Source organism: Rhinolophus sinicus, linkage group LG03, assembly GCF_036562045.2.
Source record: "Rhinolophus sinicus isolate RSC01 linkage group LG03, ASM3656204v1, whole genome shotgun sequence".
Taxonomy (NCBI): Eukaryota; Metazoa; Chordata; class Mammalia; order Chiroptera; family Rhinolophidae; genus Rhinolophus; species Rhinolophus sinicus.
The window spans coordinates 173,493,982-174,070,697 of record NC_133753.1 but is presented as its reverse complement, the minus strand read 5'-3'; the positions used below and the strand labels follow the sequence as shown (position 1 = coordinate 174,070,697).

At 37.3% G+C, this 576,716-nt stretch overlaps 5 protein-coding genes across 17 annotated transcripts; 1 reads left to right on the top strand and 4 right to left on the bottom strand.

Moving 5' to 3' along the window:
- Positions 1-28,642: 28,642 nt before the first annotated feature.
- OSMR (oncostatin M receptor) lies at positions 28,643-79,373 on the top strand. Of its 4 annotated transcripts, none has more exons than XM_019737314.2 (18): positions 28,643-28,931; positions 42,212-42,297; positions 47,523-47,695; positions 52,699-52,870; positions 55,050-55,319; positions 56,651-56,780; positions 57,352-57,503; positions 62,283-62,425; positions 62,710-62,860; positions 65,626-65,702; positions 66,981-67,203; positions 69,866-70,039; positions 71,077-71,181; positions 72,286-72,459; positions 73,046-73,213; positions 76,174-76,255; positions 76,772-76,844; positions 77,169-79,373. In XM_019737314.2, the coding sequence occupies exons 2-18, from the start codon at positions 42,225-42,227 to the stop codon at positions 77,739-77,741; spliced, it is 2,913 nt and encodes a 970-aa protein (XP_019592873.2). In that variant the 5' UTR covers positions 28,643-28,931; positions 42,212-42,224; the 3' UTR covers positions 77,742-79,373. The 4 variants fall into 4 exon arrangements, with proteins under 4 accessions (XP_019592873.2, XP_019592870.2, XP_074185081.1 ...); XM_019737311.2 differs by having other exon boundaries at positions 28,794-28,931; positions 62,707-62,860; XM_074328980.1 differs by having other exon boundaries at positions 28,851-28,931; positions 42,212-42,407.
- Positions 79,374-91,568: 12,195 nt separating this feature from the next.
- On the bottom strand, positions 91,569-197,275 carry RICTOR (RPTOR independent companion of MTOR complex 2). 5 transcript variants are annotated; one of them, XM_074328978.1, is made up of 39 exons: positions 197,158-197,275; positions 196,941-196,988; positions 161,208-161,305; positions 146,827-146,891; positions 145,866-145,997; positions 143,945-144,008; positions 139,170-139,296; positions 136,020-136,189; positions 131,185-131,252; positions 127,603-127,670; positions 124,315-124,397; positions 123,125-123,212; positions 122,323-122,413; positions 122,147-122,213; positions 121,932-122,012; positions 119,742-119,842; positions 117,745-117,910; positions 117,382-117,483; positions 117,233-117,279; positions 115,236-115,371; positions 114,638-114,837; positions 114,348-114,474; positions 113,808-113,972; positions 113,564-113,640; positions 113,020-113,098; positions 111,836-111,945; positions 111,297-111,378; positions 110,014-110,106; positions 109,544-109,650; positions 108,771-109,000; positions 105,800-106,808; positions 105,443-105,514; positions 102,422-102,599; positions 101,552-101,636; positions 100,541-100,774; positions 95,129-95,284; positions 94,683-94,806; positions 93,092-93,230; positions 92,815-92,985 (listed from the first exon to the last, which is right to left on the bottom strand). In XM_074328978.1, exons 1-39 carry the CDS (start codon positions 197,204-197,206, stop codon positions 92,911-92,913), a joined length of 5,193 nt encoding a protein of 1,730 aa, XP_074185079.1. In that variant the 5' UTR covers positions 197,207-197,275; the 3' UTR covers positions 92,815-92,910. The 5 variants fall into 5 exon arrangements, with proteins under 5 accessions (XP_019592779.1, XP_074185079.1, XP_019592778.1 ...); XM_019737219.2 differs by having other exon boundaries at positions 111,291-111,378; positions 197,158-197,274; XM_019737220.2 differs by lacking the exon at positions 105,443-105,514 and having other exon boundaries at positions 91,569-92,985; positions 111,291-111,378; positions 197,158-197,274.
- A 14,459-nt stretch (positions 197,276-211,734) lies between these two features.
- On the bottom strand, positions 211,735-369,184 carry FYB1 (FYN binding protein 1). Of its 5 annotated transcripts, XM_074328975.1 has the most exons (20): positions 318,262-318,422; positions 310,212-310,306; positions 301,938-303,081; positions 255,387-255,543; positions 244,466-244,512; positions 242,538-242,557; positions 242,068-242,099; positions 240,944-241,064; positions 238,309-238,468; positions 237,643-237,787; positions 233,943-233,965; positions 232,794-232,857; positions 231,844-231,981; positions 230,253-230,278; positions 228,652-228,718; positions 225,873-225,963; positions 224,731-224,893; positions 216,416-216,449; positions 214,189-214,220; positions 211,735-213,456 (listed from the first exon to the last, which is right to left on the bottom strand). In XM_074328975.1, the coding sequence occupies exons 2-20, from the start codon at positions 310,212-310,214 to the stop codon at positions 213,434-213,436; spliced, it is 2,490 nt and encodes an 829-aa protein (XP_074185076.1). In that variant the 5' UTR covers positions 310,215-310,306; positions 318,262-318,422; the 3' UTR covers positions 211,735-213,433. The 5 variants fall into 5 exon arrangements, with proteins under 5 accessions (XP_074185076.1, XP_019592864.2, XP_019592860.2 ...); XM_019737305.2 differs by lacking the exons at positions 310,212-310,306; positions 318,262-318,422 and adding an exon at positions 369,030-369,184; XM_019737301.2 differs by lacking the exons at positions 310,212-310,306; positions 318,262-318,422 and adding an exon at positions 366,067-366,156.
- Positions 369,185-374,324: 5,140 nt separating this feature from the next.
- Positions 374,325-413,600, bottom strand: C9 (complement C9). Its single transcript, XM_019737288.2, has 11 exons — positions 413,442-413,600; positions 409,602-409,707; positions 409,060-409,204; positions 408,680-408,827; positions 400,363-400,501; positions 396,174-396,437; positions 392,232-392,472; positions 388,957-389,082; positions 386,975-387,153; positions 376,167-376,395; positions 374,325-374,653 (listed from the first exon to the last, which is right to left on the bottom strand). The coding sequence occupies exons 1-11, from the start codon at positions 413,570-413,572 to the stop codon at positions 374,631-374,633; spliced, it is 1,731 nt and encodes a 576-aa protein (XP_019592847.2). The 5' UTR covers positions 413,573-413,600; the 3' UTR covers positions 374,325-374,630.
- A 12,486-nt stretch (positions 413,601-426,086) lies between these two features.
- Positions 426,087-474,851, bottom strand: DAB2 (DAB adaptor protein 2). 2 transcript variants are annotated; one of them, XM_019737282.2, is made up of 15 exons: positions 474,536-474,851; positions 447,380-447,572; positions 446,278-446,417; positions 445,146-445,244; positions 443,410-443,541; positions 442,831-442,911; positions 442,370-442,396; positions 442,078-442,131; positions 441,622-441,684; positions 436,309-436,962; positions 435,128-435,290; positions 430,700-431,332; positions 430,033-430,142; positions 429,377-429,447; positions 426,087-427,845 (listed from the first exon to the last, which is right to left on the bottom strand). In XM_019737282.2, exons 2-14 carry the CDS (start codon positions 447,468-447,470, stop codon positions 429,382-429,384), a joined length of 2,313 nt encoding a protein of 770 aa, XP_019592841.2. In that variant the 5' UTR covers positions 447,471-447,572; positions 474,536-474,851; the 3' UTR covers positions 426,087-427,845; positions 429,377-429,381. The 2 variants fall into 2 exon arrangements, with proteins under 2 accessions (XP_019592841.2, XP_019592843.2); XM_019737284.2 differs by lacking the exon at positions 441,622-441,684 and having other exon boundaries at positions 474,536-474,816.
- Between the last annotated feature and the right edge of the window lie 101,865 nt (positions 474,852-576,716).

Sequence of the window (576,716 nt, the reverse complement as noted above, 5' to 3'; positions counted from 1 at the left end):
TCCTCCCACACCTTGGCCCCAGTCCCCAGGTCACCAAAGGCACGAGGGCAAAGGTCTATACTCCACTCCAGCATGCACGCGGCCACGGGGAGTGTCCTGCTTGCTTCCCACTGGGCCAAGTTCACTTTGCTTTTTGCAGAGGATGAATCTGACTCATTTTTCCTTCTGAGGGTTACATGATGTCCTACTCTAGGCCACAAATTCAACTGAGTCACAAGTGCTGAATTGCCAGATGTGCCCACATTGAGCACTCAGAAGTTCTATGAAACTCTAAATCCACAAAAGCAACTTGACAGCAGGGCCCAGACCGGATCAGGAGTGAAGGGGATCCCACCACTCCCCTCAACCCCGCCAGCCCCTCTAGCCAGCTGCTCCTCTCATTCTTCCCACCTTTCCATCCTTCCCTCTCTCTCCGCCCCTGCATTTCCAGTCTGGTCAAATCTGAGTTTAAATATGTGAGCACCATTTGCTCTCCTCCTTGAGGCTGTTATCACTTTCTGGCTGCAGGTATAAGGATCTCACCAACAATCCTTAGCCAGAGGTGCTGCATTCCTCATCCTGCCTTCCTGTCTGTCACCTTCCGATTCATTTCCTGTAAGCTGTGACCCTTTCTGGAGAACATTAATTAGCCATGATGCTTTTTTTTAATTAGAATTCTAGGAAACTGACATCCATATATGACTCACACTTCTGCAGTTCAAAACAGTATTTACTATATTTGATTGAGGCAGATGAGTTTTTTGCTAGATGCTTACTGTGTGGGTTTACGACCATCTGAAACCATTCTGGGAAAGAAAAAAAAAATCAGCACCACTAGCTCTTAATGGGGTTTTGCCATATCACTAAAACCCTGAGTGAAAACATATGGGATGAAATATCTTTACATGATCTCATAAATGTCTTTATTTAGGAATACAACAGTTTTTCTTTGTAATGTTAGTTTTAAGAATAAAGCAAATGCCACCAGTAGAAATTATATTCTACCACTCTGCTTAATAAGCTAAGAGAATGATTTTACAATCTATATTGTTATCTATCTAAGGGATTTTAAACTTATACAATCACGAGCTTGTTAAATAAACTATGTAAATTTATGTGGGCCAGAGTCTAAATTAATTCAGGCCTAAATAAATCAAACTCTAGCTAGACCATGAGTTAATTAAAAATTGAAAATATGACTCATGGCACTTAGGTTTACTGATGTTTACTGCCAAAAGAAGCATCATTGCTATGACAGAGATAAATGTAAGAAGGGCTGATAGATTCTTCAAGGCTGAAATAGACAGAGGTATCAAGATGGACATGGAATTGTAAGAGTTCCTATAATTGCTCAAATAAATGTTGTTAGGGCAGTTTCAGAACAAGTAAACTCACAATGCAGGCATAAAAATCCGTAGGTGTATGTTTTTATTCTTGGCTTTCCTCCCTCTAATTTTAGGTCTTTCTTCTTACCTTCCTGTGAAATATGAAAAATGGAATTCTTGCTCAGCTTTTCTCCCTCTCCCATGAGGCTTCCTTCCTGGAATATATGCAGATGACCTTTCACCCGGCTGAGGCCTCTCTTCAGCCTTGGGTCCTCAACCAGAACCTGTGACCACTAGGGTACCCCTAAGCATAAATCAGGTTTCAGGGGAGGGCAAGTAGGGCAAGAATGTGGGGGAACCAAAACCAGGACACATACGCAGGCTAGTATGTGTGTGCTTATGGAGATGTTGGGACAGTATTTGAAACCCAGGTTCTCTTGGAAACCTTAGAGGACACAGGCCTATACACGACTCCCAGGTAACAAACGGTGCAGGTGGAGAGGAAGCTATGGCCCCACAAAGATGCTAAGTATGTGAAGTTTGTCTTCATGCTACCGTGTTTCCCCCAAATAAGACCTAACTAGAAAACAAGCCCTAGCATGATTTTTCAGGATGATATCCCCTGAACATAAGCCCTAATGTGTCTTTTGGAGCAAAAATTAATATAAGACCCTAGTCTTATTTTCGGGGAAACACGGTAGCTCTTTCCTCTGGCCTCTGCACAGACCACCTGCCCCCGCCCCCTCCCCCCCACCACCCATTACGGGCTTCTCAGGAGGTTCTCTGTGAGCAGTGCCATTGTGCAATGGATTATTCCTCCAACTTTTCCAATTAAAACCTTTCCATCACATTTGTGTTTTAAGGAGAGTCTTTAATGCTTTCAGGCAAAGGAGTCAGTAATTTGGGAGTTTCAGGCCCCTGGTGGGAGTGGTGAGGGAAGAGATTCTCTCTTAAGGCCAAAGGTCCTTTGGTGTCCTCCAGACCATCCAGGTCTTCTTGCACCTGTGCTCCATCTCACCCCAACCCAACAGGGCCTTCTATTCCTCCGCAACAAACTGGCTCTGAGAGCTGCAGGGATGGAGAGAGGTCGGCCCAGGCCCCACGGAGGCTGGAAACACTGGGGCTCTCGGGGGAGGACAAGGGTGGGGATTTCCCCACATGCCGACTGCGCTCAGGAGATTGGGAGGGAGCTGGAGCAAACCTTTGAGTTATTGTCCTCTCCTTTCATTCTTCAGCATGCTCTTGGTCCTTCCTCCCCAAGTTCTGGAACAACTTTTGGGACACTCAGACAGAAAGGAGCACAATATTTAGGATCAGGTTTAAGATGTCCCGGAATTTTCCTCAAGAATAGCCAAAACCCAGGGCCTAGAACCCCCCTCACTGCCAATTATGAACAACCAGGAAGGTGAAACAGGGGGGGTGAGGGGATGGGAAGGGGAACAGTTCCTAAAATGACAGAGGCCAGAGCCTTGGCAAACGGATCTCACCTCGTATCAGTGAACTCCCTATCTCTGGAGGAGAACCGCAGCTGAATGCTCCTAACTGCTCTTCACTCCCTTCCTCTCACAGAAGGCAGGCTCGTGCATTAGTCTGCAGCGCCACCTAGCAAAACCAGAGGGTACTCTAGGAACACTGAGATGGGAGGTTTTGTTGGAGTATTTTGTTGTTTTTTTCCACAACCAGAAAAGGGGGTTTCCATTTCATTCACAGAGTTCTGGGAAATGGAATTTGTACAAAATCTTTCTTGCACATAATGAAAAACATTTATTAAATCTAATGAGAAAATCTGGCCCAAAGGCAATTGTAATCAAAACTTACAAGGGTAAGAGTTTAGTTCTTTAAACTTGCTTTTTTTTTTCCCTAACAGTTGAGACTATGCAGTTTTTTTCTTCAAGAAGAACTTGATTCTGCCTAAAGTTACGGATTTTTAAACTGACAAAGCTATCATTTCTCCTGCTTTCTTTTCTTTTCCTTTTTTTCATTTCTCTCCCAGGTCAGATTTACCTGTGGATGATGCCAAGAAGTCCTGAAGGGAACAAAGGCTCACCTGGGACAGGCTCTATAGGCAAACTTAGGTAGAGTTCAGTCAAGGGAAATCTAACAGTTTTACGATGTCGGTGTGCGACTTTGGGTTGAAGAAAGTGAGGTGAAGCTTCCCATTCCCACAAACCCAGCCCACGAGGAAACTCTTGCCACCATGATGGAACTGCAGCTTATCAAGCAATCCAGGTATACCCTAACTATACATGGACATGGCCCTGCCCAGAATGCCGGAGAAGCCCTTCCCCTCTGAGATGGACAAAGCTCTGAGGAAAACAGAGACTCAGGGATGCATCTAAGCTTCCAGACAAAAAGCTGTTTGGATAAACACATTGGGAAGAGACAGGCTTTGCCTTTTAAAGGGTCAGGAGAGCCTGGAGGTTGTGGACATGGATTCTGGTGCCGAATGCCTGGGTTCCATGTCTGCTTCTGTTACTTAAGCCCTGCCTCAGGTCTCTACATAACGTGAATAATTCTAGTACCTATTTCACAGGGTTTTGGTGAATGTTAAGTGAGAAAAACCATATAAAGTGTTTAGGATAAGGCCTGGCACATGGCAGGTTCTTAATAAATATTAACTAGTGTTTTATTATCCTAGAATTTTAAAGGAACAAACCCGAGTTTCCTTGCACTCTAATAAACCAAGCTTGGTTTTCCTTCCCACCTGAAGCAGTCTTCATTAACTAGCCTAGCAAATTATGCCTGTGGGGCTACCCTCAGTGACAGTTTCTTTGGCTATCCCCACATTGGCAGCAGTAACAGAAGGAAGCATACAGCTTTTAAAACTTCTTTTAGGAGGGACCATATAAAAAAGTTTAAAGGCCACTGATCTAAATGGATGCTCAACTAATGCCATTAGCTGATTGACACTTGGGGTTGTGGTTTCCTTTCATCTGCCATTATGATCACTCTCCAAATCCCAGCGTCATCTCAGGTTGATCCACTAAACTTTCCCAACTGGTCCTATGGCAATAAGGCTTTCATTCATGTTTTATTTATTAGATTGCAAGTTCCTTGAGTGCAACGATCCTGCTGGGCTACTCTATGCCCCCAAACAACTATACACTGTTATGTAATTTTGGATTAAACACCTAGACAATTTGGAAAGGAATGCCTTTTCTGAATTATATTAATATGATTCAAAGTCAGATAGTATTAGTCAACTGGATTGACACTATAGTCAAATGAAAACAAGTCTTAACTTTTGGAGCATCTCTTAAGGGTCAGCCTCTGTGCATTGTCATTGACTCTGGGCCATTATCATCTTCAGTCAATGTCCCATGAGAATCAAATTACAACACAACATTAGGAACAGCCTATTTCTTAGGAAGTGGCAAACTGATGTCTTTTCCCGCAAGGTGAGTGCCTGAAGAATTTACCAGAAAGCCTTTGACACAATGAGTAATGCCAGCGAAACAGCACTTTATCTTCGAAGACTTGGGATGCGCCTCAACATACAAGACTTTTAAAGGTGAAGCCAAAGTGCAACGCTTCCTTGCGTTTCACTGACCAAGATAAATGAGGTTGTGCTCAGGCTTTGGGGGTAGGAAAAACAACTTGACAAGTTCCATATGTCTAGTATCTCTAGGCTTCACGTGGCTTTTTTAAATTTAAAGTCCTAATTGAACGGCAAAAGAGAAGATTATGAATATTAATTTAACCTAAGAGCAGAGTAGTCTACATTCTTTCTATTTTTTATGCTCATGCTGCAGCCATATTGCATAGTCTCATCTGAAATGGATCAATAGTCCTTGATGGAAAATTCTTACTAACTCTTTATAGATGGGAAGACATGAACAGATGTAAAAGGCTTTTTTAACTGCTATATGATATAGCATTTGCTTCCAGGTCTAGTTGCAATGTTTTGTACTACGCAGACGCAGAAATACAATCTTCATTGGTTTATAGTGATGTATTTATCTAATAGCAATTTCATTCCCTGATATCTTATGACTTAGGGAACAGCTCTTTGTAAGAGAAAACTCTGTTTGTAGCAATTTGAGCACAGCATCTCCTTGCATATTGTTATCAGATAGTGATATATGAGAGCTGGGAAAAACCCAGTGGCTTGCTGTGCCTGCATACTGAACCAACTCCCAGCCTCTGGTATGTACCAATGATCTAATGAAGTATAATGCTGCACAAATGATCTATTTGACAGCAAAATGTGGTCAAGTATATATGCCCATACATGTGAAGATACATGACTTTGTGGATTCAATATAATTCCAATCAAAATTCCCCTGGGCGTTGGAGAAACTTGGCAAGCTGATTCAAAATGCATATGAAAGAGCAAAAGACCAAGAATAGACAAGACACTCAAAAAGAAGAACCATATGGGAGAAGTTATCTCTCAGATACTATATTATTCTAGGGCTAAGGCAACTAAGAAGTGCAGTATTGGTGAGAAAACATATAGACAAACCAGTGCATCACAATATAGAGTTCAGAAACAGGTCTACATACGCATAGAAATCTGGGTTTTTTTCTAGAGCTGACATTGCAGATGACTGGGGGAAATATGAATTTATTTTCAATAAATGGGTATGGAGAAAATGAATTACCCATATAGTTTAAAAACAAAATTGAACCCTTCACATCACACATAAAAGCCAATTTCTGCTGTATTAAACACTTAAATGTAAAAGCAGAATTATAAAATTATTAAAGATTAATAAGTGGAATAATTTTATGATTTTTCTGGTTTATAAATATTTCTTTGAAAAAATGTTTTATAAATAAAATGATTCTTAAAATGAGATCAACTATATTCAAATTAGAGTTTATGTTCCTTAAAAGACACCATAATGAAAGAAAACGTAAAGTTAGAAACTGGGAGACGGTATTTGCCACACAAATAATTGATTTTCAGAATATGTAAAGAACTCCCATAAATCAATAACAAAAAGACAAGCCAACTGATAAATGACCAAGTGTTAAATGTGTATTACACAGAAGAGAAAGAAATGGACAAACATATATGGTAAATGCTCAATCTTATTAGAACTTATGAAAAAAAAACTACAATTTAAAACCACAATAATCATATACAATTTTATACTTATATACACATAAAAAATAAGAATCCTGACAATAGCCAATGGTACTGAGAATACACAGCAATAGTTACACACTTTGAAAAATAATTTGGCATCAGCTAGTAAATGAGAAAAGTAGCTAAACTTTCTGACCCAGTAATGCCAGCCCAAGGGATAGTTCCTAGAAAAACTCTTGCCCTGTGTGCTAGGAGACATGTAGAAAATGTTTATAACAGCACGATTTGTTTGTAATTATAAAAAAAAACACTGAAACCAGAACAAATGTTAATAAACAATAGATAAATTGTGGTGTTTTCACAATGAATACATCAATGAACAAATCAAAAAGCTACACATAACAGATGGAATTCAGAAAGAAAATGTTGAGGAAAACAGCTAATGGAAGAATAGATGCAGAATGATTTCATTTATGTAATATTCAGGAACATGAAAAACTAAACAATATAATCTTTGGGGATATAAATATATGAAATAAAACTATAAAGGAAACCAAAGGGATGATGTAAACAAAAATTCAAGTAGTAGTCATCTCTGATGGGAGAGAGAGAGGGAAGGAGTTGGGAAGGAGTGCTTTGAAGACTTCTAAAATAATGGTAATGCTCTTTCTTAAAGTGGGTGGTTGGTAATGGAGCTCTGTTGTGTTCTTTTTATTTAAACTCCTTCAACTTTTTAAACTTTTTTATTTTGAAATAATTTTATACTCATAGAAATTTCAAAAAGAGCACAGTGAGTTCCTATGTATCCTTCCCCTAGCTTGCCCAATAATCCAAACCAGAAAACTGACCTTGGTGCGATACTATAAAGTACAGAACTTACTCAGATTTTGCTAGTTTTTACATGTACTATTTGTGTGTGTGTGTGTGTGTGTGCGCACGCACACGCATGCATGTAGTTCTATCAAGTTTTATCCCACATATAGATTTGTGTAATAACCACCACATTCAAGATACAGAAATATTCCATCACCACAACAAAACTGGATCGTCATACCCTCCCCCAAACCTATTCCCTGGCAACAACTTGCCTGTTTTTATCACTATAATTTTGTTGACCTATACATATTTTAATGTTCTTTTGTATCTATTTCATATTTTTAAAAAACTCAGTTTCGGAAGGGAAGAAGGCTTAGTACACGTAAAGGTGATCCCCACCTTAGCCTGTGAGATGAATTGCTGAATTGCAGGCTTGCTGAACTGCAAGACACTTCATGTTCACCCCAACTTACCTCCCTCACCCCCTCCTAAGGGACTGAGGGAAAGATAAGTACACTTTTTCTCCTCTGTAGAGGGTCATCTTAGAATCAGAAGACCAGCCTGTCTTCCCAACCTTCTGCTCCCCTGGACCTCAGGCCACTTGCAACGGGGTAACAACTTAGGACAGTTTCTGTTTCACAGGGTGAAGTTAGCCCAGATGGAGAAAACTTAACCAAACAAATGAGATGCAGATGGAGACATTACAGATACACTGAGAGTCGTTTGACCTTTACTAACAGCCTAACACCTAAGTCATTCTGTACAGTTTTTATCCCTTGCCCCCAGGCTAGCTGGCTCCTCTGGAAGCAGAGTCCCTGGCAGGTCTCAAACTACTGCTTTCTCTGACCCACGCACAGCCAGTTGAGTTCAAACGCTCAAATGCCCCTGAACCTGTCCCTTTGCCTGACTCTCCTGGCTTCTATCTGACCGGTTCTTCAAAGTACCTCCTTTCCTCCGTCCAGTGTCCTAGGGATTAAAGTCTTCCTACTCTATTTTTCATTTTAAAAAACAAACTGCTCCCCATTTGGGCTCTTGTAATTCCCCTGGATGCTTACTGTATTTTTCAAACCTGGTTCAAAACAGCCTCCACCCTCTCTCCCTTCTTTTTCCCCCCTGGTTCTCCTCTTTCTAGTTAGGTGTGTTTTGTTTTGTTTGCATTTGATAGTGCTCATTCAGACATGTAAAGGCAGACCCTATTTTTGCCACAATCAGTCAGTTCTTGGAATCTTTCATCATAAAGGGGATCATATTTCCTTCTAAGAATGATGCCATATGTGGAGGCTGCATTCCTGAAGAAAGCCCAACCACAATTAATTAAGTTTATTAAAGTGTATTCCTTGGGATAGCTATCATGTGATTTGAAACTGCGGTTGTGAAAAAATAAATCTGGGAAACACTGGATTTAATAAAGTTAATCCCCAACCCCTGCCACTGCAAGAATATTCAGATCCCTTCTATGTGACCCATACATCTTTTCAGGGCAGGGAGGAAGGGGAGATTTCTACGAGCAGGATACTTGAGTGCAGAACCACCACCAAATTAAAGCATATGTATGATAATACTATATCTTTATTATTATAATTAAATGTACTGGGATGACAGTTAAAACAGCTGAAGATACTATTCTCCAACTCCTGTAAAATGAGCGTGAACATGCTCTGTGTGCTGATTAGCGCCTGCTTGTTCTCAGGAAGGACCCTGCCCCTCTCCATAAGGGCTGGTCTATTAAAGTGTATAGAGAATGGGCTCCTTTGCTCTTCATTCAGGTCTCGTCCAAAAGCACTGATCTCAAGAGCACTCCACCAATAGATGAGTTCCAGACAACTCAACCGGTGACAAGAATCAAATAGTTCTACACGTCCTCTTATGAGAAGGAATAGTCCCTCCCTTCCATATATGTGAGGTCGGACAATTAAGTTTGTAAACTTGTTACAACAATGTTGCTAACATTTTTTGATATCAGAAGGATTATTCATTATGAATTTGTACCAACTGGACAAACAGTTAACCAAGTTGACTGTTTGCAAGTGCTGAAAAGGCTGCATGAAAATGTTAGACGACCTGAACTTTTCGCCAACAATTCATGGCTCTTGCATCACGACAATGCACCAGCTCACACGGCACTGTCTGTGAGGGAGTTTTTAGCCAGTAAACAAATAACTGTATTGGAACACCCTCCCTACACACCTGATCTGGCCCCCAATGACTTCTTTCTTTACCTGAAGATAAAGGAAATATTGACAGGAAAACATTTTGATGACATTCAGGAGGTTTTTAAGTATACATACAGTTTCTCTCTAGGATTCTGCCCTCCCCAAAATACCCCACTTTAGTGGGTCCTGAGGAAGAAACAAGGTTTAGCATCACCCTCCTATGGCTTTCTCAGAGGGCCTTCTGGAGACCACGGCAAACAATTGAAACTTTATAATCCTACTGGGGCAAGAGAGCAGGAGAGGATAAGCTTGAAGGGGCTGCTCAAGAAGGCAAGGTGACATTCAGGACATCAAAGGTAACATGATGACAGCTCTGGTGTCATGACCGCAAGCCATACTGGGGTCCCTCATTAAACTGAGTTCCAAAAATAGCTTCTTTGAAAAACAGAAAAAACCATCTAACAAAAAGCAAATCTCCAACAATTTGAAAACTATCAATTTTATAGAGGAAAAAGCTGAGGGCTGGAAATGCTGAGACAGGCTTAGTGACAATGCTGGTTTAAGCAGCAGAGTTTCCATTACAGAGGCATGAAAATTGAAGACACGTTTGGAATAAAGTCCTTCCTCCGGTGGCAGGATGGTGTGAAGTAGCCTGAGGAATGCAGAGTGGAGGCTGCCAAGCATGAGGGTCCCAGGGGAGTTCTCCCACCAGCCTGCTGTGGGGGAGCCACTACTGAAGTGGGTGCTGCCTGGATTTGTGGTGCAGCTGAGACTACAGGTATGAACCCCCATCACTTTCTAGGAAAATGTGGAAATCCATCTATGTGGGAAAGTGCCAAACTGGACCCAAATACGGCCAGATGTGACTGCACCTGCTCCACTGCACCATCACCTGCTCTGTGCCACCAACACACATTTCTCTCTACTTGTCTCTGCCACTCTCTGGCCTAAGGAGAGGACCTGCTCTACGCTTCAGGCACGAGGCAGTGAGGCTGGTCCTGCCCCGGAATCTCACCTTGCCTTCTGGAGCAGCCCCTTCAAGCTTACGCTCTCCTGCTGTCTTGCCCCAATAGGATTAGAAAGCTTCAACTGCGTGCCGTGGTCTCCAGAAGGCCCTCTGACAAAGCCCTAGGAGGGTGATGCTAAACCTTGTTTCTTCCTCAGAAAGACCCACTCCTAGAAACACCAGTGGTTTACTAAAGTGGGGTGTTTGGGGGGGCTGGAATGCTAGAGAGAAAAATGGGGAAATTGAAGACTTAATGGCTGGGAAGGACCTCAGAGCCCATCCAGGCCAGAGTTCACCAAAGCACTAGCCACAAACCACTGATCACACACAATACAGTTTCAGGTGAGACCAGGATCAGTGTTCTTACTTTACAATTTTCTGAAACAATCACAGATTTACAGAAATTTGCAGGTACAGAAGGAAGAATGTTTTTTTTTTTCTGGACCATTTGAGAGTCAGTGGTTCAGGAAACCTGAAGCAGGCTCTCAATAGACAATGAATCTACCAGCACCTTGATCTTGGACTTCCCAGCCTCCAGAACTGTGCAAATAAATGTTTGCTGTTTATGAGCCACCTGGTCTATTCTGTTATAAAAGACCGAACAGACTAAAATAAGGAATTAAGTATAGCAAGAGGCTTGGCGTTAAAGTGGACAAGCAAGGCAGAGAATTAAAAAAACTTCTAAAAGATATATTTCTTCCTTATAAAGGAACATGTCAACTTCATAATTTCTGAGTGGCTATCGCAATAAAGGTTAAATAATTTTAAAGAAAACCAAGAAAGAAGTGTCCTATAGCAGTGAAAATTTGCTGTGGTGATGATTTTTTTTTTTTTTTTTTTTTTTTTTTAAATTAGTGGACAAGCCACCAACGCTTAGGGCTAAAATGGAAATCCTGTTTATCAGCCTGAACCTCTCCAACAACATGCTCACACCACACACACACCACCACCACCACCTCATTTTCAATAAGCCACTTGGGAAATGCTGATGATAAAAGTATTAAATGTCTTGGAATTTAAACATTTGAAACTTGTCGGCGAGGCAACAACAGAATGCCACAGTGGGAGACTTACAGTTTGATGGCTGGCTAGTGAAAACACTGAAAAATCCACCTTAATGTACAAGTAGAAAAGAGTTATTTTGCAGGAAAGGACATTGTAACTAAGATAATGTGGGGGGGAAACATAATTTTCTAAAATAGATATTTCCCTAGAAAATTATTCAAGAGCAGAAATAGGATGAATTTAACAAACTGGCAGCTGAGCAGAATGTGGAAACCTCTTGTTTTGAATTTCTTTAAAATAAATAGAATCAAACTGTTGCAATTAAAGTGAGTAGCTGAAATGATATATTCAGTGCCAAATTTTATAGATTATTGCTTCTATGGTTTACAGGTTCTGATTCTCATAGAAGATGGTTTGTTGTGGTTAAACTGTGTCTTACCAAAACAAAACAAAACAATTGAATGTTCTCTTTAATAACAATGTAAAGATTACATTTATTTAATATATAATATTGATCCTGACAATGACATTGGATTTTTTAAAGGAATCATATCTTTTAGAGATGCCTACTGAAATATTTACAGTTGAAATGATAGGGTGTTTCAGACTTGCCTCGATACCATCCAGTGGAAAAACATATAAATTGTATAAGACTGGCCAGGGGTAGATCATTGTTTAAGCTGGGTGATGACTACGTGGGGTTCCTTAAAACATTTTTCTTTACTTTTGTATGTATTTGAAAATTTTCCATAATACAAAGTTTTAAAAAAGATTAGATCTCTTAGATAAGAAGCTGGGAAGCTGGGGTAATTTTGATGGTTGTAGTGTCTAGAGGACTGAATTAAATTCATCCATTTGATCGGTGGCACATTAGATGCCTTGAAAAGGTAAAAAAACAAACTTGGGCGCAGACTAAGGGGCCTTCAACATGCATCTTTCCCTCAGTTCCCAGGAAGTCCTGGGACATGGCCCCTTGTTGGCGTTCAGCAGGCTGCTCTCACCTGAGTCGGCTGCTTTCCTGACTCAGCTTAAGAGAAACAATTGGGAGAAACCAATTGTGCAAAAAAGAATACATCTATTTTTAAATAGATTTTCCAAAAAGAGCTTATTCCAAAGGTTTCATATTTTCATCTGAAGCAATTATATACATTAGCAGAAACCATGGTTAAAGGTTAGTGGGAGGCTGCTGAACTTCCTTTTTTATTTCCTATTCAGAAAAAAAAATGCTCAAAATCAGATGCATTTCCAGATGAAAAATTCATCAAAATATTGATACTTTTATATTTAATATGGGTGATTAATTTGAAAAAAATTTTTTTTAATTTATTGGGGTGAGAATTGTTAGTAAAGTTACATAGGTTTCAGGTGTACAATTCTGTATTACATCATCTATAAATCCCATTGTGTGTTCACCACCCAGAGTCAGTTCTCCTTCCATCACCATAGTAAGAGTTACATCAGGCTGTTTGCTAACTTTATATCTTTTAAGTAGCAAAGGATATTGAATTTGTCTTTCCAGCAATACATCAGTATTCACGTAAGACTTTTCTTTCCTTTTCTAAATGGGGTTTTGTTTTCATCCGTTGTAGTTTGAGTAAAGTAGAAAGTTCAAGAGGGGAATCTATGAGAGAGAAAACTGAAAAATTAGATATAGGCTGCATTCCCTATGGCTTTAAATGTTAAATTTCTATCTACACTGAAAGGAATCTCTCTAGTCATTCACACATGGGTGCCCAGACTCTCTCTAGAACATCCTTTCTCTGCAGAAGCCAGCTCAGTCTCTTTAACCTTTCCATTTTATTTTGTGACCTGGCAGTGGTTAAACAATAGGCCATGGTTATCTCTGCAGGCCGCCTGGGAAGCAGCATCAGCACAGAGATGTCCTGCAGGCAGCACCTGGAGACCAAGCTAAATATTTATATTGGAAGTTGGAATCAATTTGATTCATCTTTAGAAAATATGAATCCCCCTTTTTCTACCCCTGGAGAACAAGTATACTTCCCTACCCGACTGACTCTGGGCTTGGCCAGGTGTCTTGCTTTGGCCAACAAAATGTGTGCAGATGTGATGAGAGCAGAAGCTTTGAATGTGCTTGTGTGATCTGGCTTCTCTCCCAGGCTTCTGTGATCTGCCATGAGAAGAACACACCCTGGGTAACTGCCAATCAAGGAGAATGTGAAGACACACAGAACAAATCTGGACCCATTTAAAAGCAGGTGACCAGAAACCTGAAGCAGAGCTGTGAGCAAAAAAATATAAAAGCTGTTGTTACAAGTCACTGAACTTTGTGGTGTTTTGTTATGCACCAGTGTTGCATCCATAACTGACTAACACATCTACATACACAAGGAAATTGAAATATGAGAGTAGGTGCATTTTCTAAGGAAACTGTGTAAAGCAGTAACTCTTAACCTACTTTAAAATTATGGACTTTCTTAAGAATCCAATAAATGTCTCGATTAGATTCTTCTCCAAACTTTCTTGCACTACCACCCCCATCTCTCCCCAGGTCTCCATGTGAGTCCATCTAATTGGCAGAATCTAAAACATGTCTAGAATGCTGTGTGGAAGCACGGAATATGTAGCTTCTTAGTTTTCCAGACTTTGAAACCTAGTAGGACATTGCACTGGGACTTAGCTGAGCTGTTCTACTCTTTCTAACATACCCTCATGAGCAGGAGGAGTCTGGGGAGCAAATGAGAAGATAGAGCCAGAGAGAATTAGGAGAACCAGGTGTCATGGAAGCTATGATGAGAGTATGAAGAAGTGAATGGTTAATCACTTAAAATTAAATGATACAGAGGAACACCATGTGAAAATGTAAAGAATCGATTGAATTGGGCAATAACGATGTCCCTGGAGACCAGAACACGGGCTGCTTCATTGCAACAGTGAAACAATGAGGAGATACAGATGATGAGTCCTAAAACAAACCACTTTCCAGAACCTTGATTGAGAAGGGAAGAGGACGGATATGATTTCTAGCCCTGTATTCTTGTGTAATAGTGAATAATTCCTCACTAAGAGATTGGTAAACTCAGTCTGCCATGGACTGACTAGAAATAGTCTCAGTCTCTCTTCTTCGTCATTTTTTTTTTTTTTTTTCACTGTCTTCTCCTTGTGCCCTGAACCAAATAGTCTTCTTCTTGGGTCTCCCAAGTCTTCTTGTGGGTCAACAGAAATGACTCTCAGATTCCCTTTGCATTTTCTTGTTGTCCGATTATCATAGCCCACAGATGTAGGAAACTTTCTGGAAACTGCTGTCATTGCTATGTCAGTGCTCCATTTTCTCCTTATCCCATGCAGCCTGTATCTCATTACCTCCCAGCAAGGTCTGTCTCTCTTGCTCACCTTCTTTACTTACAATTCATAGTCATTGTCATATAGTACTCCCAGATCTCGGCACTCACAGTGGGCCAAGTCTAACCAATCTTGGCATTGGTAAATGTTGGTAATACTCTCCCAATATCCATCTTCCCTTCTTTCTTTTAATAGAAGAAACTCCAAGTTCTAGCTGAGCCTAACTGGAGACTAATTTCTCAGCTTCTCAGGCAGCTAGATTTGACCATGTGATTACGTCTCACTGCCCTTTCCTTCTGGGTAAAGAAAGGTGATGGTTAGAGCACTCTTAGAAGTCATGTACTTAGCATGCTACAGCTGCCCTCTACACCCAGACTGTTCATCTCTAGGCTGTTAAATTCATGTAAATTTAGGTTTTAAGTAAAACACTATGTTTTCTTTTAGACTGGACCTTAAATAATACAATGGCCACAAGCTCTGTTTTGGACTGGCTTCACAATAACCACTGCATCTTTGTGGTCTGACCTCCGCAATTTGCTCTCTGCCTCTTATCTGTCTCCTCTGACTAGAACACCTAAAGATGCTTGTCATTTTTGGCGTCACACAAATTCTGGAGAATCTGGGGCAAGAATGAACAGCACCTGGTAGAATTCTCCTGGAAGCGTTGTCCTGTTGGAAGCATACATATTCTCCATGATCTTTTGGCATTGGTGTCAATTAGCTTGCAGCAAATCCAGGGATGTCCACTGAATAGTAATGCTGCCTAACCTTTCTGTGTCTCAGTTATAAAATGGAGATAATAATTATACTTGCCTCGAAAAGTTGTTATGACAATAGTTTTAAGTGATTACATTTAAATTATTTTACTTTTGCCAATTTTAGGACAAAATATGACCATGCAAATGCATGCTTGGGCCACTCCCTGGATCTTGGAAAAGTCAGTGTCATTAGCTTCACAGTAAATCTACCTCTACCTACCTTACCAGGTCATTAGAGGATGACACAAGATAGACCGAGGGCCAATAACACAGTAACACATACCTATTACACAAGGGTGACCCCTCTCCATTGACATGAGGCTTGGGGCTTGGCCAGCAGAGCAAGGTTAGATTTCAGCCCTCACTCTTTCCCTTGGCTGGGCGCCTTTGACATTACAAAAACTCAAGACTGCAGTTAGTGTATTCCACCAAGGTGCTCAGCCAACAAGGTGGGGGTGAGTGGGAATTAAACTCAAGTCGCCTTCTCTTGCCAAGTTGTGTTTCTCAGCAAGCAGGTACATATACCTGAGAATGGGGCATTTTTGGCTTCACATAAAGGCTCTCTCTCTCTGCCAAGCCCTGCACCCCTATTTTGTTAATGTGCACAGAGGTGCGTAAGAGTTGTGGGTGGCCCAGCACATTACACTAGCACATGTGGCAGCTGTGATACATGACACACAAAAAGCACTCTGCAACTATTAATGTTGCTCTTTCTCACCTCCTTCCCCCCATTCTTTCCTATCACTGTAACCTTTTCCTTATTTGCTCAATCTTGTCTAATTCAAGGCCGTTTAAAAAATTAATTTGCCTATTTTCAAGAAAGCAATAATTGAAAACCTAAGTTGCTCCATGGAATTGCTTCACGAGTGTGTCCCTGTGCTTTATGGGGAGGGGATCCACACAAGACAACATCTTTGGTGATTTTGTCATGTTCTTTGGCTCTCTGCATTGGCACACTGGTAGGAAGGAATTTGGGGTTGCACCACCCAGGGAACACTCAGATTTCATTTTAGGCAAACCTGAGCCTGAGGGCTGTTTCTGGCCAGTATCAAAACCTGGGGGGTGGGGTGATTGTGTAGCCAAGAATCAATGCCCTGTGATGTCAGACTTGCCTTTTGGCACCTTGGTGGGAAGATTTGAAAATTCTAGGAGACTGTTCTTTAAAAACTGGCCACTAGAGGGCTCTTTAGGGTCTCTCTAGACAGGGGTCTTGCTGTGAGCTGACAGCTTGAGCGAGCCGCTTTGGACCTTTCCAGGCCAGCTGAGGGATTGAGGATAGTTCTGTCTTACAGATTAGAATATGAAGGTGGACAGCAAGGCAGCAGACGCCTTGTTCACCCACTCACTTTATTTCTGCCGAAGGAGTTACCCAGAGGCAAAGGGACTTCTTAGAAGCCCAATTTCTCCATCAACGTAAACACATTTTAAAATCGGGGTAATATAAAGGCTGACTAATTTAAACTCCTCCCAACAACATCTGAGAACCAACTGTGGAGCCACACCCTCATTAACATTGGACTTGATCAAGCTTGTCAACTTGACTAACACAATGGATTGAAAAAACATATACATGGTTTTAATGAGCACCTGTATTTTGTCTGCTCCTATCCTGTCAATAATCTTTGCCCTATATGAATATTAATAACTGATGTATTTAATTTTTAATCCATAAAGTCTCCCTGTTTAAGGAAAATATGGTTTCCATCTAGCCCTTTCCTACCAGAATAGCCAACCACCTCGGCTCAGCCCTAATTCTCTTCCAAACACTGTGGCTGCCTTCTTACCAGGACAGTGTTCACTATTCAATTGTGTGAATGCTCTCTTCTCCTAGTTTTGGGCCTGAATCTGCCGATATGTTAGTACTGTTTGCTTTAGAGTAAAACTTCCTGAAGAGACAGATGTGGTTTTCTTACAGACACTGTTCAGTAAAATGTATACTATTCAACAAGTGTTATAACTGACAAACAGAGGTTTCAGACTTGGCTTCTCCTTCCCAAAGGAATAACTCTAATGCATGATTCTGACCACAATGTGTAAAATAGGGTATTTGGCTAGCATCTGTGCTATTAGGAAAAACAAGCACTAGAGCTGATTAAAAAAAAAAAAAAGCTTATTAGCATAACTTCATATTCATAGTCTGTAACAACATATAAAGGAATTTAAAGTGTTAGCTCTGGTTTCATAGGATCTGATGATTTCATTTCCACTTTAAAAAACTTGTTTTCAGATAATACACATTTCTTTTAAAAGAAATATGGGATCATTGAAGAAAATTAGCAATTTCTTCAAAAGTATCAAAAATGACTTACAACCCTACAATTTAGAGATAACCACAAATACATAGTTTCTATTTCCTTCTAGTCTACATTCATAAGCACACATATACATGTATGAGTATTATGTTTTTCCAAAATTAGAACATAAGAGTCTGTATCTTGCTCTTTCACTTATCTTCGGCATTTTCCCATCATTAAATACTCTTTGAAACCTGGTTTTCAACGACTGAATGATATTCCATTATAAATATATATCATGATTTATTAACAAACTTCCTTCTGTGCCCCTACATATCTTTATGCCTTCATGCTACTTATTTCCTCTTGCTGAGCCCATAGGATGCTTCCATTTCCCAGCCTCCCTTGCAGTTTGGCTAGGACCACGTGACTGAGTTCCAGCCAGTGGAATATGAGTGCAAGTGACTGGCCCTGGCCTTAAAGCCAACCCACATCATGCCTCTACCCTCTCTTCTGCTGCTGCAGCAGCTCTGGAAGCCAGGTGTTCCAGATGGCATGGCTACAATACAGAAGCAGCCTCCATCTTTGAGTCACCACTCGGAAGAGGAAAGAGCATCCACTTGGCACCAGACTTCACCCTGAGTGAAAAACAAACCTCTGCGTGTTCCTGAGCATAGCCCAGTGATGCCTTAAGGAAAAGAAGCACATATAAGACCTGCAAGTTGTTCCCAACTTTCCATTATTGTAATAGCAACATTTTGGTTATTGCCCATTATGTTGCTAAAATAAGTAAGAGGTGTGAGGTTGTTTTTTCTCGCTATTTTAACTAAGCAGATAGTTATTTTCTTCTTTATATTTTGGTATAATTTTATAGTTTTCCGCAGAGAGCTATTTTTAAAAAACGAGAAAGTGTGTTAAGAGACAAGCAAAATCGTCTGAAGGTTGATCGATGAGGCTGAGCTTGTCTGGCAATGGACTGCCTGGAACAGGTCTCCCGCTTCCCCATGGGGGGGGGTATGTGGCCCTACCCAGCCCCTTGTGGGTTAGGGGCTCCGGTTCCCTCAACTCTAAGAGGCCGACTTCTAAACTGTTGATAGGTGCCAGGAGCCGGAATTCTCAGTCTGCTGCTGCACGGCCAGCATCTCAATGCAGACACCTTGGAACCGGAAGTCTGCCTGTTCAGGCCAGAGGAAGCCTACTAGGTCACAAGTTTTGCCCATACAGACAACACTTCAGATCAGTGTCTCATTTTGTTGCTGTTAATTATCAGGGCAGATGAGGGTAAGTATTTATTTATTTTTAACAAAATAGTATATTTATATGAATAAAAATTCAAAAGATTAGAAAGGGTAGAGTTAAAACTCTTCCCTCTGCCCCTCAGTCACCTAGTTCTCGTCCCAATTTTAGTATATGAGCTGCCGAAGCGAGCACCAGTTCTCTTCCCCAGAGACAATTAATTTTGTTTCTTCTATAGCCTTAGAGAAATGACAATTTATCAAAAATTGAGTATAACCAAAATAAATAAATAGCAGATGAGGTCCCTTCTGAATCAAGTAAGGCATTCTTTGATTTTTTTTAAACAATATTACTTTTAAAAAATAAAAACCCATTACAAAAAACTAACCTGCACAGATAGGTCTAAAATAAAAACAAGTCTCCCTTACAGCACCTTTCATTCTTAGACCTTCTCCCGAAGAACAACCACAGTTACCAACTTCTTATAATCCTACTCAAAACAGGCCTATGTGTATAGCCCATAAACATTAACAAATTACAAAGATGCACAGACGTACCAAATACACATTTCTGACTCTTACATTTTTTACTTAATGATACATGTTGGACATACTTCCATACCAGCACACACAGAGAACCGTCCTTCTTTTCAAAAGATGAATCATAAAGAGTTTTCAGTCTTCTATTAAATCTCTGGTTTGTTGCTATTACAAATAATGTTCTTTTTTCCCCTACCATCTCCCCCTTTCCTCCACAATGTTTTTTTAATAAATTTCTAAATGTATTAGGGTGATATCGGTTAGCAAAATTATATAGGTTTCAAGTGTACATTTCTATAATACATCATCTATATATTGCACCCACAGTGTTTTTTCATAAGGATTTGTGTATGTGTATTATAACTTAACACTTCTGAATGTTTGTGAGCCTAAATTTTGAGCCAAGTGAATATTCTTTTTCTTTTTTAAGAACAGGGGGGATTTTCAAAAGAAATTGTCTATTGTCATCCCCTTTTAAAACATTTACACAACTTTAGGCATGTTCCAATCAATTCTAGAAAGACAGTTCTTACATTATTTTTGCTACAACATCTAATAACATTGGGAAGAGACCCAAGATGGAGAAATTGATAAACACTGTTCCTGTTTCCTGAACACATTAAAATTACAACTAAATTATAGAACAATCAACCTGGAGAACCATCTGAAGCCTGGCTGAACAGAAGTTTTATAACTACAGATATAAAGATGAGCCACAACAAGACTTACATGAGGCGCGGAGACGCGAAACATTGTGGTCCCATTGTGTCTCTGCGTGGCAGATGAAAATTGGGAGGGATACCTTGGCCACAGAGGTTTCCCCCGGAGAAGCGAAGAACCCTAGCCCCACTGCAGGCTCCCCAGCCCCGAGTACTGGTGACGGGAAGAGGAGACCCCACAAAATCTGCCTGTGAAAAACAGTGGGGATTCCAACCATCTGGGTGGGACAGAAAGCTGTGGGAAACCCAAATATCCTCTTAAAAGGCCTGTGCACGGACTCAGTCGCTTGCAGGCACTCACCTTGGGCTCCAGAGGTGGGATGGTGACTCAGGGGTGTCAGAGGCATATGGGGAACAGACTGAGGTGTGTGGCTCCGAGACCAGGGCTGGATGACAGTCCCATTTTTCCTGTGAGGGTTCCTCCTCCTGCAGCTGGCAGGCGGTGGCCATCTTTAATATGTCGAGCCCTCCGACTATGCTTACGGACAAATTTGAATCTGATTGGTCTGGTGAGCTCCACTGCTCCACTCTGCTGACTGACTGAGACCCCGCTGGACCCAACTTCCTCAACTTTCTCCATGAGCAGCCAGTCCTGCCCGCATTGCACTCTTTCTTGAAAAACTATCAGAGTTCATGGGCTCCAGGTGGGTGATGACTGGCCTCAACTTGTTCTGAGACTTCTACTGAGTAGCTCCAGGCTCAACACCTGCACCAAACCAGAGTCTATATTAACCTTTCCACTGTAGTAACTCCCTGAGACCCTGCCTCAAGAAACTCACCTACCACATGAGGCTTTATCAGTGGATGAACTTTAAGGAAGCAGGCAGGTGGAAGTAGGACTCAGGGTGTCCTGGCATTTTGCAGAGCTGGTACTGGTGGCAGACATCCTCAATTCACAGCATGGCCTCTCCCTCGTGCCTTCGGGTTTAGCACAGGCAACAAAAAACAAAAACAAACCACAGATCACTTTGTAGCTCCTACTAGATAGTCCACGGCCGGTCAGAGGCAGTGGGTGACCTGGGCCTGCACTACTGATCCCCCTAAGAAGCCCCAGAACCAACATACTTGGAGGTTGGCTTCAGACCACAGCAGAGCCCTGCCCAATTAGCCCCAAGTGGCACACACAAAGGGCAGTCTCAACAGGTACCAGTCTGCTGGGTCAAATCCCACTCAGTGGGGTAACCCTCCTAGACAGCAGCCCTTAAGCTGTGGACATGGCCAAATACCATAGAGAATCAGCCTAAGGGTCAATCCCACCCACTGATGTGCCAAGAATAATCAAGGCTCAACTATAACAGGAGGCACACACAACCCATACAAGGGACACTGCTGGAGCACCTGGAGCAGGTGACCAGGGAGACTGTGCCAGGGCCCCACAGGTCACCTAGTACAGAAGACCAACCAGCCAAGACTGTGAGACATATTAGATTTGTCTAATACATAGAAACAAACACAGAGAAGCAGCCAAAATGAGGAAACAAAGAAATACATCCCAAATGAAAGAACAAGAGAAAACTCCAGAAAAAGAACTAAACAAAATGGAGGCAAGCAACCAAGTAGAGACAGAGTTCAAACAATGTTTGTAAGGATGCTTAAGGAATTTAGTGAGAACTTCAATAAAGGGATAGCAAGCATAAAAAAAGGACATAGAAACATAAAAGAACCGGTCAGATGTGAAAAATGCAATCACTGAAATGAAGAATGCACTAGAAGGAATCACCAGCAGACTAGATGAAGCAGAGGATCTAATCAGTGATTGGGAAGATAAGGTAGCAGAAAACACCCAATCAGAACAGCAAAAAGAAAAATGAATCCAAAACAATGAGAAGAGTTTAAGAGACCTCTGGGACAATATCAAGCGTAACAACATTCTCATCATAGGGGTACCAGAAAGAGAAGAGAGAAAGCAAGAGATTGAGAACCTATTTGAAAAAATAGCAACTGAAAACTTTCTTAACCTGGTGAAGGAAATAGACATACAAGCCCTAAAAGTGCAGAGATCCCAAACAAGACAAACCCAAACAGGCTCACACCAAGACACATTATAATTGAAGACAAAGAGAGAACTCTAAAAGCAGCAAGAGAAAGGCAACTAGTATCTTATAAGGGAGCTCCCATAAGATTGTCAGCTGATTTCTCAACAGAAACTTTGCAGGCCAGAAGGATTGGCACAAAATAGTCAACGTGATGAAAATCAAGAAACTACAACCAAGTGTACTCTACTCAGCAAGGCTATAATTTAAAATCAAAAGACAGATAAAGTGCTTCCCAGACAAGAAAAAGGTAAAGGAGTTCATCACCACCAAACCAGTATATCAAGGAATCTGAGAGGGACTTCTTTAAGATGGGGGGGGGGGGAGGATAAAAAATATGAATAATAAAATGGCTAACAATTACTTTCAACGTGAATGGATTAAATGCTCATGCCAAAGACAGAAGAGAGCTGAATGGATAAGAAAACAAAACGCTTACATATGCTGTCTACAAGAGAATCACTTCAGATTGAAAGACACATGCAGAGATGGAAAGTAAAGAGATGGAAAAAGATATTTCATGAAAATGGAAATGAAAAAAAAAAAGAAAGAAAGAAAACCTGGGTATCCATACTTATACCAGACTTTAAAACAAAGGCTATAACAAGAGACAAAGAAGGAGCCAGTAATCCGTCGTCTGGGTATTTATCCAAAGAAACCCCAAACGCTACTTTAAGGGGACATGTGCATCCATATAGTCATTGAAGCATAGTTTACAATGGCCATGATGTGGAGGCAGCTTGGGTGCCCATCAATGTAAGAATGGATAAAGAGGAGGTGGTACCTATATACAATGGAATTTTGCTCCCTGGAAGGAAATGGGTTCTTGCCATCTGCAGTGGCATGGACGGACCTGGAGGGTATTGTGCTGAGTGGAGTATGTCAGACAGAGAAAGACAGATGCAATGTGATTTTGCTTGTATGTGGAATCTAAAGAACAAAATAAACAAACAAACAAATCAGAAACAAACTCAGAGATACAGAGAATATTTTGACGGTACCAGGTGGGGGGTTGGGAGTGTGGGTGAAAAAAGGGGAAGGGATTAAGAAGTACTAACTGGTTGTTACAAAGTAGTCATAGGGATATAAGACATAGCATAAGGAATATAGTCAATAATACTGTAATAACTATGTATCATATCAGACAGGTACTAGATTTATTGGGGTGATAGATGGGAGGGGGTTTGGGGCCAGGGTAAAAAAGATGAAGAGATTAAAAAATACAAATCTGTAGTTAAAAAATAGTCATGGAAATTTAAGTAAAGCATAGAGAATACAGTCAATGTCAATGATATGGCAATAACTATGTATAATGCCAGGTGGGTACTAGACTAGTCAGGGATATCACTTCTTAAATTATATAAATGTCTAACCACTATGCTGTACCCCAAAATTTAATATAAAATAATATTTAATGTCTACTGTAACTGGAAAATTAAAAAGCAAGGGGCAAACATGAAGGGCAATAAGTGGTCCAAATTTCCAAGTATAAAACAAATAAGTCATGGGGATGTAACATACAGCATGGGGCATATAGTCAATAATATTGTGATAGCGTGGTACAATGTCAGATGGTTGCTGGACTTATCATGGTGGTTTTCTTTAGGTATATAAATGTTGAACAACTATAGTATACCCTTCAAACTCATATAATATTTTACGTGAGCTATATTTTTCATAACTATATTTTTAAAAAATATCTAATAACATTGATTTAATAACATTTCTCTCCTTCTTGGATGTTTCATCTTATTCTAGTTTAGCTTGGTTATTCTGTGTTGAATTTGATTGAACATTTTCTCCCTGGCCTGTTCCCCACAAAAAGCCTTGGGAGTATGGCAATTACCTGAGCATTATTCCAAAGTGACTAAGCATCATTTGATAATATTTGATAATGGACAAAATAATTGCTGTTGTGTTAGAACTGGATGAAAGAGGCTACATTTAGGAAGCTAAGACTGAAGATAAAAGTGAGTGCCTTTAGGAAGCTTTCATTTCAATCTAGATAAAATTAATTTAAGGACAAATGGAATGAGAAAGATAACTGTAACTCTCTCAAATAAATTTTGTTTTTGGCATTTGAAGAAAGTTCAGAGGAAATTGAAGGACAAATAAACAGTAAAAATTAAGGATATATATTGTAATCATAGAGCAGATAAAAAATCCTGCAAAGAGTAATATCAAAACACCAAACGGCAAATTAAAATGAAATTTCAAAAAAAAAATATTTATATAATGTAAAAGAAGGAAGAAAAGGAGAAATAGAAGAAGAACAACAAAAAAGCGAGACCAAAACAGAAAACATATAGTAAAATGCTATACCAATAATTGCCTTGAATGTAAGTGTGCTAAACACTCTCTATCACATTAAAATGCAGAGATTGTCAGAATGAAGTTTTAAAAGAGTCCCAACTACGTGCTTTTGTAAGAGATGTTTAAATATAAATACAGCTATAAACAATTTAGGTCAAGCTTAGCAAATAGTTTTCAAAAGTCCCCAAAATTCCCATCTAATTCTTCCCCAAAGTACTTTCCCCCTCATTGTATTAATGTTCTATTCTTTAGCATTAACCATTGCATTCATATTTATTAATTCTCATAACTATAGGCCAAGAGAATAAAAGAAACACATATTCAGCATTCTTCCTAAAGCCCATGGGGAGGAAAAAAGTAAAAGATCCAAAAAAGTTCTTCCCATTGTCTGATTTCTGGAACAGGTTGTGAATACAATTACAACATCCAGGAGAGGGAAGAATGTGTAGAATCAATCAATCTTCAAGTAACATCTAGTTCAAGCAAAAGACTTCTTTGGAACTATTAAGGATGATGTTATTCCTCACTTAAATTCCCTTAACAGATATTGGAGAGAAAAAAAAAAAGCAATTCATAGAAGAAATCCCCTGAAATCACAAAATGTAAAAGTTTCATGTGGCCTTCTAATATTCAGCAATTGCTGACTCCCTTTTTTATTTTTATTTTTTGGATAATTTGGAAGTGATAGATGTCTCTGAATGAATCCAGTTTTATGATATATTTTAGATTAAAAATTTTCAGAAGGCCTCTTTAGTTTTTCACAATACAAGAATACATTTACAAAATAACGTTTTAATTTCATGAAGTTTTCTTAGAAATAATGCCAGTACCACCACCAAGCATAACCACAGCAGCATGCTTTAAGACCTAAAAGTGAATCTTTAAAATATCAAATGTAATAATACGCCAAAAAACAGAGAAGTCTTATCCATGAAGTTGATTGTACGTCATCATCTATTGCTTACTTGATGAAGCCACTTTCTTCAGAAAACTCCCAATTCCTTCAAACTCCATCAGTTTGGTTACCAAATACTGCCAAATATGTAACTAATTTATAGTAGCTGAATAGAATCATAACCAGATTTCACAATTTACATAGCTGATTTCATATAGCTATATTATACCTATAATGACAGTTATAGAAGAACTATGTTTCCTCTGAGAAGTTGGATAGAATAAGCGTACTTTCCACTCATGCTTCCCCATAATACATATAGGAGACTTTCTGTTAAAAGATGGAGGATGAGGGAAGATAGATCAATAATCATTCCCAAGTTTTTTGATTTGGTATCTAAATTAAAGGTTGTCCCACTCACTTAAGAAAATCAAATGGAGAAAAGTAAAGAGTTTCAACTTGGACATACTGATTTTGATGCACAAATAAGTTGGTCTAGAGTTTAGATGCTATAATTGCAATGGAAAGGAAGACTCCAGGGTTATCAGTGCACAAGTGATAATTGAAATCAGGAGCATGGATGTGTTCATTTGGGAGACCATGGATTTAGAGAATGTCAAGGTTGGAGCCCTGGGTCACACCAACATCTGAGGGACAAGTGGAAACAAGAAGCCCAAGATGGTGACAAGGAGGGAAGTCAGGCAAGTGGGGGAAAGTGGAGAGAGTTGTGCTACCAAAATCAAAAGGAAGAGAGAACATTAGGGAGGAGTGTCAAGTGAAGCAGAATAAATATATGCTTTCTCAATATAATCTTGTCACTGATAAGCAAGGAAGGGTATCTCAGCCTTTAGCTTAATAAGATGTTGATATTTTTCATCTTTTTCATTTCAGCTATTTTCAGGCTAATTTTAAAAACTACCCTTTAGAATATGTATCACATACATATTTATGTACTAGTTTGCTAGAGCTGCTGTAACAAATTGCCACAATTTTAGTGGCTTAAAATGACAGAAATTGTTTCACTCACAGTTCTAGAGCCCAAAAGTCTAAAATCAAAGTGTAGGCAGGGTGAATTCTTTCTTAGGGGCTCAGAGGGAGAATGTGTTCCGTATCTTCTCCTAGCTTCTGCTGGTTGCCACCAGTCTTGGCATTCCTTGGCTTGAGGCAGAATAACTCCAATCTCTGCCTCAGTAGTCACATGGTATTCCTCCTGGGTGTCTGTGTCCAAATTTTCCTCTTCCTGTAAGGATAGCAGTCATTGGACTAATCCAATATGACCTCATCTTAACTTGATTTAAAGTCTGCAAAAACAGTATTTCCAAACAGGGTCATAGTCTGAGATTCTGAATGAACATGAACTTTTGGAGGATGCTACTCAACCCACCATCCTGAGTACGTTCAGAAATTTACAAGTGCCATAGCAACTAGATTCTAGGAAGGAAAAGGTTAAGAAATTAGAATGGTGCACATAAGAAATGAATTTTATGTAGGCACCTGTTGGAGGAGGTCAGTGAGATGATGTGATCCCTGGCTGACCTGACAACTGGACCCAGGCAATCAGGGGCTCCTCGCTTCCCCTGGTCTTGGGATGTATGTTCCATTGTTCCCGTATCAGGAGCCACTTCAAAGGATGCTGTCTTGAGAGAGTAACGTGTAACTGAGACCATGAAGACTGTAGACTTGACTGAATCCCATTAAGGCCTCTATATAATCTCTTAAGAGTCTGGCGGGAGGGTGAAGAAATCTATATGTACCCTTTGTGGCCACCCAAGACTACTCTCATATATAAGTTCCCTTGTTTTTTAAAACTGCCACCTACCAATATGGAGGGGTCTATCTCCTTGTATGGAGGCTAGTTTCTAATTTCACTGGGAGACCGCCTGAGGTTTTGAACCAACAGCACTGAATTTTTTTCGCACCTTAGTTTTCTTCAACCGTATTAGGTTGGTGCAAAAGTAATTGCGGTTTAAAAGGTTAAAAATAATTGCAAAAACCGCAATTACTTTTGCACCAACCTAATAACATGAGCCGAAAGTAGGACTCATCCTGTAGAAATTCTTCACACTCAATGTTTTTTAATTTGGCATCTCAGCTACCCTAAGAGACACCCCTCTGAACTATTTCTATAAAGAAGAAATTCACATTTTTTCACTTAGTGAAATACAGAAGCAGAAAGCCTTCCCAACCTGTGGGGACCCCGTTTAACGGAGTTTTCCATAGTCGTGCAGATGGGCAAACTAATGGACTCTTTAAAATTCTTGAACTAATGAGAGGTGTGGCAAAGGACCGCACATTTATTTAGCAAAAAGTATCTTTTCTTCATTATCATCAAATATTTACTATGCACCAATAGTCTTTGTGGCACCGTTCAGCATTGAGTGTATTTAGACCTAAACAACATTATTTCCCTGGGATGACATTGGGGAGGAGAAAAAAAAAAGTAAAAGTCATGTTTGGACTAATTCTGACATTAATTTGAGCCATCCCATTAATTCAGGAAGTCACTCTGTTTATGATGGATTCTTGGGCGATCTTTCTCGATCCCTCTTGCTCCTCCCCCCAGTCTCTGCCACTTGGGATACTTTCCAGGGTCCCCAAACCAGAACCAGAACAGGCTTCGCTGACCAGGAGCAGTGCCATGAACAAGCCTCCGAGCTGCCGCGCATCCGGGCGAGTCCACCCCCCCGCCCCCCCCTACCCCCCACCCCCCCACCCCCACCCCGCGCGCTGTCATCTCGGGTCTGAGGCTGCTGAGGAAGCGTCAGTATTCGGGATTCCATACCAGCTCCAAAGTCGATATGGCTCCCCATAGTCCATCATGTAACTATAAAGGGAGGGCGAATTTGTATTTCAAAGGCTCTGAATTTGAAATATGTATCTCAAACATAGAATGCCATTTTTTCAGAAGAAAAGTAAGCCATGCTGTAGCATCCACGACTCTTGTGAAACAAAGTCTTCAGGACGATTGCTGCAGAAGAAACTTTGACAGACAGGGCTTTCTAGATGGGAACGAGGACCGGGACCCCAGAAATCCGTTCATTTTTTATTGCTCTGAACACCAAATGAAGGCCAAGGGTTCTGTCTAGGTGGGGATAACAGTGGCCCGCGGGCCAACACAGGCCCTCGTGGGTCTGTCGCCATTCCTCTGCGTCCTCCGTGGGGCCGGCTGACTCCAGCAGGAGCTGGACGCGCGGGCCCGCCAAGTTTTCGGTTTCCACTTTTCCTTCCCAGGCCTCTCCCACTTCCTTTCGCACCGGTCCCCGCCCTGCCGCCAAGTCTGGGGGTCGAATATCTTCGGGGCATCGTCCTCCTCCCGCAGGGACCCGTGCTTTCTCCCGGGACCAAACGGAGGCGAATTCCTGTGGGTCCCAGAAGTGCCAAGAGTGCGCAGCAAGACGGGAAATTGCAAAAGTCCTCGGCCCTCCCCGTGGCTTTCCCGTAACTCCCGCCCCTCGGTGCTCACCCCGCAGCTGATTCATAGCCGGGGCGCGGGGCCGCCTCCCCACAGGCGGCGGCACAGTCGTCCGCGCCGCCACCTCGCGCCGCTGAGGACTTGGCGGGCTCGCGGAGCCCTCCGCCCTCGGGGTGAGTACCCGGCCTCCCGGCCGCTCGGGCGCTCCCTCCGCGCCCCCCGCGGTCCCGCCACAGCCTCGGCAATAGCACGACCCCTCGCCCCGCCGCCCTCGGTTGTCCTTCCGATGCCGGACCCGACGCGGCGCGGCGCGGGGAAGAATCGGACAACCTGGCCGCCCCGGGCGAGCGCCTGCCGGCCCTGCTGGGCGCCATCCCTGCCCTGCGTTCGCTGTGGCGCCGGGTAGGATCTGCGCGGAGACGGTGCTTTGAGGGGTCCTCGCCTCTGGCCCGCCCACCTGGTGCGTCGCACTGCGAGTAATGCTTTCCAGAGCGCACCCCGCGGGGTCCACCGCGACGTTTCCTACTCTGCTTTGACGTTCCTTCACCATCCCATTGCGGCTTCCTCAAGTGGTCGGGAATGTTTGTGGCGTTAAACTTCCCATTTGATCCACTTTGCCTCTCTCTAGACACACCTACGTGGCGGGGGGTGTCACTGCTGTTCTTAGTCTCCCCCTACCCCCCCCTTAACTGCCACATGACAGAGTCACTCCTCTCGAAGTCATGATCTTCCTCCCCCCCCCCGTCTCTGTTTACACCTAGAAGTGGGAGGTACTCATCCACAGGTGGCGCAAGGATGTCCCGGTGATGTTTGTATTTGTATTTGGCTCAGACGCCAACCCTCTCCGTCGCGTGAATGGAGGCTGCAGAGTTGTCAGGTTGGGCAGCTGAAGCCGTGCGTGTGTAAGCGCCCCCCCCCACCCCGTTTTATAGACCGTCCTGGGCATGGAGGGGTTCAGTAACTTGTCCAAGACCATAGAGCTGGCTGTGGTGGCGCTGAAATCGCCGAGCCCCGGGCTTTTCTCTTGACACCCTGAGTTCTTTCTTGACGGTTCTTGGCCTGTCCTTCGTCCGCCCATCAATACATCCCTCCATCTCTCCATCCATCCTGCCTGCCCGCCTTCCTGCCTGCCATGTGGAGGCACAATGCCACACAGAAAGGCCGCTGGATAACCAAAAAGCCGGAAGACCTTTTGTGAACAAATTCTCCCACTCAAGAGGAGTAAATGTGGGGGTCAGTACAGGCAGAGGATAGAAAAGCATTGGATATGGTATATTTAGTTGGAACTAGAAAGAAGCTTTAGGTCTTATTCCCAAGTTTAAAACTAACTTTGGGCCTTGGGTCATGTTGCTGATCACCTTAGCCTCAGTTTCCTTGTCTGCAAAATGGCAATGGTTCATACTTACTTTGCACCAGGCACTATTCTAAGTACTTCATATATTGCTCATTTAAGCTTCACCAATAAAGTAGATACTAGTTTTATCATTCTCACTTCATCAATGAGGAAACTGAGTCCCAGAGAGGTTAAGTACCTTGTCTATGGTCACACAGCTAGCAGGTGATGGAGTCAAGATTTGGCTTTGGAGTTTGCTTATAACCACTATGTTGTGCCTCAGACTTAGGACCCTTTTTGGACCTCCATTGTTACCTGCCCTGGGGATAGTGTTTCATTGTTCTGCTTTGTCTTTCTCCTGAGCTGCTTTAAAATGCCCTCAGAGACCCTTGAGGCTAAAGGGCCCCAAACAGTCATAGTGGCCAGGGATTCCCAAAGTTAGTTGTGCTTCAAAATCATTCCTGGAGCTTTCAAAGCACCAACTTCAGCTACCTATTAATATTCAGAATCTTGAGGACGTGTTCAGTTTGGTATCTCCCCTGGTAGCGTTCAGTACTGCTCAAAATGCCTGCAGTGGCAGAGAGCTTACCACCTAACATTTCATTGCTGGACAGAGCTAATTCTCAGCTGTAACTTTCCTCCTTGTGACTTACGTCTTGGTCCTTGTTCTGCCTCCTGTTGTCCCAGCAAATGTGTCTAAGAACACTTACTTATACACCAGGTCTCTTTTCTTGAACCCAAAAGACCAGGAACACCTACCTGAATACATGCAAGGGTTCCAGAGTCTCTGGTGTTCTCATAATCCTTTTGTCCCAAAAAAGGAACCAACACAGGAAAACTATATACAGTTTTGAAAGAGGAATGGGTGGAAATGTGATTTGCCAAGGAGTGTTTTTTTTCCTTGTGGGAACTGGGCTGGGGCATTGTTGGCTCGGGTAGAAAGAAATCTTAGTGAGTGTCATCTGGCCCACTTACCGGAATGGTGAGCCCTGGCTGTCCTTTCCATGAAGAGGAAGCCCTCTTTGATTTTAAAAAGAACTATGTTAAATAGGGACAAAATAAAACAAACAGAATCTTGTGAGAAATATCCCTCCCTTGAAATAAGCTTCCTAGTAGCTACATAAAGTGAGAGTTTCTTTTCCAGCAGCTGTATGCTTGGTGTCACAGTCTTCCTTCCCTTCTCATTTTAGTTCTGCTGGTTTTTCAGCCCTTATTTACTCCAAGTCGTCTGTTTTTGTTTTATTGTAATGTACTAAAAATAATACTAATAATAACTGAATACATTCTCATTCAAATAGAGAAGTATATGGAATGACTTGTACAAGTACCATCACCATTCCTACTCTCACATAGAAGAGGTAAATACCATTCCAAGATTGGTGAATACCATTCCAGGATTTTTTTTCTTTTTATACATATGCATAACATGTATATATACATATGTTTTAATATATAGAAATGAGATCTTACTATACATTATGCAGCTTACTTTTCACTCCCAAGTCTTAGAGATCTTCCCATGTCTATAAGTACGTCTTTTGGTAATGGCTATGTGTTATTCTAAAGGAGAAACACAATTTATCCATCCCTTCCCTTATTGATGGACATTTGGGTCATTTAAAGTTATTCCACATTAGCAACAATACTCCAGGGAAGATTGTCCATTCATCTTTGTGCTTAAGCCTGAATAGTTCTGTGGAATAGAATCCTAGAAAAGATATTCTTGGGCCAGAGGTAGGGTTTCCAGGCAGGAATTCCCGCCCGTTCTCGGGATTTTTTCTTGCTTTTCCGTTCCCAAATACCGAGAAAAATTGGTCAGGAAATTGGGAAAATCGGTTCCTTGAACCCAGGTGGTTGGTAGTATCGGCTGTCACTTTGCGGAAACGATTCATCGTGAGAACAGAAAACAGTTTATATCTTGGATTTGGGAACGGGAAAGTGAAAAAATTCCTGAGAACAGGTGGGAATTCCCACCTGGAAACCCTAGCCAAAGGGTTTGTCCATTTTTCAACTTGATAGATACAACCCTTCAAATTGCACCATGACCCCCAGACCAGGTACTAATTCAAACTCAGTGCATTAAAATCTGTTTTCCTTAATATTCCTAATAGCAACTGTTACCTTTTCTTAATTTAAATTTTCAAATCTGGTAAATGAGTGAAACCCAGTAAGGAAGGCATTTTAATTTTAATTTTAATGATTAATACTATGATTTAATATCTCTAAAAATTTATGGGTCATGTATGTCTTCTGTGAAATACCTGTTCATGTCCTTTGCTCATTTCTCTATTGAGTTGCTTTTCCTTATTCCTATATATTATTGCAGAAGCTCTACACCTATTCAGGATTTTAATCCTTTGTCTGTTATAGATGATGTAAATATTTCCTCTAGTGTAAGCTCTTTTTCCCCAGTTTTCCTGAAAAAGTACATAACCTATGGTAAAATACATGACATAAAATATGCCATTTTAACCATCTTTAAGTATACAGGAAAGTATTATTAAGTACATTCATATTATTGTACAACCATCACCACCATCCTTCCTCAGAATTCTTTTCATCTTGCAAAACTCAAACTCTGTATCCGTTAAACAGTAACTCCCCATTCCCCCATCCCAGCCACTGGCAACCACCGGTCTATTTTCTGTCTCTATGAATTTGACTACTTCTAAGTACCTCATATAAGTGGAATCATACAGTATTTGTCTTTTCGTGACTGGTTTATTTCACTTAGCAAAATGTCCTCAAGGCTCATGTATGTTGTAAGAGGTATCAGAATTTTCTTCCTTTTTAAGACTGAATAATGTTCCATTATCTGCATATGCCACATTTTGCTTATTCATGCATAATGTTTTTATTTTTAACTATTTTTTTGCTGCACAGAAGTTTTAAATGTTTGTGTAATCAACTCTGCAATCTCATGATTTCTGTGCTTTGTCTAGTTTAGGAAGGTCTTTTTCACCTCAAAATTATTTTTTAAATTATCTTATTTTCTTCTAATATTTACATTATTTTGGTTTTTACAATTAGCTTTTTAAAATATCAGACTTTTGTATAAAGTGAAAGGTAAGGATATAACAATTTTTCTTCTAGAATTTTAGGCAGTTAACTCAACAACCTTTATGTAATCATCCATCTTTTTTCCGGTTCACTTGAAATTGTTTTTATAGTAGAATAAATTACTATTTATATAAGGGTCTGTTTCAGTGATATTTTTGTCTTTTTTTATGCCAGTGCCACCCTGTATTAAATGCTATATAGTTTGGTTTTTAAAAGCTGTATAGTGTGGTTTATATATATCTAGTAGATATATTTGTAGTTTTTTTCAAAAAAAATATTTAGAAATATTTTTATATATTTTCTCTTTTGCATAAACTTTATAAATAGCTTGCCAAGTTTAATAAAATCTTGTTGAAATTTTTCTTAGAATTTTCTTGGTTTTATAATTATTAATCATTTTTTTATGACTTAATGTCCTAAGTATGGAGGAATCAGCGTGATGTGGGAAGTACTGTGCTTTGGGGAGTGAGTCACTGGTTTCAAGTTCTGGATTAACTATGCCAACCTGTGTCAAAGTTACTTTGACCCTTTCTTCGCCTTAATTTCCTTATCTCTGTATGGAGATAATAATAGAATCTCTTTCATAAGCCTGTTGTGAGAATAAATGCATGTGCATCACTTAGCAAAGCACCTGGCAGAGAGTTAGCATCCAGTGCTAGCTGGGGTCATTATCATTGAAGGAACCAGTAAATATTTTCCTTTATGTTTGATGGTATCCTAGGAGACAAAAATATGTAGTAAATATTTCATATAGTAGTGTTTCTCAAACTTCAGTGTGCATGTGAATCACCTGGGCATCTTGTTTAAATACAGATTATTATTCAATAGGACTAAGATTCGACCAAAGATTTTGCATTTCTAGCAAGCTCCTGAAATCAGTGCTACTGCTCTTTCATCCACACTTTTTGAGTATAAATTATGCTGGTAGTGATTGTATTTCCTATGAAGCTAAATGTGATTGACAGAACTTGTAAATTACTTTCTTTTAATATTATATGCTAAAGAAGTAAATTATAGTTGTTTCCCTCCTTCCTTCCTTCCATCTTTTTTTTTTTTTTTGGAAGAGAAAGAGGGTTAGTGAGAAGAATAAATATAACACCATGTTCTATTCTTAGATCTAAAATCTTTGATCAAAGGTTGCCCATGTGAGGAGTCCCATTTGGGTGGAAATGGCTTGGCTTGATCACTGACTGGGAGCAGCTTGGGGGAACTGTGGACTTGGACGTGAATGTGCAGCCCATCAAAGGTGCAGCCGTGGCAGCTGTCAGTCAGCTGTGCTCCTGCGGGCTCCTCTGAAGGGCGCTCTGAGTGGCACCACGATATGGTTGCCACACTTCTCTTCCAGAGATGGTTTTTTGTGCAACACTGTTCTGAAACTTGCTTTTTCATTCAATAATTTTTGTACTTTCTTCCGTGTCAGTTCATGTATCTATTTCCTTCTTTTTAATAGTTTCCTAGTATTCTTTAGTAAAAATGCACCATAATTAAATTGTCTGGTTTCTTTTGATAGATATTTAGATTGTTTTTATGTTTTCCTCGATATCAACACTATAATGAACATTCTTTAAAAATATATATTTTTGTATATATACATACACCACACACACACACACACACATTATCTATAGGACAAAAGTTCAGAAATACTACTTCTGAATCAAGGTAATACATACTAAAACTTTAATGGATGGTGCCAAATTAACTGTAATAAAGTACTTTTTGACCATCAGTGAGTAACAACTCCTATTTCTTCAAACTCTTACCAATGCTCGGTTTTAAGACCTTTTTAAGCTTTGCCAATAGGACACCACAGAGATACACACAGAAACATACACAGTTACTGTTTTAATTTTCATTTATTTAATTATTAGTGACAGTGTCCAGTTCTTTGGATTTTTTTTTTCTCTTTTGGTTATTGATATTTCCTTTTCATGAATTACGTATCATGCTATTTGCCAGTTTTTCTACAGGGTTGCTTGTTTCTTTCTTATTGATTTCTAAGGGCTCCTGGTATATTAGGGATAGTAACCCTTTGCCCTAAGTATTGAAACTATTATACTTTTTGAGGCGGTCCAATTATAGCACTAAAATTTTAAAAATATTTAATCAGTGTAGCAATCTTTATTGCTTCTGGGTTTCATACCACACTCAGACAGAATATAGAAATATTCACTGTGGTTTCTTCCACAAGATTCACATCCCAGCACATGTCCTGAATGAACAGCTGCTTTCTCTCCAAGAGTGTTTGCCTATGACATCATTGGGTACCCAGCCAGTTTGAAGAGTTTAGCAACACACCCACGTTCTCGGGAAGCAAAGGACTGCTCATGCTGCTTCTCACGGGGATTATTTGCCGTAATCAGATGTGCTGGTGAAGAGGGGCGTACTGATACCCTTTGCAAAAATTGTGTTTTATTACGCAGGTGTAGTATTTATACTCAAGAGTAGTCCAACGCATCTCCATTTTGCAAAGAGACAAGATTTGAATGAGAAGTTCTACAAAATGAATGGGTAGTTTTTCTTTTCTTTCCTCCCTCTTTCCCCTCCGATAAGGAATGTCAGCGAAAGACTGACTTCGGCAACAGTTGGCCACAGGAAAAGTTGAAGGGCCAAAAAGAAATCTATTTTAGTGAAAAATGAAAGCAATGAGAGAATGTAAGAAAATTGCTACATGTTATTATTCATGTACCAAATTTTCTGGGAGCAGTTATGTTCTGAGACTGTGATCGACAATGGGGAATGAGACCCAGGCTTGTCCCAGCCACTCATGGTCTAGTTGGGAAAGATGGGGATCTGAAAAATAAAGAGAAATGAACAGATTTGGAGAAAGGACCAAGGCGTGCGGATGAGGCAGGAAAGTATTTTTCCTGTCTGAATTCTGCTACTTCATGCTTCCCTGACTTCCTTTTCTTACTGGAAATGGAACTGGCAACAGCCCTCACTGATAACTGTGGGGAGAGAAAGGCTGTTGAATGAGTGAAAGGGCTGGGTGGCCCTTCCCATGTCAGAAGCAGAGCTGTGGAGGAAAAACCACCCCTCTGTGGGGAGAACACAGCAGGCTGATGCTGAAGGAGCTCCCCTGCCCCATCCCCACCACACAGCCCTGGGCCTTGAGGTGATGCAGAAAGACTTGGCCTAACCCTGGATTTTTGTTTCGATCTGCACGAGGGAGTGCAGAACAGGGTGTGGGACACCCCAGAGCTCCATATGCCTTCTCTCTTTTCTGTCTGTACTCCCTGTTTTGGCGACCATCTAGTCCTATGGCTTTAATTACTATAGGAATGCACTGAGGGCACCTGAATTTATACCCCCAGCCAAGACCCCTCGCACAAACTCCATATTGTGTATCTAGCTAGTTCCTTGTTACTTCTACTTGGATATCAAATAAACAACATGTTGCTCATTGAGCCCTTGGTACAGCCCACTAAATTTGTTCTTCTGCTTCTCCATTAATGCTAATTCTATTCTTCCAGGGGCTCCGCCACAATTCTTGGAGCCATCCATGATGTCTCAGTCTGTCACCACCCCTGCCAGCTCTGTCTTTAAAATCCCTGTGGAATTCCACCCCTATAGCCATCACCCTGGTCTTAGCCAGTGTCATTCTCCCCTGGACTACTGCGGTGACCTCCTAACTGCTCTCCTTGCCACCACTCTTACCCCTTCAGTCTCTTTACATTCTAGGTCCTTTCTGTTCCATGTAAGTTAGACCCTGTTACTCCTCTGCTTAAAGTTCCCCAGTGGCTCCCACCTGATGCAGAGTAGAAGCCCAAGTTTCCAAAATGTTTTTCCATCTGCTCTTCCTCCCTATGAGCCCTCTGATTTCACCTCCTAGCCCTCCCCTCCTTGCTCACTCCAGCACTGGGTCCTTGTTCCTTGACTATGCCAAGCACTCTCTCCTCTCAGGTTCTTTGCACAGTTCTCTCCCTCACCTCCAGGTTTTTCACTGTGTTAGGCAGGGTCCAATCAGGAAACAGCAGGCACACTTGGAATGGGATAACTCAAGGAGGATTTACAAGTGAGGTGTGTGTGTGGGGGAGGGTAGGCAGGAGGGGGGGAACCACACAAGTTGTGCAGTGAGTCACATGGATCTGGCAAGCAGCCAGCTCTGAGCCCGTGGAGCCTCTGTTTTTCCCAAAGTGTCAGCCTCTGTGCTGTCAGAAAAACTTCATGTAGCATTTCCCAAAGGGAACTTCATGCATAACTCTCATTCTGCAAGTTTTCATGAACTTCGTCAGTTTCACCAGCAGGTTTTCAGACAACAGCTAGGACTCATAGTCCTTCTGCAAAAGTGGTCCTGAGGTGGCAGCTGGCCAGTCACACCAGGGGAAATAACAATCACTTCCTTATGTGCAGGCAGTGACCACCACGTCATGGTTGCCACCTGTCCGGCGTGTGTAAAACTGCATGTCAGACTGACGACAATATAAATAGTAAATCTGAATGGCTGCTAAAGCTAACCTCAGAGTCACAATCTGATGTGTGTGAGAAGGTGGGAAAGGGCAGGACTTCCAGACAGGACTGTCCTGGTGAATCGTAAAGACTTTCCTGTGTTACCCAGACCACAGATACATGTCCTCTGTAAGTAGTTATATATTTCAAATTTGTTATATGACAACTTGTCTTCTTTAATTTCTGGTTACCCTTAACTGGTAGGTGGCTTATAACTTTCCGTTTTAAGTTTCTCTGCTCCGATGACTTGTTTAATTTTCATTACATGTAAAATATTTGATTTGCTAGAACTCCAAATTTTCAGAAATATTTTAAATAGTCCTTTGAGAAAGAGAACACAAGGTCCCCTGAATCATCTGCTTTTAATTTTATGAGATTTCCTTACGATGGTGGCACTTTGTATCCCTCAGGTGATGATAAATATCTAAAGAGGATGAGAGACTGTAGATAGAAAAGATTGAAAGGATATTTAAATTGTAGAGTGAGTGTCAGATGCTCCACTTTGACATTTTTCTTTGCCTTCCCTTTGGTTCTGAGCAGAAACTATTTTCTCTTAAATTAGTCTCCCACCATCCCCCTTTGATATTCAATTGAATATCCTATTTGAAATTGTAAGTAAAGATTTTAGAGAGGTATGAATGACTGTAAGATTTTAGAGAAGTATGAATGACTTGTTTGCCAAAAATACAAGTAGCAGAAAGCAGTGCTTAAGAAAAGGTGAGCAAGAGGAGAGTCAAGATGATGGAGCAGACAAATGCTGTGCTTGCCTCATCCCATGAACACATCAAAATTACAACTAAATTATGGAACAATAAACCTGGAGAACCATCTGAAGTTTAGCTGAACAGAAGTTTTATAACTAAGAGTATTAAAGAAGAAGCCATGTCAAGACTGGTAGGAGGGGCAGAGACGTGAAATGGGCTGGTCCCACACCCACATGAGGTGGTTGAAAATCGGGAGAGATACCTTGGCCATAGAGGTTCCCCACAAAGGAGCGAGCGCCCCCCGCCCCATACCAGTCTCCCTAGCCCAGAGTACTGTGCCAGGAAGAGGAACCCCCACAACTTCTGGCTGTGAAAAACAGTGGGGATTCTGGCCATCCAAGTGGGAGGGAAGGGGGTGGGAAACCCAGACAACCTCTTAAAGGGCCTGCACAGGCACTCATGCTAGGCTCCAGCAGAGGGACGATGACTCTGGGGATGTCAGAGACATATGGGGAGTGACTGAGTTGTGTAACTTTGGGGCGAGGACTTGAAGGACAGTCCCCATTTTCTTGTGTGGGGTCTTTCTCGCATGCAGCCCACAGGTGGGTGCCATCTTCCCTGTGTTGAGCCCACCCCCACAGGCCAAATCTGAATCTGATTGGTTTAGTGAGCTCTGTTGTTTCATCCAGCTGACTCACTGAGACCTTGGTTCACCCAACTCAAGTTACCACTGGAGGCTTTATCATTGGCTGAACTTTACAGGAGCTGGCAGGTGGCAGCAGGCCTTGGAGTGTCTTGGGTGTTTGCAGAGCTACCCCACACCCGATACTGGTGGCAGCTGACCTCTATTCTCTGCCTGGCCGCTCCCACACACCTTCAGGTATAGCACTGGCAGAGACCAACCGTGGATTGCTTTGTACCTCCTACCAGATACTCCCAGGCAGTGCTGACCAGGGCCTGCACTGGAGCCCCTCCCAAGAGACCCCAGAACCAACACACTTGGAGGTTGGCTTCAGACCACAGCAGGGCACCACCCAATTAGCCCCACAAGCAGAGATTTGCTGGGGCAAATCCCACTCCATAGGGTAAGCTCACCACACAGCAGTCCATAAATTGTGGACATGGCCAATCCCCACAGCCAGTCATCCTGAGGGTTAGTACTACCCACTGACGTGACAATAGCATTCTAACCTTAACTAACAGGAAGGCACACACAACCCACACAAGGGACATTCCTGGAGGACCTTGCTTGACCAGGGAGACTGTGCCACTGGGCAAGCCAGAAGGGATTGGCAGGAAATACTAAAGTGATGAAAAGCAAGGATCTACAACCAAGACTACTCTAACCAGCAAGGCTTGGTTGTAGATCCTTCATTTAAAATTGAAGGACCTAAAGAGCTTCCCAGGCAAGAAAAAACTAAAGGAGTTCCTGACCACCAAACCAGTATTACAAGGAATGTTAGAGGGACTTCTTTAAAATGGAAAAGAATATAAAAAATATAAATAATAAGATGGCAATAACTACCTATCTATCAACAGTTGCTGTCAAGGAATGTGGATTAAATGCTCCAATCAAAAACATGGGGTGGCTGAATGGATAAGAAAACAAAACCCTTACATATGCTTCCTGTAAGAGACTCATTTCAGATTGAAGGACACACACAGACTGAAAGTAAAGGGATAGAAAAAGATATTTCATGAAAATGGAAACGAAAATAAAAGCTCGGGCAACAATATTTATACCAGACAAAGTAGACTTTAAGACAAAGGCTGTAACAAGAGACAAAAAAGGACCCAGTAATCCCACTTCTGGGTATTTAGCTGAAGAAACCCAAAACGCTACTTCAAAGGGGACATGTGCAGCATTGTTGACACGGCCTAGATGTGGAGGCAGACTGGGTGTCTGTCAATAAAAGAATGGATAAAGAGGAGGTGGTACATACAATGGGATATTGCTCACCCAAGGAAGGGAATGGGTTCTTGCCATCTGCAGCGGCATGGATGACCTGGAGGGTATTGTGCTGAGTGGCGTGTCAGACAGTGAAAGACAGAAGCAATGTCATTTTGCTTGTATATAGAATCTAAAGAACAAAATAAACAAAACAGAAAAAGACTCATAGATACAGAGAACATTTTGATGGTTGCCACATTGGAAGGGGGTGAGGCAGTGGGTGAAAAGGGGGAAGGGATTAAGAAGTAAATTGATAGTTACAAAATAATCATGGAGATATAAAGGCAAGCATATGGAACATAGTTAATAATATGGTAATAACTATGTATAGTGCCATTTGGGTACTAGACTATTCAGGGGGATCACTTCTTAAGTTATATACATGTCTAACCACTGTACTGTACCCCTGAAATTAGTTTAAAATAATATTGAATGTCAACTGTAACTGGAAAATTAAAAGCAGGGAAAAGGTGAAGCATAATAAATGCTCCAAATTTCCAGGTATAAAACAAATAAGTCGTGGGGATGTAACATACAGCATAGGGAATACAGTCAATAATATTGTGATAGCATGGTAGGGTGTCAGGTGGTTGCTGGACTTATCAGGGTCATCGCTTCTTTAGGTATATTAATGTTGAATAACTATTGTGTACACCTGAAATTAATATAGTATTGTATACTAACAATATTTTTAATTAAAAATATTTTTAAAAAGATAATATAAGCAAAAGTTATCATTTGCAGACTTTCGCTTCCATTTGGGCTCATCTGTAGGCAGGCTTAACCACCTAGACTGATGTAAGGTTTGGTTTACCCTCTTCCTGCCCTCACTCTTGTTTCCATTTACCTATCAATACCATCAAAAAATACTTATAGAGTGTGGGTAATGAGAACTGATGATCTGGTTCACTGAATTTCTAACGTTTGATGATCCAGGTAACTAGACAGAGGCACATTTTGACTTCAGATTGTTTCATTGCTTCCTGCCGTGATGAGTCAGAATGTGAAGTAGAAAAGTGCCATTCATTGCTTCCCCTGACTAATATGTGTATTAGTAAATTAGGAACTTATTCGCCTTCTTGAGGTTGTCCATGATCATTGTTTTCGCCCTCAGGTTGTCCTGTGGTCAAAAGACCTGATGAATCACTGAAGCTCTTTGGCTTGCAGTTTACAGTCCTCCTATAAGGCAGGGAACACCGGAAACTATTTTGAACAATGATACACTGTCTCTGTAGGTAGAATACGCTCATCTTTCCTAGATGTAATTTTAATGAGGGAGACAGGGGAGCCTGAAGATGACTGCCTGATAAGTACTTAATTCAAATTTAGCCCTGTTGAGACTGGCATTTGTTCTCTTTCTAATCAAAGTCTGTTTTTTATATTTAACTTTTGTTTCTCTGCTTTGCTTTTTTTTTTTTTTTTTTGCCAACCTTTGCTTGATTTGAAGAAATTGGTGGATCACTTATCTCCTGCCACAGAGTGTCAGGGGCACACAGCAGTGAGCGTTTTTGCTCTCTCGGATCAGCTGCTCTTGGTTGAGGTGTGGCAGGTGTGTAACTGACTGAGCTGAACTGGCCCCAGCTGGAACAGCTGAGGTGACTCAGCTCTGCCTGCCTTGTTTCTGTTCCCTTCCTGGTGCCAGTAGGGTCGCCCAGAAATGCTCTTTCCTTGCCAAAGGTGAAAACACAAAAGAGCAAGCAGAAATACACAAGGTCTCTTGAGGCTGAGGCTCCTAGCTGACACACCATCACTTCTGCATCGTTTATGGCCAAAGCAAGTCACGCGCAGCAGGAAAATATACTCTTCTTATTTGGGGTGGAGGTAGGGTGCGTGGGAAACTCCAAAGTCACATGACAAAGGGTGTGGATACAGGGAGGTGAGAAGAATGGGTCAAGGAAAACTGCTCAGAGTTAAAATTAAATAAAATGTGCCTTCTTTGTGATTTATCTTTTTCAGGAAGCCAGAACGTATGGCTCTCTTGGCAGTCGTTCACGCAGCATTCCTCTTGGCGTTGCTGTCCTTCAGAACTTACCAGAGTGAAGGTAAGAAGTAGAACAGTAAAAAAAAAATCACATAGAGAAAGAATGCGGTCATGGTTGCTTTGGAGAAAAGTTGCACAATTCTTTTTTTCTTTGGAAATTACATGGAGTTGGTGAGTAGCTATGGTTACATCACCTAAGTCTTAACCTTCCTGATTTTGATGGCTCATCTTAATAAACCACCTTTTCTTTTTAAACTTTTTTTATAAGAGTTTATTTGAGCCAAACTGATGACCTATGCCAGGGAGTAAGATCTTAAATGCTAGTAAACCACCTTTTAAGCCTGACTTCTTGATCATTAGGGCACTTGTGAATGGACCTAATCCTGCAGAACTTCGTGGTCAGGTATTGAATGCAGCCACCACCATAAAAGTTCCTTCTGCACCTTGCTATGGAGAGATGGGGTGAACCAGAACAATGCTGACCACTAGGTTAAAACAAGCTCAGATGTCCCTCAATTATGTTCGTTCCTTGAGAAGCTGTTAGGTGCAACAGAATATTGCTAAGTGCTGAAATGCTATTTATGGATTTTTAAAAAATAGTCACTTAGCTACCCCCATTAAGGGTATTTTGAAATAAATCGACTTTATAAATAAAGTCAATAAAAATTCAACACTTCTAGAAAAGTGTTTTTGGATACTTTGTTTATTACTTTGAACCAGTTGGAAGGTAGATTCTTAGACCTGAGAGAGTTTTTATTGGTTTATAAAGTCAGTGTTGCTTTCACTTGTATTTTACAAAGCTTTACATTTTCCTATTTTTGTGTTTATTGTTTGCTGTACTCCTTTTGTAACAGAGTACATGCACATGCTCTTAGTAATTACCCACACAATTCTGTCCGTGGATTCATGAAAATTACATTTGCAAGAAATACCCTTAGAATTTTTCAATTTCCCCTTAAACCTCTGTGACAAGATACTTAAAAATACAAAGGAGATTTTGTTTTGATAATAGTGTTACCAAGAGAAAAGGGGGTTCATTTGCCTGTATTCATCAAAGCCAGACAAGATACAAACAGGGGTTTGCAGCAAAGAAAGTAAAGGTTTATTAAGGAAGTGGTGCCAAGCCCAGAGACACAGGTGAGCTAGCGCTCAAAGACCTGGCTCCCTGATGGCCTCTAGGAGATAGGCTATGTAAGGGAAAGATCATTAGTCCTGGTAGCTAAGGGAGTTGGGGTTGTGGGCCCTACTGATCCGTCAGGGCCAGGGTAGGAGGCAGTTGATCGTGGCATGAAGTCCTAACATCAGTCATGGCGTCTTTCTGTCTAGTTCTAAGGAGATGTGAGAGACAGGGTCCTTCCACCTTCATGGGTCTGGAGCTGAAACATAACTGAGGTCAAGATGTTATCTTTAGTTTGATTGAAACTCAGTTTCTATAGTCAACAGACCTGAGGCTTTGATTCTAAGACTGTTTGATGCTGACCAGAATCTAATGTCCTAAGGGCTTCATGATTAAGGGAGTGGTTGTACAGTACGTGCAAAGGTGGAAGGATACGGACAGAAAAGCAAGTGAGTCCTGGTGCTATCAGACTGGACAAGGCCAGTTTGAATCAAGGAGAAAGGAAAGAGAAAAAGTCATTTTAAAGAAGTGAAGATTTTTGCATGGTTACAGTCGCTCAATTTTCTCTCTGATATTCTTGAGGTCTAGGTTAATTTCTTTCAGGTTCAGGGCACATGGAAAAATGTTATTTGTATGGCTTCTTAAAAATCATTGTTTGATTGTTGGTTTCTTCCTTAATCTGGAGTTGAAAGATGGGAATTGGGAGTTTTCATTTATAGTGTGTTTACCCCTCCCTCTATTTTACTAAATCTAAGCATGACACAGCTGGGCTAACTGGGTAGTCTGTGCCCTACAAGTGTTTAGGCCCAGCCAGAGCTCCCAATGCTCAGACAGACCCATGGCCCCAACTCTAGATTCTCCAGAAAATCCCAGGCATTTAACCAAGCTTTTGGCACAGCTCACTTCCCTAGTGAAGTCTCATTATCTGATCCAACTATGGACTGTGTGCCTGCTACTTACAAGATTCTCTACTCTCAGAGCAATCTCTGCTGCTCCCCTTTTCAGCTCTTTTTGTTTAGATCAGACATACACTTACCTATTTTTCTTTTTACCAATCTTTGTTTCTGCTTCCAGGTTTTTCAGCCAAGCATTCCTGCTTTGCTAAGTAAACCTGGCTTTGTCCTCACCTGCACTGCTTGGATTTCTTGTCTTAATTTCTGCTGGAGTTGACCAAGTAGCTACCAAACCTCCATCCGAACTAGCGAGCCTCCCACTGGATCCCCAGCCAGGCTCAGGTGTGAGACATCGTTTCAGATAACCTAGCTTCACCTGACCAATGAGACAGAGCCAGGCTCACTTCCAGCGAGCCCTAGGCTGGAATTTTCATCAGCCAGAGATCGTGACCATGGCATTTGGATGTATTTCTTGTGTGTATGTACATACAGAGATAAAGATATAAATATGTAGACTTTTTTATAGAAGTGAAATTATACTATATATACTGCGAGTATTTAAACTTAAGTGTGTTTGTGTGTACACACACACATATATATTTCTTAAAGTATACATATTTATTGTAAGTATATATGCTTGCTAAAGTACATATAATATAAAATATATATTTTATATAGCATAAGTCTATATACTTGGAAAATATACTATATATACTTTAATAACTAAATATAGTATATATAGTATATATACTTTATGTATGTATGCTTTATACATATATACTTTATAAAAGTATAACTATATAAATACATATGGTATATATACTTTAATATATACTTAGTAAAACAATTAATACAACATACAATGAGAATTTTTCCCTTTGATGTTAAGTGTTCTTCTAGAAACATTATATTTAATGGCTGCATGGTGTCTCATCTTATGAATGGACTATGGTTTATTTCCTTAAGTAGGTTTGGGGTCAGATAGAGAAACTGGGTGGGGAAAGTGCAAGAAGAGGCTCTGATAAAATCCACGTCAGTCTGATTCCCAAGCCTGCTTTTCTTTGGCAATACTCCAATGCAGCATTATAAAAAGAGAGCTGGGCCAAGGGCTAAGGGTCCTGCGTCTGGCCTAGTTGTGTGGCCTTGGGAAAGTCCTTTTTTCCCTTTTCTTAACTTCAATTTCCTCTGAAAAATAATGGGATTGGCCTTAATGACCTCTGAGGTCTGTTTACTCTCTCACTTTACCGTGGCATTTCCCAACTATTTCCCAAGGAAGTCCTAGATTGCTTTTGACCAAATTATTATTTTTTTTTTATTAATTAGTTTCAGGTGCACAAGACAAAGCAAAACTTAGACATTTATCATTTATATCCCTCACACTGTGTGAACCCCCCTCCCCCCATCCACTATCCCTCTGTACGTTCCCAAAACCTCTCACCTTCCCCTTATCCCCACCCCCCCGCCCCTCTAGCAACCCTCTGTTTTTCCCTCCATGTTTCCAAAACTGTTTCTGATTAGTTCATTCACTTATTCTTTTCTTTAGATTCGACCAAATTATTTTTGACTGACTGATATCTCTTGAGTACCTAAGTCATGCAACATTTGCTGATAGCATATGTCAATATACAGAACTCACCTATTGTCTAAAGCAAGTTCCCCTTTTGTCTGTGATAGCTTTCTAGAGTTTCCAGAAATAAAGTTGATACTGGTAGTTGACTCACTCATTCAGCAACTAGTAACTGAGTGTCTGTGCTGTGACAGGTATGTTACTGGTCTTGGTTTCACTGAGCTGAGTAAGACTTAGTCTCACCCTTGTTTAGCTCACAGTCTATGGGGCGACACACACAGAACAGACTATGACAGTACCCTGTGACCAGTGCTCAAACAAGGGCTTAGGAAAGCCGCCACGGGAAGAAGAGAACGTCAGAAGGATACATCAGGGTGTTAGTGAGGGGTTGCTTGTCTCCACATGAGACCTCATGGAGATTCTAGATCTCTGTAATTTGAGATCAACATCTGCTCTGGGTAAGATGTTGTGCCAAGTGCAGGGGAAGTGTCCGTTCAAAGATGCACAAGCCTCAACTCCTGTCCTCCAGGAAATTTGAATCCAGAGTGAGACTGACAGCAACAAACTACCATCCAGGCCAAAATGAAATGAGGACTAGGAAAGCTGGGATGATTTTGCATGTACCCTGCTTTCTCTCGTGCTATTGGTTCCACAATTATTAAAAGTATTTCCCCCCTATTCCGTAAGGGACCTGCTCTTTCGTCTTTCCAAATCTCTTTTTGGTTAGAAAAATGAATGCTTAGAAGGTGATATCTGTTATACCATGGACCATCAGATACCAGTTAATTTTATCAATACAGCCTTAATCTTCTCAATATCTTGCAATAGCATTCCCAGTTTACTCCAGACTTCCTCAAACCAACAAGTGAAACCAGCTGAGTCAGCAATACACAATCCCTGTTGAATGTGTATGGCCTTTCCTCCACTTGAGTGGAAAGTGGTGCTTTGTTCTTCTTTAAACATTAGCAATGACTCAACTCACTCCATCAGTATCCATCCTCTTTCTTGGCCATTTCTGTTTGAATCTCTCTTCTTTTACAGACTCAATCACACCACTAAACACTCTAAACTTGCAATCTCTCATTTCATATGAGTCAGTTGTGTCTCTCCAATAGGTTCCTTCCTTGAGCTAGGAACCTTGACATAATTAGATTATTTTACACTAAATGCCTAGTATGTTACTGGTGCTAGTCTTATCCAAAGAGTTCAGTGAATTCTTGCCAGACGTGTTTTAAATTCTGTGTGTTGAGATAAAAGCAGTCATGTTTAGAGATGGAAGTACTCCTACTTTGTAGCTAGCGAATAAATGGACTATTACCTTTCAAAAAGAAAACTTTTATTTTTTTATAGAAATATGAAGTTTATAGCAAAAAGCCGTTTCTTTATTCAGCCTTGCTATGAATTTCTAAGCCAGTTATATTGTCCAATAAAGTGTCCTTTATTCTTGATTATTTAATTTGCTATTTGTATTGCTTGTTTAACCTGCTGTGTATTGTTGAGCAAGTCATTTCATTCATCTAGGTCTTAATTTCTTCATCAAGTGTCTTCTAAACTCCCTTCCAGCTTTTCAGGGTGTCTGATTCTAGGAGGCACACGTGAGCAATTTTTTTCAAAGCTAAACAAGGATGATATCGAAGAGTAATTATCTGTGACTCTTCAATCATGGTCCTCATTAATTGTTATGTCATATCTTTTTTTTGGTCTTTCAGTCTTGTCGGAACCTTTACCATTGACTCCAGAATCACTAGAAGTTTCCATCAATTCTACACAGCAGTGTTTGTATTTACAATGGCGTGTCCACAACCTTACTAATCATCAGGAATTAAAAATGGTTTTTCAGATAGAGATCAGCAGAATTGAAACATCCAATGTCATCTGGGTGGTACGTTTTTTGTTTGTTTTTTTTGCTTTATGTTTTAAAAATCCTTTTCCGGTACCATGATTTGTCTTCTATAATGTCCAAAAAAAATCCCAGTATGGAAACATTTTAGCAACTCAGAACAGTTTTCCTAAACAAATTGCATTTCTGTGTTTTTAATTGAGAGGATCTGGGACAAAGTAACATGACAACTTTGGTTTGGTAAGTTGGATGGGGTGTGTTGATAGATCATTTCCTTAGTTCTGCTCTGCCCTAAGGCTATCAGGTCTGAACTTGAGTCCTGACTCCAGAAATCCGGGAAGATCAGCCATCTTACTCCCCTTCCTTCTTTCTTCCTTGTCCACCAGAGACTTTCCCAAATTAGATGTAATAGTTTGGCAACATTTTTCTTGCTGGCGTGGCTTCCAGTCAGCACTTGGCTTATCCTGTGCTGCAATGCAAGAATGAATCCTCGCACTTTATGTTCTAGCCAGCAAAGAGCTTCTTCATGCACCATGTTGTAGAGTAACTTACGGTGTCCTTTGTGCCTCACATGTGGCTTTTTCCAGAACAAATTGAGAAAATTCTAATGTCACACTCTTTTGCCTTTGATTTATTTGGGACAGATTTTTTTTACTTTTCTTGGTTCCAGTCAGGGTTGTGTCTATTTTGCCTGATGCTTCCCAATCTAGTGAACTGGGTCACTTCGGTGGTTCCTTTCAATGACCATTCCTGGTCTGCGGAACCTTAATCATCTTTGCACGCATCCTGTTCATTCGTTATCATGGGATGTTGAAGGACAGTGAGATGTTTTCTCATTGAAGGGGAATGGAGGATTTGCCTGGAGGGAAGGCAGACACCGGGAGGTGTCATTGCTGGGGACCGCCATTCGCTCAGTGGAGTGCCACGTTTCTCTCAGGCAGTGGAGGCATGGCTACAGGGATGCAGATGGTTAGTTCTTCAGTAAAGCACAAAGGCCTCTAATTTTAAAGCCTCCAGTTACTTTCCATGTCCACTGTTGTTGAGCTCTGACTGAGAGGCCTAAGTTACACAGAATTCTAACTCTGTCACTTCAGGATTGATGGCAGGTCTATAATTCTACCTCTCAAAGGGCAGTTCCCAACAATGAGTATTGTTCAGTGTTCCGATTTTAAATGATAGCAATCCCTGTGGACAGCTGTTCGCCTCCTGCCATCAGCGTATCTTCCCACTGTCCCAACTCATACTAATTTTTGTATTTTCATATTTTTGATGGATACACTGGTTGTTTATAGGGACCTAGTAAAATGTCAAGCAAAGGTCATATTGAGGCTAAGAATTGCCTAAGAAAAAGAAATTTAAGAGAAGTGCTGGAGGCATTCAGTGGAAACTAGCACTTAACACCATTGCGAAAGTGACATTGACCACAGAAAAACAGGACCCCAGTCTTTATTTTTCTAAAAGGCGGTTCTTTCTGTTATCATGTTAGAGAAAATAATGAAAGCCATGGAGCAAGTGGAGCCCATTCTTTCTTTTTTTAACAGGCAGTTGTTCATATCTATTTTCACCTGTGACTCATGTAACAGTTCACTTTTCAAGGTAAAGAAACTATTACCTGCTAAGGCTCAAGATCTTTGAGAGGAGAGTTTTACAGTGTCTATTGTATTGTCCCCAAAACACCCAGCCCTGCCTGAGCCCAACAGAGGAGAAAAACCAAGGCATAGAGAGGTTTGTTGTGCTGCATAAGGCAACAGAGCCAGGGTGGAATCACCCTCCAGCCGCATGCTCAGACAAGTGATGGCCACATGCAGCTTCCTGGGTCATCAGCGGCCATGTGTTCCAGAACAGATGATGCCGTGAGAAGCCCTTGTCTGAACCACTCACGCCTGAAGTTGAGGAGAGAGATAAAGTCCCCTTCAGTTAAGGGGGAGAAAGCCAGCCGAGCGAGGCTGCTTCTGTCTAAATCATAGTCTCCCTTTCATGGGGCAGGTCCCTGGAATGTAAGCCTTCTAGGGCACCCTCACTCATGCCAAGAAGAGGCCGCTTTCTAGACTCAGATGATTGTGTTCCCAAACCAGCCGAAGGAAAAGCATCTAATCCAGGTGTTTGCAGCTGGACCAAGGACTCTGAGCCGCCTCTCAGATGGCACCTGCCACTCAGAGCCTTGCTGGCAACCACGGTACCTGGTCTCACCCTGGGCTGGGTTCTGTCTGCAGCCTTTCCAGACACTTGCTTTATGGTTCTGTCTGTGGCAGCACAAGGCAGAGCAACAGCTCAAGTTTGGAAAGAGGCCCACATGGGAGTCAGTCAGGGATAAGCTCACATCTCAATACTGAACCAGTGACCTTGTTAGACCTCTGTGTAAGTGTATATGCTGGTTTCTTGTGACTTACCGCATTTCCCCAAAAATAAGACCTAGCCAGACAATCAGCTCTAATGTGTCTTTTGGAGCAAAAATTAATACAAATGTAATTTATATTAATATTAATGGATTAATATAAATTAATATATATAGAATACAATATAACATTATGTTACATAATATTATATTATATAAGACCGGGTCTTATATTATAGTAAAATAAGACCGGGTCTTATATTAATTTTTGCTCCAAAAGACGCATTAGAGCTGATTGTCCGGCTGGGTCTTATTTTCGGGGAAACATGGTACTACATCTGTCTGAGCCAAATTAAACTTGCCACTTCAATTAATGAAAACAGCTTCAACACAATTCAGCACATTAGAAAAAAAAAATCACTGAATTGATGCGTTCAAGGAAAGTTTTATCTCCTCCATTACAAGGCCATAAACACCACAAAGCCCAAGTTGTGGTTAGACAGAATCCACACAAATAGTGTCTGGGAAAAGCACAGCCCACTGCATGGTAACAAACTGACGAAGTCACTCAGCACCTAGTTTTAGGCTGTGGGCCCAGGTGCAGTCATGTTCAAGGTGTGGGTCTGTGAGCAGATAAACACACGGATACGGGGCTCCTGGATGTGAGAAGTGCAGGTCCCAGACACGGGGCTGCATGGTTGGGGGTAGGCCTGACCTTCTCCAGCGACTTGGAAGAAGGGCTATTTGAGCCCAAATCTGTTTTTTATCCTGAGCTCAATAAGAAGAAGTGGAGTGACAGGATCTGATTGGAAGTTTTTAAAAAGCCCACTCTGGCTGCACAGTGGAGAGGAGTTGGGGGACCTGGAGAAGGTGATGGGTGACCAGTGTGAAGTGGGATGTGGGGTGGGTCCAGAGGAGAGGTCCCTGGAGTGGGTGGTGACAATGAGGACAAAAGAAGTGGCCAAACTGGAGAGAGGTGTAGAAAGGTAAATCCAGTTTGTGACCTGTTGATATTACAGAAAGGTCACCATTTTTTATTTAAAGTTCCTTTTTTTGGTAGTGGCGCTTAAAGTGCAAAATATTTAAGCGAAATGTATTTGAGATTGCCCAGATTAAATGGTGAAAGTTGCATGGATCAGGACCTCAAAACTTATCGTTAACAAAATATGTTTTGTAATCTAGAAATAAAGTAAAGCAATAAAACTGAAATGAAATATGCATGATTTATAAATCAGAGTTCTGCATAGCGTGAGAAAGGTGCTGCCCAGGTGGATTAAGGTATTTTCACTGCAGGGCTGTTTTGGTTCTGCCATGAGCACTGTTTTAAGGTTACCAACCTGGGAAGAGGAAAGACACCCGTGGGGGAAGGCCTCAGAGTTTGCTAACTCTAGGCTGTGTGTGGCTTGTGTGTTGCCCCGCCCCTCTTCACTGTAGGACGTGCCCTTGGCTCTGAGACATGTGAATGCAGGTGTAGCTTTCCCCCGGGAGTGCAAGGTGTTTGTTGTCTCCATCTCCCAGCTGGGGGGCCAGAAAGCAGGCATCCTGCAGGGGCACACTGAGGAGCATGAATGCCGGAAGCCATGGGGATGCAAAGAAGAAGGAAGCATGGCCTCTGCTCTCCTGGGGCCATGCTTGAGTCAAGACCACAACCACAGATAAAATGGCAACAACTACACACAGTGTACAGAGGGCTTCAGGAAGTACGGGGATAAGAGCAAGAAAGGCTTCGTGAAGAAATTGGGGTGTGACCTGGGCTTGAAGAATGGGACTAATTCCCAATGCAGAGGGGGACACTAAACCAGGGAGACTGTGAGAGCAAACACTGAGGTGGAAAAGCATCAAGTTTCCAGAAGTGTGGGGTAGGCCACTGTGTCCAGAGAGAAGATTTCTGCAGGGACAGGTGGGTTGCAGTTAGATTGCAGATGACCTTGAATGACAGGGTAAGGTGTACAGGAACCATTGAAACCTATTGAATTAGAGAATAAAAATACCAATGTGTTAGAAAAATTAAGACTAAAGGCTGTGCAAGAAGACCAAATGTCAGTTCCACTTGGACAAGCTTCCCAAAAAACAGTGTGAGACATTCCCATGTGATGGACATCACTAAGGTTCCCACAGATGGACCTCGAGTTAGGGCATATCGTCTACGTGGTCACCAAATCTGAAAAGACGAGAGACAACAAACTAAGGGGGACATGGACAGTCATCTGTTGACTTGGAATTCCCCGGTACCATGAAGGATTGGCTGCTGTCCTGAGATTTGGCCAACCTAATCTGACCCTGCCTAAAAATGAATATAAAACCATACCTGTCCATCATGCTTATTTTTAAATAGATGACTCAAGTAATTCTCAAGTTTCCAAGAATTTTCTTTGCAGGTCCTATGTGACCGGCTGTGTGAGCACCTTCTATCTCTGATCTCTTCCCCCAAGACTTGAGTAGTTTCAGTTTTTTCTCACGTGCTCCATGTGACCCGCCCTGGAATTGGAGGGCCAGAGGGAGTGGAAGCCAAGTTTTTGAAAATCATGAGGCTATGGCTGGTTCCTTGCTGAGACATCAAAGCATGTCCTCATTCCTGGCTGGTTAGGAATGTACAGCACTCGCACATATTGTGGAGTTATAATGGCTGCATGCTTTGTGATAAGTCTAGTCAAGCCATTTTCCAAGACAAAGCATGGCTATGTTTTCAAGTTTTTCTCTTTATTTCTAGGAGAATTATAGCACCCCTGTGACGTGGAACCAAGTTCTGCATTGGAGCTGGGAATCCAAGCTCCCTTTGGAATGTGTGACACACTTTGTAAGAATAAGGAGTCGGGTGGATGATGCCAGCATCCCTGAGCTGAGGTCCTGGAGCAACTGGAGTTCTTGGGAGGAGGTAGATGGTAAGACGTGAGGTGATAAGAGAGGGCAAGGGTTTAGTATTGAGTATTATTCGGGGATCAAATAGTCAAATAGTGGAGGTCCCCTTTGAGGAACTCAGGTAGACACCAACATTATGTTCCTCTGGCTCCTACTGGGACTAAAAAGCATGGGTGTGAAAGTTGTCACTGGGAGATAGACATCTGAGGTTTGGCCTCTGAATTCATTCATTGAAATAGATAATTATGCAAACCCAGACAATTGTTATTTAATAATTCCGAACATGTGAAGCATGTTTATTCTAGAATGCTAAGTGAACAAAGTAGGACATAAATTGTACATATGTTTTTATTAGAACAACACACAAAATGTGTACGTATCTAGAGATGGGGAAGCTTTTTCTGTAAAGGGCAAGACAGGAAATATTTTAGACTTCAAGGTCTCTGTCATGACTATTCAACTCTGCCATTGTAGTGTTGAAACTATCATAGGCAATATGTAAATAAATGAGTGGTTGTGTTCCAATAAAACTTTATTTACAAAATCAGGTGGTGGGCTGGAAGTGTCCCATCGATTACAGTTTGCCAGTAATCCCTAATATAGAGGGAAGGGACGACATATGGAAAAATTAAAGCAGTTGTTTATTTGAATAATGAGACTATAGGAAAATATGTTTTTAATATCTCTTAATTTTGATAATTTAATTTTGTTGTAACTAAAATTTAGAGGGGGTTTTACCCCCATTTCTTATGTTTCAGCTAAGCTATAGGCCAATTTTAAAGCAATGGCGTTTGGTTTTCTCAACTATATATCCTTCCAGATTATCTGAAATTCCTGTCAATAGAAGCATTTCTTTGTTAAGTGTTTAGCCAATTTGTTAACTCAAACTGATAACACATTAACCCATGAGTGGCCTAGGGATTAATTTAATACTAACAGTAGAATTAAATCTGCACTCTAGTCACTATTTTAGGCACTATACATATTTATTTAGTCTTCACACCAGCCGTACGAAATATGTAGTATTTTTATCCCTACTTCACAGGTGAGTTAAAGAACCTATGCAAGGTCATCAGGCCACTAAGTGGTAAAGACAGAATCCCAACCCAGACAACCTAGGTCCAGAGGCCATGCTCTTAACATTACATCCTACTGCTGAAGGAGGGACACACTCGCAGACAAAATTGAGCATAAAAAGGTAGTAAGGAGAAAGACAGAACAACATTGTAAACACCTTTGATAAAATACACTAGATTTCTCAAAGCCATAACCTTCAACTAACCCAAGAACAAACAGAAACACCTGATTATTCCTAACTCCCAAAGCACTGGTTCTCAACCATGGTCGCACATTAGAATCAACTGGGGACCTGAAAACAAATCCCATGCCCAGGCCACTCTGCGAAGGTGGCATCATATTGGTGATGGACATTTTAATGACCTGGTGGTCCCGCAGCCAGACTGCGGTGGGCTGAGTGAGGAGGGGTGATGAACCCTGAGTAGTAAGTGCAGGCAGCTCCTTCAGGGAGGCTGACTGTGGAGGGGTAGGTGGAGTGGTGGCAGGAGGCACGCATGGGGAGGATGATGCGTTTGCTTAAAATGGGAGAGACCTGAGGGTTTTTATATGCAAATGGGCCATGCAGAAGGAGAGGCTGGAGCAAAAGGAGATACTTAAGTGCCTGGCATTTCTGAGAAGGTGGGAGGAGATGTGATCTACAGCACAGTTTAGAGATTGCGCAGGACATGTGGCTTTGGAGCTGGGGAGACCTGGCAGGTGTGACTGTGGCTTTTCTGCTTGAGTGAACTTGGTCTCAGTCCTACCTGTGTGTGTTGTTGTGAGGGGAGAGTAAGGATGGCATGAGATAATGGACGTACCACTTAACACAGGGCCTCCCACGTGGCGAGGATCAGTAGAGCAGCTACTGCTGTAGTAAGAAGCTAACACTGGCAATGACGCAATAATCTGCCGTGGTCACCGGAAATGCAAGTACGAATAGCAACAGTATTAGCGTGACCGTATGAGCAATGGTACAAAGGATTGTTTTGCATGCATCAACATTAATAGGTTGGCCATAGAAATTTAGGCTCCTGGTTTCTCCAGGTGGTAGAAGAAGCTCAAGTTATCTGTTGAGAGTGAGATGGGAGGTGGCTGCTTTGAACTTGGAGGGAAATTCTAACTGGGCTGTCTTTTCTTATCTTGTAGCACAGAAGTCGCTTGGACAGGACCCATTGGTTGTTTTCCCTATAAATAAGCTGGTGGAAGAAGGCTCCAATGTCACCATTTGCTACGTTTCTAGGAGTCCTGAGAGTAATATATCCTGTGCTATGGAAGGGGTACCGATACACGGAGAACGACTCAGTCCAAATGTGTTTGCATTCATCTTGAATAACGTTCGTTTCATTAGAGAAACTGGGACAAACATCTATTGTGTGAGCCCAAGTAATATGAGCGGCACCATCCTCTTTGTCTCAAGTAAGTACACACATTCTCTTTGCCCTCCCTTCCCATTTCCTGATGGAATCTCCTTTAGCAGAAAACAAGTAAACATTTTCATGGTCTCAATTGTCTTTGGTTTCCCAAGTCTTCTAGGAGAGACAGGAAGAGATACCCGAAAGCAATACTTCCAGGATTTCCTATTGTTTTCTTGTCCTTACAATTTTTTTCCCTAGAAACCAAGAGTAGTAAAGGGGAGAAAGTTTAGGTCATGACCTGGACCACTGGGAAAATAACCTGCTTTGCCTTAGCCGTGCTGGAATTACCGCAAGAGTTGGGGAGGAGAGAGGCTGCAGATTGGAACCCCAGAGAGGCAGACAAGGTCGTGGTCTGGAGGACTGGAGGTTGGAGCCTTTTCCGATGCTGGGTGTGCCATCTGGGCCAAGTTTCCTAGCCTCTCTGCGCTGGTTTATGCCTCTGTGAAGGGGGATGATGATGCTTGTTGAGTATCAATGAACGTGGACATCATGAGTATCAGACACGTGGCCTGGTCCTGATACTACAGCTGCACACAGTAGGAGTTAGTACATGCAGCCATTGTGTGGACATGTCAGTGCCTCCATGGATGTTAGCAGTGGAGTGGGAACATTTTACGTTGTATGTAGGTGTGTGTGCCCACACCCGGTGGCTTCCTGTGTTTCATCTGGAGACAGCCCTTCCCTGCACAGTAGGGCAAAATCTGCAACTCTGTCCTCACTGCTCCCCAGACGAAGGGCGTCTCCAGGCTCTGGGACACGTGGTTCATTTGCGCTCCTTAGACCGGCCTCTGAGAACAGCAGTGGCTCCGGGCACCTGGAGGTGAAGCATTCCTTGGAACCCTCAGCTCCCAACGGCTGAGTTTAGCAGGTTCCCCAAATCAGACTGACTTCCTGGTACCCCAGGTGCAGTCCCTAGGTTCTCTGTAAGCCACAGCCTCCGAAATGAAACACCGGGCAACACTGACTGTGCATTCATTCTTTCCCTCACTTGGCCTGTTACTTAGCAGTGCTTGCTGAGTGCCTACGAGCAGGCACTGGGGAAACAGCATTCATCAAATAGGCTCAGTGCTGACCACATGCAGAATACCCACCTCTCATCCCCCATGACACCCCAGAAGAGCACAGAGGAAGGAAGGAGAAGGGGCCAAAAGGATGAGGCACCGGAAGTGTGACTCTGGAGCTGCCAGTGTATAGGCAGGCTTCCATTTGGTGGTCCCGTCATCGCTCAGAGTAACTGTGGCCTCAGACCCCAGGCAGAGCGCGCCATTTTACTTGGTTTTCAATAAAGGGATTTCACTACGCCTCCTGTCTGTTTTTTCTTTCTATGGACAGAAGTACTTGAGGAGCCCAAGGACTTTTCTTGTGAAACCCAGGACCTCAAGAGTTTGAACTGTACGTGGGATCCTGGGCATGACACCACCTTGCAATACCAACCTTCCCAACGCTACACTTTATTTGAATCGTAAGTTAGCTCTGATTACATTCTTGACAGATTCTTCCTTGTTTACGGTGCTTGTGACAACATGACAAAAGCCACATTTAGATGTTGCAGAAAATGTGAACAAATATTTTAAAACCACCCTGCCAGGGTTAGGAGGAAATTCTCAGGGGGTCATAAGTGTACAATACTTTTTACCTGAGTTTCGTTAAAGGAAAATGTCGTGTAAAAAAAGATAAGAAAGACAGTTAATGATGAATTTTGATGTGAAAATAGTTCCATCTGTGTTAAATAATAGTTCCATTTGGGTTTACCTAGTATCTTTTTAAGAATATTCAAAGTAAACTAAGGAGTGTTCTCACCACATACAAGGGGGGAATCGGTGATTCATCGTTACCTATTGAACCACATAAATCAAACTTGTTGAAACAATATTTCCATTATTAGTGTTTGTTGGTGATGGGGAAATGGATGCTGTTGTGTGGGACATAGTTTTAAAGCCACTGAGTGTGCCCCAAGGGAGACAGGGATACACGGCTGTATTAATAAAAGCGCAAACCCTGGAATTGTTGTTTTTCTGTTTTTTGTTTTTAAGATTTTCCGGGAAAACGAAACTTTGTGAACACAAAAAATGGTGTCATTGGCAAGTAGCTCCAGACTCACAAGAAACATACAACCTCACACTCATAGCTGAAAACCAATTAAGAAGGAGAAGTGTCAGTATATTTTTTAACCTGACTCATCGAGGTGAGACTAGAATTATTACAGACTTCTGTGGTTGTGAACATATCTTTGTTTGACACAACGGGGGATCTAGTAAATGTGCTGCAGATTTCTGCCTAATTCGCATCCTAAGTGAAAGTTACAATTCCTAACTCTTGTTAATACTACACTTGTCTTCCAGGACGCATGTGTGGCCATGGTCGTTTGTTTTGATAGTGTAATAAGCAGCAGTGAGCTTACTACTCAACTTCAAAACTAGAACTCTAATAACTTATTTCATCTCCCATCCCATAGCCCCTGACCCTGCTCCTTCTACCAAGAAAATTACAGATTTAAACTATAAGTGTGTGTATGTATTCTCATTTTTATGTAATCCTAACAATGCTGTGTTTTTGTTTGGTTTTAACGTATATAAAAGACATCAAGCTATATATAATAGTCTAGTAATCACCTTTTATATAATATTAACTGGCTAAGATTTAGCCCGTAGTATTGAATGTTGCTTTAGTCCATTCATTTTCACTGCTGTAGAATATTTCATTCTGTAAATATACACTATTTTATTTATGCATCACCTTTGATGGGTTTTCAGATTATATAACAAGGCTTTTGTTCTTGGGTACATCATTAATATGGGCATTTTTAATACATGTTTCCAGCACACATTGAGTTGTGGGGTTTTTTGAGTATATACCTAAGAGTGCAATTGGTGAGGACACAGAAAATGTGAATGTTCAATTTATGAAATAATGACAAATAATGCCAAATTATTTTCCAAAGTGGTTGTACTAATTATACCCCCATCCTGTGGATTCATATAGTCCCTCCAACTTGGTACTGTTACCCTTTTTGTTTTTGTCCGTTGAATAGATATAAAATGGGATTTCATGATGGTTTTGATCTACATATCCCTGAAGCTGAATATTTCTTCTTATGTTTTGACCACATCTGTATCTCTTTTAGGAAATACAGACTCTTTACATATGTTCACTCTTTCTGGGATATTCATCCTTCTCCTTTCACCTTCTTAAGTCTCACACATCTTTCAGATTTCAGCTTAATCATCACGTCAGTCAGTCAACGAATTATGGGGTGCCTCCAGCGTAGCAGGCACTGGGGATCCAGCCGTGAACAAAATTGGATACCTGTCCCTACTGAGCTTATGTGCTCGTGTGTGTGTGTGTGTGTGTGTGTGTGTGTGTGTGTGTAGGGGGGCTGGTGAAGAGGTAAGAGTGGGGAGTGGAGATGTACAGTAAACATGTAAACAAGTCAGGAAAACGATTTCAAGCGTTAATAAGTCTGATAAAGAAGAAAAAAATGGACATAATGGAGTAGACTGCAGGGCTGTCCAAACTGTTTTCAACGTTTTTTACCGAGGGCCATATGCAGTAAAATACACAAACAGCCGGGCCACTCATTCAAGGTGAAGTATGTATTGCCTCACCTGGTTTATTTAAGTAAACTAAATATATTTTTGGAATTTGCTGCGGGCCAATTAACAATGGATTGTGGACCGCAGTTGGCCCATGGGCTGCAGTTTTGACACCCCTGGAGTAGAGACTGCTTTGTATGCTGCTTGAGTTAGGATGGCTAGGAAAAACTCTGAGGGAGTTGCTTCCTAAAGGATGAGAAAGAGGCAGAAAATATCCAAGGGAAGAACATTGGTAGCAAAAGCAAGAGGCTTTACAAAGGTCACAGAATGGGAACGAGCTCTGGGTTTTTTTGAGGGACAGAAAGAATGCCCTCGTTCCATACTGTGAGTGAAAGGAGATCGGGATGTAGGCAGTGGCCAGATCATGCAACAACTGTGGACCTGGTCAGGACATTTGTATTGGAAAGGGTTAATCAGCACAGATAGATAACATGACTGACACTGTAGAAAACAGATCACTCAGGCTGGACAGCAGGGGGTGAGGCAGGGAGATCAGTAGGAGGCTGTTTCAGTGTCAGGCAATGACCTTGGACCGAAGTTGGAGCGATGCAGTTGGTGGAAAGTGATCATATTCTGAATACACTTTGGAATAGAGTTGGTAAGACTTCCTTAGGGAAGAAATGTGGATTATAAGGGGAAGTTAGAGTGATTAGTGTGTTTTAGGCCTAAACACTTGGGCAAATATTGGAACTATTTCCTGAAATGGGGAGGATACTGGGGAAGAGCAGCTCTGAGCTGAGAATAGAGTTTTCTTGTTACATGTGAGATGCCCTTTAGATATGTCTAAGTGGAGATGCTGACGACACAGTTGGATATAAAGTTTGGAGAGCATGGAAGAAGTCTGGGATGGAGAATTAGAATTGAGCGTCATCAACCTGAAGATGATACTCAACAAAGGAGTGAAAGAGATGAGGGCTGAGACAGGGCCTCCTAGACCTGCACTTTTTAGGTCCGATGCCCCTTTTACACCTTCAGAGTTCTTACCCCAGTTTCAGTGTTTCACTTTTTTGTGTGGTTATTGATTCATGTTTGCTCCTCTATTGCGGTTTGAAGGCAAGTGCCTTGACTGGTTCTGTTTTTTTATCCCACCTAACAATTTCTCCTTTTATTGGTGTATTTAGGTCATTGATGTTGAACATAATTATTGATATGGTTGGACTCGGGTCTTCCATTTTACTATTTATTTTCTATTTGTTCCCTCTGTTTTTCATTCCTCTGTTCTTCTTATCCTGCCCCCTTTTAGATTATTGGAATACTATTTAGTATTCCATTTAAATTATGTACTGGCTTTTGCCTGCATCTCTTTGTATTCTTTTTTTTCCCCTCTAGAGATTACAATATACATTACTAATCTTTCAGTTTTTTTAGAGTTAATATTTTACCACTGTAAGTACAATGTAAAAACTTGACAACCACATCTGTTCCTTTACTCTCCCCTATTGAGGAGGGTCAGAGTTATCATATGTATCACATCTACATACATTAGAAACCCCACTAGACATATACTTTTTTAAATAAATTTATAACATGTTTGTATCCCTACGTAATACATTGTTTTGATTTGCTTGTTTTTTTGTTTGTTTGTTTGTTTTTTTTTTAAGATTTTATTGGGGAAGGGGAACAGGACTTTATTGGGGAACAGTGTGTACTTCCAGGACTTTTTGTCCTTTCAATCTTAGTTGTGGAGGGTGCCATTCAGCTTCAAGTTGTTGTCCTTTCAGTCTTAGTTGTGGAGGGCGCAGCTCAGCTCCAGGTCCAGTTGCCGTTGCTAGTTGCAGGGGCGCAGCCCATCATCCCTTGTGGGAGTCGAGGAATCAATTGGCAACCTTGTGGTTGAGAGCCCACTGGCCCATGTGGGAGTCGAACCAGCAGCCTTCCGAGTTAGGAGCATGGAGCTCTATCCGCCTGGGCCACTGGGCCGGCCCTAGATAATATAATTTTTGCTTCCAACATTCATACATATCTTAATTAATGAACTTAAGGGGGAAAATTGTCCCTTATTTATTCACAGCACTTACTCTCTTGTCTTTCTGGGACTCTCACAAACTAATGCTTTTGTTATTATCCCACACCTCCCTGAGACATTGCTCATTTTTAAAATATCTTTTTCCTCCCTATTGTTCAGATTGGATAATTTCTATTGATCTACCTTCAAGTTCACTCTTTCCCCTATCAGCTCCATTTTGCTATTGCTCTTACCCAAGGCGTTTTCTATTTCTTTTGTTGTGTTTTGCAGTCTGAAGCTTCCATTTTGTTCTTTTTATCTTCCATCTCTTTGCTGAGACTTTGTATTTCCCATTTCTTTTGAAAACACCCATGATGTTAGTTGGAACATTTTATAACAGTTGTTTAAAAGTCTTTGACAAATAATTCCAACATCTGTGTTACCTTTTTGTTGGCATCTGTTGATTGTCTTTTTTCACACGACTTGAGATTTTCCTGATTCTTTATATGCTGAGTAATTTCGGACTCTATCCTGGAAATCTTGAATATTATGTCGTAAGGCTCTGGGTATTTAGATCCTATGGGGAATATTGACAGTTTTGTTGTAGTGGACAACTGACCTAGTTAGGTTCAAGCTGCAAATTTCAATGCCCCTGTTTGTGGGCTTTGGCTTCACTGCCAGTTCCCTTTTCAAAGCCTTTGTAGTGCTTTTCAGATCTGGTCCAGTGCCACCCAGTGGACAGTCTGGGACCTGGGCAGTGGTCTGTTAGTTGGGTCCCCAAAGTATTTGGTATGCTGATTAAGATAAGATCCGTGCGTGCACAACTGAGAAGTAAGCACACGAGTTCATAAACAGCTTTATGGACTTGCTTTCCCAAGCTCCTACTTCTCCATGATCTCCCTGATACTTTTCATTTTTCTGGAACTCTCCTTTTTATTCTCCAGCCAGAAATCTGGGACTGTAGTTACCCCATTCTTCCCCTCATTTCCACTACTGTGCCAAGTGTTAGGCAGACTGATTGGGGGGGAGGGGAATGGTCAATTTAATGTTGATTCAGTAATACTTCAAATCTTGGTCTTCTGTTTTGATAAGATGCTGGGTTTTGTTATATTCTCCCCATGGGCTGCTTCCCCTCAACAATCTGCCTGCTTTTGTTGAATTTCAGAGTCTTCAGATAGTTTCTTTTTATATTTTGTTCAGTTTCTAATGTAATCAGTGAGAGAGAAAGGCTGTACTTGGCTTACTCCATCCTGGCTGTAAGTCTGGCTTTATTTGCCATTTTCTCAAAAATAAACAAAAAATACTTATTGAATAAATAAATGATGAACTGAGCTGCATATTTATCAAAGTCTTTGGATCTATGTTTGAATTTTTTACTTTGTTTCCTTCTCTCTCTCTGTCACTTTTTTTTTTTTTTTTTTGGCAGTTCATCCAATGAAGCCCTTTAATGTGTTTCTTAAAAACATAAGTGCCACAAATGCCACGATGACCTGGAAGGTACACCCTGTTGGGAATTACTCCACATTATTGTGTCAGGTTGCACTCCATGGTGAAGGAAAAGTGATACAAGTAAGCATATTGCTTAATATTCTATTTTCAAAAATCTCTTTGTGTCCTGAACAGAGAGACTGATGAATAAAATCTCTCTAAACTATTAGTTCTGTGTGGGTTCAAATAGTGTGAGTTTAAAAGGGTCTATGAAATTCGTCACAGACTTTTAGAGTTGGGAAGGGGACCTTAGAGATTTCTTTTTCTTTAAATAACTAGTCTTACTCCAAATCAGGCTGTGCCGTATTGTGATTTGGCTTTGCAATGAAGTATACTCACCAATACTTCTGTCTCTTATCAAGCAGCACAATGTCTCTGTCAAGGTGAAGGGTCAGTACTTCTTAAGTGAGCTGGAGCCTGTCACAGAGTATGTGACTCGAGTACGCTGTGCTGCGTCTAACCACTTCTGGAAATGGAGTGAATGGACTGGTCAAACCTTCACCACACTGGAAGCTGGTATGTTCGGATCCCTGACATTTAACTCAAGGATCTAAACTGACTTATTGGTGATGGGTTGGCTTCCCTGAGAGCTTTTGGTTGTTCCAAAAACTAAGGTGAAAATATTAAAACAGAGGCTGAGTACTATCTTTAAATTAAAAAAAAAAACAAAAAACACCAAAAAACTGAATTAAATGGCTAATGAGATGTGAGTGGGAAGACATCAACTTCAGACATTTGCCGTCGGTAATGGCCACTGTATGTCCCTGATATTTGAATTTGCCAAAGTGGTTTCTAAGCAGCTGGCCCTGCTGGATTCCGCTGGGTTGGGCTATGTAAATTAGTGCCAACTTATAACTCAGGACTGGGGACAAGCACAATGTCCGTGCCAAGGAAAACACTGATCCCATGCCCCACAACCTTAGGCTATGTTTGGAAATGTAATGATATGTGGAAACCTAATTATTATTGATAAGCCATTTGTCCAGCAACAGCGAACCGTCCACCCTCTCTAGAATGCTCTCAGTGGTCATTTCCTCAATATTGACAAAACAGAGAGTTTTTCTCCCAAATAACTGTGTCTTACAGCTCAAATAGGTCTCAGGAAATTTGATGGCCCAGCCCTGCTTTCACCTCCTTTCAATTCAAGGAAAGAAAGTATTCCTGTGGCCCAGTTTACAGATGGAGAAACTTGGGCCCATAGATTCAAGAGACTTGCCTAGTTTGCAAAGTTAATGAATGGCAGGGACATAATAATAACCACTAACATTTATGAGTATTTAGTATGTGACAGACATAGCTCACAATGCCAACGGTGTCTTTCTCTTTTAATCCTCACAACATGCAACAGGTACCATTATGATTCTCACTCTATAGACGAGGACACTGAGGCACAGAGAATAAGTAGATTACCCAGCCTAGCCAGTAAGTGCCTGGGCTGTGACTGTGCCTCACGCCCAGGAAGGCTGACTGCGGAGCTCCATCCCTAACCACAGCTGGATTCTGCGCCTCTGGTGCAGTTATCACAACTTTGAGATCTGGTTGATTCAAGTCCTGGCTATTTTATTGCCGAAGGAAGGAGTATATGTATTTATTTTATTCCCGCTTACTGTTTGTTTGTGAGCTGGCAGGGCTCTTTCTGTTTCTCCTGGACAATTTTAAAGCAGTGACTCTAATTGCGGGGGAGGGAGAGCCTGGCATCAGAATCTACATATGGGGTTGCTCACTAGTCCCACTCAGCAGGCCTCCTCGCAGCCCCCACATACACCCCCTGGAACTCCAGTAATATCTCCTAGGGGTGTCCGCGCCTCAAGGGTCCCTGCTGTACAAAGCCCTGTTCCTGAGACTAATATGACATATTCCTCAGTTGTGTTTTATTTGAGAATTTTTGCTTTAATAATAATGCTTTGCTTTGGGTTTTCTTTTGCTTGTTTTTTGCAAAGTCATTCCAACGTTATAAATAACATTAAGCGCAAAAGGAAAATGGCAAAAAAGATAAGAGGTTTTAGTAAATTGTGCTTATTTTAGATTAGAGTATAATAAACCTGAAAATGCTTAACTTTGCTTTTGATGATGATAAGAAAATGACATGAATCTACTGATGGTAAATTTTTAGTTTTTTTTTTTAACCTCTGATAACACTTTACTTAATGCTAGAAAACTCAGTGTTTGTGTGTATTCTAATCATACTTAAGTATAATCATAGTGAGCAGAGTTAAATGACACCATTGTAGAAATTATATTGACATAACTATAGAGCAGTATCAACTGGGCTGCAGTGGTCTTTTCTTACAAACACTAGTTTATAAACCAGTTGAAGATTTTGCACTGAGCTTGGGGTCCCATATTGTGCCTTAGTATTTTAATAATTTTTTGATTTCCTATTGGCTTCTTTAGCAAATTAAAATCTTCTTCAAGAGATTTTAAAATGATATGGTCACCGGTAGGTTGAGGACAAAGAGGAAGCAACCAAAAGAAAAAAGGACTTACTTCAATTTCAATTATTGGGGACAGTAAAGTTATATTTTGATAAAACAGAAGGTTAAATCTTTAGGTGTCATATTCCAAAAACAATTCTTGCATAGAGATATTTTCAATCAAATCACAAATCCCTTGTCCTACAACTTACTGTTGAAAAAGAGAAGGAAGCAAACCCTTGTAGAGCAATGTGGTGAGAACTGTGTCAGCAGGAACTGTGCAGCTCGTGCCATGAGTGTCCACAGGCCGCTGACTCAGGCACCAGCTGGGAACTGGTGGGGGAGGGACAGGGCCTTCCCAGCAGAGGGCGACAAGCAGAGGTTCCCAGGCATGACTCGAGTGAAGGGCCAGCCAATGGGAAATGAATTCCTGGAAGAGCACAGCCTGCCCTGAGGGCTATCTGTGTGAGTGCTTCCATTGCAACCTTCTCAAATAGGGCGAGGAAGTAGCCATGGTCCACTGCTCAAAGAACAGGAAGTTTACCCAACTCACTTACTGGACTTGGTCTGACGCATGATTCCAGAATTCTTTGGTGGCTCCCAGAAGCTCTGCGGCTTGTCATTCATAAAGGGCTTTCAGTTTGATGTCCCGTGCAGATGCAGCAGACCTTTTGTAAAGCACCTACTATGTGTGCCTAGTGAGGAGTGAACAATGTGGCCATGGATAAATGGGTAGAAGTCACAGAGGATGGAACAGTGAGAAGCAAGTCTCAAGGGTACTCATCATCACTTCATTGACGGAGCTAGAAGACGTTGGGATTCTACACACATCTGGTGACCCGAGAACTTTTCTTTGGTTAATTTCAGCTCCCTCTGTGGCTCCTGATGTCTGGAGAAATGTGAAGACAGTGCTGGGATCTCATATTGTAACCTTATTCTGGAGGGTAAGGTGCACATATTCAAAAAGGCAGATTTGCTCGGCACTAAGTCTTTCCCTGTGAGACTGGATTTGGGTGCAGTCTTCCAACTGGGAGTGTTCTTCACATGAGTCCAGCAGAATGTCTTGTCCAGTGGAGGGGTCCGCACACCACACTGATGTCCCTCCAGCTTGCACTGTTCCTTCTCTGACAGCCCACTGCACAGATGGCCAGTTCTGAATGTTAGAACCTACATGTCTATAACTTCTACTCAGGCCCACCTCTACCTTTTGCAGGGCTCAGGGCACAAATATGAAGTGGAAAAGTATATACCGTATTTAAAAGTTATGAATATTTAAATACTCATAGTATTTATATTTAAAAGTGATGAATATTTAAATACTCCCAGTATTTACATTGAAAAGTTATGAGGCAAGCTTAAAAAACTACAATATAAATATACGTTGTTCTCCTACCTTGACTAATATGCCTTCATGACAACCAGGAAAGTCAGGTTTGTGTTCGGAACTCTCGATTCCTCAGTGTTTGATACCAAAACATGGCCAAGCTGGGAGAGTTGGGCCCAACGACAATCCACACCCTTTTCTTCCCACCTCCACTCTGGTCCTCTCTGCAAGGAGCCCTGTGCACATATGTGGACCTGCTAGACTGTGTATCCAGGATCTGCCCACACCCCAGGCAAACAGTCACTCACAGACTGTTCTCAGGTCTAGCAGGGGCCACATCCCAGGGGCACTGTCTGTCCTCAGGAGGGTAGGCCTGAAGGACAGACCCTGGAAGTGGGTTGGCACTATGTGGGCTGGGAATTTCTGCAACCTGGAGGATCGTCTAGAAGGGGGACCATGGGCTCTGGGTCTGGGGAGGGCATAGCTGGCGGAGGGAGTGGGGCCAGGAACTGGGCGCCCTGCAGGGTTCAGGCGTGTCCTCTCCCAGGGGTACCTACCGCACCTTCTTAAATGCGGGCTAGAGACCTCCTTTCTCTTGATTCCTGACTTGGTCACTCTTCTGTGCACACATTATGCTCTTGAGGAATAATGGGCTTATCCCCAAATGATCTCATCCTCTACTCAACTTTAGAGAAGAAGGCATAATGTCAAACTTGGTTTAGAGGGCTATTTTCTCTATTAAACTGCTTTAATTAGCTGGTGTGTGTGTGTGTGTGTGTGTGTGTGTGTGTGTGTGTGTGTGTGTGTGTAAGTTGTTTGGGGGACAGAAAAGATAAAAAAGTAATTTTCTCCTTTCAGAGGAAAGCCCATTTTGAAATAATTATCTTTTTTTTTTCAGCCACTATCAAAATCGCATGCCCACGGGAAGATTCTGTTCTATAATGTAGTTATAGAAAATCTAGACAACCCATCCAGTGTAAAGCTCCTCTCCATTCCTGCTCCGGCCAATGGCACAGAACTAACCCTCGACCAGTGTTCTTACCAAATCCACGTCACAGCTAATAACAGTGTGGGCACTTCTCCTGCTTCTATAATTGTCATCTCTAGAGACCCTGGAAACAGTGAGTTATGTTTGTTTTGTTTTTATTCTCTTGGAAAATGTCACTGATGTTATTAGGTAGAGATGAATTGGAAAGACAATTACTTGAGGAGACAAGAGGTCTAGCTACCAAGCAGTGTTAGTCATTCTCTTTTGGTCCAGGTGAGTCACTGGGTTTCCTGGGACAGTCCTCAGTGTGGGAAGACTGACATTTCAGCCATTGCTCAGGACATTTCTGCCCAGGAGATTCTTCAACAAACTTGGGAAATTTTCTCAGATTTACTCACATAAATGCAACAGTAACAAACAGTCCTCACTGATAGAGGTGGTATGAATGTGCTTTGTGGCTGAGGAAATAAAGAGTTGCATTTATTATTATATTGTAAAATATATCATTATCCTTTGCCCCCAGCCCTAAAAAGAGCTCGTGAACATTTCCAGAGGTCATAAGGAGAACTGGCATCACCTTTCAAGAGGGGCTTTGCCAAAGCTGTAGAATAAAGGATGGTAGCTAGCTAATTAATCCCTTAGCGTGTGAAAGAGCAAATGAGGTGGAAATGCCCTTGCACTTAAAATCAGTAGTGATATTAATTTCCTTCTAGGGAGAGCTGTGAAAAGAGGTTGGATACACTAAATCCCCACAGTAACACACTATGAGACAATGCACAGCTGAACATAATACAATTGACGTTTGAGGTCATTCATGAGCCTTACAGTAATGTCACCCTTCAGTTACTACGATTAAGTTTTTCAGACCCCGCTTATGGGGTTATGTCAGGTGGTGTTATACCTGTCATTCATGGTAGACTTGAATTGGGGTTAAGTGGGCCAGATTAGAGGGTATTGTTGCTTTGTTTTATTTTAATTTTAAGAATTATCCTTTGTGCCAACTGAAAAAAAGAACTTAGGGTAGTGGCATGGAAGAAAAACTAAGGCATTATTTAACATAACCTTTGCTTGTCAAGACTGTATTAGGGAAGGAAATCACTGGTTGTAATCTGCCTTCACTGGGACCAGAACAGTCAAAGCAGGCATTTCCTTCACTCTGGAGGAGCTGGTGGATAAAAGAAAGACACCCCACATGAGGCCCAGTGCAAACAACACTGCCGATCACCGTTATCTGTTTTAGGATCTTCCCGAGGTGTGGGTTCCTTCCATACCTTCCCTCCCTATGCCCTGCTTTCAGGCCTCCTTGCCTTTGCCTGTGAGGCTCTCTCTAACCTTCCTGAAGTAGTCACATGCTTAAGTCACTAGAGTGGACAAAGTCACTGATATGCTGAGACAGACCCATGAGGTTAAGACGATTTACATCTCTCCATGCACTCCTCAAAACGTATTTGCAATTTTAAAGAAGCAACTTGATTAGAGTTATGATTCTAAGTCAGGGTGAAATTTAGTCAGTGTGAATAAGTGAAGTGAAAATTGTCACTTAAAGATTTGTTTCTTTGATGAAGGAGGAGAGGGAAGCCATGTAGGCAGGATATACAAAGGCCTTCTTGGGGAAGGAACCCCCGGCCTCGTACCCAGGACTCCACATTCCTTGGGATACACCCAAAAGCTGGGTGATAACTCAGTGTCCAGAAAATTTAGTAGCACCATGCTGTCATATTAATGTTCAGTGATAATCAGGATTGCCAGATAAAATACAGGGCACCCCATTAAATTTGAACTGCAGATAATTATTGAGCAAATGTTTGGTGTAAGTCTGTACTATGCAATCTTTGGTCCTCATGGGTTGATTTTCTGAGCAGCTGCTTACGGGTCCACTCTTTGATCAGGGTGTGCTTTCACTCGACCAACCAGCTGAAGCCACAGCTCTATCAGCAGTGGCAGGATGTGAAGTGAGCCTTGGGACGTAGGAAAAGTCCCCATCCCTCAAGATCTAGGGTGACGCTAGATCAGTAGAACTGGATTTCAATTAAGACCATATCACCTTTTTGCCAACAGTCAGACCTTACGAAAACTACCCTGGCATATGAAATATGTGGAGGTGGCAGCCTTGGTCATAAGTAGTGTGTACATTCTTGTGTAATGAGACTTAATACCTATCCGAATTGTATTTTTGTCCTCACCTCGATCTCTACCCCTAGCATCTCAGAAACAGTAGTTAGCTCAGGAGCAGCCAGCATTACGTGGGGGAGTTCAACTCAATTATTTGTTCATTCCACAGATATTTGTTGAAAGCACATTAAGTACCAGACATGGTTCTAGGTCACAGGTCAGCAGCATTATCAGTAAAGGGGCAGATAGTAAGTATCTTAAGCTTGGCAGGTCATACAGTCTCCATTACATAGTCAATATTCTTAATTTGTTTGTGTGTTTTTTACAACTGTTTAAAAATCTTAAAACCATTCTCAGTTCAAGAGTCATATAAAAACAAGCCTGAGATTGGATTTGTCCTGAGGGCAGTAGTTTGCCGATCGCTGTTTCTGGTGCTGAAGTCTGGTTGGGTCTGAGGAGGTCAGAACAAGGGGCGTCTGAAGGGCAGGTGTGAAGGGAGAGGCAGGAAAACACCCAGGAAAGCATCTTTCCTCTCCCCCACCCCACGCTCCTGTAGTAACTGAAGTGGTGGGGCCCCTACCTGTTGGATACACTGCATGTTCAAGTTTATTTTATTCTTCAGATACTTTTACAAAATGTTCCATTAGTTAAATCTGAAACCTTGCCCTATTTGTAATGTATAGAAAATGTTGAAGAAGGAAGAATTCAAGGCACAGAGGATGGATTCTCTTTGTCTTGGAAACCCCAGTCTGGAGATGTCATAGGCTACGTTGTGGACTGGTCTCCCCAAGACCCGCGCTGTCAGCTCCAGTGGAAAAACCTGGGCCCCAATACCACCAGCACAGTCATTCGCTCAGGTAAGAAAAACCTTCCATATCACCATCTCGCTCCATCCACCTTTAAGCAAGTTCAACTACGATGTCTAGACCATCTCAAAGATACTTTGTGATAAACGCACCATTTTGAAATTATAAATCCAGCATGAGGACTAGAATTTCAAATTTTGCAATCAGATTTGGCCTGAGATTTGACCGTGAATCTACTTTGACAGACAATCTCTGGAACTCAGGCTGGAATACGGTTTCATGATTTTCATGAATTTGTTCCTCTAAAGTAGTGGTCTCGAATGAACGGCGGAGGGACATTCTAACAGTTTCCAGAGATTTTACGAAACAAAGGAGTATATGGATTCGGGATACGTTTAGGAAATAGTGTTGATGGGAGTGGATCAGCTCCGACAGTTTCAGTGGAACATATCAAACTTGATCTCTTACTGGATTTGTAATTTCAAGATTGCTATGTTAGAAAAATCAAAGGAGCCTAGCTTTGTAGTTTGAACTGGGGGACTCGTGGCGCCATCTGCTGGGCTCAAGATGAAGATGCGAGGCTTGTCTGGGTCCAGAGGGTGACAGAGGCCCCTGGAGGGCATTCAGTTGTCCGTGGGAGTGAGGAGGTGTCGGTGGCATGGCAGGTGGATTGCAGAGGTGCGGCTGTGAGGGGAAAGTGAGGAAGTGGGAGCAAATCCTTCCAGACACTTGGCTTTCATGGGCAGAGAGAAGGCGAGTTGCTGGAGGGGAATTTGGAGTCAAAGGAGAGTTTATAATGGTTTTCTGTGCCTGTTCCAATTCCGCACCCGGTTTCATGCACATGAATAAGGGCATGTTTGAGAGCTCTTCTTCCCAAGGACAATGTAAGGACGGTCCCCACAGGCTTCCTCAGAAACAATGGAGGACTCCCAGGCTCAGCAGGAGGGACGAGGGTGGAGAGGAAGTGCAGAAACCCCGAGAAGGAAATTATGAAAGGAATACAAATTCAGTTTTTCTTCTTTTTCTTTTCAGAAGTAATGAGAATCTCATTCTGTGTTGTTGAAAATCTGTTGACTTTTCTTGTCTAGATGCTTTTAGACCAGGGATCCGATACAACTTCAGGATTTATGAAATTTCTACAGAAAGGATTGCTTATTTATTGGAGAGAAAAACAGGATACTCCCAGGAACTGGGTAAGTTTAAAGAATTTCATGTGCCCATGGGCAAACTTGTTCAGAGCAATCCAGAGACTCCTAGCTTTGGGTATAGGAAGATTTCAACACCCTTCCTAATTTTCAGTGTCCCATTGTTCTAGAAATTGGGTTTTAGAAAATTATTTTTTAACATTTTCATTGAAGACAATTTATAAAGTGTTATGCGAAAGACAAAATCCTTGCTAGTTTTACCACCCCAACGCAAATACCCACTTGGAAAGCTGCGTTAGTTCAACCTGGGAACTATAGTTCTTCAAATCTGCCCTTACCTCTTTGAACTTAACCCTTCTGCCTCCTCCCTTCTCCTCCCCTCCCCCGCAGTCCATTCTCTTGTCAGGTCTTCTCTGAAACATGACAGTTGACTTTTGAATAACACAAGGATTAGGGGTGCTAACCCCTGCACAGCTGAAAATCCACGTATAACTTTAGACTGCCCCCAAACTTAACCATAGTCCTCACTCGGCATCCACAGGGGGTTGGTTCCAGGACCCCAGCGGAAACCCAAATCCACGATACTGAAGTCCCTTACAGAAAATGGTGTAGAACAGTGCATACAGTCGGCCCTCTGCATCTGTGGGTTCAACCAACCACAGATCAAAAACAAGTGGTTTTTCATCCTTGGTTGGGAATCCATGGATGCAGAAGCTGGGGATACAGAATACCGACTGTATATTTATTGAAAAAAATCCACATGTAACTGGATTCCTGCTGTTCAAATCCGTGTTGTTCAAGGGTCAACTATTTAGAACGCAGGAACAGAAGGAAATCTAAAAAGGCCTTTATTGTCTTTTTTGCTGTGTGACCTTGTGTAAGCTACTGAGTCTCTCTGGGCATCCCTTTCCTTATCTGTGAAAGGCAAGACTTGAACAAAAAGATGGCTCAACTTCTCCCCAGCTCTCTCAGACGACATTAAGGCAGAAAAAGATAAAATTCCTTAACTTGTCACAAGCTCCTACAGCCTCTGGAGTTGACTGTGGTTCTACTTTTAGTTTACATAAATGCTGAGACCATTTAGACTGTTTAGAATGCTCAGGGACTATTTCCAAATCATGCCTCTCTTCTTACCCCGACTTCCTTTCCTAGCTCCTTCAGAAAACCCTCAAGTGGCCGTAAGTAACTTGACATCCCACTCCTTCACTCTGAGTTGGAAGGATTATTCCACCGACTCCCAACCTGGTTTTATCCAAGGGTACCATGTCTACCTGAAACCCAAGGTGGAGCAGTGCCACCCAGGATTTGAAAAGGTGGCCCTTTCAGGTAACTTCTTTTTGTTATTTCACTCCTTCCAGATCTTATGGCCAGGCTGAATTCTATTCTTGCATGCTTTTATGATCAAATAGGTGCTGAAACAAATTCGTAGGTGGACAAGATGGTGGGGGTCGGTATTTGAACTTACTTAAAAAAAACAATGTGACCTGGTATTTTTGGAAGTACTTTTAGTAACATCATGTCCTGAAGAAGACTTGCCACTTTGGACACATTCTTGCTAACCCATTTTTCTTTTTTGCCTTTGAGTTTGGTAACGGTTATTACAATGTGTTTTTAAGTCTCTTGCAAGCTCTTACTGTCTCCAGCAGATCTCTGTGTTCTCCCTGGATCACCAACATCCTTTGCTTAGTATATTTTTTTGCTTTTCTTGCCAGCTCTTGAAAATTTTACCAATGTCCTCAGTGTGGTGAAATTATGATGTAATTTTTGGTTGGTTTAAAAATGTTGACAGTGCTGAGTCAACAAGAGTGTTAGTGCCCAACTCTCTCACAAGACCTCTATCACACACTTAATAAGTTTTTCTTCTTGTAAAAAAAAAAAAAAAAGTTGTGTTTTTTTTTTTTTTAAACCACAGATGATTCGGTATGTTGCCAATATAAAATCGACAACCCGGAACAGAAGACGTTTGTTGTGGAAAACCTACAGCCGGAATCCTTCTATGAGTTTTTGGTCACTCCATACACAAGTGTTGGTGAAGGTCCCCATGATACTTTCACCAAGGTCACCATTCCGGATGAATACTGTGAGTTTTTTTCAAATCAAAACTCTCCCGTTTAGGAGTTCCTGGGAAAGTGACAAATTACATACGCAGTGCTGTGGGCTTTGTCTAGTCAGGAATTTTTAAACCTTTCTTTCCTGTCTGTCTGTCTCTGTCTGTCTGTCTCTTTTTCTCTAGATGAGACTGTTTCACACACACACACACACACACACACACAAATGTACAGAATCCTACTACACAAAACAGATACGAGTGGGGCTAATCTGACTGATCTATGGCCTGGAACCTTCCTCCTGCCTCTCTCAGTGGCCCCTGAAGTACTTCTCTGGAACTCAGTCCCAGAATAGTTTGAAAATTACAGACAGCATATTTTAGTGTTGGCTTGGAAGAGCCACATGACTTCTGTCTAGAGAAGGGCGGTGCTGTTTTTCTCAGCTGGATTGCTCTCTGCCGCCAGCCTTCAGGCTGGTTTCCTTCAGTGGCCAACTAATTGCTTCCTGACTTTGTCTCTCTGGGGCAGATTAGACATGGCTGTGATGAGGCAAGAAGGCTTTGTTCACAAACCCGGTGTTTGCAGAGTTGGTGAGGAAAGGGTGAGATAAAGACATCCATATTTTCAAAATGCCTTTGGTCTAAAAGTTGAATATAGACGAGGAAGGAGAATGGCAGGAACTGGTTAATGGTAAATAAGATTCTCCTGGTAAACCCTGACCTGCCATGAAGAGGAAGGTGGGGGAGAAAATAGATACTGATGGAAGGAGAAGGAGAAAAGTCGGTAGCAAACAGGGTAATATAGAAGGTCCGCACTGCAAGGGAACTCTGAAGAAACACCTCTGTGAGTAACAAATAGGCTAAAATGTCTGCCTGACGTTACCAGCTGTCCCCTACCAGTGAGGGGTCCCTTTGCTGAAGGCGGGACTGTGAGGATGGGATGGGCTCCTCAGGCAGAACTGCTGACCCCGGGTGCCCTGACCAGTGATGAGGACACACACGACTACAGTGGCAGTTTGGGGCACTCACTGCTGTTCACCACGAGACTGAAACATGGCCCCAGGTCTCTAAGCCAAAGGCCAGAACTCTGTTTTTGTTCAGTCAATGAGTCACATCATTTGAGCACTTGTGCCATTTTGGAGTTAATTTTAAATTCATTTTCATGCTATTTTTCTCCTACCTTGGTATTTATTTGGCTGGTAGAAGTGTGTGTGTGTGTGTGTGTGTGTGTGTGTGTGTGTAATATATACATATAATTATCTTTATCTCAAGTATATTTTCTGATTTCATTTATCTCCCTTATTCATGCTAAACCTCCTTAGCCTTGGCTGTGACTCTGTTGATTATATTGATTATTCTTAAAAGGGAAAATAAATTGCTGCATAATTGCAGTAATGAGAATGACATCCTTCAGTTACAAAAAGAGTATGGGTGAATCACAGATGCAATGCTGGGTGACAGAAGCCAGACCTGACTCTTACTATCTGATTCCATTTAGAGTACAGAAAATGGCAAATGGCATTTATGTTGTTAAAAGACAAGATAGTGGTTACCTTGGGAGGAGAAAATGACTGCTGGGGACACCTGGGGAGTGTTCTGGGGAGCTGGTAATGTTTTTTCATGGCCGGGGTACTGGTTACAATGGCTGTGTTCAATTTGTGAAAATTCACACAGCTGTACACTTTTGAATACCTTTCTACATGCATATATTATACTTCAGTAAAAAGTTTAGTAAACCTATCTGGACTTTGGAAATTACTATGGTTAGCTCTCTAGGCTTATCCTCAAATACATTATAAAAATGCACAATTGAACCAAATTTTAAAACCAATTGTAGTCATCATAAGTACTGATCTGGAGAGCAAGGTGTTTTTCGGTGCTATGAGGACGGGAGTTTCTTAGCCTTCTCCTGGCGTCAAGGTTCATTTGAGGCCAATTGTTGAGGTGCTTGGTTTGCCACCCTCTTACCTTGCCGTGCCTCTTACATCCTTTTCTCCAGAGCCCTGTGCTGCCTCATAGCACCGGGTTGGGAGTTACCCAGGCCTGCCCGCCCTTAGAAATCTCCAGCATTACCTAACACACACACACACACACACACACACACACACACACACCCCAAACCCCATGCCTTACAGGACACTGAGTGTTGCGTCTGGGGAGTGGGGGAAGCAGGGAAGCACGTGCATTAAACAGAATATGTGTACATGGGATTGGCAGCCTCCAAACCCTCCCTATGCAATTTGCATTTTACCTCTGAGAAATAAAAATAGAATAATTATCCCAGGCTAAGACTTATTCATTGTATTAGAGACTAACTAGAAGCATTAGTCAATTTTTGATATGTAGCAAAATCCCTCACCGTGTCAGTGACATACAAAAACAGATACTTCTTTTTATGCTCGTGGCGTGGCTGATCTCGGCTGGGCCAGGCTAGGCTCCAGGCTTCCGTCAAGTCTAGCTTTGTTTCATATAGTTTCACTCTGGGGCTCAGGCTGAAGGCGTAGTGGCAATGAGGGACAAACTCTTCTCGGTGGATCCCAGGAGCACAAGAGGGCAAGCAAACTGTGCAAGTACACTGCAAGCAGCTACTAACAATATAATTACTAACATCCCACTGGCCAAACCAAGTCACGTGGCTGAGCCCTAAGTCCAGGGCCAGAGAAGTACACTGCACCTACCATGACGCTTTGCAAGAATGTGGAGTGTAATTCTAACACAGGAGGGAGAGAAGAATGGGCAGTAATGATCCAGTCTGTCAGAAGAAGTAACAAGTTTAAGTCACAAGTGAGAGACAAATGGTTCCCCGTGTTGGCTGGTTGGTTGTTGTTTTTTCCCCCGTCAGGCAGAACTCTTATTGAATCTCATATAAATAGACTTTTGAGAATGTCAAAACGGGGGACATGTAAAATTACTCTCAACCTTAAACTTATTTTTATTCCTTTGAGGAGGGAAAAATACTCATTCAAAATATGCCCTTCTTTTTCCGTCTGCAGCCCACGTCCTGATGCGTATCATCCTCCCCATGAGTTTCTGCCTTGTGCTCCTCATGGTCCTGTGTTACTTAACGAGTCAGTGGTAAGTGTGTGGGGGAGGCTATGCAAGGAGGCAGTCAGAACAAAGTCTAGGAAGGAATTTAATAAAACAAATCACACTGAATATGAGAAAAAGTGCTTAAAAGGAAAAGGACAGAGGAGGGAGCCTCAAAAGAAAATATGACACATTTTTAAATAGTTTTGCTTTTCTGGTCACTAGATAAGAAAAACAGTAACTATTTCAAAAGATGGCAAAACTTGTTCAATAACAATAGCTAATATTTGTATTTCACTTACTATGCGCTTGACATTGTTCTAAGTACTTTACATGTAACAACTCATTCCATCCTCACAATGCTACAATAAGCACAGTAATTATCTCCATTGAACCGATGAGGAAATTAAAGCACAGATGGGTTAATTTAAGTAGCTTGCCCCGTGTCACAGTTAGTGAGCCATAGAGCAAGGATTAGAACCTGGGAATCTGCCTCCAGAGTTCTCAACTCTTAATGATTCCGCCCTATTGCAAAATTCAGTCTCATGTTCACTGTTTTTCTAGGATGAAGGACAAGTGTTATCCTGACATTCCAGACCCTTACAAGAGCAGTGTCCTGTCATTAATAAAATACAAGGTAAATGTTGGGGAATTGTATGGATACCATATACCTGTTAAGTCCTAATCCAGGGTGAGGGCTGTAATAATCATACTTTCCTAGACTTCTTCAGGAAGATATAACAGAGCAAAGCCAATTCTGTTCCCATAGCCTTGAGATGGGAGAATGGAACTTTGATTTCTTCTGTCAGGGGGAATCCTTTGGTTTTCAACACCACAACCCATTAACATGTGACCAGGATGAAACATGAGAAAAAGTGAAGCTCTAAGTACATTTCTCATACTTCATCTCCCCTGACATGCACGCGCGTTATATTTACGTATTTTTTTGTTTGTGTTCCAGGAGAATCATCACCCCACGATAATGAACGTCAATGATTGCGTTCCAGATGCCATTGAAGTTGTCAACAAGCTGGAAGGGAGTAGGATCCAGTTCTTAGGTGCCAGGAAGTCCCTCACAGAAATGGAGTTTACTAAGCCTGCCTACCTTTACCTCCTCCCAACAGAGAACTACTCCGGCCCTGGCCCCTGCATCTGTTTTGAGAACTTCACCTACAATCAAGCAGCTTCTGACTCTGGTTCCTGTGGCCATGTACCTGTACCCCTCAAAACCCCACCAAGTCAGCTGGCACTGTTGACTTCACCTGAAAATTTACTCAAGTCACTAGAACAAAACTACGTGAACTCCTCGGGAGAAAGCCCAGCTGGAGAAAATAGTTTGAATTATGTGTCCCAGTTGGCTTCACCCATGTCTGGAGACAAGGAAAGCCTTCCAACAAATCCACCAGGGCCAGCACTCTGTTCCGAGTACAGAACGCAAATGGCTGTATCCCTGGGTCATGCCTCGCCTTCCCCGAGTGAGAATAGCAGCCTCTCCTTGGTTACCCTTTTAGATCAAGGTGAACACCGCCGCTAATCGTGTACCCAGGTGGTACCTTCATGTTACATAGGCACCAAGAGAAGCACAGCCAGCACCGTTCTATTGCCACATATCTCGGTGCTTAATCCCAGTGAGCTATCACCGCTGGCAAGTCTGATTTATGTACGACCACTATCGTCTTGCCAGGTTTCCGAGTTCAGTAGCTATGAATTTACTATCCTTCCTTGGAGCAGGCTTGCTGTAGAAATGGCAGGATCATGGGAACAGGCGTACCAACTGCCACCCTGGCACTTCACATGGGAACAGACACCATCCCCACAGTACTGGACAGGGTGGCTGTGGTCCTACAAGGTCAGCCTTTAGCGAGAAATTATTTCCATTAAGTTTTACCCCCACGTTTACTGTATTAAGGGTAAAGGAAGTAGATTTAAGGCTTTAATAAAGTCCACAGATCTGTTACTAAAGCATAGATTGTGAATGATAATTTATTCTGAATGTATTTGATGAAAAAGTCACAGATGTTTGAGACCAAAACAGATTTTCGACTTGTCTTGCAGTAATAAGAATCTGGAGTTCATTGGCACGGTAAAATTAACTCTTCTGGGGCACAGACCTTATCCAATAGCTAAGATATGAATTAATCAGTAAGATCCCCACAAATGTCATTTTATCTAGCTTAGCACAGTCAGAGTGGGATTGGCAAGGAACTCCTGACCTAGTGTCAAGATAAGTGCACTCCTCCTTGATAGACACCAGGCTTCTCCCATAATTTTTGATGACTACCTCAAATAGAAAAAGGAAAGTATATCATTGAGTAATTCCATGCACATTTTATGGTTGCTCTTTTACTTCAAGAACTATAATATATAAATGACCTGTTTTCATTTAGCATCCTTTGGACTCTGCAATAAGTTGTTTTGAATCAAGGTAACACCCTAATTTATATTCCTACTATGGTAACCCAACAGAATTAAACCGCATTGTTAGACATTGTCTAGAATAATCAAAAGCTATCTGGAGTGGAGAAATTCTGTTTCAGCTCAGCAGCAGCTTTGTCTCCTTGAACCAATATATGCAAAGCACCTGGTGTATAATAGGTGCTCAATACATGTTCATTCCTTTCTCTTCCTTCCACCCGACCCTTAATGTGTATTGACCACATTTCTAAACAAGCACAGATGGGGCTTCCTTTTTGTTTGCTGTGGTGGACGTGACACTGCCTCTGGTACCAAATGCTCAGCACGGTGCCATCAACACTGTGAAGAGGGAGGGAAGGACGCACGTCTCACTTTAGGGAGATGTCAGCTGGCCTACATATCCCCAGACAAACCAGGACTTCTGTTCAAAAGGCGTTTCCACCTTTTCCTTACATGTGTCTAAACCCTTTGCTAAGAAAATTGGTTATCAACTCCTAACAGAGTACAAACAAATATCTTGATCAGTATAACAGTTTTGAGAAGACTTTGGGGCCAGTATTGCCACCACTTACCCTCTTTGTGTTCCTTTGTCATGCATGATGCAGTGATTAACGTACACAGAAATGTCGATGACAGCGACAGCTGCTTTGTAAATAGTATCTTTCACATAGATTGCTTTGAAAAATAATCCACAAAACTTTGAAGTCATTTTTGTTGCAATAAGCCTTAATTAAAATATTTCACCATTGCATTATTTTGTGTGTTTTCTCTGCCTCAATGAAATGAAAATCTAACAATTAGGATAGCTGATAAATCACCTCATGAGCTTACTAAAAAAATGTAAATATCTGGGTACCACTCTAAACCTCCTAATCAGAATCTCTGTGGCACAAGGCTTGGAATCCATATATTTTTTCATCAGGCATTCAGATGCACGCTCAACTTTGAGAATCACTGGCCTAATCAAATGAAGACGTCTTTCTGAAATATAACAGCACACCAGTAGGAAAGTTACGTAGCTGAGCTATGTAACTTTGTGCTTATGATATCACTCTAACTGTAGTTTTGGCTATAAACATTCCTCTCCCATGTTTATAACAACTAAATAAATTAATATTTATACCTTAATTTTTTGTATTATATACAATCTTAACTGCATTGTTTTAGGAAATCTTATTTAGAAACTTAGAAATTTGTATTCATATGTCAGTAGAATTAATTGGATTTTTTAAAAAAAACTCATGGACAATTTCATATATACACAAAAGTCGAATAGTTTAGTGAACCCGCTATGTACTACCATCAGCCCCAACAGCCACTAACTCATGGCTGTTTCAGGATATTCATATCCTTATCCACTGTCCCTCCAGATACTATTTTAAGGCAAATCATATGATTTCATCTGTAAATATTTGTTTCTCTAAATGGACTTTACTTTTCCTAACATAGCTATAATACATCTTTTTAAAAATCACACCTAAATTCACATTAGCAATAATTCCTTAGAAATATCAGGATATTTTGATGGGGCAGGACTGGCATTAGTGACTTATAAATACCTCATCGGCCTGGAGACCAGTCCTTAGCTGTGGTAGGGTACCACGATGGTTCAGGAAGGGAGCAGGGACCTAGTCACAGCACAGGGTCCTGGCCTCGCTGGAAGTGTCTGCTGACCTTCTAACACCTGACTCACACTAATTCGAGTGAAACTGATTCTCTGCTAGAATTAGACAACATCTAATATTTGTTCTAAGAGCTCTGTGGAAAGATAAGCTGGGTTTCATCTTAAAGAATTTACAAAACATATGAAACACTTTGCGTAAAGTAGAACTTTAAAAACCCTTAAAGAGATACAACAGAAAAAACAAAAAGCCTTCAGAATTAGCAGTTAAGAGGATATATACAACACAATCACTAAGTATATTCAATTTAAAGGACTAAGCAAATATAGTTGTCTTAGTCCTCCATATGCCTTAAAGAAACAAAGTTTTAGTATATTCTGGTTTCTTTTTTTTGGAATCAATACAAAAGTAGTTATTATGGTCTGAATTATCCCCCCCAAATTGGTATGTTGAAATCCTACCCCCCAAAGATGATAGTATTGAGGTGATTAGGTCATGAGGCTGGAGCCCTCAGGAATGGGATTGATGCTTTTATGAGACCCTAGGAAGCTCCGCAGTCCCTTCCGCCATGTGAGGACACAAGAAGTGTCAGACTTGGAAGGGGGCCCTCACCTGATCACACGGGCACAGAACTGTGAGAAATATTATTTCTGTTGTTTATAAGTTACCATGTCTGTGATATTTTGTTATAGCCCCCGACATGGGCTAAGACAGTATTTTATTTTTGAATGTTTTTGTACATCAAATAATTTTTTTAAATGAAACAAACTTTCTAAAGTTCAGTTATATTATCACATTTTTCAAAGATCAGCTGTATGATGATTATTAACTGTACTTTTTAGTTTATATGAGGGCCTACTGTTTTTGTTGAATGACATACATATATAGTGGAAGACAATGGGGAAATGTTATATAGAAATGTGCTTAAAGACCAAAATACCTAAAACAAATCTATTTCTAAAAATGAGACATAATTTTACCACATTTAGTCAACTGTAATGGACCGTAGTTTTGACATTGGATTTTATTCTCTGAGCTTGGTAATTTCCTTTGTGATATTTTCTTTTGCCACTAGGTGGCTGTAGGTTATCCTATTTGATCTGATTTCTGCCTGAGAAATCAAATACATTCCACAGAAATCACACCATCACCATTTATGTTGTATATTAATTCCTCAAAAAATTCAGAATTTTTCTGTCTGAAGATTGACCCATTTTTCCAAACCCTTGATAATGATTGATTTGAGGTTGAAAAAAGAACTGTACGGGTATGTGTTTAATTAGATTATGAAGATGTTTAAGAAAGTGTAAATAATTATTTTAAAACATTTGGAAGAAGCTATTAATGTGTTACTGAATTAGATTATTATCAGTGGTAACTAAAAGTTGCTTTTACTGGGAAGAACATATCTCAGCCTCAGTATATCATTTAAATCAATACAGATTGTTTTAAAATTTAAAATAGGGAGTTCCAGTCAAGATGGCAGAGTACATAAATGCTGTGCTCGCCTTCTCTCACGACCACATCAAAATTATAACTTAACTACAGAACAATCATCATTGAGAATCACCTGAAATCTTACTGAACAAAAGATCTACAATTAAGTACATAAAGAAGAAGCCACCTTGAGACTGGCAGGAAGGGCAGAGATGTGAAATGGGCTGGTCCACACCTGTGTGTGACTATTAAAAATCGGGATGGATATCTTGGCTGCAGAGGTTACACCACCACCCCGCCTCCACCCCAAAGGAGCAAGTGGTCCCAGTGCCACACCCGGCTCCCCAGCCCTGGGGTTCTAGTGCCAGGGAGAGAACTCCCCATAATTTCTTAAGACCAGTGGAGACTGAGGCTGAGTGAGATGGAGGGCGGCTGCACTCCCAGGTGTTTCTCTTAAAGGGACCCTGCATGGACTTATTCACTGACAGAATCACTGGCTCTGAGCTCTAGTGCTGGTGTAGCAGCTGGAGAGGTGCTGAGTTGTCTGGCTCCAGGACGAGAGCCAGAAGGGCAGCCTACTCCCAGACGGAGGAGCTGGCAGAAACCATTATTTCTTTGTTAAGCCCTCCCCCTTCCCAGTGTGCAGATTCAGGCGGCTGCCATGTCTGAGTCTCCATCAACCTGGCTAATACCATTCATTCACCATGCCCAGGTGATTCTGAGACCCCACCCCACCCAACTTTCAGGCACACCCAAGCTGCTTCCAGTGTTTTCATACAAACCACCTGCCTTGGCTCATGCTGCAGATGTTCCTAGGGTGTCTCAAAATTTTGTGAAACAAAACAAGCAGCAAGATGAGCAGCATCTGTCTTGAGCATGTCCAGTACTTTTGGTTGAGCAGCCCTAACTAAACCCAGCAATAGTGGCAGCCAGCCTTGGTTTGCAGCTTGGCCTATCAAGGCACTTACAAGCAATGCAGGTGGCAGCCATCTTCAGATTGCTTTGTGGCTCTGGGTGGGTGGCCCAAGGTGGGGCATAGGCTGCAGCTGAACTTGACCAGCAGCAGGTCCCATCCCAGGTTGCTCTGGTGCACCCAGTGGCCAGCATCAAAATGAGCCAAAACATCACCCAGCCGCTTCCAAGGACAACACACTCAAGGAGCAGATTGGGAAGGCACCAGAGCCTTGCTGAGGCAGATCTTGCTCTGCAGGGACAGCCCCTGTACCACAACTCCTCCACTGTAGTCATGGCCAATCCTCACAACAAATAAGCCTGAGGGTTAGTCCCTCCCATTGATGTGCAAACAGCAACCAAGGCTAAACAACAACCAGAGAGTACACACAACCCACATGAGAGACACACCTGGAGTGCACGCTCAGGTGACCAGGAAAACTGCACGACTGAGCACTATAGCGAATCTACTACATAATTCCACTCTACTAAGACTGGGAGACATCACAGACCTACCTACCGTGTTTCCCCGAAAATAAGACTGGGTTTTATATTAATTTTTGCTCTATTAGGGCTTATTTTCAGGAGATGTCTTCTTTTTTCATGTACAACAATCTACGTTTATTCAAATACAGTCATGTCATCTTCTGGAACATCGTCATAACATACTAAATGCGTCCATCTGGCTGAGATCTTAACTGGGGCTTATTTTTGGGGTAGGTCTTTTTTTAGGGGGAAACATGGTAATACATACCATGTTTCCCCCTGAAAATAAGACCTAGCTGGACCATCAGCTCTAATGTGTCCTTTGGAGCAAAAATTAATATAAGACCTGGTCTTATTTTAACATAAGACCCCATTTTATATAATATAATATAATATAATATAATATAATATAATATAATATAATACTGGGTCTTATATTAATTTTTGCTCCAAAAGATGCATTAGGGCTGATGGTCTGGCTAAGTCTTATTTGTGGGGAAACAGTAGAAACAAACACAGGGAGGCAGCCAAAATGGGGAGACAAAGAAACATGTCTCAATAAAAGAACAGAACAAAGCTCCAGAAAAAGAACTAAATAAAATGGAGACAAGCATTTTACCAGATGCAGAGTTCTAAACACTGGTTGTAAGAATGCTCAGTGATTTCAGGGAGAACTTCAACAAAGAGACAGGAAACATTAAAATGGAGATAGAAACAAAAAAGATCCAGTCAGAAATAAAGAATACAGTAACAGAAATGAAGAAGACATTACAGGGAATTAACAGATTAGATGAAGCAGATGATCCAATCAGTGATTTAGAAGATAAGGTAGCAGAAAACACTCAATTAAAACAGCAAAAAGAAAAAAGAATCCAAAAAAAGTCAGGCGCGTTTAAGGGACAACATTAAGTGTAGCAACATTCACATTATAGGGGCACCAGAAGAAGAAGACAGAGAGCAAAGATTTGAAAACCTATTTAAAGAAATAATGACAGAAAACTTCCCTAACCTGGTGAGGGAACTAGATATACAAGTCCAGGAAGTGCAGAGAGACCCAAACAAAATGAACCCAATTTTTCTTGTTGGGTCAAAACCAAGACACATCACAATTAAAATGCCAAAGTTTAAAGACAGAGTGAATCTTAAAAGCAGCAAAAGAAAAGCAGTTAGTTGCTTACAGGTGAGCTGTCAACAGAAACTTTGTAGGCCAGAAGGGATTAGCAGGAAATATTCAAAGCAATGAAAAGGACCTACAATCACGATTACACTACCCAGCAAAACTACCATTTAGAATCTAAGGACAGAGATCCAAGATGGTGGAGTAAATAACACTGTGCTTGCATTCTTCCGTGAACACATTAAAATTACAACTAAATTATAGAACAATCAACCTGGAGAACCATCTGAAGTCTAGCTGAACAGAAGTCTAACAAAAAATATAAAGAAGAAGCCATATCGAGACTGGTAAAAGTGGCAGAGATACGGGATGGGCCCCACACCTGCGTGTGGTGGTTGAGAATTAGGAGGGATACCTGGGCCGCCTTGGATCTCCCTGGAGGAGCTAGAGATCCCAGCCCCCCACACCAGCTCCCCAGCTGCCAGCCTGGAATACTGGTGCTGAGGAGCCCCCACAACATCTGGCTGCAAATAACAGTGGGGATTCAACTGTTCTGGTGGGCGGGAAAACCAGACGTCTCTTAAACAGCCCGAGCACAGACTCACTCACTCGCAGGCACTCACCTTGGGCTCCAGCGGAGGGATGGTGACTCGTGAGGCCTCGGAGACTTATGGGAGGGGCAGACTGAGGTGTGTGGCTTCGGGGGACGGCTGGAAGACAGTCAGCATTTTCCCAGTGAGGGGTCCTTCTTCCATGCAGCAGGCAGGCAGGCGCCATCTTTCCCGTGTTGAGCCCACCCCCTCCAGCAAAATCTGAATCTGATTGGCCTGGTGAGCTTCATTGCTCTGACCTGCTGACTCACTGGTGCCCTGCCCCACCCAATTCACCCACAGCCCGGAGGCACTTTCACTGCTAGCAGCCAGCCTGCCAGCATTGTACTCTTTCCTGGAAAACTATCAGAGTTTGGCAGGCCCCTGGGGGGTGGTGAACAGCCTCAGTGTGCTGAGACTTTTGCTGAGTCGATCCAGTCTCAGCACTGGCATCAAACCAAAATTTACATTAACTTGGTGACTGCAATTCTTCCCACTCTAGTGACTGTCTGAGGCCATGCCTCATCCAATTTGCATACCACACAAGGCATTATCAGTGGCTGAATTTTAAGGGAGCCGGCAGGTGGCAGGAGGCCTCTGGGTGTCCTGACTTTTGGTGGAGGTTGCCCAGACCCGGCACTGGTGGCAGCCATCCTGTTTGCAGCATAGCCTCTCCCACACATCTTCAGGGTTAGCACAGGCAGCAAACAACTGTGAATTGCCTTATAGCTCCTGCCAGGTAGCCCCCGGCCTGTCACAGGCAGTGGCTGACCTGGGCCTACCTTAGAGCCCCTCCCAAGGGCAACAGGCCTCTGGGTGTCCTGACTTTTGGCGGAGGTTGCCCAGACCCGGCACTGGTGGCAGCCATCCTGTTTGCAGCATAGCCTCTCCCACACACCTTCAGGGTTAGCACAGGCAGCAAAAAACTGTGAATTGCCTTTATAGCTCCTGCCAGGTAGCCCCCGGCCTGTCACAGGCAGTGGCTGACCTGGGCCTACCTTAGAGCCCCTCCCAAGAGGGCCCAGAACCAACACTTGGAGGTTGGCTTCAGACCACAACAAAGCGCCGTCCAGTTAGCCCCACAAGTGGCACACACAAAGGGTGGTATCAACAGGCACCAGAATCTGCTGGGGCAAATCCCATTCAGTGGGGTAACTCTCCTGGACAGCAGCCCTTAAGCTGTGGATATGGCCAAATCCCACAGAGAGTCAGCATAAAGTTCAATCCCACCTACTGATGTGCCAAAAACAATCAAGGCTCAATGGGAAGCCACACATAATCCATACAAGGGACACTTCTGGAGCACCCAGAGCAAGAGACCAGAGAGACTGTGCCAGGGCCCCACAGGAAACCTACCACATAAAGCCTCCCAGCCAAGACTGGGAGACATAGCAGAAATACCAAATAGAAACAAACATAGAGAAGCAGCCAAAATGAGGAAACAAATAAATGTGTCCGAAATCAAAAAACAGGAGAAAAATCCAGATAAAGAACTAAACGAAATAGAAGCAAGCAATCTACCAGAGTTCAGAACAATGGTTATAAGGATGCTCAAGGAACTTAGTGAGAACTTCAACCAAGAGGTAGCAGATATTTAAAAAAAAGGACAGAGAAACCATAAAAAAGAACCAGTCAGAAGTGAAGAATACAATAACTGAAATGAAGACACTAGAAGAAATCACCAGCAGACTAGATGAAGCAGAGGATTGAATCGACAATTTGAAAGACAATGTAGCAGAAAATACCCAATCAGATCAGCAAAAAGAAGAAAGAATCCAAAAAAATGAGGAGAGTTTAAGAGACCCCTGGGACAACATTACACGTAACATTCTCATCATAGGGGTACCAAAGGAGGAGAAAGCAAGAGATTAATAACCTATCTGAAGAAATAATGACTGAAAACTTTCCTGACCTGGTAAAGGAAATAGACATACAAGTCCAGGAAGCGCAGAGTCCCAAACAAGATGAACCCAAACAGGACCACACCTAGACACATAATAATTAAAATTCCAAAAGTTAAAGAAGAGAATCCTAAAAGCAGCAAGAGAAAAGCAACTAGTAACTTATAAGGGAGCTCCCATAAGATTATCCGCTGATTTCTCAACAGAAATTCTGCAGGCCAGAGGGATTGACAGGAAATATTAAAGTGATGGAAAACAAAGACCTACAACCAAGGGTACTCCACCCAGCAAGGTTATCATTTAAAATCAAAAGACAGATAAAGAGATTCCTAGACAAGGAAAAGCTAAAGGAGTTCATCGTTACCAAACCAGTATTACAAGGAATCATAGAGGGAATTCTTTAAGACAAACAAAAAAACAACAGTAATAGTAATATGGCAGTAACTATGTATCTATCAACAATTACTTTCAATGTAAATGGATTAAATGCTCCAATCAAAAGATGGGGGCTGAATGGATAAGAAACCAAAACCCTTATATAGGCTACCTACAAGTGACTCACTTCAGATCGAAAGACACACAGAGACTAAACGTAAAGGGAGGGAAAAAGATATCTCATGAAAATGGAAACAAACAACAAAAAAGTTAGGGGTAGCAGTACTTATACCAGACAAAAGAGACTTTAAAACAAAGACTATAAGAAGAGACAAAGAGAGACCTAGTAATCCCACTTCTGGGTATTTATCTGAAGAAACCCAAAACGCTAGTTCGATATATTTATCCATTGTTCATTGTAGCATTATTTACAATAGCCAAGATAGGAAGGTAACTTGGTTGTCCCTGAATGGATGAATGGATAAAGAGGTGGTACATATATACAATGGAATATTACTCAGCTGTAAAAAATAATGTAAGAAATCTTGCCATCTGCAACAACATGGATGGACCTAGAGGGTACTGTGCTGAGTGGAATCAGCAAAAGACATGTCAGGATTTCACCTACACGTGGAATCTAAAGAACAAAATAAATGAAACAAACTCATAGATACAGAGAACATTTTAATGCTTGCCAGATGGGAGAGGGGTTAGGGGTGAGTGGAAAAGGGGAAAGGATTAAGAAGTACAAATTGGTTGTTACACAGTAATCATGGAGATATAGGGAGGGTATAGCATACAGAATACAGTCAATAATATTGTAATAACTATGTATGGTATCAGATGGGTATTAGATTTATTGGGGTATTAGATGGGAGGGGGTTGGGGGCAGAGTGAAAAAGGTGAAGGGAGTAAGGAATACAAAGTGGTAGTTATAAAATAGTCATGCGGACATAAAGCATAGGGAATATAATCAATAATATGGTAAAAACTATGTATAGTGCCAGGTGGGTACTAGTCAAGGGGATCACTTCGTAAATTATATGTCTAACCACTGTGCTGTTCATCTGAAATTAAGATAATATTGAATGTCAACTGTAATTGAAAGATTAAAAAAAGGGCAAAAGATAAAGGGGAATAAGAGGTTCAAACTTCCAGGTACAAAACAAGTAAGTGTTGGGGATATAATGTACAGCATGGGGAATACAGTCAATAGTATCATGACAGCATGGTACAGTGTCAGATGGTTGCTGGACTTATCATGGTGATCATTTCTTTAGCATAAGGAATATAATCAATAATACGGTAATAACTCTGCATAGTGCCAGGTGTGTACTGTTGAATAACTATGATGTACACCTGAAACTAATATATAGTATGTTAGCTATATTTTAATAAAAATCTTTTTAAAAATTCCAAGTAAAACAACACAAGTTTAAGAATTTTAAGTACATTTTATTAAGAATGTATCCCTTTGCTAAGATTATGCTTCAGGAGGCTTTTAATGCCCTTGACATAAACTGTACACATTATACAAAAACAAGAAAACCACACACACAAAAAAAAATCAAGGTGAGCAAAACCATTTGGGGACAAACCTTATTTAAATTATACACAACTGAATGAAATATTCTTACGGAAAATATATAAATACTTTTTCTTTCTATGTTACAGTTATACAATATAAATCATATTTCATTGTCTGTTCAGTGACCTACAAACACCAGAACCTCCAAATATGTAGCAGCGTATTACTAAGTAAAAAAACTCATGTGGTCAGGGAGCATTAATCTGAGATTTTTTCACAATCCCTTACCACTTTTAAAAACTAATTTACACCATTTGTTTTACAATGCAGCTTTAGGGTTTCTGACAGGCCAGTAATGGAACGTATTTCAACTATTATCTATGAAAATTTTTTTATCTCCCTCCCCTTCTGCCCCAAAACTTTGCATTTTGTGCTAAATCAACCTTTTTAGTGGCAAAATTACAAAGTATACCTTTTTTGGCATAAATTATATTTTTCAAATTAAATACTTTTATAAAGAAAGTCAAACAAAATGTGCAATTTATGCATGCTGTGGCATAGCTATCCACCTATATTACAAAAATACTCCAAAGGGGGAAAATCCACATTCTGTGTGAGTCACATATACTTACTATGAATGAAAAACACCTTGGGAACCTGGGACTAAAAGAAAAAAGAATGCTCTTAGAAAGATTTCAGATTTCAATATTATTTAATAAGCATGGCTATTAATTTCACTGGTATGCTTTTATAGTAAAACTCTTATTGTAGTATTACTGTTGAAAATAAACTGGTAATAATGTATTTCCTGAATGGGGAGACAAGGGAGACCTTTCCCAACTTACATTTTGGAAAATCTGAAAAATTATTTTATTCCAACAGCAGTTCTCATAAAACTCTGGCAATTAATTCTACTTTTTCTTTTTTCCCCATGTTTTAATGGATTGTGAATTCGAGACAGAACTGGAAGCATAGGACAAAGGGGAAAAACCTCAGCTCCAAAGGACCTCTCCCAAGGTAGTTTACAAAGCTCATCTCACACAAAATTAGCACCTCACTCTTACCATGCAAAAATAATTGCAGTTATAATTTGGATAACAATTTGATTGGTTTTTATTGCTTAATGATCTGTGCTTTAATGTGGGGATAAAAGGCATCCTCTGAATGGAATGAAAACATTTTATATAAATATCAGTAGACAAATCTAAATAAGCATTTGACACACCTCACTGTTGAACACTTTGCCATTGGAGTATGCCCTGAAAAACTCAGCTTTAATTATTTCAAGCTCTGGATAAAAGAGCTGAAAACTATTAAAGCCTGTATTTCAAAAGGTCTTATACATGTGATATTAGAGTAACTAGTATAATAATGTGTACACCTACCTCCAAAGAGTCTCTTTTAATGTCACTGTCTTACAGAATATCCTTATGCTACCAATCTTTATTAGAAAAAGATTTTTATTAGGGAGAAGAGACTTTCCCCCCTCCAATCTACCTAAGCATAAACAGGAAATAAAAGTGTAAGAAATTTTAGACCATATTATGAATACTAATCTCTAATTTCCTTACTTATCAGTATTTACTTAGTATGTGAAGCTGAAATCTGTTCTTGAAAAAAATTTTTTCAATTAGAAATAATTCACTTTACAATTAAAAATTCACAGTTTACAACCAGCACAACTGCCCACATTCCTCCAAATCATCAATAATTAGCAATAGTACAAATTTATATGGACTAAGATTAATTCTAAAATCTTGAAAAACTACAGTTGACATTATTTTGGTATTTTATAGTCTGGTAATATCTATGATTTATAGATGCTTTTCTCAATTATTTCTATTACCACTGACATCATTCCTAATCTTTTCTGCTATAATTTAATATTTTTAAACACCTAAGTTAATCACTTGGCACTGCATGTGAGCATTTTTCATCATTAGTCTACTTTTATACAAACGCATACTCAAAGAGAACATTATTAGACCTGTCAGCGAAACATGGATAAACCAAATAGCACTGTACATTTAAGTACATTTTTCTTAAATTACTGATAACCACAAAGCTCTGAGTGTCTCCCCAAACTAAGTGCTACAGGCAAATATTATGATGTATACATACAAGTCTTTCAAAGTAATAGTTAAAAAACTGTTCAGACTAACAATATGATTTCACTTCAGGGTGGATGAGTGAGATGGGGTCCGGGTTTGAGGATGGTTGTGTGTGAGGGGAAAGAATTACTGTTAACTTCTGAGGGATTAAACCACAGATTTTATACCCTATATTAACTGAGGTAGTGTTTAAAATGAATGTCTAAAATATGTTAATCCCATTGTGAATAAAATTACTATATTACCTCCTTTGGAGTTTTTAACCACTATTTGGTCTAGTATCTCTGACATTTGGTTCTCTGGAAGGCAGTTTAATCCAAGACCAAAGACCAAGGTGACAGGCAACGTTTTCAGAAGTACTGTTGATATTTAAATAAACACTTGGGTTCAGTGATAAGTTAAAGTGTAAAAAATTGTTTGTCTTATCTTCAATTGGATTTTATGAGAGAAAATCTGAAGAACCACTTTTTAACATAAGCAGCAGCTTACAGCCCTTATCTGCTTTGTTATAATGTAAGTTGCTACACAGTGCACATAAGAACAATTCACTGAAGTGCAGTCAAAGAGGTGTTATAAAGTGAGATGAAATGCTTCATCCCAATTGGAACTTTCAGTGCCAGTAAATTTAAAAAAAATGTATCTCTGTGAGTTACATTTTCTAGTTCACAGGGTTCTTTACAGAGATCTCAGAGAACAAGCCCATTATAAAAAGGATTTGTAATATGGGAAAACATTAATCAATATACTATGACTGTGTCAAAACTAATGTGTACTGTAAAAATGGTATACGCAAATGAATTAAAAAAACGGTCCTAATCAGTCCAGCTGGATGTTTTTTCTATTTATATATAGACCTCAAAAAAGATAATCCTTTTCATTTACAAGCATTCTAATGATGATGGCCATGCTATTTTTATATACAAATTTGCATATATGTTTAATTCCTGTAAAGGTTTCCAAATATCTTTAGACATACACAAATTAAACACACAAATAACAAAACTTTGCCCTCATCAACTTAACAACTTCACAAATGTGATAAAGGCAATTACTGTACTCATAAAGTCACCTATCACTGCATTTAGTTTGTGCAAAACAAAAACACTGATATAAAAATTAAATTACTGCTGCTTTAAAATTTGGTACTTAAGGCTTTTCACTACAATTTTTAATCATAATAAAAGTGTCATTAATGATTTTTTTCAAAGAAAATATGGCTGCTCTTTTCCCATGGAATGTGTAGTAAATTGTATGCAAACATCTTTTCCTTAGGAGATCCAAAGTATTATTTAATGCTTTCATTTGCTTTAGGTCTAAATTAATAGTGCTTGTTCAATTTCCTGTTTAAAATGGTGATATGGGAAGTTAATAAAATGGAAGTCCACTGAAAATATATGCATTCTGTCAATGGGAAATATCTCAATTATAAAATGATTTTCTGATTTTAATCAGGAACTGTAGTGAAAAACCTTAATCAGTTCAAATAGCCTATAATAACACATTGCAACAAACTGAAGAGAAGGAAAACAAATAAGAAACTTTATGCAAGTCTAGTAACAAAAATAACTTATAAGTCCTGGGTTGTTGAGGCTCTTCTTTTGCTTTGAGGTGACAGACCTCTGAAGTAGTGTTACAAACATTAAGAAAAATGTGGAAGGGCTCAAGCTCCCCCTCATACCAGCAGTTAGAGCACATTGCATTGTGGTAACAGGCTACAGTCTCAGAGACACTGATTCCTGGTTTCCATGAATTACTTAACAAACAAGGCATCTTTTTATTTACCCTAGAAAAAGAATTCAGAAGTAACTGTGTGAAGGGTGCTTCTGCATATCCTATTATTGTCCCACTGTTAGTACGCACTTAAAATGAAAAAATAGAAAACCTATGTAGGTGTTCAGTGCTTGGCTCTTGCATACAATGGTAACTAAAACTCTTAAAACTGTGGTAATGACCAATGATCCCTCAAAAGGGCTCAACGGGGAGAAGAGGAAGTTGTTTTGGTTAGGGAAGTCTGCAGTTCCAACTGTTCAGGTACCAAACGTTGCTGGAACAGTGTACAGAAGATACTCCTGTCTTTGCTGCCCAGTCAGTCTGCATTTTCTGAGGCATTTATGAACTCCACAAATATGAGTATATATAGTATCCATCTATATACATCATAAATATGAGGTCAGGATTCAGCTGATGTATCAACTATAGGTTGCTTTGGTGGTGTTGCCAACACAGCCTCTGCTTCTTCATGCATCTAGGAAAGAAGTGGTCAATTTTAAACAAATTTCATCTCTCTTTTAACTTAGTTCAAACAGAATTATTCTTCAAAGATAATTTTCAGAAGTACAAATCCTACTTACTTGTAAAAACTGTACATCTTGAAATAATTCTTGTATGAACCTCCGACACGGAAGTCTAAATGTGCAGTGCGACAGCAAATGGGAAACCTCAGAGTAAAGGCAGATGTCATCAAATGTTTGGGGATACTTCTCCTTAATTCTAAAATGAAAGACAAGATTACAGTGTGATAAAAACTGTAATAAGTACTTTTCCTCCAAAGTATCACTTTTTAAATGTTTTTTTTCCCCTCCAGATATTGATGAGATGGCATATTTGGGGTGATGGCATAAGAATACAAAATGTTAATATTCCTACCTTGCACTTAGATATTTTACATTTTGGGTTATCTTTTAAAATAATCAAAACCCAAATGTTCCCTGGAAAGTTAGAAATATTCTTTTTCACTGGCATGAGAAATAGCAAAATTTACCAGTGTAGGATGACTCAAATATTTTAAAAATTAAGTTTTAAAATAGAAATAAGTTTTTAAAATTACACTGAAGTTATTAACATCCTTGACTGAACTATCTCTTTATATATTTCGACTTTCAAACAGTGGCTTTTAGCTAGGAGTGCAGGTCAGACTCAGCTATGGGGGAGGGTTGGGGTAATACACAGGTTAAGGACCCACTCCTCCTAGAGGCCAGGAGGTCAGCAAGGGGACCCCGGCATCCGTGGTACTATGTTTTCTAAAGCCCCAGAGGAGACCGTGAGTTGTATTTCTTTTGAGGACCACTGCTTTAAATAGTGCAAAGCAAAAATGTTGAATATTCAGTTTGAACTTGAGCGTGTTGCTGTGATTTAGGAAAACAATAAAAATATGCAACTTTTACTAAGAAAAAGGAGGAAAACCGGGCAAATTAAACCAAAAAAATACTATTTTATGTAGGCCAACTATTCTCAAAGTTTTTGGTATCAGTATTCCCTTACCTTCTAAAAATATTGAGGGCCCCAACATGTTTTGTGGGTTACAGCCATAGATAATTACCATATGAGAAATTAAAGAAAATTTCGAAATCTTGATTAATTCATTTCAAAAGTAAGCCCATTACATGTTAACACACATACATATATTTTAATGAAAAGTAACTGTATTTTCCAAAACTAAAAAAGTGAGAAGAGTGGTGTTGTTTTACATTTTTATAGCTCTCTTTCAAGTCTGGCTTAATAGAAGATAGCTGGATTCATATACGTGCTTCTGCATTTAATGTTACTATTTCGGCTGAAGTATATGAAGAAAATCTAGCTTCATATACAGAGGGTGCCAAACAAATGTATACACAATTTAGGAAAGGAAAACACTATTAAAACGATAATAATATATACCGGTAACAAAAGATGAATACAAGTCATGTTTGACTTCCGCAATTACAAGAGGTGCTCAAAGTGATTACCATCAGCATCCAGACATTTCTGATTACGGCAAACTACTGTTTGAGAAACGTTGACCAAAGTGTCCACTTGTATACATTTTTTGGCACTCCCGGTAGATAGATATACCATGCAGTTGAGAACTACTGATGTAACCTAACTAATCTAACAAAGTATTTCAAGTATCTTTTTCACGATAAAAAGCAGAACAAAGAATACTCATGCTTAATATTAACTTACGTTAAAAGCCCAGTTTCATGACATTTAGTTGAAACTGAACTACTCAAATTAACGACTAATCTTAGAACTTCTTTGCGAAGGAGTATACGGCACATTGGTGTATCATCTGGAATTGTTTTCACACCTGAAAAAAATTAAAATATTTTATCTATGTCACAATAGAAAATAAATCATGGCATTAGTTTTTAAACTTTACCTAAAGGTCTAAAACCGAGATAAACTGCACATGATCTGATCATTTTGGGAGCAAAATTCTTTCTAATGAAAGCAGACAGCTAAGAGGGGACACATCAGCAGCTGAGAGAGATCCAATAGTTGGGTAAACATGCCTCACTAAAGCAGATATGTCAGTTTTGAGACATTAATTCACATTATTTATGAACAACAACAACAAAAACCCAGCTTAGCTTTATTAACAACGCTTGGATTTGAATCTGAAAACTCACCTAGTAGCAGTTCTGTGCTTTTGGTGCTGCTGGCTGAGCCTTCTTGAGACACTCCATCACTGCACCCAGAAATCCCGGAGAACTTAGAGGGAACAACTTCTAAAGGATTGTGGATAGTCTGCTCACACCAATCAGAATATGGAATGTCTTGAAGGTCTAAAGAAAAAATTAATTATTTCAATTAAAGTATCACAATGGCTTAACTTCTATGCTTGCTCTGTATACTACAGAGGAGATAATTCCTTGTAATTTCTTTCCAGTGTTCTACAACTATTTTCCACAATGAAGATTTTCAAAGTAAATTCGGACAGTCAGATTGTGAAATTTGTTAAATTCTAAAGACATTTATATGGAAAATTTTATTTTCCTTAATTACAAAAATGATATATTAATGTGATTATTTGAAAATTCAAATAAAGATGTATATAAAATTAAAGTGAAGGTAACTTATCCCTTCCATCCCTTCCACCACCAAACGAAATACCACTCTCCAGAGGAAAATATTAAAAGTATGATACATAATTTCGTATCTTTTGCTCTTTTAATTTATTTTTGCTCTTTGGGTGTAAAGTGGGATTATACTATAATATATGTATTATTCTATGACTTGCTTTTTCTCCCATTTAATAATTACTAATGTAAGAATCATACTTCCCTGATCTATCAGTTCATTTCTGTCCAGGAAACTAGACCGATGTCAACACATAGTACCCTCTCCCTCTGTTGTTTACATAATACTAAGCATTAAATGCTTTGGTTCCTTGGAAGAGAAGCTCTATAAATTTAGCAGTTTTAAAATTTTGATTATTAAGGAAGTCATGTGTCTGTCAGGCAATAAAAAGTAAAACATGCTACTCAAATTATACATTGATTTAAAATATAAAACTATTGCCAAAATATCTGAGAACTGAAGATGTACTTAAGAACCAGTAACACTGAATAACCAGATAAAAGATGAGTGTGTTATCTTAGACTCAGTTGACAAGCTACCCAGGGAGTATGATGAAAAAGTACTCTAGCATAAGTAAAAGTAAGAAAGTTATACTTTTTTCAATCAACATGTTTCTAAAAAGTTGTAAGCTGATTTCAGCCTCCCTTTTAACCAGTAATGACTCCTAACATTTCTTATCTGTTAGAATTGCATTCTATTTCTAAAGATGGCATTCATTTTCATTTAAATAAAATAAAAGTCATTTCTCTAACTAAGCCAGGTTTCAATACAGTAATTAGTTTATCCCATTTGGAGATGAGAAACAGCATTTTAATTTACTGATAATACAAGGCGCTTGCTACACAGGATGTATTTTTTTTGTGAAACACACTAAACCATATGAATACATTTTTTAATGAAATAATTACATGTGTTAAATGCAAACTTCATGTGTTACACGCAAAACATGGGAATTATTTATACATTGGCAGGATAAGGAGAACTAAAAACACTTGGAAGTGGGGGAAGGCACAGCTAGCTGGCCTACTTTTTCTTATGCATGGAAGATAATTTAGTCTCTAACTCCACTGAAGGCAAAACTGTGCAAATCCAGTTGATGATATTTACCTTTAAGGACTTTATTTTCCATCTTCTCTTAAGAAGAATCCAATGCAATGAACACTTTTATTCGAGATACTTCATTTCAAGATTATTTTTAATTTGGATGAAACATTATGCCCATCAACTAAATGTTTTATCTATATGATTGATGTTTAGCTTAACTGTAGCTATTTGCTTTTATTGTTTCCTCTAGTTTTAATTAATTCTAGGTTATTTTATCTTTTAATTAAAAATGGAGACATGAAACGTGGGAAGGAATAAAAAGCTCTGAGCAAAAAATAAAACACACGCGTATAAATCAATATGGGTTAATTCAGAAAAATCAGAAGTTAAATTTTCCTACCAGAAAGCAGTAAGTCCCAAAACAGCTTATGGGAAATGCTGAAACATTTATTTACGAATACATTAAGAATTTCTGTGAGGAGCTCTAATACATACAACTATCTGATAACCATTTCTCTTAGGCAGTAGCAGATGTACAAGAAAGTGAGGACGAGTTTTCCTTAGGAGCACGATAAGATCACTACTATAATTGAACTATTAGAATTTATGAGAATAGTATTTCTAATATAAACAACTTACTGTGAGTTACCATTTACAGAGATCTTACTGAATGCTAATCTTACATGCTATTAAATATAAGGTAGTTATCATTATTCCCAGGTAGAGATTTAAGAAAAAAAAACAAACTAAAGCTCAATGAAACTAGGCAGATTGCCCAAGATCAAAAAACGAATTAGGTGGAAAAGTCTGGCTTTGAGCCTAAGTCTTCCTGACACTAAAGCTCACTGCTCTGCTATGTTTACATCAGTGGTCTTCAGTGTTCCTTGGAGCCCTAGCATTTCCTGCCCTCACCCCCATCTCATCACTTGGGAAAGGCCAGGCACACAGGACTCCATCATTCCCCTAGATGGTCATCTGCATACCACTGGTCTTCTGTAAAGATCTGGATTAAAATATGGCTTCTATAGCTAAAATAAATTTGAAAACCAGCACTATCTCATTAAGACCCTCCTCTCCCCAATGTAGTTTCTTCCCACTCCTCACAAAATGTCAATTTAATAACCTAAACATTCAAACTCCTCTTCTTGCCATTGTCTTTTAGAGTTGGCTGATTTTTTTTTCCCCCCTAATGCTTTTGCTTTCACAGCTGGTCTGGTATAAAATACTCATATTTCCACTCTAAGTTACTTAGCGACATGAGGGCAAATGTGGTAGTATATATAAATTGGACCCAACAAAAACATGTAATACTAAATTTTGAAAGGCCAACATTTTGCCTTGCACGGAACCACAGTGTATAAATATCTGTGAAGGTGGTGGACACAATAAAATGTTACTAAATATCCTATTCAATAGCCTTTCTCCTGACTTCAACATTTTTGGAGCCACCACTACCACTACCAGCACCACCAGACAGGAAGTTTTCCAGAATGAAATGTCTTAGCTCAAGTCTTGATATCCCTTTAATATGATCATGAAATAGCAGGAGTGTTTTTTAATTACCTGCCATGGATAAGGATGTCTGATACACAAAGTCCTTAGCATAGTCTATAGCAGTGCTTCTCAAATTTTACTGTGTACAGAATAACCTGTTAAAATGAAGATTCTGATTCTGTGTGTGGGGAGGAGTTTGAGATTCTGCATTTCTACCCAGCTCTCAGGTGATGCTGAGCTATGCTGCTGGTCCACAGACCACTCTTTGGGTAGCAAGGGCTCTGCAGGGCCTGGTCTCTACCTATTTTTCTAGGCTGATCTTCCATCTCCCTCCCCATGCTTTCTGAGCTCCATTCACACAGGTGTCTTTTTAGTCCCTTCTACTTTCCATGCTCACTCACATCAGAGACCTTTGCTTTTCCCTCTGTCTTAAAATTCTCTATACTCCAGTTTTCACTTAGTTAGCTTCTATTCATTCTTTAGACCACAGGTCAGTATTACCTTCTTCAGAAGTTTCTTCTTTGACCTACCTATTTCGTTATATTCCTTTACTAATATCATATATCTATCTATCCTTGATGGCACTTTTTACAAATGCAGTATTATATCTGTATAATCAATATGATTGGTGGAACATCGATCAATCAATCAATTCATTTCCTTCCCCATTGGACTAAAGCTCAAAGAGTACAAGAATAATGTCTTTACTTTATTTACTGTGTCTCCCAATTATTTTCCTAGCATCTAGTTTAACACCACACCCAGGGTGTGATAGTGGTGTGGTAAATATTATGTTGAATGCATGAATGAGTAAAGGTTCACTGACTTTTTAATAATTAGCCTTCCCCCTTCACATCTCTGAGATGGGTATCATAGCAAATTGTAATCATTTTCCAATTAAGAGTTATTCTCCCCTGCTACTGTTCAATCTGCCACCCCACATCACTAGAATGACAAGCCGCGGGGCTCTGATGGCTGTGCCAAAAGGAGAGCCTCTGACTGCAAGTCCTTCACCCCCCCCACTTCACGACACTGCCTGATCCCTCCCCCAGCTACAGGTCACAAATGGGTTAGAACTAGCTGTGACTGTCTGTGACTGGGTAATTAGGGGTTGGTTTCTTCATTTCTTACTTGATAAATAAGTAGAAAACAGTATAGCAAAACTCCATAGTAAATGCTTCGTAAGTACTGTTGAGTGACTGATGGAAGAAGCAGAACTTGCGGAAAATATCCTAAACGATGTATATAGCCAAGTGATTTAAAATAGCATCTTCTCTACTGTATGCAATACTTTGGAACAATACTGCTCAAACCTTTTCTTTCAAAGCACTGTTCACAGTAGAAAGTGCTTCATCCAGGCATTCGTCAAACCCAGGCTCCCTTGGGGCACAGAATCACTGAGGGGGCTAACATCTCAGCACACCCATAACCTATCTGTGGCAGATTAGTGTGCTGCGACCCATCAGTTGGGAAGCTCCAAATCAGAATACTAAGGAGAAATTTGGAAGAGTGATTCAGAGAACTTTGGTCTTCACTAGGTTTTTCTGAGGGTAGCTCAGTGATATTCACCAAGAAAAGGTATTATGGTAACACTTTAAACACATACATACTAATTTGAAATTGCTAATATAAGTCATTTGTTAAATCATATAAAAAAGCTGAATCGCAGTCTGCTTTATTTACTCCCTGACCGAAAATATTCGGAATGTCTAATATGCAAAGCAGTCTGCATCTAGTTATCAGAACTATAAACATGAAAAGACATAAACAGACCATACCCTGAAAGACCTTATTGAGTGGAAGGGAAAAAAATAACCAAGCAATAATTATCATAAGAGATCTAGGTACAAAGGACAATGAAGAGTAGAGAGGAAGGATAGCCAACATGTAATTCAGAGTCAGAGAAAGCTTCGCAGAAAAAATACCACTGACACTTCGGATAAGGTGGACTTGCCAAAAAGACAGTGCGCTCGTGTGTGAACTTGCAGGTGTGTGAGGAGGGGAGGCGCAGAGGAAACAGCAGGGAAAACACCCCTTTCATGCCTAGAGTCATGAAAAAGAGCACAATTTGTTCAAAAACTTCAAGTCAGTCAGTAATGGTATGTTAAGTATAAGACCGGAAAATGGTGAAAAAGGACAGTAGGCTGATCATACCAAGAGTGTGTGCAGGGCATGAATAAATAGCCAGTAAAGAACTGTCAAGAGGTTATTCCCAGGCAGTAGTCTGAAAGGGAACTGGAAGGGGCCAAAACTGGAGATTGAAACACTACCCCACTCCCCAACAGGAAGATGTTAAGTGACTGAACGAAGGCTGAGGGAGTGAGAATGGAGTATGAGGGATGATCGATAGGGCTGGGAGATGACTTGTAACTGGAGCAGATTCAAATCCAGATGGATTCATCTAGAAGGACATAATCACTCACCTGAATGACTACATATTGCACTTAATTGGTTACTGGGCTGGAAACCCAGAATTTCAATACAGACACAATAAAGGCAGTTATCATCTGTATGCTCCTGTAATCCAGTGTCTTCTGTACTTTCTAAGAACAGAGAAGCATCTGAATGGATTGAATTCATTATTTCCGTAAGACTCATCTGTTGTCGTAGCAAGTGAAAAGAGTTTTTTACAAGACCTCCAGTTCCAGACGGAAGACCTGTGCATAAGTAAATATAAATCATAAACTGAGAAAGATGGTATCAATGACAACTTCTTTCAAAGTGACTTAAACTATGTGAAATTTTAAAGAAGGAAAACCAGGGGGAAAATACCACAATTCTTTTTATCACTCAAAATCTAAACTTAATTGGGAACAAGAAAGAACAATTTGCTTTAACTAGGAAAATAATTAAAGTCAGTAGATATGTTTATATTACTCTAATATGAGGTGTTAGATACAAAATGGAAAATTGAGATTATACAATTAAAGCACCATTTCAATCATCCTCAATATATGCATAAAGAAAAGTAACTAATTCTGAGTCTAAAGAGATACATGTTTAAAAAACTGATCAAGATTATGAAGCTTTAAACCAGTAGCTGATATGCCTATATTCTTTAAAATATTACAGTTCATAAGAGAGACCATATAATGTGTAAGTATATTTTTATCACTGTCCTTGGCCCAAATGGCTGTTTCTTAGACTTATAAGGATTAGCGTTACAAATTTTTTACTTATTTAAAACAGAAGTACGTAACTGGTCTAGTTTTTGTATTCTTAGAGGCTGGGTACTTTAGAAAACACTTTCTGAAGTCCCTCATGCACACACAAAAATGTTGTGGTTTTATTTTAAATTGACTCAAACAATTATTTTAGTATAATTATAGAGATGACTCAAAAGTAAATATACCTGAATTTGTAGTGTCATCCTACTGAAAAAAACTTTCTTTTTACTATAAAGAGAAGTCTCATGAGAACAAACCATGCATTACCTCCTGCATCATGGGCAAACACTCTTGTACCTCGATCATCATGTGGAGGTATGTTTTTAGTCTGAAAATAGGGAATATCCTTTACCTAATAAAACAGATGTAAATCATGGTAAGTCTTCCTATAAAAAGAACTCCACTCTATGAATATTAGTAAAATTAAATTAAATGGAATTTAAATAGAATTACTATCACACACACCTACAACAAAAATGTTACAGAAGGTTAAATTACCTAAACTTGACAAAAGAACAAATAACCCTTAAAGTCCTATCTAGTCCTTGTGACTTAAATGAATATTAAAGTACTTAATTTAGAACTTATCCAAAATGTCTTTAGATTTCTGAGAAAGTGTATATTTAGTACTATCACCTAAAGATTTGTGAGTATCTCATGGGATTAGGGCCACTTTATATGACTGGGCTCAACATGTGGCTGCTCTGTATGGGCTAAACAGGATCAAGGATTAGGAAAAAAAATCCCACAAAAAAAACCCCACCACCACAAGGAATACTCTGTACACCTCAAACTTACAAAATGTTATATGTCAATTATATCTCAATTTAAAAAAGCAACAAGGAATAAGTCAAATGTGACTCAAAGCAAGGTTAGGAATTCACTACGTTTATATAGAGAATATACTGATAAAATCAAATAAGATGCTGATTTAATGTGGAAAGAGAAGGCTAATGTTCTGGGGACTGGGAGATACTAAACAACAGTTGAGAAGGGTGAAATGATTTTCAAAATATTTCTTTAAACAAAACTGCCTTAAAAAATCACCTTCTCCACTCTGTAATTTCTAGAAAGCAGTTACAGAATGTGCAAAAAACAGGAAACCAAATCATAAGAAAACAATAGAATTTACAATACCTGGAATATATCATTGATGTCTACTGGAAGAGCGAGACCAATATAGTCATCTAAGCTCCCGTATGTCGCACTGGACACCATGGACCTCACGGAGGAGGATCGCTGCAGGGTATTTTGATTAATAGGACTTAATAAGTCTTCTTTATCTAATGAAGCATAACTTAAAGCTTTCATGAACCTAAAATACCATAAACAAACACTGGCATTAGTCTGATTTGCAATAGCAATTATACAAAGAAATTATAACTTATTTTCATATCTTCATAAAAGATAAGTATCTAGTCAAGTATTAAACAGTGCCATCTTGTTTACTGAGAACACATACACACTTGAAGATATTTAACTGTTACAAAATGATATATAAAAGATCATCAGTAATGTTAACTGCTATCAAAACCAACTGTTATGATCTCCCAGGTATAACTATTTAATATTATTTTTATGAAAAACAATTACTTTTCATTCTTTGTGTGGTAATTATTTCAATGCTTTATCAACATAAGATTTATGTGACATGGCAGACACAAAATAGCAAAAATGGTATCATTTCTAAATATTACAAGAGATAGCCTTATATGAAACATTAATATTTCCTCAATGTACTCCTTACTAGTGACTCCATAACAAATATGGTCTACTGATATTTCAATAAGATATACCTTTCTCATAAAGATTCTTCTTTGTGCAATGGACATGCTAAAATATTTACTAGGTATCAGCATTGTATATACAAGCTACTAGGCTTGCCATATGTAGCCTGGTGTTAAAGAATTATTTTGTAAAGCACACAAAATAAATGCTTCAAAAACAGTAGCTTTTAAGACCATAGCAAAAACCACTCAATTTCTACTAATTTCTATCTAAAAGCCACTCACAATAGAAATTTACAAAAAATTTCAAAAAATAAGTCAGTGGTTTTAAAATTATACTGTTATACTTCTTGACTCCATAAAACTCAAGGACTACTGGAGTGGGCAGAAACAATTATTGGATTACTCGTGTTCCCAATCCCTTTTTCAGCCAGAGTAGCTCCATTTTTATCTATTCTACATATTGGGTTTCCACAGAAACGTTTTTGTGAAGAAAGGGTTTCTCTGCTTAAAAAGCAACATTTAAAAAGCTTACAACTTCTGATCTACTCCAATCGCCAATAGATAAGGCAACTGAGGCCTAGATATTTCAAAATTCATGAACTGTACTGTATAGATTAATAATGGTGAGCAACTGAGAGGTCTGCCTGGCTTTGCTCTGGATTGCTGAGGTTTGCAAAGCTGTTGAATTCCAGGCAGATGAGACATTACAGTATAATTTATAGAACTTTGTCCAAGCTCATACTCTCAGTGCCAGGATTACAACTCAAGATTAAGGATGCCTACACTTTAGTGTTTTTTCTACTATACCCCAAGGAAATAGTTTTTAAGATTGCTGGATTCATGCCACCCATTATACCACAGGTGTCAGTATGCCTACTCTTTTAATTTTATAAGAAAACAAAACAAACAAAACAAAAACAAAAATAAAACAAACAAAAAACCATCTTCTCAGCCTGGATTCCAATCCATTATTTTCAAGTAAATGTATAGTTATCGTCCATTGTTTTCATTTTCTCTGAACCAAATAGAAATAGGAATAGGAAAACTAATGCCGACAATTTTTTCCTCCATGGAACTTAGTACCAAGTAAGTACTAAATATAATTTGAAAAATGAAAGATTTGATGAACATGAAGTTTTGTTATGCTTTCAAGCCTTTGTACAAGCTGTTCCCGTTTCTCTTGTTTTTTTCTTGTTATTTTTTTTCCCCTCCCAAGAAATCAAAAACACCTATTCATTCTTTATAATGCCAATGACTTGGCATTTTACTCTAACAGTAAAATTTCCAAACCTCCTCCTGTTCTAACAGAAAATACAAGAAATAAAATACTAAGAACCCAGATTGGTTAGAGAGTAAATGATTTGGGAGTAACTGTCTTTGTGGTTTATTCTTAGGAATAACCACAATTATTAAATTATTCTTAGGAATAATTTAAGCACTACACTTCTTATCTATGCGTTAGTCCATTTGGATAGGAATGTCTCCTTCGATGAATGACCATAAACCTAGCTGGATGGCTCCAAGTTCACAGCACTTTAGCTATTGTACTGAGCTATAAGGTGGTGGGACTCTCATTGCGTATTTCAGTGCGCTGTGTTATCTAGTGCCCCCGACTGACAGCTCCCAGGATGCTGTAGTTTTCAAATACTTTGTTGTAGTGGAAGTTTCCTCCTCTGCTACCAATTTTATCACCTGTCCTTTCCTGTACAGTGTACTACCAATAGAAACTTCTAATTGTTGCTTCTATAGGCCTGAAAACCTGATATCCAAGTTCTTAGAATAAATGTAAGAAACTCTGAATGCAGGTCTTAGGTACCCCTTTTGAACAGAATTCATTAACTTTACTACATAGATTTAATTGATTATTTGCTACCAGGAACCCCTTATACTAAATGTGTTAGCATTATGGAAACAAAACTGCTTAATCACTTCTTAATGTGATTAAGATTTTGGTTACATACGAGCCAAAAGGATTAAAGACATGATTACCAATAATGATGATGATGATAATAGCTAACTTCTACTGAATATTCAATATACGCCAGGCACTATTCTTAGTACTTGACAAATACTAAATAAGTGTACACGAATAATCTAAAACCAAAAAGGTTTTTAGAAGTATTTGGCCCAATAAGAACAAAAAATATATAGGTACAGAAATTTTTGCAACAATCAAATTTAACATTACATTATCAAAATTATTTTGACCAGCCTGCTGTAATCTTCGACATGGCATAGATATCCCCAAAATATCCTTGAGTACAGGCAAACTGGTATTGCTGAATCCTGAGGGCCAAGTAATTCATTTAATGTTCATTAAGTTCCTACTTAATAACAGCTACTTAAAAGAATTTTACTGAAATTTTCAGTTACTTTAAAAAAAAAAAGAAAAAAAAAGGTCAACTTTTGGAGCCTTAAATTGACCTACCTGAAAAAGTTGTTTGTTATTGTAGGTCTTAAGCTCCTGATTCCCCCGACATGCTTCTTTTTAAAATCGATCCTTGCAGAAGCGAGAAATAAATAAAAAAAAGCTTGTGACTTGTTTGTCCTTGCAAAGCATGTATGTTTACTTTCAGGGCCTAAAGGAGTTTCTTTCCCCCCTCGCAGCTGCAAGAATCCATTTCAAATCATATCGGGTAACTAGGAGCTTATAGCCTACCATAGTAAACAATTACAATAGGTCAGTTCTGAGGCTAATGTAGATGTAAAACCTGGTTAATGCTTTACATTGAAGTCTGTTAAAATGCAACCATTATTGTTCAGTTTTAGATATATATTCGCTCACCTGCTTGGTGTTAACCTGGACTCAAAGCTGTTGGCCTTCATGGTGATGGTGTCAGTAAACAGCACATCTTTTGCTGGAGATGCCAAAGCTTCAGAATGAGATAAGGATGGATGCATTCTTTGTTGCTGTAATCTTTTCAGCGTAGCATAGCCAAAGGCATCTCTAGAACTTGTGTAGCTAAAGTTACAATCTGCTAGACTTTTAATTGTAGCAATAGAGGGTGCTTTAAGGGACTGTGCCCTTCTAGGAAGTGTATGAGAAGAACCTGGAGGCACCAGGGACACTGAGTTGGACTTGGAGAGAGAGAGATGGTTAGACTGTGGCATCAAATAGTGGCTTGTCTTAACAGTCTTAGTACTTACCACAGTACTCATACTTCCACAGTCTGTGTCCACAGTCGCAGCATCTACACCTACTGTCTCTCGGGAAGGACTTGAGCTCATTGAACTTATGCCACTTGTCGTAGTGTCTGTATTAAAACTTTGGCTACGTATCTTCATATGTGAGTTCGTTGAACTTTCTACAATTAATCTCTCTCGGCTCGTGTTTTCTCTGTGATTCGCTGTTCCAAGACTCTTGGTGAATTTTAAGTCATTCTCTCCAATACTTGGAGTGCTACCAGTGTCTTCAGTGTGTCTATTCCCCACAAATGAAGTTTCTAATTGTAATGTTTTCTGTACTGCGGATATGGGGGTAAAATCGTCACTGTGATTAAAGTCAACACTGGGCTCCGTAAGTGTCCTGGTCCGCCTGTTGCTTGTCTTATTTTCAGAGGACAGTTTCCCTCCTTTTGGATCACTGCTACTACGATGTTTTTTATTAGGCAAAGTGAGTGAATTTAAGATACGATTCTTCACAAGTTTACTAGAAGCAAAGAAAGGGAATGAATTTTTATCCTTTATAGGCCCGGGTCGATCATAAAAGGCCGGCTCTGCATCTTCATTGATGTCGAGGAAAAACGTGCTCGTAGAGCTGCTGCCAAACCGCTCATCCTCCATTATAAACATGCCTACGAGCAAAGCACTGATTAATAAAAGCACACAAGAAACGACAGACAAAAATCACGGTAACTAGGAGGGAAATATTTCAAGAAATTATTGTGTAACAGTCATATGGGATAAAAATGTTCAAAAATGAAGGGTTAAATTGCTGAGCCACAGAAAAAGAGCTTCCTTCACAGGGCTGTTGCAGATGTAATTGGTTAAGCTGAGGTCATACTGGAGTAGAGTGGGCCCTTAATCCAGCACAACTAGCTTCTTTATAAGAGATGGAAAGATTATGTGAAGACAAACACACGGGGGAAAACCATGTGACAACAGAGATTGGAGTGATGCAGCTGTCAGCTAAGAACACCGAGGACTGCCAGCTCTCACCAGAAGCTACGAAGAGGAAAGGAAGTTTTTCTACCCAGAATTTCAGAGGGTTTATGGCCCTGCTGACATCTTGATTTTGGACTTCTAGCCTCCACAACTTGAGAGAATTAACTTCTGTTTTAAGCCATTAAGTTTGTGGTACTTCATTATGGCAGCTCTAGGAAATCATACAATGTTTCCCTTTCCCTCCAAAAGAATTTCGTTCTTCTCATTAGAAGAATGAAAAAAATTATACTCAATTATTTTGAATTTCACCAATAAAAAATATTGTAAGGGATAAAAAAAGAGCTTCCTTGAGATCCAGTTTGGACTTGAATAAAATGAAAAATTATGTCATTATGAGGTTCTTCTGTTATTTCCAAAGAAAAACTATAGGACTCCTGGCATAGCCTAGAAGTTTCATTATTCCAGTGAGTTTCCAAAACCTCCAAACATTCAGAATAAAATTAAAGGAAAAAAAGAGCCTTAATCATGGATGCTCACTTAGTTGGTAGAGATTCCTGGTGGTTTTATTCACAATAGGAAGGACACATGAATCTTATAACAAATAAATTCTCAATCTTGAACAAAATATGCTTACAAAGCACCAAGTCACAACATTTTAAATTCATGTTTAAACCAATTATATTTACTTCTAATTTGCCTTAAGTACTAAAAAATTCATCTAAATTCAGTGCCTAATGCTAATAAAAGATTCAATCCAAGTGCCTAATGACATATACAGGATTTTATTTTATTTCTATTTTTAACTTTTCTGTTGAATTATAAACTATTTCAAATATAAATTTTGAAAGAAGGCAAAATAAAATTCTAACTAAACTTGCATAACGCATTTTATTTCCCATATTCTATTAATTCTAAGATGCACATTTTTCATAACTAGTAGCTCTAAAATCAGGATGCATCTTGCAACAGTGATATGTCCTAATTTACTAGGGAACATTTTTTTCCTTCTTTTTTAGTGGGACATAAAATATTGGTGCATCTTCTAATTCATAGCATATTAAATCTGGTAAAATATGGTTTGATAAATATTGCACTATTTTCTTAAAATGCTTTAAATTTTATACACCTAATAGCATTTAGCACAGGGGTTAAAATCACAAACTGTTTTTTATTTAATTGATTTTTGATACTGATCTTTTAACAGTTTCATTATTTAATTTTAAAATTTAGCTCTTCTCTCAAAAATGAACATGTGAATATAATCTCTTAACAAATATATTCTGGTTAACAATCTCTGAATCTGAAAAATGAATTAAAAACTATGTAAATGAAGAAGGTAGGTAAATAAACATTTACATATTAGATTTTATGACAAACAAAGGGGAATGGGTCTTCTGGCACATGGCTTCTTATTTAACTCTGTAAGTAGGATATTCTAAAGGCTATTTAGAAAGCAAGGGGAGAGAACAATGTAGGTTGGTGGCTATATATTCTGTTGAGAAAAGATATACATTCTCCTTCAAGAGATTACTATTGCCAAATTATCTTAGAAAAAAGTAAATTAGGAATGTAACAAACACATTTAAATTTTGATGTTACAAATACAAATTTTAAGTATGGCTAACTTCACATGACCCCGTCAAGATACTCACTTGATGGCGCAGATTCACTTTCACTATTATGTCTAGAGCTTGTTGACTCTGAGTTCAAACTTAAGGTGCTTGGGATAGATGAGAGTTCATTACAGAGTTGTTCTACATCATCCGGAACCACTGGCCACAGATGTTTGCGACTGTGCCTTACAGCATCCCAGTTGTGACATTTGAGAATATCACAGCCTTGTTTGGTTTTGGCTATAAGCCCAAGCACATATACACAGGTCCTGTTCATAAAAGATGTAGTAATGACAGTTTATTATTCCAAACTGAGATTTCTTAAAGCAACCACAAAATATTAGTCTGCTACATGCATTTGAATTTTCTTGAAAAGCCATTAAAAATTGAAAATGCATTAAAATGAGGTAGGGGTAAATAAGAAGCAATAAATAACACAAAAACATTCTTAATAAAAATACTAATTATAATAAAACAATGTATAACACCATAATGCAATCTTAGGAAAAAAATATATATCAGCTTTTCTGGGATAAATTTAGAATATTAGGGCTATTGGATACACTACACTTTCACTGTTTACTGGCCAGGTAAACTTCAATATTATCATGACAAAAACTGAATGATAATATTAAACAAGGAGCTCCTTAAGATGCTTACCTTACTGCATTTAAAAATCTTCTATCATTAGGGCTTTCATGAATTAACAACTCTAATGAACTGCTCTGAATCATAAAATACTTTTTCCTCACACCCATTTGTGAACAAAAACATACTATACATTAGAAAGATTTCTGAGTTAAATGACATACCCTCTGATGGAAAGAACTTCACACTGCTTTGCAAGTTTTAGTATATCTGGAATCACATTTTCTTCCTGTAGCAAATTGAGACCCCAATTTGATGAGCCAATATTTCCCTGAAAGAAAAAGAAATCACTTATATAAAATATAAAACATAATACAAGAGTAACTTTCAAGAGATTTGGAAAGCTAGCCAAAAAACAAAAAAAATAACTCCATCTATGAGAAAGGAATAAATGTGAAAAAATCTCAAATAAGAAACTTTAGGGATTAATGTTCCATTTGCCTTAGCAAGAAAACTAAGTTTAATCATCTATCTTCCAGCTTAAAAATAATATTTAAATGGGCAGGAACAATCTTGGTATTAGAATATTAATCTAAGAACAAGTTCCAAATAATATGATTTTTATTTATTTAATATTAATGGGAAATTAGACAAATCTAAAAATTAAGATCTTATACAAATATTTAGTACAAACCAAGGCCCAAAGAGATGCTTTCAGTTTTTTAATTTCTTCCCATTTATCCAAATCTGGTGTACGAACGTTGTGACAGAGTTCTGTAATAATATTCTAGAGAAAGGAAAAAAAAATCCACATGAGTAATAATTATTTTTAATGTATTTTCTTATTACACCTTAAGACCTATTTAAGGTTTGCACTTAGTAAATTCTGCTTATGTAAAATTTCTTAAGAGGCAGCATTAGTGCATGGGCTCTGAGTTCATATTCTAAGGTTAGCATTTATTAGCTACGTGGCTGTAAGCATGTTACTTAATTTCCCCATGCCTTGACTTCCTAATTTCTAAAATAGGGATAATAACAGCATCTGTCTCATAAGGTTTAATAATTTAATGAATTATTGCATATAAAGTGCTTAACAACGTACTTGGTACCTAGTATGACAAAAACGTTAATCATAATTATTACTCCTTTTAAATAGAAAATAATTAATGAATGCCAAGATTTTATCATACTATATAGGTAATGACACATTGAGCAAATCATTTAAATTTTTAGTGAATTTTTAAGAAAATAGTATAAAAATGTGCCCCAATAATCTTCATAGGCATGATGTAGAAATATATGAAACTATAGAGATTTATATAAAACTTTTGCTCCTGAAATGAACACTGATACAAAAAGGAACTAAATCACTAATTACAATTGTTCAGACACATACACAAATACCTCTGTAACGATTCCTAACATAAGAAAAATGTTGTGTTTATTGAAAACACATAGTTACAAGACATATTCACAGCCACAAACTTGGCATACATACTATACTCAAAGAACTGCTTGCTTAAGCCTGTTACACTCCACGAAGAATGTGAAGAACTGAGAAACAGCAGCTTATACTTTGTTGCTCACCAAAGGTAACTGAATCTGTATCAGGTTCAGTTTAACTTCTCAACAAAAGGAATGAAGAAACTGTTCTTCAGTATGTTTTTATTAAAATGAACTTCCCCAACAAATTATAAAAGAGATAACTCAGACTGGGTTACTGACTCTATGTAACTAATTAGCTATGTAAAAGGTGACACATAAATCAGGGAAATGCACACAAGCTAGTAATAGATCTAAGAATTACAAACAGACTGCTTAAGTCAATTACAAGATGGATGGCTTTAAAAGCAATTATGCCACTGACTGTAAGGCTTTGGAGACACTTCTGCAATGATAATACTTTAACAATATTAAGATTTTTTTTTTCTGCTATTGTAGCTATTTAAAATAAGCAAATTATGTTTTTACCTGTACCTCCAACAAATGACAGCCTGTTTTGTGGTGTACCAGTTGTCCATAAAGGTGTACAGGCAGGTATACATGAGGACGCTGTAATCTAATATAACAAAGATGATTGATATACCTACTCATTTACTCTAAATATGCTAATTAAAACACTGACTTGCAATAAAGTACTAAACAGAATTACTAGATATAATCCCCCAGTATAAATAAAAATATGGAGATGGAAAGGCATGAGGACTTCTCTAGAGAAATAATAGTTTAGGTGGTGTCAGAGTAGTGGAAAGAGAGCTGAGACTGGGCAGATAGACTAGGGTAAGACATGGAGTATCTATATGCTTATCAGTAAGGGTATTGTAGAAGGTGATGAATGCCACTGGAATTGAGCAATCAAAGCTGTTCTTTAAGAAGATTTTTGCTCTGTGAGTGTAAGAAATCAAATATCCAAGTACTCAGAAAACTTGAGAAATTAATGATTTATTACAAACTGGTTTTACGTTTTATATGTGAGGACCAGCAATAAATTATTCCATTAACTGGCTGAATGGTACCTTTGGTTGCTCCGACGAACATAGTTATCACCATCAATTGGCTTCCGATAAGTAGTAAGTGCTTCATTAAGTTGTTCCTCAATTAAGTCAACATATTTTGAATTATATTCCTAGAAGATAATATAGTCTTAATCGTATATAATATCAGAAATTCACTAAATTTATAACATGTTAAGTACCTCACAAATCTTGGAACATAAATACGAGAAAAATGAACATCTGTTGAGGGGATTTAAGAAATTTTTGAAAAGGTTAGGACAAGGTATTATGAATGCAAATGTGCTATCATACCCAAAATATTTCTGCTTATTCTTTTCCCCTCTTTTTTAATTAATATTTTGCGGTTGATATGTTAGTAATTTTGTTTTTCGTCTTATTTGAATGAATCCCTTTCTCCGTTAAAAACAAAACAAAACAACTATCTTCTTAATATTAAACTCTGAAGATATTCACTAGAAATTTTAAGAAGTAGATTAGCTGAGTTCTATCATTTTACCACCTTTTGGTAAGAAATGATATCTTTCCCCACTGATTTAAATCAGGTCAAAAGTAAAAAATGTTTCCCACTAAGATTTGGGAAACTTTTAAATTCTTTCAACTGAGAGCCAATCACACTGTCATCTTTATTGCAAAAGATCTTCAAAGTGTTTAAAAGAATTGGTAGAACTTCTTTGGAAAGCAATTTGGCAGTATTTATCAAAAATTTAAATTCACATACGTTTTGACTCAATTTATACTTATAGAAATTTATCCAACAGACATACTTGCAAAAGTATACAAAGATACACATGCAAGAATATCCAGGAAAACTAAATAGTTTTACACTTACAAAACTAGAAAGTTGGAAACAACCTAAATATCCATAAATACAGGAATGGTTATACAAATTAAGGTACATCATATAGTAATGTACTATGCAGGCATTAAAGAGAATGAGGATCTAAAATTCAACATAATGTACACAAAATCAATAGTTCACTATAAAATAACTGAGGTTTTAAAAAAGGATAAACAAAAATACAAATAATTATATAGAATTTAAGACTTGATTTCATGTAATATTTAAATATTTACCTCTTTAGTTTCAAAATATTGATATAAAATCCTCCAAATTTACAAATCTATTTCCCAAGATAAAAACATACAATTTGAACCAGTTGGTGTACCAGTTGTTAGAAAGTTACCTTGTGCCACTTTTCCAATTGTTTTGCTACATAACCCCTTTCATTCAGATAGGAGAACCCTTTTGGAATGGATAGAAATCTGTAAATTAAAACAAGCAATAGTTTAACATGGAGTCTGACAAAAAATGTTTAAGGACTAAAAATCTCAAACAAAAAATATATTTAAGAAGCTAAAAGACTTTAGGAATAGCTTTTTACTAAAACTAAAAGGTCAACTATTACTTATTATAACTTCGATTACAAATACATTTTCACAATCTTTGCAAAAACACATGAATGCAATCACAGTAAAGGAAAATGTCATGAAAAGCATGAGATATAGAAATGTAAAAAAAACATTAAGGAAAACAATGAAAAGACAGTTTCAGTATTAAAGAATGTCCAAGGTTCTAAAGGCTTCTAATGTCTATAGGCTTCTTTCAGAAGTTGACTGCTGAACTGTTTAGAGTGCTTCCTTTTCAGATCTGAATCCAGCTTTAATATACACTGCCAGAGAGAACACGATAGAAAATAGAACTGTAAGAAAAATTTACTTAAAATTTACCTCAGGAGGAGAAGCAAACCTTTGTCCCCAAGGTGGGATAAAGCTGGCTTCATCTGAATAAGAGCATGAAGATTGGCCTAAAATAAGTAATTATTAAGCAAATTAGCAATTGCAGAAAGATAGTAAATTCTTTACTTCCAAAACACCTATACTGTACACATTATAATTTCACATAATTTTTTATTAAAACTGAATATTTTAATAAAAATAAATGTCCATTTATTATAAAATAATGAACGCTCACCTTGTCTTCACATGCTTCATCAAGGATATCAAGAGCTTCAGAAGAAATCGTTTTGTTTTTATCATGTAGCTGGGTCACTAGTAATTCAATTCCCCAATTATTGAAGAATTCAACATTAGCTCTCAATAATACTCTTAAATGTTTTGTTGCATACAGCCTGCAGGCCTATCAAGATAAATCAAAACATTAAGAAACAACAACAGCACCAACTTCACCACGGAGAGAGCCTGTTTGACTTTGTTTTGGGACAGTTCTACTACTTGAAAAAGGCAGAAAATTGGAATTGCCGGTCTAGTCCTTGATAATATTACTTTAGTGCTAGTAAAATAAAATACTTCTATTTCTATCTAGATGCTCCTTCCCCTTTATATAAAAATATGGGTACTGTATGGAATTCTTTGGAGAAACTAAAATTTTTAAGTAAACTCAAATTCCATCTCATATTCTTACAATTTATAATTAATTTTACTTGGCTAAAACTTACAAAATATTGAATTAACTGGTTATAAAAAAAGAGTTTATTACTTATGTTATACTCACATCAGTGGCTGCAGTTAGGATTTTGGAAAGGATGACTCTAGCCAATCCATCTCTGCTATAGTCCAAGCTAGAAACGGTCAGTTTTAGCAAGTGATCTTGGTTTTTCAAGGAGCAAAGGTTAAGGAGACTAAAAAAAAAAAAAAAAAGCAAAAGATGAAAATAACGAAGATTGCTAGAAATTATGTGTTGATTCGTTAATGCATCAAATATTTTAAAATTCCTAATACAAACAGACATTTCTAAAAGAAAGAGTTTAATGACAAATAGAAACAGAATTCAGGTATGCTCACCACTGAAATACACTGCATTTTTCCAGCATTTTGACTCCATGAGGGTGGCAAGAAAGTGTTCCAATAAATAAAAAGTAGTGTTGACTAAGGGTACTCAGTAAACCATTATTCTGAAGACTTCTTTCAGGTTTCATTCCAGATGAGGCATTGAGCCACTGAACAATATCCTTTACTAGGTCTTCTAAGTATCCTTGCCCATCCTAAATGCAAATACATTGTGATATTGTTGGAAAAGAACTTAGTGTCTATAATTAGAAAAGTCAGCTTTAATCAAGTCCAAAAAATTCAACGATAATGATGAAGTTACTAATAACAGATATTCACTCACTGAGTTACCATTGTTTTTAATCCCATTCCACACAATGCTGCATGGAGATGGTATTCTTTTCCATTTTATAAGGAGAAAACTAGGTCTTCTAGAAATCAAATTACTTGCCCAAAGTCACAAAACTAGCTAGTGACTAAGTCAGGATCCAAATCTAGGTCTGGGCTCATTCCCTCATTTATAAATATAGTTTTTGCATGTTCAGAAATAGAAAGGAGGGAGCAAATTCAATGAAAAACATTTGATCTAGAAAATATTCGAAGTGTTTATTACCTCTTCAGACTCAAGGAGAAATTCTGTAAATTGACAACCCACAACTGTGAGCTGCTTAGACTTCGAAAAATCCAGCTCCAGGTTGGCATATAATTTACTGCTGGGCTTGTAAAAATAAAGTAGTCTTCGTACAAACCTAAGATCAAAACAAAATTAGCAGCAAAGTAAGAAACCAGACAATTATTTTAGAATCTTAACCATAGCATATAATATAATAAGGTTTGAATGTTTTGGGTCTTAACCATTGAGGTAAATGGCAAGAAATTTAATAAACACATCCGGAACATCTTTCTCTCTCCTTCTCTCTCTCTCTCTCTCTCTCCCCCACACACACACCACCCAAATAAACAAATAAACAAAACAAAAATCCAACCAAAACAACCCCTTCATTGTAGAATACATTTGTAGAATAAAAATTTTATGGTGAGACGCCTGAAAAAATGTGAAGAAATATGCTAGTAGGAAAAATGCAGATATAACATAGCTAGAAGGATGGATAAATACGAGAAAGCCACCTGAACATAAATTTTCTTCTACTATATTTTATGAAGAACATTGTCCCATGGCTCTATAAAATAATCTTACACTAAGTAATTGTAAGCATGTGACCAACCTATGATTTTGTCAATTTTTCACTATTAGCAAAAAGCCAAGTATAAAAGCTGCCGGTAAAATTTAGGCAACTGAATTTATGAAGCAATGGACATTAATTTATGATATTTGAATGTTATCGTTTTCATCATGTTCTAAGCTTTCATTTAATTTAGTTCAACTTAATGTCATTCACTACAATCCAATCCAATAAATGTGCCAGGTCCAGGAGTTGAAGAAACAAAGATGAATGAGACACGATCTGTGTTCTCAAGCTGTATGAAAAGTTAGTGCTATGCTTCTTTATTCCAATGTAATTTATATGTTCTACATATTTCTCAAAATTTAATATGGATATTCGGTTAAATATCATGAGTAGACAAATACAATCAAACAATAATGTTAATGACATGAACTTCTCAAAAGCACGAAGTCAAGGCCCACTCATCCATCCACTGAGATCAGTACTGGTGGTGGGTTGGCCTCAACTCGGAAGCAGTGAAAATACTAGAGAAAAGCATAGTAGCTAGAAGTGCTGTATTTGCTATGAACAACATTATGGTTTGTGGAAGGTGTGTAGAGCCACTAACTAGGTTAAGAGGGAGTATGACGAGAAGGAAGAATGGCTAACCCTCCTAGGTCAGATGCAAATGGAAATAGAAGTAGCATATTAACAATGGCCACCATTTTGGGGGAAAAGCACTATGTCCTTATCATGTCATCCTCATACATTAGGGCTAAGATTACTAGATGGTTGATATTACCCATTTGAGAAACTTTTACCTCAAGTACTTTATTTGTTCCAAAACTAAAACCAGCATGCAAATAACTAGAAAAAGAATTAAGTGATGCTTTCGGTTATAAAATAAGACTACATATAAAAATGTATATACATTTACTGACTTAACAATTTTTCAACTTTATGATGGTGCAAACAAGATACATATTCAATAGAAACTGTACTTAAAATTTTGAATTTTGAACTTTCCCCAGGCTGGCGATATGCAGTATGATACTCTTTCGTGATGCTGGGCATTGGCCATGAGCTGCAGCTCCCAGTCAGGTACACAATCACAATGGTAAACAACGAAAACTCTACAGGGTGCTGTATTGCCAGCACTTTTTTTTTTTTTTTTGATATTGTGTTCTGAGCATGTTTATGATAAGCTGAGCTATGATGTTCAGTAGGTTAAGTGTCTTAAATGCATTTTCAACTTTTCAACTTAATGATGGGGTTACAGAGATGTAACCCCATCATAAGTTGAGAAGCATCTATGTACGTATCAAATACCAACCGTTAAAATGTATGTATGTATCTTTAAAGCAACTATTGTTAATTTTAGCAGGTATTAGGCATAATCAAATCTAAGTTCTTTACATTTAAACGTAAAACAGTTCTTACATACCTGTGCAACTGTTCATCTTTATAGTTTCTTAGATTTACATTTGGCCACTAGAAAAACATAATATGTTATATTATAAATGTATCTATTAATTACCAATGAATAATAAAATAAAGATAATCAAGCCATCACCAAGAAGTATGCTGTCATACCTTAAGAATGGTACCTATAAGATTCCAATTCCATTCAAGATTCTCTTTATGCTGAAGAACTTGGCTATCTCTAAGGTTCATTAAAAGAGCTTCCTCTGTATCCTAAAATCATCAGAAATAAGGAAAATTAAGGCAAACTGTCTCACATTAGAAAACTATGTTTAAATTTTAAAAACAAAAGGAAAGATTTTTCATTTAAGGATGGATCATCAGTTTTTTAACTTTAAAAGTTATAAAACAGCGTAGTCACTGTAAAATTTGGAAGCCATCTGAAAATACATATGCATGAATAAAACTGCAAATCCAAGCAAGTCTATGCATATTTGGGAAATTAAGTTAAAAATCCTGATTTCATGTCAGTACCTTCAGAACAAATATATCTTTCTGAACTCGGAGATACTGATCCCGTTTCTGGTGTGTTGCAATTGCTTTCTGAATAATGTGATCTAAATGAAGGCTGTAAGGCTTAGGTCCTCGTTTCTTCATTTCATGGAAGCGTTTTAAACAGTTCAAGGCTGCACTGGCTCGCCTAACAGAAAAAATTCAATTAATACTGTAGCAAGGCTAGTAGTATAATTTTAAAGAAATCATTTTGGTAAATTACTCTTTTAAAACTTATATAAATTCAAGGCTAGAGATTATTACTAAAAAATAAATTATTTAATCAAATTTGGAATTACAAATTTTAAAAAATCTGTAATACTGCTGATGTATGTGAAGCAACATTGATTATGCAGATTCAACTAAACATATACTTACTCTTTTCTTCTATGGCGGTGGGCACTTCTTGAATACTGGTTTTAAGAACTTGTTCCACAAGGTCAGAAACCTACTTTTCTATATTTTCTTGTAAGAGTTTTAAAACCTTGCTTTCACATTTAAGTCCTTAATCCATCTGAAACTGATTATTATTTATGACATGGGGTTGGAATATAATTTCACTTCCCCCCCTCCACCCACAGATAACCAATGATTCTGGTATCAACTGAACAGTCTCTATATTCGCCACTGATCTGCAACTGTAAATGGTATCCTTTTAATAATTATTTTAAAATTCTTGTTTGTGGTGCATAAAAGCACACCTTTCAAGAATTTGGTAGCAATCAACTTCAGAACTTCTGGTAAACAGAAATCAAATTTAAAATTTTAAAACCTTGAGATAGTATTTATTTTATCAGTAAAGAGCTTATTGGGCTAAAAAAAAAAACACACAACAAAAACAGAAACAAAACAAAAAATATTCTAAGAAGACTATTATTACTGGAAGTTTGAAGGTAAATTTGCATTCTTCATTGACCCTGAAATTCATGGCCATAATTGGACTCAGAGAGTTTAGTTCTACCAGGCTTTAGGAAAGACATGTTTTCATCATGAAACTAAAATTAAAACTGAAAGCTACCATTACTAACGTAAGTCTAGAGACAGAACTGAGATAGTCCCTAATGCCCTCAGTTTATAAAATAACTTCATTCAGTTTGTTAAATAATAGTATTTTCATTGACAATTAAAATTAATAGAATATTATTTATCTACAGTGAGGCCCACGTGTACTCCTGAATTAATAAAGCTAACTAAACTTTTGAGAAATGTATTATAACTAACAAAAATCCATTAGTTCTGAAGAGCTAATGAAGAACAATTTCACTGACATTACAAAAAAATAACAAGCTCCAAATATATAGATTTTTTTCTGATCATAATTAAAAAAGAAAAAGACACCCCTGGCCTAGACATAATCTTTACCAAATGAAAACAAAACAGATATCTACACTAGCACTTCCCAATCAAGCTCCTCCATCTTTACCTTTGAAATTATATTTTATTATTAGCACTAGAATTCCAGCAGAGCTATAGCTATATTGCCACACTTGGGTTATAAATTCTATGTTTGCTATGTCTCCTCTAGTATTACGAGTTTAGCTCTCTTCAATGTCTATAGTATGGGTTACTAAATTCCAACATTAATTTTAACCACACATATACAAGAATACATTGTTAGTTTTTGTGCCTCATTAATTTTAAATACTTCAGACATTTAAAAAGAGTCTGAATTGCTACTCAAAACATAAAATAGTTAAAAAAAACTCTCAACCAACATTTTAAGTGATCTGGTAGAAAGTCTATGTCCTTGTCCAGAAACATGTTATAAAAAGTTCATTTTACTAAGCAATAACACTTTGTAGCCTAAAATACAAATTACTAAATAAAGCTATTAATTTTCCTCTTATCTTTAAGGCTTTCCTAAAAGAATTTCCAAGTATAACTTATCCATACTACTTTCTAAAAAACAGCGAAGGTTATCTAAGTGGGTATTAAAGAAACCAGGCACAACTTTTTTTTGCTGGAGCTCCGATACTTACAGTCTTTTTTCCTTAGGGATATCAAAGGATGCGGCCATATTCATTAGGGTTGGCAGGCAGTGCAAATGATGGCTATGTGAATGAGGAAGAATTGTGTTTGCCTACAATGAAACATAACATTTTGTAAGAGGTGAGAAATATAAATATTTCATGTTCTTGACTATCCACAGAGATAATACTAAGAACTCAGGTTTTACTCATGAAATTAATGATTTACTTCCCAATACACACTTACTTATAATTTTTCTCATCTACTTTCAACAAGGATAAGATAGAACAAATATAAAGATGTAGACTCACATCATATTAATACAACCATAAATTTAATAGGTCTTTTATTATAACATTAAATTATAAATTTTTAAGTGGTACCCAATTAAACTCAATTCTTAATTGGTATCAAAAATAGATTCGGAGCTACCATGTTACATTAAAAATAACATTTAAAAAGCTAGAATCAGTATTATAACTTATGAGTTGACTTCTTAGGTTTTAAAAACCACGTTCTCAAAACAGGTTTGTCTCATATTCCAACAATATTTAAAATAAGAAACTTATTAACTCCTGCTTTCTAAACAAAATTCCACCACAAAATCTGCTTTCTACCAATGAAGATAATTAATTAAATGTGGAAGTCAGAAGACACAGCTGGGCTGTGTGAGTGAGATAAAGAGAATTAAACAGAGTTTAATGACAACTGTTTTGTTTATTAATGAATTATTTAGCCACTTGCTCTGTTCTCCTTCGGAAAGAATTAAGTAATATCTCAGGTTCTCAGGTTTATTTTTAATTCTTAAGATATCATTGCCTGTAAGCATGTCACTATCCTGAATTATTTGCATTTATATGAAGGAATTTCTTTTATAAATTTCATCTATTCCCTTCCTCTATATACCAGAATTCTATGACTCTTGAAATATAAAAACTGGTCATTTTGAGTAGTATATTGGTGTTAGCTCATTGCTTATTATTCTTAAGTCTTCTGACTTCCACATTTAATTAATTTAATTATCTTCATTGGTAGAAAGCAGATTTTGTGGTGGAATTTTGTTTGGAAAGCAGGAAAAAAAAACACAACAACTGGGGGTGGTGATGGCGAGCGCTGAAACAACAAAAACAAAAAATACTCTGCCAATAATAGCAAGCTATAACATAATTTTAAAAGATTTGACGTTGTTACTTCTTCCTGAATGAGTTTAAAGTGGTTTTTTCTTCAGCTTTTTTTTTTAGCGCTTTATTAACTATGATGTGACCTACAAATATGAGTTTCTATCTCATAAACAGAGTTACCTCATTGCTTGATTTGCTGGGAGTAAAGAACTATCAGATCACTTTCCTAGCTACTTTATTCCAGAAGTTACTAATGTCATAAAATCATGGCAAAAAAAAAAAAGGGATTCTTATCCTCTAAACCACAATTTACTGAGAAGATTGTCTTCAAACAGGCAGTTATATTTATTAGGTTGGTGAAAAAGTAACTGCAGTTTTTGAAATTGTTTTTAACCTTTTAAACTGCAATTACTTTTGCACCAACCTCATAGAACTTTTGCACAAAGTTTTCTAAAATTCAGGCACTGACTGTCATATATCAATTTCAATCCTCGCTGATTGAAGTAATCTATAGTTTTATAATTCCTTGCTTTGTAAGTAAAAAGTTTTTCTGAGATTAAGATTTATAGGACTCAAATTGCCAACATCGAAAGTATAAAAATCAATACTCAGCACTTTGTATTTTTTATATTTGTTCCATTTATAAAACCAGCATACATACTAGGGGTGCCAAAAAAAATGTACACAAGTGGACACTGGTCAATCAACGTTGCTCAAGCAGTAGTTCGCCGTAATCAGAAGTGTCTGGATGCTGATGGTAACCACTTTGAGCATTTCTTGTAATTGCAGAAGTCAAACGTGACTTGTGTTCATATTTTGTTATTGGTATATATTGAGTATTACAATTTTAATAGTTTTTTCCTTTCTTAAAATGTGTACAATTTTTGGCACCTTCTGTGTATATACATATATATTCAAGATACAAGGCATCAAGGGCTCTTTGTGATGCCAAGATAAACATACAAAAGACATGTAGGGTTGTTTTTTTTGAGATAATACAGAGAAACATTATTAAAATAACCTGTTTTATAAATTAAAACATTAATGGTATGACACATGATGAGAGGCTGGTAAACTTACCATATGTAAAAGCTCTCCTAAAAGGATGGTAGCTCTAACTGAGATATGGTCATCACTGTTTGTTATCACTTCAACCAAACCCTTTGAAAATAAAAAGAAAATATCATAGTGGCAAAATATACACGAATATATTTATGCATCTTATATGTTGGTTGCTCTGAAAGAATTTTGTGAGAGAAAATAAAATAGAATAAAATAGGGTTTATGAACCTTACCTCTAAAAGTCCATTACGAATAAATGCGGAGAGTATCAGTGCCAAATAATTATCCATGAGGTCTGGCCTGGAATAAACACAGCACAGAAAGTTTACATAACGTTCCATATATTGCGTATTAACAATTTAACATGAAAACAATAATTGTAATAAATTTGAACCTTTTCTATATCTACCTGGATCTGGCACGATGAGGAAGAATAGTTTTTGCCTCAGCTGCTACAAAGCCATCTGACAGCCTCCAACTGTCTTGGAATCTACCTGGATCTAAAATAATTACAATTAGGTAGTTAGAAGAAAATTAGATATTACTGAAACACTTCAGGTAAGTGTAAACCCAGCAACTAACCAGGCTATAAGTATTTTTTTAATGTTTTTTTAAAATTTTATTACATATATATGTGTATGTGTATATAATATATATATATATTTTTTAAGGAGGGTGCAGCTCACAGTGGCCCATGTGGGGATCGAACCTGCAACCTTGGTGCTACCAGCACCACAGTCTAACCAACTGACCTATAACCGTCCACCCACTAACGGTGGTTTTAAAAAAATAGACTCAAAAAGCCATACAGAAAAAAATGATCTATGTAAGCATTCACAGACCTAACTTTCTTTATTTTGGGACATAGGGGTCATTTGGCTAAAATATAATAAGACAAGAATTAGATAATCTGAGAATTGCATAGGTTTCTTATTATCTTCTCTTCCTTTCTTGGTCCATCTTTCTATTAATTTCACTGCTCATTTGCAAGAGCAAGGGTGACAGAGAAGAAATTAAAAATTCCTTATTTTTAGAAATTTATCGGAGGTTTTATTTTTACATTAATTTCATGCCACGATGATGTAGTAAGAAAAGAAAATGACATTCAATGTTTAGAGCAGTATTTTTCCTTGGAGGGAATCTGGCTCCATTAGGTATACCATCTTAAAAATTACAATGTTTGAATAGATACAAATGCATTCAGTACTTACCTACACTAAGCAGTGCTTCTATGAACTCTTCAGTCACAACAGGTAGAGGAAGACGAAATATATCATAAAGCACTTCAAGCAGACCTCGCTGCAAGTGTAAATAAATACAGTTCATTTACTTTTATGGAAACATCTTTCGTTAAATGAAAAATGTTTTAAATGTTCTAGTCACACATAAGAAAACTGGTAAAAACAGAACTGCTGTACTTTAGAAAACTACCATTATCAGGCCTGTATTAGATAAAGGATAACTACTGAATGCTTACTACATACACAATTTGATCTTTTCAATAAATCTTTTATTAATCCCATTGTACACATGAAGAAATAGATTTAAAGGTCATGGAACTACAAGTAATAAAGCCAGGAATCAAACCTTGGTCAGTCAGACTCCAAAGGCCATGTTTTTTCACCATCTGCTAAGAGTCAACTGAATTGCCCCAACTGCTAGTTGCCTGCTTATAGATCTTCCCATCACTTCCTTCCATTTCCATGGTCTAAATGCTTTTGAGTTCACATTTTAAGCAAGGAACCCCTGGCTAATATTCCAGGTTTGGTTCATATACACAAGTAACAAGAAAGGAGCACATTGTTTCTTTGAACAAAATTAAAACAGAAACATTTAAGGCAGAAAAGAGGAATTAGTTTAAGAGTTAATTTTTTCTCCCTTCAATTTCAATTTGCTTAGCTGTATAATATTAACACAAATTCCTATGCAATAATTTAGGAATATAGCCAATAAATAAGCAAACAAATATTAATAACCCAATACAAATATTAACCCAATTTTAATTAAAACCACTCATATTATAAAACCGTAAGTTAGAAGGAATAAGATACATAATTACCAGTTACTTTTTCCTAAATGTATTTCTGTATTGCTTGAACCTTTACAATGAGAGTGCCCTTCTGCACTATTTGCATATTTTAATGAATAAGGCATGATTAATTTCATATTTTTAATTTAATTTTAACACAGCCATAATTCCTAACAACAGCAGCATTTCTAATGATTCATATTATCCTTAGGATTCAACTAAGTAGTAAATATTTACTGATGCATTTTTAAATGTTCTATGATACAGGTTAATAAGTCATGAGGAAAAAGCATCAACTGAAATAACTTTTTAATAATTACTTTCCTCCATTAAAAGTCTAGGAATGAAACAATCAGAATAACTTTTACCTACCCTTATTTCCATATTTGGTATGCAAAGTACTCCAATAAGAGATTGGATCCCAGAGTTTCCAGGTTTACATAAATTAATAATACCTAAGGAGGATAAAAAGCACAAAAATCACTGACTTGAATTTCAGAAAAATTTCTTAGCAATGTATCCATAATATAAAAATCTGTGATCTTTTTCCAGGCTAAACTATACTATTATTTGGTTATCATAAGTGACAGCATATTTCAAACATTCTCTGAATTTCCCCACTGATTAGAGATTATAAACAATTTTATCCTTTAATTTCCTTTTTCTATTTGTTTCATACCCAAAAAAGTTCATGATCTGACTGCCTGCTACTTCCATTTACTGATGAGTAATCTCAGGGAATAAGAATATTTGAGAGAGTAAGACAATGGTCTGCTTCCTTTATTTAATGCTACCTTAATATGAAGTGAAAAACTTTGCATGGCATTTGTCTTTTCAAAGTTTAATTCTAAAATTTAACTTTTAGCACAAAAGAGTATAAGTGATAGACTTCAGATAAATTATATGGATCAAAATTTTAAGTGAGAGAATTGAGTTAAACTATTTTAAACATATTACCCTGTCACAAAAGAAGATATTTGAATAGCCAATATACACAGACCAATATCATTGGTCATCAGGGAAATGCAAATTCAATCCATAATATCATACCACTACTCACTCACCAGAATGGCTAAAATTAATTGACAATACCAAATACTGGCAAGGATGCAGCAACTGGAACTCACATACCCTGATGATGGGAGTATGAAACTGTGTGAGAAAAAGTCTGACAGTTTCTTATAAAACTAAACATATATGCACCTCGTGACCCAGCAACTCCATTTGGGCATTTATGCAAGAGAAATGAAAGCTCGTGTCCGCAAAAAGACTTGCATAAGACTGCTCATAGTAGCTTTATCTGTAATAGTCTAAACTTAACAGGTCAGGTGTTCACTAACAGGAGGAGGGCTAAAAACACTGGCATATTCACCCAATGGAATATTACTCAGTAATAAAAAGGAACACATTACTGATATATACAACAACATGAATGAATCTCACTCAAAATCATTATATTGAGTGAAAAAGCCTTACACAAAGTATACATATACTATGATTTCACTTATATGAAGTTTTAGAACGGGCAAAACTGATCCATGATGAAAATAAACAGAAGAATGGTTGCTTCTTAGAGGAGGAGGATCAGGGATGAACTAGGAAGGGCAAGAGAGAACTTTGTGGGGTGATGGTCATGTCCTGTATCCTATAAAGGGCTTAGGTCCACATGTGTAAGTGTTTGTCAAAACTCATCAAATGGTAGATTCAAGATTTGTGCATTTCATGGTAAGTGGTAAATTTTACCTAAAAACAAACACAAAAAGAAACAAACAAAAATAACCAAGTCAGGGCCATTAACAAATATTGAGCGCTAGGTAATAATGGCCATGCTGAAGTGTAGGAGTTAAGAGTACTGAATTCTACAACTTCTTTTGAAATGCATTAGAAAAACCTAAGAGGGCTGATGAATTCACAGAGGGATGGGCAGATGAACAGATACGTAATAAAGCAAATAGAGCAAAATCTAGGTGGTGGAAGTATACTGGTATTCACTGTATACTTTTCTATCCATTTGAAACTTTTGGTAATAGAATGTTGGGGAAAACGTTTTTTTAAAGTCATACAGGTCTCCTGTTACTTCTAGCTAAGCACATATATTTATAATCTATATTTTCTCTTCGAATTTGGGTTCAAAATTCAAATTAAAATATAATAGGTAGAGTTATTTGCTTAAGTCATCAAAATTGTATTTCTCAAACTTCAGGGTTTGATAGCAATTTGAGAGATTATAGATTAAGATACAGGTCATACTCTATGCTAACAGGAAAAACAGGCTGCTGCAACTCATGAAGAAACTGTGTTCTAAGATTCATTTGTATAGAAATCAGTTATTTGGAGTTTGAAAAATATATCATAGAAATAATGTTACAAATATCAAAAGCTTAATAAATAGTACCAGAGAATCTAAATACTATTTAGGAAATTATTTCTGTGAGAAAAATGTTTTCAGAGTTCTAATTTGTAGTTGGTATTTCTCTTCTTACTTCAATAGGAGGGTGGAAGATTCCCAACCTTCTAAGTTTCTAATGATGGATCAGTGTATCAGGGCTATAGGACAAATGGAAGCACAGTAAAAAACATGTTTAAGAGAAGCAAGGGAAGAGACTGGCAGAGATCAGAGACATGGTGACAGTGGAAGCTGAATATGGAAGTAAGGAGAATGAGAAGATAGTAGTTAGGCTGTACTGGTGGTTAGAGGAGGACAGAATTCATGTTTGTTTTTTTATAGGATCGAAAGAGGTCTAATGGCGAGGAAGTTGAAGGATGGTAAAGGATGATAGTTGTAGCTACAGAAAAGTTGTATGTTGAGTTATATAGTGACTTCTGAGGTAAGGGCAGTGATAGTTAAACTTGACAGGAGGATTGTGTTGGTTTCCATGTTGAAATAACGTGTGGAGATTGGTTAAATATAAAAAAGGATGTGTGACAGCTGGGCCCTCATAAATACCTAGTTTGTCCACGAGGGTAAAAGGAAATAGGCAGTCATGAGGTACATACAGCACAGCTGGGGTTTTTATCAAAGAATTAAGAGGCCAGAAGAAATCACTGAAAATATATTGGCTAGAAGCCAATGGCGGGGTTAGTAATTTCTAAGAAAAAGATATCTGTTAGTTAGGCTCCTTAAGTACGCAGACGTGGTTAGGTAAATTTTCGTTTTCTGTTTACTGATACACTACTTTGTATGCTAGTCCTTAAATCAGTCTACAAAGTCAAAAATGAAATTATTAATATAAAATAATACATTCAGTGGTATTATTTTAAGAAAAATGTTTGTTTTAATTCCACAGAAAGATAAAACATGCATAATTCCTCTTCTCAGGAAATTTAAGACTACTAATGGCCTATCTTATTTGGTAGTTATGACATTCTACCTTGTACTTTTAAATAACAAACTTTATTTACATATATAGCTAACACCGTTAAAAACATTTTGGTATAGATTATGTTTAATTTTTTTAAACTGTCCAGGTAACCATGAGTATACTGACTTAAAAGTAGTTAATTTTAATAATTTTGTACAAATCCCTGTGGCTTTTATAATAACATATAAAATAAAACTAGGTTAACATCTAAATTAGATGCTGTAGTAATAATTTAACATTTGAAAAAATAGTCAGGTTTTTCTTATTGGATATTATAAAACAGTACAGAATAACTTACCTGCCCATGACCGGAATGTGGCTATAATTCCCATCTTACTGGCTAGAAACCTCGCTTCTCTATCTTCTCTGTGTGTGGTGGGTGGGTGGGTGGGTTGGGGTGGTGGTGGTGGTGGAGGGGTAGTGAAACAAAGAAATAAAATATTAAAATAAAAAGTGAGTTTTTCCTGCTACTGTATCAGAATAAGTGCTACCATTAGTTAATGTATTTACAAGTATTCCAAGTATTTACACAGGAAATCAAACATGTTAAAAAAAAAAGATTAGACATACCTCAAAGCAAATTACCCTACATACTGACTGTTAGGTCTCTGAATGTTAGAGACCTTGACTTAATGTCAGGTCTCTGAATGTTAGGTCTCAGAGACCTTGATTTACAGACAGAGCCATGTCTGCAAGAAAACAACAAAATGTCTGTTGGCCTGCACCTGCAGACAGAGCCAAATTTGCGATTACAGAAAACACCACAAAACAGCTACTGGCTTGCAGGCAGAAAACATTTTCTGTTCAAACAATGCTACCTGTCAGCACAGCCCCTATAAAACCCTCCTCACCCCCTCCTTCAGGGCCGCAAGTCTTCTTTAGACATGCAGCCTGGGCTGTGGCCATCTTTTGCTCAGCCTGATAAACTCTTGCTCTCTTACAATAAAGACTTTAACTTGCCTGACCATGTGCGTTCCTTTACCGGCCGACCTATCACTGACCTCCCTCCAATTTAAGATTCACAACATTGTTTAAAATAAGTTATAAATTCTACTTTTCTATTTAGTTCTACATTTCTTGCTCTTTTGGAAAACTATTCTTACATAGCTCATTAACACCTTTAATTGAGCATTAGAGACAACAAACACCACACTGCTTAAAAAGCATCTATCAGGAGGCTGCCCCTTAGCAAAGAAAATTACCACATAAAACTCTTACAATTACCACATATATTCTAGTTACTTCAAATTCTTGCCGCAAACTTATCTGAGCATTTCTAACAAGCAAGTTCAACAACCCATATACTCACTGAAATTTTACCAAATAACTGGACATTATTAATATCAACAGCTTCTTTTGTCTCTTGTAAATCTGTATCCAATCATCTCACTTGTTTCTTGCTACGTAATAGTTTGACAGTTAATTAAGCAATAGAACTACAGGTTGACCCTTGAACAACACGGGTTTAAACTACATGGGTCGATTTATATACAATTTTTTTCAATAAAAATATCTGGTACTGTAAATATATTTTCTCTTCCTTAAGACTTTCTTAATACTTTCTTTTCTAGCTTACTTTATTGTAAGAATGAGGTATATAATACATATACAAAATATGTCTTTGTCAGCTTTGGGTTAATAGTACACAATTAGTAGCTAAGTTTTGGGGGACTCCAAAATTATATTGGAGTCTTGACTGTGCAGGTTAGCACCCCGAATCCCCGGGTTATTTATGGGTCTATTGTATATATATATATTCGTTAAACATTTTCCACGTATGGCTTATGGCCAGTTTCAACACTTAATAGCAGTCTTGTACTCTTTATGCCACCTCAACCATCTCTATCCTGTCATTTGTCCACTTTTTTCTGTGCCACCTTTTCGACTTCCCTAACAAAGTTCTTAACAGTTGTGAGGCTACAGAAATCAAGAGCACTGGGAAAGAAAAAACAGATGGGATAAAAAATAATGACAGAAAATCAAATTAAAGAGTAGTGAGCAATCATAGTCTACAAAAAGCGAAATGAAACACTTAAAAATATACAAACACAAACCACACTAAGCTCTGTAGCACCAATCAAAATAAGAATATAACAGAAACTAAAATGGGGAGGTGAAGTGGTGGAAGAAATGAGACGCAGACAATTGTGTGATTAAGCTTTTGATGCTCCTTGTCTTAAAAATGTTAGTGATATACTTATATTGATTGACTGGTAATCTATTCTCTAACCTATTCAATAAATTTACAGTATTTAAAAAAATCATTTATCTCCTATTCTCTGGCTACAATGTACTCACTCCCGTAATTGTCCATACTCCAGAAACAAAGAAAGTAAAGTACAGAACCAAATAGGAAAGGAAGAACTCTGGTGAATGCACTTTCCCCCTTCAAACTTAAAAAAACAAAACAAAATCCAGGTTCATCTCTTGCTCATCCTAGTAGGCAGAACTCTAAACATGTCCCTCATCCCCTCAAGAGTCCGTGCTGTGATCCTTGGATTCTATGACTATCATTATCACTGCCCATGATAGTAATTATGTTTATGTTCTATAGTCCAGCAGACCTTAAGATCGCGGGATCATTGGTAGGCCTGATCTAACTGAAGAGCTGTTAGCAAACAAGGAAGTCTGAGAGAGATTCAAAGCACAAAGATTCGAGGAATTCTTGCTGTGATTGAGGATGAAGAGAATCATGTAGCAAGGAAAGAGGGTGGCCTCCAGAAGCTGACAGTAGGCCCCTGCTGACCATCAGCAAGGGAACAGGAACCTCAGTTGTACAACAGCAAGGAAGTGATTTCTGCCAACAACCTGAACGAGCTTGAAAATGGATTTTAGACCAAAACCTCCAGATAAGAGCCAAGCCAGTTTTTTAACCTACTGAACTGTGAGCTAATCAAATGATGTTATTTTTACCCGCTACATTTGTAGTAATTTGTCACACAGCAATAGAAAATGCATATGGTCTCTGATAATAAAGAGAATGTCCAAGTGTCATAAGGAAAATCCAAGAAAGGGACTTAAGAATGCCAATTCATAACTTAGCAGGAATAAGTTCTGAAAAGTCTTAAACAGAGGACATCTATTTTGGTTTCTTAGCTCAGGTCATGATATTTAAGTTAAGGGTGTGACAAGTCCACAGCAAGGGACACAAAGACATAAAACCACTGTTTTTTAATTTAGGAGAAAAGTGAAAAACAACAAAAATATCCTCCCATTTCACAATGTTCCAAAACTTAGGGAGGAATTTTAATATATACTATCTATCAAAATAAGTATGTTTGCAATCCAACAATCCTACTAGAAAAACACCTCAAAGCATATTGGAACTGTGTTATTTGCAAAATCTTTATAGATAGTACATTTGATACCTGAATCAACTTAATTATAAAAGTTATCCCAGAATACCCAGTGAACTATGTGCTTTTCTCTCCAAAAAGACTAGAAATTATCCTGCCTCATTTCTAGAAAATAATCTTGATTTTTTATTTCCCTCTTAACCTTACTCTCAAAATTCTACCTAGGTTATCTTTCTGCTTACTCAATTGTTAAGGCAGCTTTTCATTCTATTCCCCATTATTTCATTCTTTTAGTCTCTCAACATAATTATGCTAAAAATACAACAAAAGAATTAAAGATCTAGGTTTCTACTGCAGCCTAGCTTACATTTTTATAAATGAGAAATTAACTCCAAGTCTTTATATTTCCCAAAGCTTACTTGTAATTTTTTAAACCAGTTTATTATGAGAGAACTGCAATCTAACTCCATGAAATAGGAAATTAACTCACATTGCTCTGGCTCTATATGCAATCAGGTAAATTTAAAAAGCTTTAATAGCAACACATACCACCTTATAAATTATTAGGAACAAATGATACTTACTTGAGCTGTCCTTCAGCTGTATCGGGACTATGTCTGTAGTGAAAATCAGTATAGGGTGCTAAAATTCGCTAATGAAAAAAAGGCAGAAAAAGAAGAAAAAGAGTCTTTATTGTAAAATGCATTCTTCCTGTAAAAAGCTAATTAATTCTATTTCTCTATATTTTTAATTGGGTATACTATTTGAGAGACTTATTTCTTCAAATTCATCAACAAGGAATATATTTGAGTGATTTTTTTAAACATACAAGTTGAATTTTTGAACTTTTAAATTGAGGTGTTAAATATATATAGAACAGTACACATATCATGAATGTACAGTTTGATGGATTTTTCTCAAATTAAGCACACTCCTGTAACTAGCACCTGATAAAGAACACATCTGCATCCTCAGAACCTCCTTATTCCCCCCCAACTTTGTACTCACAAGTCACTCTCAACCCCAGGATTACTAACCTGACCTCTAACACTATGACTTAATTTTGCCTATTTTTGAACATTATTTAAATGGTTTTATTTTATAAATTACACTCTCTTCTTGTTGCTAGTATAAAGAAATCCAAGCTATTTTTGTGTGAGTATTGTCCTTGTATTCAGCAACCTTGCTAAATCCACTCATTTTAGAACTACTGTCTCATTTTCTAATATCCCCTATTGTCTACTGCATTATTGTGTTCTGAATTTTAATTTTAAGTATAATTTAAAATACATAAGGCATCACTAATAGTGCTTTTGGCAACAGTATTCTTTCATATTTAGCCTTGTATGTACCTTTTCTGGCAATGTTCATTCCTTCCTCCATTTCTTTGTCTTAGATCATTTTTCTCTGACTGAGGACTCTCCCTTTAGCCTTTCTTGTCTGCCTCATTTTTTAAGTAACAATAAATACTTATTATCTCACATTGTTTCTGTGAGTCAGGAATCTAGGAGGGGCTTAGCTGTGCAGTTACAGCTCAGGGTCCCCCTTAAGTTTGCAGTCAAAATGCTGATCAGGCCTGCAGTCATGTGAAGGCTGGACAGGAGCTGGAGGATCTGCTTCAGGATGGTCTACTCACAACGTGCTTGTTGGTAGCATGGCTCAGTTCCCCCCTACGTGTGCCTCACCCTGGGCTCCTTTAGTGTCTCTGTGATACATAGGCAGGCGAATGTTTCTTTAAATTCCCTTGGGTCTCTAGTCTGAAAAATCTTTATCTTTGGTTTTGAAACATATTTTCTCTGGGTTAGGTAGGTGTTATTTTCTTTCAGTAATCTAAAGATGCCATTTTACTATCTTCTGATTTCCATTATTTCTGTTGGGAAATCAGCTGTCAGACTTGCACCTTTGAAAGTAATGTCTTTTATTCTAAAGCTTCTCTTAAGATTTTTATTTGTCTTGGTTTTCAACAATCTTACCACAATGTGCCTACATGTTGTTTTGTTTGTATTATCTTATTTGGAGTTTTCTGAGCTTTGTGAACTGAAGTTTCATCAGTTTTAGAAACAACAGTTTTGGCCATCGTTTCTGGATATTTGCTTCTGTCCATTTTTGCTCTCTTCTCCAAAGACAACAATTATGTTTCATCCCTTCTGTTCCTTTCTTTTTCCCCCCTCTTTGTGATGTACCCTGGGTATTTTTTAACTGACTTTTCTTATAGCTTACTAATGGTATCTTCATGTCCAAAATGAATTTTTAATTTCACTGAGCTGAGAATTGCAGGGATCACATTTTTCAGTACTAGAATTTCCATTTGATTCATTTTATATATTACAATTATCTGGTGAAATTCTCCATTATTTCATTCATTTTCTTCCTCTTTTCCTCCATTTTCTTCAATAAATTAATCATGGTTGTTTTAAAGTCTTTTCCCTCTCACTGTAATATCTGGATCACTTTTAGGAGTATTTCTTTAGAATGTTTTTTGTCTTTTGGGTTTTCAGTCATATGGTCATGTCTTTTTGTATGACATTCAGTCAAATTCCTTATTGAATGTCAGACATTGCGAATTTTATAAAAGGTTCCAAGTGATGTTATCTCCATCAAATGGTTTACCCTGTCTTCTGTTAGGTAGACTAAGAGGCCAATCATCTTATCCTGATCACTGAGTTAAACTGAGACTACATTGCAATTTTGATAAGATAGAGGATAGCCTTTGGTTTTCCTATTCCTAAATTATGGCCCTTCAGTGATTAGCAAGTATTTTTCTGCTTACCAGTGACAGACTGGAATTTTTTCCTACGTATTTTATAAGTTTTGAACTTAGATCTTTAGATATCCATCCAGAATAGCTCCAAAATTTGGGAAATGTCAAGAAAAGGAAATCAGCTATGAAATAATCAGTTTTGTCAGTTTAGTATAAATACACAATTGCCAAATGCTCTTCTGGTTTTTCTCATTTCAGCAAAAGCCTACCTGGATTTTTCAGTCTCTAATTACATACTGATCAGTAAGTGGATCCAGGAGAAAAAGCAATTGCATATAATCAGTGTAAATTCACTACTTCTAAGGCTTTTCAACTTCTGCCCATGGCGCATCCTCTTGGGAGGACTTTGTGTCCTGTAAGCTAGAGACTACAGAATATTTCACTGTACTTTCCTCAGCTTTTGACATTGTAGCTTCTACTCTGCATGGATTCTTATTTTAGCAAATGTCTGGAGCAGTAAATTAGACTTGGTCTAGTTTTCACATCTCTAGGCTTGTCATGCCATACCCTAGGACTGCCAAATACTCTCGTCTTCTACCTAGGCTTAGGGCATATTCTTAGCCTCTACCTAGCCTGTGCCCCAAATCTGCAAGTGCCCACAAAGGCATCTACAGATCTTCAGGGCAACTCTCAAAGTATCTGCCTTCCTTAAAATTTCACTCCCTCTGGTCCTTATTGCTTTCACAGTTCTATATTGCTTTAAATATATGATTGACATAATTATTCAGCTTTTCTAGTTTTCCATAGCAGATGCTATGAACTACCCTATCCTGCTCTGCAGTCTAAGTTTAATAAATGTTTTTTACTATAAAAATTACAATCCTTACAGACTGTTCTACTAATATTATTACATTAAATCCACTTTTTTTTTCTCTCTCTGTGGTCAAAACATATCACATATAATAGAAACAGAAGCCAGGGTAAATTTAAAAAGAGATTTTTAACAGGAGGAAGATTTGGACTTAACAATAGACAGCACTGAAAATAGTTACTTTGTAGAAAAGGGAACCAATTATTAATTTAGAATGAAAATTGATAAAAACATAATCAAAATGAGGACAATATTCTCATAATAGCAGCCTCTATAATGAAGATGATAAGTAACATTCAAGGCAACAGGTATTTGAGTATTTATGAGCTACGTACTAAATAAAACATCTTACGTAGATTAGAATTTATACATAAAGCACCTGGAAATAAGGCCTAACCCATTAGAAGCTTTACTTCAGTGTCAGTTGCTGCTATAACTACTACTACTACTGCTACCACTATATTATTATAGTATTTATTCTTCACAATAACTCTGTCAGGGAAAAACCATGTCTTTTATCTAGGAAAAAATGGGTCCAAGAGAGGCTAATTACTTGCCCAAAGTCATAAAGCTAGTAGGTCATAGAGTAAAAAATCAAAACCAGATCTGTACAGCCTAACGTCTATGCTCTCAATCACTATGCCATTGGAATCTTGTTAAGGAAAAATAGAACTAACGTTTGTGGTTTCAAAGAAGATATAAGCAAAGATAGTAGCGTATTTAGTCTATCACATTCTTTGAAGTTTTTCACTTAAATAAAGGCTTTACTAATCTGCTGTACAACTATACAGGAATGAAAAACAGGCCTATACATATTATCTTCTGTCATTGTAATCATCTCTCCAATCTTAAAATTATAGTTTTTCTACTTGATATCAAAATTAAAGCTAAACATACTGTAAGATATTAAAATGCCAGTTTATTGTTATTGTACTACAATGAATAACGTATTTAAAAATCACACATTAAGGAGAATATTGTACTTAAATTTGTTAGTAATGATATAGGATAATATCACTTTTATAATCTCAAATATTTCTAAAAGCCCTAGTAAAACCAGAACTACAGCATTTAAGACACGTTTTATAAAATGATTCAGAAAAAATAAGGAATGATAAATCTTACACACCTTGTATAATTTCAACCCAAATACAAACAAATCCTGAGTTTAAACTTATTCTAAATTACATTTGTAATGAACAACTATGTAGTACATTGACACAAATAAACTGTAAGAATATAGTGTGTGATAATTCTGTTCCAACCTCCACTACATATTTATTATAAAAGAATATATATATATATATATATATATATTAGTAGCCTTACTGTTTTAGACTAACTGTAAGAAACACTGAATTAGTAAAAATTTAAATTATAGACTACTTTAGAAAGAAAGATATGTATCCTACTTCTTTCAAGTATATATAGCCATTCTGCTAACAAGTCCTTTCAAGTTCAGAGACTTTTAGAATGGTTTAATGAATAAATAGTATATAATTAGCAGGAGCTAGTCACACACGACTAATGTACTAAAGTCCTTGAAAAAATCGTCTTAAATAAATAGGTAAAGGTCTATGTAATCTTACTCGTGCTTTTATTTTATTAGTAAAATTTTCATAGATTAAAAAAAACAAACTTCACTTTACTCACTAATGAAATAGTTTGAGAATATTTTCAATTAATTCCAAATTGAATGAGCTATGAAATACGGCTGAGAATAAGCCAGCCTTAGTTAATTTAGATTTGATAATGCTGTGCTGCATCTATTAACTTTAAAATTTCAAATTAAGAGTTTGTTACTAAAGTCATATTTTAAAACTAGAAAAGAATATTAAAGTTCCTACCTCTAATTCTACATCAGCTCGCACATATTGTCGGGTCTTTGGATGATTAAGGAGGTGCAAAATTGTAGTAATGAGGGCCTCATTTATTCGACTTAACTGGCAATCGATCACATTTTTCAAAATGGTGTTTAGTCCACCTCGAAGGGCCACCACCTCTGGGTTCTGAAGTGCTAAAAGAAAAAAGAAAAACTTAATATATTATACAGGGGATAACTAATAAAAAGTAATCATAAATCTGGGATTTTATTTTAAAACTTAATTTCCTTTCTGACTTGCAAAACTTTCTAGTCAAAGACATTTAAAAGGGCATGTGGATAAAATGCATCTAATAAGAATCACTGAATATACTTCCCAAAAATCGGATTTTTTTTTTATGTTTCTGAATTATTTTTTCATATCCTTTGCCCATATTTTACTCGAATGATTCTTCTTTCCTCTCAATTGCATGGAATTTTTTTTAATATAGTGGTAATACTTACCTGTTTCAAATCTTTTGTCTGATTTGTAATCTAACTTGAGATTTTTAAACTCAGATTTTACGCTCAGGAATTCCACCTTTACTTCAAAGATCAGACATTTCTTTGAATGCGTGTACACACCTGTGTGTCTTTTAAATGAGTTCATGATGAACATTTCAGATTTCAATATATCAATAAATTGAGTTTGGCTTATTATGATAAACTCAATTTTCTTTTCCCAAATGTTTAATCAGTTTTCACAGCATGCTTCCCAAACCTATTATTATACTTCCAATACACTAAAGTTTTACATCTGGGTCTGCCAAGTATTGATTCCTTTTCATTTCTCTCTTAATAACCTAGCTTAATTGTTTTTTGTTGTTTTTTTAAATATATTTGAAGAAAATATTTCCCTTCCTCCTCCATTTGTACTTTTTCAAAAATGTTTTCATGGTTGCATCTCTCCTGTTTATTCTAGCTGAATTATAAAATGAGACTTCTCTCTGAATTTTTCCTGAACTGAAGTATAACTAAATACAGTAAAATGCATATATCTTCACAGTGCAGTTCAATAAATTTTGAACAATGTAATCAATATGGCAATCAAGGTATAGCACTTTCATCATCCTAGAAAGTTCCCTCAGACCACTTTTCAATCAGTTCCCCTCCAAATGTTCTAATTTCTACCTGCTAGATTAGTTGTGCTTTCTTGAGAATCAATTGGACAAATTCAAAATACTCTCCAAACACACACAAGTCATACACATTTCTTATTAAGTTTATTTGTTGTACAGAGTTTTATTTTCTATTTTGGAAATATAACGTTTTCTATTATATTTACTGATAATTGCTGAAACACAAAATAAATCTATCAAATCTGTATTTTCACATTTCCACTGTACTGAATTACATCAGTTGTTTTTCAGTTGATTTCTGAATCAACTTTTCTAGAGATATCATCTACAAAGTAATAGTGTCTTCTTTCCAATATATAAACTTCATTTATTATCTTATCTTATTATCTTGCTACAAGTTTTTAAACAATGCTAATTAAGAATTAAAAGGATGTAATATTTGTAGAGATTCAAGAATAAAAATATTACAGAGCACTGATTTTAGATAAATATTCTAGAATGTTATCCAACTAGTCTTCTAATTATTTTATTCTATACCATATTTGTGTGTAGATATGTGTGTATATGTATATTTGGGGTATATGTATATACAATGCTAATTTCATTTAAAAAATTGTTAGGTTTCCATATTTTTAACACTGTCAATTAAATTATACTATATGAAAATTATCTGTCCCTTGAAACAAACTTTTTAAGACAAAACTATCTGGATGAGTCGTTTGGAGGCAATCATTTCATAAAGTACTTCAATGGTTTTTGATTATCATGTTTTCTATTTTTTGAGTCAACTGGAAATTAAAATTTTCTCTGAAAACCCATTAATTTCAATAAGATTTCCAATATATATAAAAACTATCCTATAATTTTAAAAACTCCTATTATCATTTCTTCCTCATTTCTATATTAATCTTGTATTTCTCTGACCTTTGTGCTTTTCAAACATTGTGTATGTTTGCGTGTCTATATATATCATTTTTTTCTTCTTCCAATTAACACAGGTTAGATTAAATAATCTATCGTGCTCTTTAATTAAGACTCTTAATTTTATTGTTGCTTTCTTCCTGCTTACCTTTAACTGATATTTTTTTTCTTCTTCTATTTCTTGGGTTCACACACATATTTCCATTACTTTTTACTTAATTATACAAGCATCTTATAAGTTAACTCTGAGTATAACTTTCCAGGCATCCCATACATTAACATGTAGTCAAAGTTTTATTTTCAAAATTTCCTTAATCATATTTGATTTTGTCTCTAAATCAACAGGTATTGTGGGCAGAAGTTTTAATTCCTGTTTCTTTAGTATAAAATTTTGTTAATGATTTATTTATTATATCAAGAATGAATGTAACCTACAACATTTCTACTTTTGGTGGGGAAAAAACACCTTATCATTCAAAATTATGTCTGTTTGGTTATCAGTGAGGTTGAACTTTTTAAATATGTTGATTGGCCATGTATTTCTTTGATATTTAGTTTTCCCATTGATCTGTATATAAATAAGTTATTTACCTATCACATTTGTTACACATATTTTTTTCTTCGTTCTGGCACTGCATATTTTCTTGCCTCCTTCTAATAAAATCTATAGCTGCTGAAATCTCTGGTTTCTTTTGATAATTCAAAATCTTCCTTACAATGATCGAATAAATATTCATCCATTTTCCCCCGTTTTTTCCCCCATTTAACTCTTTAATCCTTTTGCAGTTAGAATTCTGTTCTTTTTTTCTTTAATATATGATGCATCTAATCCACATCAACATACAGTGTGGTTAACTAGTATCTGAAAGCCAGACTTTAAGAAATTTTATTCTAATGACTAGAATTTGGACAACTCCTTTATATGAAATTTTATGAGCAAAACTTTAAAACTTTGGGAATTTTAATGTCATTTTGAAATCATTTGTTAAATAGTCTTCTACTTCCCCATCAGTAATGTTCTACTTTTTCATACTTTTGTATCAATAACTAAAGAACTCACGTATTAAAGTTATTAATAAATATTATACATTCCTTCTAAAATACATTTTTATTACTTGAAGAAAATTCTGACCTACCTAGTTCACAGATAATGGCAATGCATGCTCGGACCATTCTGTCTCTTTCTTGAAGTCCATCATTTCCAACTGCTATTAATGAGTTGGCCACAGAACTAGGAAATAAGGAAGCATTCACAGTAATCATCTGTAACAGGGAGAAATCAGAAAAAAAAGTTACTTCACAACATTTTTAAAACCTATTTTGTTTAGACTGAGGTGATCAAGACCATAGACTATTCATAAGATTCAGGTATCAATTTTAATTTTCTGCTTCATATGAACATTTCAAAGGATTGATACAACTAATAATTGACACAATAAACGTTAATATCGTTACTATGGAAAAATGTGTTGGCTTTTCTCTGAATAGTCCAAACTATAAATTCATTGATCAATTAGATGTAATGCTTCTGAGATTCTAAGCTCCTCTAGAATAGGATTTATATCTTAAACAACTTTTCAGTACCTAGACAAAGTAAATCAGTGGTGACAACAGCTGTTCACAAATTACCGTACTATTTTATTCCTTCCCCATATACCCATTTACCTCATTATCCCTACTCTCGCCCCCATCAAACTCACTGATCAAACTCGCCCCTCATTCTTTCTCACTTTGCAATAGATGTCTAATAATTTCCCTATCTCTACCGATCACCTGTTGCTATACTGAAAGGTAAAGCTAACCCATAATGTATTTTTGATATTTCAAAACTAAGTAGAAATAGTATGTACATGGTGATAAAACTTCGGATGAATCTCACTTTAAATGAAAAGTTTAATTGGCAATAGCATACTTAGAAAACTAAAAACAGAGGATCTGTCTTCAGTTTGGAAAATAGGAAGAAAACAAATTATGTCATTAATTACTGTTTAATAAATAAAGACTATTTGGTAGATGAAGTATTTAAAAATGACAGGTCCCTGGATTGGGAGTACAACAAAATGCTTTCTTCTGTTTGAGTGGTGATAAAATATTGGGGATAATGAATCTCTACTAAATGTTACTGGATTTATAATCCTGTTGAAAAATAAGACTTGTGCTATGAAACAATTAGAGGATGCAATATAACTAAATTGAAGATATCCATTTAAGTCCTATAGAGGATCAAAGGAAAGATCTGTATTGGTTACAGTACTTGTAAATGGTTTATGTTGTTTAAGTAGCATTATGTGATATTACAGAATTCAACTGAAATGATAGACTACTGTTCCACAACCATGAAATAAAGAGATTTCCAATAACTACAGAATCTACAAAAGTTTTCACATTCACTTCTAAATCAATATTTTCCATTAATCAAAAATGTTGGAGGAGAAAGGAGGGAAAGAAAGGTAAAGTATTGAAAACATCTTCCAGGGTGACAAAATTCTAACTTATTATGCTATTAATTTGTATTTTAATACTTACTGATCTATTACTGTGCTTATAAGGACCTTGTAAGAAAAACTTCCAAAGCAATAAAATATGTGGTATTTTGAAAAGAGCTGGCTAGGAAGCCAGGCCAATTGGCTTCCAGAACTAAATCTGCCATTAGAAAACGAATGTTACTTTGGCCAAACAAATCCCCTCTGTGCCTTAGTTTCCTCATTTGTAAAAGGAGGATGTGTATGACCAGAAGATTTTTAGAATTTCAAGAATAAAATTCTACTCTATAAATCTCAAGTGTAGTGCTATGGAAAGGATACCTGTAATTCAAATTTTTACAAATGAAATCTCTTATTTTCCAGTGAAATACATGCAAAGAAATTATTAAATTCTGTGTAAATCACCAAATAATTTTCTCATAAATCAATGAGTAAGGGAAAAGTCATGGAATTTATCTCTATTGACATAATAGTTTAATCATCTTTTTAGGCACAGAAGGACAGACATATATAAAACAAATTAAAGACAATGAGTAGATAATAAATTTGCAAACTGCTATAAAGGAATTAGAAAAACACTGATTTCTGTAAGGGGAATATCTGAAATTTGAGCTGAGACTGCAAGATGAATATAATGTAGAAAAGGGTGAAAATGAAATGAAAAGAGTAGGAAAGTAGTAATGATTATAGTAGTGGTGGAGGGCAGCTTGTCTGTACACATAATGGTATAATGAGCAGGTCATAATTGGTTGGACCAAAAATGGGTTCTGAGTGCCAAGGTAAGAAGATTGGGCTTAATACCAAAAGGACTTGAGGGCCAATACAGGTTTGGAAATTCAGAGAACTGGGTTCTTACTCTGGCTTTGCCAAAATCTTGCTGTGAATCAGGACAAATAATTTCCCTAAATGAATCCTTTTCAATTGAAAAGAAAACTATGATGTATTAATCCCTTATTTCATAAATAAAGAAATGATATATGAAGAAAAATGATGACTTAAATTAGGCAGGCAGTTGGTAGAATTTAAATAGGATAAAGAGAAGTAATAGCTGACCAGTGGGAAAACTATAGAAAATTAGAGACGCAAAAACCCAGAAGGATTGCCTGGGAGAAAAAGAGACAGGGGAAAAAAAAAAAAAAATCAGAGAGACATTGAAAAAGGAACAAGCAAACAAACAAAAACCTTCCAAATGAATGAAATAGGAAAAAGAGAAGGAAAAGTAACATGAATATTCCTTAATTATTCATAGAGCAAGTTATCCTAAAGCAAAGCAATGTTTTTCTTTTAAAATATAAAAAACTTTTCAGAAAAGTGTAAAACTTTTTGAATGCATACAAAAAATCCCAGTGACCTAGCAATTATAATGTGATCATTAATTTCTACTAGCTCAGTTGCCAAGATGTTGCTGGAAAAAAGAAATGCGTGTTTCAGTTGTTAATAATGCTAATGAAATTATAGTTCCTCTGGCCAATAGAGGCCACTGTTCATTCAGAAGGGTGCTTTCCTTTTAACAGCTTTTGTCTAAACCGCGAGGGACTTTGTGCCACAACTCTTCCTCTGAGCCTATATCATACTACCACCAGGTATAAGCAATTTTCCTGCTCTTGGATTCACAATGATATCTGCCACAAATTACTCTGTACTGGAGAACATAACAGAATAGAATGTATTTTTGTTATGGTGCTCCTAAATTGTCTTTAAAGATCTGTTTACATTTACTGGGCTACTTATATTTAATAAATTGTAACTTATACAAATCATTTTACAAAATTAAAATAAAACATTCACTGAATAATCCAAAGAAGCTGAATTTAATTGTTTGAATCCGTGTGGAGTTGTCTTTTCCTTCTGAATGCAACTTCTGGGATAACAATTCTCAAAGTGTGGTCTAGGAAACTGAGGGTTCCTAGGATATTTTCAGGGATTCTACAAAATTGAAACTTTTTAATAATAAAACAAAAACATTATTTAGTATTTTTACTCTCTTTCCCTCACAAGTATGCACTGAACTTTTCCAGAGGCTCCACTGCATGTGAAATAACAACAGAATGAATGTAGAAGCAAATATGATAATCCAGCTATCTTCTATCAAGACAAACATTAAAGAGTTTTGCAAAAATCTAAAATAATGTCATTCTACTCACTAATTTTTTTTAGAAAATATAGTTTAATAAAAATGTTACACTTACATGTGATGGGTTTGCTATTTTTTAATGTTAATATATATTTTAATTTCCCACTTTTAATTCTTAGTATGATAAATATTGACATATAATTCTACTAACCAAAAAATTATTCTAGGTTCTTCAGAAACAATTTTTTCTTATCTTGAATTTTCAAAATCATGGCAGTAGGAAGGACTGTATCAGTAAATAAAAACCACAGATCTAATTTTTAAATTTGAAGAGTCAAATCCTGGTCCCATTATAAGTTAACCTATAACAAAAATACATAACCTATCTCCAAGATCTCTCTTAATAAAACTGCAAACTTCTTTTAAGACAACTCATCCATTTACTTTTTCCTTACTACGCTTACTAATGGATCGTTACTAACCACAAGCTAGACAACTGAAGAAAAGGAAAAGAAGGGAATCTAGTTAATGTATAACTCAACATTCCATCACTCTAGAGCATGCACTGAACTCCAATATGGGGAAAGAGAAGCTAAAAATTTAATTTCTAAATAATTTTAGAAGTTTTTACATCAAAACATAAACTTCATGAGTCTCATGAATGTTTAGAAGCAAACAATATACTTCAAGATGAAACATGATAAAATTCTTACACAAGTTGTGTCCTAGCCAAGTTAACCCTCAGTTCACTCTGTCCTCCGCCATTAGGGCATCCCATTACATTAAACAACAATAAAAAATTCCTTGGAGGCTTCTCATTAAAAGCACTATGGATTATCCTTACCACCTTCGCTTGCAGAGTTTAGATTTTGACCTTTTATGTTGTACAATGGCCTAAATTGTTTATTGCATCTGACTATGGATTGCATCCAAACTCATCCTCAAAACAATCAGCTGTAACTATTTTTGACATCCTTTTAACAGTATTAACTCCATACAAGAGAAAATCAGGGTAAGGAGCAAGTAATCCTCTTTCTCCAATAACATACCAAAGCAGTAATTTCACTTACATGTCTACTGAAGGGAAAAATATTCTTTATAATGAATGTTTTATAAGAAATAATGTCCTAGCTATACCCAATCACAGAATAATCATGCAAAATATTAATGCTTACCTTGAAACTGAATAGACTTATTTAACCCATATGTAATTTTAACAAAATAAAAATGTTTAATGAGAATTTAGCCATTAAATTTTAATAGAAAAATTTCACAAAAGAGTCTAAATCTAAAAATATAGGATACTTAATATGAAAACCATAAATCTGCCTTTACTCTTAGACATAGAGCGTACCTTTCTGACTAATCGAAGTGCTTGTGTCCTCTCTACCTCGTTGCTCTGCTGTATGTCAATGCACCTAAATAAGACACAAAATAATTGATAAAAAATCTTATTAAATAATTTCTGTATATCACTAGATCAGACCCATATTTGTGATATCAGTAAGGTATTTACAAATTTTAATACTTTTCAGTACCAGCAGATATTTATTTAGTTAGCTTACATATCTCTAATGATAAATATTTGTTATAATGAGACATTTCAAAACAATTTCATTTAAGACCCCAGGAAAGTAGAATATAGTAAATAATTTCCAGAATTATATATGTCTATACAGAAATAGTAGACAAAGAGCAAAGTACCAGAAATCTACTGAAAAAAACATTCACCCATCTTTGATAAAATCCATAGATATTTTATAAAAACTGTGAAGGGAAAATATTTCACGCCTATGATTTAGTTTAATTGTAATTTTAACTAAAGCCTAAATTTTATACATTATGACTAATTTAACAGTCTTATGTATTAACCACAATAATTCTATTTTACCAAAATATAATTTGAAATCTGAATGCACTTCAAAAATCAATGCTCAAATATCACTTAACTGACATTTCTCTCTAAAATTTATTAAATTATTCAATTTCTAAAGAGTCTTTGGTTTACATTGCAGAATACATTTTTACTTACGTTTAGGCAGTTCACTATTCCAATCAATACTTTAAATATAGATATAGTCTGCTATTCAAAAAGTATTTCTTCTCTCCATATGCAATTAATCTAAAGCAATATTATTAAAAATTAATAGACACAGAATTCCATTTCTGGCCACAACAGAGAGGCTTGGCTCAAACCAACCCTCCTGCCAAAACCAACTATAAAGGTTGAACTGCTTTGTAAAGCAACTATCAAAAGGGCAATGGATAATAATCCCTGGAAGGAAAAGTACGAACTCCACATCCAACCAGGCTTTGTCCCTGGGGTCGCTTGTCCATCCTAGTTTTAGGGAAACAGAGTCTTAGCAGAAAGAAGTCTTCTTGGACAGGTTGAACTTTAGGGCAGCCAATGTGGCTGAGACTTGAGGGGGAAATCCCATAGAGAAGAAGAAAACATAGGAAAGTGAGCACAAATCTGCATGTAAGCTCCTCTCCAAAGTAGTTGCCAATTTCTATGTTGTGCAAAGGCAGGGTCCCCAATAAGTTAAAAAAAAAGCAGATTCTCTAATATTAAAAAAAATCCAAGAAACCAAGCAGAAAGGCTACAATTAAAGAGTGAAAACAGCCAAGTGCTGATAAGGATGTGGAGAGACTGGAACTCTCAAATAGTGATGGCAGGAGTGCAAATCGGTACAATCACTTTAGAAAACTGCTGGCAGTATCAATTAAAGCGAAATATACATAACCCTTATGACCCAGCAATTCCACTCCTATATGTAAGAGAAACGAGTGCATATGTCCACCAACGGAATTATATAAGAATGTTCAGGGAAGCTTTATTAAAATGGCCAAACATTGAAAACAACCCAGAAAATCATCCACAGAACGGAATAAATTAATTCTGGTCTATTCATAACATGAAATACTACATAGCAATTACAAAAATCAACATGTATAACTCTCACAGATAACATTGAGGAAAGAAAAGAGTAACTATGTATACTTCCGATACATGATGCCCAAGAACAGGAAAATCTAGTCTACAATGAGAAGTCAGAATGTTTACTACTGGTTGGAGACAAGGAAACTTGACTGGGATGCTGAAAATCTTATTCAGCATCTTAATTTGGGGTAATAGGATACTTGGTTGTATATATATATCTGTAAAAATTATCAGGCTTTACACTAAAAATTTGTACAGTTTATGGCAGGTACACTAAAAGTTAATACATAATTTTTAAGACATGTAAAAACACAGATAGCTCTGGGAAAATTACCTGGCTATTAAATAGTCCACTTTCAATTTAAGCACCTTCTGCAGAATACTGGAGTCTTGGATGAGATACCTAAGAGCTCGTAGCCCTGCCGCCCGCACTTCCTTAGCTTCATTCAATAACGCTAGCCGCAAACTGTACAAAAAAAAAACAAGTTTGGCTGCACGAGTCTCAGAGACATGTAAAATTACAGTACCAAATTCTTCCTCAGTTGAAATAAGTAAAACTACTAGTCATTTTACACATATAACAATCATTCGCTATAAGCCGCAGAACTTCACTAATGTTATTTTTTAATCTGCCTTCTTGGTACAAACTCACCAAGAGTTTTGTTCTATCTTCTGTGGTTTATTTTATAGAAACACTGGGAAATTAAATATGCCTTTTTCAAGCTGTATCACATATGCCCCTATAATCTATTCCCTTGTACCTGCATACCAGCTTCCACTCGTCTCAAAGAAATCTCTGATTGAAACCAACAAATAAAAATACTTAATAATGATAGTAGGCACAGACTATTTATACCAATTTTAATTCCTAATCATACCCAAAAGATGGTTGTGGTGACACTATAACATTATGCCTCTATTGGTGGGCTTGAGCCAATCAAGTTTGCCACAAGCACACTGTCTAGGTGAGATCTAGAGATAATCATTTAGGTTCTTCTTTTTTAAGGGGGGAATAATATGAGAACTGTTATTCTGTGAATTTCAGATTTAATGTAGAAGTTTAAATTGTAGAAGTTCAAGTAGTTCTCAACATTAGCTTTGGTTCTTTATATTTCCTAAGTACAAACTATCAGAATAGGATAACAAAAATATTGTGAATCCTGAATTTTTCTAACATTCAAACAACTATTTCTGTAAGATCAAATATGAGATGTTAAGGTATCCTATTTTTAGTTGAAAATTACTAAAATTGATATTACTAAAACCCAGACAAGGAGAAAGAGAACTGAACTTACCAAATTATGATATCTTCATAGTTAAAACCCAATTTTTCTTCACTGTGGCCAATATCACAAAGAAGCTGTCAGAAAAACAAAACAAGTTTGTGTTATATACTTTTGTCTATATACATTACTTTTTTAGACTGGAAAATAAGGTAATTTTAATAGAATTGTGAAAAATATGATTCTATAGTTCAAATATGCAGATTTATTCCTATTGTCTTGTTTTTTTAATTTGACCTACCAGCTTTAGGTTTATTTAACCCTCCCTTCTTACTTTCATTTGATTTAAACAATTATTTTTTATTTTTCTATTTCTTCCTCCTGAATAATTTTACTGTTTTAAAAACTATTTTTAGTGGTTACCACCGATTACAACATGCATTGTTGACTTATTACAGTTCAACAGAAATTATTACTTTAATCCTGTCCTCAACTACACTAGACTCTTAGAACACTAACTTCACTTACGGGCCCCATCTTTCACTGTTAGTTTTTTTCCTACCTATATTTTAAACCCCGTAAGATATTTGTTATTTTTGTTTTTTAGTTAATATTTAGTCAGTAACAATTTATTTATATTACTCACAAATTCACCTTTTCTATTATTCTTCACTTCAGGGGTATATAGAATATCATGGGATATTCTTCCTTCTGTCCGAAGAATCCTGTTTGTTTTTGTTGATTTGTTTTATTGGTGTTTTCATTTGTGCAATTTTTAGCCAAGGTTGCTAGTAATGGATTCTTTTGGTTTTTGTTTGCCTGGAAATTATTTTTTTCACTTTTGTTTTTGAAAGGTATTTTCCTGGATTTATAGAATTTTAGATTAGCTGCTATTTTCTTAAAACAGTTTCAAGGTGGCTTTCATTGTTTCTGTTGAGAAGTCTCACATCAGCCTTGGTTGGCTTCCGTGAAGATTATAAACTTTTCTCAGAATCCTTTCATGGTTTTTTTCTTTATCTTTGGTTTTCATCAATCTTATTGCTCAGGTGTGGTTTTCTCTTTATCTATCCTGATTAGGGAAACTGGAAGTTCCTAGAATTCTGGGTTGATATATCTTACTAGTTTTAGGAAATTCTGTATATTATATTTTCCAATTACTTCTAACCAATTCTCTCTTCTCTCCTCCTAGTAATTCAAATGTCAGATCTTTCTGTGTATAGTACAAATCCACAAATGTTCTTCTCTGTTTTCTCCATTCTCTTTTATCTCTGTGCTTCAGTTGGATATTTTCTATTTATTTGTCTTCTGCTATGGCTAATCTATTATCCTTATCTAATGAGTATTAAATTTTAGATATATTTTCTCTTTTTGAATTTCCATTTAATTTTGTACACATCCAATATTATAATTAGACATCTTAACTTTCATCTACTTTCTCCATAATTTCTTCTGTTTTCTTGACATATTAATCAGCTTTTAAATACTTAAAGTACTTATTATCTAACTGGATAGGAATGATGTGGATCAGCCCTGGGTCTGTTTCTGTTATCTGTTTGCCTTTTGTTCTAGTCCTGCAAGTTCTACCTTTTGGTGGAGCCTATAATCTTTGCATACAAAAACTTGCCGAGATTCCTGAAGATGTTATCTTTCTCCACAGAGGGTTCATACTTCTCTCTGTTAGGCCACTGGACAATGCTGCTCTCCTGGTAATGCTGCTTTCCTTTCCCTCCTTACCCACCAGGTTTCAAAATGAAAGTTTATTGTTCAGGGGACTAGTTTGAGAGGATGACATATCTCATTTTTGTCTTCCAAAAACACTAAAAGCTCCACCCTGATTTCAAAGATTGGTTAGGTTTTTAAGTTACCCATCCCAGGTAGTCCCAGGATTCACCAATAGGCACTGAGGGGAAAATCTCCTTATACTTGATTTCTCCTGTATCTCCACCAAAAGCTCTGTGCTGTTTTTTTCTGTCTTTCAGCAAGAGTACTCCTGGGCTTAAAGTCTGAATTCTTAGCTTCCTGCCCACACACCTCAATCATCAGCAAGTATATCACAGCTAAGAGTTGTTAAAGAAGTAAATCCACCTCTACAAGATTTTCCCTTCTCTGAAGATTTGGCTCCTAAACTTCTTGTTGCCTGAGCAGTTTGCTACTGCCTTCAAACAGGTTTTCATTAAAAATACTGATCTAATACTAGCCACTAACATTCTACTGGATAATCATATAGCATTTTAAAGTATTCTGAGTTTCGAAAGCTGACTTTTATATGAAAGTTACATAAAGGTTTCTCAAGTAATTTATTAGGCCTGCCTGAAACGTATTAAAAAGAAGTTAGACCATTTCATTTAATTAACACTGAAGAATCAGAAGGGTTTCCAAATGCTGTTATCCTTCCTCAATATGAAGTTATGAATATCTTAATACAGAATAAACCAACCAAAGTGACAATCACATCTGCCTCTGGGAAAGAAGTGGATCCAAGAATGTACACTTGACCCTTAAACAACACAGGTTGGAACTGTGTGGTGTGGGTCCATTTATATGTGGATTTTTTTCAATAAATATATTGGAAAAGTTTTTAGAAATTTGCAACAATTTGAAAAAACTCACAAACCACCTGGCCTAGAAATATCACGAAACAATTAGATATGAACAGCATATATGTAGATACTAATCTAGTTTATCATTTACCACCATAAAATATGCACTATAATATACAGGAGATTTTTAGTAAAGTTTTTGGGGAGTCAAAAATTATATGCAGATTTTGGCTGCATGGTGGTGGTGGGGGTCAGTACCCCTAACTCCCACTTGTTCAAGAGTCAACTGTATATCAGGAGGCACAACCCTATAGCAAAAAAAGCTAATGATACAAGTTCACTATCCTATTGTTAGGATCCTTGTAAAATTTCCTATCCACTTTCTTTAGAAGCCAAAAAAAAAAAAAGACAGAGATGTTCCAAATAGAACAAGGTAGGGCTAGGAATAAAGTAGCTCTCAGATACTACAATACTATCATAGCAGGGATGAAGACTATAAAAATGATCACTTTGTATGGCGGGAAAATGCTGTGTATATAGGTAAGTAGGCAAAACAAGCTAAAAAGCTTTACAGGTCTTTTATCAAAAATGGTGTACTGGTATTCCCATAAAATCCTTAAAATTCTGAAATATGATAAAGAAGCTTTAGACTTTCAAGAGTATAAATATTTTTTGGTATTTTTATTGTGTTTAGTTACATGTTTGTAAGTACTTAAAAATTGAGATGAGAACTTTTTTATACATACGTATAGTTAAAAATAATGTAAGGTTTCCTAAGCTTTGAGACACAAGAGGAGAATTTCTATACCTCTAAAAAAACCAATTACATACCTAAAATTAAAAGTTAAATAAGATATTAGTCAAAAGAATTCGCAAAATATGACAGGCAAAAGGTAAAGGCCCTGTATTAGTTTGTTAGGGCAGCTATAATAAATACCACAGATCAGGTGCCTTAAACACAGAAATTTATTTTCTCATGATTCTGGAGGCTGTAAGTCCAAGATCAAGGTATCTTCTGAGTTCCTTTGTTCTGACGGTCTCTCCTTGGCTTGTGCATGGCTAGCTTCTCTCTGTGCCTTTATAAGGTCCTTTTTCTGTGTGTCTCTGTGCCCTAATCTCCTGTTCTTACCAGGACAGCAGGGATATTGGATTAGGGACCACCCATATGACCTAATTTTACCTTACTCACCACTTTAAAGGCCATATCTCCAAATACAGACATATTCTGAGGCCCTGGGAGTTAGAATTTCAACAAAAGTATTGGGGTACGGGGACACAATTCAACATAGTAACACCCACACTCATCTAACCAAGCAATAAAGGAAGGCCCTTACAACGTAAAAGGTCTAAACAGACTGGGGAAATACTTCTCAGAAGAGACAAAGAAGATTACAAAGAATTTACTGAAGAAATAAAATTGATAAATAAACATGACATATTTCTGTTTCCTAAATCTAAATCAAATACACCAAAAAATGCCATTTAAAATAAAGCTTACCAAATTGGCAAGAAATTGTTTTTTAACATGATTATACCAAAAAAGAAAAAAATACATTGCTGATTGGATTAGAAACTGAAAATATTTTGTCAACTAAACTGAAAAATGCACTGGGATCAGAATCTACTTTTGGTGATTTATATTAAAATAATCTAAAATGTAAATAATCTAAAATCTAAAATGTTCAAGCACAAGATACTCATAACAATATTGACAATAGTAAGGAAATGGAAACAAAATGTTCATAAAGGAGGAATCTTACAACTGTTAATGTTATATAACATTTAAAAACATGCATAATGCACTGGTAAGCGAGGGAAAAGATTCTAAAATACACACATTTTTTTTAAAGATAAATTTTTAAAGATACTTGTTTTAGAAAGTCTATACATCAAAAATTTTAAATAAAAAATTAAAGTACAATCACAGGTGATTTGTTTTCCTCTTGCTTTTCTGTATTTTATAAATGTTTACAATGAACATGTATTTCTTACATAATCTGGGGATGGTATAATACACACACACACACACACACACCATAGACAAATACTACACATAGTATTTATGAATAGTAACAGAAGTAACATTGGTTGACTTAACCTTATCTACCCTAGAAAATAAGTAATATTTTTGTAAATGAAGACAACTGAGACTTAGAGGTGGTAATATGACTTCTCGAGGCCACAAGGCTAGTAAATGGTAAAGCCAGAAATCAGACCAAACCAGTCTGAGTTCAGAACCCACTGTAAAAAAACAATATTACAATTATGTAATTATTTGCATGGGGGAAGGGTAATTGGATAGTTTTTAAAAATAACTGAATATTACTATCTTACTTCATTTCTCTAGCCTCAAAAGTTGTATGAATCAAGATTCTGCAGAACTATATACATATAAAATGAGTACGTGAATTTAACTATCATTTTTTCCAGAAGAGCTAACTAAAAACACGCATCCAAAAATTGCCCATTTCAAAGGATGAAAACACACAAAAAAACTATATTTATCACTACTAAAAATAATTTAGTATTTATTTGAGATTTCCCAGATATTCCAGATTACTAGCATTGTTACTATATGGTGCCATATATTAATAAAAAAGAAAAATAGGACGGTTTACCATGGTGTTATGATTACTGAGACTTTGGACATATTCTAGTTCATAAACTTAATAGAAAAACGAAGCTTAGAATTTGATCATATCAACATACAAATGTTGTCGTAAAATGAGAAAAACGTTACTTTCTTAAAACAATGATTTGTATGTGTCAATTCCATTTCTAAAACGGCAGTATTTCCATTCTGCTATAAAATGTTAAAAGGAAATGTTTTCAAATACTAGAAATAAAGTATGTAAAGTCTCGTCCTGTCAAGGGTTGGTTTCTCCTCTAAGTGTGTACTTGACTCTCATTTCCTGCATTATCTTTTTCACACTTGCCAGATACCCTTGAAAAAAACACCTATAGATTCAGAGAATATAATTTCCAAATTACCTACCTTCTCAAACCACAAAATATATGACTGTTCACCATTTATCATTTGCTAGAGTTAGCAGTTTTGATGAAAAGTTAAAAAAACAATCATATTATGATCTCAAAAAATACACACAATTTGGAAAGTATTTAGATAGGAATATCATTTTCTGCTATCTCACATCAATGCATTTCAATCGCAAGAAACATTACTGAGAAAAATGTCCACTAAGTTGGAAACTATAAAATCACAAGTAACAACTAAAAAGAACAAGTAAAATCACAAGTAACAACTAAAAAGAACAATTTACAGCATATTTCCTGTGGGGACAGAGTCCCAGAGAGCAGTTTCCAGGCTCTCGGCCTCGCATGGGAGGATGCTGACTCGGGTGGGGGTTGGCCGTTGGCTGTAGCCGGTTAGCAAATTGGCCGCTGATGTAACTGCCGTGAGTGCTCTGGTTGGTTGGATGGTTGGCAGGCAGGGAACTGGACAGCGGATTGTTGATCGTGTGGATCCTACTTCGTGTGTCTTGCCCGGCTGCCAGCGAGAATATAGCTGTATAACTCCCCTATCTATGGCTCTGTGGGTGTTCCTTTTTGGCCTCACCATGTCCTGCGTTCTTATTTGGGGAGTGGGACCTGAGACCCCGCATGACACCCTGCATGACAAATGGTGCAGCGAGCAGGGTATGGTGTCAGCTGAAACTCTCCGTAAGGTAATGGAGCAGTTTACACATACGAAGGCTCAGTTTCCGAAGGCCCGTGAGGAGTTGCGCTGGCAACAGGAGGTGCGGTCTGCCTGGGAGACTCGAGCCTCCAGATGGCACACCACCCTCTTGGTCATAGAAGGCGTCACCATCCTTTTGGTGATCTGCTGCTGCCGTAGGCTCTGAGGGTTGTGGACATCTTACACCAAGGCCTCCACCCAATCGGACGCCTGGCGCAGTGAGTAGCATTCCGGCCAGGTAGGAATGGCGTCTGATTCTGGGCAGGAGGACATGTGGCCCCCACAATGTGTGGTACCTGATGGTCACTGTTCTCAGGAGTTGGACCCCCAAGGAGGGGTGGGAGGACATGGATGGCTCTCCAGCCAGCGTGGAGAGAGCCCTAGCTGAGCGGTTGCCAGAGGAGGCGAGGGGTACAGCCGGCCGGATGGGCTGGATGTTCCTCACTACATTGTATCAAAGGTTACAGAACTGTCGTAGGTTGGCCCAAGACCAGGGCAACCAAACTCTAATGGAGTGGCTCACTGCTGCGGTACGCACGGTATGGGGACAGGCTGGCGAGCTGCCAGACACTGTGAGTAAATCACAATCATATACTGAACTTATTCAAATCATCCGTCAAATGGGTATGAGACATGCTATCTATGTTCCCTAATATGCGGGGGCCAGATGACGGGTGTTTTACAACCAGCAGGAGAGATCTGGTTTTGGATACTGCCCCTGCCAGTGTTTTTGGATCCTTGGTTGCCATTCTTACGCCCTATGTGGGGCGGCGGATCCACCGCCATGGCCACTCTGGGGGATGCTGAAAGCCGGCGGCAAAGAAAGTTAAGACAAGAGGTCAGAGCAGTTGAGACCTGGAAGCTCAAAAGTAAGGGGGCGAGATCGTGGGCTTCAGTGAATAACACACACGCAGATGTGGGGTGATCTCGTGGCAGCAGGGGTTTATCAGGAAAATAAAGACCGACAACCCAATGCACTCTTGTTGGAACTTTGGAAACAGTCGCATCCGGAACAGCAATTCCAGCGAAGCCTACAGGAGAAGTCTGGGAAAGCGCGACCCGTGTCTTTCCAGGACTTCACGCAGCCACTTGAGGCGACTCCTTTCAGCTTGATTAGGGGTGGGGCCAAGCTACCCGGTCAGAGGGGACGAGCAGGGAACGGAGGCCCCACGTGGAACTGTCCATACATTGGTCCCCTTCTAATGTGCAGAGGGTTTTGGCCCTAGCTGACACTGGCACAGACTGCAATCTTGTTTATGGGAGTCCTGGCTGTGCCCAGAAAGACTGGTTGTGCCCAGAAGGACTGGTGGTGCCCTGGGAGCTCTGGCTGTGCTCCCAAGTAGGTGGACATCGAGAGACATCCGCTAGGACATTACTTGAACTGGACTGAAACTTTTTCTCATGAGCTGGGTTCCTGACACAAGGCCCCTCGCAGAAGACACTTGCCACGTAGGTTGTGAGGGGAGACCCTGGAGGGGTAAAGTGTGGGGACAGAGTCCCAGAGAGCAGTTTCCAGGCTCTCCGCCTAGCGTGGGGGGTGCTGGCTCGGGTGGTGGTTGGCCAGCTGGCTGCTGATGTAACTACCGTGACAGCACTGGTTGGTTGGCTGGTTGGCAGACAGAAAGGTGGACGGTAGATTGCGGATCGTGTGGATCCTACTTCATGTGTCTCACCGGGCTGCCAGCGAGAATATAGTGGTATGGCTCTGTGGGGTCCCTTTTTGGCCTCACCATGTCCTGCATTCTTATGTGGGGAGCGGGACCAGAGATCCCGCATGACACCCTGCATGACATTTGTCATAATCCGTGCTTATGTTCCAGCAATAATAGATGTTAGGGTTATGCTTTCAATGGTGGTTAAATAATGCTTTCAAATTGTTTCCAAAATTATAAAAGGGGGTCTTACTGATCAGTCTTAAACGCAAATATCCCTTTTTAATTAGAATTATTCCAAGCAGAGACTAAATTTTCTATATGTAAATAATTCACATATATCAGGAATAGGAAATTAGAAAAGACATTAATAAGATTCGGATTTTTTATTATCCAAGAAATATAATTTTACTTTTCATCACCAGGAATTTGCCTATAATTTTCAAAATATCAGGAATAAGAATAAATTGTTTTAATACAAAATTCTTGTAGTGACTGACTCACTACTTTACTAATTATCCCTACAATACAAAGCAAACCTTTTTACTTATTCTAGGAAAGAGGTAGTCAGAAGCAGCAAGAAGAATGCTGAATGGGTGAGTTTAAACAATGGGAATCTCATCCTTCCTCAACTACTGATTGAATTACTAATTAATCTTTAATCATTAAAGACCAATTTCTTCACTACTACCTTAGCCATTACAGGTGACTTTCTGTCTCCCGTATAAGTTATTAAAATGTAATACTGCCTGACCTATCACATAGGTTTGTTATATGAAGAATAAGACACTGATTATGCTTAGAAATCATTAAAGACCTTTCCAAGTATAAGAATTAGTCACTTAAAATGTTACATTATTAGACATCACTCACACTTTTCATTGGGGTTCTATTGTTTCTCATTCCATGAGTTTTTGTAACTATCAGTCACAACGCCTAGCTGAATGCGACCAAATACTAGCATGAGAGTTCATGTACAAGATGGTAAGAGAGGGCTACCCTCTCTCTCCTTTTAGGACTGAAAGCTGTAAAGATGATATCTTAGTCATCTGGAAAGTGTTTGAGAATGAAGCTAACCTAAAAAAAGAGCGAGCTGAGAAATGGAAAGACAGAACGCAATTAACATTTTTTCAACCCCTGTGTTGTTTTGCCTGAAATTAGGACCTAATATTTGTTCTTCCTGATCATGACAGCAAATAACTTCTTTTTATTTTATTTAGTTCAGTTGAAATACACTTGTTGAACTTGCTACTTATAAACCAACTTACGCATTCAATATCATAAAAAGTCCACAATCATTTTATGAGCATAACTGTTAAATATTTCATATAAAAAAAACAAATACTAGTACATAATATTATTTTTAAATGGGGTAAATAAAGGTTTTGATAACATATCACTGGTATATTTTGCCTATTAAAATCCATGTCCAGCATCTGTCAATGTATTTGTTATAATTAATCCATATGACTTTCTTATAAATACCAAAATATTCAAAGAGGGTTATCAACTATATTTGGACAAAGTTAAAAGAGAAGTCTAAACCATATCTTGATAATAAAAATGTCTGAGACGCTTATTAAAATTATTAATTTTTAAACTATAAAGACAAGTTAAAACCAGGAAGTTAAATGCTATTCCCATTTTACTCTGAAGGTTAAATTAATTGTTCTGAAGGTTAAATGAATAGTTCTCCTAAATAAACAGCAGATAACAATAGCCCAAACTTCTTACAAAAATTTATCACAGATTAGAATTCCATAGCCTGATCTTTTCAGAAGGCAATTTAGAAGTAGGTTTAAAATAAAAGTACAAATGCTCTTGGCTAAGTCATCACACTTCTATAATTCTATCCTGCACAAAAAAAGTACACAACATTATATTACTAATGCAAAAAGTAAGAAAAAATATTTTTAATGGTGGAATGATTAAATAAATTATGGTATACGTATGTATGCATATGTTTGTATGTTTGTATACATATACAATTAAATGTATGTGTGGCTATACACATACATCTATGCATACATATGCAGCTATAAAAAAGAATATATAGAAAAAGAAAGGATTCTATGAAATATTGGGATCTGGAAAAACACAAACTAAACATGAATATATCTCATGATCTCATTAAAAAACCTTTGTGTATACACATATAATAAATGGTAAATAAACAGCACTCTATTAAACATTTCTTTTTGTTTAACTCTTTTATTCTCATAACTCAATAACACATACACACACACATTTCTAATTATAGCAGAGAAGGCTAAATACCTTCTAGTGGTTACCTCTGGAGAATGGTATTTTTGTCAGAGTGGGGAGGTGGATGGGAAGTATGTGAGAAAGGACTTTCACTTTTTACCATGTATTGTTCTGTAACACTTTAATTTTTTATATTTAGCTTATACTATTTCTGACGTTTTAAAAACAACAAAATAAAGATTCCTTTGGAGGTTTTAATATGAACATATGAAATTTAATATAGAAAACCAGAACTTTTAGAATGTAAAAGAGCTGAAATATTTTCATCTTTAAAAAGCAGGTCTTTAGATTAAGAGCATGTTGATAGTTTTAAAAATAGAATACTAAGATTCTATTCATCAGCAGTCTGTTACACACGTTACTTTATCTAGTGAAATGATGTCAGAAGGCAAGCATGGGCATGTGACATTCACATGGTTATAGGATCACATCACTAGCACCCTTTCTTCATACCTTAAAAGGAGGTTTAATTCTGGAGATGAAGTCTACCCTAACCAACATTCTAGCCCCATTGATCTTCTAAATTAACTTAATCCTAACAGGTAGGCTTATACGAATAACAAAACAAATGCTAATACAGCAAAAATATATTCAAAATGCAAAACCTTCCCAATAATACCTTTAATTAAACACTTGTTATGTGCCAGGCTTTGGCGTTAGAGAGGGATAAAAGAGTAGAAAAATAAAAACTAGATATTTGTTGTGTTTAAGAAACTCAGTTTAATAAGAGAGTAACCCACAACAAATAATAATAGACAAAATTTAGTAGACTCATATATAATCTGTTATGGGAACACAGAGAAGGGTGACCAACTAACTCCTACCTAACTAGTATCCTTGCATCATGATGATTTTTCTTATTTTCTTAGCTTATAGAGCTATTCTTATGAGATTTCTGGCAATTTCTAAATTTTACTCTATAAGAAAATAAACATATTTTGTAGGAATACCAGCTCTGTAAATACTTATTAAACCTACATCTCCAACAAAATGAATTCAAAGACACATTATATTATGATTAAATTCAGTAAGCATTTATTTTGTGCTAGGTATCTGGAGAAATTTTATAATAAAATCTACAGACATTTATTATATTTACAGCAGTGGTTCTTAACCAGGGGCAATTCTGTCTCTCAGGAAACATTTGGAAATGTCTGGAGATGTTTTTGCTTGTTGCAGCTGGTGGAGGTAGGCTTCTGGCACCTAGTGGGTAGAGTCCAGGAAAGTTCCTAAAGACCCTACAGTGAACAGGACAGCCTCCCAAAAGAAACAAGTCAAAATGGCTGAGACTGAAAAACCCTGTTACAGTAACAGCTTACTAATCTGCAATTCAAGCTATTATGCCGACACATCTCCTTGGAGTCAGCCAAAAAACTAGAAGAGTGGCAAAATACAATACAAAACAAAAAACCAACCCCCAGTTGAAAGGCACTACCTGTTATGGAGTACATACCAGTATTACGTGCCAGGCACTGTACTGGGACTTTGCCTCTGAGGCAACAAGATTACCTGAGAGTAAAGAAATAAGCCCAAGATTGCCTTGCTAGTTAGGGTCAGAGCTAGGCGATAAGTCCTCTTCTGTATGATATGAAGCTCATGCTTTTCCCATTTTATCACCAAGCAGCCCAAACAGACTGTATCAAGCCCGATGTTTGTGGCCTTCACTAATGGGACTGCCCCTCAAACCCTGACTCAAGGTTTAGTCCCTCATATTATAGACAAATTCAAGAAAGTTGGGTTGTTTCGTTTTTAAATGCATAAATAATTTGAACAAAGAAAAGGGTTGCTATAAGCTAGCACCAGGGCCAGAGGGAAATGTGAAAATTATAAAGAAAGGATACGGGAAACAAAAAACGAACAATACAAAAAGCCCCAAAGCCTAGGACCTTCATTACAAAGCTAAATGATTCTATACTCTATAGTGATACAATGGGGGAAAGGGAAGGTGAGAGGAAGGAAGGAGGGAAGGAGAGAAGGGTAAGTGGATAGGGAAGGGTAAAGAGGGAGGAAATGCAAGGGAAAAGGCAAAAGAGAGGGGAGAAGGAAAGCAGAGGGAAGGAGAAAGTGGAGAAGAGATTGGGACAGCACAAACCAAGGAGAGACCAAGTGGAGAAAACAACTTAGAGAAATACTGTGGGAAAACTCAAAGACAGAGAAAAAAGGAAATGAAGCAGGGAAAAAGGAAGGGAGAGAGGGTAACTGACCCTAACCCAAGACAATGTGTGACTAGACAGAAATGGGGAATAGATAAGAAAAAAGAAAGGTGTCCAACAGATTCCTAGAGATGAACATTTAAATCACTCCTATTCCAAAAAGTTCTGTGTGTGCACTGTCCATCATGGTTGGTACCACTGGCCAGATGGCTATGGGCACTGGAAATGCGGCTAGTCTAAACTGAGATGTGCCCTAAGTGTGGTATACACACTTGATTTCAAAGATTTAGTATGAAAAAATGTTAAATATCCCATATAATATATTTTATACTAATTACATCAAATAATAATATGGATATACCGGACTAAAGAAAATGTTATTAAAATAATTTTACAGTTTCCTTTTACTTTTTAAGTGTGACTACTAGAAGTTTTACAATGACGTATGTGGCTCACACTACATTTCTTCTGGACAGTGCTGAGCTAGATTTCTAAGGCTGCTTTAGGACTTGCACTGGTGCCAGTGGGATTCTCGTATCTACCTCCAACTTTCAGAATCCTAGTCATCAAGAGATGTGAAACTACGCATCTACGTGTCAACCTGATTATGACAGAAACATGAGTTCAAACAGAACACAAATCTCTATTAATTTTTTTTAATAGGAAATCTAAGCAAGTGGTAAGACTTATTAGAGTTGAGTAAAGAATGGTGAAATACAACTGGAAATTTAATAAAAGGGAGTGAAACCAAGAGATGCGTTCTACAACCTTGGAACAACTTTGGGTCTAAAATACTTGACAATATCTGACTAGCACATTGAAAAAAGGTATTTCAAGATTTTCACTACATTCCTAAAAATGAAAACATACATAGGGATATTTTTGAAAACCCCTTTTCAAGCACCTATTCAAAGTTTTTGAAATTTGTTTTAAAAAAAATCACTTTCTCATCCCTCATAAAATAATTTCTCATCATTTATATATTTTTATATATAAAAATAAATGCTAGAATATTTCAAAACTTCACTAAAGAAAAATCAATGCGTATGTACTAGCTTCCCTAACCATGACAAAAACCTAACCTATTTTACATTTATTACACAATACCATACTGAAAAAAACAATTTTGTTACATAGTGACTATATCCTCATCTCCTTTTATTTCTATAAAATCAAATCAAACCTAAGCCACAGTCTAATTACTAGATAGGAATTAAAGATTTGGGAGGGTTCAAACAGTGCTGCTCAAACCTTAATGTACACAGAAATTCACGAGAATCTTTATTAAAGTATAGACTCTGATTCAGTAGGTCAGGGGTGTGGCAAAAAAAGTGCATTTCAAACAAGCTCCAAGGTGATCACGTCAATGCCGCTGGCCCATGGGTCACACTGAGAGCAGGAAGGGGTTAAAACATACAATTATTTCTATGTTTAAAATGGAGCAGGACAATTTATATTTAGTAAACTAAAATGGGTAAAAAAAATTTTCCCAAAGGATCCATTCTGCTTCTATTTATGACATCACCTCAAATAACAGGCATGTTAAGAGTCGGCTGTCCAGCATCCCCAGGCTCAAAAACATACCAATTCATCAAACTCGGGAATTCTTGGCTGCTAATAGAGATCAAGTCAATATTTATTTGGGACGAGGATCCCTACTTTTATCTTGGGCTCTAATTGAGATCCAGATAATGGAAATAGAGTATCAGGGAAAGAGAGAGGAAGTTCTAGTACTTTTCTGGGAGTTATGATTATGTCTATGAAATGAACCACATATGTACATATGTACAAATATATCATATATTATCACATAAAAATAAGTATAAAAAGGCAAGATAAATAAATACATCATTATGTGAATGACAGTGAAGACTGGATTATGGACTTCTCAGTGATTTTTTATTTCTTTATTCTTTTCTGAACCTACCAAATTTTCTACAACAAGCGTATAACACTTCCATTATTCAAATACACTTTTAAATTTAAAAACACATGACAAAATCCATGAGAAGCATTATAGAAAAGCACTACCTCTCAGTGAATACTCAAGAATTCCTTATTAATGATGGTCAAGAAGCATCTAATAAATATAATAAGGAACAAAGAATTTTAGATGATAATATTAATAAAGATTCAAGTTACTTACCTTAGTAAAGTTATTCAAATGGCCTAGCTTTCTCATATTTGATACCCCTTGCAATTTGGCCACATTTTGCAGAATCTCTCTTAAGTTATCAGAAGGTTCTAGAAGAAAAGATAAGATAATTTAACATAATTTTAAAAGAGTATTTTCCTTACCAAATATATAAAACATGCAGTATTGAAACCTCACAACTTTGACTCTTGGTTTACAGTCTTACTCTATCTCAAATCCATGTACTTAGGTGACTGACTTCAAGGTTCACGTGGATGATTCATTCAATCACCCTCACACCTATACTCCACTCATATCTATGGTCCAACTCTTTGTCATCACCTGGAATTATACAAGTAAACCTTAAATTTCAACATCCCAAATTTCACTTCTAGCTACAATGTAGAAATGGGCACTAAAAATACTGTCCTATTTGAGTCAACTATAAAACTGGACAAACTATATGAAAAGACAGCTCTCAAGACACTGGACATCAGGAAGTAAAGAACAATGATGTGTGAGAAACATGCAAGTGTGCTCCACAATTGTTCCAGCTTACTGTCTTAGGAGAGTTTTTAGGCCTTAGTGCTGAGGAGACACCTAGGCAAACTATTTGAGTTGAAGAGACAGAACTCCCAGTCCAAGGAGACCAAGAAGTATTAGAGAAGAGAGCACTGCTGATGGAGAACCGCTGAAGATCTGCAAAGGGACCCTGCCGGTAGTCAGTCCAGCAACGATCGGTGCATGTGTGCTAGGAGATTACCACTCAATGAAAGGAAAGAGTACCCTACAAACATACAGGAGAGGGAGCTGTGCTTTTTCCTAAAAGCCACATTGAAAAGTCTTGGCTCAGTAGTGGGTGAAAATCAGATACAGACTAAACATTTTTTTTGATCCCACCTAACAAATCCTCAAAGAATTAAACTGTTTCCAAGTAACTAAACTATGTCTCAGACCAAAGCTCAAGAAGATTTATAAGAACAGGAAAAATACGAAGCACATAATGAGGCAAAACTAACAATGTTTAGCATCCACTCAAAAATTATCAGGAATGCATGCAAAGAAGCAAGAAAACATGATCCATAATGAGCAGTAAATAAATCAACTGAAAGTGACCCAGAACTGACACAAATGTTAGAATTAGCAGAATAGGACATTTAAACAGTTTTTATAACTATAGTCTGCATCAGGGGTGTCCAAACTTTTTTCAACGTTTTTAACCAAAGGCCGTATGCGGTAAAATACACAAACAGCTGGGCCACTCACTCGAGGTGAAGTACATATTGCCTCACCTGGTTTATTTAACTAAATATATTTTTGGAATTTGCTGCGGGCCAATTAACAATGGATCATGGGCTGCAGTTGGCCCGTGGGCCGCAGTTTGGACACCCCTGGTCTACATGTTCAAAAAATTAGGGAGAGGCATGAAAGGTGTAAAAAGTACTCAAATTGAATTTCTGGAAATAAAAACCACAATATCTCAGATGAAAATATTCTGGATGGAAATAACAGTATAATAGCCTTTACAGAAGTTAAGAATTATGAACTGAAAGACAAAGCAATAGAAACTGTCCAAAATGTAACACGAAAAGAAAAAAATAAATTAAAAGAATCTCAATTAACTATGGGGGTTCAAGCAGCCTAATAATTACAATATGTGTACCTGGAGTCCTCAAAGGAAAGAAATGGGGGATAGAAAAATTATCTGAGGAAATAATAGATGAAAACTTTCCAAATTTGATGAAAATAAGCCATTAAATCTAAGAAGCAAAACCAACCCCAAGCACAAGAAACACGAAGAAAAATAGACAAAGGCACATCATAATCAACTCAAATTCCTCAAAACCACTAGTAAAGAAAAAAGCAACCAGATTGAAAAAAAAAAAGACAAGTTACTGAGAGGAGCAAAGAAAAGGATGACAGCAGATTTTTCGTGGGAAACAAGGCAAATGAGAAGACAGTGGAACAACCTCCCTAAAATATTTAAAGGAAAAAATGTTATGAAATGTATAAAAACCATTCTTAGCTCACTTGCTTTACAAAAACAGGTCACAGCCGAATATGGCTCTGTGGTCAGTAGTTTGCCAACCCCTGGAATAGAGTGTCAGTTTACTCAGATTGCTATAAGCTATTTTTCTATTAATATATTCAGCATCCTATTTGTTTCAAACAAAAGCACAATCTAAAAAAATAAAACTATCACATGGCTGATATTTTAGTTTAAAAGCCATTACAATTTCCTTTGATATTTTTATCTGTTCACACAAAATCAAGGAACTATTTATTTTGAATTAGTGTTTTCTTCAGTAAGTAAAACTGTTTGCACTGTCGTAGTTTACATTTAGCTTGCATCTGCCTGTCTTCTTCCATTCTGTTATACTGGATGTTAGCCATGACACCACAAATTGGTTAGTGTCAAACCACTAAGCACACTATAAATCCCAGCTTTTTCCAATCACTTTGAAATTGCAACATACTGAGATCACTGCGCTCTTAGAGCATTGCCTACAAATTTTGGATAATATGCTTTTTAACTCCAATGAAATTGGATCTAATTTTAAGTGGTTTCAGAATATATCTTTATAATTAGTGACTCCCTTTTGAGATTATCTTAAAAGTGGAATGAAACAGCTCATAATTGGGTGGAATCAAATCTAATAAAAAGAACTGCAAGGGACCATGAATGTGTTCCTGTTCATATTTAGTAATATCTTTTTATTATTATAAGTGGGATCTGTTTGGAGAGACTGAGGAAGAAAAATTATAAATAAGCCAATGATGTTAAAATGATTTAACTATATTTGAGAACTTTATAAAAACTTTAGAATCGCCCGTAAGGTAATTTAGAACCCACAGTAATTTACAAAGTCAGAGTTAAGGATTAAAGCCAGTGTGACATTCACCTAATGGAAATATATAACCTAACCATTTTACATCAATTTATAATTAGGTTGTCAGGCAGCAAACAAAAAGTTTCACGGAAGTGATGACACACTTATTATTATATAATGATCTGATAGGACTAATAGTTAAGATGATCAGTCGGAGAAGACATAATTCACAAAGGCTTTCATATTTCTAATTACTGCCTATTTTCTAGGTACACACTGGTTGTAGACATTTTTTTAAAATCCACAATTTTGTTATAATCATGTTACACAATCATATTCAAAAATCTCATACCTGAATTATTAACTGAACACCTATTATTAACTGAACACCTATTATGGTCAGGTACATTTTAGGTACTGAAAACACATCAATGAGCATGACAGATCCTTCTTTAACGGACCTTATCTACAAGTGGAAGAAAACTGACCATCAACAATAAAACAAAAACATACAGAAGATTTGAAAATTGACAGGGGGTGAGAAGCCGGCATTGGGTCAAATGTCTAATGAATAATGATATAAAGTTCTTGTATCATTACTCATTAGACATTTGACCCAATGCCGGCTTCTCATCCCCTGTCAACAACACACTATCACACAGGTGTTAGTCAATCCAAATCAGAATGAACCAGCCTTTCTCCTTCCTTCCCCTCTCCTCACCTCTTTCTCTTTTATATAATTACCAGGAACCCCCAACGATGGAAGAATTTCAAAGTTTCTTCATGATATATTTGCGGAAAGACAAAACATGTTTCCTCCCAGAAATGTTGCTTCCCAGACCAATTCAAAAGAGTTTTAGGGCTATTTTATACATGAAATACTATGTAATGCTGATATGCTACACTGTTCCTATGGTAATGAGATGAAAAACCCCTGGGTTCTTCCTTACCTGCTAGATCAAAGGTCTGCAATTTTTTTTGCTGTCAAGTTCCATGTAGTAAGAATTTTAGACTTTGCAGGCAATAGGGTCTCTGTTGCAACTAGTCAACTCTGCTGTTGTACCAAGAAAGCAATCGTAGAAAATACATAAATGAATGAATGTGGCTATGCTTTAATAAAATGGGCTTGGTTCAGGAGCTGTAGTTTGCCAACTCCTACGCTACATAGTCAGAACTTACACTAGGAAGAGCAGTAAGCAAGCCAAGATTAATGTGGCTTTTATTGGGGTAGAGAGATGGGAGGAGAAATAAAAAGAAATTTAAGGAGAGGTTTACTTCTCTTTATTTCTTCCTACTTTCACTTAATGTGTCCAATTTAGCTTCTCCAAAATTACTGATCACAGTGCTATGTTAGCAGTATAAAGCACAGATGAGATCATCTACTAGGATATTCTCTGAAGCCTTGAAGTTTAGGAAACCCACAGCTGCACAAAGGAAGAAGAAAAAAAAATGTGGCTAGCTGGCTATGATGACCAAACACTCAACTGCAAGGAAGCAAAACACAAAAGAACTACTAGAATTACAGTGGCTCTTTTCCTCTTATTGTATAACTTGTAAGTCCTATGCTTGTTCCTGATGTACCTCTCAGGAGGTGATGAAATAACTGAAGTCATCTCTTAAGTATCCAGCCATTTAACATTATATAAACACATATACGTATAGAGATACACACATACATACAGAAAACCACCAAGAGCAAACGACAGTAAGTAAACCTTTTATCTATCTCTGTCTACATTATCTACTGACATATATACTGGGGGGGGGGGGGGTGTGCCAAAAACTGTATACAAGTGGACAATGGTCAACGTTGCTCAAGCAGTAGTTCCCCGTAATCAGAAGTGTCTGGACGCTAATGGTAACCACTTTGAGCACCTCTCGTAATTGCAGAAGTCAAGCGTGACTTGTATCTATCTTTTGTTATCAGTATATATTGAGTATTACAATTTTAATAGTGTTTTTCTTTCTTAAAATATGTATACATTTTTTTGGCACCCTCTGTGTGTCTGTGTGTTTGCGCCACACACACATTCATTTCCCCTCCGGCTTAATTCTCTGTGTATGTGCATATGTGTGTGTACACACACTCACATATACGTATATGTGTGAGTAAATGGCATTTATTTAAAAATATTTTTAATATATACTGCTTTGAAACATGCTGCACTGAACTATATTAATGTTTTTACCTGTTAATAAATATAGCATAAAATTGATTTTTACATAAATTTAGGTTCAAGTACAAATAGTAAATTAATGGCCAAGAACTACTGGAATATAGCTGTTTGGGAGTAATGGAAAGAACAAAAACTTTGGAATGAAAAAGAACTGGATTCAAATGAAGCTTATTCACCAACAAACCACGTAACCTTGACTGAATCACTTAACCTTATGGACATTCATTTTCTCCTATCTATAGTGAAAATAATTACCTACCTTGACAGTATTGTTAAAAGATGTATTGTGAGGTATAACTTAATACAGAGCCTACTCCATAACAGATAATAGTAGCGACTATAATTAGAAGTTATTATTTGCTTAGCAAAAACAATTGTTATGGATCAATCAAGTGAAATTTATGTGTGTAGCTGAAGCATATGTTTAACTCATATATTAGTGTGTCTAAATTAATGAATTTTTGTTATATGTTTTAGTGTTTTACTTTCATGATCCAAGATTTGCTCTTTTTTAAAGTAGAAACTTTTATCATCTTATTTGCCTTCTTAAATTTTTCAAAGAGGAAACAGGAGTGACAGCAGAGTTGAACAATATTTTTTGTGACTTATTGTGAATATATATGAACAAATGCTACATGAGTAACAAGATAGAAAAGCTGGGCACATAAGAATTTAATATAACAAAATTGAACATGACAACATAAATTTGACATGTACTTAGTTATAGCCTTAATATTATTTGATTATTGTGAGCAGACGTAACTGATTAAAAATAATGGAAATTACTATAGTTGGTATTACCTCTCTGCAAAGGCCAGCAGCAAATCTGTCTCCTCCACCAGCAAAGACACTGGGATTACATCTTCTCGCCCTGACCCCCAGATCCAAAAGATGAGGAAGCACTGCTTCAGATTCTCTCTCTAACATTTCCTGAAATTCTAATAGGTATGAATATCAAAGAGCTATAGAATTCAGTAGGGGAAGGTATCCCAATGACAGCATCCTCGGAAAAGGGCCTTCCTTTTAACAACCTCTAATGAAGACATACTTCCCAGGAAAGCCTATTCCATTTTTGGATAGAGCATTATAATACTTTTTCTTATACCGATGACCAAATCAGCCTCTTTGATATTTTCACCCATTTGGTCTGTTGTAACCATCTGGAATGCAGAACAAGTATTATCTTCCCTTACAGACTGAACATAATCATATTTCTCTCAAGTAACTGTAGCAGATAATAATGTTCTTTTAATCATTGGCATGATTAAATATAAATACTGTAGTAGAGATGGGCAAGGAAAACCTACCAATCAATTACTACTACAAATAAATCATTTTAATTATAATTTTCTTAAATGTTAGGTTTATCATACTAAAAACTAATGTTATCATAGGACTGTTTTAGAAGAGTGATGGACATCTTCTATGATGCCCATAGAATGAGGAAGCATCTCGAGAGGGAATGATTTAAATAGAGGCAGGGCTACACGACAGCAAGATGGCACTAGGTTTCTTCAGCCTGGCATGCCCTGTTTCACTACCCAACTTGAGGGAAACAATTGGGTAATCCTTCTCATTCTTGGAAGTCTGGCTCAGATGCTGTAAAGGTTTTCCCTAACCTACAAGCTCCCTTTACGTTCCCATAACACATTCTTCTTACCATTACGGTAGCAGTTATGATAGTATATATCTGATCTGCCTGGATTCCAATGTATACTTATTGTGCCAGTGTAATTGCTATACCACCTCCTTTCACTCCCTAACACATCCCAGGGTGTATTATAAATGATACTATCACCATAAATACAGATAAATTTCAACTACTGTTTATAAGATTTTCTTAAAACTAGATCTGTTCTCTCTCTCCTTTTCCCAGAGACTAAAAGACAAGTTTTGGGTTCTTGCACCAGTGTCCCACTCTTACAATGATGATGGCAGTAAGACATGAGGCGACTTCTGCTCACTGGTACTATTTTAAGACTGTCCTCCCAGTCACCCAAGGGTTCGGATCTCTTTTCCCCCCACGTCAATTTTGGATTGTCAAGTTACTTCATTTCACACTTTCTTCTTTCTATTTACACAAAAATATACCTTCCTCTCTAGAATTCCAAAGGACTGCTCATTTTGAATGACTTAAAGGGGAAAATATTAATACGAGTATACTAATAGGGGGAAAAGGTCCCTGCTAAATTAGGTTTATCATTTCATACCTTTGACTGGATAAATTAAACAAGTTGCATCTTTTAGTTTGCTGATGTGATTATTTTAAAATTCTATGAACAAAAACGATGTCTTTAATTGGTAATTGGTTTATTATGAAAATGTTATTACATATTATAACAAGATGTAGACAAGGATTGATCTAGGTATAAAATATTAAAAATAAACAAAGTAAGCTGGAAAAAGTTACTGAGTCATTTGAACAGAACGTCTATTAAAAGTTGTATAAAATTAGCAGCTATAATCTTTACTTCAAATCACTCTAATTTATATAAATTATAAATACAATTGATATAAATGGCTTAAAATTAAACTTTAAATGATAAAACACTCCTCCCCAAGTTCTTAAAAAAATTTTATCACTGACACTGTTATACAGTGGAAACAATATAGTGGGCACACAGGTTTCCCCTCTAGATTATATTTAGAAATTTTATTACTTATATAATTAAAAAATCTAAGTATTTTATTAAAAAACGTATTCTATAAAGGATAGTTTTGATTTACCCTGGGATTAGCTTTGTATGTAGATTTGTAAGTTTTATTCAATTGTATATTCCGTTACTCACTATATGCCATATACTGTGCCAACTGCTAGGTAAGGAAATTAATATATGTAAGATGTGGTATCAGCCCTAGAGATCAAAATTAAATGGGAAAAGAAAGGCACATAAGCACTTAATAGTAATATAATAGAGAGGCAGATACTAAATACTATGAAAACAAAATAAAAGAAGGGTGCTTGATAGGGAGAAACTTCACTAGACTGTAAGACAAGTGCGGACAGCAAACCTGGCTGTCTTGTTCACAGGCATTACCGGCCTCTGGCACAATGCCAGGCACATGGAAGGTTCTCAATAAACACTGGTTGTAAGAAAGACTGCTCAAGAGAGCGAGACAGTTGTTATTTGGGGATGGATTAATATGGCAAGTGATTCTTGACCATAAGCAACAAGTCTTCTAGGCATATAAGATGGGAAAGAGCAGTATATAATCAACATAGAAACATGAAAAAATACAGTAATTTTCTCAAGGAACTCAAGGCATAGCAAGAAATTCTGTATTCCCAGAAAACAAGATGACAGGGAATACAGGAAAGGAGAGTTGCATTCCAGTGGCCTTATAAGATCATGAAGAAACTTAGATATCTTTGAGCAATGGGTAATTACTAAGAATGGCATGTGGATAGCATGACCAGCTGTGTTTCAAAAAGACAACTTTGGAGAATAGACTCCAGGAAAGGAGAAAGGCAAGTTTAAATGGAGGTTACAAAAATATTCCATGCAAGAAACTTCATCAATAATGGATTAGAGATGGGAGGAATCAAGGATGAGTCCAGGTTTCTCAACTGGGTAAACTGATGTATGAGGCTATTACTAATAGGGAATACTAGAGCAAATGTAAGTTTAGAGGAGACATTTTACCATTTATAGTAAGCTTATGCACCAAAACAAACAACAAAAAACACCTTACAATGTTATATGTTAAAACAATGAGACAAAATAATTAGCTACTTAAACTGCATCAAAAACAGACTTACAGACCCGTGGTTTTCAAACTTGTGTTCCTTACATATGAGTTATTATAAGAAATACTGATTCCAGAGTCAAATATGCAAGTGACCCACAGTAATCTGCATTTATAGCAGGCACTCCAGTGATTCTTATGTACACTGAAATTTGAAACATGCTTATAGAGATTGCCAAAATGTCATTTAATTAGACTGTGATCACTTTGGACTATTCAATCTGAACTCCAGAAGAATTGACTGTATGAAACATGCTTCTGTATCATTTTCAAAGAATATGCTACAATATGAAACAAACAAAAACCAGTGACACAGAAGTAATAATTACTAATACAGAAAATCTTCAATATTGTGTTAATATTTTTATATGAAAAATCTCTTTTAGTCTCTTCACCAACCATACGAGGTCCGATCAAACAATACGGTGAATGTTTACATTAAAAAAAAACTGTTATAGTAAACGACACATTGCCATTACTCCTCCTCAAAGTACTCCCCCTCACTTCAAACACACTTATCCCATCATTCTTGCCACTTTCTGAAGCAGTTCTGGAAGTCCTCTTTTGTGAGTGTCTTAAGTTGCACTGTCGTGGCTGCCTCGATGTCCGGAACATTTTGACTTTGGGGAAGAGCCAGAAGTTGCACAGTGCCAGATCCGGTGAATAAGGTGGACAAGGACACACCGTAATGTTTTTGACAGAAATTGCCATATACCGGAAGCGATGTGTGACATGGAGTATTGTCACGAAGGAGGATTAGGAGGATTATTTATGGCACACTTTAAAACACACCTTCTCTTAACTGCAGCTCACACCCAACTGACTGCACTGAACAAGTTGAAACTTATCACACACTGTAACTTGTCACACACTGTTACTAAGGTTTGATGCACCACTTCCCGTATTGAAGGTCCCTGCTTTCCCGTTGGATGGCACTCGGCAGCAGCATTCACCGTATTTTGTGATCACAACAGAAAGGATCCGTGTCACACATCGCTTCTGGTAAGGCAATATCTGTCAAATGAAAACATTATGGTGTGTCATCATCCACCTTATTCACCAGATCTGGCACTCTGACACTTCTGGCTCTTCCCCAAAGTCAAAATGATTCCGGACATCCAGGCAGCCACGTCAGCACATCTAGACACTCAGGAAAGAGGACTTCCAGAACTGCTTCACAAAGTGGCAAGAATCATGGGATAAGTGTGTTTGAAGCGAGGGGGAATATTTTGAGGGGGATTAATGGCAATGTGTCTTTTACTGTAATGAATTTTTCATTTAAACATTCACCATATTTTTCCATCAGACCTCGTGGTATTAGGTACTATTATCATCATCATCTCTATGTTAAGAAGTAAGTCTCAAAGACATTAGTTCTCTTACCTAGAGTCACATTAATACCAGAAGTGGCAATAATATTCAAACTTAAACAATGTGACTCCAGAGTCCACCCTTCTTATCTACTATACAATACCCTATAGTGTACCCGATTACACTGCCTTTCATACAAGAGCATATATTCAATGTACACACCAGTTTGTAACTATACCTTTATTTGTATGGTTATTTGACATTTATCTCTCCACAAAGCAAGTCTGTTTTAGTTCACTACTGTGATATCATCCTAATACCAAGAGCAATGGTTGACACACCATAACCACTCAAAAAATAATTGTTGAATAAATGAATGCACTATTCAGAAATACATAAACATTTAAAAATATACTAATTTCTTGATCTAGGTGCTGGTTTCACAAATGTGTCAATTTGTGAAAATTCATTGATCAATACATATAATATATTCACTTCTAAATATAATTCAATAAATGGTCAAAAACAAGAATAAAAAACATTTTTGTTATATTATTAGATATTACAGACTACATTTATTCTCCTTTTATAGTAAACACGAATTTGCTACTTCAACTTGACTTTTCACAATCTGGGATTTATAGCAAAAGAAGTACCCAGATCAGAACTGTGAATATTAAAGTACAAGCATTTACAATGAAATACTCTCATGATTAATTATAATAGCTATAGTACAGAGATACGTAAAAGAGGAACAAATAAAAAAAATCATGCTGCTTTGCTTTAAAATGCATCTATTTTTCCAACTCTGAGAAACAATTAAAAATATACCCCCCAAACACCTTACTATTGCTTTGAAAAGGAATCTCACTTTTTAAGAACAAACCTATTTACATAATTAACAATGTAATTGCCTTGACCCATTCAATTTTCAAACATCAAAATTTTTAAATGACAATGCCTACAAATATAAAAGGAAAGGAAAAGGCAGACATTTAAGCCTGCTATCTACCTTCAGAAAATCACCTTTCTGATCCTTCTCTCCTCCCCTAACCCCCCTCCAGGCATTATAATTTACATTCACCACAGTGCTAGAAATCTTGTTCCTAGGCTCCACTAGGCAGGTAAAGAACTAAAGCCTAATTATCACTTCCCCAACAATCCTCTAGTCATTCCATCATTATTTACTTCTATATGGTAAGTAATTTATGAATTTGTAAAGATGGCTCAGATGTTTGAGACAGAAAATGGAGAAGAGCTGCTTGATAGAAAAAAATAAAGTGCTTTTCTAAAGTTCATTTGTTTCTCTTTTTCACAATAATATTAGAGATCAGTTGAATGCTTGGATTATAACACTTGTTATGAGATAACTATGATAAAGAATTGTAACCAAGTTCACAAAGCTTTTTTACTTTTACACGATTACAACGATTACAAAGTATATACAAGTTTATACAAAGAATACACAAAGGCCATTCACCACACTACAGAAGTGGCTGTCAAAGAAATCTTTGTCATGACATTTATTTTAATGTTATTTTTCTACAGAAAAACAACATTGAAAACACAGTCTGCAACTAGAACATCTTCTAAGATAGTAAAAATAACTAAAAGCAATTATTATGCATAGATTACAATCACTGGATGTTCTGTTAAAGTTTCCATGTCTTAAGCTATCATATTGCACAAAGATATTTGTAAAATCATTAGGTTTCCACAGCCCCCTAATTAAAAGAAAAAAAATTCTGTTTGTCTCTGAAACAATTCATCATAAATGAACCCTGTAAAAAGAAATTATAAGAAAAAAATTCTGTTTGTCTCTGAAACAATTCACCATAAATGAACCCTGTAAAAGAATAGAGCAGCTGTGCCTAAAGGCTGACTCAATTGTGATACACACCCAGCCTATTAGAATTATTTAGAAGTTAGACTACATTTTGCTTGTACAGCAACTTTGTTTTTGTTTTTCTCCATGAAACATGACTATTTATAGTTCAGATCACTTGTCTGACAGGTGGCTTCAATCAATGTAATTAAGGTCTTCCCTCTGAGAAACTAATAAAGGAGCAAAGGGTACAAATACACTTTGGCTGCAGGACACTCAATTTGAGTACGGGTTAGAAATTTGAAAAATATGGTACTATAATGTTATAATCTTTCCAGTTGTATTCTTGATTCCACATCTTATCTCACTGGAATACTTCTATCATTGATTATTCACTATTTCTCACTGATCTCAGTCTCTTTCATTAGCTCTTTTTCCTATCTTCAAAAAAAATGCTTCTGCCCACTGTTTGCCATTTGGAAGTGACATCATTCCTTTCTTTTACCAAATCTCGCTGAGAATCAAGTTAATCAATTCTTACCTCATCATCTCCCAAACTCCATCGCAGGTGTCTAGGCCATCATCCCACTAATGTTCCCCTCATCTTTACTATTTGCCCAATGCAAGAGCTTTTTCTCAGCTTTTCAAACTCCCTGTCTTGTCTGATGCTAACAAATGCCACCGTCTCTACTTTGGTTCCTATAATTACTCTCTTGGTCCTCTTCATTTCTCACTGTTCCCGTGTCTCCTTTAAAGGTTTGTATTTCCCCCTCCTGTTTCATTCCCTTTAGCATTACCTGAAGTTCTATCCACTGCCCTCAGATTTCCCTTTTGACTGTCTCCACAACTTTAACATATTCAATTTTAATCTTAAATAGACACCGCTTCAAATATTCAATTCTATACTTTATCTTCAACTAAAGCAACACATCTCAATCTACGTTTGGTGGTCTATGTACCTCAAATTCAATGTGTCTTGTAGTTAAATTAATTCACCCTTTAAAAACATTCCAAAATTTCCTTCTTCAGGCAACAGTAATATTATCTAAACTAGGAAATTAGGAACTTATATCTGGGTAGTCACCAAATATTATTGAGACATCTTAGTATATGTATCTCAAGCACCTCTTATATGGACTATATCACAACTGTTCCTGTTTTGATACACTACTAAGTGCTTTGCAGATATTACTGTATTTAGCATTCTATTTATGATTATTAATGTCTAAGTAAAATCATTTATATACATCAAAGAAGACACAGCTCACCTAATATTCTCAAAACAAAAACATATTGACTAATCTGGAGTTCCGAGTATGAATGGAAACATGATAAATTAAGCTTTTCCATGAGTCCTGGTCAATGATGATCTTAATCAGGCAAAAATACACTAATACACAATTAATTTGTCCAGGTGTAAACAGGTCCTCTAATCACAAATTTACTACTTATTTTCTCTACATTTCACTAGAGCATCCATAAATAACTGCATTAATACCAACAATCAAAATAGAAAATTTACAAATGCTCTTTGAATTTAACCTTTAAAAGCTCTGAACTATTTAAAACCAACATAATGCATTTCTTTGGTTATATGATGTATGAACAGGAAGTCTGAATATGATCCATTAACTGCCAATATTTTTATATTTATTTATGCATTCCAACAGTACTTTTGAGACATATTTGTTTTACATACTTCTACTGTAGGACCACGATCCTTCATCTGAAATCTTGTGGTTAGATAGGTTTAGGAATTCAAAATTTTTTATTTTAAAATGTAATATAGCACAGATTTAACATCCCCAGCAGGATTAGGAGCAGCTTTGCATATTCACATACAATAATATTTTTTAGGTGAAACATGTGAGTACACACATTGAGACAATACGAAGTCTGGTAAGGTTTTCCTGCCTAATGAGTTTAGGTCAGATTAGGTTTTGTCAGGTCAAATTATTGATGGAAATAGCTTTCATTTTCAAAATTTTGGGGTTTTCAAAGTTGTGGATAAAAGACTGCGGGCCTGTACAATTAAAAAAGAATTCCAGATCCTGTACTCTTTTCTACAAAACTGTTATTGAAAGTGTCACTTTTTCAATTCTCCCAATGACACAAAATATGTGACAATATTGAAGTATAAATGTAGATCTCCTTATTCAAGTCAAAGTTTAATAAGAAATAAACCATATAATTCCAAAAATAAGTGTTTGTCAGCACAGAGAATTTAACCTCCAACAAATATTTTTCTACCAATTCAAAATAAAAAATTGTTTACAATAAAAATACTAGTGGAAAAAGGACTTCCAGCCTTTAGAGCAACCACCTGGCTACCAAAGTATATCTGTGAACTACCAACACGGGTACCACATGGGAGCATATCAGAAATGCAGAATTGGGGGCCTTCCCAATACCTACTGAATCTGACTCTTCATTAAAACAAGATCCTCAGGTGCTTCATTTGTACATTTATACAGAAGAAAGTTAACCTAACAGGCCTTACTGCTTTTCCTTAAAAAGCCCTGCTTACAAGGCTGGCCTTTGGCTGGCATCTGAAAACAGATTTGGGGAGGGTTCTCACCACCCTAACTGGTAAAAGGGGCTCACTGGGCTTGAACTGACTATAGACACAATATGGTTTATATTGAACACCTACCTGCTTTTCTTTTTTGAGTCTGGAATTTTTGAGCCAGGCTGAGGCTGCCTACTTATCAAGTCGTCAATAAAAACCCTGGGTGTGGAGTCTCTAATGAACTTCCCTGATGGACAATATCTCATGTGTTGTCACTATTCATTGCTGGGGAGAATGCAGCGTGTCCTGTGTAAACCCACTGGGAGAAGAGAATAGAATCTTATGCCTGGTTTGCCCCAGATTTCACCTCATGTACCTTTTCTCTTTGATTTTGCTTTGTATCCTTTTGCCATAATGAGTCCTCCTATCAAATTATCGAACTTGGGGGTGGCCTTGGGGACCTCCAACACCACGTTGAAGTTTGAGAAGAACTGCTCTAGAGTTCAGTGCAGGACTTGAGGACTGGGCTAATGCTCGGTCCAGGGCAAGACAAGGAACCCATCATACATAAAGTCAGACCTTGGGAAAGAACACACCCTAGGTAAAAGTGTAAATTAGAAGAACACTCATCTAACAGAGGCACATAGCAAAGAAAAGCAGCTCTGGGTAAAGTTGAAAACAAAACAAATAAAAAGAAGACTTCTCTGAGACTGTGAAGTCATCGCATGTGGCTTTGGAACCTAGATGTAGTCTTTTGAATGAACGTGATAGTCCCAGGCAGCAAGCAGAAGCAAATTCAACCATCAAGCCCCACTCACCCAACTCACTCACCCAACCAGGTAAGCCACCCTTAGCCTAGGTAACCTATCAAGTTTAAGTACACAAGCAAAAATCACACACGCAGAAGAAAACATGAAAATAAACCACTATAAACAGAAACAATAAACAAACAATCTAAAACGACTTTAAATAATACAATTATCATGTATATGTGTGTATATATATATAGATATATATATGTAAATATATATCTATATCTATATCTATATCTATATCTATATACACACACAATAAAATAGCAATTATGTTTTACTTTTCTAAAGTAGGGAGGGTTAGCAAACTTGTTCCATAAAGGGTCAGACTGCAAATATTTTAGTCTTTGAAGGCCATACAATCTCTGTCGCAACTACCTAACTCAGCAATTGTAGCACCAAAGCAGCCATAGACAATACTTAAATGAGCAGGGCTATGTCCCAATAAAACTATTTACAAATGCTGCATTTGTAAGCCATATTTGCAAGATTTGCAAGCCATAACTTGTAAACCTCTGGTACAAAGGAAATAAATGATTAAAAATATGATTCAAGAAAACATTATTTTTAAAAAGTTCTAAGCATCTTGAAATAAACAGATGACTGAAATAAAAAACCAATGGAGGTATAAACAGAATAAACACAGCTGAGGAGAGAATTAATGAACTGATACATCTGACGATATCATACAGAATGTGGCCCCCAAGAGAAAAGGAGGTGAAATACATGCACGACTTTAACCATCAAGAAAGATAATGAGACAGTCTCACATGCATTTAGTAAGAATTCCTAAAGAAAATAAGAGAAAATGAAGGATACAAGACTCAAAAACTCAAAGACTGAGAATTTTTCATAATTGTTCAAGGACAATTATTTCAAGGACATGAAATGCTTAGAATCAGGATGTCCAATGAATCCCAAAGTAGGGCAAATAACCATTTAAATACACTTTATTCAAAATGTTTAGGACCAAAGCAAAAAGAAATTGTTAATACAAACAAAAAAGACAGAGTATCCAGAGAGAAAAGCAATTCAATGAACAGTTTACCTTTTTTTAAACACATATAAAATTAAATCAAATGTGAGTGAACCTTGTGTGAATCCTGACTCAAAATAATATCTGTAAGACAATCAGGAAAATTTGAAAACTAAATGAATATTAGATGATATCAAGATATTGATGTTAATTTACTTAGTTGTATTAATGGCACTGCAGTCATATATTTCAGAAGTCCTTCTCCTTGGAGATACATACTGATGTATTTACAAATGAAATAACATATGCCTGGGATCTGCTTTAAAATTATAAATCAGAGAAGGAGGAAAATATACAGATGAAATAAGACTCCCCCATATGTTTATAATGGTTACAGTGGTGTGAAGAATACATGAGGATTCCTTATGCTTTTTCTATACTTATGCATGTGTATGCTTGAAATTTTTATAAAGTATTTTTAATATGTCTGATAATATGAAGTGTTCAAAAAAGTATGAATCAAGAGCAACTCTTACATATTGCTACTATAAGATATATGTGTGTGTGTATAAATACAAAATTATGTAAGCAGTAATTCTACACCAACTTATATAACCTAGAGAAATTTGAGTATGAGTACCAGGATATACGTATGAGACGAAGTAAAATCCATTGTTTATAATAACAAGAAACTACAAACAACCCAAATGTCCATGATCAAAAGAATGGATAAATAACTACTATTTATATTATTAATAAAATTATTACTTATATGCCCTCTGAGTTTTCATCTAAGTACTTGTCAGACACTGTGCTAGTGTCCTTAAACCAATTTTCTCATTTAACACTTACAACAACCTTGCAAGATGCACATTGTATCCCTATTCACAAATAAGAAAACTTAGGCTCAGACAATTAAATAGCAAGTCAGATTATTCCCCTGCAAATTATGGAGAAAGAATTTGAATTTAGATCTTCCTTACTACTAACTAAGTTTTCATTTCACAGTAATAATTATGGCTGCATATTTTCAAAACAGGAATGATATGCCAATCTTATAAAGCAAAATAGCTTCAATTTATATTTATATATCTTAATTTCACAATATTACAAAAGTAAACTGTAGTTAATCCAGACCTGTACAAATTACTAATAAGGTCTGAAATAATATTGTTTCACATAATTTGTAATTCTTAATTTATGCACGCATGTGTGTTAACATACAATAAAACCAATGGAGGGAGGAGGGAATATTCTGACTAATTTATCTCAAGTAATCTTCTTAATATTGTCATCAGTCACCTCAAAATACATTAACAGCTGATCTACCTTTTGTATATAGGGGGCCCTCTTTTTTTTTTTTTTAAAGCCTCACTGCATTAAGTGATCTCTAAAGTTTCTGTCAACTCTAAACTCTAAGCGCTTATTCAGCTTTAGCCTTAAGGTTCCACCCAGTAACATTCAACTACACTACTCCGTAACCCATGAATCCCCTTCTTTCCTGCAAAGCTTGGCTTACTAAAAATGCTCAGTTCAAATCAAGTGATAAATATCAAAGAAATATTATCAGTTAAGAATCGCATGCATGCTACTTCTAGCAATTGAACTTACACAACACGTTAGAGTGTTCAATTCAGTGTTGCGATTACACCCAAATACTTTCATCCAAAATTAGTTTTGAAAGGCAGATCACTAGTCAAAAATTTTCATAATCTTTCTCTTATTTATTTTAGGCTATTACGATGCCTCTGGTGCACCTAACCATACTTTCTCTGGGAAATGCTAACAGTAAAAAACAATAATACAATTTAATAAACAATTAATCTTCCTTCTCTTTTTGCTAAAAGGGCAAAACATCCCTCAATCAACAAACCCAAACCCAGACATTATACAATTATATTTGTTATGGCAAAACAGGCCTAATGTCAACGCTAGTGCTGCTGGGAACACTACACTGATGACACACTGAGGATTATGAAGCCTCAGTGTCTGTCACTCAAGGAAAAAAGTGTCACGATCCCTGAGCGACCTCCGCCACAGCACATACATCCATTTGCCAACCCGAAAGTATGATTTTACTTTACCAAAGGCACAAATATGCATATGCTATAACTTCCTCTAAAAATATTCAGGACCCAGAACATCAAGTAATACATAAAAATAAATATTTATTGTATTAAATAAATGTTCATCCACAGAATTAAAAAGCAAAATTATGTAAAATTTAAAGGCTTTTAGCTTCAACAACCAGCTGAAAATATAGATGCTAAAAGAGAACAGATTACAGGGACCTCATTCACTTAAAAAAAAAAAAAAAAGAGACATCCAAACAATAATTTTAAAAATATGCAAATGAATGTTGTGATATGAGGGAAGATTTTCCACCAAAACTTGCCTATTAGCCATTCAGCTTGTAACAGTGCATATTCAGAATGAAAAATTTAAAACATTAAAAAAATAAAGGTAACATTAATTTCACCATTCTACTACTTTCCCTACTTCTCTATACTTCCAGCGATAGAGTCAGTGTCTACATGAAAGCATCCAGCAGCACCAGGAAAGTACAGCGGCTACGTAAGGCTCAGAACTCCCTGCTCGGCTTCTGCTTGTCAGTCAACCTGAACTACTATCCATCCAGTGCACATTTTTTGAACGGCATGCAACTAACTGGAGCTTCTTTAAGAGCAAGGTCTGATTTATCTTGTAACCTCAACTCTGAAATTTCAGAAAACTTAGCAGAATACTCTGCCTATGGTAGACAATAATTAATGGAATGAATGAATACAGCAGTTCCACTCACAGTGACAAAGAATTGTCATTAAATAATGATAGCTCAGGTATTATCTGGTAACTCAAATATTAAAATAATTAGGGTTAGACGTACATAGTTTACAGAGAAGTGACATTTAATACAGACATCATTTCTACAATGTTGGTTTTGCTGCCTTCTCCTCTTGACGATGACACTTAAATCTCATGTGATTCAAACTGGATATAAAGTGAAAAGATTAGTTCATTCACTTATTCAATTAACATTGATTTAGTGACATGTGCCATACAGAGCCCTCCAGGGGCTACAGTCCATTCCCCACAGAGCAGCCAGAGTGATCTCTCTAAATAAATCAGATAATGTCACTCTCCTGCTTAAAACCTTTTAACGGTTTCCCCTTTGCAAACATACCACAATCTCCAAGTTATTACTTGCCTACCTCTCTTGTCTCATATTCTCCATTCTCCCTCATGAAGCACTAGCCATACTGGTTCTTTCCTATCTCTGAGCCTCTGTACTATATGTTCTTTCTACTTGGAAGACTTTCCCCCACCTCTTCACTTGGTGCCTTCTGGCTAGTCCTGTTATCAACTAAAAATATCACTGCCTCAGGGAACCTTTCACTGACAATGTCCCCAACCACCACTCAGCTCTCTTTCACATACCCAATTTTGTATTATTCAGAGAAGTTATTATTACTTAAAATTCTGTATTCATGTGTTTATTGTCTGCATTCTCCCCACTAGAGTATAAACAATTCAAGGGCAGAGACTTAATTTTTTTTCACCACTGAATCACCAGCAGAAGAATAATACCTAGACACATAGTAAAGGTCAATAAATATTTGTTAACTGTGAACAAATTATAGCAATATTATAAGAAAAGTAACATAATATACTATAGAGGCTCAAAGAAGGAAGATGCTGAATGCTGCTGGGAAATAAAGATTGCCTTTGTGAAAAACTTGTTGCTGGCTACAATGAAGAGAGATCAGGAAAGGGCAGAACTAAAATAGGGAGAGTAGTTAAATGTAATGAAATGAGGGCCTGAATAAAGGCATGGCAACAGAAATGGAAAACAAAACAAAACAGATTTAACAGGCATTTCAGAGATACAATCATCATCTTCTGGGTTGTACATTTGATGTGTAAAATAAGGACAACGAATAAGGCTAGAATGTCTCCTGGGTGTCTGATTTGGCCCCATTAAAGTATTGCTCTTAACCCAGATGGGAAATACGGAAAGATTTTTAGAATACGGTAATTAGTAAGTTTGAAACAGAAAAGCTTGATATACATGAGTACATCGTTAAGATGCTGAGTAAGCAGTGAAAAACTTGGTCTGGAGCCCTCAAGCTAAAACATAAATTTGATAGTCATTTAAATAGCTAATAAATACTTATCAAGCATAATACAATGTGCTGGGGCTGTTCTAGGCACTGGGGATACAATGATAAACAAAAGAAAGTGCTTGTCCTCATAAAACTAATATTCTAGGGAGACAATAAATAATATTGTAATGGCAGTAGTGACAAGGGCTATGGAAGCAAATACAGTACAAAGTAATAAAAAGTGATGGAGATGAGGCTACTTTAGGTAGAATGATCAGAAAAGGCCTCACGGACTGATATTTGAACAGAGAATTAAATAAAGTAAGGGAGCAAAACTGCAAATATTGGGGGAAGAACAATCCAGACAGAATGCAGCAGACGTACAAAGGCCCTGAAAAGAGCATATGAGTAGACATGAATGGCACAGAGGCTGTTCTGCCAAATAAGTAGAGTGAGTAAGAAGAAAAGCAGCTCTGAGAATAGCTGTAGAGGTAGCCAGGGACTAGATTATAATGGCAGTCATCATCACAAATAATGGTAGTATATTTTGTAGAAAAATTATGTTGTCATACACATTCTAATATTTAACACAGTGCTGAGAATATGGCCGGTGCTCGACTGATTTTTTTTTCAAATTAATGAGTGAATAAATCAATGAATTAATGAATTCCCATTATATTTGACATTTCCCAAACTCCAATTCATCCCCAAAGGACAAACCAAGTAGCAATTTAAAGGACTGTATTATTATAAGCTTTAGCAATCTTCAGAAGCAGAATTTTTAAAATGTTTTGAACAGTAACATTACCACTGGATCAAGTACATGCCTTTCCAAGGGGACTGCTCAGAAGGTAACACCATCTACTTCAAAGTATACAAAATTTCCAGACTGTCTGCTAAAACAACGCTTCATTTGATGAACCCTTCATATTTTATGACGTTTTAATAACTAAAATATCACTTCAGACCAAGTTCTGATCATGTTGGATAGCCAACAGTTTACCACACTCCTTCAGCTCTACTCTAGGAAAAATCATGTACAACAGCTAGAAAAAGAAAAAAGATGATATGACAGTATGCACAAAAACAATTGTAATATAATTCTGAAAAACGTGGATAAAAATGTATATTTACTACATTTTGTCATTCATAATTAATAAAATCAAACAATCACTCAAAATTTACCACTAAAAACAAGTATTCTTTTGGTTGCTAATAATCCATACTGAATTTAAATCTGCTCAGTGAAATAAATAGTCTAGACTCAGAATCAGCAAGGATCTCCCAAGGTTATTAAATCTTCTCACCTTAAAAGAACTCCAAATTAATTATTTTCCATACTTCCAAAGAGTAAATGCATACAAATTTAAAACATTTTGAGAATTTAAAACGAAATACTAACATTTTAAAAATTATTAACATTTAGAAAATGCACTTCAGGAACTTCTTCACTTTCAGTATAGTAGAATATTTTGTTTCACTTTCATATTCACTCTTTCTTTTGCATACTGAAATAAGTACAATGTTCTTTATTCTACTAATCTATGCTAAGCACATGTTGCCAAATTGCTTTCAAGTAAGTATTTAATCAATTTCCTATGTAATACTCAGTTCTAATTTCTTGGGGACAAACACCAAGAGATGGGCAATGAAATCTTGTTCTATCAAGGATTACCAACTCTCAGGAGGGAAAAACTAAAATTCAATGAAGGATTAAGTTAAAAAAAAACAACACCTTTAACAATGACATTTTAAGTCCAATAACATAAAACACGATCACGTACAGCAAAAGAAAAATGTAGTACATTTCTATAGAATGTCTTATTGTTGAGATCTTAAGAAAAGAATCAAACATTTAAACATGTATGCTTTTTGAAGGAGAAGCATCTCTATTTTGTACTTTTAACAACTTTTCAACTTTGATGTATATTTAAAACTACATGTTATAAATTTAACATAGTAACACATATTGATATTACCACATAAGCATGCTATTGTCCACATGAGCATATTATTGAAGAGAGGACCAAGTACCCTGTTTCCCGAAAATAAGAGCTAGCCGGACAATCAGCTCTAATGTGTCTTTTGGAGCAAAAATTAATGTAAGACCTGGTTTTATTTTACTATAAGACCGGGTTAATATAATACATAATATAATATAATATAGTATAATATAGTACAATATAGTATAGTGTAATATGATATAATACCTGGTCTTAATTTTTATCCAAAAGACGCATTAGAGCCGACTGTCTGGTAGGTCTTATTTTCGGGAAACACGGTAATGTTTATCATCCTCCCTTTTTGTCTATAGAAATTCTATACCCGGGCCAGCCCAGTGGCTCAGGCAGTTGGAGCTCCATGCTCCTAACGCCACAGGCTGCCGGTTCAATACCCACATGGACCAGTGGGCTCTCAACCAGAAGGTTGCGGGTTCGACTCCTCAACTCCCGCAAGGGATGGTGGGCTCCGCCCCCTGCAACTAGACCTGGAGCTAAATGGCGCGCTCCACAACTAAGGTTGAAAGGACAACTTGACTCGGAAAAGTCCTAGAAGTACACACTGTCCCCAATAAAGTCCTGTTCTCCCTCCCCAATAAATAAATAAATAATAAAATAAAATAAACTACTCTTTAAAAAATATATGTATTAAAAAAAAGAAATTCTATACCAATTTTGGTATCCTTCCAGCAATTAATTAGATTAATAAAAACTTTTATTGGACTGGACATCTTATTTTTCCAACTTTCTTTCTAATTGTAGCTTTGAACTCTTTATGGTGACCTGATTATGCTTCCTTTTCGTTAGAGTCATTAAGAAAAAAAAATTACCTATCTAGATGTGATAACTGGCTAAAACCTATTAAAAGGTCAAGCTGAAGAGGAAAACGATACAGATATTCAGAAAATTATTTAAAAATTTTAAAGAAAGTTGGAATTAGTGTAATTCCACTCTATCCACTCATACAAATCTATTGCCCATCCAAAGGGAAAGAATTCTTCCACATCATGACACACCTGACACACTTAAGCAGACTTGGATTAAAGTAACTTTAATTCTACATACAACACGGTGATGCACCGTAACATTGGTCATACAAAGTCAGGTACAAAAGAATATATACTGTATGGGTACATTATATAAAGTTCAAAAACAGGCAAAACTAATCTATCATGTCAGAAGTCAGAGTAGTGGTGTCCTTGGGAGGGGAAGTAGTACCTGGAAAGACAGACTGGGAGCTCCGAGGGTACTGCAATATTCTAATTTGTGATCTGAGTTCTGATTATCCATGTATTCAGTTTGTCAAAATTCACAGAACTGTACACTTATGACAAGCATTCTTTTGGATCTAAGTTTTCTTCCAGAACATTTGAAAAATAATATTCACTGCTTTCTCACTGTACTATGTATTTTAACATGTAAAAAGAGAAGAGGGTCTGACGTCCCCAGTTTTCAAGAGCCTCAAAACTTATCCCAACCCTACAAATCCAACATAAATACTAAATTCTACATCCTTATTACTCCTCTCTCAGTAAAATATTTCATGCCTTTATTCATGCCCCATTCCCCTTGATTGAACCACATACTAATCAAAGTTGAAATAATGCCTCACTTGCATTTATTTTTTCCAGCTCTCCCTTCTCTCATCTCCTTTGCTTTAACTGACCCACATAAAGAGCACCTAATATTTACTTATTTTTATCTATGTGCCAAAACTGTGGTAAGTATTTTACAAACATTTCATTCACTCCTCAAATTAAGTGTTATCTCTAATAGAGATGAGAAAATATGCTCAGAAAAGGGAACTTGTCCAAAGTCGAAAACTTGTAAAAGGCAGGCTCAAGATTCAAATCCAGATCTGGCTCCAAAGCCCATATTCTTAGCTCTAGTGCTAAACTGTCTCTGTATCATGCAATTAGTATGTTATTAAATGTTACTTTGTCCATATTAGTCATGTTTTATCTATTTTATATAATTCTACTATCCAGATTGTGTACAAATACACCAACTTACCAAGTCATATCTCATCTACCTTGAACTATGCTAAAGTAATTACCTACTTGGAAAACAACTAGGATATAAAAATAAGCACTTCAAAAAAACGACAATAAAAATTCAAAGTATGCATCATCACCAATTTATTCACTACAGGTCATACATATTATTGACATAAAGCCACCTTAATTCCTTATAATGAAACCCATTCATCTTTATTTTCCGTATATATTAACAAGTTGTTATATAGTTTTCATTTTCTAGCACAGTAAAAGTAAAAAATAATTAAAAGACTGCTAAATATAGGAACAATAATTGCAATATGAAGTGATAGCTGAGAGCAGTGAAACAACACATAAGATTAAAAAGAGCAGTCCAATGTTACATAGGATAGTAATAAACACAATAATCGATATCATGACCCTAACCAAAGAGAAAAAGTTAAAATATAGTTGACATGTTCTTCAGAAAGGAGAGAAATATATCATAGTTCTAGAAATCATTTTACCCCAAATGTTTAAAATGTACATTTCAGAGCTCAGCCGGGAGGTAACTTGCTCCTTGAGGGCTCCAAATCAACAAAAAGTCCAATATACACAAAAAAAAGTACAATATACACAATACTTATTAGTTACTACTTATTCCAGCAACATGACTTATCTACTATTGTCCTTGTTTTTAGAAAGATTGCAAAGGACTGAAAGCAGAGGTTTTAAAGTAAAAAACAACGATGGGATCTGAATCCTACCTCCCTCTTACTGCCAATAGGACCTTGGGCTAGTTAGGCAGCCCCTGGGCCCTACCCTCCTCATCAGTTACACAGGGATATTAATAAATATGTCCTAGGTATGTAAGAAGATTCAATTAGGTAATTTAAGAAATGTTTTGTAACACAGCCCCCAACATATAACAAGGTTCTAAACATGGTAGCTGCTGAAATTTTTTGTAATCAAAGACCATGTCTTGGGGTGGCCATTTGCTCAGTTGGTTGGAGTGCGATGCTGGCAGCATGAAAGCGGCTGGTTTGATCCCCACATGGACTACTGTGAGCTGTGCCCTTCTTAAAAAAAAAAAAAAAGGACTATGTCTTAAACATCTAGCAACCAGAACAACGCTGGACACAGTAGTGGTACTCAATAATTACTTGATGACCAGCCTATGAAAGGAGAGGAAAAGGGTAAGAGTCTCTCTCTAGCAGCATATGGCAGTGCACAACCTGATTACACCTACTACTTTTTATTTGTAAATAATTATAAAAGAATGAAAGAATTGTTTCTAAAAAAGAAGATTTGTTTTGAATGAGAGTTCTAATAAAATAATTTCTGAAGTAGCTTCTAAATATGCTTAAAAATAGACCTAATACTTATATACACACATATTTCCCCCTAATCCACTCATATTCAAGTACCCCAGATAAACATTTAGTGGCAACGTAATTGTGTATTTTAAAAATAACTACACTTTTTCTCTGTGATACCTTTACAATATATAAACAATTATTGATGTAAGTGAAAAAATATTGCTAGGACTCAAAAGTAAAGTCTAAACTTTTTAAATAAGACAACTATTAGAAGAAATAATAAGATAGCAAAAGGCAACTGCAACAGTTTATCCAAATATCTTAATCTTCTCTTTTTCATTTCCTTTTAAAAATAACTAGCATCTTTTAAAATGTCTTCCATTTTGCTAAGTAAAAACAATAATATATATTTATGTATTCAAAACAATGTTGTAAAATGAATACACAATGCTAAATTCTCCCCTAACAAAGGAGAAAAAGGCTATTTTAAGGTTCTTATTAAAATATATAAAGTGATTTAAATATTTTAAGACTATGCTAATCTAAAATTTAACTCATTCAACTTATAAAATTCCATATTAAAAATTCTTATGACATATGAAATCTCATGACATAAAAATTAATACAACCTGCTTTGTACCAAGTTATGCCATTCAAAAATAACACTAGAAATTATAACCTAAGTAATAAAACCACAAGTCATTCTAAATAAACAAGGTAGGAAGTACCTATTTGTATTTAAATATTCCATTATCATGATTTTATACTAATACCACATGTGACAGATAGGATTGAAAACTTATCTACAACACATGTGCTAAATAATACATTCCACAATATTCCACTTGCCACCCGGTCACACACACAGAAATTGCCACATAGCTAAATGTTCCAGTTCACAGCTCACCTACCTCCAACCACTGGAGTCTTCTCACTCTTTCTGCAACTCTATCCCCCTCAGTTTCCTTTTTTCTTTTTTTTTCCTTGGGGGTAGAGGGTGGTGGTGACGGTGGAGTGGTTAAGGTTAGGGAGTGTATTATAGGAATTATGAGTAGAAAAAAATAGGGCAATTAAAAGCTTTAGTATATGAAGGATGAACAGTAAGCATGGAAATAATTAGCAATACTGTTTTAAGATGGGATTTCTCAAAGTATGAAACTACTGATAAAAATATATATGTGCACACATCTAAAAACAGTTAAATACACTTTTATCTGGCAAGCTGTTCCTTCTTCATCACTAAAAGTAAATTACTTGGCAATCTTCTTTGTTTACAGCTTCTGTGTCTCTTTACTCTTTATGTAAGAAACACATGAAACTACACTGGATTGTGAACAAAATTACTAAAATTCCTGCAAGTGGCAGTTCAACTCTCATTTTGCTGCTTTAATAGAGCAATAATTTCCCCAAACATTGTTTATCCATCACCCAAAAAACTAGAGGCCTGGGTAGGGTATCTAGATTTGGCAATGAAACATTCCATGTTTTTCAGGATAATCTTAATTTCAAATATTTCATATCACTGTCAGGCCACATGTTTGATTTTAGACATCAGAAAATATAGTCATTTCAGTGTTAAAAGTAACAAAAACATTAACCATCCCATTTATAGTCTCTATTTCCAAACTGCATACATCTATTATACAAATAAGTTTGATAACAAACTTACAGAGCCTTTTGAACATGCGGTATTAATGAAGGGCAGAGGAGACACATAACTACAAAACAATGGAAGAAAATCATTTATGCTTGGGTTTGGAATGCAGCCAAGCATTTATGTACTCATAATCAGAAGCACACAATTACTTCCAAATATGTCTAAAATCTCTCAGTCCAGTCCAGCATTGCCTTCAGAGGTCAGAAGAACCCTACCTTGAAATATAATCAATCCTCAGTAGTTAAGAGATTACAAAACACATCACCAACTTTTCCCTAACATTTTCTTCCAAAACTGAATATGCCAGGGATATGTTAGTTCACAAAAATAAGTTACGATTTTTTTTTTAAAACACTGATCCAGAGCTCTAGTCAAGTGCTACCTTAAGCGAAGATCTTACAGGTGTCAGCACTTCTATGAGGTCTTCCCTCTAGGGCATTCCGTACCTTTCTTGCATTTTTCCTGAATTCCTCCAGCTTTTGATTCCTTCATAAAGATAACTGGCAGGGGCTTCAAATAGTACTGTCTTATACTACGTCCTAATACAAGCATATCCCAACTACAGTATAAATTCCTTCCTGATTTATAATAACACTTACCAACCTGATTATATAATATAGTCATCAAAAAGATTCTGACTGACATTAACAAACCACTACAAATCCAAATTCTTAAACATATTGGGGTACAAAATGGTAAAATAACTAAAGGAGTCAGATTCTTTTAAATCTTGGTAATTAAGGTTAGAACTCTTCTGTATTTCTTAGTAGACTCAGTTGACTCCTTACACAGAATATGTCTGAAGCCTCAGTATATCCTCAGTTTTATTATATTTTATATAAAAGTCATCATTACCAGGTACACCGTTCAATTTATGCAATGTCGGGCTACATGGCGATTTAAGAAGAATTTTAAGAATGTATTTAGGTTTAAGTTCTCTTTCAATCCCTATGACTTTGGACATATGAATGTTATATTTAGCTGGTTTTACATAATTATTTTCAATTTAGTTTGGTATCTGTATAATTTTGTAAGTACACTCATCATAAAGATACAATTTTAAAATAGCTATTCAGCTTTAACCTAGCTAGCCACACTAACAAAATAATCACAGATAATACAAAACAATGGATGATCCAAAAAGCACAGTCAACTCTCAATTATTCATATGTGTATTACCTAATAAATGAAGTGAACCTGTTTACTTCCACTATTTAATAGTATTTGCTTAGGGAAAAGAAATGATGCTAATAATTCAAATACAAAATTTCAGATACATCAATTTATTGTAAGGGAGGAAAGAATACAAAATCTTCCCAAGGCACGTATAAATAATGCTATTTAGATTATATATTTAGCACTCTTCCACCATTACTCCCCTTTTTATGAAGTACAGGTAACTGAGAGTGGACTGTATTTAGCTTGGTGACTGGGGTACAGATACACAGGCATGCAAACCATTCACTCACCCCACCGAGCTTTTCCCAGCCCTATTGGCAGTGGCCTGAGACCTGGGAGGGGAGGAGGCAGCAAGTCACTGCAGATGATCACTCACAAGGAAATTGAGAGTTGACTATAATTTACATTTAAAGTGCTATGAAACACCATCACTCCTACACGTATTCATTACTGTTTATGGGAACACTTCTCACAGTGATTTAACTAGGCTATAAATGCTTTCTCTTTAACCTTTCAGTATCTCAGAAACAAGGTGATATCTGAGAATCAAAGACAGAAAGCGAAAGTGCTACAAATGTAATGCAGCATGCATTTTAGGACATGAAGTCCAGAGAGGTTAAACAGCAGCCCCAAATCATCCTCAGATTAAAGGAAGGATAGAACAGTTCTCCAGACTCCAACTTCAATGCTACAGTCTCACAATCCCTTCAACCCAAAACTGTCCTCCTGGCTTCAGAGATCACCATCTTACTAATTTTCTTCTCTTCTGTTGGCCCCTTTTTTCATACTGATTCCTCCACTACGCTATACACTCTCATCAGTTTATCCTCTAACACTCATATCATCAGCTATTTCTCCATTTACATTCTTCCCTCTCAATGCCCTATGCAGAGAACAATCAGATTACAAGTTCACAACTATTAAAACTTCCATTGCAGTATTTGCTGCTACCTCTTACACATCTCTGACAGAGTCATTGACTTAAACGCAAAACGCAGAGCTCATTATCATCCCTTCCAAAATGATTTCTCCAGTTCATGGCACCATCAGGAATGCAAACTTAAAATGCCCTTTTACTTCTGCTCTCCTCGATCCAGTTCTGTACTATTCCTTTTCCAGCCTCTCCATTTTTTTCATATACTAAATACATCAGTTATTATACGGTAGGTAATGGGGAAGAAGCTAAAGATGCAGTGAAGGAAAAAGAACTGAACAAAAAACTTTAAATACATGATAGTTAGAAAGAAATAGAGATGTGGAAGAGTAAAGGAGAAGCAATGAGATGACTAGGAAGAATTTCCAGAAGTGGCATGTAACCTAGACCTTAAGCGAGAATTTCCATAAGTAGTAATGCAAATGGAACTCTAGGCAGAGGAAAAAACCTATGAAAGGTCAAGTGAATAGAAACTACATGCCATGTGCAAGGAATAACAAACACTCACCTTTAACTAAAGCAAAGATTCTCAAGCAGGGCCATAACACAATCTCCAAGGGGAAAGATGAGGAAAGGGAAGGTGGTTCTTTAAGCTAGCACTCTCCCCAATCCCTCTGAGAAGTACTGTGTATAAAGAAGGGATGGAATGTGTTACATAAGTGAACTATGCAGAGAAACAGATAAAATGAGAATAGCATGATTAATATAGTACAGAAAAAAATTCTGAAATAAATCATAAAAGGCCTTCAATGCCAAGCTAAGGAATTTGGACTTTATTCAGTGAGCAAAAATGAGCCAGTACAGCATGAGTGTGAGACTGTATGTGTGTTTTGTTGTTTTATTTAGGGGAATGACAAGATCAGCTCTAGATTTCAGGGACATAATCTTGGCAATCGTACAGCAGAGGGATTGAAAACAGGTGAGAGAAAAGATTTTACTATCATCCAAATGAGATAATGAGGATGTGAACTAGACCAAACAATGAGAGCAGGAGAGATTGGATTCAGTCGGTATTTCAGAGGCAAATTGGAGGAACTTGGCCACTGAACAGAGGATGAGCAGCAGGTCTCTAGCTTGAGTAACAGAGGGTGGTGGTGGTACCTCGGAAGTGAGAAGCAGGTATGCTACGGGTGCAACACTTTACACGTCACCACTTTGACATGATTACCAGACACAGATGCTAACATGTTCTACACGCTTAGAAGGAAGCGTCTAAATAAAAATGTAATTATCATAACCATCTCAATTCATGGATTTGTGAAGCCAAGAGTGAAAAGGCTGCTCAGGGAGGTAGCACCAGAAGTAGAGAGGAAAAGAAGACAAAAACAGAACCTCAGAGCTCATTTGCTTAAGGAGCTGGTAAACCAGCCAGTAAGAAAATCAGCAGCGTGAGAGGTAAAGAACCAGGAGATTATTTCACAGAAGTCAAACGAGGAAAGAGTTGCAAGAATAGCAATAGTAGCAGCCACAGTGCACAAGCTGCAGTTATTCACTCGCTAGCCCTGTGACCCTGGCAGAATTACTTACCTTCCAAGTTCAGTCCCTTGGAATTTCAAAGCCTATATCCTCAACTGTAAAATAGGGATAAGAGTACCTCAAAGAGCAGCTGAAGATTAAGTGAGAAAATATATTTTAGTGCCTAGAACAAAACTATCAATACTACTACTAATAGAATGAGGACTTAAAAATGCCAATTAATTTTGCATGAGGTTACCAGCGTTCTTTAAGAAACTATTTTCAGTACGGGGAAGAGTTGTGCTTGCAAGGCTACAAGTGTAGTGTTTAAAGGAAGAAAGCAGTGAAGATGAACTATTCTGTCTGTGGAGCCTATAGAAAAATACGGATTTTACAATCCTCGTCTTTACCTTTCCACATCTCCCACTATCAGCCCATGCCTAGTGTAGTATCTGATCCATATGGATACAACAAATGTTGCTGAACATGAGAAAAGTGAGCCAATAGGAAGGAAGACACGAAGAAGGAAGCGATATTTGCTTCTACAAAGAACTTTAGAGGATAAGTATTAGGAGCATAAAATTCCTTTTCAGCTTAGTCTTGGACAGGATCAGAGATTCTTTATTCTCTACCTCAGGGAAACAGAAGCTATGTATGGGTAAAATACAAAGAGAAGAAGACAAGCAAATTCACATTAGACAGCTTCTACCTTCTTAAGAAAGAAAATTCCCTGCAGAGTAGGATTCCCAAGTCAGTATGGAATCTGAAGAAAAAATTAGGTGCTTCCTCCATTCTGATATGCAACTTCATTTGTGCCCCTACATCCTAGCCTAGTTCCCCATCATCTCAGATTGTATCAGTAGCCTCCTAGGCAGCTCCTCTTCCTGCTGACTTTACCTCTCCACCTTTCCCAAGGTGTGGTATATTCTCTTGAGCCGATGTTTCCTTCCACTATGTCCATGATTATGAGACGTCAACCCCTCTGTAAAGCCTTCTCTGATCCTCTACCCACCAGTGAATCCTTCTCTGCTCAGGGCTACTTCTGGTCCTTGCACACTTTGATTACTCAATTTATTGTTCCATATTGCAATCACTTCTTTATGTCTGTTCCAGTAAACTTCTAAAATGGGAGTAACATCTTCCTCATCTTTATTCCTCCAGCACTCAATTCAGCATCTAGTATATAACAAGCATTCAGTCAATGTTTGCTTTGTCTAACAAGTGAGCAATTAAACAGCATGAGTTAATATCCTAACTAGAAGAAATCTGAAAACAAAAAGTTAGTGTTCAAGTCATTATTCAAAAAACCTTCCAACTTTTCTAACTATTAAACATCAACTAAGACAATCACTATTCTTAATTTTACTAATGGAAAAAAATATGTAACTCAATACTTTTATATTAACTCAAAAAATATGTAACTCAATAAATTATATTCTAATAGTTACATCTGAATATAAGTGTATACTGTGCTCAGAATTAACTTTGAATACAATAATTACATTATACTAGGAAGGGCTCACACAGGAAAAATACTGTGTCTTTTCAAGTTATGCTGTACCAGGAAGAGATGCACAACTGGATTGGTAAAAAATAGACTATCCTTGCAGTAGAAGCGGCTAAGGGAAGCATTTGGGTTTCAAAACAGATTTTGGATTGCAAAACAGAGAATGTATTTAATATCGATAGCAAGTATCAGGGACTTTCACAAATTAAACAGAGTCGTCAAAACAAAACCGAAAGCAACAATTACCAATAAGTGGACTACAACATCTACTGCAATGAAATTTCTAAACTAGATCAAAATTAATCCATCAACAATTTTTAATTGAAGCAGACTATGAATGAACCACAGCGCTAACACCACTACCAAAACCAAAGAACCTTAAAATTCTCCTGGGCCTCAAGACACTTGCAAGGCCAGCCAAGTTATTCCTATTACTAGGAAATTTTCTGGAGTCAGGGAGAAAAATTCTAAGGTTCTATAAAATAAAATACCACCTTTTACCTTATGTTCACTAATACATTGCTCTTTGCTTAGACCTAATTTACTGTTAATCTCCCATTACTTTTTTACAATTGCTATATTCAAGAACTCTACTGCCAACAAACTATATCCAATTTAATAGTATGTCTCAAAAAAATGAAAACTTTAATACCATAATTCTTTATTAACAAGTGTATAATATTCAAAACAATCATTTGAAATATTTTAAATGTGGTATAAATTATTTTGATTTCATAGTGTAGGAAGGCAACTAGCATTTTATTAACATCACTCACAGAGTATCATGTCCTATGCTGAATACTTCCATTAAGCACTAGCTCACTTACTTTTCACATTCTTAATAATCTTTTGAAGTTCGTTCTTGTTCTGTCCCTCTCTCTCCCCACCTTCCCTCTCTCTTTTTGAGATGAAGAAAGCAAGAGTTAAGCAAGGTCAAATAACTTGCCCCAAATCACCTAACTATTAAGTATCACAGCTGAATTACAACCCAGAACTATTTTACTTTACAATTTGTTCTTTTCCTAAAGGAATTACAATGACCATGACCTCCATTTTATAATGAACTTTGCTGGATACCTACACAATGAATTTCTCAAAGGTTGCATTAAAAAACATTAGGATGAGAGCAAACATTGCCTTACCATTAAAAAATATATATTATTTTTGGTTACCTAAACTTTATCTAAAACATACTGTAATCCAATCCACAAACAGCTGCCCTTCAGCTGCAACCCACACTGCCCCACAGTTCTCAAATTATTACTAAAGTTTAATTCCTCATGAACTTTTCTTCATGTTAGATCCACAAGCCTTCTTTTAACAATGAAATGTTTGTCAGAATAGCAATTTCTTAAACAATAGCATCACTATATAATGAATCTAACTCATATCACTTTATTTCTAAACTTCCTTAGCATTTAGGAATACAGTTCTCATATAACGTCTCACTCTTAGTTGTATATTGTTTTTGCAATCAGTTTCAATTGGTTCTGTGTATTTCATTCCAAACTGAAGTATATTTTGTCAGAGAAAGTAGAAATATCATTTTCTGCACTTTTTGTATTGCCTAGAAATGCCTATGGACATAGATAGGTGTTTACTAAATGCTCAGGGAATATTGCATTTTAAATAATAAACATACAGAGTTATCTGTGTACTTGAGGAAAATTGGAGTAAACCAAAGGCATCACATCAAATTTGTACTGTACATATAGCTCTTTCACAATCCAAAATTTTGACATCAACAAACTGTAACTTATTTCTAGCACCACATCCAGGCAGGTCTTTAATGCAGAAATTAGACTCAAGATCTATCTAATAAATGCTCTTTCACCTTCATCTAAAACATATATTCTCATATATAAATTAAATCACTAATAAACTACATTTGTTACAGAACTCAAATGCTAATTTTGGGCCTTGTGGGAATTCTGTTAGGAAATTTACTAGAAAATCTTTCCCCATATATTAATATATTTCATATACATTTCATGTTCATAACATGTGTGTTATATATAGTCAAGTTTCCAAACTATTACACAAAAGTCAAAAGCTTTACATCTTTCTACACTAATATTCAAACCCTATCTGCTGTAAAAAAGTTCCAATTTATAGCATTAATGATCTAATTCGTTGCCATTTCTATACTTAAGGCTTATTGTATTTTAGAAATTCTTCTGCCAGTAAAAGGACCTACTTCGCCCAAAAGTAAGGCCCTGAACTTTCAGAATAAATGTTACAAAAATGTACTCTGGTAGCTAAAGGAAAACTAGCCTTTTAGTTTATTAAACAGTAATTTTACATTATGATATACAAATTACAGAACGCGCACTATGGTTTAAATACAAAGATGAGCCTCAACAATGAGCCTGCATCTAACACTGTAGATAGATAATAGTCCATATGTCAAATACAACATAGGTTAAAATTAAAAAAAAAAAAAATTTATATAGAATATTTACAACCACTTTTTTAAAAACTGCCTGATGTGTTTTTCGAGTCTCAAAAAGGAAACTAATTCTGTACAGTTGAACCAGGTTATATTCTGAGCTAAGGCTGGTGTGAAATATGACTTCTTCGGAATCAGTAGACCAAATCCTGTTTACCGTGGAAGAGAAAAGAAAAACCCCGTAACACAACTACTACATCGTCAGAGACATATTGTCGAATAAACTCCAGTACGATGACTGAGAAGATATACTGGCCAGTAGCCGGATTAGATATTTAAAAATATAAGCGGGGTTTACCCATTTTCGAAGGTGTAAACAAACCCAGCGCCACTGCAGAAGGTAAACAATGAACCTGCAGCGAGGGTGAGGGGGCGGTCTTTGCCAACTACAATCCCAGCCGCCCGGGAAAGGGAAACAGGAGGGAAATACAGCGTAAATCAGATACTTAGCAGTATTCACCCGCTCTAGGTTTCACTACTGAGTTATCAATGCTACGGGTCCCCCAGGGCGGTGGGCAAAGAGACAACATTTCACGCAGTCAGCAAGAACCGAGCAGGTCCGGCTTCTGCTCTGGAGGACGGGGAAGGCAGGATGTGGTCGCTCTTCCCTCCGACATCCTCCGGCAACCTAAATAACAGCCTCTACCTCCCTCCGGCCGCCCCCAGGATTTGGCTGCACGAGCTCCGGGATAGGAGTAAAGCGTTTCCTTGGGGGTCCCCGGAATCCAGAGGGTCGCCGGCCGCGCCGAGTCCCGCTCGGTGTTCCCCGGCACCCACAGCACCCAGAGGCCCGGAGAAGAGCTCCGGGCGAGGGAAGCAGGCACTGGGAAGGGGGATGGGTCCTGGGAGGCGGCCCCGGGTAGGGCTCTGGCTCCCGCACCCCCACCGGTCCCGTGCGCAGCCCGCGCCTGTCCCCGGCCCCCAGACCCCGCTCCTTCCCAGCAGCGCGCCCTCGCCGGGGCCAGCGGCGCCCCGCGTTACCTCGGGTCAGATCCAGCGGGACGTTCTCCTCGCCGCTGTCATTCCGCCCTGCGCGAAATAGACACACAGACCCAATTAGGATTCGAGGGCAGGCCAGCGGCGGCAGACCTGGCTCCGGCCAGAGCCCCGCTTGCTCCCTCCGCCCAGGGCCAGGGGGAGGCAAGTGCCAGGGGTGGCGGGCGCCAAGCAGTGGGGATGAGGGCTGCAGCGAGCTTACCTCGTATTCGGAGATTCTTCAGCGAGCGGCCGCGGCCGATCGCCGCCATATTGACGGGTTTCAGTCACAACACCGGAAACCTCGCCCAATCGCGCGAGAACCCCTTCCCCTCCCCGCGCGCCTCACCCGCCCCCAGCAGCATCTCCCCCGCCCTTCCGCAGCGGCGGGCGGCGGGCGGTGGAGACTCCGCACCCCGCGCGCAGCGAGCTCCGTGCCGACTCGGTCTCGGTGGAGCGTGCGGTTGCGCGTCCTCGTTCGGGAACGAGAGGGCGCGCGGCGGCGCGCCTGACCCTCTGGGAGCACGTCTGCTGGGAGGGGACATTTCCCACGAGGGGAATCCCATTGATACGAGTTTACAGCTGGAGGATGCTTCTCCTCCAGCCGCCGCGGGAACCGTAGTCAAAACCGAAGCGAGCTGGGAGGAGGCCGGGATGTGGCCGGCTGACCACCTGCTGAAACCATCCTGCACGATTCTCATGCTTGCTTTCAAGCTCTGGGACAGACAGCCCCACGCCCCTTCCTAATACAGGAGTTAAAGTGATTTTTATAAAAAACGAAAACAAAACGCTGCGCACAGTTTTAACATAACTCAGTTCCCTTCCTAGAGTCCTTTTGCTCCCACCAAGTTAAGACGCACATAACAAAGTTTGTTTTCCACCCTCGTTCTCTGACCACCGAACTAAGCAGCCTCGCATTTGATCTTCAAAGCCACACTCGGCCGGTGTGCTACTAGTAAAAGTGGAAGTGGTCGGGTGGGGTTTTGTCTTGCTGGAATGCAGGGTGGTCGTCCCGGGCAGCGGATGGGATTGGTCCCGCGCGCGCACGGACGCCGGGAGGCTCGGGGAAGGGAAGTTTCCTCTCTGCCTGGAACTGAGCACCGGCTGCTGAGGGCTGTGTCCGGGTTTTCTGTCTGTGTATCTCCTACAAAAGTGGCTAATATAAATGTGGACAATTGCTAACTCTAGAGAGTTGAATTCTAGAAACTGCTTTAGCTGATTAATATATATACACCTCGCCCCTGACCCAGCAACTTTTTCTTAAACTAGATTAACTTTCAAGAGAGGGTGGGCGTTTTGTTGCCTCCTATTCCTCAACTCTTGTCTTTCTATTTCTCAACTCTTGTCTTTCTATTCCGTGAGACTGGAAGTTAATTGACACTGGAGAACTTGCCGTAACCACTTCTCTTTTCCCAGCTTCCTGTTAATGCAGTGTCCAGACAAATAAATGTTCAATATACGTATAATCAGTTAGTTGAGTAAATGCTCGGATTCCTTCTTTATTCCAAAGCTCTTGATGCTTTAAAAAAAAATTGGAGATACTAAAATTGGAAACACTTGACCCAAAGATTATGCAAATTATTGTAGCCATTAAAAATGACAATATAGTTCTAGCATACTTATAGGAGATAATGTTCATGATATTAAATCAAGCGAGAGATCACAAATTTCCCATTTCATAAATGTTTAAAATAATACAAAATTAAAAGTATCAGTACTTTATAAAATATTTTACATATCTGCGCACATAGAGAAAAGTCTGAAAAATATACATCAAAATGTTAACTGATTATTTTTCCCCTCAGTGGTGGAATTACATATATAGTTTTTGTTCTTGTTTACTTGTCTGTAATTTTAAAATATTCTCTGTTTGTATATTCCAGGTGCTTCCTGGGTCTGCAATCAGATGTCTCATGCTGATACTGCACTTAGATTCAAGGATACAATAGAATCAGAGTAATTTTAAAAAATATCTCCTGACATCACCAATACTAATTTCAGTAACAAATTTGCAACCTCTTTTCTAGCTTTTAAGCCTTTGTGCAAATGATTATAGTTACAGCCTAAGGGAGATATCACAAAACTTGAGGTCTGGCTAGGACATTAAAATTTTTGTATCTCATCTCTCCTTGCATCACATTTCACCATTTTAGAAAAGAAGAAGTCTATCAATGAAAAGTCTACCAGATTCTTACAATTGTTCCAACTCCAACCAACCCTTTTTATACTATTTTTCTTATCCCTGTCTATTCTAAATTAACTCCTTACTAATAAAATTTCATTTTCTTTTCTCTTTCAGTCTTTCATGAAAGTTGAGAACAATTGACCCACTTTTAAATTAGGTACATGAGAGCCTGAATCCAGTAGCCTTTCTTCTTTATAACTGTATGTTCATATTTAAAGATCATTATTCAATTAATCCATCTCTTCCAGAAGTAAGAAATCATCTTTCTCCAATCTTACAATGAAACTACTTTTTCCTCTGTTACGTCTCAGTCATTTGAGTAGCTGTGTTCTCCACATTTGCTCTTAAGGTGAATGGCATTTCTGGTAAAAAGAACAAGTTCTTAGTGTTTGCAAATAACACTCAACTAGGAAGCAGGAGTTTAGGTAAATTTTAGTAAGGAATACATTTCACAATGTTGTGTTTGCTTTTCAAACAACAGCACTACGTTATTGATCCTAGTCAGCTTATTTGTTAAAATCTCTAACTTATTTTCCATACTAGCCAATTGCTAGCCACTCCTCTTTTTGAAACTTGTTTTTCTTCCTTATTTTAGCCCACCCCAAGTCTTACTCATTGTGTTTACTTATTACTACTTCTCCAATTTTCCGGGTCATTTTGATTCTAATCTGGTCACTGAGAATGTGACTTCCTCTTCTTAGTTTTCATTTCCTAACTAGGTTGCATTTGCTGTGTGAATGAATGTTTTTTTTTCTTCTCATAGTATTAGTCATTGATAAAAAAGGTTATATGAGATTGGGTCCAGGACCACACCTCTAAGAGATAACTGCTGGATCCTAAAGATGTAATGTCTCCATTGATAGTCACTCTGTGGGTTCTTTTTTCTAACCTATTATACACAGTTAATAATTCTAGTTTTTAAACCAAATTTTATCAGTTTCAGATGCAGTGGTAACGTTAAACAAACTCTTGCAAAAATTTTATTTCTCTTTATCTATCTGCCTTCTTATATAGGCCATGTGAAGATAAAGCAAGTCGAAAACCACAATATTTGGTCAGTCTCTTTTCTGGTAGTTTCTCTTTATAGTTAAATCAGACATTTAACATCTAGATAAAGGCCATTAAAATGACAGGCAATGGGCTAAATTCAACAAATGTTATAATCCTGCACAGGGCTGATAATAAAGATTCAGCTTTGGTCACAGCAGGAAGTAGCCTTTTAGTATTGTTCCTGTAAATTTTAATCTCTCTCACAAAAGTCTCCTTTAAATTTAATTTTTAACAAATCTGTAAGGTATAAAGGCCCTCTATGAACACAATTTTAAATGAAGAATAAGCCTATGTTTGTAAAAAAGAAGGTACATATATTCATAAAAATCTAGAAGGGTATGCTTTAAAATTTCAATGCTGATTATCTCTGGTTGGTAGAATTTCGAGTGATTTTTTAACTTTTTTTTCTCATTTTAATTATTCTAAAACAAAATTTTACTTGTGCATTTTTTAAGGAAACTATTTTAGAGAAATTTTGTTGGTGATCCTAAACCACCATTATATATATTTGATTATAATAATGTGTTAAGTAATGGACCTATCAAAATTGTGCATGTCTTCATTAAAAAAAAATTGTCCACATACTCCAATACATGTATATTTACTTTTTTATTAAATAAAACATAAAGATGAAATAAAAATAGTTAAAAGTAATTTTTAATGTTATGTTACTATGGCAAAAATAAAAGCAATGGGCTGAATATATTTTTGAATTTCTTGTTAAAAATGTTGTGCTACAGCAACTCAAAAGTCTAATTCTAAGAAAGGCTTATTTACATGTTGGGATTTAGTAGCTGAAACCTCACAAAATACAAATTAAAAATGGAAGAACTACTCTAATGGCTGCAGTTTCTAAATCATAACACTCATTTTTCAATTCCATTCCTTAGTTATACAAAGGTTTTTTATGTAATTTGGCTAATAAATATCTCTCTTAATGTTAACCTGTTTTCAATGCCAACTGGAAGGCATAAAATTTAAACATTTTTAGCAAATGGTTTTAAAACTCTTTGTCTAAAGATTTTAAGCAGTTAAAAAACACTGTTTTCAAGATTTTTAAGTTTGTAAATATTACACAGGTGACACATTTATATTTTTAATTGTCTTCACACACACAAAAATCACAAAACTGTGGAAATGTTTTCAAATATCTAAATGCTCTCTTTGTAGCACAAGTTTCTTTTGATGAGTAATAACTTAGTTATTGTTTTCACATTTACTTTGAAGGGAAAGATTAGATTTAATTTTTTAAAAAATCTGATAGATAACATGCTACTGTAAGCCACCAGTCATCATGAAAACAAAGTTTGCTACTCAATAAGTATCAAACATTTGCATGGTACAAAAGATTTTCGTAGTCACTCTCCTTCTCTTTCCAAAGTATGTGAAAATTAAACTGTATTTTAAAGGTCTTTATTATATGAAACTATCACATGTGGTACTACCTCTGTTCTTCTGTGAATCCCTAATATTTAAATTTCGTTTATAGCAACTGCTTGTTGATTTTTAATAAAACATTGCTTTTATTAAGGAAGCTGTTCACTTATAACAATACACATTCTTTGATGCATCCTTACTTTGGTGGCACAGAAAAAAAGTAGTTATTTGTGTATTTCATTACTGAACAGAATTTAGCTAATACCATAAGCTCAGACAACTAAAGAAACATCTATGCTTCCATCTAACTGGTCAGCAAAGCTTCTGTAATGTCCATTTGTTCAAATACCTTTTACTTCAAATCTTCAGCTTTTTTCCCCCTTCTTTTCCTGTTTCCATCTTGGTTGAAAAATGTGACTGCATTTTAGTTTTGTCAACAAATTATTTTCTTTGATAGTTCTTTTCAGCCACTTTTAAAAATAATAGTAATAAATGCCACCATATTCCCCACAGATATTTACCTTTTTGTCTGTTACTAAAAAGAAGTCGTTCTTTTTGCAAAGTAAGGATTCAATACTTCATGACTTCTAACATCACTGAAAAAATACAAAAAAATTGCCTTCATATTCTGAATACTTATTTTTTAAATATTTTGCTAATCAGCTAACATCTCAATGAATGATATACATATAGAGTTAAAAAATAGTAAAGGATAATGTACGTGAATTCATATTTCATATAATTTTAATTTCAGTTTTAAAAATTTTGGCTGACTTTGTGACGTGATTAAATTACTGTTGCTTTTTTTCTTGTAATGTTGATAAAATGCTAACTAATATCAGAAGTAGAAGTATCTGATCTTTCATATTTTAAAATCCTGTGCATGTGCTTTCATTATTTATATTACATACATGCAGTTTTTTTGCAGATTCTTTTTAAGCCATGAGTCCATTTTGTGAAGGATACTTTACACTCCTTATATCCATTTTCCTGGGCATAATATATAGCCATGTACCCAAGTGGAAAGAACACCTGAGGCAGTTTTGTGAACTCCTCTGAATGGCAGAACTCCCAATCCTTCCTCAGGATACCTTATATTACTCATGCCTGTTTAACCTACTGACCAAATGACAGCTCCATTGTTAATCTATAGAATAAAACATCAATAGTTTAATTTTTTCTTTCTTTTTCCTTTTTTTTTTTTTTGGTTAAGAAAAAACATCAAAAACCCCATAAAAGAAACATACAAACAAAACAGTACTAAAATTAGAGTAAGCAAATAGAAACTGGAAAAGAAGACCTAGCTAGAGGACAAATGCCAATAGCATACCCCAGATCTGAAGACTAAGCCACTGCCAGAAGGTAGAAAAGCAGAACATGAGGCTTCTACATTAAGCCCAGCATCCTAGAAGCGGACCAAATGGACCCAGGTTGGTAGCGACCCCTGGCTTCTAGTAGTAGCAATTACAAATCCTTTCTGGAGGAGAGTGTTCTCTATGTCAGCTCCTGGAGTCTTCACAAATTAAGATGGAACAACTAAGAGCTCACGCGTTCAAAGACCATCAAACTCGTAAGAAAAAGTCACCTTAAGTAATAATAAGTAGAAAAAAATAGAATTATATTCCATGGACTCCAGATATTGATGATAGAAAACAGAATATAAAGGAGCTATATATGAAATGATGTTTTTAAATGAAGGATTTCTGATTTCACCCATGATGGAGAATGGGAATTGGATTTACTTTCCCACAATAAACAATTATTAACCTAGAAAAAAATTATTAAAAACTTTTTAGGCTTTGAACAATAGATAGTGTGGCACTGGGACCTTGAAATAAAAGAAACAAACAAGATGAGCTCCACATTCTTTCTAGCTTTTACCTGGGGACATCTTTCAAAATACAACATAAGCTGTGGAAACCAAACAGATAACATCAGTCTAATTAGATAAAGGAAAGAAAGCTAAAAGTTCAGAGATAAAAAGGCAATTGAAATTTGAGGGCCAGAATATTAGAGACGAGGGAGCTGTACAGAGCAGGAGCTCCAGAAATCTGTACATGGATCTTCTTGATTATTTAGCTGAATTTTTAAGCTGTATGACCATAGGGTGAGACTCTCTGAGGCCTGGCAGAGAACAGCTCCTGGAGGCTCTGAACCGAATAGAGATTCCAGGACTTGCAGATTTCTAAAAGACATTAGAGTTCCAACCAGCAAGCAGAGAGACTTTGGTGAACACTCTGAGCATTCAATTATGACTCCAAAAAGGCTATAATTTAGGGAAAGTGTTGCATGGAGATCCTATAAAGGTCAAAACTTAGAGGTAAAGCTGTACTAGCTCTAAAATAAAGGGTACTATAGACACATCCGAATAAAACCTAAAACCAAGTCTCAACAGGATCAAGCTAATCTGCCAATAAATTAATAAAGGAATAGGGACAAAAACGCACAAAACTCATTAAAAAGTAAACAATATCCCAACTCTGAAATACAGTGTTTAAAATGTCCATCATGTAATAAAAAAATTATTAAATGTGAAAAATCAGGAAAATGTGATTCATTGTCATGACAAAAAATAATCAATGGAAACAGACCCAGAGATAACACAGCCATTGAAATTAGCATAATTTTATAAACATGGCTAAAGATTTTAAAGAAACATTGGACACAATGAGTAAACAGACAGAGATTCTAACTAGAGAAATGCATACTGTAAAAAAGAATCAAGTGAAAATTCTAGAAATGAAAAATACAATATCAAAAATATCAGAATTCACCAGATAACATATTGGACATTAAAAACGAAAAGGATTAGTGAATTTGAAAATAGCCCAATAGAAAAAAATAAAGAAGAAAAAGACTAGAAAGGAAAGAAAGAAAGAACCTAAGTCACCCATATTTAAAAAGTCAAACAATTTGACATATGTGTAATTGGAGTCCCAAGAAAAGTGGAGAGAGAGATTAGGGCAGAAAAATATTTGAAGAAATACAGTCATGTGCTGCATAAGACATTTTGGTCAATGACAGACAGCGTATATAATGGTGGTTCCCAAGATTATAAAGAGCTGAAAAATTCCTATTATCTGGGAACATCATAGCCATTGTGATATCGTAGCACAACACATTGTGTTTATGGTGATGTGAATAATAAATCTACTATACTGCCAGATGTGTAAAAGCTTAGAACGTACAATTATGTACAGTATGTAATACTTGATTATAAATGCCTGCTACTGGCCTATGTATTTACTATACTATACTTTTTATATTTATTTTAGAGTGGTCTCTTTTTACTTATAAAAAATATTTTGCTGTAAAACAGTATGCTGTGTTACACTGGCAGCATCCTCATACATTTTGTGTTTACTGTGTCTCTTGATTGTATAATTTTCTCTTGTGTTTGATTTAATCTCATGTTTTACAGAGTTACAATAACATGCTATACAAGCCTTGTAGCCTATGAGCAATAGGCTATACAATATAACCCAGGTATGTAATAGGCTATACCATTTAGGTTTGTGTAAGTACACTCTACGATGTTTGCACAATGATGAAATCATCTAACAATGCATTTCTCAGAATGTATCCTCATCATTAAGCAGTGCATGATTGTAATGGATGGAATCTTTCAAATTTGACAATAATTATTAAGATCAGATCCAAAAAGCTGAGCAAATCACTAGCAAGATAAACATGAAGATAATAATCTCCAGGCATATAATAATCAAATTACCAAATGTCAAAGATAAAGAGAAAAAAGCTACAGTATTAGGAGAGGAGAACAAAAGGCAAATTAACTACAGGCAACAACAATAAGAATCACTGATGACTTCTAGTCAAAACAATACAAGCCAAAATTCAATTAAATAGCATCTTTAAAATAAAAAAGGAAAGAAATGTGTATAATCTAGAATATGTAGTAAAATCAATTTTCAAAAATGAAAGTGAAATAAAGACATTGTCAGATTTAAAAAACTTGAATGAATTTGTCATGAACAGTTGTGTTCTGCAATAAAATGCTAACAGAAGTTCTACAAACTTAAGGAAAATAATATCAGATGGAAATTCAGATTTACATGAAGGAACAAAGAATGCTTTGGTTAATATACAGGTAAATAAAAATGGTTAATATATAGATGTAATGGTAAATAAATAAGCTCTTTATTAAAAGATAATTTCTCATTTAAAACAAAGGCAATAACAATGTACTGTGAGTTTAAATTATAGAAGTAAAATATATAATAAAATTAGAGTGTTATAAGCTTCTCATATGATATACGAAGTGTTGCAATATGAGTTCAAGGTATACAATGATTAATTAAGAAGTTTATTATACAAATAGCTACAACGGAGATTTCTACCCTTCCATATCGATTATCATTGATATGACACAGTAATGATGGGATCCAATAATTCCACTTCTGGTATTTATCCAAAGAAATTCAAAACACTACTTCGAAAGGACATTTATATGTTCATTGCAGCATTGTTTACAATTGCCAAGATATGGAGGCAACTTGGCTGTCCATCAATGGATGAATGAACAAAGAGGTGGTGGGATATATATATGCAATGGAATATTGCTCAGCCATAAAAAAGAATGAAATCTTGCCACCTTCAACAACATGGATGGACCTAGAGGGCGTTATACTGAGTGGAGGTAAGTCAGATAGAGAAAGACAAATAATATGTGATTTCATTTGTATGTGGAATCTAAAGAACAAAACAAATGCACAAACAAAACAGAAACAGACTCATAGATACAGAGAACATTTTGAGGGTTGCCACATGGGAGGGAGGTTGCAGGGATGGGTGAAAAAGATGGAGGGATTGAGAAGTACAAAATACTCACGGGGATGTAAAGTTTAGCATAAGAAATGTAGTCAATAATATTGTAATAATTACGTATGGTGTCAGATGAGTACCAGATTTGTTGGAATGAGCACCTCGTAAGTTATATAAGCGTCTAATCACTATGTTGTACACCTGAAACTAATGTAACATTGTATGTCAGCTGTAACTTGAAAAACTAAAAAAAATTATTTAAAAAACTCACTATTTCTGCAGAAAATTTACTTCTGCTCTATTCCTGGTAACTTTTTGGCAGGTGCACCCATCCCTCAGCTGCAGTAAGAATTGTCTGCTAAAGTTCACATTTGCACCTTACCTCAGAGAATTGCCTTCAAACCAAAGGAGCAATGCTGGTCAGAAAAGTCCAGAACAGGAGTCTGAGGTTGGAGGAGGAGAAAGCCTTTGGCAGCCCAGGACAGCCTGATGTGGGGTATGGGGATACAAGCCCAACTCCCTAGCCTCAGTGTGGCATGACTCAATGGAGTCATTCCTGCTTCAGTGCTTCCTTCGAGAATCAGGCTGAGCCTCGACTGCAGCAGGATCCACATCTTTGCCCAACTTCTTCCCCTGAGGCCTCCTGCTTCCTTATCCCATACAGGTTTCTCCTGGGAGACCCCCCTCGACAAACCCCTTACACAAGATCTCCAGTCTCAAGCTCTGCTTCTAGGGGACGCTACCTAAGAAACCTTCCTAATATTTCTACTATTACAGCTATGTTAAGGAGAGATTTTTGTTGTTGTTCTCCTAGATGAATGCAGGAAAACCTTTACGTGTCCTTGAATACTTTGTGGTTTTCTAGTCCTGTACATTTAATTAGTCTTTGGAAGTTAGTAACTGTCATAGCTTCATGTACTTCTTTTAGATTGATACATATTAAAGAAGAGAAACCAAAAGAAAACTCTGGTCCCATGAGGTGTGTGGGTGGCAACAGCATTTCAGTGCTTTTCCTAACACAACTTCTACCATTTAGGGTGAAGTTCTGACAAGCACATCATATTAGTTAAAGTACAATAATCTAAATTTCATCTTAACTTAAAAGCTTCATTACTGGTGCTAGAAATGTGATGGGGAGTCAAGCTTTGTTATCTGATGACATATATTAGATTATGCATTTGAAATGGGAAAGATAGTTTCCATGCCTGACTAAAACTCTATCAACTTAAAGTGTTTGAGCACTATGATATTTCAAAGATCTATTTCCAAGAACTGAGATGACATTGGTGGTCACAGAAGGTGTCTCTGCTCTCCTTTTCTATAAGAACATGGCCACAAGTAGCCTAAATTAGCTATTGAAAATCATTCTCAGCTGGGCAAGTGCCAAACCACAATTTGACTTTAGACTTCTATTTGGTTCCAACATTCCAAATTCTAATGAATTTTTGTGCAGCAGTTTTAGTCTTTTTTTTTATGATTGTATTTCTATTAGACCTCTCAGTGGCATTTGGTGCTGCTAACAGAAATGTAATCTGGTTGTCATAGACACTAAATAAATTTTGTCCATCACTCACCCACACAAAAAGATTCCTCATTATTGGCAAGTTGGACAGCTACAGAGTAGCCTGTGCTTCATCTGATTAATTTCCCATCATAAATGGCTGATGTTGCAGACTGCCTGGGTCGAATCTGTCATACAGAGATAATTTGTTTGGTCTGAATAGTGCATTTAAGAAAAATCAAATCGACAGTTTTAAAAAAGTCGGAATTGATATCCAGCTTCTTTTGAAAAATTGGAGACTCTATCAACAGTGGACTTACAATCCATCAAAGTTGAGTCATAATTATCATTAGGGCCCAGATGGGAAACAAACTGCAAATTCAAGTTGGGAAATTTGAGAAAGGTTTCATAAAGGGACGGTTTACAAATGTGCGGACAATGTGTAGGGAAATCAAAATGTAAAGATCAGTTCTCTGGAGATGGTAACCTCAGGGAGTGGTTGCAATCTTGAAGAGAGAAGAAAAAGACCTGGGACCCAGAGTCAGCGTAAGGTGGAGAAGCCTGTCTGACAGAGGCGTGACCTTGGGTGAAGTACACAGCCAGCTCATGATGATGCTCCAGAGAGAAAACTGGAGGAATAAATACCTCACTCTCATGTCCCTCTGACTGCCTGCTATTACTCCTCATTGGCCAAATGAAACTGGAAGCTGTAAGTCAAGGGAGCCTCTTGAGGCAGTGCATGAAGGCTAGTCTTGAGGGGCACAGAGCAGGATGGAGGAGGTTGGAGAGAGGAATCTGGAAGGCCAAATAGAAAATAGTCAGCATAATTAGCCACTTATTCCTGTGGACAGAGCTTATAGCTTACTGTTTGCCACAGTCTCCCACCATTCTCTATTATCCCTACACCAAAGCGAAATATCACTTGCCATTTATCATCATATTGGCACTGTCATGTTTCTTATAGGAAAGAGCCATTTCTCTACTAATGTCTCTATCAAAAGTGAGCAAGAAAAGATAGCAGTCCAAATCCTTCAAGAAAATTGAGAAAGTATATATATATGTATATATACACATATATATGTATATATACACGTATATATACGTATATATATAGATTTTTTCTTATAAAAATATTACTGTATTTAATATGCAAACAAAATATACCTTGGTGTGTGTCTCTTTCCATATATATACCTATATACTCATATCTATATCTATATCTGTCAATATCTGTATCTATATTTATAACTAATGATGACTTTCTCCCTAGAGTATAAAGGCAGGAAATAAAAAATGAAAAAAGATGTGCCACACTGTAACCTAATGCTCAGATGTAGGAACTGGACCTGGCCCAGATACTGTATTTATTTGTTATTATTTTATTTTTATTGTGTTTAATCTTAAGTGTTTCTATATTATGCTCAAATATCAGCTGGCAAATAACTAGGACTCAGAACAAGTTTACCACCATTGAAGTAAGCTATCAATAGGATTCAATTGCACGGCCATGTTCAAAATGTATAATAGCAAACTAGCAAGCAGGCAAATGATAATAATAGTTAGTAGGTATCAGACACTGTACTAAATGCTTAAGCATATACACCCTGTAAAATAAATACTTTCACATTTTCTAATTGAAGATCCTGAGTCTTAGCAAGTTTTAGACTCTTGTTTAAGGTTACATAATTTAGCTGGTAATCTTAAGTAGGAGGCAGAAGAAATGACGTACACAGTCACTAAATAAACCCTTAAATATGTGACATAATTTTGACAATATAAGCAGCATCAGCAAATACTTTAAAATGAGCATAATAATAATAATAATAATAATAATAATAATAATGTGGTAATATTTGAGTCCTTATCATGTGTCGAGAACAATACTTAGCATTTCACAAATGTAAAAAGAAATAAAGTGTTAGGAAAAAAATTGTAATTTGTGGTTTATTTCTATCCAAACTTCTGTCTTTTCAAAAAATTTAAATCTTTGGCTATCCCTCATCTCTCTTATATTTTTATCTTTCCTTCTCAACTAGATCCTTCTCATTAACTTTTGAATAAGCTCAAGACTTTTCTTAGAAAACAATTTCTCAAAACAAAATAAAAAAGACCTTTCTTCACTTTATTTTTCCACCTGGCTATTACTTATATCTTGTTTCTAGTGTTTCTCATTTTTATGGTAAAATTTCTAGAAAGGGGTGTCCATAATGTCTGTCTCAATTTTTTACCTCTTAATCCATTTGTGGACATTGACTGCCAGACCCCTTTTAAGGAAGGGGAAATTGCTGCATGCTGCTAAATCCCCTGTTGAGGGGAGTGTGGTCTGCAGACCACCTTTAGCTGTCTGCTCCTTCAGGGTTTGCCTCAGCTTCAGTCATCTGGCACAAGGTCATGCTCTTCCCAGGGTGGCCCACATATGGTTACGAGCAAGATAGGGGTAAAAAGGTTGGCCATTTTGTCCTGAAGGAAGATAACTCTGAAGGGTAGCATTTACTTCCAAGGTTCTTATCCAGTTCACGAAGATGTTTAGTGGCTAAGCACTACACTTGTATTAAATATAATTAAAAATTGATTCAAAAATTCCTTCCCCAGAAGGAAAAGTAGCCATTAATATTAACATGGAAAACAGTAGATTTGAGCCTTTGGATATTACAACATAATCTTCGACAATGACTATTTTTTTTCTCTTTTTTGCTAATTGCAGAATCCTACCACACTGTGGTTAGATTTCAATATGATTCAATTGATCTGAGGAGCAAGATGTGTACTTCTACAAATTCTCAGCTGTACTGTGTTCGGGTCGGATCCTTTGGAAAGCAAGACACCAGATGGAGTGAAAAGCAATACTTTTTTTTTTTTTTTCTGAGAAAAATACATGTGTGAGAGAACATGGGGAGGGAGCCGGGGAAGGCTGGGAGAGCCATCAGAGAGCAATGCTGGTCTGACCCCAGTGAAGGTAAGGATGGTTCTGTAATAGTATCTCAGAGTGCTATGCAGGATAAGGAAGGTTTACCAAGGCTGTTGGGAGTCCTCAAACCAAAGCTTGCCACCTGAGGGCCTCTGTATCTTTCAGGCATGGGCCTCTCAGGCCCAGTCATTGGCTACAGAGGAGCAGTTGGGGGAGGCCTGGTGTTGGCACAACTGTGGTGATGGATTTCAGAGTGCAGAAGCTGGGGTCTTTGGTGAATTAAACTCCCTGTAGTGTGGGTCTGTGAGTCACATTCTCCTGGTTGCCACACGTACCTTACAATTTTAAGACAATGGGATTAGAAAAGCTAGGTAGAAATGGGCTATAGTTGGACAGGTATCTGAATTCAATGCAAGTTTTCCTGCTGTTTTTTGAATGGAAAAGACTTCAGTATATTTTTAAGCCTAAAGGAGGAAATCTACATAATGGGAGAAATTAAAGATAAAGAAAAGGAGGGAGGAAAAGATGGATGGGGAGTAACGGGGAGAGAGAGAGAGAGAGAGAGAGAGAGAGAGAGAGAGAGAGAGAGAGAGAGAGAGAGAGAGAGAGATTGGGAGATTGAGAAAGGGAAAGAAAATGAATTAATTGTGGAGAAAGAAGGCTACAGAGCAGGCAAGAAGAAGAAATGGGACAAAAGTTGTGGCTTTGAATCTGAAGAGTGACATCTTATTCTCTGAGTATGGGTTAAGGGTGAACATTGTTGGTAGTTGAAGGAAATCGCACTTGATTATCTCAATTTCTACCACAAAATAGGAAGGCAAAGTATCAGGGGCACTGATGGAAGGTTTGGTCTTGAACAAGAGGTACCCCATCCTCTGAGGCTGAAGCAAAAAGAGATAAGGATGAGCTCAGAGAAAAACTCCTGTAGATTGGCGTCAAGTTCTGGGAGAGAAAGGAGGATGGCCTCGATTTCTTGATGAAGTTGGAGGCAAACTTATTTGCTGAAGGTATTATTTATTTGTTGCTCTTCTCACATGACAGAATTCCACACATAAAACTATAACAGAAATATTTAGTATATTAAAATTAACACTTCAAATATTTATGTTATATTAAGATGGTTATCTATTACATAAATCCTTCATAGGCATCTATGTCTGTTTCTTGCTGTATAAACCAAAACTCTAAAATATTCTCTTGATCCAATTTGAAATTTAAAAACTCATACTCTATTGAATTTATACTATTTTCAATCAGAAAAAAACATTACTGGAAATGTACTGTCAGCGAATTATGCATATTTGTTACCAAATTTAACAAACAAAAAACATTTTGGAACATGTAATGTTCTCTGGTATTAAAATAAATTCATCATGTGAGCATATACTAGTTTCTTTATCAAAAAGTAGACATCAAAGTATTTCATAATTGCTGGAGGTCTTTGAGATTAATGGCTTCTAATATGGGGGGCCTCAGACTTCCAGAATCTGTAAATTGAGCAATAGAAGTTGAGGATCTATTTTCAAACTTCAATGCAACTAATGGAAATCCCACTTTACCCATATGAAGTCTTTGAGTTCCTTTGCAATTATTTGAAATTATTTCAATTCAGTGGGGCCACTCTTCAGAAGCTGTTTTCTTGGGTGCTGGGTTTTGTATTTTGTATCATGGTGTTTAGTGTTCTTAGCATTTGAGACCCAGATGATTCACATTTTGCTGTTGGGTTGCTTTAGGAAAGAGTATGTATGAATAGAAACCCTAATACAAACACCAGGCTTTAATTTGTACTTCCTCTGCTGGTCAACTTTCCAGTAAAGTTGTTTTTTAAAAAAAAGCTCCATAGAGGTAATTGAAAAACAAAAACAGAAACAAAAATCTTTTTAAAAGTCTTCATAGTGAAGAAGTGCCATAAAAGTCCAAATTCCATTTTGCATAATTTTAGTGTAGTCCGCATTCATTTATACTCTAGTTACAATAGTACTTTAAACAGAATACAGAATTATACTGTTAGCATATGAATCTGCAAAAATATAACATTTTAGACTCTTCTATAGTTTTAATCTCATGTGTGCATCCCAAAATGCATACATCCTTATCAAATAATTAACACATATTCACAATTAACAAAGAGGGACAAACTTTATACAAAAGTTCTGTTACTATTGTAATTTTTGAAAATATTTAACTCACCAGCAACATAGAAGACAGCTCTGCCTTTTTAAAGACAAATAATTTGAATAGAGAATATAATATAAAATCACAGTTTAGAGGTGCAAACAATAGTTTTCTTCTTGTGGGATGTTTTAAAATTTCCTTCTTCATATTTCTTTATTGTTCTTCTTTATATTTCTTTAGACAACACAGTCATTTCTTCTCAAATGATTTTTTTTAGAAGAGGGATTGTCTTTTGATGATCTAAAAGAAGCGCCTTAATAATTGTAGCTGAGTCAGAAAATGGGATATTTAATAGTTCTTACATCTCATTGATGTAGTCTTCCAAGACGTCCATTAAGCAGAGAGGTCATTTTCTATGTCCAAAATTTCAAAACTTCATAAAGATAATCAGAACTTTATAACAAATGATAATAAGTAGTTTTGTACATTCATTTTCAATGATACCCAATAACACATGCCAATTAAAACCCAGACTTCATATTGGCATCAAATGAACATTGCAGAATGACCAAAGCTGAGAGCTAGTCATTGTCATAGATGCAACCTGAAAGAAAAAAAATGCAAATTTAAATACAGTTCCAAGGTTGGAAATATGGGTGATTCATACTTTTCTGGTTTAGGATTTTAAAAAATAGAATTAGCTCACTTTATGAAGGCCACATACATATTTAACTTTTATTGCTCAGTATACAATTCCAAAAAAGTTTCCGGACAAATTTATTCTCTATCAAAATGACTTTGGGTTATCTTATTTTATTTGGCATTGAATTAAATATGCTTTTTGGTAGTCATTTTGAGTGAGGTTGAATCATAAGTTTCAAAGGAGACTAAAAGGCAAAATGATTAACATTATGCTTCATGTCAGTTGAGGTTAATTTTTTAGATCATAATTTAGAAATATACAATGCTTATAGAATAGTAGTGAGCATTATTAAGTTATGAAATAAGTACCTACTTATTGGCCAATTACCATTTTTTTGGTGGATAAAAGCATTTCTTATTAAGATTCATAGTATAATTAAAAATTGACCAAATATTTTAATACTTCTATTTTCAAAGAAAATAAATAAGAGATTCTTCCTTGATTTCTAGTCATGTGCAAAAATAAATTGTTTCTCATTATTTCAGGACATTTATCTTTCCTAACATTTGCAAGTGATTCAAATTCTGATCAGATAGGAAGGCTCTAATTAATACAGCAAACTATTTTTAGTATTTGTAAGAACAGTAAATTGACTGTTCCTGTCTTCTGTAGTGGGTGTCATTGGAGACTTACCATCAGCAATATCATCATAGATCTCTCCATCACTGTAAATGTAGAAAATAATTTTTATTTTTGAAGAAAATGTCTTCTTAACATTAAAACAATAGATTAAAAACTTAGTGATATGATTTTATATGACAAAACATTTAAGGGTGAGACGTTACATGTTATGCATTTATAAGTGGGAAGAAATTTCATATTCATTTGCATCTCTTTCCATTGGCTTAATCTAATCCTCTGTTTCATTCTAAAAACAAAACAAAACAAAAAACACACAAAAAAACAACAACAAAAACCCTCAACTAATTCTGATTATCATAGATATAGAATAATGGGAACGTGCCTCAAGAGCACAGACCATGCCTCACTCACCTTTAGACCTAACTGTGAGCCTACTACACAGCTGAGCTTGGTAAGAAGGGCTGAACTAAACAAACTGAAAAATCATGGTGTAATATTCCACTGGGGGCTCTAATCCAAAATTGCAATGCATTATTTATATCTATCAGAGTTATACTTTCACTTAAACTTCAAACGTTGAATGAAATATAATAACATTTGACATAGGAAATGGGTGCATCATTTTTGTATGTCTTTAATTACAATTTTTAAAAATTAATTATAAAAAATATAAATATTAATTATAAAATAAGTAGCCAAGATATGGTTAGTATGGTGATTCTTATGTTATGTAATTCTAAAAAATTTATGGTTATAGGCAGCATTCATAATAATAGTTCTGGCTATTTTTACACATTTTACCTAGTTTTACCTGGCCCTGAGTCTGCAATATTCTATTCTATGTACATACCAAATGCCTCCTATGTACCAGGAGATATAAATATGAGTAAGAGAAGCTTTGATTTCAAGAAGCTTATAATCTAATAAAGGAGAAAATGATATACAAGTAATTAAAATAGAAAGTATTATAAATATTAATATAGCCTTGAAACGTAGAAAACAGTTTCACAGTTCGTAAATGTAAGATGACTGTTACTCAGACCAGACCCACTTTTGATTACTGGACTATCTCTGTGCCTTTATCATGGAAACAGCAGCAGGCCCTTCAAATTGCTGCCAACTATAGCAGATGCTGTGAGTTCCCTGTGTATTCTGTTTGGATCCTTTCTTTAAGATTGAGGGAGGGTTTGGCTAATGGGAAATCTGATAGAAATGCAAAGAAGACAGATTTTCCTATTATTCATTCAATAAACATTTATGAAGTATTCGCTTTCATAGGTGGGAAACCAATAATTACGTAGAGAGCACAATTTCTAAATTCTCTCTTAATCATCCTTAATAATCACTGATGAAGAGGTATTTTTATCTGCCACTTATTCTTTCCTTGAAATTTGTATCTTTCATAGACTAGAACCTATTGAAAAGTCCCATGGCTACCACCATGATTAATGCTCTGGGGAAAATAAAAGTATTATGATTATTTTTCTTTTTACTCTATACTAGTTTGCAGACAGAGCATTTAACATTGATTTGTCTCTTTCTGACTGGTATCAGGTTGTTCATGGATACAGTTTGTAAATCCTCCTTGATTTTATTTTTTTATTATGCTGAATTCTGTAACTATTTGTATTGGTGTGTGTCCTGATTTCATAATGGAGCTCATTTCTTGCAGTGGTTAACTTGGAACAGAACCTTATAATGTTTTGGGGGACTCGATAGCACACTAACACCAGACTGTGACAATGTCTTTCTTATTCATAAGACTAGAAGAATCATTGACTGCTATCTTTTTTTCTGGCATGCTTCGGAAAAGGCAACTTAATACTCTATTATGCTTGGTGTGAGTAAAGAAACGCCCTCAACTAGGGGTTAAACTATAAACTGTTAACAGGAGATATTAGCACCTACTGTGTAGACCTACTTATTGGTCCCTGATTAATTCAATTCAACCAACTACCTTAAACAGCAAGTGAAATGCAAAGTATTAATGAAAGTGTTAGTGACTTTGATCTATCTCCAATGTTTGCAGTGTCTGCCTCCAATGAATATATAAAACTATGACTGTATAATCATGAATGAGAAGAGCTTCTTGTCTATTTAATAATGACACTTTATAAAAACTTTAACTTTATTATGGGTACCACCATATTGATATTAGGATATTGTTCTAAAATTCATTTATGATAGTTCAGTAGATTGTATTATTTAAATGATATTAAGACTCTTTCTTAAAGCAAAAATTCTTTTTTACAAGTATAGCAGTAGAAAATGGGCTTACTTGTCGGCCAAGTAACTCCGAAGGACATAACCATCTATGAAAGAAAAAGGAAATAAATTTTATTAATAGTATCAACTTGAAATATCTTTACTATTTCTTTTAATAAACTGAAATAGAACAGGATAATTAATGATATAATATAATATAACCCATTGAGTAATTGTATTTATCTTCATTTTTCTTGTGGGCACTTTACTCTCCTATCTTTCTTCTCCTTTTTTCTCCTACTTTTCTTTCTCTCCTACATGTCTCTTTTAGTCCTTTTAAAATTTTTCTTCATCCCTCCAGTGAGAAAATGTTTTTTGTTCTCTAAGCTATAGCTTCTTTCAAATTTTAATCTATTACCTCAAGGTTTTACCCACGTGACCCAGTTTTAGGGAGAATTTATTAAGTGCAGTTTCTTCAATCACAAAAGTAGTTCATAGGTAGGTATTTTAAATATCATCATATCTAAGACTTAACTCTTCAAATTTTATTATATTGAGCAGAGTTAGAACTGCTTTCAGATGCCAACAATCTGGTGGCTACTTGGAGGAGTGAGTATGCATTGTAAATGGTCTCTAAATAGTTCTCTCATATTCTGTGTGGAATAGCTTTCTCAATTGCTTTTGCCATTTGATGCAGTGTCAATATTTGCATTTTCATCTTTCAGAGAACAAATCATTATTAGAAGAACACACATCAAGGCTTCTAGTAATTCCCGTTAGGTAGGAAATAGATCATATTTTATGCAAAAAAACCAAAAAAAACATTTTTGAGCACCTTATGTTTGTCTCTCATAGTTAAATACTCCTAGGAAAACATATGGACTATTTTTCTTGAGAAAATGTCTGCTAACATCTAATTAATATTACTAACCTTTGGAATTATTAATTTTATGTTACTGCCTAAACTCTGTTGTATGCTTAAGATCAGTACCATTTATTGCCTTGTCAATACAGTCTCTAAATCATTTCTTTCACTGAGTCAATCTATTGGTTTTGGTTCACGTTACTCTAGTTTTGATTCTCAATCAGAGTAAATGTGTAAAAAAATTACAAACCAGGAAGCTCATAAGTAAAGATAGTACAAGTGATAATAAGTGTACTGAAACATATTGATGTTGATTTAACATGCAAAACCATATTTTAAAAAAGTTAGGCTCATACAACTGAAATTGTAGATTAAAACTTAAGGAAATGAACTTTCACTTGAAATATTCCAGGTTAAAAAACTTCAAAATATTTTATCAAGAAATTCACCACTTTTAAATGAAAATTGTTTATAAGAATCCTACTTGGAAAAGAATCAAGGTTATCTTTGAATTCCTGGGGTATGGAAGTAATGAGACATATTTCAAAATGATAAAAGAACAGTAAAGTAATATTTTACTCAGTATGAAAAATTAGACCATTTTATATCTTTTTTTTTTTTACTTCAGTCAAAGCAAAAGCAGCAAAAATTATTAATGTTAAGAACATCTGAAATGAATATCTATGATCCTGGGATAGCTTTTGATATCATAGTTCTTTCATTCATTTCATGTTAACAGCCTTTAAAAAATAAGGTATACATCACAATTTAACATAATTTTTAAAGGGGGATAAGTTTATCTCTAACAAATTCAATTCTCTCAAAGGAGAAAATTGGTGCAGATAATGAGCTATTTGAACGAATTGTGGATTTTGTGTCAGGTTCCAATAACTGAAATCTGTCTTTCCCTGAACTTATGCCTGGGGGCTAAAATAAAATGTGAAGAGTTCTCTACAGACAGTAATAGTCAAAAACAGCTTTTTTTTTTTCATTAGTTAAAATTGGTGGTTCTGTTTTTGTTTTGAATTTTCTCTTAAAGAGAATTAAAAAATAATACACTAGTAATTGTCCCCATGATATATTCATGTTTTACGTTAATAATGTAAAAATAATGACACATATGAACTAAGTCTTTTACTAAGAGCATTAATCTCATCATGAGTTGTTGGGGCTTTATAAAATCTCTGAACTAAAATTAAAAGATAGAAAATTAGAGAAATGTATAACAAATTATAAAGTGTTGCCAGGGACTGGAATTATTTTAGTATCAAATATATTTCTGTTTTTTTTTTTTTTAAACCTTTAGGAGATTAAAAGAAATAAAGATAAAAACAAAAAGAATATAGTCATCATTTTGGGAAATTAAAGGGTTTTATTTTCCTGTGCTTTTAGGTAATCTACTTTGAAAAACTCAACTATGCTAAAATTGTGTAGAATTAGATAGAGCACTGTAATTAAGCACTAAAACAGTCTTTTACATGACCAAAGTTAATAACTCATGATATACAGCTTAATTATCTAACTTCACAAAATTAATTACAAAAAATATATGCTCTTACATTCTCAAACATCTATTACATTTCCTCCTATATCTTGCCTGTTCGAGTTCCACTTTCTCATTTATTGAATGTTCCATTGTTGTTCTATGTGTGTGATATATAAACATCAAGATTGTGAATATTATTTAAGGAAATGTATCAAGATGATGAAGTGTGGGATGGTATTGTGCTGCTTGATTTTAATTCTCTGAAATGATATAATAATTTGAGGCTCATTAGCTATAAAATTACTACTAAATAGCATTTTTACAGGGTTAATGACTTTTAATACAGCATAGGTTTTGCTATCTCAGAGCTTTATAAATCTCTACTAAAACTTTATCCAGTTAAAAGCATGATTCATGACAGTGTCAAAACAAATGACTTACGATGAGTTTTTGTATAATCTCTCCATTATAGTTTCTAGAGATAACTTTTTTTGCAGTAGATAAATACTGTTTTGCTTGCATGTTCCATGTACATCCATGAAAAGGGAATGTTAATGAAACATACAAATTAAATAAATAAAAAATACCTCATGGTTTTGTACCATGTAAATGGTTGCCATGTTTAGTTAGCAGTGGAATATTTATAGGTGCTGGCACACCAGGGATTCTCACATATAGTATGAAATTGTTATTTGGAAATCTCTGTGTTCATAGAGCAGAACACAGCGGCTTGAAACAAATGTTTTGAAATGTGTGGCAGGGTAGAGCTACTTAAGAAAGTACCCCCACACACACCCATATGTGCCAGTTAATTTCCTCCCAAGACATTCGCTTGTTACAGTACTCAAGTGTCCCAGGATTAATGACTCACCTTTCAGAGGGATGTTGTGAATATAAAATTACTAAGGAAATACAAAATCTTTCGAAAAATATCTTCATTCTAATATTTTTTAAATTTTACTTTATAAAAACGACAGCTTTTATTATTTCCTTTTTATTTCATTTGTTGTGAGCAAGTCTAGAAATAAAATTAAATTTACTTAATTTGGCCTCACGCAGTTTAAAGACCATAAAATTGTATTGCATAGTTTTACCCAGGCAAATGGAACAATGTCCAATTTTAAGGGAAAATGCTCATAATATAATAGAAAGAAAAACCAAAATTCAGTGTATAATACTGAATACAAATTATTATAATGGTCCCATTTTTAGAAAATGTTCTCTCTTTATATCTATCTATCCATCCATCCATCCATCCATCCATCCATCCATCCATCTATCATCTATCTATCTATCTATCTATCTATCTATCTATCTATCTATCTACCTACCTACCTATTACTGAGGCTTCAAATCACGGTGACTTTTCAAATTTCTGACTTAAATTTTTTTTCTTCAGTGAGTATGTAGTATTTTAAAATTGAAAACAAAATTACCTAAGTAAAGAAATAATCAATTGGATTTGGGAAACTCCAAAGCACCTATAAAATCCCCCTTTCTTTGATGTCCAAAGGAAATGGAGAACATTTTAACCACAAATAATGCAGCTCATGTCTCATTCTATATTTTTTGTAGAAAATTTTTCTCAAGTGACAGTAGGTGGGAAAACTCACTGCTTATGAGACATTGAATTGTGGAATATGCGCAAATAGTAGGGAGAAATTATAAACATTTGGGAATGTGCCAGGAATATATATTTAAGATCTCAGTGCCTCTGCAATGTGTGCTTCACAAGTCAATGGGTGAGACTTGATCAAATGAGATAATGCCTGTAAAAGTGGCTTGTACTCCACTTCACAATGGGAAGGGATTATTGTTAATGCTTTAGCCTCTAGTTTCTTCCATTACTAACCTTAGGTTTAAGTAAGCTATGCTTTCTTTTCTTTGATGGATTAAAGAATAATGGAGAGTAAGGAACATGTTTCAGTCACCATGGTGTTGGATATCAAATCCCTTTGCTGCTAATCAGAAAATAGAGAAATAAGGAACTGAAAGATTTAGAGTCTCCCAAACGATACACAAGAAGTGAACCACATTACTAAGGCTAGACAGAGAACTTCTGTTTTCTAACCAGTTAAACTATTTAGCAGACATTTTTCTGTGTCTGTATGTCAGACTTTCATCTTGTTATACAACTGCAATCTCCAAATTGTCAAATTCAATGCAGCAAGCTCTAAACAAGGTGCCAGGCACTGTAGAATGTTGAGAACATTTCATTGAAGCTACTTTCAAGCTTAGAGTCTAATAAGAATAAAACATTGGTAAAAAAAATAAATAAATAAAGACAATTACAGCAACAAAAGTAATAGCATGGTGGAGGAGGGGAGAAATTTAATTGTGATGGGGTGGCTGGGGAGTGGACATGTCTCCAATTTTAGATGACAACTGAGTTGTTTTTAACAGACAACTACGAGCATTCCAAGCAGAATAAAATAGCATAGAAGGGTGAAAAAACATCATTTATTGAGGGAATGACAAGTAAGTAGCTTGTGATTCTGGGTGTCAGATGCAGATGGGAAATAGTTGCTGAGGATGAGGCTAGATCAGAAAGGGTGTTATGTACTAGCGTAAAGACTTTGTTTTTTTAAAAAATAATATTTAGGTAACAGTGTGGTGAGTGGATTAACTGAGAGTGTAAGGTAGACATATTATTGGAAAGTTTATTGCAATAATCCAGGTGAGGGAGGGTTAAATCCAATGAGAAATCAACCCAAATTTTATAGAGGCCTGTATGGAATAGATCAGAAATTCAGAAAAATAAGAAAATCAAGGATCCAGTTCAAGGAAGGAATAAGCAGGAAGTTTAAAAAAATTAAGAAAAGCAGCAGGAAAAATAAAAGTAAATTTAAAAAAAGACATAATAATGAAATCTTGGAATAATACTTAATTCAAAAGGCAATAGCAGATGCTCCTGGTGAGCCCCCATATACCCTCACCTTTACCACTTTAGTGCCTTTTGGCTCAACTTTCAACTAATAGCACTTGCATTTTTATTTTTTTAATGCTTTTTCCTCAGGCTTCCAGAACTCTCTTCGTCAACTTTCTCAATACCCTGAATGACTTGCCACCTGCCCAGGAGTAGGCTTCAACCCCTGATGGACAAGAGTTGATGTATTAATACCCCAATTTGTTTCCCACTGGATATGATAACTGCCACTCCAATTGGATTAAGATCCAGTCATCCAAGTGGTAACTTTGTTGAGAACAAAGCTTTATTGGCTGTCTTCCCCTCCCTGTCTACTTCTTCACTTGCCTACAGGTATTTCCCAGACACACCTCTAAAATGGAGAAGCCAAACTAAGACAAAGTCCAACCCAAAGAAAGTCTTTAAATAAAAAACAATAGGTACACACATGCTGCTGACATAATCATCTGGTTTCCATCTTGTTTGAGATTGACCCTCCCAGACCACCTAAGAATTGAACTAACTATCAGTGATCTTGGCAATTGAAAAGTGTGTTGGGACTGCACCAGGGAAGAAAATGATAAAAGTTACATGGAATCCTTGAGTGTAATCTGCCAGAATTTTTTGTAATGTTTCCACCTTCATTTTTAAAAGATGATAAATTCTAAAGGACAGGAGCCCTTCAGTACTTAGAATTATTGATATCCAAATAGGAAATGATAGTGGATTACAAAATTATCCCTGAATGGCTACTGGTTTTCTTCATTTTTAAGGTCCACTGGTTCCTAGGAAGATAGGAGTCTCCGCTGAATTTCAGTTTTTGGTGCTGTATCTATTCCTGCTCACCTATATCTATATCCATACATGTTTGTTGATTACGTCATCTACATCCTTGTTATTCAGAATGTGTTTCATGGATTAGCAGCATCAATTACCTCAGAGCTTGGTAAAATGCAGAATGCCACACCTCACCTCAGACCAACTGAATTAGAATCTGTATATTTAACAAGTCTCCATATGATGTGTAGGAACTTTGAAGCTGAGGAGCATTGCTCTAGATGGGATTTATTGCTAGGGACAGGAGTCTCAGAACAGCATGGCAAGATTTGCTTCCACCATACCAAGGGCAAGATGTGGCTGAAGCTTGTGCACTGGGGAGAGGACCATGCAAGTACTAGGACAATTCTCTGCTGTAAAAAATGTGAAATAATTTGGAAAGTAGAGGAAAGTAAACATATTACTTGGCATGGTGGAAAAATATCTAGCATTTTGGGTTTCTTCAGATAATTACCCAGAAGTGGGATTACTGGGTTCTTCTTTGTCTCTTGTTATAGTTTTTGTTTTAAAGTCTATTTTGTCTAATATAAGTATTGCTAGCCCAGCTTTTTTTTTTGTTTCCATTTTCATGAAATATCTTTTTCCATCCCTTTACTTTCTACCTGTGTGCGTCTTTCAATCTGCAGTGATTCTGTTGTAGGCAGCATTTTTAAGGGTTTTGTTTTCTTATCCATTCAGCCCTCTGATGTCTTTTGAATGAAGCATTTAATCCCTTTACACAATGTGATTTATAGATGATGTAATACAGAATTGTACACCTGAAATCTATGTAACTTTACTAACAATTGTCACCCCAATAAACTTTAATTAAAGAAAATAAAAGGGAAAAAAAATTGTTCACACACACACACACACACACACACACACTCACACACACACTGAAGACCATCTAGAAGCAAGGCCACAGAGAAAATGACCCTCTCAGAAAACTGGCCTTCTTCTTCATTAGAATATACAACTAGCTCAGTGTCCACACTGACAGCAGTTACCAGGGACATTGGTCTCTGGTCCCAAAGGGTGGAGTTTGAGGCAGTACATAATTTTTAACATGCCAGTAAATTCTATCCCATATTAAACAGGCTTCTTCTTTCTCTTACTATTGTGTCATGAGAACTTCCTCATGGTTTATTATAATTATCATGTAAAGTATTCAATTTGGTGTATTTGTCATAACTTACTTAATAACTTAAATATTTTGAACATTTTATTATTTTTTAATATTTTTGATGTGCATACTTTTTCTGCATTGTAGTCTATTCCTTGGGGCACATCCTCACAAATGCTAGCCTGAAAGGAACTTTTCTTTGTTTCCTGGAGCTCTATCTATACATTATCTCCAGTGAGCTTCAAGTCTGAATACTACACTCCCCCTGCTTTTTATCCTTTATACCCACATTCCATTTTCTCATTTTAAAAGCCAACCAAACCTCCTCCACGACAACTTTAGAACCATTTACCCCACCCTTGAGTCACTGTGTTTTGTTCTTAAAGCTCCTGTCCCTGAGTCACCTACCTGTCATTAGAATTTGACTCAGAATTTATGTTTTCAATGCAGACTAACCTAGCTGATGTAGGCAGCCATGTTGGCTATCCAATTTTAAATATAAGACAACACAATTTTGAATTACTCTTTCCTGGACTTTAAGTGAAATAAGTTTCCTTTTAAAATTTGACAAAAAAAAACATTTCCACCTGTCTGCTATTATAGCTGATAGAGTCAAAGATGTTAGGAACTCTCTTGTACTGATTTGGAATAATATGTCATATTAGTGTGTCAAAATAGGTAATGAAAACAAGTGAATTTGTGAGGTAGGAAATCTGGAAATTCTAGGTGTGACATATCCTATATAATTTCAAAACCAGGCCAGAGTAAGCTCCACTCACAACTTTAGCACAGTGGTTCTCACTTTAGTGTACATAAGAATAAGCTAGGGAAAAAGTTATGATCACAGATTCCATCTGACCCCTGGAGCTCACGACTCTATAAGTCAAGGGTGGATCCAGGCAACTATATACACACATAGGTCTTCTGATGCTGGGATCTTTGGGACCACATTTTGAGAAGTACTAATTTGGCACTACCTTGGCATCACAGTGCCAAATACAGCAGGTGAGAAACGAAAAGAGATGAAAATAAAATGCATTGATTTCAACCAAGCAAGATCTCCAGTTTCTTAATGCTTTCCACAATTCACAAAGCATAGAGTGAAAAGAGTTAATAGGGGTCATCACTGAAACTTGTTTGGTTGTTAAATTCTGGAGGGCCCCATCTATGTAGAGTAAGCAATGACTTACATTTTCCTTCTTCGTTCCTGCAGAGAACTTTTGTATCGTCTGTGCTTTGTATAACATCAAGAGATTCACCAGGCTTTACCTGTAGATCTCTGTTCCCCCACTTTTTAGAAGTTAAGGAGGGTACAACTGTGGTTGAATATAGAACTCTAATTTCACCATCATACTGTAAAAATAAAAAAAAAAGCACCATTATTGATTATCGACTCTTTTTAAAGTAATTCATATACTGACAGATTTATTAAGAAATTCTTTGCTAAATAAACAGTTCCTTGTTTTCAAAAGATAACATAAGGACACTAAAGAAAACATTTTTGGTGAAAGTCACTTATAACCTCACCAACTTAATGTAATAACTATTTTGAAAATTAAAAAAATTAATATTTAATTTTTGCTTTGATACTCTCATATATTGCAAAATTATTACCACTGTATTTAGCTAACACTGCTAACACCTCACATAACTACCATTTACTTTTTGTAGTAAAAACATTTAAGATTTACTCTCTTAGCAAGTTTCAAATGGATAATACAGTATTGCTAACTATAATCACCATCTTGTACACGAAATCCCTAAAACTGATTAATCTGATAACTTAAAGTGTATACCCTTTGACAACATCTCCCTACATCCCCCACCCTCTGCCAGCCTCTGGTAAACCCTCATTCTCTTCTATGTTTCTAAGAGTTTGGCTTTCTTAGTTTCCACATTTGAATGAGATTATACAGTATTTGTCTTACTCTGTCTGACTTATTTCACTTAGAACAATGCCCACAAGATACGTCCATGTTATCACAAATGGTAGGATTTTCTTCTTTTGTCATGGCTGAATAGTATTTCATTGTATAGATACACTATATATATTTTATTCATTCTATTTTTAGATTACCTTCTTATCAAGGTTCAAAGGACAGCTAAATTTAGATGATTATTTCAGTATATATATTGTGCATGTATGAGTTTGCTTAATTTGTTATAGCAATAAATTTAAATCTAAAATAAATTTTGTAGAAAATAAAGAAATTATGATGGATAACTGTGATACTGATAATTACACTTTTAAAATACACATTTTGGAAATTAAAAATCATAGGAGCTTTTCATTAGTGCTTTGAACTTTGTATGATATTTAAATATAACGTACTTTAAATTTTTTCCTAAAGTCTTTTTCTTCTTTTTCCTGCTTTTTTAGCTTCTTAAGGTCTTTTTCTTCTGTCTTGGCCTTGGATCCTTGACTAGGATGGTAGAACACACATAAAATAACACTTAGTTTCAAAAATATAAAAAGAATAGTGTACAATAGAAACTATTCATAATATCAAATTTTTGTTAAATTTTTTTTTCAATAAATTCCTTTTTTTAGAAATTTACTGCAATCATTGTAATGATGACATTTCATAACGCAGAGATTCTTTAAAAGAATATAGATTATGAGTTAAAACGGAAATGATCTATTATGTTGAACAATTTTAAATCACTGAGGTATAGTTTAAATATCAGTGGTTTCATATAAGTCTACCTTTTCTCAAACCCCCTATATTTTTCATCCCTTCTTAGATAACTAAATGGTTTGGCCGATATCATTGAAAAGGTTTTTAAAAAGGAATACTTTTTAATAAGTGGCTTAAAAGGTTTATCTGCATGTTAGTTTTTTTGTATCTACTTAAAGTGGAGCCAGGGTGGTATTTCATAGATACCAACTGTACTAAAGCCAATTGTTATAAGAGGTGAATAAGCCTAAGATAGTGATTTTCCATCCTGGCCACATATAGGATCACCTGGGAAGCTTTTAAAAAGATACCATTGCCCTTGCCCAATTCCTAGAAATTCTAATTACATTAAATTTAAATTAATTTTAAATTCTAATTTATTAGACTGAGTGAGCTCTAGGTATGACATACATATTTTAAAAGCTCCCCGGGGATACTAATTTGCAACCCAGGTTCAGAACCATTCGCTAGGGTTAAATATGGATGCTAAGGAAATGCTCTGGATCTCTGCACAAGGGAATTTAAAAGATCGGAATGTTAGTGAATAATGAATCACTTTGAACACTGATATTAACTTTTACTCAGATTACTAAAGTTAAAGTTTTGTTTGTAACTATTTAAAAGATTTGATTCTTAATTTTTGAACCTCAGAATGTAGCTCATTCACTGTGCAATGAGACAGCACAATATCCGCCTAAGGTTCTGCCTCCTCCCCGAGGGTCGCCTGCCTTACAGTACTCTGGGCAGAAGTGAAATTGTTGACCCCCGTTAGCAGTTTGAAATTATCAGAATATACATGAGAGCAAAAAATTCCCCACAAGCTATTTTTGAAAATAATTTACTGAAGAATTGAATGCTATGTTACAGAATATAAAATTATTTTAAACTCTGAAAAACAGTACCTATCACATAAAGTTTAATTAGCTGGGGTTTATTTTGCTTAAAGAAAAGGGCCAATGTGTCAATCTGGGTTCCTAGAAGAGCTATTTTATGCAATATATTAATAGTAGCATTTCAACAGTAATATAAAACAGAAAAATGCATTAAAAACTGTCAGGGATAGAAGCGACTTCTCAATGGTAAGCAATATTAGAACTTAATGTATTACTAAAGATTAGATTTTTCCTTTCATGGAGAACTGAGAAAGGAGAATGATTCTCTTTTTATCTTTCTTAGCTGTTTTACCTATAGAACTTGATCTTCATATATAAATGAAAGCATATTTTCCTTTCGGTCTCTTTCATCTTGATACTATCTCTTATTCCATAAAATTAGCTTAGCAACCTTGGTAAAAATAATCTTTTGAGTTCACATGTGCATTTTTACTAGTACAACTCAGAAGGCATCACTTATTGTATTCCATTTGTTACTTTCATCCTTTAATCAAGTCCAAGATCTTTTTATTCACCTTTGCTTTTTCTTGAAAAATCTAGAGAGGTCTTCTTGCTTTTTTACGTAGTATGTATCAGATAGTCTCACATAATTTGGGTAAAAAAACATCCTACCATGTTGTTTTCTATTTCAAAAGAGTTTTCAAAAGGTACTCCTTTTATATTAACTATTTTTAGATTTTCTTACAATTTTAGCCTAAAATTAAATTGAAACCTTAGGTGAGCTGAAGAATGTCACTATTTTCTGTTGACTCTGTTTTTTAAATTTGAATGGAATCTTCGAGAAACTGATGCTTTCGTGGAAAAGAGACATACTAAAAGTCCTGTTAAAAAACAAATCCTGGGGCAGCTGGATGTTGGTTAGAGAGCGAGCTCTGAACAACAGGGTTGCTGGTTCGATTCCCACATGGGGCAGTGAGCTGCGCCCTCCACAACTAGGTTAAAGGACAATGACTTGAAGCTGATGGGCCCTGGAGAAACACACTGTTCCCCAATATTCTCCAATAAAATTTATAAAAACAAAACAAAAAAAACAAATCATGTTCTTCTTCATAAAAGGAAAAAGTCTTCTTGTGGAAGACATGTTCTTGTGGCTTGATCATGGTGGTGAAGGCTGAGATATAAACTAAGAACTGTATTCAAGGCAAAATGGTTTTAGGAAAAGGGTGAAAGTAAAGGGAGATGAATCAGTGGGATCAGTTGTGATCAAGCTCTCAAATATTTTCCCAGTGAATGAATAAATGAATGAATGAATGAATGAATGCAAACATCAGTGAGTGTCAGGGCAGAGGATGATAAGGGAACAAGTTGTAGAACCACTGGGACTTGGGGAGGGCAACCAAGGGGGGAGAGACAAGGAAGAGGAGGATGGGGTTATCCACTCACAAACCTGGCAGAAAAGTTAGATCTGGGAACAGGAAGAGGACAGAGTGAACACGACCTCACACACTAGATACACATCCCACTGGAGTTTTATTCTAGTTGAATTTTCTTAAGGAGTCTGATTTTCACTACTTCATTGCAATCAGAACATGCTAATTACCTTATCTCTGATGGTGGAGCTGGGAAATCAGAGGCTTCCACATCATCGTAAACCTCCTCTCCCATGTCTAAAAACAGCAAAATATCAAATGTTGAAACATTTTAGTTTAAATTTTAATATGAGCATTCAATGATGTTTTTAGTACAAAGATTATTTCAAGGACAATGTAGTACATTTTCCTGTGGTCTCTGTACATTTCTCCTGGAAGCATAGTCTGTTCCTTAAAGGGAACAGATTCTTATCTCCCTGAATGCCTGTGTTAAATTTCCCTCAAAAAACTACTGACCATGATTGTAACTATCATTATGAGTGGGGGAAAAAAAATCCCTAGACAGTGACTGAGATTATTTGAAGATTCACAAGTGTGATAAATGGCAGGTTTAGTAGATTTCTGACAAACAAATCAACATCACTGGTCACTGGTAGTAGGCAGTAGAGACTGAAATCAATCTCTACTTCTTATGGGATTTAGGGTGCTGTGATAATATATATGATTTTATTTATATATCTCTACCTATCTATCATCTATCTAGCTAGCTAGCTAGCTAGCTATCATTTTCTTTTACTCACTGATCTATTCCTTAGTAACTTCTACATTATCGTAGTACTAGGTATGGCACCATCTTAAAATGGAAAGGATATTTCTAATAACAAGACATTTATGATACTAGCAGGCATTGAGAGTTAGTATTGGTAGAAAACTTGCTATGACTTTAACTAGCTCAATAGCTTTTTCAATCTGTAGTTACTTTTCCTCCTCCCAACCTTCCTGTTAATAAGGCTCTACTGCAAATTAATTTGAAGAGATGAGTTGATGAGAGTACAAATGTTTTAAGGAATTATTATCACAGAAAGTTTAAATACTGTCTAGTGGTGGCAAGGATTTGATTTCCTTTAAAAATTCCTCTCGCCCTATATATATGTATAGAGTTCTCTCTCCCACCTGTAAGGTTAATTAATTTCACAGTATAAAACCTGCTCAGCTATATGAAGAATCCATAATAAATATGTAGAAAAATGACATATTATTGGTTTCCAGATAAGGAAAAGATTACTATCCCATGCGCATGCACATACAACACACAATAACAAAAGAAAATTAAAACAAAAAACACATTTTTTACTTAATTAGGTCACATTTGCTAGATTCTTATATCTACCCCATGTAAAGCTAAGTTTCTTGAACATACTTTGAAAATTATAGACTAAGGTCCAAGCTCATCATTATTTATTGATAAATTTTAATTAGTGTCTGACATATTTTCAAATTGATTACTGAAAACAAAGTCAGATAAACAGATTGAAAGAATAGATTATTTCTGTGTTTGGTTTGCTCTTTCAATTTATTTATAAATCAAAGTTTTGAATGCCTCAAATATTCTTAGAGACAACATTTTATTTTGTTCAAGTAAATTAAGACAAAAATTTTAAAGGTCTAGCTCAGCATAGGTGAAAAAATAAGCAGATTGAAATTGTACAAAAAAGAAATTTATTTTGAGAGTCAGGGCTTTTATTGAAATATAGTGATTATATCCAATGCTTTCCCAGTATCCCATCTACAATAAATGAGATAAAATATACAATTGGTTTTTATTACTTACCCAGTTCTTTAGGAGGAGAAGGGAAACTGGAAAGAAAATGAGAACACGATTACAATCAGACCAATATAAACACAGAATTTGAGCCCTTTATTTAGGAAAGACATGAATAAGTAAAAGCCTGGAGGTTTATAAAGGCTAATTAATATGTTGACTATCATTCCTTTCTCATTCTCCATTTCTCCACTAAGTCCCAGTTTCTGTCCACCAATCTGGAACTTAGCAAGACTTCTTTGAACTCCAATGTTGGCCAAAAAAGTCAAGAATCAAGACATTTAGTGGTTTGTTTTACCCATAGTCATTAGACCAATGTTTTTAGATTTGTTCTATAAGGTTTGGGCATATTATCACACCGAAGTAGATTAAGTGGATTCAATATTGTGGAGTCATTGTGGCATAGTTAAGGCCTAAAACTATTTATTTGACTCAACAAATAGAAATGGAGCGTTGAAATTAACAAAGGTCATAGGAATATTTATATGACTATGTTTCGCCATATGTACGTATGTATCCCAAAACAGGAGAATGGTGAATGAGAAAGGGATACCCACTGAAACAAGTCAGGAAGAGTGTATTAATAGAAGTGATCTGAAATCAGGATTGGGTGGCATTTAGTTGCAACAGAAAAAGACCTATGTTTTTATTACTTTCAGAACTTTAAGCGCGCGCGTGCACACACACACACACACATCACTGGAAGAAGGGTGCATAGTTATACACAAGTGTGAGAGGCCATTAATTCAAATGATTAAAAATCAGAATAGGTTGTGTGTAACTGGAGTAGAAAAAATAATCTGCTTTTATTTGTAAATCAGGACTATACTTGAGGAATGTTGCATCGAGAGAAGATTTGTTTACTTACTATTTTAAGTGTAGTGTTTATTGAGTGTTGTTTTAGTGTCTCACAAGAGAGTTTAATCATGTAACAGCTAACATGAGTGAGATTCTTCAAATTCATATGTATGGAACATACACTAAAGGATTATTTGGGGATGGAAAGAGAAAATTTATACATTAATTTTTATTTAGACAAACTGAAGATATTCAGAGTAATTTTAATAGAGGACTAAATCTATGATTCAAATAGAATTTATATGTCACTACAGTGGAAGACAGTAACAAAGATTTTAAATACTATACTTAGATAAAAGGAATTCCAGATTGTGTCCTTCATTTCTAGCAAATTAATTTTCAATAGAGTATGTATATTTTGAGTAGTCAATATAAAATGTTATATAATAAAATGTGGTATTGAGAGTTTTTGTAAAGCTACAGTCAAATAAAGTCCTACTAAGTGGAGAGTGTGTGTGTGAATAAATGAGGGTAAGTGTGCACGTGTGTGTGTGTGTGTGTGTGTATGTGTGCATGTTTGTAGGGAAAGCAAAATATATCTTTAAATCATATAACAGTTTTTAAATACTTTGTGTGAGTTTAAGGGTGAGACAATAAATGAATAAAAGATCACTAATGGAAAATAATATTAAAATGGGTTAACCCTGTCAGAATTTCGTTATGGGTTATAAAATATTAGTAGCATTTGATTAAATTAAAATTAGTAGTTATTGTGCACTAGGTTTGGTTGGTTGACTCTTACGATGAACCTTCATTATTGTCTGACTCAGAGACTTTAGTTTTCTCTCGTATACTTTTCTTTTTGTCATCTTTTCCCTTTAATATCTTCAAAATCCCCCAGGACCACGTGTTACTCTTCTCTTCAACCTGTAGTGTGGAGCTTAGGAGCATGCAGGCATTGGTCAGAATGGAATAGTCGGTGGAGTATAAAGACATTGAGTGGATATTCAGGTTTGTTATCCTAGTACGGCATTGATCACTCAGGCAGTAATTTACTCATTGTATTCAACAAGACGATGCTGTGAAACTTACAGGGCATGGTCTTTGAATGCTGCTGCTACAAGGTAAGTAATAGGTAAATTGTTTTTTTTCTACTAGTTAGTGATATTTCTCTTGGTTCTTAAAATAGCAAACTAAGTCAGGATTAAGTCTTAAACATCAATTTAGTTTTAGTTTATGGTTAAAATTAAGTAATTGATAGATCTTAAATTTTAAAACATGCCACTTCAAAAGTTGAAACAACTACAGGGTTAAGTAGTCAGTACTGGTTTTGCCCCAGGTAGCATATAGTCTCAATTTACTTGGGTTTCTTATAAGTAAAATTATTACACAAAGGATAGCTATGCAACTGATAAACTCTCCAGAGATTGTTGTAAAAGTAAATTATTGATTGATAAATGAATGATTGGGAAAAGTTTGGGGAAAAAACAAACAAACTACAACACCTGTAATTCTTTATCCCTTTTCATTTCACTTCTTTTGACATAGTTATGGAGGTTCTTCCAAATAATATACCACTTCATTTGAAGTATAGTGCAATTATACTTCCCAGTTTACTGCTGTTAATATTTAAATCACTTTTGGTAAGGTAATAAAGAACACTATTTTCTGCTTTTCATTCTAACTAGAAATCAAAACTAAATTTCAGTATAGAGAATAATTTCAAAAAGGCAATTCACTGATTCTCCTTACCCATCATCAGCATCTTCCTCTTCAATCCCATCATAAATATCATCTGGGGGAGGTGGGAATATCCCTTCATTTTGAATAAGGGGAAAAAAATCTTTTGTTAATTTCAGAATTTGGTCTCATAATAGTCACTGAAAACTTGATAATAAATCTGCCTTATTTAATTACAGAAAGCATCCCTCCTTCACATTAACTGTTTAAATAAAAAATAACTTTATTTTCTCACTCTCATATAGATAGTAGGCAAATTGTTTTGTTGATTGTTTTATAGGGAATTCTTAGAGGTGAAATATAATAAAGATATGAACAATAATAAAAGGTACTGTGTACTGGAGATGAAAGGAATGGGTAGAATAAATACTAGAAAAAGAAAAATTGAATAGAGAATAGAATTAAATATTTATTGTGGAAAATGAGAAGGGAGGAGTGATAAGAAAAATTTAATTAACAGTGAGAAGACACTTAGAAAAAGATAGTGATAAAGATGTAAGTGAAGGAAAGCAAATAGAATGAAATGTGAATTTGTAGACATTGATAGTTGCTAAAACAAACTTTTATTTCTTTTATTTCATTTCATCAAAGTGATGATTTAAAAGACAAACCGTTTCTTGTTTGAGTTGTTACCCTACACTACTTAGGAACCTTGTTACATGACAAATATTTATATTGAAAATATTGAGAATCTTCTCTGTGCAGGAATACATACAACGAACTTTGAACTTTAACTTTTAGGATGAGAACCTTACCACTGCAAGGTGTTAGTAAAATTTCCTTACTTTGCAGATGAGAAAAAGAGGGGTGTTTCAGAGTCACAGCTAAAGTGACCATATATGTTATCATCCAAACAAGGATGCTTCTGAAAGTGAAGGGGATGCTCTTAAGAATTGTACTCAGATGATTAGCTAAGCCCAAACCGCCTTGGGCACCCTGGAAGTGGAGTCACCCTATGACCCACAACAAACCTGGAAGAAAGAAGTGCATTGCTCAGGGTCACGTGACTAGGACTAGCATCCAGGTCATTGGTTCCAGTCCAGTGTTCTTTCTACCTTATTAAGATCCTCCTCATTGTTTGCAAACAAAAGCATGCTGTCATTAACATACACAAAAATGTTGAAGATTTGGAGAAACTGCTAATAAAAGTGTGTGGCTTACCTCCACTTCCACTCTGACTGTGGCTAGAAAAAACAAAAAACAAAACAAAACCGGACAAATTAAATTAATATATGAATTATTTAGCCATCAGGAAGAGAAGTACGTGTATTGAACAGTTATATTAAAGAGAAATAATATTGCATTTAAATGTTCTCAGGATGTTATATGTTCTTTATCATAATAGATGCGTTGTAGCAAGGCAAAAAAACAAAACAAAACAAACCTAATAAGAACAAACGAGTTTTGGTACTACATAAGGTAAGCAAAAGAACGATACTGTTTGTTTGTAACATTTTTCCATAAGGCAGTTTTCAGATTATACATTACTATATCATTCCATAAATGTACTTACTAAAAAAAAAAAAGAGAGTATTATTCCCAGAGTCTTATGCAACCATTACTGCATTAAATTTAATTCTCTTTCAATATCTTATAACCACAGCATTTTACTCTTACTCCAATAGCATTACATTTTTTGTTTTAAATTTGAAATCTTATTTATGGGGCTTTTATATAGTATTGGCGCTGATTCCCTAAATCCAGATTTCCTGTATTTTTTATTTATTTCTATAACATGCTATATTTTCCCTATTTTATAATTGTCTGTTTTCTTGCCTGTGTCTCCCACTAAAATGTGAATTCTGTGAGAGCAAAGGGAAGTGAGTAGACTGTGAGAACTGCAAAACCTCAGAAGTCATCTGGTTCAATTCCCTCGTTTTGCAGAAAAGAAACTGAAGCTCTGAGAAAATAAATGACTCGACCATGCCTGTTTAATTAACCAAAGAGCTGAGATAAGAACCTCTGCATCCTGCCTTCCTCTAAAACACTGTTTTGTCTATACCTAGCTTTACTCCCTGTATCGCCATTTTTTCCCTTTGGATAATCTGCCAGCAACAATTATCAGTCTGATATTACAACCATACAGTATAATTAGATACTCATATCTGATTCCACAACGTTAAAGTCAGATCAAAGAAATTCATCTGATGGAGAGCTATGGTTAATTTAGAAATAGAAAAATACTCCTGCTAATGGAACTTTAGAGAAAACATGTTAGAAATGTCTTAATATATAAATGAGAATTGATTTTTGATGAAGTTTAAGTATATTCTTACATACTATTTTCACATTCATTTTCTCTGACTCTTCCTTTTGAGCATGAAGCAGAAAGAATTACGTGAAGAATTACAATTCTGATTGGCTAACATTCCTGGCAAATATATTCCATCTTGGAGATTTCCATACCCAATTTCCAAAGAACTGGGTTACACCAAAGCTGCCACACATTATTTCATTCCTAGAGCAATTCTTCAACTTCCTAAAAGGGTCTGTTTAGAATATAATATATTTACAGATGAAGTAGAGGTAAGGAGAGAAGAGTGTGAGAAACGAGGAGAAGAAGGGAAGAGAGAAAGGAAAGGATAAATGGAAGGAAAAAGGTTGGGAAGCATAACAGAAAGTTTATTAAGTGATGGAGGAATGGAATTTGCATTTGTAATTTTCTTTCCTTCATTTTTTATATTTAGCACAGACATTGCTTTAGTTAAGAAGAAAGAGAGAAGTCTGGACAGCTGTCAGGACCTGCGCTTTTAAGCCTCCTGTCTGCTCACAGAGTTTGAAGTGCACAGCCAGCTCTGCCTACCCTGAGGGATAAGGAAGGAGCAGGTAAAGAGTGCAAGGGACCAGGCGGCATCTGGAGGAGGGAGGAGAGGATGGTGCCATCTCTTATTGTTGCCAGGGCAAGCTGCCAGCTATAGTCAGCATCTTTCCTTGTTCTACTAAGAACAAAGCATGTCTGTTATGAGCTCTCTGCCAGCAGCAGCTGTAGTTTCAAAAACAAAACTTGGGTAGAAATTATGTCTCTTGTTTCATTTTCTTATTAAATATGCACAAGAGGAAAGGATGCTAGTCAATATTATAGTCCTGTACTTTTTAAAAAGATATTGAGCATTAAAACCATACATCTCCAGTCCCATTTTAGTAAATAAAAGATTCTTTTTCTGCTACATGTTTAGTAACTAGAGCATGGTATATATGGACTTGATAAAATGGAAAAGGTAATGCTAGTTTTGGGAAACAGTCACCTATTATGCTTAAATAATGCCTCATTTTAAGAACATTATTCTTTTTTGTAAATTTATATATATTTTTTCTTGAGCATGTGCATTAGTGTAAATATGCATTTATAATATAACTGGGGTCCTTTACCCCCAAATAAATGTGTTTTTAAAAATAAGGACAAACATAAAGTATGTACAGTGGTAATATAAGTGGAATAACATGCTCATGTCCTGAAAATTCTGTAAATCTCAGAAAATGGCCATTTAGAACTTCAACTGACCTCAAAACCAATATTTACCAATTGCCCAACTAGGTCAATGTGTTTCTGTTTACTAAAGCCAATTTACGATCAATAAACTCTAGTATATACATTTTGATATATGTTGTATAATTTATGGTCATAACATGGTAAGAAGGCATTAGAGGCTATAATTCATTTTAGAAAAACAAAACTTCCAGAAAGCAACACAACAAATTTATATGATGATAAGAGGTAAAAGACCACACGAGGGAAATTTAATTCTTCGTACGTCTTAGAAGTACATTTCTATTTTGATAGTTTTACATTTTTTAGGTGGTTAATAGTAAAAACATTTTTTCTTTGACATTTAAGTTATAAAGAAGGCAGACACATTTTTACCCAAGAGAAGATCGAGCACAGATTGCGTGTTTTGAGATCACAGTGGAAGAGTCTATGCCACAATGTGGGCGTAGAAAAATGTGGATTCTTAACTGAGCTGGAGATTTTCCTCCTCCTTTTTCTTCAACTTGAAGGGATATGGCTTTACCAGGAAGAGGAGATATTGGGGGGAGGAAAGAATGAAAGGAGAAGGGGAATAGAAGAGCAAGAAGGGGAAAAAGGACAAGGAAGATCAGAGCTAGGAAAAAGAGACAGAGGAAGAGGCGTGGACAAAGGAAGCGGAAGACTGAGAAGGAAACGAAGAAAAATATACATGAGAGAGGATGGCCACTCTCCCTTCTTGGTGCTTCCAGAAAGGATGCTTGTTCTGTTTCTCTGCCCCTGGAAGGTGTTCCCATAGTTCATGGGAGGGTGTGGGGAGGAGAATGACTCTAATCTAGTGGAATGAATGGGCAATGGAAAGTAGGCCCCTTAGTTGATACCCAGGTATCACGAGGAACTGAGTTTTCACTTTTGTGCTTTTAAAAAGCAAAGTAGGGTTGTAGTGAAAAGCATTCTTTTTTCCGTTATATTTTCAAATAAGAACAAATATGTTTAGACTCAAAGATTTCAGAGCAAAAATGTTTATACTTTTCAGAACTACATTTTATATTTCATGCTTCACATTTTACAAAGTCATATCTACTTTACGAATATCCCGAAGATCAAGACAGAATGAATATTATAAAACAGCATTTTGGAATCACAACACATTTGGCAAGGTCTTGCAAATGGCTCATTATATTTCAAGTAGCATTTGATACATATAACCAAAGAGTAAAATAAAAGACTTGAGTTTCAAATAACCTTGCACCCATATTGGAGTGACTGTACACGGTAATTTAGTTTAGTGATAGAGAGCAGTAGGGAATATGGAAAGTAAAATTCTAGGATCTTAAAATACATAATCTGTGACAAGGAGACAATCTGATGTGTTTTACAATTTGTTTTTGCACATACCTGCTGGCCTCATCCTGCTCCGCAACGTCATCGTACACTTCTTGGTCATCTTCAATATGTCTCGATGGAAGAGGACCCAGAGAGGTTTTCTTCCGTTTCAAGGAATCATAGTCAATCTCTACAGCAGTTGTCTTAATATAGCCATCTACCAAAAGAGGAATGATTTATGTTCAGGTTATTGCGTTTTAAATGTTTCAAAGTTGTGAATAAAATATCAATTGCATATTTGCTCTTTAAAATTGCTCTTCATTTCTTTGCTTGCAATTCTGATTTATAGACTTCCCATGTAGACACACGTTTTACTGTACGTTATCCAAGTTTTATGCTACTGTGGTTTGGAATAAGCCTAGAGTCTATTTTCAAAATTCCATAGTGATTAACTTGACTCATTTTTTTTTTTTTTTTTAATTTTTAACATCAATGAAGAACTTAATGTCCTTTGTTCCTCCCTGGAGTAATATAAATGTTTACATTGTTCTCCACTAAAAGATAACACAGATGAGGTGAAGATGGGGGTATATACTTGTTATTTTAAATCTTACTATCTTTGTCCACCCTGTGCAATACTCCTAACTTAATGCTTATGAGTAGTTCCCGAAGAATTGGCACATTTCACTTGGGCTCAAAAAGATGACACTTTGAAGTCATAGGGGAGTTTGCACTCACATGACCCCCTTGCTGTTCTGCCTAACCATTTTCCCTCAGGGTTGTCTGTGATACGGATTATTTCAATTTGCTCTCCTTGCTTGAAGCTCAGTTCATTCTTTCCTCCTTTGACATCGCAGCAAGCTTTTGCTTGATGGATGACTTGAATTGGGCCTGTTAGCTGCAAAGAGGAAAAAACATAATTACAACAGGCTTCTACACTATTCAGAAAATCTTTAAGGAATGTAGCTTTGAAAGACAGTATATCCACAACTTGCCAACCTGCCTATTTCTAACCTTTACAGGTTTGAACCAAAAATTGAGGGTGAATGTCATTCCTGGGGAATGTTCTTACAGAAGGGGTTAGGGAATAATCACAGGGGTCAGCCATGACCACAAAGAATAGAGAAGCATATGCCTGGGGTCCCGGAGAGAGTGATCTGTGGACCTTAGGAACTCGGTGAAAGACTGTCAAAGGAAGTCACTGATAACATAATACCACTGATGTATGACAATTCATGCTGGGTGCTATGAGTTTTTATGGGACATGCGCGTGGTCTGCTTGGTAGATGGACATTTTTTTTCCTTTTTGCATTGTGTAGTTATTCTGATGGATCTCTGCAGGCCTCAAACAACAAAGGAAAGGGTAGGTGGTGGTGGTGGGTGTACTTGTGGGAAAAGCGTTTTCCTTCTTTCTTTTTCTTTTTAAATTTTGTGGTATTTTCTATCTGTAAAGTTAGAGTAGACAGTAGACATTATTGCTATAAACAAGATACCATTTTAGAAATAGTTTTGTAAATAAAACATAGCGACGAAATGTTGTGAGGTTTTAAAAATTAATATCCTGAATAGTACAGTGGTTTCTTGACAGCTGGGGAATAAACTACTTTAGACCATGAATCCTAAACTCTTAATTTCCTAATACTAAATTGGTGTCCTTTCAACAGAACTTCTTGGATCTTTTGACATGCAAATATGCATTGTGATTTTTGAAGAAGTTTATCTTATTTTATTGAACTTATGATGTTATGAATTGTGAGACATACCATTAACAATGTACCACTAAGAAAGAAAATATCTTAATTTAAATTATGATGTACAATAATGTTAAGATGCATTCTAATTTCAGAATTTTGAAATGTGAACTATTTTGTCTCAGAATTAATGAAATATGGTGCTATCTAACAATTCTCATATTTATTTAATTTATTTAATTTTTAACATTTATTAACAATTTGTGGAAGGATATAGCTTGTGAAGTCCTAGTCTTGACAAACTTTTGCATTCATATTTAGTGGTATGATTTCCATACTGTATTTTTTTCTTACTAACAGCATTATTTGAACGAGCGAGTGAAGCAATGCAAACTTGATTTCTCCAAGAAAAGCTTCACATAATTCCTTCAAAGCTATAAGCAATCTCTTCATAAAAAGTTTGCTGTGAAGATTTTCATTTAATGAATTAAATTTTCATATTTTCCACTTGAAAAATATAAATACTGGTAGCCATACATTCTGTGTGAGTAAAATGTTTTGATACTCATACTGTAATCTTAATTTTACTTATATACAGTAAGCATTTTCAAAATTTAATGAGAAATTTTATGCACAGTGCCTTATGTGCATTATTTTATTTAATTCTACAACAAACTTTTGCGAGAGATATCATTTATTTTCATTTATATCATTTAAAGAATAGGAATTGGAGGTCCGTAGAAGTTTAGTAATATGCCCACAATCACATAACTCGCATGTGCGGCTGGAATTTGAATCCATACCTGTCCAACTGAGCTTTACATTTTCCTTGTACTATGCTGTTGGACCTTCATTCAAATATAATCAATACACTGAGAAGGTATATATAAACCCAATTTTTATAATCCAAATCATATAGTAAATGTTTCAGAGGAATTAAATATTTAAAGGAAACTTGATATGAATGTTTTTTAAAGAATAGTTTTGTAGCTCAGATAATCCCTCTAAAATATAGCTGATATACCAGACCCACACCAGATGGGCCATGTCATCAAAGATGGTGTAACCAAGAGAAGATAGCCTGCAAGTATAGTGCTAGTGGTGGTAGTAATAGAAGTGACAAATTAGAACCCGGAGATTAGAGAAGACAGAGGTCAGAAATCCAGGTAGATGAAGAGGGTTGAGAAACAGCAGGTATCAGAAATCAACATGTACACAGGCTTAAAAAAAGGCAGCTAGAGTAGCTCAGAGACACTTTATTCTGAGGTAGGTCTGGTTCATTCAGAGACACATGTGTCCCTTGCACCACTATGACACATGTACCAGGGATTGTGCATCCTAAGCTCATAGAATAAATAGGTCAATATGAAATACATAATGAGGAGAGTCAAGATGGGTTTGAGTAACTGAGTATTCATTCACTCAAGCAACATAGAATTTCTGGGCGCCCAGTAATTATAAGCCACCGTATTTTGGATATTATCATATTACATTTTTAGTGCAGGGGTAGGGGCATGTACTGGACACACACACACAAATACTGTTATGAAGACAGTTACTCCTTAGAAAACAACAATTAAGTAATTCTCCAACCATGAAGTTTTCAAGAATGGCCTCCTTTTGTGTGAAAATTATTATAAAAGAGGTTACTCTTTTGCACCCAACAACAAGCAAGCTCTTACTTTAAATTTCTTCTTTATCTCTTGTTCTTTCTTTTCTCTCTCTTTCTGTTCCTTTTTCTCCAGCTCTAATCTCTTCTTTTCCTCCTTTTCCTTTTTCTTCTCCCGTTCCTTGGATGCTTCTCTGTGGATAAAAATGGTTAGGTTGTTTCATCATCTGCATTGATGTGATAGGGCTCACTATCCAGAGAGGTTTCTGTCTGTAACAGGAGATAGTATCTGAAATGCAGATAAAGGTAAAAAGCCAAGGGTTGTCAAAATTCCTGGGTGTGTGATACTGTTCTTAAAACCAGCAGGAGGCACACACATGAGGATTCCTTCCAAAGACTGGACTGCTTTCTCTTACAGCTTGTGCCAATAAGTGGAAGACATTGTTTATAAAGGCCCTACTCTTGCTGCACGTTGGCATAAATAGAACTAATCTCTCTCTCTCTCTGTCTCTCTCTGTCTCTCTGTCTCTGTCTGTCTCAGATACAAGAGCATGCACATGTGCATAATGCAAAGTTCAGAAACTTTAGTCAGAACTGGTTGAATAAGAACTGGTTAGAGATATCTCAATTTAATTGAAATAAAGATATTTGAATCAACAAAAGATAAAAATAAGATGATATATTCATTTCTACTTTCACTCACTTTCTAGGAAATTTCTCAGTTTTGGGCTACCCAGAAATCCATTTTCGAGCTATTTTATTAAAAAATTTTCTGCATTAGCAGGCTGAACCACTCACTGACATCTGGTGCTGGGTAAAATTATTTCTCATAGCACCCTTGGGAGGTAAAGCACTGCCTAGGTGAGGAAGTTGCAACATAGATGAATTCATTTGCCCAAGGACAAACTGACAGCAAGAAATACAAATCCCTGGCTCTGATTCCCCATCAGTGGTCTAGCTGGAGACTGCAGGTCTCTGGCCTCTCATGCAACAGCATTTTAAGAGTCGTCTGTAAAATCCTTAGTCAGTAAAGAATCTTTAGTCCTTTGTATTCAAATAAAGGTTATAATAATGTGCTAGTCATTTGAACAATAAAACTCCCCTCCCCCCAGTGTTGAATAACAATCTACTCTCCCTTTTACAAATCATTATATTCATCTTAGAAGGAAAATATTGTGGTAAAAATGCAACTCATACATGTCTTCATATGTTTCTCCGTCACTTTCTTCCTGTCAAGAAAACATTAATAATAATTAATTTTGATTATTCGAAAAGGGAATATACACATATTGCACTGATCAAATACTTAATAAAACAAGCATACATTTAAGCACATGTAAATTTGGCTTATTTAAAATATTTTCTTTTTCTTTTGAGAAATAGACTGGGAAAGTAAGCACAAAAAGACTTCATTTTATATCCTGCTATGTAATTCACATGTGTAACCAGACTTAAGGTTTACGTTCAGTGCTACAAAATTATTAGTCAGTGTAATGATTGGTGTTTAATGTGTCAAACATTTTAAATGAAATAAGATTATGATTCAAAAAATATCACTTACTCACAAGAATTTTCATTTATTGGTTTATAACAATAGAAAATTAATCACAATAATTATTAAATATTCTAGTTACAACAATATAACATGAGAAGGAAAAAAAACTGACCTCATCTGGAATTCCACCACCTAAAGGGGTTAAAAAAGAATAAAATTTAATATATTGTAATTAAGAAGCACTTTAACACCAGATTATTCAATGTAATCTAATATTTAAAACAGTTCCTAATCTAACAGAATTTATGCTTTATCAAAGATACAGAACTACAAAATAGATTATGTGGTTTAGATCCTTACTATGTTTTTTTTGATAGTTGTAATTTAATCACAAAATCATTTCATTGGCTTGCATAAGATAATGAAGGCACCCTTTATTCTCTTTCTTAAAGACATGCACATTTGCTTCTGTGGGTCTGTCTGGAACAAAGGTATCAGAAAATCACAACTGGTTTGCACTTTTTGATTTGCTTCCATTTTTTGATTTGATTTGATTTGTTCCCATGGATTTGCTTTCATGTATCAAACAAGTCAATATAATTAGATTTGTAGACAAGATATTTTACTGCTCAAGTGTTTAATAATGTCAGCTAATTACCAGATATTAAGATATAATCTAAAACAATAAGAAAAATAGTGTGGTGTTGGTATAGGACCTGATAGACCAATGGAATAGAATGCTCAGAGACAGATACATAAATTTACATACTCGTACAAACATATATATACACACACACATAAAGCATACACAAATACAAATATAGCATTGCTATAGTACAAAGGTGGCATTACAAGTTAATGAGAAAGGGTGGATTTCAGAATATAGTAATGGGAAAACTGGCCATACATCAGACTACAAATCTGTATTTTTACTAACTCCTCAAAAGTGGATTGAAAAGAGATCAAAGACCTAAATATAAAGGATAAAGTTCATGGAAGAAGATATTTTTATTTCCTAGGGATAGGACTTCTTTAATAAAACTTATAAAGCATAAATTACAAGGTAAAAATTAATTACTTTGATTGTGTAAATATTTATTTATGTTCAGTGAAGGACAGCATGGGGCTAATAGACGATGAGCAGAAAGAGAGAAGATATTTGCAATGTTTGCACAAGACACGGGATTAATATCTGGAATACAAAGGAACTCCTGAAAGTCAACCAGAAAAAAATACCAACCCCAAGAAAAAAATGGTCAAAGGATACAAACTGGCAACTTACAGAAGAAACACAAAGGCTAATAAACAAATGAAGTACTCAGATTCAACAGCAAGCAGAGGTATGGAAATTAAATGAAATGCCATTTATAAACATAAGACTGGAAGCAATTGGAAAGATGAATACTACCACGTACTGGTGCAAGGCAGGCGTTTTGGCATCTTCATGCCCTGCTAATGGGAGTACATAAAGATGTAGGCCTTCTGGAGAGCACTCTAGTCCTGCTCAGTCAAAAGGAATATTCCATTGCTTATGAGCAGCCATTGCACTGCTGGATATATATTTCTTAACGAAGTCTCTCAAGTCCACATAGGGATATGGACAAGAAGATGCACTGAATTATTACTTGTGGTATTAGGGAGTTGGAGGTAAAGTGTGAACGCGTATGATGCATACCGTGGAGTACAGACCATGGAATACGTGTGTAGTAGTTAACAGCAACAAATTAGATAGAGCACATATAACAGCATGGATGGGACCCCCAAAACACATTATGTTGAGTGTGAAAAAAGATCACAGTGAGCTATAAAATACTCTTTACGTAAATTGAAATATATACACACATACAATATGCAAACAATGTGTACAAACAGATACCTACACATTAAGCATATTAGAATATTTGTCTCCAGTAAGGGGGAAGAGAGGAAAGGGAGTGGGTCATGGAGATAAAAGGGAATAAATAAATAAGTAAAACAAGAGAGGGGTCTTGCATGGATCAATGATAATAATGACCCATTAATAACCCTATGAGAATGATTAACTCAAACTTCTGTATCTGAGATAACAAAAGATAAATAAAGCATATTTTTGCCCCTTACCTTCAAAGTGCATGCCACCATCTTGATTTTCTTCATTTATAGGGCTTCTGGAAACAAGAAAGAAGAAAAAGTGAAAGTGGAGCAAGTAGATGCTCATCTTACAATGAAAAAAATAATAAAAGGATACTTTTAAAAATCATTCTTTTCTCTTTAATATCGCTCTGATTTAAAACTTCAGAAGTCATCAGGATAGGCTTTAGCCTTATATTTATGAAGCTACTGCTGCAAAAACATGGAGAATTCTGGAGCTTGAGTACAGTATTATCCATTCATAGTGAACACGTGATTAATCCATTGCTTCAGGGCAGGAAGATGTTTCTTGTTAAAACAGCAGTATACCAGTAATTCAATTAAGAGATTCTGAAGGCATTTGATTAGTTTTACTGTACAGATACCAAGGAGACTTAGTTCTAGTCCTCGATTTCTTCCTCTTTTCCAAATGTTCTCCACCTGGCTTTACTCCCATCACTTGTGGCTTGGACTCCAAGGTGCTTCATTCCAAACGACTTCACTCCAACTGCTCTTAATATTTATCAATGCCCGGGCCCCACAAATCCTTGTGATTTATGGAACCCTCTATATTTTCTATTTCTATTCTCCGGTTAATTAGCATAGCTAAAAAAATTGTCATTTTATTGATTCTGGATATTACAAATAATTGGCATTCAATCTCAGCTGTACCCTCTACACTATTCTACAATCTCACTACCCTTTTTTTCTAGTCAACCCTCTATTGCATGGTCCATCCTAATGGCTATTCAAAACCTTCACTACTTTCTGCAAATCTCCCAGTCCTCTCCTCTTCCCTATAATCAGATGCGCTTATTGCACTGATAAAATAGCAGTTATGGGTGTGAATTCTCTTAAGAAAATACATTATTTTAACCCACAAACTTATCTACAGTTATAGCCATCCATACCTTCTCCTTACCAAAGTTCTTCTTTCCACCTGTGTTCTGAATCCTATCTGCATTATTAGCGACTTTACTATTTTCAGCCCTTCCTATGTGCATCATCATATTATTTATATTATTATTATTACTCCTCTTCTGTCACTCCCCATCCCTAAATATCTCACTCTGTTGTCTTCTTCACCCCAAGTTACTCTTGTTCATTATACAAAAAACAAAAACCCAAACACTTCTTTTTGCCTTCCTAAATCTTCCACATTACCACAAAATAACCCTCCTTTTCCCAGCCAAAGTAGAAAAAGATGCCTATACTCACTGACTTTACTTCCTCTCCTGTCACTTATTTCTTCATTGACTATAATCTGGCTTCTACCGTGTTTCCCCCAAAATAAGACCTAACTGGAAAATAAGCCCTAGCATGATTTTTCAGGATGACATCCCCCGAACAGAAGCCCTAATGCATCTTTTGGAGCAAAAATTAATATAAGACTTGTCTTATTTTGGGGGAAACACGGTATTGCCAATCCTTTACTGAAACTATTCTGAAAAGACTTAATTACCAAATCCACTGGACACCTCTCAGCCTGCAACTTACTTGATTGCTTTGTGGCCCTCAACAGTACTGGGCATTTTGCCTTCCTTGAGTCTCCTTTGTTACCATGACAAATCTCTCCTGTCTCACCTCCTGTCTCTCTGGTCACTATCCCACAATTTCCTCTGTGGGTTTATTTTCATCTGACTTCCTCTTTAAGGGATGTTCCTTTGTGTTTCAGTCTTGGCTTTCTTCATTTTTTTTCTCTCTACATCTGTTCCTGAATGGTCTCAACTCCACAGCTTCACATATTATTTTAATGTTGGTGACTTCCGTATTGAAATCTATAGCCCAGGCCTCTTTTCTGAGTTTCAGATCGTTAACATCTCAGAAGCTGAAGTTTCTCTCCTTCATCCCAGCATAAACCTGTTTTTCCTACTAGGATTCTTATTTTGGTGAATGGCACTGCTATTCACATATTCACCTAAGCCTCAAGTCATCCTTCCTTTCTCACTCTTCTTCAGTCCCACATCAGATTAATCAAATTCTGTCATTTCTACATACTTAGTGTCTCCCATACTTCACTTTCCCTTTCCATCTCTCTCCTCTTTCCTGCTAGACATGTGAGCAGGATTGTGTCGTCTCTTGCGTGGACTCTTGTATTAGCCATCCTGCCCGTCTTCTAGTGATGAGAATGCTCTTCGTCTTTTCTACCGTTACAGTCCCTTCTCCACACTGCTGCCAAAGCGATCTTTCTAACACATAGGTAAGATTATATTACTCTTATGTTCAATACTGAAACCACTGAAAGAATTAGGAAAGACTGTTACTTGAACTCAGGAGATAATGGTTGAAAAATTAACCCCATTTGAAAAGTGTGGCTGGAAGTGTCTTATTATCACTTATTTCATTAAAAGGGCTCAGTGGGTACAATTGTGGCTAAGGGAGAATTGTCATAGACATATGTGTCTTAGTCTCTACCTGAGATGGTAAACATGTGGTCATAAACTGTTAGTCTAATAAGCTCACTTATTTTTTTTTAAATTGAAAATTTAACTTATATATGCATAGCTTTCTATTTAGAAAAGTGTAAAGGTCCAGTTAGATTGGTTATGACAAGGCAATTGTTTCTCTTGGTGAGCCTTTTTAGATCTTGGAAGATTCAGAATTAAGTAGAGAAATGATGGAGCAATTCACACCCATAGTACAACATTTCGTGGAATAAGTTTTATAATCATTGGGACAATATACATATGTTCAACATTTTAATTATTTGTAATATTTAAGAGATTTGTTACATTAGAGACTATTCAGTTAGACATGTCACATCATTTTAAAATTTGTGAGTTAGACTATTATTTTAGTTGAAAAGGAAGAATTCTAGGTGTTGAGTGTAAATGGCTGCTGACATCAGGAAAGAGTCAATCAAACATTATGATCTCTTAATAAAAGAATACAGCATAATCTAGGGAGGATATATATATATATATATATACATATATATATATATATATATATATATATATATATATTTGATTAAGTTGCCTCTATCAAATTTACAAGAAATACTGAGAAAAGAAGAACACATAAGCTACCATGTAGGAAAGCAATCAGCAAAGTCTAGACTGTGGGTAACTACAGTGCCCACAAACAACTTGATTGTTTAACAAATAAAATGCAGTAAGTAAAACAAAATGATAGAGGGTGAACTTGCAGCTTAAAAAGAGATTTACAAAACAGATACACCAATAGACACAGTAGACTTTGAATTCTTGTTCAAACAAATTTAAAAATATAAGCCCCACACACATTTTGAAACAATTGGAAATTTGTACAATGATTCTATATTAACACATAGAGTCTATTTTTAGGGATACGTACTGAAATATTTATGGATGAAATTATATAATGTTTGGTATTAGTTTCAAAATAATATGAGAAGAGGGATGTGTGAATGAGAGAATAGATGAAATAAGATTGGCAGTGAGTTTATAATTGTTAGAGTTGGTGCAGGGGACATCGTGGCCCATTATATTATTCACCCTGCCTATTATATGTTTAAGAATTTTAAAAATAAATATGCTTGTGAAAAAGTACAAGAAAAATCTAATTACAAATGCAATTAGAATATTTAAGGGAACTGGACGTGACAAAAGCCATTTGAGCTCTTGGGAGGTGTTTGCTTAGTGGAGTTATTAAATTTGTTCAGTCACGTATTTGAAATGCTTAAAAATAAAATTCAATATATAAATTTACACATGTAATATAAAACATGTAAGGGAATTAACTAAATTTATAAATATAACTATTGATTTGAAAAAAAATTCAGGGTGAGTTGTCTAATCATTAATCAAAGATTCCCCTAAAAATAATTGTTGTTAAATAAAACTTACTAGATTTATAAATAGGATAGCAAGTTATATTATGTAAATTTAAGTACTTAAAATAAGGGCTTTGCATAAATTTTAATGAATTAAATATTAATCAAAAGCACAAGATGTATAATAAATATCTTAGACATCAAAATATACTGACATTCCACAAAATAAAATCTATAGCCCTTTTCATGGTATACAAGGTTGTTACTATCAGCCCTCTCTTTTCCAATTTTATATCTCATATTTCTTCTTCTTCTACATATTAATAGCGAACTGACATACTCTTTTCACATATTAATAGTGAACTGACATACTCTTTGAACACTGTCCCTCCAAGCTTATCCCTGCTGTTTCCCTTGTCATCATCCCTTGCCTGTGACCCTCCTTAATCTTTAAGCTTCAACTTAAACATTGTCTCTTCTATGAAGTTATCCCCAACTCCCCTAAGCCCACCCAGTTGCATCTTCCATATGTCATGAATTGCTCCATTATAGTGATTATTCTGTATTATTATAACTGCAGAATAATTGGTGTGTTTCTCTTCCTACTATGAGACCCATAAACCCCATGAGGAAATAGATTGTCTCTTGGTTAGTTAATTTATTATAAGACTGTCATTTTTAGAAAGCTATTACAATACTTCCTGTCATGAATAGGACTTATTTTCTGTTGGATGAATTAATGATGTCCTAGTAATACTGAGAAGCTAAATTAACTTTTATTAATAAGTGAGCTGTTTATTATCATTTTTGAAAAAGAATGTTAAGTCAAAGACTACTAGACTTGCAGTTCACTTCCTAAAACACTTGGATGAATAACAAATGCTAACAAAATGAAGGCTTTCTGCATATCACATTCATACATATGTATCTACACAGTTATGCAAACCATTTATTACTCGTAGGTAAAGTTTGCATGAACACAGTTATTCATAGGCCCAACATTATAGCATACAAATCTTAGTTTATTTTATGTAGGTCTGAATTCACAAATGTATAACGTTATTCAATAAATATGAAATAGTAATAAGAATAGGAATGATAGTGAAGAATGAAAAACAAAAAGATGAGGAGAAGTGAATGTCTTGGAAAAAACCAGATCAAAGTGCTTAAAAGAAGTGTTGAAAAAGCTCCATAAAGAGATAAAGAGACAAACAATGAAACTTGTAATGCCCCCAGTCATAGAAAACTAAACAGAGGGAGTGGGTAAAAGAGAAGGAAAGAAAGCTTATCAGTTAGTATAATAGTTATGTCTAGTCATGAAGGCCATTCACCTTTTGTTTTTATGCTATAGGAGCAGAATTAAACAGGAAAAGAAAAGTTATGTTAAGAGTGTCATTATGACTCTCATTTTTAGAAAGCTTTCAGAGCTCTAGTTCTTGACTTTTAAAGATGTAAAGCTGTTGACTTTTAAGCCTATTTGCTATTCATGACTTTAGTTTTTAATTGTCAGTTTGTTTTTTAAAGTAGGAGGAAATCTAAGTGACACATTCAACTGTGTTCTATACCAGCCCTTACTGAAATGAAATCTTGTGAACTTTTCTCTGGAACTAGTCTTCCTATATATTTAATGTATGAGCAATGATAAAACTGACTTTTTAAGCCAATGCTTTCCAAGTAGAGTTAGGTAAGACAACTTGGTAGTGCACGACTGATAGGGCATGTCCTGGAAAAGTTTAAGCATTTCTAATTGATAAAAAGGTTATAATGGTAAATTCTTACTTTTCCTCTAAATTTAGAGCCCCTTCATTCCCCCCAAAACTAAACAATCCCCAAAAGAAGAAACAAAACAAAACAAAAAACCCCTTAAAATGACTATAAATGATCTCAGGAAAAGAACTGTTTAATTTTAGTCACATCCCATTATTTATTATTTCTTACTACTTCAGTTTTCCTGCCTTTTACTATTGAAAACCATGTAATTGTTTTGTATACAAAATATTCAAACATTTGTTCTGTTTTCATAGGAAAAATTAGTTATACTGTTAAAATTATAATTTTTAAAAAATGGTTCAAAAGGGCGGCCGGTTTGCTCAGTGGTTGGAGCGCAGTGCTCATAACACCAAGGTCACCCGTTCTATTCTCACATTTGCCAGTGAGCTGCGCCCCCCACAACTAGACTGAAAACAATGACTTAACATGGAGCTGATGGGTCCTGGAAAAACACACTGTTCCCCAATATTCCCCAATAAAAATAAAAATAAATGGTGCAAAAAGTGTGTTATACTAAAGATGATGATTTGAACACTATTAATGATAAATATGCTCTTTTGATACACTTCAGTTCCTCTTCCGATGTCTGAGGAAAATGGCAGAAAATGTATGTAGCTAATTTCTGACCACTAGGTGGGGAAACAACACAATTTAAAATACAATATAACTTTGGCCTCAACTACTTTATTTTTATAAATACTTATTATTTCTAATTTTTCACCTGCCTCCAATCTTATCCATTCTTAAAGCATCCTGACCTGAATGATATAATTGCAAGTGACTTCTGGGGAGCAGGCAGGTGATAAAGGCCACCATATCTCCTGAAATTCCTTCCTTGATCCCAGTGAGAGATTTGTTTTGTTACCTTAAGCAAAACAGACTCTACACCCTGGGGAGAACTATAACCTTATTAGTCTTTTATTCCTTTGAAAGGCCACTCCCTCGCCTGAGCACTGGTTCCCAGCTGCTCTGGTCCTTGGTTCCAGGAATTCTCCCCTCTCTCTGCCATTATCATTTCAACCTCTTTACTGGCTCTTTCCCATGAGCACAAAAACTTACTGATATTTCTTCCATCTTAGAAAAAAAAATCTTGACTCCATTTTTCCCACCATTTCCTGCCCCACTTCTTGTTTCCCTTTTCTTCTTTAAAGCATTGTCTGTACTTGGGCAACCCAATACCTGTGCTCTCACGCTCTTTTCAACATATTTCAATAAGGCTTGTATCTCCTCTACTCCGGAAAATTGTACCTACACTGCCCCGCCTCTGACACAGCCAATCACTGCTTCCTCCTAAGGAATATTATCTTTCCTTGGCTTCCAGGATACCACACTCTTCGTTTTTTCCTACTTTATTTGTTGTTCCTTGTCATTCTCTTTTGCTGATTTTTCTTCTCCCAGGCATATTAGAGTTGGAATTACTTCCTTGGTGATCTTAACAGTCTCATGAGGTTAAGTGTGGAATATATGCATATGATTCTCAAATCTATATTTTTAAACCAGAACTCCCTTCCTAATTCTTCACTTCTTATACACAATTGCCTTGTCTACATTTCTACTTGGATATTTAACAGCCACCTCAGGCTTGACATATCCATGCCCTCCTGATCTTCCCCACCCCCAAACTTGCTCCCCTTCAGCATCTTCCATTTCAGTTGATGGAAACATCATCCTTACAGTTGCTCAAGCCAAAACTCTTGGAGATATCTCTGATTTTTTTTTTTTCTTTCATAGCCCAAATCTAAATTCTGCTGTCTCTACCTTTAAAACATGTCCAGAATCTGGACACTTCTTATCACCTTATTGCTACCATACTGGTAAGTGCCACCTTGCCTGTATTTCTGCACTATCTGACTAACTGGTTTCCCTGCTTCAACATCCGCCTACTGTCTCTTTTCAGATAGACGTTAAGGTAATTTTTATAAAACACAAGCCAGAAAACATCACTGCTCTGCTCCACTTTTCCATGGTTCCCATTTCACTTAGGATCAGAGCCACAGTCTCTATCATGACCCACAAGGCCCTACATGAGCTGAGCTTTTTCCTACTAGTCCTTCCTTCATTCACTCTACTCCAGCCCTGGTTACCTCCTTTCAGTTCTTGAACATTCTCAGCCTTTGTTCTGTTTTTTTCTGCCTGGAATGGTTTTCCTCCATGTATCTGCATGTCAAACTCTCTCCCTTCCTCTTTGCTCAAGCATACTTTCCCATAAAGGGAGCCAACCTCACCTCTCTGTTTAAAGTTGCAACATGCTGTCTCCAATCTCACCTTCACACTACACCACGTAACCCTGCTCCATTTTCTCCTGTCATGCTCGATGTTTCCTAACATACTATACCCTTTACCTGTTTATTACTTTTATTCCTTTGATGTCTTGCCTCTGTTTTATGAGGGCAGGGAATCTTTGTTTTATTCACTGGTATTTCCTGAACTCCTATTACAAAGGCACAAGGTAGTGGCTCAAAAAACAATTGTTGAGTGAATGTAAAATAATCTAGTAGATCTTGACCTGAGAGTGCCCCTTGATTGGAGAGGGAGGAATGAATGGCATTTATAGGCCAGCAAGCTAGCTCCTGGGAAACACCCAGGTGAGTGTTCTGAAGGTGATTGTGTGAAGAAATGCACAGAAACACCCATATCTCACAATTTTACTTAAAGATCACCCCTCTCACATGACATATACATTTTTGAGCCAGACTACCAAGACTTATTTTGCTTTCATTTCCTCTTGTATCTTATCTAACTTCCTCTACTGGAGGTAAATTTTCTCACCCAGATATTTCTTCATTTTGGAATTTACTTGAGCTCTCTGATGGGAATCTGAAAGTTTTCACTACACATTTTTACTTTTGAAAAAAAAAATTTATAGATGTATAGCTTTCATTCCCTCTATTCTTTCCATCTGACAATTAACTTTCAGATACTCCAAATACAATTTATTTAGACGATATAACATTGAAAACTCTTGTTTCTCTCAACCTTTCTTCTGAGAGTATATATTTTGTGGAGTAACTCTTAGATGAATCAGAAGTCCTTAATAAGATTGGAATAGGAATGAGGTAAAGTTAATTACAATTGGTGGGTTTTGCTAATTTCTGATGAAAACAATATTACAAATAAAAATGTGAGCCTCGCTGTTTGGTAGGCCCTTTTCAACTTTGCAAGAATTCCGTGCAAAACTAGGAAATTGACCAGCCTCCTTATGAACTAGTAGCACAGGCTACAGGACTGTTTTTGAAATCCTTTCTTCTTTCCACAACTTTTTACTCCCCTCCTTATCACAATGGATTCTATAGAGTTGGTTTGTGGAAAATAGTTAACATAGCAGGCCTGAAACTGCCATTTTTAGAAGAATCTGGTACCAAGGTTGGCCCTTGGCTTGTATCTGGGTACACAGCTTCTAAAAAATTTCCTACACTGATATGAAAAGTTGCCTAATTGGTAAGTGTGCTGTGCTGTGCCCAGACTGTATAAACAGTGTAACTTATGATGAACATCTGCTTTCCTTCTAGAAGTCTGGTATTTTGGTAGTTGCTAGGTAGAAGGTGCCCATGTGATCAGCTCACAATAAAAACCTGTCTCTAACAGGCTTCCCAGGGGAAGTAACATTACACATGCATTGTATTTTCATAGCTGGAGAAAGGAACACTCTCAGAGTGTCTGCTCCCAGCCTTAGAAAGAGAATGTTACTGTGAAACACCTTAGCCCTCAGTAGTGAGTCCTTTTAGTAAATCTCCAAACATATTAGTGGTCTTGGGATCCTCAAACAGGAGGAATAGTGCCAAATATTCCTTCTCTTGACAGTTTCTTTGATCAAACAATTATGTACCAGTCTCCATGTCTTATAAATGGGTAGGAATTCATGCTCAAGGTAGTTGTTAAAATTTCTCACTAGAATTACACAGGATCCAGAAGTCTGACTGAAGCCAGCAGCAGTGATAGGATCCCATAATAAAATTCAAAAGTACTAAGTTCAAAATCTAGCGCGTTACATTTACCAAAGTAGGAAAGGAATTAGGAAAATGAAACAGGATTTATAATACATGCGGAAGGAAAATAATTTACACAGAAATCAGGTGTATTTAAGAACACATATTAATTAGTTATTTTAATTAAATTAATATTTATTTAGCACTTATATGTTAATAAGCAGATGACTTAGACTTTTATTTGGTAGCTAGATATCGTAGGGTATTAGAGTTTTTAAATAGAATTTATAAACTCAAATTCCAGGAAAGGTGAGCAGTTACCATAAGTGCATTGCAGGCCACATAGAAGATAATAGCCACTAAGCTGCTCTAATACCTTCTAGTTACTTCCTTTAACCCCCCCTCCCCACCTCCAAAGCATAATAAAGAGAAACATAATGGAGGCTATCCATGACTAATACGTTTTCAATCCATGCTGTAAATTGTAATCATCAACATTTAAGGAAAGCTGCCAATCAGAAATTGTTATTAACAGAGTCTATTATATGGATTACCCATATTAAATACTTTAAATGTAAAGAACATCAATCTGATAGGGGATGGAAGGGAAGGAAAAACACACTGTAGCGAAATATTTGGGATATTACTTATTTGTGGTAAAGGAGAATCATGTAAAGCAAGTTTCTAGAAGAAAGGAAAGATCTAGCCTGACTTGCCATAAGGATCTATGCTTACCATTTTCTGAATATTTCTTCTTAAAACATTTCATTCTGTTACAATCTTCCACTTGCATTTTCCCCAACCAGCTATTCTGGTAAAGCATGGATAAAGAGCCCATGCAAAGCAAACCGTATGGTTTTGACATTCTAAAAAATACCACCTAAGAAAATTTAAGTGAGAGGGGGCTTGAATAAAAGTTTCCTAGGTTTTTAAAACAGAGCTCAAAATCTGAAGGATGAGAAAACACACATTTATTTCTACAATCTTGCCTCATCTTGGAGAAGTTACTTAGCCTTTTAGCCTCTGTGAAATGACACTACTCGATAAAATTATAAGGATTATATGTGCAAAGTGCTTAGGACATTGTGGGTAGTCAGTAAAATATAGTAGTAGTGATGGTGTTGATGGTGGTGATGATAATGATAATGGTGGTGGTGGTGGTGCTGGTGATAGTGAAAGAGATGGCGGTGGTACTGACTTGAAGAATGCTTCAGAACAATGGAAATTTTCTTCAAATGAATGCTTAAGGGGAAAACCACTCTGAAAACAGATAAACAAGAGTCTCTCAAAGGTATGGGGGTGAGGGTGAGAGCAGACTGCTTAGACATCATTTCTCTCTGCAAGCTGCCCACCTTTGTGGCCCCAGCAATTTACCACAAAACCCTCAGCAGTCAGCCAAGCACAATTTGAAAATTTTTGGTAAGAGATTGACAAAAAAATGACAAGATAATAGTTTGCTTACTTTAGATCTAAGAGAGGTTTAATGTTTCTGGGAGGTAGGCTTGGAACTGGTGGTTGTGTTGGGTGAGATGCTGGCAATGGTGGTTGGCTGGCCGGATGAGGTGGTGGAGGGGGTGGTAAGGACGTTGTTGCATAAGATGTTTGCGCCTTGCTGGTACCTAAGGAGCAAAGCAAAGAATACCATGAGTTGAGACAAGTCTTCAAAATACACGCTATGCCTATTCCAAGTCTGCAGAAAAAAGAATCTTAAATATAAAAATGTAAGAAATGTATCCTAAGTTGAATCAATGCTTTATAGAGCCTAATATTCTAAGTATCACATAACATGGCATTTCAAATATACAATTTCTTTTTTCAGCTTTATTGAGGTATAATTGACAAATAAAATTATAAAACATTTAAGTGTACAACATGATTTGATATATATATATATATATATATAGTGAAAGAATTCCCCCATGAAGTTAATTAACACATCCATCATCTCACATATTTACCTGTTTGTTTTTGTTTTTTTGTTTGTTTGTTTTGTTTTGGTAAGAATATTTAAGTTCTAGTCTCTTAATAAATTTCAATTATACAGCACAGTGTTATTAATGATAGTCACCATGTTATACATTAGATCCTCAGACTTTTTACAGATGTTTGTACCTTTTTACCAAACTCCCCTTATTTTATCCACCCTCTAGTCCGTGGCAAACACTTTTCTATGAGTTCAGCTTTTTTTTTTTAGATTCCATGTATAAGTGATACCATACAGTATTTGTCTTTCTCTGTCTGGCTTATTGCACCTAACATAATGCCTCTAGATTCATCTATATTGTGACAAATAACAGGATTTCCTCCTTTTAAAGGGTGAATAATATGCCACCATATATATCTACCACATTTTCTTTATTCATTCATCCACTGATAGATACTTAAGTTGTTTCCGTACCTTGGCTATTGTGAATAATGCTGCTATGAACATGGGAGTACAGATATCTCTTTGATATAATGATTTTTTGTTTCCTTTGGATATATACCCAGAAGTGGGATTGCTGGATCATATGGTAGTTCTATTTCTAATTTCTTGGAGAAATCTCCTACTGTTTTCCACAGTGGCTGCACCTTTACATTCCCACCAACAGAGTATAACTGTTCCCTTTTCTCCAGGCATTTGTTATCTCCTGTCTTTTTTAAATAGCCATCCTAACAGGTATGAGGTGATATCTCATATGCTTTTGATTTGCATTTCCCTGATGATTAATGATGTTGATAAATGTTCTTTTTCTTGAGATAGATAAGTTCATTGAGTTGAATTCCACTCTTAAAAATAATTTCTCTTACCTTATTAAGGAAAACCTTAACAAGTATTAAATCTATGTGTAGAGTATATGAATGAAAAATTTATATATATATATATATAAAATGTTTGATTCATGATATTTTAAAAGAGTATTGACTTTCTATTTGGTAGGTGTGGTTTTTGCTCTCCTCCCCTTCACTTTCCAATATAACAAGAACATGACTTTTTGATTAAATATATATTCATTGCTTTCATTATCATGACTAGGTAAATACTGTTCTTTGCTGAGTCAAGTAGTATGCTATGATTACATTTTTTTTTCTCATTCAACTAACTGTTTTCCTGTAGCTAATAACTGCCTCATTTTGTCATCTGCAAAGAGTTTTCTTTGGAACTCTTTCTTCCCATAATTTCCAATCGTTTGTAAAGGGCCTTTAAATATTTCTGACAAAATAAAACCTGTGAGAAAATTTATCAGTTTTAATATATTGTCTCTGTCCCCTTGCTCTAATCTGACCTGGTTGCTTTTAAGGTCTGTCACACATCTGTAACCCTGGTATTTCTCTTTGTCAGCATCATGACTCTGATAGTTTGAGAAAATGCCTTGTGATAAAAAGTGCAAGCTCTGGAGCCAGAGTGCCTGGGTTTCAATGCTGTCTCCACCACCACCTACGGAATAACTTGGACAAGTCATTTTCTGGTTTCATCTGTAACGTGGAGATAAAAACAGTGCCAACTCATAGGATGGTGGTGAGGACTTAAGACTTAACATATGTAAAGGACTTAGGATAGTACCTGGCATACAGTAAGTTCAACATTCATTTTTCATTCAACAAATATTCATCGAATGCCTACCATTGATCAAGTTCTGTTTTAGGGACTAGAAACACAACAGAGAAAAACAAAAATTCCTGCTCTTATGGATTGGGAGAGATAGATAATAACTGAATGCAAGTAAAATACATAGTAAATTGCCGTGAGAAATGCTATGAATGGTGGAAAGATATATGGTGGTGTGTTGTTGGCCTCTCTTTCCAGCTCTGCATTCAGTGACCTCATTATGGTAGATTGAATGGAGGTATAGTGGAAGCATTTATCTCATGGAAATGGATAAGAATCACAAATTTTGGTTTGATTTATTGTTTTGTTGATTATTAAATTTAAGAAAGTGATGGAGAAAAATCCTGATCATGCAGATTAAACTTAAAAGTGTGTCATTTCGGTAGTCATTGTATTTTGAATAGCATGAAACATCAAGGAAATATTTTCCCAATATTTGAAAACCATTATACAACTTAGCAAAGTTGTCACTCAATCATTGACAAGTGAATGAATTCTGACATATATCTTTGTTGTTTCACATTTATCTTATTAACCTAAGTGAAAATATCAATCAAAATTTAGGTTGGAATTATACTCCTTCTTCATTAATTGCAACCATAAGTTGCCTATAGATATAAAAATGAACAACTGGCAATGTGGAATTTTCAATAGAAAGTACTGAATATTTTATTATTTGTATATTGTATATCCTTTATATCAATAAAATTTTTTACGTGTATATATGTATACATAACACAAATATACAGAGTTTTTCCTGGCAAACTAGTACAACATTTACCAGCATACCATTGCTTATATCTAAAAAATGTATAGGTTCTATTGGTTATATGGTGAACAGAATCACTTGTCTCTGTGTCTCCCCACTTTACTTTGACTTTTGTCCTCTCTGTCAGTCCTCCATTCACTTTCTGATATCATATATTACGCTCTGGAATTATGCACGTTGCCTGGCTTTCCTGACTATGGAGTTAATATTTCTTATCTTCCTTGTTTTGGGCCAATTTTTTTTGAAAGGAAAAGGAGGTGCCCTCTTAAAAAATATTTATTTTAATTTTACATGTCTTTGAGTACTAGTGAGGTAATTTTCTTAATTTTTACAATCATTTTTCTTCATTTTCATTATGTTATCTATTCAAATCCTTTGCCTATTTTTAACATAGTATTTGCTTTTTCTTATTGGTTTATAAAACCTTGTTATTAAGGATCTTAATCTTTTTTCCTTTCACATGGACAAAGTGACTATAATAATTTGGCTGCTTTGGCTCCTGCCTCAGCTTGTCCATACCAAAAGAAAAGAAAAGAAAACAAAAAATAAATTATGTGCCATAACCAGTAAAACCTTAAAAATCTCCAAAACCTTTGAAGAAAATATATGAGTAGCACTTTATTGTAAATTTCCTTAGTGGGTAAATGGCAGGGTTTTCAATGGTATATTATACAAAAAGCTTCCTAATTCCTATTAAATACTTCTGCCTATTTCCAAACTTTTTCACTTTGGTAATTAAAGATATTACCCTCTCTCCTCATGATCACAGTAACCTGGCCTTAAAAATTGCTCAGACCCTTCACTCCTGACTTATGACACTCCCTGCCAGGTTCTGTTCTCACAGGAATCGCTCATCTTCTCTTTTGGCAGCTATTTTGGAGAAGTTGAGGTAGGGAGAATTAATTCCTTTATGAATCTGATAAATGCAAATTTCCAACTGATTATACTTATGTTAAAAATATTTTGTCCATTTCATTTTTGTCATCAGCTAAACTTTTTGATATATAGTAGTACTTACTCTTTTTCTCCAAATCAATGGATAAATTCCTTTATGTGTAATTTCTGTTACTAGAGTTATACTTAGAACGGTCTTTCCTACCCTGAGAACATATAATTATTAACCTATTTTCTCCTACTTCCCTTGGCTTTATGTTTTTGAGGTTAACTCCTTGAAATTCTTAGTAATTTATTTTGGAGTTAGGCATGACATCGGGGTCTATTTTTATGGCTTTTATTATTGTTCTTAACTCATTTACCAAATGTCCTGGCACCATTTATCTATAAACTATTACTTATTGATTTGAAATGCCTCTTTTATCATGTAATAAATATTAAAAATCCTAGTGGATTTGACAAATTAAAATGACATTTTATTTTAATTTATAACGTGGTTTGATAGATTCATAAGTGATTTGAAAGCTGTACACAAAGAGAATATGCCACTGTGAATGGAAGCCAATAAACTATTGTGTAAATAGAAGGAAAATGTTTATTAGCCATTTGTGGCTTCTTTTTTCATAAAAAGGATTTTGACAAGCAGGAGGCGTTCCCATATGAGAGTGATCTCAGGCCTGCAGGTGAGAAATTATAGGCATGGTTTGGAAACACTAAAAACTGACTTACCCTGAAACCCATGTGCCACTTTTCATATTTACATAGACTTCCGAGATTTTCTGAGGGCACAACTTGGTAGGGCCCTCCTGTTCTGCTTGTTTCTAGTCCCCTTCCCTAGTTATAATAACTAGAGCTACTTGGAGAGGGAGGTGCTTGCTTCTTCACTGAACTTGGAAATCAAAGCGGTCCTCCTGGAACTGCTGGCAACCATCTTGCCACCATCAGGGGACGGCTTGCCTGAGAGTGCAGCAAAACCAGAGTAAAGCAGACTGAGAGACAGACTGGTTGGATTTTTTTTTTTTTTTTAAATACCTTTGAAAAATTGTCAGAGATCATTTGAAAAGCTTAATGAGGCACTAAACTAATTGTTAAGCATCCTATTCCTCATCAAGCTTGGGAGAACATATGCTCAAGTCTTCCTATGCTGCACTAGTATTTAGCAGCAAAGGATTTTGCTTTGCAAAATATGTGGTCACTTTCAAATACTGCAAAGAATATGTTTGCATGTATACAAAATAATTCTAAGAAAAAGCACCTTAGTTTTACAGGGGAAAAATCAGGTAGACTTACCTTAATATAGAAAGATTGGCTCTAAAATTTCAACCTGGACTTTGCAGTGCACAAAAATATAATTAGTAATATTGGAATTTTCAAAAGCAAAGATCTAGTCTGTTGTGATGGAAAGAAGGGGGTGGATATTGAAGTATAATAAAATAAGTAAAGAAGAAACAAACAATAAATCTATGGGAAATTTCTGAGATTAATCATAACATTAAGTAACCACTTTTCTTGCCAAGCATAATGCTAGGCACTTTACATATGTAATCTTATTTAAAATTTATAGCAACTTCATAGAGTGTTATGTTATTATCTATTTTCCATTTGATAGTTAAGAAAACTATCCAAGTTCAGAGTTTAAAAATAATAGAAGTGGGGTTCAAATTCAGCCAGAATTTGAACCCTAGTCAATTTCTTATGACATCTTTGCCCTTTCTGCTATGTTCTACTTCTCCTTAACATAATGAAATGGAAATTATTTGGTAAGTTCAAATGGTTACATTAATATGCTTTCCAAAGATCTGCGTATAATACCAGTTTTTCTAATTGGTACCTTTCCTCTTAGTGTAATTTCGTACAACCGTTTTCAGTTTTGTGTAGGGCAGAACTGTCTCTGGAGACTGTAAAGTAATTCGGAAGCATATATTCAAATATATGGGTGTTTTGGATGCTAAATTTATAATTTATACCAGAATTTGATTTTGAAACCAGATAGCAGGAACGTAGACATTTAGGAGCTAGTGGAAAATGGTTTCCTAAAGATGAATGACTGACGTGAGCTGGCAAGAAAAAAATCTCAAGAAATGGAATTGAAGAATTAGAATAAAGTCATAAAAGAACTTAAAAGCTATAAAATAAATAAGATAAAGGGAAAGAACAACAAGTTTAGAGTTTAGTTGGAATCAAGAATTAGGGATATAAAATTCAGAGATAATACCCCAAACTGATCAACTTATGGGTTTTATCCTTTGAGGCTCAGAGAGGATCACTTAGCTGGTCTGTGGCTTCAAAATACTGGATCTGAAAAGCGCATTTGGAATTCCTTCCTCAAAGATTGACAGGGTTGTGCAGGGATATGACTCCATAGCAGTGGGCAGAGCTGGTCTCCTGGAGAGTGTAGGGTGATTCAGTCACAGTGAGATAATTAGGTGCATTTGCAACCAACTGCCCATTCCCATCTTAAGTCAGATCCAGGAATTGTGTTCCTGGGCATTTTATCAGTAGCTCAAGGGTTCAAGAAGGATGTGGGGTTGGAAGAAACTTTCCTCTACTGTACAAGGTTCTTTTGGCTGGGCTAATAGTTAAATCTACATAAGACAGATTAACAAGAGAAAATAATCAAATTTAATTGCATGTGTATGTATGGGAACCCCACATACATGAGTGATTCACAGAAAGCGAAAACGAGGTATACATGATACTCTGAGCTAAGAATGAAATAAGGCAATTTAGAGAGTCACTGCAGGGCAATAAGAAGAACAGATGTTCAGTAATTAGAAATTTGTCCTGCCTTATAGATAGGTCATGAAGTGTTATTTCTGGTATTTACTCGTATTATGGGCAAGGCCCCTCATTTAAATTCTTTGAGGGAGAAGTAAAAGTTTCTCATGAGCTTGCAGGGTCTTGATTGGCTTCTGCTCAAAATAATTTACATGCCAAGTGGCACACCTTAGGGAGGACTGTTCTGAACCCCTTCAAGGAGATACTGAGCATTTTGCTAAAAAAGTCAAGTGATAGCTTGACTTACACTTTGTTGTAACATCTGAACTTACAGAAGAGATGTAATAATTTTTATAAGAAAATTCATAACTATAATAAAAATGTGACTAATGGCAAAATAACAGAGAACTGACTGTACTTGTATCAGGGAACAGTACATATTGGTTACAGAACAAAAATGAGGAGGGTTGGGAATGAAGAGGAGAGAAATTTCAAAACCTTCTAGACATGAAAACAGCTCTCAAGAATCTGGGACATTAACAACTTCTGATTCAAACGCTTCACCCTCTTTAATTGTGGAAGCTCAGAAGAAGCTTTGCACAAGGCATATGCCTCTGCTCAGGCACACCCGGATGGGTGGAACTCCAAGGCCATTTTATGAGGAGGAAATGACTAGGAGGGGCCCTCCGTGAGTCAGCAGTACCCAAGGATTATCTGGCCCTGCTTTGAGGGTGGTTCCACGTTCATGGAAACACCGACTATTCAAAAGTGATGACATTTTGTCAGGATCTAAAACTCTATGAACAGAAAAATATAATTGAAGGGAAAGAAAAGGGATGGAGAGAAGGAAAAGGGATGATTAACTAAGACACAATGACGGTGCTGGTATATTCCTATTACAGAAAAAGGAAATTGTATTATTTCACAAGCTTCACACTTCAGATTTTTCTGCAAATCACGTACTGGTCCTAGGTATTGTCATAACATTCTTGTAACACAAAGATCTATGAGGACTCAGGAAATCTCCCCCATAGATTCTGTTCTTTATGATTTTTGACTAATGAGGTACTTACAGCCTTCATAGCCCAAGGGATCTAAGGAGCATCTAGAATTGTTATTCTTGATGTCCTTTTTAATTTACGGATTCCTTTATAAAACCAAAGATACAGTATCATGTTGCCCTCAATTGCCATAAAACCCTGACCCTAGAGCAGGCATTTCTAATTCTGGTTTTGTTGTGATGTCTTAGAATTAGAAAACTTTGTTTTTTTACCACCAGCTCTATCACTAAAGAGCTCATTGTCTCTGGCAAAACAGTTAACCTCCATGGGATTTAGTTTTTCTGTCTGTCAAATGGCAGTAACATGATTACAGCTACTTCATAGGAGTTTAAGAGTTAGATGAGCTACATGCATGAAAGTGTTTCAAAAACTCTGAAGCATTGTATAAACATAAAAGATGATCACACAAGGATGTGGAGTGCCACAAATGAAATTATTACTGAGTTATCCTGAGTGAAATACTTTGAAATCATTTACATAAGTTTATTTATTATTTGGAAATCATTATTATGTACCTGCCCCAGGATTTAGCCATTGAACTTGTAACTCAGAACATAGACGTTGACATTCTCTGAGCCTGAGTAGGCTCATAGATATTGCCCATGCAAATAGGAAGAAAAGGCAAGCACCTGTATGGCATTTCTGGAGTCTGGACTGATGAACTCTTTATTACATAATTTGTAAACAATCTAGGTGCACACTGAATGGAACCCCTAGCAGTTATATACGTGTACACATGCACACTCACCTTCATCTACTACCCATGGGCTTGCTCAGAACCAAATCTCATTGAGATCTCATCACATTAATGCTGATAAGATCAAACCATATTCCCAGACCCTACCCACGCCTTCCTCACTCACCACAGATAGCCTTACCTTTTATTTTACTAAGAACATGGAGAGTACACCACCTGATCATCCCCCCTTACCCTTCTTTCCAACTTAAAACCTCCTTATATCTTGTTCTCCCTATTTCCTTTTTCTCTGATTCTCTGGGGAAAAAAGTGTCCTTCTTCCTCACCAATACAAACTTGCATTCTTGGTTCTTATCAGTGCCCACTTCCTTACAGACCCTGCTCCGTTAATTATTAACTCCTTCACATGCATCAAGCCAGAAACATTTATTGAGCACTTACTACATGCTCTGAGTGTGTGGTTAATTATTTAAGATACATTTCCCATCTTAAACATGGTATGATCTCCTCTACTGAAAAGAAACACAACAATATCCTTTCTTACCCTTGTCCTCCACTCTAGCTATGAGCTATTTTTTTCTTCTTCCCTTCATAGCCAAACTTCTTGGAACAAGAGTCTATATTCGGCACTTCTATATCTTTATTGTGTTTGGCTGTCTTCACGGCAGAGTGAAGAATGAAAGGGTTCTGGATAGCGAAACTTGGGCTTGAATTCAGACTCCACCACTCTTATGTTAACTTTTACTCAGTTTGGAGCCTTGAGTAAGTTGCTTGACTTCTCCAAGTCCTTATTTCCTAATCTGTGAAATGGCATATACTCGTATACCTCCTTTGCAGAAGCAACTGATACATTCCTCTTAGTAAATGTTCCTATTCTTTTTAGCTGCTACTTGATCTGGCTGCATCATTGATGCATTGGGGTCTACCCACCCCAACTGTAAAACAAAAACAAAACAAAGGTTTTCCCCAAACCAATCATGCCTGATCCTGGTTCTGTTAGGATATTTTAGAATGGATTAAGAATCAGGAAGTTTAACTTTTTTTTTCACTATACTATTTTTTTAAAAAAAGATTTTTATTAAAACATAGCTAACATACAATATTATATCAGTTTCAGATGTATACCATAGTTATTCAACATTTATAGACCTAAAGAAGTGATCGCCATGAGTCCAGGAACCATCTGACACCGTACCACGTTATCACAATATTATTGACCGTATTTCCCATGCTGTACATCACATCCCCATGACTTACTTGTTTCGTTCCTGGAAATTTGGACCTCTTATTCCTCTTGACCTCCCTGCCTATTTTTTAATATGCGTACCTACTGGGAGTGCCAAAAAAGTGCATACACATGACTTGTATTCATCTTTTCTTATAGGTATATATTGAGTATTACAATTGCAATACAGTTGTTTTTCTTTTTTTAAAATGTGTATATAGTTTTTGGCACCCTCTGTATTCATTACTTCTTTTACTGATATATGTTAAATGTTTAAGAGAATATTAGAAAACATCAAAACAAGAACAAGAATAAGAATGACAATAAACTATGCACCATATTTTAAATTGCTTCTAAGACTGAGGAAACAATCATTCTTTAAAAAAATGTTTTTAAAGTCAAGTCAGCATTTACTTTGGAGGTTTGAAGTGTCGTAAATAAATTATATCCAATAATTTTAAAGCAGTTACTTCAGTTTATGCACAGACATAGTTTGACCTTTCTTTCTTCTTTTTTTATTAGTTTCAGGTGTACAAAACAATGTAATAGTTAGACATTTACATCCCTCACAAACTGATAACTCCCTTCCGCCAATCTACTACCTCTCTGACATCGTATATAGCTGTTACAATTCCATTGACTCTATTCCCTATGCTGTACTCCACGTCCCATGACTACTCTCTTTCTCTCTCTCTCTCTCTCGCTCTCTCTCTCTCTCTCCCCCCTCTATAGATAGATAGATAGATAGATATAGATAGATAGATATAGATATAGATATAATATATAAAATTATAGTTGACATTTAATATTATTCAGCTTTAGCTTCACGTGTACCGCACAATGGTCAGGCATCTACACTGCCCATGAAGTGATCTCCATAATAAGACAAGTGCCCATCTGACAGCCTACAAAATCTTTACAATATTAACAATTATATTCTCCAAACTGTCTTTCATATCCCCATGTCAATATTGTGACCACTAATTTGTACTTTCTAATCCCTTTACCTTCTCCCCCATCCGCATCCCATTCCATCTACCATCCATCAGTTTTTGCTCTGTATCTCTGAGTCTATTTCTGTTTAGTTTGCTCGTTTATTCTGTTCTTTAGATTCCACATATAAATGAGATCACATGGTATTTGTCTTTCTTCATCTGAAGATGAAGCATAATATTTCACTCAGCATAATATTCTCTAGGTCCACCCATGTCATTGCAAATTGTAAGATTTTGTTCTTCTTATTTGTTTTATACCTGGAAATTTGAACCTCTTATTCCTCTTTACCTCCCTCCCTTTTGATTTTTCAATTACAGTTCCCATTTAATATTATTTTATGTTAATTTCAGGTGTACACATAGTGGATAGACATTTATATAATTTAAGAAGTGATTCCCTCGACTAGTCTGGTACCCACCTGGCACTATACATAGTTATTACCATATCATTGACTATATTCCCTGTGCTTTACTTGACATCCCCGTGACTATTTTGTAACCACCAATTTGTTCTTCTTAATGTCTTCACCTATTTCACCCTGTCCCCAACTTCTCTCCCCATCTATCACCCTAACATATCTAGTACCCATCTGACACCACACACAGTTATTACAATATTATTGACTATATTCCTTATGCTATACCCTACATCCCCATGACTACTTTGTAACAAACAAATTGTACTTCTTAATCCCTTCCCCTTTTTTTCACCCGTATCCCCAAGCCCCTTCCCATCTGGCAACCATCAAAATGTTTTCTGTGTCTATGAGTTTGTTTCTGTTTTGTTTGTTTATCCCATTCTTTAGATTCCACATATAAGTGAAATCACATTGCATCTGTATTTTTCTGTCTGACATCCTCCACTCAGCACAATACCCTCCAGGTCCATTCACGCCACCATAGATGGCAAGAGCCGATTCCCTTCCTAGCCTGAGCAATATTACATTGTATATATGTACCATCTCCTCTTTGTCCATTCTTCTATTGACAGACACCCAGGCTGCTTCCATATCTTGGCTACTGTAAACAGTGCTGTGATGAACATATGGATGCACACATTCTCTCTAATTAGTGTTTTGGGTTTCTTTGGATAATTACCCAGAAGTGAGATTACTGGGTCCTTCTTTGTCACTTGTTACAGCCTTTTTTTTTTTTTTTTTTTTTTTAAGTCTATTTCGTCTGGTATAAGTATTGCTACCACAGCTTTTTTTATTTGTTTGTTTCCATTTTCATGAAATATCTTTTTCCCATTCCTTTACTTTCAGTCTGTGTGTGTCTTTTGATCTGAAGTGAGTCTCTTGTAGGCAGCATAAGTAAAGGTCTTGTTTTCTTATCCAACCAGCTACCCTATCTTTTGATTGGAGCATTTAATCCATTTACATTTAAAGTAATTGTTGATAGATATGCAGTTATTGCCATTTTGCTATTCATATGTTTTATCTTTTTATTTTTATTTTTCGTGTTAAAGAAGTCCCTCTGACATTCCTTGTAATACTGGTTTGGTGGTAATGAACTCCTTTAGATTTTTCTTTTCTGGGAAGATTTTTATCTGTCCTTCAATTCTAAATGATAGCTTTGCTGGGTAGAGCAGTCTTGGTTGCATGTCCTTGCTTTTCATCACTTTGAATATTTCCTGCAAATCTCTTCTGGTCTGCAAAGTTTGTTGAGAAATCAGCTGATAGTGTTATGGGAACTCCCTTGTAGGTTAACTAATGGCTTTTCTCTTGCTGCTTTTAAGATTCTCTCTTTGTCTTTAACCTTTGACATTTTAATTATGATGTGTCTTGGTGTGGGCCTGTTTGGGTTCATCTACTATGGGACTCTCTGCACTTCCTGGGCTTGTATATCTATTTCTTTCACCAGGTTAGGGAAGTTTTCCATCATTATTTCTTCAAATAGGTTTGCAATTACTTGCTCTCTCTCTTCTTCTTCTGGAACCCCTATGATGCAAACGTTGGTACCTTGATGTTGTCCCAGAGGCCCCTTAAACTCTCCTCATTTTTATGGATTCTTTTTTTCTTTTTGCTGTTTTGATTGGGGGTTTTCTGCTACCTTATCTTCTAATTTGCTGATTTGATCCTCTGCTTCAACTAATCTACTGTTGATTCCCTGTAATGTATTCTTCATTTCAGTTATTGTAGACTTTATTTCTGACTGGTTCTTATTTATATTTTCTTTCTCCACTTTTATGTTTTCTATCTCTTTGTTGAAGTTCTCCCTGAGATCACTGAGCATTTTTATAAGCAATGTTTGCAACTCTGTCTACTAGATTGCTTGTCTCTGGGGCATCCTGAAAGGGGACCTGGAGCAGGCCAAGTTCAGCCTTAGCCTGTATCCTGCCCAGGAGCAACTGGCATGAGCTACAAAGCAATCCAGAGATGGCTACTACCCGAGCTATGCTTGGAGTTGCATTGAAAGGCCAAGCCATGAACCAAGGTTGGCTAGTGCTGGGCTAATGGCTGCTCAGCTAGAGGCACGGGACACACCAAAGCCAGATGCTTCTTGTTTGGGTTTTGCAAATTTTGAGAGATTTTGGGAAAGTCTGCAGCATGAACCAAGGCAGGTGGTTTGTATGGAAAAGCCACTGGAAGTGGCTTGGGTGTACCTGAAAGTTGGGAGGGTTGTGGTCTCAGGGAATCACTAAAGTTGGGAAGAGGAAATGTGACAGCCAGTTTGATGGAGACTCAGATATGGCATCTGTCTGCATCCTTATGCAGAGAAGGGGAGGGCCCAAAAAGGAAAAATGGCTTCTGCCAGCTCCTCCTCTCAGAGAAAATTGCCCCTTTAACTCTTGCCCTGAATGTCAGTTCCTCCCTGAATGTCCCTGGTGCCTTTTGAGCTGTTGCCCCAATACTGGAGCTCAGAGTGAGTGAGTCCATCATGAGTAAGTCCATGCTCAGGCCCTTAAAGAGGAGAGCCTGGAAGTGCAGCCACCTCCATCTCACTCAGCTACAATCTCTGTTGGTTTCCACAGCCAGAAATTACGGGGACTTTTTCTCCTGGCACAGAAATCCTGGGTTGAGGAGGGACTGGCACCCCTCACTCTTTGGGGGAGGACCTCTGTAGTCGAAATATTCCTCCCAGTTTTTAATGGTCACACGTGGGTGGATGACCAGCCTGTTCTGCATCTCTGCCCCTCCTACCAGCCTCAAGGTGGCTTCTTCTGTATGTTTGTAGTTGTAGGACTTTGGTTCAGCTAGATTTCAGGAAATTGTCAGTGATGGTTTTCTTGGTTTAGCTATAATTGATGTGGTCCTGAGAGGAGGCGAGCACAGCATTTACCTACTCCGCCATCTCGACCAGAAATTCTATGAAGTTTAACTTTAAATCCTTAAATACATCTCATTAGGTACCAAAACAAACATTGCTTTCACTTTCTTGGTTCCTAAATATACCAGAAACAATTTTCCACGTGGGAAGTGGAATGGTTTGATAGGAAGAACACTTGTACTGGAATCATTCAGACTTGAGTTTGATGACTAATCCCATCTAGTACTAGCTGTAGGACTGGATAATTTATTTTGTTTCTCTGAGTGTTATGTTCCTTGCCTGTTAAAATGAGACTACTGATTCCTAACTTGCAGGATGGCTATGAGAATTAGAAGTAATATGTGCACCTGCCCAGCACATAGTATGTGTTCTACTTATGAATGATCCTAGAATGTAGAACTGTTGTGTGCTATATGGGTTAGGCCTTTATTAAACTGCTGAGGATACATTTACTTCCATCTCTATAAAGAGATTGGGATAATTGCAGTCTAATAATGTTTTTTTCTAAACTTCTACTTGTGCCTGATTGTCACATTCTGTAGAAAGAAAACAGGCTTCTGAAAAGCCAGGGATCCTTTTAACTGCAATGTGGCTGTCCTGCCCTTCTCTCTGTTAACACCCATATATCCTACTGCTGCTCAGAGAGCTCTCCTTCATTTGTACAAAGAGCACTAATATGTGGTTTCTTACACTAATTTTATTTTCTTTAAAATTCCCATAAATTACTTTTTCATTTATTTATTTATTTTCTGCTCAGTTGAACAGTAACCTTCTGATGGCAGCTCTACACTGTCAACATCTGTGCATGCCCCACAACACTTGTCATCATACATAGTAGATCACTTAATGTTTTGTTGGTTTGGACTTTCTTTTTCCTTTAGAAAAATAATTTTAAATAGTTTATTGCAAAATAAATGTATATACAGTAAAATATTTAACACAAGAGAGACTACAGAAAAGAAAATCTCATATTCTAGCTCCCACTTCCTGGTCCCCATCCCCAAAGACAACTGTTCCCAGTTGTGTATGTGTCTTTAAGGAAATATTCCATGCATTTCTTTCTTTTTTCCCCCCACACAAATGGGTCCATGATACATGAGGAGGCAACGAGTTAACAGGAATGGGCTTGTGAACTGGCAGGATGGGAGAGGCAAAGAGTGAACAGAAGTGAGCTTGTGAGCTAACAGGAACAACCTTAAAAATTAACCACTTGGTTCTGAATCCCCTGGCTAGCACTGTATCTGCAAGCTGACACGCACCTCACATCCATCATAGTTGGGAACAGAACAGTTCCTAATTGCAACGGCAACCCTCTGCAAGCTAACAAACACCCATCATAGATGGGATCAGGGCAGTTCCCAAATGCAACAGCAACTCCCTGCAAGCTGACATCTATCACAGATAAGAACAGGATAGTTTCCAAGAGAACACAATTGGAATGGCAGCTCCCCTGCAAGCTGACAAGCATCCTACATCTTGCATGGAAAAATATAAAACCCCAGCTAAACAGAAACCTGCTGCAGCTCACTCTACCCTGGCAAACTCCTTTTGACAGTATTTCTCTTCCAAACAGATCTCTCTCTCCTCTCCCCTCTCCCCTCTCCCCTCTCCCCTCTCCCCTCTCCCATCTCCCCTCTCTCCTCTCCTCTTCTCTTCTCTCTCTCTCCTTTCTCCCTCCACCCCCACACACCTGACTTTCAATAAACTTTTTCTTGTTCTCCTACTTTGTAGAGAGCAATTCTTTTACATTCTGCAAACGACCAGGGGTATTAATTCTACACCAGGACAGTACACAGACTATTTTGTGATTTATTTTCTTAATTTCAAAAAGAGATTGTTCTATATTGGCACAAATAGGGCAATCAGCTATTTTTTTTTTTTGTCATAGCTGTGAAGTTCTCCATTTATAGATAGAAATTTAGATTATTTTTTAAACAAGATATATTTTTTATCAAGGTATAGTTTACATAAATACACTGGTTTAAAATATGCAATTCAATGGTAGTATATTTACAGTTGTGCAACCATCATCATGATCCAATTTTAGAACATATGAATTACCACAAAAATAAATACTGTACCTACTAACAATCACTTTCTATCCCTGTCCCCTCTACCCCTGCCTTAGGCAACCACTGATCTACTTTTGGTTTCTAGACTTGTCTATCCTGGACATTTCATATTAATGGAATCATACAATACATGGTCTTTTGTGACTGGATTCTTTCACTTAGTCGTTTTTGCAGTTCAATCATATAGCAGATACTGGTACTTCATTCTTTTTTATGGCTGAATTATATAGTCCATTGTATGGATACCACATCCTTTATCCATTCATCAATTGATGTATATTTTAGTTACTTTCACTTTTTAGCTATTATAAATAATGCTGGTATGAATATTCATGTAGAAGTCTTTATGCACACGTAGGCTTTCATTTCTCTTGGATGCCCAGAGTAGAATTTCCAGGTAACACCATGTTTAATCTTTTGAGGAACTGTAGGTTATTTCTTACATTTTTGGACTATTAGACAATCACAATTATAAAATTATTCTTGTACTTACATCTTTGACTATACGTATAAATACATCTGTAGGATAAATTCTTAGAAAGTGAAATTGGTGGGTCAAAAACACCAAATGTTAAATCATTTTGATAAATAATGCCATTTAGTGAGATTTTGTCAATTCATGTATCTTCTAGCACTAAAGGTGAATACCTGTTTTACCATAAACTCACTGACATTGTGTACTATTATACCATTTCAGTTTTTACAGTTCTGATGGGTAAAAAATGATATGACATTTCAACTTGCATTTCTATTTTTATGAGTGAAGTTAAGGATATTTTCAAACATTTATAAAACGTTCTGTTTATATGTGTCTGTGTCTCCTTTATACAGAATGTTAGAGGTATAGCTTCCTATTTAGTTAAGTAGCTAAATTTAGTTAAGTAGCTAGAAAAAAATGAACATTATCTCTTTTATGATTGGCATTTATTCTAATATAGAATATTATTTACAATAAAAGCATATAAGTAGATGTTACCATGTAAAAGTACCTCAAAAATTTCCAGCAGCCTTCAAAAGTAACAACTTGAAACCTCTAGGTCACGGGCTTAGAAAATCTAGTTTTACAGAATTTTTCCTTGCCCTAATTCAAAATCATCTGATTTTATCTTCAAAGGATTTTTAAACTCATAGTGGGTGGGAAATTTTGAAAACTAATTTAGTTGAAAACAAAGCCCTGTAACTATATTAGTAAGAAACACTTTGTTTTGAAAGCAAACTGCCAAAGAAAATGTAGGTTAGCTTAGAATAGTCCATCAAAATGGAAAGAAAAGTAATACTGAAACATCAGTTTTTGCATAAATAATCAAAGCAGAAATTATGATGAAGGTGAAGAAGTAGAGATCAAAACAAATATGATGATCAATTAAAGGAAAACAAGGAAGACTTTGATCACTATCTTGAACTTCTCCATCTCAGACCTAACTTTAACATTCAATGTCTGTGAATATATATTTTTTAATTCTTAAAAATTCACTTCCCCAATTACTTTGTTGGCTACCCACTTGTTGTCTATATAATTATTCACATAATTATATGTAATCACAAAATATAAATTGTTTTTATAAGTGGTTTTATTTATTTTCAAATCATAAAATAAAATGAAATTCAAATTAGGCAGTAATTTTACAGAACATTCCTCACTTTTGAAACTTTCCTTTTTAAAAGAATGTTAAATATATTATTTTAAAAGGAAAAATCAGTATATAAAAAACATTTTTTTTTTTTTTTTGTCAGATGCTCATAGCTTACCAAGTGCCTCTTTCTTGCTCTAAGATAGAGCATATTTGGGCAGATGATAACTAAATTTATTTTCTTCAAATGCTAAAAGTTGTTTTAAAAATATACTAATAACTTATATGGGGGCAAAGAAAGTAATACAACTCACATTTTAGAAACATCCTTAGATGAACTGATTTATGTGTTGAAGAAATAGTGAATGTTTTGGATGAATTAATACTTTAAAAATAAAATCAATATAACCCAGAAATACAACATCTATGAGCAAAGAAGGAGGAAACATTGATGCTATAGAGATAACACCACAGCTTCAGAATATGGACAAATAGAAGGACAATTAAAGCAGATGTTCCAAACTCAACTGTCAATGGAAGCCAGATAGGAACATGCATTTTTACACTGAGCTGGGAATGTGACTGGTGAGTGGGAAATTAATGCCCTGTCTCAGTGGGTGGTTAATACAGGGCTCCAGCCCATTATAAATATGTAAAGAACAAGTCGAGATTTTTCTTTAAAATCTTCCCATTTTTGAATGTTGTCAACTAAGTAAATAAAAGAAAACAAATAAAACAAACAAACAATCCCTCCCCCCGCCCAAGAATTCTTTGCACACCAAACAAAGCACATTTGTTGGCTTTATTAATTTGTGGTCGACACCCTTTTTAAGAAAGAGGAAGTTGCCATAAAGAAAAGGTTTATTAAGGAAAATTGCCTCATCATAGGTTCATCCGGGAAGCCATTTATTTTTCCTGCTAAAACTATGAGATTTTGAAAGAGGCAAATTAGAGCATCAGGACAGGTAGAAAGTCATAATGAGTTGAGGAAAGAGGGCCACAACCACCAATTAGAAGGCAGAGCTTCCTGCGGTGCCTGGACAGAGCAGGTATTCCTGGTGAGACTCCAAAGAAAGAGTCACTGGGGAGACAAAGTGACCAGCGTAACTGTGAGAAGCACAACTATGTAGACTGACGAGAGTAAAGAGAGGGTATTCAGTTGAATTAATGTTTGCACTTCTATGACAAAGACTATTATTTTGGAAGATCACCTAGGTAGAAGAAAGGAGGGACTCTGAGTCAAGAGACAACACAAAAATGTCAGATGATAAATCAAGACCTTGAGAAGAGAAAGATAGAAGAAAAAACCCAGAAGAGAAAATATAAAAACCATAGATGTAGATGTAGATGGCTGATCACTGCACTGTACACCTGAAGCTGAAGCTGAGCAATAATGAATGTCAACTACAATTTTATATATATATATGGTTACAAGAAGCAGAGTACAGCATTAGGAATAGAGACAGTGGAAATGTAATGGCTGTGTGCGATGTCAGAGGGGTAGTGGATGGGGGGGAAGGGGGTTGTCACTCTGTGAGGGATATAAAAGATAAATGTCTAACTATTACATTGTTTTGTGCACCTGAAACTAATAATAAAAAAAGTTAAAAAAATAATAAATAATAATAGTTAAAAAAAAAAAAATAGAGAAGCTCCCCGGGTGTGATCTTAGGCAGGTCTCTCCCTCTTCCTTTTCTTTAAAAAAAAAATAAGTAAAATATGTATTTTTAATTACACAAATAATATATGAATCATTTCTGGAAAAAGTTTTACAACACAGATAAAGTAAAATTTCACAGGACCTCTCACTCCCTATTCACTGCCCCTTCCCAGAGGCAACCGTTGTGTATCTTTGCTGAACTTTCTCTATGCGTTTATTAATCTATGCATGTATGCATAGAAATATCTGATTAAAAACCTAAATATTCCTGTTCGCTGAATATTGTATTACATATATTGGGTCCAACTCATTCTTCGTAAGTGTGGCAGTGCTTTTTGAGTGGGATATTCCATGGTTTGTTTAGTCTTTTCCCCCTTGACTACTAACAATGCAGCCATAAGCATCCGCTCACATGCTTCTCTGTGTATATGTGGCAGTAGTTTTCAAGAATAAATATCTACAAGTAGAGTTGCTAAGATGAAGGTTTTGCACATTTTATGTTCACAGATTTTCTGTCAAATTGTCCTCCAGTGGGGCTTTATTAATGTGGAGTTGCCGAAGGCTTGCCTCCTCATACCTTCTCCAGCACTGGACACTTTTAACCATTTTTCCACTTTGACAACATAATCACTTAATCTTTTTGATCTATTTAATCTGTAAAATGGATAAAAATCCTACTTCACAATGATGTTGTGATAATTATGTTAGTTAACAAAAGTGCCTATCACAAGTACCTAGCTCACAACGGATATTCTATAAACATTCATCCCTTTTCCTTATTACAGATTCCTTAGTGAGGGAAAATTTAGTCAAATTAGGTGTATTTGTATACTTTTCTCATAGTGCTTAATAAACCTTTGCAATTAGTAGCATGTGTTTAACTACTGAGGAAATTCATTTTTTAGTCCATATTCATATTCTATTTTTTGTTTTGTTTCCTAATTAGGAAAATTTCTTTAGCGTTTAGCATTACTATGTTATTACCACCTGTGTTGTCCTCAATTTTCTCACTACATTTCTTTTTTTGGTTACTGTGAAACCTTTGCTTTTAGAGTTCATTGTGACATTGGCCTTCACTTGTTCTTTTTTCACTAGTTAGAGGCAAATAATGCTTTAATGACAATTGTACTTTAATGACAATGTAATATATGCTTATATATTTTTTAAAATTTTTACTGGAATGAAAACACAATTTAAAAATTTATATAGAAAATTTAAGAATCTCTGAGAAGGTCTAAAGACCTCAGATCGAAATACACTATCCTGACTGCCCACAGTTAAGTCGGGTTTACGAGGTAAACATAAAGATTTCTCCACCTCACTTATTTCATCTATGTGCTTTACTTAATGATTCTAACCAGTCAAACAATACCAAGTTTTACAGTTCCTAAATCTAATTCATAAATTCCATCACTAAATTATACAAATTGAAATTATATTGTCACATTTGCAATGTGCATCTAATTTTTTTAAATTAAAGTTTATTGGGGTGACAATTGTTAGTAAAATTACATAGATTTAAGGTGTACAATTCTGTATTACATCCTCTGTAAATCACATTCTGTGTTCACTACCCAGAGTCAGTTCTCCTTCCATCACTATATATTTGATCCCCCTTACCCTCATCTACCACCCCCCTCCCCCTCTTATCCTCTGGTAACCACTAAACTATGTCTGTGTCTATGAGTTTTTGTTTCCCATTTGCTTGTCTTGTTCTTTCATTGTTTTTGGTTTATATACCACATATCAGTGAAATCATATGGTTCTCTACTTCTTCTGTCTGACTTACTCTTAGCATTATACTCTCAAGATCTATCCATGTTGTCACAAATGGTCCTATTTCATCTTTTCTTACCGCTGAATAGTATTCCGTTGTGTATATATACCACAACTTCTTTATCCATTAGTCTATCAAAGGACATTTTGCTTGTTTCCACATCTTAGCCACTGTAAATAAAGCTGCAATGAACATTGGAGCACACTTGTCTTTATGGATAAATGTTTTTAGATTTTTTTGGTAATGAAGACCAAATATAATAATAAATTAGTGAAATTAACATCTAATGAGTAAAATATTTAACAACCACTCATTTGATTCCTCTACTGTTTTTTGTAACTCCCTATATCCCATGCATGAGAAATTCTCATCATTGCTACTGCTGAAACATATTCCAAATTCACCTATTTCTCTCCCTTCTCCTGTACCACCCTGGTCCAACCCACATCATTTGTGGCTTCTAACCAGTCTTTCAGCTTCATTCTTAGCTGCCTGTATTTTATGCTCCAAACAGCAATCAAACAGAAGTCCTAAAATGTAAACCAGATCATAGCACTCTTCTTCATATTGGCTCCGATTTCAATGGCTTCCTATTACAAATTCCGAACTATGATCTTCTAGGACCTATGGAATTTGATTAGTGCCTACTGTTCCAGCCTCTTCTTGAACCCTTTCCCCTTCATCTGAGGTATTCCAGCATACTCAAGGTTTTTTTTCTGTTTATTTAACCACATCAAGCTGGTTCTTACCTAAGGAATTTGCACTAGCTGCTCTCTGCTCAGACATTCCTATCCTATATCATTGTATAGTTGGACCCTTTCACCATTCATGCATCTGCTTAAATATCTTCTCAGAGAGGTCTTCACTGTTGATCTTATTTAAAATAGCTTCACCTTGTCTGCAACCTCCTTGGTCACTCAATTCCATCATTCTGTTTTTTTTTACTCACAGTACTCAGCATTCCTGAATTTATTTATTAATTTACTTCTGTGTTATCTACTCCTCCAACTAGGATGTAAGCTCTATGAGAATCAAAACCATATATATCATTCTCATTGCTGTATTCCCAGGCATAAACACATAGTAGTCTAAATATTTTTTGAATGGATAAATAAATAAATAAATAAATAATCCTCTGCTGAAGAAATACAAAATGTCAAACCCTCTTGGACCTTGCCACTCTTAGAACAACACCAAAGACTAAACGTAATAAAGAGTTTATTATTCAATTTATGTTTATCATTAATATTCACACTATTATCATTTTAGTACACAGTAGTGCAATCAAATGTTATAGGGCATCAAACAGAAAGAATGACAGTCAAATATAAGCAGAACTCATAAAATTAGTAGAAAGAATAGTATTTAATATCAGTCTTAGAATTGAAAGTGGAATATAGAGAAATTCACTGGGTCTAAATTTAATTAAAAATTTAATCACTGACTTGGCTGAGAGAAAGGAAATCTTTGGCAATAAGAGATCTGGGACAGTCAAGAGTATATGACCAAAACTAAGGATTCTGTATAGATAGAAATTGGACTGGCCAAAATTCATCCAGGAAGTTAAGCCAGGAAGGAGACAAAGAGTCCAAGTTAGTCAGCCAATGTAGAGTATACGTTAAGACCATGCATTTTTGAGTCAGTCAGACTTGGAGTCAAATGTCCTTGACCTTATAGATTACTGCTGCCCTTGTCTATTGACTAATCATCGTAACTTGGTTGCAATGTGCCTATACAAAGGTAATAGTTAATCACTATTACATAAGTTGCAGACAGTGAAGCAAGACAGTGCTGGTGGCCTAGTAAGAAATTATATATAAAACAACAATACTAGATCTAAATAACACAACTTGCTAAATGCAAATTTTGCAACTATGAAAGGTAGTGATGCTGGGTCTTAGCGGGGTGTGGGGAGGATAAGAGACTTGATAAGTCAGTTCCCACTTAGGGCTTTCCACATGTACCAAGACTTCACTACAAACAAGGACACAATCCATAGTTATCTCGAGGAACTGAGATATGAGACTCTATGGCCACCTAAAGTCCTCCAGTCTGATTTCTTCTGGTATGCTTTTCTAAAATCATATTACTTTAACTCATCTTGATAAACTTTGGCATCTATAAATTATGTCATAGTGCTCATTTTGACCAAACCTCTAATGCCATCTTTGTAGGACTACACAAAAGGTGCATGCTTAACTCAGATTGCTGATAACACCTTGTTGAAAGACCTACTATTGCTTTAGAAGACAAGAATCATATATAAAGAATCCCTGGTAAGTTAGAGAGATCTAACTAGAATGACATTAAATAGAATGAAGTACAATTACTTAGTGACAAAAACTTTAGTGTGCAAGCAGGAAAAATCAATTATGTACGGCAGTCAGAGAAAAACTTTTAGGGCACTCTTATATCATAGAAAAAATATTAATAAATTATATAGCATAATTATTTAAACATTAAAATGATATTTGATATTTTAGATACCTCAACTGAAATATGACTCCTAGTTCCTAAAAGGAATAATATTTTAAGCTCTTATTAAATTGTCAGAATTCAACTGTTCAGACATTGATCATTAGGCTGATTATTAAACTTAGGTCTAAGGCCGCAGTTTTCACAATTTAGGGTGCATAAGAATCAACTTGGAGTTTATTTAATAAACAGGTTCTAAACACCCACCCTTAGAGATTCTGATTCAGACGTTTTTGGAAGGGGCTCAGAGGTCTGCATTCTTGCTTAGAATCTCTGGGACTTCTGGTGCATGTGGCCTGTGGAATACCCTGTGAGAAACACTGATTTTTTTTTTCTTCTTTAAATGAAATAGTGAAACTTAAGTCAGCTAATGCTGGCATAACTGAACTGGTAAAAGGTTTAGATTAGGGTATAAAGAGATACTTTAAGTAGATTGCTTAAAAGAATTAAAAAGATAACCTGGAGATAGCAGTTACCCACTTTCTTCTATTATAGTATAAGATCGTAATTCATTTTTTTTACCAGTTTTTTAATTTAAATTAGTTTAAGGTGCATAAAACAACATAGGTCCTTAGTAATATTTTAACCGATACATCCCCTCGGGCAAGGGAAGTAAGAGAAAAAATAAACATGGGATTACGTCAAACTAAAAAGATTTTGCACAGCAAAGGAAACCATCATTAAAACAAAAAGGCATCCTACTGAATGGGAGAAGATATTTGTCAATGATATATCTGATAAGGGGTTAATATACAAAATCTATAAAAATCTCATTCAACTCAACACCAAAAAACCAAACAACCCAATTAAAAAATGGTCAGAGGGCATGAAGAGACATTTTTCTAAAGAGGACACACAGACATATGAAAAAATCCTCAACCTCACTAATCATTAGAGAAATGCAAATAAAAAACACAATGAGATACCACCTCACCCCAGTTAAAAAGGCTATCATCAATAAATCAACAAACATCAAGTGCTGGCGAGGATGTGGAGAAAAGGGAACCCTTGTGCACTGTTGGTGGGATTGCAGATTGGTGCAGCCACTATGGAAATCAGTACGAAGTTATCTCAAAAAACTGGAAATGGAATTACCTTATGACCCAGCAAATCCGTTTCTAGGTATCTACCCAAAGAAATCCAAAACACTAATTCGAAAAAATTTATGCACCCCTATGTTTATTGCATCACTATACAGAATAGCCAAGACATGGAAACAATTGAAATGCCCATCGGTAGACGATTGGATCAAGAAACTGTGGTACATTTATACAATGGAGTATTACTCTGCCATGAAGAAGAATGAAATCTTACCATTTGCAACTATATGGATGGACCTAGAGAACATTATGTTAAGTGAAATAAGTCAGACAGAGAAAGAAAAATACCATATGATCTCACTTATATGTGGAATCTAAAGAAAAGAATAAATGAATAGGCTAATCAGACACAGTCTCAGAGATATAGAGAAAAAATTGAGGGGTGCCAAATGGGAGGGGGTGGGGATGAGGGAGAGGGTGAGGGGATTGGACAGCACAATCGGTAACCACAAAATCGCCATGGGAATATGAAAGACAGTTTGGGGAATATAATCAATAATGTTGTAAAGATTTTGTAGGGTATCCAATGGGTTTGTCTTATTAGGTAGACCACTTCAGGGATGGTGTAGATACCTGATCACTGCACTGTACACCTGAAGCTGAACAATAATGAATGCCAACTACAATTTAATATATATATATATATATATATATATATATATATATATATATATACATACATATATATATATATATATATATATATATAGTCACAAGAAGTGCAATACAGCATAAGGAATAGAGACAGTAGATATGTAATGGTTGTATGTGATGTCAGACGGGTAGTAGATTGGGGGAGGAGGGTTATCACTTTGTGAGTGGTATAAATGTCTAACTATTACATTGTTTTGTACACCTGAAAATAATAATAAAAACATAGTGATTTGACATGTATATACCTCACAAAGTGATACCCTCAATAAGTCTATTACCCATCTGACACCGTACATAGTTACTATATTATTGATTATATTCCTTATGTTGTACTATATATCCCTATTTCTTTAAAATTACAGTTGGCATTCAATATTATTTTGTATTAATTTCAGGGGTACAGCGTAGTGGTTACACATTTATATAATTCATGAAGTGATTCCCCCTGATAAGTCTAGTACCCGCCTGACAGTATACTCGCACATAGTAGTTTTTACATTATTGACTATATTCCCCATACTGTACTTTACACCCCATGACTCTTTTGTAACTACCAATTTGTACTTCCTCATCCCTTCACTTTTCTCACTCAACCCCACCACCCCCCTCCCATCTAGCAACCATCAGTTTGTTCTCTGTATCTATTTGTTTTGTTTGTTCATTTATTCTGTTCTTTAGAGTCCACATGTAAGTGAGATCATGTGGTATTTCTCTTTCTCAGTCTGACTTATTTTACTTAGGAAGGTAGTTTTCTTGAAGTACAAACCCAGCACCATTAGCCTCAGCATCAGCTGAGCACTTATTAGAAATTCAGATTCTCAGGCCCCATCCCACATCTACTGAATTAGAAATGCTGGGGCTGGGGCCCAGCGATCTGTGTTTTAAAAAGACTCCTAGGTAATTACGTTGTACACTAAAGTTTGAGAATCACTGGTGTAGAATCATTGGTGGTAAATGGTGATAAATACCTTGTCTTATAGGTCAACATAAAAATGTAGAAGGCGGAGAAGAGACTGGTAACTTTAAGTAGTCATTGCACTATTAAGGTGTGCAACATCTTGCCTGAAGTGTATTGTTACCACAACCTCTCTTTCTTCAGCCTTAAAGCACAACTTGTTGAATTTTCACCCTCAAAAATAACGTGTCAGCTACTAGCTGACACTTTCAGTTAGTACTTCATTCTTTAAAGTTCCTTCTTGCCCTTTCTACAAGAACCAACCTTAGATGAGCCTACCATAGTTGAAGTAACCTGGTGGTTTTGAAATGGGAAAAACCTCACTAAAATGCCACAGCACTACCTGTTTTGTAATTGGATGGATGGGGGAAGTTACAACTAGGGGTGGAGGGTGATGAAAGACAATGCAGAAAGTCAGAAGATGACTTTAGGAGGTAGCAGATTGGAGACTGTGGAAAGGCAGGCAAAGTGACCAGGTGCAATCTTAAATATACTGTGTGTAGAACACTGATGACCCATTTTCTATCCTGAAAGGCAGCAGCACCAGGCAAAGTGGGTTCATCCAAGAGCGTAAAATCTCTTTTGACCACTTATGGAGCAAATGACTGGGAATTGGAATCTCTGTTCCTAAAGACAGAACTCTAAAACCATAGGAATGAAAGTTCTTGTCAGGTTACTGCTCCAGGGTCTTTTTTATAGTTTGGTGTAAGTAAATTTGTTGATACTTTACGAAGCCATCTTCCTGCTTCTGCACAGGCATTGAAACACAGAATGAGAGAATCACTTAGCCTTAGGGATGACATAGCATAGGACAACTCTTTAAAACATCCTCCAGTCTGATCAAAGATAAGAAATCTAAGGTTCAGATAAGTTTAGGAAGTCACTTAAGGACACAAAGTTTAATATGTTGAGATCCAGGGACTAGAATCCTGTTTTCCTTATTGAAGCATTGTTTCTACCATCCCGTTAGAGGAAAAGTCTCTCTCTCTCTTTCCCTCTCCCTCTCTCTTTCTCTCTCTCTCACTTGTTTCAAAATTCTAAAAAGATGAAAGCTAAACATCTTCATATTGTAAGTATTTTCAACATCTCAGTGATGAGGTAACGAAGAGGTACATGTTACTCTCTAAGATGAAAGAAGAAACGAAGGAGCAATAAGGCAAAACAGAAAATTAACAATTCATAGACTAAGAGCAAACACAAGCAGGCAGAACTCTTCCCCAGACCGAAATAGTTTCCCCAGTTTTCTGTGAAGAGGAGAACCTAAGACTTCCCTAAAGTCATGGCTACCTGTTTGCTTGCTCATATGTGTGTGTGCATGTGCTTGCTGACATGATTCTGGGCGTGAGCAAGGTTGATCATTAACTTCCCAGAAGGTAGGCGAATTGCTGATACTCCAATCTCTGAGCTGGAAGAAGGGAAACAGAGGGAGGGGTGGGAAGAGGAAGCAGATGGAGATTCACCAGGCAGAACCACATTGATCGTTCAGCCTTCTTTATGGAGAATCCAAGAACACATCAAAGAAGGGACCTGGTTGGAGGGGTAGGGAGCATGTCAACACCAACTGGGTTAGACATCTATTACATAGGGTTTGGAGAAGGCCCCAGTTGACTGATGACTCTGCTATAAGCAGTGAGCGAGGTTGGACTGAGTTGAAATTGTCCTTAGATGAGAATGGCTCATATGGGCTGGAGTTTGGGGCTGCTTGATGGTTGTAAGTAGCTGGGGGCTTCTTTTGACCTCATTGGGAAAAACCTGCCTTCCTCCAGAGATGACAAGAGAAGAAAGACAAAAGTTGCTGTGAAAGTATGTGGAATTGCCACTTTATAATTTCATAATGCCATCGACTATTAGTGTGCCTTTTATGTGTAGATTTCCTGCTGCGTAGGATGTTTCTAAGAGGATTTAAACTGTAGGTTCAATTCACCCAGTGTTCCCCTCATCCTCGCCGTATAGAACGCGGGGCAGAAAGGAATCTCAGGGTGCATCTGCTCATGGTTCCAAATGGGAGTGGGGCAGTACCAATGTCCAAGGAAGCATTTGAAATTGGGGGTAGGAGTGGGGGAGAAGGGGGGTGGGAGTGGGAGTGGGGGAGGAAGGGGTATGGGTGGGAAGGGGGTAGGAGAGGGTGGAGGTGGGAGTGGGGGAAAGGGGGTGGGGGTAAAAGTGGGGGGAGGCGGGGGTTGGGGTGGGAGGGGAGAGGGGGTGGGTGTGGGTGTGGGGGGAAGCCGGGTGGGAGTGTGAGTGGGGGAGGAGGGGTTTGTTTGTCGCAATGGCTAGCGAGCACTACTGGCTTTTCAGTAACTAGAGGTCAAGGAGGCTAAAATTCCTGTACCAGGCAAGACAGTTCTAGATAAGGAATAGCGTGTCCCAGAAAACTGAATAGCTTATTTTGTATATGAGATCCGGACTGTTAAGTGCTTCAGAGGCATGTGGAGAGCACAGATCACGCCTTCTAAATACAGCAATGCAGCGCGCTGCCCACAGAGGCCTCAGGGTTTTCGTCTAGTATTCAGAGAACACCGTCATTTTTTTTGTTTTTTATTAGTTTCAGGTGTACAAAACAATGTACTAGTTAGACCTTTACACTTCATGAACACTGTCATTTTTACATCCACCTCAGAACAACATGATTAGAAAGGCACACTGCTGCTATAGTATATATATTCGACCTCATCAATTACTTTGAAATAACCAAACATACAACAACTCGCAACTTGGGCTCAGATAGTTAGTCTTCACTGGACACCAATTATGAGTGGCTTCACTTTAAAAGTGCCAGTTTTTGAAAAGATACATGCTGCTTATCTCTCAAGGCAGCCATACGTAGTGAGAAGAGAAAGAAAGATGGAACTATTAGAGTTTTTCAGAAATAAGGCTTTTTGTTAAAGTTAAAGGCAAAATAAAAATAGCAACACAACTTCCTGATTTTCTCATTTCATGTGTGCTAGTCATTTGCTTTGACTTCCCAAACCCATTTCAATTGAGATGGTGTAGGCAGTGCAAAGAAATAAAAACCATGAGGAAGTTTCACCTTCAGAGAAGGAGTGAAAACAGGAAGGTAAGAGGCCAGCCTAATTTCTAGAAACTGAGTTGTTACAATTTCAATCAGGCATTAGCATCCCTGGGAGAAAGGCACTTCTCCTCATTCACATACTTAATGTATTTCTGACTTTGAAAAATACGAACTGTCTCAGGAACTCTTGCCCTGGCAACACTGGAATATAACTTTTTGCCAGCTGTCCTTATTTCCGGGCATTCATGGCCCACATTTACTATTTCAGTACCATCCTGAATTTAGTAACATTACACAGCAGCCCTGCAGGCTACAGCTTAGACACCTATCTGGTTTCCTGAGGGCTGTGGCTAACCTCCAGAGTTGATTGTTTTGTTGCTGCCTTCTTACAACAATGCCCCTGCTATCTAGAGAGGGCTTTATTTCCTTGAGGAATTAACAACCAAAAGAGGTCTGTAACCTACCCATTCTTTCAATTTCACAGATCTCTAGAGCTAGAAGACACTTAGGGGTGATCTAATTCACCTGTCTTATTTTGCAAATGAGAAGGTGGTCAAATAAATTACTTGTTTAAGATCACCCACAGTTGACAGAATTGAGCCCGAAATGGAATCTCTTGACATTATTAGACCCAACTACATTGTCCAATTTGATAACTGTGGGTCGATTACATTCACTACAACTTACAGTTCTCAAACCATTGGCTCTCATAGAATTAGGGAATCATTTCAGTGTAAAACTATTTATTTTTCCAGTAAGTTTTTCAAACTTTGCAATTGCTTTACTTCAAACTTTCAAACCTCAAATTGCGTCTATAAAAGAGTGCCACCCAAATCCCCAACATTCTTCATGGTCTCTCTCTTGTCCTTGCGTTGTGTGCATGCTTTCTGAGATAAAGCATCTTGCAGCCCTGGCTCTGAACAACAAAGTTGCTGAAGCTGTTAGAAGCTGCAAGAATACCCACTTCCTACTTTACTGGTGACATATTTTTGCAAAGATGTTCTCACTTAGCTTCCCCATCTCAAGCAAATTAAGATATAGAACAATGACTTCAGGTTCCTTTTTGTGTTGTTTTTGCTTTGTACAGTAAAACAACTTTCCCAGCAAACACAAGAGATTTTCCCCCAGTGAATTTGAATTGTAAGTATTATCTGCTACTCGGCATTTATCTCATACAGGCTTTCCTCCAAAGTCAGTTCCTGGGCACATTGATCCTACTAAGCTATTTTGAGAGCAAGAGGAAAAAAAAAAGTTTTTTGGTCAAACATGATTTGAAAGTTGCTGTAAACTGTACTCTCCTTTTGATTCTCATAATACTTAGTAGCGTGTTAAAGACCATAAAAAATGAATTTAACTTTGCTTAACACAGATTTCCCAAACATACTTAAATTACTTTTTCCCTATCGCATTCATTAGCATCCTGCAGAAATCTCAACAGACGGGCAATGCTGAGATAGCAGCCAACCTTTATCGAGTATGTTCTGTGTGCTTCACAGGGTCCCAAGCAATTTATAGAATGAAATTTTTTTAACGCTCAAATATCAGAGTACAAATTCAGACTCTGGTCAAAAGGCTCAGGGTTCAATTTTAGTTACACCTTTTACTAGTTGTATTATTTTGTGTAAATTACTTAATAATTCATAGAATGTAAAAATCCTTATACAACATGGGCTCTCTTGTAAAACTCTTGTGACGAGCATATGCAGGTTGGGTGTTGACTAAGACTTTCAGGAAAGTCCCTATTGTGACACTGACCAGTGTCAGGAAGATTATGTGGACAGAACTCTCACCACCACTATGATTATCTGGCCAGCCATCTTGGTCCTTTAGGGGCAGAACACACGAGAGATGGAAGTAGAAATGCTATAGCAACAGATGCTATAGCTGCTGTCATCTTCCTGAAGTCGAAAATGGTGGTAGGTGTTACCCACTGAACACTGGTCTAGTTAAAACTGAGTGCAGCAGGGGTGGAAGGCAACACCATGTACTTTCTACCCTCCTGCCTCTATTCTTATTACATTATCCTTATGTGTTATAAACCCTCTCACTGAAGCTGTCTTATAAACTAGGCTATATTACTCCACGTTTTCAATTTTTAGTAGCTATTTTATCAGTATAAATCTAAGAGCTTATATACGTGATTATCTTTCTATATATTTTTGAAACAGAATTTTAGATTGTGGCTCACTCAGTTACTCATTCATTCAACCAATGCTTACCAAGCACTACTTCAGTTTTAGAGACGTAGTTGAACTACTAGCAGGTCATTAGATCAGCACTATTCAGTAGAATGTTCTGGGATGATGAAAATGTATAATATCTGAGCTATCTTATAGGATACCCACCAGCCACAGGTGGCTATTGAACATTTAAAATGTGGCTAGAGGAACTGAATTTTAAATTTTATTTAATTAATTTAAATTGATATAGTCCCTTGTGGCTAGGAGCTACAGTATTGGACAGGGCAAATCTAGATAATAGTCTATCAAACAGGTAGAAATGTAGAAACTCAGAAAAGCATTGGGTCCCAAGAGGCAGGCTGAAGTGTCAACAATGTAAAGAGAGAACCGAATTTCCTATGAGCTCCAGACCCTTGTAACTACCTGCTTATTTGACATCTCAAAGACTCCTCTAATTGTTCAGAATAAAATCATCATTCTCCCACCTAGTTAATGCATGGATTTCTAATCTGAGGATCTCTCAGATCCACCTTCTTTTCCCATTTCTACTGCTACCTCTCTAGACCAAGCTCCTGCCTGGATTACTGCAATGGTCTCCTACGTTTTCATACTGCTTCTAGAACAATCCTTCCCAAACATCATATGTGATCAGGTCACCCTTACATTTAGGCAAAAGACCAAGTGCCTAACATGGCCTATAAGGTTTGACCCCTGTCTACCTCCCTGGTCCCATCTCTTACTGCTTTTAGTCTTTTATCTCCATTGCAACCTCACTTACCTTTTTATTGTTCATGAAACAATACTGGTGTGAATGGAGATCAGGGGCCATGCACAGATGCCATTAATGTATGTGTGTGTGTGGGGTCAAACATTGTACACCATTGCCACTTGGTTTCACCAAAATTTGAGGAAGATCCCAGAAGCACTGTGTAGATGTTTTTAAGCAACAAAAACAAATGCTTTTATTTAGGCCTTTGTTTTTGTTTAATGTAAGTTTTAATTAAATAGAAGGCTTTCAAAGAGACTCAGGCCATGTACATCATTTTAACTGGGTTAGCATGACCTGTGCAGGAACAATATGGGAAAACTAAGCTTATTTTAGCACCATTATATCCCTTTCATCACAGATCCAAATCAGGGTGAAAATGAGGAGCCATAAGTTAAGACCTTTGAAAGTCAGAGTACTTGGCATGTGGGTGATATCAAATATTTGGTAAAATAAAGTGCCCAGCTAGAGTTCGAGGAGTGAATAAGAGAAGCCTTTCTTCACGCCACTACTTTCCCTATAACAGTTGGCACCTCTGTCCTACACACTTTTGTGCTATTGTTTCATTCTCTGTTGTTATTAATTTTCTAGGTATTTCAGGAGAATTTCATTATTCTCAAAAGTTGTTCATGGCAGAATTGTCTTCTTAGAAAAAAGGAAATAAGCTGCAGGTAGGCCTAGCTCTAAGCAAAACTAAGTTGACAAAGTTTGTCTCCAAAAGTGCCTATATCTCCTGTTGGTATTTGTTCCCCTTTTTAGGTTCTCTCAAACTCTGGTCCAGAAAATAAAGTGGTTGTGTCCAAGGTATCTCTAGTCACAATTGCAAACAGTTGTAATCTATGCATTTGACTTGCTAGGACCTCTCCTAAGAGTACTTGCCTCTTATAGGAAGACCGCCTGGCCTAACACGTTGGGAGAATGAATCTTGTTCAAGAGTCTTCTATGATTCTACACAAGTTAATGGCCAATGCCAGCTCTAGTAGCACCTCAGGCCCATCCAGTGTCAATGTAAGATGGTCTGGAATGGTTCAGACCAACTGCCTGGTTCATAGGACATCCTGTTCCTTGATATCTCCACCCTTACATTCCTACTCCATCCAGACTTCCTTAAAGAAATTGAGTTACTACCACTGCTCAAAACAAGCTATTTTTGACTTTATAAAATATTAAAAAGTATTGGCCATTTAAAGAAGGGCTGATTTAAATGTTTTCTATTATGAGTATGCAAAAGACTCTTCTGAGCAAATTGTGAACAGTGGAGATACCTAGACCCTATTTTTACATTAATTAGAAGTCTTGATTCAGGAAGTGGGGTATAGTGGTAGTAGAATTGTTGAGGGTAGAGGGAGGCAGTGACCTTAAGTTTTTGATAGCTTCTGAGCCCATTATGGTGTAGATGGTCTATAGGCTACACGGGAGAAACTCTGCCTTGAGTAACGATGGGTAAAAAAAGGAAATTTTCCAATAGGTGTCAGGTGAGATATTTTGTGGTGATGAAAATTTAGTTTATCTAATGGCAAACCCAGTCCTATGTAACAACTTAGAAGAAAAGCCAAGTTTCAATTTTTAGAAAGAACATGGTAATGTATTAAAAACCGATTTTCTAGGTTGATTTTGTGATCATATCAGAAAGTGTGATTATATTAGTCACAAAACTATCTAAAGCTGATAGTTGCCAAAGTTTTGAGGTGAATTACAGTTCAATTGATTGATCAATGCAGTCTAAAGCATTTGTAATGCTGTAATTGGAAGAGAAAAACACAAAGTTAAATAATTAAAAATTTGATTATTTTAACCTAAAAAGAACTTTTGGTGAGTTTTCTTCTACAAAGAAGTATACTTATCTTAATAAAATCAATAATGTTGTTGACTATTTAAATCATTTTAAGTTAGTAAAATGTGAAACTCTGACAACAAAATTTATTTTGGTGAGTCTGACTATAAAAATCTGAAACTATTCGTTAATGTAATTAATTCAAAATCTCTCTTTTTGCTGTTCACCCACAGACTACAAAATTTAATTTTCTTGCCTTTTCAAGAAATTCCCCCCAAATTTTCACTTTGGATGATTGGTCCATTTGAAGGGAAGATTAATTTCATATTTACAGCATATGCTATTAAATGTGCTACTACTACTGAAAACTCGACTTTTACTTTAATAGTCTTTTTGAATCCAGTTGCTGACGTAACTTCCATCAGTTTGCTGATGTGACTTAAAATGTATATATTTTTTGTATATATCTTTAGTAAATGTATATATTTTTTGATGGTTCACCCTTTGGCCCCAAATTTATTTTAATGACATTATAGAGAGATACTTGTTGGATATATTTTTTAAACCAGTTCTCTCTCAAAAGTGAGAGATGATAAACAAATTGTTCTGACCTGGTTATAAATTTTATAAAAATACATACTTTATTTATTAAAATTAATTCATCAATAGCTATTTTTCAACTTCAATTTATATTATTTTTGGGGATCAGTAAATGGAAAGCAATATAAAGTAAAACCAATTTTGGTCCAGCTTTAGTTATCTTTGATTTCAGCTTACATGCTGCTAGCATTTATACATTATGCTTGGAATCTAAGTCAAAATCTTTTTCTGGAGACTACAGAACTTAAAAATTTTCAAATAATGAATTATGTGTCCTTTTAAGGGACTCAAACATTTCTCAAAGTTTTCTTTAGATCTTCTATAAGTCCCTGTAGATAGGGAAGAGTACTCGTTATATGTAAACATTGTTCTTTTGTAACACAGTTTAAGAAGTGAAAAACCCATATAAATAATTACCTTCTTTAGCACATTTGTCATATTTATTATGGCTAGGTGCAAAATATATATTGGATATACACACTATCAATACATGAGGATAGTTGAACTTTTCACTCTTTTTTGCATGGTGTAAACTCAAACTTAGATGATTCTTTTAAGATAACCCATTAAGTATTTTTCTGATAGATGCTTTGCAACAGTTAAATGTTCTAGTAATGTTTTCTCTTAGATACATGCTTAAAAGTTCTCAGTCAAGATAGCAGACTTACTACATGCAATAGCAAGCTGTGCTCATTCCAAATCTCTGGAAAAGATGGAAACGATAAGTGATGGAAAAAACAAGACAAAAGACATAAACATTCTGGAAAACAAGAAAGTAAACCCACAGTGAACCTGAGAACCAGGAAGAATCTCTAAAAGACAGATTTGGAGAGAGAAAAGCTGAAAGAGGAAACAGGAGCCCAAAGAGAACACACGAGAGAAGGCTATAAATACTGGGAGCCCACCAAGAGCGCTCTGTACTCAGAGATGGAGAATGCTGGGCCCAGAAGGGGCCCTGGGGGAGGACATGGAGGAATGAAGCAGGTATAGGTATAGCCAGGCTGTTGGACTTCTTCACAGCAATGAGAACAGTGACTGAGCCCTTGGGTGGGTGAATGAGCAGAGCTCCAGGCAGCTGCAATGTCCAGGAGGGAGCTGCTGTCCTGGTGAAGATTGGCCATCAAAGCACCCCGCTACGTCGCACACTCAGCCACTCCCTCACTCCACTGAACACTGGCTTTTCTCCAAAGCTGCTGCACAAACAGAAATGGCAAACAGTCTGACAGAATCTCCACTACCAACATGTGCACAGACATAGACTCTCCAAATATTCAAGGAAAGCCAGCACCAAGAGAGGAGGACTCCGGAGTCAACAAAGAGTAGCGCTCACACATAAGGAAACAGTGGTACAGCAAGACATGCAAAGAGATGCCGCACCTACCAAAGCATCCACTTATACTGTAATAACGAAAATCTTTTATGTTGTGTTTAAACACAAATAAAATGTGATTTACTGCAACAACTGGATGCCATTCTTACTAGTATTGATTGATACCCGAGGCAACTGCTGATGGCTCTCATCTGTTACTCATCTACTTTTCAATGGGGTTTTTATTTGAGCATGATCTCCTTTTCCCCTTTAATAAATATAATTACATTGCTGTCAAGGATTTGAATCTTTATGATATACCAGGAACTTTTTAAGTACTTTTTATACATTTGCATTTAACCCTCACAGTAACCTATAACAGAGTTGATTTATATTAATAGATGCGATAACTGAGCTTAGAGAGGCTAAGCACCTTCTCTGGGGTCCCATAGTAAGCGGCTAAGCTCGTACTGGACTCCGAGACTCTATAGCAACAACGCATCTTCTCTGAATTCTCCCTGATGAAAAACAATTGTGTAAACGCCTGCATTTTCAAGACAAATCACCTGCTCCTGTCTTTATAATACATCTCCCTTCTAGATCTGTAAGTATTCACAGTGTTTTCTGAAAGCTCTCTTATCAACCTCAGAACGAGTTTAGCAAAAGTTTCCAGTTTAGAAAAATACAGTGACAAGCTTGAAAAAATATCTTTTTTTATCAATGCCACATCCACCCTCTCCTTTCACCATTAGGCTCACAAATGCAGGAATCTGTCTGCAGCATCAAAACTCGAGAGTGCTTTTCTCCAAACTCGATTATCTTTGAAGATCAACTAAAAAGCATTGCAGAAGGAAGGCACTCTTGACACCTGACTAGGTTTCTTCTGCATTAACTTAGTTTAAGTACTACATGAACACAGGCATATTTTGAAGATTAGATACTTAATATAGTAAACTTGTCGAAAAAGATGAATGTTGTTATGAGCGATGAGTTATCTAGATAGTGGGGTAACTAGGTCAGTACAGTAGCACTTGGATGCTGATCAGATTCAGAGCACAGAAACACCCAGTGCTTTTAACTCTGCTCGTCCCTTGCCCTCCTGGTCAGTTTTGGTGGAAGGGAGAGGGGTGAGCTATCACCAAGCATGAAGATCTCCTAAGGGAACAAGTGTGGTCACATTGGGTAGGACTGTGGGCTCCCTTGTCAGGTTGGCCTCTGTCAATGCAGCAGCAGTTCTTACAGTGAGACACAATTATGTGGGTTTTCAAAGTCTGTTCATCTTAGCCTTTAGATTTTTTCTTTGCCTTAAGTACCATCTGCAGTGCTAAATATGTTTTTGAATAATTAATAATAATTTTATGTGCCATGTGAAAAAGGCTGTGCTGAGCCACTGCAGGGCAGAAAAGGAGAAGATAAATGAAAATAGAGGGACTAGAGAACAGGAAAAGAGAAGAAAGGAGAGAGAGAGAGAGAGAGAGAGAGAGAGAGAGAGAGAGAGAGAAAGAGAGAGAGAGAGAAGAGTCTTTGATTACAGATGTTGTGAGTGGGGAGCCCTGAAGTCGGCTAGGCTGATGGTCAGGAGCAGCAGGTGTGTATCATTTAACCACCAACTGTTAAAATAGTGAACTAGCTACAGCCCTCTAAGGGCTCCAGACACCCCTTAGGGATTCCTGGATGGACCTGTTTATCATCCAGCAACTAAAAGGTTGAGCCTGACATAACAAAGGATATTACGGACTCTGGTGCCAGCCACACAGATGTTAGATATTTTAACAGCACCTTTGCACTTACACTAAGCAACATTTTTAAATCAACCATAGGCTATTACCTGTTTGCTTAAACAGATCACTCACTCGTTTCCATGTTTTGATGTAATTGCTAACTTCTAATATCCTGTCTCATGTTATAGCATTTTTATTTTGTTTGTTTTCAGAAAAATACCTATGGCTTAGAAACCCTACCTCTTCCCACCATCCCCTCCCCCACAGCCATCGTTCTCTTAGACTGCGGTGTTTCTTAATGTGGTCCAAGAATACCTGCCTTAGAATCACCTGGTGATGTTGGTAGTTAATCCAATTCCTGGGTTCCATCCAGGCTTCTTGAACTAGAAACTTTGGGGGCATTCTTATGCAACTTAAAGTTTGAGAACCTATGAAAGACTAAGGCCCAATTTTGATGTTCTCTTGTTCCTTCTGAATTTCTATCCATTTTGGCCCTCTTTCTCCTTAGAGACCCATTTAGTGTTACAATGATCAGGAAGATGTGGAAGGGGCATTGGTTTGCATGGGTGTCCTTGTGACATTTTAATTCAGGGAAGAACCTGAAAATGTTAAAATCCCAGCTGTAGTAGAAGAAAGCTGCTCTCTAGCACTCTTATTTTTTTAAGGAGCTGAAAATAGACAAGAGGGTAAAACAACCTGATTATCACCCCAAATTGGAACAATTCAGTTTCTGTACTTGCATTGAGATTGAGCAAATTCTCCTGGATATAGTCTATTCATCAGCAGCTTGTTTCTACTAATGGAATGAATATCAATAGTGATGTAAAATAAAACGAGTTCCTCCCACCTGGCCATCCCTTCTGACTAACTCCTTGCACTCTCAAAAGAGATGGCAAAGAGGCCTTTGAATAAAAACACATCTGCTTATATGCAGGGAAGGTAGCAACTGAGTTTAAACGTTTGGGTTAGAGACAGCTAGACTATTCTGAATAAAAAAATGGAAAGAGGATATCCATTTTTCTTTGTCGTTGAGAAGGAGGGGTCAAAGAAATGAGGAAAAGAAAAAAAAAAAAAGCATGAACAGGAGAGGAGAGAGGATGCTGTGTTGCAAAATACCTAACTGCTTTTGAAGCTGTGGTGGTTGCCAACATTCTGTTTTAAGTTTCTAGTTTCAATGAAATGTAAACTCCTGTCTCCTCACACCTTCAGTAAAGTCTGCCATGCACACAAAAATGCCATCAATGAGTGGTTTGCAGTGAAAACTAAGGAAAAGCACCAAGTCTTATTTGGGTGAGCGCAATGCAACACAAGATCAGTGAGGCAATTCCTAAATGGATTCAAGTGAGAAGAAGCAGTCAGAGGTGAAACCTCTGAAAGTCAGAGATGACCTTGAGAATTCAAACCACTTGGTCATTCGTGGATCTTTTGTGGAGACCATTAGATTTTTCCATAAAACATGGCTGGCATTTAAAATGAACTTTATCCAGGTTTTAAAGACCATGCTAGCAGCTTTTCTACTTTCTACCTTAGCTTTTCCATTTCAAAGTCTTGTTGGCACATGTAATTTGCCCTGTTTTCTTAGTTTATATTTCAGCAACCTTGTTAGTCCTCGTGCCTCTATAAAGTTCAGAATTTTCTGTGGGTTTTGCGATCAGGTTTCACCGACCCAAAAGAAAAGAGATCTGTGGTGACAGTATAGTAGAATGGAAAAGAATAAGATTTAAAAAATCGTATCTTAGAAGATGACAACAAAGAAAGCAAGAAAATAGAAGGGAGACAGATGGTTGGGGCAATGGTGGAGTGCGATTTCCTGGGTTGAATGGCTCAGGCTTTCTGCTTTAGACTGAAAGCTTGTGTCCCCCAAGATTCATAATTGAAACCTAACCTTCAGTGTGAGGGTGCTAGGAAGTGGGGCCTTTTGGGGGCTCTACCCTCACAAATGGGATTAATACCGTTATAAAAGCTTCCTAGTCCTTTCTGCCATGTGAGGACACAGCAAGAAGACAGTCATCTATGAACCAGGAAGTGAGCTCTCGCCAGACAAATCTGCTGGTGCCTTGATTTTGGACTTCTCAACCTCAAGAATTATGAGAAATGAATTTCTCCTGTATCTATGCTACCCAGTCTAGGGTACTTTTGTAAGAGCAACCTGAAATGACTAAGATACTACCTCACCTTGTAAGAGTCTACCCAAACAGTGGGTGTATTAGGTAATCACCAAGAGTTAGTGGAGAAAGCAGAAATTCCCAGCTGGCAGATGAAGATGTAGCAGGAGGTCTAGAAACCTCAACTGGTTGCATGCCATTTAGTCAGAGCCTAATTCTTTCCAAGAGGGCTAAGAACCCAAGTCTTCAGAGAAATCAAAGACAGCCTTTTTCTATAAAATAGTGAGGTCTCATGCTTATTTAATTGCTCTTATTTGGTCTAGAAAATTTTTCTTTAATTTATAACAACATGAATGACTGAAATGTATTTTATAGACTTGCCTTATCCTCCTGCCACATATAACTGCACTTTTCTTAGTGTGTGTGTATGTGTGTGTGTGTGTGTGTAGCTTGCTTACCCAATCTAGAAGAACCAGAAGCTAAAGTCTGGAGAGGAGGGTGAAGCAGATAGATGCAGGGGTCCTGGAGAAGCTGCAGTCTAGATTCTCGATAACTGAGAGTACATGCATAGTGTACCCCAACTTCTTTAAGGTGACAATTTGGAAGAGAAATAGGAAATATTGTAGGATTTTAAAACAAACCACTTGCTAAGGAAGGCTTTTAGAGGCATGACTTTACAATTCTTTCTCCACCTAGTATTAGTTGAGCAACTTTTGTTCCAGAATAAAAGGAACAAATACTCAAACACACTCTGGATATCTGTTATATTTATCTGCCTTGTCATTTTTGGGGGGGACAGATTTTTACTTGCCTGGTTGCAGTAATCACATCACCACACAGATTGCTGTTGAAAATCAGATGAGCTACCTTATTGTTCTGAGAATTATAAGAAAATCAAGAAAAGAGGGTGGTGTTATGTGGTAGGAACCTTTCTCTGTGCACCTCTTTGCCTCAACAGACCTACGGCCACCCTTGGAAAAACACACGCTTTGTTGCCAGGAGATGCTACGGGCTGATCAAGCCACTGTCTGCAGTAGTGCAGCTGCAGAGAGATGCAGACTGTTGTAATACATACAAACAGCTGATTCTACAATGCAAGTTCTTACTTTGGGGAAACAAAACCTCATATGATTTTTTTGTTCAGATTTTTTTCTATAACCAGATGTCACATCTTCGGTTACTTTTTCCTGATAGTATCTATTGCTACTGGGTGTTCTAGATGTCTTTTTTTTTCTTTTCTGCCTTTGCTATGACAGACAGATTGAGATCTAATATTTTTTCTTTAGTAGCAATTTAAACAGCGTATCTATCTTTCTTGTGTATCTATTTACTAGTGCTTGACATAGCAGTTAAATTCTACAACTTTTGGACTTTTTTTTCTCATATGTCAGAAAAACAAATAATCTAGTGCTCTAGATGGTTCTCTGGGCTTTACGGCCATGCCATACTATCATGATTATGCTTTCTCTAAAAGGATAAGAAATTTTCAGATATATTTGTAAAAATAGGTGGCTGGATTTCTGCTCCCAATGCATAATTTTGTTCTTTTAACACTGGAGTTATCGTTTCTTGTTTATAAAATAAAACATTTAATTTCATTTTGTTTTTAAACTGAAAAACCATATGCACTTTGAGGAGCTTTTAGCATATGAAGCCATTATACTCAGAAATAGTATTTTTTTTTTTCTTTTTTTCAGAAATAGTTTTCATCAAGGCAAATAAGGACCTTTAGTGGTAAATACAGATTATGGAAATCCTATCCTTTAAAAAAGGATTTTATTTGATTTGGCTTAGAAATTATTTAAGCAAATTATATGAAGCAAGGTATCTCCTACCCAGTGAGAAGACTGAATTATAACGTATACATTTGCCCCAATCTTCCTATCTAGTTAAAAAAACAAAACAAAACTTTTTATATATGTAAGCACAATTGAAAATAAATTAGAAAGAGTTGTTATGTATTTGATTATTAAACTTGTATGTATTTGTATTTGATTCTTAGACTTATTTTTTAATCTCCTTTTCTCAAGTAAACTACAATTTCATTTTAACATTTATATCTCTATGGCTGGCATGACTATTTTAAAAATAAAATTATTTTGATCAAATTTGGTATATATTAAATCATCTCATATGCATTTCACAAAATATCTATTTGTGTTACCGGTGGCCATATCTCCATTGATCTAGCACAAATGCTACTAAAGTTAATTGGGCAATATTTTCATATTTTCCTTTATAAGCAGCTTAAAAATATACCAACTTCTGTCTCTTGATCACAGAAAGAGTTGTTACAACAGGGTAAATCATGGCATGTTCCTCCAAACAAGGTCTTACAGAAATTTCTCCTCTGGTAACTAAGAAATGTGACAATCCCTTGTACAAGCAGGGTGAGTATCTCTGTAAGGAAATGTTTCCCTGTAAATTAAATGATGTGTGGAGTATTAGTGTGCTAAAATTAATATTAAAAGACTAACTGGTGCCTGAGCAGTTAAGAAAAAAAAAATTGAAGACCAGATTGAGCAGGGAACCAGGAACCTAAATACGCTGAGTGGACTTTTCAATGGCAAAATGACTTAGACCCGAAAGAGAAGAAATTTGCCCTCCCCGTAGGAAAGCCCAAGTGGTCTTCTTTTCTTGGCTCATTTCCCTATCCAGCATTCTGTTCCTCTCCTAGTCTAAATATAAATTGATTGGCTGATAAAGGCTTGAAATACGACTCCTTTTAGGGAATTTACAGGTTAGCAGAGGTCAGATGTTATCAACAGTTCAGAGGTGAAGCATCCATTAGGTAGCTGGATCTCTTCCGTATCCCACCTTGACTGTGTCCAGAAGACTTCTCAGGACAGGAGACTTAGGGAGGGGTTAGAGAGTGGTCATCCAAGTGTCCTTGGCAAGTAAGCATAGTCCAGAGGACATGAAACAAGGCTCTTAGTGTGCATTTAATTCATGTGAATTTTCCTTCTGCCATCTTGTTGTCTGCCTTGTGGAATGGTAAATTGATAGTCCCTTTGAAAATACTGCCAAACCCTGGATTATGATGGAAATATTAATTGGTGTTAAGTAATGAGGGAAGGGAGGCCCAGGATGTTCCTCCTCCAATTCCCAAATGAAGTAGTAAAAAACAAAATATGACAAGATAAACACTATCTCAAACTCACTAGTGGTTACGACACAAGCAAAGGAAAATAACCTCGTTGGACAAACTTTGAAAAGAGATGGTTAAGGGAGGAAACAGAAGAGTCTGGTGCCACAGGAGGTGAGTGAAGCTCCCCATTTGTTCCCCAGGCTCAGAAGAAATACTGGGGGAAGATAGTGAACTGGAAAAACCTGTGAAGTCTCCCTAATATGCTCTAAGTTGGAGATGTGAACTCAAAGGTGAGTGAACAGCCTGGGCAAGATCAAAGAGAAATCTATAGCTTGAAAGCCCTAAATCCCACAATACGATCATACCTGAGGCAGAAGGTAGATGAGATGTCATGGTTGGCCTTGCTATGGCACAGGGCACCGAATGAGGTCTCAGAAAATGGAACAGAATTCTGATGTCCAGCAAGGACTGCCCTCAAGACTAGCACCGCTATCCTTCACTCCAAGAAGAATGTATTAAAAGTATTAATCAGGACTCAAATCATAGTTCTCAGGGGAAGACACCTTTATCACACTGGATTAGTGCAAGTAGATACGTTTGTCATCCATGAGGCAGCTGAAAAGAAATGATGCCACCCCTATGCATATGGGACAGATAATCCCTGAGAGCAAAGAGGGACATCATTTCTCAGCAAATACTGATGACAGAATGATTAACACAGACATAACTTGGCTAAGATTTTAAACCTTAAAGACAGAGATTTCTTTGGGAATCCAGACAGAAGGCAAATCATTTTCAAAGGGTGGTCTCAGACTTCTCCTCAGTAAAACAAAATGCCTGAATATAAAAATAAAGACCATGTAGATCGCTTATAAAAATGATAAAAACATTGGATTAAGAGAAGTCCATAAGACGCTGTTGGAACATAATATAGCAGAGAACAGGTTGTTCAATTAGGTTTAGACTGAGGAGTTGGTTTCTCTTAGAAGAGCAGAAGAGAGAAGTTTAGAAGACAAAGAATAGAGAATAGGAAGCTCTTCAGGTCTGACCAGGGAATGGTGTGGTTAGGAGAGGGCAGCCTCTTCCAGAAGCATTTCTATTATGGAGTTAAACCCAGGTAAACTGCCATATGAATAGTAAGTGGTTCATGAGAAGTTTCAACCTGGAATTGAAGGACAACCTACAGGTCTTATGGAAAACTGCTTTCCCAGAGATTGAGGAAGGAGAGTGAAATAGATTGAGCTCAGGCTGGAGCTAAAAGTAAGGGTGGACACCAGCCATAGCATGCACACCGGACACCTCGAGCATGAGAGATTGAACAGCGTGTGGAGGGCCTTATTGCCACCTGAAGTTGAGCCATGAGCCATGCTTTACAGCAACTTCCAATGCCAGGCTATGCTTTGCCTCTAGTTTTTCACTGTTCTGACCTAGTTCAATCTGTGAGATGTTTCAGGAAACGTATCTGCTTTTTAGGTACCTTGTTCTTAGATTCCAAGCACACATTAGCATATCAATGCTTGTAGAAATCCTGCTGTACAGAATCCACTCAGTCCTGACTTTCTTAAATGTGTTTGAGCATAGAATCTCTTTTTCCTGTCATGGTTTGGAGCAACACACTGACATAGAACATGGCATAAAAACAGCTAAGAAGGTAATTTTCAGAGAGCACATGTGAAAGGAGAGCAAAGGGAAAACGAAAGGCTATTGTTTCAGGGCTTATGAAGGAAAGCCTTGCCCCCCTCCTAGAAAAAACTTACGTGCTGGAGAAAATAGGCCCAACACCTTTTGGTTTCAAATTGCTGGATTCAAGTAGGCTGGGTTAGTTAAAGTGACACATAAGCAGATGAAGAAGAGGTCGTTCACACGTTAGCCCATTGTTAATGCTGCCCTGGCACGTTGGCCTTATCCCTTCCGTTGTCAAGATGCTAGTAAGGGGGTGGGGGGTGGGAGATGAGGGTAAGGGGGATCAAATACATGGTGATGGAAGGAGAACTGACTCTGGGTGGTGAACACACAATGGGATTTATAGATGATGTAATACAGAATTGTACACCTGAAATCTATGTAATTTTACTAACAATTGTCACCCCAATAAATTTAAAAGATAAATAAAAAAAAAAAGATGCTTGTGATCCTTTTTAAAGCTAACATAGGAAAGAGGAGTCTTAGTGTTAAGTACAGGACCAGAAAAAGGGCTGGATGGAAATTTCCCAGCAGGTTTTACTAACTCCTACATGCAAACTAGCAGTCCAGGCCAGGGATACATAAAAACCTAAACTTTTCTGGCCAGGCAGACACAATGATGCTTGGGAGGAATCACAACTGGCCTGAGAATCAAAAGGAACCAGAGAAAAGATTAGTTCAGAGGACATTATGATGTTTTGGATATTTTTAAATAGTTTTGCCTTTTATAACCTTAAATGGTTCTGGGAAAAAAAGTTGTTAGCTCCACATTCAGAAAACCAGCGTGTTATATTCAAGCTCATGGTTTGTGATAAAGTAAGCTGAATAGTTCTACAGCAGAGACCCTGTATGATATTCATTTTGCATTAGAATCTCCATTCAACTGAGTGTGAGTCTATCAGCAGGGGGTATCTAATTTGTTAAAAAAAAAAAAAGTAACTGCTAAGCTATAGAGAGTATTAATACTAAATTCTGATTAAATAGGTTTTGGTGGGAGGACAAGCCTGAGCAACTAACAATAATATATTATTTCTGTGCTCCAAATAAAATAATGTTAAGCAGACTGGTCTCTGTCTTCATGTAGTTTATAGTGGTATTTATCGTTTAAAAAAAAAAAAAAAAGACTTGTTTCAACCAAAGGACAAATAAAGGGAAAAGAATGAGGATTCTTTGGGTTTCACTTATGCTCAGTTTATTATCCCATGCTATCCTGTTTCAAGAGAGGGAGCCCAGCAGGGAGGGTGGATAGGCTCTGTCCCTTCTCAGTCACGGTAAGGCCTTGGGCAAGTTACCTAACTTCTCTGAGCTTTATTTCCTTATAGGTTTGCTATTTCATTGCAATTAATAGGGTAATGTGTATCTGATATATAAACAAGTCCTCAATAAATGGTAAGTATTTTTAATGGTTAATATATTGGACAAAGATAATACACATGGAGGATATCTGGGAAAGAGGTTTAAAGAATTGGATGTGAACCTGGAAAGGCAGAATTCAGGTAGAAGGCTAAAAAAATAGAAGTTCAGAAAACGGTATACTGAGAAATAGAAAACAGCTAAAATATAAAACAGAAAGTCTCATTTCACAAGAGCCCCATTGATTTCTTATTTGAATATTGGGCTTAGGAAACACGTGATGAAGTTGTGGGCATTTACAATCATTTGGAGGAGGCTTTCTGAACCTCTTACTATTGACATTTGGGACTAGACAATTCTTTGTTGTGAAGGGCTGTCCTGTGCATTATAGGATATGTAGCAGCATCCGTGGTCTCTACCCAAGAGATGTCAGTAGTACACACCTCCTACCCCAGGCGTGACAAACTAAAGTGCCTTTAGATATTGCCAAATGTCCCCCAGGTGTCAAAATTGCCCCATTTGAGAATCACTGCCTGAGAGTTTTGCTTATCTTTCTGTCTAATTCCTTTGTGGCCGTAGGAGTAACACATCACATTCTTCATTCAACAGAAATGAAACCAAACTAAGGAAGTACATGACAGGGTTATCATTAAGCAAACCACTTATCAATCAAATGGATGTGTCCCCCACCCCACACACACACACTCTCCAAAAGCAGCCCAACAGGCATTTTATCATATGTTGCTGACATAGAACTAAAGATTTTTGCCTTCTCAAACCTCCCACACCAAATAAAAATAATGACAAAGAAAGTCATCGCATACACAGAAGTACCAGTGATGGAATCATTCCTTGTTACAAACTTATAGAGAAACCCTATAGAGAAAACACCCTCTGCTGTTGAACAAAACATGTTAAATAGAAAATGAGAGAACTTACTGTTTCCAGAAGCAGCTTTGTGGAATTTCGTCAGGTCAACATTTGGCGGTCTGTTGGGTTTCGGTGGTGGTGGCCCCAAGACAAACAAGGGAGGCAGGGGCTTCTGCTTAGGGATGGCTGAATTCTTGTCTCCTTTTTCCTTTTCTTGACTTTGGCCCCAAGGCCCTGACATTATCACCTTAGAAGGTGTCTTAGGGAACATGGCAGGAGGAGCCCCAGAGGTCGACTCTTCCTGATTTATTTTGCTCAGGAATACGTTCTTAGCAGCGTCTATCTTCCTGTCCTCTTTTTTCTCTTCAGCATTTTTGGAGAGAGCTGGGACTCCTCTGCTTGCACCAGATTTCAGAACCACTCCAGCAAAAGGCGAGCTTGATGTCTCGCCTCCATGGTCTTTACTGTTTGAGTCTTCCCTTGTTGGTTTTAAAGGGCTGATTTTGGGCTTGACTCCTCTCTGTGGAGATGAGTTTTTAGTGGGACTCTCGACTTCGTGCGGATCATCGATACTCAGGGATGTCTTCTGGCCAAAGATGGGTTTGGGGAAGTGGGGCTTGGGATCATGATCTTGTGAAGCTGACACAAACTTGCCTTGAATTCCAGACAACTTTGGGAACACTTGTTTCTGTTCATTTTCCTGGGCTGGGTGATTAAACCCAGGCTTCAGGCCTGGTGGTGTTACGTCGTGGTCTTGGTTTACACTGTGAAGTAAAGGCTTGTTCCCAGGAGGCCGGGGAAACACAGGTTTAGAATCTTCTTTGGGCAAGTTGATGGGCTTGGGGCCTGCAGGTTTGAGAAATCCTGCTTTCACCTCAGGGTCTCTGGTGGCTGAGACTGCTGGTGATCCAAATCTTTGGCCCACTCCTGTGGGCTTTAAAAATGGGGGCTTGGGCTCTTTGTCAGGCTTTTCCTCAGAAGAAGGTTTCACCGCCAGAGGTGGCTTTGGAGACCCAAACTTTGGTACATTGCTGGGTCCTGCTGGAGGGCTGGCATTTCCTTGGTTGTTGAATAAATTCTTTTTGGCTTGCACTCCTGAAGGGGAATGTTGCCCCGTGACTTTGAAGGGCCGGCTGTTGACCGAGACCTCTTCTGTCGGGTTGCCTCCTGTGTTAAACTTCGCCATGAGAGACTTCACATCTGTTTTTCCATCCTGCAAGCACAGGGAACAAAAACTAGCTGAGAACCAGAAGTCACACTTGCACCGTTTAAAAGACTACACTTTAAAGGGTTTCCTGGTTTGAGACCTGCAGTGTTGCTGATTGGTTAGTGAGATATTGTAACATTTATCTTCCTCTATGGCAAAATAAGTTGTGAGAGTTTCTTGAAGGGGGAGGGCTATTGTACACATACATTTTTGGGTTGTCTTAGACTGATATGCTCACTTTTGTTTGCCACAACTTACCTTTTCCCTTTCCTGTCACTGTTCCTCTAGTGATCTTGTTTGATTTATTCTTGTTTTTTGTCTATTTTATTTTTCTTGAAAAAATATGGAAGTGACTAACAAATGACTTCTTCCATATTTTACAGTTGAGCCTCTTAAATAGAAACTGCACTTAAAAAATGAAAGTAACTCTTAGGTTGCATACTTTAGACAGCACAGCCATGTTTACCATCTCTGTGGTTTGTAAGAGTTCTGGTTTGCTATCCACTTTTAAGGTCTGTTTGTTAACAGGGAGCTGTAGCAGAAAGATCCACTAATTTTATACATAAGTAACGAAAAGTTTTTCCACTTACACACACACACACACACACACACACACACACACACACACACACACGAGTATGTTTATTTAGTGTTAATGTTTCAACTGGAACCAGACTAGCAGGCAGAGTGTGCTCACTTTCAGAATTGGTCCTGTCTAGGGTGCTTGGTCTGGGGCCACTCAGTGAATGTGACGAGGAAGCAGTAGAGACTGGCTGGGCAGTCTCAAATGCAGACTCGTTTCTCCAGTCTTATCTCTTCTATAATGACATTTATAATTCTTTCTAAGGACATTTATCAAGTCCTACTACAGGTCTCTGCCCTCATTGTCTAGAATTAAGGTATTATTTATTACAGTAAAGAGAGTAGACAGTCACACATTTCTGTGGGTATAATTCCATTTAATCTCGTAGAATTCATGATTTATTTGGTCTTTCTCTAAAAAGTAAGTTCTTGTAGAATATTCTAGTTCTTTTAGAATATTTGGAAATCTGAGGCGTTTATAAAAACCATTAAAGATACATATGTGGCCATGCCAATCTCTGTTTTCATGCTTTAAAATTCACCTAGAAAACATTTTCCACTTCCCAACCCCACCTATCATTACAACACACCCAAGCTTATTTCATCTTTCAAGGCCCACACCAGTACCACAAAACCAGATCCTGTCCAGTTGGGAAAGTTTGCTCCCTCCTCTTGACTCATGTAGCACTTCAGGCACTTACTTCTACATGACCCAGTGTTGTGTTTTTTCATAAAAATGAGAACCACTAGTTAATGTGTATATATGTGTGCTTGATTCTGAAACATGCTTGATTCTGTAGCCATATGGCCCATCTCTTTCATTTAGAAAATGGCATTATCGAACTCCATTTCACAGGAAAGTAAAGTGAAGTTGACACTGCAAGAGGACATCATGGAGAAAACTTGGTTTAAATCTTAATTTATTAGTGGGGTCTGAGTTGCTTCATCTATAAAATCGGGATAACACATACCTGCCAGAGTTGTCATGCGCGTCAGAGATGGAATTTGTAAAGTGCCTGCCTGGCTCACAGCGTGGGCTCAATGTACAGAAACTGTTATTATTAGAAATGTTAAGTAGCGTATTCAAGGTCTCAGCCAGGAACTGTGAGGATAGACATGCAGACTCAGGTCTAAGTCTCCAAAATCCAGAAACTGTCTCATTCTTCTTTGTATCTCCACAACACCTAAATCAGGGCCAGACAGCCTCAGGGTTCCAATGTATATTTGGGGAATGAAGGTTGGCACTGAGCTGAATACTGTGAACAGTGATTTTAAAAGAAATGGTGCCTTCAGCCAGAGTTTGTCTCCATACCAAACTGCCATGCATGTATGTTTGTGGGATGAGGTAAGAAACCTAGATAGGAGGAGAAAACCAGATAAGAGAAACATTTTTCAGCTTGTAGTTTGTTCCTTGAATTTACTGCCCTATATCCGAGTTGCTAAAGACATCTTGTTTCCTACCTTGCCTCCCTTGTCCACTTTTTTATCCCCATGATTTCCTCAAATTCTCAATCAATCCCTGAGACCACAGGCAGGAGGAACACAGCAGACTAGGGAGAGTTTGGGTGTTGGGGTGCGGGGGGGAATAAGAGGAGATGGGTCCTGCCCTGTGCCTCCAGGGAGATCAAACTGCAGACTCCAAACCTTAACACAAGAAGCATAAAGAAGTATCGACACGAAAATCTGCTTGCTGCCTGGAAGAGAGTCTGTCTCTGGGGAAGAATTCTTTTATTCTAGACTTACTCTATATTTTATCATTCATATTTTTGGTTTATAATTTATTCTAGGTTTATAATAAGAGGCCGCATAGTAGAGTGGTTAAGAACATAAACTTGGAAGCCAAACCACCTGGATTTGAATCTTATTAGCTATTTAATCTAGGGCAAGGAACATAAATTCACTTTTCTGTTCACCTCTATCATGGGACTAATAATGCCATGTCCTAGGGCTGTTAGAAAGAATAAATAAATTAATATTTGTAAAGCATGTTAAAGAATACCTCGTACATAGGAGGGTTTCCTATTTTTATAAAGCAGGTCAAGCCGTAGAAATCGTCTAGTTCACCTCTCCCACTGCGTTGGTAAGGAGTAGAAACCAAAGGATTTAAGTGACATCCTACTTAGTTACAGCAACTCCGCATCTTAAATTTTATGGGGGAAACCCCATGAACCACACTAATCCATTGTCACACTCCATGTCCTCGTTTTAGTTTAGAAAATATGCAAATCATTGATTTGGAATTGGAATTTATCTCTTAGCTGTCAACGCAGACTCAGGAGTCAGTACAGCGTCTTACTTCACAGCACAGGCTCTGGGATTATAGACTTGGCTTCAAACCTTGACTTTGCCACTTAATAGCCGTGTGATCTATTAAGTTGCTTAACATTTTTGAGACTCAGTTTTCTTCATCTATAAAATGCAAGTAATAAAAGTACCTATTTCTCACAGGGTTTTGTTTTTTTAAAAAAAGATGAAATGGGTTAATGCGTGTAAAGTTCTGAGATCAAGAATTGTGTGTAACATACATTCAATGATCGTCTGCCATCTCTAATTCACCAGTCACATAACATAATTTTCTCTAGGTGATCAAATTGTGATGTTACAACCATTAATGTTATATCCTAATTTTAAATTCATGTGACTGAAACAAACATTACACTAGATGACATAATAGAATTGTTATGTTTATGTTTAGTTTACCCACACTCTGAAACTTTTCACTGGATGTTGAAGGACAGGTTAAGAAAGAGCAATAAGTTCTTATGTAGGACACAGAACAAATAGTAACAGCACCTAAGTTTACTAATATGTCTGGCAAATCAACAACCTGAACTCTACATCTGTTTACTCATTTATATTGACTGTTTAGCTTTACAGGTTGTTTGGTTGTTATCACTGTTAGTAAGTTCATTGGATAAAATTTTCAACACCCAGATTTGTCCTTAATCTTAACAATAATAGCTATATTTCTTCCTTAATGATAATGATAGAAAGGCAAAAAGAATTAAAATTTTGTTTGACGTTCTCCATCCTGCTTCAGTGTAGATTGAATATCCACTCCATTATCTAGGACTCTTTTTACTTGAAAAAATAATAATGAAGAGGGGAAGAGCAACACACACTAGAGTGAAAAGTAAGCCTGCTCCAAACCCTGGACCTCTAAGCCCTAGTCCCCATTCTAGGGGAATTGTACGTCCTGACTAACCAGTACAATATTAATTTATGCCTATTGCTTTGGAATAATTATTCATAATGCTCCCGTATATTCTCAGAATTGACCTGCTTTAAACAATAAATTACATGATGAACTTACCCAGTTCCTCACTAGAGGCAACCACTGTTATCAGTTTCTTATGCTATGCATACAAATACACACACATACACACACACACACACACACAACCTTCCTGTCCCCACTTTTTGCACAAATGGAAATCCCTGCTCTGCTCCTTGCTTTATTTCAGAACTGATATTCAGTTGCTAACACCAGTACAAATGGATGTATGATCAGCAACCATTGTAATTGCTTAATACTTATTGCAATTCCAGTTGTTAAATTTTCAATATCAACTCTTTTCCCCCTTGCCAGTTGATTGTTATCAGTGCATATTATTTTCAAGCCCATTTTCCTTAATAGACTTTATTTCCTTATTTTTTTTTGCATTTAAATTCTTTTTATTTTAGTATTTTGTTCCTGTGTTTTAATCCCCATTCCTTCCAGTGCTTCTTATCTCTAAAAACAGCATAATAAATACCACCAAAATACAACTTGAGTTCTCTATTTTTTGAGCATAGACTTTATTTCTTTATTTTTTAGAACAGTTTTAGATTTACTGAAAAATTGAGAAGAATAATACAGAAGGTTCTCATTTACTGTATATCTGGTTTCCCCAGTTATTAACACTTTACATTTGTTTGCAGGACCTTTTTGACTTTTAATAATTTCAAGGTTGGGCCTCTATTTATTCTTAAGATGAAATATTTCACAATCTGGAAGACCTTAGAGTTTAGAATATTTTAAGTACAATAAACATTTCATCTGAAATTATTTGGAATTTCTTTTCCAAAGTCGTTTGAAGAAATCATTACTGTTTCCATCGTTAGGCACCTATATAATGTTTAGCCCAAACTACTGCTATACATTGTTCTATAATTACAAAGATGCAATTGTAGAAGTGCTCTTGATAGAAGTGAATTTCCTTAGATCCCCCCCATATCTTTTCCACTTTCTCAGAATTCTATACCTCCCACTGGCAAAAAGCTTAACACATTTGCCACAGCCCCTGGGAGGAAGGCTGTTAGCAAAAATGCTTTTGCTACATCCTCTGAATTCCTAGTTAACAATTTCAGATTCCAGAAAAATCTTTTTTTTTTTTTTTTTTTTTTGCTTTTAACAACCTACATAAAGTTTAAAGGTACTTAAACAAAGGCTGAGATGACCTTTAGGACAGACGTCAAGAAACTATAGAAATCAAGAAAATATTTCCTTTTATAGCTAGTTCATCTATATATTTTCATATGGAAAATTAGAACCACTCTATCACTATTATTGATAACAGGATTTGGTTTGGTTTGGGATTACTATTACAATATTTATTCTTTTTAGTATTTCTTGAATATTAGGCTAATTCTCAAAAGGGGCCAATTTTGGCAATGTCTGGAGACATCTTTGATTGAAATGACTGACTAACAGAGTCCTCTTAGCATTTAGTGAGTAGAGGCCCGGGGTGCTGCTAAACATCGTACCATGCACAGGACAGCCCCCCACATTAAAGAATTATTTGTCCAGAGAGTGTTGAGTTTCAGAAGCCCTGAACTGATCCTATTTCTCCTTGATTATTGAAAACATCTTACCAGAAATTCTGCTTTTTTTTTAGATAGTATTTTTTTATTTTTCAATCCCAGTTCACATATAATATTATATTAGTCTCAGGTGTACGACACAGTGATTAGACAACTATATAACACACAAAGTGATCACCCTGATAAGTCTACCACCCTTCTGACACTATACATAATTATTATATTATTGACTACAATGTCCTATGGTGCATTTTATGTCCCTGTGACTATTTTTATAAATGCCAATTTGTACAGAAAGTCTGATTTTAACTCTAAAACCTACGAACAATTGTACAGAAACTAAATAACACAAAAAGGCTACCACTAGAGATTGTTTTCAAAGTTCCACATCTTTGTTAAGTTTCACTTTGTATAGCACAAAAGAAAGAAAACACCCATGAAACATGGGTACCTAATGAACTAAAAATAACTTTGAAGTGTGGGTTTACCTCCTTAACTTATGTTTGTGTCACTTTTTAATTAAAATGAGGAGGATGAACCACTCTTATGGATGCTGTTAGGAAAGAGTGAAGATAGGGAATACATAAAATGGAGTCACTTTAACCCAACTACTAAAATTATTAATATTATGAAGGTTGAAGCATGCGGAAAGACTCTATTTTTGTTCTAACTAGCCTGGGAACTTCAACTTTCTGAAATTTCCAGTACTGTGTCAATGTCTGGATATACATCTGCACATACACCAGACCTCCAGATAACCCTCTGACGCCCCCGAAGGACTCACATATGCAGGCCACCTCATTACTCCCTGAAGGACTCATGTGCTCAGGCTACCTGACACCCATTATCTGGACCACCAGTCGTGATCGCACCTTTTGGCACCCATCCTCTAGACTGCCTGGCATCCATCATCTAGACTGCCTGCCCATGTGACTGATAACTCCAGGGCTAGGAATGCAGGATTGATCATTCTCAAGAATGTACTTTCTCCAATAAGAACTCAACTTTTCTTTCTTTTTCAGAACACTTCTGGGGTTTTCCCTATCAGTATTCTCAGTTTGCAAAGTCTAAGACCCTTGAATAAGTATCATTTATTTCTAGCCCAAACCTCCAAACTCTTTTTGAGTGAATTCAACATTCCCTAGGTAAAGCCCACGGAAAAAGAGAAGATGCCAGTTTCACTTGACTGCATGTAATGCTTTTAATTAAGAGGGAGACAGTAAATAACAATAGTTTACCGAAAACGGTCAGTCTCTTTTCTTTCTCTCTCTCTTTTTCTCCTTCCTTCCTTCTTTTTTCTTTCTTTTTCTCTCATCTCTGTCTCTGTTTCACCATTAATCAGTTTTGCCGTGTGTGGGTTTTCTTTTCAATTGTTATGTTGAAATAATGTTTTGTTGCCCTTGACTTATTTGGACTGAATTGTTCTTTTCATAAAACAAAATTAGTTCCTACCACTGCCACCATTACTCAGAACAGGACCCCAGGAATAGTGGCCTGAGGGGATAACATCAGGCTTCAATGAGGTATGTACGCAAAGAGAAAATTTTCTAGGAGGCCAGTCCTAGTCTTGCCCATGGCTTCAGAGATTGTAATCAGGGTATATGGAAGTGGGAAGAAAGCAGGTAAGGGGTGCTGTATTGGGGAGATGGCTCATGTTGCTTAAATTTGGGATCCACTCAGCCAAGGACTGACCAGAAGGAATAACAAAAAGACTGAGAAGGTAGAAACTTCTGTAAGCCAGATAAACTTACCATTTTTGAGGTAGGAAAGAGGCTGGTGAAAATTTGTAAGAAACTCAAGCAGTTCAAACTTTCGTAGAGCAATAATATTCACTGGTTTGTATTGCCTGGATTAAAGAAAATAACAGCTATGTTTCTTATGATCAAGTCCTCTGAACACACACACACACATACACACACACACACACACACACACACACACACACACTGATAAGTTGTCTGTTTTCTTTAGAGACATAATTTGCTATACCTAGCAAACTTGGAAAATGGAAATGTTTGAATCTGAAACTTTCTTAAATCTCTTTATTGTTAGAAATATGCAATAAAGCTACTCTAATTGCTTTTACTTGTAAAGACAGTGTTAATGGAAATTAGCTGAAGTGCAGTATATGTGACAAAACCCATCATAAAATGGTAGATATTAAGTTCCACTATAGATAATAAAACAACAGTGAACTTTTATCATCTTTGTTAGTGCTGTCTAAATATTTACGTACTTAATGTGTGTACTGTTTTCCAAACAAGATATAGAAGCAGGAACCTTCTGCTTCTTAATTTTTTTCTCAAAAAAACACTTTTCTGCCACCAGCCACCCAAACAAGCACTCCTCTAATTCCTGACATTGTTTTCCATAATATGTATTAAATACAGTGGCTGATGGACTGACTTTACTTGAATTTCACCATGATTGATCACACAGATAATAGTTGGGGAAACTATTTCCTTAGCTTCTTAAAGAGTGTTGAACCCCAGTCACGAATTTCTTTTCAAGAGTTCTCTAACAGAATCTTTACTTCATCACGAATGAGCTGTGATGGATTCCAGTTGGCTGAGCCTTTGAGGCTGGAGAGAGCACCAGGCCCCTCTTCAACAGGATGTGGGAACATGCCTCTCACCACAAATTGAGTTCTTGGGCAGGAACAGACTGTTGCAGATTGGGCAAGGGCACAGGTAGGAGGAGTGAGTGGCAGACGCCATGGTGGTAGCCATGATTGTGACAAACCCTGACTTTTTTTTGGTGACTTATGAAGGTGGAGATGGAACTGAATACAACCCCAGCATCCAGCCTTGTTCTGTGAGGTATAATGTAGTAAGAAGAAAACATCTGGCAAAACATCTGTGGGATCTGTGTGCCCATGGCTTCCCTCAACACAGGGGAGCTTGGCCAGTTCCCCTCAGGAGGCTGGGCTGAGTACATTGGCAGAAAACCTCTGCAGATATCACTGTGTATTGTCTTTTCCTTCTGTGTTATCTTGGGCCCCTGCTGCTGTGACCCTTTCATTGTTCCCATTGTGTTTTCTCTTCAAGAGTTAATTGAAAAGAGGAAGTAGGATAGTTCTGCAAGAGGTAAAGCTTAGATGGTGATGGCTTACCTCCCAAATATTGTGTCACCTTGAAATCTCAAGGTACATTGATCAGTTAGGTTTTTGTGTACCCTTTGTTTTTAAAAATCAGGAGCTTGAAAATCACCATCATTATACAAATTATAACCTTCAAACCTTCTGTTCCTGTTTATCCTATCAAATAGCTTCTGCACAAATACAGTTTTGACGTTGTCATACCTCCAATGGCTTACACATAAATGGATAAGGAAGTTATATATGACTTTGTATGTGTTTCTGAAGTTTGCTGCTGTAAGTTTTTGACTTCTTGATGCTGACAGAATGGGGCTAGGATGCCGAGAATGTAGAGTTGGATGTAGATAGTATAAAACAACAAAGAGTCCTAAAACCATTTATTTTTGTTATTCTATTTTATATAGTTTTTACAGCAAATTTAGCTTACATTTGCTTAAGATATAACTCACATAGTCTGCATTAACTAAATATACCAAATTAGAGGAAACTCTGAGGAATTTACATTCTGACTAATGAACGTGTAAATAAAAGAAAAACGTTTTCATAGATATCTTACCTGGCTTATTTGGATTTTAGGATAATATTTAACGTATGTGCATTATAATATAAGTCCTTTCAATTTTCCTGTACTTCCAACTCTGTCACCTCAAAGAGATCTGAATTTCATCTAGTATTTCTTGTGGTTATTATATTTTTATATTTAAATATTATAAACCAGCCAAAGAAACCTCACTCTGCGAAAAATATGTGAAATTTGAAATAAAAATTTTGATGGTTGAAAATGATACTGCTTGACATGGGAAGAATAAAATAGAAATATTATGCTGTCTTCTTTACTCAGCCTCCATATCCTTCTGAACACACATAAATATACATATACACACAGACACACAAGCCCCAGCTGTAAGTTCCTTTTCTGCACTTGACAAGAAGTTAGAAACTGAAAGTGTATGGTCTACATGGAGTGGAGTGGGGGTGGAGGTATGAAGCCATCTGTGGGGTTTTCTAGAGACTTCCTTCCCAGCATGTGAAAAGTTCTGTGTGAAAAGAACAGCTTAGAAGAGGAAGACTTCAACAAACGAATCAAGACAGGTGGCAGGTGCTAGTCAGTGAGGGCCCCAGAGTTTGATTTGAGGAAAGGAAAACTAGATATTAGAAATGGAGGGTTATGGAAGATTCCATAAACAGAGATGGATAATATTTTGAAACTCCACAGAATATCACAATATGAAACCCTTCCCTTCTGTCCCTCCATTCCCATTCCATTTATTTTCTTTTTATACTTTGAAGATAATGCATTCAATATCGAGTAATCAGGATTAAAAAATATAATCACCTCACACCTCTTACCTCACTTTTTCTCTCTTATAAGTCACAGAAACAAAACTCTGCCATGAGATGAGTAATTTCTCTCACCTATGTCATCATGGGGCTCTTTACTGTGGGTTGCACCTTTTCTTATTAAAATTGTGATGTTTGAAATTTCAAGCTTTTCATGGTGTGTATCCCGTTCCCAGGACTTAGTCACCCTCTTTTCCCACGCCCCCTACTTTTCCAAAGCGCCTGATGGCTTTAGATGCTCTGGGTTTTCACTTATCCATTCATTCATGCATTCCTTCATTTTCTCCTGAGAACACTGTGACTCCTTGTTTATGCACTAGTTCTAGTATGTGGCACTTTGCCACTCTCTCAGTTAGTCTGTGCTTTATTAAGATGAGTTATTCCAGGGTACAAATGACCTCCACATTTCCTTCCCCAAATTAGGTACACTTGCATAGTTAGCAAAAAATTCTGGAGTTTGGTAGTATATACCTATTGCTAATTCTATTATTAGAACTAATAATCACATTTTAAAGCCAAATTTCACATATATGGTTAATTTAAAAATTAGAAATAAAAAAAATGAAACAAACCCCAAATCCCTGTTTTTATAATTTTCTAAATACCATATGGTTTTCTAAGACTAAAAATACTACAAAGAGATTCACCTATTATTTTAAAATGTTTTTCTTTTAATTAAAATTTTTAATCACAATGAGATACCACTTCACACCCATTAGGATGGCTATTATAAAAAGACAGAAAATAACAAGTGTTGGAGAGGATGTGAAAAAATTGGACTGTGGGCATTTCTGGTGGGAATATAAAATGTACAGCCACCATGGAAAACAACAAGGTGGTTCCTCAAAAAATTAAAAATGGAATTACCATATGACCCAGCAATTCCACTTCTGGGAATATACCCCCCAAAAGAGGGACTCAATATTTGTACACCATATTTATAGCAGTATTATTTTCAATAGCCAAAAGTGGAAGCATCCTAAGTGTCATCAGTGGATGAATGGATAAGCAAAATGTGTTATATACACAGAGTGAAGTGTTATTCAGTCTTAACAAGGAAGGGAATTCTGATACATGCTATAACATGGATGAACCAAGGTTGATGCTAAATGAAATAAACCAATCACAAAAGGAGAAATATTGTATGATTCCACGTATCACCTAGAGTAGACAAATTCATAGAGACTGAAAGTAAATTGTAGGTTCCAAGTACTAAGGGAAGAAGGGCATGGGGAGTTGGTGCCGAATGGGTATAGAATTCCAGTTGGGCACAATGAAAACATTCTGGAGGTGGATGGTGGGAATGGTTGTACAACGTGAATGTACTTAAGATCACAGAACTGTACACTTGAAAATGATTAAAATGGCAAATTTTATGTTACGTGTATTTTACCACAATAAAAAAAATAGGAAAAGAATAGCTAACCAGCGTTTGGGGAATTATCGAATTAAATGAAAACTCTTTGTAAGTAATAAAATTGCCTCAATATTTTCCCGTACTGAGACATTTTCATTCTTTTTGTCTAAGTTATAGTGATTAGAAGAGAAAAGTGGAAATAACTCAAAAGGGAGGAGAAAATGGCACTTCAATGAGATCATGCTTATATACATACACTATTTTCCAGAAAAAAATTAATTCAAAATATTTTTAAAAACTTTAAAGCATTTTAAATGATTGTACTGAATTTCTAATATGAATAAAAAGAATAAAAACCTACTTATGAGATATAAGCACATCTCAGTGACTAAAGTTATTTTTGGACTGATAGGGTAAATAAAAGTATTTGGAATGGTCTCATTTGAGGTGAAGACAGAGAAAGCAGAAGGTATATTGGATTTACCCTGAGGGGATATTTTTCAAGCTGCACATGCTATATGACCCAACCCATCCTTCTGGGATTCTCTAAGGGTTTCTTTATGGAGAATCACCAGCCCGGTAAACCATGGCTATAAATGGGAGGGCGTGGATTCCTGTGGCATATTCAGATACAAAAATGATTAAAACCATTGGGATCAGGATCTCTCTTGCTTTGATCCTCACATCTTTATTGATCAACTCTTGCTAAAAGAGTTGCAGAAATTTAATTGCAAGAACTGGAGTACCTTGAGGAGCCACCCTGATTCAGCATGCGTGAATGAGATTTGGGTGCAGATGTTGACTGCTTGTCTTTCTAAATGGGTTGAATGGTAGGTAGCCCACCTCCAAAATAAGCCCATGTCTCAGAATCTATGAATGTGACTTTATTTGGAAAAAGGGATTTTGCAGATGTAACTAAGAATCATGTGATGAGATCATCCTAGATTACTCCAGATGACACTAAATCCAATGACAAGGGTCCCTGTAATATACAGAAGATGAGCAGATAGGAGAGGAGGAGAAAGCCATGTGAAGACAGGGGCAAAGATTAGAGTGATGCAGCCACAAGCCAAAGAACTCCTGGATCCACCAGAAGCTGGAAGGAGCAAGGAATGGATTCTCCCCTAGAAAGTTTGGAGATAGCCTGACTCTGTCCACATCTTGACTTCAGAATTCTGGTCTCTAGAACTGTGAAAGAATAAATTTCTGTAATTGTAAGCCACCTAGTTTGTGGTAATTTGTTACAGTAGCCACAAGAAATTAGTAAACCCATCCTCACAAAGGTCCAAAATGCCTTCAGTCTGTATCTCTATGAATGTCCAAAGTGCCTGCTGGAGGAGGTAGGTTTAGGATGAAGAGTAGAAAGTCTTGTCGCATGATGACCTTTTCTGGCCCACCCTGCTGGAATTGTCCCTGGCTTGGGAGAACAAAGTGGGGAACTAGTCACATGCAACAGATGAGCTTTGGTAGCATTTAACCTGCTCTTGTGTTAAAGCAAGGTCAGGTACTAGTCTGACCAACACCCATGACATGGACTTGGCAATATTATTCATACGTATTTATTGAATTTCTACAGCTCAATGGTTTTTCTGGTCTCCTGTCCATCTATAGAGGCTGGTTAGCAGAGACAGACCAAGAAGACAAGCTCTGAACTCTCCATATTTATCAAAGAATCCCCAGACCAGCCATTCGGATATTCGGAGAATATTCTTCAGCATCTAGGGCCTCCATTGCATTCTCATCCCTGCCCAAATGTGTACTTGGTTGATTCCTAGTTGTTGATTCAGAGATGATTCTAACCTCCACTTCTCATCAGTCAGCAACTATAGAAATCAATGCCTGGTCATGCTGGACCCTGGGCTTTGATAAAAACAAAGGCGATCAAAATGGGTCTTTTTATTGGAAGCCTTACCTTAGAATCACAGTGTTTGAGAAAGAAAAATCTTTAAACTTCAGTGAATTCAAGTTCTTCATTTTACAGGAAAGGAAACAGGGTGTGTGATCTGTCCAAAGTCATAGTTACGTACTGGCAGAACCAGAATTGGGATCTCCTATTTGCACACCCACTGTGCCTCCCACGCTGCCTGACCTGTGTGGTCACAGCTTCTGCAACAACTTGCTCTTAAACATAGTCACAACAATAGCAGATAACATTGGGAATTGCCTCCTGTGCTGGGAGCTCATAGCAAACTATGAAGAAGTTATTGTGATCGCTACTTTACAGAGAAAGAAACCAAAGCACGGAGGTAATTCAGTAATTCACCCAAGACCCACAGCTGGTGAGCATCAGAGCTCCCCTTCAAACTCAGATCTTGACTCTAGAGCCAACCCCTGGGACCACAGCCTAAACCTTGCCAGTGAGTCACCGTCCTTTCCCCACATTCTTGTTCTTAGAAATGTTCACCCAGAGGCAGCCCCTGATAACACCTCAGACAAATGAAATATTCTGTCTACTTCCCCTGACCCCTCCCTCTTATTAACATGGGATGCCAATAGAGGAAAATATGATTTATAAGGCACATTAAGGCTAGAAAAAGCTTCAAAGCAATCGCCTGCGCTTAGCCTTCAGACCACTAGGTGACAGTGTGACTGCCCAATGAGGGGAGCCATAACTTTCAAGCATGTAGAATTTCCCGAGAAACCAGAAGGGGCCTCTGGATTTGGGCAGGAGCTGGGGAGCATTTGAAGCCCAATGGTAGTTAAACCTATGGATGGAAAAGACAAGCAGAAAGCACGGATTTGAATCTTTAAAATAATTTCCCAAGAGAAACGGAATCCTTCCCACCCTTTTCTTTTTGAAACAGAAGGCTGACTTCTTCAAGGTGTCCCTTGAATACACTGCAATTACTTTGATATTCACGATCACCTTTAACAGAACATTTTTAAAGATGTGGTTTTGCTGGAAAGAACATCCTCATCCTCTTGCCCCTGGCCTATCATTTCTCATGAATTTCTTGCCTTGTATATTCACATGCGTCGATTGACATAAAACCTCTCCTAACAGTGTCTCAGCATGGACAGAAAAGCACAGCCATGGCTTTGCCTGGTGTTCATAAACCCATCTATTTTCCTACCCCGATTAATCTCTAACCAATGACAAAATACATAAAATGGCAAATAATAATGGTCTATTATTATCTATTAGCACACAATAAATATATATAATTTTATACTCACAACAGCCCTATGAGGTTAGTATTATTATTGTCCTCACTATTTTAGAGAGAAAACTCAGGCACAGGGAGGTTAAGTGGCTTGCCCAAAGTCACACAGCTGGTAGGAGGCAGAGCAAGAGGCCCACCCTGTTCCTTTAATTACCTCACTACAAGTTTAGTTAAAAAGGGGAGAGAAGACCTTGTGAATTCTTTAGAAGAGGCAGCAATTTATACAAGAGGGCCAAAGGCTCTACCCGGATTTTAGAGTTACTGTTGCTCTGAACGATTTCCTTAGACGATTTGAAGCACTTTGTCATTCTTTGTTCTGGTTGGTCAGGATTCCTTCTGAGAAGGCAAGGCTGATGGCAGCCCCTTTCCTTAGTCTACATAGAAATTTCACATGAATCCCCATCCCCTGCCAGACCTTAAAGTTTGAGGGCAACTGAAATTTGCTCCTCTTCTTCAAAAGGTTGGACACATGCTTGTCAGGAGCCAAGAGGAAATAAATTGTCTGTGCCCACTAGTTTTATGTATCTGGTTTCACTGCAAAACTTCATTCAGTGGCAGTGGCACCAGAGGTTGGAACAGGAACATGTGACAGGCCTGATCCAGTTACAAAACAGTAAATGACAGACACTTTTTAAATTTGCTTATCACCCTTCTGGCTACAATGCGTCTGAGTTTTCAGGTCTCATGTCCACCTCTTCTGCTATTTTCCAACAGAACATGCCTTCCTTTCAGTTATTCCAGCTCACACAATCTGTGCTGACAGAATTTGGAGGTGACACCTTCTCCTGCTGTGAAAAAATTGCACATTTATCTGAAAGATGAAATCTGGGCATAGCTGTTACCTGACTCCTGCAGAATGAGGTGGGAGCGTGGCTTCATGTAATGGGTCTTCCTGGGATTAAGGCACCATCTCACTTTTGGCTGTTGTGTCTGCTCGGCAAACAGAATCCAAGAACTGTGGCATTTTCTGTTGCCTGGAGTGGTATGTCCAGGGGAATGATTGAGTGATTCTCCCCCATCCCCCCACTAGGCTGACTCAGACAAGCAAAATGTTGTTATGTCTTCAGGATATTGAGTAAGAAGGAGAAAGAGGGGAACTAAAAAGTGTCTATACAGCTTGGCCACTTCTGCTGACATTCCCACTAAGCATGTGATGTTGAAAAGGGCAAAACCCAAACAAAGTTCTCCCACCTGCTACCAGGGCATTCAGGCCAGGAAACCGTAAGGCCTTTGGTTCTGTAATCTGCTTGCAAACCCAGGGTTGTCCACCTGCAGTGGAGGTCAAGGAGTGGGGGCTGTCAGTTAATAGGGTGCTCCAACTACTTGTTTTATTAGGGAGACCACTTCATGGATGATGTAGATGCTTGACCACTGCAGTGTACACCTGAAACTGAGGTTGAACAATAATGAATGTCAACTATAATTTAATATATATACATATATATATAGTCACAGGATGTGGAGTACAGCATAGAGAATAGAGTCAATGAAATTGTAATAGCTATATATGATGTCAGAGGGGTAGTAGATTAGGGGAGGGGTTATCACTTTGTGAGGGGTGTAAATGTCTAACTATTACATTGTTTTGTACACCTGAAAATAAAAAAAGAAAGAAAATCTATCATTGAAGGAAATTTAAAATACTTTTCAAAAAATTACAATGAATTTGTTTAATAATTAAGTCAAGCAATTTTTATTGTGTATTGACTCTGGTCCAGGCACTGGGTTAGGTGTCAAGGAAACCATGAAGAATAAGCCATTGTCTTAAGATGTACGAATTGCCAGTTATTAAAAACAGTCACAGGGGTATAAAGTACAGCATAGGGAATATAGTCAATAATATTGTAATAACTATGTATGGTGTTAGATGGGTACTAGACTTATTGGGGTGACCACTTTGTAAATTATATCAATGTTTAACCACTACACTGTACACCTGAAACTAATGTAAAATAATATTAAATGTCAAGTATATTTGAAAAATTAAAAAATTTTCAAAAAAAACACACCAAAAAACAAAAACAGGGTGCTGCAACATGTGGAATATTCTGGAGAAAATGGAGTATTCAAATGAAAATCCATGTTCTGAGACTACCATGGGGCAAAGTGGGATTTTAACAAATTGTGGTTGGTAAATTATATTTCCTTCCTTCTTTCTTTCCTTCCTTCGTGCCTTCCATTCATCAGTCATGAACATTAAGCACCTACTGTATGGACCAAACACTGTGTGGAGACCAGAAGTGTGAAATAGACAAGGCTCTTCCTCTTAGTGGTTTATAATCTCATAGAGGTCATGCCAGAGATGGCCACTCTCCTCCCTGTATAATCCTCCTTTCCTCCACAGCGGGGTTGGCAAACTACGGCCCACATGCCCAATCTGGCCTATGGCTTGTTTTCCACAGCCCTCAAGCCAAGAATGGTTTTTATATTTTTAAAGGATTGTTTAAAAAAAAAAAAAGAAAACCTCAAAAAGGAACAATACATGACAAAGACTATACATAGCCTAAAATATTTACTACCTGGCCCTTTGCAGAAAAACTTTGCCAACATCTGTTCTATAGTAAGAGAATTCTTGCTTTTGAGACAGGCATGCCACCAATCAAAATAGGACATTTTCTAGCCCCTCTTGCCACTAGAAGTGGACATATGATTAAGTTCAGCCAATGGAATCAAAGCAGGAGAGATTTCTGTAGCTTCTGGGAAGTGCTTTCTCCTCCCTGCTGGTGACACTGCTGTGTGGGCCTGAGCCATCTGGTGCATTGATGACTAGGGTGACTCACTAGGGACGGCAGAGCCAGAAGACAGAAGGAGCCTGGGCCCTGACTCCAGGGAGCCACCTTCCCTGAATTTTGTTGGATGGTTATGAGGGACGAAAAGAAAAAGAATGAAGAAAGAGAAGAAGTGTTAATTTTTTAAAGTCACCAGCCTCCCTCTGGTGACAAAATAAAACATAATCCACAAAAACCCAGAATTTGTTATGCCTTCATGGAATGGACCTCCACTCTTCCCTCCCCCCACCCCCACCAGGTTAACTCCTATTCACACCCCAAAGCCTGGTATAGGCATCATTTCCTTCTGAAATCAGTCCCTCAAGACCAGGTAAGGTATCCTTCCTCCAGCTTCAGTAGTATCTTTTTGTTGTTGGAGCCAAGACTGTTTCTCACATTAGAACTTGAGCTATTTAAAGGTGGGGACTGCAGCTTATTTATCTTTGATTCCTAGTATAGTACCTGGCATACCAAAGGCATTTTATAAACCTTGTTGAATGAATTACTTTATTAGAGGCTGAGGGCAGCTTCCTGGTTTGTGGGGCAGTTGCTTTTTTTACACATTTACCCCAGGAAAAGGCGAGTCCAGCAATTTATACCTTTGAGGGGTAAAAATGAATTTTACTTTTCAAATGGGAGAGAAGAATTTTACACACTTACAAAGATTATATTTTTTAAAAAAGGAATGTTTAATTTGAGTTGGGTGGTAGCATTGCTCACTAATAGTGTCTGAAAAGATCTGATGATTTAATAAAAACAAATAAAAAGCCATGAGGTGAGTTTAGTAACATAATGATATGTAGATACTTGCCCAAACATATCTTATCTTGAGCTGATCTTATTACGTACTAATATTCATTTTTTTCTATTTTCATAAAATCACTCCTCGCGAAGGAAAGTATGTGTAATAATCTATTATCTGATAGCAATAACAAAATAATGATGATAAAAATTCCATTTGGTTCTCCTCATGCCACTCTGTGTTATCTGGCTTATAATCAATAAATGCAAAAGCAAAAGCGTTGTTCTTAGTGTAAACCTATTTTACAGTAAGCAACCAATTTTCTGAACCAGCAAATTAATTTAAGACTTTTAAGCAGTAGTATTTTTCCATTCATTTAGAGGAAAGGATACAAAATATGAGGGGCATAGTTTTCTTCACATATAATACTTCTTGAGATGGTGTTAACAAAAGGTGGAGTTGGAAAAATTACTTGCATTATGTTTTTAAAGGAAACCAGTAATGTAACACTAGGTTATTATTTGAGTATCTACTTTTCATTAAATTTATACCTACTCACTAAAGCTTTTCATAAATTACAAGGAAACCTGAGCAATAAAATAAAATAATTCAAAGGTTTCTTAAATAGTAGAGCTTATATTACATCTGCTACAGAATCATAGCTAACACCTCAATGCTTCTGGATATTTTATTAAATGTTTAGGGCTCTCTCCCGCCCCCACAAGAGCAATTCTAAGCAAATGATGAAGGTCTCAAAGAATAGTTCATTCTTTGTGCATTTGAATACTAGGCTTTTTCTTCCCCATCCTGTGCAACTCTATTGTGCAACACAAGGAAATAAATACCATAGGAGGAAAATTATTGAGCTATGTAGTAGGATGGGGAAGGTCAGCTTACTTAACTCATTATGACCACTGTCAATATCTATTTAGTATGTTAAAATTTCTGTCTTTATAATCCAGGCACTCTCCCTATCTCATCCCATGCTTACCTCTAACTCAGATCCAGAAATATTACCCTATTTCTATCTAGTCAGTATAATTACTACCTGCAGCATTGGCCTCTTTATACCTATGGCCTGTTAATATGCTTACTTTTTTGTTGTCTAAATTAAAATATTGTACTTATTATTGTTCTTACGCTTTAGCAATTATAAGACATTTCCCCTCAATTAAAAACAATGATAAAGTTAATACCCTATTTCTTCAAGGAGTAAGTGACACAAAGCCAAATGCCAATCTAGCCACCTTTTGAGGAGAGGTGACCTGGTTCCATTTAAAGCCTCCAGTGACTTATTCAGAAAGCAAATCACGAATGTGTTTGGAAATGAAAATGATTTGGCATGAAGTTAGGCTTTAGCACAATCCTGATGGCTTCCTTTCCTATGAGGATCTGGGTGTAGTGTGAAGATGGATGGGGACAGGCTTCAATCTTCTGTTTGCTCAGCATGGGAGAGCATTTGGCAGGAGAGGCCAAGCTTCGCTACTGCTCCACACTAAGGAGGGGCAGATGATGCACAAATGAATCCACTCCCTGTGAAAGCTCACCATGGCCCTGCTGCTATGCGTCTGGTTGTCAGGAGCTTTGTCTTTAAGCCATCACAGGTCATCAAAGGGGTGTATTCCTAGAGAGAGTTTATTGTCTGCTGTCAGAAACTACCTTATGCCCAGACATATTGGTAATTAGGTTGATAATGGATCACGTAGGAATGAAGCCAAGAAACAGGCTCTGCTTATTTTCTTTGACTTTAACAACTTCCCCTTCTTCCCTTCAAAACTTTTGCACACAAATCAGAGAAACATTACAACCTGTAGGTTAATGTGTGAAAAAGTTTTATTTTCTCTACTTCCCTTTAGTCTACCACCCTCTGACCCCAAACTCCTTCCTCTAACCTGTTCTTTCTTTTTTCTCAGAAAAGCAGAAAACTAGCTGAGTGACATCAAAGATTTTTCTAACTCTTATTTTCTAAAATTCTAAAAAAACGCATTCAAAATATGAAAAGGTACAAGAGACGTGAACAACTTCCAGGGATTCTGCTATATGGGGTTCTATTAGGGACAAAACCTTTTGAAAGATGCCAGCAATCTTTGCAAACTAGGCGTATATGACCCGTGCCCACTTTCCATGTTTTTTTTTTTTTTTTCCTTGAGTCTCTCTTTCCTGAGTTTTAGTCATACAGGAGATTGGTAACTCAAAATTTTTCATTGTGAATAGGTAACAATAAAATATATCTAGTGTGTACCCTTAATATGTGGATATTTATTAATGAACTATCTATCTGTCTATCTATGTATCTACACACACAGACACACACACACACACACACACACATTACTTTGTGGATATAAGAGGTGTGATAAAAAAATATGGTGAATGTTTAAATAAAACAAAATTCATTACAGTAAAAGACACATTGCCATTAATCTTGCTACAAATTCTCCCCCTTACTTCAAACACACTTATCCCACCATTCTTGCTACTTTCTGAAGCAGTTCTGGAAGTCCTCTTTTGTGAGTGTCTTTATCGCATCCTTTATCATGACAACATTCCATGTCATACATTGCTTCTGGTATGGCAATTTCTGTCAAATAAAAACATTACAGTGTGTCCTCATCCACCTTATTAACCAGATCTGGCACCGTGAGACTTCTGGCTCTTCCCCAAAGTCAAAATGACAATGAAAGGTAAACATTCTGAATGGATTCAGAACATCGAGGCAGCCATGACAGCATAACTAAAGACACTCACGAAAGAGGACTTCAAGCATGATCTTTCTGTGATCAACTGGGTCACGTTTGCTTGAGACCCTTCAGTGACTCTCCAGACCTTCAGGAAAAAAAAGAAACTTAAAACTCCTTAATATGGTATATGAGACTTTCCTTCTCCTGTCAGTCCTTGCTACTCTCCAGTTGAATGTGGCACAGCTTTGATTTCTCTCATTTTCATTCCTTCTACCCCTATTTCTTCACCTGGTTAGCCAACCTTTTTCTCCAAACTCCACTCAGAGTTCACCCCCCACCCCAAAGCCCTCTTTAACCCTCCCTCTGGGCTTCTCAGAGTACTTATTTTACCATAGGATAACATTTTATCTCTTAGTTACACTAGAACTTGCCTGGTGTAGGATCAAATTGTTAATTTATCTATGTGTATGTAGAATAGTAGTCCTCTAATTTTAGTGTTCAGAAGAATAACTGAAGGTGCTTTTAAAAGTGCAATTCCATACCATTTGCAACAATATGGATAGATCTAGAGAGTATTATGCTAAGTGATAATAAGGCAGATAAAGACAAATACCATATGATCTCATTTATATATGGAATCTAAAGAACAAAATAAACTAACAAGCAAAACAGAAACAGATTCATAGATACAGGGAATGAACTGATGGTTGCCAGAGGGGAGGGGAGTTGGGGAGCTGGGTGAAAAAGGTGAAGGGATTAAGAAATACAAATTGGTAGTTACAAAATAGTCACAGGGATGTAAAGTACAGCACAGAGAATATAGTCAATAATGTTGCAACTACTATGTATAGTGCCAGGTGGGTACTAGACTAATCGGGGGATCACTGTATAAATTATGTAAGTGTCTAAAGACTGTGTACATCTGAAACTAATATAAAATAATATTGAATGTCAACTGTAACTGAAAAAACAAAAGTCCAAGCAGAAGTAATAAAATAATAATAAAAAATGTGCAAGTATGTTTATGCTGGAGCCCAGCACTGGGTGCTTGTAAGTAACTCCCTCTCCCAAGTGACTCTCATCTAATTCATCCTTAGATTTAGCACAGAATCAGTGCTAGGGCATTCAAGAAATAGCAATAAAAGAAGGAACTGTCTTTCTCTCTCTCTAATCTTCCATGCCTGATAAGTGAATACACTAATAAGGATGGAGGCAAAAACCATATTGATTATGCTTTTGAAAGTGGAACTTTTGACAAGCTACAAGGTGTGATCGAACAATACACTGAATGTTTAACTAAAAAAAATTATTACAGTAAAAGACACACTGCCATTAATGGCCCTCAAAATACTCCCCCTCACTTCAAATACACTTATCCCACCATTCTTGCCACTTTTTGAAGCAGTTCTGGAAGTCCTCTTTCATGTCTTTAGTTGTGCTGTCATGGCTGCCTCGATGTCCTGAATCAATGCAAAATGTTTACCTTTCATGGTCATTTTGACTTTGGGGAAGAGCCAGAAGTCTCACGATGCCAGATCCAGTGAATAAGGTGGAGAGGACACACTGTAATGTTTTATTTGACAGAAATTGCCATACCAGAAGCGAAGTGTGACACGAAGCTTTTCCATATGATCACAAAATATGGTGAATGCTGCTGCCGAGTGGCATCCAGTGGAAAGGCAGGGATCTTCAGGGAAATGGGAAGTGGCATGTTAAACCTTAGTAACAGTGTGTGACAAGTTTCCACTTGTTCGGTGCAGTCAGTTGGGTCTGAGCTACAGATGAGAGAAGGTGTGTTTTAAAGTGTGCAGTAAATCATCCTCCATCATGACAACGCTCCATGTCACACATCACTTCTGATATATGGCAATGTCTGTCAAAAACATTATGGTGTGTCCTCATCCACCTTATTCACCATATCTGACACTGTGGACTTCTGGCTCTTCCTCAAATTCAAAATGATTCAGGACATCGAGGCAGCCATGACAGCGCAACTAAAGACACTCACAAAAGAGGACTTCCAGAACTGCTTCAGAAAGTGGCAAGAACAATGGGATAAGTATATTTGAAGTGAGAGGGAGTATTTTGAGGGTATTAATGGCAATGTATCTTTTACTGTAATAATTTTTTTTTATTTAAACATTCACCATATTGTTTGATCACACCTTGTACGTCAGCGCAGAAGGATACTCCTCAGTATGAATCTGGTCTGTTGCCTATGTGTGAAGTGTGGGTGTGTACACACACATACACAATTCATATAAACCCTATTCATTACTAACAATTAAAAATAATTTTGAGAAACATATAAGGGTACCAAAGAGACATAAGAATAAAATGCAGTGTGTAAATCTTGATTGGATCCTGGTTTGAACAATAACAACAAAATTGTAAAATAATTTTGGGACAATTGGAGAAATGTTTATATGGGCAATTAAATGATAAAGATATTACTTTTCTTATATCTGACAATGGCATTATGATTAAAAATAGAGATTGCTCTTATTTTTGGAGATACATACTCAGTTTTGGGGGAACGAATTGTCATGATTTGTACAACTTACTTTCAAATGGTTTGGGAAATCGTTTATAGACATACATATAATGTGGCACAATGTTAAAAATTGGGTGAATCTAGCTGAAGGGATTATAGTTCTTCTCTGCACTGTTGTTTAAGCTTTTCTATAGATATAAAACTTTAAATATATAAAAAAATGGGGAAATGTGAAAACTAGAATGATTTCTCATAACCATTTAGATTTATGGCTTTTCTTGAAAACTCTGGTTTCTCAGTGCAACAATTAGCTGGAGCTTCATGGAACCTCCATAATTTGCTGTCACTACATTCATTGTTCATTGTTCATTGTTCAGTTGCTTGGCCGCAGGAGCCATCTGATTTGCAATCCATGAGATGAAGGTCAAGAGCCCTTGAAATTCTCCTGGATTCTCTTCATAAGATTATTTCTCTTGAATCCAATAAGACTGACCTAAAGTGCTCTTCTATTGGGGAAGGCTTTTCACCCTGAGAAGGCCAAGTGGGAACTAGGGAACAGAAGACTTGGGCTAGCCATATAGGCTGTGTCTGTTCTGACCACACATAGAAAGCCTAATGTATCTTCTCACGATCAGTGACCAGATCAGAATATGAGGTGAAATATTGAGTCAGCTGCAGTGGGTGACTCTTAATTGGAACAATCATTATCTTCTGGGGTTTGGGGTCCTGGCCACACAAGTCAGGTTGAGCAGAACTGACCTTGGTTGGTAGATAAAGAATTATCTCTGAAAGAATCACAGAAAAATCATGATGGAGGCTATCTTTGTGAAGCAATGGTGTGAAATAGGAATCAGAAAGAAATATGACCTATTTCAACTTTATATATACTATTTATTTGTTTTATATTAGAAAAGACTTAAAAAAATATGACAAAATCTTGGTGATGTTTGCTATATATTTCTTTGTGCTTTTTTTTCTATTTTTAAATTTTCTCAGAAACAAACAAACTTAATAAACATTGCTTCTATGTAACACAGGACAGAAAAATTTCCACAAGTATTCCATACCATGGACATGCTAACTTTGGAAATGTTGTCACCAACAGTAATGTGCTGTCAGTCTCTTTCTAGAACTGAAGGAAGAAGAAGTAGAATCATAAAGCTCTAGCTTTTTTGAATATTAAGAACCACAGATTTTAATTTTAAATCACCAGGTCTTTTTTTTTTTTTTTTGATAGAATATTTCCCCTTAGTTCCCCAGCAGCTAAAGAAAAAGGCTAGCAAAGGAAAATCCAAGACAAAAAATATAGATCTTTCTTAGATATGATGTAATTTCCTTTTTCTTTTTTTCTGACTCAGTAAGCTAATAAAGCAAGATCCCTCACTTACGATGTAATCTCCCCTCTATTTTGATTTTGGAAGCTGGTAAAATTTAAAAAAACATAATTATAGTACTACAGTTGATGACTCCTTTAGGACTTTAGCTAACAAGCCTTTTGTCATTATAAAATTAGAATGGTTCTTTTTGCCCATTTGAATCCTCAGCAATAAATGAGAATAAAATGGGAGAGTAAAGGGGCTTTTTCTTATGGTGGCATTGGGCAGAGAGTCTCACCTCTCTGTGGCATATGATGTGGCTGCTATAAAAGACATGGGGTCATTTCTGACTGAACGTCCCTCCTCATGGTCCAGGATGGGGCTGGGCTGATGAAAAAAATCTGAGACTCGAGATCCCAGGAACAGTGAACTGAATCTTTGAGAGGACAGGGCTGATATTCTCTTACTCAAAGAAAGACTTAAAGTAGGTTTAGCAACCTTGCTGGACTGAGACTGAATTTACACCATCCCACAGGTTGAGAAATGGAGACAACTGGCTGTCTGAACAAAATGCTAAGCTAATTTGCCCCTTAGGCCCAGTCCCTGTGAAAGGAGAAAACCAAAGGAGAAATCAGCCATTCTGCAGAACCAAATGAAAGGGCAGCAGAAACTTCTAACTCTCCTGAGCTATATCATTTTATAGACAATCTAAGCAGAATTAGTTGGAACTGTAAACTCCTTTGAGTCTGACCAAGAGGGGTTAGTTTGGGGTACATCCTTGGATATTCACTTTTGATATTTATGTTTGCCATAACCTGCAGATATAATTTGACCTTCTCTATAAAACTAATGATTATAGCTACCTTTTATTGAGGGCTTCACATATTCCAGGCAAGGCGCACAGAACTTTATATATATTATCTGATGTAGCCCTCACCTGATTATTATGCCCATTTTATAGATAAGGACACTCAGGTTTAGAAAGATAAAGTGAGTGACCTAAGGGGTTGAAGAGATCCTCAAACTTAAGTTTGTGTGATGGTCTAAATCCACTTTCTTGAAGACACCAAATAGCTCTTAAACCCAGCTTCATAGTAGAAAAACTTAAGGTACTTTTAGCAAATGCCGATGGCCAGGCCCACATAGTCCAATTTAATTTGGATGAGGTTTCTAGTCATCTGTTTTCCTTAAAGCTCCCGGATAATTCTAATGGTTAATCAGGATCAAGAAACTCTGAAGTAACTTGCAGTGCTTCCGATGAAACCAAACCTGTCCTATAGTATGATAGACAAATAATGGCTCCCCAAAGATGTCCAACTCCTAATTCCTGGAACTGCAAATATGCTACCTTCTGTGGCAAAGGGGAATTTGTAGGAAAGTGATTCAGTCAAGGAATTTGAGAAGGGGAGACTATCTTCGATTATCCAGGAGGCCCCAGTGTACCAGACTCTTTGGTTTCAAGAGTCTTATACAAAGAAGAGGAAGGCAGAGAAGTCAATGCCATAGTGATACAGCCTGAGAACGATTCCGTCAGCCATTACTGGCTTTGAAGATGGAGGGCCATGAGCCTAGGAATGCAGGCAGACTCTAGAAGCTGGAAGAGGCAGGGAACGGGTTCTCCCCTAGAGCTTCCAGAAGGAACACAGCCCTGCCTGCACATTGATTTTGACTCAGAGAGACTCATTCTAACTTCTGACCTATGAAACTGTACAACAATAAATGTGTGTTGTTTTAAGCCACTAAATCTGGCCTTTTGCTTATGCTATAAGTGGTATAGTGATGTGTCAGAATTTTACATATGCTTGATGGCTATGCATCCAACTGTCCATTCATCTGCCCACCTATCCACCCATCTATTCAGAAAATATTTACTGAAAACCTACTAAAGGTTTGAAGCGGGGATTGTCATCTCCTTTTCACTGATGGGCAAAGAGGCACACAGAAATTAACAACTGAGGTAACAGGATTTGACTACCAGTCTTTGGATCTCTAAATGCACTGCTGTTTTTCTGTAGTCTGTTAGCTCTGGAGTTTCAAATTATTAGAATCCCAGGCCTTGCAGGTAGGGATTCAGTTATTGCCATAGCTGACCAGTAGAGAAAATATTTTGTTACATGTAGAATTCTGTAGCATTTTTCAAGTCATAAATTTGGTGAAGCAAATTTTCCCTTCGTAGCTGTGTGGCTGGCTCTGGGGCCTTCCTAGATCAAGGTTTGGAGTCTTCTCTGGCCTCTACAGCAGGAGATATCCAGCAATGATGAGGTCACATTTTGACCTCTTTGCTGAGAGTGGTGTCTATAGCAATATTGCACCCAAGTCTGAAATTGGGATAGAACAGATTTCAAATTTTTTTTTAAAGCTGTAGAAGGCTTTCTCCCAAATGAAATCTGTGTTAAAAATTGATATAAGTTAAAATCACTCTAGTAGAGCCAGAGATGGGTATGTCAAACCTCTTATTTTCTCTCCCTTAACTCTCTAATCCATCTCCTTTGAATTCCCTGGACTTCTCAGAGCATTTTGAAATTTCTGGGCTATAGTATTAGTAGAGAGAGTGGAATGACTGACCCCAGGCTAGCCGTAATAAGAATGGGGCATAATCATATACAAATATCTTTCTATTTTAAAAGGAAAAATATATTGAAGTTGTACATCATGGTATTGATTAAGATCGATTAGGAAGAGGAGGAAGATAAAGATGATGAGGAGAGCTATTGATCAAGAAGTATTTATTGGGGAAGGCAGTGTGATAAAATAGAAAAAAGCTTAGCTCAGAGCCAAACAGCTCTACCTGCCAGCCCCAACTGTTGTTGCTCTGAGTTTGCTGTGTTACCTTGGACAACTCCTTTCATCATTTTGAGCCTCAATTTTTTTTCTTTCTTAGTCTTTCTTTTATTAATGGATTTAAACAAAATAAAGCCATCTCAGGGTTTCAAATATCACATTTCGTCACACTCTTTCCATGTCTCCCTTTTTTCTTTCATTTTAATTTTTCATAGGAGGAGGGTTTAAGAGTCTCAGTTGTTCAGCAAATTCACCTTCCTGCTAGGAAAGAGTCTATGGTATCAGAACAATTTCCTTCCTAACTATAGAATAATTTTTGGTATTTAGTAATTATTACTATTACTATTATTATTGTCTACACTGAGTGGAATAGAGATCATTATAGTATGTAAAAATTAATTTTATCTCTCCTAATAATTTTTTTGATGCAATTTTAGGTATGAGGAAATTATCTTCATGGAATTCAACTTTCTATAAATGTGGTAAAGAGGATAAGTACATGATATAAATGAAAGAGCCTCAACTTTAAGGATTAAATTAGGTGATATATGCAGAAGCTTTTGACACAGTGCTTGGCACATGGCAGGTATGGAATAAATATTGGGTCAGTTTTGCCTACGAATATATCGAGTACCTTCAAGCTACAAGGCATTCTGTTAGGTCCTACGGTCAATGACGCATAGGACAAAATCTCTACTCTCAAGAAACTCAAGGCCCTTTGGAAAAACCAATGATGACATATTTCTGGAAAATTCATGGTAAAATGACTATTACAAGGAAGTATATTTTAAGTGCCAAATAAGCCATTCAGACATGAGAAATTATCATGAATTAGAGTGATCCTGAAATGCTACTTGGGGCATGGGTAGGATTTGGTGGAACGAGATCAGTAGAACAGTGTAAACAATGGGAAAAGAGTGCTAATGAGGAGGCGCTCAGAGGCTACATAATTCTGAAAATTCTTTTTACATGACTGGGCGGTAAATGGAAGTACATTTCCCTTTCACAATGTGGGGAACTGACACAGGGAAGACAGTTCTCCCAGAGTCAGCAATGCCTCGCCTACCCTGTCCAGCTGTGTTTCGGTCATTAGACCACATTACCATCAGCCTTTTGTGGGATGCCTTTGAAAGGGTGTTTAGGTAAGGTTGGGTCACCCGTGTAATAACAGATTTTTACATGGGCCCTGGGGCTTGAAAAGTGATTGTACGCAGGTTGCAAGACAGAAGAGAAGCTGTAGGGCCACAGAGAAGTATATCAGCAAACTGTTTGTCTTACCTCTGAGCTCTTGGGAAATGGACCAGTATAGAGTACTTAAAGTACTTTCGGTGAGCTCTCTCCGAAACAAAGATAAAAGTGGTTGAAAGAAGGAGACTGAAAGATATCTATTTGAGAACACACACATACACACACACACACCCCAATGCCCTTCCATAGTCACTTTTTATTGAAATGGACATGACATTATTGTACAAAAAAAGATCAATTTAATATAAAATTTCCTGGTACGATTAGTCCATAATACCTAAAAATATAAGTCATGTGAAGCTAAACAAACTAATAAGCCACTGGAAAAATGACTCAGGACTGATTTGGGCAAAACAACACAGATGACGTGCCTCCGGTCTCAGAAATGGTATCTGTGTTCTGTGACCACACATCCAACCTCAGCCCAGGCTGCCAACACACCCAACCATCTTCTCAACTTAAACCTGAATCCTCACTTGAAATCACTGTAAGTTCGACACTGTAGAGTACATATTTTATAAAACAAAACAATTTGTATGCTACTGGAAAGAGCTTGCCATATTTGGCTGGGTAAATGAATGGTTTGGTTTATGAAAAGAAAGTATTATAAGACTTAGATGTTGCCTCCAAAAAGCTGTGTGTAATTACTTTATTGGATGAAGAACCATGGTCAGCATCTTTAGCAGTTTTTTGGCCAGCTTAGAAATAGGATTCTACTTTGTTTTCCCTTCTTCAGTTAATCACTGTCTGGTTACCTATTTACCTATCTGTAATCACCATATTCTAGAACAGTGGTTCGCAGACTCTTTAGTTTCAAGACCACTTTGCATGCTTTGAAATTACTGGAGGATCACAAAGAGCTTTTGCTGAAGTGGATAATAACTGAGAAAATGTTCATTTATTTATTCATTTAAAACAACAGTAACAAATCATTACATGTTAACATGAATAACATTTTTATGAAAAAAATATTTTTCAGAGAAAAAATTTAGTGAGAGACATTAGCACTGTTTTACAGTTTTGTGAGTGTCTTCAATGAATGGTATAATAAAACAACTGTAGTCTCATGTTTGCTCTGCATTCAATCTTGTGACATGTAGTTTTGGTTGAAATATATGAAGATATGGCCTCACACAGATATGTAGTTGGAAAAGGGAAGAATATCTTAATAGTCTTTTCATATAATTATGTAGCCTCTGTGAAATTCTACTGAACATTCATGAAAAAATGAGAATGCAAAAGGCAAATAACATCTTAGGGCTATCACATAGATAGTTTTGACCTTTTGGATTCCTTAAAAGTGACTTGGTGGTCCCTGGGGTCTTTACCCCACACTTTGAGAACCGCTGCTCTGGCCTTTCTCTAGCTTATATGGGCCAGATGTATTTCTCGGGGACATGGGGTTTCCTGTTAACTGGACGATTCTTTAAGTAAACTAACTATGCATGCCAAATGTATGATATACAATCGTATTTCTAGGTCTTACCAAAAAAAGTCTTTTACCTAGTTTCAAAATAATTGCCCCATGATCACAGCACACATATATCAGATAGTCTGATTTTGCGTGGAACTATGAGGAATCTGTGAAAAGGTCACTTACCAAGATTGTTTTGTTTTTAATCGTGTTTGTGTCTTTATTAAATTATTATTGATACTTGAAAGTTTTAACTCCAAGCAAGGAGTTAAACTCTAATTTATATTTTATTATCTATTATAATTTATATAGAAGTATTTACTGGTTGTCTCCCATGGGGCCATATCCCAGGTAATGGGATTATTGTTGACCCTTGAAAAACTCTGGCGTTAGGGGCACAGACCCTTCACGCAGTTGAAAACCTATGTATAACTTTTGACTCCCCCAAAACTTAACTACAAATAGCCTACTGTTGACCAGAAGCCTCACTGATAGCATAATTGATTAATACATATTTTCTATGTTATACGTATTATATACTGCATTGTTACAATGAAGTAAGCCAGAGGAAAAAATATTATTTAGAAAATCATAAGAGAAAATACATTTACAGTACTATATTATATTTATTGATACCCTATGATTATGTCATCTGTTTATAAGATGAACAGTCTCTCAGTAACTATATCAATACTGTATTATGTGATACAAAACACTGTAGATGTTATACATATTACTAACACTAGACATCAGAAATGAAAATATAATGTGGAAAAGAAAATCATATTTATTTACATATTTATTTACAATTCATGCATTGATAATAAAGAGACAGCAATATGATAGCTTTGTGGTAGCATAATATAATCAATATGATTGCTTCGTGGTAGTAAGGAAATATGCAAAAATTTTTCCAATATATTACTGAAAAAAATCTGTGTATAAATGAACTCATGCAGTTCAAACCCATGTTGTTCAAGGGTCAACTGTTATAAGGCTGAATCAAACAGTCCCATTGGGTCAAGAGGCTCCCAGTCCTTGAAATATGAAGAGGTAATTACAAAATCACACAGCTCATAAGCACAAACTCAACAATCAATTTAAACTCTCTGGAAGGCCAAAGTGGCTTGCTTGGCAATGGAATTGCTTTCCTGTTCATACTATAACTAGGAATAAAGGCAAGAAATGATGACTGCCAGGAACCTGAAATGAAGAGGGAATTATGGATAACACCCCAAGGAACAGCTTTTCCTTTCACAGTCAGTGCAGAATCTTAAAAAATATTTTTCTTGAGGAATGAACAAAGGTGACATTTTTACCCTTTGGGCTTAGAAGTGGGTCAGTGCACATTTCAAAAATAAATACTCTTGGATGATTTGATGCAGATGTCATCCACAGCTGTCTAAGCAGGGGCAGAGTGGGTGTCAACAATTTGCCATAGATTTACATTTAGCATTTTGGCAGAATTCATGAAATGTAGACTACTTGTGTATAAGATAGTTTGTTTCTCTTTCTGCTGCTCACATCTTTACTTTAGAAAAAAAAATTATGATGCCAGATAACTGAGTATCTGTGTAGAAGCTGCCATCTTTATTCAACAAACACTTGTTAAACATTTTTGAGCACTTATTAAGCATCAGGTGTTACACTGAGTGAATAAATGATGGGTGAAACCCTAACTTATGATAGCTATGTATTTATAGGAACTTTTAGCTAATACACAATCAGCTGCTACAAATTACGTCATATATATATATATTTCTTAACAAAACTGTTGATAAGCTTCTACAAAAGTGCTATCCAATAGGATTATTTGTGATGTAGAAGTGTCCTCTATCTGTGCTGTCCAATGTTGTAGCCATTAACCACATTCTGCTATTAAGCACTGAAAATGTGGCTAAGGTAACTGAGAAATGGAATTTTAAATTTTGTTTAATTTTAATTAATTAAAATTTAAATGCCACATGAGACTAGTGGCTATACAGTACTGAACAGAACAATTATAGAGGACCAGAACCACACAATATAACTTTATTTTCTAAAACTCTTCATTACATGAATTCTAAGCATATAATAGGATTTTAAAAGATATTTTTATATTAAATTGTATTATTCATATCGTTATTAAGGCTAAAACCTGGGTTAATGTGAAGATCAACGTATTACTTACTTTGCTGTGAAGCTAAGAATAGATTTGAAAGTAACGACCAGAAGATCTTTGGGACTAGCTCTCTAATTTAAAGTGAACAATGCATATTGGGAAATCTGCAGGACATTCTGGACTATGATAGACTAAAGAAGGCATTGGGGCTTTTGATACAATAAACTATGGCTTGAAAAATTAAGCTATTAAATGACTCTGGTGAAAGAGTAAAAGCAAATGCAGAAAGTAATTAATGTAAATCTAATTTCTTGGGGATAGTGTGATGTAGAACACATGGGCCAGAAGAACTATAATGCTTTGTAAAAATTCAGAAATTGAAATGTCACATCCACAGAGATATAGCAACACCTAAGAATTAAGGGAATGCAGGATTTTCAGCAAAGGTTCTTAGCACAGTTGGACAGATAAAGACAAAAAAATGCAGACAGCTACATAATGCAAGAATCAGAAAATAATAAAGAACAATCAAAAGATTATCATATGATAGCAAATTATTAATTGCCAAATTAGAAGTTTGCAAAGAAGTGTTGTGAATCAGAGAAAGCTAAGCTTACATTGGACAAGGGCAGTAGAAAGTGTTGTTGGAAGTCAGGCTGAGATTTGAACTCTAAGCTCTCTGCCACTTAATCAATTTTTCCCCTTGGCCAAGTTACTTAACCTCAGTTTCAATTTTGTTATCTATAAACTTGGGATAATATTAGTTAACATTAGCAAGATTGCTGTGAAGGTTGGCACATAGTAGGTACTCAAGAAAACAAGACTACTTAAGTATTATGACTATTAACTGCTACCACTAGGATCTTCTGGAAGCAGAGCAAATATATGAAATGTGATAATATTGGTGATAGACAGTGAATAAGTGAATTTAACTTGAAAGAGTTTGGAGGAAATAGTAAGAAATAAGTTTAACAAGTAAGCCGGGCACACGTAATTTCTTTTCCTTGAAATCCTGATAAAAACTTGGGTTTGACTGTCATAGATAATGGGAAACAATTGTAGGTTCATAACAAAAGCAGTGGATAAGTAGGTTAGTCAGTGGCACCACCAAAGATAAACTTGGGGAAAGGCAAGGAAAACAGTTAGGAGGATGTTACAATAATCCAAGTATGAGATGATGACCTTGACTGAGATGGCAGCTAGAGAAATGAAAATAAAAGGACAAATCAAAGAGATATTTTGAAGAAAGGATGGGTTAAATTTGAATTTCCCAGTCTGTGTGCCCAGGTGTTACAGGTAAGTTGAGATACTGATCCATGAAAGCGTTGGGGTTGTGGGGAACACCCTGCTTCCTGTCAGGCAATTACTTTCAGATACAACTAGCCTTTTTTTTGTTTACCCAATCAATATAATATCATCAATTCTTGTGTGGGACATGATATGGAAAATTCTGATAATCACTGAGCACTTTAATGCATAAAGTGCTTAGTGCCAGATGGTACATAAGGCAAGAAGGGACGAAAGAGTTAAAATGACTACAATACATTTATTCTTCAAGACAGGATGGGTGGTGCTGATGGAAATGGCAGAGGTGGGGAAGGGAACTGGTTTGGAAAATTTTGTTTTGAATATTTCAGTTGCTGTGAATATGAAATATTTGTGTGAATAGGTAGATGTGAGGTTTCTTAGAGATGGAGATTATTTGCATTGATAATGGAATACAGTCAACGGCATTTGGCCAAAACACTCTCAGAGGAGGTGGGTTAATGGATTAATGGATTGAACCCGCCTCTACCTCCTTTGTCTTTAGGTCTGTTCTATTAATTATTTTTCCTTCATCTTAGACAAAGATATAGAAAAATTCTGATATTTACAAATCATACAAATATGGGAGGACTAGCTAATTAATGCATTGGCTGATATAATCAAGATTCAGAATGATTTGTTGACCCTAAGCTAAGAAGATAAAAATAAACAAGTGTACCCAGTAATGTAAATGTAGTTGATGACACTGAACTGTAATATATATATCACTGAAAAAATATATATATCACTGTGATATATATATAATCACTGAACTATAAAAATATATATATATATATATATATATATATATATATATATATATATGAATTACTGTGGGAGTAACATTTAAGGAAGCTTGAGAAGGGAAAAGAGAATGCTTTACCCTTTGTTAGATGAATTTATATTTTTTTTCCTTTGGGCCTCTCTTAATTAAAGAATTCACTTGCAATGTGGCAAAGATCAAAATATTTAATTAAGCCAAGATCAATTTGCAATAGTTTTGTGGGCCAACCCGCTTGCCTACTGAAAAAGGGATCAAAAAAAAAAAAAAAAAAAGGCAGCTATTATGTGTGGCGAAAGCTGGATGAGGACAATGAAGTCTCTGTAGCCAAACACGGAAGGAACAATTATTGGGTGCAGGAAGAGAAGAAAGGGGCCCTGAAGCCCTCTAAGTATTTGTATGTAACTTTTACAACAGCTTCTATCAAATCAGTAAAAAGTACCTCTAGTGGCTTATCCCGAATAACCAACCAGACAAACATTAAGTAATAGTGTTTAGAAAGGTTTTTAAGCCCATAGGAAAACCAAGAAGGTATTAAGGTGGGGCTCTGTGTTTTGTTTACCTCTTACCTCCAACAGCTAAGCTTTCAAACCACTTCCCCTTCTAACATGAAAAACTCTTTGTTGTGTGTGAGAACCTGTTGAAGATTTCTGCACAAGTCAGTGTGCCCAGTTTGGTCAACTCAGGTTGTTTACAGAGCTTTCGGCGTAAGTGGATCACTCTAAAGGAAATTTGGTCACCCTAGAGTCTCCTGGACTTTTGATTCTGGGAGATGGGCAAGGTAGAAGGGGACATAAGCTTCGGCCCTCTCCCTGGCTTTGGAGCTATGCTGTATCCTCATGTGAGCTTATTCCTTCTATTTTCTCATTTATTCCCATTTTCTTCTTTTCCACTCCCCCCTTTCACTTGTTCCTCAAAACCTAGAGTGGTGGAGAGTGGTGAAAGGGAGGGAAATGAGGTTAAGGTTTGAGAGTGGGGGTGGGTTTCTACACTAGTTCCTTATTTCTCATTTCTACAGGAGGCTCTGTGTAGGCAAAAGAACAGATATGGTGACTTGATTGCACTCTGCACTATCCTAGGGGGCGCCATTCACGATGTGACACATGATACAGAGCACTTTCCAGTGAGAAATCTACCTTATTTGAAAAGTGGGTGCTTGGAAAGGGGCATTCTGATTTTGGATCCTTTGGGTTCATCCTACATTTTAAACCTTTCTTTGTGCTGGATGGCACCTATTTATAACTATTTGTTCAGAGAATTTATTATTTAAAATAAAAGTCTCTTGTAAACTTATACTAAGGTCCAAAAGAAAGTTTTATCAGGCCAAGGATTTTTTGTGTTATGTTCCTTCTTGGCCATATTTCCCCCCAGATATTCAGCATTCTAAGGGTATACTTCTGAGAACCTTCATAAAACACCTTACATGTTTTCATATTCCAGAAGTTGTTAAGTCACTTTATTGCTTTTTTTCTCCAGTTGAAATAATCCCAACTCTCTTAGTTTGCCTCCAAGTTTTTCTGTTCAACCTATATCAACAATTTTCTTAAAGTTGTCAAATGCTAGAATCTACAATTCATTATAAAATGTATGTGTCTGTTCTGCGATTAAAAAGATGTTATGGATCCATATGAACTGAAACAAAAAAATGTTCAAGTTACAGAATCTCGTGACAAGGGCATGGTGAGGAACAGAACGGACACAGCGCCATCCAGTTCAAGGCAGAATATCAGAGGGTTAGCGCGTGACCCTCAGAACCAGACTCCCTGGGTCCGAATAATAGCTGTGAGAGCTCAGGCCAAGTTGCTTTTCTATCACTCAATTATTTCATCTGAAAATGGGAATAAAGATGATAATAGTGCCTATCTCATAGAATTGTGAGAATATAGGACAATGCCACATACCAAATAAGTCTTAAAGTTTAAATACGCTCCAAAAGAATGACTTTCAAAATTGACCCCTTTCCTGCCCAATGGATTATGGTTCCCAGATACTTGTTTTTGAAATACTTAAAAGATTTCATATTTGTATATCTTTATTTAGCTCTTCACAACTGATAATATTTCACATCATTACATAGTATATATATGAAAAATTTATCTCCACATAATTCTGATGCATGACAAATGGAGTCCAATATTCTATTTGCCTTAAATTCTTATCCCAAAATTGTTAGACATAAAAATGATACAAATTCATAGTTTTGGGCACAATTCAATAAACTGGGTTCCTGTCTCTAGGTTGGCACCCCAAATAGTAAGGACTATGATTTTTAAAAGAAAAATCTCCCCCCAAAAAGGAATAGAACTATAATTTCTATCAAATATCATGTATATTGGATATTTCTTACTCTAGAAATATACTTATAGGCATTTTTCTTTATATGTCAAACATGATAGTTTACCAATTTAAAATATATCACATGGGGAAATAAACATATCCATGGTTAGTTTTAGCAAAATTCATTCACCAAACATTTGTTGAGTATCTGGTATATGCCAGCATCATACTAGTGTTGTGAGAAAAGTTTGTGCTTATAAGCATTTGATCCACTGGCCGTATTTCCTTTTCTGAGCTCTGGGTATACTTTCTGTATTTTTTCAGAGAGTCTGTTTTCCCTCTTCTGAGGTTTTGGGAGTTTGGTCCAGCAGCTTAAAAGGCGTCAAAGCAACCTTCTTTGGTTGCTCAGGTGTAACAAAAGAAAACTCATTCCTACTCTAAGGGGCTCCTTACTTCTGAACATTGTCTGGGTGGGTCAGATGTCAGATGGAAGTATTCCACAATAGTAATGATTTTTTCAGCCTCAAAGCCTCTGGTTCACAGTCACTGATGATATTTGGTTCTTTCCTTCTCCCATATCCCCAAAGAAATCCAGATGTTTCTAAACACTGTTAGAAAGTAGGTTATTGAGTTTTTTTTCCTTTTAAGTAAGAATTTTTAGCCCCTCAGAACCATTTTGAAAACATTCAAATCTTTTTGATTTTGAACTAAAGTTTTGAAAACATCTGAATTGAGGATTTTAAATAATACAAATAAAATAGCAAACAGCCCCCGAGCTCTTATTCTGTGACAGGCAGAGTACGAAATGCTTTCCTGCAATACTGGCTCATTTGATAACTGCCAGGCAGAGGCTATCATTGCCCCCACTTTACAAAGGGGAAAATTGGGCCACAGAGACTGAAACAGTTTGCCCAAGGTGAAGCAGGTAGCAAAAGGTAGAACTTGGATTTGCATACAGATTGTCTGGCTCTGGAGAAAGCTCACAAATATTGTGCAAATCCATTAGACAGAGGATCTTCAGGAGCATGTGCGGGCAACACCGGCTGCCTGGTAGGACGATGAGAGGGAAGTGATCTGATAATAAATCGAGACCTCATCATTCATTATTTTATCCTTCTTCCTCTATGTTCCCTGATCCTACAAGGATATGATATTAGAGTGTAAGTAGGCTACTAGAGCCTTAAAAACCACTTGAGATGGATTAAAATCATCTGATTTGAAACTTCAACCATTTAAAACATGCCAGTTTTGAGAAAGTGTAAAGCATTTTGAAGTAATTATCTTCAAGAGCTCTTAATTCCACACCAGCAAAAAAGAACTCTTAAATATTGTCAATATTTAAGTTGGAACTTCAAAAAGGAAGTGTATGAAGTTTTGCTTTGATACTCTGAACGTTGTGAACATGTGTAGTTTTGGATTCTTGGCTGACTTTGAAATCCACTTACTGGATCAGATTCTCCATCATTCTCAGAACTGGCATTCACATTTTTGGCTCCTCCTTTTGAGGACTACTGATGGTTATTTGCACCACACAATTCAACAAACTGGGTTCATGTCTATGGAACACTCAAACTGCAGAGTTTCCTATTGTCCTTAGAACAGATAATATTAAAAGTTGCTATGACTAAATGCAAAATAAATTAGCTGCAGTAGCTAAGGGTTCACATAAGCCACAAGTAAACAGTGTATTCTCAAAAAAGGCAGAATTAACAGATTTCATAGAGGTCTAAGAAGTAGGTTTGGCAGAAGAGTCATGGATTCCCCATTACTATTTTTAGAGGAATGTAGCATTTTGGACTCTAAGTCTCAAAGATGCTATTATGAAAGTGAACTTTAAACAGTGTGAACAAAATCATGTTGCCCAGGCGATTGTAATCAGTTATTTTTCCCAGAGAAAAGCCAACATCTAATGGGGGGAGATGGCTACTAGGATACTTTAGATCTTGTGAGAGCAGTTATTCTTCATTTGTCAAAGAACTGTAAGTAAAGGAAAAGGACTCACACGTTGAAAAAAAGTTTGAATGCGACATTAATCCATTTGACCAATATTAATTAAAGGTCTGGCACAAACCAGATATTGGATTAGGGCCTTTTTAAGCAGAAAAAAATTGAACAAGTGTCTGCATTCATGGACTGCTATTCTGGTTGGGGGACAGGTCAGAATAAAAAAAAGTTTTCCTGGTAATATGACGGCACAGTGAGGGTGCAAAAGGAAGACACCTCGTTGTTTTGCAGGAGATCAGTGCTTGGTAGTTCGAAAAGGTAACCTTTATGTTAATTGCTAAAATATGAGTGTTTCCCAGATAGGGTATTCTAAATATTTTCAATATTCCCCTTAGAATGAACAAAGATACTATTGGTGACATGGTCTAGCACAACACTTTCCAATATGGTAGCTGTTGGTCACATGTGGTTATTTAAGTTTATGTTAATTAAAATGAAAGAAAATTAAAAATTCAGTTGCACTAGCCATATATATATTTTGTTTGTTTATTTATTTATTTTTTTTAAGTCATCTGGATTTTTTTTTTTAAACATGGAATCAGCAATCTTTTATTTTTCCTTAGTCCAGTCACCATTTTCCATCTCAGTTGCAGGGGGCGCAGCCCACCATCCCGCTGCAGGAATTGAACCAGCAACCATGTTTTTGAGAGCTCACACTCTAACCACCTGAGCCATCTGGCCACCCTAGTGACAGCTCGTTGTCTTCAATCTAGTTGTGGAGGGTGCACCTCACTGGCCCATGCGGGAATTGAACCGGCAACCCTGTTGTTAGGAGCTCCCCCTCTAACCAACTGAGCCACCCGGCCGCCCACACTAGCTATATTTTAAGCACTCAATAGCCACGTGGTTAGTGGTTACTGCATTGGCAGTGCAAACACACAACATCTTCTTCATCACAGAAATTCTATGGGACAGTACTGGGAAACTGCAAGCAGACAAGCACTGCTAGAGAAGGTTTAAGGCTGGTGAGGCAAGAGCCAAGGCTGGAGATAGAGGTTTCAGCCAGAGGATGGAGGCCTTACATGTTATACCCTGGAATTCAGACTTTATCCATGAGGCCAGGCATCCAGAAACTTCTGTAAAGGGCCAGATTGTCAATACTGGGGCTCTTGGGATGACATGGTCTTTGCCCAAACTATACAACTCTGCTGTTGTAGCCTGAGATCAACCATTGTCAACACATAAAAGGATGAGCATGACTCTGTTCGAATCATACTTCATTCATAAGAACTGGCAATGGGGTGGATTTGGCCCACAGTCTATAGTTTGCTGATCCCTGTACTAGGCCCTTGAGAGGCACAGGAAGGATTTGAAGCCAGAGAGTGGCATAACTACATGTGTGCTTTAGAAAGACCCTTCTAGTAGCAGAATGAAGATGGATTTAAGGAGTGTGAGTTGCAGGACTGCAATAGTCCAGTCAAAGAGGATAAGGGCTTGAATTCTGCATGTAGGCCATTGAATACGGTTGGAGAAAAGAGAATATATATGTGCTTTTAAGTTGGGTGACAGGGCACTGGTGGCAAAGGAGAACAATTAAATGACATAAAGACATAAGGCTTGGGTGACTGGGTAGACGGAGGCTACACTCGCTGAGTTATAGAGTATAGGAGAAAGAACATATGTGGAGGGAAATGATAACTGATTTGCATCATGTGGCATTTGAGGTGTCAGACATATGAGTCATCAACAGATAGTTAGTAGCTGAAATCTTAAGAGTGACAGAAAATATACAAGGAGAGCAGGCAGAGTGAGAGGGATGCAAAATGATGGTACTTTGGGTATTACCAAAATGGAAGGCACAGTTCAAAGGAAACTGAGAAGGCATAGGGAGGAGAACTGGGAAAGAAGAGTATTGCATAGAACAAGGGAAGCCTTTCAAAAGCTATTGAGAAGAGTAAATAGATTCCATTAAGTTTGGTGATTAGAAGGCATTTTTGGAATGTTACCCAGAATGGGTTTCATAGAACAAAATAATAATAAAAAAAAAATCACCACTAAATTGTGGAACCTCCTGTTTTTGAATATGATTTAGCTATGACTTTTCATGCTCTTGAATTTTCTTTTAGCATTAAGTGTTAGGGTTTACTTAAAAGCAGGGAGATGATTATTAGAGTCTTTTGAATCTCACCTTATTAATGATATGGTCCAGCAATCACTCTATTTGGGAGTGGAAAGGTAGGTTAAGATCTTGTCTGTCTGATTATCCCTGAAGTGATCTCTGTGCAAATTTCTTGACTGGACTTCGTGATGTGATTGCTGAGAAATATTTGGATAGCCTCTTTAAAAGATATGGAGTTCTGAACATATAGTCATAAAATGTACATAGAACCATAAAAGACCCCTGATAGATTTAGCAATCTTGAGAAATAAAAAAAAAGTGGGAGGTATCACGATACCTGACATCAAATTATACTACAAGGCTATAGTAATCAAGACAGCATGGTACTGGCATAAAAACAGACACATAGATCAATGGAAAAGAATAGAGAGCCCAGAAATAAATCCATGCCTATATGGTCATTTAATCTATGACAGTGGAAGCAAAAATTTAAATTGGGGTAAAGACAGTCTATTCAATAAATGGTGCTGGGAGATCTGGACAGACACGTGCAAAAAAATGAAGCTGGACCACCTCCTTACACCATACACAAAAATAAATTCAAAATGGATTAAAGACTTATATGTAAGATCTGAAACCAAAAAACTCCTAGAAGGAAATATAGGAAGAAACTAGGCAGACATTACCCACCCTTAGTAACCTTTTTACTGATATATACCCTCAGGCAAGGGAAGTAAAAGAAAAAATAAACATATGGGAAGTAAGAGAAAAAATAAACATTTGGTCAAACTAAAAAGTTTTTTCACAATAAGGAAACCATCAGTAAAACAAAAAGGCATTCTACTAAATGGGAGGAGATATTTGCCAATGATACATCTGATAAAGCATTAATATCCAAAATGTATTAAAAAAACTAATTCAACTCAACATTAAAAAAACAAACAACCCAATTAAAAAATGGGCAGAAGACATGAAGAGACATTTTTCTAAAGAGGACATACAGATGGCAAACAGACATATGAAAAAATGCTCAGACTCACTAATCATTAGAGAAATGCAAATAAAAACCACAATGAGACACCACCTCACCCCAGTCAAAATGGCTATCATCAAAAATCAAAAACAACAAGTGCTGGCGAGGATGTGGAGGAAAGGGATCCCTTGTGCACTGCTGGTGGGATTACAGATTGGTCCATCCACTATGGAAATCAGTATGAAAGTATCTCACAAAACTGGAAATGAATTACCTTATGACTCAGCATTCCACTCCTAGGTATTTATCCAGAGAAATCCAAAATACTAATTTGAAAAAAAAAATAAATTATGCACCCTTATGTTTATTGCAGCATTATTCATAATAGCCAAGACATGGAAACAACTGAAATGCCTATCGGTAGACGACTGGATCAAGAAACTGTGGTACATTTATATAATGGAGTATTACACAGCCATAAAGAAGAATGAAATCTTACCATTTGCAACGATATGGATGGACCTAGAGAACATTATGCTAAGTGAAATAAGTCAGATGGAGAAAGACAAATACCATATGATCTCACTTATGTGTGGAATTTAAAAAATAAAATAAATGAACAAACTAATCAGAAATAGTCTCAGAGACATAGAGGAAAAACTGAGGGTTGCTAGATGGGAGGAGGGTTGGGGACGAGGGAGAAGGTAAGGAGATTAGAAAGCACAATCAGTAACCAGAAGATTGTCATGGGGATACAAAAGACAGTTTGGGGAATGTAATCAATAACGCTGTAAAGATTTTGTAGGGTATCCGATGGATACTTGTCTTATTAGGGAGACCACTTCAGGGATGGTGTAGATGCCTGATCACTGCCCTGTACACCTGAAACTGAATAATAATGAATGGCGACTATAATTTTATATCTATCTATCTATCTATCTATTTATCTATCTATCTATCTATCCACACACACACACATATATGGTTACAAGAAGCGGAGTACAGCATAAGGAATAGAGACAGTGGAAATATAACGGCTGTGTACATTGTCAGAAGGGTAGTAGATCGGGGGAGGGGATTTATCACTTTGTAAGGGGTATAAATGTCTAACTATTACACTGTTTTATACACTTGAAACTAATAATAAACAATTTTTTAAAAAAGATATGGAGTTCTAATTTTAGGGCGCATGAAAACAAAAATGGCGAACTTCTTAAGGTGAGGGATCCTAGAGTTTTACATAATAATTACTCCTGAAACGTGTACATGTTTTATCCTGAAACACCTAAAGAAACTAAATAGTAACAGCTTTAAGATAGAATCATGTGATTTTTGGAGTGTTCCATTTCACAATTTCACGGTAAAAGGATTCGTAATCTCTTCAATAGAGGAGTTTCAAATGATTTATAGCCACCTTTGAAGAAGTTTATACTAGGAAAATATTTTGCATGCCTAGTGGGTGAATACCACTTTGGGTGATTTGTTGTTTAAAATTTTATCTTAAAACATGGAAAAACTGACAAAAACATGCTCATGGTTTTCAGGAGTATCTCATGAGAGAATAAGAATTTGTATTTATTCCTGAAGGAATTGCTTAATTAGCACATGTGAATCCAAGAAACACACATTTCTAAATACTTTAAATTAATTTTACCTCTATAAACCACATTAAGGAAAAGTGAAATCAAATGACAATAACATAATAATAATTTTAACAGTACAACAAAGGTAAGTAGTCCCTTCATCTGTAGAGACCAATTGGTTTACTAAATTGGATTGGAATAGTTTTAACTGGTACGACAGTTTTACTGTGTAGTGACTTTATTCTCTGTATGATCTGCTTTCTACTCCTTGGCTAGACTCTGCCTTGATCTGAAAACTTGTCCTGAGAATTCATAGGGCTCCTTGAGAAGGTGGGAAAATCTCTGAAGTGCAGAATGTAAAAAGTAAATTGAACTTCCTACAGAGCAATACTGGAAAGGAAAGCTGATTACTATATACTACCCATGTTTTAATACTGAGAGAATTATGATTAGAATTACAACTGCAATCTTTAAAATTATAAACTGGAATTCATAATAAAATTATAAACTTTACTTCGAAAAATACATGGATAAGGACATCAATTAATATTGTGAAAAAGAGGAGCAGTGATGCACAGGATTAAAGGGATTAGCCTTATTAGGTATTAGAATATATTATAAAATAATAATTGAAAAGGCATGATAAGGATACAAAATCAAATGGCTCAAAGGAAAGCCATAATATATGATAATCTAAAATTAACAAAAAAAAGGAAAAAAAGGATATCTAAATAAATATTATTTTAACTTCACATTTAATTCCTTCCATAAATCAGAATAAATTCCAAATACATTATAGAGTTAAGAAGAAAATCAACAGAGTATGAGCTACAGTATTTATCCAAAAAGGTGTTGAGTTTTAAAGAAATGTCAACAGAAAAGACTGACTCATATAAAGAAACAGGTAGACTCAATACTAAGTTTATGAAGCAGAAGGTGCCCTCTGTGCCCCACCTCTAGACCAGTTTAATGCCATTTTTTTGTACTCTAGAGAGCCAGCTAGTGCTATGGATTAGATGTAGGCTCTGGAGCCAGTCTGGGTTTGGCTGTTAGTTCTACCACTTATTTGTTGGTTGCTAATTACTTCACCTCCTTTGGTTTCCAGATTCATAAAATAGAGTAAAAGTAGTACATCTCCCAGGGTTGTTATAAGAATTTAATGAATTGATATTTTTCAAACACACAGTCACTGATGTATAGGAAGCACTTAAATGTTAGCTGTTGTTATATTCCTTATTTCCCGAAATACAAAGTTTGCAAAGTGGTTTGAAACTTGATATAGCTCAGGACAGCACTATACAAAAGGAGGAAGATGGAAACAATCCATTTTTCTGTTCCTAAGGAAAAGTACACTTTTTATTGCCCAAATTATCTAGTCTATTAATCTATTCTTTGAGATTCCCTGAAAGGAGATTGTAATGGGAATAAGTAAGATAATTCTGTAAAATCAAGAAATGATTTATATAACTTACAATGCAAGAAAGTAAACTCATGGAAACTTCTTGAAGTATTAAACAGGTATTAAAGATACCTCTCAAGTATGAATAAGAATACTTCTTTATCACTTTTTAAATAATTAAAATCTAGTTTTATTTCTATCAAATAAAAATGTCTACAAACACTGCCAGTACTATCTGGGGAGTCCAGAATATTATCTGCTCTTCAGAGACTATGCCAATTACTCATTATGAACCACTGGGAAATGGCAATGACAAAAATCCACGTGAAAACTGCATGAGCTGAAGTTGGCTTATATCTTGTGAAATAAGAATTCTGTGTGTTACAATTATAATCTCGGTGTTTCCCACAATTTAACAGATATTGATTGGCATAGATAACCTCATTTCTATCTAAAGTGAGAACTTTGCTTTAAACTGTGTAATTGCGTGTCAAGTTAGAACGATGGTTTTGCCTCAATCAGATTGGGCTTTTGTAAAATTATGAGTCTGATAGAAAATATATATTGGTGGCTTGGGGTATGCAAGGCAGCATGGTGAATGCAAAATATTTTGGGGGAAATGCATTTGAATCTTAAAGGTGCTTGATGAGAATTCCAACACATTTACAAGAGAAATGCTGAAGGTGGGAGATGCCAAATCAAAGAGGATCAAGGTTGGGGTGAGAGTGGAAAGTGGAAGCTTTCTTGAAGGAAGAAAGTGGGAGTCATGTATTATAAATAGAAGTGTCAGAGCTGGTTTGGCTGAGCTGCAAGTGACGTAGCACAAGTACAGCTACAAGAGGCTGTACAGCTTCAGAAACTATACTAGGGAAGGTCTAATATTCTGTCTAATGATAGGTCTAGAAAAATATTTACAAACTTTCAGTTATAAAATAAGTCATGGGATATAATGTACAGTATAAGGAATACAGTCAATAATACAATAACTATGTACAGTGACAGATGGTTACTAAAGAGTGTGGCGATCATTTCATAAGGAATAAAAATGTTGAATCACTATGTTGTATACCTGCAATTAATAAAATATTGTATGTCAACTATAATTTTTTAAAATGTTAACTGTCGTTTTGTTGAGATGGTAGGATTTTTACTTCCTCTATATTTTTCCTGTACTTTAAAAAAAAAATTTCATCATCATGCATCTCATTTTTATAAGAGGAAAAAAATAATAAAGCTCTTCACCTTTAGAGGGATTTTTTTTTTTTTTTTGCAGCTATCTCATTAGTGGATAAACAGGGGCTGTATAAATAAAGGCATTGGTTAAGAAAATGGAATGTTATACTAAAATTCCCAGTTCCATTTGCCCAGTCTATTTGACACTTACACTTTTTACCCCATTTTTTATTATAAAAAATTGCAAGTATATGCAAAAGTTGAAATTGAAAGAAATCAAAATACCCTCACTGAGATTCTATAATTATTAACATTGTGCTATTCTCACTTTTGTTTTACCACATCTATTGATTTATCCATTCACCTGTTTCATGATGCATTTCAAAGTGAGTTGCAGACATCAATACCCTATTTGACATTCCCCAGTTCCCTCTCACACACACTCCAGACTAGTTCAGAATCCCCCAGCAGGCTGTTACGCCCTGAAATCGGATCTCGTTTCCCAAACCTAGACAGTGTTTCCAATCCAAAATCAACCGCTTACCCAGAAAGCAAAGTTTACCAAACAATACCCTGACTCTTTCTATATATCCAGAACTGTGTAATTTATTCAACTCATGGAATATTAAAGCCAGAAAAGGAAACTATCTGATCTGGAGTCACCAACTCCAAAGTCTCCAAGAAGCAAGTGCGTAACATAAAAAGTGGGTATCATGTGTAAGATAATTAAGTGGATCTCATAATGGAGACTGACTGAGCCTCGGTGTCAGGAGGAAAGGAGGAGAAGCAGACCACCCAGAGAGCTTGAGAAAACCCAATTTACAGTCGGGGCAAGGCTTCCAGCCTCAGCCTACTTGTTCCAAAAGCCCTGTACTGTAATCATCCTCTTTCCTTTGGTGTCCTCTGTGGACCTAGGGCACTTAAAGTTACAAATGTATTAAAATAACTAAAACAGTACACTGTTAAATAGACTCCTTTTTTAAAAACAGTGTTTACAGATGCAATATTTACAGCCACTCACTTAAATACAGACCTTAGCAGTGGAAACAGTAGCACAGATACTACAAATGTAAAGATGTGGAATGGTTCTAGTTTTTGCAAGTTATTTGCCTGAGAAGGCAATATTTCCCCACCTCTGGATTGACTGCATGTCTATAATGAAGTCAAAGGAGAAAGAAACCAGTTTCCTCACTGTTCGAAGGGTAGGTGTGGCATCACATTATTTTTCAAAACAGTGCTGGCAGACCTACGTGTGTGTGTGTGTGTGTGTGTGTGTGTGTGTGTGTGTGTGTGTTACAAATTACACAGAAGGATTTACCATGTGGAAGGGAAGAACAGGGAGAAATGGGGATGTAGAGAAATTGCATCAGGGTTTTCTTGCCTAATTAACTACCAAGACATCGTTACTCTGGCTACTTTCTGGAACGTCTTCCCGCTCTTCTTGCTCTACTTATCAAACCAATCATTGCTTGCTCAGGTTATCAAACTTTTATATCCATTGAGAATTGAAACCATCTATGCTACACCTGCTCAGTAGCTACAGGTGGACTTTGCTTAGAAACCATAAGTCACAACAATTCCAGCCTCACACTGGTTTCTTTGTTTGCTGGATAATTAACAACAGAAAGTTTAGAAATTCCCCAACTCGCCTCCCCCAGATGAATAATTTAAATAGTGTGCATCTCCACCCTATTTTGTTGGGGTAGCTCTGTTCTGCTGTTAAAAAAACTCCACCCAGCCCTGAAATGCTGTCTCATGCAGTTGTGGGTACATGTGGTAAAATTAGTTTCTTTCGAGTGAATGTCCAATTGTGATAAAGTAAACTCAACTACTTTCCTTTCGAAGTTGTAATAAACAAAACTGCAAAATTTTTTTTGGACAGTGTCCATACACTGACAAATCAAAACGTATTCATGTAAATTAATCCTCTTAAATGTCTATCTATTAAAGACTTTTTACTATATTTCACATGAATTCTTTCAACTCAATGCCTGTCATAGATCAAATTCAGCAGACGTTGATTTCAACTTTACTTCTTTTGATCTTTGCCAGATTTACATAAGGGCTGAATTTATTGTCGGCTTATCAGTTTTTATAGTTAAAATTCAACTATACAACACTGATTATAAACTTTGGTTTTATAATTCTACGAACTGGTTTTAAAAGGTATAAAGCAAAATCAGAAAATTTTAATGAAAAGAGTTAATTTTTATTGAATCAGTATTTTTTTAAAGACCATATAGCATTTGTGGAAAAAGTGGGTCTTATAAAAAAGTTCCCAATATGAAAGAGAAACATTCTTTAAATACGCATTTGAATTCCCATTCTTAAAGCACTTATTTTAACTTAAGTTTGTTTTGCAGGTTCTTTGCATATTTTACTTACAAAATAAATAATTTAGAAATTTTTTCTATGGCTTTTGCTGTGTGACAGGCATTATTCTGAGGACATTCATATATAAACCTATGTAATCCTTATAATAACCTTAGTAAATTGGTATGATTATTCATTGCTTTTTACACATGGGGAAGCTGAGGTACAGAGAGGGTAGATTGTTCAAAGATAATGGCAAGCACTGAGATTCAAACCCAGAAAGTCCAAATTCAGATTAATTTTAAACTATGTTCACTAAAAGTTTATCAATTTCCACTTAGAATTCCGGAAACACTGGATAAGAGTTGGCATAAGTGATCATCAAAGTGGGCTAAGCAGTAAATGAATAACTAAAGCAAACTTTGACTGGGTGCTTGAATCATTTGGGGAACTTAACAGAAAAAAGTACCTGAGCCCCACCCAGGTCAGCTGGATCAGAATCTCTGGAGGGGCAGGGGCCAAAGGGTGGGGGGGAGGAGCTCATACAACTGTATTTTAAAGTCTGGCAGGTGATTCCAATGTGAATCAGTTTGAGAACCACTGATTCAAATCTCTTTAGCTAAGTCTTAGGACAGTGAACCTCGAACTCTAGCCTGCATTTCATTCACCTGGAGGGTTTGTTAATACACAAGTAGCTGGGTCCCCCTTCCAGAACTTCTCATTCAGTCAGTAATGGGTGGAGCCCAAGAATTTCTATTAATGCTGCTGGAACATTTTGAGAAGCACTGTCTTAATAGGTTGAGATAGAGACAAAGGGAGGTGGGTGATGGAGACCTGGATGAAACTGGACTAATTCTCCCAGTATCTCATCAACCCTGATTCTGACACATGTAATTTGTTGACTTGTCCAATACCACTGGTCAAGGATAAGGGGAGAAAAGAAAAAAGAAAAGATATGAAGCTCAAGGGAAGTAAGGGAAAAGAGATAGAGAAAAGAAAAAAACAATTTCTGGTCAGTAAAGTTTCGCAGCTCTCCCACTGACCTAACCACATGTCAGTGATAGATAGAACATAAAACAAAACAAAACAAAAAGTTAAGGATAGCTACACTCAAAAAGAAGATAAACCTTTCTATATCAGAAACAGAACAGAAACACAAGGCAATGAGTGACACTGGAACACTGAAACACTGGCAAGGCAGGCTGATGGTTCAGGGTATGGAAGCATTTGTTAGTTCAGCTCCTATAAGACAGGATAACCTGAAAACCTGAGTTAGTGTCAGTTCTTGAAACCAAGTGCAGGGACAGATATGCTTTTCCTCATCCTTAGCACCATGAAAGGGGACCAAGTGATCAGCTGCTGAGAATTGCCTTGGGATATACCAACATTTCTCAACTGGAGATGATTTTAATAGAGCATGGTTGGGGGTAAGGAGCACATTTTGTAATATCTGGAAATGTTTTTTGTTGTCACATTGAGGAGGGGTGGAGGTGCTAGTGTGTAGGGACTAGAGACGCAGCTAAACATCCTACAATGCATAAAAGTGCTGAGGTTGAGAAATCTTGGGCTAGACACAGTCTCAGAGCCACAATCTGGGCCAAGATGCCAGTTCACTTAATAGTGATTGTGCATTCAATGTACATTACTGTGGGTCTGGATCACACAGCTGTCAGTATAGACCTGGTTCTGGAATGGAATCTTCAGGAAGAAGTAGCAGAGATCAGCATAACACTAGAGAATCTGGAAAAAAAGGCAGGTAGGAAGGGAAAACCAACCAACAAACCAACCAACCAATCAACCAACAAAACCTTTTCAAAATGGGTCTGCAACACAAAATTCCAACATATGAGAAGAAAACTATTAATAAGAAATAAAAACCCAACAAAATCAACAATTGGAAGATGGGTTTACCTGAAATTAAATTAAAAGAACAATTTGAAAATGACTCTAAAAATGCAGGATTCATCAAGAGACAAATAAATAATATCCATAGGAAAATCATATCCATAGGAAAATTATTTGAAACAAAAATAGGCAGACATTATGAAAGAAGAGGTGGTTATAAAAAGTAACCAATATAAAAAAAGTTGGAAATAAAAATATAATTATTGAAACAAAAGCTCTATATATGGAATACAATCTAGATTGGACACAGATAGGGTGAACAACTGTCCTGATCTGTCTTGGGCTGAGAGGTTTCCAGGACCAGGGACATTAGTGCTAAAACTGGGAAAGTGCTGGACAAGCAGACAATTGGTGATGGTAGACACAGGTGAAGAAAAACTTAGCAAATTGGAAGATGAAGTTGATAAACTGATTTATAATTAATCACAGAGAGACACAGAGATAAAGAATTTGGAAGAGCAATTAAAATAATGGAGGGCAGATTGAGACTATCTAACTTTTACCTAACAGGAGCTTTAGACAAAATAACTAGGAAGGAGTAAATGGTAGAATGGTAGCTTTTGAAGAAATAATAGCTGAGAATTTTGCAGAATTGAAGAAAGTTATAGACTTTAGATTAGCGACTATAGCCTATGGGCCAAATCCACTCTGCCACCTGTTTTTATAAATAAAGTTTTATTGAAACACAGCCACAGTTTTATTGTTTATGATTGTCTATGGCTGCTTTCACGCTATAATGATAGAGCTGAATAGTTGTAACAGAGACTACAGGGCTTGCAAAGCCTAAAACATTTATAATCTGGCTCTTTACACAAATGATGTAGATTTCTGCTTTAAGTTGATACTCTGAATAGGAAATAGAATAAGTGAAAATTAGTTCACCTCTCTATGAGGAACAGTAAAGCTTTAGAACATAAATACCTTAAAGGAAATGACAGAATTTCATCTACAGGAAATTACAATTAGACTTACATCAGCAACAATAGAAGTCAGAAGCCAATGGAGTGAGTATGTAAAATGCTGAGGAAAAGTAAGTATCAATTTAGAATATTTATACACAGCTAAACAATCATTCAAGAGTGAAGTCAAAATGAAAGTTTTTAGTCATTCAAAGACCAATATACATTGTAGCATATATTACTCTTCTTCCAAATTGGTCCCCATCTCTGTCCTTACCCTGAATGCGTGAGGATTATACACTCCTATGCTTCTGTCTTATTTAGCTGAGGCATGACCACATGATTTATTTTGGCCAATTAAATATGAGTGAAAGTGATATACACCTCTTCCAAGCAGAAGTTTTAAGAACTAGAAATAGGTCTGGAGGGTTGGATTCAATGGGTAATTACATGTATTTAGGTCCTTGGGAGGATAATAATAGAAATACTAAATAATTGTAGAAATTATTAGATAATAGTGAGAGCATATGTACTTGGATAAGAAGAAATATCAATATCAATTCAGACCAGAAGAGTCAGATGTAAAAAAAAAAAAAAAAAGATACATATACAGAGAACAAACTGATGGTTGCCAGAGGGTGGGTGGGGGGGGGGTTGGGGAGCTGAGTGATAAAGGTGAAGGGATGGAGAAATACAAATTGGTAGTTATAAATTAGTCACGGGGATATAAAGTACAGCATAGAGAATATAGTCAGTAATGTTGCAATAACTATGTATAGTGCCAGGGCTATACTAGACTAATCACTGGGATCACTGCATAAATTGTATAAATGACCAATCACTATGCTGTACACCTGAAACTAATAAAATAATATTGAATGTCAACTGTAACTGAAAAGAAAATTAAAAAGAAACAACGATAAACATGGAATTTTATGAATATATTGACCAGTATGACAGAGTTGGAAGCCTGGAAGCAGAATCATACATATATGGGAAATAGACGTTCATGATGGAAGAGGCATCAGAAAGCAGTTGGGGGAAAGAATAGACTAATTTAAATAGTACTAAATTGTTTATCCATGTAAGAATATGTTAGATGTCTACCTCACAACACAAGTATAAATAAAACCCTGATGATTAAAAGCCTAAACATGAAAATTAAATCTTTAACAATTTAGATGAAAGTTAGGAAAATATTTTTAATAGTTGGGGGTCAGGAATAACTTCTTTAAAAGAATATCAAAAGCAGAAATATAATAAAAGGCATACGTTTAAATTGGACAGCATTAAGATTTAAAATTTCTATATAAAAAAGAGATACTAAAAATAAAATAAAGAAGAAGCCATAGATTGGAAACATGAAACTCACAACACATATAACTTACACAGGATTAATGCCTAGAATTATATAAGGAATATACTTAAATCAACATGAAAAGGCAATCCATAAAAAAATAGATGAAGCACATAAGAAAATATACAGAAAAGATTAACTGAATGGTCAATAAATTTATGAAACCATGTTCCGTCTGAGTAATAATCAGGAAAATTAAAACAGCAATGAAGTAAGGCTTTTGCTTGTAACAACTTTTTAAAACTATCAATAAATCTAACAATACCAAGTTTTAGGGATGATGTAGAGAAATGGAAGCTCTCATATGAGGCTGGTGGGAAGTGAGTTGTGCAATGACTTTGGAGAACAATTTGCTAACATTCAATAGATTTGAGGGTGCATGTACTCTCTATGCAAAAGAATATTTATTCCTGTACTGTTTAAAATGGAAAATAAGGACAACAAATTGAATGTTGCAAAACAGATGGATAAATTGCAATATAATTACACAGCAATTCAATAAATTGAACTAGAATTGCATGTGTCCAAATGGATATTTCTGGAAAACATACCAATGTAAATTTGTAGAGTGCAAAAAGGCAAATGCAGAAATCATAAAAAATAAAACTGGGCAAATCAATACTATATGTTATTTTATGGATACAGGCAGATGAAATAAAAATATAAAAATATGTCTGGGAAGACAAGATATCACTTTCAGAGCAGGCAGTCCACTGCTGTTGGATGGAGGGACATGGAACTGGAAAGGGCAAAAAGAGGGCTTCAAATGTCTTTTTAAAATTATTATTTTGAAAAGATGGCAAATGGCAATATTATGGCAAAAATGATAATATGAGTGAAATCTGGGTGGTGAGTGTGTGAGCACTTGTTGTTATTTGTTTTAAACATGCCATAATATTTTTAAAAAGAGAAGGGTATGAGAAGAAAGAAGAGGCAGATAAAATGCACCTCCAAAAATAAGGGAAGTGATGTTGATGTTACAAAATTGAGAGCTGGAGCTCGACAGCCATTTGCTTCAAGAACAAGGGTGCCACACACTTAGTGTGTGCTAAAATGTGCTCTAAGAAGTAGCTCTTATTTCCTCCTGTGTGCATCAACGTGTAGGTGACAGAGATCTCCTAGAATTTGAACCTCTCATTCTTGGCTTAAAACTCGCATGTCATAGCAATGGGAATTTTCTTTTTTTAACACAATGGGCTAGCTCTTACTGCAAAAGGTAAGAGGCGCCTTTTGCAGAAGAAGAGGATAAGAATAAGTCAGAGAGTAGGGGTCGCGTGGGGGAGCATGTGGAGCTGAATGGATTTCTATTTGGGGATACCAATATATCATTAAGGAATGTGATCCATCCCATCCAGCTTACATGATAAGGATAAGATTCATAATTCTACTTGAAAGAAGTGGGTTGGAACCTCAGCTCTCACAGGGATCCTTCATCAGATTTCAAACTCTGATTTCCCTGTGACACCAGCTCTCAACTGGGTTTCCATTGCAGCCCCTCAAATTATTTGCACATCCCCAAATCCATTCCCCTCAGAAACCTTACATTTATTCTCTAACTTGGCTGTGTTCAAATTTAAGGCCCCAATTTTGAAGGATGAAGGGGAAAGGGTCAATATTTAAGTCCCAGGCCACAATCAAGTCTGTCTGGTGAGGATGCACGTCATTTCAGAGGTAGCCCTACTCTCAAAATGTAAATCACATAATGGCACTCTTTCCTTTGCTGAGGAGCCTTCCATGCCTCCTGGGGTGAACAAAATAAGACTGAATTCCTTGTCATGGTGTTCTAGACTCATCAGTTAGGTGGCTGCTGACTATGTTTTGAAAGCATCTCTTGCCACTCTCCTATTCTCTTGTTCATCCTCTAAGCCATCCTGGACTTCTTGTAGATCCAACTCTGCCCTGCCTCACACCTTTTGTACCTGCCATTGCCTCTGCTAGACATGGTCTTTACTACCACTTTTCCAGTGCCCAGCTCATTCTCATTCTGGTGCAGAAAATCTCAACCCTCACTTGCCCTCACCTCCCACATCAAGGTTTCCATTTAACAGGTCTCACTTGGGAACTTAAGAATGTGGATAATTTATAAGCTGCTCCAGATAGTCTAATATGCAGCCAGAGTCGAGAGCCACTGCCTTAACTTAAACCAGAAATCTAACCAGAAACCAGACTCCTATCTAATAGGACATCTCTTCTACATGCTCTATCTCAGCAACTTAGTCACCTCCTTCCGCGGTCACTACAAGGTATTTACTTCTGTGTTTACTTTGATTAACTTTTGATCTATCACTTCCACAGAACAGTGGTCTCCAGGTGCCTGCACCACCACCATCATCATCATCTGGGAATTCATTAGAAATGTGAATTCTCAGGCCACATCACTGACCCTGCGTGCGATTCAGGTGCATGCTAAAATTTGAGATCTACTGCAGGAAGAGTAAGCTACAGGAAGCCAGGACCCCACCTGTGTGGTTCACCCTGCGTTCTCATCTAGCTGAGCCCCAACATGGAGCAGGAGCTCAATAAACCTTGGTTGAATGAATGAGTCATAGCATATTTCTTTTGTCAGTAGCTCACATGTGAACTGAAAGCTGAACGAAGGGAGCAAAACAAACTAGCAAAAACCCCAAAACATGTTTCATTTCTTAAAACCTTCTAAGATTTATTTATAAAAGATTTTTCTCCTCACTAACCATGAACATACATAAATTTGTGCGTTGTTAGAGATCTGTTCCTCCCTTTTTCCAGAAAATTATACAAATTGAAATGTACTTAAAAATACTTGTCTTGTGGACAGGTATTATTTTATTATTTCTGTTTTGGGACTATGCAGTGAGCTGCTTTGTCTAAGATGGCAGAGTAAGTCAATTCCCTTAGAGGCAGACGTTTGAGAGGCAGAATCCTATTACCCATGTCCTTCCACTTCTAAAATGCGGAATTATGTTATAAAGGACATTGGGGAACACCGAGGCCAACTCTGTACCTTAACTGAGAAACTCGAGAGAGAACTGGAAAGACTGGATGAATTCCTTGCCAACTTCCCTTGCCACTGCATGGCTAAAACCCATTAATCTCGTAGCTGTTGAGCTTGTCCTCACAAAATCCTATGCACTTTTGTGCTTTATTTCCACAAGTTTCCATAGTTCCTCTACGTTACCCATATGCTATAGGGAGAAGGCAACAAAACGTGAATTTCCGATAACCACCTGGGTTATGACATGGTCCCACTTTCTGATTGTTCTGTTTCTGCACTCACCATGAAAGAGGTGGGGTTAGTCACACTTGTAACACAGCAGATGAGCTAGGGGGAGGGAAGACATTTGGTAATTTAATCCTCCTTTCTAAACACTGGGATGGAGAACCACAAAACCAGGAACCCCTCCAGCCTCCCATCCGAATGGCTTCTGCTAGATTTCGATAAAGGGAGCATTCTGAAGATCAGACAATTCATAGCGGCAGTAATAGAAGTAGCGGCAGCAGCTGATTCCCAAATCTAACCAGGATGGTCAGCAGCTTGAAGAAAGGTATTTAGTACTCTGAAAGCCAGTCCTGGGCTTTTCTTGGAACACCTTGTTGTCTTCTCTGTACCTACTTTTTCTCTGATGCAGCATATTGTGCTCAGATTCCAGTTCTAGTATTTAATAGTTGTGTGACTGTGAGCAAGTGATTTACTATTCCCAAGACTCAGTGTACTCAGCCAGAAAATAGGAACAATAGCAGGTCTCACATATGTTAACTGCCGTTCTCATTCTCTTCCAGTGTTCACTGAGAATCTATATGCCTCCTTAGGAAATTATTTATTTGGGACTGGAAGAAAGGAAACCCATACTCATCTAGTGTATGGCTGGTGCCTGCACTGTAATAGGTGCTTTATAATTGCAATCTTGTTTACTATCCTCAAGAACACTGTGGGATAGTTATCATCATCATCATCATCATCATCATCATCATCATCGTTTCAACACTGTTAAATAAAGAAACAAGCTCAGAACTTAAATGACTTGTTAAGAAAACAAAAACAAAACATACACTAGTAACTAAAGAAGAAGGCAGGAATATAGCCTTTTGACTATTCTATAAAGGCTTTCAAGGAGAAAGTTTTTTTTCCCCTTCCTTTAGTATGTTACCTGCCTTTCTGCAGCTTGTCATAGAAACAGCAGAAGCAGTATTGGTGGAGAGAGAAATTAAGGGAAATGTACTTTCTTTTTAAGTATAACCTGACATGCTACAAAGATAAGAATGTATATACCATAATTGCAATTGGGAAATTTATTTATCATGCTACTATATAGTAAGTAAACTTAAAATACATTGTTTAACAAGACGGTATCTTTTGTTAAAAGTCTTAAATATATGTATTTTTTTAGCAGTTCTGCCAATGAAAAATAATCAGGCAATCTGAGGTCAAGATAGCACAATAGGAAAATGCTGTGCTTACCTTCTCTCACGACCACATCAAAATTACAACTAAATTACAAAACAACCATCACTGAGAATCACCTAAAATCTTGCTGAACCAAAGCCCTACAGTGAAGGACATGCAGAAGAAGCCACCTCGAGGTTGGTAGAGGGGCAGAGACGCGGAACAGGCTGATCCCACACCTGTGTGTGACCATTAAAAATTGGGAGGGATACCTTGGCTATGGAGGTCCCCCTGAAGGCACAAGGGGTCCCAGCCCCTACCTAGCCTAGGGTTCCAGTGCAGGGGAGAGAAGTCCCCATAATTTCTGGCTGTGAAAACCAGTAGAAATTGTGGCTGAGTAAAACAGAGGGGCAGCTGGAGTCCCAGACGTTCCTCTTAAAGTGATTGTGCAAGGACTTACCGACAGAATCACTGGCTCTGAGCTCCAGCACTGGGGCAACAGCTGGAGAGGTGGCAGGAACATATGGTGGGGAACTGAGCTGTCTGGCTTCAGGATGGGAGTTGAAAGGGCAGCATTCTCCTGGACGGAGGAGCTAGCGGAAGCCATTGTTTCTTTGTTGAGCCCTCCCCCATCTCTTCGTGCAGACACAGGTGGCTGCAATATCTGAGTCTGCATCAAGCTGGCTAATGCCCTGATGATTTGAGACCCCGCCCCACCCAACTTTGGGCACATCCACACTGCTTCCAGTGGCTTTTTTGGTACAAACCGCCTGCCTTGGTGTCTTGCGGGGAGTCATGCGGGGTCTCAGCTCCCGCTCCCTGCACAAGAACACAGGTGTCGTGCAGGGCGGCCTGAGGGGGCTCTGGTCCTGCTCCCCATATAAGAACACAGGATGTGGCCAGGCCCAAAAGGAACACCCACGGAGCCATAAGTAGGGAAGTCATTCCACTATGGTCTCACTGGAGGCTAGGTTCACCGGACGTGCGACCTGCTGTCCGCTTTTCTGCCAACCGACCGATGACTCTCCTCCACTCTCCTCGACTCTGCTCCTATACTCTCCTCGACTCTCCTCCGTAGCCGCAGCAGTTATATTAGTGGCCAATGCCTCAATGGTTACAGCTGATGGCCATCTACCACCCGAACCAGCACCCCTCCATATGAGGCCGAGAGCTTGGAAACTGCTTTCTGGGTCTCTGTCCCCACACTTGGCTCATGCTGTAGTCTTTCCTAGGGTCTCTCAAAGCTTTGCAGAACCCAGACAAACAGTATCTGGCTTGAACATGTCCTATACCTCTGGCTGAGCAGCCCTAAGCATGATACTAGTGACTAGTGGTTCATGGCTTGGCCTCTCAAGGCACTTCCAAGCACGGCATGGCAGTGGCCATCTGTGGATTTCTTTGTGTCTCCTGCCGGGTGGCCTGGAGTGGGGCACTGGCTGCGGCTCAACTTGAGCTATAGTGGATCCTCTCCAGGGTGGTCCTGGGGCTGGCGCCCCCAGTAGCCAGCTTCAAAATGACCTGGAGCATCACCCAGCCACCCCCAAGAACAACACATGCAAGGGGCAGGCACAAGAGCCCTGCTGAGGCAGATCCTGCACCGTAGGGTCAGCCCCTGCACAACAACTCTTCCATAGTAGTCACAGCCAGTCCTTACAGCCAATGAAGGTCATTCTCTCTCATTGATGTGCAAATGGCAACAAAGGCTCAACAACAAGATGAGGACACACACAACCCGCAGAAAAAACACACCTAGAGTGCATGGCTCATGTGACCAGGAAGACTGCACCACCGAGCACCACAGCACATCTAGTACATAAGGCCACTCTACTAAGACCAGGAGACACAGTAGCCCTACTTAGTACATAGAAACAAACACAGGGAGGCAACCAAAATGGTGAAACAAAGGAACATCTCCCAAATAAAAGAATAAAACAAAGCTCCAGAAAAAGAACTACACAAAATGGAGGCAATTAATCACCAGATGCAGAGTTTGAAACACTGGTTATACAAAGTGTGATAAAAAATATAGTGAATGTATAAATTTAAAAAATGTATTACAGAAAAAGACATATTTCCATTAATCCCTCTTAAAATACTCCCCCTCACTTAGAACACATTTATCCCATCATTCTTGCCACTTTCTGAAGAATTCTGGAAGTCCTCTTTCATGAGTGTCTTTACTTCATCCTCCATCATGACAACACTTTGTGTCACACATTGCTCTGGTATAGCAATTTCTGTCAAACAAAAACATTATGGTGTGACCTCATCCACCTTATTCATTGGATCTGGCACCGTGCAACTTCTGGCTCTTCCCCAAAGTCAAAATGACCATGAAAAGAAAACATTTTCAATCGATTCAGGACATTGATGCAGCCACGACAGAAGTCACACGGTGCCAGATCCAGTGAATAAGGTGGATGAGGTCACACCATAATGTTTTTGACAGAAATTGACATACCATAAGCGATGTGTGACATGGAGTGTTGTCATGATGCAGAATGAAGTAAAGACATTCACGAAAGAGGACTTACAGAACATTTTCAGAAAGTGGCAAGAATGATGGAATAAGTGTGTGAAGTGAGGGGCAATATTTTGAGGGGCATTAATGGCAATGTGTCTTTTACTGTAATAATTTTTTAAAACTTAAACATTCACCGTGTTTGTTGATGACACCTCATTAGGATACTGAATGAATTCAGTGAGAACTTCAACAAAGAGATAGAAAACATAAAAATGGAGGTAGAAAACATTAAAAAGAACCAGTCAGAAATAAAGAATACAATAATGGAAATGGAGAATACATTACAGGGAATCAACAGTAGATTAGATGAAGCAGAGGATCAAATCCGTGATTTAGAAAATAAGGTAGTAGAACATATCCAATCAGAACAGTAAAAGGAAATAAGAATTCAAAAAAATTGAAGAGAGTTTATGGGGCCTCTGGGACAACATCAAGCTTACCAACATTCCCTTTACAGGGGTACCAGAAGGAGAAAAGAGAGAGCAAGGAATCAAAAACCAATTTGAAGAAATAATGACCAAAAATTTCCCTAACCTGGTGAAGGAAATAAATATACAACACCAGAAGCACAGAGAGTCCCAAATAAGATGAAACCAAAGAGGCCAACACCAAGACACATCCTAATTACAATGCCAAAGGTTAAAGACAAAGATAAAATCTTAAAAGCAGCAAAAGAAAAGCAATTAGTTAACTGCAAGGGAGCTCCCATAAGACTATCAACTGATTTCCCAACAGAAACTTTGCAGGCCAGAAGTAATAGCAGGAAATATTCAAAGTGATGAAAAGCAAGGACTTACAACTAAGATTACCCAGCAAAGCTGTCATTTAGAATTGAAGGATAGATAAAGAGCTTCCCAAACACGAAAAAGCTAAAGGAGTTCATCACCATCAAACCAGTATTATAAGGAATCTTAGAGAGACTTTTTTAAGATGAAAAAAATATATATGGATAATAAAATGGCAATAACTACATATCTATCAGCATTTGCTTTCAATGTCTATAGATTAAATGCTCCAATCAAAAGATGGGGGAGCTGAATAGATAAGAAAACAAGACCCTTACATATGCTGCCTACAAGAGACTCACTTCAGATGGAAAGTTACACATGGATGGAAACTAAAAGGATGAAAAAAGATACTTCAAGAAAATGGAGACAAACAAACAAACAAACAAAAAAGCTGGGGTAGCACTACCTATATCAGACAATACAGACTTTAAAACAAAGCCTATAACAAGAGACAAAGAAGGACCTAGTAATCCCACTTCTGGGTATTTATCAGAACAAACCCAAAATGCTACTTCCAGGGGACATGCTCATCCATAAGTTCATTGCAGCGTTATTTACAATAGCCAAGATATGAAGGAAACCTGGGTGTCCCTGAATGAATGAATGGATAAAGAAGAGGTGGTATATATATACAATGGAATATTACTCAGCCGTGAAAAAAGAATGAAATCTTGCCATCTGCGATAACATGGATGGACTTAGAGGGTACTGTGCTGACTGTAGTAAGTCAGACAGAAAAAGACAAATGTCACCTGATTTTACTTATAAGTGGAATCTGAAAAACAAAATAAATAAACAAACAAAACAGAAACAAATTCATAGATACAGAGAACATTTTGTTGGTTGCCAGATGGAAGGGGTTTGGGGGTGGGTGAAAAGGGGAAGGGATTAAGAAGTACAAATTGGTTGTTACACAGTAGTCATGGGGGTGTAGGGTTTAGCATAAGGAATATAATAAATAATATCATAATAACTATGTATGATGTCAGATGGGTACTAGATCTGTCGGGATGATAGATATGAGAGGGGTTAGAGGCAGGGTGAGAAAGTTGAAGAGATTAAGAAATACAAATTAGTAGTTACAAAATAGTCATGGGGATGTAAACTACAGGGAATATAATCAATAATATGGTAATAACTATAGGGACAGGTATGTACTAGACAGGGGGATCACTTCCTAAATTGTGTAAATATCTAACCACTATGCTGTACACCTGAAACTAATACGAAATAATATTGGATGTCAACTCTAATTGAAAAATTAAAAAAAGGGAGGGAAGATAAAGAAGAGTAAGAGGTTCAAAATTCCACATATAAACCAAATAAGTCTTGGGGATGTAATATACAGAATAGGAAATATAGTCAATAATATTGTGATCGTGTGGTACAATGTCAGATGGTTGCTGGACTTGTCGTGATCACTTCTTTAGCATAGGGAACATGATCAGTAATGTAGTAATAACTGCATCGTTCACTAATATATTGTATGTTAGCTATATTTTAATGAAAATCTTTTAAAAAGGCAGAAAAAAAGAAAAATAATCAGACAATGTATATAAAAAAATGATTGTGACAGTCTTGTCTGTATTACCATAAAGGAGGAAAAATAAAATAAGAAGCCAAAATGTCCACATATATTGAAACAATTATAATAAATTATGGAATACTACACTGCCATTAAAAATGATTTATCATTAGAAATAATATATAACTCAGATATTTTTCAAAATATTTAAATAAAAAATCAGATAAGAAAATGGTTTATAAAGTATAGAAAATTATATTTGTAAAATATATTTTAAAGTGCTGAAATTCTAGAACTGGTACTAACTTAACAATGATTGCCCCCTAGGTGATAGAAAATTTGTATTGTTTTATTTCTACATATCTATATTTCTAAGAAATTTTCTTTAATAATGTGTTCTTTTTATAATAAGAAAGTGATAATCTCTTAAGAAGAGATTATGTATTATGTTATACGTAAGAAAGTGCTTATGTATTACAGCAAACATACACTATCCAGTTAAACTTTTTTCTCCCTGCTATTATCATCTTGTTTCCCCCAAGAAAATCCAAATAACTCTTTTAATCCACAAAGACCTTGTTTATTATTGAAGAGAATATCAGTAATTAAGGTCAAGCTATTTTCTAAGAATCCTGGGCCTAAAGACCCAGTTTGGAAATAATAAAGGGACTTGTAAGTCCCACCTTGATAAGTGACTGCAATCCTCTTACAGGTATGGCTAGGGAGAGTCATGTGCTACGATTTTCTTCACCACTATGCATTCTTCTCCCCTATGACTCTGTAACTCTGACCCCATCTCTCTTCCTTCTCCTCCCTCTCTCCTCTATGGCAAGGTGACACTCTCTCACCTCCACACTTTCCCAATCTGGCTCAAGAACTTCCAGCCTACAAACACAACCATGAATGCTTTGTCCTCTCCATTCCAATGCCTGCAGTGCAATCCCTCCCCCTGAGTAGGAGTCATGGTCTCAGTCCACATCTCCTCATCGGGAGCTGGCAAGGGAAGTGAGCGTCTCCATAGTGACAGAAGGAATAACCAATCTCCAGGTTTCTGGGGGCTGGGGAAGGGTGTGTGTGGGATGGACAGTTGGCTCTTTTCTAGCCTTTGGGAGCATAAGTATACTACATGTATTAAGAACACAGCCAATTTTTACAGAGAAATAATAAGAAACTATGTAGCAGAATATTAATGCCGTAGCTCAGCTACATTACAGGTTAAGCTAGTTTTTATGGTACAGCTGGGAACCCAGTCACAATTTTAAGTATGCTCTAAATAATGGCGTTTAATTAACTTCGGGAACGAAAACTTGTCCCTATGGTTTGAACTATTTGGGCTTTGTGTGCTTCTCTTAATTAAAGTAATAAAATGTATTTTTTAAACAAAAACGCTCCTTTTTAAAAAATCTACTGTGTGGTCAAAATGGCACTATGATCATCACAATATTAATATAATTGGCGCTCTCTTCTAGGATCCAAAGTGTTCATAATAGGAAATTTGAATACATTGCTCCCTATGGCACCCAGCTATCTTAAGAGGCAAAGGCAAAAACATACAAGTTTTCTTTCTGAGGGCATATTGACAGAAGAAGACCTTAAAATGGAGGCATTCTTTAGTTTAACCAGAATGTCACTTATTCACTATTTCTTCCTCTATTTTAAAGGCTAGAATCAGAAAAGGGAACTCCCGAAGCCACAGTCTCTCAACTGGTATAATAAAACCCCAGCAGCTTTAATAGCAAATGGAACAACAACGGGGCAGGCAAAAATTCCCAAGGCTTGAGGACCTGGCTGTAAAGCACCCCCACCCCTCTGCTCCATGTAGCAAAGATTAGATGTTTTCCAGGACACCAGGGAGAGCCATAAAATCGATCACTTACCATTTTTATTGAAAAGAGTTGATGTGCTTGGCACAGGGCGCCCCCGAAGATGCTGTAACTTGGGCAGTGAATGTGCAAGTTAGCTTTGCAGAGTGTACTTCCTTTTTTAAGCTGTGTGGTCTGTCCAGTTTTCACACATTGATATGTAAGGTTTATTTGCATGTTATCTTAGCCCTCAGAATATTTGTATGACTGGCCAGGTTTATCCAGTTATTACACTTTAATAATATGAGAAAAGCTACAGGTGAAGTTTTGAAGTCAGAAAGTTGACCACAAGATTTTTTTTTAATGTGTCTGAATATTAAATTCTGTGTACATCATTAGCCTGTTTTTTATATAAAGTCCGTATTTGTGGATCTATTATCTATCTATCTATCTATCTATCTATCTATCTATCTATCTATCTATCTATCTATCTATCATCACCTGTCTATCATCTATCTATCTATGTCTACCATCTACCTATCATCTATCTATGAATGAAGGACCCACTCCAAAATGTTAACAGTGATTGACTTGGGTGGAGGTATTATTAAACCTAATTCTTGTTTTGTGCTTTGCTGAGTTTTTGACTTTTCTATTTTAAGTATATAGTGCTTGTTAAAAACAACTATGATCTTAAAAGAACAAAAGGATCATGATTATTTTAATCACCAATTCCAAATATATTTAAACCAATCTAGCCAATATTTAAATGATGGAAATATGCACAAGCTTATCATAGATGACATTCATTTCATTAAAAATATAAAGTACTTTCAATCTAGGTTCGTGTGTTAATTTTTTAGCACTTTTTGTTAGCATCAAAAGCCTCAATCCCTCATACTGTTAATCTAGATATTCTTGAGCTAAGGCCATGGCATTTGATCCTGAGTGGTCAGATTTCCCACGAATCAACTGTAGTACCTATCTAAATGTGTTCTGGTACATGGATTTATCTCCTTTATTTTGACATATTGTCTGATACTAGAGTAATTTCAAGGGCAGAAGATCATCTTTGTTTCCTATTGCAAAGGAAAGTCAACTGATTCCTTAACTTGGGGTTGCAGATTTTTAGATCTTCTTGTAAATACTACCAAATTTATCTAGTAGAGGGGCACCTAATTTCTTCATTTGATAATTAGCTAATAATAATTACTACCACGACAATACAAAATCCTTTATTAAAAAAGATGTTCCTTATTATGTATTCCTTCAAGTGAAAATGTTTTTGAAAATCAAGGTGTAGTAAGACATATGGATAGAATCATTGCCAGGACAAGGCAGGAAGGCAGGGCAGGGGCAAGATTCAGGGCTAGAAAAGAACCTGACACTGCCCTGAAATGTGTAGATATTTGAAAGAGGTTTGGGGCTTGAGGAGTAGTCAGGAAGTGGGAGGGTGGTCAGCCACCTGAAATGGCACAGTCTTTGGCACATAACACGTGTACAATGAATGAGTGAAGGAGAAAGATCAAGGCAAGACAGCTCTGGAACCAGGCATGCTAACAGATGTAAAACATTGCCAGAAGAAAACCTTAAAATGGAGGCATTCCTTAGTGTAACCAGAATGTCTCTTACTCACTGTTTGCTGGAATAGAGATGATCACAGTGAAGGTACATCTTACGGTCTATAGCTGGGGCTGTCAACCTGGCTGTGCAAGAACATCACCTGAACTTTTCTAAAATCCCAGTTCCCAGACTTTAGTCCAGACCATTAAATAATAATCTCTAGTTTTGAGATCCAGGCATCAGTATTTTTTAAAGTTCCCGAGGTGATTTCAGGGTGCTGGGCTCTAAAAGGAGGAACAGTTGACTCATACTAGTGAGATGGGAACAGGTCACCAGGCCAGACTTGCAGGTAGAAATAATTCTGTCACTTGGACAATGTTTACTACTAGGTTTATCAACCTATGTTCACCATGCACTACATAATAATTACCAATTCTTCATTATTCTATAACTTTCTCTCTGTATCAGTAAGTTGCACAAAAATTACACGACAGAGAAAATCTAACAATTTCCATTAACAATGTAACTACCTGAACAAGTTGGTTAAGAGAACTTCAAAGTTCAATTCTTTCACTTGAATTCCATTTCAATGTCTGCTTATTTCTAAATGCAGATTAAGGTAACTTTTACTTGTCACTGACATAAATTCAGCAGTCTCACAAAAATATACATTTAAGAGACGTGCTTTGCCTAAGAGAAAAACAAGTAAGGGCTGAAACTCCCAACCATAACTCATAATCCACAAATAAGTTTATATTTTTAGTTTTTGGAGCACAATCACTTTACTTTAAAAAAAATATTTCAAATATCACATATGTTAGTACATTTTCTGTAAAGTCAACTAAGTACATAAGTTCCTGAGCAGGAAGATGAAACAGGAAATGCAATAACGACAGACAATATAGTAATACCATCTAAAGAAGATAAAGTTATATTTTCATGGTGTGGTCACTGCAATTACTCCTGCTAGTGGAAAGAAGAAGTACCTCAGAGAGTGCAAAAGTGATTGGAGTTCCTCAAATACTTGGGCATGCATTCTCTTTCCAAACGTTTGCATTCTACAAACTGTTTTTCTTCAGGCAATGGTAAAATCACTCTGTCCCTTTGGAACTTACTGAAGGCAACAACTTGTGGAGACTGAAGTCCAAAGACAGCGGGTGGCTGGCAGAAACCAGCTTCCTTTTTTAAGGTCAATTTACAGGAAAATGGATGGCGATACCACTAATGAAAATTTAAGTACCACTACTTACTGATCGTTGTTCACCAGTATCATCAGGGTTATATCTATCAGCTTTAAAAAGAGCGTGGTTAAAATTGTTAGCACAGAGTGATAGAAATATTCACACACTATTTCTGCCTTATAATATGAATGGCTGACATTTTAGAGAAGAAACAAAATCATCTTCTTTAAGTGCCCAATGCAAACACGCTTGGATAAGACACTTGAGATAGGCGAACAGGGGGAGGAGTCTCACCTCTTCCAGGAAGCCTTCCCTGCTTCTTGCTCATTCATCTCCCCATTTTTCTGGACTCCTGCAGACTGCACCACGAAACAAAGCTCTTTGATATGTTTGCTCTTTATGGTTCTCCCATTGTGCCAGCTGCATTTAAATTTTGCTCCCTAAGTTGATTTGAAACTCCTCTGGTATGAGTTAATTTTCACACTTCCTTCTGTCACCTTGCGACCAGAGAGCAACTTTTTTTTTTTAAACCTTTTTTCTTTTCTTTTTTTTTTTTTTGGCTCATGGGTTCTTTTCAGAATCTGATAAAAACAATACACACCTTGCACACTAATTCTGCATGTACACAGCCTCCCTTTCTTGAAAACCCATCATTTATGGAAAGCTGTAGGTAACCTTTTGGTTAAAATGTTGTCAAACACTAGGAGATAGTTACTGTATTGCTGCTCTTTGATTATGAAATTAAAGCACCGAAATGTTAAGTGACCCTCCCAATTTTCAGACTAGGAAACCGGTCAGCTAAAACTTCATTATTTTGTAAACTTGACTCATTTTATCAACAAGCTTTTGAACTGTGCCAGCAAAGAACAACTCAAATTCACAAAGTAGACTCATAGAAATTCAAGGAAATTCTACTCTCCCTGCTTGGATAGATATGGAATAGCCAAATGGAAAGTGGCAGGAAGACAGCAGGATATGAACAGGCATACTTAAAAATGTGCAGGAGGAAATGGGCAGGTCCTTGACTTGGCTTATTTCTCTTTCACTTTTTATTTTGAAAACAAAATGGATTTTTTTTCTCTTATACTCTCTATTTTTTGAGGAAAGGAGGCCTTAACCCTATCAAAACATCAAAACTCTGGAAGAAATAACTCATTAATCAATTGAGTACAAAATGAACTCATCTTCCAATAGAAAGAGAGTTCCAACTATATTCAACAGGATGAGTAAAATGTATTTAAATTCAAGGGCAGGGAAGAGTTGTCTTTACAATTTAAACTCAACCCCAGGCAAATGTTTTCTGAACTCTAAATGAACTGTTGACATACAAAAATGGAAAAATGACCTAAACTTTACTTAAGGAGTCTTTTATCAAACCAATTAACTTGAAGAGCAAAGAAAAAAAAAAGAACAAAGCTTACCGAAGAATTCTGTTACATGTTAATTTACTTATTACTTTCTTCTGCTATTTTTGCTGTCATTTGTATCTTACCCTCATCTTGGATTTCTGGGGACTCAACATGCTCAGTGGGGTCTGTTGAGTCTTGTACTTTCCTTTCATGGCTTTTGTTATTCTCTTCTCATGGCTTCTTACTTCATTCCTTGTATGTTACCCTCAGAAGCAGAAGACAGGTTGTAATCCTTTTACCTCACTGGGTTTCCAAGATAATATTTAATTGACATCATCAAAATACAGACCCTCATTTGGGTTGGCCATGTGCTTAACAATTTGTTAAGGATAATTTGTATTTTAATGTATGCAAAAAAGAAAATGTCCTATATGAATAATGGATTCATTCACTCACTCATTCATTCATTCCCAGTTTCCTTCCTGACAGGAAAATTAGGCCAGAAAGTTTGGAAAATAACAGATGTGCCTTGGGATTTTACAGACTGAGAGAAGATGACAAAGGGAAAAATAGATCACTCCATCATTCCTTGAGATCTTTCTCTTTCCCATTGTCAATTAACTGCATGTGTGAATACACTCATTTTCCTCATCTGTTGTCTAATTTTAAAACAGGAATATTTGTTTCAGTACAGAATAAATATTGGGAAGCCATACGCTTTTTTTTTTTTAACTTTTAGAATATGATTTCAAATTTTTGAAAAAATAGTTTGAAAATATTTCCAGATTTTACATTTTTCCCTTGAGATTCTTTTTTTTTTTTTTTTATACTTTAGAATTACCCTATTGTCTCCTCTTGAAAAATTACTCAACCTTAGTCTTTTTCATACTCTATTGCTCAAATTTAGATTTGTTAGGCAGGACACTGACTTAAATACATAATTATTTTATGTTCTCACACAAAGTTAGCCATACTTGAGTGTAATCTAATGATGATTTTCCTTTTGGTCAGAAGAAAAGGAATACTTCAATTTTCAATTCTATAGTACTTTTGAACTTAATATTATTAATAATGCTATAGGAGGACTTAGGAATATTTATAATGTAGTTATGAACGCAAATTTATTAGAACACAATTTGTGAAATGATTCAATGTCATCATGACCCTCTTTTCTCTTGTTGCTTCCAGGCTGATGGACTTTAGGACATGGTAAAAAAAAAAATCACAAATCAACAAGTGATACTGAGAAAATTGTATATCCACATGCAAAGGGGTGAAGTTGAAGCCCTACGTTACACAATATACAAAAATTAACTCAAAATGTATCAAAGACTAAAGATTTAAGAGCTAATAAAACTATGAGATTCTTAGAAGGCAACATGAGGGCAGAGCTTCATGACATTAATATCTGACCAATGATTTCTTGGATATGACATCAAAAACATAGGCAACAAAAGAAAAAGTAAATAAATTAGATTTCTTCCACATCAAAGGACACTATCAGTAGAATAAGAAAGCATATCCCCAAAATGGGAGGAAATATTTGCAAGTCATATATCTGATAATGGATTAATATCCAGAATACGTAAAGAACTTTTACAACTAAAAACAAAACAAAAGGAAACAACAAACCAAACTAAAACAAAACCAAACAACCTGATTAACAAATAGGAAAAGAACTTGACTAGACATTTCTCCAAAGAAAATATACAAAAGGATAATAAGTACGTGAAAAGATGCATAACATCACTAATCATTGCAGAAGTGTAAATCTAAACCACAACGAGGTACCACTTTACACCCATTAGGATGGCTATTATTAAAAATAAATAAATAAATAACAAGTGTTGACCAGGATGTGGAGAAATTGGAACCACTGTGCATTGCTGGTGAGAATGTAAAATGGTAATACTGTTGTGGAAAACAGTATGGTGGTTCCTCAACAAATTAAACATAGAATTACCATAAGATCTAGCAATTCCACTTTCAGGTATATACCCAATAGTATCCAAAGTAGAGGTACAAAAAGATATTTGTATACTCATGTTCATGGTATCATTATTCCCAATAGCTGAAAGGTGGAAGTAACCCAAGTATCCATCAACAGAGAAATGGATAAAAAAAAATACATATACCACAATAGAATATTATTCAGCCTTAAAAAGCAATGAAATTCTGATATATGCTTGAAGACATTACACTAAATGAAATTAATCCAATGCAAAAGAACAAATGTTCCATGATTCCACTTACATATGAGGTACTCAAACAGTCAAATTCATAAAGACAGAAAGTAGACTAGTGGTTACCAGGGCTGGGGAAGTAGGTAATGGAAAATTATTGTTTAACTTTGTTTCAGCTTGGGAGGATGAAAAACTTTTGGAGGTGGATAGTGGTGATGGTTATACAACAAACAGGATGTACTGAAAGCCACTGAACTGTACACTTAAACATGGTTAAAATGGTAAATTCAATATTATGTATATTTTGCCACAATAAAACAATAACTCCTCTTAAAAAGATCACTGAACCCACGAATTATTTAGAGGAGAGTACTAAGCCACTCTGCCATATGCCGTTACCCTCAATTTTCGGATTTAATCTTCTTGGCCGTCTCATGTCACAAATGTTGGTTATATTTGGAAGGACTTATACCAATAGCTTTCCTGACAACAATAGTAACAGTTACCACTTATTGCTCGTCTATTAGGTGCCAAGGTGATTATGTGCATTGTCTTAGTGACTCAATATAATTCTATGAAGGAGATATTATTATCCTGGGGTTTATATTGTGTTGTTAAATAGCCCACCATTCTCTTCTCTTGAACAACTTCACTGCTCTTAGCAGGGTTGTGGGTAATGAGTTCGGGGTGGAAGGGTTGGGGGCAGGGCAGAAAGATAGATGTTTGTCCTGAGAATTATTTGTGTGAGAGAGAGAGAGAGAGAGAGAGAGAGAGAATCATTTCATTTTATTTTCAAATATACTTAGCTGACCTGATCTTTTATCCACCAATTTTGGTTGTTTTTCACAAATAACTATTGGGAAATTAACTCAGAAGATGCCGTTGTGGGTTGTTGTATTCAGTGTCCACTGCACATACACTCAAAGGGCCTCGAGAGAGATAGTACTGAAAAGCCCGGGTGAAAGTGCTGACCCATACCTCAAACATTTATTAATTAGCATGTATATTTGACTATCTGCCATGAGATTGGTAGACTGAATAAACAATCTGAGTTTTAAGTACAAAAAGGGAAAAATGTAAGATTGCAACAATAAAGCTTATTTTCCCATCAGGCCAAAGGGAACACAAATGCCTATCAGCTTCTCCATGTCCTTCTGTTAACAGCTGGAGTTCAGTGTAATGATCTGAATGTACTTCTTGAGCTTCGATGACTGTTTTTTTCACCTATTTCTTGCCTAGAGTTTGTGGTGTACCTCGTCAGGGAACATGCAAGGGTGGAGGCTGTTATACTGCCTCTGCCCGAACCAAGCTACAACTTCCCTTCTCAAGAGTCTGCTTCTTCCAACCATAAGTCAGGCTGAGCCATATAATGCTCCCCTGGAGAGCCTCATCTTCCCCAATTTCTGGTGATTCTTCCTCATTCTAGGTCTAAAGACTTTGCTCTTTCCTGTTGAGTAGTGCCTGGTGTCTCAATGATGCACCCTGCTGGAAATGTTCTACCAGATCGGCTACCTTTGAGGGAGATTGGAGGATCTCACTGTCAACAATAAACCTACACTGTAACCCCCATTTCCAGTAAGAGGGACTCTGATAAATTATTAAGCCGACCCCAGGGGTTATGGTTGAGGCTCAGCTCTTTTCTTGTTTGACGTTTATAATTCACGAGGGTGCAAGGAATTCTCAGTGTTTACTATGATAGCTCCCTCTTGATCCAGATGCTCTATGTCAAAAACTCTCAACAGTAGATTGCCTAAGAGCACAACTCAGTGTTTGTATGCACTCGACAACCTAATTATTTCTGATTCACCCAGGTTTCTGAGAGCTCCCAGGGTTATTTTAGATCTTAAAAGGCCCAGTACTTTTATTTTTAGAGTATCATCTTTGTAGCATACTTAACATATTAAAATGCAATCCTGTATCCAATAACATTTTTCTTTGTTGCTAAAAACAATTGAAAATTATTTTTAGAAATTTTCTTTTTAAATTATTTGCCAGTAAGTAATTTATTTACTGTAATCTCTCAGCAATCATGTACACTCTTGAGAATTTCCACAAAGTGAGAAAAACTGACTTAAAATTTATTTATAAGTGCGTGAAATGTTTATTAATAAGAGTGACAATAAAGTCAACATGATACATGTTGTTGACATTCTATTAAACATTTATTAACTTTGATTTTGCATTATTTTTCTTTGTACCTCTTTCTTTCTTCCTTCTTTCCTCCCATCCTTCCTTCCTTCTTTCCTTCCTTTCCCCTTCCTTCCTTCCTTCCTTCCTTCCTTCCTTCCTTCCTTCCTTCCTTCCTATCTTCTTTTTTCTTTCTGATGTTTTTCTTCCTTGTGATCCCAGGAAAGCCAACGACTCTATTTTTCTCTGGTTGACAATTCTAGAGAAAACAAAAGATTACCAAATATTAATGATAAATAGGACTTCAACTTTGGGTCCATCCACCCATCCATTTATTCATCCCCTTAGCTTGTTGTACCATGATGTCCCAGATTCTGTCTAGGTGCTGGGAATAGAATGAGGTTTAAGTTACAAGACACATTCCCAAACTAGAAGGGATATTCTTCTTGCATAAGGAGAGTAAATGTGACTAGTGCCGGAAGAGAAAAACATATAGAAGATAGAGGTCTTGAGTACCACTGCATGGATTTTGGGAGAATACAAATGCTTTTTGGATTGCCAAGCATTGGGTTGACTCTTAAGGTAGATGAGAGACAGAGTTAGCATATATTTATAAATCAATTATCCTGAAATTTAAGTTAAATCCTAACATGTATATTGTCACCACATCATTGAGATTTTAAGAGTGTTGTTAAGAAGGGCAAAAAACATTCTTGTAATATTCAAGTTCTATTGATAGAGTTCAAAGTATGATTGAATGATAAACTGGAGGCTGTGACTCTTTGTTTTAGGAAACATAATTGTTTTAGAAATTTTGTGGTAGGAAACTGCCATTGTTAGTTCATTCAAAAATGTAATCAATGATGACCACAGGAAGTTAGCCTTACTAGATAATCTTGTAATGATTAACACAGGGGTTGAGATCTTGCTTATCTATTAGGATTCTAATTAATCCTACCAGAATGAAAGGCTAAGCAGATATCTTAGCATTAGAAACATGATTAAGCCATTCTTCCTTGTAAAAGTAAAATAATATGAAGTCAGATGATTAACTGCAAAAGACAGTGCAGAATCTCAGTTTTCTTAAACATTAGTAAAGTTAAAATTGTGCAATTAAAATTCAGTGAGTACCATTTATGTAAATTTAAAAAATATCCCAAACAATGTTGAATGTTTTTTATTGTTTCCTACATATTTAGTGAAGTACAAAAATATGAATCTGAAGAATACACACTAACAATGAAAGTGACTTTATCTGAGTAGGGTTGGAGAGAAGAATGGCACCCAGGATTTTTTACAGAGGAAGGGATGTGGTACAAAGTACTCTACTGTATCAATAATTGTTTTTCTTAAAAAGGGGCTCTGAAGTATATGCACACATATGTACACATATCGTATATTACATATACACACATAAAGTATATATGACATATATGTGTTTAGCATTTGTTAATTCTGGATGGTGAATGCCTGGATGTTTGTTATCTTTCTGTAACCTTTATATGAACATCTTTGTAATTAAAAAGAATGTAATTATTAGTTTGTTATTTTTTATAGTTCTTTTTAAATGCAGAGGTAAACGTTATTAAAACTGCATGCAAAATGACACACTAAGTCTGCTTTGCCCATTTTTTACTACTTTTTCTATTTTTGTCCTATGTTTACATGGATTATCCAGAAGGATAGTACAAATTACTTTGAACTAGTTTTCAAATTAAATAACCACCAAATGAATATTTTTGGATTAATGATATCAAATAAGCTGTTCTTACTTGAAAGTATTTTTCGTTTATCAACTTCACAGGCAATTCCTTCAGATGTGATTGGGCAGGAACACAAACATTGTCCATCCAGCAGAAACACAGTACCCCCATTTTGACATGGATGGCATTTCATTATACTGAACTCATTGATATAATCATCAAGGGCTCTTTCCAAATTTTGTTTCTTTAGGTGTGAATCCTTTATTGTCACTGGAATCAGATCATATATAGGAGACAGCTGCAAGAAAGCAAAACATTTCATTTTAGGTCTTTTTCTACTGATGGAGCTTATAATATTCTTCATTGAATTATTTATTCATTAATTAACTAATTCAATAAAGGCTTATTGAAGGATTATTATTGCCAGATATGATGTTAGCTTTTAAGACCAAAACTAGTCATATTTGTGATCATGGAGATGGAGTTAAGGAGAATGATGTTAAAATAATCATACAGATCAATTTAAAGTGGAAAATACGGTATGTGCTATAAAGAATGGGTATGGGTGTTTTAAAATGAACAATCATGGATTTAAGACTTTGGCAGCATAATTTACTGACATATTATTTTGTGAGTTGTTTGGCTGCCTTTTCGTCTCTTTTCCTTTTTCAGAAGATAGCCAGGTCTTGTCTAAGAGGAGAAGATAGCTTGTCTTGTCTAAGAGGAGGCTTGTGTGCTAGGCCAAGTCCAGAATGCCCTTGAAGGTCAACTCTTTATTGACCTTTTTTCTCTAAAACCCTGAACTCACTGGGAAATCTTTGCTGGAAGGAGTGTGAAAAGAACGCTACTGACGGAGGAGATTCTTCCAGAGCAGGATAGGGACAGAGTTAATATGTACCTTAAATAGTAGGAAATCATAATTAGATCTCTAGCTGCTATTCTGGAGAGAAGCAAGACCTGTGAGTTGCCCCTGAATATCGAGGACCAGGGCTCAAGTTTGGTCAGTGATTCCTATGCACCATCTTGTCATGGAAAGCTTGGAACCGCTTCACTTCAAGTGAACATGTGAACTTGATCAATGAGGTTATCAAAGTGACCACAGTGAACTAAATACTTACATATATCATATCCCCATTTCCCCGAGAGAAGCATCAGGATATTTGTATTAATTTAGGCAACAAGGAAGTAACTCTGAATCCCATCCAAAAAATTAATGAAGGATGAATTTTCTAGCAGCATGAAGGGATGGGATCTCAATGTCCAATTTAATTAGATTTTTAAAAATGAAGTAAAATAATTTATTCTGCACACTTCAATTCCTGGAATAACTTACAAAGTTGCTACAACTGAATCAGGGATGCTTGGAAAAGTTTTCCTGAGAAAGTGACTATTAAGCTGATTTGAGGGTGCTAAGGAAGAAAAAAGAATATTCCCATCATACAGTGCTTCATGACATTAACATCAGATCCAATAATTTCTTGGATATGACACCAAAAAACACAGGCAACAAAAGAAAAAGTAAATAAATTAGTTTTCTTCAACATTAAAAACTTTGTATATATCAAAGGATACTATCAGTGGAGTGAAAAGTTGTGACCCCATAATGGAAGGAAATATTTGCAAATCATATATCTAATAAGAGATTCTTATCCAGAGTATATAAAGAACTATTACAACTCAGAAACAAAAACAAAACAAAACAAACAACAAAAATAACCCAACAAACCAAACCAAAACTTAACCAAATAACCTGATTAACAAATAGGCAAAGGACTTGAATAGACATTTATCCAAAGAAAATATACAAAAGGCTAACAAGCACGTGAAAAGATGCTTAACATCACTAATCATTAGGGAAATATAAATCAAAACTGCAATGAGATACCTCTATACCCATTAGAATGGCTATTACATTAAAAAAAAAAAAGAAGAGGAAGAAAACTACTAGAAAATAACAAGTATTGATCAGGATATGGAGAAATTGGAACCACTGGGCATTGCTGGTGGGAAAGTAAAATGTACAACTGCAACACAGAATTACCATATGCTCCAGCAATTCCACTTTTGGGTATATACACAACAGTATCAAAAGCACAGACACAAAAAGACCCATGCACACCCATGTTCACAGTATCATTATTCTCAGTAACCAAAAGGTAGAAGTAACCCAAGTATCCATCAACAGAGAAATGGATAAAAAAAATGTGGTGTATATATACCACAATAGAATATTATTCAGCCTTAAAAAGCAATGAAATTCTGATATATGCTTGAAGACATTATACTAATTGAAATTAATCCAATGCAAAAGAATAAATGTTCCATGATTCCACTTACATATGAGGTACCTCAAATAGTCAAATTCATAAAGACAGAAAATAGAATAGTGGTTATCAGTGCTAGGGACATAGGGAAGAGAAAATTATTGTTTAATTGGTACAGAGTTTCAGTTTGGGAGGATGGAAACCTTTTGGCGGTGGATAGTAATGATGGTTGCACAAAATGTAAAAAGATTTGGAATCTAAAGATTCAAGAAAGAAAATACAAAAAAAATATACCATCACCTTCTGCAGAATAATAATAATGGATTAAATATTGTCAAGTAATCTTTTTACTGAGGATAATGAGGAAAGCTGAACAAAACAAACCCAAATTAAAAATCTGCTTGAAGGCTTGGAGAACTAACTGGGTGATAAAGAATTAACAAGGTAATAAATATCTGGGAGCAGATGGAAATTCAATGAGGTGAGCCCAGCATTTTGGGGCCACCAATTCCCTTTACACATTTCCTGAGAAGAGGCATTTCCTTCGAGGGGCTAAGAAGTAGACTAGGGTATTATTGGACTGGGGAAAAAGGTTGGAATTTAGGACCAACAAAGGTAAATGAGGTGTGTTTTGGTTTGGGACCAAAAGGACTACAGCTCTAGAACTAAGAGGCAAGAGGAAGTGAGATAGCCCTGGTAAAGACTGCAGCCTGGTTTGGAGTAAAATAATTCTGAATTATTAGTATTCCAGAAGCTTTCCAGGTATAAATATATATTTCCTTTGGAGGAAAATAAAATCACCCCATGCCTCATGCTACTCTTTAACAATTTTAAAAGTATAACATTCAGTCCATAGTAAAAATATCTAGGTACACAAGGAAACACAGCAACATGAATGAGAACGATAGAAATAATATAAAGTAGAAGCAGAGCAATGGGGGAATACCAAGGTTTGAGTTATCAGATATAGCTATGTTTACATAAGCAGGGGGATAAGAGACAAGATTGAAAATTTCAGCAGAGAACAGAAAATTGTTTTTTTTTAATAGAAGATCTGAAAAAAGAAATAGATACATTAGAACTTGATATTATTATACACAAATTAATGGATTGATTAAATAGCAGATGTGACACAACTGATGCAAAGTTAATGAATTGAAATAAAGATCAGAAGAAAAAATACTGACAATGAAGTATGAAAAGATAAAATTCGGGAAATACAGAAAAAGGGTAGAAAACAAGAGTGAGAAGATAAAAGATCCATATATTTTGAGTCCCAGACAGAGAGAACATATACGAAGCAATATGCCTGAGAAGATTACAAACTTGATGACAAACATCAAGATATCCTATTAATGAAAAGCAAGTTTAAATATTGTTCTTTTCACATCTAGGCACATCAGAGTAAAACAGCTAAAAACAAAACAAAAAAACACACAATGATAATAGAGAAAACCTTAAAAGCAGCTTAGTTAAAAGCCATAGTACTTTGAGAATAGACTGATGTTTGATTTTAATAGACACAATCAGTAATAATGAGTTATTCATAGGGAAAGTTTTTACAAAGTCACCTTCTAACTTATTCCACACACTAATAACAATTCTAGGTTGATTGTAGATAGAAACATAAAAGCAGAACAATAAAACTTCTGGAAGATAATGTATAGCAAAGTATCTTCAAGACCTTGAGGTAGGGAGCAACTTTAAACAGGACACAAAAGCACTGACTGTAATGAAAAAAAATATACATTAACATACACTAAAATAAAAAAATCAACACCATGATTCCCGATATGATGCACTGAGAAGGACAACATCACTTTTGTGGTATTCTTGCCAAAAATGCAAAGCCTCAATCTAAGCCTAAATTGAGAGACATTTGACACAATATTCAGTAAAAGTGTCATGAAAGACAAGGAAAGTCTGAGGAAGTATCATAGATTAGAGGAGACTAAGGGGGCAACTAAATGCAATGTGGGATCCTGATTAGATTCTAGAACAGCAAAAAGGACACTGGGGGAAAAACTGGTGCAATTTAAATAAGGTTTGTGATTTAGTCATTGTCAATTTTTAAATTTTAATCATGGTATTATGTAAGTTGTTAATGTTAGGGACTGCTGGGTGTAGGGTGTATGTGAACTCTGTACTACCATGTTTCCCCCAAAATAAGACCTAACTTGACCATAAGCTCTAATGTGTCTTTTGGAGCAAAAATTAATATAAGACCTGGTATCATATAATATCATATTATATCACATCACATCATATCATATTATATTATGTAAGACCCGGTCTTACAGTAAAATTAGACTGGGTCTTATATTAATTTTTGCACCAAAAGATGCATTAGAGGTGATGGTCTGACTAGATCTTATTTTGGGGGAAACACAGTATTTGTAATTTACTGTCTGTACCATTTGCGCAATTTTACATTAAGTCTAAAATTATTCCAAAATAAAAAGGAAGAAAAAAGATATCAGTTATCAAGAATAGCAGTAAAGGATGGAAGTCCTCAAGTGAGAGAAGACATTTATAACACTTTTAAGTGAGAATAGTCTCACGTCCAGAATATATTAAACACTTCTACATGACTGTCCACCAGTGTAGTCTTTTATGAGTTAGTATGTAGGATTCAGTTTTCAACTATGTCATATTTATTTGGAAGAAAGAAACCTCTTACCAACGTTGCCACATTGCACAAACAACATAAGCATGTGGTAATTTTGATTTTTAAGAAAAGAAATTCATCTTGTTTTATCCCTCAAAGGAAAGTCAAGGCTAGATAATCTAAGATACAGGAACAGAGGGTCATGGAGAAAATCCAATTTGGATGAAATGCATAAACAGTGTTCAAAGAGATAAGATGAAGAACACGTAATGGCAACCGTTTCAGAGGAATCTCAAACCCTGAAGTCAAAAATTCCACACGAAGAGAAAGAACAATTAAAATGTACTTCTTGAAGTTTTTCTGAAGAGCCACATCTTCTTCTGATGAACTTTGGCCTTCTGTTAAGTAAGAAAGCAGTTATAATTTTTCTCCACGCTAACGCTATCTTTCCACAATTTGTAGATATATTTTCAGTGGATGTAGTCTATCATGAAACTTATTAAAATACAAAAAAAAAAAATGACAATATAGTTTAATATTAAGTACATTTAAGTTTCTTATAGACTTCCAAACTAATTAAACTATATGTACCAAATGTAGTTTGTTGATAGAATGGGTGTTATTTTTATCCCCATACAAGAGAGCTAGGAGTGATTTTCACTATGTCATTATAATGACTATAATACAGAGCACTGATGCTCTCTAACATCTGGTGCATCACTGCTAAGAGTTGCACAACGTAACAAACGTGGTGGGTTAATGGGTTCATTATTTCCCAAGTTATTCCAGAAAGAGCTGAATATAGCTTTACAGGTGAGTGGATAAGAGTAGTTGAGGGAAATGAGAAAAGGAGAACTAAGAACGGAAAAAGCGAGATAAAGGGAAAAGCAACACAAATGCACAAAATTTATGCAGGAGAACCCATCCATTTTGCATGAGGTGGGTCACAAATCTGGTTATATTTTCTAGCACATTGAGCAAGACAACTGAATTTAATAATCACGTGCATATAAGAAAAACTTGCCTGATCCCCAAATAAAATGATTCTTAAAATTGAGATTAAACAGTAACACATCCCATGTCATAAAGAAGACACTGTATTATGTAACGTCCTTTTAGTAAATAAAGCAGTGGGTTGCATAACCCACTTGTTTTTTTATGACGTCAAAACAAAACTTTGTAGGAAGCCAATATGCTATAGGCTAGCTGTATCAGTCTCTGCTTTTATTGCTCTAGAGGAAATCATAAATTTTGTATCTCTCAGACAATCCTTAATAAACGTAATTTCTCTCAGCTGACATTTTTATATCTAGTTTGTAGCAGTACTCTTAAGAAGAAACCAAAGTTAAGCTATTCTGTTGAGATAAAATGTAGAATTGTTTGTGTTCATATTTAGATAAGCTGGAAATAGAATTAATATACTTCCATAAAAAGAAGACTATGATAAAAGTAAATACTAAAAGAGGTGTACAGCTTATCTCCTCTACATAGAGAAAGGCTGAAGAAAATTTTGGGGGATGGGTCAACACATTCCTTAAGAAGTGGTTTAGGGTCGCTGAAGCATACAGGCAAAGGGAGAATCAAAGACAGAAGGTTCTTAATAGAACATGGCCAATATATATATATTACTCTAAATTAAAGGCTATTACTGAGATTTTCTAAGTAACACTTGATATATATATATATATATATATATATATATATATATATATCAAGTGTTTTACTTAGAAAATCTCAGTAATATATTCATATAGTCTTTAATTTAGAGTAATACAACTTCTCAGTGTTTACTCCAAGATAAACTGTTTGCAACATAAATATTAGCATCGGTGGGGCTCAGAGGTTTCATCAATTCTTTAAATAATTAAATAGGAGGGTCAATTATTTGAAAATTCAGACCATCTCCAGCATTTGAACATGTCATCCATGGACAGTAGAATGTTTCAATTTACCAAAGAATGAATTAGTTACTATAGAGCATGCAATTACCTCATGGAAATAACTTCCAATTAACCAAAGGACAACTTCTACTGGATTTATGAGAGCAAAAGAATTTGGCATTTGTTTACTTCAATGAATTTAAGATAATGAATTTAAATATGATTTAAATAAAATAAAAGAATCTTTTCTGATTTTAATTTCATATATGCAGATGTTAATTTAGCCAACTTTTTTTCCCTTTTTGTCCTATTTTTGGGACAAAATATTTGAATTCTCATAGATACATTTGCACATCAATGAATGGATAGATTTCTGTAACCTGAAGAGAGCGTAGACTATAATTTTCCAGTTTTTGAGTTCCTCCCTCACATAAATGAGGTAGTTTTGGTGGGCTCAGTCACTCCTCAAAGAAAGCAAAATAAAATGAAGGAAGAAAATTCTCCAATAATTAGTCCTATCAAAATGTCAACATGTTTGTAACTCAAGTTAATCAAACTTAAGTAGGCAGTTGTCAGAGATAAATTTGACCTGAGGGAAGAAAATTGTGAAAGATACAGGGAAAATTGAAAGTTAAAAAGGGAAGTAGAAAAATAAATAAGGAATAAAGGAAAACACTTTTTTAGTTTAGCGAAAGAATGATAAGGCTAAAAAACATTGGCATTTATATCTTTACAATTGCAACACAGTTTCTGGCCCCCAACCCCCCTTGCACCCTCAAGAATAAGTACTAAACTGTGAACTCCCAATGGGTTTCTAAACTAAAGACTATTATAATCAAGATTCAGATCAAAATCACAATGAGATACCATCTCATACCTATTAGAATGGCTAGTATCAATAGGACAAGAAATAACAAGTGTTGGAGAGGATGCAAAGAAAAGGGAACCCTCATACACAGCTGGTGGGAATGTAAATTGGTACAGCCACTATGGAAAACAGTATGGTGGTTCCTCAGAAAATTAAAAATAGAGCTACCATATGACCCAGCAATCCCTCTTCTGGATATCTGCCTGAAAAGTTTGAAAATACTTATTTGTAAATACCTATGTACCCCTATGTTCATTGTATCATTATTCACAGTAGCCAAGGAAACAACCTAATTATCCTTCAATGGATAATTGGACAAAGAAGATACAGTAAATATATACAGTGAAATACTATTTAGCCATAAAAAGATGAAATATTGCCATTTGCAACAACATGGATGGATCTTGAGAGTATTATGCTGTGAAGTAAGTCAGATGGAGAAGGACAAGAACAATGATTTCACTCATATGTGAGATATAAAACAAAAAGCAACAAACAAACTAAACAAACAAACAAACAACTCATGCATATAATGGTGGTTACCAGATGGGAAAGGGAGTGAGGGAAGGAGACTAGACTGGGTTGTGAGAATGCAGTGGTGTATACAGAAGTCATACAATAAAGTTGAGCCCCTGAAATTTTATATAATGTTATTAATCACTATTATCCCAATAAATTTAATTTAAAAAATAAAACATAAAGAATTTCTAGATAATAAGAATTGCTTACCCTTGGTTTTATTTTTCTGGGATCTTATGAACTTCCCTTTCATGAAGGCCCTTAATAAATATGATTCTTCTGTGTTTGAAGTATAGTGTGATGCCACCTGAAGGCAAGGAACAACCAGGGGCAGATGGAAGGGAACTAACAATTCCTGAGCACATATTTTGTGCTAGTCTGTGCTACAGGCTCTATATAAGCAATCTTATTAAATCCTCAAAATAAACATGAAAACCTAGATAATTTAGTGTTGCAGAAATCGGAAAACGTTACACATCTAGTGAGGGACAGAGACCCAAACTCAGCCTTGGTTGGTCTGATGCCACACTCTGTGACTTTCTTCTACCGTATTTCCACGAAAATAAGACCAGGTCTTACATTAATTTTTGCACCAAAAGACGCATAGGGCTTATTTTCAGGGGGATGTCTTATTTTTCATGTACGACAATCTACATTTATTCAAATACAATCATGTCATCTTCTTCTGGAACATCGCCATAACTCTCCAAACCCCAAATTCCGGCTTGAATTTCTTGCGACTCCATTTCCTGTAGAACCATTGGCCCCAATCTCTCATGTCCAGCAATAGAATTCTCCTTAAATGAGCACTTCCTGTCCATGTAGCCTGCTCGTAGTGCATTGGCAGCACAGCTGTCTGTGATTTTATCCCATGAATTCTTTACCCAAGTCACGACCTCTTTCAGGCTAGGCTTCACAAAGTTTCCTCACTGATTTCTCTCCATTCTATTTTCAATGTAGTCATTGATTTCCAAGAGCAAATGGTTCTTGAATGGCTTGTTTATTGTAAAACCAAGAGTCTGGAGATAGGCAGTCATTCCTGTGGGAATCATTATTTGATCTATTCTTCTCTCTGCGAGGAAGTTCTTCATGTCTTTAGCGCAGTGAGTCCTGGCTGAATCCCAGAGTAGCAGACCTCTTTGTCCACCTTGCAAAACAAGTGGCGGCATTAAATCGGCCCACTTCCTTATAACTGCTTGTGTGCACCAGGCTTTTTGGTTTCAAGAACATAAATGAGTGAAACACATTCAACCTTATCTTTGTTGCCCTTAGTGATGATTAGAGGTGGGGCTTTCTTTCCATCCAGATGAATTGCCAAAATACAGGTAACACGTGCACTTTCGTAACCAGTGGAGGGAATGTAGATTGACGAGGCACCCCTCTGATCAATTGTCATTTGAGATCCTTGGCCCATAAACACTGCAGTTTCATCCATAGCAATCATGTTGGAGAGTTGGTGTTTAGAAAAGTCAGTGCCATCAACAAAGGACTTGAATACAAGTGCACATTTAATAACTTCATTATCTTCAAGCTTGTGTTGTTGATCTTCGTGGAGGCAGCTCATATCGCTGAAGGAAGCCATGCAGCTAGTGTCGTGATGCTTTGAATTCTTCTGGGGATATTTCTGGCTGTGGTGCCATTGCAAGGGCAAATGCTTGAGTATCAGCTCTGCGCACAACCAAAGCCTTTGCTCTCCTGTCAGCAATCCATTCACAGATGATGTCTTCCAGCTCACGAAATAATGGTTGCCAACCTGATCCACACTTGCGCTTCTTAGCATTTCCCTCCTCCACCTGTTCACTGAGGTTATCGTACTCTGCTTGCCATCTTCGGACCATTCGGAGATCCAACTTCTTCTCTTTGCAGAAAGCCATAAGATTCTTGCCCTGGGAGTCCTCCATGATTTCTTTCTTGTACTTGACAGAATAGCTCTTCCTTTTTGCACTCATCTTGTCTGGGGGTCAAAATATTATTTCCTTTAAATCTACAATTAATCAAGTGTTAATTGAAGACTTACGAGACAGGAGTGGCAACAAAAATGATAACAGTTAAGAATGATGGTCCACACAAAAGCAATGAAAAATTGCAGGCACCAAAATTCAGAAAACATTTCTTTATTTCACACGAGTGCATTAAGTACATCTATTACAACACATGACGTATTGAATTATGAAGATTCATATTAGACACAACCACGTCCGTTCATTATCAAGTGGCACGTTATTTGTGCATTGTGTCTAAATTCTGATTGGTCATTCGGCAATGTCTCGAGTTGATCTGTTTACATAGGCGTTTAACTCTCATCCAAAGGTGCCCGCTTGGGTATTTATAAATACTTGATTATAATTTATATTATCATTTATTTTAAGTATTAATGTCAATAATATATTTTTTATTTAATTACATATTAATATTATTATTTTATAATTCAATACATCCGTTGTGTGTTGCAACGGACATACTAAATGCATCCGTCTGGCTGGCGATCTTAACTGGGGCTTATTTTTGGGGTAGGGCTAATATTATGAACATCTTGAAAAACCATGGTAGGGCTTATTTTCCGGTTAGGTCTTATTTTTGGGGAAATACGGTATGCCATGTTTCTTTCCAGGGATGAGATGGGAATGCGTTTGAATGCTCACATCTTTTTCAGATTAAGTTAACTGTTCATCTAAACCAACAGTTGCATTTAATAAAAAAGTTACAAAATCTTCTATTTGAAAATAAACATTTCTTACCCTTGGATTTAGGAGTATTGGAGCATCAGTTAAGGAGGAGGACCAATTTACAAAGTCAGTCACATCAACCATTTTGGCTCCTTTGAGAAGCTTCTCTTTCAATTGAAATGCATATGTTTTTGTCCCTCCTTTTATGAATGAAATAACATTATCAATGAGGTTCTCACTGGTGATGTTTACTGAGGAAAGAAAGAGGATATAAGTCAAGCATTTATGATTTTGTGATATTTGACAAATTTTTATTTGAATCTCTTTCGTATAGTCCAGTATATTTACTGAATTTTACTAATAAATATTACTTATGTAACTTTTTCACTCCAAATTTCCAAGGTGAATTTTTATTAGTAGTTAATTGTAGATGCCAATCATCTTTTTAAAAAAAATATCAAAATGGTACAATGATGGGGATACATTGATAATTCAAAGTTCATCACTTATGCACATGTACACATGGGAACTAAACGTGACTTTTAGATGTACTATGCTGCAGGCTTCCTTTTATAGTTATACTTTTTATTGGTTTGCTTTAAACTATTATAATATTATAACAAAATCAAAGAGTACAAAAAAGAATGACGTGAAAAGCAAAATTTCTTTCTACCCTAATTTCCTACCCTTCTTTCTCTCAGTCTCTCTCTCCAGACTAAACCACTTTTAACAAACTTTTGTGAATCTTTGAGAGTTCTGAACCAAATCTTTTAGACGTTTTGAAATGAAAAGGAATTTGAAGGTGATTTTAGTTCATCTTTCTTCATTTTTATGGATGAGAAAATGGAGACTCAGAAAGGTGGAGTGACTAGCCCAAGATTACGCAGTCAGCTTAAAGGCCAAATATTGAAATTATGACATTTGATGATAAGTTCAGTTTTCTTTTCACTTTATTGGTGCTTTCCAGTCATGGCCACATGTTAGTGGTTGGTATGCTTTAAAAAAATATCAGGCTTCCCTCTTTTCTGCTTCCCACTATCTTTAAAGGTGAGTCTCAAGGATTTGTATTTGTGAAAATGCTCTCAGGTATTTTTGCTTAGAGTAAAAACATAATTCCAGCACAGTCTCATCCTTGTAAATCTGCTAAAGATTAACAACAGAAGTAATATTTATATTAAAGATATTTATATTTTAAAAAGGTTATGCACTAACTTAATATTAAGGATGGATTAGGGATTTCTTTTTTTCAGTTTTAGTTAGATATAATTGACATACAACATTGTATAAATTTAACATAATGACTTGACACACATGTATACTGCAAAAGAATTACCACAATAAGTTTAGTTAATATACATCATCTCATATAATTACAAAAGTTTTTTTCTTGTGATGAGAACTTTTACAATCTATTCTCTTAGCAACTTTTAAATACTCATATAATATAAAGCATTGTCAATTACCTATAATCATCATATTGTACACTATATCCCCAATACTTCTTTGTCTGATAACTGGAAGTTTGTACCCCAGGAGCAATTGGGTGAAAGTGGGTTAGGATTTCAAGTCAAGTGGAAGGTTGAGTTAGACAGATGGTTTTGGCTTTCTCCTCTCTTAATGGACACTCACAGTACTGTCACTAGCTCATTTGGAAACCTTCTTAAAATAAGGGGGGAAAAAAGGAAACTTTTTCTCAAGGTATTTTTCCACCATTGGTATTCTACCATTGCCGTGATAAATATACAAATTTATAATGACTGCAGTATGAACGGCATTCCCTAGAGCTGCACACCACACAACCTGCACCGCGGTGAAACCAGTGAATACATACATGTCCCTGAGTTACTTGTGTTTATAATGGTTGGAAATCACTATAAAGATGAAATAGTTTTTAAGCACTTCTAGGTGGTTTTTTTGTTTGTTTGTTTGTTTGTTTTGTCTTGTTTTTTTTTATAAAGAGGGTAGGCAATAAAGAGGGCTCATAGTGACAGGGCAGTATTCATGGACTACCCCACTCCTCCTATTTTTAACCTAATAAGTTAGGCCATACTCACCAGATTTACCTCCACCCCTCTTCACGCAATCATTTTTATCAACATTTGCTTCAAGTTTTGCTCCAAAATTCACAGATAAGTCCAAATCAAACCCGAGGCATCTCTTTATATCCTCTAGTTCAACACCTGTTGAATGTATTTAGTTGAAAATTATTAGACAATGTGTATCAACATCATTGATAAATTCCAGTTTTGCTGTTTTGTAAGAAGCATACTTACTTGGATTCCTAGACATTATTATTAAACTCAAATGCAAGGTCATATCTGTCCTGCTTTGTCTTCGTATTAGAATCTAGTGACCTTCTTTTGACTTTGTCAACTTAATGGCAAATGACATATAATTTACCTCTTGTTTAAAAGGGACATAGGTCAGACTAGGGTAGTTATAGTGAACTCATTTACCTCTTAATATCATACCATATTTCCCCGAAAATAAAACCTAACAAGAAAATAAGACCTAGCATGGTTTTTCAGGATGACATCCCCTGAACATAAGCCCTAATGTGTCTTTTGGAGCAAAAGTTAATATAAGACTCAGTCTTATTTTCGGGGAAACACGGCAGAAGGAAGATGATACTGTCTAACATGTATTAAGTGCTTACCATATGCCTGGCATCATTCTAAGTATTTTGTATGCATTAACTAATTTAATCCTTGCAATGACCTTTTGAGGTAAGTTCTATTATTATTCTCATTTTAAAGGTCAAGTTACAGAATCACAAAGCAGTTAAGTAACCTGCTGATGGTACTCAGTTACTAATTAGCTAAGAACACAGAGCTGCCTGGCTATTAAACATTTCCTCTGTATTGACTTCACAATTTGGTCATAGGATGTATCAGCATCTCCTGATCCTCTCTAAAAGACTCAGCTTGTCATTAAGGTAGCTAGTTCTTTGTTTTGGGCAGATGGCTTATATATGACAACTTTTCTTTAGTACTGTGTATGCCATTTAGTAGAGATCAGTCTTGGAAGCTGACTCATTGTGGCGCTTGGATGCTCTAGTTGTTAGCAAGAAAGATCCTAAATATTTACTCAAATATATAATTTATTGTCTATTTTCTGATTTAAAAGAGAGAATGATTCCTTTACTTTAAAAGTAAACTGCCCAAGCCTCAGTTTGTTGACTATGTCAGTTTTTGCTCTTATTTATTACACACACACACACACACACACACACACACACACACACACACACATACGCATGCCCATGTGGTTGTTTATTGTGGAAGCCAAAATGTTTTATGAAAAAGGAAAGGAGAAGTTAATCCCAGGGTTTCATGGTAAGAGTTAGAAGTAGAGATTTGGGGGCATTTATTCAACGAATATATTTTGTGCATCCACAATTAGTGGAAACTTGAGAAACATCATGTAGAATTCCCCATGGGAAAGAAAGAGGGAGAATAAAAATGGAAGACAATGCAAGAAATCCAGAATACTAGATCTCTAACCTAAGAAGCATGACGACGCTGATTCTGAAGATGAAGATGAAAATACCTACCTTGTTTCCCTGAAAATAAGACCTAGTCAGACAATCAGCTCTAATGTGTCTTTTGGAGCAAAAATTAATTATAAGACCATAAGACCTGGTCTTATTTTACTATAATATAAGACTGGGTATAATATAATATAATATAATATAATATAATATAATATAATATAATATAATATAATAATACCGGGTCTTATATTAATTTTTGCTCCAAAAGATACATTAGAACTGATTGTCCAGCTAGGTCTTATTTTTGGGGAAACACGGTAAGTGAGCCCATAAACTTTAGATTCTCTGTTTCAGCTGGAACTTTCCATGTCCAGAGTCTGGACATCCCAAGTCAAGGTGGAGGATGGCTTGGTCCTCAGATATTGCCACTGGAAGTGAGAAAGATGACTTCCTCTTTGAAGATACCAGGACTGACCTAATGACGCTTGTCTATTAAGACCAGAAGGTAAGTAGATTTAAATTGCTAGCTCTGAGTTATCCAAGATTAAAGATTTCAGCTCATGGAGTTTTCCACCGAAGAACTCTTAGCCTAATGGGTTCCCTGTGCTTTGATCACCCTTGCTGATCCTTTCTTTTCTGATTTTCAAGTTACTCAAGAGACTGTCCTCTTATGGCCCCACCCCCAACCATGTGTTATCTATCAATATAGTTTACCAGGAAGAGCTCAGAGACCTTATTATTCTATCTTGCAGAATATAACCGTATGAGGCAGCATAACAATTGAGCAACGTCATATTCTACTCTCTTGGGCCAGGCCTCTACCTGCCCAAGACTAGACTGAGGCATCAGAAGCAACTGGTACTGGCAATGTCATATTTATTTTATTCACAGAATGTTTACCAAGTGGGGGGTCAGTGCCAGGCTTTAAAATCAGAGCTACAACCCATTCTTCATTGACATTGCCAGAGGCCACAGGGAAGGAGTAATGGAAGTGCTTTTGGCAACACTTTCCTTCCTAAGAGACACACCCAAAAACTTTGAGGGCAGAGAGAGAAGATATGCTGGCATCTATCACCTCTTTAAGAAATATTATAATTTTCCATAATCACAAAATAAATATTTAAAACTTATTAACATAGTCCCTTTCCACCTACTTTATTCTTGAAATGTTTAGGTAAAGCCTTTAGGCCATTATGGCAATTATGTAGCACATAGGCCTGTCCGGTACCCATGGCAGACATTGATGACTAAACATGGCCGTCTTTCCATGGTCAGAAACCTACTCAACATGGACCCAATTCAACTACCACCATATGATTAGGATTGTCATCATACAAGGTAAAACTAATTTTTCACCCTTGTTTTAACATGTTAAACTTATATGATGTTAACATTGCTCCTTTCCTTCTCCCTAAGAGAAAATTTACAACAATACTTCCTATCCAATACTGAAGAATACTTTGGAAGGTAATTGTCATACATATAATTGATACAGTCTACTGAATAAGAAATAGGTTATGTAAATTAGGTCTCTCATTCTTTCTTTCACCATTTAAATAGTATTTCACTAAAAGAAGCCCTACCAGATAATATTAAATTGTAATACAATTTTGTTCATTTTTCAGTAGTGCTGCTGAGTTTGCATGACCAAGTCATATTGTTTGAGGTCAAAGTTTATTTGCTGTTTAATAGGGTTTTAGAAGCTGAGGAGCTGGGAGAGAGTTTTCTCAAAGAAGCAGGTTATAGAAACATATTCCTAAGCCTTTAACCTTTGAAGGAGGTTAGCAACAGGAATAATGTGGTTAACAGGAGTCAGAGCTCTATTTCTAGGCATACCTTTCTCCTTCATGGCAGCTTTATCCAAAACATATATTAGCTCATAGAGTCCTCCTAGAGATCCAGCGCTACTGTAGTGGGTTCCATAGGTTTCCAAAAATGCAAAATATTCTCCCTTTTCATAGGTAGCTGGCAGAGCTTTTACATCATCCAGGAAAGTTGATGTCAGCATGATACCCCGACTTCTCATCACAAATCTTCCCAGATCAACCGTTCCTTTCACATGCAGAAACATTTTTTCCTTTGTTGTAGAGTAAAATAAAATAAATTTGAGTTTTATCATCATTATTTCAAATTTAAAATCACAAAATTCAGAACTTCCACAGGCAATACCTTTTTTAGCAGTGACAATAAGATACCACTCTAACCCACTAGAATGTCAACCTTAAAATACTATCAGTACCAACTGTTGTGAGTACAGCAACTAGAACTCTTATATATTACTGTGGGGGGGGGAAGAAAAATATAAAATGGTGTAACCGCTTTGAAGAACTGTTTGACAGTTTCTTATAAAAGTAAACACACGTCTACCTTATGACCAGCAATTCTACTTTTACATATTTACCAAAGATCCATGCAAAAATAGTCCACAAAAACACCTGTACAAGACTTAAAGGCATGAGGGAATTTTCCTGAAGTCATGGAAATATTCTATATCTTGTTTGAGGAGGTGGTTACACAGGTGGATACCATAGTCAAAACTCATGGAACTATATGCTTAAAATCTTTGTATTTTATTGTATGCAAATTACACCTCACAGAGTTGATTTAAAAACATTAACAATGGGAGGAAATGTAGACAGGTATATGAGGTCCAATCTTTTTATTTTTCAAATGAGGAAACTTTGATCCAAAAGTATCAAATTATTTGCCCCAAATGACAAAAATAGTCTGTGACAGCAATTGGTGCTAAAATAACTAACTCTCAGGTCTCCCTGTTTCTTCCATTATGTCCTCTTAATATTTGATAACAGAGATGAGACAGACAATATTTTAAGACATGGATTTCAAGTCAACTTCACACAGCTCAACAGTTAAATATTCCCTGAGATGATGGTTTAAATTTCTAAGAGAAAACTGGGCACTGATGAAGAACTATTGATTCAATGCCATAGACTGTCCCAACCAAAACTAAATTATAATTAGCACCCATGATTTTATAGATGATTCTTTCGAGATTCTCCTGCTGTAGTTGTGTTTGGCACATGTCGATTGCATGGAAGTTGAAAACATTTTGTTATTTTTTTAAGATACATCTCAGTGTATATGACCATCACACTAAACTTTTTGTGTTCTAGAAGCACAATTGTTCACACTGCATGACTTAACTTCAGGTGATAGCGGGTGATTCAGTCTCTAACAAAAATTCTAAAGGAAATTACTGCATATATAATAAGTCGTATGAGTTCTCCATCTGATGACTTGCATAACAATTCATAATGAAATTTTAAAGATGCACAAAATATACTTGGATTCCTTTTCACTAGTGCTAAAATTAAGAAATGCATCTTGTCAGAAAGATGTTATGTTCTTTGGTTCAACTTATTTTAGAGGTAGACCTTAGATCATTCCCATTCAAACATACTGTTGTTTCTTGCATCTTAAAAGGATTGAAAAAAACATCTCTTGACCTCACTTGTACAACCATTTGCTACATACTTCTTTGTCTTTGTTAGAAGCAAAATTCCTTTAAAGAATTTTCTATGTTGGCTGTTTCTGATTCTTTTCTTCCCAGTTTCTCTTAAATCTAATTCAGCCATGCTGCTGCCCTCACAACTCCAACAAAGTTTCTCATGTTGGGGTCATGAATGATCTTCAAAATGCTAAAGCCAGTGATGGCTTCTTAGTCCTCATCTTCTTTGACATACATATTAGTACATTTAACATAGTTCATCACTTCTTTTTCCTCGATAGTGTTTCTTTTCTTGTCTTTTAAGGCAGTTCTTCTCAAACTGTAAAGTGCAAACAAATCACCTAGAGAATATTGTCAAAATGCAATTCTGTTTCAGTAGGTCTGGGGTAGAGTCTGAAGTTCTAGATTCCCAGTGATGTACTTGCTGTTGGTCCATGGACCGCACTTTGAGTAGCAAGATTATACGGCATTACTCTGGCCACATTTGAAATTCTTGTGTTTAGTCTTTGATTTTTTTTTTCAATCTATCTACATTAACTCTGTTAATTGTCTTACCAAGCCCTATGACTTTAAGCACCATCTATATATCAAAACTCCCAAATTTATAGCTCAAGCCCAGACTTCTTTCCTAAACTCCAGAATCATAATCCCAACTCCGTATTTCACACCCCCATTGGTAGTCTAATAGACATCTCATCATTAATCTAACTAAAACTTAACCAATGGTGTTCTTCTCCAGACTTGCTCTGTCTGAAGTTTTTTTCACCTCAATTGATAGCAAATTCATCCTTCCAGTTGCTCAAGCCCAAAACCTTGGCATCATGTTTGACTCTACAACTGTCCTGCCTGAACTACCATCATCTGTCACCTGGACTCCTGCAATAATTTTTAACAAACCTTCTTGCTTTTGCTCTTAAATCCCATAATTTCTATTCAATAAAGTGCTCAGAGCAATCATTTAAAATATATTAGGGTATGTCAATCTTCTATCAAAAGTAGAAGATTAAAGAGTTCCATGACCTCTCATGTCACTCAGAGAAAAAGGAAACTCTCAGAATAAGCTGTGATTCCCTTTACACTCTCTAGTTCAAGGTGACCTCCAGCTTTTTCTGGTTCACTTTGGCCCAATGGGTAGGTATGTTTCCGTCTTAGAGATTTGTCTCTAAAACTTTCTTCTGCCAGATATATCATCCCAACCATACTATTTGGCTATCTTGTCTCCTTCAAATAGTGCCATATCTCATCTTCTCAATGAAGTCGATCCTGAGCTCCCTTTTTAATACTGCCATCTGCCCAGCACTCATGATTTCCCTCATGTTACTCTATATTTCATTTTATTCCAAAGCACTTATCACTTTCTAAGTACTACATAGCTTCTATTTTTTTGCTATTATGTTCATTATTTCTGTCTATATCCCCCACCTGACCATCCAGGTCCATGAGTTTGGTTCACAGATAGGTTCTAAATACCTGGAGCAGTGCCTGACCACATAGTAAGTCCACCATTAAATATTTGTTGAATGATTTAAAGAATTTTCCAAGTGCACACTTAGGTGTATATTCACGTGAATACATAGGCAATGTACAGACCCATAAAACAATTATAAAATTAGTATCATAAGTACTAAGATTGAATTATTATATTTTTAAAGTGGGAGAAGGGTATCTATACAGGTGACTGTGATATCAGAAAAGGAAGAATGATCATTTTACCAGCATTATGATGATTACCGAAACTATATTCTGTATTTATTCCACAGGTGATGAAACAAACTTTTAAATCTGGCTTAAATACTAAAAAACAAACACACTTTCAAAGTCTCAAATTAAAGGTATGATTACAAAGTAAGCAGACCAATTTCATATGCAATGTGTACATTTCATGGCATCATTACTTTAGAGACCCACTTTATAGTCAGTAAATCGCCATCATCCTAAGGCATTGCAATGAATTATCAAAGTTACTCAGTATGATTCTTCATTGCAATTCTGAAGATAGGATAAATTGAACAGTCTGTTACCATAATCTCAGTCAAAAAGTATGTTCTGAATTCTTAATATGCTTGTTCTCTGTTTACTACCACCAACATTCTCATTACTTACCAGCCCTAAAGGTCATATATGGGACTTTTTTCCCAGTTGCCATTCTTCTTCCTGACCGTCTACCTACATATCAGAGGATTCATTGAGTATTAAATTTTTCTCCCTCTTCTAAACTCAATCTGCTCTAAACACGAACTTAAAAGAGGGACTTTGGTTAGTTTGAAAAATATCCCATTATATTCTCTATATGAAGTATTTGGTCTTACCTTCTTAGAAGAATGTGACAAGAACAGTTGGTAAAGTTCATTTTTGGAATATGTAAATCGAAATTTACCCTCAGCATTTAATTTACAATTATTTGGCTCATCAGCCTGTTTTTCAGATTTATCTTCACACTTATATCTTTCAGTAGGTGTCAATTTTAGAGATATATCTGCATTAAACTTTGATGTCGTCTCTTGCATGATAGTTTTGAATGCTTCAACTTGTTCTTCATAATGCTCAGTTTTGAAATTTTTGTCGACTCTTGTCTAAAAGATAATAACAAAGTATCATTTAAAAAAGCATTAAAAAAACACCCAAAACAAACACCGAAAAAGACCCCACAGTTATTTGGAAGGCAATAAAGCAAAGGAGTTAAGTGAAGGCACTGAAATGAAGACTGCTGGGGTTCAAATACAGGCTCCATGACTTAGAGGACATTACGCAATAACCTCTCTATGCCTAGTCTGATTCGTAGTTGGTGAAAGAGGGATACTCACAACACCTAGGGCTAATGTGGTTGTAAGGATTCAGTAAAATAATGCATGTAAAGGGCTTAGAACATAGCAAGTTTCTAAAAGTTAATACATTAATAATTAAGAAGCCCCTTGCATAACAGATGCATTATATACTCCTACTTGTAGAAAGAAAGAAAGAAAGAAAGAAAGAAAGAAAGAAAGAAAGAAAGAAAGAAAGAAAGAAAGAAAGAAAGAAAGAAAGAAAGAGATAAAGCTAACCCTTACTAATGGCTTATCAGCCAGGTACTGTTTTGTGTATTTTACACATGTTAGTTAATAAAAGGCCAGAACTTAACCTTTATACTCTACTGCCTGTAAAAATAGATAGATAGACAGGAAGATAGATAGATAGACAGACAGACAGACAGACAGACAGACAGATAGATAGATAGACGTTTTTATGTGCATGGGAAATTACTGGAAATATATTCAAACCACAGAGTGTTTGCCCTTGAGAAGGGGAACTATGAAATGCGAATGTGGAGTGGGAGTATTTTTCCTTGCGTAATCTGTTGTGCTGTTTGAACTTTCTGATTTTTTTTCCATATTCATTTTGCATGGAAAACAACAACAACAACAACAACAAACCCAAAACTAAACAACCTAGTTAAAAAATTAAAATTTTCAATTAAAACATTCTTTACCAAATTGGCTATTGTCAAGTATCAAAGGGAATGTTGTTAATCTCAATAAACTCTTTTCAGAGGTCCTCTGAAAGAAGTTCCTCTTATCTAGGAAGAAGACACTTATCTCTTCAGTTGGTGGCATAGATTGGATTCACCAGCATGCATTGGATGATTATTCTGCATAGGGAATGTTATGTTCTGAATGTTTATGTCCCCCCAAAATCCATATTAAATTCCTACACCAATGTAATGGTATTAGGAGGTGGGAACTGAGGGTAGAGTCTTCACGAATGGGATTAGAGCTCTATTAAAAGTAACCTCACAGAACTCACGAGACCCTCCCATTACGTGAGAACAATGAGAAGTCTGCAGCCTAGAAGGGAGTCCTGACATGACCAGGCTAATACTCTTATCTCAGACTTCCAGCCTCAGACTGAGTAATAAATTTCTATTATTTCTAAGTTAGCTGGTCTCTGATATTTTGTTATAGCACCAGAACAGACTAAGACAGAGAACCTAAACTTACCATCTAATGAAAAAGACTAAAAATGTATATACTTTTCTTTAAAGCAAGGCTTGCTGGGAAAAGTGCTCAATGTAAAGGGGAAGAGTAACCTACTCATGCCATTTCCCTGTTTAAAATCTTTCAAAATCTTCCCACTGACTTAAGACAAAATCTAAACCAGAGTTATTACAAGTTAACCTCTCCTTACTATACTCAAGCCCTACAGCCACTTTTCTACATCCACAGCTTATGCTTCTTCCCACCACAGGGCCCCTTTATACTTTCTGGACTGTTCTCTAGCACACCCCCATCCTCTCATAACACAAACATTAAACACACTCATACACATATACATTCTCTCTCTTTCTTTCTCTCTCTCTCTCTCCCTCTCTCTCGTATGCATACTATACCCCTTGCCCTGGTTAATTCATACTATTTCAAGTCATAGCTTAAACATCAGGGAGGCCTTTCCTGATCCCACAGACTAACAAATCCATTTTCTACAAGCTCTCATGGCTCTTTTAAAATAAAACAAAATGAACATTGATTCCGTTTTATAATTGCTTATTTAATAGGCTGTCAGATGACAAACTCCAGGAAGTCAGGGACCGCATCTGTCTTATCCACGCGCCACTATAATGTCCCCATTTAGTAAATTGCCTGGCACATAGTAGATGCTAGTAAAAATGCATGTAATTTAATATGCAGATCCAATATAGCTAATGATAATAACTAATACTTGTTGAGTGGCAGCAAGTTCGGCTCCTTACTTCCCATACCATAGCAGATTAGAGTAAGAGGAGTGCCAGCAGTAATAGCACCAAGGAGCTGATCTGGGGACTTCAGCAAGCCTTAAGCCAACTCCATCAAGCACTGTTCCTCTGATGGCACCAAGTAAATATTCAGGTCTACAATCATTATCTGCTTTTTTTATAAGCTTGATGCCAAAACTCATTTGGAGGTATTGATCTGATGTGAACTGATAAATAGTTATTTATAGTCTTCATTTCTCCCACTTTGTGTGAACATGGGTTAGCTCTGCTGCAGAAATATTAATGTGTTTGATTATGGGATGCTGCTCCTAACGCCACTGGGTATGTAAGTAATACACAGGGGGTGCCAAAAAAATGCATACACATTTTAAGAGATGTTATCTTAAAATGTATATATATATTTTTGGCACCCCCTGTATATGGAAAGTATCGCATCATCTTTGTAAAATCCAAAACATTCTGACTGAGGAAGTTTTCAAGGTTGTAGGTAAGGGAAAACAGTGTCCCTACTCTCCAAATGTAGCTTCAAGATCAGTCCTGGACAATCCACCAGCCTTTGCAAGTCACTACACTTATACAGAAGCTAAGAGTCTGGTCACAGTGGCAAAGACAGGAAAACTGTACGCTGTAGACCTGAAAACTCACAGCAAAATAAAGCAACACAATGACAACCATTCTTCCATAAGCAATGACAAAGGTCACCTTATCTTTGGTCTCTTCTTTTTAAGAAAGTAGAACATGTGCAATACTTTCTAGAAAGAATATTATTTTCCCCTCAAAAAAATATGCTTAAAGAAGGTGGGTGAACCAAGCATGATGCGGCAAGATCAATAATCCAAAATGTTCCCTGAGATTTGTGGGAAAGTGATTCTATGAAGATACAAAAAATCTTGACAAAAAATATGACATGCAAGAAAAATGCCAGTCAAATTGTCCAGTCATTAAAATTTTTAGAATCGATGGAGGCGCAGGACCACTTCAGGCTGCAATGGGTAGGTATTGATTTATAATTTTGTTAGAAATAGAAGGAATAATAACTACACTTATTTAAAAGTACATATGTTTTCAAATTGGTGGGAGTGGCAACAATAATAAAGGACTTTGTCCCCAGTGGGACTATTTAAAGAAACAGAATATTTTAGCTCCTTGTTTATAAGCTAATTATTATTTTTTCATATCTTGCTTAGACCAAAGAAATTATCTGTAAAGGTGATAAATATTAATCCTTTAAATGGGGGTCCTGTTTGTGGATGGTTTTAGAGGATTCAGGGGACTTTCAGAAAGGTGGTAAGTTTAGGGTGGACTTATGTAGAGTAAAAATCACTTGAAGAAATAGTTTCACAAGAGTCAGAGCAGTTTGAGATAAATGAAAATAGACACATTAGTCAAGCAGGCTTTACAAAGGGGAATATTGAAGAAAAACAAACATAAAGATTTCATTGGTAGGCTAGCAAAAACTGAGCTTAAATAGCACAGATTCTTAAATCAGCACTAATTTAATTTTTAGTTTTATCAGGACCTTAGATGATTCTTTTTATGGAGTCTAGGTATTTGTCCAAACTCTATCACTAGATGCACGTCACTGAGGGTTGGTTGTAGACTACTCTATATTTTCTAAAGAGATCCAGGTTATACATCCTCTTCTTTAAGCCAATCTTATTTACAAATTACAGTTTTATTTTACTGAATTTTTCACATTATTTAGTATTAAACTTATCTCAATAGCTTTTAACTAAAAGCAGAACCATGTGTTTTCTTCTGAGGAGACTTACCTCAAAGGCTAGAGTAGCCACATTCCAGGGTCTTCGGTAGTAGGTCAAGGTGTTGCCATCCCGAACGCGGTCACAGAGTCCATTGTAGTACTCATTGTCAAAAGGTGTGGTGAGGGGAACCATCCCTAAGATATTGATCCTGAGAATGAACAGAAGAGCATCAGGTAGGGAGCTAGCAGGAGCTAGTGCGAGGCAGCTCTCTAGCTGGGGAGAGAGAGAGCTTCGGCTCACGTCCCCATCACCCAATGTGTGTGTGATATATTCAGGAACAGAAGCAACAGCCTGTTCACCCCTGTTCTGTGTCTCTGGCAGAAAGCATACCTTACGGAGTCCTTATAAACTCTTTTAGACAACTAGGACAGTTGAGAGCACAATGAAAGAAATGCAGCAAGTAAAGAGTAAGAGCCCACCTGGCTCCTACAGTCTTAACTCCATTGCTGTAACTTTCAGCTGACCTCCCTTCATGAACTAAGAGTTAATGCTGTAATACCATACTTCCCCCAAAATAAGACCGGGTCTTATATTAAGGTTTGCTCCAAAAGATGCATTAGGGCTTATGTTCAGGGGATGTCATCCTGAAAAATCATGCTAGGGCTTCTTTTCTGGTTAGGTTTTATTTTCGAGGAAACACAGAACCACCTATTTAAATTATTTGAGAACAGAGCACCTCAGGGGTATAGTATAACATATGCATGTAATTTTTAATCTATGAATCAACACTAGGGCTCTTTACTCATTCTCTTTATTTATTTATTTATTTTAACAATTTTTTAATTATTAGTTTCAGGTGCACAAAACAATGTAATAGACATTTATCATTTATATCCCTCACACAGTGACAACCCCCCTCCCCCCATCCACTACCCCTCTGACATCGCACACAGCCATTACATTTCCACTGTCTCTATTCCTAATGGTGTACTCTGCTTCTTGTAAATATATATATATATATATATATATATATATATATATATATAAAATTGTAGTTGACATTCATTATTGTTCAGCTTCAGCTTCAGGTGTACAGTGCAGTGATCAGGCATCTACATCATCCCTGAGGTGGTCTCCCTAATGAGACAGGTACCTTATGATCCAGCAATTGCACTCCTAGGTATATATCAGAGAAATCCAAAACTCCAATTCAAAAAATTTTATGCACTCCTATGTTTATTGCAGCACTATACACAATAGCCAAGATATGGAAACAACCAAAATACCCATCGGTAGATGACTGGATTAAGAAACTGTGGTACATTTATACAATGGAGTATTATGCAGCCATAAAGAAGAAATAAATCTTACCATTTACAACAATATGGATGGACCTGGAGAACATTATGCTAAATGACATAAGTCAGACAGAGAAAGACAAATACCATATGATCTCACTTATATGTGGACTCTAAAGAAAAGAATAAATGAATGAACTAATCAGAAACAGTCTCAGAGACATAGAGGAAAAACTGAGAGTTGCTAGATGGGAGGGGGGGGCGGGGATAAGGGGAAAGGTGAGGGGATTAGAAAGCACAGTCGGTAACCACAAGATTGCCACGAAAGTCAATTTGGGAAACGTAATCCTCATTCTCTTTAAACTTAAGCCTTGTTCTCCAGTTGTCTCATTGCCTGTCAAGAACTTCATTCCCTCCAAGCTTAAAATAGTCCTTTGTTTCCAAAAGGAGCCCCCCAATTTCAGCGTCCCAGCAAAGGCTTCTTTAAAGTTCTACCACAAAATAATTTGTATTTGGCAAGATTTAATTCAGAAATAGGAATCTTGGATAGCTTAAAAGACGTTATGTTTGATTTGTAAGCCTAAAACCAATATTTGAACAAAAAGCACTTCGTTCTTTTGTGAAGTTCACCTCTGTGAAGATCACTTTTATTAATTGAAGGAATAGTCATTGCTGTCTAGACTGTATCTGGAATAAATGGCCCCAGGCTGGGGAGACAAAAATGGAAGTTTGATCCTCACATCTATAACTTAGCTTGGCACAAAAGCATAAACTCTTCTATCGCTCTAGACCACATTCCTAACTCCCATGAGCTGGATTACAAATTCAGATGTTGGTTTCAAGAGCAATTTGTCAAAGGGTATGGATGACTTACTATAAAACCATTGCTAATGCAAGAAAAACAATTAAAAGGGTATCCTAGTGCCAGTGGGTTAGTTCAAAACAACATCTTCACATAAGCAGCACATTCTTAATAAGCTTTGAATTTACAAAGAAAGTGTACATTATAGCTCAACTTTAGTGGAAGGCAAGTTAAGAAACTGGTTCAAGACTATCTTGCTCAAGGCTGACTGTGTAGTTAAAACGAACCACTTCTCACTGCTTGCCCCACCAAAAATACCTTTCATGAAAAATGCCGTGGCCCTGAAATTCTAGTATAGGGCCAAAAATTAGACCTACTAACCTGAACAAGAAAGAGATAGAGAAAGAAACATTATAGATCTGGTTTACTTTCTTAAATACCTTATCCGTCATGACAGATTAAAATTTTGCTTTAATTCTTCACCCATCCCTGTGTCTATAGATATGTGAGCAATATATACATATATATATGTATATTTTTTTGTGTTACTAAAATTTTGATGCAAAGACATAGAATACTAGAAACAAATGATCTGCGTTTGTTTATTAAACAAGAACTCAAGCACATTTTCTTTATTCCATAGTGAACTTGTCCTCCATATATCTACATTAATAGAGGCCCTCTACCTCTTCACTTTCCTTGAGTAATGACATTAATCTTTGTTTATAATGATGGTTAACTCTTAGGTGACTACTGTATCTATGTGTAGTGTAGTGTTTGTTATAAACATTGGTTAATATTAAAAGAGTTAATGCACAGTTTTTGATCTCATGAAAATCATATTCAACGTAGGGAGTTAGACACACAACCACCAATTTAAAAACAAGTTGTCCAAGGACAAACATGCACATGACAAATGAGTAGTTTAGTTAAGTGCTGTGCAGGTTCCCAAGAAGAAGAGATCCCCATGGCAGGCTCATAAAAAAGAGTTTTAAAAAAAGAAACATTTGATTTGTTTCGAAGGATGGGACTCAAGGGGGAGGAGGCACAGCGTGTACAAAAGCCTGGAGGTGAGAATGTGTACGGCGTGTTTTCAGGTAGTAGTCTTCAGATTTTCAGTTTGTTGATTCTGTAGAAAATTTTGATAAACTAAGCCTCCCTGCACAGTTTTAATTTGACATTTAAAATTTTTCATCTTAAGTCTAAGTAGTTGCAAAGGATATAATTTCCCAGCATGCTGTACATATTTACATTTTAAAATATAATTATTTTGCCTCTTTTAAAAATAAATCCTTTTTCTCCAGCACAAGTGTTGGAGAGGCTGTGGAGAAAAAGGAACCCTCATACACTGTTGGTGGGAATGCAGACTGGTGCAGCCGCTATGGAAGGCAGTGTGGAGGTTCCTCAGAAAATCAAGATTAGAATTACCATGTGACCCAGCAATCCCTCTCCTGGGTATGTACCCCAAAAATCTGAAAACCTTTATTCGTAAACATATATGTGCTCCGATGTTCATTGCAGCTTTATTTACGGTGGCCAAGACGTGGAAAAAACTCAAATGTCCTTCAGTAGATGATTGGGTAAAGATGTGGTATATATACATAATGGAATACTATTCTGCCATAAGAAAAGATGAAGTAGTGCCATTTACGACAAGGATGGATCTTGAGATTATTATGCTAAGAGAAATAAGTCAGAGAGAAAAAGTCAAGAACCATATGATTTCACTGATATGTGGGATATAAAACTGAGAGCAACAAAGAAACAAGACAAACAAATAAAGAAACTAAAACTCATAGACACAGATGATAGATAGTTTAGAGGTTATCGGAGAGTAAGGGGGTATAAGAGTGGGAGATGAGGGTAAATGGGATCAAATATATGGTGATGGAAGGAGAACTGACTCTGGGTGGTGAACACGCAATGGGATTTATAGATGATGTAATACAGAATTGTACACCTGAAATCTATGTAATTTTTCTAACAATTGTCACCCCAATAAATTAAAAAAAGAAAATTCCCCTGGATTGAGTTACAATTATTAGTAGTATATAAGGATATTACACATTAAAAAATTGTTAATAAATATAAGTGAAATTTTAGTGAAAGGTGTCTCTCAATGAAATGATTGGGGCTTCTTTTTAATTAATTCATGAGTTCCTGCATCCATGGATTAATATTACTTATTGCTTTTCTAGAAAAAGACAGGGTTCAGTAACAAATTGATTCCTACTTTTCATTTTTATAGAAGTAAATGCTGACTCACATAAATAAGTACATAAGAATAGAACAAATTCTGTCATAGCAATGCCACTCGGTTCTTTGACCTTCTGAATTTTATGCCCCCAAAGACATATGCTAGTTTTTCATCAAAAATTATTTTTATAGTCTGTTATCTGATAATTGATTAGGACATCTTTAATGTTGTTAACAAAAAGAATTGGAGACCATCTGACTTATGAACATTTGGAGTTGTTTCTTGGTTTTTCCACTCCATTGTAAAATGTGTGATGATTCAGGAGTGTACGTTTCTTTTGGAAAGTGTTAGATGATGGTAAAAGAGGGGGTGAGAGAGGAAAATGGGCTTGACAACTTGAATGCCAGTGAGTCGTCAAGCTTATCAATTTTATGAAAATTATGTGTATATGCAATTGAAGATTTATTATGAGTGAAATAGATTAATAAGTAACTAATAGTTGAGGAAAGTATTATCTTAAAACGTACCTAGCTCCCTTCCTTGGAAAGTCTTTTTGCATACCCCAGTCTGAAGGTTATTGTCTCACAGATCAGCAAATTGACCAGTTGGCTGGATCTATCTGGAAAGTCACAATAAAGCTGATCCACAGTCTAAAGCACAACCAAGGAAGAAATGTTTAAAAACTTTTGACTTGGTTCCACTATTACAGAGACAGCCAGTCTGGTCTAGAATGAGCCAGAATTTTTTTCTGCCAAGAAACATGAAAACTTCTCGTGGATGGATCAAATGTCATTGCCTGGGAAATAAAAAACATGTGTTGTTTGGCAGCACTTAGAGATGCCTGTTTTCACACCTGCATCTAGAACCACAGGCAGTTCCAATTTACCATGTGAAATGAAGAGAAAAGGTCCCTCCACAGAAGTGGTGTTCTGCTTAGATCAGACAAAAAATAGTAATTCCTTGCATATTGCACATCATTTGCAGCTGGTTCAGATTTATATTTTTTCAATGAATGCAAGATGAGTTGGGGATCTCCCTAAACACTTCTGGAGAATCTCAGATGCCTACAAGATAGACACTGAAGCATTTGTGATACAAGTGAATTCTCCTGACATAAGAATTTCAATGAGAGTCTTTCAAATGAAAATAGTATAAATTAATTATTATGAGTACTTGTGAGTTTCATGTGTAAAAGAATCTGAGTGGATATGACTGCTGATAAGACTTGTTGAGGTTTTCCAGGTTGGATGGTGTAGAAGCACTTTATAGGCATGTTGTTAATGGTTAGGATGTTTACGTCTATCACCTCTATTTCAACATAATCCCATCGCCCCATATAAGAGTAATGGAGACGGACAGTAAATAAATGTGTAATATTAATGGTATTGAAGAATCCCATAAATACAATAAAGCATGTTATTTTGAAACCTCTTCTTAAATATTAATTGTTGATTTATACTAGTCTTCTATGCTCCTGACTCAGATATTTGGGTAATATGTACTACTTGAGTTTCACTTTCTAAAGTTAGTTTTGCTTTGACGTTAGCGTGTCGACTCATGGGCTTTGTAGTGAGGTGGGAAAGGTGATGTGGTAGTGATGGGTATGTGGCAGAAGGAAAAGGTAAGCGGTCTGGAGGAGAAAATAAAGGCTTATGGACATCAAAGAAACTTCAGTTTTAGTTCCGCTAGAAAATAATGAGCCAAATGGCCTTATTTCACTCAGTTCTTTTCTGTAAAATAAATATAATATCTTCCCTAACTATCTCACAGGATTATTATGAAAATCTACAAAGAAGGAATGAATGTGCAAAAAGATTTTGGAAAGCTCAAAGTATTAGGCAAATGAAAACTGTCAGAGAACGATAGGTTTTCATGGAGACTCAATTGGTTATAGGTTATGGCTCACGATAATGGGGAATTTAATAAAAAATGTTGGCGATTGAGTCTGTTAAGGCCTCCTTTCCCACCTCTGAGGCTGACCTTTTCCCATAACGGGCTCCACCCGCACCCCTCTTCCTGAAGACGCAGCCCTGTGATGTTCCCTATCACCAACCAGTGAAGCATGAGGTATTTAAAGAGCCTTAGCCAGCTCTCTGGGATGCTTCAATATGAAATTCCCTGGCAAATGCTATATAATAAATTTTCTTTTCTCTGAACAAAAGAAACCAATACATTATGAATAACTGTTTTTCAGCTAAATGGGCCAAGATTTCTGTATCTTTTTCCTATAAGACAAGATGTAAATTTGCATTAAGTGAGAATATACAACATATGTAATTTCTTGCTTCAAGCGCTTTTGTTTAGATTAGAAAGAAAACTGTTTCTTGGATCCCAAATAAAGCAAAATAAAGTAATAATGGGCCTTTGCCATGGACTCATAGTCTCTTCATGAGGAAAGCAGCGAGAAGAGCTGCTGTGACCATTTCCGCCAACGATTAAGACCTGTTAAGTTTGGCGCCCAAGCCTACCTATTTGATTCAAGATTCCTACCTTTAGGCTTAGGGCCAACAGCACTGTGGATATTATTTGAATGCTGCTTGGACAATATTTATAAAGTGAATAAAAGGTGTGTGAAATACTCTATCTGGTGCCTGACTCTTGGTATCCTGGAATTTTTTTCTCATGCAACTGAAGAAGTGGAAGTTTGGTCTGTCTCAGAGAGAGACGACATCTCCATTTTTATAGAAGTTTTATCTTAGGAACTGTGTAGTTCCTTAGTCTAAGGTTCCTCAACCTCAGTACTTCTGACGTTTTGGGTCTGGTTGTCGTGTGCATTGCAGGGCCTCAACCCACTGAATGTCAGCATGCTCCCTCACTCCTCCAAGCCACTCCTCCCTACACCCCACAACTGTGACCAGCAAAATGGTCTCCAGACATCGCCAAAGGTCCCCCGGGGGTGGGGTGGGCAGGAATCACCTCTTGTTGAGAACCACTACCTTAGTCCCTCTTCAGCTTTACTCTTACATCATCCCCATCTTCTTTCCTGTCCCTATCCTTCTTCCCAGGACTGGAGTCCTGAACCTGAATTTCTATCTCAGTACCCAGTTTCAGTTTTACCTGATGTCAATTGACACTATTTTAGAAAGCACTTATTTTCGTTAGTTAATTAATTCACCTATGTATCTACCCACCAGTGTTTGTTAAGCGCCTACTATGATCCAGGCACTGAGATTGCGAGAATGAAGAGACACATTTCATTCAAGGCCATGTGCCATCTCTATTAATATACTACTGGATGGCTGAATAGCTACGTCTCTGCTAGGGACAATTTGCCAACAAATCCACCCAAGCTATCTTTCTGGCTCAGAACAACTAATGGAGACTATGCCATGGATATCCGTGGAATGTTCTCTGACTATGGAACAGAACGGAACAGAACAGAATAGCACCTCTAGCCTGTGCTATTTTCACAACTCTGGAAGCACAGATCTGGAAGCACAGATATACAGAATGGTCTCTATTCTGTATAACTCTGAGTTCTAACTGTCTAAGAATTTTCGTTGGAGCTTACCTGGCCAGAGCCCCTACGTTTTGCATGGGAAATGAGCAAAACTTCAGCTCTCTAATGCGAACCATAGTCTGAACACCATCACTCACTAACATCAGAATTGCTTTCTCTGTCCTATGCCTCTTGGGTCAACTCCAGAATGCTGGAACCTCCTGAGAACTTATAACCAGGTCTAGATCCAGGAGAAGTTCCAATGGAATATAGTCTTCCTGGCAATTCAAACATTTGAATGGAATCATCAGGACAATTTCAAATGCTGACCTGTCATTTCAACATTGCTATGGTCTTCCAGATGTTCATAAATGAGGCATTTTATCTTCTACTAGACTTGGAATTAATCACCTAATATCTTGATAGTCTAGTCCGTTCTTTAGACACCTATTGAGGTTAAGCAGTTTGTCCAAATTATCTTGAAATACTTATTCAGCACTTACATTCTTTCAAGCTCAAATGTAATTCAAACAGAATATGGACCCACACGCTACTCTTCCTACCAGTGCAAATCTTCTCTACCACGGCAGGAGAGATGGAGATCATTTTCACTCATCTTCCTCGAGAACATTCAAGCGGAATGTACTGACCCATTGCCTGCTGTCCGTGCCATCTCAGACTCTTCCACCTCTTTTGTGCGACAAGGGGGACGGGGATCCTCTGCACAATCGTCCTCATCAGAAAAGTCTCCGCAGTCATTATCTCCATTACACAGAAGTCGCCTCTTTATGCACCTGCCTGCAATCAAAATCAGGAAAGACACTGTCTGTCTAATGCCACATTTTCTCATTCTTTCTGAAGTTATCAAATGCAATTTAATGCTGAAGGGGACACTTGACGTTTTTCTACAGAATCATATATTGATGGCCCATTTGGGGTCACTTTCACACTTGGAAATATGAAGCATCTTTCTTTTCACCTATGAGTTCACACAGAAACACACAATGAGCAGTGGGAGTGCAAGGATTACCTGTACCACATTTAAAATCATTGCCACAGTCATCCTCAGCATCTTCACAGGCCTCCGTGGGCACACAATGTCGTCTGTCCCCCAGAGCATCCAGGCACCTTTTCCCATTATATTGTCCAAAGACCTCAATTCTCCTGGAGCGAAACTGCACAAAACGACTTGGAAAGGTTAGAATGTCTAATGCCAAAAAGGGAGTATGATCTAAAACTGCACTGACACCATTGCAGCCCTCCAAGCTCATATGAGTCAGTTGTTTTAAGATGGGAGCCATAAAAACAGTCCCTGATGCTACTTAAAGTAACACCTCCCATTGTAAGGTTGGCTGTCTCTTCTATAGATGATGGTTCCTCATGACACTCATTTAAAATACTGTGCAACATTCAGGTTTCTCAGCAAGGTTAGCTATATCCATGTAGATATTTATCTTTCCTTCTCAGTTTGAAGCTCAGTAGGGGGCTTCCTGACTCATAGTCATTTCCCTGGGGATGCAGTTAATAATTTCCATCTGGGGACGTCAGCAGGAAATAGCATTGAATGCTTACCATTTGTTTCAGGCAAGGGTCACATGCTGACCACTGGCTCCAGGGGCTCATTCTGCAGTCTATGGGTGATAGACTGCCATTCGTCTGTTCTCCCTCTAGGGCATAACTGAGACAATAGAACACACCGACTTATAATGACCATTATATGCGCCTGTTTCCAAAAAGTCTTTACAAACCAGTTTTATTTATTTACTACTTTTCCCCTTTCCAAATTATACTACTTACGTTTTTACTATCTCTCTCATTAACACTAGATCACATACTATTTTTTATTTTTAACTCATCTTTTTGTTTAATTCTTGTACTGAATTGTAATTTAACTTATAACGTAACCACAATAATGATGGTGGGGAGGAAAATTAGCCAGACGCCCTGCTAGGTGTCTTACATCAATTATTAGCCTTATATGTCCAACTAGTGTATGAACTCACTGAAGCAACAAACCTTGTGTCACTTTATACCCCCAGACAGTCTGGCAAAGCCTGGAGTTGCCTAGTTCTATTGCAAATTTCAGCCATTCCTGAAGCAAGTACATCATAAATCAGGCCTTCTCACTCCTGCATTCTGTATGTCCTAAATTGGAAGGCTTACCACTTCACATTCCACTGTAAAACTCATTTCTCATCTTTCTGTGTTTTAACATCATCTATTTTGGCACTGATAGCCTTCCTTTCCTCCCCTAGACCCAGTGCTAAGGAGTGCTTTTCTGGCTTTGAACTTTTCTGTCTCACTTGGTTCACCATTTGGATCTCTTCTGGTTGCAACACCAACTTGTGATACAGGATAACTAGCATGTCCCTAGGTAGACAGGGAGGTCCCTGGTTGAATCAACAAAGACAGCCATATCCTAAAACTTCAGGGTTTTTTTTTTTTTCAGTTTTTTTTTAAGATTTTATTGGGGGAGGGGAACAGGACTTCATTGGGGAACAGTGTGTACTTCCAGGCCTTTTTTCCAAGTCAAGTTGTCCTTTCAATCTTAGTTGTGGAGGGTGTCGTTCAGCTTCAAGTTGTTGTCCTTTCAGTCTTAGTTGTGGAGGGCACAGCTCAGCTCCAGGTCCATTTCCCATTTCTAGTTGCAGGGGGCACAGTCCACCATCCCTTGCGGGACTCGAACCGGCAACCTTGTGGTTGAGAGGATGCATTCCAGCCAACTGAGCCATCCTGGAGCTCAGCGGCAGCTCAGCTCAAGGTGCCGTGTTCAATCTTAGTTGCAGGGGGAGCTGCCCACCATCCTTTGTGGGACTCGAGGAATTGAACTGGCAACCTCGTGGTTGAGAGGATGCGCTCCAACCAACTGAGCCATCTGGGAGGCAGCTCAGCTCAAGGTGCCGTGTTCAATCTTAGTTGCAGGGGGCGGAGCCCACCATCGAGGAGTTGAACCGGCAACCTTGTGGTTGAGAGCCCACTGGCCCATGTGGGAATCGAACTGGCAGCCTTCGGAGTTAGGAGCATGGAGCTCTAAATGCCTGAGCCACCGGGCCGGCCCCCTAAAACTTCAGGTTTTGAAATCACTCTTTCGCTCCAGGACATAATGTAACAAGGTCTTGAGGTTAATCATAAAATTCATTTTGGCCTGACAAATGGAGCAGATCTGATAGATAAGAGTAAGTTACTTTGCTAATTCCTTTAGGATGGTAAAGCAGAACAAACCTGGTAGAGGAATTTCATTAGAAGGCACCAGTTCCCTTCTTCAAACAAGTTTCCTTCTTCAGATAGCTCCCCTTCCCCAAGCAGGCAAGGGAAGGTATAAAAGTAAGAGCTTTTGCCTCAGTCATGGGGGACCCCCCCATTCGGGACCCCTCCCACTGGGGAGCTGCAACCTCTTCTCCTGCTTCTTTCAAAACTTTTTGCCTCTCCCTGGTCTGTGTTTCCATTTCTTGGCTTCACGAGACACGATCCTGGCCCACACTCAGAAACTGCTAGCAGATCCAACATCACCTACATCACTTGGATTATTATCTCATTCGATGACAGAAAAAACAAAAAACCCAAAACAGAAGTCACGAAACAAGAACCTATGAACTTCCTGTCCCCGCTTCCTGAACTGGAACCTGTCCTTTCTACAGTGCAGCCTCATACTGCAGCAAGATGGCTGGGTAACACCCATCCCTCCACACAAGCTCTAGATCCCAGCTCCTCTTTGAGATCTTGATCAGTTGAATATCTCCTCCATTTAAAATGCTTCCTCATTACCAGTTCCTTTCTATTTGTAATATAATGTGTTCAAGTCTTTAATGTGAAACATAAATAAGTAGATGAGCAAACAAATGAAACACTTTTCCTAAACTCTACATTTCCTTTCAGCTACCCCCATCTCCTTCCACAGTGACACTTAAAGGAATTGCTATAAACATATTTATGTTTCTTTCTCCTCTAAAATAAAAAGTCTCACCTCTGAGCTGGCAGGCCAGCCAAAGGGGCTCTCTGGCCCTCCCTGAAACAGCTGAGTGTGACCAGGACCCAGGGGGTACAAACTTCAAAGCACTTGAAGCCTTCCCCACGGCCTCTCATTTTTGATCAGCAGGAGTCACACTCCTGGAATGTGGGTTGTTTCAATGATTTTCTTAAGTAAAGAAAGGGTCAGGGTAAGTACAGGAGGCCTAAAGCAAGTCTCAGGAGCTGGCTTCCCAAATCCCTTTTGTACCCCATGCCCGGTAAATGAAAATATTATCTGAATAGAACAGTGTTTCTTAGATAATGTGGGACGAGGATGAGCAGGGATCAAGGGGAGCCTGATGGAGCACTTGACCCCAGCTCGTGCTGTTTTGTGTAGTCCCTCTGTGTGCCCCTCCGGGAAGACGCAGCCCTGTGAGCACACCACGTGCTGAGGGGAGTCCAGACACAAAGGCAGCCTCCACTGCATTTATCAGCAAAGGGCCAGCTGAGAGGCAGGCAAAGATGTGCTTGAGATGGACAGCAGAGTCCAGAACAGAATCCGGTTAAAGCAAGAGTCAAATGATCAAAGGGGAATTGAACGCAGGTCACAGTTATATCTGGGCAGAAGGACCACGTTTAGACAGAAATTTCCCCCCAGCTGTCCTGTCAAAGCCCCAAATATTTCAAAATGTCACCTGATCGGATCATGCTGTCTCGGGTCACACAGATCTGTGTGTTCTCTAGTAATTCTGGGTACAGTGTGGATGTTCAGAATCATCTGGTTGATTTCTTTCCAGGATTGGCTTGGGTGAGTTTCGTGTTTCCAATTAGGATCAGAGCAAAAGGAGAGAATGTGCTTTGTTGGAAGCATGGCTCCAAGGTCTGCACTACAATGATTCTTCTTGAATGGAAGATAGACTGCCCTAAACGCAAAGACAAAATGTGTGCCTCTGTGTGCAACTTGGGATGTAATGTCAAGCAGGAGAAGCAAAAATGATTAACCTTTGCCTGACGTGGGGACACAAGGTGATGTAATCGATAAAGTGTTGGACATTGAGGCCGAATGAGGAAAAGATTAATTTCCTTAGTTTTAAACTTCTCAGACTTAGACACTGATAAACCCAGCTTTGTTATACTCTAGTAAAAACCAGTTTTGTTTCATAATTCTAGGTACTTAAAGACTACCTCAGCCTTAATATTTGAATGCTTTGTTTAAAAGAAATCTCCGGAAACAGATTTCCTTAGAAAACTCTCAAAGACACACCTCTGGCCTTTCCTTACTCTTTTTGCCATTTAAATTTTGAGGCTATGTATTTCAATATGGGATAAATACGCACACACACACACACACACACACACTCTCACACACACACATTTTTTTTTTACCTGCTTTGCTGCTAAGAAGTAGACCCTGAAAAATCAAAGCCCACAGTGAAACTGTAGACAAATAGAAGAGCGACTCACCTGGGAGTGGTCCCAGAGGCCAGGACACTTATTCCTAACATGCATATTGCAAAGATGAACCTCCTGCTGGCAGACATCTGCTCTAGCCAGGCAACTCCAAGTGGAACAGCCAGGCTGGTCTGGTGAGGCATTTATTAGCAAACGGCCAGAGCACCGGAACAAATATTGGGTTTTTTTTTATCAGGATTTTTGTTGAATTGCCTTTCCTGGGTACGAAGTCCAATCAAAGGAAAGACATTTCATAATTGTTGGCCTACTGTTTTCTCATACTCACAAGCATATTTGGACAGTGGTGTCTGTGAATGCTAAATTGGCTACGATTAGTACTAGTGTTGTGTTAAAACAAAAACAAAACAAACAAAAAACCCTCGTGGTTCTCATCTTGGGAGACTCTGGGACAGGAGATGAGGGGAGGGTGTATTTTGGGGAGAAAAGTCTGTGGATGATTTCCATAGAGGCATAAGCTCAAAATGAATCAAAGGCCTGCACTAACAGGAAAGGAGGGCACGGATAGGGATATTCCAATGTGAAAACGGGCTGTGCAGATTATTTCCACACGAGTAAGGCAAAGTGTCAAATGGATTTATGACTTTGCTTTCTTTATAGTCATAGTGGATCATTTTGAAGAATTCAGGTAAACTCCTAAGGCATTGACATTATCCTGTAGGAGGATGGTCTCCTTGTCCTAGAAACACACCTGTCAATGATAGATTCTGAGATGGAACAATTTGCTCCAACCCATCATAAAGGATGCTGCCCCAGCCCCCACTCCCTTACACTTGCATGTTCTCCAGGACTTGTGGAAAGGGTTAAGATGTTTTGGAAGTACCTGAGAATGTGGACAATTTAGCTGCTCTTAAGACACTAGGTGCACAATAGAATGACTTGGGGACCTGTGAAAGAAACATCGATTCCTGCCCAACCCCACTTGATTCTAATAATTAATCTGGGATGGGATCTTGCATCAGTATTTTTTAAAGCTTGACAAGTCATTCAAATATGTGGCTGGCACTAAGATTCAGAATGACCACTTTGAGAAAAAAGACATGAGGTATCATATATCATTGATTTTTTTTTAATGTGCTGACATATGACTTAGAGAGCCTTCATAAATATTAATTAATTATAAATAGGCAATTTTCAAACACTAGCACATAAAAGATCAATCAAATAGGGGTCGGTTGGGGAGATAACAGATATAGAGCTAGTTTTTCCAGTACTGCTTTACCTTTTCCAGTAATGGTCCTACCTACAGTAAAAGTTAGCTACTCTCACCACCCTTATTTGCCCTTTCTCCAGTGTATGCAGAGAGCTTGGGTACATAACAGGATTAATTTCAAGGGATTCCTGAACTTGCTGTGTAAACAATTTATGTGGTCGACATGTAGGCCATACAGAATTGCCAAGTCAAAGATGATTCAAAGATGTGACTACATCAATGAATACATTATAACACTTGTAACTACACTGGTGAATAAATCTATGCCCAAAGGACATTACTTGGGAGTCTTAGTTAATGACCAGTGGGCTGTATCCAGCTACGGTACAAGTCTATCAAGTATAATGGAGCAATGCTGAAGACCTTTACATGGCCTCTCCGGACACTGCCAGGATACCTATTAGAAGGACATGAAAGCAAGCAGGGTAAGATGATGTTTCATGCTAATTAAACTTAATGGTAATTGATTGGATTTTGTGATAATTGATTTGATCATTAGGTGTGACTGGAGATTGAAAAATCACCTCTCTGCTTGGAGACTCACTGGAGGGGAGACAGGGGAGATGGAGGAGAGTGGGGATTTCTTAGCTGACTGAATTGCTCCACAGAAGTTACATTTATTTTCTCCCTGTGGTTCATGATGAGTATAATGCAGCAAAGTAATGGGATCAGTAAAATATAATAATAATATACCATTATACTAATTATATAAGAGTAATTATAAATACAATAATCTACTTTACATTTACTAAAGTAAATGTAAACATCTACTTTACTTTACATTTTCATAGTGCTTTTAACTCTTCTTTGCCCTTAACATCTATCACATATCTGACATGTTTTGAAATGAGGTTTGTGTTCCAGTGTGTATCTAGGGGAAATGAAACATCACGATGCACTAGATTGAAGAAGTGAAAATAACATTTTTTATTTGCAAAACACTTAATGGTTTCCGAAGAATAGAATGCATAAATGTTTTGGTCCCACATCATCTGCTCCAAGTTGTGAATAATTAGACTTTGAACTTGGGGTGTCTGCCTCTACATCTCACGCTCTTTCCCCAGCATCATGAGTTCTGTTGTTATTATTATTATGTCACGTTAAACAACATGGAAGTACAAAATTTCTCACTAAATCCTCTCAACTCCATAAAAGGTCAGCTTTTAGTTTGGACTTACAGATGACGCTCGGAGAAATATAGCCACGGCTACACATGAAGAAGTGGCAGAGGTGGGATTTGTACAAACCATGTCTTTCAACTCTAATTCCAGGGTTTTCCACTATGCTGAGGGGTCTCAAAGTTTTTACCACTGAGGAGCCTTAAAAACATTTTCTTTTAAAATTTCTCCTTGGTTTTAATTTGCTTGGGAATTTTGTGGTATTAAATTTTGTTTATTGTAGACTAATAATCCTTTTGCCCATTTTAAGGCAGAAACATGCACATGTGTACATTAGAATGTGTGACCATCTGGCAGAAACGCTCAGTTTTTACTGAGGTGACACAAATGTTTTGAGCATAATTCCCATTTAACTCTAAAAAAAAATGATAGGAACAGTTTTATGAAAGTTTATTATTAGTAATTTCATGGACTTAGTGTCCAGGGATCTCAAGTTGGTTGAGATCTGTTGAGATCTATCTGATTCCATGTCTGATTCTAACTGTATCCCTAAAATTCCATGGGTCTTACAATGCTATAGTGAAATTGTTGTGCTTTTACTTAGAACCCATGCACTTGCCGGAGATAATTGGAATCAGAGGGAGAATTTAGAGACGACTGTCCATTGCAGGCCCCATGGTTTTAGGTATGTCTTCCTTACTGCTATGTCTCTAACAATGAGGCTTGTGCCTAGCACATGTTAAGCTTCAGTAGATATTGTGAGTTACAGGCATTAATAGATGAATAAATGAATGCAGATGAGGAAAACGATGTCTAACAAGGGAAAGTGACACTTCCAAAGTTACACAGTCAAGGGTAGGAGCAACATCAGATTCCAGCTCTCTTTACTGTTGGATCTGTGTCATTTTTCATTACAGTCCTTTAAAATGAGCACTTTTATAACAAAAAGGGGAAGAAAGAATGTCTCTATCCAGTGGTCTGGAGCTGTGTGTGAAGTTCAGTGGGGGTGAAGTAAGTCTGGCTATTCCTCTATAGTAGGGGTGTCCAAACTGCGGCCTGCGGGCCAACTGTGGCTCGCAGTCCATTGTTAATTTGCCTGCAGCAAATTCCAAAAATATATTTAGTTTACTTAAATAAACCAGGTGAGGCAATACGTACTTCCTCTAGTGAGTGGCTCGGCTGTTTGTATATTTTACCTCATATGGCCCTTGGTGAAAACCATTGAAAAAAGTTTGAATACCCCTGCTCTACAGTAATGAGGATTCCTGTGGCTCAAATCTGTTTACAGTCACATGGAACTACTTAGGGCCCATTAAAGCACTTCATTTTAACAAAAGATCCAACACAATCCCTTACTCTTTTGAAGTTCACAAAGTCTGGCTATGCTACCTCCTACGCTTCTGTTTATCAATACTCTGGACTGCCTACATTCACTGAAGACAATGACACTGCCTTAAGTCTCTCTCTTCCCACTCAAATGCCAGCTTTACTTTAGTTATTTCTATATTCTTACAAGTACTACCCTAACTCACTCTTTCTTAATTTCAGCAGTTCTACCCATATTTACTTTAATTTCATTCAGCCCACTTCCCTACCCAGCTTCATACTCACACCCACAAAATGGCTTTACCTTTGAAAATATCAATATCCTACTGTCTGACCACATTTCCAATTCTTTCAGCTACCTCACTCTCTTACTCACAGCATAGGTGTTCTTTGTCTTCATTGAGACATCCAGCTCTTTGATTTCTTCATTTCCCTTCAAATGAACACCTTCTTGCTGACCTCTCTTTCTTTTATATTATACTATGTCTGAATTCCCTGCCCATTAATGAACTCTCACAAGTGCAACTTCCTCATACCTCTTCCACTCCTTGCACCAACATTTATGAACTCTCATCCTGGGGTCAGTTCTAACAATTCATTTTCCATTTGTCTAAGTCTAGTGGACTCACCCGTCTCTGTTTATCTTTCCATTGGCTTTTCGTCAGACTCTTTCCTCACTTCTCCAAGTGGCTCCTTCACCTCTTATTCCACCAAGAAACTCAGAAAAATCTTTGGTTTCCCATGGGGTCCTTTCATATCAACTTCCCTGCATCTCAATTAAATCTCAGAGGAAGAAGGAGCCTGCTTTTATTTAGGAAAATCTAATACTGTATACTTAGACCTTGGCTTTCCAGGATTCTTTTGTATTAGTTGTTCTTCCTCTTACATCCTCAATTTCTCCATTTTGATTGATTGGTTCTTTCTCATCAGCTTGTAAACATGCTCACATATCTTTTATCTTTAAGGAATCCAATCTTGGTTCTTGTCTTTGTCTTATCGAGGAGTTTGATCCTATTGGCCATTCTTATGCTTTAAAACTCGCTAATCCTTTTGAGTTTTGCGATACAACAGCTAATGTTCTTCTACTCTTTTTTACCAGCTCCTCTCCCTTGCCCATCATACAAATGCTGGTATTCCTCAGAGGTCTGTCCTCTGTCTTCTTCACTTTTCAATCTATAACTCTTTTTCTAGCCATTCTTATGATTAAGCCTACCATTCAGACCCAGGCATCTTAAACAGTACTCTGTTTAAGTTCCTTTACCAGAATCTTCTGGGTTCTTGTATTGAAAGTATAGATATCTAGAAGTGATAATTTTCACAACACGCAAAGCTTATGGTATAACTTTTCAGCTTCCGAATCTTCAAGTACTTCTAAGAAATCTCCAGGTAGACTTAGATTTGTCCATGCTAAGTTGAACTAGCCACGTCTAAAATCAAACACATAATTCATGCCCTCGCTGTCAAAGAAGCTCTTTCTATTATATATTCTTTATTTTTGTTAATGAGTCACCACCTGCTCTGTCTCTCTGGTTTCTATACCTGGAAGTCATCTTTGCTTTTTATTTTATTACTATTTCAACAGTATATAAAGTGTTAAACAAGTTCATAATGGTTACTTCATAGTTATTCCATAGTAACTGGACGATCAGTTGATTTCACTTGGTTGAGGTATACTTGGCTTCTGAAACTTGGGACTCTGACAAAAAGAAACTAGTATTTGAGGAAAAAACTATATACAGATTTACCAGTTAACAACATGTAAACCTAACTAACAGGGGATGACGTTTTGACCATCTTAAACTCTCTCTAATTTTCTCTTTTGAAATTATGTTTTCTTGATACTTTGCAAGTTCAAGGCTGAACCCTGAGGCTTATTGCCCAGGAAAGGAGATGACAGAATATAAAGCAATTGATTGCATGTGAATCTCAAAGCAGTGGGGACAACACAGGTTATTATGCAGAGAATGTGAAAAGATTGCCTCTCAGGCTCAGAGAAATTGTGAGAGAGAGATGAATGTGGGAGAAGAAGGCTGGGAGATGTGTGTTCTGAGTAGCTCTTTCAGGCCAAATTCCAGAGTGGGTTTAGCATGATACACAGGTTGAAGTCAAAGATAGATGTCTCTGTCCTTACCATCTAGCACACTGGAAGAACAATCTTCAGACTTTCCCAGTATGGGGAAGCCAAATGAGAAAAAGTGGTTGTATCATGTGATCGGGCAGAGAGGGAGGGACTGAATTTGGCTTCCTATGTTTCTTTGGCAATCATGTGCTACAGAGGTTATCAAGAAGTTCCCTTCTGACCTGAGGAGAGAGAGGGAGGGTAGCCGACAGGCTTGCTGGGAGGTTTGCTACATCAAGGACAATGTGGGCCTTATGCTGAGGGCAGGGATGGAAAGGCACTTACAGTCAGACCTCAGGAGTCCAGTGTTAATGAGGGCCGAAGAGGGAGTCCAGGTAGCAGGGGGAACCACCAGGCCCTGTAGGCCCCCAACTGCATGGAGAGAAATAAAGCCTACATTCTTTAGTCAAAAGCTTTAGCTACAGATACCAACAAGGTAGTGACCAAGTTAGATGTTGTAAAGCCTGGAAGAACCAGAGTACAGCATAAGGCCCTATCTGAGGATCTGAGCCCTTCTCAACAACTGCTTCCATACCTGCACCCTCATAATGCTAAATATTATTATGGAGAAGAGCAGGAAGAAGGAAAGAAATTTGGAACACTGGGCACATATCCAGAAGAGGTAGGATTACTTACAGAGGGAGCGATAATGACTGAGATAATTGAGGTTACAGGACCTGCACCAACACCAAATGCTGCACCCACACCCAACAGAGTAAAGGCCTGTGAGGAAGATAAGACTGGGGAAAGAGAGAGACGGGGGGGGGGGGGGGGGCGAAGGAGGGGGGATGGAGGGAGGGAGGAAGGAAGAAAGGAAGGAAGGGACAAAGGGGTTTAAGAAGTACATTTCTGCTAATGAACCAGACATGTTCTGCTAATCCTTCTTCTCCAGGGATAGGGCTGGTTAATAATTATAGATAAGTTACAGGAACATAATCCTGTTTCTGGTCCAGTATCATTTCCTTCATTCCCCTCTCCCCGAGCTTTTTGCTGATTTCTGTTTTTTTCCTGTCTTGGGGTTTTGTATGTATAGTGGGTGGGCTGCCAGGTGTCTCTCTGCTCTGTGTTCACCTGTTCAGTTTTTAATCTCTGTAGTTCAAAGGTTTGTGTTTGTCCAATTAAAAGATGAAGAAAGTGGGGGTTCCAGTCAAGATGGCGCAGTAGGTAAATACTGTGCTTACCTTCTTTTCTGACCATATCAAAATTACAAATAAACTACAGAATAACCATCATTGAGAATCACCTAAAATCTTGCTGAACCAAAGCCCTACAACTAAGAACTTGTAGAAGAAGCCACCTCGAGACTGGTAGGAGGGGCAGAGATGTGGAAAGGACTGGTCCCACACTTACATGTGACCATTAAAAATTGGGAGGGATATCACGGATGTGGAGGTCACCCCCACCCCTCCACCCCCAGCAGAGTGAGCATCTAAGTCACCAGACCTCCACCCAGCTTAGGAGGTCACACCCTCCCATGGAGGAGCATGTACCACTTTTTCCCTGCCAAATCAATATGTAATTCCCTCATCCTACCAGCAAACTGTTATATAAGTCTTCGGGACAAGGGGTCTAGAGCTCTCTCTCTCCCCACCTCCCACCTCGGCTAGGTCTCTTACCTTCCCTGAGAAAGTATTACTAATAAACCCTGCTTGCATACTAATTAGCTTGCTGGCTTTTGATTCTTCACTGCGTCGGCAAGAAGAACCGATACTTCTATAACAGTTTCTGGTTGTGAAAACCAGCGGAGATTGTGACTGAGTGAGATGGGAGGTGGCTGCTCTCCCAGTTGCTATCTTTAAGGGCCCACATACAGACGTACTCACCGTTGGAATCACTGGCTCTGAGCTCCAGCACTGGGGCAGCAGCTGGAGAGGTGGTAGGAACATACGGTGGGGAACTGAGTTGTCGGCTTTAGGATGGGAGCTGGAGGGGCAGCTTTCTCCTGGACAGAGGAGCTGGTGGAAGCCATTGTTTCTTTGTTGAGCCCTCCCCCTTCCTTGCATGCAGACACAGGTGGTCGCAATATCTGAGTCTCCATCAAGCTGGCTAACGCCATTCATTTGCCACACCCGGGTGATTCGACACCCCGCCCTCCCCAACTTTCAGGCACACCTAAGCCACTTCCAGTGGCTTTTTTGTACAAGCTCCCTGCCTTGGCTCAGGCTGCAGACTTTCCTAGGGTCTCTCAAAGGTTTGCAGAACCCAGACAAGCAGCATGTGGCTTGAGCATGTCCTGTACCTCCGGCTGAGCAGCCCTAAGCCTGCCACTAGTGGCAGCTGGCCTTGGTTCACAATTTGGCCTCTTGAGGGACTTCCAAGCTCAGCACGGGTGACTTCTCTGGGCTGTCACTTAGTCATAGACATAATATATTTACCTTTTTCTTTGACTTACTGAAGTCCCACATATCATGGGTCCGCCTGAATTCCCTGATCATGGGGCAACATAAACACCATGTGCAAATGAGGTGGCATGGAAAGAGACACCAATGCGTGTTTCCTCTGCTTGTGTGCATGCCTCATGTTCCCATCAGACTTTGCTTTCAAAGCAGAAGTTCAAACATAAAATTAAGAATTTCGAGATGGCAACAGTAGAGCATTAAACCAAGAATGGGACTCTGAGTGCTGAGCCCTGTGCATTGTGCAGGTTTCACACCCATGAAGACAGCCCTGGCCAGAGGGCCTTGGAAATGGGTGATGGGTTAGTCAGTGTGACTCCCACATGCCCAGGTGATAGTTTCACCCAAAGTTGGCTGGCTATCAAATGCAGACCACAGTCTTTGACTCCATAGCACTCTCAGGGCAGAAGAGAAGCACAGATATGGAGAACACAGACAGCAAAGCCCATGGTGAGGTACCATGACTAGAAAGTGGAAACTAACGAGCACAGAGGACTGGTTGCTGGGTGGTTGTATCATGAGGATTACTGGAGACAATATAAATCAGATGGAGGCAGGGAACTAAAAGCCACTGAATAGTAGGCTTTAATGTTGACAAAACCTCATTTGAACTCAAAGGGATGTGCCATTTCAGGACGGATATTGAAAGGACTGTAAAAACTTGAGATCTTGCTCCCTAAGGTGCTTTGTAATTCTCCACTTTACTTCATGGCAAGCACAACACTGCCAGATTTGAAAAACAATAGTGGATTCAGGGATGGTTCACAGAAGTCATTGAATAATAACAACAAATACCTACCCAGCATTTACCACTTACAAATACTATCCTGAATATGTTACAATGAACAATTTAATTCTCATATCAACTCTATGAGGTGGGCTGTGTCTACCACCACCATTTTATAGAAGAGCACACAGAGGCACAAAAAACGTAAGAATCGCCCCAAGTCATATAGCTACTAAGTGGCTAAAGCAAAATCCCAACCCAGGCTCCAGTGTCCTTGCACTTAACCTCAAATTAACCACTTATCCACTCTATTGCGTCCAAAAACTGGTACCATGTCCATTATGGTGATATATCCTCCATTCATCAAGATTTTATTCTCTTCAAGCACTTTTCTTACATTTCCTGTAATCAATATGCTCGTCACAAAAATGAATGAAAAACATGTTTACATTCATTTTTAATTAGGCATTGTAACCTCACAGTTAGTCCATCCTAATTCAGGTTTTGCCCATTAGTATGTTTTAGTGTTTTTAATGCAAGCCTCAGAATGCTCACAATGAAAGATTGGTTGTGAGTAATATTCTCCCAGTTTCTTCTACATTATAAACAGCAACCCATCCGACATTTGCTTACAGTCAGGTTAGACGTGTGTTCTACAGTCAATGAGAAAGGCTGTCCATACAAGCCCATTTTGTAACAGGAATATTGTTCTATAGTTTCATCAAAATCTGACAGCCAATGGTATGATGCTCTTAATGAACTTGATCAAAACTATGTATCGATGACGCACAGTTTATTTTACCCAGGGTTTTTAACTTTTCTCCTCCTCAGTTCTTCAGGGTTTAAAACACTGTTCAGTGGTGGTGGCTTTCTTCATCTTTTATTTTTTTAATAGTTTTCATTAAAATATAGCTAACATTCAATATTACATTAGTTTCAGGTGTACATCATAGTTATTCAACGGTACCCACCTAGCATTATACAGAGTTATTACCACCTTATTGATTATAGCCAAGAAGTTACAAAAGTTGGAGTGAAAAGCTAGGAAAGAGTCTGTGTCCTTGAGGGCCTTGTTGGGCTGGTGAGCCAACACCAACAGCCATGAATCTGGGTTTATTTTATGTGAGAAAAATACCCCCCCTACTGATTTTAATCACTGTGAGGCTTTCCATTACTGTAGTTCATGTGTTACTAATGGACACGTGGGCTATGAATCGCCAGCCTGTGCCCAGGGTCCTTCATCCAAAGAAAACAACTCCTCCTGCCTCTAGTCCCATCATTTCCATCATCAAGGCTCTAAACCAGGCTCTCAGTGAGGGAGGCAGGGAGGCAAATGGCCAACCCTTCCATTCTCCTCCTCCTTCCTCTTCATTAGCTCCTATATTCCAACACTCCTCTGTGTCCCCAAACAAAAGGTTCTGTGATCAATTGGTGTAAGTAGGAACTGGGTGGAGGCAGCTTCAGACACAGCCCAGAAACACCCACAACTCAGCCTCAGCCCTGCCAGGTCACCATGTAACTTAGAGAATGGCAATACTTCCCCTTTCTTATAATTAAGGTAAGGTCATAGTGACTGAAATGAGAGATGAAATGAAAAGATTGACAGAAAACTTCATGACTAACATCATGATAAAAACATGTCATGAAAACTTTCAGTCAGGGTGTTTTTGTTTTTTTTTTCCTCCTCCTCAACAACCACTTCATCTTTCATCTCCACAGAAACCTGGTTTCTTTGCCAGGTTTGTCCTATAATGTCCTCTCCCTGGAGACAGGCACTCATATGATTTCGGCACACTGTAGAGGTTTAGTAATTAAGCATACGATTCCTGAGAGGCAAGGGCAAATGAGCAGCTCGGTCCCTCACTGGGTGAGATGACACACGGCTGGCCCTTGTCCATCAGCATTGCTGTAATTAGGACATGTTAACAGGGCTGCTGCTGGTACACAGACTTGTGTGTGTCCATGTTTGGCATACCAACTTAGGACACGAGTCTTAGCTATTTTTAATAGAAGGGAGTTAGTTAAAACATTTCCCAGCAGGAATTAGGCATTTTATTATTTAGCAATCCTCTTCAATGATAGCTTAAATATTTGCCAGGGACTTTTGGGGAGCTGCTATCTTTCAGTATTGAGAACCTGTTCCGGGAATATGGGTCAGTGTCCTCACGTCAGCTTATTGCAGGGTCAAACTCCTGAGTTAGCTATGTCCTCCAATCTTTTCCCTCCCTGCTTTTAGCACAGGAAAGACACCGAATTGTTCTGTGTTTGGCTCTCTCTAGACACCACAGTCAACACTTTGATGAAGGAGTTTGAAATCACTGACTGAAGAGATCTCCCTACTACAATGGACAGTTTTACAATAAAATACCATGGAAACCACTCACTTAAGAATTGGAGCAGATTGCAGCCATTTTAAAGCACGACTGCCATTCTCGGATAAGATGGAACAGAAAACGTTCCCACCTCACAGGGTAACGGTATCAATAGAATGAAGTTATGTGTATAAATGGTAAAGCACTTTCCAAATGCAAAATTATCTTGAGAAAATCAATACTTTCTCTCTGTAATTGCCTTTATATGAGAAATCTGGGGGGCATGCTGGCTGTTAAGATTCAGCTTTTAGTTTAGATCTGATACCTAAATGAAACCCTCTTCCACGTAGAGTAGGGTTATCATAAAAGCTGAATTTCTGGCATACAGGTGTGTGTAGCACCTGTTACTCAAGAGACGATGAACAAGAGGTCTGTTTCCACTTTGCTGGGACTCTTCAGGAAGCACTTTCCTCTGCTTGGTCAACAGTAGTTCCCACTGCGCTGAAGTGATGTCCTCCCCTTGTACACATGGGCAAGGGGTAACCTCTGGCAAGATCTTACAGATTAGCCACATGGAAACAGCACATAGACTCAGTGGGTTAGACACAATGCAGAGCATCTGGATAAGCTAGATAATTTGTGCAACATGTTCTTAGCAGCAGCCTTCTCCATCTGTGGCTTTCTGGAAGCTGCTTTTGTGTGGAGTCTGTTTCTCTATATTCTACTCATTGTTGTCAGAAAGAAAATAATGTTTCAGTTAAAGGGAAAAGTAAGGCAGTAATACCAAACATCCCATAATAGTAAATGACATTCCCCACACCTCAAGTTTGTGTTATTCCTAGAGAAGTCAAGTATAACACCAAGACTTCTATACCCAAACAAGGCCCACCTTGGGGTCATCTTCTTTACAGATCTCAGTCTTCTTGAAAAGAATGAGAGCCTTTTATATTAGGGAGGAGTGTTTAAGGATATCATAGTGCTAAAGATGTCTGATCATCGGCCTGCCAACCTCATGCAGAAGCTTTCCTGAATGTCTTGCACCAGCCTGTACCAGTCCACAGTTGTGTGTTAGTGAGGTCAAACAAGAACAAGAGGAGGCAAAGGGTAAAAGGTGTGAGTCAAGAGTTCACTATTGAGTGTTTTTTGTACTTGACGTCAGTTGAGGTTATTCTGGTACAGGTCTTATCCACTGGACCTCCATTAAACCCCCAGGAAGGGAGTACACGTAGGTCTGAGAGAAGAGAACAAGACATTGAAAAATGTCAGACAATAATTTACTCGTGCTCCTATTTCATCTTTGTGACAATCCAGAGTGTATGATAACTAACATTTACTCACCTTAGACAGGTATATTTTATACTTTGACCCTAATACATCCACAAAAAGCAGGGGTCCAATATTAGAATAAACTGATCGTTACACATGAGATTCTGCCATTCCAGTTTATTGAAATGAGTAAATTTATAGCTTTATTTGCATACAGAAAAGTGCACAAGAAAACAAGTATGTATAAAACAATTGTGTGGCTGATCATCACTTTCAAAAATGTTTCTAGTTTCAAAAGTTCAACTACCTAAAAATAATTGCCTCCAGTTTAGCACATTTAGGTATTTGGACATATAAAATAGAAATTCAAGTCTGTGTTTATAATGACTGAGTAGGAAGCCAGATGGAAAATTATGCCAAACATGATCAGCTATTACCATTAAATATAAAACCACAGGACTTTAGCTTGGACTACTTGGGGCTAATCAATCGAGGTTCATGAGGCCACCATCTTATTTAGATCCTGAGCAGTCATCTTCATCCTCTACCTAAAGGTTACATTATATGTGGTTGATTAACACCCACAAGAACCTGAGCATTAGGGGGTCAAGAGACAACATTGAAAACCCAACATAAACAAACAAAACTCATTTTGGCAAGAACAAATCCTTCAGAACTGTGCTAACAATAGGACTAAAAATAAACTGGGAAAGTTTCCAAGGTTATGAGGAAAAAAATCATTGCAGACATTAGATTTTTCAATGATAAGAGCAAATAATTGTTCTACAGTTTCTTTCCGTTTTTCTTTCCTATTTATCTTCCTACTAACTATGAGATTGTGGCTTCAAGAAAGTTTTCCAGTTACTTGATAAAGGTCTAGCATGACCCCAAATAAGCACCTAATGTATTTGGCACAATCACATTTAACTTTGTAATGTGTTGCTCCTCAGAATACAGTCTGAGTTGAGTTCACTGCTGAGTTGAATTCAGTTTTTCTTCAACATTAACTGCTCTTCTGGAACTTCAGGAGGATGGCCTCCTATTCCACAGAAAGGATAAAGGTTGTGCCCATTTACATTTCTGGTTACTGGGATTAATGATTACTGAAAAGATGAGAGGGTTCAGATCTGTGAATCATTAGATATTTTGCCCCATAAAACTTTGTTCCTTGTGAAAGGGAGGTGATATATGAACCTGGGAGTAAAACTGACTGAAAAGAGAATCAGAGGGAAAAGGAGAGGAGAGACAAATAATGCTTTTCCCTCATTTGCACTGGCTAGCAGGAGATTGGAAAAAGGACAATCTCACTCTTGAGAGAAATACGATCTTCAGAAAGAAGAGAAGTTATACTTTTAAAAAGGTTCTTAGGTGTGTCAGATTCCAAAATGCCTAAGGAGAAGTTGGACTCACTTCAATTTTACTTTAAAAATTCTCTGTAAGTGATGGTCTAACGCAAGATTTAAGAAGGTGCCTTGTTCTACTACAATTTTTGGATTTTCTGCTCTAAAATAGAACCCTCAAACAACCTTGAACAGTAAGGACTTTGAAATTTATTCAAAACAGTATGATCTAAGGGTTGTGGTGGCTGTGTCTTCCAAACAGAGGGAATATGGTAGAATGTTCTAGAAGGTTCTAGGAGCACAACAGGCAAGGGTTCAAGTAGGGAAACTACTTCATTTACATTTAAGCTAGAGAGTTTAGGTTCTTAATTTATTTAAAGCCATAGATTCAGTTTAGCTTTAACCTAAACATAAATTGAAAGGCATTTTACAAGTGGGAAAGGCAACAAGAGATAAGGCAACAGATAATATGTCAAAGCTGGAACAAGGGCAGAGATCAGGACTTGTCTGGCTATTAGCTTTGTCCTTGACTACTAAGGCCAACCTTTTTTGTTCCTCTGGATAGTCCGTATGCCAAGTACCTAGACAAGCACGAAGAAGAAAAAACCTGTGGTTAGAAATTTTGGGTTGAATATCAATGTATTAAATATCAAGTCATTATTGAAATATCAGTAATAGTATCTCCTTAGGCTGATGCAAGAGGATTAAATAAGAGAATAAGTGTAGAACCTGTGATAAAGTGATTAACACAAGTGATCAATAATGTTAGGCTATTTTCTACCATAATAGTTCTCTTCATAGTCTGTAAGTTTAGCAGGTTGATCAAAGTTATCCTTCCTTCATGACCTAGAGAAGAAAAGGCCTCTAAAGAGAGCTCTGGTCAGTTCAATTTAGTGCAAAGCTCTGGTCAGTTCTACTTAGTGCAAAGAATCCTCCCAGACTTCTAGTGTAGTTTATTCCTTTCTATTTGTTCAATGCTTCCCCTGGAGAGGAGGGTGAGAATGAGTCTCTGCTAAGACGTCTAGCCCTTCAATATATTACACTGCTTTATTAGCATTAGAAATCACCGGTATGCTTGTTAAAAATCAAGCTATTTTCCTCAGTACTGGAGGGGGATATTTCAGGGCTAGGGTTCAGTTCTCTGAAGCAGATTTTGTGGAAAAGCACTTTAAGAAACACTGTAACTGTAGAAATGGACTGAGAGGGAAGGATCCAAATTAAAAATAAACTCAATGTTATCGCTGATGTCAGATTGAAGACATTTATCTATTTAAAACAAATAAATATTGGATGAAGACGTAGGATAGTAGTCCACTTGAATGGGACAAGACTGAAATAATGGATTTGGGTTCTTTTCACTCTTTCTCTTGTTCTCCCCTTCCAGCTATACCCTACTTCTTCTAAAATGCAGACTAACCTCAATCTTTTAAGATCACACAAAGTTGCCTGCATTCACTGTTGAGAAAGAAAGGGTCAGGCTGAGCCTGCCCGGTCTCAATCTCAAGGGGTTACAGCTAGTAACTTACCTAGGATAAAATCCACTTGTGAGAAGAATCAACCTGTGGACCCATCTGCACTTACACTGCCTTTGACGGAGATATTGGCAGCTGTCATCACTTTTGATTTAATACCATCAGACTATTTCAGACTAACTTTGAAGGCCCTCCCAAAGAAATAAACACTGATTTGGGAGGCAGGAGTATTGTGATCATTGTCTGTTTAGCTGAACTGTTTGGTGGCTTCAGAAGGTTTTCAGATAGGAAACCAAATAATTGCTAGGATGCTTTGCACTCACTTAAATATGAAGGTAAAAAAAAAGTAGAAAGCTGTTATGTGCTATATTGTGTTTTCCATACAGAACTGAAATATTAAAAACACGGGATATGATATAAATCCATATACCTATGCGTCCATTTCTGTTTTTGATATGTATAAGAATTCTATTCTTAAATGCTCAGCCTCATCATCAAATTGCTAAGTATAGATTTTCATGTCTACTACTTCTAAATTACAAAGTTTAACCTCTTCCCAGTTCTAAAATTAAAATTTTACCCTCACCCCCTGTGCCACCCTTTCTCGTCACACCTAAGCTTAATAGGATCTGCTACTTACAGAAGTTAGGCAAAAGGACTTCCAAAAGGATCTCTATATACATCGGGGGGTGCAGGTTGAGGAGAAGCCATCTATGGAGATAAAACCAACCAGTCCATAAGTATAATTACAGTTATAGGAAAAAAAACCTATAATTAAGCCTTCTTAGATTCCTTTAAAAATCACTTACGTCACAGACAGGTCTACAATGATTTGTGTTCGCCTGCTTGCAACTGTTGATGTATACTTATTATTTACATCAAAACCAAGGTCCAGGTAAATTACGTTTGCCTCCCCAAAATAGGAAGTATTATTCATATGAGCTGCTAAAGAAGTACGGGTGGGAAATCAGGAACTTAAATCTTTGAACGTTTTTTTAAGATGGTATTTCAGCTTAATTTTCTCTCCAAATGATATCATGAGTCAGGTTAAATGAGATACAAAGGACTTTTTCTATGATATTCATTTCTCAAGTTCAGGGTAGTAATCTCTGCAAAAATAATCTTTCCTCAGTTTGAGTTAATGTTCTCGCTGTGATGGTTCTCAGTGATAAATCTTATTCAGGTGTCCTTTAGGGTCAAAGAATTATCATACATACAAGCAAGGGTAATTCAGGAGGTAGTTATCTCTATGTGGCATATACTTTGGAGCAACAGCTTTCAGCAGTTGATACTTACAGAGGCTTGTGATGAGCTGAAAGAATTTTTAGAGAAAGGATTCTCAAATGCATTGTCAGAAGATTTGGTAACTGGTAGGGCACCTTGTCTGGGAGCTGGCTTTGGTGGTTCTAGAAGGTGAAAAACCCGAGTAATCAGTAGACAAGCTTTCCCCAAATATAGGCAGAAGTCCCCCAGTGAGGCTTATCTTAGACTGTAAGTTCCATACTTTTGAAATTTATATCAGTGGAATAAAAATCACCACTGAATACTAGGATTCCCAATTATTACAGGCAAATTCATCCCTTCTCAGAAGAGGCAAGCTATGTATATTTACCTAAAGTGGAAGAGATTCAGAATTCCCTTACTCCAGGCCATGGAGTGTGGTTGAGGCTTTACTACACGGCCCTCCAGGGGCCATGACCCATTAAATTTCAACAGCTCTTGGCAGCCCTTTTAAGAACTGTCACAAGAGGGCAGCATTGGGCCAGCCCATAGAAACAGCTAACTAAGAAATAGCTCCTTAAGGTAAATGGTTTTGTTTCCATAACCACCGATTACCAAAAAAAAAAAAAAAAAAAAGGAAAAAGCAAGAGTAAGGCTATTGGTGGGTGGGACAGGGTTCTTCTGAGGGACTCTGTAGGCCCCTATGATAGTGGAAATACTTGTTAGTATAGTAGACACTTACCATTGATCTTCTTCAATAGCTGATTAGCATCAAAATCATCATGGTCTGCATTCTCTTGAGGAATACCAACTTTGTTGTTGAAATAACTGGAGAAGGCACTTGAAGTCCCAGAGGAAGTCTGGTCTCCTTTCCTTGCGGGCACAACAGGTGGCTGCCGCAGTTGTAAGTCCTTAAACATTTCTTTCACTTCCTTGACTTCTTTATCCCCAAGTGGGTCCAAGGCAACGAAGGCATCAGTGGAGATGTCCTTTGGAGGGCCAGTTCTGGGAGGTGGTTGAGGAGGAGTGACCAGGAGAGAGGAGAGCATAGAAGGGGGCTGGGCAGACACAGCAGGAGCTGGAAAAATATTGCTCTGAAAAGGATTCCCTAAAGGGCTTGTTGATGACCAAGAATTGGGTGCCACAGATGCTGAGGGGCCCCAAACAACAGGGGCTGGAGGGGAAGTTGAGGTTGCAAAGGATGAAGGCTGGTTCCAACCTGGAACAGCTGGGCTTGTGGCAAAAACGATTGGTTGACTGAATGCTGAAGGCTGACCACCCATCATGGCTCCTGGGACCATTGAAGTGGACTGATTGAACACTAAAGATGTTGGGTTCCATGGTCCTGCCTGAGGGGGTGTAATTGGTACACCACCTGAAGGAAGCGGGAGAAAGGACTTGTCAGGAGAGAAGCTTGAAGAGGATTCTTGATTTCAAATGCAGATTACATTTTGAAGCCCTTTCTATCACAGCTTTTCCTCATTAGAAAGGTAATACAGTCCATAAGTACCTAGTCATGAAAAAATGAGCCATTATCCTACATACACTGGTGTATTTCAGATAGCCAGAACAGAGCCTTCACGAGCATGACTTATTTGTTGAGTGAATACATTCACATATACATTCACATATACAAACCATGCTGATTATTAAGTCGTTAATTAAGATAATCCATGGGGTCCTCTGCTTCATTGATTCAAGCTTTTCATTTGGCAGCTGGCTCCTGTCTGGATCTTATGGAAACCAGCTATCACGCATGTGCCTTAGGCCTCAACATGCTTGCATCCTGAAGAAACCATTTCAAAGTTCCCTTCCTTTCAAATGCTGCCAAGGCTGTCACAGCGATATAAAAGGACGAAAAAATTTGGTTGATGCCAAGATAGTTTTAGAATTTTATATGTAAAAATGGAGGATAGATTGGTTATCCTGGGAGAGCTGTTTCAAATAAAAGTGCTTCCTGCCATGTGTCACTCACTAAACTTTGCCAGAAGTTAGAACAGAGTCTTCAAAAGAGGAAGGGAGAGAGAGAAGACACCGTGAGGCAAACAAAACAAAAAAACAAAACAGAAAACCTTCCCAGGTAACTAACGGCTTGTGTCTGGGTATCTGATCTCTGCGGGGGAATGCCTCCGTCTCCTGCTTCCTTTCCTAGTTGATTAGGAATTAGTGAGACCACTAAAATCCAGGTTTCTCCAATGTTTGCCCCCCTCTTCTTGAGACGCTCATTCTCTACATCTTGTTCTAATACATGGGCACTTTCTCTCCTGCCTCTTCCCAAGTGTATTAATGGCCCAGTTAAACTGTCATCACTAGCAGAAAACCGAAATTCAACCTCATACCTATTCAAGAATGATTTCTGCTCTCAAAACCTACCTGCTTTGAGCTTTGAAGCAGAGCAGTCTTTCATTATGAACATTTTTTAACCCAAGTAAGGCCTTCAAACTTGGAATGTTTTTGTTTCCAGAGTGAGAAATATTTTGAAAATGGTATTCAGGGGCTGGTGTAGTAAGATATTCTATCTTGAATTTTCTTAGTATTGAAGATGGGTATTACCTGATTCAACTCTATCATTATGAATGCTGCCCCATTTGGCCGCGGATGCATATGGTGGGTTCACGAAGGGCAGCAGGTTCCAGAAAAGGTCACCTTAGTAAATTAGCATACTTAATTTTGAGTTGAGGGAACTGGGTACAAGAATATGAGTTACTGAAATTGGGAAAGTCAGTGTGACAGTAGACACTAAAACACAGGAGTCTGGGCTCTGAAACCTGCACCCTATCCTTCCGTTCTGCCTCCTTGGTATCAAGGGGCAGGACTATTTTTTTTAAATGGAATATTAATTCAAATGTTTATTTTACAGATTCAGAGATTAGACTTCATTTACACTAAAGCATATACATATTCCTTTCACAATGAATCGAAGGGAAGTTCTCTTAGGTTCTACAATATAGGCTTCTAAAACGGAGTTGAGTTTGAATAAAGTAATTGCTAGCATTTTAACACAAATTTATTTAAATTTTATTATCGGAATTCAGAGTAACTCACTCATAATTTACACCAAATTGGATGTGCAAATTGGGTATAATTTTATCATCTTTCACATTCGACAACTTGCCTTCCCTTAGGAAAATGTGTGGCTTTAGTCAGAGATGGTATTAGTGGGAGTGGTTGTACAAGAAAAACGTATTTGCCAGGAATTAAAGGCTTTGCTAGTATAAACTTATGCCAGCCTTCATTCCCATCTACCAGGTTCCATGCATTGCGTTTCCAAGATATTTAAGGCCCCTATGGAGAGAATAGAGGCATGAGGTAAGAAAAAAGTATGTGGGTAAAAAGTTAATTTTATTACCTTCTGATGCTAGATTAAAACACAGGGTAGCTAGTCAAAGCCGAAGGCTCAGCTTCCTACAATACCCTCTCCCCACCCCCAGTTCTCCAGAGGAGACAGTTCCCCAGCTGGGTCCAGCGGAAGCCAGACCTACAACCTTCCAGGGTTTGGCTGAGGATCCTAGCTAGTATAGACAGGGGCTATACTGTAGAGCTCAGTTTGAGTCCCATGTCCAAACTTGGAAGAATCATCAGTATTCTGCAGTTGTATACCCCAAGGCCTCAACAGGGGCACCTAGCCAAAAGCTTCACTTCGTCTGAATAAATTAACAATTATAGGGTCCAGCTGTATTTTCAGGCTGACTTGTTAAATATTGGCTGTAAAAATTCTTCAGGGCGTGATATTAGACTACAAGCTCCGTGATGTGATCTAGTTGCGGGCACTGTCTGCAAGCTCTCTACCCTTCCGTAAGGAAAAGCACCAACCAGCTCCACTTGGGGGTGCAGGAAAAGAGCCATGCAGAAAGGAAGAGGCTCCCAAGAGACACGAAGTGCTTAGGGAGAGTCTCTTGATGGTATAAATGCAAGCAGACCAGGAACAAGTTGGCTTCTCAACACCGCATGGATTTCAGCCATTCAGCAGTTGGGTAACAACTCCCCTTTTGCCACCATACTCCAGATAGGACCAAACAGATGCAATATGACAGAACCAAAATATGTTCCTTTGAAAGGAAACAGCAGAGACAAAAAAACAAAGCAAACAAATAAACAAAAAAACCCAAGGGTTCTGATGACTGACTCGGCAGGAGGCAGAGAAAGCCAAGATTCCTGATCAAATTTTACAAAATGAGGAAGAGCTCCCCCGCCCCCCCTCAACTCCTTCCCAAGATAGTCTGTTTGGAGCTTATAACAGTGCCAGGAAGCAGAAACACAAAGAGACTCCCCAGCAGGACAGCAAAGACTATTGCCGGGGTTTCTGAAGACTGTACCATGGAGACAGAAAAGAACTGGAGGCTGTGGGTGAAGAGAAGCAGGGTCGCCCTCAGCAAAGTGGCCTTCCCCTGTGTCTTGCTCCAGAGTTACTCAGAGGCTCACAATGAGCTAATGACACAGTTACGAATGGCAGCACCAGCACATCCTAGGTATCTGATAAAATCCCATCTCTTCCCTTATCTCTGTGCTCTTTTCAACTTCAGGTTACTAGTACTTATCCTCTAACTCTGTTAAGACACTTGGCTAGCCAAAATATTGGCAAGGAGCTATGAAGACTTAAGTATGCGGAGACTGATCAGGATATGAGTCTGTCTCATACCCACCATACGCATAGGACCAGAGCTGGGCTCAGAACCTAGAACTTTTATCCCATGACTTACACTGGCTTTAGACTTAACTTACATCCCTCTTATATCTGTCTAATAGGGGATAGGACTTCGATCTGGCAATTGCAAATCACATGGAAGACATGCATGTAGCTACTTTTCCAACAGAGACGATACATAAGTCTCTCTCATCTCAACCCCGTTTCTCCAATGAAGCTGGTCTGAGCTTCAGAAGCCCTTATAATTGTCTTCAGTGAGCCATTATCAATTGGTTCAGGCAAGTACAATACTGAAAATGGATTTCTTCTCACATGCCACGTCAAGAAGCCAAATTTCGATTACAAGTCAAGAGTTTCAAATGGGGGTGGGGTTGTCCAGAAGCCAAAGTAGGAGAAAAGTTCCCTATGTTGCTCAAATCTTATGCCCCTGAAACCTCTATGGATACGAAGTACCTTCCTCCTATGCACTATCATCTCATAAGTGAAAAAACAGAGCCAAACCTAACTCAATCTCTAGGCACTTACCTAGACCTGCAAGGGGTCCCACAGGGGCAGAAGCACTTGTTTTGAAGAGGTCCAGAGGGTTGCTTTGTGGGGTTGTAGATTGTCCCGCAGGTGACGTCTGGCCTGGAGGTTCTGAGTCGGGAGGAGCAAAGATGTCTGATGTAAGCAAGTCATTGGCTGGAGACTGACAGGGCAGAGAGGGAGATCAAAGAGTTACTCAGTGACAGAGAAATACCGCTTTATTCTGTCTCCTACTCTGTACCCCAAATTTGGGAACCACAAAAAAACCCTGTTTCCTGTTAGTGACAAACTGCAACAAAAACACAACCAACCAACCAACCAACCAACCAACCAATCAACCAACCAACCAAATCAAAAAGACAAGGATCCCTGCAATGGACAGAATATTGGGTCTTTGGTGACTGATACAATGGATGACTCTCAAAGTGAAATCTAATTTACTTATTTACACATTTGTATCTGTCTGGTCTCCTTTTCAGCTAAAGCTTGAAGCTGGTAAAGAAAGGACAACTATAAATAAGTAGCTTAAATATTTTTCATCATTTTAGTGGATGTGAATCAGTCTGCATAAAAAATGATACAGTAGTATATTTATTAGGTGAGTCTACATATTCCAATGAGATTTAAAAAAAAATAAATACTTGCAGAAATCGCATTTTAAACTGCTTTTCAATTAAGTGGTAATAGTAAATATGTTTCAAGACAACAGATTATTCAGTCAGCTTTTAACGGAGAAGACAAACTCAAGCATTTTATCCTACCACCTTGGATATTAATGCAATATGAGAAGTGTGTGGGGGGCACGTGTTAGTGTGGGAAGGTACAAAAGGGATCACAAGAACCCTTTCCCTCCCCTCCCAGAAAGTGACCATCAAACTTACCAGAGGTACAGAAGCATAGCAGCATTAAAAATGAAAAAAACAAAAACAAAACGTGTTTAGTTAATAAGTGACAAGACATGCAAATGGAAAGAAGGGTGTGACAAACACTGCTGAGAGAGAAACTTTACAAGGGTGGCGATTAGAGGAAGGTATTCCTGGAGAACGATGTGCCTTAGCCCACCTTCTATTTTACAGCCACACAGGAAACTACAATAGCAGCAGGAAAGAGAGCTTGCGTCATACCACCCTTTGATACTGAACATGCATTCTGCCAATGGATATGTGGAGAAGATAATTCACCTTAGCAGTCCTTCTGCCTCTTCCTGGTTTGGTACTTTGTGGAGGTGGGATAATGGCTATGGAGTCATGTGGTGAGGACTGGACAGAGCTTTCCAAGTCCTGCTTTACGCCATTCGGTACGGACAGTCCTTTGGGAGGGCTTCCCACAAAAGGGTTCGGGGAGGATTTGACATGGAAGCCGTTCTGTTCTCTTTCAGATACCCCATTCTGAGTTCTCACTGTTGGCTGTGTTTGCGGACTTGAAAGGGGCCACGGGTCTGCCTGAGTTTCCTGTTTGCCAGTCCGGTTAGAGATTTGGTCAAATTGCTGACCAAAATAATCAACATCCCCGTTCAGGGGCCCATTACTTAGTGGAGTAGACAAGCCACTCAAATTCTCTTTCTTCTGATCTGGAGATTTGAGAGAATCAAATGAAGAAGGTGTCGATTGGTCTTGCTGTGCAAAAGGATCATCACGGAAAGGATCAGGATTAGGGGTGGGAAAGAAATTGAGATTGGCAGAAAAGGCATTTTCGGGCAAGAAAGATGCCTGAGGCTTTGGTCGAGGAAGAGAAGAGGAGGTGATGCCATTTGCTAAGAATGAATTTTCTCTTAAAGAATTCTGATTGGTGTTGATTTCAGAGTTTAGATCCACTAACAGGATATCTTTGCTTTCCTATCACATTTGGAAAGAAAAAAAAGAAAGAAAGAATGTGTTAGTCCATGTTGTGCCTTCAAATGAGAAAGCTATATAAAATGACCAGGATTATCAAAATTCCCATTAGATTTTGGTCTTGACAAACTGGTTGACCATTACCTCCTCCCATCACCTCCACGAATGCACTTACTGGTTGTAGGTCCTCCCTGCCTGACCCCCACCCCATGACCTTTTATTTAAGTCTCAACTTCATCGGCCCCTCATTAAATGAACTCTCACTGTTGTTTACTTTATTCATGTCTCTGTTGACCCTTACAGACTGGTTGAGTTCATGATCATCGTTGTATCAATTCATGTCCTTGAAAGTCTTAAAGGGAATTGGCTGTGAGTCACTTCAAGTAATTATTTAAGTATGCTGAGCTCAGAAGCCTAGCCCCACTTCTTACTTGATGTGCAGTCCCTTCTATTATACCCCCAAAGTCATGTAACATTACCTCTCTAAATGAGAAACTTTATTGGCTAATACATTCATATTTTACAATTCTGGCTGTAATGAAGTTTAAGGTTAAATACCTACATTTCCCTATAATAGGGCTTTCCTCTAGGGGGGCAAAAAGATTTTCCTTGTACATCACAACCTGTCAGGTATGACTTTTTAAATATTTAAAGATCTTTTTGAAGGTGTTAGCCAAGATGGATCTCTTATCCTCATCATGCTAGTCTCTCCACCTTCTGTCTATGTCTTTCTAAAATAGTGATAAATCTAACATCACACATTACATTATCCTCTCTTATGTGTGAATTTTTAATAATATAGCTTAGAGTTGCTTGTGTTGTAACAGTAATGTCATCTATTCAGTAGATAAACTCAACTAACCTTTATCTTTAATTGAATATAATCTAATCTTGATGTGTAAGGTGGAGATGTGGGTTTAAGAGTCAATTTGAAAGACATACCAAATGCATACATAACTCTTTGAATTCTGTTCTCTATCATTTTGTGGTATGTTGATTATTTGGGTTTTCAATTGCTAAATAAGACATCCTTCTCAGGATAAAAGCAGCAAATTTCATCAATCTGACATGTCTTTATTCAGGTCAATGACATAACTAAACAGGATTCACCCTGGGATAGAGCTGTCACTTAACCACTGCAGATCTTCCTCTTGATTGACTTTGATCCATTAAAAACTTAACTATGCTAGCCATAGCATAGAAGAATATAAACAATAAAAAACACATTGCTGAAATGGAAGTTGAAATTCTAGCATTACCCTGAGCAGATTACTAAATATTTTGATCATTGAGACAAAAACAACCATAAAGGAATATAAAATTCTCAAAATTAAAAAGGGGGCCAGAATAGGCCTCATTGGTTTTAAGAGAAAATGACAAATTTTTAGAAAGTTTAAGCCCTAAATCAGACCTAACCTAACTGGTATTCTATCTTTTGGCTTCCTTTACTATAAGATACAAAAACACAATTTTTCAAAACCAGCTTTTCTTTTTATAACCAGAAGAATTTGTCAGAAGAAAGAGCTTGTAATTAAAAAAAAAATAATAATAAATCGAAGAAATGGATTGGAAGACCTCTTCATGTAAGGATCTTTAATAATCAAAAGGTAGGACAAAATATATTATAAAGCTTGTGATTTCAATATTTATTCATTTATTATGAGCCACCTCTGGTGAGCACAGTTGGATATTCACAGCTGGTAGAGTTCTCCTTTTCAAATACTTCTGAGGAAGTTCTTAGGACACCAAACAGGAGCCACAATGTTAGACTTCTGAATAGTCACCCTATAAGTAAAATGTACACGGCTCTCCTCAGGTTGGGTTTGTCGTTAATCCAAGGTTAAGAGTCTAGTTCATAGACTACAACTGAAAGATGCAAGACTCCTCATCCACCCCCTTGGTCAGAGCTTCATTAATTCTTTGTTGGACAGTCAATACCGCATCTACTTGGCCATCATAGGAGAACCTGAGAGGCAAGCACTGGTGACACAAAAGTGAAACACAGTCCCTGCTCTTATGGGGCTCCAGTAACAGGGGCAAGAAGGCAACCAAAGGTAACTGCACAGAGACAAGGTGTTAAATACTGAGTTCCATAGCATAGCTATTCTCCAGGTAGCTGATCTCACTTAACCACTCCAGCCTGCTAAATCCCAGACTTCCCTACTTAAAGCTTTTTGTGGCTTCTTGCTATTCCCTATATTAAAATAAGCTTGATTAGCCAGACTTTCCAAATGATCCATAATAGAAGCCAGTTTATTTTTAGCTTAACTACTCTCTATTTTCCTATGCACTTCAAAGACCCAAGTCAAGTTCAGATTTTTTACGAAGCCTTTTTCTATTTATCCTTCTATTTCAGCATCACCTGTGACCACCCATGGCATCTTAGGTATACACAACACTGCTTTGTGCTCTGATCCCGTCTCTGTACCAGATTTAACCTCCTTGATGGGGGTCCAGGCCTTATATTCTTATAATAACTGTGTTTACAAATGGTCAAATGTTTAAAGTTAGAGCATGTCCTTTTTCCTTTTCTTTTTTTTTTGAGGTCAGTATGGAAGATCTGATCTCAAAAGTGGTTTTCCAATAAAAAATACATTCTAAGGGATGCCACTTAGTTTGCAACATAAGGGGCATGTAGGGAAGGGAATGACTAATAAAGTCTAGGTAATTTAGATTGTTTTCCTCTCTTCATCTCTTCCAGAGCAACTATTTTAAGATTTGAATATTTTTAAATATGCTGGTTTTATCAAGTAGAGATAAATTTATCTTGTGACCCATGTATATGGAGTCACTGTGTAAGAACATGTTGACAAAGTCTGACAGGCCCATATTTAGTGCTGTTAGCATTCTCTTACTTATCAGATACCATCATCTACTTTGACGGTATTTATTCCTTTAATTTATTGTTAGTTTAACTAAAACTTAACATTTTATTTTTATAAACCAAAAATTCTTAGAATACATGAAGACTAATATCAATGAAACTCAGGATTACTGATGTTGTTTTTCATTTCCTTTTTCAGAACTTTCTAAAAGTCTTCAGAAGCTGATTAAGCAGTCAGTGATTCCTTGCCTATCCCCCTGGAACCCTATTTCATGGTTTGAGTGCTTGATCTCTTTCAATATACTTGTTTGAGTGTGTCATATTTAGAAAGTATGCCATTCAGATATCAATTTACTTTGGGAAGGGAGCTACTAATGGAGGAGGGGGCAAAGTTGCCTAGGAATCAAAATGACTTCAGACCTAGGAGGGACCTTGGACCTTTCAGGACTATCTAATCCAGTATTTCAAAAAATTTATCCTTAGAATGGTAACAAACGTTGTGAAGAATGAAAGGATCTATAGACAAGTGAATTAGGACTCACAGCTTAAGAGAACATTAAACGGGCTTCTCTAGTGTGGGCTTTTAGAGCCTCTAAAATGCTGTTATGGATTGTGAATCTCATAGGGTTGGGCTGAGAAGAGTGTGTGTAGCCCCTGCTCCTCTCTATCTCACTGGGCCTGGGCATTTGATGTAAAATTTCATAGGCCTGGCATTCTCTGCAATACTCTGGGGCCTGTGTCATTTATCGAGTCCTCCGTCTTCTGAGGCTTGAGTTCCCATGACCTTCTTGGTCATGTAGGCTTGCTTGACAATAATTCCCCGATATAATAGGCTCCTAGATAGTCTCTCCATTATTCTACACTGATGCCCTTTTGTCTAGTTATTGCCTTCTCATCTTTTGTATTGAGGTCTAGAAACTCACTTACTCAGAGGCATTATCTGAAACTCTAACCTAGATAAATATACTATAATTAATATCCACTAATAGGCTTTGTGATTAGCTTTAATGTTGGTCTCTCTGCCAGATAGTAAACTCCATGATGCCGATGCCACTGTATATCTCACTAAGTGCTGTGCCCAGCAAGTAGCAGGTATTCAAGAAATTATTAAACCAATAGTAGAAATTGTAAGAAACCATTCAAAATTACATGGCAAATTTTACTTGAGGCCTGTTTTGGAAGGTCTGAGACTTGAGTTTAAGCCTTGAAACTAGACCTCTTTCTTGAGTAAATGAATTTTTTCTGACTCATCATTTTCTTATCTATAAAGGAAAATATTGCTCTGTTTTCACAGAGCTGTTACAGATTAATCAATATTAAGAGGACTTGATACATTACAGTATCCTATAAAAAAATGAGAATTTTTTTTTTTTTTTTAACAAGAACAGGCTTTGGTTAAACATAACTGAGCCTCTTATTTATTTTAAGTCTTACTTCACACCAAGATTATGCTGCTAAACCACATAGAAAGAACAGAAAATAAATGGAGAGGACAGGAGGCTTTACAATTAATCACTTAACAAACACATTTCCTTCAAGTGGGCTTATGCCAAGAATTATTATTCGGCTTCTCCTTCTGATCCTAAGTAATACCAAGAACAACTACATTGTCTGACCTATTGCGCAGATTTAACCTCTAAGCAATATTAATATATCTGAATAAGTGACGATAGGTTCCCAAGATGTAAATTTGTTTTAGTAGTCATTTACACTTTATGAAGAAAAATCAGCAGTCACCCTCCAAGTTTCAATGAGATGCTCAAGATTTCTGGTTAATTGCCAATTTGAGTTATAGCTGTCATTTCCATTACATTGCAAATTTAAAAACAGACACTTACTGTTGGACTATTTAGGTCAGGAGGTGTAGACATGTCCCCAAACAAATCCATCTGGTCAACAGCCTTAAAAAAGTATTTGGATTAGATTCAGATGTGTCTACTAAAAAAGATTACTTTGTATATTGTCGTAATTGTTTCCTAAACTAAAGTTTAGGAAAATAGTCACAATTGGATTTTTATTTAACCAATACAGATTTGATAATAGGCTATTTAGGTCAGGAAGTGTAGACAGGTACCCAAACAAATCCATCTGGTCCACATTCTTTAGAAAGTATTTGGATTAGATTCAGATGTGTTTACCAAAGAGATTACTTTGTATATTGACATACATGTTATACTAATGTTTAGGGAAATAGTTGTTGCAATTGGATTTTCATACAGATTCAGTATTTGCAACATCTATAGGAAGTAAAACCCATGTTCAGATACATAAGAATCCAAAAATCACATACGTACCAATTTCAATTTGTTAGCTTGGTCATCAAGAGTCATTAGGGTCTCGCTTCCATTCTGAAAAGATGGCAAATATTTAAGGGTTTAGTTAGTGAGTTTTCCTTATAGAATTTAATTTTCTAGTGTTTTGGCTTGCTAAGCAGTTATGATTTTGTCACGGATCATTCAACTATATATCTTCTATGAGCAGAGGGGTCATGAACACAGAGTAATAAGCTAGGAGGGGAGCAGGTAGCAAATAAAGGCTTATACACATCACATGCGTAATTCACAAGAAGAGAAGATGCAGCTTTACCTCTACTGCATTGTTGGCTTCTTCCATCTAAAAAGAAAGACATAAACTCAGTGATCTTAGTAATTATAGTTAAAGGGGGTTAAATAAAAGAACCTACGGCTTCACACACATAAGCAAGAGAGACTCTTGCACATTATTTCTGTCCTACATTTCCCTCCCCTTTTCATATTAATACTGGATTTGAATAGTTACTGGACTTAAACTTCGTAGTGCTGTATAGTCCTTGGAATCAATGTAGGGAGAAAAGACAGGAGTCAGGGACTGGAAATCAGAAGTGCCTACTAATAATATCCATCCATTGCCCTATTGGGAAGAACAGACAATACATTTCTCCACTTGCTATGCTTGGGAAAGCCACATAGAAGGCAACGCTCCAGACAGACCATGTGTTTATGCAGTGTTCAAACGTGGTCCTGAATACTGTCTTAAATTTAATAGAACCTATATTGGGTAGTACTTGCCTTTTTCTTTTCTTCTTCCTTTTTCTTTACGTTATAGATAACTTGAAAAAGGTCTTTAAGATCAATGACTAATGGCTCAGCCTGAAGCAAGAGAAAGCATCTTTATCAGCATTTTAATCTTACTATTTTCTTCCCTTTGTCCCCCATCAATTATGATTAGTTTTCTTCCTTTCTCTTAAAGCTACTTGCTACCCTCCCCTGGTTTATGGGGAATCACCACCACCCTGTCCCCACCCCCAGATACATAAAAGACTGCAGGGTTAATAAGTGCTTAGAAAGCAAGAAGCACAATGATAATTTATCAAGTTCCTTCAGGATTTCTTGGAATCATTCCCCATTGTTCTAAAATCAGCATTGACCTCATGAGAAAGTCCATTCTAACAATCCTTGTGCCACACACTCCATGAGAATCAATGACATTTTAAAAAGATTCCTTAGATCAACAGTCATCCTTTGAATCATTGTTTAGTCCTCCTCCCACCTCCAATTATTTCCAAAAAGCTCTTTGAGTGACAGACACTCCTATGTTTCACCAAGGACAAGTGCCCCTCCAGGTACACCTCCAGGCTTATTGCTTACCTGTTGCCCTGTTTTTATGGCAAAAAACTGATGCTGGCCTTCTGCTCCACACACATAACCGAATGCCCGGTTATCTGTCACATCACGGGCAATGAAAGAAATCTTATTTACTGGATGTTCATGCTCTATTACCTGAAAAGGAACATAAGAAATGATTTACTGGGAAAACTAGAATCTATTTGTTGTCTAGCACAACTAAGCATCAAATACCTAGGCACGTAGGAAAAGGATAAAATATTTGGAAGAAAAAGAATTTTACCTCTGGTTGAAGGCTAGAGCTACATTTAGCCTCACTAGGAAGGGCTCCAAAAGGAACAAAGAATAGAAAACAAAAGTGGGAAGAATGCTCTTTCTTGATATATTCATACTTGATTCTCTGTACCCAAACACGTGGTGTCATATAGCAAGGAAGGATTGAGGATTAGGAGAGGGAGAATTTCTAAAGTGAAGGGTGGACATACAGACCTGAAGCCATTCCAAGTAGGCCTACTTTCCCAACTCGAAGACAAACTCAAATGAACAGCATAACTAAGCTAGAGGAGTGTTCACAGGGATCCTTTGACAGTGGCTCAGAGTAGCCAGAGAACAGTTACCTAAGTATTACTGGGACAATGATCTCAGTACATTCTGGAAATTGCCAAATGCTGTCAATCAGTATTTCTCAACCTCACTTAGAGATCCAGGTCATTATCCAGGAGTTACATGTGGCAGGGGATTAGTAGTTCCCTCCCCTCTATTCCCTGCCCCCCTTTCTCTTGGTCCTTTCAAGTCAACAGCAGGGTTCAACTCTTTAGGGATATTTGTATGGGGTCAGAATGTGTCTTGGCTTTTTTTCCCAAATGCCTAAGGCCACCAAAGTTTATATTGGGTATATTAGAAGGGTTGGGGAGCGAGAGAATGCTGGTGAGGGAAACCTGTCACCATTCTCTGATGGGTTTGGGAAGATAAGACTTAAGAGATGAGGAAGAATGGAGACAGCAGTACATGAGAACCAGCAGGGTTAATGAGCATGTACCAGGGTTTCAGTGCCCTAAGTTTGGCCAATGGATTTTGCATATTAGATAATGGGTGTCTCTAGGAAGGGATGGATAGTAACTGGATATCTCCCTACAGTACCTTGATACAATAGAGTATTTTACAGCAATGAAAATGAGCTACAAACAATTTAAATAGATCAATCTTATGTTATGGCTAACAGAGAAAGTAGTTCCAGAAGAGTTGAAGTATGATAGCTTTTTGATAAGGCTCAAAAAAAAAAAAAAGAGTGAAGTTACATCTGTGAGGTTAGGAGGAAGAGAAAAGAGAGAAGAGAAAAAAAAGTAGATGTGTTAAGGTAATATTCTAGCATTAGGTTAGTCAATAAGTTCACATGTGATCAATATATTAAAATAAGACCCATGCATAGACCTGTGATAGCATCACAAACTAGAGGTTAGGATTAATCTAGTTCTGTGTACCTGGGGTCCAAAAAAAAAAAAAGATATTTACAGCATACCTGTGTTTATAGACTTGAGGTTCACATCTATTAGAGGAAATACATTTCAAAATAACGTGTCTCGATTCCTCACCTCCTACTCTACCTGCTTTCTTCCCCTTATTTCTGGAGAAATAATACATACCATTTTTTTTTTCCCCTACAGAATTTTGAAAAGGAAAAAGGGGAGCTGAAATTTAAATCACAAATTGTTTGTCGGACTCAGGTGGTCAGAAAAGTGTCAGTGAAAGTGAATTCTTACCCCTGTTTTCTCATCAATTATTTTTATTCCAGAAAGAGAAATGTTGACCCAGATCCTTTGTTTGTGTTGTCCCTGAGACCGACCAGCTGCTGCCATTCCCTGGTGAGGTTGGGAAAACAAACAAACAAAAAACTAGTTAAATGTACCCTGTGGTGCTTCTAATACTAAAATTGTAAAAGATAGCTTTGTTTTCAGCTTGGTTTACCATGTATGAAAGGATTAGGCACCTTTCATAAGAGACAGCAGGGTGGGGTAGAAGGAAATGAAGCAGGACTTCTCTAATTAGCACTGAGAACTTGGACACGCCATTCTCATTTCTCTTGGCCTCATAATAGTCCTGGGCAAAGATAAGACTGGACTAGAAGATCTTCAAAGATGTTCTAGGCCATGTCTTATTTAACAAACATTATTCATTTAATTAGTTTCTTCCAAGTAGGGTCCTGACTTTTATCTGAATACTTCCAGGGTCTAAACTTTTTTTTTTTTAATTAAAGTTTATTGGGGTGAAAATAGTTAGTAAAGTTACATAGATTTCAGGTATACAATTCTGTACTACAGCATCTATAAATCACATTGTGTGTTCACCACCCACAGTCAGTTCTCCTTCCATCACCATATATTTGATCTCCTTTACCCTCATCTACCACCCTCCTTACTCTCTGGTAACCACTAAACTATTGTCTGTGTCTATTTTTTTGTTTGTCAGTGGTTTGTCTTGTTCTTTTGTTGTTTTTGATTCATATACCAAAATCTGCCCAAAGAGAGACATCTAGACCTCTGCTATACTTGATTAAATCAGGTCTCTGGAACAGTATTCAAAATATGCAAACAAACTCATGGCTTCTCATAAAATGAGGCGCTACTGGAGCAATGATGAGATCAGAAAAGTTTTTCTTTCAAATAATTGAGATAAACCAGGGAGCCAAAAATATATGTATATACATATCACTTGTAGTCATCTTTTGTCATCAGAATTTATTGAGTGTTACAATTTTAATATAGATTTTTCCCTTTCTTAAAATGTGTATACATTTTTTGGGCACCCTCTGTATATAAATGCAAACTTGCAATCTAATTCCCTCTGTTGGATATTTGCTTAAGACAGAGACAATGCATGCTTTCTCACATTTACCTTTAGTTTCATCATAGAATCTTGGCTCATTTTATCCCCTCTTGCATCTGGCACATCATCAATGCCGATTAGTTTAGCCTTGTATTTTACACCATCACCTTTGAATCTGGCCAAAAGATACTCATCTGTCTTTTCCGAGCCTGAGAAAAGAAATATAGGATAAAGTTTATAAATGTATTTAAATATCAGTGCCAGATACAACCAAATATGCTCCAGAAACTCCGTATCAGAGTAGTATAAATCTTGATTATACTATAATTGATTGAATATGCAATATTCTATCCTAATTTTCACTTCCTTTGAGGAAAATCACACTCTGAAATACTGTATATGATGTTGAGATGGAGAGAAAATAAACTCTTAAAGGTTCAGAATGGATTGAATTATGGGGAACTTATGAAAATATGTGAAGTGGGATTTGGGGATATTCATCATTATTTTAAAAACATTTTTAAAAAAGAATATAAGGAGGATAATACTTTTGTCTTAATGAAAGAAAAATAAGGCACCACACAATTTATAACATTTTAAACTGTCAACAAAGCAGAGGAATCACAGGTAAATTTCTTTGAAAACCAGTAAGGTAATTATTCCAACTTTATAACTTTTGCTTCTCCTAAAAGGCCTGGGCAAAGTGTAAAAGTTACAGGTAAGTGAGTCACAGAATATTCTCAAACTATGAATGACGAAGAACACCGGCACTTTCTAGCTGCACTTCAGGTCAAGAAGATGGTCTAATAAAATAAAGATCTCGATTTTTAAAAAAAACAGCCACTTCAGTAAAACAAAGTGGTAAATAGGTTCCTGAAAGATACCCATTGATAGTTGGATTTATCAACGGAACGAGATGCCATGAAAGCTTCCTGGTAGAACCCATGTTGGTGCAATCGCACGATTCAGAGGCATACGGTATCTCATTATACGTACATGGAGTGAACCAACGTCCTTTGCCAAAATCCAACTTTCCTCTTTAAGAGAATGAAGACTAGGCTGAGGTTGAAGCACGGCCAGGGCCAACTCTTACTTGACCCTGAGCTTCATATTTCTTCAGAGGTAACCACTACCAGCTCCCTTCTTTGGCCTGAAGAGGATTTCTCCATACCTTTCTTTTTTTCTTTCTTCGAAGGTGCTTTTGGTGCAGCCTGTTGGTCAGGCTGACCATTAGTTGTACTTGTTTCTACTTCGTTAGACATGGCAAGAAGGCAGACAGCAACTCTGGTACCAGGAGACACTTAGTGACACTTAGGCAATCCCCAGTGGAGAAGTCTCAAACGAACATAACCTACCACAGACACCTGTAGGCAAAGTTTAGAGGCGTAATTAATAAGACAGCAAACCCAGACTTTATCCCACAATATGCCTACGAGTGATTCGCTAGTGTAGTTCTTCAGACTCATTTTGTGCTTTCTCCTCTATTAGACGGAACTCTGAAAGCAGGGGAGTGGGCAGGACTGTTTCTTTTGTAGTTTCCAAATGGAAAGCGGGTGTTTACCAGATTTTTTTTAATCAATTGGTATCTGGTAACATTTAATGATTATCTAGCTAAGGAGTTTGTGTTGGACCTTTAGCATAAAAATCTAGAATTAAAGATATGGATCAAAATGTGTCACACATAGAAAACTAAGGTTTTGTAGCAAAACAGAAGGCTGAGTCTGAGAAAATTGCAACTGGCATGTGAAACTGGACAATGTACATTCTGGTTCTTCAAAAATTCCTTTAGCTAGAAAGGCAGTGTCTGGAGTAAAGTTATGAATTTTATCTTATCCATATTGATAAGTTTTTTTTTTAAATGTTAGGATGCTGCATATTATCTCCAGGGTTATCTAAGCATTATACTTTACAAGATGTCCATTTTTGACATTAACACATGTATTAGAGAAAGAATGACTTCATGGGGTGTCTATTGTGTTATGTAATTCATTGAGTGTGAATGCTTTTATGTTATTATTTAGCGCTACCATCCTCAAAACAGTTGTGGTATGTGCTCTCATAAAGCTTCTCCATGTATCACGGATAAAGCAGAAAGATGCAGAGTCACTGTAAGCATACAGAAGTGAACTAATGTTTTAAAAGGTGCTTTCACCTCCCAGGAGTCAAAGTTTCTACGCAACTCTTGAGAGACCTAGAGAAAGGTTAACTTTCTGCATGGACTGAAGACCAAAGGCAAAGAAAAGCCGTTCATAGTTCTGTAATCCTGTTAAGAGCACCTATGGGCTGTTATAATTCTCCCCCCAAAAAGCCCTTTTAATTCTGTGTTATAGCACCCATTTATTTGAGCTTTCTAATTCACGGACCAAGTCCACCACATGGAAATATGTACTACTTGTTAGATGTTTAAAGGATACAGAGTAAGTCTCAAGTTTTTGCTCAGTGAGCTTAAATTGCACTTACTTGCTTTATAAATGTCAACATGTTTTCCTGAAGGTCAGTGCTTAACCTCTCCCCCATGAGTCTTTAGTCTTTGTAGTCTTAACAGTCTTTAAAAACACATACATAGATAAATACATAAATATATTCATGATTCATGTTATCTGAATGATTTCATTTGGAGATTCAGTAATTAATTTTGCTCATAGACACCTGCCTAATAGGTAACAAGAGAGAAGTGTCTTTACAGATGAACATCTTATGTGGTGGAGGACTCAAAGCCCTATTTACTCAAGACTTCTTTGGGGACCAGGCACTATTAGCCTTTTCCCTGTATTAACTCTAAAAGATGTACAGTACCCTTATGAGTATTATGATGCAATATTATGTCACTTTCCAGAGGGAAAGCCACAGCACCGAGGTTTTAAACTACACAGCTGCAAAGTTGTGAAACCTGGGTCTCCGGGCTGTCTGGCCCCAAGCCAGAGTTCCTCAAATGTGATACTGATGGATCTCATCTGAGAAACCTCACACTAGCTACAGAGGTATCCTATTATATACCTATAATGGCCCCCCAAAGATACGTCCAGTTCTAACCCCTGAACCTTTGAATATGGCCCTATTTGGGAAAAGAGTATTTGCAGTTGTAATTAAGGTTCTTGAGCTGGGATCATCCTGGATCTAGGGAGGGCCCTAAATCCCATAACAGATGCCCTTATAAAAGAAAGGCAAACAGAGATGTGAGACACAGAGATACACAAGAAGGCGACACGAAGACAGAGGTGCAAAGTGCATCGATGCATCTAAAACTCAAGAACACCAAGGATTGCCAACGTCCACCAAAAGCTAGGAGCGAGCCACAGAACAGGCTTTCTCTCAGAGCCTCCAGAATGAAAAACCCTGCTGATATCTTGATTTTGAGTTTCTAGCATCTGGGACTGTGAGAGAATAAATTGCTGTGGTTGTAAGCCAGTTTTTGGTAATTTGTTATGGCGGTCCTAGGAAACAAGTACACCACCTCTACTTTGTATGACTTGATTGGCTTCAGTGGTTCCCAAGATTTATTTCCTGGTGACATGATAAATCTCCTAGTCACAACCATACTCTTCCAATTTTGGGATGCCAATAATCAGTTTCTTAATTTCAGATAATTTATTCCAATTTTGTAGGATATTACCCATGTTAAAACATCAGGAGTGAGACTAAGCTATGATCAAAAGACAAACACTGACATTCATCCTCCTTCTCCCCAGGGGGCCACTTCCTCTGCAGTTGCTCAGATCTCATCTTAGAAATAAGGAAAATGCTTCCTGTGACGCTTTAGTCCTCTAATCACCATCTCATGATCCTTTCATAATTAAACATCTAAAATGGATTGCCTCCTACCCTGTGGGTTTTCATATTCTCTTCCTCTCACAGGACTACTCATCTCAACTCTAGTCTCAGAAAGGCAACTTCAGCTGCTTTCAATCCTTTTGAGTGTACCTGACTGCGTACCTCAGACACCTATACCTTTTGGTGAGCCTTTATTGTTTTTCCTACTTTTTGTTCCCATGACCTTGAAGCTCCAGTCCATGGCTTAGGTTTGCTCAACTGGAATGATCTGGATTAAAAATAATAATAATATTCTAAACTTTAGAATAATGTTGGAAGTTTTCCTATTTAGTCTTATAGTGACTTCCCTCGCATTAAAGACAAAGATATAGACTTTTTTTATTTGTTTGTGAGAGTCTTAAATATTTTGCCTCTTCTTACCTTCAATCTCCTTTCCTTTCACTCTTGTATACCAACCCCAAGTTTTTCATTTCTTTTAGAACACTTTTATTTTTTTACTCCTTACCTTTTCAAATTTTCTGAGCACCCTTTCCCCCCACATCCTACCCATCCCAGTTCCCCTTGTCCCTGAAGAAAGGAGATAAGACTTCTCCCTGAAGCTTTATCCCCCTCCGCTCCAGCTCTGGTTGAAAAGTAACCTGGGTATAAGCGTTTATTGACCATCTTTGAAGCTAGATCTAGTACTTTTCTGCAGGGTCTTATTTCTGAGAAAAAATGATTTAGCTCATTTTATTGGCAAATTTTATTCTAAGGTGAGACTATTTTAAAGGAATTGGAGATGTTCCACGAAACACTTTGAGGGGCTTGGGAGAGGAAGTGGTGGTGTGGTTTAGTCATAAAAATGATATAAAACATATCTACCTCACAACGCAACATGTAGTGTTGGCAGGCTGGGCCAAGATAGAAGCGTTCTAAGGTGATGGGTGCTACATTGGTTTTATAGCAACAACTTCTCTTTTCAGACATTTAAGGACCACTTTTCACAGCATCTGGATTGTTTTAAAGATATTCAGTCCCCTTTGACTATATCCTTTCACTGTTTGGGGACAAGTAGTTATAAGGGGCGATGGAGAAATAAAACAGGGAGAAAAGTGTTTTTAGTATAAATTCCCTGAAGAAAAGATATGCTGTATGTTGGGTTGCAAATACCAAGAGTCGGTCTCCATTTCAGGCTATACAGTTTAAAATGTATTTACGCTCCCAGAAATGATTGGAAAGTGAATTTTGCCCATAGGCCCTAAGACTCAAAGATCAATTCCTTTATAAAGAAATATTAAAGGTTTCTTGAAAGATTTTAACAAAAGTGTACATCTAGTTCTACATATACCAGAGTGATAAACATTCACCTTTTCCCAAGGTTTAAAGAGCAAATCCCCCATCATAGACTTCCCAAATGCCCAACTTGCCGTTTGACATGCGGTAGATTGAAGAAGTCTTGCTTCCAGACTTAGGTCCCTCTGTAGAGAATAATCAACTTATTTAAATCCAACATTTAAAATTCAAATGCATAATCCTTCCAACCATGTTACAGAATTGTCACTCGACTCATAAAACCTTCACAGGTTTTATAATGAATTGAGTTTTGAAAAGGGATATGAGGGCCGAAAGATGCCCTCATTATTTCCTTTGGTTACTTTCCCAAACTTGGGCATTGCTAAAAACAAAAACAAACGAACAAAAAACTGTCTAGACTGCATTATACTACAGGGTCTGTTTTAACGCTCTAGTAAGGCAAAATATCTTTTATAAGGGGGAACAAGTGGGTACAAAACTACTAGGAAACATATGGTCATCTTATTTATTGGGTTTAGTCCCAGGGACACTTATGACCAAAGAGCATAAAATTAATCAGGAAACATATACACTGCGTGTTTTCATAAGGCAGGGATTACAAATTAAAGCTCAAAAACATGTAAAGGGTTCCATGAACAGCTCCCCATCTAAACCTACCTGGTTCTAGTTCTTAGGGGATGGGCTGTTTGCTTCATTACAAACTTAAAAAGAGAAATAAGAAGATACATCTGGAAACAGATGACGACCTAAAGTTACTGTATATTCTTGACTGCTTCTGAAGGAAGGCCTAATATAGAAAAGAGAGGTGTAAATGAAATTTTGCTAAGTCAATAAAATTTACTTCCATTTGAGTGAAGATATCTAACTTGGATTTTGGACTTAATACAAATCTCCCTGAAAGAATGTGGGGACTTCCCCTTTTCACGGAACAAGAATCAGATGACTAGGAGAGATTTTGCAGCTTGCAACATCTTTTCTGAGAAGGCTGAGAAATGTATACCAGAAGACTACGTGAGTCATCTTAGGACAACTATGTTCTTTGCACACACAAAAATTCTGCTATAGTTTGTTTATCCCTTACATAAATGATTCATGTAAGACATCTCATATTTAGAACCCTGCAATGTTCAGCATAGGGGCAAATTTGTGGAGGGACAAACTTGGCTGGTGTCTTCTTGTTCTTGCTGCTTTTCCATCAGTAGAAATGTATTGGTATCAGCAAAGATACTAATTAATAATTCCAGGGTCCTAAAGCAATAGCGTGACACCAGTTTGCCACCTCCCTCCCAGTCTACCTTCTAACTCTAATTATATAAAGCAGAGAGGAAATTGCTTGGTTAGTGGTCAGTCTCAGATGCTGGTAAAACGAGTAACTTGAGTAAAAGACTTATTTAACAGTAGCCCCATTCTATAAATGGTAGAGAATCTGTTTTTAATGTTAAAGAGAGTAAAACAAACATCTAACCTACCAAGCACTTAAAACATTTATCTGACAGCGCTATGAAATAGAATGTGTCTTTATTTTATGAATAATGGAATGGACTCAGTAACAAGATCAATAGGCAATAAATTGCTCGGCTCAAAACTGAATGTGATCTGTGTTCCCTTGTCTACTATATATGCTGCTTCTCTCTCTCTCTCTCTCTCTCTCTCTCTCTCTCTCTCTCTCTTTAATCCCACTGATTTTAACCTGTATTTTATAAGCTGCTTTCAAAGTCATAGTCACATTGACTTTAACATATCAGTTAACTTTTCAGAAAGAGCCATATAAAATAGACACAGAAAAGGGAGTTAAGGAGAGTCAAGCACAAAATAACATAAACATCTTTAGAGGGTCCAGTACTTTGTACTTGTCAGAGAATGTTTCCTTGTCCTTTGGAACATTATGCCTGTCTCAGCTGAGGCACTGAATTAGGACATGTGAAATATTAACCTCTAAGGCAGATCTCAGGGTCCAAGAGGTCAGCAAACAGCCTTCACCACCATCTTCACAGTAGCCTTTTGAAAATAAGGAAGGTTACCAGAAATGATGCACTGAGGTTAGGCAATGTTTGATACTTGATGTAAAGCTTTTCTCCCTTAACTGCCTGGATTCCTATGCTTTCAGGAAGGCTTACTCTACTCTCAAAGGCCAAGCTGAGCAGACAGTAATAATTTTTTTCAGCCTGTTTAATTGGGGAAATGAGCTATGTTGATGAACACAGAAAAGGAGTCTAGAAGATTTTTTTGTAACTGCTGACACTGCTGTAGGGGCCTCAGTAACAAAACATGCCCGAGTCAGGGAGGCATATACAAGTTAGGCATTTACAGGGAGCATGTATCATAGCTTTTAATTCTTGGAAAGGATGCCGCAGGACTTAGAGGATACATAAAGCCCTGAACGAAAATGCTCTTCCCTATCTTTGGAACTAAGTCAGACCAGAGTTCCCCAAACAGTTGATTTTGGATATAGGTGAGATAGCATAACAGATAAGAAAGAGTTCAGGCTTGGGAATCTTACACACTTCCACCATTTTTTAGCTCTGTGGCTGAGGTACCTTATCTATTATTTATTTCTTCATCTGTAAAATGGGAATATAGTTTGCAGAGTTACGAGAACTCAGTAAGGACTTCTGCAGAGACCCTAGTGTGTAGCATATACAAAGTGCTCACCAAATGGCAGCTGGGATTAAATCAAAGCTAGGTTTCAAGTGAGGTTGTGAAGACTTATGTTGCATCCAACATTGCTTTTCTGCAGCAAGTGTTTGAACAGTTTGAGAACAACTAGGACCAATAAGTAAACAGCTAGTAAGTAGAGACATGGGGGCACGTAATGATTTTATTAGTAAAGCCCAGGTGAAAAAGTGAGAGGGTTTCCAGTGTTAGAGCCACGTGCTGTTCAACTCTGACTTCTGAGCCTATAGAAGATAGTTTCTGATGCAAACAGGACTCTGGGAACGAAACCTACTCTTAGTTACCCAGAGAAGTCTGTTCTAATGGAACCAGAGCAAATTTAAGCCTATATCATTACCATGGGCAGTTTAGAAGGTCTAAGTCATACCACTTGGAGAACTTTTACTGGGGAGTTCTTAAAATGTCGATGTCCATGCCACACCAAAATCGATTAAATCAGAATCTCTGGGGAAGGGACATAGGCATCAATATATATTTAAAGATTTCCAAACGATTCTAATGTTTGAGAAGTTTGAGGTCTACTTCCACAATCCTTTGTCCCCTTAAAGAAACACCAAGTGGGTTAGACTATTGAGCTGGAAACCTAGGGAATAATTTGGTCACATCCTTTCATTATAAAGATTAGGAAACTGAAGGCAAGAAAGAGTGCATAATAACTTGTCTAATTGTTGAATAGCTGATTGGGGATAGAGTTGGTACCAGAAGAAACCTAGATCCTAACATGAGATTCTACTGTTCTGTTCCTAGAAATTGTATGTGTGTGTGCGCGCATGTGTGTTTGTGTTTGTGTGTGTGTGTGTGTGTGTGTGTATGTTTTAACTATATCTTAAGAAGGCTGTACAAAGCCCATTACATAGAGAGTGAACCAAGAACACCTTCCATTTAGTAGACATACCAAGCAAAGAACAAGAAGATAGTTTAGCAGAATAGTTTGAACACAGAATTTCACAGATGTTTTCTGAACCAAAACAGAAAAAAGGTTTTATGTGGTCTAATTATACATGTTGCTGAATTCTTTTTTGCCAAATAGCTGGAGTCCTACTTGGTCAAACTGGCTCATAATGTTGATTTGGCGGCGAAGAAGAAAGTATTTGGCTAGGTTTGAGATGCAACTCGCAGATCAAAGAAGTCAAATTTATTTCAGTACATTCTCTACTATTCAGTGCTTACAATTTTAGTTGTTTTTTTTTTTTGTTTTTTTTTGCACGATAGGAAGTTTGAGTTCTTGAGTTGGCAACCGTCAATATTCTTGAGTCATTATGACCTCTCCTAATTTTGTATTCACCCCCACCCATTTTGTTTTTAAAATAAGTTTTTATTAGGAATATTTCCTATTAGAGCAAAACAATAGTCATGATAAAGAGTGCTTAGGAGAGTTTAAGCTTTAAAAATTAGTTTAATGCAATCCAAATGAAGGTCCATTCTCTTGACTGGACAATGCAACCAATTCACTAGAAATGTTTAAAAATTGTTCACAAGTTGAACTGAAGTATTAAGTTTAAAATCAACTTTATAATCATATTACTCAGTTGTTTCAGTACAATGTCTCTTAGTTTGAACATTTAACTCTATTAGGTTTAGAAACAGTAGAAAATGTAGATTCGTAATGAGAGTTTGCTCTAGCATCTTGGCAAAGTGGGGCATGAGTTAACATGCTTGTATGAATAAAGACGTGCATAAGGGATTGAGTCTAAAATCCCTACTTATACTCATTCAGACTCCATGAAAGAAAGTAGAATATCCCTGAGGTCTTTTGACTATGTTGACTTTTTGTGAACATGGACACAGGAGGCTTGGGGTTGGATTAACTGTTATTAGAGAGTATACCCATCTCAACTTTAACATCCCAGCCAATCATTCCACCCCAGTTCTTAAGTGTGACCTTCCTCTATCTTAGACTAAACAGAGTAGGAAACTGAAATTGAAAATTATCCTTTAACTTCTACAAAGGGAAGCAAACGAGATTGAAGCTTTGGAGGTTCAAAAATCAGGTTTCCATCATTGCTTTACATTGCGGCACTAGATTATTTGAGCTATGCTCTGACATGATTCCCCTGAAAACAGGGACCATCTGGGCATGGCTCAACCAGGCTACGGCATATGTGCTCTGTATGGCTCAAGTGAGCTGGGCAGGACAATAAAGTGGGTATAATTTGACATGAAAAAGGGAATGGGGGATTTCGGGTACAGTATGTTTCAATCCAGATTCACCAGAACTCTGTATTTGGGACATTATTGGGCCCTGATCCTCTTAATGATGTGGTATTTGCTTCCTTATCTGTTGTCCCTTTTGTGCTTTTTCCTCAGGAAGAGAGATTGGCAAGGTAATGATGGCATCCTTGAGCCCAGGGTCATAATATTAAGTATATCTTCATTAGCTACCACTCTTTCTATTAGAGAGATATCAAGTCAACTGTAGAAGGTGCCATGAGTGATTTGTATTAATTCTGAGGAAAGGTTTTTTGGAGCCCTCTGCTTTGGGAAAAAGGATTATATAGCTTTTGAGGGGTAGGAGGAGTTTGGAAAAGCTAGCCTTCTCCATACACCTTGGGCTTTAAGCTCAAAGGTAGTTGGCAGCCTGGTGGATAAGTTTGTATAGCAAGCCAAGGCATTTCTGGGAAATGGCAAATCGATTGAAATGGTCCAACACAAGGTAGGAGGGGGGCATGGAGTGGGGGGGGGGCTCCTTATGGCTGAGGAATGGGTAGAAGGTAAGAAGCCTAGACTAGAAATCCTGGGTTCAAATGTCAGGGTTCCCAATTATCCTGGCCGAGATACTTTGTCACCTTGGGCTGGCCTCTGTGCAGTGGCTGGTGGGTGGTATATAAGAGCACACTGAAAGAGCTGTGTGACAAGATGGCCTGTAGCGACATGACAGAACACTTCTTCCCCCATCCTGCGACACTACTGCAGGACCAGTTTTGGCAGCACCTGTTTCAGTCACCAGGGCACTTGCTTCAGAAGATAAAATCCACAATATTTTAGTGGCAGCACAGTAGCCTACACTGGGTTGCTGTAATAGGCTGGGGACACCATTCTGCAGCGGCAAGGACAGAAGGGACCCCTCACAGGTTTGGGTATTTCTAGTTATAAAGTGATAGTAACCAGGAAGTATACCAAAAAACATGCCAAAAGAAGGTTTTTAAAAAACTATAGTTTTCATGGAGAATTGGAATGAGTGACTGGAATAAGCCAATTTTAAAAGTTCAATTTAGAAGAGCTCTATTTTGTACAATTAGATGGTAAAGCAGGATGTTAGATTTCATTATGCTTCACTTCCATTCTAAATCCAAGGGAAAAGAGTGTTCTAAAGAATGAGCAATTTACACAACCCATTTTAGGGTTTTAAATTTTAAAAATATACTACTAACATGTAGCCTCTAGAAATTTTCTATTGCAAGGCCGTTGGGGCAGTGAATTGAGGAGCATTATGGAACTGGTACAAAACCACAGTAAACACATGGTTTCTACTTTGAACTTGGCATCTAAATGTACAATGGATATTATACTTGATTCTTGCAGGAAAAGGTAATTAAAAGGCTAATAGGTCAGGATCAGAGACTGGGACTGTCATTGTACCATTTGATTCCTAAGCTGATATGCTGACACTATCCATTCCCTTTTCAATAACCCACCCCGATCTCTATGTGTGCTTAGCAAATTGACCAGCAAATATTCCATTGTTTTCACATCTATTCTTCCTAAGTCAGATACTTCTATCAACACTAAATACTCTTCCTAGTTCCAAGCTAGTTTTTAAACAAATCACATCAATGAATCTTAGGAGTTTTTTCCTTAGAACACAACATCAAGCCGTGCTTTCTCATTCTCACATCAAATAATCCTGAATTAAGTCCACATGGATATGCAGTATATCTAGCCTGTGGACTTCAGATACAATAGTTTATTCACTTGAGTCCCTTTGTGCTTTCATCTATGCTTAGACACATACATCTTAACTGTTAAACACGTTCCACTTTCTACTCAAGTGCCATTGCAATAGTTATCTTGAAGGTCTATGTGGACATTAGAGGAGTTTTAGAAGCATTATTTAGAAGCATCTGCATTTTAAATATTAATCCATAAACAAAGAGCCATTACACTTGTAGAACTATTTTATGATATAATCATATCAGGACACTTGAAAAGCAGGCAGGTATGTAATCCTAAACTTTTCCTCTTCCAAAAACCAGTTCAAGAATCACTGCTTAATATTTGGTTTCTTCTTTAATAGCACAGAGGAATTACATTAAATCCCAATGTGGTTTCCCTTTCAGGCAGAGCCTCACATTTATATAATCCTCCAAGCTATTGCTTGAGTGTTTCTGAAACTTTCTGTAACTCATGTTTCAGATACATGCTGTATTTCAAAGAGTTTAAAGGAAGAAGAATCCAGCTGCCTTGTAAAATCAGCATAGAGAAGTCAAACTGAGGTGTACGTAGTAATTGTATATAGACAGGCAGGACTTCTTTTTGTTACATTTCTGTATATAGACCAAAACCATGAAAAAAAATATTCTTATAGTTATGTAGACTCTATATAAGATCAGTTTAAGTTATCTGATTGTGTACACACACACACACACACACACACACACACACACACACACACAAAGTGACTGCCCGGACAGTGTATCAACATATATTGCTACTAAATAATCATAATAAAATAAACTCATTAATAAAAAAAATAGTTATCTGGTTGTAGTATGTTGTCTCTGGGTTCTAGGTAGCCTTTGCATTAGAATATGCCCTTTGTTTTACTGTTCAATCTACCCCTAGAGTTGGCGTTAACCTTCCATGAGAAACTTGCCATTGGCTCACATTTCCACATCTGATATGATCTGTTCTAGTTGGGCAAGATATCCACAGCCAACAGGGTATTTAGGCTTCATCTCAAAGAATAACAGAGGACCTACTAACTTCTATGGTTCAGAATATATTTTTTTAAACCTCTACTGTTTACTACTATCTTATGGGTTTAATATATCAATTACCACTTTAATAATGGTTCTTCAGGATTTACATGATTTCCCTTAGAGAAGACTTGGTTGTTCTCAAATAAGATGAAGGAAAAAGGAGTCATTTAAAAATAAAAAGGGACTTTCTACTTATTTGTTGAATTTCAGGTTTACAGAGAACCAGGACCTGATAACCAGCTTTCTACCCTCCCAATACCAGTGCTCTAGCATGCTGAAGGTTAGGAAGTTTCCATACTATTATCTAAAAGGCCAGGGGAGCTCTTCTAAAAGAAATAAGAATATAGGCTCATTTGCTTACTTCTTGGTTGCTGGACAAATTAGATAGATTAACAGATAAGAAATCCATAGTTAATTTCAGTTCTGCTATTCAAGGGAGAAAGGTAAATCTGCTAACTTGTTTTCTTGCTTCTTGAGGTGATATGTTAACACTACTTGAGTCCGAAAAATTTAGAATACAGGATCCCAAAAAGGTCCTGAAATAGCTAGCCTACCTGCTTTAAAATTGTACATACAGTTACATAGATACTATAAGAAGTTGCTGCAGAGTGAGTAGGGAATGGACACAGTGACAGAAATGCACAAGTATCCTTGAGCTCAAGTTCACACTCTGTTATTATTTTTTCATCATTTGGAAAATAGTATTAGACCAAATAAATGCATGGGAATAAATTGATGTATTTTTAAACTGAGGGATGGAAAAATTCTAAACAGCAACACATTAACCCTTGCTAAATGAAACAGATTTGGGACTTCAACTGTTGCACAACTGAAGCAACTACATTGAATGGTAAAGTGTTGTAATGTACTGAAATATTTGTGTAGCGTTCATTCACTGCAGAGATCAATGAGCATAGGAAGCTCCAATTACAGTAGGAGAAAACTACCACTTAGTATCAGACTTTTGCTTATAGTCTAAGTAAGTGAGACAGCGTTTGTTTCATGAATTCTATATATAAATCCAAGTTGATGTAATCAAAATGATACCTGTTGGAATCATGTTAAGTCATCACTATTAATCGATCCTCCATTCCACAAACACATCTAGACATTGACCTTAAGGGTCATGAGGCACAATTGGCAAGTTTGGAAGAGCAATTCAAGGAATCTTGTATCTAGAAGAGCTTTCAGGAAAATGCCACTCCTATGTGGTCCCAAACATTAAAATGTCATTACTAATCTACAGAAGCTTTCAGGAAGTCCATTTCTATACTGCCTTTGGGAAGTGATTTCAGTGACTTCTTCAAATAAGGTTAAAATACATGGTGGCATTTCAGAGAACTAAGTTACGAGTTCTTAGGAAATGAAGATACAGCTCATTGGTCTTTCTTGGTTGTAATAATCAAAGAATACAAGGAAAGACCTCAGGTTACCACCTTAATCTGTACAGATTTCAACAAGTTTCTTCTGGGATTTAAAGAGTGACTTTGAAAATTTTCTAACACATATATTCCACTTTCTTAAGTCATCTCTTCTACCGTTAAAATCATTCCAGGGCTGGGGGAGGGGAAAATCAAATTTGTACCAGCTGAATAAAAACAGGATATCTCAGAAAATTGTCCTGGTTATGTCATTAGACAACATTTTCAAAGGCTCAGGTCTTGAATATTTCATTTCCTCCCCCCTCCCCCTGTTTAAAGATAAGCTGTTGAGATGGCATTAACCAATGACTTTGAAGAGCCTAGAAAAATGCTATTTTCCTTCCCCAAAACCAACATAATTTTTTTTTTTACTTTTGATCTACGTATTATTCTTCCAGACGGAAGAGGTAATTAGTGTCTTAACTTTATGTTAATATAAAGTAATATTCCATGCAATATGCTGTTTCTTATAAATGTTATATGGCTAGCCTGATAAACAAGTCAGTTTGGATATTTTAAAAGGCAATAAATGCATTAACTAAACAAATCATCACTTCATATGGTGCCAAAGGAATTGCTGCTTCCCAAAAGGCTTAACTTATTTGAGATGATAAATTTATGTACTAGCACATTCCAGTTTTTCTGGTTTTCTAGACTATCAAGATTTGTTTATTGGATCTATACCTGTGTCTTTTAAAATGTTATTCAAAACCATTTCCAGCTGCAGATAGTTTTACAGGGACTCTAATGCTGGGTAACCCTCTGTTCCTCCCATGTTAAATGAGTTTGATTTAAGTTAAGGGTGAGATTGTTGTATTGTCTAATACTTGTGCTAAACATCTATGAATTATATCCTGGTTTTTATTTCTCAGAGCTTTGACTAGAAACTGTTATCTGTCCTTTGCATTAACTTATTGTTTACAAACCTGCCTAGCACTCAGAGTTACAAGTATAACTTAATGGTAAAGGCTTGGCTTTAGGGCACATGGTTGGTTAAAAACCTGATTTACCAAAGGAAAGACTTTCCAAAATAAGCAGATAGATGAGGGTTCGTCCTCCTTCGAGGCCTGTTGATTGCACACCATCCCTTCCAGGTTTCATTACCTTTTTAAGATGACAAATCACGGGGGTGCCATTTGGTTCTATTGTTCTAGCATGAGCTGAACTAGTAGGAATGGTTATATATCGTATGCCACTTTGCTGGGCTTCAACTGAGACCTCCTGGCCCATTATGGGATATTCATATTTATACAGAACTACAAAAAGGCTTCTGGTTAGACTACACAGGAATGTCAACATCAATGACTGACTGGAAATAAAGTTTCCTTGGTTCCTAAAAGAGTGTAATATTTAAGCAAGATGTTTCATTAGCTTTCATAACAATCTCGTCTGTTCCCTGAACCATTTAATGACCTGTTGCAAAATTCTGTCCCTGCTAAGTAATTGACACGTAAACACTTAAGGAAAACATGAGATAGATATAAATGATTGGATAGGGGCTCCATTTGTAGCCTCTCTTTATTATCCTTATTATGGTCATTCAATAAAACTAACTTGAGTTGGTCCCTGTAGCTTTAGACATTCACTGTGCAGTGGCATCTGCTATTTTCTAGTCTTTTTATGTGGGCATTTTTAGCATCAGAGGATGCAATTCAATCATTTGTTTCCTTAGCTGAACTCTATAGCCCTGTGCAAAGACAAGTCTTTGAAAGCCACTATTAAGTTCCTAATCCAAACTTTATTAAAAAGACTCAGTATTGCAGACAAGGAGGTTAAGACAAATCCTCAAAAAAATAATGATCAAGGACTACAGTCCACACAAGCCTCCTAGTGCAGCACAATTTGAAATCGGGAATATGTTCATAGTTGTAATGTTTTATTAACTAGCAATGTACTTTTTCACAAGGTATAGATGTAGATAATTAGTTCTACCAAACAAACTCGTGAAGAAAACACCATGAACAAGTTATCTTAGTCCCTCTAAAGTAAGCAAATTCTACTTTTATTAGGGCTAATTATCGAAAGTGGGATATGAATAAAGTTTCCTTCTCAGGGCCACTCTCCCCCCTGTTGAGGTTCCCTACCTTAAATTCCATTCTACACTTGCCTCCATCTAAGAAATTCCCTAGAGGGAAAAACAGACACCATCCCTTCTGACACTTAAGAGTATGTCATCCATCTCACATTGCATGGTCAGAGTCACTAAGCAAATGGTAAGTCATTGGCTACCCTAGATTGTGCTCTAAATGAGAAAATTTAAAAATTCTTCAAATACTTACAGCTTTTTGTTGTTCAGAGCACATGGGGTTTGGTGATTGATCCCTGCTCTAAAGCCATCACAATTTAGAGATTGGAAACAAAATTTGCCCCTGAATGCCAGTGATGAGCGTGCCAGCAAGTTAGTTCATACAATATCCACATCCCTGTTATAAACCAGGCACTCATCTAGAGCTCAGGATACGTCAGTGAGCAAAATAAACATCTATTTTCTTAAATGGTTTACATTCTAGCAGGAAAAACACACACATAGTCTTTCAGGAGGTGTACCTGCTCTGGAAAAAAGAGCCAGGTGGATAGGGAAGGCAGGGTTGGGGATGTCTTAAACATTCTAATTCCTTCTTAGAAACACAGAAGGAATACTAGATCTGTGAAAATTAAATGTATCGAATGTTTATTATAAACCAGGTGTGCAGCTAAGACTCTCTCATTTAATCCTATGAGAAAGGTATCATTATCCTTATTTGACAAGAGTAGAAGCTCAAGTACAGTCAACCAGCCCACTGAAAGACATACATGTATAATATGTAAGCTCTTAACTCCTTTGTGTTAGAACAAGACATGCAAAAGGAGAGAATGAAGCTAGTTCTTCAGATAGGTGGACTGTGCATTAGCCAAAAAAAGCATTTGGGAAAGAGGAACTAATAGCAAGCACGCATGAAGGGTATTTGTGTCAGGTGGGCTAGAATACAGGATCTGTGCTGGCTTATACCAGGAGAAAGGGTTGGAAGGTGGGTCAAACTGGGTTTAGAGTGGTTTATAAAACTCTATTTTGTCTAGACGATACGGGGGAGACTTTGAGGTTTTGAGCAATGGTGTGGAGCTTGGAGTGGTGACAAATCCCAGTACAGAGCCATAGCATCAAAGAGTGAGATAGCTTTGTAGTATGATAGTTGCATGAACTTGCCACTTTGAGTGATTCAACACTGCCGGTTTCTTTCATTTAAATACTTGACTAATCTTTGGGAAACAAAGCCTTTTAATTGAAAGGTTAAGGTCTAACAATCTCAAATGTCAGATTCAAGGTTATCCTAACCCGCCAAGCTAATGATGCTCAGTGACCCTCAAACTTCAAATAAACAACGTGTCCCAAAGGTGGCTTTAAAAAGTAAAAGGCTACTACATCTTATAACATTCATTCTAAGATCCATTTAATCCTAAAAAAAGAATTTTGATTATGTCAGTTCTATAAAAACTTACATAGGTGAAATGATATTTTGAAATGTGAGCACCTAAAGGAACATCTTTTTAAGAGGCAGCTATTGACTAAAATAGTCTTGTCTTTATAGTTCCTTGTTTGAAGCAGAATATATAGCAATTTCCCATTTTATATATGTTTCTCCATATATTGAAAGACTAGAAATGTCAGAACCAAGGAAATGCTCGATAAGAAGGGTGGTAGCAGGGTGAGAGAGAGATTTCTGCTTCTTACACATTTAGAATAGTAATACTAGGGTGATGCATGCCTTTCTGTATGTTCAAAATTAAATTCCTTAGAGATATGCTAATTTGTCAGGAGTACTTAAAATGTAGGTAAATCTATATTCTAACTTGGTCTGAAGATAGAATCGTGAAGCTACTCTAGGTTCAGTCACATGATATTAAACTCAAAGGCTAAGAGAACTGATAAAGTAAACATGTCTGAAAGCAAATAGGACGCTGCCTACAGTAAGCTTTGACACTATCGTCTTACACGTCATTGATGGATACTTACCTACCCAAAGTTGTTGAGAAAAGCTGCGGATATGTTAAAAACAATGAACAGTAAGTTTTTAATAAAAGGACAACTAGGGTTTGGAAAAACTCATTTACGCTAGGATTTTGAAAGTTGGTCAGGGAGTGGACTACTGTTGGTTTCCAGACTAGTGTTCTTGGACCCATTGGGGTCTGTGCAGGCAGGACGAGTTGGTACCATTGTTCAAGCATTGTAAAGAGCCTAATGGATGCCACATCCTTACCCACAATACAGCTTCACATGCAGATTAAAAACACAGGTTTCTTGGATGTGGGCAGAAATTGTGTTAAGTCAAAATTATAACCTTAATTATCCAATGTTGAGCCAAAGGTTTCATCTATTTTCTCAATTGTTATTAGTTCTTCAGTAAGCAGTTTAGCAGACACTTTTAAAAGGAGAAACAGAAGGAGAATAAGAAGTCGTCCTTGCAGGAAATATCAGGATGAAAACTATTCACCACTATTATTATTAGCCAGGTGATTACACCATTGGGACAGATAGATGTATGAGCTATGATGAATACTCCATTGATAGAAGTTAAACCAAGGACTTGAAAAGACCACATCATCTGGAGAATTTCAGTAACAGCTTGTCTGCTTTTCTCAGGCTGTGTGCAGATATAAACTAGAGGAACATATGGATATTACTTATTATAAATAACCTTGAAGTTTAAAAAAAAGGGACTCGGAACTGTTTTACTTATACTAACAGATGATAAGGAAAGCTTAAGTTTCCTATTTTGCTTACTCTGTACTAAATTATAATTAATGTTGCAAATGAGAGTAGCTTGACTCACTCGTTTACCTGGCCATCTGGTTATTGTTCACTGAACACCTACTGTGTGCCAAGCACTGTATTATGCTGTATATACAGTGACAAAATAGATATGGTCTTTTCTCTCAGAGGCTTACAGTGTAGGCAGGGGAGACAGAACAAGCAAGGAATAGTTACAACTAAGTGCTTTACAGAAAATGTTTCTGATTAGGGTAAAAAGCTTCATTGCCATTAAAAATGTCTAATAAGAGCAAAATTAGTACTACATGCTTCAAGGAATTTTATATAAATTGTTTTCTTATTAATATCAAGCATGGGAAGATGCAAATTTTGTCTTAAGCACTTCATTCTAAATTTTAGACAGTTCTAAAATTATGACATTTTCTTAAAACATTCATTAGATGGGGGATATTTACATTTAATATTTGGGAGTCTCCTGTAACCGTACTGCAATCTGGAAGAGTATCTGTATGGCTGAGGCAATTGGAGGGAAGAATCTTGTGATACACTAGGTTATGATAGAATACTAGTGATATTCCCTGCAATGTTATGTTACAGTCCAAAGTTTGGAATCAACACTGTTTTCATAAACACCAAACAGAAGCCCTATGCTCATTTGACGTTCAGTTTTCACACTTCAGAAATGCAAGCAATTCAGAGATGACATGAACTTTTATGTTCTAGAACCAAACATGTTCTTCGGCAATTTCAATTGCCAGATTTTCTAAGAGTACAACAATATCACTTTCAGATGCGGCCAAACTACTGAGTCGCAGATTTAAATGAAGTGATATTATGAAAATGTAACCGCCACCCCACCACCGCCCTGCCATGGATTTGGTTATTTAAAGAGCACTACTTAGTTATAAGAGCTGTAGTAAGGGAATATCAGGTAGCACTTGGTTACTGGGAAACTTCATCAAGAAAATGGACTTTATTAGCACCCCAAATAGAAAGCCCTCAAAAGTGTTGGCTGTGTGAGGTGTGAAGAGTCCGAATCCTAAAACAGAACACTGTTACATCTATTGCTACTATTCAAGAGTTCTTGTATAAAAGCTGAACATTTGTACCTCTATATGCTATCTGGAAATAGAATTATGGAATTTATTTTGCATTTGGATACACCTACAAGATCCACAACAGCATTGTCTGCAGCTTAGCACGAAGCTAATATTTTTATCTTAGACTGTTCACATGTCTACTGAAACTGGCAAACCTTTGACCCTCTGTTTTCCATAATTACCCTTATTTTCATACCTCTCCTTTCTCCTCACCAATTTTTTTTCTTGGTTCCAGAATTCCTCCCCAATCTTGTCTCATCGCCACCCCAAGTTCCTGGTTTCAAAAAAGCTATACTACCTTGTATCACATATCTTGTCCCTCACAATTAGCCAATTCATATTACAGTGTTATTTTTATATTTTCTATACACATAGCATCAGTGTTTTTGAATATATTTAGAATACTTGAAGTAAAGAAACTTTTTGTGACATAAATTCTTCCTTCGTCTTCTCAAAAGGTTCCTATGAGAATTTAAATTGTAAGAGACTCTAGCTGTTAACTCACCTACTTTCATGGCTGAATTTTTGTTGTCATGCCTTCCCAGACCTCATGGCCTTCCTGATTTTGTATTAATCAGGTATCATTGTTAAGTTGTGAGATCCACAGTAAACTGAACCTGAGATCCAAAGCCCTGAGGAAACTGATTTCTTCCATTTACTCTGGACGGACACACACACACACACACCACAATGCTTTCTCATGTTGCCTCCCAAGTCTGAAATACTTCTAATACTTATTGCTTTCACCTACTTGAATTCCTACCTGCCATTCAAAGTCCACTCTCCACTCAAGGTGTGTTGTCTTAGGGAAGTCTTCCCTGACCTTCCACCAGCCCTACCATTTTCCTATACTTACCGTGACCTACTGTTGCCCTCTGTTTCATGTACAACTCCTCCCCTAACTCAATGAAGTTTTAAGATCAGGGAACCATTTGTCCTACTTTTCTAGGACCCACACAGTCTGGTCAAGAGCAATGCATTTAAAACATTAGGGTTAATACATATTTTCCATTTGCTCCTTACTATTCAGTTAGGCAAATCTTTTCTCTACTTTGATTGCTGATTTTTCATGAAATATAGGTTTTTCTTCAACTGCTAAACAGTCGCCACTCAAATTCATCCTGCCAACATAGCCAGGTTAATTTATCTGAGTCAGCATTTTGTTTTCCTGATTTAACAAAGAGATCTACTACTTAGCAAATGATCTAAGTTCTTGCCCTGACATCCAAGGCTCAGGGCCATCCATCTCTCCTTTTCAAAGGATATCACCTCTTACCTCTCTGCCATCTGTACTTTCTCTTGGACAAACTGGACAGTCAGTATCCTTGAAGTACATACCTGCACGATTTGCATATGTGCTTCTGCTTAGAAAGCATTTTTCTTCTTATCTTACTTCCACCATTCCTTTAAAGGCCAAGTCCATTATCACACTGGTGTCCTTTTTTTCCTCAGGACCCCACCATGTACCACTTAATTATAATACAACCATATGCTAGTTGAGTAGTTGTTATTTTCTCAAAATTTCTCATAGGCAGCAATTGTTGACATCTATGTGTTCACTAGTAGGTGTTAGGTAAATATTTTCATCCAACTTTCAATTACAACCAACTTTTAGTCATTGAGAACTTTAAACCAGGGGATACATCAGAAATTCCAAAGAAAAAGTTATAAGGTAGTTAAGCAAGCATCCATACATCAAGAGATCCTTCAGAGCACAGCTTGGACGTTGAGTAAGATTACTATTTCAATTCAAGTACATGTATGTTTCTGAAAAGCCTCAGCTGTAGGTGAGAAATCAAAATTAAATCTCCTTATTATCAACCAGCTATGAATGGAAGGGCCTGTTGTATCAGTTACATTTGTTTTCTACTTCCAAAACATGGTTGCTTTTATGATGTTTGACTTTAGAGGCAAAGGTTAAAACAACAAACAAAAAAAACCCAAAAGAACCCTTAAAAACAAACAAAAAAATAACATCATCCCCCTCCAATGCTAAAGTAATTATTGCACAACTGAGACCTTCCTTTAAAGGACAGATATTTGAGCACCTACTATGTGTACTATCCTGACTTCTGATCCTCAAATCTGGAGGTCAGTTATATGGTTTCTGTTTTAATTAACATTGTACCCCAAAGCCAAACTGGTGCAGCATTCTTCACATGACTATGCCAGCCTTCTGACAAAAGCTCAAACACATTTGGCTTATTTCTGCTGCACTAAATGGTAACAAAAAGTATTTTAGCATCTGTATTACATACTACAGAAGATTAGAACAAGTCTTGGTCCCCTAATTCGACACTTAAAATATGAAAAGTGAGACCATTTGGGTGAAATGTTTACAAGGAGGGCAGCTGTGTCCAATATGGACCCATTTAGTGAAGCTGTTCTTTACTTTCTAGTTACTTGTATATGGATTAACTCTAGATCTCAGGAGGACTCAATTGTCCTGCTCAGATGAGATTTAAGTGGTACATTAAGAGTTACTATGTGCGTGCCTGTGTTGATTTACAAAGTGTTGTAACATTCTCTTTATTGACCCTGACGTTTACTAGTTTCAAGGCATATAGAAAAGACGGTCTTTTAATTATCTGCCCAAGTGTGTACATCTCTAGATTTTAGCTTACCTAAAGCTCACAAACAATGCGAGCAAGACCATTTGCTAAGATCAGCTTACCTATTATGTGGAGAATTGTATGTAGTTCTAGAACAGGTACATTTCTGAGGCAGCAACACTGAGGAAGTATTTTTTTACGGCTTCTCCTTCAATTTTAATTTTGAGGCAACTCATTTTACTGATGGATAAAATAAAACTCAGATGTTGTATCTCTTGTCTTAAAATGGCAAAGCTGGGTTGTGGGCATAGACAGTCATTTGTAGTTCAGAGCCCAAGCTTTTAACCTCTAACCTATGTTGTCTCCTCAAAACCAGACTTCCAATTCTTTCCTTCTAAATCTAGAAGCACCTTTGCATTTTTCAGTCTAACGTGTGATCTCTGCTAAGCATTAATCTCTGATTAACAGTAGTCATTCTCAGGAAGAATTTTGCAAAGTGGGCCAGGCAACTAAGGGTCAGGGATATCAAGTAACAAGTCTAAAGAATGGCAGGTCTAGATTCTACATTCTTTGCTTCACATGATGTAGACTTTCTTCTAGATTTCTACACACTGGGAGTTATTCTTTCATTGCTAACCTAGCAAATACTTCACATAATAGGTATTTACTAAATATTTAGATAAACACCAAGATCCAAATCACAAAGATTCATGCTTGAATTGTGGCTCTACCACTTAATGATAGGACCTTGGGCAAGTGGATATCTACTAATCTTACTGGAGTTAAGAAATGGAGATATCTTTTCTATCTTAAGTTATTTAAAGTGAAAGTCAAACGGAAGAATTGAGCATTACTTCATAAACCATAAAGCTCTATAAAAACTAAGTGCATTAGATTCATTTACCATTCTGGGGAGGACGTCATCTGCACTCTGGGCATGGCATGAAAAACAAAATAAAATGTTTTATAGGTTAGAGAAAACCATCTGGTTCAAGGGTAATGATCTAGTTTACTGGAATCTTTTTTTAAAAGTAACTGGGACAGTCTCCTAATAAATGGAGATTAATTATGCTCTTTAAAATCCTTAAAGGAGGGAAAAGAATAAAACTAAGGATCATATTTTTCCTAGGATCAAGAAAGCAGGACTTGAGATAGTAGAAAACATATCAAGGTCTGTGCTTTGTAATCTTTCTGCATCCCAAGATTCAGATAAACTAACCTATATTTAAATGCTTTGCTTTATTATTTTCATGACTATAGGAATTCAGATACTTTGCTATGCTTTCCACTGAAGTGAATTATAAAACAACCGAATTATGAAAGTTACTCTTAGATCATGGGTTGGGCTTGTTGCAATACAGCTGGATGGACCTTATTGCTAGAGTTTGGCTCAGTGTTTCTGGGATGGGAACCAAGAATTTGCATTTTTAACAAGTTCCCAAGTGATGCTGATGTAGCTAGTCTGGGGACCACACGCAGAGAACCACACTATCTTAGATGAGTTCTCTCTAGCTGTGAAATATACTGCATGCTAAGTGTCCAACCTTGAAAGACTGAACAAATTTGATTGTTAAATGAGAAATAATAGCAGTTCATCTGTCACATGAAGATCTAAGTCTATCAGAATAACACTTTGCATCATATTGCTAGGGGGATATAGGGTAGATTTTTACCCAGAGAAAACCTTAAACCATGTATCCCTCACCCAAACTTCTTTCAAGTTGGACAGTGTTTCAAACTCAGATTTTCCAGGACTGTTGCTTTCTGTGCTACCTGCTCCCTTGCTCCAAGGTTACGTAAAAATCTAAATGACAATCCTCACGCATTCTGCCTCCTGGTAACTTCCCTATAACTGAATACTCAGCTGGCCCCATTCACTCAGAATTCTTACTAGTTTAAGGCAGTTAAAGATTATTTGCCCTAAGGTATAAATTATGGTAGCAGAGAAAAATTGAGGCAATATTGAGGCAATAGCTTTTATGTCCCTGAAAGTTCATAAGACTTAATGTTTTGCTATCTTGATGATGTAAGAAGTAGTAAGTGTTAGATAATTGAGTACTAGGATTCAAATAAGTTTAGAAGATGCGGAAAAGGATGAGATGGGTAGCGAGGAAATTCTACCTCACTTAATTAAAAATTAACTTCCATTTTTAGACCCGGAAGCAATTTGTTCAGATATTGCTTACCCTGGAGGGGCAGGCTTTCTTCCAGGGTAGAAGGACTTGGGAAGAGGAATAACCATGGCAACCTGCCCATGTGGGTAATGATAGTATGGGGCCTCATATACTCAGAAGACTTTATTTCTAGCCTAGTCACTCAGTTTAGTACAGATGGTACCTCCCTTCTCATTTCCTTCTGCTATAATGCTGACTTCAGGGGCAAGGACTGCCTCCTCTCTGTAGGGAGTCTGAAGGGGGGTGGGGAAGACTTTAGTGAGACCAGAGCAGGTCAGTTTGACCAAACCCAACCACAGGCTTCTAGGCAGAGAACAGAGAGTAACTCCCTGTTTGTTCTAGTGTGAGCACAGCAAACACGCTGGCTTTGTTAATATTAAGTGCTTGAATGATTAACATTTTTCAGGCAGACAAGCAGTGTCCCATTTTGACAAAGAAATTCTCCATTCTGCCTTCAGTTCTCACAAAGATACATAATTCAGTTGTTCAGGGGGCAAAACCAAAACAAAACAGAAATTTCTAAGTCAGACAGAATAAAGTATCTTAAGCATGTTAGATTAACAGTCTTCTCAACAAATCTGGGGGTAGGTACAATTATTGTCTTCAGATAAGAAAACTTAAGTACAGAAAAGTTACGCAATTTGCCCAAGGGCAGGTGAGCAGCAGTGGTGTAGCTGGGATTTGAACCGAGACAATGAGAGGCAAAGGGGCTCCAGAACCCATGCTCTCAACCACTACCTAGTTGGGTGAGGTGGGAGGAAGGAACTGGCATGGGCTAGCCTTTTGTGTCCACACTCAGCATCATTTGTTCCCCTCATCAGAAATTAGCATGTTTTTGGAAAAAGAGGAGCCTCCGTGGTTTGCTTTCCTTCTGATTCACACAACTAACCCAGTCAGGATACATTACCATGAGCTAGATTTTTCTTAAACACACCTATGTGATGCTACAGCTATTTCATCTGAATGTGATTCTGGCCTACCTCTGTGCAATTCAGTGGCACAGTTTCAACTTTAGAATTACACAGCAGCATCAGAGAGAATTTTAATACCACATCCTGTTACTCAGGTGTTTCATGCTGCCAGTCTAGTTCTCATTCTGGTTCTGTGTGGAGGGCAGAAAACCTTAGGTGTTTGGTCAGTTACGGGAACATCCCCCCACAGTCTGCTTTCAAGCTTTTCCACCTGGAGAGAGCTCAGTCTGCAGCAGCCTTCTCAAGTATTTCAGCATCTTAGCTTTGTCTTTAAGAAAAGCATTAATTAAATCCTCAAGTCAGGAGAGACAGAGGAGGAGACACACATGCAGCCTTCAAAACTATCCAGGTAAAAAAATATTGGTGGTAGCAAGCTTAGGCTTACAGACATGTGAGGGGTAGAATTAGAAATGAAGCAGCTGTTCCATACACGCTGTACCACCAAGAGCCCACATTTCCACAAAGCCACCTGCCAGCCAGGAGCCTTCTTAATCTTCAGGTAATTGAATCACAGCTGAGTAGGCCAATAACTATCACCCCTCACCAGTTGGTCAGCAGCTTCCAGAGGTCCCTGTATCACCTTCATGCAAACAAGTGTCTTAAAAGCAATTCCCTTCAACCCAAACAAGGTGACTGAAATCTATTCAACCTTTTGAGCAAGGCAACAAATAAGTTTAATGCATAAGAATTTGGACTTTTAGTTGAATCCAAAACTATAAAAAGTCTTGAGTGGAAATGCAGACTCTGGAATCTGTCTTTAACAAGCCTTTCTAACAAGTGTCGTGGCTCCCTGCCCTCTCTCATGTCCTCAGGTGAAGATCGAGTGTCCAAGATCACGAGACAGGCAACTACATATGTTGGAAGACATTCCCCTACCATCTACTTCTGGTCATACATCAAAATGTAGGAGGGCACAGCTTAAGAAAAGTTGATTTTTAGGGCAGTCATTCAGGTAAGAAGGGACAAAGTTGGGAGTGGGAAGGGACGGGGGAAGTTAAGTTATTCACCAACAACAGGAAAAAAGAATCCGGTCTTGCCTTAGGAGGAAACTGATTAGGAATTCAGAAGAAGTAATCTGTCCCAGAAATACACATTGGAAAAGACTACTAGGTCTCCTTTGTGCTTTCTCTAGACTATCCACATTGCACACTCCACGTTGTATTGTGTAGCATTGTTTACTGCCACGTACCCAGCACTTCACCAAAAAGGTCCTTCCTCAAAAAATAAGAACTCAATCCCAAATACTCCTGAAGTCTCAAGACAATAAACTTGCTTACAGTGTCATTGAGAGTTAATCCCTTTCAGTGAGGGAGAGACAGAACTTTGGGTGGGCAGGCACCAGACCCAGAGAAGAGCAGCATAATCAAGGTCTGGCTGCTGGTGTCAGAAGCAAGCACAGAGATGTCACAGAGCATGGAGACAAGCCATTTGGTAGCTGCAATGCTCCCCATTCCCATCCAGTTCCTCCCTCCCCAACAGCCAGTAGATGCTCCTGTGTGGGGAGCCAACCTCAAGCCTGGAAGGAAGGTCAATTACATATCCCATCAAAGCCATTCCAAGAGCCTTATCAGATGCTTGAAGGCATTTTTGTAGCTGCCTTCTTTCCTCAGCCATTCCTTCTGTTTGAGTTACTTCTGCTTTACCTCCTTCTCCCCCACTCCCCTGCTTTGACTGATTAAGGCCAGAAATTTTTTCATTAAGTCACTTTATAGTGCAATAACAACATTTACTATTCATGAAGTCGCCCCTCCATCATTTTTAAGTCTTTCCATGTGTCTGGAAGCTTATTTCTGCTCTGCTCATTTTACAGAGAGTCTCTCTTCCTTCCAAACACAAACTAAAAAGAAAGAGGAAAAGGTGGGGGGTGGCTGGGGTGGAGATAACATCCAGATTCTTTAAGTGTTTTTAATCCAGTTAAATTTCCCTTTGGACTCAAACAGCTCCCTGCTGAAACTGATTGCGGACCTGAATTCCAGGCTAAGAATTAAGTCAAGAGGAAAGGATGGCAGAAACAAATAACAGAGTCAGCTCTATGCTATGAAAACCGCTATGTTGACTGGGGCTCCATGGTTTTAACCCATTCATTTTTCCCCCTTTTCTTGAATTCTTACTTAATCTTTCCAGCCAGCTTATAGCAAGCAGGCAAACACCATTTAACCGCCCTGGGCTTCCACGGATTTAAAACAAGTTTGTTCAGTCTCTTGAGCAGATACTTTCTTAATGTGGGTGTAAGACAAAGTTCACATTTTAATGCCATATGTTGTCAGTCACCAGGAAAAAGCTTCAGGGGCTCATACCAGGTCCCCAGCCTTCCTCACAGGGCAAAAATAAACACCCTTGGAGGAGTTAATGAGGCGGTGGGCAGCCACACCAGAGTCCTACCAGGGCCGCTGCAGAGCTTTTACACACACATACACACATACACACACACACACACACAGAGGAGGCACTTGTGAAATGTCACAAGCTGGATGGACATCTGGAGTCCGACCCCAAAGGTAAATGCATTCCATGGAAACATTCCTCGGATGTCAGACCACTCAACCGCTGGTTTCCCCCACGAACACTGTCTCATTTCTAGGATTTCCCCAACAGTCCCAAGTCTGCACCCCAAGGGGGAAAAAAGCAAAGGAGGGAAGGAGGTCGCAAAAAAAAAAAAAAAAAAAAAAAAATGGAGCTAAAGGGAAGGATTTGAAAGCTACTCACAGGCTAGCTAGCGCCTCTGCGAAGCCAGCATGACTCGCCCGCGCCGAGCCTCCAGGCTGCCGCGCAGCCGACACGGCGGCCGCGCTTAAATAGCTGCCGGCCCGGGAGCCTCAGCCGCGCGGCCACTCCCGGCGAGATATGGTTCTAATCAGATGCTGGCAGCTGAGGACTCCCCAGGAATGCGCCGGGATGTTTTTGCTGCCTGGGCTCGGTAACTCCCCCTCAACGTGTCTGCTGAGTCTTCCAAACTTAACTGTTTATTAACTCGAGTTGCAGCCACGCAGAGAATCCGGCTGCCCTCGGCTCGCGAGCCCCGCCAGCGGGGGGCGATCGCAGGGAGCCGAGCGAAGGGGCGGAGAAAGGGGAAGGGCGCAGTCAAAACCCCAGACTCTGGGGCTGGGGCTGGGGCTGGGGCTGGGGTAGGGGCCGGGAGACAAGGGAGGGTGCAAATAAGGACAGGAAAGGGAAACTGCAGGGAAGGGGTGGGACCCCGGCCTTCATCTCACAAATTCCTTCCTGGATTGCCACTTGGAGTGATGTGGCACACGAAGGCATCCCAACCCGCTGGGGTTCTTTGAACAAAGGGCTGCCTTTACTCCTGACTTTCCTGGCAAAAGGCAGTGGATCCTAACTCAGATCTGCTGTTTCTACAGTTGAATGTGTGATTGCTTCTTTCAAAGAAATTAGGGTCTTTTTCATTACCGATGTGGGTGCACTTAAATTGGTGGGAAATCTGTGTGTGTCTGTAAAACACACTGTATTTATGTGTGAAATATAACCTTCTATATCCTGATATAAAAACAATACTCTCTATGAAATATATATAAACAAAAATGTACACGTCTATATAACATATCTAAATAAGCTATATATCTGATATAAACAAAGATTATATACTGGCTTCCCTCACAGTGTGTACATCCATTTATAGACACATAACATGACTTTCTCTGCACTAATTTCCATAGTGTTGCTTATACCTCTATGAAAACTGAAAAATGGGAAATAAAATATTTGAATATTGACATATAGTGTTTAGCAGGAGAAGGCACTCCACAGTATGTCACACAGAACCTTAACAAGCTAGGAATTAATTTTCTTTATACTGTAAAATCATGAATAGAACATCCTGAGAAGCTCTGCTGCTTTTTAAGAACGATGGAATTATTCCTGTGAAGAACATCCACCCCCTCTTCTTTTAAGTTGGAGACAGTGTGTATTAAATGTGAAAATGCCAAATTGTGAGTTGGATGGGAAGGGGTTATTGATTTTATTGAGTAAGCACCATACAGTGGATTTGCATTTTACCTCGGGAAACTGGGGGTTCAAATTGGGCTCATGGGACACCAAGGATGTATTTTGTGGTCCAAGCCTAGCCCTGACTGTAAAGCCACTGTGCAATTTGGGGCAGCTCAATATGAGTGGCAGCCCCTGCTCTCAAGTAGGTCAGGCTTGGAACAGCCAGGGAGCCAAGTGTGTAGGGCAGCCCCGCTCAGCGACAAGGAGAAGACCACCTCTCCCAGACTCTTATTAGTTTTGTTCTCTCTCTCATCTCCTCACACCTGAGGGTGCTGGGGTGGGGAGGGTGGTGCTGACAGTTTTCAATATTTCTCTGAGGTAATTTGCTATTATTTAAAAAAAATGACTTTGCATGAATGACAAGAGGTATATAAACTTTAGTCTTAGGGTAGCATTTATAACTCTTATGCAGAGAACTTTAATTCTGTGCATCTTAGGACATAGTGCTTTACTTCTGAGATTCTGAGTCCCAAGGGATAGTTTCACTTCCAAAGGCTAAGTAGCTGGAGAAATGACAGCTGACTTCAGGCAAATAGAGGCTTTGACAATTCAACAAAACAAAACAAAACAAAATAGTCTCTATTAATCTCCGTATATAATATTTTCTTAATTTAGAAGTGACTATCCAAACCTAATTTTTGAATTGAAGAACTCTTACAGAGACATGTTAACTTATGTTTGCTCTACCCCACCAAATGGAAGGGATTTGTCTAAGAAGCCAGAGGAAGAAAATGATTTCATCTGCAATGAGCTGTAGTTTCAAGAGAAGTCTTTGATGAAAACAGTTCATTTATGAGCAGCAATCTCACACATACAGCTGAAAATGGACAGCTCTGTCATTTTACACAGAAATCTTAAGAGTCGACAGTGGAGAACTCTATTTGAAGTGTATTTTTATATCTCTAAGGCACTGATATTGCTTCTGGCAGTAATTCAGTGTCCTGCTCATATGAGAGGAAAAAAAATGAAAATCAATTTAACCCTTCTTATTCCTGGTGGAATGTAGTCTCCTGTTCCATTGAAGTTGTTCACTTTTCTGTAGGTCTAAAATAAACATCTTGGCAGCTGGACAATCACACTCAAATCCAACTAGACGTTAACCTTGCCTAAACTACGGGGTTTTTTTTTCTTATCACAACTGAAATTAATGTTTAGAAAATTAAGATGAAGAAAATTCAGTGCCATGTTTGAAAAACGATGGTCTTTGCACGACTCTTCCTTTTGCACAAAAACTGCCTGCAAGGGAGAAGGAAAAAAATAAAACTGACGACTGCATTCCCAGCCTAGGAAAGGGGTAGTTAATCCCGTGATGGCTTGCTGAAGAATGCATGGTTTATTATTAAAGTAATCTCTTAAGATTTTCCCGGAATGTGCTTCCACAGCAACTCTGCCTGTGCGAGCCATCCTATGTGTGTGTCTTTTCTTCCATAATTAAGCTGGGTTTTTCTCCCTTTAGCTCAAAGACCTGGTGCTTCCTCTCTCCCTTCTCCAGCCCTTTTTCTATCCCCTTCCCTACCACTCTTGTCTCCCTTAAACATCCCATTTTGAGTCTGGCCATTTCCTATGCACTATAAATGGCGCTTTGAACTTGGCCATAGGTAAATTGTACATCTTGACGTCTTGTTGTACACTTCTAGATGTTCAAATCAAACAAGGACTGTTTGAAGTCTGTGGATCTAGCAAGGTCACCTCTTTTGTTTTTTTTTTTCTCCTCAGTGTCATAAAAAAAAAAAAATTTAAAAAATGAAGAGAATAGCTATTGTTCCCAGAAAATGTTCTTTGACCTTGACTAGTTCTACATATTTATAGATGCAGAAAAACTGGCCCTCTCAGATTTGGCTGTTGGCAAGGCAGGATAAATATTGGAGGCTTTTTCCTATCTATCGATCTGCCTACCTATCTACCTATCACCTAAAATATTAGGAGTGTAGCCTCATTGAAAGTAGCCTGTTTTTGTTTTGTTTTGTAGGTAGCTTTTGTTTGTCTTCTAGATTACACCAGTATAACACCTCAGAACTCAATACTTACTATCTGCTTGTGATGTGAAATATTAGTAAAACTCAAACAGTACTTGAAAAGTTGGATGTTGTGAAGAACACTTAAAAATTCAATATGATACATTTATATAGCCAAATACATTGTACTACCAACATACATTTTTATAACGAGAAGATGTGAAGACGAAAAAGAGTACTCATATGAATTAATGGTTGAAATGTTATCTTATTTGGAAAGCAAGTTGGAAAGAGTTACTAGAAATAAAAATACATATACTGTAATCTGTAAAATACTAATATTAATTATTATTGAAGCAAACAGTTATGTAGTTCTCCATCTTATGTATAAGAGTTTATACCCTAGAAATAAACATATACATAAAATACAAAGATGTTAATTGCTGCATTGTCCATAGTAGCGGTAACCTGGGAAAAAATTATGTTTGTTAGTAGAGGAATGATTGAATAAATTATAACTCATCTGCACTGTGGAATCGTATGCAATCATTTAAAAGAATAAATTGGAGTTAAACTTCGTAATGTAGAAAGACTTGTATTAGGTATTATTGAGTGAAAAAAGCAAGATACAGGGGAAAAAAGTAAAATATATTCTATTTTAATAATGCAAAAAGCAATAATATAGGTTTGAGTATGTGCTTGTGTACATGTGTGTCTGCATGATTGAAAGGGAGATGAGAGACTGGATTGCAATATAGATTACTGGGGACCTGATGGAGATCAGAGTAGACAAGAGAGAGAAAAGGGGTGAGAGCTGTGAAAAAGGGGAAAATAAATTAAAATAGCCTGTATGCTGATATAAATATAGATCACATTTATATATCTAAATGAAATGAAATATGCGTGGGTTTACATAATTTTTTTTAAATGCACCAGATGATTTTAAGATAAGTATAGAGGACAGTTGTAAAAGAACTCCCATAAAATAGCTTTCATTGAGGTGTTTTCCTCAAGCTCTTTCAAAAGTGAATAGTCATCAATGTTCTCATGATCTAATTCGGCTTCTAGAGCAGTAGTTCTCAAAGTTTAATCTTCACAACTGACATCTGGGAGTTTGGTACAAGGACAAATTTGGGGGCCCAGCCCCAGAGACCCAGACTGGAAAGGTGTGTTGTTGGATTTGAATGGGGGTGAAGTGCCTGGGAATCTGTGCATTTAACCAGCACTCCTAGGAGAGGCAGACACTATAGTCTTGGAGACCACACTTTACAAAACACTGTGTTTCTCTTGAGGTTGAGAGGACACTCATTTTGTTCTTCTCTGAGAGATGAGAATTGTGGAGAGGGAGAACTGCAAGGTTAAGAGAGAGGAGGCAGGTGCTATTGGTCTTTAGACACTGGCCTTTCTCTCTCCCTTTGGCTCAGTGTCCTGGCTGGGGGGGGGGGGTGACTTCTTTTCCTGCTCCCTCCCCTATTAAGACTTGTTTTCAGAGAAAGAAAGATCTGATAGCCATTTGCATTGACCTATACCCAGATTTTTGCATTTCCCATTCTGTCCCTCACTGTGGAATGAAAAGCATTACTCATTGTTAAAGGGATCTCAGGCATCAGTAAGATTGCTTTTCGATTTTTGAACAAATGGAGGTAGTTGTCAGCTCCAACCTGCACCCAGCTTAAGGTTGCCCAGAAAGAGATAAGATTATAGGATTTCCAACTCCTGGGACACTACTATCCCCGAAGTCGCACTACATATTGGCTTCAAAGGGGCCATTTGAAAATTAAAATTGTATATTATGTACATGATTGCATTTATGATATAGCAAAGAAAAGTGGGATTTAGGATCAGATCCAGGTGAAAGTCCTGGCTCCATCTCTTACTAACTGCAAGATTTAGCGCAAGTTATCTAACTTCTCAAGGACTCTAAAATTTCCTTACCTCTAAAATGGGCATTGCCTGTCTTCCCTTCCCATTTAGGTTTTTGTTAAGAAGCAAAGAAAGTTACATTCATAAAAGGACTTTGAAAAACTTTGAGACTACATAAATACTATAAATTATGTAAAAATTATGCAAAAACCCCATCATGACCAGAAAGGTGTCCCAAATTATTTCCACCACCAATATCAGAAGCACCATTATTAGTAAATCATGTGTTTAAATAACTATGCTGCTGTGGCTGTAATGAACTTTCTGAAGGCTGACCCCTTATGTGGGATAATACCAGACCCTGGTGTTCTAACATATTAGTGAGGATTATGTTAATGGATCAATTTCATCCTGTCCAAGAGATGTGAGTGAATTTCTGATGAAATGGAAAGATTAAAGGTTGGGAGAGGCGGAAAGTAAGAAAATGGGCACTGAAGACCAACTTCTTTTACTCTGAAGATGTGCTGCTACTGCTGAGAAAGGTGCCTCGCCATCCATAGAAACGCCAATGAATCCAAAAATTTCCCACTCCACTCCAGCTATGGCCACATGCTGTGCTGGTGTTCCTGGGTTGGCTTAATAGCCTCAGTTCTAAAATGGAACAGCCACTCGTAAATGAAGAAGGAATACTATTTGCTGTATTCATTTAATGCTCAGGCTCAAAGTTGCTTCTTAATTAGAAGATGGAAAGAAAACATGTCTGGACTCCAGGGTAATTTAACCCCCCAATTATTTTGAGACTTATATGTATTTTCCAAGGAGATGCACCATAAATTTCATTGGATTATCGAAAGATCCCATGGGATAAAACAAGGCTAAATTCCACTGCATTATGGGTGCATAGCTCAATTCTTCTTATAAGCTTTTATCTGAGGATTTTATCTGAGCCTTTTGTACCAATCTGATATTTGTCCTCACAACATTGTTGTCAAACAGGTTAGGGCAAGTATTCCTTTATCTAAAGGTTAAGAAATGTAAGCACAGAAACCTTGATTTACTTTTGTTTACAGAGTTAGAGACAGAGCTAGAACTACTACTCAAGTCTCCTGAATGACCTAGAACATGTGGCTCATGCAGTCATGGCCCAACCATAATCAGAGCAGTTTGTGAAAACCCTTAGGATTCACTGTGTCCTGCATTGGTCTGTCCACACCTGGAAAAGAGTATCTGTTGTGGATTCCCCTTCATGCAAAGGACACTGGCAAATGGAAGGGTGTCCAGAGCAGGGAGGGCCACTTGGGCAGTGAGGGAAATTTCCTGGAGACTGAGAACTACTGGGGGCTCAGCCAGTGTGGCCTGACTGAATTGGCCATGTGTCGCCAGGGCAAGAGACACCTTGGGCATATGAGGTGGGGTAGGGAGATCCATGAATTGTGGAGCTCTTTCCAAATAGCTGAGGCTTGTCACATGGAAAGTAGATTAGACTTCTGTCTTTGGCCTTAGATGGTAGGTAGAAGAGGATTCTGTACTGGGCTGATCAGTGCCCCCCTAAGATTCATGTGGACTTAGAACCTCACAACAAGCCTTATTTGTATAAGGTCTATGCAGATGGAGTTAGTTAAGATGTGGTCAAACTGGATTATATGAAGTCTCACCTCCTTCAGTGAATATTTTTTATCTGCCTTATGATAATTTTTGGTCAGAATAACATGGCTTTTTATTATATGTTATTTTGCATTTAGCACAACTCTGGAAGCAGTGTGTCGAGGTGTAAATCCCAGCCCCATCGCTGACCAGTTGTGTGATCCGAGGAAAATTGCTGAAATTCTCTTCTATAAAGTGAGGAGAATAATAGAACTTCCTTCATAGTTTTGTTATGATGAGTTCATCTGTTAATCTGTCTAAAGAATTTACATAGTAGTTAGCACATGGCAGAGTGCTGATGATAATGTGAATTTGTCTGAATATCTTAAATGAATAATTTAAAAAATATCAAGTAAATTTGAAAATAAGCTTACCGTAAACGTCAGAAATTTCACTCCAAATTCAATGTACGGGAACTCCAATTCATCTACCGAGAAATATGTCTAAGAATGCTTAGAACAGCAAAAAGTAGAAGCAACTTCAGTGTCCATTAATAGAAGAGCAGACAAATAAATTGTGGTGACTGCATCCCTTGGGAATACTCTAACAAAAATAGGAATGACATGGAAGTATGACCCAGAACGGCTTGTATCAACGAAGATGAATTGAGTAAACAGAAGAAGTGTCATACAACGTGATGCCATTTAAATATGGCTTAAAATATGAAAATTAAAATTACTCATTACTTAGATACAATTATTCATATAAGTGAATATAAAGATGCATGGGAATGGCAAATCACAAATTCAAGATGGTGGTTTCCTCTGAGAGAAGAAAGAGGGATAAATAAAAGGGAGTTCCGATCATGCCGGTGAATTTTTTTTTCCTAAGGCTTCATGTGGGGTCCATGGGTGCATATTTTTTTACTGTTATGTCTTTTTATATAGATGCTCTTCTTAGCACTTTACAGATATTAATTTATTTAATCCTCATAACAATCCTGTGAGTTAAAACCTATTATTACCTCCATTTTACAGATAAAGAAACTGAGGAAAGTGATTAATGTCACAGAGCTAGTCGACGGCAGAGCCAGGTTTAAACTCAGGTCATCTGGTTCCAGGATCTGTGACTTAACCCCTAGGCAATGCTGATTCTCATTAGAATTTTATAAAGAAATGAAAAGGCTATAAGTGACGCTGACTCTTCAGCACAAGTTTGGAGCACACACTGACCGCTTTCTGCTTGCTTGTCCCTGTGATTGCTCCATGCCTTTCCAGGCCCCTTTCCTTCTCGGTCTCCTGAGGGCCCTGCACCTCAGATCTTGTTCTTCTCTCTTCTCTGCCTCAATGGCTTCACTGAGATTCATTTTTCTGGTTTTGATCATGACTTCAGCACTCTCTTCAGGTGGTATCTGGTGTCTAGACTTTGACCCAAAGGAGAAAGTTCTGTTCTGACCCTAAGACTGGGTCTGGCCTTGACTGGACAATAGTCAGAGAAAGGGAAAAGAAAAAACTGAGAATTTGTACACGACAGCTGCACACAGCAATGAAGAGCCACTGTAAAGGACTGTTTCTCTAAGAAAGGTTTTAAGAGAGATTGGGTAGAAATGGAGGTGGTAGCAGGGTTGGTGTGTGTGTGTGTGAGTGTGTGTGTGTGTGTGTGTGTGTGTGTGTGTGTGTGTGTGTGTGTGTGTGTGTGCATTAGTTGGTTCAAGATTTAAGCTGCAATTTTTTAAAAGAAGTACTGGTGGAAGATATAAATTATGGGATGATCTAAAATCACCGAATATCCTCAAGCAATTTCTACCTGGACTTCAGGCGCAATCACTCTATCTAAATGCAGCTACCTTGATTTGATTCCCATGGCAAGGAAATCATTTGGTAAATAGTCACACTGATTCTCCTCAATCTCTCCTGTGACAGAACATTTTTCCAGGCCAACCCAGGGAAGGAAATCTTATCACTTGCTTCTGTTGAGAGAAGAGCCAAAGCTCCTGAAACCAGTGCAAGGGGGTCTCTGCCCAGACTGCTGTTGCTTCGGTCTCCTGTGGAAGGACTGAGCTCACCAAAAGCGTATTTGCCCAAGAAACACCACCCACGAACGGGAGGCTGGGTGTGGCTTTGGGCAGGGGAGAAACCAGTTTAGAACTCTGCTGTTGCTGCTGAAAATGATTAAGTCATATAGTCATTTTACTGAAGCCAACCAGAAAATGTGTAATCATAAAGTTTATATGTGTTTATCGGTCAAGTGGACACTTTGTTATTTTGGTTTATGAGGCAATTTTTAAACTATTACTAGACATTAAGTATACCTAGTAATTTGATAATGCTTTTCTGTCTCTCCTCTCTCTCTCTCTCTCTCTCTCACACACACACACACACACACACACACCCTTTATATTTTGTTGTGAGTTTGAGTTATAGGCAATCGTATGCTGGTAAACCAGGTCTTTGAATAAAAAAGCTCTGATTTATTGTGTTTGCTAATTTCCATGGGATAACTACTCCCATCATGACTTAATTCAAAGTGTCATGTGATGTCACTGAATGTAGAGATAGAAAGAGATGCACACAATTAGTTCTTATGAGCATTGGCACCAGCTCTAGCACGCCCCTGGTTAGAAGGCATATACTAGTCTCTTTCGTTCCTAATATGTTGACTCAGAAGCTTTTCACAGTATTCATGGTCAATAATAATCAGTCAAATCAATTAACTAACTACCTGTAAATGGAGAATATCAGATGAAGTCTCTCTGGATTACGGTTACGGTATTTAAAGATCTGGACCACAATGATTAGATACTTAAACAAAATAATGACTTTTGTTTTCCTAATTCACACTTTAGTGCAATGACAATCTCATGAGATTAAGCATATGTAAATTAGAATCTGGCTCTGTTGTTAACTATCCATATGACTGGATACATTGCTTAACTTTTCTGATTGTTAAATTTCTTATGTGCTAAATGGAGAACAATGCTTGTGGTGAACATTTATTTTGAGGATCAAACGATATAATAATGGATGTAAAGTAAAAATTCCTGGCAGATAGTAGGCCCTGTGGTAGTTGTCTTTGTTAATTGCAGGAAAAAAGAAACAGATTCTTCTAATTTTAAGATTTTCTTATAAAAAGAATTCTTCAGCTTCTGGTGCTTGCTTCCGTTGTCTGGGGATGAATGCTAACAGGTGACAAAACACTTGATAATATAGTAGATAAGTATTGATGGGGAAAAAATTTGAAATGTTTTTGTGTATTATTCTTATTATCTGATAGCTTCTAACTACATCTGCTGCTACTACTGTGGTCCAAACCATCACAATTTCTCAACAAGATTATTGAAATAACCTTTAACTGCTTTTGCTCTTATCCCTCCCACAGTCTACTGTCAACATAGCAGCCAGTAATTCTCATGACAAATGTCCAATAATATCACACTTTTGTTTAGAGCCGTTCAATGACTCCATCTCCCTTAGAATCAAAGGCAAAGATTGTACAAAGGGCCTCCGAGGTTATATTGATCTGCTCTCCACCCCCATGACATTTGTAACTTCTGCTCTTACTGATCTTCCTGTCACTTGCTTCATACACCCGGCCCATTCACATCTCGGACCTTCACACTTGCTACTGTTTGCTTGGATTTTCTTTTTCCAGATTCATGACTAGCTAGCTCCCTAACTACTTTAGATGTTGCTCAAATGTCATCTTCTCATGGAGAGTATTTTTGACCATGGTTCTACTGGTTTCAATAGCTGCTTCCTAGAACTTGTCTACCTAGAACTGGTAAATGTGGCCTTATTTAGAAACAGAGGTTATGCAGATATATAATAATTGAGGTCACACTGGGTTAGGATGAGCCTTAAATCCAACAATGGGTGTCCTTATAAGAAAAGGGAAATTCAGACACAGATACACAGGCAGAGGTTGGAAAGATGAAGCCAAGGTTCACCAAGGACTGAGACTGTTAACAGAAGCGAGGAGAGAAATAGGAAAGACTCTTCCCGAGAGCCTTCAGAAGGAGCAGAGCCCTGACGCCTCCTCGGTTTCAATCTTCTAACCTCCAGAACTGTAGAGAATACATTTCTTTTGTTTTAAACCACCTAGATTTTGGTAATTTGTTACAGCAGCCCTAGAAAGCTAACAAAACACTCAATTTCAAGTTGCTGCCCTACTACCTATTCTCTTTTCTCTGATTTACATTTTCTCCATAGCTCTTATCACCACCTGACAGTCTTATGATTTCTAAGGTTCCCTCAAGCAATGCTTCACTGGCTGTAACTATCAGCAAATCACTGTAATCTCCAAACATGACTTAGCTTTTCCTTTTCACCTGCTCTCCCCAACTAGAAATATTTATCCTTACATGTGTGACATTCCTTCTCTAGTGAGGAGAAGACTCGTCCAACTTCTACCATTTCTCTTGCCGCAAGTTCAAGAAAATAGTTGTACATGTTAGTTACTGCACCAATACAGATCCATTAGAACAAATTTGAAGTAGACTGAATCTGATAAAGCCTGTAGATATACTGGGGAGCCAAAAAAATGTATACAACTGGATACTTTGGTCAAAGTTGCTCAAGCAGTAGTTCGCTGTAATCAGAAGTGTCTGGACGCTGATGGGAACCACTTTGAGCACCTCTTGTAATTGCAGAAGTCAAACGTGACTTGTATTCATCTTTTGTTATTGGTGTTTATTGAGTATTACAATTTTAATAGTTTTTTCATTTCTTAAAATGTGTATACATTTTTTTGTCACCCTCTGTATTTACCAGGTTAGGGGAAATACACAGATAGAAGATCAAATTAAATGACAGCACCAGGCATGTCAGCCAAATCCAGAATGTGGCACATTCTACAGGAGAAATGGCCTTTCTCCAACAAGTCAGTGGTGTTAACAAAATGGAGTGGGATAGGGTGGGAAAGACCGCTACAGATTTATGGAGACTTAAAAGAAAAAATAATGTGATTTTGTGAGTCTTGTTTGGATTCTGATTCTAACAAAATGTTAAAAGATATTTTTGAGACAGAGACATTGGAATTTTAGATGATACTACAGAATTACTATTAATTTTTTCAAGTGTGTACATGCATTGTCCTTATATGTTAGAGATGTATAATGAAGTATTTATAGATGCAATGATATGAAATCTTGGATTTTCTTTAAAATAACCTACTCAATCCTCAAACTGAAGGGAAATAGACCTAACAAGATTGTTGAAGCAGAGTGATGGGTATATGGTGTTCAATATACAATTCTCTCTATTTTTGATTCTTTTTTGAAAAATTTCATAATAAAAATAATGACGATCACTGTTACCATCAAGTGTTGCATGGAGTTCGTTCGTTCATTCATTCATTCATTCATTCACTCATTCAATATGTTCCATGTGCTAGTTACTGCTGGGTACTGCAGAGTTGGGTACAGTAGATAAACAAGCCATAGCTTCACTCTCTAGAATTTCCATGATTTAGCTCAGAGAGCTTCTCACGTGGACCTATTTCATAGAAACACCAAATTCTTTCAGTATTTGGAAACTCAGAATTCAGACTCTAAATATAAAAGTATCCCTTGATTGAGAAGTGGCTTTGTTTCCCTAATTCCCCTCCAAAGGGGACCCAGACATTTGTGGGTGCTGGAGGAGCACCTCCTTCCTGGGATCAGGATGGAGGCATATTAACAACTCTCCACTCAACATTAAGCCTTATCAGAAGGCCCAGGCCTGGCCCCCTCTTTGATGCCCCTATGGTCTCAAATGCTTTTTCTTCGGGTTACTGATTTCAGTTTGCAGTCAGATGATTTGCAAAATGATCTCGTCTTTCCTATCTGCTTCACACCACAGGGGTGAGGAGAGCAAATAGGTACAAAGTCTGCTTAGTTTCCGAGCCCTAGAATGAGGCCTGTATTGCTGTCATGTGTTTGTTGGATGAACTATTCCAGAGTTTGTTTTTCTTTTTCCTGGCTTCATAGAGTCAATAAATTAATCTACAAAGCTTCAAGTAGCATTTTCTTTCAGGGACATCTTTGGTAGTCAGGATATTGCTCCGCAAGGCAATTCTAGACTGTGAAGGTACTAATGATATTTGGGGGGCAAGGGGCTTCACTTCTTTTCCTTATTCTTCTGTTGTTCAAGCCTCAGTGGCACCTCTGCCAGAGGGTGGAAAAGAAATGAGATAGACCTTGGAAATTATTTTGACCTTGATAAAGATGATGTTGATTATGCATTTGTTGCATGTAACTTTATAGTTTAATAAATTTTAAATACATTCTCATTTGCTCCTCAGATTCATCTTGGAAGTTAGATCAGTATAATTGCCTCCATTTTAAAGATGATAAAATTGGGTCTCAGAGAAGTCGGGGAATTTCTTCAAGTGCATTTAGATTGCTGGTGAAGGTACCAAGATTCAAACCAGTTCTTCTAATTTCTATTACCCTGCCCAGAGACCTTTCAACTACTCTGAATGACTTCTTAATCAGTTGATGAAGGAGAAGGAAGAAGGATGTAGATATTGGTTATAAAATTATAGCTAATGTCTCCATTAGCATAGCTGCTGGGAATTTAGCTATGTTTTAGTTTTTTTTTATTTTTGTTAGATACATACTCTTTTTAATCTCCAAGTATCTCTGATCATCATAAGGTAAAATCATAGTGTCTTCTATTTCCATTTTGTCTAAAATAGTTTAATTGGATCAGAAAATTGTTTTGGTACTATATGTAATATATGGCACGACTCAGGGCTTTCTCCCCATAATTTGTTCTAGAAACAAGTTGATTTCTTGCTCCATAAAGGTAGGATCCTTCTGGGTTATGCCTGCCATCAAAATAGGACAACTGTCCTTTGTTATTTGAATTAATGGAAGTCTCAGAGTAGTGGTAAATCAGCACATTTTGTCCCTTGTGAAGAAGGATTGCCCAGAGGACATGTGAGGGGAGCATTAACGTCTCTCTTCATGGCCATCTGGTTCTTCTTAGCTGAGGAATGCTCACCGGTTCTGGCAGTTCTGTGCAAAGCTCCTAGGAAGAGATACGGCCTTCATTCTAAACAAGGGAAACAATGTCAGGGAATAGAGGTTGGGTTACAAAGAACTGTTATTCACACAAAAAAGTAAAACCTGACATGAATCAGGTGGAAAACTTACTCTTTGGATTGGGAAACACTGTGGGCTGAAATAATCTGTTTGAAGAATTTGCACTATTCACTATTATTGAATGGTGTCCAAGCTGAACTACCATGTAAGTCTGGACATGCAAAAATAGTCAAGGACATTTTTTTAAAGCAATAAAAAAAATTATGCTAACTAAAAAAGTAAGTGAAGATACTTGTTAGTTATCTGAGTGGATCTTCTTAAAAATATAATGGAAGATACATATTCTAAAGAATACAAATGCTAATGAGGACACAAAACCATAGGATAATTTATTCATAACAAGGAAGGCTGAAGTTTAAGATTCTTCACTAGAAGAGATACTTTTTGCAGCCCCAAAGTGTGTACACTGGGCTGGGATACAGTGGACCCGGTGGCTAATACTGGCACAGCCACTACTTTTTGTCTTGTGGCAAATGACTAACCTCTAAGTGTGGCATACTTCAATTTGAAAAATACCTGTCTTGCATATCGTGATAATTTAATAGAGATAAAATCAATCATGACAGACACGTTATACAGAATACTTCTATTGTTGAAAAAGCTGTCATTACACGTTTCTGTTGTGAAAAGGAGAATTAAACATATCAAGTCTTTGCTTCAATTGATTCATGTAAGTCATAAATAATTTTAAATTGCAAATAATTTGACAAGGTCTGAGTTAGAGATCTTACTTTTCAGGGGATTTTCAACGTGTTTAGTTAGCCAGGTTTATGTTTATTAAGACTTCTTCAAATTACAAATGAAAGACCAGGCAGAGAAAGATGATGTTATTTGCACTGAGTATACAATGTGTCTATAGAGTTTGAATAAATACATGTCCCAAAACAGCTGACATTGTGAAAGTAAAAGTGGATCATGACCCATTTAATAATAATGGCATCAGATGATTCATACTGGTCTCTAGCAACTAAATAATATCGACACGTAAAGAAATTTTCTGAATATGCTTTTAATCATTACTACTACACAACACATATAAACAAAGTATTTTAAAAATGTATTCACATATGTAATCTCCTTTCAGTTATAACATAAATATTATGCAGACCCAACTACTGGATTATATAGCAATGAAGTCAGATATTCCAATTAAACCTTTTAGGAAGTAATTAAGTGGAATAGATGTTTTTTTCTCCTATTAACTCTACAGACAGATATGGAAAACTGACTAGGCTTTTTAATTCCTGTAATAGCTGTAGAATTCCTCACAAAAATTTTATTCTGACATGAGTCTCAATTTTACTCTTTCAAACTACCCTCTCTCTCAGTGTCAACAGAAGTTGATTTTCCAATAACAAAAACCAGTTTCTCTTAAAATTGTTAGATTTTATCATAAACAGTATATAAAACTGATTTAACAGAATAAAAAACATTCCACACCTTGGGGATACTTTTTGGAACTTACTAAATACTAAGCAACGTGTCAGGAATTTTTGGTCTAAATACCAGGATTTATTTTCTCTTCAGCTTAATGTTTTTTGGGGAGGTGGAGTGAGTGGGGTGGGGTGGGGAAAGAATATCCTTTTAAGAGTTACTGTAGCAATACAACTTGCTATTGAAACTGTAAACATTAATGATGGCTTGGAAGGTGACACCCTGCAAAACTATTTCAGTCATTCTGAACAAGACTTGAGACAACATTTCTACAACATTTAACTCTGGGTAAAAGCAGGGGGCTTGGGCATCCAAACGATGCTGCCTCTATAAGAAAGCAAGCATGAAATGAAATGGAGATCATATTTACTTACATTTCCCCCCCTCTACACTCTCGAAGGAAGAAGGAAGGAAGGAAGAAGGGAGGGAGGAAAGAAGGAAGGGGAAAGAAAGGAGAAGGAAAAGAAAAAAACAAAGCAAGTTGAATCAAACAAAAGCTATGCACATATTTTAGGAATGTTGCATGCATATGTGTGTGTCTATGATTGTGTGGCTATGTGTATGCTGGATTTCAGCTAGAGACTATTTTCTACAGCTCCACAATTTCTACCCTAGCTTGAAACCAAATAATATTTAATCGCTTCCATAAAAATGCCAAATAAGAAAAACATGCATGCAAAAGGCAGCAAGAAGAAGAAGGCATGCTATATATGTTATAGTTGACCACAAACATCATTCACAAAACAAGCAAGTGGCCTAACCAGGAATTTTCCAAATGCCTTTTTTGGAAGAAGTTAACTCCCATACAGAGAGCTTCAAAATAGAAGAGGAAAATGACAGGTTAGTGCAGACCCTTTTTTACTGATTTATCCCTAAAATAAAGACCACATCTTGAATGAAAATGCAAATCCCCAGGGGGGTGCTTATGAGAAAGCATCATAAACACAAATAATAATTAAGCATGCCAACCATTTCCACAGGAAGGAAAACTCATCCTGACCAGGAAGAGACCACTGCTGAAGAGGCTGACCCTGCTCTTCCAACCTGACCCACCCCCTCCTGGTTTTGGAAGCTTTTCCACTAGTGACTCTGTTCACTTCTCCTTTTAGTGGTTTTAGAAAACGACAGTTTATCCAACAGGAAATACTGGAATAGTTTTTGCAAGACCTCCATTTCCCTACCACTGGCTTGAACAAGAATAAGGATTACCATGTGCCTTTGCTGAACTTTGCTAAGAGAGCTGTTTAACTTTAGTTACATTTGGGAAAAATGGAAATGGTCTGAGTCTGCATAGATCCTAGAACCACAGACAATCAGGGTCTTAAAGAACCCCTGGCATCCAGTCCAGTCTCTCATCCAGTACTGAAATTCCTTCTGCAATACCACTTCTCCCTGCCCCAAGAGGTTATTCAACTTACCTAGAACACTTTCAACAAAGAAAATTTCCTGAGGTATTCTATTGTGTCCTTACTTAGGTTAAATACCTGTTTAGTCCTCATCAAAAGCAGATACAATATAAGATTCAGCCTCCCTTAGCAAATTACAGGTTTTACTCACATTTTTTTTAAGATCAGAGACATTGCATAAAACTACCCAGTTTTCAGCTGACGTCTTAAGAACTTAGAGTGGGAATCTTGAGCGTCTGCCTCTGTAGATGTCCAGGGGAGATGATTTACAGTTTGCCTGGCCACTGCTAACTCTGGGCTCTTATTTCTGCTACTTTTTTTTTTTCTTTCTGAATTCGCGGTTCACCTTGCTGTTCCTTGTCTGCTATCTGTTTTGTACCACGTCAAACTCAATATGCTTCCTTGATGCGTTCCCTCTTCCCACCTAAATCAAGACATGCAGCCATCTTTTCTGAAGGTGTATGGAAATGAATGGGACTCATTATGACATAGATATTTATTAACTTTGACATACACACATATATATTTAAATATTAGACATCCCTATTATCAAATCTTATTCTTTGTTCCTTTACAGAGCCATACCCTTTTCACAGCCTCAAATTCTTATTCTTCTCATATGCAAAGAGGTTAGAAATCTTTCTTGTTTGCTCCCTTCTGTCTTTTCAAGCTTCTACATTCATTCTTGTTGGTCATGCGCTGATAAATTTTTATCTTTCACCTGAAGCCTTCTCATGCCCTCAGGTTCTTATCAACCCCAAATGCTTATCAAGACATTTTAAATAAAACCTGCTCCCTCCTTGAGGAGGATACAAATGTATATATTTAAAAGATTTTGGTGTTTGATATCTTTCCAGGTTTTGCCCTATTTAGAACGCATTTGTTCCGAAGGTTACAAAGAAGAAGGGAGATTTTTAACACCTTAGTTGTTGGCTCCGTGGTGCTGTGTCAACTACGAAAAAGTGAAAAGATATGTTTTTCTGAGCTAAGAGTGGAAAAGTTGGCCCTTATCTAGATTAAAACTTTGTTTAAGTCTGAAATTGTATGTATAAATTCCTTGAAATATTGGTGAAAGTACTCTGGGGGAACAGAGTGAGAAAGTTGGGATCGGGGCTGAGAGTTACCTGAGTTCAAGTTTTCCTAACATATTACCATTACATTGTGGCTTTTAATTTCAAGAATTTTAATTAAGGCTATAAATAGTATAAAAATAGAAAAAAGCAGAGAGTAGATGTTAGCTAGGAACTCTGTTTACTTCTAATTTTTCAGAATGGCTCTGACCTCCAATGTTCTGTCTTTATGTCTCTCATGTTCATATCATGCTTATTAATTTATGGTTCAGACAATATGTTTATTCCATATATTAGCGTAAGGAATTATTTGAGCTAAAATGTTGCAAATCTAAATTGCAAATAGAGTATCCAGTTAAAGAAGGCAGATTGAACTCACATGTTTGCCCTCCCTCTCTCCCAATCCCCCACTGAACTGTTATTAAATGAATAAAAGGCTACAGACCCAGAAAGACAAAGAGAACAGAAGAGGGCTTCAGCAGGCAAACTGAAAAATTCATCGAACGATGCAAAGTGGATGGAACTGTAGACATGGATTTATTGGGGCAGAGGAATCCTGACCTCCTGCAGATGTAGGGAGAGCAGTAACAATAGTAGAAGCAGTTCACACTGCAGAACCCTGGAAAGGCTTAGCTCACAGCAGTAGCTGGAATGGTAGCTAAAGAGTTGAGGCCTGGGGTTGGACCAGGGAATAGATGGTAAGGTTGCAAAAGTTGATCTTCTTCCCATGGACCCTAACAACCAGGTCCTTCCAACTCCTCGAAGCCCAGCACGAACAGAGCACTAATGCCTACACGCACCCCCCATTTTGCCCATCATAACCATAGAAGACCAGACCTTTAGTTATTAATTAGAGAAATTAAGTGAGAGTGGCTGGTGATTTGAAGACACCAGACATGGTGGAAGGTAAGTGAGGAAAGGTGAAACTCAGTGCTCAACACAAAGGAACTAACAAGAATCTGCTGGTACTAGAAACTTCTAGATAGATTGGTCTCCCAGTCCCCTTTTCCTTCATATACACACAACACCATAACTGCCCCAAGGTAAGAGGTTAAAAGATTACTTCTCTAGAAAAGCTGACTCACCCAGAAGAAAGACCCCTTACTACTAGTGGTTGCAAAGCTCTAATGGAATGGCCACCTCTCTGCAAGATCTCTGTGAAGGGAAGTCAGTGAACCCTGTTCCTATGCACTGAGCTTCCATTCAGGCTTTAGAGCTCCTCTCTTAAATGTGAATAAACAACTTTTGATCATCAGAAAGTTAAGGGAAACCCTTACCATAGAGAAAGGAATCAAAGTAAACAAGGTGAAAACAAAGAAAGAGAAGAAAATGGAGCTAATGCAAGACTCATACAAATGGTAAAACTGTTCATTAATATTCTTGGAGAGATTTGAAAAACTATTAAATCCACAATTACAGGTTGCTGTAAAAATATACAATAGAGTTCTTAGAAACTAAAAATACGATGTGCTGTTTCTTCCATAAGAATGAGCAGTAGGGTTGGAAGACAAATGTAAGGAATGCTCCCAGAAGTAGAGTCATAAGATGAGGAGATGGAAAATTTGAGTACAATAAGAAGCATAAAAAATCACTCTAGGGAGCCAAATACCTGACTAGTGGAAATTCCAGAAAGAAATACTAGAGGAAAAATAAATGATAATGTACTAAAGAGAATTTATCGAAATGGATGGACATCTCCAGAAAGAAAACAAACAAACAAACAAACAAAAAAACCCAAGATGTCTCCATTACAATCATAGTGCACACCCAGAAGCCAAGGACACAGAGAAAACCCAAATTAGCATTTATGATTCATTTGATTCTTACAAAATAAAAGTCAATTAAAATAAAGGGTTAAAATAATCTTGTCACTTTATACTTAAACCCTTCACTGGTTCACCAATTTCCTCAGAATCAATTTTCATCTCTGTATGGTAGGCAAAGCCATTCACAAGCTGGTCCTACCTCACCTCACTTCTTGTCCTGTAGTCTTATGGAACCCTTGGCATTCATTAGAACACAACGTTAAAATTTCTCTTGCCGTCTACTAGTATTTTCTTTACCTGAATATCCATCCTTTCTTTCCTCATCTGCTTTGTCCCTTTTAATGGCTAACTCGTCTTATACATCCTTGAGATCTTGGCTCAGCTGCTGTCTTTCTAGAGAGTTCTCCATAACCCCTGCTAAGTTAGGTCACCTTTCACTGTGCATCCACGGAGTTCTGTACTTCTGCCTACTATATAGCAATAGTGACTCTATTGTAATTCTCTAGCTTCTGCATGTATTTACTCCCCAAATGAACGTTCCTTGAGCAGAGACTGTCTCTTTTGTTGTGTATCCCAAGCACCTACCATAGAACCTACACATAGGAGGCATCAAATACATATACCTTTTGTAATGAAGCAATCAAGTGAAGGAAGAGATAGGCCCAGCCATAGACAATAAGTAAATCAAAATGGCAGAAAGTCGGTGGTTCAATTAATGCCCTCATAAGGCTATTTAAAAGTACTCTTTTCTCTTCTTGCCTTAAATCACCAGAGTTTACTAATTCTAAGAAATATTTTTTTTCACATTTTAATATTTCTGAAGTTAGAATATGTCATACATTTAATGGCATGCATCAACTTTTAAATTGGCAGCATTTTCATTCTTTCTAGTGGTAGATAAAATAGTGGTACATCTCACAACTGAAGGAGTCATAGTTAATGAATTATGGTACATATAATTTAAGTGCATATACAACATGTTTATGAAGAAATAAATGGAATTGGAGTTGTCAGTTAAATTTACAGATCACGAGGGACAAGCACTGTAAAAAACTCTGAGCTATCAAAGTTTCTTGGCATAGAGAGAAAAGAGAGAACAGGGCCATAAAAGAAGAACAGGAGCATTGTAGAAAAGTTGTTGTTTTTTTTGTTGTTGTTTTTTTTTTTTTTCCCCAAATAAACAAAATAATCTGCAGGTTGATAAAGCTCCTTATCCCAACACACTTACCCATGTCTATCACAAAGTAAGTTGTAAAGGTTAGTTTGACTGATTGTTTTGTAATGTCAAAATAACATGTTTTAATATGTTTTGCACAGTGCCAGAAGGGGGAAAAATTATTGAAAAGGAAAACAGGGATTCTTGTTTCAGGATGCGTCACCAGTCAGTTAAGAAAACTTGGAAAGTGGAAACCCTCCATGTTCTTATAGGCCATGACGCCAAAACCAAAACCTAAATTAGCCATTGTTGGGTAAAACCCCTGATTTTGCAAAACCCATTTCCAAACCAACTCTGGCTGGGTACAATCAACTGAGGGACACCATTTAGAAAGTATATTTTAGAAGAATAGCAAAATATTCAGTCCAAGAGGAAAAACAAAACAAAACAAAAAAACCCTACCATTAAACCAGTTCTGATAATTAGTTGAGGGCAGTTTGCAGTAATATTTGTGACTTGATTATGCTAAAACAAAATGTTTGTTTTGGCAATTTGTGAGCCAATTAATAACGTGCACCTCCAGGTAAGCAGCACTTCCATCAGTGACCATCTGTAGTTTACTTTGTGGGATGTATCGATTAACTTAACTTGAAATGGAATTTAATTGACATCCTGATTGCATATACTCGTTCCTTTCACCACTACTTTATTAAGGTTTCTAATCTTTTACATTTTTTTCTGGGTTTTATTTAGTTCTAAAGGTACAGCCATGAGTAATTGCACAAAAGTCATCGTTAAAGGGAAAACAAAGAAGTAACCAACAAACCATTTTTAAACATGAATTCTAGAAAGGGCTAAATAATAATACCTTTTTAATATTGAGTGAACTGTTCTTTGGCAATAAATCGCTCACCGCCAGAAACTGTATCGACTGTTTCCTGTTAAGAAAATCCTATTTACGACGTAAGTTTACCAGAAAAAGATTATGGCTGCGTGTTGCTTGTCCAGAAAGATATACCACTAATGTGCTCACAGATTGTCTAACCATTAGTTTTTACCACAAGGCCATCACAGATATTATTGTAAAAGTAAAATTTTTATATTTTAAGTGATACTTTTTCCCTGTTGTGAAATTATTATATCCAGGCCTAAATAATCATGGGGAGTTTTTCTTTAAATTATAGGGGTGAAGAAGAAATGTTATCTTTTACAATTAATGAAAGCAAAAGGGTAAATTTGGACCCTTGCTTTTCTGAGCTACCTCACAGCACAACTGGGTGGGAAAATTACATTTATACTGAGCTCAGTTGGTCTAATTAGAATCGCTTGTAATACATTGGGTTTGATTTTCTGATATTTGCTGAAAGCCTAAGTGACTGATGAATGCACTTTCCTGCAGCACTTCTGAGAATTCTAGAGATATTTTATATTTCCAAAGAGGCTCATTGTCATTTTTGCCCAGGTATAGAGTTTCGTGCCCTAATTTTTGCTCCAAGTAACAGCATGTATTAACAATTTGAGTGAGTGTCTCTTAGACAAAGATGGCCATTGAAGCCTCAAACAAGCCTATTTATTTGGGTGAAGGGAATATTTTGTAAAGGAATGACAGGCTGACATACATTTATTAATGTCGCTCATACTGTGTGACAAAATCTGGCACAGTAACTGTGAATGGAACAATTTGTCACAATGTTATGGAACCCTTTCACACACAGCACTCATGCCTTTGTTCAAGCTGTCTAAAGTATTTAAGTTTTCTAAAAGATATCTTGGGCAAAATTCCCACAAAATTCCCCCTATTACTTTCAAGGCTTTCAGCTTTATCTTTTATATGTATGAAATATTTTCTTGTTTTTAACAGTCTCCCCAGGAGAAACAATCTCTTTAGGAACATCCGGAAAATAAGATTTGAGTCTTCAAAGAAAAGCTGTAGAACTTAGATTTATGTTGGATCTTATAAACATGTTAATTAAATTACATGGTGATCATTTTCTGCTCACAAATATATTTGCACGAATCAGTGTCAATGAGAATGTAGCCACTTATTGTTTTTTAGGTAGCTGATTGTTGACTCTTAATGCTTGTGGTACCAATGCTTTCATTCCGGCTCCTGCTGGCCTCAGTGTGTTTCCCTTATCTGGTTACTACGTCTGTATTTTGATTTTTGATATTTACCTCTAAGAGGTTGGATTATAATTGCCACTCAGATAAGACATGGAATGGAGCCCAAAGAGGTCCCCAAGTATTTTAGTAGTTGTAATGTAAATATATTTTAAAATGTATTTAGTTGCACATATATTATACATGCATATTAATTTAAAATATTAAATATATATGTAATTTTGCAAAGCTCAAAGGGCTGGCCAAAGACAAAATGGTGACATTTTTAGGGGAGCAGACTTTGGCTCAGCATCTGCTTTCTAACCATCAGGACTATCCTGCCACAGAAGGGGCAACTTCAGGGAGCAATGGGCCTTTCATTCCTAGAGGTGTTCAAGCAGAGACTGGGCCTCTTGCTGGAGATGCCGTCAAGCACTGCAGGCGTATAGGAAAAGGAATCTAAAGGCCCATTCACCTCTGAGACGCCATGAAATAAAAATATCATTTGAGAGAAATTGAGTTTGAACTTCATGCTCTTTTCAACCAAAAGGAAGTCTTCTGAGTGGGGGAGAAAAACATCGTTAAAATTAATTGAATGCCAAATGTTGAGATTTGGACAATCAGTTTATACAGCATGGTATTTGTTGTCCAAATGTTTATGTTAGAAGGGATCAAGACCATAAATAGCACTTAATCATGTCTGCATTACTTAACTAGTAGTCTTTTCTTACTAACCGATTTTTAGGTTTTTCAATAAACTCAGATAGGAATAGCCTTCTGTTATGGGTTGAATAGTGTCTCCCAAAAAGCTATGCTGAAGTCCTAAGTCCCAAATACCTCAGATTTGACCTTATTTGGAAATAGAGTCGTTGCACGTATAATTAGTTAAAATGAAGCCACACTGGAGTAGCATGGGCCCCTCCTCCAGTACAACTATTGTTCTTTTAAAAAGAAGGCCCTGTGAAGACATAGAGACACAGGGAGAAAGTCATGTGAAGACTGAGGCAGAGATGATAGCAATACATCTACAAGCCAAGGAATGTCGACATTGCCAGCCTTCACCAGAAGTTGGGAGAACGGCATGTAACAGATTCTCCTTCAAAGCCCTCAGAAGGAATCAACTCAGCCAACAACTTGACTTTCGACTTCTGGCCTCCAGAACTGTGAGAGAATAAATTTCTATTGTTTTAAGCCACCCAGTTGTGGTATTTTGTTACCCAGTCTTAGGAAACGAATACATCTTCCTTATAGTCAATCACCCTTAAGAGCCATTATGTATTCATATTCTTCCAGAAATTTTTTAAACATACACACACATATATATCTTTCTTCCTTTCCAGTGTATATTAGAAGTATATCATAAAACTGCTCTGTACTTGGCTTTGTTATTTATCCTTTAATTAACAAGATTGAAGTTTTTTTCTATCAACACAAGAAGAGCTACTTTGTTCTTTTGAATGGCTGTATACTAAACCATTGCATGAATTTAATAGCATATTTAACCTGATGTCTACCGATGATCATTCCAATTCTTTAAATACAAACAATGCTGCAGTGGACATTCTTGGATAAACGCCTTCATGAACACACTCAAATATGTGCACACAATAAATTCCTGGAAGTGGAAATATCAAGTCCAAGGATGTATGTATTTTAAAACATGATAGTTTTTGGCAAAATGCCTCCCCAAAAAGTAGTTCTAGTTTACATTCTTATCTACATATGAGAGTGCCTGTAGGTCAGCACTCTCATTGGCACTGTACGGGACCACACTTTTGATTTTTTTGCATGTCTTTAAATATGAGCAACGTTAAGTATATTTTCATATTATTTGTTGTTAGTATTTCATTTTCTTAAAAATTAGCCAATTGTTCTAATGGGTCATTTTTATTTACATATAGGAACTCTTTTTTTTAAATGTATTTCTTAGCCTACTGAACTGTCATGAGGAGGATCATGGTTGTGGCACTGATTAAATGTGAATATTTTTGTCTGAAAAGTGGATTTTGTATGTAGAAAAGGCTATTCAGAGGTTTACTTTTGCTAAAAAATTTAGCCTTCAATTCATGTTACAAATCCAATACCCTACTTCTTACTTAAGCTTTTAAATTAAGTTTACAGATTTATCATACTATTTGCAAATCTAGATAATTTTAGTAACCATTTTTAAAGGAATTTTGAATATGTATAATTACACTTATGTACTTAGTTAACTACATTCCTCCATGTATTTTAAAAAGAATTTTGTCAACTTAATCTGCTCAACTTCATTTTTAAGTTAGTCAGTTGTCTACCTGAAAAACTTTCCCAAATACTTAATATTTTTCAAAATCTTTTAAAAAAGCATATAAACATAGTGAAAGTTAATCCTCTTTCGTATTACAAAGCTTTTATGAACATCATATGCAAGTCAAGATCACATCTATATTAACTATTACATTATGCATTTTAAATTGGAATTACCCATCTTATCGCTCTTAATATACCAAGTTCTCTTAAACATTACTAATATTTTACAATTACCAAACATGGATATATCACTTAACCAAAAACATGATACGATTGTTTTGATTTTCTTAAATGTTTCTATACATAATTCTAAATTTTTCTAGGGTTGAAGGATACTTAGCTACTAAAGGAAGTATGCCATCTACTATCATCTGTGGAGTTGTCTTCTCACTTTGCTTGAAGATATAACGACCAGAAATTTAGGTCAGGACAGTCACTGAATTCTGACAGAACATATGGTGTCTTATTTCAGAGTTTATAACAGGGATTTCATAATTTGAAGGCAGGTATTTCAGTTTTCTTACTTTATGTAGCAGAGGTCCATGGTCCCTTGAAAGGACCCCTTATCTCCTACTGAATTGATTACCTGAGAGGTTTAGCTCCCCCTCCCCGTCCCCGCTGGAGTTTTAAGACAGAAATTGTTTTTCCTATCTAACTCCACAGGTCATAAAGCTTGATGGAAATCTGCCCTCTTTAAACATACTTCCAAACATAACTCATTTAGATGTTAAAATAATATCAACTGAATCTGTTTTAGCTTTTCTCACAGCTTACTATTACTATTCAGTGGAAAATTCAAAAGACACTCTTCTGACAAGAACAATGGCTGGATATCGGTTACAATTTGTATGTGTCTTAGCTGCCATTGGTTCATCACTTGTGATTTGATTAACAGGCCTCAAACCTCTTGATAATATTACCATCAAATAAATGTCATATATATATATATATATATATATATATATCATAAACGCATATTCACATGTAATCACAAAGGCATTCATCCCCAAAATGTCCATGGTAGCACTGTTTATATTGAAAAGATTGGAATCCATCTAAAGGCCCATTAATAGAGGACAGGTTATATCACCTATTAAAAGGCATTTAGGATTATACTTCACATTTCTTTGGATAGCAGATGACATACTTTTTATCTCTAATGCTTTAGTTTCTGGCAAGTTCGGCACTGAACCCTCCTGTCTCCTGACTCCATGATCCTTGGTTTGCCGAGGAACACTCTAAACTGATGAGGCCATAGTCCACAGAAGGTAGGGAGTGTATTTGGATGGAAACAGTCATCCTGAGAATTCATTGCACCATTACCAGCATATTCATCTGATCTACTTTTCCAAAGTGTGATGTTTGTGATGAAAAAATATACAGTATTTGGAAAGGAGTAGATTTGAACATCTATTTCCCACAATGAGTAGTGTTCTGGGATTACAGCCACTAGTGTCTGTTTCCATGTATATCTACTTTAAAAATAGAGACTACTGAAGCATTTGGCACAGCTTTTGCCTTCAGAAATTTATGATCAGAGGGAGGAATATTGATCTATTCTGATAATATTTTATATTATGGGGAATAAAACGTTCGAGCTGGAAAAAAATCTTTTTTTTTCAATTTTTTAATTTACCTTTTTTAAAGGGTCAGTAAAACAACTGATGATAGAGCTGGTTAAAGCCAAACTTCCACTCAAAGGAACCGTAGGTTTACTCGGAAGAAATCTTAAAGTTAATTGTTGAACTTCCTCATTGAAAACCCAACATAGAGCACAGAGAGGCTAAATGACGCATTCCAGGTTCCACCGTGGTGGTAGAACTGAGTGGTAGGACCCAAGAATCTTGGAACTTAGGTAAAAATAGTCCATCTATTGTTATACCATTCTTAGACTGAGGATGAAGATAAATTCCAATTTTTTCTGAACTATAGGTTAGAATTCAACCAATACTAACTTTAAGTAATGCCAAACAGAGATGTTTGAATGAAAATCTAGAACTTACAACAAAAGGGGAGAAAAAAAAGCAAATTTTTTTCTTTTTTTCCCTTTTTTTTAAATTAATTTGTAATTTTGGTATGGATTAGGTAGGATTCCAGGAGTTAACTGATAAGAACAACATGTGTTGGTAGCCTGGGGTAGGGCAGGCATTTCTCAAGTTTTTAAAAGTACACATAGTACAGCTGGGATTCTGAGATATAGGGCAGCTAATAAAGCCCTGAAATTTTATGCAAACTTTTGCATTTAAGTGAATATCTTTCATCCAGATAGAAGATCTACAGTTTCAAAAAGAGTCTCAAAAGTCCATTGAATTAGAAACAATTAGTCAGCAGTGATTATTTCCTTCTAGAAACTATGACTAAAATTCTCTGCTTGGAGAAGAGTGTAACAGCAAGAGGAAATTACTAAAGATGTAGATTGCTGAGTCCTCCAACATTTAGTCCACAATTCAGTTAATGCTTTATTCTTTTGCTACAGAGATTGTAACTTTTTAATAAAAATAAAGATTTCGTCAATAATAATTACAAATTACTGTTTTTGTGAGCTATACACATACTACTGATCTAACATAATACCAGACATCAAAATAACTGTATTAGAAATTAAATAATTAAATACAATAAATAATAAAATTATTATTATTTTTAAATTATACTACACTTAACTTTCCTTTTTACAACCAGGAATCTCTTATTTCTTTTTACCTGGTGTGTAACCAGCTGCACTGCATGGGGTGTAAATATTTCCTTGCTTTTATCTGATGCTTATTTTGAGACCTGCTGATTGCTTCTACTATTTCTCAGTTCCAAAATGTATGTTTCTTTTTCACAAATAGAGCTGTCTTATGATCTTTGGCAAGGCTTATATTTATCTCCTTTTCACATTTAGAATCCCTTTTTTTTAATCATGATCAGAAAAGTAAAGGGAAAAAAAATCTCACTCTATATAGATGCTTTCTTTTTAATTAGGAGAAAGCTGCCAATATGCGCATGTCACACACACACACAAAAGCTGCCAATACACACACACACACACACACACACACACACACACACACACCTAACTCATTCAATTTACTTTCCCTCTTCCTACACTTTATTAATACTTGACTTGCAATGCAACCTCTTTTATAATTCAAAATCTTTAAAATAGGCATTAGTCTTTATTTAGAAACTACATTTTTTATTCTCTGAATGTTTAAAGCCACATTTTGAACAAAGCATGGCAAACATATTTTACACTGAATCATCTGGTGTTGATATAAGCAGCAAATGATGTTTTGGAGATGTCTGTGAGGTTGGGATTCCAGGTAAGGCAGCGTGGAGGCTCTCTTGAAAGACTAGAGACACAGAAGATTTAATGAGGAATGAATTAGAAAGCTGATCTCAGATTTCCAGGTAATAGATAAGATGCTACTTTGAGAATGGCAGTGAGAGGACGCTTGAAGGGGATGTTGTTGGGGAGAGATTGTCCAGAGGAAGAAGGCTGTCCAGATGACAGAAGATGAGAACCACAAGATGAGAAGAGCAGAGGTAGGACTAAAGAAGAAAAGCACATGAGGGACAGAAAGCACATGTTATGTTTGGTCAAGTAACTGAACAAGGGATGTCAAAGACAGTAAGAAGCTGAAGATTTCTCAGTGTCTATACTCAGAACATCTGAAAGGTGATACATTTCTTACTTAGTTAGGGATATGGAAAATGAAGATAAACTGTTAAAGCTCTAGAATAGTCAGGGTCAGTTGATATTTGTATACTCACATCAGACAGTACATTGAATATGACTGATTTCCTGGGAAATTTATGTCTTTGAAGATAAAGAGTTTTTAATTAGCGTCTGCTTCACTTAGACCATGTAAATAGCAAAACCCATTCAGGTTATCTGTCATATGTCCTAAATTATTTGAAAATCTGTCTACATTAATCAAAGTAATTGTGTAGAGCTGGTCTTCAGGTTCTCAGACACACATTATTCTTTAACATATACACAAAATGTTTCTACCTGTTCTTTAAAAAGTCTATTTTTTTTAAACATCGTTATGTCTAGTGACTTTTTCCCCCCATAGTCCCACGTTTAGAACAATCACTGATGGCTTGTAATAAATCATTTCTAATTTCACTCTCAGGCAACGTTATCCAAATCTGTAGTTTTAAAATCCATTTATGCATCAACAGTTCCTAAATTTATACCTTCGGCTCTAAGTTCTCCCCTGAATTCCAGACTCATATACCCTCTACCTCTTATATATGTCTACTTGGAGGCCTAAGAAGCATTTCAACTTAATAGGACCAAAAACAGAACTCTTAATTCTGCCTGTTTCCAATCCTCCATCCTGCTTCTTCCTTATTCTTCCCTCTCAACTGACGATACCTGCATCCACTTGGTTGCTCAGATCAAAATTGGCAAGTCATCCTCGGATCTTCTGTTTCTCCTGTCCTCCTGACACCATTAGTGAGCTGGGTCAACTCGACCTGTAAAACTCTTTGTGAATCCGTCCAATTTCTCCCTCTCCTCTGCTACTATTCTGGACTTCTAACATTGAACCCTTATCCACAAGGTAGCCAAAGTAATCTCTGAAAAATTCAAAACAAAGCAGGTCTGTCCATCTCTCTTATACTGAGACTAAGAACCTGTATGATCCTGTATCCACCTACATCTCTGGCTTTAGCTGATCACTCTCCCTTCTCACACAATAGCACAGCCACACTGGCTTGATTTATGCTCTCATGTTTACCAGACTGAATGTCCTCTTTCTATAACATCATATGTCTGGATCCTTTTAGTTCTCTACATTGTGTTGCCACGCAGCAGCCTACCCGTCTGTCTCCTCGTACCTGCCCCTAAAGAAAGGAGAGTCTGTGAGATGGATCCTTTCAGGGACACTTTATGTCTCCCTGTTGGGACCCAAAATATGACTGGCTAGTCAAAGACGGGTACGACTACCCACTGGGGGGGGGGGGCGCAACCCAAGCCAGACACAGCAATGTGAGGACCATCTGGGGAACTCACGGGGTTGATAGAGGTGGGCACAGCCCCCTACCTTCCCCCTGCTAAGAAGAGCCTCTGCCTCTGTGGCTGCATTCCTTCCCACAACCTGCAGGCGAAGTGATTCAATGATGTGCTCTCCATCTATCATATGCATAAAGGTTTTGTCCCTTGGGGAAGTACATACATCCTGAGACTCAGGGTCCTGCTGCCTGCAGGCAAGGGTGATTGGCTTGAATCAGTTTCCTATTATAATGTATGGGCTTCACAGATCTTGAGATTGACAAGCTTTATCTCCTTTACTTCCTCACCTAACTAATAAAACTATGCATTGGCCCAATTTGGGGCTCAGTCCTTGAGGCTGGAGTCCCTTGGCCCGTTTGCCCTCTATTCTTGACTATTGTCTTTCTTAACCCTGCGCCGTGCTCCTCGCTCCCCACAACGCTCGTTGCGGGGGACACGACAAGATCGTATCTTAAGTCTCTCTTCTTCAGTTTGGCCTTACCTGATGCCCTGTCATATAATCAGAGTCCATCCATGAAACGAAAGCACTTTTAGGTATTTAAAACATTAAACATAGCATTGGTTCCATATTTTGTGGAAGAGCTGGGAAGTCAAGCAGGAGATTGTAAAAAACAAAACAAAAACCCAGAGATTAGCAACAGCAAAAAACCACTACCAACCTTAGTCTGGAGGAACATAAAGGGGAGGTAGATTTACTAAAGTCCAGGATCACAGCAGAAGCTAGAACCACATCTGCATGGCTGACAAAAGCCAGGCAGAAGATATAGTCTCTGTTGATATCACCCAAGGAAGGGAGAGAGGAACTCCCTTCTTCCAGTGCTCCAATCTTATGTCAATGGTTACGTTGGTTAAACCCAGCCAGGGCTTAGCTAACATAAGAGCCTGTGGATTGTAACCTGCCGACGTCAGCTCCCTGTGGTATAGAGCAGCAAGATACGGGGGAGAAATTAATCTGAATGGAATTAAAGACTGGCAAATTACCAGAATAGTGCCCCTTGCCCAGACAGGTCCTATGTCATTATTCTATTTTCATCACAGCACATATCATTATTGCATATTTCTTAATTTTCAAATTATCTGTCTCTATGTCAGGCCCAACACAGCATCTGGCATATTTTATATGCTCAATAAATAATTATAAAATGAATACAAAGAGGATAAATGTTCTCTATACGGTCACGGTAGAAAAAAAATACATAAAGGATTCCTTTAATAATTTTCCAAGTTTGTGCACAGTGTAACTAGAAATCAAAGCTGGCTTAGTCATTCCATCAATAGTAGATACACATTCCTTATGGATTCTCTACCTTTGAGGGGAGGACACTGTCTCTATTGTTATATTTTTCTGAAGATATTATTATAATGTTTTTTAAAATAAATACCTATTGAGTCAGTCTTAGAGTTTAATTTTTATTTCCTTAGCCAACATTCTTCTTTAAGGAAGACTGAAATAGTTATAGCAGGTCCTAAAAATATTATAGAATCCTTTTAGTTACTGGTAAATATTTCTAAAAATCAAGAAATGCTAGAAAAGACTTAAATATCTAAAAATTTCAGTGCCTCCTTTTTCTTCCAGTCACCAATTTCCCCAATTAGTAATAAATACACTGTGTCCATGCTGCTTATAACACTTTTAGCATGAAGATCTCAGAGCACTTTAGACAGTTTAACATTACCGTTCTCTTATTTTTTTCCTTGAGTAACATGAGATTTAGGAAAAGCAAGAGGTTTCTCTCAGAATTATAGCATCAAAGGGCCAAAAGAACTTTAACAAGATAATCAAATCCACTCTTTTTGCCTCCAAGGCATGCATTGAATTATTGAGCTAAAACAGGATTATGTCTAAATCCACATTTGTTAAGGGCTCTTAGGGAAGGAGATTGTAATGACCCCATTTTAATAACATTTACGGTTCACAAATGTTTCCTGACATTTATTCTATATCCCTCACACTACAGTTTAAGTCTATTTATCTCATTCCTTCCTGACCTCCCATAATACCCTCAAGTTTGTACTGCTTTTTAACTTTTTTCATACACAAAAATCTCATCTCTATAACAAGATCATCAATAAGAATTACATTGCTTCCTATTGTTTCAGTTCTCTTCAGAGTACAGGTTTTGGAATGTGTCAACTAACTGATGGACTAGTTGATGGACCTTTTGTAAATTTAGAAGTTTTGTAAAGGCATAGCAGCAAATCATTTAAGGATATCAGATTTCATTCACTTTGAAACTTTAGGTTTGGTAATTGCATCAGGTGCTAAAATACTTCTATCTTTTCTCAATTCTCAGCAAGATTTTTTTCCCAATAATTAGAAAGGTTAAGACTGAATGGTAATGTAGCTCTTTCTCTTGTTTGATATTGCCGTGCATATTGACACAGACGTAAATATGCATAGATACCTAGTCATGTGACAATGATAAAGATTTAATGTTAGAAACAATTTTGATTGAAGAGACTTCATTGGTGAGTAATGTACACATGTAATCTACATGATATTGAGGCATAAAGAGATGTAATAATAATAATAATAATCATGGGCTAACGTTTCTTGAGTACTTGTTAAGTGCCAAATACTCTTTTACATCCCTTTACATAACATAATTGTGTGAACATAATTAATCTTCACAAAATCTCTGGTTTGGTCCTACTATTATCCCATTCTAAAAAAGAGGGACGCTGATGTACAGAAATGTGAAATGTCCAAGAGCATTCAATTGGTAAATTGCAATACTGATGTACAAAACCAAGAATCTTTGTTCCTAATCACTAAACTACTGCTTCTGTGGGTGAGGGGAAGGGAACTTTACCAGGAAGTGTCCCGGAAATGGCATATGGTGGTTCTGGTTTCAGTTCTCACTATAAGAAGAAGTGACTGTTGCTTGCCACAGCAGACAGAAGACCACTGTTCTCCCAGAGGAAACACAGCTGCCAGGGACAGGGCACATACAGACACAGAGTAGAGTGCAGCAAAGCCATGGTCAGCATTTGAGGAACCTATCGGAGAGAAGCAGAACTTTATGAAGAACTCCATAAAGAAAGAGGATGCTTTGAGCTAGCTGTGGCATGAATAGTGACATAGACTTAGAAATAAGGCCCCTGAAGCAAGAAATGAACATTCCAGCCCAAACCAGACATCATATTGTGCAGATGACTGCATAGACATAGAAAAACATTAGATAGGTTCAAAACTGTTCCCATAGCCCCTGGCCACACAGATGAAATCGTGTGACTAGCTGCTAAGGAGAACACTATGATGGTTTTCTATAGACCATTGTGGATACTTACACAATTAAAGTGCATAAAACTCTTATTTCAGAGTGTGTATGTAATCATTCTCAGCAAATCCTTTCATCAGCTTATAGAAGTTCCAAGTTAAAAAAGTCCTTCTATATATTGCTAAATATGAGTTCCTGGATGGAAAAGTAGGGTGAACACATACTCTGACTCCAGAATCCTTTCAGTGTTGACAAAGTTTTGGTGCTACATTCAACACATTTTATATATATATATATATATATACACACACACACACACATATGTGCATATATATGTATGTATATATATATACACACACATATATATACATACATATATATATACATACATATATATATACATACATATATATATATATATATATATATATATATATATATATATATATATATATAAAAGCACCTGGTGTTATACTAAAAATGAAGTTTCAACAATTGCCCCAGCTATTAAATAAATACACATATAACCATACATACATCTACACACTTATTCCTTTAATGAATTGCCCTCTCCTCAGTTGATTGCCAAAATCTTCCTATGATCTTGTCCTGCCATACTGAATGGATATTATTCTCCAATGTTCCATTATTTTTTGTAGATACAAAATCATGCCATGTCCCTTCACTCCCCCCTCCACCCCAAGCTTGTTCTTGTTGCTTCTGCTAGAAATGACTTTCCAATTTTCAGATTTATGCAAACCCAGTTACTCTTCAAGGCCAAAATTGGGTCGTGTTTCCTCAGATGACATTCTCCACTGACCCGGATCATCCCCATCTCTAGCCTCCTTTGGTACCTCCCATGAATGTCATTTTGGCAATCAGTCACATGGTGCCCTGCACATTGCTGTGCTTCATGTGTGTGTGACTTGTCTGACAAATCAATCATTTACTTCTTGGGCTTAGGAACTGACTCTTAAACTTCTTGCCCTTGAAGAACTCCTATGACAATTGCAGACATATAGCTGACTCTCAATGCACACTTGTTTGCAATAAAATGAATTGAAAGTGCTTAATTGTCTTACTTCAGACTTACTGACGTCAATAAGAAAATTATTTTTCAAGGACATTTCCCCCCCTCCTTGGGTTCCAGAAGGACCTGTGGGGCACACTGTCTATCAGAAAGAGTCAGAGTTCTCTTTATTGCATTTTCAATGAGATGGATTGAGTATATCCTCTTTGCTTTACGTGCTTTTTAATCTGGGTAATTTATGCATCTCTAATGTTGGACAAAAAAGCATTTCATTGGGAGAGAAATGGAGGAGAAAAGTCCCATTATTATAGAAGCATGCAATTATTTGAGCACAAACATATTTTTATAATAGTCTTACAGTTGAATCTTCTCACATGGAGTTGATGCCTATGTCAGCTTCAGTCCTCAGTGTCTAGAAACGGGTACAATTCAGTTTTACTGCCAATGGTATTTGGGTAGGCAGCTTATTAGATAGACTAATAATAAAAAAAAGTGAACAAAAATATAAGATCTATTTAATAAGTTAAACTCAATAGCTATAAACCATACTGATGTACCTCAGCTTCAAACATTCTAATTCACCTTGGTAACTACAATACTTGTGATCCATTGACTATGATGTTACCTAAAGTCTTCTTCAACTAATTTGTGCTTTAGTCTCAACCACCTCCTGGAAGGATAACTTTAATAACATGAATAATATTTTAGCTAACATTTAGGAAATAGTTATTATAGGTCCATAATTATCTCAATCCTCACAACAACCCTGTGAAAAAGTACTATTATTACTCTCTACTAGAGATGAGGAAATAGACACTTCGTGAGGTCAAGTTGCTTCATCAAGGGTACATAGTTAATAAGTGATAAAACTAGAACTCAGTATTCTTCTGATGTTTTAAGGCCCTCTAGACCCATCTGAGTCTCACATTAGTTCTTAACTCAGTGAATGATACACCATCCTTCCAGTTATGCATTCCAGAAATCCAGGAGCCTTCCTTAATGCCTCTCTTTTCTTCATTTCTCTGTCCTTTTATTTATGATTTCACTTTCTAAATTGTTCTCAAATCAGTTCATTCCCCCACAACTGTAATCATCTAAGTCGCTGTTATCTCTTACCTACACTATTGCAGTAGATTGCAGGTAGTCCACCTATATTTCCTTTTGTTCCTTCCTTTCCACCCAAATTCAATAGGCAGAATCATAATTGTAAACACAAATCTTATGTTATCCTTCCCTCTGGCTTCCCTTTCACCTTAAGATAAAAACAAGACTCCCTAACTGGTGTCACAGGACCTGTCCTCTCCTGCTTGGATCTCTGTCCCATCTTGCACAGATGACTCCATTCTTTCTTCATGAGAACCACACCCAGCCTTCCTGCCTTTCCTCACATGCGCATGTATCATTCTGTGGCATGTCTTTCCTCATCTTTACTGATGAGCATCCTTCAGTGGGCAGCTTCATTTAGAGTTCCTCTTCCCTGACAACTCTGTATCATATCCTACTGTACACTCTCGTTCGTTCATTCATTCACTTTTTTATTTGTCCAAATAATTCAACAAATATATATTGAGCAACTCTTCTGCGCCAGGCTCTGTGCCAGGAGCTGAAGGCATTTGTGGTTCCTGATCTTATTGTCCAAACTAGAAATCAGAACACAAGCCTCTCTCCTTTCACAGGACTTATTACAGGCACAATTTGACACTTATTTTTTATGATTATTAGGTTTGCATCTGTTTCCTACATAGGCTGTAAGCTCCATGCAGGCAAGGATATTTCTTCACTGTCTTGTTTCTAGAACCCAGCACCCTATCTGGGGTATATAATAGGAGCTCAATAAATATATATTGGTTGAATGAATTTTAGATATTTAGACCTGAATGCTTACATTAAAATTTACCTATCTCATATAGATTTATTAGATCTTAAAATATTTATTTTCTTCTCAATCTTGTGATGTCATGAATCATAGTTTAGTGTCAGTGTCAGTCACAAAAGCTAATTTTTAATTAATTTATTCTAGAATATTCATTTATTGCTTACTGATTGATGCTAGCTCATTTTTCTCTATAATCTCTCCAGCTATTAAATGATAATACCTGTTTGGGAAAAGAATCCTGAGCTACCTGGGAACAGTTATTTTCTGCATAGTAGTGCCCAATGATTGACTACACTGAGTTTTCTATTTTTAAGCCTTAATCAAAGTTTGTTATTCACATCTAAACATTGTACCCAATCCCAGTGACTAAAGTCCTAAAACAGATTTTATAATGGCTTTCAAAATCTAGATCCCAGTTCAGAGAGTGTGTTTTGGAGAAATTTATAGCTAGCAAACCCTCTGCCTCCAATGCTTTGTCTTCTTTAAGTAAATTGTGAAATTTCCACTAATGCAGAAGTAGAACTACTTCTCAGCAGAAATTCATAACTTGTGTTTGTGGTTTATGTTGGTGGCAGATGTGATTTCCTTCATATAATCTTAGAACTGGAAGGAAGTGAAGAGATTGTCATAAGGTCCCACTCATGGACAACCAGGACAATTGAAGCCTGGAAAGAGTTCATGATTTGTCCAGAATCACATCAGAAATAATAATACAAGTAAACATTCATGATGATGCCAAAATCATAACTCCTGTGTATTGAGAATCTACCAGATAATATGGCCTTCATGATATACTTGTTGTATATTATATATTATCCCTATTTTCAGATAGGTGTCTGAGGCTCAGACAAGTTAAGTGACTTTTATAAGGCAATGCAGCTAATAGATGGTATATCCTGGGTTCAAATGACCAGTCTGACTCCACGGCTTAGGCCCTTTCCACCATGCCACTCCCTTCCTCTGTAATGTGGGCTCCTCAGATAAGCAAGAAAGAGAGCTTCAGTCTGATCTCCCTCAACCCTGAATAAGATGGAAAATTTGGGGGCCCAAGAAAGTCTTGAAATCACGCCATTTACATGAGGTACAAAGAACAAAGAGCCTGGATTTAAAAACATGATGTCAGAGGTCATTGAGCTAAGTGAGGAGTATTCCCTTCACATACTCATAACAAGAGGATGGATTTATTTCAGTGGTGATGACACAGCCTGAATTCCTTTTTATGCAATTACTTTTGTAACTTGCAGTAAATTTTTTTGAATAACCTTATTAGTGATAAAATGTTTTGCTTTGAGAGCAGATTTAATTTTCCCCATTGTTTGGAATCTAGCTTGGTGAGGGAGTAGGGATCAGGCTGAGTGATAATTGTCAATATCATGTAAGAAACCGGTTTCAACAGTGGTGTCAGTGGAATCCAACACTCTCAGATCTGCAGGGAATCCGAGAGAGGTTTTAGACCCAGCCTATATGTGCTGTATGAAGATAAAGCATGAGGTTGGACAATTAAGTTTGCGAACTCATACTAGAAAAAGTGCTACATACCTCATTGCTGAATATGACTACGGTCACCTTTGAAGTACTCCATTCGGGAAACTGCACCAACGCCAGTGCCTAGTCCACCCTTGAAAGCAATTTTGGAACTCTTTTTCTGGAATGGCCATCAGAGCTGTCGTCATATTACACTTGATGCCCTGAATGTCATCAAAATGTTTTCATTTCAATATTTCTTTTATCTTTGGGTAAAGAAAGAAGTCATTGGGAGCCAGATCAGATGAGTAGGGAGGGTGTTCCAATACAGTTATTTGTTTACTGGCTAAAAACTCCCTCACAGACAGTGCCGTGTGAGCGGGTGCATTTTCATAATGCAAGAGCCATGAATTGTTGGCGAAAACTTCAGGCCGTCTAACTTTTTCATGCAGCCTTTTCAGCACTTCCAAATAGGAAACTTAGTTAACTGTTTGTCCAGTTGGTACAAATTCATAATGAATAATCCCTCTGATATCAAAAAAGGTTAGCAACATCGTTGCAACAAATTCGAGAACTTAATTGTCAGACCTTTTAATTCAAAACAGCTACATATGAATAAACAATTTCTTTATTATCCTTTATTTCAAGTCAGTGTAAGATTTTGACGATAGTTATAATCATTTAATTATTTTTCATGGTATAATTAGTTCCTTATTTTGAAATTGTATCTTTCTTTGAAGGCTCAGCTGCATCTTACTTGGTTCAAGACAACTCCCTATCGAAAAAAGTCTCTGAACCATTACAGTATTAGTTCTCTGTTCGTCCGAATTTTTATAATCTGATCAATTAGTATACTGTATTTTTATTTCACCTTTCATGGTGTCTGTTGTATCTTTCTCTAAAGACTAATATTTTTAAGGAAATAATAAAACAATTCAAATTTTTAAGTTTCTCTTCATTCCTTTTTTGCTTTGTTTTGTTTTGTGTAGTTTTGTGGTGGCTACACTATAAAATGAATGCTTTTAAGATGCAATGCTTCCTTTGCTCACTTCCTCATTCTTGTGTATCTGCTCTCTATGAGTATAAACTGAATTCCTGGAAGATTGTCAGTATTCAATGTCTTCTCTTTGACCTTATTCACGCTGATCTTCATTTTCCCTGAAAGTTCCACTAACCAACATTTCTTTTTTATATGAGGAAACAATATTAACTATGATTATATTCAGTAGTTGATTGAAGTCTAAAGTCGGGCTATTTTTAAATATTTTTGGTCCATATAGACCAGGGGTGTCCAAACTGCGACCCGTGGGCCAACTGCGGCCCGTGATCCATTTTTTATTGGCCCGCAGCAAATTCCAAAAATATATTTAGTTTACTTAAATAAACCAGGTGAGGCAATACATACTTCACCTCGAGTGAGTGGCCCGGCTGTTTGTGTATTTTACTGCATATGGCCCTTTGTTAAAAAACGTTGAAAAAAGTTTGGACACCCATGATATAGACAGACTTTATTACTAATTTAGGCCCAATTTACTACAGAAAGTTTGGATATTCAGAACTAGAAAATTTGTATACTTTGCCAGGATGAAAAAAAAATTTGTGTTATACTGGGTTAAGAGGCAAGTCTTTCTTGAATTCATGGCCTAAGAACTGTCTACCACAAAGGTCTGTTTTTGCTACTTGATAAGACTGAGGTCAGGTCAAAGGTATTTACTGAAGTGTGTTTCTAAAACACTTACTCTCTGCCCAGCCCTTGAAGATTTTCTACTTTCAGTAGTGGTAGGTTAACTCACAGCTCTAATTCCATTCTGAGAGCGTCTCAGAACAAAACAGGCAGCATGGGTCAGCCTGCAAATCCTCGAGTTTAAAATCCATGAACTCCATGCAGAGGAAGTCAGTGATGAGTAGGAAGTGGTCTTTTCTGCCAGTGGATAAACCTCTCCACTGAAAAGGAAGTGTGCTTGCTCTCAAAAGGACTGGAGAAAAATGCAGAGAGGGTGTCTTTCTACTTTTTCCATCACAGGGGAAGAGTGAATCAAGAAGCTTGCAAAACCACAAAGAATAAAATATTGCTGGCCAATGGAAATTGACACATTTGGCAATCAGGACATTGACAAGTTGCTCCAGAAGTGGTGTCAGTGAATGATGCCCCATGTTGGATGTCATTTGAAAGAAAGGGGTGGTCTTCAATGTTTGTGGGAAACCTTCAGAAGAGTTAGTCTAGTCTAGTCTCTCCCTTCATGAGGAGAGACCAGAAAGGTGAGGAGATAAATTAGGATAGGGCTTAAGAATTCCATCTATCATAGAGCTCAGTTTTTTTAAAAAAACCTGCTATTTTTGTATTCTTCCTGATTCACAACAACACATGGCATGAGCATTGACAGAATATACCCAGCAAAGAATCCCACAATCCCAACACACAGATTTATCAAAGCAGTCTCATTATCTTGTAAATTTGACAGAGAAAAGTCATTTGAAAATTAAACTTGAAATGTTTTGTATCAAGTAAAGCCAAGGTAATACTATCAACAAAAATGAAAACAGTCTAAACCAAGTGGTATGACCTAGTAGATTATCCATTTTAATAAACCAAAACAGGAAGTAATGGAATGGTTCTGAGGAGTTCAGAAAGTCAAATGAAGTGATTTCCTATAAGATACTCTTAAAATAAAGACTGCTGTTCCATATCACTACATCATCACCGCCATCAAACCCCTCTTCCACCTATTCCCACCACTAAAAACTTTGATTCAATTGCTCTGTGTTTAGGAATCAGTTTATAACACCATTTAAACAGCAGTGTTTGGGAATCTCTGGTCAAGTTTTTCCATTCCGACTGCATATTGCATCACTTGGGAAGTGTTTAACAATACCAGTGTTGGAGGTTTTTCTTCTAGAGATTCTGATTTAACTTATCTGAAGTGTACATTTTGTAAAACCCCTCCAGTCAATCCTAATGTGAATCATTGACTTACGCCAAATTAGGCCCCAAATTTTCCATTCTGAGACTTTCTGATGTGCATTAGTTTGCACATTTAATTTTAAAAATTTCACGTCATCATTTCTACTCTTGATCAAAAATCCCAAACAATTACAAAGCATACAATAACTTTTAATGTTAAAATTAATTTTGTTTTCATGACTATTGACTTTCCTCCGAGTGCTGTTTGGGCACAGTAACAGCAACAGTGGAAGAGTCTGTGATACATGAGCCCTAATCCCTCAAATGTATTAATGTTTCTTGCAAATTCCCTAAGTTTTTCTAGGAGAGTATACCTGTCAAAAGATAGATATAGTGAGGAGACCTCTTCAGAATAGATGGAAGATCTTCTAAACTGAAAAGGCTGGCCAGGAGCCAAAAGACTGAGTAGGAATGATTCAGTTGTCCTACGAGAAAAGGCAGCAGAAGACTTCTGGAAGTACAATTCTTGCCTGGAGCTATCCTGCTACTGCACACCAGGCTCTGCTTCCTGACTCATTTGACTAAAAATTGCTACACTGCTCTGTGAACTATCCAGACACCATATCCCAATCAAATCTGCATTTAAATTTAATCTGCTTTAAAGTATTTGCATTTTCTGTACTGCATCTGAGTCCTTGGATACTGTCAACATCATGACTATCCAACCCCTCATCAGTTTATGTAACTCATCAGAATTCATGTTGATAACTTGAGGAGTGTAACCTCTACCTACACTACTGGCCAGTGAACCAAGACCCAGTGTAATAAAATGGACATTCTGGAATGTCCCTAGACAGTTATGCCATTCACTTCACATGCTTTTTACTTGACTTGCTGGACAATGGTAATGACTAGATGGGAATTTGAAAACGTTAACCATTACATGGTAGAGCCTTTTTGGTAAGAGTTCTAGGACATAACTATTTAAAGTACAAGAGCGAATTCTTGTCAGAAGCCTGTAGAACACATGTTGTGAATGAAATAGTGAGAATAGGCTTCTTTTGACAAATAAAACCTCCAAGAGTATTTTAGGAAAGGGAGGGCTTAGGAAGAGAAGACAATATTCAACCATCCCAAAATAGCTGGTTTATTACTACAGGAAAAAGATAAGACAGAGGCAGATTAGTCACATTTCCTTATTTATCACTGTACCAAAATTATCCAGTGAATTGCAATGTCATTTTGCATTATTTTTAGACTTCTTAAATGCAACAAATCACTGAGACTAGAGTACAAGAAAAAATTACTTAAATCAAAGCACAAGTCTTCAAAGCAGTGAGTGACTAGGGTCACTAACTTGTATTTGCTTTTTTGGGGGGCAACAAATCCAGCAAATTCCTTTATGCTATCTGGTTCACTTCAGTGGTGCATAGCTGACAATAAACCAAGTTGTGGCCATCCATGTTTGCTTCAACCTGTTTTGCAATTCACATACACATGCAGATTTGCTTTGGATCTTCTTGGCCTACACTCAGGGCTCTCATTTATTAATATATTCATTCAACATATATCTATTAATCATCTATCTTATGCCATGCACCACTCTGATTTATAACCTTAGCTCGTGTCACCTCATGTCACAGGAGTGACTCATGCAATAGTGATGTCTCCAGCTTCCATTTTGTTTCCCTATTTGCGTATAACAATAAAAATAACAATAGCTAATACTATATGGTGTTTACCTTGTGCAGGGTACTGTTCCAAGTGCTTTATATGTTAATGTGTTTGATCTTCAGGAGAACCTGTGAAGAAGGCTCCATTTTTAGCTCCATTTTCTAGATGAGAAAACTGAGGTAGGGTTTCGATGTTAAATAATTAAGTAATTTCTCTGAAGATAGCACAGCTAGTAAATGGTGAACTTGGTTATGTACCTGGGTAGCCTGGTGCCAGAGTTTGTGTTTTTAATCACTATGAAATCTCTGGTTGTGTCTATAAACCCTTCATTAGTGGGCAAATCTCTGGTCTCTGCTTTGACCTAGCTCTCCATAGACTTGTTTCCATCTGACTTATTCCACTCTTACAAATGAAACATTGTAAGCAAAATTAATTCTTACAAATAAGAATTCCTTTCTTATTCCACTGAGAAAGGACATTTAAAACTGAACACCTGCCCACTGCATAGTTCTAGCCTTAGTTACAAAGACAGTTCCTATTGATATAGTAGAATTTTTTCTAAGCTGGTAGTTATTTGTTTTTGTTTTTCTAATAGTGTTAATTAGAGTATTTGCTTTTCCCCAAATGGAGGCCGTATTTTCTTTATTATCACGACATCTTATGTTTTCATCCCAAGTAATTCCATGATTATGTGTTTCTCCAGTGTCAAGTGTTTTTAAAATACGAGGTCTTTCTGGGTCCTTGATTTTTCTTGGCTAATGTTTAGCATAATAATTTACACATTAAAAGAGGTAAAAGTTTTAATTCAAGGTCAAAGCCTTTGAATGCACATTATAGTTAGACAGCCCTCTTTGTGGCAGAAGTCATGTTGTTTAGCTCATAAACCAAGGATGGCGTGTGGGCCACTATCAAGTGGCACGTGAGCCAATTGTCATCATCACTCCTTTCTGTCCTGACACTTCTTTGATTTACCAGGGACCTAAAAATGGAACCACCAAGATTCGTCATCTTCCATTTATGAAATTACATTGATTCACAGTCTCTGTTTTCTATCTTTTGATTTGTAAGATCTACTGGGATATGAATGAATAATTGAAAAATGCTAAATGGAAAACAGATAGGAAGTCTTTTCCAATTATAGCAGCAAATAGTTTCACAATATTCAGAATATGGTCATATAAACCATCCATACAGAATGGATACAGAATGGATACAAATCCATACAGAATCCATGCAAAAAAAACAAAGACTTTAGACTTAATGAAAGTAATAAGGATTGCTTTTGTGGTGCATGTTTTAGAATCTTTTTGAAGACCATAAGAATTCCTGAGAATCTGTTGGGATATAATAAGATGGGAGGAACTAGGATTCCCCCATATTGCATCCCCCCATTACACCTAGCTGTGATGTGCCATGAGTTGCCAGGGAAACCCTACATACATACACAAATACACACACCACCACATGCATGCCTCAACTGTCTTTCTCTTCCTCTTCATCTCCCTCCCTTTCCAAAACAGGCAGAGCAATGGACGTTTAATTTCAAATGGCAGACTTACTAAAGACATCTCTTGAAGTGCTAATTTGACAAAATGCCTTTACTTGGAAATAAGTTATGGTCCAGACAGGAAGTCAGGAGGTGACACTGTGACCCAGCTTCAGTTCTTCAGTTCATTGATCTCTGGAGACAAATAAGTTGAATAATTAAAAAAATAAAATAAAATAAAGAAAACAAGCACTCTGAGAGCTGAGTCATCCAGTTTGTATCTCTCATTGATCCAATTAACTGGACAAATGCCAAATCCCCATTTTGTTATGCTGTGAGAGTCTGTTTTGTTGGTTTGTACTGTGAAAGTACTTCTTGGTTCCTGGGAGAAAAGCACGCTGTGATACTATCAGCAGTTTTTCTCCTTCTGACTTGTTATGATAATAACTTTTGTTTGTATAGTCAACACTTAGAAATTCAGGATAACGTGAAACACTCTAAGCTTATGACCCAATTTTTCTAGAACTATCCTGATGTGAAATATTTTATCTCACCATCCCCCTAAACCACTGTTCTAGAAAAGTGAAGCTGTTACAAATGCAGTCTTTGGATTTGGATGGACTGAAATTTGAATCACAACTCTGCCACCTACTAGGCTTTGTGACATTAGGTAAGATGTTTTACACTTTGAAGCCTTAATTTTTTTTCTTTTATATTTCCTCCTTCTTAGAGTTTAAGTGAGGAAAATAAGATTAAGTAGTATGCAAAGCTATAATACAATGGCTGTTATCTAGAAAATACTCATAAATATTAGCCATTAGTATTAACTCAAATATTTTGTGTCATACCATTTATTCTAGGCTGCCTTTCATATCCAGAAACTCCTGCCAAATCATTTTTGAAATCCAATATAATTTATTTGTAAAACATGACAGCTGTATCTATGAGAATAGAGAGTATATTAAATAGAGATCTCCGTGTCAGTTTTAAGTTCATATTTTGAATTGTCTTCTCCTAAGTTACAAAGAAATGAATAAATAAAAATGGACTTATTTTGAAATGTACTTTTATTCCTTCTTTGGCTACATGTTATATGAAATTGCTAACTGAAATAGTGCAGGAAAAGAGAAAGGCAAATGACTTAAACAGCAAATTGCAAAATTGTTTCCTGACTATTTAAATAAGACAAAACATTTCTTCCAAAGTGTTCAAATAAATCCCTATTTGTTCTAAATACAACCTGGTGACCTTGTAAAAGGAAAGAATGATTAGCCAATTTTATAGAGGGGGAAAATTAATATGGAAGTTCAGGGAGTAAATTCCCAGAAAACCTTGGCCCAATTGTTTATTGCATATTAATTTTGCTTCCGCCAATCACTGAATCATGCTGTCTATTGGTTGATTCATTCATTTATTTCTACTGAGCAAATATCTATTAAGCATCTGTTATGTGCTAGGCACTACTTTAGATGCTGGGGATAAAGTAAGCAAAACAGAGAAAAATCCCTGCCCATGTGGAACTGACAAAATACATAAATAAGCTGCATATTATGTTATATGGTGACATATACTATAGAGCAAATTAAAGCAGGAAAGCAGGATGGGGAGTAGGGTTACAATTTTAATGAGAGCAGTGATTAGCAAGGTGCTTGCTGATAAGGGGATATTTGAGTCAAGACTTGAAGGAGGTCTGTGAGAGAGTCATGTGGGAAACTGGGGGATTTGTATTCCAGGTAGAAGGAAGAGCATGTACACAGACGCTTCAGCAGGAGAATACATGCAGACTGAAGAATAAGGAGGCCAGAGTTGGTCACAGAAGCAGGAGGAGTGTCGGGAGGTGTGGGGTCTTGCAGGCCATTCTGAGGACTTTGGCTTTGACTGGTATGAAGTTGTGAGGGTACATGGAGGTTTCTAAACAGAGAAATGGCGTGATCCAACTTAAGTTTTATTGGGATCACTATGTTCCGTGGAGAATAGATGATGGGGATCAAGGATTGAAGCAGGAAACCAGCTAGGAAGCTATGAGCCATAACCAGGACAGGCTGCAGCAGAGGAGGTGGTGAGAAGCAGTCACTACCAAAGCAGGAGCCAACAGAACTGGCTGAACATATGGTGAGGTTTGTGAGAGAAAGAGAAGAGCCGAGAACGAGTCCAGGGTTTTTGGCCTCAGAAACTGGAATGATTGAGTGGACACCATTATGTGGTTATCTGAAAAATGCAACGTCTTGGTTCCAGAAATAAAGCTGCAAATTCAATCAATGGTAAAACCATTCTATTTGCACTGTACTCATTTGAAATGTGTAAATTTAATTTGAGCAGGGGCTTAGATGATATCTGCCACTGATTTTTCTGGAAATAAGATTGTCTAAAGAAATAAATCATGTAAAAGAGACTCCAGCAAAGGATCTTTGGGCAGGAGTGCATATCAAAACTTAAGCAAACAGAGTTTTAAGCAAGCATACTTTCCTGGCTCCACTGCAGACTTAAGCAAAGATAATGGATAGGGTAGGTCCCAGGTTTTGGTATTAAAAAAAAAAAAAAAAAAAAAAAATTCTCTCTAGATGCTTCCAGTGCAAAAGTCCTCAACCTTCTCAGTGCCATCCCTTCCCCTCAGTCCGGTGAGAACCGTTGCATTTCATGGAGCTAGCCAATGTTTTTAAGTACATGCAAAGCAACTTGGAAGTGGTTTGTGTATATAAACCATCCACTGGTTACATTTTCGCATTCCTTAAAGTGGGTTCCTTTAGGATCTCTATCAGCATATTGGAATCCCAGACTTAAGTGTGTGTGCCGAGGCTGACAGATTGATGAATGTTCACTGGAGCTCTGTGTTAAGAAACATTCTGAGGCTGCTTCTGGGGTTAACAGAAAGTTTACTGTGACAAATTAGCAAAATTGGCCATGGGAGCAGGAGAAACTGCCTTCGCACAGCGCACATATCTGCCATCTACCTCTAGTCCCAAACTCTCATTTCAGGGAACTTTGCCCCGGGGCCCATAGATGGTCAGCAGTTCCAGTGTTTTCTAGCACACTCCACACACTAGACCATCTGTGTTATCCTAGAAGATAAACATCCTGAGACAGACAAGCACACATATTTCTATGTATGATAAGAGCTTGAATATTGAAATTTAATAGGCTGCAATCCAGACTTTTCACTAATCTAGACAGATCTGATTTACTGAGCTTTTACAGTATAAGAGGGGGCAATTCCTCCAAAGAGACATTCTGTTGTTTTTATTTGTTTCTTCCTGTTGGCATGAAGTAAAAACAATGAAATAAAAACTGTATTTTTATAGACTACAGTAGAGTGGATTTATAGCTAGCACTATGATCCACAAAAGCTGGCATAAAGAATTTTTTTCTTTTTGTCTCCAGGGCCATGGAATGTAAAGGAAATGGCTGAGCAGCAGCTGCAAACAATTACTAAGCATTTTCAATGGTCTTGTGCAATGCCATGAATTCAGAGCATCCCTTCAGAAGCCCAGATCGCACCCCTCTAAAGAAGCACATTACCATCGGCCAACTCCATAATCTGCCCCTCCTTGGCGAGGTTTATGGATCAGACGTTTGAGGCTCTGTCTTCTGATGCCCTGAAATAGAATCCCTCTCTCTTTTTCTACCTGACCTCTCTCTCCTTGTCATGCCTTCATTCTCCCTTCCAGAATATATTTCTTATGATTCCTTTAGTTTTAGCACATCACAAGTCATAAAGGCAGAAACTAACTGGCTGCTAGGGAACCACAACTTCGTTCTGCACATGCAAGAGGAAATTTTCCATTAGTCCCGTCCAACACAAGTGAGCTAATCGTGAAATGCTGCCCGTATGAACTTTCCTTTTATTGCACTGGGGATTCCTGGCTTTTAGTTGACTAGAAGAGAAACTTTTCTGAAGAAACTTAACTCCTTCGACTAACGTGAAATCCCCAACATAAAGGGCAACTCTATGTGCATAGTAAACGATGGTGGCCATTGCCAACTTTAACTTGTGTTCAGAGAGAAAATCCTCTGTGGGTGAGCGGTAGGAGTGAGAGGAGCTGAAGGCCTGAAAGAAACTTCTGTGACTTAACTGCAAAGATAAGACAGGAAGATGGGATGGACTGATGGCATTCCAGGCTTGTTTGTAACTATCACACCAGGCTCTTCATTACACAGTGGCCCCAAGTTACATCTTAGAGACCAGAAAAGGTCAGCTATTATGGACTCACCTAGTCTTTTGTTAACAATTTACCTTTCTGTCACTGCCTCAGTGAAAGAATAACTTCACACTGTAATTATTCAACCAAACCAGGCCAGGATCTGGATAAGCAAAACCCTGGCAGAGGCATTAGCAAAGACACTTTGATCTTTTTTCTGTATTGTAAAGGAGTAAATAATTGGGTGAAATCTAAACATTTTGCTGACTGCCACATACTCAGGTGTCTCACGGGTAGGAAATAGGTCAAATAAGGGCTGACTTTATTGGCTCCTAGAAGAAAGGGGCTGACTCTGTGCTCTAGTCTATCTGGCATGTTACAGTAACAGTGCTACCCTCCAAAGTTACAGCATGAGGAGTGTGAGACGGAAAGGAGCAGGATATCTCCCTTCATAGGCCTCCTCCCCAACCCACACCTCTCTGCCCCGATACTTTGCCCATTTGGCACAGATGTTCTTATCCAACTTCAGGAACAGACTGAAGGGAGGGAGAGTAGAGACAGTAAAATTCTGGAATCCTTGTCACTTCAACACTGGTAGTTTTAGGTCTCAGGGTGAATACCGTATTAAGGAAAATGATCCCTGTGCATTTCCTTCTCTTTGTGAGTCCAAAGCATAATAAAATTTTCTAATGGTCTGTCCTCAAATATGGAAAATATTCATGAGAATGTCATATATTAAACTTGAGCAAAGGAGTGTTTGATTGTGATGTGCCAAAATTGAACTTCGGGATGCAACTTAGAATGCAAAATGAGTGTTTAAATTGGATAATGAAAAACACATAGGAGTTATAAGTCTAGAAATAGGATTAGAAAGTATCCCTATAACTTTGGGATGAATTAATAGGAAATGTAAACATTTTAAATGGCAAACATCTGAAGCAAAATTTTAGTTGCTATTTGTCCCTTCTTTCTGCCCCCTCCATATTTTTACTAAAGATGATGTTTTCGTCTACATGTGGTGTTACTTTCCAGTGGGCTACATGACAGAATCATCACCTTCATATGCTGGGTGACTAGCAGTCTGCACAAAAAGATGAATTCATTCTCATGTCAGGAGTTTTGGTGATGAATGACCTCTGGGTTTATTTTTTTCAAGTAGTTCACATTTTTAAATTTAATAGGCAATCCTTGTAAGGATAAAATAAACCATCTGCCTTATGGTGGTAGACGTTATAAAGACTGTCAGAAAATGAACAAAAAATAATTGAAGAAATATAAGAAGTCCGACAACTGCTGAGATTTACAGGGAACTTACCCCAAACTGGAACCATTTAAGCTCAAGCAGCTAAGGCTAAGGACACTGTTATTATTAAAAGAAATTGAAGTCATATATATATATATATATATATATATATATATATATATATTCTGTATATATATATATATTCTGTATATATATATATACACACATATATATATATATTCTGTGTGTATATATATATATACACATATATATGTATATATATATATATTCTGTATATATATATATATATATATATATATATATATATATATATATATACAGAAAAAAGAAATGGACGAGATATATATATATATATATATATATCAGATAGATCAGATTAAATAGAAACACCGAGGAATTAGGTAAACTAAGTTAGGTAAACAATCGATTGCTGACAAAAATAGAAAAAAAGAAATGAACTAGGGTTGTATGTAAGTATTCAGATGTGTGAATCATACATAGGAATTGATAAGAATGAATCTTTCATTTTTCAAAAATCCCTTCGATTGATTTTCTGGCATTATTACTGGCTTTACAGACATTTTCAGAGGTGTTAATTACTATGTTAATATTTAGAGCTTGTTTAACCATTTTAACCAAGGCAACTAGTTACTCTCAATATAGTTTTACACATAGAGCCAGTGTAAATTTCTGAATTCCTTTCCAAAGAAAGTAAAAGTAAAAAAAAAAAATAAAAGAATATTTTTGGTTCATAGTTTGCCTTATTCTGGGAAATAAATATGCTTCTAATCTTAGTATTAAGTTTCCTAATTTTGGAATTTTCCTACATTAGATCTCTAACTCCCAAATGTGTTCCATTTCCATTTAACCACCAAGAGTTTGATTTCTCAATATATATTATAATTTTCACACATCAACCTGCTTGTGTTTTATTTTTTATTTTAAATTTCAAAATTTTAAGTTTTGAAACATCATGTACATTCAGAAAATAAAAAATCTAAAACTCAGGTTTAATAAAGTGGTCATAAAAAGAACATCCAGATAAGAGATACAAAACATAACCCACTCAGAAAACCTTTCCTCTGCTTTTTTCTTATCACAACATCCTCGTTCTCCCACTCTAATGACTTTTATGATATTCATTTGTTTGACTTTATCCTTTCACTACCATTGGTGTGCATTCTCAAATAATATACTTTTATTTGTCCTACTTTTGAACTTTGTATCAGGGGAACCATACTATAGATACTCATCTGTGTCTGGCTTCTTTTACTCAATATTGTGACACATTCATGTGTTGGTTACGGCTGGTCTTTTTATTTGCTTTGCTGTATAGTATTCCAGTGTATAAAGACATCCCATGCTATCGTTACTTGCCACTTATGTTGTTTCCAGACTGGGGCTAGTATGAGCATGCTATGAGCATTCTTGTTCACGTGCCCTGGAACGCATGTCATGCATTTCTCTAAGGTAAATCCCTTGGAGTGTAAATGCTGGGTCACGGTGCTACATCATAGGTGTCAACTTTACCATATGATGTCCAACTGTTTTCCAGAGTTGTACACATTTATCTTCCCACCTACAGTGTGTGACTGTTTCTCTGTTCCACATTCTCACCACCACTTGACACTGTGATACTTCATAGCTTCGCTCATCTATGTATTACCTTATCATGCTTTTAATTTGCATTTTCCTGACTACTAAAGGGGTTGAATATCTTTTCATATGTCTATTGGGCATTTAGTTGCCCTTTTTGTTTGTTTTGTTTGTGTGCGTGTGTGTGTGTGTGTGTGTGATATGCCTCTTCAAGGCTTTTCACCATTCACCTATAAGGTTATTGATTTTTCCTTATTGATTTATAGGAGCTCTACATATTTTGAAATCTAGCGCTTTGTTGGAGATTATATATATGTTCTCTAATCATGCATATAGATTGAAGATTACATATATTAGATAGATATGATAATTATATATAAATATATGATTGAATATTACAATTGGATATATATTTTAATATTTAATATTTTAATTTTTTATATATATATATATATATATATATATATATATATATATATATATATAAAACTTCCAATCTTTTCTTCAGTGAGTTTTAAGAACAGGAGGGTGAGTTCTGCACCAATGTTATGATCAATATGAATTGAGGAGACAAAGAAGTGTTAAATCTACATTGGCTTGATGTTAGTATTACACTGCCTTATTTACTACTGTACTGTCAAATTCAGAGCATATGAAGTCACTAGCAGAATAGTATTGTGCCAAGAGAACAAAGGAAGATTCTGAGCCAAGAAGAGACTCTAAAAGTAAATATATCCCATTAAAAAAATTCAAGTTGCTGATTTAGAGCCGTGGTTCAGCAGTGGTTCATGGAGCGCCCAAGGACTCGTGGTAGTGAAACAATGGCTTGACTCCTCCTCCCGTGCCCTTAAGAGTTGTTAAACGTTAGGAAGAAATCTTCCTCCCACAATTCCAGTTAGCATAGGTCTCCTCTTTGAGGCTTGCTCCCTAGAAATTGCTTTTAATATTAAAAAAAAAAAAAAAAATCAGAGGCTCAAGGAGATGGCAGGAAATTTACTTGTTCTGTTACTTCTTCTTTAAAACAGGAAATACTTGGGGAGAAAATGTCCGTTATTTATGTCCTACAGAATACTGGTTTTTTAAGCTTTCCGGATCAGGCATCCTGCCTAGAGAGCTGGGGATCTTAATTCCAGAAATCTGCATTGTCGCTGAGATCCAGAATCCATCTGTGGTTGATGGCTGTGGGGAGGCCCAGTGCCCCTGAGCTATCCAAGTATCTTCCCTTCTTCACTCCCAGGGCTCCAGTCAGTATGTTTATTCAAGGCTTTGGCATTTATGTTTGCTCGGCACATTTAGTCAAATGGAATCTTTAATGGTCACTCTGATTGCTCAGTGCCAATTTCAAAACTGGGCCCCACAGGAGAGAAACAGGGAAAAGGAATGGAACTTGGTGGGGAAGGAGAAAGCTTAGAGAAACTGCAAGTTTTAATTTATCTTTCCATTTTATTCTTTCAGGAGTTATTCTGTTTTCATGATGGCATTGATAGAAGCATTTGTTGACATATGCTTCAGTCTCTATAAACTACATGTGCTATGACATTGAAAATGAAATAGAGCAATAAAATTAATTTTAAACTTACTGTATCTCCCTAGAGCAGAAAAAGGACCCGGCAATGTATAAGGAAAGCTCAGACTGACCTGACAAAATAAGAAAGCAGTGTCATTTCAAAAAGCAAGCTCGCTGTTGAGATGTATAAACAGACACAATCAGCAGTCCTCTAAGTGTGGTCTGATGATCACTGGTGGCCTTAGCATCCTCTAGGTGGCCTTTGGGATGGCCCCTCATAATTTTAGAATTTAAACACAACCACATTTGTACTTTCTTTGTAGTCTAGAATAAATCAGTTTATAGCCCTCATTAATGTCTCTTTAAAAACAGCATGGCTCAATAATTTTGGTCAGGATGTGTGGTTGGTCTATCATTGCCTGTGCCGTATGGAAATGATCTGTGGGCCAGAAATACATAAGAAGCCCTGGAATCACATAGACAGACATTTATTATGTGCACAATGTGTGCTAGGAGTTGCAGCAGGTAGTCCTAGAAAAGGATTTATTGTCCCCAATTACTTATTGCCCCATTCTGACTTATGATGGAAGGAAATGAGTTCTAGAAGGGTTAGGAATATAGACTTTAATTCTTTTATTTTATAATCTTCTGCGCATTTCATATTTTTTCCCCCCAGGAAGCATATATTTGTTTATTACTAGTAAAAATCTTTAAAAAATATAATGTAATTTAAAATTAATTGAGTATTTAACCATTATCAGACACCATTCTAAAGCCTTATATATATTAACTCATTTATTCTAATTTTTAAAAATACCAAGTTTGGTGCTACTATTTCCCCCATTTTATCGCTGAAAAAACTGAGGCACATGGACATTTCTCAGGGTCACATAATTAGTAAGTGATGGAGTCAGGATTTAACCCCCAAATTCTGACTCTAGAGACATGCACTCAATTGAGACTTTGTACTGACGTTCCTTAGGATTTTATACTTAGAGGGGGAAAAAAACCCAGCAATACAGAAATTGATAAAACAGCTGCAACAAATATAAAAAAACTACCATAACCAGCATTGGGTTCAATAATTTTTTGCAGACTAGTTGGCAATAAAGAACAACTGATTTTACACTCTCACAAAATCCATTTGGACCCAGGACTATGTGTCCAAAAGCTTACATCAACATTTCACCTCTGGCATGGTTACATCAAAACATCTTACTTGAAGGAGCATACTGCTAGGACTATATTTAACTGCCTGGAGCCGAGCAGCATTTTAGCACCTCTCAGAGACCTTGGATTCATGTCCTGAGCACAGGAGTTAGGTGCAGCAGAGTGTGAGCAGAAGCTGCAAGGAAACAGAAGGTGGCCAGTCACGGGCTGCCCCTGACGTGCAGGTCTATGAGGCAGCAGGGCCTCCGGCCAAGAGGGAGGCTTCCCCAGGAAAGGCTGCTGCAGGTGCAGAGTCTATCATGGGAATTGCTCATTCCTTGGGGTTCTCCACTCTCCCCACCTCTTCTCAGTTGGCTAGTAATCAGACCTCTCGCTTAATATCTGAGAAAGGACTTTTTAAGAGGAGCCTAGGAACCTAAGCGCATCTACCCATCTTCCTGTTTAGAGGAATCCCTTAAGGTACATTTTCTCACTCATACATGAGTAACAGAACACAGCAGCTTGGTGTCCTTTACAAGCTTTCATAACGTGGAAGAAGAGTATTTAAATAAAGGTGCTGTGAGAACTACAAACATTTGCAGAAGTGAGAATTAATTTTACAAGTACCTGTTTTGATTCTTAATAAAAATCAAGGACATATGGACTCTATGAATTAAGAGATTGAGTATGAGATGATATGACAACAGACTTGGATTTACAAACAAAACTTTTCTGGCAGGGAGGCAGACAGAAATAAATAGGGAACTATAAATGGGATAGGGAAAAGTAAGAGAAAACCGAATCATGGTGATAGGATTACCTTTACATTAAAAGAACTAACACAATGGAAACTGTAGGAAACAGAGTGAGTTGGAGGGCACAGTTGAAAATACGACCCAGAATCAGAAGGGACAAAGAGACAAAAATGATTTCAGAAGAGATTAGATATGAAAGACATAAAAGGAATCTCCAAAATATGAATAATGTATGTCTCCGAGGAAGAGATCAGAATAAATGAGAGGGAGCATTTTACAAATATAGTAGAAGAAAAAATATGCTGAAGATAAATCTGACCCTGTAGATTGACTGCCTTATCCTATTTCTGGCAAAATCAGCTCAGACACCAACACTTTAAAGGTTTTCTCCTGTTTCTGCTGCTCAAGATCCATTCCCTTCCTGGAATTCTCTTGAAACAGGGAGGACCTCTTAGTAGGAGTAAGGGAATGGTAATCATAAAAATAGATAGAGGTGAGGTCTCAGACATGTGTGGTGCTCCAGGAAACTAAAGAGGGATATAATTAACATATGAAATAGATGGAACCCCATGTGTTCATGGACATAATAATAATCCAAGAACACAAATTAATGGGAAGCTTCCTTTTAGCTAAAAGAAGAGCACAGACCACGCACTCAGAGGATTGCAGCCTGTAGTCCTGAGCCCACCCCTGACTAAATGAACAGCCACACGTTTCCATTTATCCTCTCTGCCTCACTTTTCCTCCCCTGTGAAACTGGAAGACAACTAATAACTGTCTACCCTACTGCAAAATGGTGTTATGAGCATGTAAATAAAACCACACACATAAAAGTTTCCCACAAATGTAGAGGTTATTAGACGCACAGGGACCATTATGTCAAACATGGTGACTGGACTGTATCCCTCAAGTGGAAGGAGCCATACCAGCTGATTTTTCTGAGTCACTTCAATTTTAAAGCAAGATCTTTCCTTTGTGATTAAACAGTCTTCACTTGTTAAGAAAGAAGCATACACTAACCTACCTTGTTTCCCTGAAAATAAGACTTAGCCAGACCATCAGCTCTAATGCGTCTTTTGGAGCAAAAATTAAAATAAGACCTGGTATTATATTATATTATATTATATTATATTATATTATATTATATTATATTATATTATATTATACTATATTATACCTGGTCTTATATTATTAAAATAAGACCAGTTCTTATATTAATTTTTGCTCCAAAAGACACATTAGAGCTGATGGTCTGGCTGGGTCTTATTTTCGGGGAAACACGGTAAGCACTTGCACTTCCATAGTTCCTGCACACATCAGATAAAAACGACTAAACGTACATCAATCATGTGGAATAATAGAAACAGTCACAATGGCGGACATTTATTATAGGATTCGAGTCTCCTGTTTTTGAAAATAAACTTGTCAGCTTTGCTTCATCCCTTATTTTCCATAATGTTTCCACTTTGCTTGATCAGCATTCACACCTCAGCAGGAGATTATCTCAGAATAAGCAATAATATGTCTCTCAAGACATTCTCTTCACTATACTTTTCAGTTTTATACTTATTATAAGAGCACCTCACAGAAAAACTCAGTACAGGAACAAAGAGGTACTGTTATAGAGAACGTGCCTTTAGGCTGCACTCAAATGTTTCCTAGAACATTCCTTGAAGAACCCCACAGAAACAGCTGCAGAAGGTGTGCTGTTGTCTTTCTGGGTTCCAGTATTACTGACTCTAGTACAAGGGAGTTTATTGGAACCCTGTGTCTTCATCGCTTTATTAATACTTTCAAAGAAAGTATTGGGGCCATGACCAAGGAAGGGCAGTGGTTGTCCAATTCTGAATGTAACCCTGCAGGTCAGGACCAGGATTGGGGCAAGGTCAGAGAGCCAGGTGCCTTGGGAGCAAAATTTATGAGGTGCCAAATAAACTCAATTATCAAGATAAACAATATTTGAATGCAACATTTAAAAAAATAAAAATTAATGCAAAAAACCTGATCATGAATGAAATCTGCATCAATTTTTCAACTAAAGACAGGATAAAACATTTTATGGAGCTGAAATCAGATGGCAATGAACACAAGGTCTGTCCTGAAGGGGGGATAAGGTTTGGAAAGGACAGACTGAGGGCAGTGAGCTGAAGAAGGCAGGAAAACACTTCTGAGTGACAGTGTAGGGGTTTTCAGACTGGTTATTGGCGTGTGCACCTCAGAAATGTCTTTTATCCCTGGCTAGACAGAGCCCCTGCCTAGTTACAAACCAGTCTCTTTCAAAGCCTAGAATTTATTAGGAAGAGGTAGAGGGAGCACCTAACTTCCTCTGCCTTCAAAGCAATTTATACAGATTTATTTGGAACCAGCAATGTGTCTGAGGGACTTGGATGGACATTTAAGTGGATGTTAACCCAAGAGACAAACGTTTATTCTAAAACAAGAAACTGCCCTTAGCCACACTTTTTTTAGTCCCTGATACATAGACGCTGGCCAGTGAACGTGGGTGGAGCAATGTCCTTGTTGAGGGTACACTGAGCCCTTTTGGGGTTAGCTCCACTGCCCTCATGCGTGGTTGCTGGCTGGGCCACAGGCCATTTTGATAATGTATGCATGGCACACTGCCATAGCCCAGCAGGTCAGCTGCCAGGTCATGAGGGAGAAGCCATTCTCCCACCCACTCCCAACCTAAAACAGTTTTGGTTGCTCTGGGCATTCATTCCATCTCTTTCCCTCAACAAAGAGGAGAGAGGTTGAGAGGAATGCGATTAGTAAAAAAATACATTTCAAGCTGAGAAGTGAATAGATGATTCAACAGTCTTCCACATTCTTTCTACTGTCCTGCTCAAAGGAAATGGCAAGGGTTTGTTTTTCTTCTCTTGTTAAAATCAAACATGGGTTATATGACTTTCTGGGTGGGCAGTTTATTCTTTGGTCCAGGTTCAGCTTTAGTTCATATCTCAGTACTGGAATACATATGTATGTGTGCTCCTAGATTAACATCTATTCTAAATATCCGCCCAGACCAAAAGGTTTAGTTGAAACTCAGTAGTAACCAGAGCCACAGTGATATGTCAATCATTTTTTTCAGTAGGTGAAGGACTAGTGGTGGAATTTAGAACTTGTACCTGGGCCATTGCCAGTGGTAAATCTGTACTGGGAACCCCACTGACAGATTTCAAGCATCATATAAGGCAGTAACCTTGAATATACACCAAAGCGAATTTTATTACTCTTTATTTTCCTTTCAACTTGATGAAATAGATTTGTAAGAACCCTCTAAAGTAAATAGGGAAAAATAATTTTCATAACCTTAGGTTAGGAAGAGCTTATGGCTACTCTTCCTCACTCTATGTCTGGGACTTCTTTCTATCTTCGCAGAAGCTTTCCCTGACACAGGTGATGAATACTTCATGTGGCATTTTTATATTGCCTTCTATTCCAATTACTTGTAAATATGTCAACTGTAGAAATACCTGTATATGAATTTCTGGAGGGAATCACTCTATCCCAATCAGCTTGGAATTCCCTGCATAGTGCCTTGACCACAGTAACTGTTTGTCAAAACTGTGCTAAATGAATGAATGAATAAAATGATAAAGTTTTATAAATTTAAGTTGGTCAACATGTCATTAGGCAAATGCATTTTTGAAAATTAGGTCCTGTAGATTGCGATACTCCCCAAATTGATCAATACAGTCTCTGTCAAAATCCCAGATGGCTTTTGCAGAAATTGTTAAAGGGTCCCAAAAATTCATATTGAAATACAAGGGAGGTAGGTAGCTAGAACTATCCTGAAAAGGAACAAAATTAAAGGACTCAGACATCCCAATTCCAGAACTTAAATTACAAGGCTACAGCAATCAAGGCAGCATGGTACTGGAAAAAAGATCAAAATATAGATCAATATAATTGAATTGATAATACAGAAATAAACTTTCACATTTACAGTCAATAGGTGCCAGACAATTCAATGGAGGAAAGAAGAGTCTTTTCAACAAATGGAGTTGAGCCAATTGGATATTCACTTGCAAAAGAACGAGGTTGGACTCCTACCTCACACTGTATACAAAATTACAAAATGGATCAATGACCTAAATGTAAAAGCTAAACTGTAAAATTCTTAGAAGGAAACAGGAGAATAAATCTTTTGACCTTGGGTTAAGCCATGGTTTCTTAGATATGACCCCCAAAACATAAACAGGAAAAGAACAAAAGATAAATTATACTTCTTCAAAATTAAAAACTTTTCTGCTTGATGTGCTTCACCACTGAGAAAGAGAAAGCTAAACCACAGAATTGTTTTTCAAATCTTCTAACAAAGAAATGAATCTTAAAGCAAAATACCCCTTTTTAATCAGAACAAAAATGTTTTAACAGTGATACAATTCAGTTTTGGTGACAGCTGGGGATATAGGTGCTCTTTTTCTCTGCTACCATTTAACAGATTGCTTTGGCAGTGCTGAGCAAAACTCTAAATGTTCCTTTCCTTTTATTCAGAAAGTCCACCTCTAAGAATCTACTCTACCAAATTGCTCACAGAAATACACAAAGGTTAACGTACAAGGATCATTTGTGATAGCAATTGAAGGCTATTGAAGGATCATTTATGATAGCAACAAATTGAAACAACCGAAAGCCTATCAATAGTGGAGAGACAATAAATCACAGTACAGTCATCATTTATAGAATGATTGTTTCCCTATCTCCATAGGAATGAAGTAAATCTATCTTAATTGTATAAACTGACTTGCAAAGTTGTTCACATGAAACAAAGATAAGTGAAAAAAATCCATGATATGTGATAATATGTACAGAGCCTTATTTTTTTAATAAACATAAAACAAAGCTATTGTGTTCATTATTTCTCAAGAGACACCTAACTATTATTAATCAATAATAATAACACTTGCTGCAACTTTTTTTGGCTTATACTATAGCACAGTGGAGGAACAGTTTAATTCCAAATATGAGGAGCAGTTGATGAGGGGCAGTTTAATTCCAAATGAAAATACATGAAATTCAAATATGTGCCCTTTTCATGTGTGATTTGGGGCACATATTTGAAGCTACTCTTTGCTCATTTTATCTAAGATGTTCTCAAATATATACTCCAAATTTGGTGAGTATTCATCCAGTCGACTTCATGTGACATAGTAACAGACTAATAAGCAGAAATATGATTCAAATTTATAGAAATGCATACATATATTAGCCTGGAAATATCAATACCAAACAATTTTCAGTGGTTATCTCTTAGAATATGGATAGAAAAAAATTAAGAAATAAACAGGGAGAATATTTTCTTCTTTACTCTCTCCTCTTCTGAATTTGAATACTGGCATTTAATATTTTATTTTCATAATTAAAAAATAAAGAAACTGTATGGTAAATTATCCATAAATTAAAATAACTAAAGGATAAAATGCAACTCCCTTGGGAGAGAACACGTTTTTCAAAAATAAAGTTATTTGCTTTTTTGAAAAATTCTACTCCCTCCCCCCCCTTTCTATTCCTGGAAATAGAAATGATCCACTGTCTTGAACCCAGTTTTTCTCTCTAAAGAGTTCTTTCTTCCTAGTTAAGTCGTCTTGAGACAGACTAGTTTAAATGTGTCATATTTAAAAGCCCCCCATCTTGAAGTCTCTTATGTGCTTTGTATTCTGTCCCTACCAAGATAACATTTCATTTGTATTCAACTTTTAGTATTCACTTTTCACTATTCTGTTGGTTGGCCTGACTTCGTTTAAGATTACATGAAAAGATGTGCCAAATGGCATGACCCATTATTAAGAGTCTAGAGTGTTCCAAGTTTTGAGACTTGCACCAAGTGTTTTCAGTATCACTTACTGTTTTATGTGTATGCTTGTCAAAAGCAATTACTCCTGATTCAGCAGAATTCAATGCTTTCTAACAAATGATCAGGAGGGTAAACAACTCATTTACATGGGGAGGTTTATATTTTCAGAAATGCCTCAAGGGAACTTTTCCAAGAGGCCAGAAAGGAATTCAGCGAAAAGGAAACAGCAGGAGGATCCTGTATTTCTCTGCAATTCAGCAGTACTGGTTGCCAATACCAACATCATAACATTTCAGAGCTCAATTTTCCATATTTTGAAACTTCATACAGAGATTCCATCAAGCAAGTCAATCTGCTATCAAACCCGACTTTGTTAGTTGCTGAACTTTCTACTTCATAGCACCTGAACTAAGCTGCAAAAGTTTTACATCCTGAGAATAAATCAGAAATGGTGGGGACTTGCATTAACTCAGTGGTGGTTCTAAGATTTTGGCTTGCATCAGAATTGCCTGGAGCGTCTGCTAAAATGCAGATTGCTGGGCCCAACCACAGAGCTACTGATTCAGTGAGTCTGGGAGAGAGACTGAGAATTTGCATTTCTGACAAGTTTTTAGGTGATGATGCTGTGATTCTGGGCACCATACTTCGAGAATGACCCTATTAACTCTTTAGGCCACGGGGCCTTGATTCATAATGCCATGCTTCAGTTCACTAAAAGGTATCCCCCTGGCTCTCAAATGTTAAGGAGCCCACCCGAATATTAGTGACATAGTCTCTGAATCTGATTATGCTAAGAGGAGAGGAGGAGGTTATACGTGGCTGCTGTTTTTCTGAAACAAGGCATCTGGTACTGGTGAAAAATGATTTACCAATGCTGAGATGCATATTGTCTTTTATAGGGGTGCTCATGTTTCATCGTAAATAACGTCTCTGACCTTTATTTGACATTATTAAATTAAGGGGAGAGTGGAGATTCTGGGCTTGAATGTAGGCATGGTGCTTTCAGGTGTCATGACTAACATTCCGAAACCGTGGCCTCGAACCCTGTGCCAGTTGTTACTATAATTGTCCGTGGTCCCCAGGGAGAGAGTATTGACAAGAGGTAGATGCTTCCAAATCATTTATGTTAGGCTCCTGATCACATACCCTGTTTCACCCAAAATAAGACTTAACCGGACCATCAGCTCTAACGCAACTTTTGAAGCAAAAAGTAATATAATATCCGGTCTTATTTTACTGTAATATAAGACTGGGCCTAATATAATATAATATAATATAATATAATATAATATAATATAATATAATATAATATAATATAATATAATATAATATAATACCGGGTCTTATATTAATTTTTGCTCCGAAAGATACATCAGAGCTGGTTTTCTGGCTAGGTCTTATTTTTAGGGAAACACGTAGTTTCTTAGTCTTGAAAGTAAAATCTATCTAGTTCTGATGCATAATTCAGCAAAATTACCATAGTCTAGATTGGTTTCTTCTGGTTTGGTAACTCTGCTGCTTAATTAATAATCACATTATCAATTAAAAGTGAAAGTTACTATTACTACAGCATAAACTGGTGCTGTGCTAGGAAAATTGGGACCATACAAATATTCAACTTAGTCAGCAAATCTAATGTGCCAGATGCAATTTTCATTCTTTTATATATACTTCAATGTTTTCCTTTTACCATGTTTTATTGAAATGGGCAGAACTTTTATTTTATCACAAATTTAGCCAAATTGATTTTCAACTGAATCATACTCATTGACACCGTTTTCCAGAAAGCTACAGTTTGCTTTATGAGAAGCCAACGGCAACTTCAATTTTTGCTTCAAACATCACTTAAGAGTGGAAAGAGGCGGGATGAGCCTTCTCTCCATACACCCTTAGGGTGCAAGAGGAATCGTAATTCATCTAAATTGGGAATTTGGGGGAACTATAAAATTAGAGCCCATTATTGCGTTAATGCTATTTAGTATTTATACAAATGTTTTTATAGCATTTTAATAGCTTTTTGATCATTTGAGCATTTCTGGAAAAGTACAATTATCATTCCCATTTTACAGTTAAGATCCATGAAACATGAAGAGGTAAAGGGGTTTCCTTAGGCTCTAAAACAGCTACTTTGTAACACACATGCACAGAGAGAAAGAGAGAAAGAGAGAGGTATGGGGGAGAGAGATAGGAGAGAGAGAGAGAGAGAGAGAGAACGGGGACTGGAGTAGAGGTTCCCTTACTATTACTTTATAGGTATAACATGATGGAAAGAATGGACTCTCTCAAACACAGCTGGTTTGGATTCTAGTTCTTTTCCTTACCAGCCACATGACACAAAACAAATTACTTAACCTTTCTGAACCTCAGTTTAGTTATCTGTAACATGGGGCTAATGTCGTCTTCTTACGTCACATGGTTGTTGTAAATATTAGAGCTAATTTATGTACAGCATCAAGCACATAAGTGCTCAAAGAATATGGTTATTATTAGCACATATTGGGCAATGGGATTATGAACTGCAGGTTCAGAAGGGCCAAGGAACTTATCTCTTTGCTCACTGTATCCCCAGAATCTAGCATGGTAGCTGGCACGGAGAAGGCATTCAATGAATATGTGTTGATGAATAAATGCACCACAAATAGTAGCTACTTATCATTTAATTAATCACCTAGCTTGACCTGACCATCTTTATCCAGATTTAAAAATGCACACAGGCCATTCCTGCGGCCTGATCACATCTGCTTGGAAATTAAACTAGGGTATCATGATAGAGATTGTTTGCCATCTGTGATGCTGTCACCAAAAGAAAGAGAATAATAAATTGCAATTTTAACTCAGAAACCTGGTGAAGATGGAGGTACAAAACCTGGAGGGCATGTCTCTGTTTTTACCGAACACCCAAATAGATCCCCAATTCTGGGATGGGAATGCGTGGCCCATGGTTAATTGACATGGAATCTTGATTCTGTGTCAAGATGTCTCAAGCCCCATTCAATAAGGGCAAGTTGTGTCTTTAGCTAGTGCACAAATGCATATATTCACACAGAGGAGCACATGAAGTACTCTAGAGTAGTACATGGAAAGGAAACTCTCTAGGATAGATTTTGGAATGTGCCTGGTGCCCACCCACCCAAACTGATAGCCAAAGTTGATCAAGTATGAAATCAGTGCATGGGCTTTAATGCCAGACAAGTCTGCATTTGAAACCCAGCGCTTCTACATTCTAAATCTTTAACCCATGCAAGTTACTTAAACTTCCTGAACCTCAATGCACTCATCTGTTAAATGGGGATAATAACAGAATCTAGACTCCTAATTGGGTGGTGGGTGTTAAATGTAAAATGCTTGGCAAAGATGAAAGAGTTGATAGGTACTGGCTAGTACTGTTACTATGGAGGGGATGGGAACATTCCTGAATGTGATGCATGGGTCAGGGAGGCCTGGGTAGTGCTCAGAATATAGTGTCTTCAGGTGGGTGGACAAAGGGGAATTGGTGGGTGTCAAAAGCAGAAATCAGGGCAACCCAAACCCATTTTCAACTATTTAACAATTTTACTTGAGGATGACGTTGAAGGTGGAATATCAGTAGAAACTGTCATTCAACTTGTCATTCAACTTGATGGTTGTTATCGTCTGGTGTTTCACTGTTCTGCAAAATCAGGATGGGTTTGAAACGAGTACTTCCTTGCATACCTTTGTAATGATAACATAAGAAAAAATGCCAGAATATGTTCAGAAATAATCCTCCTGTTGGGATCTGTAGACCAAGTTTACAATCACCATCAATTTCACTGATGATGTTGCAACTTTCTGTGTTTTCACATTCTCTCTCTTGAACATAGACAATCTTAGAGTTTATCAATCCTGATCTCTCTCACTTCCAGGCATCTAGTGATCTTAACGTGACATTCTCTCCCCATATCTGATAGGCAGAAAAAAAAGTGAGCAGATAGCCTGACCTACACAGAGGGGTTAGTGATGTGTATATTAGTTCTCTGAAAGGATTTGCAATTAAAAAAAAAAAGCCTGGAGAAGCTAATCCTTACCTCAAAGGGATTAATATTTAATGATGGAATTTCAGACTTTGTAGTACACGGGGATGAGCGTGCTCTGAGGAGCAGTCTATGAGTTGGGGGGGGAAAAAATTAAGATGATTTCTTTTTAACCACTACTATGTTCCTCATCTCTGTTTGACTTTGTCATCCCTGATTCTGGATGTCATATTCAACTAGTGGAGGGGAAATTCATAAACACGTGCGGTTTGGAATGGTTGTGTGGGCAAATATATTTAAAAAACATTGACTTACGCAATTGTTCAATCCAATGTACTAAAATTAAAAGATTAGGGTAGAGCACAGGCAAGATCTTTATATATTTGCAATAAATTTCTGTGCAGATTCTAATAAGTAAATGACAACACAAAATAGACAATACAAACTAAGATCCTATAACAGTTATTTTCTTAACCATTAGAAGTGGGCAGCTTGTCTTTAGCCAAGAAGATCCTCAATTCTCAGGCAGTATTTTCAAGGGACTTAATATGCTATACAATATACTCACAGGGACATTTTGTTCCCTGTGGCATCTATAATACTGGACATGGAGCTTGACACATAGCAAAAGCTCAATAAAGATTTGTTCAATAAATGTAAGAACAAATGCATTCCACAAACTTTGGTTGTCATAATGCTTATTTTGACAGAGTGTGATGGACATTAAAATGTGTTTTCATATCAACTGTTGAAGGGAGAATAACTGAGGCTCTCAGATGCCATCCCTCTGTATCCATCAGTGTCTTTGTGCTGAGGTCATACTTCCAAGAGCTGCTCCCACCCAGGAACCGAGCACAGGGTGTGGGTGGGGATGAGGGAGACTCAAACAGGCCAATTCCTGTGCAGTTCAAGACTTTCTACCAGGCCCAAGGAGGTCCTTTTGGCTTGGCCAAACCTTTCTTGGAATTGCACAGCCACCTGCAATTTTGCTGTTCAATCCTTATTTTCCTCTCTCCTTCCAGAGGCAGCAGACCTGCATCCCCATCTTAAAGATCTCCTTGACTTATTCCTGCTCCCTGCCTCAGTAAATTTCTTGCACATCTAATTTTGTCGTGGTTGCTACTTCTAAGCAACACGAAATAATGCAGATGCATAGTGGCTAAGTCAGTCATAAGAAGACATCGAAAGTTCTCTATGAACAGTTTAAATTTAACTGGCGTAAATTCAATCCTGCAATTTTTAAAATAAAACTAGTAAGTCAATACATTTTTATCAGATCAAAATAATCATTTGTTGTACTCAAGTGTACTTAGTGGCAAACTTTCTCCTTAAAAACATCCTCTCCCTCTACTGTTATCACAAGGTCACCCAACACGTATGGAATGAGAAAACTATTGATCTGAATAAATATTGGGAAGCAACAGATACATTATAGCACCTCCACAATTTCAGATTTAAATGAAAGTCCATCTATGATGGGTTAAGAAAGTGGAGACAGAATTACTTACATTAAGATTATTGTCTATTATTCCTTCACAGAATTCAGTGACATTTAAAGCTCTGGGCATGTGAACCAAATCTTTTACAGCTTTGGGTGATTTCTGACATAGTGATACCTTACGTGTGTAATACATTATTAAAAATGAGAAATCTTTTGGAATTTGAATGTTTACCCAATTTTGACACTTACATGTCTAATCTTATACAAACCAAAAATTGTTGGCTTTGTATAAGTCTTACATTTCCATAGAACACTTATTTCTATATAATGCTTGTGCAGTGCTGAGCACCGGATAGTATTCAAATAGCTACTTGTGGATGAATACAGGAAAAAAAAAATTGATGATTAAGATATAGAAAGATTCAAATGGGTATTTTAATATTTATCAAGATGTCTTCAGCAAACACAGTTGGTTAATAAAAACTAACAACTGAAATTCAAAAGATGCTACTTGTTCCTGAACTTAAAAATGATACTTTCCAGCAGGCAAAGAAGGTCATTACCCCACGGGACCATCTACCAGGTCCAAGTTGTTTCTGGGTTGCTTGCAGCAGCCAGCAAGCACTATCGTGAACAGGAAAAACATTTACTGGAATGGGATGGCCTCCTTTTGGATGACTCGAGGGTGATTCACAGGAACCGTTTATAAAATTTTCACAGGGTCTCAATCTCTTCCTTGTTTTGAAAAATATGTTTTTCCACACACAAGGCAAAAGAGGACACATGGGGGAACACAGATGATTTCAGTTCATTGTCTCTGGTGATTTCAATGTGGATCCTACGGTTGCTTTTTTATATATATATATTTTTAACGCAGTCCAAAAGGCTAAAGAAAACACGATGCATCAGCTGTGAAAAATGACTAAGTGCTAGCTGTTTGCAAAGGTATTAACCATGTGACTCCTACACTTTGGTGGCTTTAAAAAAAAAAGAAACAATGTGGGTTTCTTGTGTGTGTGTGTGTGTGTGTGTGTGTGTGTGTGTGTTGGGCTTGGTCAGGTTTGCTCTTGGCCTAGGTCAATACAGCTCCAGTTTCAGCTCTAGGCTGCCGTGGACAATTTGCCTTTTTATTCTGCTTGGAAGCTCTGCTAATAAAGCTGTTTAAAGGGCTCAGGTGCTGACAAACTGGGCGCTGTCAGTATGTGGGATTACAGGAAGTCCTTCACATGACAGAGCTGCTTTCCTCGCACTGCAGCAAGGAAATGAACGTAAGGCATTGTCTTCTGTCCTTGTCTCCCTGTCACTGGCATTCCGGGCCCCTTCAACTCTGATCCAATATTAATTCTATATGCTGATGTTTTAGTGAAGACTTAATGCTGTTACTATCAATGATAAATAATAATCCCCTGAGTTTGTTTTTCTTTTAAATTCCACACATTTAAGGTCTTATTTTTAAAATTATATACTCCCCTCCCCTGTATCCTGACCCCAGCGCAAACACATACCCACATACAGACTACATAAACTTAGGCTATAAATTGGGTCTTTATTATTTTCAAATCAGTGATGAGTCTCTAATGTCGGTGTACATCAGAATCCTTGGATGAGGCGAGTGTTGTTAAAAATATAGACTCTCAGGTCTTTAGTCCAAAGGCACTGGATCAGGATCTTTAGGAGTAGATAACTGTGTCTTATACCCCAAAGTCTGAGAACAATCGATATATTAATTGTCTAATGTGGTCTCTACACAGTACACTACGATTTTCCCCCTCTTTTAAGGCTCTTTATCCTATCACTCTATCCTCTCCCACAAGCTATTTGGTGAGCAGTCGTGGTAGCTACCCATCTTAGCTGCCCAGTGCCTCTGTGGTATTTCTTCCCATAGCTCCCTTTGGGCATGTCTCACTGAGGCCTCTGTGGCAAACACATTCTATGGCTGGTGTCTGTACCCCTACCTGTGCCCAGAGCACTCATTTCCTCCCCATTGCAGCCAAAGCCATGGCTGATGGTTCCTTTCCCTGCAGAACCTGCCATTCCCCCAAATATGGCAAAGTGCTACCAGGTGAAGTGCAAACTGCTGTACCCATCTGTTGGCTCTTCAAAGTGTCAGCTCTGTGGTTCTGATGAAATTGCTGATCTGTTTCTTTATTTACATGAGTTGTATTAGATGCAGTTCTAAAATTCGTTCTTACTCTAAAATTCTGTGCTTCTAGACAGCTAGTAATTTTCTGTCCTTGTACCGTGTTGGATTATCAAATTATCCTTTAGCAGCTGTTTTGGCTCATATGATTTCTCAATCTGTCTGTTGGCCGTCTGTTTGGGACAGGTCCTGTCCCATGGGACAGAATCTAGCAGAAATAATGTCTGGGGGTGTGGCTAGTGAGTTACAGGAGGTCAAAGAGAAGGATCCATTAACAAGAGTCAGAAAGGAAGAGCCCAGGAAGGAGCCCAAATAGCGAAAGGGGTAATGGCGAGCACAGATTGAATGTTTGGGTAGTCTATGCTAGTGGAGGTATGTGCAGCTCTAAAATAAAACAGGACAACCCATTCAAGATCCAAAGGAACTTCAAGTATTATAAACACATATTGGGGGTGGGATTTGTAAGAGAGATGTTTGGAGGGTCTAGGCAACTGGCAGGTATACTCAGATCTAAATCCCCAAAACTAAGCCTGTTTAAGAACCAAAGGCATGTTAGGTATCATAAACAAAATTTGGGGGTGGTTGCAAGAGGGTATCAGGAAAAAAATGCAAACTCAGCGCTGGCTGGAAATGACCTCTAATTCAGCCTTCCACCTAAGGTACCAACTATGGTTGCTACCTTTCCCTGCCTGCAAACGGATGTCAGCCTATGTTCTCAGCCTACTCAGGCCTTGGGCTAGTCTGGCCAAAGCATTCAGTGTAGTAGGAGGCGTGAGTCCACCAGGGGAACTGTGTGAGATAAGACTTGCTCTTTTTCCAGTATTTGCGATCCATGGGGTGGGAACGGAGATGGCTTAAACAAGTTGCAGCCAGCCCCTCCTTACTTCTGCCACATCTGCCTAGTCCCCATGACTGCTCTTCTGCCTTCGCGTCCCAAGTTTTACCCCAGTGCCATGGAGCTCTGCCAATTGACTTGATTGGGGGTTCATATTGGTTTCCTAGGGCTGCCCTAACAATGTACCATAAAACCAGTGGCTTAACAGAAATCTGTTGTCTTATTGTTCTAGAGGCTGAAAGTCTGAGATCAAGGTGTCAGTATGATTGTTTCCTCCTGAGGGCTGTGAGAGAACAATCTTTTCTATGTCTTTCTTTTTGCTTCTGGTGGTTTGCTGGCAATCTTTGGTATTCCTTGGCTTCTGCTATTTTACTCCAATCTCTGCCTGTATCTTTACATAACATTCTCCCTGTGTATGTGTCTGTGTCCAAATTTCCCTTTTTCATAAAGACATTAGCCATATTGGATTAGGGGCCCACCCTCCACCAGTTGTCTTCATTTTAACTAATTATTAATGTATCTGTAAAGACCTTATTTCCAAAGGCCACAGTCTCAGGTACTGGGAATTGGTCTTCAATATATGAATAGGGTGGAGTGGGGGTACAATTCAACCCATAACAGGGTTCTTGCCTAGTTTTCACCAACCTATTTTTCTTATATCTCTGTCTTCCTACCTGATTCCCTAGCTGTTGATAGGAGTTACACTTTACCAGACAGACCACTTGGAATCATAATACTGATTACTGAAAGCTGGTCACCTGACTGCACAAAACACCCCAACCTAGACTCCTGCCGTCATGCTCTGTCTACCAGATCAGACACCCCTGAATAGCAGTTATGACCCAGGGAAAAATTGGGTATGCCTGGAAATTTGAAATTGATGCTTTGACCTGTTTCTTCTCCCCTGGTTTGATGCCTGTCCTCTCTACCTTCCTCTGTTTCTCAATGTCTTTTCTACTTATCTATACTCTCCTTCTGCAGACAGCTCTATGAAGACAATAGCTTGGAAAGTCTCTTAGCTGACCTCCCTAAGTAGTAATAGTGCACCCACAGGCTATATGCACTATTAATTAAATTAGTACACCGTATAGGTTAAAGCAACAATTTGTGCTTTAGAACCCCTAAAGTACTACCAAGACCATTAAAAAGAAGTCTATGTGGGTTATAAGTAGTTCAACCTTGAGTAATCTACAAGAAATCTATTGGTAATATGACTTCAACATGGGTTAAATTATCAGAAAGTTATGAGATATCTAAATATCGACTTTACTTTTAATCTCGGGAATACTCCTGGATTCTCATGAATCATTCATTTGGCAAAACTTGTTTTGAGCATTAGCTCTGCGCCAACTGCAGTGCTAAATTTTGGGGTACAGAGATGAATAAGAGGCAGTTTCTGAAATGAAAGTCATCAGCACTGTCCCTCCCCTTTCACAGGATTACTCAAAGGACAAAGAATTTGACTAGATGACAGAAGATATTGAACTTGTCAAGTTCGTAAGAGGAGTGTGAAAAGATTGATTTCTTCTATCTGGGAATGAAATGAGCATTTGAAGTGGGAGTTTGGCCTGTGACTTTTGTTCAAATATCACAACCATTGCATTCTCTGGAGATAGTTTGTTATTAGAAGCTAATTAGTTCTCTTGGAGTCAACTTGGATAATCTTCTCCCTCTGACATAACTGTGAGTCCTTTCCAGGGGCCCCATAAGTCTCTAGCACACCAGAGCCAATTCCTGTGGTTGGTTGACATGTAAAAGACCATCTCCAAGAAAAATAAGAGGAGTCCAAAGATGGAACACGGGTGAGGATGGGTGGCAGGCATGTGAGGGTGGAAAGCTGCAAGGGAGGGCTAGAATAAGAGGGATTGAAAAGCTGCTAGATTTTCATAAAAACACAGTACTAATAGATTCTGCCAACACAGCTGCCCCGAGTGCTCTCCTGTTTATGGAAAAATGGCAATGAAGGGAAATTATAGCTGGAGATTACCCAAGGAAGAAGTTTTCTCAGAAACGTAAGTTCATGCAAACAAATTGGCCTTAGGCAAGTTAAGAAACAAAGAAAGTTCCTATAAGGGACGCAAGGCAATATTCTGTCAGGTCAGGCCATACAGCTGAATTCACCTGAGCTGCCTGATGGACTGACTGCTCCTCAACATGTGTTCCATTACCTGAAGGTTTGGGTGGCCCATGCTCCAAGTTTGCCATATGGCACTCCAGAGACTGTCCTGTCGCAGATCATTAGGCCACCAATAGGATCTCAGCACAGGCATGTTGAGTATGTGAGTAATGGAGACTATGAACCAATGTGGCCAACCCAGCTCCATAGATGAGACATAGGTTTTGGAAGTCACGCCTACTGAATTACACTGTTCCGGATACCTCTGGGTATGATATTTTCCTTTTAATCCAAACTCTACAACTGAGGATCCTCTGTTATTCCTTGGGAGCTGAGCTGGTCCCCCCTCAGCTTCATACAGGTGCTTCTCTCGTCAGTTCTACTCTCCCGAACCAATATGTATTTCCCTTTCTCTGATTCTTCATCTTACTTCTCCTCCACTTTCCTCTAATTCCCAATCTGTTTTTGCCCTCACCATGGTTCTTTCCTCTGCGCTCCTTAAGTTCTTTGCAACCAGCACAATTATTGCATTTTTTAGCTTTATGTGAGTTCTATCTATGCAACTCTTCCTCGTTCCCATCTCTCACCCTCCCTATCATCACTTTCCTAGAGGCAGAGGCTTTGTTTCCGTCACCTAAGCCTCTCACACAATGTCTGGCAAGGGTGGCCATTTATCCCAGTCTGAAGGTGACAGAAAGGCCATTCTAATTTCCTTGCAAACATTTCCTGGTGACGGCATTTCACATCAAATTGAACTTTGTGTCTTAATCTGGAGTCTTAAAATAAAAGATAGTACGTGCAGGAGAATATACAAAGAACATCGTCTTGGCTCCTGACCTCTGTAAGCTCGCCATCCCATTAGAATGGCCAGACACAGAAGCATGAAAGGCTCCACAATAACTCATAGGCGGGGTAGGTGGGTGAAGTGCGTAAGTGCAGGAGCAAGGGATAAACCCATTTTCTCCAGGGCTCAATTCCTGAACAAAGTGAACAGAATAAGCTTGATCGGTATTTCTCAAAGTGACACACTTTTTTTTTTTTTTAGGTGACACATAGACTCAGAATCAAATCAGATTAAGGCATGTGGCAAGGAAGTTATTTCCTATTAAATTCTTTCTTTGGTCACATAAAGGAATGGGGTGAGGAGTAGTGTTAGGCTCCTTACCTACTGCAGCAGCTAGGACTGAACAATGTGTTCTTTTATTACATTTATTTTCAGGCAAATTTTTTGCAAGATTTTCTGCACTTATGTTAATAAGACTTACTTTTAAAATAGTGTATTTCAATAAAATAAATGAGTTAATTTTAAAGAAATGTATCAAGAAAGTAGTAGATCACGGCATGTGAGTATACCAAAAATTGTGAATGAGGTGCTGGAATATTTGAAGGAAATACCAAATAAGTGAACTCTGAGATTTTTTTCAGCCTTATACTTCTTTTGAGTTTGCAATATTTCCAAGGGAATGGCATGTCTAATAAAATATAATAAGTGCATCGAAATGATTTACTGACAACATAATATGGCAAATGATCCATTAAGAAATAATCTATAATAGGTAGGCAATAAAGATGTAGGTATAGAGGATACATACAGAGATACATATAGAGGTACAGATAACATACAGTGTAGATATAAAGATATATATATATATATATATATATATATATACACATATGTAAATATATGTGTGTATATATATATATATATATATATATATATATATATATATACATATATATATGTATGTGTGTGTATATATATATACCAGGGGTGTCAAAAAATGTATACAAGTGGACACTTTGGTCAGCGTTGCTTGAGCAATAGTTTGCTGTAATCAGAATTGTCTGGACACTGATGGTAACCACTTTGAGTACCTCTTGTAATTGCAGAAGTCAAATGTGACTTGTATCATCTTTTGTTATTGGTATTATTGAGTATTATAATATTAATAGTTTCTTCCTTTCTTAAAATGGCACTATATGTGTGTGTGTATATATATATATATATATATATATATATATATATATATATATATATAATTATATATATTATATATAATTAATTATATATATAATTACATATGTAAATAATTATATATTATATATATAATTTCCTTCTTCCTCCCAAGGGGAGAAATAAGCCTTTGAATTCTTCAATCTGGATTTCTCTTAGTTTAAGGGAAATTTTATTTTTAATATTTTTTTCAAGTTTAATCTGCAGAGGTGATTAAACTGCCTTGTCTAAAATGGAGGGGATTCCTGAGAATTTAAAGGGGAGTGGTTTTACCTCAAGAAGGTGATTGGAGAGTGAGGACTAGGGACATAGAGGGTTGCAATTCTCTTTCTCTTGAATGTAGCAGACACTCAGGTGGGGTGATGTGTACTAAAAAAAAACTAGGCATTGAGAACAGGGGTTCCCATGATTCTGATGGACCCTTCCATCATCCCAGTGTGGTCTGGGCAAGCATCTGTGCAAGTGGCCATGATATGAAACCCGTGAGTGAGGACCACACCTGACTAGCTACAGAGTCTTGGAAGGGAAAGATATAGAAGGATAGATGGTGATGAGAAGCCCTCTTCTCAGGACACCTATGAGTCTTCAGACCCCAAGAACAACCTACATCAACCTTCTCATCAACCTTCCTGAGTGAGGTTGAGAAAATTTTTTTTTTTTTAAGTAATGTAACATTTCTACCTCAGTTTGTGGACAAGTGCATTCACTTTACAGAGGAAGGAGAAATGGAAGTATCTGGAAAGGCACAGACTCTCTTTTCACACTCTCTTCCCTTTCTTCCACCCCTCCTTCTCTTTCCCCTCCCTCCTTTTTTTTCTCTCTACCTATCAATCAGGCATACATGCATATAAATTGTGATTTTATATAATAATATAATATAATATAAGCCATATACCATTTTTTACATGTATTAATGATATAAAAATAATTCCATCTGAGATATAATACCTTAGAAGTAAAATAGTTCACTCCACATCCAACACTTGGAAATGACACGGCCACAACACACTGATCAAATGCCATGAGCATATGCTGTGAGGCTTATCATCATCATCTTATGAACACATATTTAATTAAACCCAATCTGGGGCTGTGTTTTTACAGTTTAGGTCATTTCTGCATTAATTTCCACAGGCCTTGTGCACATCCATTTGAATGTGCCACATAACTTGTAATTATACATGATTGCTTTCAAACGTTTCCCCATAGCACCTAGCAGAGTGTCATGAAGATAATAACTATTTGTGAAATACATGGATGGATAAATACTGAACAAATTATTTTTAGTCTGATTTTCTCTACAGTCAAAATTTTCCACCCCATAAAACCTTGAGAAAGCCTTTCCTCTGACGTTTAGCTTCCAGCCTTGTGAAGTGTAAAACCATGATGAATATGGCAGTTTATTGCACCATATTATGTAGTTAGTCCTCCTCCAAAACTATGACTTTTGGAAATGTGGTGTCATTTTCAGATATACAAATGTTTACAGTGAGTGTGAGTTAGACTGAAGAAAGAAAAAGACCCCAGAAAAGTGTCTAGCCAGAAGAAAACAGGAAAATGGGCTTTTACCTCACTGTCTGACCATTAAGCTCTGTGGCTGGACAGCACGTTAGCCTTCTTTTATTTTTGAGGATGAAAAGGAATATTTAGAGTTGCCAAGAGGAAAAATCCACAATCATTTCCATGAGAATTCTGGCCAAGGGGACATTTTGATAAAATGAATTCATAGATCCCAATTTTTGCCTGGTTTTTATTAAATATTCTAGCCTTTCCTTTGAAAAATGGGGAGTGACTTCATGCTTTCATTATTCAAACTGATCTGGTTTCACCAGACACTGCATGGCTACAGTCAATTGAAAAGGATGAAATATGTTTCCTCTATTTATGTGTAGTTAGGAGGGATGCCTGCTGGGTATGAAACCCACTGTGATGGCCATTCTAAGGGGTACTTGATGGTAGAAACAGGTGACAACCGAAGCCCAAAGATTATTTTACTGTTCTGAGAAAATTGAACTTTACCTTAATTTTGTCCATTTAGTACAATGAGTTTTAAATATTTGAGAATACTTGCTTAAAAGACCTCAGATTCAATTTCCCCTATGTCCATACAATGTCTCTAGTTACATTATAAGGAGTTATTTATATTAAAAAATTAACAATGTCATCACCATTCTAATTTGTCTGCCCCATATCCCCCCACTGTGACCTGGACTCTTATGTCCTAGGCTGCCAGTCTGCTCCTTGTCATTCCCTCATGGCCTCGCTGGCTGGGTTCCCATGGGATTAATAAACACTGATTATGATTTTCCTCTGAATGAAAGCTCAAGTTAAGAATATAGCAAGGTTATAAACCTTCAGAATGAGAGAATTCTGAATTCTTCCTGTGGCAAAAACAACATTTTCCCAGTATTCTTATGTAATGTGTAAGAATACTTAAGCACAGTTTCCCGATCTTTACATTGAAAATAATAATATTTTCCTCATGAGGCTGTTATGAGAATTAAAGAAGTTATATGTAGAGCACTCAGCACACTGTATGTAACAATGTGTTTTTAATAAATGGGAGCTATTAATTTTTTGTTGAACACAATAGTTACTTTCCATGTATTTTGTCAAACCTACCCTTCTGTGTACTTCTTAACCAAGAATCATTGGAGGACTCTTTGGTGAAAGAAAAGCAAAAATCAAAAACTCAAAGACACAGACAACAGTTCAGTGGTTATCAGAGGGTAAGGAGTGTGGGGGGAGATAGAATAGGGTAAAAGGGATCTAATATATGGTGATGGAACGAGAACTGACTCTGGGTGGTGAACACACAAAGTGATATATAGATGATGTATTACAGAATTCTGCACTTGAAACCTATGTAATTCTACTAACCACTGTCACCCCAATAAATTTAATAAAAAATTTTCTTCAAAGATGCTGAGAGCCAGATGGATGAATCATAGGTAAGTGGATCTGAGGAAGAGAGGCCGTGGCTAAGGGTGGGGGAAGGAGTTTCTAATGGAGGTTTTGTTACTACTCCTGGGTCTATTTTAATGGCCTCCAAATAAGTTCTGCCCGACCAGCTTGCCTCCTGCTCCCATCCTATATGTTCCTGTTGGGTGAACACAGTTTTGCCAGACTATGAAATTCCTCGCTCAGAAATCTTCAATGACTTCCTGTTCTTTAATGAATGACATCCCACACCACATGATCAGTTTCGAGACTCCTTTAAACCCTCATCTCTCCTAGCTCCGCTTCGTGCACTCCAGCTAGGCTGGACACGTTTCATTCCCTAGCATGCCAAGCTTTCTTGCCCCAGGACTTCTTTGTATATGGTTTTCTTCTCTATAAATCTCACAAGAGCTCAATTCAAAGTATGATTTTCTCCCTCATCATCTTCCCTATCTTGCCAGTAAGAATAAATCTCTAGGACTTTCTAATTTCTAAGTTCTATTTATGTACATCTGTAATGATGTACATAATATTCTATACTGCATTGTGGTTATTTTTCTGAATTTTATCTTACAGACTGGATTAATAACTACTCAAGGTTCTGATGACATACATTTTAATTATTCGGTTGGTACAAATGTAACTGCAGTTTTTGCAATATTTAACCTTTTATACCTCAATTACTTTTGCACAACCTAATATAGCTTATGCAAGACCTAACACAGAGTTGGTGCTCAGTGTTTGCTAAATAAATGAATGAAGAGCAGTGATTGTATTAAAATTCCTCAGTGTGGTTGAGAGGCAAGATAAAGGTCTGTTTCCCTGAAAATAAGACCTAGCCAGACAATCAGCTGTAATGTGTCTTTTGGAGCAAAACTTAATATAAGACCCGGTCATTTATAGTATAGTATAGTATAGTATAGTATAGTATAGTATAGTATAGTATATATTATTATCAGGTCTTATATTATTGTAAAATAAGACCGAGTCTTATATTAATTTTTGCTCCAAAAGATGCATTAGAGCTGATTGTCTGGCTAGGTCTTATTTTCAAGGAAACATGGTATGAATAACAATAAAATCATAGGTAACGCTGGTCTCAAAAAGGAGTCTGAACAACTGGTTCAAAATATTGGAGGAGAAATAAGTAACAAAATTGACAGCGAGATTTATCTTGGCCACTGAAGATTTTAGTGGTCTCTCCACAGGGTATTAACAGTTGAGAATAATGTGAAGACCATCTCATTAACCACAAAATAAATGAAAGCCAAATAGAGGAATCATTTTGCTCCATATACCAAAAACTGCTGTATTTTCTGTGTATAAACACTATTGTGTAAAACATAATGTTTTCCTTTGAGACAAGGAAACGTTCTAGAGCTCACATATAGAACTTATATACTATGTTTATTGAAGATGAATAACCTCTCTTCAGCCATGATTTGGGTAACAAAATCTACAACTCCTTCTTTATGAGGAGAAATCTGTAGCAGTGGCTTAAGGCTTAACAGCTTCTATAAAGCAATAACAGGATGATGTTTGAATGAGTTATAAACACATGGATTAAATTTTCCCTTATGAAAATCATTTATGTTAAAATAATAAGGTTTTTGTTTTTTTTTTAACACTTATCTGGACTTTACTGAAGCTTTAGAAAAACAGTCACAAACTGAATGAATGAACCCATAGGACAGTGAGGGGGGATGTTCTTATTTGAAATTATAATAGGCTGATTTGAGTTGATAATGAAGTGAGGAAGATTGATGAAAGGGCAAAGGATCCTTCCTGTCACGGCCTAGGTCAAATGTCAAATTTCAGGAATCCAGATTTGGAGAATGATAACTCCCATGGATCTGAGTGGTAAGGTCCATCTTTTCCTCAATGGCAGTCCTCATTTATAGAGAGTATCAGTGGCACTATCTGAAGACACACTCAACAGGTTCCTGTAACCACAGGGCAAGTTGAAAGCCAGCACAGGATGTGCTTTAAGCCCACGAAAGGGGAAAATACTCACTGTTCTTTCTGCAAAGGCTCCCAATGCACTAGGTTCCTAGTTAGGGTGAACACCTCCTCCTGGTCTGCCTGAGACTTGCCTAGTTTTAGCACTGAAAATCCCACGTCCCAAGCAGCCCTCAGTCCTGAGTGGACTGGGCCAGTTGATGACCCTACTACCTCCAGTGAAGGGTGACATTTAAAGCAGTACTTCTCAGACTTCAATGTATATTCCCAACACCTGTAGATCTTGTTAAAATTCAGCTTTGAATTTAGTAAGCCCAGGGTGGGACCTAAGATTCTGCCTTTCTAACAAGCTCTCAGATGATACTAATGCTGCTGCTGGTCTGGGGACCACACTTTGAATATCATAGTTTAAAACATCCTCTGTGGACTCAGCGATGGATGGAGGCACTGCACCATTTACAACCTGTGTGTCCTTGGTGAAGTGACTTAAGCTGGCTAAACCCTGATGTCTGTATCTCTCACAGAGATTAAAAGTAGTATCTTTGTGAGGATTGTTGTGAGGATTAATGAAGATAATTACGGGTACAGAATAAGCACTAAATAAGCATTAGCTGCTTTTATTATGCCTGGTATTTGTATTGTGCATCATCGAAGTAATCAAAGAGATGGCTGAGACTGAAAACAAGTAAAGGTTTAGGGTGAACTCATATTTGAAGGACTCATAAGTACTGGCATTTTCAAGGTGAATTAGAATGTTTGAGGCAGAGGCATAACACCTGGTTGTATGGGAAATATGTTTGACCCATTAGGTGAATCTTAAAGCTTATGTTCAGCATAAAATACTAGTCTTTTACATTTTGCTATCCAATCTGCATCCCTTTTCTGAGTTCTCTGGAACAGCAGGCATATTACAAAACTGAGTATGTGACTCATGCAGAGAAAACTGGGCCCCCTGAGCAGTTGTGCCCAATGTTCAGCATTGATTCCAGTTGAACTTCATGGCCTGTGCTGCCACTTACCCTGTGAAATTGGAGAAGTTATATAACATCTTTGAACTCAAGTGTCCTTACCTCCAACAGGGATCATAGTGCCTACCTCATGAACCCACATGAGAATCCAATGTGAGGTGCCTATACATATTAAGTGCTCAATATATACTGGCTAGTGTTCTAATTACCCTCTTGGTATAACAAATAACAGGATTATTTCCGCTTAATTTTCACTAAGAAAGAAGAGCCACTGGATTAAATGCATCTTGGATGCACTGGTTCTCAAAATGCAATAATGCCTTCAGACCTTCATTGTCAGATCTTGCTGGTTGGTATCTATCTGACCACAAGGAGAGGACCCATCAGAACTTAATTCCCTCCTCTATCATGTGTGCCCCTGAAACATTACCCATTTTTATTTTTACTCACTGGAGCAGGGTTAGAGTTTGGATATTTTTTTCTATAAAGATAAACATGGGAAAAGTACCCATTGATATTTCAACCCTAACTTAGGGACATTTAGGGACATTTTTTTTTTCTTAAACTTGGCCACATTTCTGATGTTACAGGAAAGAGGAGTAAAAATATTTAATCCCAGGTCTAAGAAATAACACTATTGTCCTGTCCAAAACTTGGCAAGACCTTGTCTCAAAAAAAATAAAACAGCAGCTCACAAACCCTTCTTTGGAATTACTTGGCCAAGCCCACAAGTGACGTCTTGCTTCTCATACCTGATGCCCTCATTGGATATAAAAACAGGTTATACACTCAAGTCTCAGTTATGGGGGAGGAACTTTGACTTGGAATTGGTTCAAATTCTGGCTGTTCCACTGAGTAACCATCTAATTTTGAGGAAGTTATTTAACCTCTCTGATTCTCATTTTCCTTCTTTATGAAATAGCTATAATCACTTCTTCAAAGGATATTGGGAAACTTAAATTATATCATGTTCAAAGTGACTTCCACAGAGTTTAGCTCATAGAAAACATTTAATAAATATTCATTGTCTTCCTCTCTTCCCCTGTGCTTTGCACTTGGATGTGTGTGTTTGCCTGTTCCTAACTTTGCTGTCGGCCATGAGCTCCACCTTTGAGTTAGAGACAAAAGTTGATGCCCACTTGTTCATGATGTCATTGGGGGCATCCCTAGTCTCCATGTTATTCAGGTCAGGACTGAGCTTCAGGTACCATATGCCTTCAATTCAGCTCCCCTAGAGAATGACATCATCAGCATTCCTTACCTATTACTAATTTGCATTAGTGAGCATGAAAGCCAAATGACTCCTGTATATTATTCTCTGATGGCCAGGACATATTCACAAGGCAGTGGTAGCAGTGGGAGATCGGTGATCCTTTGTCCTACTACTCACCAGCTGGGACAGAGTGCCTACCAGTGGAAAGCCTTATTGTATTTCAAAAGAATATTTCTCAGTTTGGCCAAAAAAAAATTGAGAGTCTTAGCTTTGAAACTGCCATGCTTCTCTTTGAGTAGGTATTATGTCCTCTGGCTACAACCTCATAGGAAACTTTAGTAAGTAACTGCCATAGTCTTACAGTTAAAAAATAGATGAATCTAGGAGTCCAGTCACAGCCTGAGAACTAAGACTTGTACTCATGGTTATTCCAAATTCCTCTAAGTCTTCGCAAAGTGGGGGAACAAGTTTCCTGCTACTTAGTCTTTCATTTTTCATATTTTAGAACTACTAAAATATGAAATGTATGGATTATGAAGCCCATTCTGCTGGGAGCTTGGTTCAACAAGGATTATGCAGCACTAGATGAATATTCAATAAAAGTGTACTCATATAATAATGATTGAATGAAAGCTTTCAATTTATTTTTCCTCTAATTCTCCATAAGAATCCAATTTCCTTCATACAAAGCAAACATATGTGTCCCTGTATGTTTATGTATAGAAACAATATGAACCAGGGAATCAAGTAATTTGAATTTTAGTTAGAACCTTATCTTTTTGATTCAGTGAGTATGTGAAAGGGGCTTACTCTTTGGGGTTTAATTTTCTTCATCTCTGCAATGATGGTTTGGACTAAGAAACTTCAATGGCAATCTCCAGCTTTGAGATTTTATAATTATGTCAAAAACCCTTATTTAAAAAAAATCTAAAATGGTGCAATTGCTAAATGCTATCTTCTGATCCTTATTTATAGTAATGTATAGAAATGATTCCTGAGAATATGTAAATCATTGTTCATTGTATTAGAAAGCAACATTATGGCAGATCACAATGCTCTTGTAAATGAGTGGACAATGACTTAAAACCCTGGGCAAATCTGCTAGAAAGCTGAACGACCAATCAGTGACCCAATCTAATTACTTGTGAGAAAAAGGGAATGTTGAACATGACTTTCTAACTCAGTAAGTATTTTATGACTTCTTGGCTCACTGACAAGTCATCGGGCACATTCAATTCATTTGCCCTTTACCTAGTCAAAAATCAAATGTTAGATACAAGCTGTGATTTTTCAAAATGCGTAACAATACGTATGGCATGGGTCCCCACCAATCAGAATAGATGCCAACAACACAGAATAACCACTCTGGAGACAAGCCTTCAAAAACTAAACCAAACCAAAGAAAACACAACTTAAAAGTACTTTCCCTGCCCCCATTCTCAAATGAGAATAATTTCTTTTTAATCGTTTAAAATACAAATATGTGTTTCTCAGTCTAAAAAGAAACAATCCAATGGGGAAGCATGCATCTGATCTCTGCTGACTTCTTATTTCATCTCATCCCACCTTACCCTCACTCTCACTGTCCATCCACACAGGCCATCCTTCTACCTCTGCATCCTTGCCCTCCCTGCATCCTTGAACAATGGACTCCCATCCATCATTCATTCTCGGGAGAGCATTTTTCACCTCCTGGAATAGGCTCTCTTGGCCAGCTCAGCTGATGTCCACTCCTCTTACTTACTCCCAGTACATTGCCCTGGTTTGTTTTCCTCCCAGCAGTTAGGGATATTCTGAAATTTTCTTTTATTTATATTCAATACTTGTTTATTTTCTATCTATTCCACTAGGCTTTCCATAGAACGAGGGACATAGATTATGCCTCACCAACAATAGGCCATCAATTAATATTCAATAATAATAATAATAACAATAACAATAAACCTAAAAATTTATGGGCATCTACTACATGTCAGACTGTACATAGATTTTCTCTGTAAATTTCAAATTAGCTCTATGAGGTGGATATTCCTTTGAACAGATGAGGAAAAGAGACTTCTAAAAGGTAGAGAAGATAGGCTCATGATCTCAATGTTCTTAAGACGTAACTGATTTTAATTTAGGCATTTGATTGCATTCCTTACTATATGGCCTTCTTGTGCATTCCAAATTTAATAAATCAAGTAAAACATGTCTATTGCTTTATATTAGCAGAGGCTATTGGATTGTATTACTCTTCAGTGAGCAACAATTTTTAACATTTTATCTTCAAGTTCTTTGCACACATTCCCTAATGAACCACATCTGTAAAGAAATAGGTTACCACAGTGTATCATTTTTTATCATAAATAATTAATTTTTTCCTTTTGAATATTCAGATCACTGTATATAATATTTTTTTCTTTTCTGAACAGACATGCTATGGACTGAATATTTGTGTCCCAACCAAATGGTTATGTTGAAACCTATTCCCCCAGCGTGATGGTATTTGGAGGTGGTACCTTTTGGAGGTGGTTACAACATGAGGGTGGAGCTCTCATGAATGGCATTAGTACCCTTAAAAAAGAGACCCCAGAGAGCTTTCTGTCATGTGTGGTTACATCTAGGAGACACCATCTATGAGCCAGAGTGAGTGCTCACCAGATACTGAATCTGCTGGTGCCTTGATCTTGAGCTTCCCAGCCTCCAAAACCATAAGGAATAAAATTTTGTTACTTATAAGTCACCCATTTGTGGTATTTTTGTTATACACAGACAGGAGAAGACAGACATTGCAACAATGAGAGAGATTCGATGCTGAAATATTAATAACATTTTAACAAAAGAATACTCAAAGATTGCATGAAAGTAATTCAGAAGCCAATAAGTTAAAAGAAAAATAATTAGGAATAGTAGATTTGGTGTCTGTACACAAATATAGTCTTAATTTTTGGCTTTCAAAGTATTTCCTAAAATTTCCTAAAGACCCTACTGGGTCCTGAGAAAGACTTGAGGTAATTCTTAAAAACAGAAATTCTAGGGCCCAACCTCAGATCTACTAATTCAGATTCCCAGAGTGGGGGTGAGGGACGGACAGGAGGTCCCAGAAGAATATTATAGTTGAGCAAATTTGGGAAGAATGAGTCAAATAATGCTCATGAGTAATACAGGATACAGAGATGATAATGTTAGGCAAGCAAAAAGACTTTATGAATTTCTTTACCTGGAGAAAGCAACATTCAAACCTATTGTAGACCCACTATTGTACTTTTGTCCCTTTCCATTGCTTCATAAGTATATATATATATATATATATATATATATATATATATATATATATATATATATATATATCAGAATTCAATAACTACTTTAGATGAAATATTTAAAAGTCTAAACATTCAAACTCCCATCATTAAGCTTTTTTTGTTCATTTATTGACTCTAAGAGCCTCTTCCTTTCTTATAAAGTACACACTCACACACACACACACACACACACACACTCACAGACACACGTTCACACAGTCGCATGGCAGCAAAGAAATCCTCACATTCCAAATATGTCTTAGTGAAGCATGATGGTTAAGAATTCTCAATATTTTAACGTTACTTAGAGCACCAGTAGGTAGGTTACCCTGGCCCCATTCCCAGAATTTAACAGTAGGGGCCTTGTGAAATGCTAAACGATGTGTATAACAGTATTCAGGCTCTCCAAGAGCCAATCCGTCAAAACATTTGCTGCTTTGAAAATGTGTTCTTCAAAAAAATGGGCATATGGAACTTATTACTCTGCTTGGTGGAGTACAGGCAGCAGAGTCCAAAATAAGCATAAAAACCTTTTGAGGACACAATACTACCTTAAGGTAACAGGGTCTCTAAAACTGTCCTTCTCTGACCTAAGAGGTATAGAACTCTCACAGGAAATAGCGGAGTTCCAAATATTTTCTTGAGATCCAAGTGTTAGAATAGCACAAAAGTGGGTAGAAGCTTTGAAAAGACCAAAAAAGTAATATTTAAATAGAGTCTGTAAAAATATTTGACCTGTTCAGTAATGATCTCTCAGTTGGTATCTGTTTATCCCCCATTTCTAGCAGTCTTTGGCCCATAATTGGTGTTTAATAAATATTTGTGAACACATAAATCTGACATTTTACTACTATATATTCAAGTAGAAATTAGAAAGCATAGCTATACACTTGTGGAAATTTGATGGATGAAAGAGAAAGTAAGTTCTTTAATATCCATGGGGAAAAAAGAAACGTTTTAACAAAGAAGAAAACAGTCAAAAGAAAAACCATGATTAGTTTACTTCTATTTTTTCTCTTCCTGCTGATACCTATGTCACCTGGATTTAAGAAGATAGATTCTTTCTTTTTGGAATTTATGTGTCCTTATTTAATTGAAATAGTGAAAGATCAAAGGAAGTTAATTGATAGAATTTATGAAGGATTAACCTACTTTTCTTTGAACCTGTATAACATGTGCTGTACAAGGTATTAAAACAACACCCACATTTCATTTTCATTAGTAGGAAGGGCAGAAAATATTATTATCCGTCACTGCGGACAACTAGAACAGAATTTCGTTTTTGAACCTGAAAAGTCTCAACCTCCTTGCTGTGTTTTATTATGCATAACTGAAATTCTTCACAGTTACAAAAGTGTGAACTCCTCTTGATTGCATCAATATGTACTTGGAACAGGGAGATATGCAGACCACTCATTGTGAAGGAACTCCGTAGCTAGCTACATTTGGATTTACTTTGAAGCAATAAGAGTAAATGCAGAAAGTGTGCCTTTTTTGTAAAGGCCATGCAGACATTTCATTTCTAACTTCTTAAGGATCATGAGGTGAATTCATTTGCCTCGTAAAATCTCCCTCGCTTGAAATTTCCTGACAGATTCTTTTCCTAGCACGTTTGATCACCCGCATAGTCTTGCAGGGACCTCTGTTTGATGGCTTGTATTCTCCCAATGCAGTACTCAACTTCTGCTCCTTACCTTATTTTTCACTACTTCATGACTTGTTTTTCTGTATTTTATGACTGCGCCCTTTGGGATTTTTTTTTCCCCCTAGAAAAATGACAAGAATGATCCACATAAGTCCATAATAAGAGGGGTTGTAAAATAAACATTATACCATGTGTGGGGTAAAAAAATAAAAAATAAAAAAAATAACTGCAAATGGCTGTTCTCACTTTCTGGCATTTAGACACATGGCCATCTGTTTGAAGGCTGTTTTACTTGGCTCTTTTCCAACATTTATGTAACTAGCCAATTGAAAGGAAATGACATCACCAAGTTTCCTGAACGCTATCACTGGAGCCACAAAAAAGTGAGGAAACAAATTGCTTAGTAAAGAGAAAAATGTTTTTCAAATATCTGTTTTCTTTTCCACTTTTTCTTGCTTTCTTTTTTCCCTAGCATACCTATCAATTTCTTTTCCCTACCTCTGTACATTGGGTGTTAATAGTTGTTAATATTTTCACTATCTGCCTTGGGGCTTCTCTTCTTTGAATTGTGAGGGAGTTGGAGAGAAAAACCCACTCTTTTTTGGATCTACATCATAGAATCATAATGTGTTGAAAAGTAAGGAGTTTTTGGACCTACCTAACATCCAGTAACAAATTTGATGGACTTCTTCATTCAAGTGACAGCAGATTTTGAACCTGTAGACCCAGGCCTTGAAAAGGTCTGCAGTAATTCTCACAAGACCTAAACTGTTTTGCTGCCAGAGGGATGCCCCAACTATCCCTTACAGCTCAGCCATAGAGCATGACTGAATGAAGAGGAACATTTGGAAAGTTTATCATGTTTGTTGGCAGCACCAGGACATCAAAGCCAGGAATGGTGGAGGTTTTTATAGCATAGTTTACAGATCCTCTATCCCAGTGTCTCAGTAATTTGCACCACTGGACCAAGGAGTGCTTTGATCCAATTCCAAAATTAAGCCATCTCTAGGGGAACCATAGCAGCTGTTCTTAAGGCTCACAGCGTATGGAGAAAGTATTAGTGTTAGAGGAAATTATGTATACCTGCTATTCAAACTTTCTCAGGAATTCGGAGCAAACAGATGGTTCATCTAAGCAGGAATTTTTTTAAGGTCTTATGTTAAAAAAAAAAAAAAGGCTTTGGAATTTTATATGCCTTCATATGATTCTAATCTACCTGTGGGCTCCGATTCTACTGGACTATTGTAGCTGCATCACCCTGAATCAACATTTTTCCAAGTTGAGATGGGAGCCACACTCTAAAAGTGTGTCCTTTTGACACTGGGTTTGTTGATATGCTCTCCTCCTCTCCCTATTTCCTTCTCCTCTTTTCCATCATCACCATGGGTAGTAGATTCTGTTGCTGTCCCTCCAGATTTCCTTGGCCAGCTGGTGCATCCACCCCTCAGGTGTTTTGAGTTCTTTCTGGAGAATTGCCATTAGCAGAGGGAAGCCACCTGCTGGGAAGGTAGGTGACAGTATCACCATTCTTTCCACCCTCTTGAATGACTGATTGGTTTGGGGGTACGAAAACCTGGCCACATATCCTCAAGGTGACACAAGTGTGTGGTGTGACCTATGCTCTAGTCTCTTGTGCATCAGCCAAGGCTACATCTTACCTGAGTCCACATCCTTTCTTGACTCTTTCCCATTCACTGTCCAGCTTAATCTACTTCTTCTCAGGTTTTTCATTAGATCATTCCTTTAATAAATCACAGATCTCTGCAGCTCTTTCTTAGGCTTTGTTCTTAGAGTCTTCTACCCAAGACACTGATGATCACCAGTAATATCTGAATAACAATACTCAAAAAAGATAATACACAGGAGTTTGAGGCAGGAGGGTCCCTATCAGAGTTTACACAGCAAGGCAAAGCTGGCAGTTAGGATATTGTGATTCAGTAGCAATATCTAAGGAAAAAAAGTTTAAGGTGAATAAGAAAGAAGGAAACATCAGTGCTAGTCAGGTTACTTGACAGAACATGATGAAGTTGATGGAGATTGCAGAGGTTGATGAAAAAAATGTTGCTTGGATTTAAAAAAAAATAACAAAAGTAAAGGAAGAAAATTTGGCAAACACAGAAGAGTATAAAAATAATACCTAAATAATTTGTAATCCTATCGCAACATAACCACTATTTTGGTATATTTCATTCCAATTTCTTTCTCTTTCCATTTCATTCCAATTTCTCTATCATCTTTCTATCTAGATATTATCTATCTATCTATCTATCTGTCTATCTATATTTCTTTTTTATACATGTATATTTGTTTACATACATTTATACATTGGGAAATGCTACATATACAGTTTAATATCTTTCATTTTTTTCTTGAACATTACCTTTTTATGTCATATAGTGCTCTTTGAAAATCTGATTTTAAATGTCTACATAAAATTAAATTCTATAGGTTGACTGTAATTTAAATATATACCTATTGTCAGAATTTGGTTACTACCAATCTTTTGCTGTTTATAACACTGCTATAAGGAATAATAGCTTTGCACATACGTCTTGATGTTCATTTTAGATTTCCATTTATGGACTACATTTATAGGAGCAGAATACTGAGTGAAGTGCATGAAAATTTAAATAAATTGTCAAATTATGTTGTAATTTTTGCCAACACATTAGTGGCTCTTTTCCGAAAGGATGTGTCAATATATTATTGCTCCAATAAGAATACCATTTTATAGCACCATTGCCAACATTCCATATTATCACTTAAGTAAATTAAATAAAAGTAAATTCAGTATATTAAAGCAAATTTTATGGTTAACATCGTGTTCCTTTTTCTAAAATACGTTTTTGGCATTAGTATAGAACATGGACCTTGCTTCCTCTTATTTAAAGATAAAAGCTTTTTTATTGTTGTTATCTTTAAAATAAGCATGTTCTTGATTGATTTTTTCCTTTTTAATATGCTTTTTTCAGATCTACCAAAAGATATTCTAAGAAAATCCTAGATTTCAAAAACATGAAAACAAACTAACTTGTTGAAGGAAGAGGGGAGACAAAAACAGTAGATCACCTCATTGTTTTGGGGGTATGAGGCCAAAGCAATTAACTGAATTCATCACTCTAATAGGGTAAATTGATTATTCCCATTGAATTGTCTTGATATTTTGACATAACTAGATCACAAACACAACTACTGTATGCTTTGTCTTAGGAACATTTCATCCCCAAATAAACATTACTACATACCTGAGTGATCAAAGAATTGTGAGTAATATCAGTAGGACATTGTAACATTGAGAGCTTAAAAGTCAATACGGTATAAGCACATTTAAAATTTAAAAAAAAAATCGTGTATTAAGAAGAAGCCTTCCAATGACTAAATGGTAGGAAGTGGGACTGAAAGGGGACACATAGAAGACAATGAGTCTGGAGAGGAGTGCATGAAGAGCATGCCAGGGGAAAAGGCAGTGAACCATTCTCAGATTTCTTCTCTATCTCCCAGGATGTCTCTTATGCAGCTGGGTCTGGTATGTTCCTTATTTTACAATGCACCAAGAGACATACTAGGTAAGGATGTCATGTTGTAATGGTTAATTCACTCATCAAGTACATATGCTATTTAAATAGTCAAAAAGATTCTTATTTGATTTACAAAGTTAACAAATTGTATGTGTGTGTTTGCTGTATGTATACATATGGATTGGTGGGCATGTGATTTCAATAATAAAATAACATTTTAATTTTTTTTTCCATTTTTCATTTTTAATAAATTATAGGTTTTGTCAACAGTATGGAGTCTAGAAAAGAAAGAAAAAGAAAAGGAGACATGTAACAGGAACAAATTGGGGGGGGGGATCCCCAGAATGATTGAGAAGGAGTGAGAAGCATAGTAAAGGGGTCAGCACACAGGCCTGGCAAAACTCAGGAGCAGTAAACACTTTGATAAGAAGCAGATTCAAACTCTCTATGACCAGTAGATCGTTTTCCTTTTGCTGCTTCTTTGACACCCAGGCTCCTACTGGTGAACTTCTTTGATGAGGTACTTCTACAGTCGCCCTGATTCTTGTTTCCTTAGTTTTTTTCTTTGTCTTTTGTTTTAAGTATGGTGCTGCTATTTTAACTCCTTGATGCTCACAAATGCCACAAAAGATACATATTACCACTCAGCTTCAATAGAATGCTTTTTACAAACAAAATACAATTTGAGGAATTTCAGGCTTTTCCTACATATTGAAAATAATTTGACTAAATTTTATTTTAGATTTTGACTAAATTGTGTTGCTTAAATGTGTTGCTCTGATATCATGTCGAGTTTGTTCCCTCTGACCTTTGTTCTTGCCCTTTCTTGTCTACTTATGAGTTAAAATATGAGCCCCACGAAGTATGTAGCTCCCTGAATAGTCACTGCTGGGTCAGATTGAACCACATAAATTATCATATTCTCTAACTTATAATTTAGAAATTTGATGTACCTTAAAATTGAATTGGAGGCTACTAATGTTTCACAAGTGTGCGTCATACTTTATCAATTCCTTAAGATTTGTTTTCTACAGATGGAATGTTTTTTATGCCAGAGGACTACCTTTAGATAGTAATCCTTAAGGCCATTTCTGACTTGCACATGAACTTTTTAAAACCAATGGGCCACTGAGTTATTTAGTGCACAGAGCAATACAAAGATGGTGTCTGAGACGGGGCCCATGTTCCCCAAAGTGCCTGCTCTTCCACCTCTCCCTCCCTCCCAAGGTACAGTAATGGATATGACTGCCCTAAATGACTTGTGAAATAAGAATTAAGTATATGGCCATTTTAAACATTCTTGTAGAAAGATTTTACCCAGCTGCTCTGCAGACAGTTCAGCTAATTTTATTTCATGTGGCATGGATGATTTTAAAATCTACATCCAATAAACACCTAAAAGATACTACGTGTAATTATATGCATAATCTGTAGTATGCATGTATGAATGAATTGCACGTATAAATGTATTTTTATATATATGTAGTTTTGACACACGCTACTTTAGCTATGTGTTAGTTTTTTCCCCCATGGCCATATAATTCTATTTTAAATATGAAGTGAGATGGCTTAAAAATATAAGTTGTAGAAGCCAAACTTCTCTGAGTCATGCAGTGATCGTCCTCCACCCTACCCCCACCCTGTCTCCTCCCATTCTTATTTTTGTGCATTTGGCATAACCACTTTTCTTTAATGAAACAGAGATTTCCTTTCCAAGAAATGAATGCAAACTCCAGCCTGAAAAGGTGAAAATGCAAATGGGCGGTGTCTAGTTTATTGAAGTTGGTTTTTCTTGGTGTATGTTACTTATGTGATAGGATTTTGCTGGTAGCTGAAGAGTCAGTTCTTTCAGCAGAATTGTCTCTTATCACTAAGAGAAAAAGAAATGACCACTAAGAAAAAAATATGTATGAAATTACCCTGCTGAGAATTTTTATATCCCCCCTCCCCCACTTTTGGTAGTAGAAAGACCTTTGTCTTACAAAGGCAAAACTAGCAGGAACTTTACACTTTTGGCTTAAATATTAAACAGAAGTATATCCATTTAAAATTCTTGCCCTGAATGAGTAGACAAATGGGTTTGGGTCCAGCCTCGGGAAAAGTTGGAAAGGATTTCCTCTAAGTGTTAAAGTGGGTAGAATGCACTATTTTGGCTTTTCATGACAGGTTTGATCTAGAAGAAGTAAGAGGCCTTATCTCTGAGTCTAAAAAATTAAAGGAGTATGAAAAAGGGATTGCAGTATCTGATACTGGATTCCTTACTGTTCGTGTCACAATTTAAATCATTTGTTCACAGTTGATCACAAGACCTCAGGAGCATGTTCTTTCAAAAAACAGGAAGCAGCACTTTAAGGAATTGCAGATTTATAGTGACTAAGAGGCTGATCCCTGCTCTTTGTTGCTGCTTTCAATCTGGAGGAAGTGGCAGAGAGAGAAGAGAGAGGAGAAAGTCAGGGAGGCGACTGTATTACAGTAACGAGTTAGCCCTAGTTGAGCTTCAGCTCAGTGGAATAGTGATGAAAACACTTCAAACAGTTGCCAACAGCTCGGTAGAAAGTATCTGACATCTCACCTACATCAACAAGCAAGAGTTAAAGGTTAAATCACAGACACTCAAGGGCTGGGGAAAAGGATATGTTTATGTCATCAACTTTCTTTGTTCTAGGTCAGCCCTATGTCAACAAGGAGACACATCCCCTGGTTGGAGCCACCAGGACAATAGAGACTGATTTACAATTTGTGCATGAGTGACAAATCCCCGTCTAAACATTTGTAGTTTGCTTTTAGTTTTTGGGCTTCTTCATAGTTTTTTTTCCATGCCTTCAAATAACTCTGTATTTGGTGGTGATGGCCTTTTAGTTTTTCTTCATCTTGATTGTTGAGTCCCAAGCATGAAGTTCAGTATAGAAGAAGGAAAACTAGGGAAGGGAAAGGTCTTTTATATATATATATATTTTTTTTTATTTTTTTATTTTTTTTTCTGTCTTGATTCTAAACTCAGTGAGCACCTACCCTAAAAATCCTTTAGGTGGTGCTGGGGCCAGGGAGATGTAATTTATATAACCAGTGCTCACACACTAGAAGGACTTTACTGGAAAGGCAATTAGTGGCTTTCACAAGGACATAATGCAAGGTTGGGGAGGAGATTTCTTGATGAGGTAAAGAAAGTTGTAAATTGAAATTTGAGAAGAAAAGGAAATATACCCAGAAGAGCAATGGAACACTATTGCCATGGAGACTAACAGGTGTGTCATAGAAGGCAAAAAAATAGTATTAAAAATGCTTCCTACATTTTGGCAGGTCAAGGTCCCTTTTGAGAATCCGGTGAGAGCTATGGATTATCTGCTTACCCTAAAACGTGTACCCACGTTCAGAAGGTTCAGAGACTCCACAGAAATCCTAGAGATCCACGTATCCCAATGAAATGCCTCTGATGTGGGTGACCCCTCTAGTGTATGGGTACCAGCAAAGACAGCCTCCACGCCGCTTCACCATATTTGGAGAATTAAACTAAAAATCAATGTACAATAGGTAACAATAGGTATAGTCAAAAGCACCTTTACAATTAACTTTTATAAAAACAAGATTCTGGAGCCCTGCCCTGAATAGAGCTGGATGAGTAAGGTATCTCTTTCTATATCCACAATTTCTGTATTTCCTATAGATTTTGTATACCCATCAGTTGCTAGATTCTTTTTATATGTTAATGCTATTATTTAAGTTACAACAAAGTTGCTTGCTGTTTTTTTGGCCCAAAAGCATTTGCCCAGGTCTATTAGATTCATTTTCCTTTTGATCTCTGTGTTAGGAATATGTATAATTTGGAGATGGATATATTAAGCTATTGTCATCTATCGGCATGAAATACTGGCATTATTTAAAGAGCATCATTTATCTGGATTTGGGGTTCACTTACAATCTGATTGGTTTTCATGTGGCATTACATTATTGCAGGTATCTCAAAATATAAATCAGATTCATTATTTTTTCACAGCTGCAGTGGTTTCTAGGCTTTATTATTCAATGCTTTAAAGAGAAGTACATGTTTTTATTAAACTATTTTTGATAACTGCATTCCATTACAACTGGCTTTCTTTGAAATATTTAAAAAATGTTTTTAAAAACATTATTCTGAGAATTAGTCCACAGGCTTTGTCAGACTGCCAAATGGGTCTATGGCACAAAAAGTTTAAGAACCCCTGGCAAAAAGATGATAGAAATAAGTTTTCACTGGTGTTTGACTGGTATTCGAGGTGGGTAGATTTTCTGGAAATATTGTAAAGGTACCATTGTCCTTTCATGAATGAGAAGCAGCCTAACAAAGGTGAAAGTGTCCTGCCACTCAGCAGAGGAATCTGTTACCTGGTGAGGCTAGAAGGCTGGCTGATATGGGTGCTAGAATATGGCTACATCTGTCTTGAGTTGACCATTCCTGCAAAGTGTTTGGCTGAGTACTTAAGACAGAAGCTAAGCCTTTAGCAAATTTATAAGGTTGTGTATTTTTTTTTTCATACCTGGTTGTATTAAATGTAGAAAAGAGTGTCAGAATTTACACTGAGACATGCTTCCATCCCTGCATATCCATGTGGCATGGTGTGGCTGCTGGGGGAGAGAACCTACAGCTATTATCTACCTCTGGTCATCAGAGGCTACAGAGCCTACCAAAAGAACTTGACAGTTCTGAGCAGCCAAATTGGTTTATGTCAGTTTGCCCCCAATTTTTTTTTTTTTTTTTAAATTGATGTTAGCATTAAGTATTGCAATGTTTTCCATGGGCAACTGATTTGCTTTTGCACACTTTCCAACACTGTAAATCTTGTCACTATTTTTTCTTTCCTCTTTGTGTTGGCTGTTTGACAGCTAAAAGTTAAATCTGTTGATTGCCTGTAGCAAGTATATAAAATTTCATGGCGTAACATTTGTACTTCTATTTCATTCTTACGAGGTAGTATAATAAGTAATCAAGAGCATGAGCTCTGGAGACAGACAGCTTGGGTTCAGATAGACTAGTTCACTAGTCAAGTGATCTTACACATGTTAACCTTAACAATTCTCATAGGGATTTCTATGATTGAATGAGATAGCACACATAAAGCACATGGTGTCAGAGTCCTAGTACGAATGAATAAGTGTTAGATATTATTCCTTGCTCCATCTTATTTTTATATTTTTTTCTTTGACTCATGTTTTATTACTTCCTTGGTTCATTGAAATCTTATTACTCTAGAATACTTGTTTGGTAAACCTCCTTAATGCCTTTTGGCATCCTGATGGCAGCGTAGAGCATGGATTTGGGGGGAATAGAGTTAGAAGTATGGAAGTTAGTTAGAATATAAGAAAAATCCATTTGATAGAAGATAACCAAAATAGTAGCAGTAAGGATGCAGAGGAAGAGAAGTGTTTGAGGTATTTATGAAATTGAGTTGACAGGACCTGGTAACTCATTGTGTGTGAAAGGTAAATAATAGAAAATGTGGGGTGACTCCTAGTTTGCTAGTTTAGAGGACTTGGGCAAATGATGGTACCATCAATCAAGATCAGGAATATAGGAGGTAGTGATAGATAAGGAGTTAAGTTTTAGCCTTGTTGAGTTTGAGGTGTTTTGTGGGGCAACTAAGTGAAGTCTAATAAGCCATTGGAAATATGCATTTATGGTTCCAGGGAGATTATAAATCTGGATACATTGATTTGGGAATTAGCAGAGTGTACATTTTTAGCAATGATTACAGGTAAAATTGCTCAGTAATAGCTGAAGGCCACGGGGCTTTAGGAAATAGGTTTGAAGACATCTTTTGTATTTCTAGCCAGGCACAGAGGAGATGCTCCGTAAACCTTTATTTCACGACTTACCAAATGAATGAGTGAATGAGAAAATAGAAGAGCGTCTAAGGGGAGACTGAGAAGGAACAATTAAAAAGATAATAGAGAACCAGAAGAGAGTAATTTTTAGTAGGTAAGGAAGCAAATTTTATAAAATGGGGCTATAGTCAACACTGTGGCATGCTGAATGACACGAACCTGAGAGAATTAGTGCACTGGATGACCGAACTAGGGCTCAAAAAGATCTCAAGAGTGTGGAAATTAGAGTTAAATATCATTGTTATTTACTAGGAATAAATGTAAAATCCTAACTTAGGTTCAGACAATCAAATGCAGAAGTACTAGAAACAGGTGATCTGGTTTAATCTCATTTCTGGGGTTTAATGGTACTCTGAAAGTTCAAAATAAATTAATACAATAGCATAACTGCCAAAGTATTAGGCAATGTTAATAAATATATCCAGTATGGAAATATGGGGACAGTAATACCTTGGTATATGTCACAGGTACAGTTTGGGACAATGCACTTCAAAAGGGAAAAAAAACAACAACACTGTAGCATACATGGAGAACAACGGCAGAATAAGGAAGTCTGGAAGTCATGTCATTCACTTGAAGACGGGTGAGGGTAGGACAATGGCATGTTCCAGATTCAGGCTGAAGAGAGACTAATCTTTTTCTGTGTAGTCTGACCTAGATCAAATGGCAGAACTATAGACGTTAAAGACTGAGAGAATCCAACCCACTTTGAGAAATAATTTTCTACAATTAGGCCTGTCTTTCAATGGAATTAGCTATTAGTAGGAAAAACAGTGAATCCTCTCCTTTGTTTATTTATCAATTTAATTTTGGGGGGGCATCTACCAATGTTCCTAAGAAACATATCCCTAGGCAGTAGGGAAACAATAGTAAACCAGTCAGATACAACCCCTGCCCTACTGGAGCTACATTTTAGTGTTATTATCAAGTGTTTATTGGGTTCATGTTGCTTGTTAGACTTTTCCTGTGCCTCAGGGATATAATGAGAAAGGTCTCTATTCTCATGGTCTTTACAGTCTGTGGGGGAAAGAGAAATTAAGCAAATAAAGATATGCATATACATAAAATTACAGACTAGATGATCATTTGTACTATATAGCAGGATGGATTCTAAAATGGAGAAAATAATCAGGGGAACTAATGTAGTTTGGTGAGGTCTGGAACATTCTCTCTGAGGATGGGTAGGTTGTGGGTAAATGTGGAGGAAACAGCAGTGCAAGGGCATGTTCAAGGGAGTGAGAGAAGGTGAGTCACTGGAGCAAGGGGAATGGGAGATGAGATTGGTGAGCTGGACAGCAGTGAGCCCAGTCATGTTTTATGGGCCTTTGTAAGAATTGGTTTTATTCTGGATGCAATGGGAAGCCATGGAACAATTTTAATGAGGATAGGAACATAGTAAAATAAAATCTATTATGTTAGGCCATATTTAGGCCAGAAACAGGAACTTTCTTATCTTAAAAGCCATCTTGTCTTGCATTGTACCTTGTACCTGCCGGCTTGTGTTTGCCCTAGGCCTAGAGAAGCCACCTGGAATGTAGAAACCATCTTATCCTGCCTTGCTTTGTACTTTGTCAGCTAGGGGCTTGTAATCAGAGGGCCTGGGCAATCCAGAAGGAGGCCTGGGGGCCATGGTGTGGAGCCAGAGGGCTTGGTCATGCCCCAAAAGCCTTTGTTGCTAGAGACAATGGAACAAAAACCCCTTGAAGCACTGAAGGGGGAACAACCTCCTTTACCCCCGGCTATAAAATTCCATACCCCTTTTTGCTAGGGTGGGTTATGGTCTTTTCTAGCCTGACCTCCCACAGCTTAAACATGCCAAATAAATTCTAATAGACCAATTTTGTTCTCCCGGGACTCATTCCTCTGTCCGCGCCTAACACATTAAAGAAAAAGGAGCCCTCTGGATTCTGGGTGCGGAATGTGTCAGAGAAGGGCACATTGGATGGGGAGAAAATAAGGACTCCATTGCCTCAGTCTAGATAAAAAATATGGTGCTTTGGAAGAGGATGGAAGCAGGAGAGATGGAGAGGAGGGGATGAATTCAAAGTGTACTTCAGTAGGTTTAATAGTAATTGGGGACTTGATTTGAATTGCACTGATTTGATAAGGGGGTTAGGATGAGGAGGATTTTGAAAACTACTCTCAAGATTCTTGCTCCTGTAACTTGATGAATTCTGACAGGAATCCCTGGAGGAGAATGATCATGAATATGAGTTCCTTTTGGACAGGTGACGTTTGTTGAAAGAGAACTCTAGACATCCACATTTTATCAGTTAGAATTGAATCAAGGTCAGAGAATCTATATGTCCCCTATGGATAGGTTGATTATATTCCTTGGTGTTCAAATGTGCCTTTGGCTCTGCTCTGTCTCCCTTCCTCTTTTATCTCAGGGACAGAGGGAGAATTTGGAGCTCAAGTATTTTGCCCTCTTTTTTGTCAACAGAAAATTGTGTGGCACTTACTTTTCAAGACTTTTTTTAGACGGAATTCAGATAGAAGCCTTGGTACCTGTGTTGATTCAAATAAGAGCTTTAAAAATCCTGTTTTTCAGATTATCTGTGGTCTTCTCCTGTGGCCATTTATATCCTCCATTCTTGGTTAGTATTGAGAATGGCCTTAGAGGCCTCGTCCTATAATTAAGATGTTTTCTAGAGGTTTGATTGTTTGCTAGAGCATTCATTGATACGTTGAAATATATATTGTAGATATTCCTCCCATTGAATTATATGAGTCTTATTTGAGAAATTTCCTAGAAGTCATTAAACATCAGTGTTTTTGGATAAGATTGTGACTATGAGAGAGAAAATCATTAAGTCAGGGAAGACAAGCATCCCTAATAACTAAAGTATGCTTCAGCAACTATGATGAAAGGCCTTTCAAATAAACATTAAAATAAGGAGATGTGGATAAAAAAAAAAAAAAAAGAAGGTTCTAAGGAAAGTAACCTCAAAGGGTGATCTGATCATAAATTCCTAACTGGGCAGGTCATGGTAGGGAGTCATGCCCCAGGCATATAACTTCTTTAACAAAAGGTTTATCTTTGCCTTAGGCAAGCCCTATCCATTGTTTCTGTGCATCTAGGTTAACACACATTTGAAAAAAATTGTAACCACCCTCAACAGAGCAGTAATCTTAACCAATCCAATCTCCACCTTACCTTTTCCCACCTCTGTGTCATCTTCCTTACCTTCCCTCAATTTCAAATGCATAAAAGAAGGTGCAAAACTTATTCTCTGGAGCATTTGAGATCTTTTTCCCTGGCATGTGTTGTCCATTTGGCTCAAATAAAGTCTTGTATAAAAATTCTCTACATGTTTGGGCGTTTCTTACATCAACAGAGAGGACTAGCCACCCAATAGGGTGATGCTGAGTCTCATTCTTCTCCAACCCTATTAACATGTCATTTTTCTTATATAGTCTCTTGAGTCAATACTTCTCTACTTAATTGAAAAATTTCATCTCCTACCTTATTTCAACCCATCATCTGATATGTGGGGTATTAAAATAGGGTTTCTTCTCCCTTTTGCTCTTCTGCACACTAACATCAAAGCACATTTTCAAAAACACTTCTTTCCTAATGCCTGTCTTGTACTCAAAATCCTCCAGTCCATCCACATTATGATAGGAAAAAAAAAAGAAAGAAAGAAAGAAAGAAAGAAAGAAAGAAAGAAAGAAAGAAAGAAAGAAAGAAAGAAAGAAAGAAAGAAAGAAAGAAAGAAAGAAAGAAAGAAAGAAAGAAAGAAAGAAAGAAAGAAAGAAAGAAAGAAAGAAAGAAAGAAAGAAAGAAAGGCACAAATCCCACCTGCTTTGGCTGGTGTAGTATCCAACCAATTCTTTCAGTTGTATTTCCCCCCATTCATTGTCCTCCTCCCCTGGAATGCCTAACTCCTCCCTGAGTTTGCCCTTCTTTAAAGGTCAAGACTGAGCTCATGTCCTATGAGTGTCTGGGAAAATTCCTAGGACACTTGATCTTTACGGATTTTGCACTGCTTATCATTTGCCTCTTTATATTATTATGTACTTTCTACATGTCTAAAATTTGTATGTGAGTTACTCTCCTCTACTGCAAGATGTTTGATGTTTGATACTCCTTTTGATGTTTTTTCTGCCCCATTTCCCAGGAACCTTCTCCACACAGTGCCTGATGTCTGATGTGAGGTCAGTGAGATCTTTGAGGTCATCTCTATCTAGAGTCAGGCATTTTCCAGTAAGAAAAGAATATAGGCTAATTTGAAAGCCTAGTTTTGGAAGTAAGAATGAAGAAAGACAGCTTTTGCCAAATCTCTGGAAGGTATACCGTGCAATAAAATGTAAGGCATTTTTATCTTTCTCCCTCCCTCTCTTTCTCCGTCTCAAGTTTTAAAACCAATCTCCCTATTTCTTATACTGAATCAGATTTTCTAGTTTCTTCCAGAATATGTTTTCTCTTTCAGTCTTCTCATCACCCCTAAGCATATGTCCTTAGTCATCTAAGGCTCTTTTCCGCTTCCAAATCATCTGAACAAAATCAGTTATTTCATTGTCTAACCTGTTCCCTCTTTTCAACACTTTTTTATTTATTTATTACTTCAACTTCATTTTATTCGTTCATATCTTCTTGCTGAGTCAAGAGAGACTTCCTCTTTTCTTTTCCTTCCCCCTAACTGCTGAAGACATTACCATTTTTATATAGAACATGTCCTGAAATCAGGCTGCCACAGTCAGAGCGCTTCCCTTATTCCTCGTTTTCCTTGCCAGTTATAACTTTGAGGACATTTTTTATATTGTCTGAATGTTTATTTGGAATTGAAGAAACAGTTTTCTAATAAATGATTTAGAGCAGGGGAGTCCAAACTGTGGCCCGCGGGCCAACTGCGGCCCACAATCCATTTTTTATTGGCCCGCAGCAAATTCCAAAAATGTATTTAGTTTACTTAAATAAACCAGGTGAGGCAATACGTACTTCACCTCGAGTGAGTGGCCCAGCTGTGTGTGTATTTTACTGCATATGGCCCTTCGTGAAAAACGTTGAAAAAAGTTTGGACACCCCTGACTTAGAGCATCAGGTTTGCAGTCAAATATTCTATATTACCTACTACATTATCTACTATTTACATCCTAGTTTGATTTCTGTTTTTAATGGCTTAGAACTACCTGGTGATCAATGAGTATTTTTGTTTTGCCTTTACAGACCTACTGTTTACATTTCCAGTATCTACAGGAAAATGTTGCAGGAATTTATTCACATGCTATGTCGTAAACAGTATTGTCAGATACATATAGAGGATGGGGGCTGTTGTCATTTTTTTAGATAAATGGATGCCTTTTCTAGCCATATAGTCACGTCAACTCTTTCTCAAATGAAGTGGTTGTTTCCTTCCTTCTGATTAAAATAAGTTCCTGTCTTAACAGTCCTTCTCTTCATCTCTTGGACTCTATTTCCTCAGCATTATAATAGGGAGGGATAAACTGCACAGTTGTCCAAATGTCAACTCTCTGCTCTGTATGTCCTGGAAGAGGAGGGGGGAAACGAGGTGCGTAAAGTTTAGGTGAATATTTTTCACGTCAGTTCTTTGTCTCCATGCTGGCAGCACTGTATGACCGGGATTAGGGAAGTCAAAACCTTCCAAACCCTGAAAGATTCCTAGGCTGCAAATAAAAAATTCATTAATGTGAAAGATGCTACTTTTTGTTTTTTAAGGTATGGTTTGAAACTGTTCTTTTATTTATTCATTCTTTGCCCTTTCTATCTAGTATTCACTCTACTTACACATAGGTGTTGAATGTCCATTGCTGCAGATTGAAGAGATTTTGGCTTTTTTTAGCTGAGTAGCCTGAACTGTCATTTGAAACCTCAGAGGCCTGAAAGTTTCCATACATTTTGACATTCATATTGCACCTTGTCTTAGCTTGCTATCTTTTTAGACATTGAGTAAAATGAAAAACAAAAACAATACTAATAATAGCTTATATTTGTTAAGCACTAATTGTATGCTGGGAACAGGTCCAGCCATTTCATATCAATTACCTTTATTCCTCTTCACAGGAATCCTGCGATGTATGTACTATTGTTACAATATCCATTTTCAGATGTGGACACTGAGGCATGGAACTAAGTAATTTGCCCAAGGTAGCTGAGTTCCACCCAGGGGATCCATGACTAAAACTGGACTCCATTTCCCATTATTTTAGGCACTACTTCATAATAAAATTATAGTGATAGAAAAGACAAGAATATTTATATTTGCTGGCAAGGATTGCTTGACAAAATAAAAGGACAGAATTGATGTTCCAAATTTAGTTAGTTTGATTTTTTGAGTCAAAAATCTTTGATGAGGTCAGGAGGCAGGACATTGATAGGATACTAAAATTTCATGCCTCAACTTTATTCATGAATGCCAGAGCTTCAAGGTAGATATCATACAGATACTGCAGAGAGGTGTAATTCTTTTATCTCAGAAAGAATAAGGTATCCCAAAGAGAATCGAGTGGCAAAGTATTAGGAAGTCGTTAGGAGAATTTACTGTGAGAGGGGAATTTTGAAGAGGCAACAATGAAATGTCTTATATTATAAGCTCATGATGAAAAGATTATACTGATTCCAGGGTAGTTAGTCATCATTTCACTTGAAATCATTCTTGAAATACAGAAGTAGTCTTATTGCTTGCTTGTAATACTTGCCATTGTTTAAGAGATTTGAACATACAGACTTTGGAAATTCAAGTCCTATATGGGTGTATTTCCCTTTAGGACGCTATGTATTTTAATGACAGCTGCAATGAAGTTGGTAGTGGTGTCTGTCAATGGAAGCATGGGCCCAAGGACAAGGTCATTCCCCTGAGTGAATAACAGAGAGGAGCAGAAATAGATAATAATAGCACTTGAGCTTTTGACATAGAATAGCCTTGCTCTAAAAGAACCTAAATTTAGTGCTCTAAATTATGCAATGAAAACAAACATGACTTTACTTCAGAATCTAGAGAATGAGAATATAGAATGATATTTAAAACAAATAATTTAAAACACTTCAATGTCTTCTTTTGATTGTCATAATGTCTGCTTAATATAATTCTGATATTTTCCTTCAGCCAGTCATCCGGCTCTCTTACAGACAGAAACCTCTAGATTATGCTCACTCCCTGAGAGAGCTTGCTCAGTGGCTCTTTACTGGTGTGCTATGTGGATGCTCCTTTCTATGTCATTTACGATGTTATTTAACCCGCGCAGCAACCCTACATTGTAATTGAAGAAAAGAGAAATTAAATAATTGGCCTGGGGCACACACCTAGCGAGGGGATTTTAATTCTAGCAGTTCTACTCCAGAGCCCAGGCTTTTAATCATTATCAAACTGCTTCTTTAATGCTGTTAACTAGTTCTGAAGCAGTTTCAAGGATAGTATAAGAGTGTCAAGAACAAACATTACAGTCACACTACAGAACAAATATACCGTTTTGTAAAAAGATTTCACTAAAGAGATCATTTGTTAAATTCCAGATACTCAAGTGGCGTATAGTAGGTGAGTTACACCCTCCAGCTAACTCCCTGGACCTTATCAATATTAAACCGTGGCTAGGTCACTTTTTATTAGGTTGGTGCAAACGTTATTGCAGTTTAAAAGGTTAAAAATAATTGCAAAAACTGCAATTACTTTTGCACCAACCTAGTACAACCTGTTCTTAAGGGAGGGAACACATTTCAAATATATTTGAGTAGATAAATTTTTAGGCAAATTTAATTGTCATGTGATAGAAAAGAATGAGGGAAATTAAATGTTTTGTCTCTTAGAAGTATCAACATGCCTCTAGGGGATAGCATACCATTTATTTCATTTAATTTTTTCCAAAGAATGTGCGAAGTTTTTATCCCCATTTTGCAGATGAGAAACCTGAGATTCAAGGTTTACTAACTTTCTTAAGATGACAAAAGGCAGTGCCAGATTATAAACCCAGGTTTTTTGGTATTCAAAATCCACATCTATCATTTTTAGGGCATCAAAAGATTGCTCTGTTGAACACAGAATATGGTTTCCAATTTTAAGGATAGATTTGCATTAAGCCATCCACACTCTTCTATTCAGAGATGCATACTGTTGTTTTGGGAAAGACACCTTCTCCTAAGGATCTCTGCAAGGAAATGAACGTGGCAGGTGAGTGAGAATTTGGAGATTTGTGGGATGGTGTCTGCAAGGATGGTGATGCTTTCATTGAAGATTTTGTTTACTTGAAAAAATTGACTGCAAAAAATTTAATGAGTCCAATTTGAGGCATGTTAAGTTTGAGTGACATTAGAACATATGGATGGAGCTGGCTAGTAGGCAACCGGGAACATACTTGAGGAATAAAGTTGGGGCTGAATTTGGGAGTACACAGTGTATAGAAGGAGATTTGAATCAGTAAGCAGATG

Excerpts from the sequence above, each read along its gene's own strand:
- OSMR (XM_019737311.2), top strand. The coding sequence starts at position 42,225 with ATGGCTCTCTTGGCAGTCGTTCACGCAGCATTCCTCTTGGCGTTGCTG. Across the intron at positions 71,182-72,285 it reads AGGATACTCCCAGGAACTGG|CTCCTTCAGAAAACCCTCAA; the intron begins GTAAGTTTAAAG and ends TTCCTTTCCTAG. Across the intron at positions 76,845-77,168 it reads TGTCATTAATAAAATACAAG|GAGAATCATCACCCCACGAT; the intron begins GTAAATGTTGGG and ends TTTGTGTTCCAG.
- RICTOR (XM_019737219.2), bottom strand. The coding sequence starts at position 197,206 with ATGGCGGCGATCGGCCGCGGCCGCTCGCTGAAGAATCTCCGAATACGA. Across the intron at positions 114,475-114,637 it reads AAATGCAGTGTATTTCAGTG|TCTCCTTAACCTTTGCTCCT; the intron begins GTGAGCATACCT and ends TTTTTTTTTTAG. Across the intron at positions 109,001-109,543 it reads GAAGTTCTTTCCATCAGAGG|GACCTGTGTATATGTGCTTG; the intron begins GTATGTCATTTA and ends TTTTATGAACAG.
- FYB1 (XM_019737301.2), bottom strand. Across the intron at positions 255,544-301,937 it reads CAAAGCTGCTTCTGGAAACA|GTACCAGCAAGGCGCAAACA; the intron begins GTAAGTTCTCTC and ends TTTGCTCCTTAG. Across the intron at positions 213,457-214,188 it reads CTATGATGATATTGCTGATG|GTTGCATCTATGACAATGAC; the intron begins GTAAGTCTCCAA and ends TTTTTCTTTCAG.
- C9 (XM_019737288.2), bottom strand. The coding sequence starts at position 413,572 with ATGCCTCACCAGACCAGCCTGGCTGTTCCACTTGGAGTTGCCTGGCTA. Across the intron at positions 408,828-409,059 it reads TGATTTTAAATGTGGTACAG|GCAGGTGCATAAAGAGGCGA; the intron begins GTAATCCTTGCA and ends TTTTGATTGCAG. Across the intron at positions 387,154-388,956 it reads GAGGGGTGGAGGTAAATCTG|TAAACATCACCAGTGAGAAC; the intron begins GTGAGTATGGCC and ends TTCTTTCCTCAG.
- DAB2 (XM_019737282.2), bottom strand. The coding sequence starts at position 447,470 with ATGTCTAACGAAGTAGAAACAAGTACAACTAATGGTCAGCCTGACCAA. Across the intron at positions 442,912-443,409 it reads CCATAAAAACAGGGCAACAG|GCTGAGCCATTAGTCATTGA; the intron begins GTAAGCAATAAG and ends CTCTTGCTTCAG. Across the intron at positions 441,685-442,077 it reads AAGCTAACAAATTGAAATTG|GCTGTTGACCAGATGGATTT; the intron begins GTACGTATGTGA and ends TACTTTTTTAAG.